The sequence below is a fragment of the Delphinapterus leucas genome, chromosome 6 (genome assembly GCF_059928025.1).
Source record: "Delphinapterus leucas isolate spDelLeu-1000000601 "Yukka" chromosome 6, BTC_Dleu_Yukka2, whole genome shotgun sequence".
Lineage (NCBI taxonomy): Eukaryota > Metazoa > Chordata > Mammalia > Artiodactyla > Monodontidae > Delphinapterus > Delphinapterus leucas.
Window position 1 is genome coordinate 91637786 of NC_143134.1, and position 576716 is coordinate 92214501.

A 576716-nucleotide genomic window follows, 5' to 3' on the forward strand; every position below is an offset into this window, starting at 1 on the left:
TTGCTGAAGGTTTATCAATTTTGTTTATCTTTTCAAAGAACCAGCTTTTAGTTTCATTGATCTTTTCTGTTGTTTTCTTTGTCTCTATTTCATTTATTTCTGATCTTTCTGATTTCTTTTCTTCTACTAACTTTGAGTTTTGTTTTTTCTTCTTTCTCTAGTTGCTTTAATTGTAAGGTTAGATTGTTTATTTGAGATTTTTCTTGTTTCCTGAGGTAAGATTGTACTGCTATAAACTTCCCTTTTAGAACTGCTTTTGCTGCATCCCATAGGTTTTGGATCAGCATTCTTTTGTTTTCATTTGTCTCTAGGTATTTTTCAATTTCCTCTTTGATTTCTTTAGTGATCCATTGGTTGTTTAGTAACGTATTGTTTAGCCTCCACGTGTTTGTGTTTTTTACAATTTTATTTCTTGTAGTTGATTTTTTTTTTTTTTTTTTGCGGTACGCGGGACTCTCACTGTTGTGGCCTCTCCCGTTGCGGAGCACAGGCTCCGGATGTGCAGGCTCAGCGGCCATGGCTTATGGGCCCAGCCGCTCCGCAGCGTGTGGGATCTTCCCGGACTGGGGCACAAACCCGTGTCCCCTGCATCAGCAGGCGGACTCTTAACCATTGCGCCACCAGGGAAGCCCTCTTGTAGTTGATTTTTAATCTCATACTGTTGTGGTCAGAAAAGACGCTTGATATGATTTCAGTTTTCTTAAATTTACTGAGGCTTGCTTTGATCTTTACTGGAGAATATTCCATGTGCACTTGAGTAGAATGTGTATTCTGCTGCTTTGGATGGAATGCTCTATAGATATCAGTTAAGTCCAGCTGGTCAAACATGTCATTTAAGGCCTCTGTTTCCTTATTGATTTTCTTTCCGGATGATCTGTCCATTGATGTAAGTGTTACTTACATCAATGGACAGACCACTATTATTGTGTTACTGTTGATTTCTCCGTTTATGGCTGTTAGCATTTGCCTTATATATTGAGGTGCTCCTATGTTGGGCGCATATATATGTACAATTATTATATCTTCTTGGATTGATCCTTTGATCATTATGTAGTGTCCTTTGTCTCTTGTAACAGTCTATTTTAAGTCTATTTTGTCTGATATGAGTATTGCTACTCCAGCTTTCTTTTCATTTCCATCTGCATGGAATACATTTTTCCATCCTCTCACTTTCAGTCTGTATGTGTCCCTAGATCTGAAGTGAGTCCCTTGTAGACAGCATATGTACAGGTCTTGTTTTTGTATCCATTCAGTCAGTCTGTGTTTTTTGGTTGGAGGATTTAATCCATTTACATTTAAGATAATTATCGATATGTATGTTCTTATTGCCATTTTATTGTTTTGTTTTTGTAGGTGTTTTTTCTTCCCTTCCTCTTTTCTCTTCTCTTGTGATTTGATGACTATCTTTTTTTCTTTTTTATGGCTGTGCCCTTGTGGCTTGCAGGATCTTAGTTCCTCAACCAGGGATTGAACCCAGGCCCCAGCAGTGAAAGTGCAAAGTCCTAACCACTGGACAGCCAGAGAACTCCCTGATGACTATCCTTAGTGTTGTGTTTGGATTGTTTTTTCTTTTTCGTGTGTGTGTATCTACTGTAGTTTTTTGGTTTGCGGTTACCATGAGTTTTTGATATAGCAGTCTATGTATTTACAAGATTGCTTTAAGTTGCTGGTCTCTTAATTTCGAATGCATTTCCAGTATTCTGCATTTGTACTATCCTCACGATTTCTGGTTTTGATATCATATTTGTATGTGGATGATTTCCTACCTTTATGTATGTTTGCCTTTACTGGTGGGCTTTTCTATTTGTCATTTTCTTGTTTCTAGTTTGGCCTTTTCTTTTCTTCTTAGGGAAGTTCCCTTAGCATTTCTTGCAAAGCTGGTCTGGTGGTGCTGAATTCTCTTAGCTTTTGCTTGTTTGTAATGCTTTTGATTTCTCTGTCGAATCTGAATGAGAGCCTTGCTGGGTAGAGTCTTCTTGGTTGTAGGTTCTTCTCTTTCATCACTTTAAATATATCATGCTACTTCCTTCTGGCCTGCAGGATTTCTGCTGAGAAATCAGCTGATAACCTTATGGGAATTCCCTTGTATGTTATTTGTTGCTTTTCCCTTGTTGCTTTTAATATTTTTCTTTGTCTTTAATTTTGGTCAAGTTGATTACTATGTGTCTTGGCGTGTTCCTTTTTGGGTTGATCCTGCCTGGGACTCTCTGTACTTCCTGGACTTGGGTGACCGTTTCCTTTTGCATGTTAGGGAATTTTTCAGCTATTATCTCTTCAGATATTTTCTTAGGTCCCTTTTTTTTCTCTTCTCCTTCTGGGACTCCTATAATGCAAATATTGGTGCATTTATTGTTGGTGCAGAGGTCTCTTAGACTGTCCCCATTTCTTTCTTTTTTTTTTAATTAATTACTTTTATTTTGGGCTGCATTAGGTCTTTGTTGCTGCACGTGGGCTTTCTGTAGTTGTGGAGAGCAGGGGCTACTCTTTGTTGTGGTGCACGGGCTTCTCATTGTGGTGGCTTCTTTTGTTGTGGAGCACTGGCTCTAGGCGCGTGGGCTTCAGTAGTTGTGGCACGCGGGCTTCAGTAGTTGTGGCTTGCGGACTCTTGAGCACAGGCTCAGTAGTTGTGGTGCACAGGTTTAGTTGCTCCATGGCGTGTGGGATCTTCCTGGACCAGGGCTCAAACCCATGTCCCCTGCATTGGCAGGCAGATTCTTAACCACTGTGCCACCAGGAAAGTCCCATGTCCTCATTTCTTGACCTTCCTTTTTTCTTTATTCTGTTCCGTGTTAGTGATTTCCACCAGTCTGTCTTCCAGCTTACTTATTTGTTCTTCTGCCTCATATATTCAGTGATTGATTCCTTCTAGTGTATTTTTTATTTCAGTTATTATATTGTTCATGTCTGTTTGTTTGTTCTTTAAATCTTCTAGCTCTTTGCTAAACATTTCTTGTATCTTCTTCGTCTGTGCCTCCATTCTTTTTCTGAGATCTTGGATCATCTTTATTATTGCTTATTTTTTAAAATCTATTTTATTATTACTATCATTATTCTGAATTCTTTTTCAGGCAGATTGCCTATCTCCACTTCACTTAGTTGTTCTTCTGGGGTTTTATCTTGTTCCTTCATCTGGAGCATATTTCTCTGTCATCTCATTTTGTCGAACTTTTTGTGTTTGTGGGCTTTGTTCCACAGGCTGCAGGATTGTAGTTTTTCTTGCCTCTGGTATCTGCCCCCTGGTGAGTGAGGTTGGGCCAGGGGCTTGTGCAAGCTTCCTGGAGGGAGGGAGTGGTGCCTGCCCACTGGTGGGTAGAGCTGGATCTTGTCCCTCTGGTGGGCAGGGCCGTGTCAAGGGGAGTGGCTAGGTGTAGTTGTGGGGTCAGGAAGACTTTAGGCAGCCTGTCTGTTGATACATGGGGCTGTGTTCCCACCCTGTTGGTTGTTTGGCCTGAGGCATCCCTGCACTGGAGCCTGTAGGCTACTGGGTGGGGCCAGGTCTTGGTGCCAAAATGGCAACCTCCAACCTCCAGGAGCTCATGCTAGGGAATATTCCCTAGGGACCTCTGCCACAAGTGTCCTTGCCCCCACAGTGGGCCACAGCCAACCCCCACCTCCCCAGGAGACCCTTCAAGACCTGCAGGTAGGTCTGGCCCAGGCTCCTATGGAGTTACTGCTTTGCCCTGTGTCCCAGTGCTTGTGAAACCTCATGTGTGCCCTCTAAGAGTGGAGTCTCTGTTTCCCCCAGTCCTGTGGAGCTCCTGCACTCAAGCTTTGCTGGCCTTCAAAGCCAAATGCCCTGGGGGCTCCTCCTCCTGATGCCAGACCCCCAGGGTGAGGAGCCTGACGGGCTCAGAACTCTCACTCCAGTGGGAGAACCTCTGCCATATAATTATTTTCCAGTTTCTGGGTTGCCCACTGGCAGTATGGGATTTGATTATATCACGAAAGCACCCCTCTTACTGTCTTGTTGTGTCTTCTTCTTTGTCTTTGGATGTAGAGTATCTTTTTTGGTAGGCTCCAGTGTTTTTTTTGGTCAGTGGTTGTTCAGCAATTAGTTGTGATTTTGGTGTTTTCATCAGAGGAGGTGAGCTCAAGTCCTTCTACTCTGCCACCTTATCTCCAATCCCTGTAGATGTATTTTTTTGTTTTAATTTTTTAAAATTTTAATTTAATTAATTTTGGCCATACTGCACAGCTTGTGGGATCTTAGTTACCCGATCAGGGATTGAACCTGGGCCCTCAGCAGTGAGAGTGCGGAGTCCTAACCATTGTACCTCCAGGAAATTCCCCCTGTAGATGTATTTTTGATGTATTTGTGGGAGGAGGTGAGTTTCATGTCCTTTTACGCTGTCATCTTGAATACCTCCCAGAATGCGTGGGCTTCTGACACTTCCTTGATCCCTTCCTCCCTCCTCCTTCCTTCTCTTCCTACCTTTTCTTCTTTTCTTCTCAGCCCATTGTTTCATCAATTTATCTGTACTCACGTCTCATAGAAACCAGGTTTTACTAGTTTTTCTTGAAACTACAGAGTAGATGAGATTTGGCATTTACTTCTATTTCCTGAGGGAAATCTTTTCCCAAAGTATGTTCAGTCTTAGCTTATTGTATAATGTTTGTCTTTATGCTGTAGAATCTTCATAGACTACATTTTTTCCTACCCAGGAAAAGGCATATTTTATTGAGGTATGTACTTAACGATGTGTGATTATATATATATGGTGTGTGTGTGTGTGTGTCTTGTATACGTATACTCACATGTGTGTGGTTTTATGTATATGTGTGTATATACATATATAATCACACATAAATGTACAGTTTAAAGAATTTTCATGAAGAGAATACAACCCAGTGCTCAGATAAAAAATCAGAACACATCAAGCACTCAGGAGCCCTCCTCATACCATCTTCCCCACTGCCTGTTCCTGCGAAGGGTAAACCACTATTCTGATGTTTAATAGGTTAGTTTTACTTGTTTTTGAACTTTATATTAATGGAATCTTAGAGTATATTCTCTTTTATGTCTGGCTTCTTTCCCTTCACGTGTTTGTTAGATTCATTTTTGTTACATGTAGTTAATACTTTTTCCCGTTCTCACTGGTATATGATATTCCACTCTGTGAATATACTACATCAAAATTTTTTTCTCTTCTACTGTTGATAGCATTTGGGTAATTTCCAGTTTTTGCCAGCCTGGTCATTCTAAGCAGTGAATATCTTACCCAGGGCTGCCATTTCACCCCAGAAGGGTGAGCATCTTCCATCTTGCTTCCCATGCCTTGGGATGCTAACAGAGTCCTTCTGCCAGATCTTGGAGGCCTGAGTGCTCCGGATTCAGTGGTCAAGGGTGGGAGTGGGGGGATCTGGGCAGCTTGGGTAGAGTTTTGTCTCTGTATAGCTTCTTCCATGCTGTTGGCTTGCCTGGGCTTCAGTGCAGTGAGGGTTTCCCCCTGCTTGCACTGCCCAGGGCCAGAGATGCTCAGACCAGGGTTTAGAGCCTCAGGTGATGGCCTTGGATGAATCTCAAGAGGTGTGCAAATCTATAAAATTTTAAAAGATTGTGTTTTCATTTGAAGATCATGTAAAACAAATTAAATAGGCATATTCTGGGTCATCTGAATCAAGCTAATTCTTATGAGGCTGTTTAAGAAAGTATAAAGAGGGTGTGTGTTCCAGCGTCGGACCGCTGTGTTCAAATTTTCACTCTCCATCCCAGCTGTGTGACCCGGGACAACACTCACGCACTATGCCTGAGTGCCTTTAGCTGTAAAAGGGCAGCAGTAACCGTTCCTACTCTGGGGTCCCTGTGAGATCTAAATGAGATTAAGCCTGCAGAGCCCTTTGCCTAGTACTTAATGAGCATCAGTGCTCAATCACCATTCGATTTGTGTGTATTATCTGGATGGCCTCATGATTGTCAATGGCTCATGAGAAAAAAGAAAGTGGGTTTAATAGAGAAGTGATGTGTTAGAGCTGACTGAAGGACAAATGATATCACAGTGTGTTGAATAAATGAAAAGTTCACAGTAGTTTAAATAAAGAAAAGCAGTGTGATAATTGAGTCATCACACCAGGCAGGCTGAACTCAAAGGGATGTACGTGCCTGGGAGCAGTTGGTGCTCTGCTTGCGTTATGAGCTGCAACTTATTTTTCAGCAAAACATCATCTATCCCTTTAAATCAGATGTTTTTATTCGTTTTGTCATTTTCTTTGCATTCAAGTTATAAATTTGTTTGGCTTTTATATGAAGGATATAAGCATGAGTTTACGTCTAGTTTGAACATATTTAGGTAACTTGCTTTATAAAAACAATTTAAGTCAGCACTGCGTCTTAAAAGGTAACCCTGTGGTTTCAGATGCTGCCCTAGGTTTTTGGCATTGGAATTCAGGTGGAGGGAAAGCGAATGTTTTTCCTCTTGGCACAGGGCTCTACCTCTCCTGTGGGCGTGGTGGACCAGAGCAGAGAGAGTAGCCATGACCTCGAGTGCAAAGCTGGCTGAGCTGACAGCTCTTCAACACCGCCAGTCTGCAGGCTGGCAGCTTCTCCAATTTTACACCCTCCCAAAGGTTTGTTTGTGGACTTTGTTTTGTGATCCAGTTGACCATGGTGTTACTGCTGTGCTTTATAGTATTTCTGCCTTTGCAGTCAGGATCTTTGAGACTTATGGCTCTAAGGGATAAAATGTTTCCTGTTACTTATGTAACCTAGATGTCAGCAAGGATCATGCTGCCTGGCGAGATCTAGAGGGGATTAATCCAAACTTCCCATTCTTCCCATACCTGGCTCTGGAAAAGGCCAGCGCCTTTCCGGTGCTTCTGTGGATTTCCATGGACCTTGTACTCGTGCTCACCTCTGGCTCCCTGTTCCTACTTGTGTAGGGAGCATATTTTCCCCTCTGCATCTTCTTTTATCCCCACTTTGGCTTCCATCCAAACATAGAATTTGTCCTTTTCTTTCATTTCTGCTAAAACCCACGAGACTTTTGCTTGTATAGTAAACATTACTGAAGGTTTAGGGATATCTTGCGGGAGGGAGTGAAGTGAAGGGAAGAAGAGGGTTTATTTTATAGCAACACAAATGATTTGACATCAGATGTTTGATGTTTCTGTTCTTCCAAGTCTTTCAGCCATTCTACCCCCTTCCTCTCTCACCTTTCTCTCTCCTTCCACTCCCAAATTTCTGGTCCTTTCAAACAGAACTGTTCCCCTGTCTCTTTTTAAGCCTTGTCTTCAGAATCTCACCTTTTCGCCCCCACAGCTTGTCAAGATAGTCTCCCTAACAATTTCCTTCCCAAAATGCATTCTGTTGTTAGGGAGTTAGATGACTGTGGGGTGCCCCCTGCACCTATCGAAGCTCTTCATTTTACATTCCTCTTGTCTGGGAATAGAACAAATATCAGCTCAGTGCTTACAAAGCACTTTCACCTACATGAGCCCCTGGGTGAAATATCATGCCCATTTTACAGATGTGGAACCAGAAGCTCAGAGAGGTTGAGTGAATCATCTGAAGCCACATAGCCAGCTAAGTGGGGGAGTAGAAATCCGCACCCAGATCGAAGATTTTGATCTATGACCCATGTCATCATACACAGACAGGATGAATGCTGTCTGAACCTTCAGGGATCTGAGGCCACATGGATTCCAGTGTAAATGATTAACATGGGACAACCCAGTTGGCCTGGGGAGGGGGACGGGGGGCAGCCCCAGCAGGTGTGTGCATTCTCCAGGAGTTGGACTGCCAGTTCCCACCCCATGCCTTCCTCTTCCTTCTGTCTCTTGCTGGCCAGCTCCTTCTCATCTTCAGGTCTAGGTATAGAACTGGCTACATAATGTGTGGGGCGCAGTACAAAATGAAAATGCTGGGCCTCTTGTTCAAAAGTTATTAAGAATTTTAAAACGACAGGAGAACATTAAGCTAAGTATGGGACTCTCGGAAGCAACTATACCGGTCATATGCCCACAAAGCCAGCCCTGTATGAAGGTTACCCCCTCCACCCTCTGCCAGGAAGCATCCTCTGGCTCCGCATTCTGAGCTCGGTGCTTATCATATGCTGTCATCGTTTCTTCTTTATGCGCCTGTTCCCCCGTTACTCTGTGAGCTTCGTGAGACCTGTGTCCTGTTCGCTGTTGTTTCCTGGTGCCCAGCACAGGCCCTGACGAAGAGTGGGGGCTCAGTGGATGCCCCATTGGGGGCTTGGGGCTCCTGAAAGTGAGACCTGGAGGAACCAGGTGGTGAATAGTAATGTTCAGGCAGTACCCACCCAGGACCACACAAGTTCAGACCAGGCATGACTGAGCCTATGGGACTTGGCAGGGGTTTCGGGCATGGGGTGGAGGTGACGTGGGAACTCATTTTCTCTTCAAGAGAGTATGTTAATCATTTACTGCCCAGGACCTCACAAACCCTGCTCCTCAGGGCCAAGTAAGGTGTGACCAGCCAGGGAGGTGGGGCACGGGCAGGGGACAAGGGCAGAGAGCATGGAACAGACACAGAGCCCTTCCTGGGGCTACACAGCCTGGCCCACTGACCCTTCTTTAGCCTCCTGAGGCTTCTAAGGCCCCCATGCCCCTTACCCACCCTCCCTGCTCAATGGTGTGTGTGGGAACAGGGAACTATTTCTCTAATGTCTCCTCAAAGCTAGGGGAAGGGAAGAGGGCAGAATTCTCAGAAGTTTCAGACAACAAGGAGCCCTCATGTGGAACCCCCTGATTCCCACAGATTTCTTTTGGTTCTAAGTGATGGAAACCCTACTCTGTAAGCAGAAAAAGAGATGTATAATATTAGCTGAAAACTGAGAAGCTCAAGGGCAGATATATCTTTAGGGATTGCTGATTCTTGAGCCCAAATGATGTCACCAGAGCTCAGTTTCTCTCTTTTCATTTCTTTCTGGTTGGAGGGCAAGGTTTGAGACCTCCTGAAAACTCTGGCCAAAACCCTGGATGGGCTCTGATTGGCTGGGCTTAGGTAATGAGCACATCTTTGAGCCAATCCCTGTGTGTAGGGATGGGAGCAAGGATGGTCCCTCCAGATTCCCTCCCATAGGTCCCTCTCCTCCCCTGTGCTGCCGTGCATAGGGCTGTGCTGCCAGGGGAGGGGCAGGAAGGGGATGGATCGGCAGAGCAGCCAGTGACCACTGGTGTTTTTTTGTTTTTTTAACCCAGCACCACCTCCTCTCTGTGTCACTGGCTTCTAAGCCTCTAGAGTCAGGTCCCAGGAGGATCCTTGTAGAGAGGAGACTGCTGAGCGTGGGGAACTGCCTGGAAAGTCAGGGCTCTGGCTGGTGCCCCAGGTTCCCTGTTTCTAGAAACCTCTTCCCGTCTTCCTTCAGAGCAGATCCCAGGGTTGTCTGCACAGCACAGGGTGAGGAGACCACCAAGCAGTACTTTCTCAACTCCAGATTGCCTCTCTTTGAGGCTGGGAAACATTTTTTATTTTAGTTTTACCTCAGAAATAAGCCAGTCATAACCAAAGGAAGACAAAGAGAACCCTATATGAAAGAATTAAGTGCCCGCTGCTTTTGGGTCCTTTCCTTTAGACTTCTTTTACCACAAACCTGTTCCCCAAGGCCAAGCAAGGCATGAAGAACTCTACTGATGATGGTGATGAGCATTTTCTTCAGCCCTGTGGGCATTTCTCTTTTTTCAGATGTATTCAGAGGAAAGACCAAATTTTTTATCAGTTGATTCCATATTTAGTGGGAAAATAGGAAGATTTCTCAAGAACCTGAGGTGGTGGAGAAATGTCTCCTTGCTGTGGTTGTTCTACCTGTGGTTCTGGGTCAGGCGTGAGGAAGGAGCTGGATCTTAAAGCCAGGAAATCCAGGTTCCATGCCTGCCCTCTCAGGACCTTCAGGTCGACCTTGGCTCCTGTCACTGGGCCTCACTTGCCCCACCTGTAAAGTGAGGGGTTGGACAAGATGACCCCACAGTTCCTTCTTAGCTCTTAATTTCTGTGAGTCTAGGTCAGGTCGAGAAGGAAGACCAATCAGGATTCTGGTTCTGTTCCTGCCCTTGCCATGACTCACTAGGTGACCTTGGGTAAGTTCCTTATCTTGTTGGACCTGTTCCCCACCCTTGAACATCCTATATCCCATAGGAGGGCTGTCTAAAAGGTGGTCAGTATTCAGGAGTCCTTTTCCTCAGCAGGCTCACCACTGAGGACCTTGTGTACTAGGAAACTCTAGACTGGGTCCAGCCCCCCGTATCTGGGGCTCACACCTAGTCACATGGCTTCAGGCCTCCCTGCCCTATTTAGGCCACTCTGGTGTTGCTCTGTCTTCCAGACCCGGAAACCAATATGGACATGCCTCAGCCAAAATGTTCAACTCTGCAAAAGCCTCATCAAGGAATGTTCTGAGCCAGTGGGAGGGCCTGATGCTGGGTAGGACATCGAGGAAGTAGATGTGACTCCCATCCTTGGGGAGCTCATTGTCTGGGGTGGAGAGGAAGGGCCAGTGTGAGCCTTTACCAGGTGTGGTGAGAGAGGGACAGTGGAAGAGAGGATTTCAAGTCGGGGGAACTAAGAGGAGGTTTTGGATGGGACGTTGAAGGATGGGGTGGACCTGAGATGGAGCTGCAGGCTGAGGGCCCAGTGCAGTGGAGGAAGTGCAGACAGTCCATAGCGTCTGGGGGAGGAGGCTGATGAGTCTGGAAGGAGCATGAGACCAAGTCTCCAGAGGCTGTCATGGCCTGGACTCGGGGCTGGGGAGGCAGTGAGCGTTCTAGACTGGTCAGGAACCTTTTGGTTGCAACTGATGGGAACTGAACTTGAACTAACCTAGGCAAAAAGGGTGATTTATTGGGAGAACTGAGAATCTGAGGAAGGTCTGAACATCCCAGCACGGGAAAGACGAGGGTGCTGCTGGCTTTCAGGAACAGCTGACCCGGTGCTTGGACACCATCAGGACCCATCTCTTGATCCTGTTTCTCTGTGCTGGCTTCATTTTTCTCTTTCGTGGCTAATTTCTCTGCATGGGGAAGGGACTTACTGGCCCAGCTCAGGTTCTCACCCCTGGATCTATCACCACATGGTAACAGGCTGCTCTGCTACTGCCTGCAGAAGCCAGGGGAAGGCAGCTTCTGAAGGAAGGGACCATGCTGAGCAGGCAGCCCCAGAGCCTTTCCCTGAGTTTCTTAGCAGGAGAATATGGCCTGATTTGACCTGCACTTTGGGAAGAGTAGGCATTAAAGACAACAGTTTTCTTCCTTTTATTCATAAAAACAAATTTGCAACAATTTATTAAAAATTGATACCATGCAATAGGGGTACGAGAAATTCCTCATTTACATTTGATTCTGGCAGTTCCAGTCTAATTTAAAGCGTTTGTGCACTAACATTGGAAAACACCTTCAGGCTGAAGCCTCTTCGGAAGTGTATGGTGTTTGCTGCATATAAAAGGACAGAACCGTTAAATAGAGTCACTTCTGTGGGTCTTGTTATTTGTGGGGAAATTTTAAAAAAAACAGGTGAACCTACAGTATCATTAAGACAGAGAATGTACTGTGTGGGTTAACCTAGAAGACTGTGCACGCTCAGGAGTCACAGTGGGTCACAGATGCACACACTCACCTCCGACTGTCCAGTGCTTTTTCTTTTTTTCTTTCCTGCTATGCTGGATTAATATTTCTACAGGTATTGTTTCTGTGTGCGTGTATACATTATGTACAATGAATTGTTTCTTTCCCTTTGAAAAATTAATGTGGTCCTTTAAATCTGGTTTGGTGAAATCAAGAAAGAAAGTAAATACTGTAATACACAGTGAGTAACAACACCGATTTTTAGTGCCTAAACAGACAGTGACTTCAACTTGACCTGTGATGTGTTAACATTTTTTTTCCCCTAAAAGCTACAGTACCTCCGTAACCTCTCTTTGGGGGAGGGGAGGGGAACTCTATGCTACGTGAAATAGGGTGTTCTGAAATGTTGGTGACGGTAAGGTGCCCATGGGCCCTTTTGTCAAACCCTGGTGGTGACAACACTGTATTCCTGACTTCAGCGGTCTGGGAAGAGATTATTGCCTGCCTGTTGAAGCTGCCATTAGGTTTCTTTAGGGAGTTGAGCGACTGCTCAGTTGTGCAGACGTCCGGGACATTGTCGTTCAGGCCTTTCTTTAGCAAATGAACCTGTCCCAGGAATGTCACAGAAATCATCGGGATCCACCTCTCTCCAGCCAGGTGGATACTGGTATAGGGCTGTGCTGGGAGCTTCTCTGGGCCACAGCCCCATCTGTCCTGAGGGCTGAAGGTCATGGTCATCCTGATACCTCATGGGTCAGGGCCACTTCACTGTTTGGTATGAAGCTTTCCTGGATGAGATCAAGTTTTGATCTTCAGAGTAACCCTGTGAGGTAGGGCAGGACAGGTGTTATTTCAACCCCAATTTGTTAGAGAGGGGAAACTGAGGCTCAGAGAGACACAAGTGACTTGCCCAAGGTCATGGAGGGACTTAGCAGTGGAGCAAGGGCTTGAACCCAGGTCTTTGTGACTCCCAGGCCAGTGCTCTTTGGGGTTCGTTTAAAAGGGAAGAGTGATCTTATGAATGAGAATCAGTGTGCTGATTGATCACCCCTGGGACCCCCCAAGGGCAGAGCTTGCCGGCTTGTCCCAATGAAGGCTGCCTTCTGGAAGTTAAGGGAAGCCCGCAGCTAGCAACTCTCTCCCCGCGACTACAGGGATGTCTTCTGGCAGATGCCCCCGATTCACTTTGGTCAGAAACAAAGTCAGTGGAAAAAAACAAAACAAAACCCCAGCCAGCCCTTGGGCCCTGATCAGAGAGGTTAAAGTGCACAATCTTTCTTTATCGTGTTTGCTGGGAACAGACATTCTATGATTAGCTCGGGTGTCTCCCTTATTATGGGGAACACCTGATACGAACACAAGGACATGGCTGACGTGGTGGGTGCATGGCCGACTGTGGGTGAATGCTGCAGAGCGTGTCTGCAGTGACGTGCCCTAAATCCCCACGGTCCCGGAACGGGTGTTATTGTATTAATGTGTGGCATTTATCAGAGAGTAAGTCCCACCAGGAGGCATGCGAGTCAGCCTGCTCCGGTACCCCAGCCCTCGGCCCGCAGAGCTGTGCCTGGCTGCCCCCCCTGTAGACTCCCTGTTCCAGGAAGGCTGGGGTTGGCTGGACTGGCAGCTGGGAGCCTGGCTGCCCTGCCCACCTCCTTCCCCAGAGGGGAGAAGGGCTGGCTTGGGGGGCCACAGCCGGTGGCATGTGTGCAGAGGCAGAGGCGGTTTCTCCAGAAGCCCCTCGCCTCTTTTCAAGGCTGCTCAGGGCCACTCAGTGACGTCTAGCTGGAGTTCTAGTGACTTTCTCCTTGTCTAGGATTTTTTTTTTGCCAAGTTTCAAATATCCTAGCTCCTCCTCCTTTGCAGACATTAAGGAAGAAGTCATTTTCATTCCTCTTCTTTGTGAAAGAATGAAAACTTCACAAATAAGGCGCGAGGTCAGGTGCCAAGTGCCCCCCATCTTGTGCACTCCGTGCCATCGAGCAGTCCCGCAAGGCCAGCCGTGGCGCCAGCTTCTCCGCGGCCAGAGCTGACAGGGTTCCTGTAGCAGATGCCTCTGCTCCGTGTGGTTCCGTCGCGGGGGAGGCCCCGGCCCCAGGCCTCCCGCCCTCACAGGCCCGAGACCATAACTCGGAAGGAGGGTGGCACGTGTCTGTGGCGGGGGCTGGCGGTGGGGCTGACGCAGGGGCTGACGCAGCTGGCGTCCACGCCTCCAATGGACGGGAGGTAGGCGTGGTGGAGGATGGGGAGCTGGAGGGATAGCCGGCGCTGGATGCTGTGGCAGGGAGAGAAGGAAGGGGGGTGTTAGTGAAGGCTAGTGGGCTGCTCACCAGGAAGGCCTTTGGAGTCGCTTTGGCTAAGAAGCTGATGGTGGTGCTAAGAAGCTAACTTCTCTCTGAATCCAAGATCTGTCCATCCTGTCATCTAACCACTCATCCATCTGGCAGGTGTTTAATGCAGGCCTGCCTGTGCCAGCTGCTGCCCCGGGAATAACCAGAGCAACGGCAGCAAGGAGGAGGCAGGCTTCTCGAGCTTCCAGTGATTTTTAAGAATTAGGTCTTGCCCTTCGAAAAGGGCTTTGCTGCAAACCCAGACAGCTCTCATTCGCTACTCTTGCCAGTCTCCGAATGGCCTTGGCTTTGGGTTCCATCCCGGAAAGGCTTCTCAGCTGCTCTGTCCTTCCTTATTGGCTTCTCTGCCACTGTCTCTTGTCCAGGACCTCAGTCCCTCTTGCTGGGCCAATTCCAAAAAGGTTCCTTCCTGGTCTTTCGGCTTCTTTGTGACTAGCGTTTTCTCTCCAACACTGGGATGGGGCATTCAGGGCTCCCCAAGATCTGCCTCTTGTCAAATTCTCCAGGTGAACCTTCTACCCCCTCTCCCCGAAAACCTTACCCTCTGGTGGCTAGTTTCCCCTAAAACCCTGCTTACGGGGAGGCATCTTCCATGCCTCTGCACATGCTGTTTCCCCGGCCTAGATAGCTGCTCCTCTGCTTTCCCATCTGATGACTGCTTTGCCTCTAAGATCCAGTTTAAATGTCATCGTTTTTGTGCTAACCGCCTCAGAGAGTGAGCTCCTTCCTTCTCTATGCCCCCAGAACAAGGAATTTCTGGTAAATTCCCAGAAAGGCAGCCAGAAAAAAATCTGAGGCCGGGCTGAGTCAGGGACTGGGTAAACAGGACTGATGGAGGAGTGGAGTGAAGAGGGAGCAGCCTTCTGACTACCTGCTCACCGCCACACCCTTCCGCTTGCCTTCTCATCAGTCCTCATGACCAGGAGGCAGGAGAGTAAATCACCTTATTTGTTGTGAAGGCTGCTTTGGCGGATGTGCCCAGGCCACTGCTCCCCTGCTCGGCTGTGTTTTCTGCAGTTTTCCACTGCATCTGGGAAGTTGCATTCCCTGAACTCTCAGGCCTCCTTGTGTTCCCCAGGCCTGGCCACTCAGGTGGGAAAAACCCCAGACCTTCACAAAACCCAATAGGCAAAAGAAGCACTGCTGTTCCCATTATAAAGATGAGAGAAGGGTACAGAATTTGTGTAACTTGCTCACAGAAACAGCCAGAACTGGGGAAGGTGTGACTCTTGCTGCTTCTGTTGAACCACAGTGCTTTGTGGGGTGGCAAATCAACTCACAGAGGCTGCCTCAGCCCACCAGGGTGCGCCCTGGAGTGTATGCATTGGTGGGGTTCTGAGATGGATGGGGACAGATGCAGTGCTGCCCCCACTCCCTAAGGACCTGCTGTCCAGAAGGGCTTCGGGATCCCAAGAGACCCTTCCCAGGTGCTCATGAGAGATTAGTGTGTTGGAGACTTCATTTGGAAATTAAAGTTGAGCTTGTGTAATGTCATTGGTGTTGGCAGAGTCCAGGAAAATGGGGAGCTGAAGAATGAACTTGACCTGGGAAAGGGTGTTCTGTCTGAGCATCCCAGGCAGGGTGGGCATCTGTGTGGGGTTGTCAGAGCCACACATTCTGCTGTCTGCTGGGATCCTGTTTGCCTTTTCATTAATTCATTGCCAAAAACCTACTCAGTGCTGGAAGCTGTGTTCAGTCCAAGGGACATAGGAAGGACTTAAACCTTACCCTCAAGGTGCTTGCACTGTAGTGCAGGCAGCTAATAGGTAGACCACTGATGAATGCCATGTAACCATCAGTAATTATATTGGACTGTCAGCTGCGAGGCCCTGGAGCTAATTGGGTTGAGAGGCTACTAGCTCTAAGACTAAATGGCCCCAAATGACACTGCAGTTGGTGATTGGGCTCCCTTTGCTGGTTTCTCTCCCCTTGTTGTCACTTCCCAGGGAACAAGTTTCAGAGTTGACATTTCTAATTGCTGCTTCTAATCTACTGTAAACTGGGAAGAACTAAAAATTGCCAGTGGGGACAAAGCTACTAGAGATGTCCAGGTCTTTGCTTAGATGTCACCTCACCAAGTTTGCTCTGACCTCCCTGTGTAAAATTATACTCCCTAACTCCTTTCCTGCTTAGTTTTTCTCCAAAGCACCTATCATTTAACATAACATACTAGGTTTTGCTTTTTTGTTAAGTTATTGTCTTCCCAGATAGAATGTAAACTCCATGAAGGGAAGGATTTTTGTCTGTTTTCTTCAGTGCTGTGCTTGATACATAGTAGGTCTCAGTAAATTGGTGTTAAGTAAATGTATTCATTTTATATGTAACAAAGGCAGAGAACATGGGATTTGATGTTGGAGAGACCCAAGTTCAAATCCTATCATCTCCTGCATTTAGCAACTGGTAAGCTTTGGCAAGTCACCTCCCCTCTTTGAATATTAGTCTTCTTACGTGTAATATAAGCAGTGTAATTTGACCTGCATCATGAGATTACTGTAGAGTTCAAATAAAGTAATGCATATGAAAACATGGTGCCAAATGTAAACTCTTGTGTAGGAGGAATGTAGTCTTGGGCAGTAGTTCTGAAGGAGAAGGTACTTACTGTTCTGGGGAGTTTATATCTTCTATAGGATCTTTGCATGTTCGAGAGGGCTCTGTCGTGTTCCACTGTAGCTGGGGATTTTGATCGAGGTGGTTTTTTAAAATGGCCTTTCCCCCATCTGAATGCAAAACAACAATACTGCAATAATTCTGTAAACTTAATTTTTAAAAATCAACAGTGCAGTCATTTTTAGGATACTGCCCAAGGAGAGAGAATGCAAAAGAGCCCATCTTCCCTTTGTGTTCTCTAAGCCATGGTCCCTGAGCCGCTCTCCTGAGACCAAGGCAGGGAGCCGAGAAGCCCCTGTCCAGGGATGGAAGTGGCGTGCTGGGGATGTGGATAGTGTGCCGTGGGACCTCCCTTTCTCCAAGAAAAAAAGGGAATCGAGTCGACCAATGTAGGCAACATAACTTAGAAATGAGAGGTTCTAATATGAAGGTCCTTTTCACGGGTGCATTAGGAATATAATGACAAAGAAAAAAAAGAACTCCAAGGTATATTTTCCATAAGATTGCTAAGTCTGAAAAGAATAATAATAGTAAACTGCTGGTGGGAGTATAAACCGGCATAATCTTTCTGGCAGGTACTGTCAATAAGCATCAAACACTATAAAAAGTATGTCTTTTACCCAGAATTTCCACTTTCAGGAACTATCCCAAAGAAATAATTAAGGATGTTTGTGAAACTATACAAAAGATGTTCAAATCCACATTGTTTACAATATCAGAAAGCTGAAACTAACCCGAATTTGTCGGGTAATAATGGATTAGTTACAGACTAATATGTACGTATGGGGCCTCCCATTCACAGAAATACTGTGTAGCCACAAAACATGATGCTCTCAACCATCTTTGTGCTTCAGAACCACCTGGAGAGAACTAAAGAAATATGAAATATAAAAACATGGCCCCCACCTGAGAGATGTGGATTCATTTGGTTTGGAAAAGAGTATGGGTGTTGGGCTTCCCTGGTGGCACAGTGGTTAAGACATGGTGCAGGGGACATGGGTTCGAGCCCTGGTCCAGGAATCCCACATGCCGCAGAGCAGCTAAGCCCGTGCGCCACAACTACCGAGCCTGCGCTCTAGAGCCCTCGAGCCATTACTACTGAAGCCCGCGTGCCTACAGCCCATGTTCAGCAACAAGAGAAGCCACTGCAATGAGAAGCCTGTGCACCACAATGAAGAGTACCCCCGCTCGCCGCAACTAGAGAAAGCCCGTGCGCAGCAACTAAAAGACCCAACACAGCCAAAATAAATAAATTTATATTAAAAAAGAGTATGGGTGTTTCCTTTTTCTGCTGCAGGGTTAGGGTTAGGGCAACCTTACATGTGTGTCATTTTGCATCCATGTGAATACAGTCAATCCTCTTCATTCATAGATTCTGTGTTTGTGAACTCGCCTACTTGCTAAAATTTATTTGTAACCCCAGAGTCAATACTCGTGGTGCTTTCACTGTCATTCGATAACACACACAGAGCATCAGAAATCTGAGTCGCTCTCCCAGCTGAGGTTGAACAGGCTCTGCCTTCTTGTTTCACCTCTCATATTATAAATAAGTATCCTTATTGTGGTCTATGAAGTACCACGTTTTTCACATTTTTGTGCGTTGTGTTGGTGCTTTCGCTGTTTAAAATGGCTCCCAAGCCTAGTGCTGAAGTGCTATCCATCGTTCTCCTAAGCCGTGATGTGCCAGATGGAGAAAATGTGTGTTAGATGTGTTGTTCAGATATGAGTTACAGTGCTGTTGGCTATGAGTTCAGTGTTAATGAATCAACAATGTTTATTAAACAAGGTGTCTTCCAGTAGAAACACACATAAAACAAAATTATGTATTGATCAGTTGATGAAAATGTCCACCTGGGAGAGGCTTGCAGGAACCTAACCCGGTGTCTCCGCTAGGAATTCACAGTTCACAGGGACTTTGTAGAACACGATTACTATGAGTAATGAGAGTTGACTGTATATCCTTAGGATAAATTCCCAAATTGGAGTTGCTGGGTCAGAACAATTTCTATTTCGGGCAGCAGTGTTTCGCCACCTGTTGCCTCCCACTCTCAGAAACTTTTTGATCTCTGATCTTTGTTAGTCTTATAGGTAAAAATGGTATTTCGCTGCAAATTAATTTGCATTCCTTTAATTAGGAGGAAGACTGAGCATCTTTTCATAAACATAAGAACCACTTGTATTTCCTTTAATGAGAACTCTTTTGCCCATTTTTCTTTTGGTTTGTTGGTCTTTTTCTTATTAGTTTTTATATAGTTATATATACTTTGTATATAATTACATATAATTTCTTTTTATATAAGAGAATAAGCTTATTACCTGAGATAATATTTTTTGGCTTAGTTTGATTTTTTGACTGTACTTATGATGGCTTTCACATTAACAAAATTTCTTTTGTATTTAAATTCATCAACTTTTTTTTTATGGTTTCTCTGTTTTGCATCAAACTGAAAAGGTTTCCCTCCTGCTGAGATTACAAAAGAAATTCTCCTATGGTTTCTTCTAGTACATTCATGGTTTTCACTTTTTATATTTAAATCTTTTATCCATCTGGAATTTATTTTTGTGTAAGTTGTGAGGTAAGGATCTAACTTTATTCTTTTCCAGATGGCTACCCATTTATCCCAATGAAATTTATTGAATAATTCATTTTTCTCCACTAATTTGAAATGCTCACCTTTACTAGATACTAAAATAATCAGGAATAATTTTTATTCTTTCAGTTTCCTTGTTACTTATCTGAATCTAGACATTTTTAAACAATCAACATCTAATATAATAAGAATTATATAATAATTCTTTTGTAATAACAATAAAACTAAAGATTTTTCATTGATTTAAACAAATTTTATAAAATTAATGAATATATGCTAATGACAAGATGCAAACAGTAGAGAAGTATATAAAATGAAACATAAAAGAATCCCTTCTCAGCCACTCTCCACACCTATTGTCCCTTTCCCACAGGTGGATACTGTTAACAATCTGGTGTTTGTTCTACCAGACCTTTTAAAAAATGCACTTACACACACACACACATATACACATACATGTGTGTGCATATTGTATCATAATGCTTGTCTTCATACTGCTTTTCTCATTTAGAGATCTTTCCATATCTGTACAAAGAGATGCACCTTACTTTTTAATAACCGTATTATATGCCTTGTTTTGCTGTATCATAATTCATGAAACCACTCCAAATGATGAACATGTAAGTTAATTCCAGCTTTTCTCGCCTACAAGTAGTGTTATGATAAGCACTATGCGTCTATACCTTTGAACCTGTGGGATTATTTCCAAGGGGAAGCCTCCCGCTAGGGGAACTGCTAGTCAAGGGGCTTAACATCAGACATTTGGAGAGTGCCAGACCGACTTCCAAAACATTGCAGGAGAGTGTCCATTTCCATACGCTCTTATCAACACTGGTAATCTTTTTAAAATTGTGCCTAAATGTAGGCAAAAAATGGACTGTGTTATTTCCCAGGCGGTTGGTGGGATCGAATGTCATGTCATCTTACTGACCATTCCTTTCCTGTACGTTGATGAGGTGTGTTTGAAACTGTGAAATGTCGGAAGAATTATGAGTACATTATTCACTAAGAACAATGTGCCCCCAGTCAGAACGCTGGGAATGCTGGCCATGTGGGGTACACATGGAACTGGAGCCCAAGGGACTGAGAAAAAGAAGCCCCATGCATAGGTGGATCCCCAGGTGGGGCTCCAAACAAACACTGAACTGCGCTCAGTAGATGTGGGTTCCAGATACTCCAGCTTGGCTTGTGTGACTTCAGACCTGCCCCACCCCCCTCTCTGAGCCTCAGTTTCTTCATCTGTAAAATGGATGGCTAGTGTCTCATACCCAGGGGTCCCACCTCCTCTTACCTGTGCTCTCAGTGAAGTTCCCCAGGTTGAGGATGTCGTTGAGTTCTTGGTAGTGGTTCTGTTTAATGTAGGTGGTCTTTTCTGGCGTGTCCTGCAGCTGCATGGTGACCTCTTCCAAGTCTTTGTCCAGCTAGAAAACAAAGGCTCCCGCTGAGTCAGAGCCCCCGGCCCAGCCCCTGACCTGGCCCCAGGTGGAAAACTGAGTTTTCCCAACTCACTAGTATAATCACAAATCTTTAAGAACTCCTTTCTTTCTGAGGATATCTTGAATCGGGCATTGCTGGACCCCAGAGCCTGGGCTAGGTGGGTAATAAACTCCTGTCAGATTCTGACAAACCGCATCTGTCTAGTTCATGTTCCTCTCGGTTCTTGCAGCCATAACGACGGTAGATGGGACTGCACAGCCATGATGTGGGGATGCTCTAGAGGGGACGTGGTGGGGAGCGGCAGCCCGAAAAGTCCCTGCACAGGGCAGAGGGACTCAAATGGGAGGAAGGGGCCCTGGCGACCAGTGCTGTGGGAGGTACCTCTGTGATCTTCATTCGCAGGCGATGGTTTTCTGACTGCAGGCCCTCTAGGCGGGACGTGCTTGCTTGGTTCACGCTGGTGACTGAGGTGGAGGTTTTAGAATCTTCTTTCTTCTGATTCTGAGTGAACTGGAATCGTCTGTTCTGAGTTGCTGCGTCTGGGTTTGTTCTCAGAGTGATGAGCTGAAAGGACAAGGGTGGGGCTGAAAAGAGGACCCTGGGGCCCTTCCTCCCATGCCCATCCAGCTGCTTCCAGCGGGTCCTGCGCTGGAGGCAACATGGGGCCCCAGGAACGACACAGGCTGGGAGTCTGAAGCCCTGGGCTCAGACTTGTTTCTGTCCCTCGTTTGTGTGTGCCCTTGGGCAGCCCCCTTCCCCTTGCAGAGTCTCGGTTTTCTTCCTTGCCACTATATGTCTGGTCTCCTGATCCTGATTGCACCCGCATCCCAGCTATCCTGCAGAGGCCACCCAGGGCCCCTCAGGCCTGGCTCCAGCTGAGCCTCACTCTACCTTAGCCCAGCTCCACGTAGAAAATAAACAGCTGTAGGTGACAGCTGTGAAGACAATGGGAGGAAAGTGAAGGCTTGTGCTTGTTAGAACCATGGCCACGGCCTCTGTCCACCAGGACCTATGGTTCAGAGGTGAGGGGCAGGGATGGAGGAAGGATCTTTACCAGGCCAGAGGCATTCAGGGCAGAGGGCTAACCATGGTGCTGGGGGGTGAGGATGGTGACGGTAAAGGAAGTCCAGGGGGAAGAAATGGCATATGCAAATGCAGGGAGGCCTAGGGCTCAGGGCACTTATAGAGAAGGGCAGTTGGATGGTGGACAGAATTCTCTGGGGGAGACAAGGAGATCCAACGGTCCTGAAAGCCAGCCCAGTGTCGGGGACTTGATCCTGGAGCCAGGAAGGCAATGAGGAGCTACCAGGGGTGGTGACAAAGCGGAGTGACCCCGTCAGAGCTGGGCTTAGAATCATCTGGCATCTTTTACAGGGTGGAGAGGAAGTCAGAATGCAGGCAGAGAAGCTGTGGTGTGAGCCTGGAGCCTGGGAAAGTGTTGACTACTAAAGGAGGGAGTGTATGCCAGAGGTGTTCTAGAGCAGAGCTGACACTGCTTAGGGACTGACTGGGCGCCCAGGAGGCTGGAGGAGCCATGGGACCCCCAGTGATCTCTCCTCTCCCCTTTCTCTAAGGCAGACACTCCCTAACTTGGGTCAATGACTTCTCAACTACCTCTGTTTCCTGCTGCTGCTTTTACTCTTGAGACCCACCAAGGTCAGGTTTTCCTCTACACAGATCAGCCTACTGCAGGGGTCAAGGCCTCTGATTCACCTGCCCACTGCTGGGTAGGATAATGTTTGGAAAATACCTCTCAGGTCAGCCCTTCAGACGAATGAAAAACATAAGTGGTTGTTAAAAATGGTTATTCCTTTTGACCCACTAATACTAATTCTGTGACTCTACCTTAAGGGAATAATCGGAAACAAGGAAAATGTATTATGTAGAAAAAAAAGTTCATTTATAATATAAAAAATCTGCAAACAACTGTAATGCTCACCAGTAAGGGATCAAGTGGTTGAGTAAATTATGGAACGTCCCCTCAACAATGGTTATGAATGTGGGAAGATACAAAGGGCAAAAGTTAAGTTAAAAAGGCAAATTGCAAAGTGTGCTATAATTACAGCTATATCTGAAAAAGCATCAGTGCCCTAAGCCATTAAAAAAGAAGCTGGAAGGAAACACATCAAAAATATTAACAGTAAAAAAACAAACCAAAACATTAACAGTGATTATTTTCGGGTGGCAGGACTGTGAGATTTCTGAAAAATCTGGTTTTTTGCTTTTCTGCATTTTCCACACTTTCTGTGATGTGAATTGTGTTCATCATTTAAAAAAAAAAGTGTATAAAACTTGTAGAAAGTGAGAGAAACACAGCAATGCCCTTGTGATGGAGTCAGAGGCCAGACGCCAGGGTGGTGAGGGCGGGGCGATTGCTGGCACCTGCCCCATACCTTTGGCACAAACACCAGGCAGAGGGTGATGGTGCTGCAGAAGATGATGACCAGGGCCACAATGCAGAACTGCACGTTAGGCTGGTCCCGGGTCAGGAAGGAGACGGCAGCCCCGATGATGCACATGATCCCCACGTTGTAGACGCTCATCCCAATGTACTTGCTGTCATTGAGTGCGGGGATGCTGACGTTTCGGGTCTCCCACGCTAAGAAACAACCGAACAACTGGAACGGTGGACAGAAAAGGGAGACGGTCATTACCAGGTGGCGGCATACACCCCTGCTCTGAGAAGCTACTGAACTGAGGGTTATTCTGTTCCTCCCCACTACTCTGAAGTGGGGGCTTGGGGGGAGGGAGGCTGGGGGTTTGCTGCTGGCCAGGTCTTCTGGATAATCTGTCTCCACAATCTGTCTCCACTTGTGGCCCTGGGTTGAGTCCTGCCAAGGAAATGCAGACTGGGGTGTTACACTGTCTGGTCCTCCTTCACCTCCACCACTGGTTCACACACAGACCCACAGGAGGCCACAGTGGGAAAGAACTTCAGACACAATCTCAACCACATGCCCTCCCTCTACAGAGAGCCTGAAGGCCCAGAAGAGAGGAAGGGGCTTGCCCAAGGCCACAGAGCAATATGGTGGCAACAGTGGACTGTGTCTCTAGAAGTTAAGGCTAGTCTTTTTTCCGTTAAACCAGGCAGAGCCCCTGTGTCTGGGACCCCCCAATGCACATAGCCACCCAGAGTAGAGAGACTACATTTCCTAGCCGTCCTTGAAGCTAGGTGTGGCATATGACTGGGTTCTAGACAATGCCATGTAGGTGGAAGTGGTGTGTACAAGTTCTGGGAAGTGTCTTTAGAGGAAAAGGCTGTTCCTCTTCCACCTTCCTAGCAGATGGAGTGGAATGTGATGGCTGGAGCTTGAGCAGCCATCTTAGACCATAAAGTCATCTTAGACCATGATGTGGAAGCTGTATGATGAAGATGAGGAAGACAAGATGCAAGGAGCTCAGATTCTAGTAGCCTCCACACCAGCTCTTTTGCTTACCTGAGAAGGCAATTATCTTTTTAAAAAACTACTATTATTGTGGGTTTTCTGTCACTTGCAGCTCTACTGCTAACCAATACATTTCCAACAGAAATGAATAGGGTAGAAGTCAAAATGTGATGTAAACTAGGGTGTTGAGGGTTTAGCTATCATGTGTTGTCTGAGGGGAAGGCAGGCTGCAGAGAAAGTGCAGATGGAATGCTGGGTAGAATGGTGGTGTGGGCAGGAGGGAGAGCTGACCACAGCTGCTGACTGCTGTAGGGGCTTCGGCTGTGGTCCAGCCCCTCCAGGAGGCTGTCCTGCAAAGGCTTCCTTTCCCTCTGGCCTTATCTCTGAAGTCTGGGGCATCCAACACCTGCATGAACCATGTAACATCATCCCAAGGGCCCACACTATCTCACAGGGCTTCTGTCCGGATGAAATGAGAGGATGGATGTGAAAGCATTTTGTAAACTGTTAATATCCATTATAAGAGTAAGTTAATTATTTTGTAATTGGTATTTTTTACAACCATAGTTGTTTTTCTCTCCTTTAAGTGTGTTATCTCACAGACTGATTTATTATTATTTTCAATTCCAATTAAAATAGGAACCAGAAGCCCAGGAAGCAGATACTGAGTGAAGGATGGAAACCACGCTGTTGAAAGCTTGCTTTGTGCTGGTTCCTTCGTGTGCGGTGCCTTCAATCCTACAGCTGGGTGTGGCTTTCCACATCCTGGAGGGGAAGAAGCAGAGGCTAGGCAAGGCCAAATGGCCTGCCTGGGGTCCCTTGGCGCTGTGCGTCAGGGCTGGATGGGTGCTCCAGATGCCTGCTTTCACAGGGGCTCTGTGTGCCTCCTCTCTGCCACAGAGGCCGATCGCGGCTTCACTTCACTGTGGAAGGATCTGAGGAGGGTGCAGTTGCAGGCATGGTTTGCACAGGATGTGAAGAGAAGATTCAAGGGTCAACCCAGAATAAGGTCGTGTGGGACTGCCCTTTCAAGTCCTTCCTAACTTTGAAATTCCACAGTCGTGTGAGGTGGGCTTGGTATGTGATCTTTGTGTAACAGATGAATGGAGTGGAAAGAGTATTGGGTTTGGAAATTGGAGGTTACCAGGCGGCCTTTGGCAAATCATTTAACTTGTCTGAGCCTGATTTCCCCCATCTCCAAATGGAGATGATTCCACTCATCTCCCACAGGATGTGAATGTGTGCTGGGTACCAACAGACTGCTGTCAGGGAGCAGGACAGTGGCAGCTGGGAGGCACACTCACAGTGAAATGGGGACATTATTTGTACCTATCTCACGTGATGGTTGTGGGATTGAAATGACACGTGCCAGGCACCGAGACTGGCAAAGAGCCAGTGCTTAGTCCTGGGGGCTCTGTTTATTTTTATGTTGATGGAGGCGCTTAGGAGAGAGAGCTCTGGCAGAGAAGCATTTCCCCCACTCTGCCTCCTGCTCTGCACCTACCATGAGAAGCCCCTTATAGGCATAGACGATGCCAAGCCAGATGGTCATGTGGGTGTTCTCGCAGTGCTCTAGGAGAGGGCGGATGGAGATGTCCCGTCCTGCCGGGTCCGGCTGTGCAAAGAGAAAACAGAAACCCAGGGATGGCACTGGGCACCCTCCCAGCAGCCAGGTCCCTGTTTCATAGCCCTTTTCCCTCCCATGAGCCACAGCCAGTGCTACCATCCAGGAGGCCTTTTGGACCCCATCTCTGTGTTCCATGGGACTCAGGCCTCAACCATTTTTGACTGCCTTCTGTTTGTTGGTCGTGATTCAGCTCTGACCTTCAGTTATCTGAGTTCTTCATGCATTTCCAGCTTGAGTCAGAGCTCAGGAGTAGGGACTGGGTCACTTCTGTGCCCCTAGTACCTAGCACAAGACCTGGCCCAGAGCAGGCATCTTTCTATAACATTTGTTAAAAGAGTAAGGGTGAGAATGAAGCACAAAGTTAGGTGTGGAGGCCTTCAGGTGTCTCTGGAATTAGGTAGTTGGGAGATAGTGTCTACTGGCTAGACCAAGCACGGGGCCTGCCAAACCCTATAAGGAAGGAGATCTTCTTGCCCACCACCTCCATGGAGGGAGCAGTGGTGGCAGCTGTGTTATGTACCACATGATGCACTCTGGGCCAGAGTTGATTGGACAAGGGGTGGGCACCTGACCTTAGGTAGCCAATCTGAGGCTTGTCAGGGACATATGAGGTTTCCTAGTGCAAAGTGCTCTCCCAAAGAGGGGTGGTGGAGAGGATCCAACCCAAGCACCGTTCTCTCTCTCAGGAATTTGAACTGAGAAGCTCCAGGAGAGAATCAGCCAGATGGCGGCAAGAGGAGAAAAAGACAACAAGGGAGTGAAAAAATATATACTGTAGGTATATATATATATATATATATTTTTTTTTTGGCGGTACGTGGGTCTCTCACTGTTGTGGCCTCTCCCATTGCGGAGCACAGGCTCCAGACGCGCAGGCTCAGCGGCCGTGGCTCACGGGCCCAGCCGCTCTGCGGCATGTGGGATCTTCCCGGACCGGGGCACGAACCCACATCCCCTGCATCGGCAGGCGGACTCTCAACCACTGCGCCACCAGGGAAGCCTGGTAGGTATATTTTTTTAATGAACTATTTGAGAGTAAGTTGCAGACATCCTGGCCCTTCTTCACCCCTAAATATCTAGCATGTTTTTCCTAAGAACAGGAGATTCTCTTATATAACCACATATACCTACCAAATTCAGGAAATTTAACATTGATACAGTATATTATCTAATACACTACCTATTTTTAAATTTTGCTAATTGGCCCAATAATGTCCTTTAAGGACCCAGTCCAAATTGCATTTACTTAGCATGTCTGTAGTCAGCCTTGGAATCAGCCCTTCCTCCTTCAATCTCAAGACCTCACCAAGCCCAGAAATAAACCCACACACCTACAGTCAGTTAATCTTTTTTTTTATATAAAGTATAGTTTACTTACAGTACTATATTAGTCTCAGGTGTACAACATAGTGATCTTATATATATATATATATATATATATATATATATTTTTACATGTTTACAGGAGTATAATTGCTTCACAATGGTGTGTTAGCCTCTGCTCTATAACAAAGTGAATCAGTCATACATATACATATGCTCCCACATCTCTTCCCTCTTGCGTCTCCCTCCCTCCCTCCCACCCTCCCCCAGTCAATTAATCTTTGACAAAGGAGGCAAGAATATAAAATGGGAAAAAGTCTCTTCAGCAAGTGGTGCTGTGAAAGTTGGACAGCCCGCATGTAAATCAATAAAGTTAGAACACACCCTCACACCATGTACACACAAAAAACCTCAAAATGGCCTAAGATTTAAACGTTAGACATGACACTATAAACCTCCTAGAAGAGAACATAGACAAAACATTCTCTGACATAAATCATACCAGTGTTTTCTTAGGTCAGTCTCCCAAAGCAGTAGAAATAAAAATAAACAAATGGGACCTAATTAAACTTAAAAGCTTTTGCATAGCAAAGGAAACCATTAAAAAAACGAAAAGAGGGATTTCCCTGGTGGTGCAGTGGTTAAGAATCCACCTGCCAATGCAGGGGACATGGGTTTGAGCCCTGGTCAGGGAAGATCCCACATGCCGTGGAACAACTAAGCCCGTGCGCCACAACTACTGAGCCTGCACTCTAGAGCCGGTGAGCCACAACTACTGAAGCCCGCGCGCCTAGAGCCCGTGCTGTGCAACAAGAGAAGCCACTGCAGTGAGAGACCCGTGCGCTGCAACAAGAGTACCCCTGCTCGCTGCAACTAGAGAAAGCCTGTGCGCAGCAATGAAGACCCAACGCAGCCAAAAATTAATTAATTTTTAAAAACACAACAAACAAAAAAACCCCCGAAAAGATAGGGACTTCTGTGGTGGTCCAGTGGTTAAGACTCCGTGCTTCCACTGCAGGGGACGCGGGTTCAATCCCTGGTCAGAGAACCAAGATCCTGCATGCTGCTGGGTGGGGATGGGGGGACCAAAAAGACAACCTATGGACTGGGAGAAGGTATTTGCAAATGATGTGACCGACAAGGGCTTAATCTCCAAAATATACAAACAGCTCATACAACTCAACAACAAAAAAAACCCTATCCAAAAATGGGCAGAAGACCTAAACAGACATTTACCAAAGAAGACATACAGATGGCCAACAGGCACGTGAAAAGATGCTCAACGTCACTAATTATTAGAGAAATGCAAATCAAAACTACAGTGAGGTACCACCTCACACCGATCAGTATGGCCATTACTAAAATGTCTAGGGGCTTCCCTGGTGGCGCAGTGGTTAAGAATCTGCCAATGCAGGGGACACGAGTTCGAGCCCTGGTCTGGGAAGATCCCACATGCCTCAGAGCAACTAAGCCCGTGCGCCTAGAGCCCGTGCTCTGCAACACGAGAAGCCACTGCAACGAGAAACCTGCGCACCGCAATGAAACGTAGCCCCCACTCACTGCAACTAGAGAAAGCCTGTGTGCAGCAACAAAGACCCACCACAGCCAAAGATTAAAAAAAAAAAAAAAGTCTACAAGTAACATGCTGGAGAGGGTGTGGAGAAAAGGGAACCCTCCTACACTGCTTGTGGCAATGTCAGTTGGTGCAGCCACTATGGAAAAGAGTATGGAGGTTACTCAGAAAACTAAAAATAGAATTACCATATGATCCAGCAGTCCCACTCCTGGGCATATACCCGGACAAAACTATAATTCAAAAAGATACATGCACCCCTATGTTCACAGCAGCACTATTTATAATAGGCAAAACATGGAAACATCCTAAATGTCCACTGACAGATGAATGGATAAAGAAGATGTGGTACATATATACAATGGAATATTACTCAGCCATAAAAAAAATGAAATAGTGCCATTTGCAGCAACATGGATGCAACTAGAGATTATCATACTAAGTGAAGGAAGTCAGAAAGGGAAAGACAAATACCACATGATATCACTTATATGTGGGATCTAAAATATGACACAAATGAACTTATGTATGAAACAGAAATAGACACACAGACATAGAGATCAGACTTGGGGTTGCCAAGGGGAAGGGAGGGAGGGAGAGGAATGGACTAGGAGTTTGGGGTTGGTAGATGCAAACGATTACATTTAGAATGGATAAGAACAAGGTCCTACTGTATAGCATGGGGAACCATATCCAATCTCCTGGGATAAACCACAATGGAAAATATAAAAAATATAAAAATTAAAAATATTTTTAAAATGCATGTGTATGTGTGTATAACTGAGTCACTTTGCTGCACAGCAGAGATGGGCATAACATGGTAAATCAAGTACACTTAAAAAAAAAAGACCTCAGCCTACTTCAGTCTGTTATGTCATTGATATTTCAGGTCATTTATCTTGTAGAATGTCCTTCAGTTTGGGTTTGTCTGAATGTGTTTTCATGACTGAATTCAGGTTATGTATTCTTGGCAGGAATTCTATGTAAGTGATGTTCTCACCTCCTCAGTGTTTCACATCAGGGGCATTTGATGGCACTTTGTCCCATTATTGGTGATGTTTTTGATCATCTGGTTGAGGTGATGTCAGCCAGATCTCTCCACTTCAAAGGTACCATTTCCCTCTTGTAATTAATAAATAATCTGTGGGAGATACTTTGAGACTGCGTGGGTATCCTGTTCCCCCACAAACATTAACTCAGGGGTTGCAGCTTCCATTGATGATTCCTATCTGAGTCATATTACTTTGGTGGCTGCAAAATGGTGATTTTCTAACTAACATTCCATTTAAATACTTGGCAATATATTGTAAACAAGATCTTTCCTCCCACTCATTTATGTATATCAGTATAGACTTATGGGATCCTTTTAGATTCAGTGTCTTATAATCCATTACTACTACTATTCATTTTGTTCAAAATTTTCCAGATTTGGCTAGTAGGAAACCCCCTCATGCTGTCTCCTGTGTTTTTTCAACATGCATGTCCCCATAATTATTTTATTTTATTTTTTACATCTTTATTGGAGTATAATTGCTTTACAATGGTGTGTTAGTTTCTGCTTTATAACAAAGTGAATCAGTTATACATATACATATGTTCCCATATCTCTTCCCTCTTGCGTCTCCCTCCCTCCCATAATTTTTTTGAGCACTTTTCTACCTCTTGGCACAAGAGGTTCCAGGCTCTCCTTGTATCTTCCTTGCCCTAGTCTTGGAATCAGCCATTTCTCTGAGGAGTCCTGGTTCTTTGTAGCAGAGAATAGTATTTAGAAACCGAAATCTGGGCACTGATGTGCTCACTGTTCCTAGGGTATCATTACTTCTAGGCCCCTTTACCTACCTATCTATCTATCTACCCATCGATCTACCATCATTCTATCTCTTTATCATCTATCTATATATAGATATAAACCCAACACCACAGTGTTCTTGCTTGCTCTCCCCCATTCCATATTTGCATCTTTATTCTCTTACAGTGAGATCCCTGGTTTCTAACAACATCAAGGTATTCACTCATTTTCTCAATTCTATAATAGACACAAAATAGTTTCAAAATTGCTACATCCATACACTACCAACAACAAATTTACTAAGGTGAAGACGTCCTTGCAAATCTGTCTTTAGCACAGATCCCACTGAGGGTATCTCATCAAAGAACTGTGTTCTGGATGTTGCCTCTTAAGGCCCAGGGTAAAGCCACACTCCTGAGGATAAGGGGTAGGCATGCCCAGGGTCAGTCACTAGGAAGAAGGGCCACATGGGTGGGATCCAGGGATGTGAAAGGCAGGCCTTAAGCACATGGGGGATGGAAACCCTATTTCTCTTAGCCCTGCTCACTAGGCCTGACCTTCAAGGCATGCCATTGCCTGGGTACCTGTGAGTTGGGGAAAGATGGTGCTCCCATATGGATACAGAAGGGGCTGGGAGGGGTGGAGCCGGAGGGCTCAGGCCATTTTATGGCTAGATCATCCAGCTGCATGTTCGCTCAGGCTTGATTTCCCTTTCTTTGTCCCAAGCCACAGAAAGCCTTAGGTTAGCCTCTTTGGTTCCATGATCGTTGAGTACACACACAGGCTGGAGTGCTACAGGGCTCTCTGCAGTGGTGGCAGTGGGTATTTGTGAGAGACACCCCAGGGAAAGGTGATCCCCAGGAACCATAGTCAGAGTTGCCAGGGCTAGAGATTTCCCCTCCACTGCTACTGACCCAGGAGCTGAGCTGGATTCTAAGAGTGGTGGGGGTTTCCTGATGTCATTTCATTGTGTAATTGAGGAGACTGAGAAAGGACTTGGTCCCAAGGTCAACAGTGACTTAGTGGCGTAACTTGGTTTTCTCCAATGTCTGACAACTAAGCAGACCTCAGAACGCAGTAGCACAGGCCCATTACGGCTATGCGTGAACAGCAAATCCATTAATGATGATAGTGTCTATTGTTCTACAATGAAAGGCAGTCATTTATGATGAACTCTTAGATTCTCTTTGTAGAGAGGACTGATTCTGTCATACCCCGTTGTTCAGTGTAATGCAAACTCTGTTCATGGGAAGCTAACAATGATTGCCTGGCTTATATACCTCCAGTGACAGAGTCCCCTCCCTCCCACTCTTGGTGAGATGGTTGCAGTTTTTCTTTTATTGAACCAGAACCTTCTCCTCTTATACGTCCAGCATTGATCCTCGTCTTTCCTCCGGGGCTCCTCAGAATGGTATCAAATTCTCTCCTTAAGTCTGCACACTCTTCCTCATGAGGGGAAGATCTGCAGTGAAGGTACATATCACCTCCCCCCACAAGTCGACCTGGTCCTCCTGAACTGCTCGAGTTTACTATTGATCTGAAAACCTAAAATTGAGCTCAACACTTCAGGTGGTACTAAGCACCCTTGCTTCAGATCTCCTTGCCTTTCTAAATAACTACCTTTCATTGGTGATTCATATGTTCCTTATGGTTGATTAAGACCCCATAGGTAGTTTTCGTGGAACTGCTGCTAGCTCTGTCTTCTCGCTTCTGCAGCTGACATTCCAGCCTGGTTACCTTTTACCTCATTCGTAGCCCTCTCCTCCTCATAACCTCCATCCTGGTCTGCTCTGACCTCTTCGAATCCTGAAATCCCAATTCTTATATCTGGTCTTTCAGTACCCCATTTATCTCGTTAAGCTTAAGCACAGCCTTGCCTGCAGAGGTGGAAGGGCAGCAAAAAAACAAGGGCCTGCCCAGAGTTCAGAGAAGTCATGATCCCAAGGGTGAGCAGAGATGCTTCTACTCCATCTCCCAGTACATAGGCACCGATCCGGAAACAAGCCATAAAAACCTCCCAGTCATCAACGTCACTTTCACACAGCCCCAGGGCTGTGAACACTGGACACAGAGTGTCAGTGATTCAGGTGGTTTTATGAGTGATGAAGTTTATGTACTCATGAGGCTGGGGGATGGGGAGTCTGAATAAAGTCAAATGAGTCCTGCATTGAATCTCAAAGCAAACTGTAAGAGCCATGCCTTTTCTTGTATGATCCATTGTGCCTGGGACTGGAGTTCAGAGTGCTCTGAGCAGTCACACCCATGGGGAGAGATGCCTGACCAGGCAATGGGAAAGGGCAGGAAACCTGAGCCCTTACTTGGCGTCGTTGTCGTGCACCAGAGCACCACTAGAGGGCACCAAACAACCGTGCGGAGGGTCCAGCCGGCAGCCATGGATCACCCTCTGCTGGGGACACAGAGCTGCTTCTGTGGCTCGGTGGGGCTGCGAGTGTCGAAGCCGTCAGCAGCATCCTGTGCTACTCTAGAAGGCACTCACTGGCCTTAAACGAGGCACTTTGGAGGACCACCACCCCGCCCCCCACCCAGGGCAGCAGGTGAAGCAGAGTAGGGGGGAGGTGTGGGGAGCTGCTGGGGAAGGAGGGGCCAGAGGGCCCAGGCTGTACCTGGCCATCGCACTCCCCCTGTTCCTAGTGTGGGCTGGCCACACAGCCCGGCGCCAGTGAGCACAGGGCACTGACCCCTGCAGATGCCATGCCGGGATCTGACAGGGCCTGAGCCAGGATTTTAGGCCCAGTTCTCTGTGCAGTTGTGGACTACAGCATTTCCACTGGCCTAAGAATGTTTCCCTTGCCCTGGATAACTGGCTTACAAGAACTTTCAGCTTGCTTTTTTCTCTTCTTTATTTTCCTTCCTTATTTGTTGCTCACTTGGGCAATTACCTAAGTAATCATTCACTCATTCATTCCATAACTATCAAGCACTACCGTCTGCCAGGTACTGTTCTGGGCATGGGGAAGGCAGCAATAACCAGGGCTGACAAGAGCCCTGTCCTCATGGGTCTTCCATCCTAGTAAGATCAGGACGGCTCCATGAGAGATGACCTCAGAGGGGAAATGGGCTGGCCTCAGCAAATAACAGCCACCCTAAGAACACCAAGAGCTGCCTTGTCATGAGTGACAATAATGTGCTAGTTGCAAAGCTGTGAGCTCTACACACGTTATCTTGTTGAAGCCTCATAAGAATCTAACAAGGTTGGACTTCCCTGGCGGCACAGTGGTTAAGAATCCACCTGCCAGTGCAGGTGACACGGGTTCAAGCCCTGGTCCAGGAAGATCCCACATGCCGCGGAGCAAGTAAGCCCATGCGCCACAACTACTGAGCCTGCGCTCTACAGCCTGAGAGCCACAACTACTGAGCCCACGTGTTGCAACTACTGAAGCCTGCGTACCTAGAGCCCATGCTTCACAACTAGAGAAGCCACCACAATGGGAAGCCTGCGCACTGCAACGAAGAGTAGCCCCCGCTTGCCGCAACTAGAGAAAGCCTGCATGCAGCAACGAAGACCCAATGCAGCCAAAAATGAGAGAAACAAAAGAATCTATCAAGGTGTTAACCTCATTTTACAGATGAGGAAACTAAGGCACAGAGAAGTTAAGTAACTTGCCCTAAATCTCCAGCTAGTGTCAGAGCTGAGATTCGTTTGATTCCCAAACCAATGTTCATTCCTTCCTCACCACATGCATCCCCCAACTGCCCTGCTTCATATTCCAAGCAGACAGTGGGTATAATACCTGCTCTGTAAATTGTGAGGTGCTGCTCATGGGAGGAATGACTTAATTGCTAAACAGTCAATAGAGGCCTCCCTGAAGCCCCCGGAGCTCTGCAAAGGCTATGCTTTGGTGCTGCATGAAATCAAGCTGTCTGCAATGGCCGGAGGCTGCAAGTACTCACACCTGACTCCTGGTCTAGCTGCTGCTCAGCGGGAGGCAGGCAGACGCTGCCCGGGAAAGCCTCCCCCATCTGTGCAGCGAAAGGGGAGCAGCTGGCCCGAGAGTCCCTCCGCATGATGCAACTATTCACGGTGTACGTCAGTGGCCCCTACAAACATCCGGCTTTGTCAGGCTGCACAAATGGACCAGCAAGGGTCTGGGCATGGCTTGAAACATTGAGGCCTGAAAGGTCAAAGGGCTGGGTCCTGTTATAGACTTACTGGGTGACCTTGGGCAAGTCCTCGCCCTTTTGTTGACTTCAGTTTCCCATCTGCAAATGAGCCTATGAGTTAATTTACAGTATAGTTAATGTAAGCCTGAATAACTGAGGGATGACTATATTTGTCTTACATTTCACGACTGTATTTGTCCTGCATTCAGTCATTCAGAATCGACTTGATCAGTATTTCTCATGTGCCTGCTGTGTGCCGTGCACTGTGCTTGATGATGGGGTCCGGGTGTATAAGACCCGTAGGATGCTTGTCTTCCTGGAGCGTGCATTCCAGTGGAGGGCACAGGAGGTTGACAAACCATACGGCACAGCTACGAGTAGAGGGGGTGATAAGTGTTCCTAAAGAGAACAACAAGGCACTCTGAGGGCTACTAGCCAGAGGACCTACTTCAGACCAGGTAGTCTGGGAAGGCTCTTCTGAAGTGGTGACATTAATCTGGGACCTGAACGGTGGGAAGACGAGCCATGTGAAAACCTCGGGGGAGAGCATTTCTAGGAGAGGGAACAGCAACCAGGCAGGACCTGAAATGGCAAAGACTTCGGCATATCTTAGGAACCAAAAGGAGGCCAGTGTGGCTGGAGTGCAATAAGTGAGGGGGCCAGCGCTGCTCCTCACTCCATAATCTGCACACAAACCACCTGGGGGGCTTGTTAAAATGCAGATGGGTCAGTAGGTCTGGGTGGGCCCCGGGATGCTGTATTTCTAAGCAGCTCCTAGGGGATGCTTGATGCTGCTGGTCCACGGACTGCCCTTTGGACAGCAAGGCCTTAAAGGATCTTAAGCAATAGGGTGACATTTGGTCCTCAGCTTAGCAGATCTCTGGTTAAGAATGCAGACTCCTTGAAAAGGGAACCCTCCTACACTGTTGGTGGGAATGTAAGTTGGTGCAGCCACTGTGGAAAACAGTATGGAGGTTCCTCAGAAAACTAAAAATAGAATTACTATATGATCCAGCAATCCCACTCCTGGGCATATATATATACCTGGATAAAACTATAATTCAAAAAGAAACATGCATCCCTATGTTCATAGCAGCACTATTCAAGTAGCCAAAACATGGAAACAACCTAAATGTCCACCAACAGATGAATGGGTAAAGAAGATGTGGTACATATATACAATGGAATATTACTCAGCCATAAAAAAGAATGAAATGATGCCATTTGCAGCAACATGGATGCAACTAGAGATGATCATACCAAATGAAGTAAGTCAGAAAGAGAAAGACAGATACCATATGATATTGCTTAGATGTAGAATCTAAAATATGGCAGAAATGAACCTATCTATAAAACAAAAACAGACTCAGACATAGAGAACAGACTGGTGGTTGCCTAGGGGGTGGGGGAGGGATGGAGTGGGAGGTTGGGGTCAGCAGATGTGAGCTTTTATGTATAGGATGGATAAACTACAAGGTCCTACTGTATAGCACAGAGAACTATATTCAATATCCTATGATAAACCATAACGGAAAAGGATATTAAAAAAAAGAATGTATATATATGTATAACTGACTCACTTTGCTGTAGAGCAGTAATTAACACAATATTGTAAATCAACTATACTTCAATAAATAAAAAAGAATGTAGACTCCTTTTGTCATTTGCATGCCTCTGGCACAGAGTGACAGCTAAGCACAAGGACAGACTTGACACAGCGTGTCTGTGTGTTCAGACCCTGAGTGGGGAGGGTGAGGAGTCCGGTGGTGGGCATGAAGGGTGCCACGAGCTTCCCCTGTGATCATGGGGTTCTTGGCTCTGGTCCCTCGGACCTCTTAGGCTGCCACTGCTGTGGGTAGCTCAGGTTCCCAAGCACCACCTGGCTAGTGCTTCTTTGAAGGAGGGGGTGTCTTCCACCTTCTGACCAGCTCCCAGAAGCTGGCTTTCTGCCTCTTTTTTTTTTAAATTTCAAAGCTGATTTTTGAAATATCTGGTAGAATTGGTAGATTTTTCTACTGGGGGTGAGTATATGTGTGTATATAAATGTGAGTTTGTGTGTGTGTGGTACGGAGAGGAAGGAGGATGTCTGACCTTTCTGGGCTGCATTTCAGAGTCTTGAGATGCTTCTCTTTTCCTGGGAAGGCATGTGAGTCAACACTGCCTCTTTTTGGGGGGAAGATGGGGGGTGGTCCCATCAAGGAAACCTGGCAGGGAGAGAAAGGCCCCTGGGTTCAGATCCCAAGTCCATCACTTGCCGGCTGTGTGACTTTGAACACATCTCTAAGCCTTTCCGAGCCAAGATTTCCTCACCTGCAACCTCCCAGGTTTGGCAAGATGATCAGAAGAGGTGACTAGTGAGTTCAGCAGGCTCCTGAGACTGGAAGGCCCACTCCTTATATGTGAACCATCATCGTTATCTCCCAGCGCAGGGAGTCACAGAGCCCTGGAGCTGGGAGGACCTTCCGGATCCCTCCCGGCTGGCTGCTTATCTCCACAGCAGCAGCTCCACATCTCCAGGCAGCCAAGCTCTAAGCTGTCACTTCAGGGTAAGATTTTCTTGTTAGACTGTTCGATTACGAGTTTGGGTGAATTTTTTTCAGAACCCCAAATCGGGAAGGGACCTGTGAGATCACCCACAAGGGTTTCTCTACGGGGGAACTTCCGGCAGCTATTTTCTTTGGAGGGCGTGTGATTCTCTGTTGTGAGGGACTGTCCTGTTCAGTGCAGGGCACTCAGAACCCCTGGCGCCTGGGCACTAAATGCCAGGAATGCCCTCTAGTCACCGTGTCAGCCAAAATCCCTCTCCCCTGGCTCCCCGCTTCTAAACACTAAGGGGATTATGCTCTAGTCCAGTTCCTCTTTTTACAGACAGAGAAACTGAGGCCCAGAAAAGGACTCACAGCAAATGGGTGACTGATTAGAGACACAGACGCAGGTGTCCTGACCTTGGTCCCATGCCCTGCGCGCTGGACCATGCTGCGGGTCGTCACAGGGGGAGCCAGCCAACCTTTATCGGGACTTACCCTTCCCAGGTGCCAGACGTGGCCAAGTCAGCCCCCTGGAGCTGGCCTGAGAGCCAACCTCTGGCTTTTGGACTTATTCAATCTGCTGGTACTATGCACCCTTGCTCAGGTGTACTGGGGCAGCTTCTAGAACAGCAGGCATGGGGCCCAGAGCCGCTCATCCTGTCCACACTGGCCACGTCCCTCACGGAGTCCCGCTTGGCGGAGGAGAGATGAGGTAGGGGAGGTGGCTGGGACCTGGCTGAGGAGGGCAAGGAGCCCGGGCTCAGCATTAGGATGCCAGTGGGCCAGCACCCCTGCCTGGTCCTGTTCAGAGAGACATCCTGAGTTTGACCTTGGAATCTGGCAGGAAATTCTGTGGCTGTGTAAGGGTCATAGCTGGGGTGACGACTGTTTTGGGGAAGTTAAGGGCTGACAAATGCACTAATAGGCCCTAACATTTCTAGCCCTTTGCAGCTCATAAATGCATTCATATTAGGATCTCTCTTTGATTTTGACCTTAAAAGCCAGGAATTTTATACCCGTGTTACAGTTGAGGAAACTGAGGCTCAGAGAGGACAAGAGATTTGCTTAAGGCGACACAGCAAGTCAGAGGCAAAGCCAAGCCAGACCTCTTTCCTGCAAAGCAGGTGGGGGCATCTCAGCTTCTGTGGCTTGGCTCTGTTCCCCTCCCCATGGAGGTGGGCCTTCAGGGGTGCCCCTGCTCTCTGTGGGCCTATGTCTGAGGCTTCTGGGGGCAAGACTGGAACAGGAAGAGCTCCTGGGTATCTGCCGCTGAACCCGAAGCCAGGAGGTGCTTGCTCATGGGGGCGCTTCCACAAGGCACACTGTGAATGGGTGACGGCACTGCTGCCTCCCAGGCGTCAGCTGTGTGGTCTGCAGCGCCTGCCTGGCACGAGGCGGGGGCATCATGCACTGCTCAGCGAGCCTGACCCGCGCTGAGCAATGACAGACGACCAGGGCCGGAACAGGCACTTCCCCAATGAAACGATGGCCCGGTGACTGGGGGCAGGGAGGCGGCTCCGCACTCCTCAACAGACAGTCACCAGGGAACGGCTGGGCACCAGGGTGGGGAGTCTTCCCTCGGCTCTAGAGCAGAGAGAAACTCGTGCCCCTCGGGTAGTGTGCAGGGCCAAAGGTGTGTTACTTCACCTATACGGTGTTTAACGTTTTTAGACTTCACAGGTAGTAGTAAAACCTCAGGTGATTCCACATGAACACCCAGATTTCTGGCTTCTTTTGGAAATGAGACATTCGGCAGCACAGGGCCTGTCTGTGTGCGTCACTGCTCGTGAGCCGGGCGTGTCTGCCACCCTCCCTCATCTGGGCCGCCTGGCCAGCACAGCTCCAGTCCTTGTTCCAGAGTCAAGCGAATGCTTGGAAGGCGTTTTAATTCTAAGGATGTTTCTGAAGTCAGTGTGACAACTGTTCTTCAGTTGGTAAAAGAATTGGAGAGAGAGAGGTGATTGAAAGCAGTTGATGTGGGTGAGGACAGCTGTACTTCAGTGTTGGAGAAATCACTGCTGTCTTAGCAGCTGACAAGAATTTCCCTCGGGGGAGCTGCGAGTTTTGTGCAAAGTGCCAGCTCTGGGAAGGTGAGTGCCATGGGCACCAAGTGTTCAGAGGAGGCCAAATCCACCCCGGGAGCCAAGACAGATTTGGTTGCTTCTGAGAGGGGAGTAAGGAGGAGGGAAGCTGGCTGGGCCACATGTTCCTTCCCCGCAGACTTCTGCACCTTCAGGAAGTTCTCCTAAAATTCAGGACATGTTTGATGGGTGAGAGGGAAACGCTGGTGAACCTGGCAAAGGGCCTGAGACTTGCCCTGAGGTGCTGTGGGTAGAAGAGAGACTGCATCTGTGAGCCAGGAGCTGGACTGTGCCTCAATCTCTAGCAGGCTCGCGATGTCCTCAGACCTCCCCACCTTGGGGGCTGAGGCAGTTCTTCCCGAATCTCAAGGCCCACGAGGGCCCAGCCAACACGGGAATATGTAGAAATGTGGGTTAACTATTCCTGTGATCACCTGATTTTTGTAGAAGCAGCGTTACTGAGTAGAAAGGTCTGTGGGCCAACCACGGGCAGGCAAGCCCCTTCCCTCTGAGTGCCAACATCTGGCGACTCTGCGGTGGCAACCCCAGACGGGAAGCACACACCCTGGCTCAGCTGCCTGGGGTCTGGCTTGCACCTGCGCTCGGCAGGACCAGGAGGCCTGGAGCCCTCATGCTCCGCCTGGCGGGGCCGACCATGTTTCCCAGGGTGCGCGTGAGAGCCACTTGTGCCTGCACGGCCTCTACCCTGAGAGCAGAACCGCGCTTTCTTCTTGTGGTCCTGGGACCTGCCTGACCCCCCATAGCTGGGTGTCTGGGCCTCGGCCAGGGGTGGGGGATGGGGGGCAGGGGTGAGTAGAACAATGAAAGGAGAGCAGACAGACCAGACGAGAACAGAAGAGAAGGGAAACCTGTGTTCCTCAGATGCCAACACGGTACAGTAAGACTGAGATGCCATAAACTAAGCCCTGAGAACAAACAAAAACAAGAGAGCTTAATGAGGCAACAGTCACTCCGTCTGTCCTTCGCACTAGCTGATAAATGACGAGGGCAGAAGCCCCCCAGCACTTCCTGATCGCTCCTCTGCTGCGGGTTACTCCATGTCCCCCACCCCGCCCTGCCCCAGCCTGGCCCAAAGCTCCGCACCGCTTTCTGCTTCTCAAGCCATTTGGCCCCTTTCTCTGGCCCTTCAGTGGAGTTCTCTGAAGAGGGTGCCTGTACCCCGTCTACGTTCTCTACCTCCCACCACTCACCTCCAAACCACTGCAGTGCTCCCCGTGGGCTCTGAGACCTCCTAGAGCCACGGGCACAGGGCCCTGTTTAGTCCTCTGCTCCCCGATGCCACCTGACTCTCACTTCCAGGCCCTGTCCTCTCCCGGTTCTTTGGGTCTTTGCCCTCCTCCACTGTGCCCTCTCAGCTCCCTGCACTCACGCCCTCTGCCTGCTGATCGGGGCCCTGGCCCCTCCTACTTAACCTTTCCCAGTCTGAACGCATCACTTTCTCACTTAGACCTTCCGTTCCCCCCCGGGTTTGCTAGCTCAGAGAGCTGCCCCACATCCACCCAGGTCAGACTGGACCCTGGGCCGCCTCCCAGGACCTCCTTACCTGTCCTGTGCCCTTTGCCCTCCCCCCAGCTCCTCCTCCAGAGTGATCTTCCACACAAAGCTAATCCCACGTTCAGAGAGCTTCAACGGCTCCTCAAATCGCAGGAAAGTCACCCGGACCCACGAACCCGGCATCGTGACCCTCTGCGATCAGCCCTGGCATATCTGTCCAGCCCTGACTCCTGTCACCTCATCCATAGCCCAGTCCCATAATCTCCCTCCTGGTCCTTTTCTGAGCCATTTCCTTGTCCTGGGATGCCCTCCCTTCACCCCATTCCTCCATCTTTGAAATCTTCCTAGGCCCTCTCACCCCAAGTCTGCCCATCCAAGGCCCTCTGTGCTTCCTGCCTCTCTCTTTGGGGAGGGGTGTGGCCTCGAAGTAGAGATAACTGTGTTGGACTTCCTCTCCTCTACCTGCTGTGCCATCCCCTCCACCACTTGTACTTCCTCTGTCCCCCGACGTGTGCTGACTGCTCACTGCGTGCCAGATTCTGGGCTAAGCGTGTCATAAACACTGTCCCACTTCCTCTAAACTGTCGCCACAGGAGTGAGCCCTAGTGCAACCCCCATTTTAGGGGATGCTGGATAAGGCTCAGAGAGACCGAATCACGGGCTCAAGGTTACACAGGCATTCAGCGACTTGAACCCAGGTCTGCCTAGCTTCCCAAACCTTTGTTTTAGACACAAATCCAGAGTTACCCAAAAGGGTGCCTGGTCACTGGTGTGCCACTAATGGATTACAAAGCCCCAGGACGGTGCTCTCCTCTGTCTTGGGGCACAGGGGTGGGGCCAGTCACCTCCAGCCACAAGCAGCCTCTGTGGTCACCCTAGTCCTATGAGAATATTGCTTCCTACGTGCACCACGATGTGGAAAAGGATGGGAAGCCCGACCTTAAGCTAGACTTGGTCCTGGCCCTGAGCTGGCCCAAGGCAGCTCGCTTACCCCATACTTTCAGCCTGGCCTGGGAATGCCTGCTGAAGCCCGCCCCCCAACATCCTGCAGCAACCCCCAAGCCAAAAGGCCTCCTTGTGTGGGTAATTCTCCCTGGCCTGGGGTGAGATCTGTGGCCTCCAGAAGTGAATGGAGCTCCCAGGGCCCTGCTCAAGCTGCCCAGCTCAGTCCTTGGCCAGGCTGGCCTCTCTCCTGCCCAGCCTTTGGACCTAAGGCAGCTGAGCTGGCCCTGCTCAGCCCTGGCCTGGCCATGCCCATACCTGTCTCTTATCACCCTTTCACGGGGGTCTGCTGCTAACTCAGGGCACAACCTGGCTGGTGGTTCACGGAGACTCCCTGCTGTCAAGTCCAAGGCCAGCTTGGTGTGAACGGGAGGTAACAGAACTAGGGTGCAAAGATGCTCTAAATCGGGAAGCTGGAGCATTGGGAACCTGGAGAGCGCGACTATACTCCACCGCTGCTGTGCACGACTCTCGAGTTTATGCTTTCCAGTGTCACCAGATCTGCCTAACGCTAGAAGTTTAGCCTCACTGCTATTTTGCATAGAACCCTGAGCCCAGGAATAGACCGTAACTCACCCAGGGCCACACAGCAAGAAATCCAAGGACCTGGCACTTGAGCCCAGGGATCATGACTCCCAGCCCAGGGTCCTCCATTGTTTGTGCTCCTCCCTGGAACTCTGGATAATTCTGGGAGTCCCAGCTCACCAAAGAAAGGAAGATGGCTACCTGGACGAGGCTCCAGCGTTCCCTCTCCTGTTCCCTCCTGCATCTCAGATTTTACGGTTTGCCGGCAGCTAAAGGCAGCAAGCAGGGCGACTCCACAGTGCCCTGGTGTAATGGACAGCCACCTTCCTTGCCTCTGGGTGAGGGTCTGGCCCAGGTCTGTCACATGTTCACTCTGAGCCCCAGGTTCTCTTCTGAGAAGTGCTAGAGTCACCTGCTTTGTGGGTTGTTCTGAGCGTCGAGCCAGAGCACGGGAAGCCATGGGACTACAAAGCCGAGACACGCGCGCCCCTGGTAACGCATGCGGGAACAATGCATCCATTTCATTTGCCTGTTGCCATTCAAGGAAGCAAGTGTATTGGGAACCCCAAAAGCACAGTGTTGCGAAGACTGTTCCAAAATAGGGTGTTGTAACTGGTGCTGCTGCCACTGCTGCCCGTGCATTGGAATCCCCGGGCCGCAACGGGCTGGGAGAGCGTGCATGACCCTTCTTTACTCTACAGGGGCTCCTTTTCTGGGTCAGTTTCCTCTTCCTCTGCACCAATGATGGAGTTTCCAAGGTGAACATGATGCTCCAATTCATCCTAAGTATAAAGCTGTTCTCAACTCATCTCACACACACCCATTAGCAACAAACAGAAGTCTTTTTAGGCCACATTATTCTAGTTTGTAGAATCATGCAATCTTTGGGCTTGAGGAGACTCAAGCATCTTCTTTCACTTCCCTTCCTTAGTGTGCAGTCCCTGCCAAAAGCTTGTCCAGCCTTTCTTTGCACACCTCTGGTGATGAGACACTCACTACCCTCTACGGAAGCCCAGTGAAGTTTTGCTTAGGTCAGACTGAAAGGTGCATGATCTTCCCCTTCCTATGCTGAAATCTGTGTCACCAGAACTGCCCCCACTGGTCTTGGCTCTGCCTTCTGGGGCCCTGCAGGTTGTGACTCCTCTCTTGGATCCAGGACAGACCCTCTGAAGTACAGTGACAGCGACTGTGTCCCTCTGAGCCTTCTCTTTGCCGGGTTGACATAAACCCTTCCTGTATGGCACAGTTTTTTATTCTTTGCCCATCCTGGACACCCTTCATCTTGTCACTATCTCCATAAGGGCTATGGCCCAGATGAGAACACAGGTCTCCAAGAGGATCTGAGAGGGTGAGACTGTTTCCCCTCCCCACACCTAGGGCCCTACTCGCCTAGGGCTGTCCTCTGAGCTAGCATTGGTTATGTTGCAGCCAAACTACACCATGAAGCTTGGCAGTCCGTATTGTCAATGTCCACATTTAGGGAACAACAGCTGGGGGGGAGGGAACAGCCCTCCCCCACCACACACACATCTAGTGTTCCCTAGGGATCTGTGGAACCATAGATCACGCGAAGCGGGACCCCTGAGAGTTTTCTCAGCTGTCCAGAAGAAATGCACTGGTGGCCTCCTTGTCATCCCTCATGGCACTTTAGGGTCACCTTTTCCATGCAGGATGTGCTGCCCAGTGTGCGATTCCAAAAATAGGCTACCAAAGGCTACTTGTAAGTTACTTTACTGATCTCACTGAAAAATAATTTAAAAGACCCAAATGAAAGGAGGAGTGGGCAATCCAGAGGTGAGATGGGCTTGGGGGAATGTATCAATAGATGTAAGGAGGGTCGAAGTATTACATTTTTCCTATGAACCAAAGAGTGTGATGTGGCTTTGGCACAGCATAAAGTAAGCAATAATCCCTTCTAACTTTAACTTAGCGTTTTTCACATATATAATCACATGTGCCCCTCTAACACTCCAATGTAAGGTAGGATAGGAAGTATTAGCTCTATTTTACAGATGAGGAAACTGAGGCTCAGAGAGGGTAAGTGGACTGACCAAAGGGAATGAAGGACTGGCAGAGGCTACAGCTCCCTGGACATTCCATCTGCTGGCCTACAGTTCTCAGCCCCTGTACATTAGTGGGAGTCACATGACTAATTCTGGCTGGTGGGCAGCAGGCAGAAGTGACATTTGACCCTTGTGGGCTGAAGCACAGAAGAGCTGTTTGCAAGATCTGTGGGCTGCCCTGTGTTGAGGCCCAGATAATGGAGATGCCTCATGGGAGACGGTTGCCCTGGAGACCACCTGGACTCACAGGTGTACCTCGTATGAGTGAGAAGTAGAGCTTTGCTGCATTCAGCTGCTAAGATTTAGGGGTTCTTTATTACCACAGCCTCGCCCAGCCTATCCTGATGTATATAAAAGGGAAGTTATTTGTTTTTATGTTATCATGTGTCAGACACTGTGCTAAAGGACTTTGCACATATCCCCTCATGCAGTCCTTGAAACTGTCTTGTGAGAAAAAGATTATTCTTCCTCTTTACTGTACGGGAAAACAGAGACACAGAGAAGAGCAAAGTCACTTGCCCAGCATCACAGAGCCACTAAGGTGTGGGCTTAGAACCTGAATTTGGGTCTCTCTGATTGGAAAACCTCGATGAACTCTGGTGATTTGCAGAAACAGATGACTATTGTATTCCTACACCCTGATGGACTAAATGCTTTCTTTGAAGATGGAAGATTGCACAGATTGCTTTTCTCATTCAGATTTTATGCCTGAGTAAAAGCCTTGTGCTGTGATTTATTATAGCAACACTGATTTTCCAATTTTAAGACAACAATGCAGCTTGAAATAAAATGGAAAGAAAACATTGAAACATTTGAAAACTTTTCTTTACATCCTTATTACGTCTTGCTTGAACTATTCAGGGCCTGCCTCATTTTCCCCTCCTTCCTCCAGTCTCCCCACCATTCTGATTGACTGTCAGAGTCACCTTTGTAAAACCAAGTCTAAGCGTGTTCCCTCTGGCTCAAAACCCACGAAAGGGCTTCTCATCCCCTCCATCAGCACTTCCTAAATTATATTCCTCCTATATGTAATGTAAATACGCTACATCCTACAAATGAAAAAAGAGTTTCATGGGCAAAGAAGTATTGGAAATGCTTATTAAAAATATTATTAAAAGTTAAAATTAAAAATTTTTAGTTAACAATTGTAAACTGTAGGACTTTGCAAAGATTTTAACATGCTAAAGCCCATTGTACGTTTCCAAGAGGCAGATTCATTGTTTCTGGCATTTCTTAAACTTTTGGACCATGAAATCTCCCCATTCCCTTTTATCTTGGGATACCTAATGGGATTAGTATTCCATGCCGTATACTTGGGGAATATGTTGGCTTTTAGGATAAAGTCTGGACTTTGCAGCTAACATTCAGGGCCTCCCAGGATCTGCTCCCGGGTCACCTTTCAGTCTCATCTCACAAACCCCTGCCTCCCTCTACCCCAGGGTTCAACTCCTCTCGCTCCTCCTCCTGGACATCTCACTATGTGTCACTCAGTGCTAGCTCGTGGGGATCTCCGAGCTGTGACCTGGAGAGGAAACAAGCATTGAGGAACAAAGTCAGAAACTTAACACAACACAGACTCTGTTTGGGAGAATGTTAAAAACACTTGATTAGTGACGTGGCTGAGATGAAAATGGGAATGATGACTGTGCGACTAATTGAAAGCCATGTGTTTACTGAGGCTCAAAGAATCCCTTTTAGAAGTGGGAACTGGGCCCACATATGCCAATGAACAAGGCAAAATGGGTGCACGCTGGAAACAAAAAGCACCAAGATATGCTGGGCAGAACCAAAGATATTAATGTAATTAATAAAGTAATTAACATGTACAGGAATGCAAAAGCTGCCAGGAGGCTGATAAGACAGGGTTATTAAAAAAGAATGAGCAGTGTAGCGGGGAAGTGAAATTAAGTTTTGCATTTCTTTTTTATCACAGACCCCCAAAATACTCTATGAGTAATAAATAGGCCTTGATTTACTGCAAAAATACCAATGAGGCTGGGGACAGAATTTGCTGTTGACCCTCTCCCTGGCAAAATAAACCAATCAATCAATCACTCAGTCAGCCAGTCACTGAGAATATGGGGGGACCTGCATCCAGTGAGGTAGTTGAGGGCAAGGTGGTTAAAGATCTCAGACCAGAGGTCAGACTGCCTGAGCTCTAGTCCTAATTCTGCCACTTAGAAATGCTGAAACCTGGCTGTGGCTATTTAGCCTCACTCTTACCATCTGTAAAATGGGTATAAACACAGTACCTCCTCATAGGAGTGAGGATTAAATATACTGATATGAATAAAGCCCCTTGACCAGTGCCTGGCCCCAGTGAATGGCTCAGACAGGGTCAGCTGTTACTATTATCACCCCCGCAGCTACCACCCTGCAGCAATCCACCCAAGGAAAAGTTCCAAGTTAACACAGATTCAGAAAATGTTTGAAAGGATTCGTTAAGAAAACTCATGTCCCCTTCCTCTCATTTCTCCTCTGTCTGGTTCCCAGAGCATTCAGGAGAAGGGCAGGAAGGTAGAAACAGACACATGAGGACTGGTTTAAACTGGTAGGTTATCCCAGTCACTTCTCTGGCTTTGGGACTTTGGGTAAGTCTACCCTCGATTTCTCCATCAGGGAAATGAGGGGTCTGTTCAGGTGATTTCTTAAGTCATTTCAAGCTTTGAAATTCTATGAGTCAACATTAGTCATACAAGCAAGCATCGATTACCAAGAGCAAAAATGACCCTCCTTGGAGGCTCCTTCTCCTGCTCCTCCTCGGCTGTCTTCCAGCTCTGCTCCTGGCACCGGGGTCCTCCTGGGCCCTCAGGCTAGGAGCTGCAGAGTCATCGGGCTACTACACCTCCCTCATCAACACGTCCACCTGCCCTGAGCCCTCTGCCCATCTCAGCATCAGGACACCTCCGCCCCAGCCCTTGGGGTTTAGGCTTTCAGGCCCTCACTACATCACTTCCCCAGCCTGTCCCTCCCTCAGAGGTCTGCCTCTCCCACCCCTTTTCTCCTTTTCTCCGATTTTTATGAAAAGCTAAATAGTACAGGGAATACTCGTGTACTCTCTTCCAGGAATCAAAAATTGCTAACATTTTGCCATATCTGCTCTCTCTCTCCACACACACACTTTCCTCCACTAAACTATCTGAAGGTAAATTTCAGACTCCATGCACATAACCACAATTTTATCATATACCTAAGAAAAGTAACAACCCCGTAATGTCATCTGAGAGCCAGAGTGAACTTTTATGAAGGGTTCCTCACGCTGCTCTGCTGCTGAAATTCCTTTAACGGCTCCCCATGGCCTCCAGGTCACAGTACAAGCTCCCTTCAGCTCTGCACTTACTTTCTGTCCACAGGCAGCCAGATCCAGTTGATTCTTGAACTTCTCCCCAGACATACCCTCCACCTTCCTGCTCATGGATTTTCATCCTCCTGGAATGCCACTGCCTCCAATATTTTCTCCTGGAGCTTCTGCCCATTATTTAAAGCTCAGCTAAAATTCCATGTTGTCCAAGGAATCTTCTAAGGTCTTCCAGTTGAAATGTATCTTTCTTTTCATATCTCCATAACACGTGGGAAGCTAGTATGATGACATATTTCATACATGGAGGAAGGCAGAGACAAAAGCCTTACAGAGAAATGTAATTAATCCCTGATCAAACTGTGCCTGAACTCCACATCACCTCTGGAATTTTCCAGGATGCCAATGTGTTCCCTCTACTGTGTACTCCAGTTTGAGTTACTTGCAGCCCAAAACACCCTAATGAATACTGTAGGGATTAGAGCTGACAATCCTTTAGCCTTCTAAAGCTATGAAGCAACAGTAGAAAAATCCAAAGCATTACACACCAGTTACACTGGACACTTGCTGTCCCCCAAGACCATTTCCCCCTCCTCTTACCCTTGCTTTGGAATGCCCTCATATACCTTGTCCTGTCTTAAAAAAAAAAAACAAAACTGAGATAAAACTCAGAAAAATTCACTATTTAACCACTTCAATTGTAAAGTGTACAATCAGTGGTTTTTAGTGTGTTCAAAATGTCGTTTAACCCTCACTACTATCTAATTCCAGATAATTCTCACCACTTCAAAAAGAAACCTCATACCTGTTAGCAGGCATTCCCCATTCCATGTTCCCCAGCCCCCTAATCTACTTCCTGTATGTATCTGCCTATTCTGTACATTTTACATAGACGGAATCATACAAGATTTGGCCTTTTAGTGTCTGGCTTCTTTCATTGAACGTAACGTTTTCAAGGTTCATCCGTGTTGTAGCGTGCATTCCTCTTTATGGCTGAATAATATTCTATTGTCTGGATATACCACATTTTGTTTATCCATTCATCAGTTGATGGACATTCAGATTGTTTCCACTTTTCAGGCTGTTATGAATTATGCTGCTGTAAGTATTTGTATACACACTTTCACTTCTCCTAAGTATACACCTAGGAATGGAATTGCTGGGTCACATGGTAACTTTAGTTGTTTGAGGAACTTCCAGACTGTTTCGTGCAGCTCCTGTTTTCTTTAACTATCTAAGTCCTACTTGTTCTTTCAAGAACCGAAGGGAAGAGTACGCTCCTCCTTTTTATGACACATTTCTCAAGGTAGGATGACTAGCCACTTCCTCTGTGATCCCCCACGGCTGGAGGCTAAGCTATCCCAGCACTTACCACCCGCGCTGACATTGTCAGTTTACACCTCTGTCCCTCCTGGACTGGGAGTGTCCCAAGAGCAGAGCCTGTACCTTATCCATCGGGGCAGCCCCAGCATCTGGCACATAGTGAATGCTCAGCAAATGTGGGTTTGGTGAATGAACGAACGGCACGTCTCTCTAGTGCCCTCATGGCACAGCTTAGCTTCACGAAGCCTTCTTCATAACAGAGGGTGGGCTGCGCTGAGAGCCTCCTGGATGTGGGTGTGAGAGCATGTGGGTGGCGCAGGCGTACGGATGCATGAGAAGGCATGTGGAGGGGGAGTGGGAATGTGCTACGTGGATGCATGCGGTTCAACAACACTTGCTTGAGTTCAGAGAGCACCATGGAATGAGCCGAATGAGACTGATCCAACGGGCTTATCTTAGAGCGGGAAGTGAGGACAATAGATGTGGACAAAAAAGTAGTTAGGATGCCTGATCACAGGCAGGCGCTTGAGATAATCACAGATAACAGGCCTCAAGCTGGGGTAGAGCTCTGCTCCTTATGAGGCAATTTCCCATCCATTATCTCATTTGAGAGGCAGCTTGGGCCGTGGAAGGAGCATGGCTTTGGGGAGCAGCTGGCCTGGCTTAGAGCCTCTGAGCCCCACTTGCTACCTGTGTGGTCCACAGCCCATCACGTGGCTCCGCACACCTCCACGTGCTCAACCGCAAAATGGGAAGAGAAATTTCTCTGCTTAGGGTGGTCGTGAGGATTAAGTGGGTGGAGTTTCAGTGGAAATGCATTAGAAGGTGTAAATCTATCCACAGGAAGCAGCATTGCTCCTCAAGACCTCCCTGGGAAGCAGGCAGAGAAGTTATGTTACCTCCCCTGTGGAGTTGGAAAGTTCTGAGTCAGGGAGTGGGAACAAAAGTCACAATGATGGGTCACCTGTGTGTCAGGCTTAGTGCTAGGCACTTGAACATGTGACCCCAGTCAATGCTCGTGGTAAACCTGTAAAGGAGCAGTGGATATTTCCTTATGGGCACTGAAGCTCAGAGAGGGTGATTCACTCACCCAAGGTCACACAGCTAGGAGGTGGCAGAATAGGGAGCAAACCTTGGATCATAGTGTTTACAGCTACCTCATTATTCCTCCAAAGCCCACAGTGCAAGAGCCTGGGTTGGTGAATGCATTCCATTTCTTTGGTATGTGAATGCATTTCCAGAAGGCTGCCATATATATTTAACAATTGGTATGAACATGCAGTCTCTCGTCAGCTGGCTTCCTGTCTGCTGTAAGACGCAGATAAGAAAGAAACAGCTGAGTGGACACAGGAAAATCCTCCACACCGGCTGGCAGAAATCACTCCAGCCTGGAGTTACCTTTCTTTTTTTTTTTTTTTTTTTATTTGTGGTACGCGGGCCTCTCACTGTCGTGGCCTCTCCCGTTGCGGAGCACAGGCTCTGGACGCGCAGGCTCAGCGGCCATGGCTCACGGGCCCAGCCGCTCCGCGCCATGTGGGATCCTTCTGGACCGGGGCACAAACCCGCGTCCTCCACATCGGCAGGCGGACTCTCAACCACTGCGCCACCAGGGAAGCCCATGCAGTTACCTTTCTTGATTTAATTCTCTGTGACTTCTGTGTCTGAATCATGTAAGAAAATGACTTCCTGGGTGAAATAATAAAATGCCAGGCATGGATGTTCATAGTCTCACTCTGGCAGCTCTGGCGATAATGGCTCAGAGGAGCGGGCTTTGCATCTGGGAGTCAGATTCGATTCCTCTGAGATTCCTAAGCCAGGAACATGCTGGCCTGGTCTCATGGGGCCCAGTGACAAGGAGTCAGACACGGAAATGGCAAGAGGAGGGACTAGTTTTGAGAGGGTTCAGGGCAGGGCTGCCGAGGATCAGGTAATAAACAATGCTCTTATAATTGCTAACCTTCATTGAATGCTCTCTATATGCTGGGCACAGGGTGTGTTCATTATAGGCACACTGTCCATTCTAATCCTCCCAAAAGCCCTATGAGGTGGGTATTATTAGTATCTAGACCTGTATTATGGATGAAGAAACTGTGGGGCTTCCCTGGTGGCACAGTGGTTGAGAATCTGCCTGCTAATGCAGGGGACACAGGTTCAAGCCCTGGTCTGGGAGGACCCCACATGCTGCGGAGCAACTAGGCCCGTGAGCCACAACTACTGAGCCTGCGCGTCTGGAGCCTGTGCTCCGCAACAAGAGAGGCCGCGATAGTGAGAGGCCTGCGCACCGCGATTAAGAGTGGCCCCGGCTTGCCACAACTAGAGAAAGCCCTTGCACAGAAACGAAGATGCAACACAGCAAAAATAAATTAATTAATAAACTCCTACCCCCAACATCAAAAAAAAAAAAAAGTTGTCAGAAGTTGTGGTCCTCAGAAGTTGTCACTTATTGTACTAGCTTCCTAGGGTTGCCAAACAAATTTCCATAAACTGGGTGGCCTAAAACAAAAAGAAATTTATTCTTGAATAGTTCTGAAAGCAAGAAGTCTAAAATCAAGGTGTTGGCAAAGCTGCGCTCACTCTGGGGGCTCTAGGGGAGAATGCTGTGCCTCTCCTAGCTTCTGGTGGCTCCAGGCATTCCTTGGCTTGTGGCTGCATCACTCCGATCTCTGCTTCCATCTTCAAGTGACCTTCTCCTTGGTGTCTGTGTCCTCTCCTCATCTGCTTCTTTTAATGACACTTGTTGGATTTATGGCCAGTCTGGGTAATCCAGGATGATTTCATTTTAAGATTTTTAATTTAATTACATCTGCAGAGACCCTTCTTCTAAATAAGGTTGCATTCACAGATTCCAGGGGTAAGGGTGTTGACATATTTTTTTTTTTTTTGCAGTATGCGGGCCTCTCACTGTTGTGGCCTCTCCCGTTGTGGAGCACAGGCTCCGGACGCGCAGGCCCAGCGGCCATGGCTCACGGGCCCAGCCGCTCCGCGGCATGTGGGATCTTCCCGGACCGGGGCAGGAACCCGTGTCCCCTGCATCGGCAGGCGGACTCTCAACCACCGCGCCACCAGGGAAGCCCAGGGTGTTGACATATCTTTTGTGGGGTCACAGTTCAACCCATGACACTTACCTAACTTCACACAGTAAGTGGCTGAGCTGGGATCAGAAGTTAAGCCTAACTCCAGAGTCCATTTGCTTGACCACTATGAGCTAAATGCTACATACTTCCTTGCTGTGTGACTGGCCATGCTATTCAACGCCTCTGTGCCTCAGTTTCTTCACCTGTACACCAGAGATAACAGCGGTAACTACTGCATGCGGTTGTTGTGAGGATTAAATGAGTTGATAAAGGAAAGCCCTTGGAACAATGTCTAGCACACAGTATGAACTCAACAAAAGCTCTGTTATTATTATTTTTGCTATTGTTACTACCAAGATATGCAACTTCGTTGGCATTGTGGATGAAGGCTGAGCAGACCAGCTACTGAGGACGAGGCTGGACCTGGAAGCAGTGCTCTCAGATCTGAATTTGCTGGGTTTGAACATCTGCTCACAAGTGCTTCACTCTTCATGAAATATCAACCACATAATCACAGATGTGAGAGAGATTTAAATATCTATAAGAGAACACTATGCACAATGGATGCTAATAATTTTGAAAACATCAATGAAGAAAATGTTTCTTTAGAACAAAACCAAGGGACTTCCCTGTTGGCGCAGTGGTTAAGAATCTGCCTGCCAATGCAGGGGACATGGGTTCAAGCCCTGGTCCGGGAAGATCCCACATGCCGCGGAGCAACTAAGCCTGTGCACCACAACTACTGAGCCTGTTCTCTAGAGCCCGTGAGCCACAACTACTGAGCCCATGTGCCACAACTACTGAAGCCCGTGCGCCTAGAGCCTAAGCTCTGCAACAAGAGAAGCCACCGCAATGAGAAGCCCGCTACCACAACGAAGAGTAGTCCCAGCTCGCCGCAACTAGAGAAAGCCTGAGCTCAGCAACAAAGACCCAACTCAGCCAAAAATAAATAAATGAATAAATAACTTAAAAAAAAAAACCCAAGTAAAACACGGGACTGATGCAAAAAGAAGCAGGAAGTATGAATAAACCAACAGACCAATCCCAGCAGAATTGATTCCAAGTCATCTAATAGCACATGGTCTGGGCTGGGTATTTTTCTAATATTTAAGTCCTCTCAGGCTGGTCAGTTCACCTCTCCAGCCTCAGTTTCCTCATCTCTAAAATGGGGCTGTCAAGGTGCTTTGTAAACTGTGCATACTGTAGAAATGCGAGGCACTATTATTATTACGGTATGTGTTTGCCAACTGTTGAGCACCTGTACCCATGTGGGACAGACTTGGGGTTAGGGACCCAGTCCAGAGAAGGGCAGGGGAGTGGGTGGGCTGGGCACTGAGAATTGGGATGATGATGTTGCTGTCCCCTGAGCTCTTAGGAGGGGCCCACAGGTTGTGTCAGTGTCTTCTGAACTGAACTGAGCATCTGTGGGTCGTGTGAAGTATTCCACCCTATGTCAAGGTCAAAGTGACTCAGTATTTGCAGTTTAATCCACTGTTACTTTAGGGAGACACTCCAAGCCAAACAGTGGCAGAAAATAATGAACATCCCACCAAGTGGCCAACGGTTCTATTGCAGAGCCACTGTGGGTGTCGAGGTGCCCTGACACTGTGGTTCCCTTGCCCCTTGCTTCCTTGTTGGTTTCTGTGGTTGGTGGCTTCCTGCAGCTGTTTTTTTAACCCACCTAAAGTTCTGGTCTGCAATTTGCTCACCCTCTGCCTCTCAACTGCAATGAAAAATGCTACAGAAATAGAAAACTCGTAGTTTTTCTTTCTTTCCTATTCCTTGCTCTCTGACTTTCACTGGGGAAACAATTGTTCAAATGATGATTCAAGGACTTTCAGGAAAACATGAGACTGGAGGGGCTCATTCAGCTCTGTGGGATCCACACATGTGAACCTTCCCAGGCCCCACCCCCCAGTCTGCATTTCCTTTGTCACCATCACAGTCTCTAGCTGGGAATTGGGGTAAGGGTTGGTAGGGGCCATGTGGACTTCAGGTTTCTTGGATTCAGGTTTTTCTTCCCTCATTTTTTAGCCTTAAATGTATTGTCCTGGGTCGGTTTCTAACTCTGGTATCCAAAGTGCAGTCCTGGGCCCTTCCTATAGGTTGGTGAGGCTCTGGTTCAGAAAATTTCAACCCTGGCTGCACACCAGAACCCATGGCAATTTCTAAAAAATCCCAATGTCCAGGCTTCTTTCTAAATCAATTGAATCAGAATTTCTGGGGGGTGTGACATGAGTACCAGTATTTTGAAAAAGATCTTTTCTGGGGTGATGTGGCCAGGATTGAAAACCACAAATCTAGCCTATCTTTATGTAAAGAACTCTTACAACTCAACAACAAAAGGATAAAGAATTCAATTAGAAATGGGCAAAGGACTTAAGTAGATATTTCTCCAAAGAAGATCTACAAATGGCCAATAAGTACAGGAAAGGTTGCTTAACATCATTCATCATTTGATAGTCATTCTCATCAAAACCACAGTGAGGTACCATTTCACACCTATAACCAATCAACCAGGCAGATAAATAACAAGTGTTGGTGACAATATGGAGACACTGGACCCCTCATGCATTGCTGGTGGGAATGCAAAATGGTGCAACCACTGTGGCATGGTCTAGCAATTCCTAAAAATGTTAAACAGAGTTACCATACGACATAGCAATTCTACCCATCTCTTTCTCTCTCTCTCTCTCTCTCTCTCTCTATATATATATATATACACACACACACACACACACACACACACACACATACATACCCAAGAGAACTGAAAACATATGTTCACATAAAAACTTGTACATAAATGCTCATGGCAGCATTGCTCATAATAGTCAAAAACTGGAAACAACCCAGATATCCATCAATTGATGAATGGATAAATGAAATGTGGCACATCCATATAGGGGAATATTATTGAACCATAGAAAGGAATGACGTACCAATACATACTACAACATGGAAGAACCTTAAAAACATTATGCTAAGTCAAAGAAGCCAGACACAAAAAGCCACATACTGTATGATTCCATTGATATGAAATCTCCAGAGTAGCCAAATCCACACAGCCATGAAGTAGATTATTGGTTGGCAGGGGCTGGAGGGAAGGGGAGATAGAGGGTGATGTGTAAAAGGAACAGGGTTTCTTTTTGGGGTGATGAAAATTTTCTGGAATTAGATAGTGAGGATTGGTTGTACAGCCTTACGAATATACAATATTAAAAAACACTGCAGTATACATTTTAAAACTGAACTTTATGGTATGTGAATTATATCTTAAAAAAAAGAAGATAGGGCTTCCCTGGTGGCACAGTGGTTAAGAATCCGCCTGCCAATGCAGGGGACACGGGTTCGAGCCCTGGTCCAGGAAGATCCCACATGCCACGGAGCAACTAAGCCCGTGGGCCAGAACTACTGAGCCTGGACTCTAGAGCCCGCGAGCCACAACTACTGAAGCCCGCGTGCCTAGAGCTTGCGCTCCGCAACAAGAGAAGCCACCGCAATGAGGAGCCCACGCACCGCAATGATGAGTAGCCCCCGCTGGCCACAACTAGAGAAAGCCTGCGCGCAGCAATGAAGACCCAATGCAGCCAAAAAAAAAAAAAAAAAAGATATATGTCTGCCATGGAGAATGGCTTGGAAGGGTCTATGAGTGGAAGCAGGGAACATGCTTAGAAAGTTGTGGCAACAACAATAAACAACAACTTAGTGGCCTACACAATAAAGGTTCTTTACTCATTATCCCTGTTGTCCATTGTGTGTCAGCTGTAGTTCTGCCTCATAGTGGCCCCTCTGGGATGCGAGATGGTGGGAGATGATGGTACTTTGGTCCTTGGTGGCAGCAGTGAAGACGGACAGAAGTGATGGATTAGGATAGGATTCGACAGTAGAGTATGCAGAACTTCTCAGAGAATATTTCATTGATCTCATAATAAAATTGCCCTAAGACTGGCTTCATTCAATTGTTCAACTGATATTATTTATTGAGTGTGTACTATGTGCCAGGCACGTTTGCAGGTGCTGGGGATACAGCAGAGAATAATATACAACTCTGCTCCCTCCCTATTCTCATGGAGCTCACATTCGAATGGGGGGCAGCAGCTGTGACAGTGATTAGGAAGTGGATGGGAGGCACTACAGTAGTCATTATGGCTGAACATCGATACCTGGTTCTTTCTCTCCTGGGCACATAGTAGGACTGCTCTTTCCTGCCCCACTGAACCCAGGCATGGAGAATTAACATGATAGGGCCGATGAAATATGAGTGGAAGTGACATGTGGCAGTTTGGAGTGGAAGCTTTAAAAGTCACTTGCCATACACTCTTTCCCGTTGCCACAAAAACTGTCCCAGAAGGTGCCCACCAGCTGTGTCCTGGAGTGAGGATGCTATGGGCGGAAGCTACAATGGATCCTCTATGAACAAGTGCTATGATGAGTGAAGTCTCTGTTGTTTTAATCCACTGAGTTTTGTTGCTGTTGTTGTTACCACAGCAAAACCTAGCACACCCTGTTCTCTCTCACTGTTCACCCTCTGAGGGACATTACATCCAAACACGATCCTGGCTCATATTTTAGAAAAGTAAGCCCAGTAAGTCAAACGTAAGAGCAAGAGTCTGCAGACATGTGTCATGGAGAAGACGACAACCCACCCTGTGTGCATTTAATTTTGCCCATCAGACTGCACTCCTCGAGGGATCCTGAGCACAGCACACAACAGGCCCCCCATAAATGCTGAAGGAGCGCCGGGATGACACATCATTTCCAAAGAGGTGGGTTGGCTGGAATTCCCCCACAAAAAAGAGGGAATGCTTCTGTGGGTGCCACAGCCTGTGTTTCTGCCAACATGGACATGGGGGAAAATCATCAAAATTTAAAGGTAGTCTTTGCTCAAGAACTGGAATGGCTTTAGCAAGACACAAGTGGTCAGAAGAGGCCAGTATTGCAGATAATTTTCCAGCTGTTCTGCTCCATGGCACTTGAAAATTCCTAGTAAACAGCCCACCCCCTGCAGAGCACCTGGACAGGTAGAGACCAGAGAATTTCTTGCCTCAGGGCTGTCCCCTGGTGCAATGGCTCTGCATCTTTTGCTCTGTGTCCTGAGGGGCCTCCGGATCCCAAGTACCTCCTGAAGACACTAGGGAAGCCAGTAAGGAAGCTGAAATAAACTGCAGTCTCCCATGGACCTAAGATACCTTCTGAGGCAAGATGTTCCAGAAACCTGGCTGTGGCTGGCAGAGCTGTCTGTCCATACATGGGGTCCACAATGCTGACTGCAGCTGGGACCCTTGCCAGAAGGAGGTTGTCTGCAGGCATCTTTAAAACGTCTCTTTGGCATATCATTCCAATTAAATCTCATCTAGCATTTTCATTTTAATAACTTAATCTGGAAGTTACACCTTGCCTCCTCTCCCAAAGGGGCTGAGGCAGCACAAAATAAAAGCCCAAACACAACAGGACAATTAAAAATAAAGACAAAGGATCAGAAGGCGAGATAATCCTCCCGGAACCTGAGAAAAGATGGTTATTGTGGCTGAGTGTTGAATTTGGCTCCAACTTTCTGGCAGCCAAGGTTAAAAAGAAAACAGAGTGGCTTATTCAGTTATGATTGCTTGATTGAAGGAAGGAAGGAGATACAAGTTCATGGCGGGTGGTGGTGGGGAAGCACAGCCCATTTCCTGGCACTAAAGTCTGTGAGGATCTATCCTGTGGATCTTTATCTCAGGGGCATTAAGTCACAAACTGAACAATAGCCTTTTATGGAAGATGCTGAATCATTCTTCAATTGGCAGCTTTAGCCCCGTAATTGGGCCCTTGATAAAAGGTGAGGGTGTAATATTAAATTAAATTGCAGCTTGGCAAAGACATTTCTTGGAGAAGCCGGCTTAATGGGCCCAGACAGATGGGTTGAATTCGGACATATGGAGGCATGGGGAGAGAGTTCTAGGTGGAGGGAACAATTTATTCAATAAACATTTACCGAGCACTTACTGTGAGCCAGACCCTGCCAGTGGGTGCTGGGGACACACGGATGTCCTTGGCCTCTGAGGAGGTCACAGACTAGGAGGGGCCAGGTGCACAGACAAATAATTACCACTGTTGTGACCAGATGAGGGGGCCAACAAGGGTGAGGCGGGGGCCTAGACAAAGGCATCCAAGGAAGCCCACTGTTCCAAATGCTCCTGGAGAAGATGCTTCTGACTGCCTCTTGAAGGTCAAGTAGGAATTTTTTACATGAAGACAGGGTATTGGGGTGGGAAGGAGGGTGTTCTGGGTAGAGGAGGACAGCAAATGCAGAGGCGGGGAGAGCGTGTGACGTTTTGGAGACGTGCCATTAATAAGGGGAGCTGAACAAAGGGAGCGAGGGAGGCCGAGAGATGAGGCAGGGGAGGCAAATGAGGCCAGGTCACTGGGTCATCGAGGTCCCCTTGAACTGCTAAGGAGTGAGGGCTTCATCCTCTAGCTGATGGCGAGGATTTTTTTTTTTTTTTTACATTTTTATTGGAGTATAATTGCTTTACAATGGTGTGCTAGTCTGCTCCATAACAAAGTGAATCAGCTATACATATACATATGTTCCCATATCTCCTCCCTCTTGCATCTCCCTCCCTCTCCCCCTCCCTATCCCACCCCTCCAGGCAGTCACAAAGCACCGAGCTGATCTCCCTGTGCTATGCGGCTGCTTCCCACTAGCTATCTACCTTACGTTTGGTAGTGTATATATGTCCATGCCTCTCTCTCGCTTTGTCACAGCTTACCCTTCCCCCTCCCCATATCCTCAAGTCCATTCTCTAGTAGGTCTGTGTCTTTATTCCTGTCTTACCCCCAGGTTCTTCATGACATTTTTTTGATGGCGAGGATTTTAAACAGCAGAATGGCATGGTCAGAACATCAGATGGTGTAGTCCTCTCCTGGGAGGAGTTAGTCAGGCTCACTGGGGTGGCTCTCAGCTAATGAACCCACCGGAAGTCCTTGCAGAGTCCCACTACCCTGCCTGGGGCGAGGTCTGCATCCGGGTGGGGCCTGAGGATGGCCATCCAGAACCCCATGGATGACTATGGATGAGAGACCTGTCCTACTGTTCAGGGCTGGTGGCGATGACCCATCACTTGGAATGTGACCTTGGCATCAAAGCCTTGGGCCACCAGGTTGCCCATGTGCAGCCCAGAGAGCAGGGTTCACCTTGACCCTTAGCATGCCCCTCACCCTGGACATTCTGTTGTCTCTTTTTTCAAAATAAATAGTGTGAGATGGAGCTTGGACAAGCTTTATGAAGATACCAGACATTCTGAAAGTGTCTGCTTTAGGATTGGATTTTTTTCAGAGCAGCTGTAGAGGGAGGCAGAAGATAAGAGTTAAAATTATTTAAAACTCTACGTATTTGTCTCTTCCAATATCCATTTCCATAGAAACATAACTGAAATAAGATGCCAGTTTCAGAGCCAAGGGCGGTCCATGACTTCCAGATACCCCATTTGCTTCGAAAAGCACGGTCAAAGCATGGAATATGGAGGAAAGGCTGAAATCCTCCTCTGTCCCACACTGCCCTTTACTTGGTCACTGCCCTAATGGCCAGAAAGGCACAGAATCCAGAACACAGGCGGTTCTTGAGGCAGGCTGTCAGGCAGCCGGTGTGGACAGCCTGCTGCCATTTCTGTAAGTGAACGTCACACACGTACGGAGCTCCCGTGGGTGACCGACTTGCACGTGATTCTGTCTCTGCTGCCACCTGTCTGGGAAGCGGATGGGGGGAGGCTCAGGGAGCAGAGGCAGCCTCAGGATGCTGCCTCAGTGGCTGCCTGGGGCTCTGTGGGGGTTCGACATTGGTGGCCTTTAGTGCTGTCCGCCATCTCCTCTCCATTTCAAAACCATTTCAGAATGGTCAAGTGGAGGCGTAGGTGGTGGCCTGGTAGAGAAGAAAGGCTTGGGAAAAAGCAAAGAATCCTTCCACCTAGATTCACAGGCTGTCTTCACACCATCAGTATGCACTGCTTTCACTTCAGGGGAAATTATCTCAAATTATTTTCCTTAAAAGCAAAAAAAACACCACCAAAAACAAAAACCCACATGGGTGTGTGTGTATATGCACACACATACACAGTGTCAATTCTTGGTTTTCATCTTACTTGATCTAAAAGTAGCGTTTGACACGCTTCATCAAAACTTCCTCCTTGAGACATTTTCTTCATCTGGTTTCCTAGACACCAGACTCATCTGATTTTCTTTCTGTCTCTATGGTTTCTCCTTCTAGGTCTCCTTTGCTGTTTCCCTTCTACCGCCTGGGTCTCCAAACATGGGAATAATTGAGGGTCTGTCCTTGGTCCCTTCTTGTCTACATTTAAATGCCCCCCAGTACTCTCACCCAAGGCTTTGTGTCATCTATATGCTGACTGCATCCAACTTTCCATCTCCAGCCCACACCTCTCCCTGAACCCCACACCCGTATGTCCAATACCTATTCACCATCGCCACTAGTATTGTAGGTATACAAAAAAGGAGAGTTTTTCCCTTTTCCCAAGAATATAAACTGTATTTTAAAAACCTTTTAAACATACTTGGCAGATTTATCCACCCCTGCTACCTGTGAAATGCAGAAACAGCCAATCTTCCCCTCAGACTCCGTAAAGCAGAGGAAGCAAGGTGCAATGCAGGAGTACTGAGGACGGGGCCAAGTCATTGGGCGGAGGGTGAGGGAGCCTGTCAGTCCTTGCCTTGGTCTGGAGCGTTCATCTCTGGAGACCCCTCCTTCCTTCTTCAAATCCCTCCTGTGCAGGAACAGCTTTGTCTCCCTTGCTCCTATCTGTGGGCAGCCCTCTCTCCTGGCTACCCGCTTTGTTACTGGCCACTACATCAGAGTCCCCTGCCCTGGCTTCTCCTCTTGTTCCCATCACTGCTTAGTTGTTCCTCGGGCTCCAGCCAGGACATCTTCACTCTGACTGTACCCACTCTCTAGGAGACCACACTCATCCCCACAGCCCCCGTCCTCAACGTATTACCTGCCCCTCCCCCAGGTCTCTATCTACTGGACAAACTGCTCCCTTGCGCTTTAGGACCCTGAATCCAATCTTCTTTCTGCCCAGAAATGAACCCCTCACATGCCCTCCAAAACCCACTCCTCATTCTGCACCTGACCTCGGTGATGGGGTTCGCCATCCACCACCCACTCAGAAATCCGGGCATTGCCCTTGCTGCCTCCCTGCCCTCCTTCCCCCTTAGAGTCAATTAATCACCAAGCCTTGTCACGTCTGCTTCCTTATTATCTCTCCAATCCACCCACTTCTCTCTGTTCCCACTGCAGGTGCCCTGCTTTAGGTCGCCATCGGCTCCTGCCTGGATTACTGCAGAAACCATCTCTGAGCCACTGCTGGGCCTTCAGCCTCACCCCTTCATCTGTTCTCACCCTGCCGCCAGGTCAAACCTGATCATGTCACTCCCTGATTAAATGTCTTTCATTTTGAATTTTAGACTCTTCTGCTTAGCACACAAGGTCCCTAATGACCCGGGTTCTGCCTGTGTCATCATTTGTCCTTCCTGTCACCTCCCCAAAGGCACCCTCAGCTTTGGACAGCAGAACCACTTTGTATATATTTTTAAACCATTTAGGAAAAAAAACGATATACTAACATCACGTTTAATGTTGAGAAGCTAGGTGCCTTCCCTCTGAGATCAGAAACTAGGCAAGGTTGTTCTCTCTCACCGCTCCTATTCAACATTGTACTGGGAGTGCTAGCTAATACAAAAATAAGACAAGAAAGGAAATAAAATGCATATGGATTGGGAAGGAAAAAACAAAATTGTCCTTTTGTCAATGACATGACTGTCTATGTAGAAAGTCCCAAAGAATCAACAAAAACCCTCCTGGAACTAGCAAGCAATTATAACAAGGTTGTAGGATTCAAAAGACTTTTGTAAAAACAAACACAAAAACAAAAACACAACACCATTTATATGAGCACCAAAAACAAAATAAAATACTTAGGTGTAAATCTAACGAAATATATATAAAATCTATATGAGGAAATCTACAAAGCTCTGATGAAAGAAATCAAAGTAGACTGAATCACACAACAATGTAAAGCAATTATACTCCAATAAATATGTTAAAAAAAACCAAAAACAAAGTAGATTGGATCAAAGTAGATTCCATGTTCATGAATAGAAAGACACAATATTGTTAAGATGTCAATTTTCTCCGACTTGATCTACAGAATCAATGCAATCCTAATCAAAATCCCAGCAAGTTACCTTGTGGATATTAACAAACTGATTCTAAAGTGTATATGGAGACTTTTTATAAAAGACCCAGAATAGCCAACACTATACTGAAGAATAAAAGTCAGAGAACTGATATTATTCAACTTACGTGACTTCAAGGCTTACCATAAAACTATGAATCAAGACAGTGTGGGATTAGTGAAAGAACAAATAGGTCAGTGAAACAGAATCAAAGTCCGGAAATAGACCCACACTAATACAGTCAACTCATCTATGACAAAGACACAAACGCAATCCAGTGGGGAAAGGACAGTATTTTCAACAAATGGTGCTGGAACAACTAGACATTTACATGCATAAAAGTGAATCTAGACAGTGACCTTGCACCTTTTACAAAAATTAACTCAAACTTGATCATAGACCTAAATGTAAAACACAAAGCTATAAAACTTCTGGAAGATAACAGGAGAAAATCTAGGTGACCATGGGTTTGGCAATGAGTTTTCAGATCACACCACCAAAAACATGGTCCATGAAATAAAAAATTGTTAACTTGGACTACATTAAAGTAAAAAATTTCTGCTCTGCTAAAGACAATGTTAAGGGAATGAAAAGACAAGATACAGACTCAGAGAAATTATTTTCAAAATATATATATGATAAAGTTCTTGTATCCAAAATATACCAAGAGGGAATTCCCTGGCGGTCCAGTGGTTAGGACTTGGTGCTCTCTCACTGCTGTGGCCCTGGGTTCAATCCCTGGTCGGGGAACTAAGATCCCACAAGCTGTGCGGTACGGCCAAAAACAACAACCACAAACAAACAAAATACACAAAGAATTCTTAAAACTCAACAATAAGAAGACAATCTAATGAAAAAGTGGGCAAGAGATCTGAACATATACCTCACCAAAGAAGAAATACGTGTGGCAAATACTATAAGTATATGAAAGGATGTTCCACATCATATGTCATTAGGAAATTGTACATTAAAACAACGTGGTACTACCACACACTTATTAGAATGGCTAAAATCCAAAATACCAACAACACCAAATGATGACGAGGATGGAGCAACAGACACTCCCATTCATTGCTGATGGGAATGCAAAATGGTACAGCCAGTTTGCAAGACAGTTTGGCAAAACTAAACATACTCGTAGAATATGATCCAGCAATCCTGATTCTAGGTATTTACCCAAATTAGTTGAAAACTTATGTCCACATAAAACCCTACACAAAAATGCTTATAGCAGCTTTATTAATAATTACCCAAACTTGGAAGCAACCAAGATGTCCTTCAGTGGGCAAATAAACTGTGGTGCATCCATACAATAGAATATTATTCATTGATAAGAAGAAATGAGCTATCAAGTCATGAAAAGACATGGAGGAATCTTAAATGCATATTGTTGAGTCAAAGAAGCCAGTCTAAAAAGGCTACATGGTGTATGATTCCAACTATATGACATTCCGGAAAACGCAAAGCTATGTAGACAGTAAAAGGTCAGTGGCTGCCAGGGGTTGGTAAGCATAGAGGATATCTCAGACAGTGAAACTGTTCTGTATGACACTGTAATGGCAGATACATAATTTTATGCATTGGGCAAAATCTATAGAATGTACAACACAAAGAGTGAATTCTATGTAAACTATGGATTCTAGCGAATAACAATGTGTCAGTATTGGTTCATCAATTGTAACAAACATACCACATAATGCAAGATGTTAATAATGGGGGAAACTATGGGGTGTGGGGTGGGACATATATGGGAACTCTCTATGCTTTCTATTAAATTTTTCTGTAAACCTAAAACTGGTCTAAGAAATAAAGTCTATTAATTAAGCATAAAAACTCCTTTAAAATGATAAACATCATGTATTTAGAACAGTATCTAGCACATGACAAGTGCTATATAGATATTTATTATGTACAAATGAATAAATGTGGAGCCGGGATGCCTCCAGTCGGACTCCAGAATCAGAGTTTCATTCCTTGGACACTTGCACTGAGAGAATCTCTTCCACGAGTTATTCTGGAACTCTTCTGTTATTCTCAAACCCTTCATCTTGTTTATTTACTTCCAGCTGCTATCAGAATCTGTGCAATCTAAAGTGACTGTACTTATTTGCATGTTTACCGTCTGCCCCCCCACTAGCTGGTGGGCACCATGAGCTCAAGGTGTCATGCTGTTGTGCTCACCTCTGTCTCCCCAGCGAGGTGAGGTCTCCCAGCATGCGGCGGTGCTGGGCTGGGTGGTGCGGCAGAGTGATCTGTGTGGCCCAGGAGGGGTGGGTGGGGCAGAAATGCACTCAGCAGGGGTGAACAGCATGCTAAGTGTCCTGACAGGGGATGCCTAGATGCTGGGGACCGGAGTGGGGAAGAGCAGGCGCTTAAATCTGGTGGAGCTCAGGAACACATTGGCTAATACAGGGGCCTGGAACTGAAGTTCATTTACTTGTCAGAGAAGGTTCTGGAAGGGGGGACAGCATGGGCAAAGGCCTGAAAGTGCAACACAGAGCAAGGCCTGTGACTGGCATCCTGAGGTGTTTAGAGTGTCCAGAACGACCAAAGGCATCCGAGGTAGGTGTGGTCTGAGGGGAGGAGAGAACAGACCACAGAGATCTTTGATCACCTATCCCCCAAGCATAAACTTTCTCTCTCACTGGGGGTTCTGGAGCAAACAGCCCTTGAGGAGAACTTCGGAGCCCTTAGTCCCTGGGCACACTGTTCAACCATCATGCTGCGTCTCACAGAGGAGGGTCTGAGGGAGATCAACTGATAGTTCAGCGATGTTTGGTGGAAAAATGGCAATAAACCGACAGGGCTGTGGGTCGACAAATCAAAGGTTCTGCTACCATGGCAACAGAATGACAGGGCAACCCTAAAATTAGAGGAGAAACGAGGATCAGGCCAGGAAAGGTTTAGAGAGAAATCTCCACAGATACTTGGAGGGAAACACAGAGACAAGGTGTGGGGAACTCGAGCCAGGGATGTGGCTCTCCTCCAGCCACCCCCCTTCAAAAGTCTAGATGCCGCGGGCAGGACCCCCTTGCTTCCCAGGCTCAGTTTCCTCATCTACACAGAGAAGCACTTCCGTGGCACCCAGCTGCTCCTCAGTTTGAAAAACATTCCCTGAAAGGTCTGGAATGGGCTTGCGTTGTATGTGTGGAGCCATGGAGAGCAGCAGTACTTACTACAGAGAGCAAGGAAGAAAGGTAATGTGGGTGGTAGCAAACTGTTCCTCATACTTATGGTCTGCACAAGGTCTACCTCCTGTAAACGGTCCAGGGGGACAGGCTTCCTGGATTTATTTCCAGAGTCGCCGACTCTAGCCCTGCAGCCTCTCCCACCACAGCCAGATCCCAGGGGATCCTGTGCACGCTCCGCCCCGACCTTAACCTTGAGCGGAGGTGACAGTGCCCTGCCGCGTCGGCTGCCACTGGGCTCAGAATCAACCGAGCGGGGTCTGCTCTCTGCCCATCTGCCCCAGCTCCAGGTCCTCCTGTGGGCTCCGCCTGACTCGCCTTTTCTCCCTCCCTGATATCCTGGGCGCTCAGTCGCCTGTTACCTATTTTTAGGCTTCGTCTGCAAAATGTGAAAACACTTCTTTGCCCAACCCACTTCACAGACCAGTGACCAAGTGTCTGTGGATACACCTGAAAACGATGAGGTGCTGTTGTGTATTGAAAGGCAGGGTGGGGGAGTGGGGGAGGCGATACTTGGTGGTGTTGCCACTAACCTGCTAGGTGACCTTGGGTGCCTTATATAATCTCTCTGGGTTTCTGTTTCCTCATCATTAACATGGAGTTCAGGATAGCACCTATTCCACAGAGTTACTGTGAGGATTCAGCGAATTAACACACACATCTAGCTACCAGCATCACCACTGTTATTACTGTTATTAGCATTATTGCTTGTGATTATCATCACCCCAGGCTCTCCCTAGCCAGGGGGCCCGGTTGGCCAGTATCAGCCCTTCCTCCTGTTGATAGCCTGTCTGGATTTCCAAATCCTGGTGGTGGGTGGTGAATTCCCCTGGGATGGAGTTGGGGGCAGGTCTGCTCCTTCGCCAACTGTGCAGATGAGTGATGACCAGATGTCACCTCCCCTCTAGCCACAGCCCGTCTGTGCGAGTGGCTTCAGCTGAGCTCCTGCCCCCTTGGCCCGTGAGCACAGCCAGCGCAGGTCTGTCCTCTGCCAGGTCTGATTGTGCCTGTCTGGAGTCCCGCTTCCTCCCCGGATGGACACGTAAGGCAGTGAGATGGAAGCGCACAGCCTTAAATCCTTCCCCTAAATCTGTGCTGTCAGGAAATAGCGTTCTCTGCCACTGCTCCAAATGCATAACTTCTTACCGGGCTGAGCGAACCCTCTGCCTGTCTCCAGACAAACGAGGCCCGGCATCTTATTTGCTAGAAAACCCTTCTTGTCCAGAAGGATAAAAACTTCTGTCTTCAATGCATAAAATGACTGTTTCCAGTTTAGTTTTATTGATAAAATTCACACTAAATCCCACAAAAAGATTTCCCTAATAGTGCAGTGAGAGAACTGGAGGAAACTCCAGTTTTCTCAATAGAATCTGCTACACCGTAGGGAAGTCCTACTGTACAGCCACCGCCGTTCAGCTGGCTCTTTCCGACAAAGGCATGTTTAACACTTCTAGGAGGAAGTCGACAAAACTACAACTTCCCTAATCTTGAACTTCTCTAACTGGAGCATCCTAGGAAGACCAGTGTGAGTTAAGAGCAAGGCCCAACGCAAGACTACTAAAATATATATTTAACGGTACTTTTATGTAAGGTTCTTCTTTTTGGCAACACATCACTTTGAAGATCCTCTAGTAACTGGAGGAGCTATCAGAGTGTTTATTCCCTACTAGCACTCCTTAGGGAACTCACTTTAAAGGAGAGATTAAAAATGCAATGTAATTTCTAGGCTGATGGATCATATAAATGGGGGCTTCTACAATGTGTAGAGAATATACTGGTTTAAACGACCCAACATTTCCCCTCAATTCTGCATATATTAATACACCTAGACAAATTCTTTCACCATTTTTTTCCAGGAGTGAAGGCCTTATATTTGGCCCTCCTGAAATAATATATGTCTCAAATGGAAGGAAACGGAAATAATGAGACGTTCCTGATAGGGAACGTGGACCCACGTGGACCTATGATGATTTCCCCGTAACCACCTCGATTTCTTCTCAAGAAGCGTACCTGGGGCAGTAAAGGAGATGTGCTGCCTTGCCGTCCCCGGGGGGCGCCTGGGAGCAGCATAGGCCTCCGTCCTGCTGGTGCCAGGTGCTTACCTCCATGCTGTACCTCTCCACCGTCCTTCTCAGGGGGTCCACAGCCTGCCAGCAAATCAGGATGCACAGGTCAATCAGCAGCATGCCCCCAACGATCACGAGCAGTTTCTGGTCCTTGATGATCTGCAGAGAGGGCAGGGGCAGAAGGGACGTGAGAGAGCTTCCCAAACAGCAGCCGAGGGGCCAGGTCAGGTGGGTGACTGAATGGCGTCACCCCCAGTTTGAAAATTTCCTCAGACTCCCCATCGCCCACAGGATAAATCCAGCCAAGCTCCTTTGCTTGGCATTCAAGGCCTTTCATGAGCTTGGCTTGTCCATGCCCCAAACACACACATATACTTAGTTAAATTTGAGGACTCCCAGGTTCTGGCCCTGCTGTAATTTTCACCCCAGGCCTTTGTGGGTGCTGGCTCTTTTGTCTGGAACACTCTTCTTTCTATGTGGCAAATAATCCTTAGAGACCCAGATTCATTTCGCCTCCTCCACGAAGCCTCCCTAACTCCCACAGCAGAACTAACTACTCCCATAGCACTCTGTTCCCATACTTAATCATACTTAATAAGTTCAATACTTATACTTATGAATAGTAATAGTCATAACTACAAGAAAGAGAATAAATACAAATGCTAACATTTAGTGAACACTTACACTGTGCCTACCTCTAGGTTGACTGTTTTACATACAGCATCTCATACAAAGGCAAATACTATTATTATTCCCAATTTTCAGATGAAGAAACTGAGGCTAGTGCTGGGGGCCAAGTAACTTGCTCAGTGGAATATAGATACTAAGAGGTGAAGCCTAGATTCGAACCAAGCTCCCCCTCTCTCCAGAGTGCACACCCTCAAACATTTACAGCACCTACCAGGTTCTACAGTGACCAGATGCTATATTAAGTTGTATACACATCGGCCCTCCTCAGTAAACTGGGGAACCCCTGACAAAAGGGAAGCCTGTTTTATTTATTTGTTTGCCCTCAGCACCTAGCAGGGCCTGGCATGCAGTCGATACTTAGAAGTTTGCCTGGTTGAATTGAGATGAAGGAATATATAAAGAAGAAATATAATTCCCATCCCACTTTGCAGCTTGGGGTATCTTTATTACACTGTGAAGGTCCCACCCCACTTTATGTCCGTTTGATGGGGATTGGCCTGGGGACAAATGCTGTCTGGGGCAAAGCTAACCTGTATTTCACTCATTGCATGTTTACGTGTCCTCACCCCCCACCCCAATGCCAAACAAAAGCTAATGTGATGAAGTAGTTCTAGAAAAGACTATAGAAAAATAAACAAAACTGAAGCAGAAGCTTAAGAAATATCGCCAGGTCTGGCTTTTAATGATTAAAGCCATCCTTAAAGGAGAAATAGAAACTCAAGAGACTTCTCTGTGGCCAAACTGTGAAAAGAACAAGAAAGTACTGCTGAGTTACTGCCAAAGAGATCAAATCCACCAAGACCACTTTACCTGGGGGTGGGGCACTGGCAAAGCCCCCTCTGAGATTTTTCAGAAGCATTCAGTGAACCGCTGATAGCTTGTAGAAACCTGGTTTAACCCCTGCCCTCAGGGGAACCAGGCAGCTCCCTGTTAGCCTTGAGAAATTGGGCCAAAGGGAAGAAATGCCTGAGGAGCTGAGGACTTGGAGGACAGGCTGGAAGGGGCCTCCCTGCTTGATGCTCACCCAGGGCTGTTTGAGCCCCAGGCATTTGCACACACTGCACCTGACCCCTGGAAGTTCCCTCCCCCACCTTTCTGCTGGTTCCCTCCTACCCTGATTTCAAGACTGAGCCTGAGCAGCTGCTCCTCTGTGAATCTGGGCGTGCCCTGCATGGGGCCCATGCTGCAACTGTGTTCCTATCAGAACCGAGGCAGTGACCATCCAGTCTCCCCTCTGTGCCCTGGTGCCTTGTGCAGGGGCTGGCTCTCAAACCTTCTTGAGGAACGTGTGGAGAATGAATGAATGAGCTCTCAGGAAAAGGCCAGGGGAAAGTGGTGCTGTTGAGCAAGTTCAAGGTCACTGTCTCCTGCCTAGGGCTCAGGTTCTACTTCCTATAAGGCACCACCTGCCGCAGGTTCCTATCCTTTCCCAGGCATTTGTAGGTGCTGGTTCTTTCGTCTGAAACACCCTGTTCTTTCTGTGAGAGGCTCTGTGTGGCTGGGTGTGCATGGGGTCGGTTGGGGGTGGCTGGAAACAGGGCTGGCTGGAGAGAGAGAGCCTGCATGACATGTGATGGGGCCTCATGGGGGCCACTGGAGGTTTAAGCGTCTTTGAGCATCAGCGTGATGGGGAGCTCTCTGCAGCATTAAGGGGTGAACCTGAGGCGGGATCCTGCAGGAGGCCAGTTAGGAGCTGGGGCCATTGTCCTGATGAGGAAGGATAAGGCCTGATCCAGAGCAGTGACTGCCAGATGGACAGGAGGATGCAGATGCCACAAGCACCGGGCAGGCAGAGTTGTGGGCCTCGGCCTCTCAGTCCTCTCCCCCTCCCCAAACTTCCCCAACCAGCAAGTGCCAGCACCTCCAGGTCCCTCCCTCTCTGCCAAGTCTTTCCCACGAGACATAAGGGGTACTACTCTCCCCACAGTCTAAATCCCAGGAGGCAGTGAACTTGAACTTGCTCAGCAGTACCACTTTCTCCTGGCCTCTTCCTGAGAGCTCATGCATACAGGAGTACGGACCACCTTACACTCCAGCACACCACACCTCAGGTCTGTTGGGACTGCACAGTCTACACTGGACAAGAAGTAGTACATTGAAGGGTAGGGCTGAGAAACATGGGTTGGGGCCACCCTCAGTGAGCCCCTACAGGGGAGAGACCTCCCTTCTGAGTGGATGCTGCACCTCTCCTGCTGCTGCCTGAATAGGGAAGGCACGCATGCAGCACAGAAGATGAGCATCAGAATTTCTCTCTGGTAAATATGAGAGTCAAGTCCTCCCAATTTTAAGGCTCACGTATGAAGTGTGAGGTAGCAGAGTGGCAGTGCAAAGACAGGACCTGGGATTATGTGGACCATCCCTTGTGACCTGGTGTGACCCTAACAAATCACTTCCTCTCTTATTCTGCATTTCTGATTTGTAAAATGGCAAGGAGTGGGGAGGTTCACGTAATATCTCTAAGTACGGTGCAAAAAAAGAACACCGTTTTGGATCTATAAGACCTCATTCTAATCCCAGCTCCTGTGAAATGTTATCTTGATCAAGCTGTATGACTCTGTTAGGCTTATTTCCTCCTCTAAAAGTGAGACCGGTGAGCTCTAAGCTGCAGAGTTGGTATAAGAGTGAAATGAGGTGATGTATGGAAAGCACCTAGCACAACATCTGGCTCAGAGAAGATGCTCAACAAATGGGCTGCGTAGCTACCATTACTTGGGTTTTGAGAATGCATGGTTCTGTGTTTATGTGGAGGACAGTGACATCTAGGGGCAAAGGGTGATACTGCACCTCAGCTCTGCTAGACTCAGGGCTAATCATCACACAGACAGGCCCAAGGTGGGAAGATCCTGAGAGTAACAGGAGAGGACATGTCTAATTTCCTTTTGGTACCACTTCCAAAGCCTGGCACTTGACCACTGTTTGTGACTAAACGGATTTAGTTTAAGTAGTTATGGATCACATTTGATTTATTAATCACAGGAACATTTATTGAGTGCCTACTCTGAATCAGGTTCTTTTCTAGGCACTAGGGCTGCAGCAGTGAGCAAAACATGAATATCCTACATTCATAGAGCATGCATGATAGTGGGAGACTAATAATGAATAATTATACAAATACCCCATACGTATACACAATACAATGCTAAAGAGAGGTGACAAAAATAATCTTTTAAAAAGATCTAAAAATTTAAATTTAAAAAATAGCACTGACCTAACCCTACAAAGTCTGAGCACCATAGAATACTAGAATTAGGCAAGGCCATGTCTCTAGTCTCACCTCAGCTTCCCTGACTTCCTTTCTTATTTTTCAGCTTTCTCTTCAAAAGCTGCACACACTTTCCTCGGTTATGTCAGTGCACACTGATGCCATGAAACTGAGTACTCTCTCTGAGGCCAGGAGGTTACTTGTGCTCCACTCTCACTGAGTGAGAGATGAGAGTGAAGTCACCCAGGAACGATTAAGCACACAGTTCTGGCATCAGATCTGAGTTTGAATCTTACTAACTAGCTGGGAGACCTTGGTAAGTTTCCTAACCCATCTGAGCCAGTTTTCTCATCTACACAATGGGGAATGATGACCACACAAACCACTAGATTACCAGAGCCTGGCTTACAATTACTGTTCAACAGATGTTAGCTATTACTAGTAAACATCACTTCCCATGGTTGTTTAGAGCAGAGATCAGCAAACTACGAATTTGGGCCACTGTTTGGCTTTGTAAATAAAGTTTTATTGGAACACAGTCATATCCATTTGTTTATGTGTTTGCCTTTGGCTACTTTCATTCTACAATAGCAGTGTTGAGTGGCTGTGACAGAGACTGTATGGCTTGTGAAGCCTAACATAGTTACTGTCTGACTCTTCACAGGAAAAGTTGGCTAACATCTTCTTTTGGGAAAACGGCATTTCTTTATTTTTCCAAAAAACTTCAGATATTTTGACTGATTCAGACTGGCCTTCTACTAGGACCAGATTATTGCCTACTTCCAGGGACGCCATTCCAGAGGGAATACAGTGTGAATGGTGCCCCCTGGAGTTGTACAACCAGAGGCCCTGCCTTCCTGCCGTCACTCAGATGACGGACACTCTCTTGGCATTTTCCTGAAGCTGAGCCTGGATGAAGGTCTGAGAGGATGGCCCTATGTTATTATTTGCAACCGTATCAAGTCATATATGTGGTGAAGTTTCTTTGTCCTCAGAAAACATCTGCCCCCACAACATCTCATCTCTGAGTTACCACTCTAGTCTCAACGTTCCAATTTGGTCCTAGTAAGAGAAGAGGCAGAATAAAGACTGTGGTAGTGGGCTTCCCTGGTGGCACAGTGGTTAGGAATCCGCCTGCCAATGCAGGGGACACGGGTTCAAGCCCTGATCTGGGAAGATCCCACATGCCTCAGAGCAACTAAGCCCGTGAGCCACAACTGCTGAGCCTGCGCTCTAGAGCCACAATTACTGAAGCCTGTGCTCCTAGAGCCCGTGCTCTGCAACAAGAGAAGCCACCGCAATGAGAAGCCCACACACCGTGCACAGCAACGAAGACCCAACACAGTCAAAAGTAAATAAATTTAAAAAACACTGTGGTAGTGAGGCTTCTCAATTCAAGATTTTACGATTGATACTATAAAAATACTGAATTTAGAAGCATTAAGTCACCACATGTCAATACCTCCTTTAACAGGCTTCTCTTTCTTTAATGTCTTTCAAAATGTAGCCATATGGGGTGAAGTTTGTGTATGTGTGTTTGGGGAGGGTGTGACATGGTGGGTGGAGGGAGGATGAGGTGGGAGACAGGGAAGGAGGAAAAGGGTAAAAAGACTGAAAAAGAAGTGTGAGATTGCATTTTCAGATTTAGGTAAATCTTGTATATGTGTCAGTAAAAAAAAATTAAGGGCTTCCCCGGTGGCTCAGTGGCTAAGAATCCGCCTGCCAGTGCAGGGGACACTGGTTCGAGACCTGGTCTGGGAAGATCCCACATGCTGCGGAGCAACTAAGCCCGTGGGCCACAACTACTAAGCCTGCGAGGCACAACTACTGAGCCCATGTGCCACAACTACTGAAGCCGGTGCGTCTAGAGGCCATGCTCCACAACAAGAGAAGCCACTGCAATGAGAAGCCCGCACACTGCAAGAGTAGCCCCCATTCACCGCAACTAGAGAAAACCCGTGCACAGTAACAAAGACCCAATGCAGCCAAAAATAAATAAATAAATTTTTAAAAGTGCATAAGAAAAAACATTAAAAGAAAAATAAGAGGCTCACTTTAAAAAATGTTTAAACTTAAAAAAAACCAATAAAACAAAACAATGACAATAAAAACCAACCTTGGCTATGTAAAATGTTGGAGTCATGGAGAACTCAATCCCAGTTTTGACCTGCGACTGCCACAACCCTTTAAAAACAATCTCGTTCCCAACTTGAGTTTCTGATCTGTGAAAGGTATAAATTTCTCTTCTATACCCTTAACCTCCTCTAATTTGGCTGATAAATGATACTCAGCTGTAGCGCCACAAGGCTTTTCCTGGAATAACTGGAAAGCCTAGAGCAAAAACTGTCTCACACTGGAAAGGTGTATTCATGTGGCCTAAATCATTTTCACAACAGGTTAAAACTGGTGACCAAATCTTGTACTCAAAGACTTTGGCAGTTTTTCAGACAGGCCCCTTCCTGGACGCGTGGGCCCACCACCTGCCTGGGCTCTCACTTTGCCCAGACCCCTGGGGTGGGGAGAGTCCCCTTGTCCCAGGCAGCCCAGCAGGCTGTGGCCACATCACAGCCCCAACTCCCATGGCGCTTTCAGACAACTGAACTCCTGAAGTCTTCCCTGGCATGTTTTGTCAATTGTTGCCAGGCAATCTGAGTGTTCTTGCTTAGTGATCACATGAGTAATAGAAAATAAAGGCCAGTTCTCCATTGCCAATAATAATGTGCATGAATTACATATTGACACAAAGAAACGAACACTGTGATTCTTCAAAACCAGGATGGACTTGTCATAAATGGCAGAGCCACAGAGCAGGAGGGGCCCAAGAAGTTACCTGGTGGCTGTCAAACTTTGGCTTGTATCCGCTTTGCCAGGAGGGCTGGTGGAAACACACGTTCCTGGGCTCCAGGAACCTGATTCTCAGGGCTGGGCGAGCTGAGAAAGCGAATTTCTAACAAGCTCCCAGGTGATGCCAACAATGCTGCTGGTTCAGCTTGCACTCTGAGTAGCCCTGATCTAGACCAGAGGTCTCCCACTCTGGCTGTATATTAGGATCACCTGGGGAGGTCTAGTACTCCCAATGCTCAGCTCCAGCCCGGAGGTGTGGGCTGGGCTGGGTTACTTCTTGTAGTTTTCAAAAGCTCCCATTTGATTGTAATGTGCAGCCAGGTCTGAGAAGGACCAGGTGGCCAGGCTCCTCATATTACAGACAGAAGGGAGTTGTCACAAATGCTCCTGAGCCCCAGTGAGAGGAGGGATTTCCAGGTGAGCACAGGCAATGGGTGGCAGAGCCGAGCTCTTTCCTCCCTCTAAATGCAGTCCATAATTGTCCTAAGGTGGTCTGGTGTGGGGCACAGGGTGAAGGGAGGGCACACCCCCCCATCTGGAGAGCAGCTCCCTGGCAGTGAAGGGGCAGGCAGCGAGGCTGATGAGTGAGAGGTGCCACTGGGCACCAGGCAGAATCACAGCTCAGGAGACAATGCCATTTCAATACTTCACCATTTTACAGATAAGGAAACAGAGGCCCTGAAAGATGAAGAGGTTTGCTGAAGGACCCATGGCGGGTCAGCAGTGAAGCAGGGAGTAGAAGCCTGCTCTCCTGCTGTGTCTGCTGGCCCTACCACCTCGGGCTCACTTGCTGTCTGCCACAGGCGTGATGGCTTATGACCCAGGTACTCGGATGGCAAATGCAAGCTTGGGATGAAGAACTGGAACAACAGGCACCACGTTCCAGAGTGGGATGAGGTCACAGTGCAGGATTTTCAGAGGAGATGTCTGTAAATGGGTTATACACCCATCAGGGATTTTAAAAGTGTGTGTGTGGGGGTCGGTAGAGTTGAATCAAGAAGAGGATTTTTGGAAAGACGTGTCATGATGCTATCTCACCTCATCCCCAGGTGAGAGGACGGGGGGTATGCTTCCTCCTTGACCTCAAATCAAGAGGGAGGCTTAAGGAGAGCACTCAGATGGCTTGATTGCTAAGGGCTCCCTGCAGCCTGGGGGACCTGGTGAGCTGATGCCTCACTCCTGCCTGAGAAACCCACGGGAGGATAACGGGCCAGTTGCTCCATGGATGGAGCGGAAGAGGGGAAGTGGCTACAGTGGGATCAGCCACAATCCTTGAGTTTGTAGGAGCGAAGGATGTGTGAGTGCTTCCTGAGCACCAGGTGTGGGCCCTGGGCCAGGTAGAGCTGTGTGGCCTGCCCAAGGCAAGCTGGAGGGGCGGGCCCAGGAGTGGGGGACTGCCACATGTCTGTGGAAGGAGCCACAAATGGCCAAAGGGGGGAGTATTTCACCCATGTTGGGGCCACTGCAGGAGAGTAAATCCCAGTAATGGGGGCTTTGAAAATTCCACAAAAGGACTCCATGAGAGCCTAAAGGGTGTGCTTAACCAATGCCAGGCCCAGCAAGACGGATGCAGCTCCTGGCAAGTGAGGTCCTTCCTGCCCCTTCCACCACTCGAAGCCCCAACTCAGGAGGGTTCAGAAACCTTGGGAATGGGACGGGGAAAACACTCAGTCTGGCAAAAGAGAGAAGCAGCCCATCGCACCCCTTCTCCCAGGGCAGGTGACTGGCTGCTTCAGGCCAAGCTGGGGAAGGAAGAGGCGATGCCTTTGAAGGCAGTTTGAGGTTTTGAATATTATGATGGACTCCACATATTAGCTGTTGACCAGAGGACCTTCAAAGTCATGAGACTTGCCCGAATTTTTATCTTAGGAGCAAGGGAAGAAGAGTGCCAGCCATCGGAAGAGTTAGAAAGGACAGTGAGGGGAAAGCTTCTCTATGACTACATCCTAAGAGTCAAGCTTAATCAACATGATGGTTACAGCCAACCACAGAGGTGGCAACTGCTTTCCTCCCACACGAAGGAAGGGCTCCTGTCCTCTAAAGGCCTCTTTGAAAATGGAAGCATTAAATCAGGCCCCTGCCCTGTTTCACTCTCCTCTTTCAAGGGCTCCCCACTGCCCACAAGTTAAAGTTCAGGTTCCTTACCACGGCTCCTGCCTTCCCCTGTGGCTTCCTCCTGTACCCTTTCCCCATGAACCCCTCAGCAACGTGAACACACCCCTCCCCTCACCAGGCCTCTGTGCACACAGTTCCCTCTGGGAGAGGGAAAACTCCCCAGCCTCTGCTTCCCACTCACCCTCCAGGTTTTAGCATAGGTGTCACTTCCTACACCAAGCCCTCCCTGGGTGCTATACCCCAGTATCCCCCATATGCACCCAACCAGCCCTTATCACCTTGCATTGTAAACGCTTTGTTAGCTGTCTGATGTCCCCAGGAGGCTGAAGGTGTTGGGGGTTGGGGTGGAGGGCTGTGTTTAGCTTGAATCCCCAGCAAATAGCCCAGTGCCTGGCATACAGTAGGTGCCTAATAAATCTTTTAAAAATAAATACTAAATGAACATTGCAAACACCCTGCAACAGAAGGAGGCATTACCTTCTTCTTCATTTTCACATTTTTGAAGATGGCGTGGACCCTCCATGTCTTTGCGAACATTGCCCCAAAGGCGGTCGTGTAGCCCACGGTGAGAATCCAGGTCCTGACCTAGAGGCCATGAGAAAACAGAGGCATTAACATCTCCTGGGGGACGGGCTTCATCAGTTAGGAGAGTGTCCCAACAGGGGGACTCTAGATGGGGACAGATGCTCTACTTTACATACTGTAGAGTTTTACTAGCATCAATAGTCCTTCAATCACATTTCAATCTGATAGAGGCTTAGTTCTATTGGCCACTCGCCAGACCAGGGCCAGGGCCCTGGGCGCAGAGGCATATGAGATTCAAATCCTGCCTTTCATGGGCCCACAGCCCAGAGGGAGCCAGTCATAGACAGAGGCACAGAGGCCCCCAGGACCAATGAGGCGCCACCAAGGGGTTTCAGACCAGCCCTCTGATCTTCCCTCCCTCCTTTCCTTCTCTGACAGCCTTCTATATGGGGAGACAGGCCTGCAGAGGTGCTCCCAATTGCTGATTTCTCTGCCTCCTCACCCAAGTCTCTAGGAGACGAGGCAGTCCCAGGAACCTCTTCCACAGGACTCCCAGGTCCTGGGTTGTGGGCAGCGGGGAGGGGAGAGCACTGAGCTGCAGGGGCTGAGACTGGGCAGGACAACAGGCCTGCATGGCCCTTCTCCAGCGCTAGTGACCCAGCCACTCTGGTAAAGCAGGGCAGAACTCAGCCAGAACTGGCCCCGGGGATGCCTGACTGGCAGCTGCACCAGCCCAGCTCCTGGCCATCGTCAGGGGCTGCTCATTGAGGGGGAAGGCCAGAGGAGAGGGGCTGTGACCTTTCCACTCCCACCAGGGGCCCGTCTCCTCATGCTTTTGGAGAAAGAGAGGAGCGATGCTGCCTGGGTCCCTGCTCAGGACTAAGGCCTTATCTGGCTCTCAGCTGTTCCACAGCACCAAAGTGTGCCCTGATCCCCAGCCCCGGGCTGGTGGCTGCCACAAACTTCCAGCCCTGATAGGAGCCAACAGCCTGATCCTTGCAGGCTGGGTCACCACCTGTTAGGTCTTGGGGGCCTCCTGGATACCCACTCCCCACCTGCACTGCCATTGTGGCCAGACCCCAGCCTCTCCCGAGTCCACCCTCACCGGCTGGTCTGGATACCCTCCAAGAACCAGGAGACTCCCCTAGCTCCAGGTTGGTCCCCACATCATGGCCCAGGACTGGGCTGTATGCCACTGGGTTCTGGGGCCTCCCACTCACTGGGACAAAAAGGCTGCGTGCTCCGTGAGCTCTGGTTCTAGACTATGGTCTTTCCCCGGCTCTTTCTCAGCTCCGTTGAACTAAGTTCCCCCTGAAAGGTCCCCACCTGCCTCAGCTGAACATAGCAGGAAGGTGGGCGCGTTAGGAGAGAGAGAGACAGTTGGGCTGGAGTGGACAGGCCGGGCCCTCTGTGTCCAGAGCCCAGCAGGTTTGCCCACCTCAGTGCTCCCATCCAGCCCAGGGCTACAGGCAGTTATGTAGGAGGTTCCCAGACATGCTCCCTTCAGGGAGTCCCTTCACACTGCCTTTCTAGCAACTTGGTTCTCTAGCTTTTCAGAGACAGGGCATTTCCCCTTTCCATTTTATCTGTAAAAATAGGAACTGGTTGGGTAGATGGCAAGACCAACCCCCTAAGGTAGGACAACAGCATTACCTCGATTGTTCAGAAACACAGATGGGTGAGGTGTGAATGCTGACAATGGTAAGGGTGAGGACTTAACCTTCTTTTTTTTTTAATTTCAAAAATTTCTGACAGGCAAGAACGAATCACAGTACTTTAGAGAAGGTGTAGGATGGCCACGTCATTACCCGTATTATAAAACAAGGATGGAAGAAAAGTAACAGAATAGAGACAGGGAAGGAGCCAATTATTCGGAATTTAGACCTGAGCTTATTCAATGACCAGATCACACATTCCTAGCCTATCAGAGTTGCACAGGACCTTACAGATCATTTCATTCATTCATTCATTTGTTCACCTGTTCATTCAATAAGGATTACTGGGCCAGAAACTAAGTATACAATGATAAAAACAAACAAATAAAACAACAACAACAACCAAAACCAGAGTGATTTTTTGGAGTCATCAACTGAGTTGAGAAAACCCCTTTGTAGATGAAGAAACTGAGACTCGGGGCATTAAGGTATTTCTCCCAACCACACCACCCAGCTCCAGAGCTGAGCCCGGAAGTCAAGGCCTTGACCCAGTCCAGCCCTCTCTCCCCGACATCATGCCGCCTGCTCCTCAGAGAGTCTCCTTACCCCAATCAGGTCCATCCCCGCCTGGGAGGCAGCTGTCAAAGGGACAGCACACTGGGGGAGTAGCTGACCAGCCTGAGAACTGGCTGATTTCAACACACTTTTAGAGCTAATGGTTGACATGACTGTGAAGACCAATGGTCTCCAAGCCCTTTTGATCATGTCCCCCTATCAGAAAAACAATTTTAAACACGAACATATACGAACAAGGAAATTTTTAAAAGGATGGTAAGAGATGAAATAATATGGTTATTTTTACCTCATAATGTGGCAGACAAAGATCTCTTATTTTGGGTTAAAGTATTACTCCAATATGCTTGGCATTATTATATTTGCTTTGACTTATATTTTTTTTGGCATAATCATTTTCGGGCCACTTGTCTATTTTGTAGGGTCAAATTCATTAAGACCCAATAATACAAGTGAGTTAAGTTAGTAAAAACTCAATGATGTAAATTTAACCTGGCAACTGGAAACGGCAATATGTTGCCATAAACTGAAAGCACAGAATGGGTGAGGGTGCCTGGCCAGAAAAGAGGTAACCTAGCAGGCCCAAGACCTGCTGGCAAGGTTCGCTTAAGCTGGTGTTTGAGAACTTGGATTTGGGGAGGGTTCCCACCATTCCCTCAATGATAAGAGTGACTCTGTGCCTGAAGGGTTTGTGCAAACAGCGTGATTTATGCCGCACACCTGCGTTCCTTCTGAGAGCCTGGAATTTTGGTATGTGCTCAGTAGAGGGTACCCAGGTGACCGGACCCCAATAAAAACCCTGGGGGCTGAGTGTCCAGTGAGCTTCCCTGGTAGACATTTCGTGTGTTGTCACAAGTCGTTGCTGGGGTATTAAGTGCACCCTGTGTGACTCCACTGGGAGAGGCTCTGGGAAGCTTGCACCTGATTCCCTGTGACCTCACCCCATGTGCCTTTTCACTTTGCTGATTTTGCTTTACGTTCTTCCTCTGTAATTAATCATTGCTGTGAGTACAATTCTATACTGGGTCCTCCTAGAGAATCACTGGACGGGGGGTTGTCCTGGGGATCCTGGACACAATGCCCTGTGGCTGGCTCATGTCACAGACTGACCAACCACTCCGTTCTCAGGAGAGTTCCTGCATGAGACCACCAGACACACCCACTGGGCCAGGGCCCCGGGGTCAGTCTGAGTATTAAATCTTAGTAAAGCTTAATTTCTTTCATTTTTTTTTACATAAAAAAGTAAACAAAGGCTGTAATACATTCTTCCACAAGATGATCCCAGTGGGTTCACATCCCATTTGGAGACAGCTCTTCAGACAATGATGAAACAACACTAGAAGAAATACTCTGGAAAGCAGGAGAGTGGGACCCTTACCAGCAGAGCCACCTACCCCCGGCTGCCTCTGCTCAGGGTCATCCCTGTGCAAAAGGAGGTGTTTTCTCTCTCCACTCCTCCACCATCGTTTTTTTAAAAATTTATTTATTTTATTTATTTTATTTTTGGCTGCATTTGGTCTTCGTTGCTGCACGTGGGCTTTCCCTAGTTGCGATGAGTGGGGACTACTCTTCGTTGAGGTGCGTGGGCTTCTCATTGCGGCGGCTTCTCTTGTTGCAGAGCATGGGCTCTAGGCACGCGGGCTTCAGTAGTTGTGGCGCACTGGTTTCAGTAGTTGTGGCTCACGGGCTCTAGAGCGCAGGCTCAGCAGTTGTGGCACACGGGCTTAGTTGCTCCATGGCATGTGGGATCTTCCCGGACCAGGGCTCGAACCAGTGTCCCCTGCATTGGCAGGCGGATTCTTAACCACTGTGCCACCAGGGAAGCCCCACCATTGTTTTAAGATGGAAATGGACCCTGGGGTTCAGTCCTTGACCCTCTTTGTCCTAAAAGGGCTCTCCCTGAGTTATCACTCCCACTCTCAGGCTTCAACCATTTTCCTCGTGCTGACAATTCCTTTACCTCTTTCCCTGTTCCTATTTCTCTCCTGAGCTCCAGACCTGCGTATGCCACTGTCACTGGAGACCTAGGTGACACTTAGGTGTCCCATAAAACCTTCACACTCCAGAGCCAGAGCTGAGCCCATCAGCGCTTCCACTGAGTAGCTCCATTTCCTCCTGACTCAGGGATGGTGCCACTATCCACCTGTCACCCAAGTTAGGGACCTGGAAGTCCCCCAGGAATCCTCCCCTACCCTCACTCTCCTATTCAGTCCCCAGGCCCATCTCCTTCTGCTGAACCACCCCCAGACCCGTTCTCTGCCCTTCCCACGCCTGCACCTCCCAGGTTCCCTTGCCCTCTGGCTTCTGGCTGGATGGAGGGAACCATCAGGAGATGGGAGGCGCCAGGAGAGAGAAGACGGGGTATGTGCTCCCTGCAGCCACTGCTTCTGTGCTGTCTCTGGCGGCAGCTGGGCTCCTCATGTGGCTCTGGCCCTCTCTGGGCTCAGGAAGAGGCCTAGGAGTGGTGAGGGCTTCCTGCGGTTGCCTCAACACCTGTATTTTCTTCCTTAACCCCACCTACACCTCTGTAGGTGGTCCCTTCACTGGAGTCTCTCCCTGTGAAGCACCGGGGTGGGCTCTGTTTGCTGCCAGGGCTATGCCTGATGACCATCGTACTCCCATGTCTCTTGTTAGTACACCCCTCCTCTCTGTTCCTGTGGTGTCATTACGATCAGGGACCCTGGAGCCAGACTGACAGGAGTTCAAGTCCTGGCTTTGTCACTATCTACATGAACCTGGGCAGGTCACGTAACCTCCTTGAGCCTCAGTTTCCTCATCTGTGAAATGGGGTTAACTAGTGCCTTTGACTTCGTGGAGTGTTTGTGTGGATGAGATGAAAGAAGGTATGTAAAGGGCTGAGGTTCTTAAACAATATCTGATTTTTGTCCACGAGTTCCTTATCACTGCTCACCGGACCACTGCAGGAGCCTCCAGCTGGTCTCCCGCCTCTCCCCTCACCTGCTGCTCATCCATCAAACACCTCCAAGAGGGACTGTTCTCCAGTGCAAATCTAAGCAAGTCTCCTTGAGTTTAAACCCTTTACTGCCCCATTGAGCCCGCAGGTTAAACTCCAGATTCTTGGCAGGGTGTGGCACCCACCACCCACACCTCTCCAGCCACTGCCCACATAGCATTTCACACCCAAGCAATTCCACGCTGCTTAAACGTCCCCACACATCACACTGGCTCACGATGCGGGCCTGGCACTGGCTATTTCCTCCACTCATCATGCCATCCTCTCTCTAAGCTCTTCACAGATTCTCATTTGTCCTCCAAAATCCATATTCGTGGGCCACCTCCTCTGAGAAGCTCCTCCCAGAGCTTGCAAGGAGGTCACAGCTGCCTCCTCCCTGAGATTTCTGTCCTCATGCATGTTTCTGCTGTGCTGGTCATGCATGTTTCTGAGATGATGTCCACTTGATTACTTGCCTGCCTCTCCCACGAGATGGTGCAGGGCCTACACTGCCCACCTTTAAATCTCTGGATCCAGCACTGAGGAGGTGATTGGGCTGGGTGGGCCCGCTTAGGTGGTAATGAGATCACCAAAAATGTGCAAGCTGAGCTTGAGCAAGCACATGAAAGGAAGATTGCAGACAGAACTGGAGAACTGGATGGCAAAAAAGGCTGAGCTTATGGCCTCAGTGGTCCCTTCCTCGCAACGAAATATGCTGTCCGGGAGATAGTGAGCTCCCCATCACTCCATGGATTCAAGCACAGCTTGGAGGACCCCATTTCAGGGTGCTCTAGGGGCACTTCCTGTGCTGAGGGACGTTTCATTTGATGACGTTCCAAGTATCTCCCTTCTGGGTGGCTCTATGATGCCAAATAAACTAGAAGGTTCTGCAGGGCTCAAATGATTCTGTTTTCTCTAATGATTACATCACCTCTAATACAAGTCTCCACTGATTCATCAACATAAGACAAACAGCTACTTCACTCTCTCTCCCAAAGTCTTAAACACATTTATTCTAATGTTAATGTCTTTCCTTTTTTCTCCTTAGACATAAAGCCCCTGGCCCCCTCTGCACACAACCTGACATGCAACCATGGGGAAGAGGAATTTTAGGCAGGCAATGGCCATCTCAGTCTCAACTATGAAAAAGGAAAAAGCAATTAGAGCACATCTCCAGATGGAAGAAAAATCTACACCCGGAGCAATTCTGCTTAGCTGCTCATTCAATTGATTTTGGGAAGGCCTGCTTGCCAGAGTGAAGGGCTTTCACGGCTCTTTTGGGGACCAGCAGGAAGAGGAACACACAGCCTCCCTTGCAGGTCTGTTCTGATGATGACTGGGTTGGAGGAGGCCTTGTCGGCTGGCTGGATGTTGGGGGCTGAGCCGTTTTCCTGCTGTCCAGAAAGGTTCGAAAAAGGGCCTTTTGTTTCATTCTGACTGTTCACCCCACATGATCAATAGTGAGAAGGCAGGCAAGGGAGACCCAGACTATCTAAAAGCAAGCCCCAGACCTCCGTTACCCTGAGGCGTTACCGTCTGGAGCTGAAAGGTGAGACTTCAGCCTGGGATCTCCAGGGCCTGCCTGTCTTTCTGGAGGGAGAGGTGGTGAAGAGATTCGGAGTGTTTCCCAAAGCAATATGCCTCTGAAGAGCATGCTCTAGAAACAGCTCCAGAAGCCTCTGTCTTACCCAGGGTCCTTTAAGTAAGATCTGCATAGAAAATGCCTTCTAGAGTTTAGAGTACAGCAAAAACTTTCTGGGGGAACAATTCAAGGGCCCACAGGAGATTCTGGGCACAAACAAGGGTACTTTGGGACCCAAGTTAGGGCCAGTGGGGCATCTTAGGAGACCTGGGGCAAATCAGAGGAAGCCACCCTCTGTAGGAGAAGGAGTTTCCAACAGGCACCCCCCTCAAGGCCCTTTCTGAAAGGCCCCCACCTCCTTAAGACCCTATCAGCTGAAGAACTCGACTCAGAGCAGATCGCAGGCTATATTCAGTTCCCGCCCACTCCTGACGCCAACACCCTTGTGCAGTGCACAAAATACATAACCGTACTTGGTGGCCTTGGCTCAGGCAACGAAACAGGGAGGAGGCCCTTCTTCCCCTTCCCCACACAACCCTCGTAGGTACCTCAGTGACTGGAGGTTAGGGAGCTTTCTGGAAGCACAGCATTCTCAAGATGGGCAGTGGTAGCAGGGGGTGTGGGTGTGTGCTGGGGAGGGGGCTGACGTGCACCTCCATGCGGCTCCGTGGACTGAAGGTGTGGATGAGTGGGTGTGGAGGCAGGAGAGGAAGTGAGGTAGGAGGTGTATAGGCCCCAGGCTGAGCAGCTGCAACTGGTCTCCTGCTGATACTTCAAGATAAGAGACCAGCTGGAGCATTGGGCCTGGATTAGGTGAAAGGCAAAGTGACCACAACGTCTTCATTCTTGTGGTCAATAGGATTTCCCAGTCTGGCCCATGCACAGAAGGGGTCCTCAGTGTAGGGGAGGCACGAAAGGAGGGAGGAAGTGCCGCCCCGTAATATGTCCTGCCAACCTCCGAGAAACCTTTGTGCTGGAATCCATCTTGGCTGAGAGATGTGTGGACACACCAGGAAGGACCCAGTGTCAGATCAAATATGGGCACAAGCGAGATGACTGGCCAGAGACAACTGGAAAACTGCCCGCATATAAGCAACCTAAGCTGCCCCTATTGTGTACAACACACTCCAAGTTCGCCTGTGTGCTCTTCCACATGTACTTTGCTTCTAATAAACACTGTCTCTATTTCACAATCTTGGTCTCTTTGCTGAATTCTTTCTTCAAAGAAGACAAGGACTGAGGTCCTTCTTCCAGCCACTCCAGCACTGGAATCAGAAGGAGAGATGGATGTGCCACTGAGACTGCAGCTGCTAGGAACTTTGTGAGCAAATAGGAGGCATCTTTCAGGACTTCCATTAATAACTGCAGCTCCTTCTGAGGGGTCGCCTATTCTAAGCCTTCCCTGATTGGTCCCTCCACCCCCGCCCCTAGGCCTGTCTCCATCAGAGCATAGAACACACCGAATGGGAGTTATTTGTTTAACTACATCTTCCCATCTTCCCATCTACGCTAACTCCCCGAGGGCAGTGATCTGTGTCCAGCTCTGTGCCTGCAGACCCTCATACACAGTAGGTACCTGGGAAATGTTACCACATGAATGAATTATAAGACAAGGGCTGGGGCTTGCAGTAATCCACATGAGGGTGTGTGGGATGGGGGGACATCATCTGTACATTTGCTGGAGGGTCTGGGGCACCCCTGGCACCCTCCTCAGCCCCCTCCTCTGCAAGCCAGAGGTCTAGGGAGCCCTTCACAACTGAAGACCCTGGATGGCTAAGAACAAAGGAGATGGGGGTGGGGAGGCTGTGGCCTGTCCAGGACCCTAATTGGCCCAAACAGGCCTTGCCAACACCAGCTCCTTCAGCCACATCCCTAAGTTGATCTAAATCTGCCAGGAAAGGTAACCATCAAACCCTGTGGGCATCCCCTGGCCCAGCTTTCCTGCTACCTTCTGAAATCACAAAGCACTTTACCATATGGCCAGCCACAACAACATGGGATCACATGCTGAAATAGCCCCCAAACCACAGTTTTACATCAGATTCTCTCTCAACTGTCTCAAAAAAAAAAAAAAAAAAATCACCAAGCAAAAAAATATCACAGACATTTATGGCCTTTTACTTGAAAACATCACTAATTCCTACCACTCTTGAACTTACTGGGAGGCCAGTTGGGTGTTCCCAGGTAGGCTTTGCCTTTTGAGTCAGAGTTATAAGATCCTAGCATCTCTGGGAGGGCTGGAAGAGGGCTGGAAGAGGACGTCGTGCTTCCAAATCCAGTATCCGGACCCCCACTATTCCATCCCTTCCCAGCTGCTGCCTATCCGGAGCTCATTCATACACCTCTTGTGAGCAGGGTGGATGGCTGAGAGCACGCTTCAGGATCCAGAACCCAGCACTCCATCCTGTGATGGGATGGCCCTGCTTCCTGAGATTCCAGGGTGGAGGGCTAGGATCGCCTTTCCTAACTGGCCCAAACAGGCCTTGCTGATTCTCACGGGACAGGGTTTCTGGTGCTTCCATTTCCTTATATCATCAGTCTCCAGGAGACAAACTCAAAAATAAGCATGGGTTCTAATCTTGACCTCATACTCTAAGTGTGGTCTGTGGATGCAGCATCAGCATCACCTCGGAGCTTGTTAGAGCTGCGGCACCTCCGGCCACCCCAGACCTGCTGAGCCGAAATCTGCATTCACCAAGGTCTCCAGGTGATTCACATGCCCTTTGAGCAGCACTGTCTGTGTGGGCAGAAGTTAGGGCGGTGGTTACTCTTGGGAGGCGGGTGCAGATAGTAACTGGAAGCGGGTAGGAAGGGCTTCTGGGATGCTGGCAGTGGCCTGTTTCTTGATCTGGATTCACAGCTGAATCCAGTTTATGAAAATTCATTGAGCTATACGCTTATGAAATGTGTATGTGTATATGTACTCTAATAAAAGGTAAAAAAATAAAGGAGTCAGGAATCTCAGCAAGTAGAGGCAGCTGGGAGATAAAGCTGAGCCACGCTCCTCGGTGCTTCCATCAGAGCAGCCCTGGGCTGACCTGGCTTCTCCTAGTTCTCACATCAGATTCCAGTGACTGGGGACTCATGTCCAAGAGATCCCACCTGCGTCATTCTTACCTCCCTCGCAGCCTGCCCTGAGGCCCCTTTCAGCACTCAAGGTGGCTGAGGTACAGCAGCTTGGCTTTGACTTAGGCCCTGAGTCTGTCCCCGACCCAGATCTAGCAGAGCAAGGACATGTAAAGCTGGAAGCTGCCATGGACATACCTACACGCAATCAACCAGCATCAACCCCAGTTTTCCAGCCTCTTCTTCATGCCAAGTTTGCTCTGCTTTATTAGTATCTCTCTTAGCTGTGTCCAGAGGTGAACACAGTTATTCAGACACAGTCCCATCATTCACTCATTCATTCATTCATTCATAATGATAATGGCTAGCATTTACTGAATCTTGTTATGTGGCAGGCACTAAGTGCTTTACATGCACTATCTCATTTAACCCTCACAATCCTATGAGTATGCCCATTTTACAGAGGAGTAAACTAAAGCTCAGAGATGTTAACTAACGTCAAGTCACACAGCAGGAAGTAGTGTAGCTAAGGATTTGAATGCAAGCATTCTGGCTGAAATTCTCTTATATGCCAGGCACTATGCTATGCTTTGGGGATGTATCAAAAATGAATGAATAAATATACTAAAATGACTGAATTATACACCTTAACAGGGTGAATTTTATGGTATGTGAATTACAGTAGGTCTCCGTTTCTGTGGGTTCCACATCTACGGATTCAACCAACAGGGAGCAAATTGAAAATATTTTTTAAAAAATTCCAGGGCTGGGCTTCCCTGGTGGCACAGTGGTTGAGAGTCCACCTGCCGATACAGGGGACACGGGTTCATGCCCCAGTCTGGGAAGATCCCACATGCCGCGGAGCGGCTGGGCCCGTGAGCCATGGCCGCTAAACCTGCACATCCAGAGCCTGTGCTCCGCAGTGGGAGAGGCCATAACGGTGAGAGGCCCGCGTAACGCAAAAAAAAAAAAAAAAATTCCAGAAAGTTCCAAAAACCAAAACTTGAATTTGCCACACCAGCAACTATTTACATAGCATTTACATTGGATTTACAACTATTTACATAGCATTTGCATTGTATTAGGTATTATGAGTAATCTAGAGATGATTTAAAGTATATGGGAGGATTGCTTATAACCTATGCAAATATTACATCATTTTATATAAGGGACTTGGACATCCTCGGATTTTGGTATCTGCGGGGTTTCCTGGAACCAATCCCCTGCGGATACCAATTATATTCCAATTAAAAAAAATCTGAACAGACAAAAATTTTGGTTGAGATAAATATTGCCCACATTCCTAAGAATTTAGTTGACCTGTTTTTCCTGGTATAAACCAGCTAACAAAAAATCAAAATATTTCTTTAAAAAATGAATGAAATGTCTCAGACATCTTTGTAGTCCGACAGAGCTAGTTCCATACTTTGGTCCTGCCACCTAGCCATGTATGACAGAGTTTCGGTTTTCTCTCCTGTGAAGCGGGGACAGTGAACCCTGCCTTGTCAGGTGGTTATAGGGATTTGAAGGAAAGGCTTCACCTGGCTGCTGGCCCAAAAGGTAAATCACAGCAGAGAATGCTGAATTTTATGAGCGCACAGGCTTGGGGAGCTCACATGGCACTGCTGATCACCTCCACGCCCAGAAATGCCCTGAATGCCCCTGGAGCTGTTGAGACCTGCACTGGATCAAAGGCCCACCTGGGTCTTCTCGTCCTCACTGCAGAGTCCCTTCTTACCCCTCCACGCTCCTGCTGGGGTTTCTGCCTAGGATTCCACAAGGAAGGCGAGCACCTTTTCTCTTCCCCACCCACCTCGCTCCCTCTCTGGGCTGCCAGGGGCTGGGATTCCTGAGCTGCATAAGCGAGTGTGAGGGCCCTCCCATCCCCCTGGCATGGGGGCTCTGGCCCACGCCCAGCACTGTCCTCATAGGCAGCTTCGTGCCCACAGGGGCCATGTTGCTATGGTGATTACACTACCCACTCAGTGTCCAGGGAGACAGCATGGTGTAGCTGCGAGCTGTTTGCAAGACTCGCTGCAACTAGGCTGGGAAGATGCCAGAAAGGGTCAGAGGGAGCGGGGGATGGGAACTGAGTGTGACTGCTTCCCTAGCTCTGTGTGTGTGTGTGAGTGTGTGTACACATGCTCACACATGTACCCACCCCGCTGTCCGAGTTATAACGGCCCTTCTGAGCAGAGGCACAGCCCCTAGAGAGGCATAATCCCGTGGTCGTCATAGGTTTCCTCCTGAGGTGGTGTTTACTGTTTATCACTGTGTTTAGTTTCTATATTGAAAACTAAAAGGGAAAAAAGTGGCATTCATATGGCAGCAGAACAGACTGAACTGTGCCTTCTCTTGCTCCACATCTGAAGCTGGCTTCGTGATCCACCTTGTCCCTTGTCCTGTGAGATTTCCTACAGAAACAGTGTGGGACACCAGGAGATTATACCGTGGCAGGGAGAAAGTTGCCCACTCCCCCGTTACTTGCCTTACACTCCAGGTGGCTCCTCTGAATTGTCTCATTTAGCCCACACCACAGTCCCGCATAGGGATTTGTTGTGCTCATTTCACAGACGACAAAACTGAGGCCCAGAGAGGCTAAGTCACTTCCACAGTCCGGAGGTAGTATGTGTAGGGGGCGAGAGTCAAGCCCAGGCTGTTGAAGACCTGTGCTCACCGCACTGGGGGCCTCCTAGGCCCAGAAAGTACACAATCCAAGGCGCCAAGTGAAACAAAGGAGCCACAACCCCTCTGGAATAGCAGGTGGACAACCCACATTGCACCCACTGGGGTGCACTTAGGCTCTAAATTTAAGAGCTTTTGGTTCCCCTTCCTGAGCAATCAATATTGGGGATGATTAAATAAGTGACCCCGGCCTTAGCCACGCACACATTTGTGCTGACCCAATTCAATCCACACTAGTTAATCTATGCCTTTTCTCCACAGTCACGAATGTGGGCTTCCCCTTGCAGAGCCTCTGAAACAGCCCCGACTGCAAATAAATGAATCCTCAGGGTGGGGAGAACCAGGCCCTAACAGCTTCAGAGCCCTCATGTTCCAGCTAATGCTGATTTGTAAAGCGCTTTATGATTTATTCATACCGCCTTGCCAGGCTTCCCAGGACAGCCTTCCCCTCACGCAAATGAGCACGACTCCCAGAACAGAATGTCAGGCTTCATTAAGAGAAAACACCCGGGTGTGGGGATGTCCTCGTTTGGGCTCCCTAGCCTGCGTCACCCAGTGTCTGTAGGATTCGGGGCAAACTCCAGGAAGCACCTGTGCTCTGACGGCCTTTGGCTCGTGAGCATGGTGAGATGGCAGGAGTTCCCTTCTGGGAGGGAGAGACTCTCCAAGGGCTGGGCCTCATGCCTCTGCACCCAAGATGGGACCTCGGGCCAGTGGATGCATTCCCAGGTGGCAGGAGCTGGCGACAAGGAGCTGGGAGGGACCCAAGTGGAGCTCTGCCCCCGTGATTCTCGGCCAGTAGATCAAGGTGGGCCCCTCAGCTCTCGGGGAGCCACCAAAAGATCAGAGCGCCGTGTAAATGAGAAGTCACCAAACCGGCCCCTGGAACCATTTTCGCTTAGCTTCTTCAGGGTGCCTTGGGAGCAGCCCCTCCCTCGGGCCACACTACTGCCCAGGAAAGCTGACCACAGACACGCACGGCACCCATGAGCCCACAAGGCCCCACAGGGCACAGAAGTCGTGCTGATGCAGAGCTGAAGGGGGCCTGAAGCGCTTCATGCCGTCTCTAGCGAGCGAGACACAAGCTGCGGTCACCATCCTTGTGCCAGAGGGTCACACTTCTGAGGGCGCAAACTGCTAACCCACACCCACAGGGACTTTTGAGTGTCAGCTTCTTCGGAAGCTGACTCCAGCACTCTGATGCCAGGCATGTGGGGGACTTGTGACTCGACTTCACCTCCTTAACCCCCAGAAGGGCAGAGTGAAACGGGGCAGAATAAAAAACTCTGAGTAGGAAGCTTGAATCAGGTGAGCTCTGGAGCACGTGGGGCCTGACTGCCCTCCAGGTCCACCCCAGAGAGGGAAGGATGCCTGAGCACCCCAGGGACCCCCTGGGGTATTGGGGACTTGACCACGCACTTCTCAAGTGGAACCTTTCAAACAAAGTACAAGTTCTGGGGACATCTCATTTGCTTGACAATTCATGCTGAAGCTGGCTATTAACAAGAGTCAGTCCGATGTCATCTGCAGGAATCAGGGGAGCGTCATCACGTGCTCCAGGGACTTCCCTCCAGTCCACGGGCTGTCCCAGAGTCTGGGGATCTGTCAACTACAGATTGGCACTTGCCATCCACCTCTACAAGGATTAGATCGTGCGCTGCTGCACCTGCTGACCTTCAACACCCCCTGGAAGGAGTTCAGGGTGGAGAGCAGGAAGGAGGCGCTCTGTGCTCTGGGAAAACCTGGCAGAACAGGTCTTCTGATAGTTAGATATTTTTAGGAGCCAATTTTATGATTCCAATTCTTATATCTCCTCATATCTAGAAAAGCACTAAAATCCTTCATGGTGACGTCTGCTCCTCATGACTAGCAGTAACCTCCTGCAAAAAATCTGTGCTTGATTGCATGTACTCCCCCCCTTCACCGAAATCACATATATACTGACCTTCCCCGCTGCCTCTTTGGAGCAGTTTCTCAGAGCTATCTGAGATGCTGTCTCCCGGGCTATAGTCCTCATTTTGTCCCAAATAAAACTTAACTCACGATTCTCACGTTGCGCACGTTTTTTAAGTTGACAGACCCAATGCAGTCCTGAAAGTCCAAGGTGTGGGTGGTGACCTGCAGCACATTTAAGGGGTCCTCCGCTTGTTTAATCCTCACTGCCAACCTTTACTTTATGATAGTCCAGTAGTGGGCGACACTGAGACTACAGAGCAGCAAATATAATCTAAAAGAGACTGCTTTCCAAAAAAGGGCCTACGTTGCTCTTAACCTTAATAGAAAACAGCAACAACAAAAGAGTTGCTTTTGGATTAATCTGGTCAACACTGATCCTTTGACCATCCCTTCTAGCTCTGGTCCTCCAGGCGGGGGATTGGATGAATTACTGCATGTCCTACCCAGTTCTGAGAGATCACAGTAAAGTCCAGAAATAAATCCCAACTGGCCATCCCCATCCTAGAAAGTAAGCCAATGATACTTTCAACTGAGTTCTACACAATTGCTAACTGCTAACGTACAAACTCCTTAAAAAGAAAAACAACTAATAACAACAATAACTAGGCAACAACATTTTTAAACATGTTAATTAATTTTCAAAATAACATTGCTAAAATATAGTAAATAAATTACACTGTTTTGGGCTTCCTTAAATATATGCATTCTCAACGGGGGTGATATAGTTCCCAAGGGGGACAACACTGGTTCTTGAATGTGAGAAATTATTACTCTTTTATATAGAAACTATAGGTATATATACAGTACATAAACAGAAATACAGTATATCTTTGGTATTGAAATTTCAAGAAGGGATAATTAGAAAAAAAAAGCCTAAAAAGGCTCCTTATGGGGGCAATTAGCAAAAAAAGGGTTGAGAAACACTGCTGTTAAACAGAGAATAAGGAAAGCGATCTTTTCTGTACAACTCAAAGTCATCCATACAAACATCTCTCCTTATATTCTGTGATGGCCGTCAAGGTTGGTGGGCAGACTTGTTCCTTCTTACACAGCCCTGACTCTGACCCCAAGCACAGTGCCTGGGTGGGCATTTTTCTCCCTTGCTTTTCTAGGTTATTCAATCATTCTCAGTGGCCTGTCTTCTAGCAACAGCCTGTTAAATCCAGGCTCTTAATTTTACAGGCAATACTTAAGTCCATTCTGGTCTGAAAGCTATACCACGCTGCCCTGTTGAACTGCTTGAATGGCTGAACAAGTTGTCTGCTGCCTGTTCATGTATTTTCACGCAGTTCTGGGTTTGTATCTGTGTTTTTGGTGATTGTGGTCACCAAGAAAACCTTGTATCACAAACCACTGGAATGTGCAGAATGACTTACGGTGCAAAGGGTTTCGAAGGTCTTTTCAGAGACAAAGGACCCATCCAGGCCAAAGAGAAAGATGGATGCATAGGAAAGCATTCCTCCGAGGATGATAAGGTTGTTCATATACGGACTTGACATCTTTATCAGCCTGACAAAAGAAAGAGATACTATAGTTAGCAGAACTGTTAATTTAGCTACTCCTGCAGCAAGTATTTTCTGAATGTGTATCTTGTCACCAAGGCTAGAGAGGGAGAGAAGAATGGAAACCCTGGTTTCCTTCACTGCCCCCTCCCCCAAGACTGTGCTTCCTCTGATGGGCTGTTTCCCTCTCACTATAGGACCGTGATGCTATCGATTTCTAGTTGTTGATTTTCCTGTCTTCTCAGTCAAGTTCACCTATCACTTCTCTGGGGACAGCCTGTATTGCCGGCTTCTTCAACCATTAATTTTTAGTTTACACAAAGATGTTAAGTCAACAGGTTTTTTTTGGCTGGGCCTGGGAAGACAGCCAAATCTAGAGAATTCTAATCTATGTTCAGCAACCTTCCACAGTGATGGACTGTCCTGAGCACAAAGAGGGCCACACGCATGGTACCTCCCGGTACCAGGTGATGGAGGTGGACAATGGAGTCCCCACCCCCATCCTCCCCCTGTCTTCACCAGGCTGTGTTAAACCATCAGCCAGCTGGAATTTACTCTCAGATGTGTCTGGCTCCCCCAGCACAATCTGTTCAGAATGTCTTGGGTTTTCAGGTGCCCCCATGGTCCAGGTGTTCTTTTGCAGATTGTAATTATGGTCAGTTGTTCCCTGAGCATTTTCTTTTGCATTCTGCAGTTCTATTAATCCTTTCACATTTAAAAATTCAGTGTCAAAGTAGTAGAGTGATAAAAAGCCGGCTGTAAATTGTGGACCCCTCATGGGCTTTTGAATTGAAAGCCCTGCGTCCAGCAAGCACCCCTGTGACCTCATGAGGTGCACCCTTGGCAAGTCAATTAGCCGAGTTTCCTCACCTATAAAAGCACATATACCACTGCCTAGGACACATGTGAAGCTGAGAGGGGACTGGGTCCCTGAAGGTCCTTTTGTAAACCATGAACCGCTAAGGCCCCTTCATTCTTATTACCATAGGAAGCAAGGAGGGGAGAGGCCAGAAGTGAGGCAGGCTTCCTGGATGTGGTAGACCTTAAAGGATGAGTAGCATTAAGGAAGATAGAAGAGAGGGGGATTTGAAACCACAGTGACATTTATTTCCTATCTCTTTGTAGATTTTTTAATCTGAAAAGCCAGTCAAAAAATTCACACAGGGACTTCCCTGGTGGCACAGTGGTTAAGAATCCACCCGCCAATGCAGGGGACAAGTGTTCGAGCCCTGGTCCGGGGATATCCCATGTGCCTTGGAGCAACTAGGCCCGTGCGCCACAGCTGCTGAGCCTGTGCTCTGAAGCCCGCGAGCCACAACTACTGAGCCTGCGTCTGCAGCTACTGAGGCCCACGTGCTTGGAGCCTGTGCTCCGCAACAAAGGGAGGCCACAGCAGTGAGAAGTCCACGCACTGCAGCAAGGAGCGGCCCCCGCTCACTGCAACTAGAGAAAGCCCGTGCACAGCAACGAAGACCCAACACAGACAAAAATAAATAAATACATAAATAAATAAATTTATTGGAAAAAAAAATTCACACAGAAGCCAGCCTATTGGAAAGAGTAATGGTAATTCCCCCCCAGGAGGCCAAGAGGGGGTAGTTAGGAATTAAAGGAGTATAGTCTTAACGACAGGGACAACTTGCTGTTATGACAAAAACTACTGCAGCTTGCAGGAAGGGAATCTAACATTAAGAGGTGACCACATGCCCAGAGCCTTGTGTCGAGTTCTAACATGCATGGTCATCATTTAAGGCTTGTACGGAGTAGATCAGAGTTGCTTCAATTTTTTTTGGAGGCAATATTTGTGCTATCGGTGATAAATAAAACAACAGGTTTTTCAGCAAACAGGTTTGACCTAAGCAGCTGCTACCAAAACCAAAAAGAAAACAAACCCCCAACGACAACAAAAGCTCTAGAGCCGCCAAGTTCCTCCTTGGCAAGCAGGGAGAGAAGGAAAACCTCTTCTCTTGGGATTGCGCTCGTCCCTGCAGCCCAGGAGGTCGCCCTGTGTGCCTTCTGGGCACTGACAGCAGAGCCGCGCCGCCTCTGGGGGGCACCGAGGCTGTCCCCCCCCCCCCCCCCCCCCCGCCAAGGCCCGCCCTCTGAGCCCTGCTCAGCCACTCCCACAACAAAGCAGGGAGCAGGGGTCAGGGATTTCTACGGAAACCAAAGAAGCTGGCTGTACTCAGCAAACACCACCGCCTGGGGCGGTGGCCCGTACTACCCATGGCTGGCCAGAATAACTCGGAAAGCGAGTTGGTCTCCTCCGGAGAGGGAAGGGCACGCGTGGGGGAAAAGGGATCAAGGCCAGAAACCCAGGGGATAGGCTCTGCTACACGCAGCAGCGCGGCCTCGGACGGGGCTCTCCAGCCCTCCGACATCGAGCCAGCGCTCTCATGTGCAATCGTGGTCGTTATTCGAGGGTCAACCGAGATGATGAAGGAGGCACTTCCTGGGCTGTGATATGCTGTATGGATGGGAAGTGCCCTTACTGAACTCAGTGATCTCCCTCTGGCAGTGCTTCCTGAAGATGCTGGTGGGTGGGGCAAAGACGTTCGGGGAATTCTGCTTCTATATTTCTCCTCCTGGACCACCACACAGTGCACATGCATGGCCAAAATTCCAAGAAGACCTGTGGACTTGGACCCTTCAATTTTGTTTAAGCCAGACTTCCTGTGCAAGCAGCGCTCCTGCCTCTGTGTGCGCGCGCTCGCGCACACACACACTCACATGAAACATCTAATGACATCCCAGTGACTAAGCGGCACACTTTGGAAAACTGCCCTAGTAACTTCTTCTGTGCCCCTGGAGAACGTGTTATGTGATGCTCCTACACTTTGTCTATGAGGCTTGTCTACCCAGAAAGCACTATCCAAAAGGAGGGCATGAGTGACTTACTTCTGATTCCGATTCTTGATGTTGAAGAAGAGAAAAGCACTGGCCATGATCATTCCCAGGATGGTAAGGGCGGAGAGGATGCTGTAGAGAGGTAGGGAGATCTTACGAAGCTGTTCCAGGACGATGGTCTTGTCTTTTGGTGGTTCGGATCCTAGAAGATCAAGGAAAAGGCATCAGCTGAGCTCAGCGCACAGTCAGTCCCCAAGAACATCCTTGCCTGGATGCCCTTGACACCCGCCACCTGTGCACAAACTGTGCAGGACACGTCACTGGGTGAGCGGGCTCCAGCGGTTGGCCAGTAGGGAGCCTAAGCCAGGACTTATTTCCTTCTCTAAACAGAATCAATAAGGGATTTGTGATGCATTTAATCACCATTAGAAGACTAGAATTTGGTCTAATTACCATGTTGAAAACCCATCGCCATTTATTCCCCAAAGGTACCAGTGGCTTAGAAGGCGCAGGGCTGGGTGCTGTGAGTAGGTACCATTGGTTGTCTTTGGGGTGAGGAACTTGGCTTGGGCTCTCAAGGACTCTGCTCCAACACATGATAATGGCCACCCCTCAACAGGGTGGAAACCTTGCCTGTCAATTCTGTGGAGACATATATGTGCTCTGGCTGCGGATTTTCTGCCTCAAGGTCATTATGCTATAAAAGCTCTTTCTGGTTTTCCATATTCATAAGACTTACTGTGGGAGGCAGAAGCTACTGGCATGCCTTCCCCTCCCTGCTGTGCCAGGGCTGGACAGAAACTGTGGGATTCCATCCCGCTGTGTGACTGTAGAGATGTCTCTGCTCATTCTTCAAGGGCACCTGGGGGAGACCTGAGGGCCTCAGAGCAAACTCATCTTTATGGATGGTGGCAAAATTGTCCTGATTTACCAGGTACAGGCTGGTTTGGGAGGAAAGATGCAGGGACACCCTTTTCCTCACCTGCCCACCTCTTGTTTCTTGCAGATCCCTTTTTTCTCAGCTGCTATTTCAGGTCAGGTTTCTGCTGTGGAACTGTGACACTTGGAAGCTTTTCCCTCCAGTGTGGAATCGGTCAGATGTTCAAGAGTGGCCAAACCTGGGAGACCCACCAGGGGTCACAATGACCCCACCACAGCTGTGCCACGGGTGCCAACCTAGGTTATGCCTCCATTCCCAGGAGACAGGCAGAGGATGGACAGATGTGGTGGCAGGGATTGAGAACTCCCCTGCACATCTGTTTAAAAAACTCTGCTAGCAAGTTCAAATGTGTTTGGAAACAATCAGTGGATAAAAAGAGTCTGAATCATCTAAGCAGTAGAGGGAACTGTCAGGTTCAAAAACAGCTAGAAACCTGCTGGCTTGGTTAATGTAAAGCATTAAGCACTTACATGCAAAGTAACACTTATAAGAGTGGCCTCAAGGGCCGCAAGTCAGGGCAAAAGCAGACTCAAGGTGATACAGGTAACACCATCTCTTGCTTCCAGAAATAAAAGCTCAACACCTGGAAATTTTTCCTCCCACTCCCTGTCCTCCTCCCCCCTCCCCCCACATAGCCTGGGCTGCATTAGGCACCTTCTGGATCCCCAACACAAGAGCTGTGAGTGCCCATGAGTTCTTGGTGGAAATAAGCTCCTCTTTGGGCACTAAGCAAGGGGGCTAGATTTGGATCAAAGGTTATGTGACTACTATAACCACTAGTTTGTGTAGAAACAACTTCAGAAAATCAACATCTCTTTTTCCACCTTGTCTTCCCCCAAAATGGCACCTTCTCACCGTGCATCTTAGCTAAGTCATTATGGAAGCCAAATGGTAACAGCTTATCAGAAGTGTTAGTAACAGCAGCAGCCCTGTTTCTTGCTCCCCACCCAATCCATTCATTCATTCTTCATCCATTCATCACCATCCTTCCTTCATTCGTCCTCATTACTGATGGGCATCATCATTGATAATCACCTTCCAACTGTCAGGCCTGGTGTGGGGCACCAGTGATTCAAAGATAAGCAAGACACAGTTCCTGTCCTCAGGGAACTTACACACTAGCCATGTTTTTTTTTTTTTTTTTTTAAAAAAAGGCAGTAGCAAGCACATTTATTGAATGCTTACCATGAGCTGAGCACTTTAATAGAGATTTTCTCACTTGATCTAAGAGTCTCATGGGTAGAGAAGATTACTCCCATTTTACGGGGTGAGGGAACATTTTTTTAGGTGTTAAGTGGCTTTTATAGCTAGTAAGTAGCAAAGCTGGACAGATTTGAACCTAGATCTGCCTAGCCCTGAAGCCTGTGCCTTAATCACTATGCAAAGTGCCTCTAGCGATGGGGTCCAGGTGGTGTGCGAACATCAGGCCCAGGGAGGCATGAGCAGGAAACAGGCGGCCGAGTGCAGTTCCACCAGATGGGGTCAGGAAAGGCTACAGAATGGAGATGATGTGGGAGCTGAGTCTTGACAGGAAGATAAGTAGTTGGCTGTTTACTAGGAAGACATGGAAGAACGGGCATTCTGGGCGGACGGCCCAGCACAGGCGAAGGCATGGTGAAGTCTCGGCACATTTGCAGAAATGTCAGCAGTTTGGCTGGGGAGTCCTGAAAGAGCAGGCAGAGAAGTGGGGCGGGGTCCCCTCCTGGAGGTCTTAGAACCACCCCAGGGAGAGGCCCCTCGCTGTGAGCAATGGGGACTGTGTGGGCCTCTTCAGTGTGACATGACAACTGAGGGCAGAATGGACTTGAGGGGGTTAGACTGGTGATAGGTGGGTAAAACCCATGGGGGGCTGGTGCAGGGGTCTGGGTGAGAGTTGAACCCAGGCAGGGTGTGGACAGGAGAGCTGGGTTCTGCCCAGGTGTCCTGGCTCGGCTCTGGGTTCAGAGACTGGTTATCCACCCTCCGGGCGGTGCAGGGAAGCTCTGAGAAGCAGGAGGCAAGCCTGTAACAGCTGCTGCCTCAGTGTTATCCTGGCCTCGTGCTTCCTAACTATAACTAGCTATTTTCCTGGCTGCGTTTTTTTTTTATTTATGTTTTTCCTCTCAGTTCTGTTTTGTGTCTCTTATTTATTTTGTTTGAATTTTTCTTTCAATTTGTAAACCCAGAATTCTTATTCAGCAAACCCAGATCTCCTGCGTCCAGGAGCAAATAGCCCTATCTTGGGGATCAGACTCCCATGGTTAGAATTGGCTTTGCCTCTCACAGGCTGTGTGAATTTGGAGTTTTCTGATCCCTTTTCTCATCTGTACAACAGGGATGACAGGACTTATCCACCCACTTTCAGAATTTTTCTGTGGCTCCATGAGGTAATAATTGACTACGGGCTTGGTGACAGCTCCCTCAGGTGGGACTGTGAAGACCACACCTCCTCTTTGAGGCCACCTGGAGCTTACTGGAATCCCACAGATCCAAAATCTAACCAAATGGTTCATGGGAGAGCCTTCTTTGGTGGCCTTGGATTTAAGAAGGAACTCCAGGTGCAGAAAGCCAGCTGTCTGTTCTTTGCATTCCCAGTGGAATCAAAGTAACAGCATCTGGATGCTATGGGTATGGCAGCTTCCTCCACAGCCACCCCGTGATGAGGCTGTCCGTCTATCCATCCATCCACCCACCCACCCATCCACACATGCATCCATCCATCCACCCAGTTCCTCACTGACTCATATGCTCACCCTTTCATTCATTTATTCACCCACCCACTCATTCATTTACTTGATCAATCATGTATTATTTTTTCATCACATATCACTGAGCCCCCAACATGTGCCAGACCCTGGCTGGTGCCAGGAATTTAAACTCAAATAGGATCCAGTCAGGGAGCTCATGGTCCAATAACCTACTAATTTCAATGCAAAGTGACAGAGGCCATAAGAAAAGCAGAGACAAAAGACTGTGGAAGCAAAGAGAAGAGAGCCGTTAACTCAGTTGGGGGGCATCAGGGAAGGCTGAACAGAGCAGGTGTCATTTGATCTGGGTCTCGATGTTGAGGAGAAGTTCTCCAGCAGAAGAGAGGGAATGGTTTTCCAGGAAGAGCAGCAAGTGGAGAGGCCTTATTACCAGCCCATCCATGTCTTTTCTGAGGAGGTGACACAGCAAAATTTAGTTGGGCCACACATAAAAAGAATTACTTCTGGCCATTCAACAGTTTAAACACAGATGCTTTGGTGAGAGCCAGCACTCCATGCAAATTCCAGTGCCCCATCCCAGGGGCTGGAACCCAGCTCCCATGTGGTGATGGTATCCTGTCCTCAGTGAGCGAGTGCATGGATTGAGAGGAGAGGATGTTCCCTCTTCCCCACAGAGCTTATCCACAACCCTCAACAATATGCAGGACTGGGAGCACCTGAGCAGGCCCCCTCCTCTGAGAAGTCCACCTGCCTTACCTTGGAACTTAATGGTGTCGTTGATGATCTCCAGTGTGTCAGCCACAGCATTGTATTCTCCCACCTTCACCTCCCTGCTGTCTGCGGGGAGCAAGAGACAGTGGCGGGTTAGATCCAAGTCCTGTGTTTGTCTGGGTGCTCCTGTCCCAGCTCTTGCTCCCCCACAGGCTCTGGCTATATTCTTGCAGGCTTTTCCTTTCCCCAGTGCCTTTTCCAGGTAGAATCACAAAACCTCCACCTTGATCTGGGCTGGAACAAATACCCTCTCATGTCGTCTCATCAACTGGTCACCCATCCTTTGCTGTACATGTATAGATGGGGAGCCTACTCCCCCCCATAACTGGACTCTCTGCCTGTTACCAAGTCTTTCCGGGGTCATTAGCTGAATGGCCTCTCTGTAACTTTCCTCTGCCATCTGGTCTGCCCTCTAGGAGTGCATGGACCACTCTGCTCCCCCTGCCCCAGGAGAGCCCTAGAGCCTTGAAGACAAAAACACATCATCCCTCTGGCAGTAAGCCTCCCCCCCTTACTGAACATCATTTCTATTTCCCACCCCATCCAGGCCCTGGGGGTGGGCAGAGCAAAGACGCTACAAGAGACTGGGAAAGATGGGCCAGGACGCCAGGACAGAGTGGGCATCCTGGAAGCCAAGGAAAGGGACAATTTCACAAGGGAGCTGGCCAGCAATGCCACATGCCACCAAGACAGGGACAAGAAGCCCTTTGAACAGAGGATCCATTCAAGGCTTGTGAGGGAATACTGATGACAGATGAAGCTGAATCAGGGAAAGGTGGGGTTAGAGGCAAAGAGCCAAAGGCAAGGAGTAGAGAGTGGGGCTCCCAGGGTAGCGCAGTCTTGGACAAGGTGGCGACTGGGCAGGGAGGGGCCAAGGGGATTCACCTTCAGATGTCTTTTCTTGTTTAGTTCTCACAGTTGTGTGCAGTTAAGTGGTTTCAGTCCCACTTTACAGATGAGGAAACCAAGTCTCAGGCAGGTTGTGGCTTTGCCCAAAGCCCCACTGATACTAAGAGCAGAGTCCAGGTTCAAACCCAGGACTGTTCCCACAGCCGTGCTCTTCCCTGACATGCGGCTGCCTTAATGGGATCCCTGAGAGGTGACAGTTCTGGGCTGAGTTCCACAGGCCACCTGTGCCTCCTGAGTGTAATAACTACAGAGAGGAGTGCCCACCTGCCCACCGGCGGGGCAGGCAGGTACCCAGAGCTGCAGACCCTGGTTCTCAAAATGCCCAGGGGTTATAAAGCGACACAGCAGCAGGAATTCCAAGCACGTGGCCAGAGGAGCTGCCTGCTGGGCCTCTGGCTCTAAGTGAATGTCTCTGCAGAGACGCAGGTGCGCTGCTGGTTCCTTATAAGGATTCAGGAAACGGAACAGGGAATCCTATAGGCCACACTTCTGCCTGCGTTCCTTTAACTGTGGGGTGGAAAACAGGGCTGTAAAAGTCACTTCCTTCTCCCTGCAAAGGTCTCCCTGCCATTTGGGAGGCCTCATGCTGTGTAGGCGGCTGTCACTTGCAGGGGTCACCCAGCTCCTAAATGTCACACCAGCAGACTCTGCTGGGACTCCAGCATCCCTGCTCTGGCCTTTTGAAGCCTCAGCCGTAATCAGCTCCTACTGCTCAGCGGAGGAGGCCCTGATTTATTTATTTGGTGTGGGGAGGCAGCACAGGAAATATGCAGGCTGCCTGGAATAAATCATCAGGAGCCAGGCGGTGGTGCGGCTGGCAACTCACCACGCCCCCAGCCGCGCAGCCTGACCCTCTGACTCATACACCTGCTGTACCATCCATCCCATGGCACTGCCTCCTGCAATGACCATAACTGCCGTAATCTCTCCCCGGGGGGCAGTGCTTGGAGGCTGGGTGGGGTGGGGGGCTTCACACATTCCTGCATTCAGGGTTCCATAGCAAACCTTGAATCAGGCATAATTCACCCCAGTTTACAGGTGAGGGAGGAGCTTCATGTCAGCTAAGTGAACGCTCAGAGCCAAGTGCTGGGCAGCGACCAAGCGGGTGCCTGAACTTGACTCCCCTAGTTCTAAATTCAGAGCATTTTCCCCACCCATACTGAACAGGGCTGCTGGTCATTCAGCCCATACTTACTGAGAGCCTACTGCATGCCAGGCCCAGGTATTTCATAATAAAGAATCCCTCAAAAGCAGCAGCGTAGGTGGAGGAAGCTTAGCTTATGTCCTCATCCTTGACCAAGCTGACCTTGGACATCTGGGCGATGAAGGATGTTTATACTAAATCCCTTAGTTTAATCACTTCATTCATTCATTCAATAAACACTGGGTGCCTGTTATGTTCTAGGCTCTGTGCTGAAGGCTGGAGTTACAAAGATTAAAAAATAATTCATATCTCTGACCTTGTAGTTTAGTGACTGCAGCATCACCCAGCCCTACCGGGTGGGTAAAATTATTTCCATATGCCAGTAATATTTCCCTTCTAGCCTGTGACCTGTGAGTGGATGGCTGTAACGGTAAAATTTCAACTTTCAGAGTGCCTATGAGGACTAAAGAGGAGACTATAGGCAGTTTCTGGCTTGGGGCCTCACAGGAAGTGTTCAATAAATTGTAGTTATTTGAGTCATGACAAAAGTAACTGTGAGATATTTGTGAGGTCCCCAAACACTCCCTGTGTTTTCTTACTACCACTGTTCCCCACAATGGTCCCTCTGCTTGGAAGGTAGCTTTCCCCTTCCTCTACCAAACCAACATGTCCAAACCCTATCCACCTCTTCCAGGAAGGTGTCCCTGAGTACTGTTCCTCCCCAGTTGCTGTGGGCTCAAGGCATGGGTGATGTGTGAGAAGCTGTGTTGCAGCCATGCCCTAGGTGTGCCCAAGCCTTATGATTCCTGCCAGCCGGTCAGTTCTTGAGTGGAACCTGAAGTCTCGTTTCTGAGGTCCCAGGCAGCATAGGGTCGCATCCCCTGCACTTTGCCCAGGGCCCTTCCTGGCTCTGCAGGGGAAGGATGGTGTCCCCTGTGTTCTTTCTTTCACCCACGGCCCAGCCAGCTGGTGACCATGATAGGTGGGCACTTCCAACTTTTAACTCTTGGGTTCCTTGGTAACTCTGTTGTGCAAAGAACATCGACCACTTATTTGGATACAGACGTGAAGACTGCGGAACAGGGGATTTGTGGACAGACTAGAAAGAGGACTCATGGGGGCAGCAGAGAATAGAGCAGAGGGAGAGGGGCTGTGGCGTTGAGTCTGTCACTGGCCACCCTCCCTGCCCTGCTAGCCCTGCTGTAGGTTGCCACTGACTTAACGTGTGACCCTGGACAGATGATCCCCTTTCTCTGGACCTCAGTTTCTCCATCTACAAAGTGCACCGCAGGGGTTCGAATAGTTCTCAGTCCTGGCCAGGCACTAGAGTCACCTAGGGAATTTCTAGAAAATTCAGATGCCTGGGTCCCAACATGGATCCATTATATTAAAACCTCTGGGGGGTTGAGGAGTGAACCCTGGGTGGCCATATTTTTAAAAGTTCCCTAAGTTGACTAACGCATAACTAGAGTTGAAAACCACTGGATTAGACCAAGGACCCTGCAACGCTGACACTTTCTGTTCTCAGAGGCTCAAAATACTATAAAACAAAGAGCCCCTTTTCCTGCAGAATAATACTGGTTCCTTGCTGTGGTGCAAAAAAAAAGGATTCTCTTAAAAAAGTGCATTCTTTCTTTTTCTTTATTTCCAACTTTGGATTTGGATGATACATAAAGAAAATAAGTCCTATTGGTGAAAATTAGGCTGCCAAAAGAGTCCAGTCTGAAAATACTCCCTGGCTGTGGGCCTGAGAGCATCCTTGAGACGGGGCTGGGGAACTGCTTCAATCACAGAGCGGTCCTGCCTCCCTCCTGTATCACAACCCCTGGGTGGGAGAGCTGGGTGTAGGGTCACCAACCTCCTGCTGCAGCTGGTCCCCACATCCTGCTTCCTGGGCTCTACTCCCCTCACCCCCAAATGCTCATTCTTCCTCAACGGACTCTAGGTCTGCATTGAGGGAAGTATGCGTGTCTTTTACAGTTTAATGTTGTTGCAAACATAAAGAAATGTAAAACTCTGAGGTGTAAAACAAAAGACAACCTTGGCTCGATGAACATCAAAGATTCTATAAAATTACTCCATTCTAGGACTCCCTAACAAAATCCCAGACTCAGGGAAAGGAAAGAGCTCTGGCTGGAGGACAGGGCCCCTGGAACGGGTCTTGGTTTTGCCATCTCCTCAATAAGGAGCCCCAGGGAAGTGCCATCCTCTGCCTGGGTCTTGATAAAAGTGGGCTAGACGGGGAAATCTCTGTGCCCTCCAGCTCTCGTTCCATGATTCTGCAACTGCTTTGAAGGGTCTTCCTCACTCCAAGCTAAAGTCTGCTCTCCGAGACTTGCCCTCACAGTCCTAGCTCTGCCTGGGGGCCACACATCACAGCAACTCCTGATCCTGGCCGTGCTTCAGAGATGGCAACACTGTGATTTTGATTTCGGGCCTTGATTCTGCTTTACTCCAGGCTGGCCAGCCATTCCCCAGGAAGTGATTTTTCACTCCCCTCACCCACCCTGCCCCTGTGGACAGGCCCTAGATGGTCACTCTCCTCCCACTGGGTGGAAACAGGTCTGAGCAGCACCTCTCAGCATCACCAAGCAGAGAGCGACTGTGCTCCCTTGGCCTGGATTCTCCCTCACACTCGTCTCTATCCACAAACAGTACACCACTGTCGCATTTTCAGTAAGTTAACTTCACTGACCTTTGTTTTGAGATTTTTAACAGACTAGGTGGACACTGGCCAAATGCCCCAGGAGTACAATAATCCTGCCAAGGGCGGATCTGTCCAGTGACTTATAGGCAAACTGGTTCAGGGCAAAAGCTGAATACCCAAGGGGACAAAGAACACATACAGATACAATAGGCTATTTGCACCTAGAACACCTTTTCTCTCTTCCTCTTGGGTAACTCTCATTGGTTCTTTAGAATTCATCTTGGATGCCACCTCTCCCAGGTAGCCTTCCTAGAATCTGCCAGGTGGAGCCGAGCACCTCTCCTCTGAATGACATTTCACACTCAGTTGGGGTCCTGCGTCTGCTCCCCACTGAACTAGGGGGTTCCCTGACGGGAGGGGCTGTGTCTTACCCATCTCAGTACCCCCTGTGCCCAGCTAGGACCTGGCGGGCAGGTGCCAGGAAATGACCGTTGTGAAACTTCAAAAGCCCAAACCATAGGATCAAAAAAAGAAAGAAAGAAAAAATAGCACATCAAAATTAAGAACTTCCGTTCACCAGGGACTTTAAGTTTAGAGACAAGTAACCGAATGGGAGAAGATGTTTGCAAAGCCTAAAGCCAAAAAGGGACTGAAACCTAGATTACGTAAGGAACTCTTACAAATCACCAAGAAAAAGACAATACACTCAAAATTAAAGTGGTCAAAGGATCAAAACTGACAATTAACAAATGGCGGACAAGCACAGGAAGAAATGTCCAAACTCATCAGTAACCAGAGAAATGACATTCAAAACCACAGTATAATATTAATTTGTATCTTTAGATTGGCAAAAAATGAGAGAGCTGGCAAACACCAACTGTGGGTGAGAGGTAGGGACACAGGACTCCTCATGCTGGTGGGAGTGGAGATGGGTACGGCCATTCCCAAGAGCCATCTGGCAAATTTTAGGCATGTTGGGTGTTGACACACCTTCCGACCCAACAATTCAGCTCATGGGGATTTGTCCTAAAGAAATACCCAGCTGGGTTCATAAGGGGACATGTACAAGGACACTTATTATGTTTGGAGACAGGGAGTTGAAGGTGACCTGAGTGGCTGTCACTGGGAGAATGGAGGCATACATCCCCTGGAATGAGCAGGGAGAGCCACAGCCTAGATGTAGACACAGCAACATGGAGGTATCTTAAAAACAAAGTGCTGGCATGCAGGAGCCAGGAAATGACCGTTGTGAAACTTCAAAAGCCCAAACTTTTGCTTGGAAAAAAAAGCAGAAAAAGTATGTAATCCAGTTATGTCGATGCAAATTCAAAATATGCACACAAAACAGCAACACACATTTTGCAAGGACACATACAAACAGAATATCTGCATTAAACACTTAGAATGTTTGCCTTTCTTGGGGAGAGGCAGGAGTGGCATATGAGGGAAATAAAGGTGCAAACAAACAAGAGGGGCTTTCATGGACCAGTGATAACAACGTTCCATGAAATGAGGAGTGTGAAGTGTGTCCTGAGGAAGTAAGATAGCACTTTGCTCAAGAAATTCTGGAGGGGGTAAATCTGGTATCATTGTGAAGAGTGCCCAGGAGAGGAGCAGGAAGCCAACAGCTGTCACAGCTCTTCTCTGTGCTAGTCACTGAGCTAGGCTCATTCATAGCCTCAGGTCACTGGAGTCTCACCATCACTCTCAAGCAAGGAAAACAATCACCTTTTATTTCACTATTTATTTTATTTTTAATTTTTTGGCCACACTGCGCGGCATGTGGGATCTTAGTACCCCGACCAGGGATCGAACCCGCGTCCCCTGCATTGGAAGTGCAGAGTCTTAACCACTGGACCGCCAGGGAAGTCCCATTTCACTATTTTAAAATAAGTGCTGAGGGACTTCCCTGGCAGTCCAGTGGTTAGGACTCCGCACTTCCAATGCAGGGGGTAGGAGTTCCCTCCCTGGTTGGGGAACTAAGATCCCACATGTTGCGTGGCATGGCCAAAATAAATAAATAAATAAATAAAATAAGCTAATGTAAAGTGTCTTTAAACTTACTTTCAAAAAAATAAAAATAAAATTAAAAAGTGCTGAAATGATGTCTCAGAGAGATTAAGCCACAGTGCCTGGCTAGCAATGATTAGGCATGGCTGCTTTGAAGCTCAAATACTTTCCACATGAGAGGAGGTGAGTTCCCATCACTGGAGGCATTCAAGTAGAGGCAATGCTGTAAAGGAAAGTCAGGGTTGCCTTCAACATGGAGAATCTGTGGCTCAATGAAAGACAAGGTCTGCTAAATAATTCTGTCTTCCAAGCCATCTTCCTTGAGCTCCCTGAAAGGTAAGCCCTGGATCATGGGGGCCGGGAGGTATCAAGGTCAGGGTCAGACTTCCAGCCTGAAAGAGCCCATATTCACGTGTGCCCTTCCATTCCTGCTGACCCACAACACTTCTGGTGTAACTTGCAGTTTAGTGGACTATGTCTCCACTCTTAACATCAAGTCGAGGGGCAGTCCAAAAAACTGGCCTTTCCAGGCCCATGGCTTAGTGAAGAGAGCTGTAATATATGCCTTAACAGAAGGAAAAGGATATTAAAAATCAGCCTTAAGAGTCTCAAACTAGAGTCAAACTAGCTCCAAAAATTTTCTAGTAGGTTCTGGGAAATTATCTTCCTGCTTTTATAGGCACTGGCACTTGGCCAGAGAGATTATGAAGCCCCTACAGGGAGTGGCGGGGGCAGAGGCTTATTCAACTTGGCTTCCCCAGAGGACTTGGTAAGGCGCCTGGCAGATGCTCAGGAAATGTGCACTGCATAGAACCGTATCTGTTACCCCGAAGACCAAACGGTAATTAATGTGTGCAAATGGGGAGGACAAACCTACACTTCACTAGGTACCTTCTGAATGACAATTACGTTGTTAGGGCGGTGGAAGACCCCATCCCTTCGAATCAGGTGGCGAAGTATAAAATTCCAAAGTCTGAGTCCTTTATGCTGCACAGAAGCCGTCCAGATTCAAGCAGATCATCTCACCGCGATTCTTACAAACAGGCCTAATGAAGGCAGCGGTGGTGAGTTAGAGCGGCAGATGCTGAGATTTCCCCAGGAACAGCATAAACAAGGCTCTAATCATGGCTTCACTCAACTTCCCTTCCTGCTGCAAATTCTGAGCCATGTTTAGACTTCGTTAGTAACATGGATTCTTTTTTCTCTCAAGGGGAAAAAAAAAGCCAATTCCCTAGTATTCATCCTCATCTACACGTGGTTTGATGCAAGTCAGTGATGGCATGGGGGAGGGGTGCTGAACTTGGAGTTAGAAGGGGGTTAGGTCCACTGCACCCAAGGTGTGTGTCCGAGGGGATGCTAATACCTACCTTACCTACTGCCACGGGTGGGTCCCTCAGAATGGTGCCCGAGCCAAGAGTAAGAATGCATGTAATTTATTTGGGAGGTGATCCTCGAACACATTGATAGGGGTGTGGGGAGGTGAGACAGCGAAGGCAAGGGAGCCAGGGCAAGGTGCATTAATGAGCAGGTTTCTGAGAGGCCAAGTGAGGCTCAATCTCATGGGGACCTCTGGAGACAGAGCAGAACATACCTTGGAGTTCTTGGGAGTTTCCACCCAAGTGGGAAGGACACTGGGGGATTTATCCTCCACTTCTCATTCATCCCTGGCTCAGGGCTGCCCTGGAAGCATTAAGTCCCTGAATATCTGTCCTGTTCCTTGCACAGGGTGAGAGGTGTAGGTGCTCTTAATAAGATGCTTGTTTGGAACCATGGATGCTCAGGGACTACAGGTGGGACGCTGATGGCATCTGCCACACCTACCCCCTAGCACTGGGGGCTCTGGGAAGCCTTGAAAACAGAGTAGACGGAGGGAAGCTGGGAGTGAGGAAGGTCATGTTTAGGGCTCTGAAACTCTCTCTGGATACAAAATGCCTCAGCCTCAAGAGGGACCATGGGGCTAGCCCTGACACATTATTTTAGAGTAGTTCTGTCTATCCAGCATTCCTAAGATTGCAAAAAAGGTCATTTCTCCAGCCTGGAACAACAATGGCCACCATTGTGAAGTAGCTTTAGTTCACATTTCTGTTGTCAAGACTAACTGCTGTTTGTCAGACATTCTGCCTTGACTCAAGCCACTGGAAACCAGGAGTAAATGAGCATGCTCTCAAATTTCCACAAGCCGGATCACTCACCAATTCAGTAAACATTTACCAAGAGCCAGCCAGGAACCAGGTAGCATGCTAGTAATGTGACTAGCTTCCTAGCACCCAGAGTTTATAGAGCAAAATGTCATTTGGCCCAGCCCCAGGGGACAGGCAGGGTTGGCATTAGTGTCATCCCATTTTCCAGAGGAGGAAATTGAGGCTTAGGGAGATAAAGTGACTTGCCCAGGGTCACACTGCTGGTAAACTTCAGAGCAAGGGCTTGAATCCAGGTCTTTTGCCTCCAAATTAATTTAATAAACTTGTACCAGGGGTCTACTGAGTGCCAGGCTCTTGTGATACCAATCCTACAACTCTGGAATCAAAAAGTAGAACAAGGGGCTTCCCTGGTGGTGCAGTGGTTAAGAATTCGCCTGCCAATGCAGGGGACACGGGTTTGAGCCCTGGTCCGGGAAGATCCCACATGCTGCGGAGCAACTAAACGCGCGCGCCACAACTACTGAGCCTGCGCTCTACAGCCCGTGAGCCACGACTACTGAGCCCACATGTCTAGAGTCTGTGCTCCGCAGCAAGAGAAGCCACAACAATGAGAAGCCCATGCACCGCAACGAAGAGTAGCCCCCGCTCGCCGCAACTAGAGAAAGCCCTTGCGCAGCAATGAAGACCCAAAGCAGCCAAAAAAATAAAAAAGTAGAACAGGGCCATGGATTCCTGGCTCCCCTTTTAGTCTTCGCCAAACGGCCTCCCATTTCCAACTAATTTGTGTTTTAGTTTTACAAAGAAGGTAACAGAGCCTCCTACAAAATGCTTCCTCTACTATAGATAAAAGGGTTTAGAAGGCACCAGGACCTTTACAAACAAGAAGCCAAAAAAGCATCTTTCGTGGTCTCCAGAGGGATGGTGGGATGGGCCAACTTCCAAGATGCTGCCAGCGAGCGCTGAGACAGCCTGGGTGTAAGTCCAGGAGAGACCCTGCAAAGGGAGCCCCACTGCTAGGGCTGGCTGTTTGTGAGTCAGCTCTGCTCTTCCACCGTCCCCTCTTAGAAGAGGGCAGAGGGTGAGGGGGAGAGAGAGGGCTTGAAGGGCACAGCAGAAAACAGCATGGTGACCCCATTTAGAAGCCTTTTTCGAAGTCAATGGCATGAGGCAATTTAGGCTCTAGTAACCCCAAGGCGGGGGGCAGGCCCATCCTCTGGGCAAATTCCGGGAAGGTCCCAGGAGACAGAAGACCAGCCTCTCTTGGAGGTGAACCATGAGCCCAGAGAAGGAAAGGAATGAACCTGCTGTCCCACAGCAAGTACCTTTCCGTGTCTGAGCCTCAGTTTCCCCTCTGAAATAAGAGATGACAACCAGGAGCCCTTCCAGCCTGGACAGCCACTCAATAAAGCAATGCCCCTCCATCTTGGCAGCAAGGTACCTCTGAGACCCTCTAAATTTGGAAAACTAACTGTTGTGCTGATAAGAATATGCCCTCAGCACAGCATCCCTCTGCCAACAGGATCAATGTCTGTTTTAAAAACATGTAAACAGGAGTATCTGCAAGGCCCGGCTCTGACAGTCAATAAACGCTGGACACAGAAGTGGCAAAGGGAGGACACTCAGGCACAGGTGTACATGTGAACACGCAAAGGCTGGCACTTGGGGAAAGTCGAGGTCTAGTCACTTCTCTGCCTCTAGCCAGCTGGGTGTCCCTGGGAGGAACACCTCTCTTCCCTGGGCCTCAGTTTCTCCACTTATACCATGAAGCAGCGGGATGAGATCATCTCTAAGGCCCTGCCCCATGTGACACCCTACATGTCATTAAGTGTTGGGAGCAGCTATAAGAGTAGGCAGACAAAAAGGCACCCGGGGGTTTCAACACACCAAGAAAATGTGGATTTGCCCCAGAAAAGTATCATAATTTTTGACTAAATGCTAATCATAATTGCTATTACTTGCTGAGCAAGAAATATATGCACGTTTCTCTGTGCTATCTCATCTAGTTCTTCCCACATACCGAGAAGGTAGGTAGGATCATATCCCTATTTTACAGATGAGGACATTGAGGCTCAGAGAGGTGAGTCACTTGCCTAATGTTCTACAGTGACTTGAGCTCAGGTGGTTTCAAACCCACCTCTGAACTACTGTTTGCTACACTGCTTTCCTTATAAATGCCTAAAACCAGTGACTGGAGTTGGTGTCTAATCCTAACATTCAGAAAAAAAAAAAAAAGCAATAAAATTGGCACGCATTTGTAGCTGTGATTGGCCCATCAATAATTTACAAAATATTCTCCCAGAATGATATAATTTGAGAGCTGGAAATGTGACAAGAGAATTTAGTTGCAATCACTCAAAAAAAAGTATCCTTGCCAAGATGCTTACTTTGTTCAGCCAATGAAGAAGTAAGCTTTAACAAATGGGAAAATAATTACGTTTGCCTAAAATTACATCTTTTGTGCACACCAGAGAGCTGACATGCATTTCAATTACCTGCCACAGGAAGACAAATGGGTAAATCTACAAGACTGCATTATGGAGCCATAGTACCGGAGAACACCTCTCCTGACTGATCTGCATCTGGTTGGGATTGTCTGAATGAATCTGAATAACTCGATTTCATTTCTTGCCTTCCCCTGGATGACTCTGGGATCTGCTCAAAGTGAGTGGACACAGAAGGCTCTGCTTTTGTTTCTGGATTTTCTAGAAACATCCAGATACTGAAAAACACTGCATTAATGAAAGGTCCGTCTCATGGTTCTGGCTAACAACCCTGCCAATGACCATACCGGGCCGAACCGAAGTTCCTCCAGGCAGAACACCCAGCCCTGCCCCTCTCAGACGCCCTGTGGGCTCTGAGAAGCCACTGTCCCTCTCTGGGCCTCTGTTTCCTCCTCATCACATGAGGAATGTGGTCTGAATGGTTGCTGAGGTCCCTTCCAAATCTGACAGAAGAAAAGTCTGACAAATGATCTGGTTTCTTAAAAAACCAAATGGTCTGTAAATAGTGTGTGTGGGACAATTATAAATTAAAAGGGACTAAAGAGACACTTCAACCAGATGCAATGAGTGGACCTTGTGTGGGCTCCCCAACAAACCAACTATAGAGTCATTTTCGAGATAATTAGATGATCAACATAGACTCAGAATAAAGCATATTAAAACTTCTTAAATGTTTAAGGTGCAATAACAGTATTGCCGTTATGTTTTTAAAAAGTCCTTATCTAGTAGAAATGCATACTGCAGTATTTATAGATTGAAATGAGATAATGTCTGGGAGCTGCTTTAAAACATTACAGCAAAAAAAGGGGGTAGGGGATGGAGTGAGTCAAGATAAAGCAAGACTGGCAAAATGGTGAAAACAGCTGAAGCCAGGTAATGGGTACATGGGGTTCATTATGCAATTCTCTCGACTTTAGAGTCTATTTGAAAATTTCTATAATCAAAAACTAAAACAATGCAAGATTCCTCAGAATACTGGCATTGACTTAACTGCCACGCCCCATACTTTCAATAAGCCTGAGTCATGTGGAAAGACTGAACAGGCCTGAGAAATAATGCAGTTGAGAAAAAATATTCTAAATAAGTTGAAGCTAATGTTTTCATAGAGAAGTGTTTTCTATTGACTCTTTCTCTTATCTGGAACATCGTACTTTCATTTCTTTTGATGTATTTTATTGCATAAACAGAACATCCTTGAATACAGAATTCATCAATTAGAAAGAATAAGCATCAAAAAGCCTACCTTGAAATTGAGTAAATTTAATGGTCCCCATTCTCTCCCCGTTCCGGAACACAACTTGACCCTAAATAGAAAACAAAACAAAGAAGAACAAAGAAGAAATGCCATATTAGCCCAAACACTACTGATCTCAACTGAAGTTCATTAATTGTACAATGTGATTATTATTATTGGAGAAAGAACAGACTCCCGCCGGACCACGGATGCCAAATTAAACTGTTTTTAAACTGGTTGTGACTTTATCTGGATAATTTGAGGAGCAGAAAATCAATAATGGAAACAACACATGTAAATTAAAGCCCAGATATGCATCATCATTATCATCATGACTATTTATTAAACACCCATGTGCCCTGTGTTATCCCAGGACAAGGTCTTCCAGGGTGTTGGAGAGATGGAGGAAGAGATGAAGAAGCCCTTGGAGCCTGGCCCTGCCTCTGCTCCCATGCCCCACCCACAAAAATGTGGGGCTTTGCCGAAGTTGTTTGGCTGCAGGACCAGAAGGGGGCTAGAAGTCCGTTAGTATTCCTTATTAAGGACACAGAATGTTTTTGTAAGTTCTTCCTGAGGGGTGACGTCAGTCCCAAATATAACTGGGCTATGGGGCAGCACAAAATTAAGCTTCTTGAGCCAGTGAGACCTGACTAGTGTCACAGGCAGCTAAGCACCCCTCATTAGGGACCCCGGGGGCTAAAGGCAGCATCAGCCTTGCTGGCTGATGCCCAGCTTCCATGTGCTGGGCTAAATAAACCAGGAACATAAAGAGGGGATGTGGTCTCTCCTTGCCTATTTACGGTCCACCTAAAATTCTGCAGCCGGGTAAGGAAATTTGACGCAGGTTATATAAATGAATCTTTATGACAAGCTTGAGAGGAAAGGAGGATGATCCTGATTTTACAGATGAAGAAACTGAGATTGAGGGAGGTTATGCCAAGGTCATTGTAAGTGAGGCTGCTGGATTCAAATCCGAGTTTGATTTTAATGCCCATGGAATTTCACTACAGCATGTTGTTTCTGATCCAGAAATAAATTTCTTCCTTTCTTTCCATTAATGTGAAACTAGGAAAATAAATTGTCTTAAAGGTACACTGCTTTATGAGCGCAGTTACGCTCTTGCATCATCAGGTAATAGCAAAGACAATACCACAGATTCCATTCAATTCTCAAGAGAAAGTTCCAGAAAGTACGTATCTTCCCTTGATGGAAATCCAAAGTCTGAGGCCCTGAGGCTTTCGGAACAAAGAGAATCACTCAACCTGTTCTCGGAATGAGAAACACCTTCTAAGGCCACTTTGACACCTTTTTGAGATCCTGAAGACAGCTGCGAGTAGTATCAGTTTGAAACTAACGCCCACCGAATTCTATATTCAGTTGATGGTAAGCAATTCCCTGGAGTGTGAAAACACTTCAATGTAAGGTGAGACAGGAGCTGTGATTTTATTTCTAGGGATGATTAAAAAACACAGAACATCTTCCAAAGGATCGCCTTTATGCCAATGGACCACTTTGCATGGGCGGAAAAGATGCAGATACTGTCCACACGACATTTCTTTGTTTGACAAAAGTGGAGATCTAACTAATTCACCCATCTCCTGCCAAGCTTTGAAGAACTCCAAAGACTTCTAGACATAAAATGTGGACAAATTCTGCAGAATCTTTATTAGTTAAATTAAAAAAATATATTGAATGGTATTCAAAGAGTGGATGGAATAATACTGGAGTGGAATACAGGGCGGGGGTGAGAAAGAATCTCCCTTTACTTTTTAGGTTTTCTTTCCTTTCTCCTTTACTTTTTAGATAAAACTCATTAGTTCATCTTTGAAGTAAGACCTGTCATATTTTAGTTTTCTCACAGTAGCTATTTTTACTCACAGTAGCTCCTCCTATCTCCTTAATTTTTTAGGTACTGCAGTGGGAGGAGGCCAGCGTCTGAGTATCACAAAGCTGGGTTCAGGGCCCCCTTGGGCAAGTTCCTGAACACCTGAGTTAGGGACCTAGCACAGCTCATGGTCTTCAACGGGCACTCAGTAAATGGCACCAGTAATTTTTATTTAAAAACATTTAATAGCAGAGAGCTGAAATAAAAAAGATTCCGAACACCAGGAAGCTTTCCAAACTTTGAGAAGAGATTTTCAACATCACATGATTTCAGCTGGCAAAGGGGTAAACCGTTGGGCCCTAATCCAAGGTGGCTTCACCGCTCAGAAACATCAGCCCCCAAGTGACTGAGTTCCCAAACCACACGGGCCGCTGTGTGTTCAGCCAAAGGGAGAAAGATGAGAGGCCTGTGACTGTGGTAACTGAGAGTAACACGGACAAGCAGATGGGTAACTGGCTATATCGAGGCTCTGCACCAGAGAAGAGCGGAGAAGCTCTGTGGAGCCCCCTTCTGAGGAAGATTTGACACGTGATTCTTTCCTGAGGTTGTGACCACGGCATCTCTTGGGTTGGATAGATGATGCCAAGTCTGCAACCTTGAGCACAGCTGACTGGATGGGGACTACCACCCCAGCCAGGCCAACGTCGATAGGACTGGACACCAGCGAGGAAGGTCATAAGCCAATCAGGTGATTTTCATGAAATTCTGCCTGATGGATGGCCTCCATGTTAGCAGATGGACAACTCACGACATTCCATAGATATTTACCTGCCCTGGGCGGGTCCTCTTTTAGGTGCTGATTCCTGCTCTCAGAAAGCTTTGTATTTGATTAGGAGAGACAGGCAAAACATGTTCACCAAAAAATGAACGAGATGATTTCATTTCGTGAAGAGTGCTGTGCAGAAAATCAAAAGGGAGTGCCTGGACAAGCGGAGTGAATTTACTGTGTGGTCAGGAAAGACCTCACTGCAGAGGTGACATAAGAGCTGAGCCCTGCACAGTAAGAAGCAGCTACTCCAGGCAAAAGGAAAGGCTAGGACAAAAGCCCTCAGGTGGGAAAGAACAGAAAGGGCCAGCAGGAGGAGTGTAGTGAGGGAGCGGGCAGGTAGGTGGGGCCTGGGGGCCCTGACAGGGCTCTGGAGGGGATGCTAAGTGCAGTGAAGAGCCATGAGGGCGGGGAGCTAAACAAAGCAGCAATATGATCTGATTTAAGATTTGAGAAGATTGCTCTGGCTGTCCGAAAATGGGAATAGAGACCCGGGCGGCTTAGGCAGCTGGTAATCCAGGTGTGAGGTGACAGAGGCTTAGGCTAGGGCGGTGGTCACATCCTCTCTCTAGCCAGCTCAGAGTTCATCGCCAAGGTGGCTGAGCACTGTGGCCTCGGCAGCAGACGCTTCCCTTCCACTACTACCATCCTGGGGGTGTGGGCACCATGGTAGGCGACCAGATGCTCCCTTCAGGATGGAGACACTTACTTCCCCAGCATCTTGGCTGCTGCTGGGTTGCCCAAAGGGTGCCAGTTAAGGTTATGTCCCTCCTTGGGGTCAGCCTACATCCAGTGGTCAGTGTGAAGGGACACAGTAGTTTGAGCCCCCTTGCCTCAATTCAGGACAGCTGTGAAGGACCGTGGGCTCCAGAGGTCCCCATGGGGTGGCTGAGGCCGTGACTGTAGCTGTGCCCAATTCAACTCATCCCTCTGCCTGACCCTGCTTCACTTCCTCCCTTCCTGTTTTGTTCCTGAGAGCCTCCCTGATAAACTTCCTGTATGTGAATCTTTGTCTCAGAGTCTGTTTCGTGGGTAAACCAGCCTAAGACACCTGCCATCAAAGGTCATTGGAAATATCTCTTTTTCACAACCCGAAGGAGCCTGAGGTGGTGGGAACAGAGGCAATGGATTCCCAGTGAGGCCCACACGGCAATTAGACTCTTCGGTTTCGCTGTGGCCTGGCATCTCAGCCAGGGGAGCTGGGCTGACTTCGGTTCCCAAAACCCCAGCCTGAGCAGGGCTTACTTTTTGCTTTTCTCCCACACACATATTCTTTACGTACATATAAATGCTGTGACTCTCCTTAAGCTTTCTTTTTTTTTCCTTCTCCTTAAGCTTTTGCCATGTGCGATCCAGGGCTGTAACCGAGGGTGATTACATCCACTTGAGACCAATCCATGGGACGCATTACACTGCACAGCAGTGGGGTTTGATACTCCGGCTGGGGTGGCGGCTGATATCTGTCTTTTGGCTCCCAATCCACACTCACTCTTCTGTGTCCTCCTCTGTGTTGCAGGGGCCCACAGCCTGGAAACCATACTTCCCAGAATCCCCTGCCAGCTGGTTTCCATTTAGGTTCTGCTAATGAGAAGCATTCATGGGGGATTAGAAAGTGTGCAGAAGGGAAAAGCTATTTTTTTTTTTTCTGCTTTGGTTGCAGCAGCAGGAGCTGAGTGACTGCAGGTGTCCATGGGCCCCAGCAGCCCTGCACTGTCAGTGTGTGCAGTGGGACTCGGGATAACTGCTCAGTAGACAGTGCTGGGGTCCCTACAGTGGCAGAAACAGCAGTGGCAGGAGCCTCAGAGGCCAGCGTGCTTGCATCTCCATTATCTTATTTGCATTCCAAATCTGCTCTGTGGTCACTTATAAACTCCTTGGAAGTTAGAATCCATTATCAATCAGCATGCAGTCAAGGAAACAGAAAGCACTTCAGGCATGTCAGAGGCAATGGCAACACCATTCCTCTTTCTTTTTGTTTTGTGGTACGCGGGCCTCTCACTGCTGTGGCCTCTCCCGTTGCGGAGCACAGGCTCTGGATGCACAGGCTCAGCGGCCATGGCTCACGGGCTCAGCCGCTCAGCGTCATGTGGGATCTTCCCGGACCAGGGCACGAACCCATGTCCCCTGCATTGGCAGGCGGACCCTCAACCACTGCGCCACCAAGGAAGCCTAACACCATTCCTCTTATTGCTCCTGCAGCCCAAGGGGCTTGGCCATTTTCTGTAAACACTTCTCTCTGGTGACAGCACCTACCTGATTTGCTCCTCTATCCCTTCTAACAAACTTGTAGCCGGTTCCCTGTATTAAATCTCCCTCTGAAATGAGCAGATTTGTAATGCAAATAAAATAATGGAAGTAAAACCCCAAGTGGATAATTTATAAGGATTTTTCTTTTTCCTGAAAGAGATGTTCCTGATGTCAAGGAGAGCAATCTGTTTCATAAAAGCTGATCCAAACTAACAGTTCAGGTTGAATTGGGAGCGATAAATTTGAATTTTCTTTTTTAGAAGAATCTTCAGAACACATAGGACAACATATGGAAAAAAACTTTTTTCTGCATTCACCAGACAAGAGTACATTTGCCATCAGTGTGACCTTGGACAGTCATTGAGTGTTTCTGAGCATCAATTCTCCTACTTGAAAAATAGGAAGAAAAACACCTACTTCTCAGGATTGTTTGTGAGAATTAAAGAAGACAATTATGAGAAACGCATAACCCAGGGTTGGTGCACACAAAGGTTAACTCTTATAATGCTCCAGGTAATCCGAGTTTGCAAAATTCCACCTGATGTCCCCAGAAAAATCAGTGGAGAGTAAAATGTTCCAGCAGTCAGTAGGATTCAGTGGCCTCCTCTTAGAAAAATTAATTCTATTTTCATTGTTTATCTTTAATGTTTCACTACCAAGCATGAGTGAAATTTATTCCAATAACAGTTCATGAATTGTACAGGTCAAGCCCTACATTGGAAAATTTTTTTTGTCCCTTTCGAAGGGAAGGGACTCCCTGCCCTGGAAAATGATCTGATGTCAGGCTGGAGCTGGAGGTTACACAGAGGGAAGACTCGCTAGGCTCAGTCTAATCTTGTGGAGCCCTGGGCCCACTGAGGGACACAGTCTCTGCTGATCACAGTGCATTTAGGGAAGGCATTCCATCCTTACTATGGCTCTAACTGCACTCTTGTGTCTGGGCAGTCATATTTGTCTTTGGGAGATGTGAGCAAGTATGCTCAGCTGAGTGTTTGAGTTATGCTGTGGGGAAACAAGATCTGTCCTGACATGTCACACAGGCAGTGAAATCTCTAAGGAGATGGAAGCTGAAGGGTGATGGGGGACCCTGGCTGGCCCATCACTATCTGTATGGATGATCCAAGCCCACCTTAGACTGTTCTGCTGCCAGCCCTTCTCCCAGGACAACGTTGGTCTCAAATGAATAATGAGGATTTTGAGAAAATTTGGGGGTTACACTGCCAGTCAGATTTTTCCATAAAGACTACAGATCCTCTTCATGTAAGCTTGAAGAAGGTGCTTTCTGTTTCCCAAGGGATGATAGGACATAAAAGAGAAATACCAAGTAATTGGGTACATCTACCCACATGTTCTACAAAGGTGAAAAATACTCTTTTTTTTCTGCATGTCCCTTGGGCTATAAGACAAGTTATATTTTGCATACTACTTAAAATATTTCTTACATAAAAATGCTTTTGATGGACCTAAGTCTTGAGGAAAGTTTGATGTATCCATTGGGTTTTCAGCAGCTGGTTTTCAGGAGTTAAAAGGAGGAGCAGCAAGGGAAGTGTGGCCTGCCCACTGCCATCCTTCTGCTGGTGGGCATTAAATGGAGGGGTATCCTTCTGAGGGAGCGTGATCAGATGACCCATAGGGTTCAAGTGATGACCAGCCACAAAGGAAGTGGAGGTCTAAGGCAGGGCTTGGTGAAGTGGAGAGGAGTGGGGACCAAGAGGAGATGGCTAGATGGATGGCCCAAGAGAGGCAGGACCAACTCCCTCTTTTCTTCCAGTTATGATACGAGAGTCAAGCTTGTTTAAAATAGCAAACAAAATAGTACAGTAGAAACTAACACAACATTGTAAAACAACTACACTCCAATAAAAATTAATTTAAAAAAGAATAGCAAAATATCAGAAATGAATGAGATATCCAAGAAATAGGCCAATAGCAAAGTAAACTGTGATAGACGCATGATGAAATATTATGATACATGCATTCAATCAGTCAGCACTGTTGAGCACCTAACATGTGTCAGGTACATGCCAGGCAGGCACCGGACAGAGTGAGCAAAGTCCACATGGTCCTAGAGTGCATGGAGCCTGCAGTCTGGTGGGAGGTATAGACATTAAACAATAAATACACTGATAAATATATAATTGCAAACTACAATAAGTGATATAAAGGAAAGAACAGGGAGCTGCAAGAAAGAACTACAAGACCTGAATTAGACTGGGGGTCAAGGAGGGCTTTTCTGGGGAGGTGGCATTTGCATTGAGACCTGAAGGACTTAGCTAAGAGTGAGGGGAGAGCTTCCTGGGAAGAGGAATTCCAAGTACCAAGGTCCCAAGGCAGGAAAGAGACCGGGAAGTGGGAGGAGCTGAAACAACGGCAGTGGAACTGAAAGTGGTGATTGAGGGGAAGATGACCATGGAGTGGAATGGGCAAGGTGGACAGGTGCAACGTCATGCAGAACCTTATAGGTTTATCAAGGATGCCAGGCTTAATTCTGAATGCAAGGGGAGCCACTGAAGGGTTTTAATCAGGGGGTGACTTGATCTAAGTTATGCAGACTTGAACATTATATTATAAAAGTTATAAAATAATGGAAAAAGTGATATTCTGTTTGTGCCAGACATTGGCTAGTTGTTCACCAAATCCATTTCCTTTTCCTCCTGGGCACATGGTTAGACTGCATTTTCTTACCTCCCTTATACCTAGGTGAGGCCATGTGACATTTCTAGCCAATGGAATGTGGGCAGAAGTGGCACATGTTATTCTAGGTCTGGCCCATGAAAACCTCCCACAAGACCCTTCCTGCTCCCTCACTTCCCCCATCTGCCAACGAGATTCACAGGATCTATCAGTGAACTCCGAGGCCCAAGGAACAGTGGGGACATGAGACAAAGGAGCCTGGGTCCATGAATAATCATGCAGAAAGGCTGTCCGCCAACCAGAAACATCCACTTTGGACTTTGCATAAGAGAAAGATACATTTTTACTATGTTAATTCACTGAGATTCTGAGATATCTTTGTTACAGCAGCTACTGTTATTTACTTTAACTAATACCATACGTAAGTAAAAAAGGATAAAAATTGAATATACAGTATGTTCATAAATGTAAAAATTATTCCCGCCAAGTAAAAAATTACTCCCAACCAACAGTGGTTGGTCCTGGGTTGTGGGATTATGGCTTTTTCGTCCTTTTACTTTTCAGTATTTTCCAATATCCTCTAATGAGCATGCGTTATTTTAGTAACAGGAAAACTTTATTAAAAACTTTTTTTTGAAAGGCTGTTATAAGGAGGCACATTTTTTACAGCTAAAAATAGCAACATCATCACCAAGAAAATAATTCTCCCTCTTGGAATAGATTAATTTTTACTGACAGCTTAGAGTTTTCCTGAATAAGAGCCAAAGATCTGTGCAAGCATAAGCACATTTCCCCCTCAACTTAGAATAATGGAAAGAGCAATGAACGAGGGGTCTGAAGAGGAAGATCTGAGCTGTGCTCTGCCATTATCTAGGAAGGGAACTGGGGCAAGTCCCTTTTCATCTCTGTTCTCAGGTTTCTCTCTGCAGAACATGCAGCAATAGCATCCTTTAAGTTATTTTTAGCTCTGCTGAAACATTTGTGTATGTTATCTAAGATTTTTTTTCTGGGGTTCTCCTTTATTAATAAATTCTCAACAACAACCTCAATGGGATGAACTATGTATTATTATCTCCATTTTACAGATGAGAAAACTGAGGGGCTGAGAAGTTAAGAAAGTTACCTAGGGTCACATCTAGTAGGCTGCAGAACTGGGACTCACCTCAGACATGGTCTGACTTCAAGCTCATGCTTCTAACCACATACTATCCTGCCTTCCTTTGCAAAAACCAGTCACTGATTAGAAAATGAGCTCTTTGCAGGGGTAAGAGTGAGTCCCAAGCAGCCTTGGGCTAGCGAGAAGGAGCAGGGGTAGCACAGGAGGTAGGTGGAAGAGGAGGGAGTCAGGGATGTGTTGGTAAGTGTTTAAATGGCTCTTTGGGGGGGCAGGGGGGGCCAGGAAGAGTCCTGACTTGTCCTGTTTGCCAATTTCCACGGTGTAAATATTCCCACCAAGGCAGATTTCAAGCTATTAACAACTGGCTCTAGGCAGCCTGCAGGAGCTGGTTCCAGCACACCAGTGGCCAAGCCAGTCTCTCAGGAATGTGAAACTGAAGAGAAATGCAAAATGCCTAGTTTTTAACCACTCAAGGGGCGGGTGAGAATCTCTTCTTAGAAGTGGGGGAGGGGCTTCAAATCAGAGTGGGAAGAGCTGGAGATCTCCACTGGGCTCTGCAATGCTGGGCCTGGGACTCTGTGGGCCACGTCTCCCAGCCTCCTCCCCAGCCTCCTCATTAGCTCTGCCAAGAGCAGACCCTGAGGGAGGGTGGAAATTGGGAGAGGAGAAGGACTCAGGAATCCCCATTTCCCCAGGCCTCTGTCAGGGTTCTGTGGCTAGTGCCAGTCCTGCTACACCCCCTGCGCGGTGCCAGCAGCAGCTGGGCAGTGCCCCTCCTCAGACGTCTGAATACTAGCTCTGTGGACATTTTCTGAGCTCCCAGTTTCCGGTAGCCTTACCTCTTCCTTTCATTCTTCTAGCCTAGAGGTGATAACTGTTTCTTTCAGCAGTGGGTACCTCTGAACTGCGTCAGTGTTCCTTTTATACTCCTTTGTCCTTCCGAAACCTATTAAACAACTCCCTGTATTAAATCTACTCTGTTTGAAATGCCTAGTTTGGTTTCTGTTTTTCTGCTAGGACCTCATCCTCTCTGTCTACCATGTGGTCCCTGGCAGGACTCAGTCCTCCAGCATAAGACCTATTTGTCAGGCCCCAATTAAAGTGGCCTTCTCCACTCATGTCCTCGATGGTACACTGGCAGGTGATACTGATGCTGCCTGCCCCGCCTCTACCTCAGGGTGTGCCCCCCCCTTCTTCTTCCACCTTGAACTGCCTATTGTAATTACCTCCTGCTAAGATGGAGCGCCCCCCACCCCGCCCCGCCCGGGGCAGAAAAGTGCTCTTTCCTCCTCAAGGCCTGGGAAGGATAGGAGTACAGGACTATTTGTTAATTCTCATTGAGTTGAATGAACTGGGTTCTCGGTTTAGGGGGCACTGAAGCAGGATCCCTCAGGAAGGGCTATGGAGGAGAAGGAGAGGGAGAGAGAAAGGACACTGGCCAAGGGTAGATGCTCAGTTACCTCCATGGTGTGAGAGGGACCGAAAGAGACAAGTGGCCCAAGGCAGAGGAGCTGGTTATCACAGAAGCTCGGAGGTGGAGGTCTGGGCCGAATGGTGTTTGCGGAGACTGTTTCTTTACAATTAAACCAGAAAGCACACTGGCTTAGAGTGGGAAGTTCAGGGTTCTAGTCCCAGTTTTGTCACCAACTCCCTGTGTGCCCATAATTACGTTCCTTCCTCTCTCTGGGCCTCAAATTTCCACAGATAAAATGAGGGAGCAATTGCAACATACTGTGTTTGGGACTTGGCATGCTAATGCCTGACCCAGTGGAGATGCACGAAGTCAAAGTCCTTTTTTTTCTAGAAGCTCCCGGTCTAATGGAGGTGACAGGTTAAAAAAGAAATAAAGTTACAAGACAGCGTGATAACGGCTACGAGAGGGTGGGTACAGAGGCTTGTGGGAGCACAGAGGAAGGGCACCTCTCTTGTGAGGGGGTGGCTTGGCAGGGGGCAGGGAAGAATGAGTGTGAGTTAGCCAGGCAGAAAGGATGGGAAAGGGAATATTCTGGGCAGAGGGAACAGCATATGCAAAGGCCTGGAGGCAGAAGAGAGCTTAACTCTCTGGAGGACCAGAAGGAAGGACAAGGTGGCTGGTGGGGGGTGCGCAGGAGGTGGGGGAGTGGAGGCAGGAAGGCAGGAGCCACATCAGGCAGGACTTTGGACCTCATGATCCAAAGGGGGCCACAGAAGGGCTGTAAACCAGGAAGTAACAATTCCCAGATGCTCTTCAAAAGGAAGGAAATCCTGCCACTTGTGACAACACGTTGGGCCTGGAGGACATTATGCTAAATGAAATAAGCTAGACACAGAAAGATAAATACTTCATGGTATCACTTACATGTAGAATCTACAATAGTCAAGTTCATAGAAGCAGAGAATAGAATGGTGGTTGCCAGGGGCTGGGGTTAGGAGAAATAGGGAGATGTTAGTCAAAGGGAACAAACTCCTAGTTATGCAGGATGAATAAATTTTGGAGGTCTAATGTACAGCCTGGAGACTGCAGTTAACCATACTGTACTGTATACTTAACACTCGCTAAGGGGGTAGATCTTAAGTGTTCTCACCACAAAAAAAAAAAAAAAAGAAAAAGAAAAAGGTAACTTTGTGATGTGATGGGTATGTTAATTACCTTGATTGTGGCGAATATTTCACAATGTATACATATATCAAATCATCAAACTGTACCCCTTAAATATATACAATTCCTATATCTCCATAAAGCAAAACAAACAAAAAACTACTCTGGCTGCTGTATGGAAAATGGCTGGTCACCGGGGCAAGACTGGAGGCAAGGAAGACAGAAGCTGTTGTGGAATCCAAGCGAGAGATGAGGGTGACATAGATGGAGAAGAGTCCATGATTCAAAGATGGGAAGGAGGTGGAGTCCTAGGGGCCTAGAGGTGGCCGGGATGTGAGGGGCAAGGAAAGTGGAGAAGTGAAGAAAGGCTTTCCGATTTGGCGGTGCCACTGCTTGCCTGCGCAGCCAGCCCAGGGGAGCTGGCGGGGCCAGTGAGTGGCATCTTTGCCTGGGTTCCTGGGTGAGTGGCTGAGCCACGGGAGCTTTGTAGCTCTAAAGCTATGAATCACGAAACCTTCTCTCAGCTTTCTGCCCCCACCCCAAACCTCCCTTCTTTCCTGGTCATCTGCAGATGCAAGCGTCCCCACGATTAGAAATATTTAATTTTGCTTTACTGTATGTTCTAGTTTTGTTAAATAGATTAGTCTCCACAAGGAAAACCAAACTGCTGACCAGTCAGCCTGAAAATCTGAGACATGCAATTTGCAATCTGCTGCAAGCTTCACTTTAAGCCGAGTGGGCTGCAGATTGGCCTGGGGGCTGGAGGGAGGGCTCAAAAGAGGCAGCTGGTACGGCAACAGTCCAGGCAGGCCAGGGGGCTCAGGTTGCAGGAGGTGGCCAGGCAGAAGGGGTGCTGTGCTGGGAGGTGGGCTGCCAGGATTCTAGCCCGGGATCCTCCACGACATCCACTTGTGACCTGTCCTATTCGGTAAGGAGACAAAGCTTACATTATCTGAAGGCTGGACCAAGAATTCCCCTTACAGAGGGAACGAGCTTGATGTAGGAAGGAATCTTGATTAGAAGAAAATGTAGGAGAATATCTTCAAAACCTAAGGGTAAGGAAAAACTCCTCAAACAAAACTTCAAAAGGACAAACCATAAGGCAAAAAAAATGGATTAATCTGATTACATCAAAACTGAGCATTTCTGTTAGACAAGGGACCCCTGAACAAAGTCAACAGGCAGATGACAGAATGGAAGATTTTGTAAGGTCTACAATCAACATGGTATTAACATCCAGATTAGACACAGCACTCCTGAAAATTAGCAATATGTAGGCAGCAAATCCATCAGAAAAATTGGCAAAGCATAAAGAAGCAATTTACAAAAGAGGAAACCCAGAGCAAATAGGCACATGAAAGGATGCTCGATATCATTAGAAATCAGAGAAAATTAAAGCGATGTCACTTTATATGAATTAAAATGGCAAACATTTGAAATACAGATAATGCAGGTGTTGGTGAGGACTTAGAGACACAGTGACCTAGTGCATCACTGGTGGGATGTCATAGGAGCAGCTATTCTGGGCAGCATCTGGCTGGCACTACTCAGTCCAATTAAGTGTCCATATACCCTCGGAACCAGAATTCCACTCCTGGGATACAGCCTTAAGAAATTCTCATAGGGGGACCTGGAAGGGCGCTAATTATACACATTACAGTGTGTGTGTCTGTGTGTGTGTGTGTGTCTGTGTGTGTGTGTGTCTGTGTGTGAGAGAGATAGAGATGACCTGGGGAGAATCATAAGTAGCAGATTAGATATACAAGGAGCAAAATGAACGGATGCATATGGCTTAATGAGAAAGTAAGAAAAAAAGATGACCTATAACACAATACTATTTACATAATTAAAAATACATACACATTTTGCAAAACTACATACAAAAAAAAAGGTACAATTAGGCTCATTAGGATGCCTATTGTGGAGGAAGGGGGATGGAACTGGGGAACAGGAATACAAAGGAATGAATAAGTGAATGAATGAATGAAACAGAGCTGTGCCTTGATGACAAAAATGAACTCAGTTCTCTGTACCTGAGTGAAGTTAAGCAAAATAAAACAGAACCTAGACTTTACCTTAAGGGCAGTGGAAGCCAACTGGAGTCAAGGGGGTCTATGCTCTGTTCCTTTGCACGTTGTTCAGTCAGTCATTTATGCGCTCATTCATTCGTCACATTTTGGGGATCTTTCTCCTTTGGGCCAGGCACTGTGCTGGGCTCTAGGGACAACGCAGTGAACAAACAGATATTCTTGGGCTCTGGCCTCACTGTAAGGCTAAGAACCTAATAGGTCTGCTCTGGTGTTAAATGGATCCAAGCTTGGGATCCAACCAGGTGGTCCACAGGCCTAGGGATGTTACCATCTTCCAATTTCTTGGTTGAGGCAAACAAGGCTCAGACAGGTGAGTCACATGCCCTGGGTCACAGCTGTGAAAGGCAGAGCTGGGCTCTGAGCTCAGGTCTGCAGAACTGAAGCCCCTTGCTTTCCTTCCAGCCCCAGCAGAAGAGGAGGAAGCAGCAGAGCAGTTCTACCAGAGGTAGGCTGTAATCCTGGCCTCAGCTGTCTTAGCTTACTCACTCAAGAAGGGCTGGGAAGGCTTCAAGAAGGAGGCAGAAAAGACCCAAGCCAGGACCTGTTAGCTAAGTCAATCCTGAATTCCTGACTCACAGAAACTATGTGAGATAATAAAAGTTTATTGTTGCTTCAGGCAACTACATTTTGGGATAATCTGTTATGAAGTAATAGATAATAAATATAGGGCCACAGGAGGAAACAATTCACCCTGGATGGTTCAAAAGAAGAGACTTTATTAAGGACTACTTACAGAGCGGGGGTGGGGGGCAGATTAAGGGAGCAGAATAGGGAAGGTGATGTGTCCGCAGATTAGCAATGGCAGGGGCTGTTACTTGGGGGCAAAGGAAGTTAGAGTGTCCCTGGAGCGTCATAAGAGTGGGAGACACAGAGGAGAAGTCTTAGCCATGGAGGTAGGGGCACAGCTATTTCAGGAGATGCAGCGCCAAAGTGGTGGAGGGGGCTGCACTCTGACCTCTCTCTCCCATGCCCTCCAATCTCCTGCCTATGTTTTCCACTGGCCAAACTCAACCAGAAGCCCAATGACAAGGGATCCTGGGTGATGTCATCTACGGGATCAACCTCTAAGGGCACAGAGAATGGCAGAAAATAGGTCTATGGGAGAAAAGAAAAAGAGAGAAAAACCAACAGAGGGATCTTCTAGGCTCCACTCTCAGCCTTGAAGTTCTGTGTAGCTGACTTTATGTAAGGCTGGGTCACATGACTTACACTAAGCCAATCAGTGCAACCCATCCTCTAGCTACAGTGATTGGTTCAGGGATGGACACATGACCCAAGTTAGCCAATCGAGGCTAAGAGGGATCTCCAGGGATTTTTGTTGGCGCTTTTGGGGAAATGGGCTCCTTTTTTTGCCCCCCTAGACTTGGTGCTGTGATCATGGGAAGGAGAAGCAACTGCGCAGAGGCTGAGGATGGAGCTGGCATAGGAGAAAGCAGAGCCAGGGATGGAGAGATGGAGAAGCCTCATCCTGGATCTCATGGTTATCTCTGGTTAAGTACGGTTTTCAATTACTTGCACCAGAAGAGTCCTGAATGAAACATTCTAACCCACAGCTTTGATGATCCTCGTGACAGCTCTCTGGGGTAGGCTGGGCAGAGATCATTAATTCCATTTTATAGATGAAGAAACTGAGGTTCAGTTCTCTTTATCACTTGGCAACCAGTTCATTTAAATTATTAACTTCACTATACTAGCATAGGTCTTTGGTGTATATTTTGTCCTTACATTGTACGGTTTTAGATTTTTGACTTCTTTTTCAGTGGCCTTTATGTATGTATGCCTGTTACTGAAAGTTGCTTCAAACTCTCTTTAAGTAGGTGGCACTCAATTATTAATTTTAATCAAACAAGCAAACAAAGCATGTAGATCTCCACTGCTCTCCCCTCTCCGTGCGGCTCTCTCCTCTCCACTGCTCTGCCTGCAAATTCTAGCCTCCTTGGTCTCTCTAAATTCAAATTTTCAACTCTGTCTCCTCAACTTGGCGAGACTGCCAGGCTCTGTTTGGGCTCCCCCTTCCTGTGCTGCGGCCTGGAAACTCTCCAGGCAGTAGGCTGGGCAATCATAAGGCTCATGTCCTTTGTGTCCCTTCTCTCAGGGATCACTCTCCTCTGTTGTCTATAGTCCAATGTCAGAAAAATGTCGTTTCACATAATTTGACTGGTTTTTTTTTAGGTGCTTAAGGCAGGAGGGTATATCCAATCCCTGGATATTACTCCTCCATCTTGGGCAGAAGTAGAAGCTCCCCCCACCCAAGTGCTCCAGACACTCTCACCCTAGACTTCTGCACTGATTGCCCACTGCCTGGATCACTCTTACTCCAGTCATCACATGGCTCGCTCTCTCACCTTCTTCAAGTCTTTTCTCAAACGTTACCTTCTCAATGAGGCCTCCTGGCCACCCTGTTTAAATCCCTGCTCCCCCTCCACTGGTGGTGTTTCCAATCCTCCTTCCTCCAGCACATTTCTTTTTTTTTCTTTCTGAATAGCGACCATGCCTTCTAACATACTATATAATTTACCTATTTAGTATGTTGACTATTGACTGCGTCCTTGCACTAGATTAAAACTCTCTGAAGGATTTCTGTTTGCTTGGTTCACTGCTGTATCCCTAGCTCCCAATACAGCAGTTGGCCCATCATAAGTTCTCAAAAATTATTCACTGAATGAATAAATGATTGAAAAGATGATAGAAAAAAACCCCATGAGCACAGTTATGAAGCTTGGAAATTACGATGCGTGTGTGGAGAGTAGCTAGTATCCCTTCCGTGTGAAGAGCAGCACGAGGAGAAACAGCTGGAAACGCAGGTTAGAGCCTGGGGGGTAGAACTCCTAAAATGCCAGGCTGTATCCTGTAGGCACTGGGGAGCCATGGAGGCTTTTCATAAGGATTAACAGGGTCATAGGTTTTCTAGGAAGAATAGTGTGGTGAGTGTAGAAGTGAGAGCCAGAATAAGTGAGTGGCAAATGGGAGAGAGAAGAGAGGTGGTACTTGGGATTTCAGAGTCAGCAGAGCTTGGCAAGTGGAGGGAGAAGTGGAGTTGATACCTGTATAGATTTCTCTGTAGAAAAATGGCTGGTATAATAGTGCAAACTCAGGTTCCAAAGGATTCCACTGAGGGAGGTGGGCAGGGGTGTAAAAAGAACCTGGGCAATAGAGGTGGCCTGAAACCTGGACCCACACTTCCCACCGTGTGAACTTGGGCAGGCTAAACAGGCTCTTGAGCTTTGGTTTCCTCTTCTATAAAACAGTACTAATCACATCTTCCTCACAGGCAGGGCTTGCTCCCTGGAAATTCAGTACCTCGGGGGCTTAGTAAATGTTGGTTTCCAACTTGAAAACCTTTTCTCTTTCACTATTTCAGAGTTACAAGAGGCCTGGGAGATCTGAGAGCCCCTTCTCTGACCACGCCAGGCAACATCCCCCCACCTCACAGATGAACTGAGGCACAGAACTCATCCCTAGCTGAGGTCTACTGACTGTCCAATGGAGGAGATGTCTGATAAATCCCACTGCCTGTTATGGTTGCTGCTACTCATAAAAGTTGGGGTGGGAAGCAAGAGCCCAAGGAGTAGATGCCAAGCTGGACATCTGCTCCAAATCCCACTTCCGTGGGGGTGGGTGGGGGAAAGAGGACTCACTTCCATTACACTGGGGTTTAGAATCCCAGGATACTCTGTTCACAGGAGACTTTAATTCCCAAGGCAGCTGTCTAGTGGCTAAGGCCATTAAACATGGATTACTGAGGCAACTCTTCATAAGCTAGTTGATAGAATTACTAGATTTGAGGACAAACAGGGAATTTTTTTGTACATTTCAGAAAGCACTGTGGAGCCTGCACACACTGCAGGGACCCTGCCAAATTACTGAAAGGGAATTGACAGTGGTTATGGGGATTAGCTATCCCTACATATGGCTTACTAAGGATCCTGTGTGCTGAAGAGAGAATCTAGGTCACTGTTTTATCACATACTGTGGACCTGTAAAAATACATATGTATGTGTACATGCATGTCTATAATACATACATACACATATACAAAGTCCTGCACTCTTCATCCATTTACAAGAGTCTACCAGAGCTGATCAATCATGATAGTAATTAACTGTATACACCCTAAGCCCTCCAAACCTCATTAGCTCTCCAAAAAGCTTTTTCAAGCTGTCCTATACCCTGCCTTAGGCAACACCATATGTAATTTTTATTCTACATATTCAAGATTAAATTGCATAACATGCCCTCAGATAACTGGACTCCAATCAGTGGGGATCCAACTCAGTAGAGTCTGGTACTGAGGAGAAAGAAGATGGAGTCAGTTCCTCCAGGCCCAGACAGCTGAGGCTCACACGAGGACAGGACACACTGAAGGCCCCTCTGGCATCTACTTCCACCTTTTCTCCCCTCCCTGCCCCATTCTTTTCGAAATGAGAAATAGGGTTCACTTACGGCAGAATGGGACAGAAAGAGGAAAAAAATTAATACTGGCTGACAGTCCACATGTGCCAGGAATGCCAGATAGGAATGTGTCGTAACAACTCTGCGAAGCAGGTGTTAATACACCCTGTTGTACAGATGGGAAAACTGGGGCCAAGGGCTGAATCGGCTAGTAAGGGCCAAGGCTAAAGTCCAGGGCTTCTGAAATTAAGATTTTTTTAAAAGTCTTCCTTTTTTTAAAAAAAAAAAAAACTGAGACCTAAAGTAATGTGTATTCACTGCAGAAAATTTGGAAAGGAACAAATAAGCAAAGAGAAAGACTTCCATCCAGAGACAACCACTGTTAGCATCTTGGAATGCATTCTACTAGCCTTTATGTATTTGTAATTTTTTATCAGAAGTGGGGATTTATCACACAAATTTTTGTAACCTGCCATTTTTTTTTTCACCAAACTTTTTTTTTTTTTTTTTTTGGCCGTGCCACGCATCTTAACAGGATTTTAGTTCCCTGACCGGGGATTGAACCCAGGCCACGGCAGTGAAGCCTCCGAGTCCTAACCACTGGACCGCCAAAAAATCCCTCAAGCAATATATTATAAACAATCTTCTATGTCATTAGATATTTTTCCATAACAACTAGTTTTAGTGGCTGCCAACAATTCCACTATAAAGATGCATCAAAATTTATTTAGCTAAGCCCGACCACTGGGCATTTAGGTTATTTCCAGTGTTTCCTCTGCCCTCACCGTGACAAACCACGTTGTCATGAACACTCTAATTGGCCCTGTCTTTGCCCGTATCACAGTTGCTTCCTGAGGAAAATATCCTAGAAGTAATTTTTTAGGTCTCAGGGGATATAATACTCCTCACACGGGGTGTGGGAAAGTCTGGGTGCTTATTTCTAGAAAACATTTTCCTCCCTGCTCCAATTACCTCTGATTTTCCAAACCCTACCTGTCCTTTGCAGTCAAGCCCAATTGTCTAGACTGGAAGTCTGTGCCACTGGCCCAGGGACTCCTTCAAAGTTTAAACCAATAGGATATGAGCCACGTATATCATTTAAAATAATCTAGTAACCGTATTTTAAAAGCTAAGAAAAACAGGGGCTTCCCTGGTGGCGCAGTGGTTGAGAGTCTGCCTGCCGATGCAGGGGACGCGGGTTCGTGCCCCGGTCCGGGAGGATCCCACATGCCATGGAGCGGCTGGGCCAAAAAAAAAAAAGTTAAGAGAAACAGGTGAAATAAATGTTAATGATAAATTTTATCTAACCCAATATATCTAGAGTAATATCATTTCAATTGTTATCAGTATAAAAATTATTAATGAGATATGTTATATTTTTTGGTACTAAGTCTCTGAAATCCAGTGTGTACTTTACACGGATGGACCAGCCCCATTTTAAGTGCTCTTGAATGGGGCTACAGGTGACCACGCTGTGCAGGTGCAGAATGTGTCTTACTCCCTCCTATCTTCTTATGAACACAGGGCCTGGCATGAGTGAGTGAACCACTGAGAGAACAATAGCCCCTCCTTCGGACGGTCTCATCCTAGGTCCAGCAGGAAGTGATTCTCTCTGCTCTGACTCCCTAGAACCCTGAAATGTTCCTTCTTAATGTCCCCCATGGATGGATCCAGTCCTATCCAACACACGGCTGTGTAACACCAGGGGGCCTGGATGCACCTAAACCAGGACGCAGAGCTCACGCCGGCCTGATGATCCTTGGGGCCACAGCCCCCAGACACCGAGATGTTTTAACGTGTCAGTGCCTTGGTGAGTCTGTGTAGGGGCGGGGGCTGGCAGGTCAACGTGCACAGGCACCAGGTCTGACCCTGTGGAGACAGGGGCTGTGTCCACAGGGAACCTTGGGGCTCAGGGCAGAGGAGCCGGGCTTTGGGCCCAGGCACAGTAGGGTGCTGAGAGTGTTTAACAACCAGCTCTCCGAGGTGGATAAGGAGAGAGCTCTGATTTGTTAGTGTTTGCTGATTACTGTGGTGTAAATACTCCTACCATGGCCAATTTCACACGACTGAGATGGTGACATCACACAACAGGGGGTCAGGAAGACTTGCGGACGGTCGGCTCTAATGAGCTGATACAAGTCAGCCCCAGGACAGCACTGGGCCCAGCTGAGCAAGTGTGACAAGCAAGGGGCAGAGTGGCCTTCTTCCCCAGTGATGACTGAGGCTGGTAGAGCCCTGCAGGGGCCCATCATTTGGGGGGACTGGGGAACGAAGATCTGGAGATAGGGTGGTGAGAGGCTTTCACCAGTGGCCTGTGGGCACTGGATGTCACCAGGAGGCCGGGGCACTGGGCCAAGTGAGGACCATGTGTGAGGACACTGAGATCCAGGGACACAGAGGGACGGCTGGGGGAACTGTGGGAGGTGGAGTGGGACTTGAGGTCACGCTCTTCTGCAGGTAGGGGCACCACACCAGGGAGGCCTCCTTAATGTTGATGTAACCTCCTTTGTAGACAGGCTAGAGTGGGTTTTACATCATGTCTGCCTCCCCACAGGTGTGAACGCCTAAAGGCTCAGATCAGATTTGTCCTGCACACGTGTATTCTCTGTTTATAATGAGCGTTTGCCAAACATCTTTCTAGACCTGATTCTTGCTTCTCATGGACAGTGTTATTCTGCAGGATTAGGAGAGGTGACGGCACCATCCAGTTTTCCCTGGGCCACCATGCAAATTTTCAAATTATCCAGTGTTAAACTGTACAGAATACCATAGAGTCTATAGATGAATCTCTAATTTACTGTAGTAATGTTCACAGTGTATATAATTCGAGAACTCTATAGTTCAAAATAGGAAGTAATTGCATTAGGAGTACGTACTTGATCATCCCCTCTTTTCTGCCATAACTGGTCAATAACCAAGCCGTGTGATTTTTCTCCTGACATGTGCCTTGAATCCACCTGCCTCTCTGTCCACTCACTGCCATGGTTGGTACCTCATCCCTGCAGTTGCTCTTGATTCCTTCTCATCTATTCTCTCCCACTGCAGCCAGGGGAAGCTTCTTAAGCACTGCAGTCAGGGTCCGCTGGTCTTGGGATAACAGGCACGACATGATCTGGCCTCCACCAACTGGTCTCCCCCACACCCAGGCTCATCCCATCCCACCCTCAGCTCCAGCCACATGGGCTTTCTGTTTCTTTCTCAAAGGTGCCCTCACCCCAGGGCCTTTGCATTTGCTCTTCCCTTTTCCAGGAATTCCCTTCCATCCTAAAGGAAGGGTATTAGCTCCTATTAGTTCCTATTCATTCTCCAATCTCAACTCAAAGTCACCTCCTCAGGCAAGTCTTTTGTGATCCACAGCCGTGGCCAGGCCTCCACGTTATACGCTCTCCACACACACCCCATAACTGTCTTTCAGAGCACTTTCCACAATTTATACTTAATAGTTATTCAGGTGATTATCTTTTTATTGTCTGCTTCCTCCTGGGTACAAGGACCACATTTGTCTTGCTCAATGCTGTATCCATAGCACCCCCCTCCCCTGCTTCCCATACTGTAGGTGCTAGTAAATATTTGTAGAAGAAATGAGAAAAGGGAATTAGCTACTTCTCTGCAGTTGTGCCAGGTTTTTACACTATGGTCCCATCATTGATAATAAAAATTCCAAGGTCCAAAAAGGTGTTTTATTGGTTCTTGGACATATAGTTAATTTTTTTTCACCGAAATATCTGATTTCTCCTGTTAAGTTCGCCAAAAAGAAAGAAAAAAAGAAATAATGTGATACATATGAGCTATGGCTTTCTTTCTTCTTCTACCAGGCACCCCTCAATCATATGGAGTACTTTACAGTTTGTAATGCACTTTCCTTAATTCACCTCCAGAGCAACCTGGCGAGGGGCCCTTGTTCATTGGTCTCACTTTGCAGAAGAGAATGCAAAGATTAGAGACTTCCCCGAGGTCACCTCTGCTAGGGTGGAGGGGACAGTGTGCAAACCCAGCTCCGTGGACTCCATGTCCAGTGCTTGTTCTGCCAGACCGAGCTTCCTCTCCCAGCAAGCTAAACAAGCACCCAAATGAAAGAGTGTCACTTCAGTTTTGCCTGGCATTTTTCTCAAATGCTTTCAGAATCATTTTTGTAACTGAAACATCTCTCAAAGGAAGAAAACTAGTTCATCACAGTAATCAAGTCTGTCATAGAGGATGTGTGATGATGTTTGAAAATATAATCCTATGAACATCAGAACTGACAACTCTGAAACATCTCTAGGCTAAATCTGCTAATAACAGTCTTTAGCATTCAGATTGGCATTCACATGGGTTTGGTGTGATACATTTCACATCAGAAATGCCCTAACAAGGAACTTTCTCAGAGAATAACCAGGTCGAGGACAGATTTTAATGAGGCCCAATCCCTGAAAGGGTGAAGTGTGAAGGAAGAATAAAGGCATGAGATGCAGCATGTATTTCTGTGAGTCCGATGACAAGATGGGGGCTCACATCAGAAAACGTGGCAAACACTTTCTAGAGGTCAGGACTTGTACAGAAAAGGAGTCAAGCCATCAGGGCTATCACCTCTGAAGACTGTCCGGGAAAAAAAATGTGCTTTGATTAGAATGAAGCAGACACATATGAATTGCAATTACCTCTTCTAAGCCTGCTGTTCACTCACTCACTCCTTCTCACCCTCTTATCCACCTACCAACTTATCCACACGTTCATCTTTGTCTATCTACCCACCTGCTCATCTACCTATCACTACCCATATCAATCCATCCGTCCACCTACCCACGCATCTATCCATCCATTCACCTACACACTCATTCATTAATCCATCTACTCATCTCTCTCTCTCCATCATCCATTCATCTACATCCATTCACCTACCCACGTATCCATCTATCCATTCACTCATCCACTCAGCCATCCAACTATCTACTCACCTGCCAGCCCTCCACTCATCCTCTCACCCATTCAACTGGCTAGTAAATCTTTCCTGTGTATCTGCTATGCATAAAGCCCTGAGGAGATGTTGAAGAGGTTGGAGACAGGGGTGGTCATAAAAATATTTCTGACGTATTTGTTCCTTTACTATCAGTTGGAACTCGAATATAGGCCAGACTGTGAGCTAGGACCTGAGAACAGAGAAATGAATCTCAGATAGACACCGCTCTCAAGGAGTGAGTAGTAGAAGCCTCTGTTGTAAAGCTAGCCAACTACTTGGGAATCAAAATGATGGCACAGTAGGGACTAATGTAAGGATCTCCACATCATGCGGCTTGGGTTCAAGGACCATGTTTCAGTGGCCACCACAGGCGGCTTCACCCAAAGCAGCTTGGCTCTTGTCTTGTTTAATGGACACTCACCGCCTGGCCAAACACATTTTATTACTAACACCACACGAATGTGGTGAAAGGGCATTAAACAAAAAGGCTATTAACCCTACCATCAAAAGCTCATGTGTAAGGCTTCCCTGGTGGCGCAGTGGTTGAGAGTCCACCTGCCGATGCAGGGGACGCAGGTTCATGCCCCGGTCCGGGAAGATCCCACATGCCACTGAGCGGCTGGGCCCGTGAGCCATGGCCGCTGAGCCTGCACGTCCGGAGCCTTGCCGGAGCCTGTATGGGAGAGGCCACAACAGTGAGAGGCCTGTGTACCACAAAAAACAAAAAAAAACCAAAAAAACAAAACAAAAACAACAAAATAAAAACTCATGTGTAAAAGTACAGTACTGTTTGCTGCTTTGCTAACTATACAAGCTGGGCAAGGAAAACAAAGTTCTGCTGTTGGTCAATCTCTCATTTGTTGTCTCTCTCTCATTCTCTTTCCCACTCTTTTATGATTCATTTCTTAACCTTTTTAGAGGAAAGCCATAGTGCTTTTCAAGATAATGTAAATATAAAGTAATAAGGAGGTCACTGTTTCTGAAACCTCCGTAATACGTGTGCCACCTTCACGATTTTTGTAGCCATCTGTGCTTCTATTAAATATCTGCCTCTTTAAAAAAACTAAAAAAGAAAACGTCTCGCTACTTTACATGCTAGTTATCCTTTTATAGTACATGTTAAAATCAAACACAGCTATTAAAATAAAGAGTGTAGGTCCTCAAAAAACTAAAAATAGAATTACCATATGATTGAGCAATTCCACAGCTGGGTATATACCAGAAGAAAATGAAAACAGTAATCTGAAAAGATACATACACCTAGCAAGGAGAGGGGATTCAGAGCACCACCTAAATGAGCTCCAGAGATGGGCACGAGCCGTGGCTATCAGAGCGAACCCCAGAGACAGGCATGAAACTTTAAGGCTGCTGCTACAGACACCAGGAAGCCTGTGTGCAAGCACAGGTCACTATCCACAACTCCCCTCCCGGGAGCCTGTGCAGCCCGCCACTGCCAGGGTCCCGGGATCCAGGGACAACTTCCCTGGGAGAACGCACGGTGCACCACAGGCTGTTGCAACGTCATGCTGGCCTCTTGCAGGCTCACCCCACATTCCGTACCCCTCCCTCCCCCAGGCCTGAGTGAGCCAGAGCCCCCTAATCAGCAGCTCCTTTAACCCCGTCCTGTCTGAGCGAAGAACAGACGCCCTCAGGTGACCTACATGCAGAGGCAGGGCCACATCCAAAGCTGAACCCCGGGAGCTCTGAGAGCAAAGAAGAGACAGGGAAATACCTCCCAGCAGCCTCAGGAGCAGCGGATTAAATCTCCACAATCAACGTGATGTACCTGCATCTGTGGAATACCTGAATAGAGAACGAATCCTCCCAAAATTGAGGCTGTGGACTTTGGGAGCAACTGTAGACTTGGGGTTTGCTTTCTGCATCTAATTTGTTTCTGGTTTTATGTTCATCTTAGCTTAGTATTTAGAGTTTATTATCATTGGTAGATTTGTTTATTGATTTGGTTGCTCTCTTCCTTTTCTTTCTTATATACAGATATATATTTTTTCCTTTTTCTCTTTTTGTGAGTGTGTATGTGTATGCTTCTTTGTGTAATGTTGTCTGTATAGCTTTGCTTTTACCATTTGTCCTAGGGTTCTGTCTGTCCATTTGTTTTTTGTGTTTTTTTTAGTACAGTTTACTGATATCATTGGTGGGTTTGATTTTTGGTTTGGTGGCTCTCTTCTTTTTTCTTTCTTTGTTTTTTATTACTTTTAATTTTTTCCTATTTTTAATATATTTTTTAATAACTTTATTTTATTCTTCCTTCCTTCCCTCCTTTCTCTCTCTCTCTCTTTCTTTGCTTTCTCCCTTTTCTTCTGAGCCGTAGGGCTGACAGGGCCTTGGTGCTCCAGCCGGGTGTCAGGCCTGTGCCTCTGAGGTGAGAGAGCCGAGTTCAGGACACTGGTCCAACAGAGACCTCCCGGTTCCACATAATATCAAACGGCGAAAGCTCTCCCAGAGATCTCCATCTCAATGTTATGATCCAGCTCTACTCAACGACCAGCAAGCTACAGTGCTGGACACCCCATGCCAAACAACTAGCAAGACAGAAACACAACACCACCCAGTAGCAGAGAGGCTGCCTAAAATCATAATAAGGTCACAGACACCCCAAAACACACCACCGGACGTGGTCCTGCCCACCAGAAAGACAAGATCCAGCCTCTTCCACCAGAACACAGGCACCAGCCCCCTACACCAGGAAGCCTACGCAACCCACTGAACCAACCTTAGCCACTGGGGGCAGACACCAAAAACAAAGGGAACTACGAACCTGCAGCCAGTGAAAAGGCGATCCCAAACACAGTAAGTTAAGCAAAATGAGAAGACAGAGAAATACACAGCAGATGAAGGAGCAAGGTAAAAACCCACTACTCCAAACAAATGAAGAGGAAATAGGCAGTCTACCTGAAAAAGAATTCAGAATAATGAGAGTAAAGGTCCAAAATCTTGGAAATAGAATGGAGAAAATACAAGAAACGTTTAACAAGGACCTAGAAGAACTAAAGAGCAAACAATGATGAACAACACAATAAATGAAATTAAAAATTCTCTAGAAGGAATCAATAGCAGAATAACTGAGGCAGAAGAACGGATAAGTGACCTGGAGGATAAAAGAGTGGAAATAACTACCACAGAGCTGAACAAAGAAAAAAGAATGAAAAGAATTTAGGACAGTTTCAGAGACCTCTGGGACAACATTAAACGCACCAACATTAGAATTACAGGGGTCCCAGAAGGAGAAGAGAAAAAGAAAGGGACTGAGAAAATATTTGAAGACATTATAGTTAAAAACTTCCCTAATATGGGAAAGAATATAGTCAGTCAAGTCCAGGAAGCACAGAGAGTCCCATACAGGATAAATCCAAGGAGAAACACGCCAAGACACATATTAACCAAACTATCAAAAATTAAACACAAAGAAAAAAATATTAAAAGCAGCAAGGGAAAAACAAAAAATAACATACAAGGGAATCCCCAAAAGGTGAACAGCTGATCTTTCAGGAGAAACTCTGCAAGCCAGAAGGGAGTGGCAGGCCATATTTAAAGTGATGAAGGGGAAAAACCTACAACCAAGATTACTCTACCCAGCAAGGATCTCATTCAGATTCAATGGAGAAATTAAAACCTCTACAGACAAGCAAAAGCTAAGAGAATTCAGCACCACCAAACCAGCTTTACAACAAATGCTAAAGGAACTTCTCTAGGCAGGAAACACAGGAGAAGGAAAAGACCTATAATAACAAACCCAAAACAATTAAGAAAATGGTAATAGGAACATATCGGTAACTATCTTAAATGTAAATGGATTAAATGCTCCAGCCAAAAGACACAGACTGGTGGAATGGTTACAAAAACAAGACCTGTATATATGCTGTCTACGAGAGACCCACTTCAGACCTAGGGACACATACAGACTGAAAGTGAGGGGATGGAAAAAGATATTCCATGGAAATGGAAATCAAAACAATGCTGGAGTTGCAATTCTCATATCAGACAAAATGCAATTGCAATATGCAATTCTCAAATCAGACAAAATAGACTTTAAAATAAAGACTATTACAAGAGACGAAGAGAACACTACATAATGATCAAGGGATCCAAGAAGAAGATATAACAGGCACCCAACATAGGAGCACCTCAATACATAAGGCAAATGCTAACAGCCATAAAAGAGGAAATCGATAGTAACACAATCATAGTAGGGGACGTTAACACCCCACTTTCACCAATGGACAGATCAACCAAAATGAAAATAAATAAGGAAACACAAGCTTTAAATGACACATTAAACAAGATGGACTTAATTGATATTTATAGGACATTCCATCCGAAAACAACAGAATATACTTTTTTCTCAAGTGCTCATGGAACAGGTTCCAGGATAGATCATATCTTGGGTCACAAATCAAGCCTTGGTAAATTTAAGAATATTGAAATCATATCAAGTATCTTTTCCAACCACAACGCTGTGAGACTGGATATCATTTACAGGAAAAACTCTGTAAAAAATACAAACACATGGAGGCTAAACAATATGCCACTAAATAACCAAGAGATCACTGAAGAAATCAAAGAGGAAACCAAAAAATACCTAGAAACAAATGACAATGAAAACACGGTGACCCAAAACCTATGGGATGCAGCAAAAGCAGTTCTAAGAGGGACGTTTATAGCAATACAATCCTACCTCAAGAAACAAGAAACATCTCAAATAAACAACCTAACCTTACACCTAAAGCAATTACAGAAAGAACAAAAAACCCCCAAAGTTAGCAGAAGGAAAGAAATCATAAAGATCAGATCAGAAATAAATGAAAAAGAAACGAAGGAAACAATAGCAAAGATCAATAAAACTAAAAGCTGGTTCTTTGAGAAGATAAACAAAATTGATAAACCATTAGGCAGACTCATCATGATAAAAAAGGAGAGGACTCAAATCAATAGAATTAGAAATGAAAAAGGAGAAGTAACAACTGAAACTGCAGAAATACAAAGGATCATGAGAGATTACTACAAGCAACTATATGCCGATAAAATGGACAACCTGGAAGAAATGGACAAATTCTTAGAAAAGCACAACCTTCTGAGATTGAACCAGGAAGAAATAGAAAATCTAAACAGACTAATCACAAGCAATGAAATTGAGACTGTGATTAAAAATCTTCCAACAAACAAAAGCGCAGGACCAGATGGCTTCACAGTCGAATTCTATCAAGCATTTGAGAAGAGCTAACACCTATCCTTCTCAAACTCTTCCAAAATATAGCAGAGCGAGGAACACTCCCAAACTCATTGTACAAGGCCACCATCACCCTGATACCAAAACCAGACAAAGATCACAAAGAAAGAAAACTACAGGCCAATATCACTGATGAACATCGATGCAAAGATCCTCAACAAATTACTAGCACACAGAATCCGACAGCACATTAAAAGGATCATACACCATGACCAAGTGTGGTTTATCCCAGGAATCCAAGGATTCTTCAACATACGCAAATCAATCAATGTGATAAACCATATTAACAAATTGAAGGAGAAAAACCATATGATAATCTTAATAGATTCAGAAAAAGCTTTCAGCAAAATTCAATACCCATTTATGATAAAAACCCTCCAGAAAGTAGGCATAGAGGGAAGTTACCTCAACATAGTAAAGGCCATATATGACAAACCCAGAGCCAACATTGTTCTCAATGGTGAAAAACTGAAACCATTTCCTCTAAGATTAGGAATAAGACAAGGTTGTCCACTCTCATCACTATTATTCAACATAGTTTTGGAAGTTTTAGCCACAGCAATCAGAGAAGAAAAAGAAATAAAAGGAATCCAAATCGGAAAAGAAGAAGTAAAGCTGTCACTGTTTGCAGATGACATGATTCTATACATAGAGAATCCTAAAGATGCTACCAGAAAACTACTAGAGCTAATCAATGAATTTGGCAAAGTAGCAGGATACAAAATTAATGCACAGAAATCTCTTGCATTCCTATACGCTAATGATAAAAAATCTGAATGAGAAATTAAGGAAACACTCCCATTTACCATTGCAACAAAAAGAATAAAATACCTAGGAATAAACCTACCTAAGGAGACAAAAGACCTGTATGCAGAAAAGTATAAGGCACTGATGAAAGAAATTAAAGATGATACAAACAGATGGAGAGATATACCATGTTCTTGGATTGGAAGAATCAACATTGTGAAAATGACTCTGCTACCCAAAGCAATCTACAGATTCAATGCAATCCCTATGAAACTACCAATGGCATTTTTCTCAGAACTAGAATAAAAATTTCACAATTTGTATGGAAACACAAAAGACCCAAATAGCCAAAGCAATCTTGAGAAAGAAAAACGGAGCTGGAGGAATTAGGCTTCCAGACTTCAGACTATACTACAAAGCTACAGTAATCAAGACAGTATGGTACTGGCACAAAAATAGAAATACAGATCAATGGACCAGGATAGAAAGCCCAGAGATAAACCCATGCACATGTGGTCACCTTATTTTTGATAACGGAGGCAAGACTATACAATGGAGAAAAGACAGCCTCTTCAATAAGTCGTGCTGGGAAAACTGGACAGCTACAAGTAAAAGAATGAAATTAGAACACTCCCTAACACCATACACAAAAATAAACTCAGAATGGATTAAAGACCTAAATGTAAGGCTAGACACTATAAAACTCTTAGAGGAAAACATAGGCAGAACACTCTATGACATAAATCAAAGCAAGATCCTTTTTGACCCACCTCCTAGAGAAATGGAAATAAAAACAAAAATAAACAAATGGGACCTAATGAAACTTAAAAGCTTTTGCATAACAAAGGAAACCATAAACAAGATAAAAAAACAACCCTCAGAATGGGAGAAAATATTTGCAAATGAAGCAACTGACAAAGGATTAATCTCCAAAATATACAAGCAGCTCATGCAGCTCAATATCAAAAAAACAAACAACCCAGTCCAAAAATGGAGCTAAATAGATATTTCTCCAAAGAAGATATACAGATTGCCAACAAACACATGAAAGGATGCTCAACATTACTAATCATTAGAGAAATGCAAATCAGAACTACAATGAGGTATCACCTCACACTGGTCAGAATGGCCATCATCAAAAAATCTACAAACAATAAATGCTGGAGAGGATGTGGAGAAAAGGGAACCCTCTTGCACTGTTGGTGGGAATGTAAATTGATACAGCCACTATGGAGAACAGTATGGAGGTTCCTTGAAAAACTAAAAATAGAACTACCATATGACCCAGCAATCCCACTACTGGGCATATACCTTGAGAAAACCATAATTCAAAAAGAGTCATGTACCACAATGTTCACTGCAGCTCTATTTACAATAGCCAGGACATGGAAACAACCTAAGTGTCCATTGACAGATGAATGGGTAAAGAAGATGTGGCACATATATACAATGGACTATTACTCAGCATAAAAAGAAACAAAACTGATTTATTTGTAGTGAGGTGAATGGACCTGGAGTCTGTCATACAGATTGAAGTAAGTCAGAAAGAGAAAAACAAATACCGTATGCTAACACATATATATGGAAGCTAAAAAAAAAAGGTTCTGAAGAACTTAGGGGCAGGACAGGGATAAAGATGCAGATGTAGAGAACGGACTTGAGGACACAGGGAGGGGGAAGGGTAAGCTGGGACGAAGTGAGAGAGTGGCATGGATATATATACACTACCAAACATAAAATAGATAGCTAGTGGGAAGCAGCCACATAGCACAGGGAGATCAGCTCGGTGCTTTGTGACCACCTAAAGGGGTGGGATAGGGAGACACAAGAGGGAGGAGATATGGGGATATATGTATATGTATAGCTGACTCACTTTGTTATAAAGCACAAACCAACACACCATTGTAAATCAACTGTACTCCAATAAAGATGTTAAAAAAATAAATAAAACTTAGATGTAACACACACAAAAAAGATACATGCACCCCAATGTTCACAGAAGCATTATTTACAACAGCCAAGATATGGAAGCAACCTAAGTATCCATCAACAGATGAATGGATAAAGAAAGTGTGATATATACATATATATACAAATATATATGTGTATATATATACATACATACACATACACATACAATGGAATATTATTACTCATCCATTAAAAAAAAGAAATCCCACCATTTGCAACAACATGGAGGGATCTAGAGGGTATTATGCTAAGTGAAATAAGTCAGACACAGAAAGACAAATACTGATGTTATTACTTATATGTGGAATCTAGAAAATAAAACAAATGAATGAATATAACCAAACAGAAACAGACTCACAGACATAGAGAACCAACAAGTGGTTACCAGTGGGGAGAGGGAAGTGGGGAGGGGCATGATAGGGGTAGGGGATTAAGAGGTAGAAACTACTATGTATAAAATAAAAAAGCAACAGGGATATATTGTATGATACAGGGAAATGTAGCCATTATTTTATAATAACTTTAAATGGAGTATAACCTATAAAAATACTGAATCACTATATTGTACACCTGAAACTAATACTGTAAATCAACTATACTTTATTTTTTTTAAAAAAGAATGTAGGCACAGACCTACTAGAGAATGGACTTGAGGATATGGGGAGGGGGAAGGGTAAGCTATGACAAAGCGAGAGAGAGGCATGGACATATATACACTACCAAATGTAAGGCAGATAGCTAGTGGGAAGCAGCCGCATAGCACAGGGAGATCAGCTCAGTGCTTTGTGACCACCTAGAGGGGTGGGATAGGGAGGGTGGGAGGGAGGGAGACGCAAGAGGGAAGAGATATGGGAACATATGTATATGTATAACTGATTCACTTTGTTATAAAGCAGAAACTAACACACCATTGTAAAGCAATTATACTCCAATAAAGATGTAAAAAAAAAAGAAAAAGAATGTAGGTCTGGGTGCCAGCTAAGATCATCCCCCTCTCCTGCCTCTGAGGCACTGTCAGGGGACCTGCCACCATGGCCGCCATCCTCAGGCCCTTCTCAGAGGCCTGACCAGGGTGAGCTGAAATGATAGTTAGGGCCAGGTTCCCCATTAAGCCTTTGCTTCATCTTTTTTCCTGCAGAAATTTGCTTGCTGATTTTTAAATAAAAAGGGAGGGTGAACAAAGTCTTCCAAGGAGCAAATTAAAAAAAAAAAGTAACATTAAATGTAATTTTAATGTAAATATTAAATGAGGGACAATGATATTGGGCTTACGTGTAAAGCCCGTAAAATCTCTTTTGAAAAACAAGTTTGAAAACCAGTGGAATAGAGTGATAAATTGCTATACACACAATGTACACGAATACCCATAAATCACACATTTAGGAGTGTGTGTGTGTGCGCGTGCATGCGCGCATGTGAGTATGTTTGCTACTGTGCCTATGAATGTGAGAATGTGAATTACCAAAGATGGCAAGAGCTGCAAGAATGCAACTGAAGCAGTGATATGGGGATCCACCAACCCCAATATCTCCTGGAAGATTAATTATAGGTGTTTGGGGGTCTAGAGGACTGTGTGCAACTGGTATCCAAATACATCCTTCCCCATCATCCTCGCACTAATTTAGCAAGGATGTCCCAGGCACTCTGCATGCCTAAACCTCTTTAATCCCCACAACCCTTTAAGGTACACCCTGTTGTTATCTGTCAGGGATACTGGGGGACTCTGCTCAGATTCCCTTTTTCTGGCTAAAGCACCATCCCCCAACTCCTGGGAATACTGGATACTGAGGGTCCCAGCTATCCCTCTACCGTGGGGAGCTGCCTTGCCCAAGGATACACCCCTCCTGGGCCCATCCATGGCCAGTGACTGGCTGGTGAGAATATCCAAAGGCTCAGGCCCCGTGCCTGCCTTTGGACAACTCGGAGGGCCATCCCAGCTCCAGAACTCCTCTAGGATCAGCTGCGTCCTCAGTTGCAAACTTCAGATCAACTTCTTGCTCTGCCCAATCCTGCCACCCTCACTTCCTTACACTATATTTCCTAAGCTCATTCTCCCACAAACCTTCTGCATGTAAGACTCTGTCCCTGAGTCTGTTTACAGGGAGCCCAATCTAAGGTGTTATCCCATTTTATAGATGTGAACCTAGGAAGTCTGTCTCCAGAGACTGTGCTCCTAAGTATTTCATGCTGTTGTCTCCTAGGAAGACAAAAGTGGGCACCTCCCCCTCCCAGTCCTTTCCCCGCCTTACCCCCACACCCAGCTCCCCCTCCAGAATTTACACTGCTCTCTCTAGACTCCAGGTCTCTACTCGCTGTGAAAATTAATAAAATTTCACTAAATTGTCCTCGGGAGGCCAGAAGGGGGAGCTCTCACACGCAAATCACTCACTTATTATATTCACTCTGTCAATATACATCCCAACAGGAAGAGACATGCTTTGCATCTCCGGCAGGAAGTGACCCTACTTTAATACCACCAGCAGGAGGAAAGAAGATTTCTCCTTGCCTGGCAACAGCTCAGTCAATGAGAGACTGTCACAACTCAGCCAATAAAAAGCCACTATACTTGGAATTCTCAGTTTCCTCCAACGGATTTCTGTTTATAACAGCCCCTCCCAACTTCCCCTTCTCCTCTATAAAAGAGTTTCCTCTCCCTTGCTGAACTGGACTTGTAAGTGGTTTGCCTTAGCTGCATGTCCTGAATTGCAATTCTTTGCTGCTCCTGTATAAACCCATTTTGCTGGTAAAATAACTGGCTGCTTTGTTTTAGTTTAACGTTACCAAATACTGGTTTAAGCAAGAATTCTAGGAAGATTGAATTCCATTGAGAAAAAAGGAAGGGGGTGAGGGGGTGTTGCAATTCCATGAGAATATGGAGTTTTTCAGCTTCTTCCACCCGCCTTGCTCAGGGCTGGCCATTAGCCAGGCGGGCGCAGAGTGTGTCTGAGTAACCTCTGCTCGAGCACACACAGGCAGAGCTGGCATCCATCAGTGTTCAAGGCTGTGCAACTTGTCAGCTGAAATTTATGTCAGCTGTCCTCCCCTGATCATAGAAAACTTCCCTCCTGCTTAGCAAGCTCACAGGCTAACATACCTTGACACACACTGAGGGGGTATTCTGGCCTAAAGCAGAGAGAAATGCATGGGATGTATTATGGACCTCTTCGGATGTTTTCCATACAGGATCTGGGTATATCTTTATCTAAGGATTTTCCTCAATAGTGGGAATATCACTAATGTTTAACTATATTACTTACTTTAAAATGTTTGCTCACTATTTATACTCTCAACATTTAAAAATGTACATTCTTAGGTTTCTGTATGAAAAGGCAACCAAACTTTTGCTGGGCTAATAACTATTTGGTTAGAGATAGCTTGCAAATACTACAATTTCCCTATAAAATTAGTTAGCAAATTACTTACGATATCTTTACAAACACTTCTGAAAATAATTAATAAATATTCTCATAATAAATAATAGCTTTAAAATGATCACACCTAATGGGGAGTTATTGTTCAATGAGGACAGAATTTCTGTTTGCGAAGAGGAAAACATTCCGGAGATGGATGTCTTGATGGTTTCACAACAGTGAGAATATGTTTAATGTCACTGAATTGTATACTTACAAATGGTTAAAATGGTAAATTTTATGTTATGTATATTTGATCGTAATTTTAAAAAAAGGAAAGATGGGGTTCAAAGAGTGAAAACCACTGCCACAGAAGAAGCTTTATAATGTGAGGGATCAAAACAAATGGTTGGAAAGGAAATTTTTTTTTTTTAAAGAGCACATCTGAGTGTGAAGTATAAGTGCTTACAGTACTCCACAGGCCTGTCTGAATGATGAAGTTACGGGTGACTTGATTTTCTTTTTGGTGCTTGTCTTGTGCTTTTTACATTTTCTATAATGAACGTGTATTATTTTAGTAATCAGAAAAAGAAATATGTGTGTGTGTATATATACACACACATGAAAAAGAGGGTAGTAAAATACCCTCCCTCTCCCCAGTCAGGGAAGAAGTGAGTCAAATGTAAGGTACTGCTTACTGCTTCCAGGATAATCTGGCCAAACTGAGATGTGTAGAACATTCCTCCAGATGGCAGCAGCTGGGCATCAAGGAGGGTCCCCAACTAGAAATGAGGGGCCAGGGTCCTGGCTTCAGCCTTATTATTATTCAGCAGGTCCTCAAGGGCCGCGATCTCCCCACCTGGAAAGTGAGGTGGTGGGGGTGATGGTCTCATTGGTTCATTTCAGCTCTGTTCACCTCTGGCTGATTCTTTTGCCCCTAATGGAGGAGAGCTTGTATAGGCGCAGGATGACAGTTACAAGTGAGGGTCTAAGTTAGAACACCTGTGTCCAAATCCCAGCTCTTCTCTCAAGAGCTCTGTGACCTTGGGTAAACTATTTAACCTCTCAGTTTCCTTGCCTGCAAAATGGTGATAATAACAGTCTCCACTGTGTGGGGTTATATTAGTTTAGCAGGGCTGCCGTAATGAAATACCACAGACTGGGTGACTTAAAAAGACATTTCTTGTCTCACAGTTCCAGGAGCTAGAGGTCCAAGATCCAGGTGTCAGCAGGGTTGGTTCCTTCTGGGGGCTGTGAGGGAGAATCTGTTCCCCAGCTATTGGTAGTTTGCTGGCAATCGTCAGCATTCCTTGGCTTATAGAGGCGTTGTTCCATCTCTGCCTTCACCTTTGTGTGGGGTTCTCCCTGTGTGCATGCCTGTCTCCAAATTTCCCCTTTTTATACGGACACTAGTTGTATTGGATTATCCTACTCCAGTATGGCCGCATCTTGACTAATTACATCTATAATGACCCTATTTCCAAATAAGGTCACATTCTGAGATACTTTGCATTAGGAGTTCAACATATGGATTCTGGGGGGGACACAATTCAACTCACAACAGGGGTTATTATGAGAACTAAATGAGATAATACATCTTAAATGTATTAAATGTCTAGCATTTAATACATTAAATACCTGGCAGAGTACCCACCATATAGTGAGCACTCAACACTGTTAGCTATTCCTATTATCATGACATTTGTCATTGCAGTAATGTTACTACAACTACCATGTCATTGAGCCCTCGCTTTGTCTGTTTCTCTCAGGGACCCGGACACAATCTGAACATAGGGCTCTGCTGAAGCTCTCATAAGATGATATACTCCCCCACACTGCTTCTCATAAGGAAACAGCTATTTTTTCCCTGACTTGAGGAAATCACACTTGCAAGTTTTGGAAGGCTAGGCATCAATTCAAACAAATTGCTAAGCCACATTATTTTGATCTTTCAAATTTATCTAACAGCAGAAGGAGTAGGTTTCTTCCCCGTGCTGTACATTATCTGCAGTCATTTGTAATTGTGTTTAAATAAACGGGGGGAGAGCGGCCAAGCAGCACCCAAGAACATAGGATTTGGAGACACTTGCATTTAGAATCAGAAGACCTAGGATGTAGATCTGAACAAGGCTCACCAGCTATGCACCATGGGATCCAAGCATAGCTTTGCCTTGCTGAGCTACAATTTCCTAATTCATTCAGTCAACAAACATGTGTTTCATAGACTAAGAGCCAGTATGATATAAGGCACCAGGGGTACAAAGAGGATTACAGGCCCCAGTCCCAGGCAAGGGGCTCAAAGGCTCACTGTCCAGTGGGAAAGGGCAGATGGACACACATATAACCCAGTGCAGAGAGGGGACCATAATATCCTCCACTATTAACATGGGGAGAGTGGTTCCTGCTCTCCCTCCCCTGCATCTCCTATGGTTGTTTGGACAGTTTTACTCCTCCGGCCTGGCCCAGGCCTGGCAGATAGGGGATGCTGGGAATGCTAGCTGAATTAATAGACCTGACACCTAAATGGTTAAGAACATGGGCTTGTGAGCTGTGACAGGGCGAGAGAGAGGCATGGACATATACACACTAACAAACGTAAGGTAGATAGCTAGTGGGAAGCAGCCGCATGGCACAGGGATATTGGCTCGGTGCTTTGTGACCGCCTGGAGGGGTGGGATAGGGAGGGTGGGAGGGAGGGAGACGCAAGAGGGACAAGATATGGGAACATATGTATAACCGATTCACTTTGTTATAAAGCAGAAACTAACACACCATTGTAAAGCAATTATAACCCAATAAAGATGTTAAAAAAAAAACAACAAAAAAAGAACATGGGCTTTTGAGTCAGCCAGATTGCGCAGCTTTGAATAAACTCTGTCACTGGCTACCTATAGGATGCTGGGTAAATCATTTACCTGCTCAGCCTGTTTTTGTTTGTTTTTTTTTTAATAATGATATGGTCACTGATTATCTAAATCATCAACTCATTTACAAATATTTATTAGGCACCTAATATATCCCAGGCACTCAGTTCTAAGTCTTAGAGATACGGCAGAAAACAAAACAGACAGTGCATAAGTAAAACAGGGCACACGTCAAGTGGGGTAACTATTGTGAAGAAGAACGAAAGGGGTGAGACTGCGATTTTAAATAGGGTGCCAGGGAGGCCACTGCGAAAGTGACATGTGGACAAAGATGTGACATTGGTTAAAGAGCCAGATGCAGCTCATTGGGAGGAGCGCTCCTGGCACTCAAAATTACACATCCCCTGCTGGGTGGCTGTTCTGAGCATCACATTCAAGAACGTGTACAGTGCTCAGGATGCTGCCTGGGATACAGTAGGAGCTCGCATGATGTTAATGAATGTATTGCATTGAGGAACGAAGGAGATAGAGACCATAAGTGTACCCTGAGCACAGGGCAGTCACATCGAGGATTATTATTATAGTTGTTGTTTATTACTAGCAATTAATTACCTCTAGGAAATGCTCCTGACAGTCTAAAGTCACAGAGGGCCCATGAGCAACTCCCTCTCCCTCTCAGGCTCTGGGACTTGAGCCCTAGAGAGATGCTGATGGGAGAGACTGGGGAGGGGGTAAAGGATGGGCTTCTCATCCCATCCCAGCAAGAGCCCCCCATCCCTACCCCAACACTCACACACATGTCGGGGAGATTTCCACAACCTGTGTGAAACAGTAACACCAGCTTCAATTATCAGAGCAATAACCTGGGCATTGCTATCAGCTGATTCGAGAACTATAGACCCTGTTAATATTTCTGCTGTCAGTTCTGATAATTTACTGGGTAGAAAAAGTCTTTTTAGTTTATAGAATCCTGGAAGGCAGCAGAGTAGGAGAGTGTGACTGAATTTCTCAATCACGTGCAGATTCAACCCCACAAAGTTAACTCAAGGTTACCAGTGTTTACTGAGCATCTTCCACGTGTAAAGCAGTAGACGAAGTACTGTGGGAACCAGAGGGGTGAAAAACTGTGGTCGCTACAAATCTGGGAGCTGCTAATTCATTGGAGGATATGAATATGGCTCTCCCACAGGCTGACTGCAAGAGGCAGGAGGGGTAGGAGCAGAGTGCAATGGCGTATAAGGGAGATGAGTCCGGAACCCTCTACCTGGTGTGGGGGAGATGATGGGGGGACTGGTGCTAAACTTAACACAGAGATAACAATTAGCTTACAGTAAAAATTCCCTCTTGAAAATGTTTAAATTGTCTATAAAGACACACAGGTGTCTTAGATTGGGTCCCCTAGAAGTACAGCCTAGGACAGGGAATCGTGTGCAAGCGATTGATTAAAGGCATGTTCTCAGGAGAAAACTGTAAAGGAGAGAGGAAAAGGGAAGAGGCCAAGCTCCGATGTGTTTTCAGGTGAGGCAAGTCTCAGCCTAATCATCCAGGGAGCCCTGGAGGCGAATCGCGCTGATGTCATACCACCACACCAGCCAGTCATCGCTGCAGGCTGCTGGGGGGTGGGGTGTGAATCCCAGGCACCTCCAGGCCTGGAGGCTCCAATTGCCCAAGGTGTGGGATATTAGCAGGGGTACCTGCACAGCTGGGGGATGGGCAAACCTCACGAAACCCCTAAAAGGGATCCCAGAAGGTCTGGCTGGGCACCAACAGCATCTGGTCCGTTAGTTTTTGTGTATGATGCTGAGTGATAATACTTAGGGCCATGGGGCTTTGAGCGGCATGGAGCTAGACTAAAGGGAGGAACAGCGGGACGTCTGTGAGCAGATGCCTTTCACATTTAAGGTGACTATCAAATCCTCAGAGTGAATGTCAGCAGCAGGTAGAGAACTCAAAAGTGTTCCTGCAAACTTAATACAAGTTCATAGATTTGTTTATTGTTGAGAGAATTAAATGAGATAATGTATGTGAAACAGACTGGCACTTAGGAGGTAGAGGATGACTGTTGGACTTGATTACGAACATTCCTTGATTAAGACTCACATAAACTGTGCTTTGAAAAATCACTATTGCAATAGCAGTGGTAGTAATAATAATAATAGTAATGATGATGATGCAGTTATAGGGTACTAAACACAGTCGTTAATTCTCATATCAACCCTATGAAGTAGATTATATTTCCCTGCATAGATGAGGAACCTGAGGCACAGAAAGGTAAACAATTTCCTTGAGGTCACACAGGGAAAGTGCTGGACTGGACTGTGGCCTCCTTTTGCCTGACTTTTCAAATCTGCATTTCCTATTACAGTTTTCACTGGCCATGCCCTGGGAAATGTGCATTTTATCTGAGTTTGCGGATGGGCTGCTTAGCCAGGGAATAAAGGGTGAGAGATTAGGTTTCCAAACCAGCTCCTACATTAATTTTGTGTATAATGCAATTCCAGTGGAACTCCCTGGGTCTGGGATGGGGTGGAGACAAGTGGGGTGCAGAGGAAGTTCTGGAAGGGTTTGCTGTTGATCTTGGGTAATGGTCCAGAAAGGCTCATGAAAGAGGGTCTCTTAGAACATAAAACCCTGAGTAGCGTTGGGAGCTAGCACGAGGTCACTGGGACAAGCCCCATGTTCTAGGACATGCAGTTGGCACATCACACGCGTACCACGGCAGAGCTTCTGACAAGCTCTCTAGTGATTGCGTCAAGGATAAAATCGAAACAGGTGGAATCATGAGAGTCCAGGGGACGGAGTCATGACTGGTTGAATGACCAGGCCCTAAAGGGGTCAAATCCTAAATTGGTAGGGTTTTCTCTACCTCTGGATGGAGCTCCTAGAGCTCTGTTTCTTGTCTCACTCAAATTCAACCTAAAAAAAAAAAAATCTATAGGCTAAATGATGATATCAAATATAAGGCACGAATGGGTGGCTGGTGGGAAGCTTCTGTATTGGAGAATAAAACCAGGACCCCAAAAGATCAGAGAGGCAGGAGAGATGGGCCGACTTGAACAAGATGATGTTTAACTCACTCGTGTGTGTGTGTGTGTGCATGTGCGTGTGAGTAGTGTAGCTTCCTATTTGATAAAAAAATCAACTGCACAACTTCAGGGTCACAGTAGGGCCAGGCAACAGTGGTTGTGAAATAAATGGGGCTTCAGCCAACACACGATCTCCCTGGGATGAGGAGCTGGTTGGCTTCCTCTAACCACCTGGTTCCAGGAACTTAGTGACTGCAATCCCAACCAAACTGAGCTTACTCTAGGATGTCCTCTTTTCAGGTAAAATGTTAGCGGGGGAGGAGGGGGGGCAGTATTTGAGTCTTAGCAGAGATAATTTTTTTAAAATCTTGCATAAAAACTTGAAGTTTAAGGGACACACTGGCAAAGGCTGGATTCCCGCTCTTCAGCAACAAACACAAATAGATCAATAAACTCTGAAAATTGCCACCTGCTTGTCTTCATCACCTTCTTGGTGAGATCAATTAGCGATAACAGCTTTCAGAGGTGACTGCCTGAACCTAAGGCTGCAGGCCTCTCCTGACAGATGTTAAATTGAGATGTCCAGACTCACAGCTGGTTGAGAGAGGCTGGGCAGAGGGTGAAGATAGGGTCGATTATTTGGAGGAACTCATGGGTCACCCTCCTTGCAGCTGTGACTGCTTCTATATGAGGTCCACCCATAGGGAGTAAAGAGGTGATCACAGGAAATAGTTTAGCAAGAATGGGCCCTCTTCTCACAATCAAAGATATTACCAGCAGCCCTTTCAATTTCTCTATGGCCAGGTGCTCTTGGAAGCCTCACAGCCCCCAGCCAAACCTGGGGTGCATACTCTCAGTGACTTCCCAGAGAAACTATTACACACATTACACCTTCACAATAGGGTATAATGAGATTCTGTTAATTTAGCCTCTGTCATAGGCACCACAAAGTAAATATGGTGTCATTTAAAAAGACAAGCCAGAAGAAACATTTACTAAAGGGGGAATACTGCTGGTTAGAGCCATTGTATCTTGGTCTGACATACTCAAAGGATGTGTCCATTTTGAGATCTGGTACATCACCTTTTTTAAAAGAGACTGGAAACTGGGAGGAATTAAAAAATGATCACCCAAAGAAAATTTAAGCTTTGATTTTTTCACCTGGAAACTTAGCACATGTTCCGAAGCCAGCTTTGAAGGGTTATGGATATAAGCTTGTGTTGAATTTAGTGCCTCTTTGGTAGAAAAGCCTACTTGGAGGAGTCTATTAAGCCACAGTACATGGCCCTGAGTGCTGGGAAGGGGGGAGCCTGGCACTGTACCCTTGCTCCCCAGCACATGGCACAGGGAGAACCTATAGCACAGGCACCTTGCAGTTACCCACACATGGAATTCTGCTCACTGAACTGTGAAAATCGAGGACAGCTCCTTGGTCTTTACTCCCATAAGCAGAATGAAGCTCTCCCTCCAAGGGTGTTGGGTTGACCTTGAACAGTGCCCAACAATTGTTCATTTACTGTCTCTCCCTGACTGGGCAGGGAGCCCTTGAGGGACAGACCATGTTATTCCTCTCTATGCTCCCAGCACAGGGTCTGCTAAGGAGCGAATGAATGGAGGAACAAATACATCTCTGACAGGTTTAAAATCAAAAAGTGTGTGTGTGTGTGTGTGTGTGTGTGTGTGTGTGTGCATGCACGTGAACATACAACAGAGCTCCAAGCAATTCTCAAGGCTGTTACTTGAGACTCACCGGGACTGCTTGTTAAAAATGGATATGTTCTGGCGCTACCTCAAAGCCACTGGATCAGAAGTTCTGAGGCAGGGCTAGGAAATCTGAATTTTTAACGAAGCTCCCTGGGAGATTCTCATATACATAGAAGTTTAGGAATCCTTGCCCTAGATGAACACTGCTGAGCTGGGATTCTCAGAATGCTCTGGGCTTTGGAGACCTAACAGCCAATTCGAGCCTGAGTTTCTGTCACATGTTTGGCAGAAGAAGGGTTTCCAGGTGAGAAAGCATTCTGAAATCTGCAGACCAGAGAGAGGTAATGACAGGGCCAGAACTCAGAACTGTGTACTCAGGGAATCAGAGGTGGCAGGACCCCTAGGCCATCAGTGTGTAGGTGGGGACACAGGTCTCGTTCTCCAGTGTTCTCTGAGGAGGGTAGCTGGGAGGAGAGCTCCTTAGAAAATAAAAGAGAGCTGGGCCCCAAGCTAAGCCAGATTCCTGATCTGGGATGCCTGGAAGAAATGTCTTCTTCAACACGCCAACCGGCAGCCACAGGCCCAGCTCCCAGGCGAGAGTGCCTACTGAATCAATTGAAATTGAGTCATGGATATAATTAATTTAATGTGTTTAAATGATTTTCCGTATAGTAAACATGCTGAATGAGGGTGACCCAGAATAAAGTGTCTGCCTGAGAGTGGAAAAATGGATACCGTGTGTGCTGTATAATGAAAACCCTTCAGCAAATAGAAAATGCTTCAATTTATTTCTACCTCCTGTTCCTTTCCTAACTCTTTATTTATGGCTAAACTTGGCCTTCCGTGGTCTCCTTGGATCACAGGGACACTTTTTATTTTGTCAGAAGATGGCCTTTTTTCTCTGATCAGAAGACAATTTTAATGAAACCTGTCTACAGCCCAGTGACAAGCACATATTAATATGTGACAAAGGGGATAAGGAGGAAGGGAAAAAAACCCTGAAGAAATGTTTCACTATTACAATCTCTTTCTCAACTAACGGAGGACTTGTACAAGGAGGAGGGAGAGGGCATGGAGTATGGTTGGGGCAGGCCCATCGGAACCACCGTCCTGCCTGAATCAAACCTTCTTTCCGTGTGACTTTGAAACTCCCCCTCTGTACCTCAGATACTCATCCACAACCCAAAGGGGCTAAATCTGAGGATCTCTAAGATCGCTTTCAGTTCTGACATTTGCTGAATTATGAGTCACAAACCAGAGCCGGCAAAAATATGTGTCAAGGAATTTCCCATTAAAAAGAAACTCATCTTCAAGCTGGGTAAAGCATTTCAGGCAGCCTCATCGAATTGCTCATCAAGTAGGGGTTATGTATTATTTGACAGCACTTAGGAGTAGTTATAAATGATTTCCACCTAAGGTACATCAGGCATCTAGACAATATGCCGAGTTCTAGGATTATGAGAGGCTTCCTAGATTCTGTAGCTCTCTATCCGGCCATTTCAACTTGGGATACTATGAATTCATTCTATAAAATAAGAAACAAAGTGTGATGATGACCTGAAAAAGTGTATCCACACTTTGAGACAGCTTTATCACAATGCGACCGGTGGGACCTCTGGCGAATCCCACCCCTCTCTAAGGGTCAGTCTCTGAATTTGTAACATGGACAGAAAGGACTTCCGAGGTATTTGGTGCTCTGTGGAGCCTTTCTGAGGGAGGGGTATCAGGGGCTGTGGGGCGGGACATGGAGGGGGCTGATCAGGCAGGGCTTTGGGCTCTTCTTCCATTCACCGGAGAATCTCCTTAATTTATCTTATATACCAGGCACTAGGTAAAATTTTATAACAAAAGGTTCTGAGGATAAAAAAAGAATTTTTGAAACCACTGGGCTAAGGCAAGTTGTTAAAGCTTCTAGTCTGAGTCTAGTCTAGACATGTCTTTTGCTGATGACTAATTACAGCCTTTACTTCTAAACTGTGCAGCGGATGCCCACGTCTCAGGTCAAGGGAGGCTCTATTCAGGAATGTAGAAATATCCTTCTTACAGCAAACCTCAATGCTCCCCAACGCCCAGAGCAGTGGTTCTCAAACTCTAGTGTGCATTAGAATCACCTGGAGGGTCTGTTAAACCACAGATGGCTGGGCCCCAACCCTGGAGATTCTGACCCAGTAAGTCTGGGGTTAGGCTCAGGAATTTGCATTTCTAACCAGCTCCCAGGAGATGCTGGTACTACTGGTCAAGGCGCACTTGGAGAATCTCATTGGCCTTTAAGATAAAAGCCAACCTCCTTAGCTTTTCCCTACAGAACTGGGCCCCAACTTACCTTCCCAGTCTCATCATCCTCCCGTCCAATATTCCCGACAAAGTAACCGTCCCTGCTGCACGCATGCATCTTTCCCGTGCTCACCATGCCCCATCTGGCCGGACCGCCAGCCCCTCTCTGCATGTCTAAGGCACAGCTCAAATGCTGCCACTTCCAAAAAGGCTTCCATGACTATTTCATCAAAAGTCACAGAAATCCCTCTGGGCTCACACAGTCTCTCCTATGGTGCTGAGCACTTTTAACCTCTTCCTGTCATTTGAGTCCAGGTCTCAACCCTGTATCTGGACCACAGGCTCCAGGACAAGGAGCCCATTTTACTACCTTGGCGTCCACACCACAGTCTACACTCAGCACCTGCACAAGCCCTGGCCTGTCAGACCAACAAAGCAAGCCTGAGCGTACGCACAAAAGAACACGAACATGTAAGAAATACACAAATCATCTCATCTTATTTACTCCCAAGAGAGACTGATTCTCTAAATGACTCTTCAAATTAGAACGAAGGACAGCACTTTAGAGTCCATTTCAACCTATTCTTTAAGTAAATTTTCCTTATTTTCTGGGAGCAGAGTCAGTGACAAATACATCATCATGAGACATGAATAACTACCATTTATGGCCATTACCAGAAGGTAGTGTGATGCAGCAATTAAGAGCTAGACCCAGGTTCAAATCCCAGCTCTACCTCTGATTAGCTGTGGTACTTAAATGCTCTGAGCTTCAGGCTCCTCACATTTATGGGATGATAATAGCACCTACTTCCTACAGATGGCATACGGATGCAGTGGGACTATTATTAACTACAACCACCACTAGCATTTACTGAGTGCTTACACGGGCCTAGCATTAGACATACATCATCGAGCTAATCTACATAAAGTGTACCCACGTTTTGAGACAGCTTTGCCACAATGCTACTGGTGGGACCCCTGGCAAATCTCATCCCACTCTAAGGCTCAGTCTGTGAATTTGCACCATGGACAAAAAGGACTTCTGGGGTATTTGGTGCTCTGTGGAGCCTTTTTTGAGGGAGGGGTCTCAGGGGCTGTGGAGAGGGACATGGAGGGGGCTTAGCACATATCTAGCACATAATAAGCATTCAAGAAATAACAGTGATTCTTATCACGGCTAATTTTCCTGATTTCTGCACAAGACAGATATTATTATCCCCATTTCCCAGCTGAGAATCTTGAAGCTCAGAGCAAGTAGCTTGCTCAACAAACACTAGCAGTTTTTAATTTGTAACACCTAATCTTTATGACTACTTTGCCAGGTAGGTATTATTCCCATTTTGGGGATGAAAATTCCGTGGTCTGAAGATGGAAACTTGAAAGTAAAGGCTCAGGATTTGAACCTGACTTTGGGTCTAGAGCTTCTGCTGGCCCACCCCACCCCTCCACCTGGTGGATTCCACCTGCTCTGTGTGCGGTCAACTCACTATGGCCTTTCTAATCCATGAGTTATAGAGAAGCAGTTTCTCAACATGTCAGAGAGCGTTACCGCATGTGCCCGTTTCAGCAGCCCTGCAATCGTAAAGCCCACAGGAAGTTATTTCAACAATTGAGGAAATGGACTGTATATCAGAGGGCCTGTGACACAGCCCCTCTTGCCTTGTATGTCTCTAAGGGGCACTAAGGAAAGCAGAGCCTGGGGGCCTGGGACTGACCGTGACCCCGAAGAAGTTGGTCTCGTTCATGGCGTTGAGGATGATCCTGCCCAGTGTGTGGTCCGTGTAGTTGAAGTCCTGGATCCGCTGGTGCCGGCTGCTGGCGTGCAGCGTCTCCATGGCCCTCTGCAGCGTCTTGGCGATGACCCAGATGCCATCGTAGGCGTACCCATGGAACTTGCTGGGCCCCACGCCTGACCGCTTGTTGTTGTACTCTCTCTCATACTGCTGCGGCGTCTGGAAAACAAGGAGACCAGGGGACACCAGGTTATAGCCAGCAGGGACATCAGGCACACAGTGCTGAAAGCTGACACTCCCCAAAGCTTACTGTGAGCCAGGCACGGTGCTAGGCTCTTAAATGTGCATTATCTCATCTAATCCCCACAACAACCCTGTACGGTGGTACTATTCTTATCTCCATTTACTTACAGATGAGAAAATTGACTCAGGAAAGTCAACTTGCCTAGGCCCAAGTGAGTGGCGGGGCTGGCATCTGAACCCTGGCTGTCTGCCAAGACTAGGCTGAAGGAAAAATGCACTCTAACAGGCCTCCCCCTGACATTTGCAGGGCCTAGAGCTAGAGCATCAGTGAAGGCCCACATACCATATGTCTAAATATTAAGTTACAGGCAAGCAAACCAATTGTTCAGTAAAATATTTTCTATCTTTCCATCATAACGGGTTAAAGGAAGGTAAATATACCTTCCTTAGGATCTGGAAGGCCAAGTTTGAATTCAGAAGTCTGGGGCCCCTCAGAGCTTCAGTCCGGACACAGCAGCACAGGGGGGCTGACCTTGCTCTGTGGTCCACTCACCCTCTCCTCTTCCCACCTGACTCCACCCCACAGGCCAGCCAAGCTCAGTCCACACTTCCTCCCCCTTCCAGCATCAGTAGCCCCTTGACCACCCCAGAAGCTCAGTCCTCCCTAAAGAGGCTCTTTGGACCCTAGATGTGGCTCCAGGCATTTGGGCATGGAATTCAGGGCATGGCCTTAGGAGGGGGAAAGCGGTACAGGCTCCAGGTGGGCAGGGCCCCATGGCCTTGTGAATTCTGAACCCCATGGGGTCTGAGTGAGGTCCGCTTAGAGCATGGGGCCCAGGGCAGGTCCTAGTTGCCCAGGTGTAAGGTCTGTTCTGACCTCTACATTGTACCCTTCCCTTTCATCTTCCATAATATAGTAGGGTCTGTGAATAACTCAGCATTTAAAAAAAAAGAATTTTTTTCTCCCATTGAGCTGACTTTCATAAAAGAATTTCATTGGTAATATTAACATTCTGATTGAGGCCACAAAGTTATGAAACTGTCTTTTTATTCTAGTCCCTGAGGCTTATAGATCCAAATGAATGCCGCTCTAGGGGAACCCATTACCCTCAGCCCTTCTGTGGGCTTTTTCTCAAATCACTTCTAAACTTCCCTGCCAGAAATGTCATCAGAGCCCACAGCTTAGTCTTTGGAAGAACCCTCCTTGGGCACAAATCACACATAGAAACCATCAACTCACTGTCAGTTTATACCAGAAAAGGCCCTTAGCAATGGTCACACACGCCCCCTCAACCTGCAGCTGGAGACACAGAGAGGTCTAGAGATTTGGCCAAGGTCACACAGCGTGTGTGTGTGTGTGTGTGTGTGTGTGTGTGTGTGTGTGTGGCTAGACTGGTCCCATTCTAGCTTTGCTGCTTCTCTCATGTTTGACTTTTGAAGTCATAACTGGCTTCCACCCCAGGTTGTTTGGGGCCAGGTCTAGTGCCCAGGGAGGGTGGTGAACTTGAGCCGTCGAAGGCTGGGTTGTTCCGTGGCTGGAGCTCGAGTCCCTTGCCCTTGGCTCAAGGTTTAGCAGAGCCTGGGTTCAGCCAAGCCCCTCCAGAGGTGGAACCTGCAGACGACCAAATCAGGAATCTGCCTGACCAAATGTGATTGGTGTCCCAGCAACAAATCCACTGCCTTTTTTTTTTTTTAAATCATTTGGCTCCTACTGGATGGCTCAGGTTTTATCCATTTATAACTTCCTTTGGAAATGCATCACATCCAGCCATCACTATTCTGTTCATCACTCAAAATACCCGGCAGAAGCTCTTCAATTCCAAGGGTTCTTCAAGGAGACAGCACCGTCTCTAGCCCAGCCCAGCTTCTTGAGCCCCTCCTCACAAAAAACTGCACCCCTCCACCCATCATCCTTCGCCGTCTCACTCCTCATCAGGGAGCATGAAACAGTCCATTATGAAACTCTCTCTTCCCTAAACCTTTTGTGTCCTTGGATCACACCAAGTCTGTTTGCAGCTTGGGGCTGTTGCACTAGATGCTTCCTCTGCCAGAAAGCTTCTTCCCCAGCTCTCACGTGATATTCTCGGCACACAAATTTTAACATGTGTCATTCCCCCAGCCCCACCCCAGGCATTCTCTATCCACGGGTTTTATCTTCTTTATTGCACTTTTCACTTCCTGCAATTTACCTACCCACAGAATTAAGCTCCATGGGGTCAGGGATGTTATCTGTTTTGACCACAGAACCCAAAACAATACCTGCAGAGACCCTTTCTAAGAATCAGTTACTCCATCTGAAAAGCAAGGAGGTTGGACTAGGTGACCTAGAAGCTTCCTCTTAGCTATCGAGGCAGGAGCCTGGCACAGTGGTAAGAACACAGGATTTGGAAGCAGGCCGACCTGTCCTCTAGCCCCAGCTCTGTGGTTTACTAATTGTGACCTGAGGCGGGATCCTATCTCCTCCAGGTCTCTGCATCCTCCCTTGCTGGCTGGCCATGAGGGTTCCATGAGACGAAGTGTGCAGAGCGTCAGTCCTGTGTCCAGGACATGGTAGGTGCTCCACAAATGACAGCCACTACTATTAATAGTACAGGTGGTTGTTCACCTGGCCACCTGGCACAGCTGCTCACCCAGGACACCCTGAAGGCCCAAGACTATGCCTGTGTTGATAGGGGTTAACAGCCCTCCAGTGCATGGATGTCCTACCTTTAGTTCCTTAGCTAATTTCCAATTATTGGACATTTAGTCTTTTCCTAATTGTTCCAAACTACAGAACTGCAAAAAAGCATCCTTGTATCTAAATTTTCTGAACACACACTGGTAATTATTTTTTCAGAAGAAATTCCCAGCTGTGTAATTGCAGAGGCAAAAGGTACAAAAACCTTAAACGCTATTCACACATATAAAGGGCCAAATTATCCTCCCCAAATATGAAAAGCTAGAATTCCACTGTATGAAAGTACCCATTTCCTTGCATCCTGGACCACAATAGGTATTTCAATTTTTAAAATCATTGTCAGTTTCTTAGGTTAAGGAAAAAAAGTACATCTCATTTTAATTTGCATTTCTCTGATTAATGATGAAGAGTGAGCTCCTTTCACATATTGATGGGCAACTTTCACTTCTAAGGTGCGTTTGCTCTTCTTGTTACGGTGAGAGTCACAACTTTTAAGGATGCTTTGTTTCAATGCATCCTTGTTATTTTTCCATCTTTCACTATTTGGCTATATTTTTCTTTATTTTAAAAGGCAATTTAGGTCTATTTCAGGCTATTAATTCAGCTATTGGCTATTTTTTTTTGCAGTACGGGGGCCTCTCACTGTTGTGGCCTCTCCTGTTGCGGAGCACAGGCTCTGGACGCACAGGCTCAGCGGCCATGGCTCACGGGCCCAGCCGCTCCGCGGCATGTGGGATCTTCCCAGACCAGGGCACGAACCCGTGTCCCCTGCATTGGCAGGCAGACTCTCAACCACTGTGCCACCCGGGAAGCCCTGGCTATTTTTAAAGTATTAAAAATTTACTTGAATGTCTATCTAATTAATTGTTTAAGCATAAAAGGAATGAGGCCCCTTTGACCTCTTCTCTCCCAGATTTTGCTGCTGTGAGTCTTGCTCTGATGCAGGCAAAGGCATCCAAGGGCTGGTAGTGTCTCTTTGGGTCCTGTTTGTTCAACCTGATGATTACATTCAGATGACATTTCCAGACTTCTTCCCTATCCAGGATATGCCACTGGGGCATCCTTAAAGGTTTCTGTGACCCTCTTAAAGTTGGAGGGGGGAGTCAGACCTCAGGAGAACAGACACAGTATGGTCTCATCAGGAGGTAAATGAGTGTGGTTTTTTAACTTCTTTGATATAGTTTATTGGTGATGTTTTTTGTGTGTAGACAGTAGAGGGGATCAAGATCAGACTGTTTATTCAATTTGACATTGGGACCAACACAAGCCCCTATATTTTTTTTAATATGTACCACTTGTAAATCCCTATCTTTTCTATCTCATAAGACTGTTCTTCATCCAGGGGAAAAGGGGGTGGAAGACCCTGGCAATGTGGCTGTTTACCTCACTTCTGTGGGTAGAGTCCTTGGAGTGGGACACCAGTGTAGCTTAGCTCTGAAAGGTGACCTCATTTTGCAAGCACCACGTTGAAGTCATTGCTACCACACTATATCCCAGACCATTCATCACTGTTCCCAGGTGAAGCCGGCACTGATCTCCCTCAGGCAAAACAGTGACAGCAGGAAGAAACACTCTCACAATTGTCTGAGCAAAAGTAATAGCTGTTCTTAAAGCAGGTCTCCAATTATTCAGGGCACAAGAATTTCTTCCACTGTAAAGCAGACACTGAAAACTGATTGATTACTCATTCTCTGAGGTCAAGTTTACCATGAGAAGCTAAAAGTTTCTGAGAAAATAACTTTATATAGAGAGTCCCAATTACTGACATGTTGTGTTCCACATATTTTTGAAAGGCAGTTGTTGGAACTTGGAACATAGTTTCATACAGAAACTATGTTATAAATAGTGGTTAGGTTCCCAGGCTAGCCCACATAAGCTTGCTACCCCACAGTATGACTAAACTTTATGGGTCTGTCATTCCAACAGAACCAAGTCGAGTCCTGCTTTCTAGGGGAGGTGAGGCTCATGGACAGAAAAGAGGAGAAAGGGGAAACATCTCCTTCCACATCTCCAATTGCCACTCCCCAGACTGGAAAAACTGGCAGAGTCTCTCTCTAGCATCCCTTGTGGGATGCTGGAACCACAGTCTCATTTGGAAGGTACACTAGGGGACAGTCTAGTGGTTCTTTTACTCCAGTTTGTAGGTCACCCAGGGAGCCTGTTAAAAGTGCAGATGCCAGGGCCCTACATTTTGTTTATTGTGTCTGTGGGATAACTTGGGCATCTGTATTTTAAAAAATCCTTTAAGATTTCAAAATACATAAATTGGTCACCACTGATTAAGTCCCTCTCACAATCTGATTCTTGGATTTTCTCAGTAGCAATTTCCAAGTATTTGTTGAGCCTTTTCTGAGACTCCTCCAGCGTTGGGAAGGTCACTATGTCTTCAGGGAGAGTCTTCCACTTAAGGGATGCCTCACGTCTATGAGACTAGTCTTCCAGATACAGAGTTTACACCTATCTCCCTGTAACTTGCTATGTCTTCCTGTGGAGCCACAATGAACCTGTCTGCTCCCTCTTATCCACAACAGCACCTCAAATTGCTGAAGTCAGTGACATGCTTACCCTGTCCCCAATATGCTATTCTTCACCTTTTAAGCAAAAGAGTCTCAGGTCAGACTTCTACTCTGACTATGATGAAATAAATTATGTCAGACAAAAGCTCTCATGAAGAACATTAAGGAAAGCAGCATAAAATATAAAAATAGCTATCCAAAGGTATCAGAAAGCAACCAGGACATCTAGGACTTGAGGAACCAAGATTCTGGAGAGAAGAGAAGTGTTTTGAGAAGAGTCCAACATTCTTTGCTGCTTCCTCTGGAAGCATTTGCTGATTTGTAAGTGGGAAGGTTAGTTGTAGGAATAGAAAACACTGGATCAGAGTTTTCAGCAGTCCCTCAGAGATGGGAAGACAAAAAAACTATAGTTCAGGGTTATCAGGGTAGCAAGGCTTATAGGCAAAGGTCTCAGAGGAAGAGGAACTACAGAATACCAGTATGCAGACTGACATTTGCACTTGAAATATTCGGTGATAACTAAGCTGCATAAAGCAAGAGGCTGAGAAGCCAAGCAAAAAGTGGTGTCTAAGGGGTTAAGGAAGTAAGCAGATGTGTTTGGAGTTTCATGGCATTAGGAAGACAAAAATTGGAATCCAGGGCCAATCCAGTAAACACCCCAGGATTTGAGAATGCTGAAGGACAGACAGGAGTAAGGGCAAACCAAAATAGACCAGCCATTGTGAAAACTAAAACCAAGCTTGGAATCATCTCAATTCTTTATTGGATAAAGTGATCTGTTCCTATTCTAACAGCTTGCTTGAAGCGAAATAAATCTTCTCTGGAGAAAGTAATGCCATCTGTGGCTTCTTTAATTTTTCATAACCAATTTAATGAATTAAACTTACTAGGTACGCCAGGTGATAGGATCAAATTTTAAAAAACACAAGAAAAAAAGAAGGAAAGAAGGAAGAAAGAAAGAAAGGAAGGAAAGAAGAAAATAGGCAATAGAAGCAGACCCACAGGTGATCCATATCTTGAAGTTATTAGACATGGACTTTAACATAGCAGGTTTATATGTTCAAGAAAATAGATAAAAGATATAGAATATCACCAGAAAACTGGAAGCAATGAAAGAAAAAAAGAATAAAATGAAAATCCTAAAAAAATTTAAAAATACAACAACAAATGAAACTAAGAACTCAACAGATGGATGAAGCAGCATATTAGACACAGCAGAAAGTAGGTTAGTGAACTGGAAGAAAGGTTAGTAGTAAATATTCAGACTGAGGCACAGGGAGGAAAAAAGGATAGAAAACAGGAAATGAACATAAGAGATATATGGAATGTGTTGAAAAGGTATAGCACATGTATAACTGGTGTCCTAAAATGTGAGGAAAGAGAGGATAGGTAGAAGCAATATTTAAGAGATATTTTCCTAGAATTTCCCCAAATACATATCAATCCACTGATTCATGAAGTTCCATAAAGCTTAAACTCCAATCAAGATAAACCCAGGGGCTTCCCTGGTGGCGCAGTGGTTGGGAGTCTGCCTGCCGATGCAGGGGACGCGGGTTCATGCCCCGGTCTGGGAGGATCCCACGTGCCGTGGAGCAGCTGGGCCCATGAGCCATTGCCGCTGAGCCTGCACATCCGGAGCCTGTGCTCCACAACGGGAGAGGCCACAACAGTGAGAGGCCTGCGTACCGCAAAAAAAAAAAAAAAAAAAAAAAAAAAAGCAGTTAGAGAAAAAAAAAAGGATGCATGATCTTCAAAATAGCAACAATAAGGCTGATGGCTGATTTAACAGAAACAGTGGATGCCAGAAGACAATGAAATGACATCTGAAAGTGCTAAAAGAAAATAACAAACCATCTAGAATTCTACACCTAGTTAATATATCTCTCAATCTTAAAGATGAAAGAAAATTTTAGACAATCAGAAACTGAGAGAATATGTCTCCAGCAAACCCGCAGTAAAAGCAAGACCAAGAGGAGTTCTTCAGGCAGAAGGAAAGTGATCATAAACAGAACACAAATGAAGGGAGGAATGAAAAGTAATGGGAAGTGTAAATATGTGAGTAGATCTAAAATGGAACATGACATCAGGTTCAAGGACACCCAAGAAAATCTCAGAGAAGAAGAGGGACTTAACACTACCACCCATCAGGTCTTATAAAACTTCAATTATTAAGGCAGTGTGGTATTGGTTAAAGGGTAGGCAAATAGACCAATTGAAGAGAACAGAAAGTCCAGAAACAGATCCACACTATATATACTCATTTAATTTATGATAAAGATAATACTATAGCATGGGGGGGGTAAGGAGGATTTTCAATAAATGGTTCTGAATCAATTGGTTATCCATACGGAAAAAATTAATCTTGATCTTACCTTAGACCTTACATAAAATCAATTTCACGTGAATTCTATATCTAAAAGTGAAAGGTAAAACAAACTTCTAAAAGACAAGATAGAAAAATATCTTTATGAGCTTGGGTGGGCAAAGATGCTTAAACAGGACACAAATGATATAAGTAATACGTATAACTGTCTAAGAATTCATACCCAGAATACCAAAAGAACTTCTACAAATCAATGAGAAACAGGCAGAGAATCCAAGTGGAAAAAATGGGCAAAAGACTTGAATAGGCAGTTTATAAAAGAGGATATCAAAATGGTCAATAATGATATGAAAAGATCGACGACTTCATTAGTCATCAAGGAAACGTAAATTAAAACAAAAATGAGATACCACTACTTGCCCACTATATTGGCTAAAATTAAAAAGCTAACAATGCCAAATGTTGGTGAGCATGTGAACCAACTGGAACTCTCAGTCACTGCCGGTGGGTGTGTAAATTGGTATAACCACTTTGGAAATCCGTTTGGTGGTGTCTACTAAAGCTGAACATATGTATTCCCTATGACTCAGAAATTCCACCCCAAGCATGCACCCAATAGTAATGTGCACATATATTCACTGAAATACATCAAATACCTATAAATAAATCAAATAAAATACATGCAAGAGTTCCACACAAAAAATTACAAAACATTTCCGAGAGAAATTGAATGGATGGGAAGACCCTATATTACAAAGACATCAGTTTTTCCTAAATCAGTCTACAGATTCAGTAAAATCCCAACAACAAACCAGAGCAGATTTGTGTGTATAAACTGACTCACTACTCCTTTCTCCTGCCCATAAGGCTGCTGCGCTGATGGAGGAAGAGAACTACAATTTGTTGAGCATCTATTGTGTGCTTGGCACTCGGCAAGATATTTTCCTCTGTATTACCTCATTTAATCCTTCTAAATCTGTAAAAGAGATATTATTACTCCAGTATAATGAGAAACAATTTCAGAAAGGCCAAATGACTAGCCCAATGTCACTGCATCACTATTGATTAGGTTCAGTTGAATAAAACAGAAAAAAAATGATCACTGACTTAAATGAGATAGTTTATTTCTTTCTCACGGAAAAGATGTTCATGGGTAGGTGGTGCAGGGTTGCTATGGCAACTCCACAGTGTAACCAGGGACCCAGGCTCTTATCTTTATGCTCTGCTATCTTAGAATAAAGTTTCCTTCTCAAGGTCACCTCTTGATCCAAAATAGTTGCTATAACTCCAGCCATCCCATCCATATTCCAGCCAACACAAAGGAGAAGGAAAAAGAAAGGCAAGCTCTCCCCTTAAAGGAGATTTTACAAGTCTTGTATAATACTTCTACTTAAATCTCATTGGCTAGACTTAGAATCCTGGCTGTATCTAGCTACATGGGAGGCTGGGAAATGTACATTTTCAGATGGGTGGCAACATACCCAGTTAAAAACAAGAGTTATGTTACTGAGGGGGAAGAGGGGCTATGGATGTTGCATGAACAACTATCTGTCTTCCAGAGTCACTCAGTTGGGAAATGGTGGGGCCAAGATTCACATCTAACCAGTGCCAAAAGGCCACCACACCCTTCTTCCCAAGCCCATATTCCTTTGCCGCACCGCCTGTCTCCCAGGGATGTGGTACTTAGGGAAGCAGAAGGGAACAGGAGCTTTGTGGGGAAGGTGAGGGCAGAGGCAGCAGCACTGTAAAGCTTGACTACCTGGGGAGCACCTCTACTTTTCCATGGCACCTTCCCTTCCTCCTCTCTAGAGCCCAGAGCTTCCCTAAGAGCCCCAGGTTCTTTGTTATGGCGCTCTGATGGCAGTGACAATGAGATGGGTGCAGCTTTTCCCAGGTCATTGCTCTAAGTTGAGGACTCACTAGATTTCTGTTTCCTCTTGTTCTGCCGTGTTGGATAAATAGTTGTGGGTGGTCACAGAAGCTTCTTGCCGGAAAACATTACAAAACTCTTCCAAAGAATGAGCCTGTGCCTTTGATGGAGGGTTGGGGCCCACTTCTGAGATTCCCACTGATTCCACGGTTCTGTGAACTTTTCCATCTGGTGCCTTGGCCCAACTCTGTGTGTCTCAGCAGGAGAATGGTAACGGGAAGAATGTCCTTATTAGAGAGGCTGAGCCATCACTGGAATTTTACACCAGAACTGTAAATGCTCACAGTGGAAACAAACCCAGTGGGACGCTGAAAAGTGAAAGCTGACACTGGAAATCACCAATGTCAACAGAGTCACTTTGGGGAAATAGAGTGGTGATGGGGAAGTTTAACAAGGAGAAAGAGCCTTTAGGGCCAAAGCAAGTATCCAGAGGCTGTTTATGTGAGGTTCTGAAAGACTGAGCTCTGAATGTACTCGGGGAAGCCCAAAGGTCTGCACTTGTCCCATAACTGGAAATTCCAGTGGGAAGGGACTGATGAACGTGCTCGGGAGGGAGACCATGACCTTGTTATTCCTCCTACCAGAAATCTCCTGGGTGCCCATGAGCAAGCTGGGGACAGCTTGGCACCAGAGACAGGCATATGGAAGAGGCAACCACGGAGAATGCATTTCAAGAGGGGCCACTGTTGCACCTGATTATGTGACTTTATCAGGAGTTACCTTTATCCTGGGGGTTCCAGGGTTTAACATTATAACCATATCACACAGCTTGCTGTAATAACTTAATACCATACTTACAGAGAATTTTGCTGTGAAAGGACGCCAGGAGTTACATGGTCCAAATCTCTCATTTTCAGTTGAGGAAACTAAGGCCCAGGGATGGTGACTGTCTAGCTGAGGTGGCAGATTAACTGGTGACAATACCAAGATTTGTACTAGATCTCCTGATTACCAGACCCATACTGTCCTGTTCTGCCACTTACTAACAGGCCCGCTAAGAAATCACAGAAAGGGCTGATTTGGATGTGTTCTGCTCCTAAGCACGTCACATGTCTAGAGGGAGAGCATGGTAGAGGGGAAGGGGCAGTGAGTGGGGACTTAGCAGTCCTGGCTTCCACTCCTGGATCTGTCCCTGACCTGCTGGGTGACTGTATCAGTTTCCTGGGGTGGCCATAACAAATTTCCATAAACTGGGTGGTTTAAAACAACAGAAATTTATTTGCTCCTAGTTCTGGAGGCCAGGAAGACCAAAACTAAGGTGCTGGCAGGGTTGGTTCCCTCTGTAAGCTCCAAGGGGAATCTGCTACCGTGCCTTTCTTCTAGCTTCTGGTGGCTGCCAGCAATCCTTGGCGTGCCTTGTCTTGTAGACGCATCACTCCAATCTCTGCCTCTGTCTTCACGTGATCTTCCCCAAGTGGCAAAACTCCCTCTGCCTTTTTCTTATAAGGACACTTGTCATTGGATTTAGGGTTTACCCAGGTAGTCCAGGATAATCTCATCTCAAGATTCTTAAATTAATTACATCCACAAAGACCCTTTTTCCAAATAAGGTCACATTCACAGGTTCTAAGTGTTAGGGCCTGGACATATCTTTTTAGGGGCCACTTTTCAACCCACCACAAGGATCCTGGGTATGCCCTTCCGCTTTCTGCTCCTCAGCTTTCCTATGTGTAAACAGTGAAGATGGCAAGAGTCCACTGACTTGCTTCTATACGTGTTTGCTTGTCTTCATGGATACTGATGGACCCCAGAACACAGGCATCGACCCAGCAGCCTGTGCCATGCTGACACGGTCCCCAGCAGTCACATACCCCGCAAAATCAAATTCAAGAACTATTTCATGACTTTCTAGAACTTCCTTTAGCCATATATTCTTGAAGATTGGTTGACGAAGTTGGCTTGCGGTCAGACCACAAATACGAATGCCTTATCAACTCTGGGCCCTACACCCTGGGGAGAGAGCACTCAACACGAGGAAGTGCAGAGCATGGGCTGAGCATGGGAAGGGGCTTGATGAACACAACCTGTGCAGGGCAAGGACCAGGGGGAGGTGAGTGACGCCCTCCCTCCAGGGGCAAAATGGAAGAAGGAGCCAAAACCCTCAGTAATCAAGATTAAAAAATCAAAACTAACGCAAAAAAAAAAAAAGAATCCACGATGAGCAAAATTTTAAATAAAGACAAGATGTGTTCTTGTAATTATGTGACTCAAATCAGTTCACCCTAATCTTGGTTTGTGGATCTTGTCTTTATTTAAAATTTTGATATTTTGTTCATCATGGATTTTTCCATTGAGGTCTTTGGCACCCCCTTAAATTTTGCCCTTAGTCCTGGCCCTGGAACTGTTAAGTTACAACTGGAGGGATGGGCCCTATAGGGACAAGGGATGGGGACCAGTGGGGAAAATTAGGGAACAAGTAGTGATTCCTGTGCTACTGGAAGGATCTGAGAGTCTGATGAGAGAGGCTGGTCTACATGACCTCTAGGAGAGCCCTAAACCCTCTGAGTCCAAGAGGCAATGAGTTTCAGATTTCCCCGTGTGACTTCAATTATCTTTTGACCTCGAGATAATATAAGAAATGCTGCCTCTTGTCTCAAAGACTGTGGGACAGGGACTAGGTCGCCTGGAATCTCAGAAGCTCCCCCAAGCTGGGAGTCTGCCTGGCTCTGCTCTGATGGTACTGCTCCATCCTGGGAAGCCCAGGAGTGGGTGGCCCACACTGTGAGACGAAATGAACAGCCCCAGGAATAGCCCCAAGGTGTCCATTCATGGGCACAGTGATATGGGGGTGAGATCAGCCTCCTCACCAGGCCCAAATTTAGAAATTAAAAATTAAAGAGGAAAGTCAGTGACCTGGGAGATGTTATCAAGTCAAAACATTTACTCTGAAAAAACACTACAAAAAATGATCTTCCCAAAATGCATTCCTGTGCACATGCTCACATCTGTGCATGGCTCGCCCACCCCGGGGAACACTCACGCTCCTTGGAACGACATTTGAGGCCCTTGGGGCGTCTCATGGCCCTTACCCCCACTTAGCTTCACAGATCTCATGTGTAATCATTTACATCTTTGGTCTTCCTTAAGTCTCTCATTTTAATTATTATACTGTCTGCCTGTACAGAATTTTAGTTTTTGTATTTTCCTCAAACTTTATACTATTTTTAAAGTTTAGGGTATCCCTGGACCCAAGTATCTTCTAATAAACTGTAAACTTCAACAACTTTAAAAATAATACCTACTGAAATAAAAATGAGTTGTTTCTTCTCATTAGTCAGCATCTCCAAAAACTTCATATTGTCATTGATTTTGGTATGAAAATATTTCTTTCAACATTTTCTACCCAGAGTGTTTTTCCAGGATCTCTCAGGTGCCACGTGATCTACAGAGCTGCTTATAAAATGTGTCCTAATGATTTGCCCTTTTTGGACAAATCAATAAGTCATTCTTGTAGTGTTGGCTCTGACTGAGATTAAATAATGGATAAAAATAATATATATATTTTTTACTTTACTATGAAGTTGATCCTTTAAATGAAGTTGAAGGTTGGTAGAGAATTTAAAAATCTGAGATCAGAGGAGACAGAAAAGAATCATGTGCCCTGCTGTACTGAACTTTGGCTGGTGGTTAGAATTGAGAGATGGATGTTGCCATCTTCACTGGGACTGCCACCACCTGATTCTTGATAATGTTTTCACTGATAGAGAATAGTGTACTTTGGAAATACTTTTACATGCACCATACTACCTGTTCTTTCACAGCTCTATGAGATAAGCAGGCCAGGGGTTAGTCATCCCTAGTGGGAACATCCCTAGTGAAGGCCTGAGGACCTAAGCACCCTGCCAAGGTCCTCCTCCTAGTTATGACAGCACAAGATGTCAGGTGCCATGCCAGCCACATTGCACAATCCGCCATTCAGCCCACCTTTTGACCCCGGAGGAAGATATTTTCACCACCACTCTACAGATGAAGAAACAGCGGCTCAGAGAACTCAAGCTTAAGGTCACACAGCTGGTAAGTGGCAAAACTGGGGTTTGGACCAATCTTTCTGGTCTTTAGTACATGTTTCCCCAAGTCTACCTGTGGGGTCGTTTGTCTCCTCCACGCTGACAGGAGCATCAGTGAGACTGAGAAATGACATTCCAGGTCAGAGGGGCACAGGATGAAATAGTGGCCTCGTCTGAAAGTCAGTGCCTGCAGTTGGTGCCATACTAGTCACGACTCCACCCCTTACGCATACACTATGTTACGTGCTTACAAAGCACCCTTACCTCATTTGATTCCCACAATTCCCTAGAAGGCCATGCAGTAGAGAGCTGGATATCCTCATTTAACAGATAAGCGAGGCTCAGAGAGGTCACATGCTTTGCTCAAAATCACACAGCAAAGGCCAGAACAAGATCTAGGTGCTTTTTGCCAACATCATTGGACAGCATGATTAAGGGAGATGGGCTTGGGGGCTGAAATGAGCTGGCCAAGGCACCGACCTTTCCTGAGATGGTCTTGATCTGCTTGGAGCTCAGAGGCTCGAAGTCCACGCCGATGTAGCCCTCCATGGCAGCAAGCAGATTCTTCCGGAGACAACGGGATGAGTTGGCTTCTGTGTGCACCTGCTCCCACCAGGAAGGCTCATACCAGCCCGGGATGATCCATTGGTATTTGCTACCGTACATATTCTCCTCATATGCCTGCAACAGATGGGTTGACGATGAAGGCACCAAGAGACAAACATTTGTTCAAAGCTTTGTACCCTGTGAGAAAGGTGGAGGGGACTCAAGGTTCCTCGTACTAGAGGATTTGTTAATTTTTCTATTACTTGCTTGGTCTCCTCCTCATTATCTCTCAAGGGATACAAGGTAGTTTATAGGAAACATGTATATTAAAATAATAAAACACTGAATAAAATAAAAACATAAGTGCCTGGGAAAATATAGACTATAATATGCTTATTGGAGGTAAAGGGAACAGAACATAGACAAGTCCACCAAAGGTTCCAACACTATAGATATAAGCTACATATTTCACCATGAACTTCCTGGCAGCCCAAGAGAAAAGGGCAACAATATTAATTGCATAGCTCTTATTTTCACTAAGGAGAAAACATACCAGTTCTTCAGGGACACAAAATGTTTTCTAGGCTTTAATCCCTAAACAAAATGCCTCATATGGAGGTCACTGTCAAATTAGCTAGCATGGTATCAACACCATCCCTACAACAAACAGATTTCATAAGGCTATTTTTGTATAGATCTTTACTAAAAGCTGAGATCATAACCTTAAAATATAATCTAGGGCGGAGCAATTTTGCAAGGGGCCAAGAAAATTTAATGTAAGCATACAACTTATATAAGATGTCACTTGGCAAACTGAACATCTCTCTAAATCTTTACCCAAAGCATGGTGTACATAAATCCAGATCCCCCCAAAAAAGTCCCTCATATTTATATACTTTACACACATCTTATTTGTCATTCATGTCCACCCTTTGAGATGATCTAGGCAGAGTTTATTATCCTCATTTTAGAGATGAGGAAACTGGAAACCAGAGAGGGAAAGTCACTTTTCCAAGGTCCACAGTCTGGAACCTAGGTCTGTCTACTCTTACGCTGCAAAGCCACACTGCCTGCCTCCCATTTAAACAAAAAGTTGTCAGACTGTTCTAATATACCCCCATTTGGCTTTAATTCTTCCTGTGATGATTTTTTATCTGGAAAAGCATGCTTTTTGATAGCTTAGATGCACCCAGAAAATCCCAATTTGTAGGTATGTCACATTCCATCAGAGTTGGGTCCAGAATGGAGTAGAGCTCACATTCCTATCAGTAATCAAAACACCCAGAAGTGACTACAGAGAGCAGTGGTGTATGTAATGCTCTCTGTGCACTGTGATGAACTGTATACATTAAAAAATGTGAACCTTAAACGATCCAGCAATTTGTTCCTAGGGAGCCACCTATGTTAGTAGGACATGTTGGGAAACAATTCATGTCACACCCCTTTATGTTCCTTGGCTTAGAACAGAGACAGCATAGAGGCCAGGAGGGTGTGGAGAAAGAAGCCTGCAACATTGCTCTGGATGCCAGGGAGAGTTTGGCTGCCCTCCACTTAGGCTCCAGCATGCTAATCGATGGTCTGCCCAGAAAGGGTGGGCCAGAGCCCTTTATATTTGTGTATATTAGAGAATAGTTACTGTTGAGTCTAAGCGTTAGAGGTGTGTTCCTTTCATTCCTACATCTGAGGAGGCAACTCTTCTAAAACTCTCTCAACACCTGAAAAAGCCCAGCCTGCAGTGTGGAGCATCTCACTGGGGTAAGTGTGAATTAGAATATTTGTTCCTTAGCTTAAGCTCAGATTCCATCTCTATGGCCTCTGTCCATTGATTCAGTGAAGCCACCGGAGATTAAACTGAAATTGTTTCATAAGAGAGCCCTTCAACTATCTCAAGGTAATGATCACATCGCCTCTTCTCTAGACTCCTCTAACGATATGGGACTTTCACCTCCCTCATTCTAGACACTGTATTTCTCACAATGCAGCCTCAGATCATAGTCATTTTTTCCAGCAACTACATTGTAATGTTGCCCCAATCAAAACTGTTGTAGAAAAAACACAGAGAGCCCTAATATTACAATTATATAACAAAACCCCAGTTCAACAAAACTGGCTGGGGGCTAGACCTTTGAACAAAAGGGTCATCCTAATGACCCCAGGTCATTTAATCAATGGCAGAACCTGTGAGACTTCACAACTCTCATCTTTCACTGGCAGGGAGGAACTCACATATATTGAGCCCCTATTATGTGCTAGGCCATTTATATACATTATCTTATTTTATTCTCACAACAACGCTATGAGTTATGTGCTATTATCTCTATCTTATAGATGAAGACATTGAGGCTCAGAGATTGAGGAATTCGCTCAAACACATTCAGCTAAGTCAAGGGGACAAGATTCAAAGTCTGTTTTTTTAAGTTTCTCTCTTTTCTTAGCAAAACAAACAAAGTAAAACTTTCTGGAAGTTTTCTCAGTCTTAAAAGGTTGAGGCAAGATAGTGCCACTTATTACGAATGTATGGTAAAGTAAGCGACAACAGATACTGAGTGAGGACATGAGGAGGTCTTCTGATCAGATGCAAAGGCAGATTTGCATTATTCTCTGAGACCAAAGACTGTGTGATAATTTAGAGGCAGCATGGAGCAGGAAGTCAGGAGCCTCCCAGGGATCTGCTGTGATAGCTGTCTGACCTGCCATTGTTCTGTTAGGTGCTCCTTGTGAGTGAATTTTCCAGAAAACAGAAGCTCAGTCCATTTGAATGACAACACATTTTGTTTAGAATATTAGTCAATTTTGATGAAGATAAAATTTTTTCTACTGATCTTTTGAAAAAAAAAGAAAAAAGACTATAGTCAAGTAGCACTAGATTCTCTGCCACATACCAGCTGGGTAACTCTGGCACACAGCTCCTTGGGCCTTGCTTTTCTCATCTATAGCCTGTGGAAAGCAAAGCCCATCTCACTGGGTTGGTGTAGGAATTAAATGAGGTAATATATGAACAAAAAACCAACATAATCAAAAAATGGGCAGAAGATCTAAATAGACATTTCTGCAAAGAAGACATACAGATGGCCAACAGACACACGAAAAGATACTCAACATCGCTAATTATTAGAGAAATGAAAATCAAATTTACAGTGAGATATCACCTCACACTGGTTAGAATGGCCATCATTAAAAAGTCTAGAAATAGGGCTTCCCTGGTGGTGCAGTGGTTGAGAGTCCACCTGCCGATGCAGGGGACGCGGGTTCATGCCCCGGTCCGGGAAGATCCCACATGCCACGGAGCAGCTGGGCCCGTGAGCCATGGCCGCTGAGACTGCGTGTCCGGAGCCTGTGCTCCACAATGGGAGAGGCCACGACAGTGAGAGGCCCACGTACCGCAAAAAAAAAAAAAAAAAAGTCTAGAAATAATAAATGCTGGAGAGGGTGTGGAGAAAATGGAACCCTCCTACACTGTTGGTGGGAATGTAAATTGGTGCAGCCACTATGGAAAACAGTATGGAGGTTCCTTAAGAAACTAAAAATAGAGTTGCCATATGATCTGCAATCCCACTCCTGGGCATATATCTGGAGAAAAATCTAATTTGAAAAGATACATGCATCCCTATGCTCACAGCAGCACTATTTACAATAGCCAAGACATGGAAGCAACCTAAATGTCCATCGACAGATGAATGGATAAAGAAGAAGTGATACATATATACAGTGGAATACTGCTCAGCCATAAAAAAGAATGAAATAATGCCATTTGCAGCAACATGGATGGACCTAGAGATTATCATACTAAGTGAAATAAGTCAGACAAAGACAAATACTATGATATCATTTATATGTGGAATCTGAAACATGACACAAATGAACTTATTTACAAAACAGAAACAGACTCACAGACATAGAAAATAAACTTATGGTGTCCAAAGGGGAAAGGGGGGGAGGGATAAATTAGGAGTTTGGGATTAGCAGATATCAATTACTATATATAAAATAGATAAACAACAAGATCCTACTGTATGGCACAGGGAACTATATTCAATATCCTGTAATAAACCACAATGGAAAAGAATATGAAAAAGAATATATATCGGAATCACTTTTCTGTACACCAGAAAGTAACACAACTTTGTAAATCAACTATACTTCAATAAAAAAGAAATAATAAATGAGGTAATATGTGTACCATGCCTGGCCAACACTACGTGCGGGAACATTGTAGCTGCTCCTTCTCATGCCACTCTCTTTTCCAGAACTCATGGTTTTATTCTGAAAATTAGCCACTCCTATGGGCCATGCACAGTGATACTTTTGGGCATGGCCCAAACACCAAATGGCCCCAGACTATTGTTCTTGGAGTTTCTGATCTACTTTTTTTTTTTTTTTTTTTTTGGTACGAGGGCCTCTCACTGTTGTGGCCTCTCCCGTTGCAGAGCACAGACTCCGGACGCACAGGCTCAGCGGCCATGGCTCACGGGCCCAGCCGCTCCATGGCATGTGGGATCTTCCCGGACCGGGGCATGAACCCGTGTACCCTGCATCGGCAGGCGGACTCTCAACCACTGCGCCACCAGGGAAGCCCTCTGATCTACTTTTGATGGCTTTGTCTCCTTTCTAGTTGTCAGGTCTAGGCTGTCACTTTCACTGTCATTAAATCCCTCTCCTTACTCTGAATTTGCTGCTTTTAAACTGCTATGGAAAGCAGGGAGTGTTAAACATACGTGCAGAAAAAAGTACACAGCACAGGCTTTGAGTGAGGGTCTAAAAGGCTCTCCTACAAGGGAGGTAGACTGGGCTTAAATATAGCATACAGTGTCTAAAGCAACTGCAGAGAGGCTTCTGGGCCTCCATTCTGGTATTCCCACGTTCAGAAGGGCTGAGATTGTTGGACATGTGAGCCTTAAGAAGCTGCTGGTATCTTTGTCTGTCTCCTTTGCCAAATAGGGAGTTCCTGGAGGGTGGTGTCTGCTCTTTCCAGGATCCCCAGTGCTTAGCACAGTGCCTGGTGTACAGAGGGCACCCAATAAATGGTTGTAGAGTGACTGACTGAACACATTTTCAGTTTACTTCGTTACCTTGGTTTTCACTGTTTTTGTCTCTAGTAGGAATGTGGTCTCAGGAACTGTGGCCACCAAATGGGCCCTACCAGGTGATGATGGGCAGTCTTGAGCTCATGTTCTTCAGTCCCATGAACGACTCTGTTCTCTTTAGCCACAGACAGGTAGCCATGATGTAATTTAAAAATCCAATTTCCTCTTTTTATTGTTTCCTTTTGCCTCCTCACTTCCTCAGGCAAGAAGGATATTTCCCTTTTATAGGCATTTCATAACCATAATAGTAATAAATCCTCACATCAGTAAAGCAGTTAACAGTTGGGATCACAGTCACCCTGCGGTGGCCTTGTTTAAGCCCCTCGACAATCCTATGAGGCAAATAAGACAGGGGTTGTCGCTTCCATTTTAGAGGTGAGGCAGCCGGGGGCTGGAGTTGTAAAGTGGCCTGCTTGAGGTCACACAGCTGGCAGAACTAAAACTAGAACCCAGGTCAGAGTGCTTGAGAATCTAGAATAGACCACCAAGGAGGGAGGAGAAGACAAAAGCGACAGGCCATGCTCGTCCTTTGCTGGAACTGAAATGAACATTTTGCCACAGGGCTATAAATAGTCCTTGCATTTGCTAGAGACTACTCTCCCCTTGGGTGGCAGGTCCAATCTCAAGAACATGCAGGGGCTTCCCTGGTGGCGCAGTGGCTGAGAGTCCGCCTGCTGATGCAGGAGACACGGGTTCGTGCCCCGGTCCGGGAAGATCCCACATGCCGCAGAGCGGCTGGGCCCGTGAGCCATGGCCGCTGAGCCTGCGCGTCCGGAGCCTGTGCTCCGCAACAGGAGAGGCCACAACAGTGAGAGGCCCACGTACTGCAAAAAAACCAAAACCAAAACCAAAAAGAACATGCAGCAACACGCTGCAAAGTTTGCACTGCAGCATTTGGATGGCAAAGATGCGGTTGTCTCCATCCCATTGTGCTCTGACCCTGACATGGGTGGAGAGGTTCTCTCCCAGGGTCTCTGCTCCTAGCAGCCCCTCCCTCCGTCACACGCCAGAGTTTTGATTCAGTGTGAGGACACTGAGAAGACTCTCCTCAGGACCTTCCAGGCCTGCCAGAAGAACTCCTTCCTAACCAGATAAGACTGACAGTCCTGACAGGCAGATCCATCTGACGGTCTGACACACGGAATAAACCCCCAACCAAAAACTTCTGAGAAACCACTCAGTGAATAAAGCAGCCAGCAAAGACTCTAAGAAAAAGTCCATCTGAAGATACCCAAAGTCCAAGAGGAAGAAGAAAGTGAGATGAGGAGGTGGGATGATGTCCCATGCTGTGTAGAAGGCAAGCAGCCTGGGGCTTTGGGTCAAGAGGAAGACAGCCATGCCGTCTGTTCTGAAATAGAAACCACGCTGCTGGAAATGCCACTCAGAAAATAACCACAGTGCACGGCATGGAGGGAAATCACAGCCACGCCTCAGCTTAGGGTTTGGCTCAAATCAGAACAGGAGGGGACTTCCCTGGTGGTCCAGTGGGTAAGACTCTGTGCTCCCAATGCAGGGGGCCCAGGTTCGATTGCTGGTTGGGGAACTAGATCCCGGATGCATGCCGCACCTAAGAAGTCCACATGCCACAACTAAGAGCCTGCATGCTGCAACTAAAAGATCCTGCGTGCTGCAACTAAGACCCAGTGAAGCCAAGATAAATAAAGAAATAAATACTAAAAAGAAATGAAAAAAATAGGAGATCTGTCTGCATTTTGTGCAAACAGGAGATGGCCAGTGCTCAGTGTGGCAACTTCACAGATCATTTTTATTAATTTACTTTTCCTCAATTGATCGACAATCACCCACCATGTGCCAGCTGTTTGCAAGGTCTTGGGGATATGTAGGGGGCTTCCCTGGTGGCGCAGTGGTTGAGAATCTGCCTGCTAATGCAGGGGACACGGGTTCGAGCCCTGGTCTGGGAAGATCCCACATGCCGCGGAGCAACTAGGCCCGTGAGCCACAACTACTGAGCCTGCGCGTCTGGAGCCTGTGCTCCGCAACAAGAGAGGCTGCGATAGTGAGAGGCCCGCGCACCGTGATGAAGAGTGGCCCCGGCTTGCCACAACTAGAGAAAGCCCTCGCACAGAAACGAAGACCCAACACAGCCAAAAATCAATAAATAAACAAATTTGGGTTTTTTTTTTTTTAAAAAAAAAAACAAAAAACCCAGCTTCTTCTCTAAAAAGTTATGTCTTCTAATTGGAGCATTATTTTCCTTTTCTAAATGGGCCATTTCTGGACCTTAGATGGTAACATGCAAAGTATTATGACTTTTGAAATAAAATGTATTAAATCAATTTGCTCCATTTGTTTCAATTTTTCTCATGCTCCTCCTTAGATTTTCATATGGAAATACTCCTTAACTACCCTTAACTGAGACGCAGGATGCTTAACACAATCGAGGAAAGTCCATCAGTTAGTAAATTCGTCAGCCCAGTGGTGGTCCATTCCATCCTCAGAGACCTTACATAAACAAATAAAAAAAGGTTGCTGACATTTGCTGAGGGCTCACTGTATGTCAGCCACTATGCAAGGTGTTTTTGCTCATTTAAGCTCCACGACAATCCTATGAGACAGGTGTTATTATTATCCTCACTTTACAGATGAGAAAACTGAGGTTCAGAAAGTGTCAACAAGCCCAAATTCAGTTACTAAGCTGCAGACCAGTAGTTCAAGCCCAAGCAGACTGACTCCGGAGCACTAAGCTTCACGCAGGGTCCCCTGAAATGTCAGCCTATAGCTTCTCCTTCCTCCCTGCTATTTTGAAAGGTGATCAGGCGGTTCCCGCTTTGCTCCTGAGCCTTCATGAGGAAATATCCCTGGGTGACTATGGTTTCCGCTCACTGCTCTCTCCTTACTCCTGGCCTTTTTTCAGTTTCTGCATCTCTCCTGAAATGGGGCACCAGGAGCTGAGCAGGATACCCCAGGTGGGGTCTCTCCAGCAGAGAGCAGAGGGATGACCCGCCCTAGTTGTGGACGTGCAGCATGAGGTCACCTCGGCTCCCTGGAAGCTGTGCTCACACTGGTTACTCATGGTAACCTTGAGGTCAACTGAGACTCCAAAGTCTCTTTTGTTCTAAACGCACAGTACTCCTCAGCTATACCTCTATCATCTTGGACATAGGCAGCCCAATTTGTTCTAATATAACCTTATATTAGGACTATTAGATTTAGTCTTCCTGGATTCAATCAAACATTCCAGCTTGTTAAGGTTCTTTGCACCCTGGCTATCTTCCAACATATTTCACAACTTCTAAAATTCCTATAAGCCTATTTTTATAATCTCATCCAAGTTACTGAAAAAAGGTCAAAGAAAACAGAGGCCTGTGGCCCATCACTAGAGACCGCACCTAGAATAACCTCAGTCTAAGAGGAGGAGCTTATTGGGTAGACAATTCATGTAACTAGGCTCTCATTCTGTTGATTTCTCTCCTGACCCTGAGGTGGAGGAGGGTGAGCCAGGGCATCAGAATGGAAAGACATAGTCCCTGTGTTAGAACTCTTACATATGCTCAGGTTAGAATATCATGTGGAGAGGGCTTCCCTGGTGGCGCAGTGGTTGAGAGTCCACCTGCTGATGCAGGGGACACGGGTTCGTGCCCCAGTCCAGGAAGATCCCACATGCCGCGGAGTGGCTAGGCCTGTGAGCCATGGCCACTGAGCCTGTGCTCTGCAACGGGAGAGGCCACAACAGTGAGAGGCCCACGTACCACAAAAAAAAAAAAAAAAAAAAAAAGAATATCATGTGGAGAAAAGAGGATTTGATTGGGAATCAGGTGAATGGGGATGGAGCCCTGGTTCTGCCATAAAACAACCCTTGGACAAGCTTCTCCACCTCTCTAGCCTTCTAGCTCCTCATCTGTAACAAGGGTACAATAGTAGGGTACAATAAAGCAAGGGTAACAATAGTAGCTTCACATGGTTATTGGAAAGATTAAGTGAGATAAGGTTTAAGAATGTACTTTGTCACCTATCACACACCAGACAATTAAAAGGATTCAGTGGTAGATACTGAACAGTTGACGGTCTGTGCTAAACCTGAGTCTCTGAGCCCTGCTTACAGGGCAGGAAGGGGTCTGAGGCCTCCCGGTCTCGCCCTGGAATCTGGTGTCTCCCTCTGTGTGGTGCACACAGCACTGCTCCATTAAGCAAGGCTGGGTGGAGGAGACTTAAAACTAGCTGGCAGCGCTGAAGCAATGGTAAGACAGTGGGTTTGGTAAACTGAGGTTCCTGGTTCCTCCTACAACTGCACTGTTCTGAGTCCTGGGGTTTTAGCTCCCCGGAAAGATGAAAGAGCAGTGAGAATAACACTTCTGCTTCCAACACCCCAGACTCCGGTCCACTCAAGGACCAGGCAGTGACACTGAGTACAAGAAAACGCTTCGTGGACCTCCCCAAAGACATCCATGACACAACCAAAGTGTTACTTACACAACAGAACACTTTTGCTGCCATATTCTGGTCAAACTGGCCAAGGATGATCCGCACGTCGTTGCCCTGTGGACAGAAGGACACGATGTGAAGGTGAGCGTGTGATCGGCACAGCCCAGAGGGCTCGAGGCAGCGGGCAGGGATCATTCACATGCCCCAGGCTCCCCAGCAAGAGCTCTGCCTGAGGGGGTGGGCAGGGCAAAACCTCACCCACCAGCCGAGCCGAGCCTGGATCTATGGCTCTCTCTGGGCCCAGCTTTCCCTCAGCTACTGCTGTTGGCCCTGCGTGGTCTCGTGGGTAAACCCTGGGGCTGGAGGCTAAAGGCTCTGAAGAGCCTCATTGTCTCCCCTGCTCTCCTCCAACAAGGGCAGGCAAACGCTCCGGGGCACTGAGACAGCGTCTGCTCTGCTCTCCGTCCTTACTCTACACATACGGAAACTGAGGCCAGAGGAGAGAAAGTAATTTCTAAGGTCCCCAGGGGAGTTGGCAGCGGAAACAAGTTCCCAGCCAACACCCCCTCCCCCTCTAGTATTCTAGACTTTTCCACCTTTCTCGAGTCCACAGAGCTTCCCAATTAAGAAGTTTCAGAGTCTCTTTGAGTTCTCAGCTTTGTTCAAATCTCAGCTCCACTTGGGTGGCCTCAAGTGGCTCCTTTTCCCATCTTAGCCTCAATTTCCTCATCTGCAAAATGCAGATAATGGCAGTACTTAGAGGGCTGCTGAGAGGACTAAATGAGATAATCCTCATAGAGTGCTTAACATAGTTCCTGGCACAGAGTAAACACCCAGCTAGAATTAGTGTCTTATAACCTTCTCCCAACCTATTCTTCTCCCTTTATTGCAAAGGAAAATCTATATTCAAAAGCTCTATAAATGGTTACTTATTATCTTAATATCTCAATATGGTTAATAGGTATATATTGTACCATGGGTCCTATCACTCATTTATTCATTCAACAAACATTTACTGAGTGTCTGCCTGAGGCTCCCTCCTGGGTCAGGGTAAGGGGTTCTTGGTTGCTTTCTAGGGGAAGGAACCCTGCCCTGCCCCCATATAGAACAGGCAGAAGGAGGATGTACAGGTAGCCTCCAGGAGACCAGCCGGGCCCCGGCCCACACGCTTGCTCCATCCCAGTCCTGCCCTCCGCACTGACACTCAGTCCTGCAGGTGATGTTACCTTGCTGCCATTTACCCCGCCCTTTCCAGCAAGCCTCAAGGCTCTCTGATGCATAAAGAAGAGAAACATCCCTTTAAAGATCAGTTTTTAGCATCTTTCAAAATTGGAAAGTGCTGACTGGGAGGCCATTTTACTCATCATGTACTTTAGCAAAATAAAAAAGACTTGGATTCTAAAATCACCCTTCGTTTGCAAGCAAGAATGGAAAGAAGAAAAAAAAATTTCCTCTGAAAGGACTTTGAAAGATCATTAACAGAGCAGTTGAAGGAAGGCAAGCCTTTGTCATCACCATGGCTGCAATGCTATAGAAAGTTCTAAGCTGCTTCTGTTCTGTGGCCGTACTCCCGGGCACACTCCAGGGTCTTTCTGCTTGTTTGTCGAATTTTTTATAGCATTTCTTGCTGCTAACAGTATTCACCTACCCATATCCATATCCATATCCATCCAGCAAACATTTATGGAGCATCTACTTTGTGCCAAGCCCTGTGCTGCTAAACACGGTATAGTAGAAACAGCTTATTGGATTTTGGAGTCAGAGAGACCTAGGTTCACATCCCAGCTCCGGCACTGACCAGCTACATGACCCTGGGTCTTAATGTCCTGGAGCCTCAATCTCCTTATCTCTGAAATGGGGATAATATTCCCTGCCTGACCCAGTGGTTGTAGGATTCATGGTAATGAAACCCACCCACTGGCTTCCATGGTGCTCTCTCCTGGCTCCCTCCTGCCTCCTGGTCATTCCTGCTCAGACTCTGAATCAGCTCCTCGTCTTTCTGCCCATCCCTAATGCTGGTGTTCCATACAGTTCTGCCCTCATCACTCTCCCTGGGCAATCTCATTCATGACCCCAGCCACAACTCCCCTCTGAGCATTGTGGACTCCCAAGTCTCCCTCCCCAGCCCAGACTTTTCTCCAATTGCCCCCTGGACACCTCCACTTGGATTCTCTCAACATGCCCCAAGTTGAACTCATCATCATTCCCAACATGCCTACTTCCTCCTCCTGTATTGTCCATCTCTAGAACGGAGTTGTCAACCTCCTACTCCCTAAGGTCATAAACTTGGGAGCCATTCTAGATTCACTCCTCTCCTCATCTTAGCCATAACCATGGCCTGTTGGTTCTGTCTGCTCACTAGCTTCCTGAATCGCCCCCATGTCTCCAGCCCCATTGTCCTGGGTTTAGCCACCATCACTCTCTACGTGGTGAACCACTACAGCCTCCCAGCTGGATCCCTGCCTTTAGTCCTGCTCCATCCACCCAGTCTCCAGAAAGCACACAAGGGGATCATTCCAAGATTGAAATTTGATTATGTAAAATCTTTCCATGGCTCCTGGAGCTTTACAGATCAAACTCTGAGCTCCTTGGAACATTCCAAATTTTTTACCAACTCACTCCTGCTCATTTCTCTAATCACATTTTTTGCTACTCCTCCACAGCAGGGAGAATGAACTACCTGCAGTTCTCTTAAATGGTCTGCCATTCACTCCTTCATTCATTCACTCATTCATTCATTCACTTTCTCACTCTGTCCCCTTTCTTTCTTTCTACAAGTTCATTCATCCAGAATGCCATTCCCTCCCACTCTACACGCTCTGCCTGGAGAGCTGCTACTCCCCCTTCCTGCCTTAGCTCAGGCATTCCTACTCTGAGAAACCATCTCTGTCCCATTAGGCTTGGTGGTCATTTGCTCCTCTGTGGGCCCAGAGCACTCTGTGCTTCCCTCTATCATGGCCTGAGTCTACTTGTTTGTTTTCCCCATTGGACTGAGGATAACTTGATCCATCTCTGGGTCTCCAGCTCCCAGAACAAGGCATGACACATATATCAATAAATAGGTATTAAATGTGTGATTAAGTGAATGAATGCTGTGTGAAGCACAAGCACAACGCCTGGCCCACATTGGTTATTCAGTATCTGCTGGTTATTATCACCAACTGCACTAATATCCTGCTAGCCTAGGGCCTAGGTACTGGTTGGGTTCACCATGTTCATTTCTTGAATGGACCGAGGGACTTGCATCTTCATGGTTGACCACCTGGTCACCTGCTAACAGATAAATAAACAGCTCTGCCACTTGTGGACCATTTAGTGTCTCTGTTGCCATGACAACCAAGTTGCATTGACTGCTTGGTTCTGTGCTCCCAAACTTTTAGGACTGGATGGGGGCCCAAGGGATTGCTGATCTTGTTAACCCCTTCCCAGAGAGGCAAAAATCTTTCCCAAATCCAGCACAGCACCCCAAAACCAGCAATCTTGCCTTGGTGTCCCCTGACCATTAGAGGGTCCTGGAGAAACAGCCTATCCGGGGCCAGGTTATGCCTGATGCAGGAAGCTATTCACACCCACTCTGACTCTAGACAGTGAGTAAGAAGGGCAAGATGCTGCAAAGCCTGGGAGAAAAGAGGACGAGCCAGCACTCAGTGCAGGTGGAGCCTGGATCCCAGGGTAGGCAGAGGATAATGGGAAATATGACTGGACTGGGATCCTTAGGGGGCCCTTGAGAGCAGCATAAAGAGTTGAAGGTGCTTCTCAAAATGGGATATGTGTACTCCCAGGGCAGAGGAGTTCTCCTGAGAGTATGAAAAGTGCGGATATGCCTGGTTCTTCTTTCTGGAGTAGCAATTTACTGGAAGATTCAGGGGTGAAGGGAAACATTTTGGATCGGGGGAATCTTAAAAGTTTTTAACACACCCACACTCTCACAAAAGTTCCAGAATCACACTTTTCAATGTTGCATAACTTGTATGTTTTCCTTAAAATCCAGAGAGAGGAAAGAGATTTTGTGTTGGCAGTGGACCCTGCTTCTGGCCAAGCCCGCCCACCTCCCTACCAGGGGTATCAGTGCACTCTCCTCTATGGCTGAAAGGGCTTTGGGGCAGTTGAAGGGCTGCCAGGGGTAGGGGAGGACAGCCATGACCATCTCTAAGGACGACAGCGCAGAATGGTGCTGTGATGTTAGAGCTGGAACGTGGCAGAGGGCAGGGTCTCAAAAATCCCTGCCATGGACTCTTGGCTCTGCAGGGGGCCGCCTGGAGTGAAAGTAGATGTCCCGAGATCAGACAAATGACAGCTTCTTCTTAGAGGGCTAGATCTAAGGTAATGGATGGTAGCAGAGACCTATGTTCACACCCTCAACAGGCCACACCCCATGGGGGGCAAAAATGGAAGGGAACAGCCATGGGGCAGGAGGCCTGGGGAGGGGTACTCAGTCCAAACCCTGGGTGGATTTCCCTTCCTCTTCCCTGGCCCCTCTCATCTGTTGTCTAGGACCTCTTTGTCTCTGGGGCCCTTAAAGGGAGCTAAAATCTCACATATAAAAAATGACACTTAAGAAGGATGACTCAATTCAAAGCACTACTGTATAAAGCCCCACTTTACACGGGATCCTAGCAGAGTCAAAATAAATGACAGCTCCCGAGCTCTTTCTAGCCACTGCCCTAGGAGGTACGTGCTATAATTATGCCCACTCTGGATAGTTTCATGAGCAAACTGAGGCCCAAAGACTTAAGCAACTGTCCTAGGCACAGCAGACACTGTTGGTCCTGCTGGATCCCCTCCTCCGGGCTAGTGCACCCAACCCAGCTGCAGCGATGGTGCGCTGCCACCAGCTCCCTCCCTTCTCTGGAGAACTTCCCTCAGCCAAGGGGAGCTTCCTGGCCCTAGAAGGCCATGTTGTGCCCCACATCCCATAGCAGCCAGTGACTGACTCACATGGGTAGAAAACTCCAGCCCTCTTGCTGAAAGGTGGGACCAGCTCTGTGGTGCAGACTGTGCTCCAGAGATCCGGTGAGGCCAGGTTAAACCCATCTCCAGCCAAAAGGCATTCTGGCCTAGCTACCCTCTTGCCTTATCCTGCTTCTCTCCCCTTCTCCTGAGCCCACTCTCAATAAATCTCTTTCACAAGAATCCCAGGCTCTGTTTCTAGGGAGTTCAACCTAAGACACCAGGTCACAGGGATAAGAAGTGGTGACTTTGGCCTCGACCCAATGTGGGTCTGGCCCCAGAGCCCAAGCATTTGACCAGTCACTCCTATATATTACCTCCCACGCTGAGAAGGCCAACCCCACCAGGCCTGGGCTGCTGGGGCTCAGTACCGAGTCTGCAGCAATGACTCATGGAGAAAAGTCCTATGGATTTTGAAGTCAAAGGACCTGAGCAGCAAGTGTAACCCTGAGACATTAAGACAGCTGATGTGCATTTAAAAGAGCAGGAAAGCAGAAGGCAACCCATCTTGCTTCCCTGTGACAGCAGCGTGGGGTCCTGCTAGAAGATCAGGGTTGACCCGGACACTGACCTCCTGCCATCTCTGCATCTGTCTCAGCCTACGTTTAATAGCTTCCTGGTTTCCTACAGACGCACACTACCCCACTACCCCACTGGGCTGCTGAAAAATCAAATGAAACCATGTTCAACGTTGTAGAAAGGGGTAAGGTGCAATGAGCCCAAAGGTGGCTGAGCTATTAGAGGCCGGCCATGATGCAGGCTGGGAGGTGCCCCTGACCTGGAGCAGTGGGCACTCGTGAAGTGTTGAGAAGCCCAGGCCTGCTCCGACTCCCCCACTTTGGTTGTGAGACCTGGGGTAAGCCTGAGAGGGTTAGCAAAGATGTTTTCCAAAGTCCCTCTTGGCTCTGACAGACTGATTCCACACCCAGAATGAGTATTCTCTTTTATTTAGCTAAAATTAGTCCTTCTTAGACTTTTTTTTTTCTTCTCCAGAAGTGTCCCTAAAAGCAGAGAAGCAGGAGACATATACTCTTAAGGACGGGAGTGAAAAACGGTACAGCCCATAGCAGCCCACTGGCAAAGCATGGCATTTCTTTAAAGTTTATTATTTTATCTTGAAAATTCATGTATATTTAGCCTTCCAATAACATATCTATGTTTATCTTAAGATAAAAATAATGCTTTTTCTTCCCATGTCTCTGAGCAAAACTGGCCTGCTGGGAAGATGCACTACATTTATCCTGTAGCTTTGCATCCCCTCGGGGTGCTGGTATGAACCTCAGGTTCAGGCAGTCAGGCTGGATTCCCGGCCCATGGCGGGGCAGGTAATTCCCACTAGGACTTTCCCATGAAGCAAAGTGGGGAACAGTTCCCCTCAAGAGCTATCCTTGTGGTCTTCCTGTAATAGAATAATGGCTCCCCAAAGATGTCCATGTTCTAATCCCTGGAACCTGTGAATATGCTGTGTGACATGGCAAGGGGGAATTAACATTGCAGATGGAATTAAGGTTGCTAATCAGCTGACTTATAAAATAGGGAGATTTGCCTGGAGTCTGAATCCTGAATGATGGCTTGGGGGCTGCTCCACAGAAGGCCAATAAAGCAACTGAAATTGATAGGGACAGAGTAAAGGGACAAAGCAAATGATTAAATAGTTAATCCCACTAAGGGATCATAAGTAAAAGAAAAAAGTATGGGAGACCCCTGTAAGTAAATAAGCACTCAAGGAAGCAGGCTTGCCTAGCAACAAAACCATGCAATAGAAGCATGAGACATGCCCCAAAACAATAAAACAATGGTGGAATGAGACCCACATCCTGCCCAGGGAGGTCAGTAAGTTAATGACTCCTAGGACATGCTCCTCTGTGCACACTCAAAACAAAAATATAGGCAATGTTGGACCAGACTCTGGCTTGGCACAGCCATGTGGCTAACAGGGTCTGGGTGCTCCAGACGGGTGTCAGGCCTGTGCCTCTGAGGTGAGAGAGCCGAGTTCAGGACACTGGACCACCAGAGACCTCCCGGCTCCACATAATATCAAACGGCGAAAGCTCTCCCAGAGATCTCCATCTCAATGCCAAGACCCAGCTGCACTCAACGACCAGCAAGCTACAGTGCTGGACACCCTATGCCAAACAACTAGCAAGACAGAAACACAACACCACAAATTAGCAGAGAGGCTGCCTAAAATCATAATAAGGTCACAGACACCCCAAAACACACCACCAGACGTGGTCCTGCCCACCAGAAAGACAAGATCCAGCCTCATCCACTAGAACACAGGCACCAGTCCCCTATACCAGAAAGCCTACACAACCCACTGAACCAACCTTAGCCACTGGGGACAGAAACCAAAAACAACGGGAACTATGAACCTGCAGCCTGCAAAAAGGAGACCCCAAACACAGTAAGTTAAGCAAAATGAGAAGACAGAGAAACACACAGCAGATGAAGGAACAAGACAAAAATCCACAAGACCAAACAAATGAAGATGCAATAGGCAGCCTACCTGAAAAAGAATTCAGAGTAATGATAGTAAAGATGATCCAAAACTATGGAAATAGAATGGAGAAAATACAAGAAACAATTAACAAGGACCTAGAAGAACTAAAGAGCAAACAAACAATGATGAACAACACAATAAATGAAATTAAAAATTCTCTAGAAGGAATCAATAGCAGAATAACTGAGGCAGAAGGACGGATAAGTGACCTGGAAGATAAAAGAGTGGAAATAACTACCGCAGAGCTGAATAAAGAAAAAAGAATGAAAAGAATTGAGGACACTTTCAGAGACATCTGGGACAACATTAAACGAACCAACATTAGAATTATAGGGGTCCCAGAAGGAGAAGAGAAAAAGAAAGGGACTGAGAAAGTATTTTAAGACATTATACTTGAAAACTTCCCTAATATGGGAAAGGAAATAGTCAAGTCCAGGAAGCACAGAGAGTCCCATACAGGATAAAACAAGGAGAAACATGCCAAGACACATATTAATCAAATTATCAAAAATTAAATACAAAGAAAAAATATTAAAAGCAGCAAGGGAAAAACAACAAATAACATACAAGGGAATCCCCATAAGGTGAACAGCTGATCTTTCAGCAGAAACTCTGCAAGCCAGAAGGGAGTGGCAGGCCATATTTAAAGTGATGAAGGGGAAAAATCTACAACCAAGATTACTCTACCCAGCAAGGATCTCATTCAGATTCGATGGAGAAATTAAAATCTTTACAGACAAGCAAAAGCTAAGAGAATTCAGCACCACCAAACCAGCTTTACAAATGCTAAAGGAACTTCTCTAGGCAGGAAACACAGGAGAAGGAAAAGACCTACAATAACAAACCCAAAACAATTAAGAAAATGGTAACAGGAACATACGTATCAATAACTACCTTAAATGTAAATGGATTAAATGCTCCAACCAAAAGACATAGACTGGCGGAATGGATACAAAAACAAGACCTGTATTTATGCTGCCTACAAAAGACCCACTTCAGACCTAGGGACACATACAGACTAAAAGTGAGGAGATGGAAAAAGATATTCTATGGAAATGGAAATCACAACAATGCTGGAGTAGCAATTCTCATATCAGACAAAACAGACTTTAAAATAAAGACGATTACAAGAGACAAAGAAGGACACTACATAATGATCAAGGGATCAATCCAAGAAGAAGATAACAATTGTAAATATTTAGGCATCCAACATAGGAGCACCTAATACATAAGGCAAATGCTAACAGCCATAAAAGAGGAAATCAACAGTAACACAATCACAGTAGGGGACTTTAACAACCCACTTTCACCAATGGGCAGATCATCCAAAATGAAAATAAATAAGGAAACACAAGCTTTAAATGATACATCAAACAAGATGGACTTAATTGATATTTATAGGACATTCCATCCAAAACCAACAGAATACACCCTCTTCTCAAGTGCTCACAGAACATTCTCCAGGATAGATCATATCTTGGGACACAAATCAAGCCTTGGTAAATTTAAGAAAATTGAAATCGTATCACGTATCTTTTGCAACCACAACCCTATGAGGCTAGATATCAATTACAGAAAAAAATCTGTAAAAAATACAAACACATGGAGGCTAAACAATACACTACTAAATAACCAAGAGACCACTGAGGAAATCAAAAAATACCTAGAAACAAATGACAATGAAAACACAATGACCCAAAACCTATGGGATGCAGCAAAAGCAGTTCTAACAGGGAAGTTTATAGCAATACAATCCTACCTCAAGAAACAAGAAACATCTCAAATAAACAACCTAAACTTACACCCAAAACAATTAGAGAAGAAGAACAAAAAAACCCCAAACTTAGCAGAAGGAAAGAAAGCATAAAGATCAGATCAGAAATAAATGAAAAAGAAATGAAGGAAACAATAGCTAAGATCAATAAAACTAAAAGCCGGTTCTTTGATAAGATAAAAAAAAAACTGATAAACCACTAGGCAGACTCATCAAGAAAAAAAGGGAGAAGACTCAAATCTATAGAATTAGAAATGAAAAAGGAAAAGTAACAACTGAAACTGCAGAAATACAAAGGATCGTGAGAGATTACTACAAGCAACTATATGCCGAAAAAATGGACAACCTGGAAGAAATGGACAAATTCTTAGAAAAGCACAACCTTCTGAGATTGAACCAGGAAGAAATAGAAAATATAAATAGACCAATCATAAGCACTGAAATTGAAACTGTGATTAAAAATCTTCCAACAAACAAAAGCCCAGGACCAGATGGCTTCACAGATGAATTCTACCAAACATTTAGAGAAGAGCTAGGACCTATCCTTCTCAAACTCTTCCAAAATATAGCAGAGCGAGGAACACTCCCAAACTCATTCTACGAGGCCACCATCACCCTCATACAAAGATCAAAAAGATCACAAAGAAAGAAAACTACAGGCCAATATCACTGATGAACATAGATGCAAAAATCCTCAACAAAATACTAGCAAACAGAATCCAACGGCACATTAAAAGGATCATACACCATGACCAAGTGGGGTTTATCCCAGGAATCCAAGGATTCTTCAATATATGCAAATCAATCAATGTGATACACCACATCAACAAATTAAAGGAGAAAAACCATATGATCATCTCAATAGATGCAGAGAAAGCTTTCAGCAAAATTCAATACCCATTTATGATAAAAACCCTCCAGAAAGTAGGCATAGAGGGAACTTACCTCAACATAGTAAAGGCCATATATGACCAACCCAGAGCCAACATCTTTCTCAATGGTGAAAAACTGAAACCATTTCCTCTAAGATCAGGAACAAGACAAGGTTGTCCACTCTCATCACTATTATTCAACATAGTTTTGGAAGTTTTAGCCACAGCAATCAGAGAAGAAAAAGAAATAAAAGGAATACAAATCGGAAAAGAAGTAAAGCTGTCACTGTTTGCAGATGACATGACTCTATACATAGAGAATCCTAAAGATGCTAACAGAAAACTAGAGCTAATCAATGAATTTGGCAAAGTAGCAGGATACAAAATTAATGCACAGAAATCTCTTGCATTCCTATACACTAATGATGAAAAATCTGAATGAGAAATTAAGGAAACACTCCCATTTACCATTGCAATAAAAAGAATAAAATTCCTAGGAATAAACCTACCTAAGGAGACAAAAGACCTGTATGCAGAAAAGTATAAGGCACTGATGAAAGAAATTAAAGATGATACAAACAGATGGAGAGATATACCATGTTCTTGGATTGGAAGAATCAACATTGTGAAAATGACTCTGCTACCCAAAGCAATCTACAGATTCAATGCAATCCCTATGAAACTACCAATGGCATTTTTCTCAGAACTAGAATAAAAATTTCACAATTTGTATGGAAACACAAAAGACCCAAATAGCCAAAGCAATCTTGAGAAAGAAAAACGGAACTGGAGGAATTAGGCTCCCTGACTTCAGACTATACTACAAAGCTACAGTAATCAAGACAGTATGGTACTGGCACAAAAACAGAAATACAGATCAATGGACCAGGATAGAAAGCCCAGAGATAAACCCACGCACATATGGTCACCTTATTTTTGATAACGGAGACAAGACTATACAATGGAGAAAAGACAGCCTCTTCAATAAGTCGTGCTGGGAAAACTGGACAGCTACCTGTAAAAGAATGAAATTAGAACACTCCCTAACACCATACACAAAAATAAACTCAAAATGAGTTAAAGACCTAAATGTAAGGCCAGATATTATAAAACTCTTGGAGGAAAACATAGGCAGAACACTCTATGACATAAATCACAACAAGATCCTTTTTGATCCACCTTCTAGAGAAATGGAAATAATAAGAAAAATAAACGTATGGTACCTAATGAAACTTAAAAGCTTTTGCACAGCACAGGAAAACATAAAGAAGATGAAAAGACAACCCTCAGAATGGGAGAAAATATTTGCAAATAAAGTAACCGACAAAGGATTAATCTCCAAAATTTACAAGCAGCTCATGCAGCTCAATATCAAAAAAACAAACAACCCAGTCCAAAAATGGGCAGAAGAGCTAAATAGACATTTCTCCAAAGAAGATAAACAGATTGCCAACAAACACATGAAAGGATGCTCAACATCACTAATCATTAGAGAAATACTAATCAAAACTACAATGAGGTATCACCTCACACCAGTCAAAATGGCCATCATCAAAAAATCTACGAACAATAAATGCTGGAGAGGGTGTGGAGAAAAGGGAACCCTCTTGCACTGTTGGTGGGAATGTAAATTGATACAGCCACTATGGAGAACAGTATGACGGTTCCTTAGAAAACTAAAAATAGAACTACCATGTGACCCAGCAATCCCACTACTGGGCATATATCCTGAGAAAACCGTAATTCAAAAAGAGACATGTACCACAATGTTCACTTCAGCACTATCTACAATAGCCAGGACATGGAAGCAACCTAAGTGTCCATCGACAGATGAATGGATAAAGAAGATGTGGCACACATACACAATGGAATATTACTCAGCCATAAAAAGAAACGAAATTGAGTTATTTGTAGTGAGGTGGATGGATCTAGAGACTCTCATACAGAGTGAAGTAAGTCAGAAAGGGAAAAACGAATACTGTATGCTAACACATATATATGGAATCTAAAAAAAAAAATGGTTCTGAAGAACCTAGGAGCAGGACAGGAATAAAGACGCAGGGGTAGAAAATGGACTTGAGGACACGGGGAGCTGGGATGAAGTGAAAGAGTGGCATGGACATATAAACACTGCCAAATGTAAAACTGATAGCTAATGGGAAGCAGTCACATAGCACAGGGAGATCAGCTCGGTGCTTTGCGACCGCCTAGAGGGGTGGGATTGTGGGGGTGGGAGGGAGACGCAAGAGGGAGGAGATATGGGGATGTATGTATATGTATAGCTGATTCACTTTGTTATCAAGCAGAAAGTAACACACCATTGTAAAGCAATTATACTCCAATAAAAATGTTAAATATATATATATATAGGGAAAAGATGACATACTGAAACCTGAGATAATCTACCATAGTTTAGTATATTTTACCGCCTTTTTTCTCATTTTCATAGCACCACGACAGTCCCAGTTTGACCATGTAGGACAAGAAAACTCCCTTACCTGACGTGGAGGAGGAACTGATGATGGAAGCTTGACGTCTACTCAAGAACGAGGAAGATGGGGGCCTTGTTCACCTCCCCACTTTTCCTTTGATTATAAAACCTTGGCCACTAAGTTCTCGGCATGGCACTCCCTTGCCTTCCTGTTTTTATCTCTCACAGCGCTCTATACTAATAAACTCTTTCCTTACCTGTCATTCTGCCTCTTGTTGAATTATTTCTATGCCTAGACAGAAGAACCTATGCTCTACTAAGGCCTGGAATGCATTCTGTGGTTTCAAAATGAACAGAGGCGCACGTCTCGAGCCTGGTGCTCACCCCCACACTTTTGCTTCAGTGTGGGCACCATGGGAATACCCAGGGCTCTTCGAAGGATGGCCTCCCGGCCCAGACTGGCAACAGTTAACATTAAAGGCCCCTGACTGAAACAGGACCAGAGTGAGCTTGGGGTCTTTAAAGGCCTGGGGTCTTCATCACACAGAGATGGTTTTATTCCTGACTTTCTTTTAGACAAACTTTGATACATATCTGCTAAATCAGCCTGATTAATTCCATTATTCAGTTCCTCTATGTTCTTGCTTATTTTTGCCTGGCTGATCTGTCCAAGACTGCGAGAGAGACGCTGTGGCTCCCAATACTATTGTGTTTGTGTCAATTCTCCTTTGTATTTTAACAGGATTTTCTTTATATATTTCAGTGAGATGTAATTTATAGCAATAATGGTCCAAGAGTGTGCTATTCTCAGGGAGAATTGTACCATTATCTATAGAAAATGACTTTCTTAATCTTGTTTAACACCTGTACCTTGAATTCTCTTTATTCTAATGTGAACACTGGATCCTTGCTGCAGTTTGGTTTGCTTGATGTACTTTTGCCTGACTTTTACCTTTGACCTTTCTGTGTCACTGTGTTGTAAATATAACTACAGTTAGTTCTTCAAAACACAATCTGAAAGTCTTTGCCTCTTCATAGGGAGTGTGACCTATTTGAATTTATGGTCAGAATGACTATATTTGGTCTGCAGTTTTAGTTTATACTTTCTGGTTTTCACACTTGCTTTCTGTTTTTTGATATGTGGACTAGATTTTCTTTGCTTTTATCTTCCATGTTTCAGGAGCTTCAGGCTCTGTTTGTATTATAGCATATTTACCGTTAAGTTATTCAAAGCCTTTTTTACCTTATATTTTTCTAATTATGAAACTCATAAGCAAAATAGTCTCTTTTGAGTCCCTTTCCTACTTAAGACCAGGAGTTTAGCACCCAATTTTTTTTTTACTCACTTCTTTGGTTCTGTTAATGGAATTTGGGTTTTTATATTTCAATTACTGTTATTACAGTATCTATTTGCATTGCATGTATTTGCACATTTGCTTTCAAAATGAATTTCTGCATCTGCATACACTTTTATAACAACTCTTTATAATGACCACTTAGCTCTCTCTCCACAGGCTTTTGTGATCCCTGCTCACCTGCTTCTGTCATGACCTCAGCTATAAAGTTTGCTATCGTTCTCGGCAGGCTGATAAAGGACTTCAAAGATTAACTTCAAGAAGGGCACTGGCTAGTAGTAGTACATCATGTGAGTCTCACACATTGGAGAATGTCTCTCAGCTGCTCCATCATCTCTGGGATTGAATGCTGCAAGTGAGTCGAGGTGGCCTGGTTTTGCACCTTTGTGGGAAATTTGTTTTTTTCTGGGCTAGATACTTGTAGATTTTCCCCTTTCTGTTTGTATTTCAAAACTTCTGACAAAATGTGTCTGGGTATTACTCTCTATTCACCAATTCTGCTAGAATGCAGAAAGGCCAGCTAGACTGCACATACAGTCTGCACATTTCCTTATGAAACTGTTGACTTTGTAATTTCAAAATGGTTGAATATCGGCAATTTTGTATGGTCCAATCTAGTAGATCTCTCTTGAGCCCACTTAAGTTTGTCACCTATTTTTTTTTAAGTAAACTTCTTATTTGAGAATAGTTTTAGATTTACGGAAAAAATCACAAAGAGAGTATATATAGTTCCCATATGTCCTCACCCAGTTTCCCCTATTATTAACATCTTATGTTTATATAGTATATTTGTTATAAATAATGAATCAATATCAATTCATTATTAACTAAAGCTCATACTTTATTCAGATACCCTTAGTTCTTTTCTCTAGTGTCCTTTTTCTATTCCTGGGTGCCATTCAGGATACCACATTATATATCATTGTCATGTCTCTGTAGGCTACTTTTGGCTTAGACATTCCTTAGTTTTGAAGACCTAGATAGTTTTGAGGAGCATTGGTCAGGTATTTTGCAGGATGGCCTGCAACTAGAATTTACCTAATGTTTTTCTCATGGTTAGACTGGAGTTGTAGGTTTTGGGGAGGAAGAACACAGAGGTAAAGTGCCCTTCTCACCACATCATATCAAATGTACATACTATCAACATGACTTATCACTGTTGATGCTGACCTTGGTCACCTGGTTGAGGTAGTTGTCAGATTCTTCCACTCTAAAGTTACTCTTCTTTTCCCCCCTTTTCATCCTGTGCTCTTTGGAAGGAAGTCACTTAACAAGTGGGTAGTTCTGCTCTACCTCCTTGGGCCTGAAATATCTACATAAATTATTTGGAATTCTTTGGCATAGGAGATTTGTCTATTCTCTCTCATTTACTTACTCAATCATGGGTATCTGTTTTATACTTTGGGTTATAATCCAATACCACTTTTATTTTATTGCTCAAATGTCCCAGCTTTGGCCATTGGGAGCTCTTTCAGTGGCTCTTTCAGTCGGCTGCTGTACTCTTCTGACACACCTCCATCAGTGTGTGTTGTTGATGTGGTTTGAGCACGTCCTTAACTTTCTGGCACTACAAGCTGTTCCAGGATCATCTTGTATGTTTCCTGCCCCAGTCCTAGAGTCAGGCATTTCTCCAAGGAGCCCTGGTTCCTTTTCATGGAGAATGGTATTAGAAACCAAGATCTGGGTGGTAGTTGTGCTTGTTGATACTGAGATTCCTGTTTTGTTTTTGATTTTGATTCTGTTTCATTTGTCCAGTTTTCCCTTAGGATCTCCCTACTCCAGTGTCCATAACTTATCTTTCCTCTCATTAGACTGATCTCTTTGACCATTTCCTCTGAATTCTGGCAAAGCAATTCAAGAGTTTTAGTTTCCTTGGCATTAACTCTGCTCTCTACTACCTCCAATGCAGATTTTAATTCTGCTAGTTGCTATTTAGTTTTCTTCCTTGTCCTCTGTACTTCCTTCTCTATCTTATCCCACAGCAAACCAGAGATCTGCTTTTTCTCTAAGCTTTCCAGAAGTTACTTTTCTTTGTTCCTGAGTATTTTAGCCTTGTGTTCTCTGTTAGCTTTGTCTGTCCAGACTTGGTATTTTGTTTACACAAACTCAGCAAATGTGTTGAGCAAATTAGGTTTGGTTCCAGGTGCTGGGGAATAAAACAGTGACCAAGACAGACAGAAACTGCTGCCTCCTAGAGCTTACATCCTAATGGGAGGAGACAGATGACAAAACAACTGGGTAAAATGAATGGGAGGTCAGATATTACCGTGGGTTGATCTGTATCTCCCAAAGATATGTAGAAATCCTAACTCCTAATACCTCAGAATGTGACTTCATTTGAAAACAGGGTTGTTGTAGATGAAATTAGTTAAGATAAGGTCATATTGGAGTAGGGTAGGTTCTTAATCCCACATGACTAGTGTCCTAATAAGATGATGTTAAGAGAAAAGGGGGAAATGTCAGTGAAGGCAAAGACTGGAGTTATACAGCCACAAGCCAAGGAACATCAAGGATTGCCAGTGATACTGGAAGCTTAGAGAAAGGTACGGAAGAGTCCCCAAGGCTGCTAGAGAGCATAGCCTTGCTGACATCTTGACCTTGGACTTCTGGCCTCAAGGTGTGAAAGAATAAACTTCTGTTGTTTTAAGCCACCTAGTTTGTGGTGCTTTGTTATGGCAGCCCCAGGAAACTGATACAGATGTCCATCAGTGAAATGGAGAAAATTAGCAGAAAGCGGGGGTGGGAGTGCGAGGGGAAGGGATTTAAATTTTAAATAAAGCCTCTGGGAAACGGGGACAACTGAGCAAAGACTAGAAGAAGATGCAAAAAGGAGCCATGCAGGTTCTGGGGGAAGAGCACTCCACACAGAGGGGATCCTTTGCCAACAGCCTGAGCATGCTGTCCTTGGCTCTGCTCTCCCGGGCTTATGTGATGCTGGAATCCTTTCTCAGAACCGCAGCTGTGTGGGGTGGTGGAGAAGCGGGACCATGGCATTGCCCAGATCTGAGTTTGAATTCCAACGCACCACTTTCCAGCTGGGTGACTAGGGGTGAGTTCTTAACCTCGTTGAGGCTCAAGCTCCCCATATATGAAACGGGGATACAAAAATTCTCTCTGTCCCAGGGCTCTGGGGAGGGCTGAATGGGCAAGTGAAGGTCAAGGGCTCTGCAGGGGTGCCTGGCCCTTGCTCAATGCACTGGAAAGGCCGGCTGCTGTTCCCATCAGCGTTCATATCACTCCTGCTTCTGTTGGAATTGGCTGGCTGATGAGCAGAGCACCCAGTTCCATCCATCCCCAGTTTCTTGTAGGCTTTCAACTAATGCATCTGCTCCACACATAAAGGCTCTTTAAATTTTAAAGCCCACAGAATTCTGCCGGGTCTCTGAGGTGCAGGAAACTATTTCCAGTGCCCACCCTGGGGAGACACTGCGTGTGGCAGGAGAATGTCAGTGCAGCACCAGAGCCCCGTCCACCCCAGCCCCACCCCAAGTAGTCCCTGCAGAGTAGGCACTCCACTCCTCTGGATCCTCCGGGCCTCTGCACAGCCCGACTCCACCGTCAGAGCAAATCGTCTGTGGGGGAAGAGCTGGGCAGATCCAGCCCCAGACACCTAGGCTGCTAGCAGGCTCTCCCTAGCTACGGTTTCCTCATCTGCAGAGGCTCCCAGGGCTGAGATGTCAATGCAGATGTGGTATCTGCTCCTGAGCAGGTGACAAACAACGGGTGCTCTGCTCCCTTGCTCCCCATCTCCCCATATGTGAACTGAGGGCTTCATGAGCTCTAAACTGCCACCCGCTCTGATTGGTATAACCTGGGACCAGCCCAAGAGAGAAGGGACACGTCAGCAGTTGGCATCTGGGGCCTCAGGAGACTTTCAATGTGGGCATGACGAATGGAAGAGTAAGGTGACGGTGACAGCTCTAACTATGTCTGTACCTTCTTATAATCCCCCAGCAGCTCCCCACTGCCCTCAGGATAAAAGACCAAACTTCTTAGCTCAACATCCAAGGCTCATGGAAACTGGCTCCAAATTCTGTTTTCGGCCTCAGCATCTTTCCCACGGCCCCGCCCGGATACTCCAGCCTCCAGGAATTCCTGCTGACCCCAAGTGCACAGTGAGCATGGCTGTCCTGCCCTTTGATATTCACCCTGCAGGTCTCATTCCTGCCCATCCTCCATGGCGTGGTGGAGGCTTGTCTGAATCCTCCCCGGGGAGGGATGAGTCACTTCCTCCCGTTGTTCCCCAGCCCCTCGGTTCCTGGTTCCCCTGAGAGGTATCTGCCTTCCGTACCAGCTCTGAGTGACCTGAGGACACTGGCAGGCCTGACGGTGTCTGGGAGCCCAGGAGAGTGTCTGGCACAAACACGGTGTTTGGGAAATGAATGGACAGATGACAGTTAGGAACTACTTACAACTGGGCAAACATCTAGTTGACCCTTCTGTTCCTGGAGTGAGTGTCACTGGAGGGGGTCAGGAGGCTGAGCTTTCAGTTCCAACAACAGTACTTCCTTGCTGTGGGTTTGGGCAAGAGAGTTACTCTCTCTGAGCCTCTTCACAACAGACATGATAATAATTGCGCCCTGGTTGCCTCTCAGGCTGGGTTGAGAGATACAGAATCACCCAGCAAGCTCCACATGGCTGTACACCTGGCAATCAGACCTCTGGCCAGTGCTGGACAACCAGCACTGGGGACAGCCAAGGGAAGCCAGCTTCTGAGAGCTTCTCCTCATATGTCAGATGCCAAGGATGAAGTGAAACAGCCTGAATTCGAGACTCCTTCAAAGTCAGGGGATTTGGGGAACCCCAGGAGCATGCGGTCAGTCTGTCCTCTGGGCTGTGGCCAGCTGCACCTACCTTAAGCTTTTTGACACTGGTGCAGGGATCATTGGAGAAGCTCTCAGTGTCTGAAATCTCGATGTCCTCACCATACAGAACCCCGGTCAGGTCGTTCCTCACCTGCCAGCAAAGAGAAAGCAGAGGGTGGGTGTGCTGGCGGCCACAGGAAGGGCCAGTTCAGAGGGGTTGTCCTGGGAAGTGGCTCAAATGGGCAAAGTGATTTTCTCCATCAACGCACAAAAGGAGTAGGTTTTACCTTCATTAAAAACTAGAGTGCCCCCTGGGGCCTTGGAGATCTCCCAGTCCCACTCCACACTTGACACATAGGCATAAGGAGGCCAGACAGGGAATGGGCTTACTAAAGTTGCCCAGGAATTTTCTGGAAGAATTAAGACAAGCATCCAAGTCTCTGGAGTTTCATGCTGGTGTTTCATACTATCTCCAAATCAGATTAGTTAAGTACATCACGCTGTCTCCAAATCAGACTATTCAAATACTTCTTTATTTATATTTTGCATTATTTATTTGCAATATTACTTCATTTCTAGGGTAAAGAAATAGCTGAGATATTCATATAGACAAAGTAAAACAGGAGAGAGTAAGGGGGTATGGAATCAGCCTGAGATGTTAAACATAACTATGTGTCTGCTGACACACAGAATGACTAACATCTATGTGCTTGGAAAGCAGAGAGCTGCAAACTCCAGTGTTCACACCAACTAGCCAATGTGTGAAGCAGCCTGTGTGGAAGGATACTAGGGAGCGGTGGGGACTGTGGCAAACTGGTGACTATATGCCTCACCTAAAGATGGCACTTGCTGCTCAGCTCCAAACATGCTATGCCAGAATGTTGGTCCAGAGTCACCAGGCCTTCTGATTTTGGGGGAGTGAAATCAGAAATCCAGATTTTTTTTTTATTTATTTTTTTGCCACGCTGCACAGTATGTGGGATCTTAGTTCCCCAACCATGGTTTGAACCTGTGCCCCCTGCAATGGAAGCATGGAATCTTAACCACTGGACGGCCAGGGAAGTCCCTAGATTTTTAAAATACAGGATCTCCCACATTTTAAAATGTTGATATTATTTTCAATTTGTTTTAAAAAACAAAGTTAGGACCAAAACAAATAAATTTGAAATCTGTATCTGGCCCATGTCCAGACTCTATACCCTCTGACATAAAGCCATGGAAATGAGACTGTGTGTTTTAGTAGAAAGAACCAGGTGGGAGTTTTGGGACCCAAGTTCCAGGTCTTGCTCTGGCACTGAGTTGCTTGTGACTTCGGCCTCTCTGTGTGACCCTTTCCCTCTTAGGGCTTCAGTCTCCTCCTCTTCAAGAGAAGATGATCTTTAAGAGCACTTCTTGTTCATACGCATTAAGGTGGCTATTATCAAAACCCAAAACCCAGCAAGTGTTGATGAGGATGCGGATAAACTGGAACCTTTGTGCACTGTTAAAATTACCCATCATATGGTAATATGATCCAGCAATTCTACTTCTGGGTATATACCCAAAAGAATTGAAAGCAGGGACTCAAAGAGATATTTGGACACTCATGTACGTAGCAGCATTATTCACAAGAGCAAAAGGTGGAAGCAACCCAAATGTCCATCAACAGATGAATGGATAAACAAGTTGTGGTTTATACATACAATGGAATATTATTCCGCCTTGGAATGAAATTTTGATACATGGCTACAACATGGATGAACCTTGAAGACATTATGTTAAGTGAAATAAGTCAGATGTGAAAGGACAAATATTGTTAAGATTCCACCTAGATGAGGTCCCTAGAGTAGTCAAATTCATAGAGACATAAAGGAGAACAGTAGCTCCTAGGGGCTGGGGGATGGGGGAATGAAGAGTTATGGGTACAGAGTTTCTGTCTGGGATAATGGCAAGTTCTGGAGATGGCGGGTGGTGCCTCTTGCACAATATGAAGGTACTTAACGCCTCTGCACTGTAAATTTAAAAATGGTTAAAATGGTAAATTTGATGTTATGTACATTTTACCATGATAAAAAAAAAAGCACTTCTTGTTTCAACAAGTGGTGGATCCTCCCAATGTATGTATCAAAACATTTTGAATAATTTGGCCCTGAATGTCACAGGATGGTCACTGGGAAGCCACCACCACAGAAGGGGAACAAAGGGAGTTTCAGTGGGAACTGCTGTATTTCATTTCTTTAAAAGATAAATGACACAAATAGAGCAAAACGTGAACACATTACTCCTGGGTGGCTAGTCCATGGGTGTTTGGTGTTCTGTGCTTTCCTGAATGCTCGAAATACTCTGCAATAAATGTTTTGTAAAAAGAATGACACTGCTGCAGTCAGGGTGAGCCTTGTCCATCCTTAGTTTTTACCTCTATTTTGATGGAAGATTGGGAGCTAGTTGCTTGAAAAACAAGTTGGCTTTGCCATTACAGTTCATTTCTGCTGCGTCAAATCCTTCTTGCTTTTTTTTTTAAATAAATTTTATTTATTTATTTATTTTTGGTTGCATTGGGTCTTCGTTGCTGCATGTGGGTTTTCTCTAGTTGCGGTGACAGGGGCTACTCTTCATTGCAGTGCGCGGGCCTCTCACCGCGGTGGCTTCTCTTGTTGCAGAGCACGGGCTCTAGGCATACGGGCTCAGTAGTTGTGGCTCGTCGGCTCTAGAGCGCAGGCTCAGCAGCTGTGGCACACGGCTTAGTTGCTCCACGGCATGTGGGATCTTCCTGGACCAGGGCTCGAACCCGTGTCCCCTGCATTGGCAGGTAGGTTCCCAACCACTGCACCACCAGGGAAGTCCCTCAAATCCTTTTTGGATGCAGGTGGGGTTCCATTATTAGTTCTGTGTGTCATGAGGGTGCTGTGGAGCAACAACAATTATTAAACACAGAAAATGTGCAAACTCGGCCCTGCTGGAAGGCAACACAGCCAATGCACAGACTACCAAGGCATGCACAGTTGAGCCGCGGCTCTCCACGTCCATGCCACCCAAAGCTAGGGAAACTACTTGAACTCTCTTGAGTCTCAGTCTTTTCACCTATAAAATGGGGGCAATACAGTATATAACTTACAGGGCCCAGCAAAAACACTGAGGATGTGGAATGGCTTTGGAAATTCTAAAGTTCTTTACACTGCTTAAAAGCTGGAATGATCATTTCCAGGCATAAGACACAGCATCAAGGCTGTCAGTGGCTTGGAGTATCTATCTGTGAGTAAGTGTGTGCATGAGAGCTGTATATAATTAACGGCAGAAAAAATATTTTATAGGCAGTCAGAACTCGAAACAAACAAAACCAAAACACCCTAGAGGTCACCTTATTCTGCCCCTAATTTCACAAATGAGGAAACTGAGGTGTGACTCCCAGGCCAGTGCTCTCTGAATGGTCCCAGGCTGGCTCTGCTGCATCCTGCCAGATGTGGACAGTTCCTAAGGCTTATGAGCCAGAACAGGTCAGAACAGATGGTTGGTGACATTAGGCACTCAGTGACCATAATTTCAGCACAAAGAAGTCTGCTCAGCTTGAGCATTTATTCTAATGGACCTTTTTAGGGAAAGCAAATGGAAAAACACAGTAATAAATGATATTTTAAAATAACCAATGCATGTTAAAGAAATAATGCAATTGACTACCTCACAAGGAAAAAAATCCACACTCTTACGTGTGGCTAGAAGGATCATTCATTGCACTGGTTAAAGATTATTAAGTAAGTTAGAAAAAAGACACCTTTTTTTTTTTTTCTTTCATTCTGGTACTGCAGGTATCTCCTGTTTTACAGGGCCAATATCTTTTATCACCTTGCTAAAAACCACATTTCAGCAAACTGAATCCTATTTTTTATTCACCTCTACTATAAAAGCAGAAATATGTTCTTCCTGGAAAGGAGTGACACTTAATTCTCAAGAAAATAAAATACATTCACACATACACACACACTCAAGTATAGCCAGAGTCCCACTGGGGCCTAATCTGCACATGTGGCCCAGGGAGGCAGCCATCAGGAGTCTGATTTGCTGAAAGGCCCTGGCCATCCTGGGATGAAGGGGGAGAGATGGGTGCTGATGGGCAGGGAAGGGACAGAGAAGAAGGTTGCCCCATCACCTAGAAGGGAGGGTCAGGGCTGCCAGTGGAGTGAGGAAGACCATGAGCGGGGCCCTGAGTGCTGCTAGAAGAGAGATTAGGAAGGGTTGTGTCCTTAAAAGCTGGGTCCTCAGGGCCAGCTCACAGGGCTGAGATTGCTTAAGGGAAGAACTCTCCCTGCTTCTGGAGCAATGAATCCCAGCCCTGGACATCGGAGTAAATCTGAAAGGAGCACAACTCACTCGGCACCAGGCAGAACCAGTGGGTCAGAGCTCTAGGAATAAATAATCGAAAATAGGCTTGGAGGCAACAGCTGTTGATTTTTTCCCCCAAGAACTGGTATGGACTGTGGATGCGAAGTCACACCAGAAAGCGTGTCCCTAAAGCAGTGGTTCTCAAAGTGTGGCCCCTGGACCAGTAACACCAGCATCACCTGAGGGAACTTGTTAGAAATGCAAATTCTCGGGCCCACCTCAGACCTACTGGGTCAGACACTCTGGGGTGGGGTCCAGCAATCTGTGTTTTAGTCAGCCCTCCAGGTGATTCTGATATATGTTCAAGTTTGAGGACCACTGTCCTAAAGAAGGCAGGACAAGTTTTAAGCAAACCATTGATAATGGTATGAAAAAATGCTTTCTATGGCTTGGATATTTTCCGCTTGATTAGGAGACCGCAATGTGTTGACCTGAGTGAGGCAATTACCAAAAGGGTGAGCAGGACCAGGATTCCCATTTTAAAAGGCATCACATCTAGAACGTGGAGGGGACAATCACCCTCTGGTCTGCCTACCTCAGAGCACACCTGGAGTGCTGGGCTCAGTTCTGGGTGCATTTATCAGGGATTGTGACAAAGTGGCTCAGGCTCAGGGGAGAGAGGTGTGGCTATGACAGGGACCAAGAACCCTTTAGAAGACCATGGACATGGTGGCGGGGGTGTTGGGAGTATAAAGGTCACAAGGGGTGACACCAATGACTCCTCAGGAGTGGTGAGGAGTGACACCAATTGGTGACACCAATTCCCAGTGCAGCCTTGGGAATCAAAGATCCAAATCCAAGAATTTTAACACTTAAGACTCCAAGCTCTAGGGAAGTCCAATGTCTTGAAAGAAGTCAAGAGCCAGGCAGAATCAGTGGCTTTGGGGGAAAGCTCAGAGCTGGGAGGACCGTCCTGCTCAGGCTGAGTGGCAGAAAATGCTGTCAGGTCAGATCAGCTGTCTAAACTGCGGGCCCAGTGGGTCTATACACGACTTTCCCTCCCAGCTGGTTCACAGGCTGTAGGAGAAGGGGTGACTGACAGGGACTTGACACTTCAACGAAGGCATCACAATGGCCTCGCTCCTCCAACTGAGCGCACAGCCCCCATCCACAGGCTCGGCATTGGGGATACACAGCTGGTCCTGCGAGATGTAGGGGGAGAAGCGGACAGGCTGGAGAAGGAAAAGGGGATCAGAGGAAAAGACACGAAGCTAATGGAATTAGGAAAAGAGTATAGGTGAACAGACTATTCGGGAGAATTTTCTGGCTTAGCATAACTGAGTCCATGTGACCCATTTTAAGCATAATGTGGGTCCACCCTGTTCTACCAGGGAGGCTTGTCACCACCTCTGAGCAGGTCACAGTGCCACTCCACCTGCAGGCCTCCTCCCTGCTCTGAAGGCTGCACCTCTCCACTCACACACCCCAGCTGCCCAGATGATTCTCCCTCTCCGAAAATCACCCAGTGATTGGGCTTATGAAATAACAGCATTATGTGTCCCACCCTGAATAGCTGCCATGTGGGTCAGGCTGTTCTTTCCACCCATGCTGTCCCTGCTTCGGGGTCCGAGGACCACATCTGCATGCCCTGCCAGGTTCCTGTCCCCCTGCAACTTTCTGCTGCCCACAGGTACGGCCAATTAACTCCCTGCCCCTACAGCCAATTAACTCTCTCCCTGAGGTGAGATCCCCCACCTCAGCCTTGGAACTTCCTTTTCTCCAGCAAGGTAATGTAAGGAGCCTGAGGTCAGGAGGCCAGGGGTTTCAGCCCCCTGCCAGCCTGGCAAAGGGCCTTCTTAGACCTCAGGCTTTCAATCAGGGCTCCTGCTTCATTCCTGGGGCTGGAATTCTGTCTCTTGTCCAGTCACTCCCTGGCCTCTGGGCTTGAGTCCATTTTTGAACAGCTACCTAGTGCCTGGTCATTCCAGAATGGGGCCCTGTTTGTTCTTCCCAGTCTCTCTCATTCATTCATTCATTTATTCATTCATAATATTGACATCTCTTCTGTTCCAGGCACCATGTGAAATAATACTAGGGTTCTGATGGAGAGCAAATCCATTCTTGGGTCTCTATCTAGAGGGGATGAGAGACATTAATCAGGTAATTACCCTGGTACCTACAAGACAAGGTGCTCAAGTACAGGGGCATGCTTCCAGGAGAGGCTAACATAGAGAAGTCAGATCTAGGCCAGAAGGTAGGGCAGAGAGAAGCATTCCAGGCTGAGGTGCAACACATTGCAAAGGTCCTACAGCGGGAGAGAGCTGGTAGGAAAACTAGAAGAGCTGCGCTGGTCTGAAGCACAGCATGGGCAGGGGCTGGGGGAAAGCTGTTGGAATGAAATGAGAAAGAAGAGGTGGACAGGGGAAGACCATGAGAGCCCCATAATTCACAGGAAAGATTCTGGTCTTGAGCCTAAGAACAGTGGGAAGCCTTCACAAGGTTCCAGGGAGAGGGCTGCATGATTAGAACTGTGTTTTAAAACCAAGACTCAGGCTGCTATGGGACCAATGAGGGCAGGTGCATGAGGGAACAGGAAGGCCATTGAGGCAGCTACAGAACCATCCACGTGAGAGATTCTGGAGGCTGGATGAGGAGATGGTGGTGGAGGTGACATGAACTGACCCACTTGGGGGTATATTTGGGGCAACTAATAATCTGTATTAGTCATCTATTGCTGTGTAACAAATTATCCCACAACTTAGTGGCTTAAAACAAGAAACGGTTATTATCTCACACAGCTTCCATGGACCAGGACTGTGGGAATGACTTAGCTGGGTGCTATGGCCAGGGTCTTTCATGAGGTATTTTCAAGATGTTGACTGCGGCTGCATGTCAGGATCACCTGGGAGTCTTTAAAAACTACTGATGCCCTGGCTGCATCCTAAACCAATTACAGTCCCTGAGATAGGACCCAGGCATCAGCACTTTTAGAGGTCTCCAGGTGATTCCAACATGTAGCTAAAGTTGAGAACCACAAATGAAGGGGTAAAAGCCACAGAACTGCCAGGCTCACAGCTAGGTTGCCAGCCTCCTAAAAGCCCCCGAAGTCACCTACTCCTACCTTCTCCAGGTTCTGGGCACCATCTTCCTTTACAGCTGGGACTTCTCTCCTACCCCAATCAACAGTTATGTCTCATCTTTAATCCCCAGATCCTTCTACTCCTGGCCCCCAGCACCACGAGCAGATCCTGACCATGTCGGAAGGGAGAATGGTGAGAAGGAAAGCAAGGAGAAGGGAATGACGGAGAGACGGACAGTAAGAAAAGGAGGAGCAGAGGATTATTACAGCTGTAAGTTCTCACATTCTGACCACACGTCCCAGGTGGGGAAGGCTCTGATGGAGCAAGTGAAATGCAAAGCGGAGGCGAGGCTGCGGGGACTATCAGAGACCCCAGGACACTTGGCTGCTGTGGCCAGTAGTTCCCCAGACACCTTCCCTAAGGAGGCCACTGCGCCAGCTGAGGAATCATCCAGAAAGGCGGAGATCCAGGTAAACGTGGGGAGAACCAGGTCTGCACCATATGCACTTTACAACTCTTTGAAAATTCTAATTAGGTTACGAAATGAACTTGAGAGCAAAGCGAATTCCCAGCTCTCCTATGGAAGCCGAGGTAACCTACTTTGTCGTTCAAATACACTTACTATATATAGCCCTAGATTGTGCTGAAATGTCACTCCTCTTACCTGACTAAAGAGTATAATTATAGATTTACTTCTATTCATTCATGAAATGTGTCTTCACTTGATTAAACGGTTCATTCAAGGAAAATCCATTAAAATATGGAACATGCTAAAATGTGGCTCATTAGAGGCAGAGGGCACTGCTGTAGTTAAGATGCTAATTAGGATAAACAGGCATTTAAAACACTCAAATCTTTGAATAATTCAGGTCACTTTTACTGGGGCTGGAGCTCCCCAGGAACCACCATTAATTTAAGCTAATTAAAAAATTTGCCTGGAGAAGAGTAGACCAAGGCAGGAAGTGATGGCCGACTTCAAACACTGAAGGGCTGTCATGTGGAACGGAGGGCACCTGGTTCTGGGCACCCCTGTGTTGGAGGTGGGGCCAATAGGTAGATGGGTCAGGAAAGCAGATTTTGGCTTAAAGCCAAAATGAACTTTCTAGTGATGGGGTAGGCAAATTTGGTAGTGAGCTCCCTGTCATCAGAGGTGTGCAAGTAGAAGCTGGTCGGGATGCTGGAGAGGGGGTTTTTCTTCCACCGCCAGTGTTTGTGGTTCTAGGAGACTAAGTTTCAAAATCCCACTTGCCCCCACTCTTTGCCTTTTTGAATTTTAGAGTTGCTAAAGCAGTCCTCTGCAGCTCTGAAGTTTTTCAAAGATATGAGGCATGCAGTTTGAGTCCCAGAGAAACATATCCATGTGGTTATATTTCTACCTTTCTAAACCTGATGAGCACTCGTTGAAAAAATTGTTCCTTTTGGAAAATGGAGCCATCTAATTTTCAGGTTTCTACAAATAATTTTAACCTATAGTTGGAGTTGAGTATAACTGAAACTTTTAAAAAAGGGTAAATACATAAGTGAACATGTATTAGATCTACTGCTCATATGTGATACTTGCATAGGCACCGTGACATTTGCATGTTCACACTGCAGAGCCAGTGGGTTAGGTGGTGACCGCCAAAAAGGTATGTCCAAGTCCTAACCATCAGAACCTATGGATGTGACCTTATTTAGAAAAAGGGTCTTTGTAGATGTAATTAATTTAAGGATCATCCTGGATTACCTGGATGGGCCCTAAATCCAATGATAAGTGTCCTTATAAGAGAAAGGCAGAGGGAGATTTGGGACACAGAGGCATAAGGGAGAAGGCAACGTGAAGACAGAGGCAGAGACAGGAGTGATGTGGCTACAAGCCAAGGAACACCTGGACCCACCAGAAGCTGGAAGAGGTAAGGAAGGATTCTCTCCTTAGAGCCTTTCAGAGAGAGCATGGCCTCGCTGATACCTTGATTTCAGAACCCTGGCCTCCAGAACTGTAAGAGAATGAATTTCTGTTGCTTTCAGCCACAGTTTGTGGTGCCTTGTTACGGCAGCCCCAGGAAACTAACACATCTGGGGCCTCCTGAGACCTGGCAATTTGTTGGTTCAAACCACATTCCCATGGTTAAAGCCCAGGCTTACTGTCCTGTTTACACCCTCACATCACAGGCTGAGTTTTCCCGAAGGGAATCCGGTTTCCCTCTACTCAATGGCCACTTGTCTGTCCCAAAGAAAAATGGTTTTTCTCACTTCCCCAGAGTTACCAAGAGCAGAAAAACAAGCGTGTGTGTGTGGGGGGGGGTGGCGGTTGGGGCGGGGTGGTTCCTTGTTGGGCAGTGGTTAAGAATCCGCCTGCCAATGCAGGGGACATGGGTTCGAGCCCTGGTCCGGGAAGATCCCACATGCTGTGGAGCAACTAAGCCCGCGAGCCACAACTACTGAGTCCATGTGTCACAACTACTGAAGCCCACACGCCTAGAGCCCCTGCTCTGCAACAAGAGAAGCCACCGCAATGAGAAGCCCACACACTGCAGTGAAGAGTAGCCCCCGCTTGCTGCAACTAGAGAAAGCCCACGTGCAGCAATGAAGACCCAATGCAGCCAAAAATAAATAAATAAAAATAAATTAAAAAGAACAAGTAGGGGACCATGAGTGGCAGTGTCATGAGACATGGCCCTGTGGGGGGCCACCAGCCTCATGAGCCTCAGTGGAGGCCTCAGGACTCCAGGTTGCTGACTTTGTGCTGGTTCGCAGAGCTGACCACAAGCACCAGGGCTGTCACGTCCCCTCCCTAACTAACGTGGCAGTCCTGCAAAGGGGAGGGCTTTGTTTTAGTTCCAGGGTCCAGCATCGTGCCTGGCATGCAGTAGGTGCTCAAAGCTATGAGATGAATGAGAGAAAGAGCGAATGCACACTGCGTCCATCTAGGCTATCATGTAGATATTCTGAGCCCGAGAGTTTATCCTATGCCTTGAGACGGTCTTGCAGGGATGAGGCAAATGCACAGGGGCTGGACCACACGCCTCTGCCTGAAGACACAGCCGGCTGACATGGGGACCAGTCCTGGGCATGGTGCTGTGGTGCTCTCCTGGGGGGACCCGTGGGGCCTGAGGGCAGATAGTGTTCCCTGGGACTGTTTCCGTCCAGCCATTACTTAGGCACAGGGCTGTGGGGACCTGTGACCTGAGCTCTGCCCAGATACTCACATCAAGCCCTTACAACAGCTCCCACCTGCTGGTAGGTGTACGATGAGCCATGGTGGCTGGAAACAGAGATCCCAACAGGCAGAGCTGGCCTGAGCAACAGGCCCCCATACCCAGGACCCACCCAAGACAGCTGCCTCCTCCTTTGCAGCCCTCACCGCCATCACCCTATATGGCAGTCCTTCAAAGGGACGGGGGGAAATCCCATGGGCCACAGTCCCCTCCTCCCTTGCCCACCATTTGCTGCTCAGGGGCCCATCTTCCAGAGCTACATGCTATGGGGCAGGTACACACCCTGGATCCAATTGCATGGGGTAGGACAGATGACTCAATGGAACTAGGGTTCTCTGGCTCTCAAATCCCTGTTCCCATCAGCCAGCCTTTCACAATTTTAGAAATTCCGAAGAATCTTAAATGTGATGAACAGGATAATCTACGCCCCCCTCCACCCCGCCCCACCACCCTGCAAGATGTCCACCTCCTTATCCCTGGAATGCAGTACCTTACGTGGCAAAGGGGACTTTGCAGATGAGTTTAAGTGAAGGATCTTGAGATAAGGAAACCATCCTGGATTATCTAGGAGTGCCCAAGGTGACCAGAGGCGTTTTTATAAGGGAAAGAGGGAGGCAGGAGAGTCAGAGCCCAAGAAAGAATGATGACAGAGATTTGTTTGAAGAAACCACGCTGCTGGCTTTGAAGATGGAGGACAGGGCCGAGAGCCAAGAAAAGCAGGCGGTTTCTAGAAGCTGGAAAAGGCAAGGAAACAGATTCTCCCATAGTCTCCAGAAGGAACCAGTGCTGCTGACACCTTGATTTTGGCTCAGAGAGACAGATTCTAAACTTCTGAGCTCTAGTACCATAAGATAACAAATGTGCTATTTTAAGCCACAAAGTTTGTGACGATTTGTTCCAACAGAATAGAAAACTCACATAATAAGCTTTGGCCTTGAGATCCTGCACATCCTCAAACACCCACTCACACAGAAAACTTTCCCTCCTTCCCAAGCTAGTGGTGACCCCCCCTCTAAATTCCACAGTCCTGTGCTCAAGGCCACTCTCCTTGGCTAAAACAGAGACTGTCCTGAGAGTCTACATATCCTCCATCTGAGACCCCGGAGCCCAGCACAGGGCTGCCTGAGGAAAGGGGACCAGGACCAGGCCCAGGCCCTCTGCTTGGATAATGCACAACACCCCACTTTGGACTCCCCAGCCGGCAGTCTTCCGTCTGCTGGCAGTTCCAAGGAGCTCACCACTCTGTGGGGGGTCAGTGAAATCAGGCCACACTGAGTTGTTGGGGAATGAAATTAGCCTTCAGAACCTTGTTGCTTTCCTGTGACAAAGTGCCTATGGCTTTAATTGCAGCAGACTCCTGAGACCAAACCAATATTTACAGAAAGATTTGGATATTAATAAAACAGGAATATTATCCAGTTAAGATGATGAACACATACCTCTACAGGAAATCAACGAGATGCAAAGTGTGCCTCTGACACCAAAACAGAGGAGGGATATTAGAGAACTCACACCTGTGAGCACTAAAGAATGCAGAATCCTTCTCCTGTTTCCTGAGCCCCATCCCTGCTCCCTGTCACTCAAGGTATGGGGGGACAGGAGGGAACCAGGTGGACAGGAAGTCCAGGTCTGTGGGACACCCCACCTGTACATCCCAAGGAGCTGTCACTGAGTCTAGGGGAACAGCGTGGCATCTGGGCCTCAGGGGAAGGGTCAGGACCAGAGGGGGAAGCAAGCCAAGGATGCAAGGGCCTCCCCCACACTGGAGTGAGCTCTGTGCCACTGCAGGTGTGCAAGCAGAGGTGGGGTTGCTATGGAAGGGATTCAGGCATCAGATGGAGGGGCAGAAGAGACTGATGGATCCCCGAGGAGGGTCTGGGATTCTCAAGCCTGTACCCCAGTTAGGAGGGACATTTGCTGAGGGCAGCCCAGGAGGCACATGTTCACCCCTGCAGGAACAGGACCATTTCAGGCAGCTCCATAAGCTGGATAAGCAACTGGATCCAAGCGTCCACCCTCTCACTTCATGGTAGAGCTTAAAGGACTCCTCTCAGAGACCCTGGGGCGTCACTGCCTTTTTTATGTGCAGCTTTCTCTGCAGTTCTATATTCCGAAGTAGGCTCTTTGTCCTCCACTCCAGTGTTCTGCCTGGACATCCTACCAACCGCCCAGCATTTGAAGCCCTCCTTCTTTGCCTACCCGAACTCCCTTCTTCCTCCAGGACTGCAGATTTGGGGTGTAGGTGGGGGGAGGAAGTGAAGACATAGGTGCAAACAGCCCCCCAGAGCCTGCCTCTCTTCCCTCCACTCTTCCTCGGCCCTTCCTCCCACCCCTCACTCAAAGCCTTCAGGGAGCAAGCAGGCTGTAGGGGGCATGGCAGAATCACCCTGGAATGAATTTCATCCTCTCACTATTACATTTAGAATGTATAAACAACAAGGTCCTAATGTATAGCACAGGGAACTATATTCAGTATCCTGGGATAAACTATAATAGAAAAGAATATTAAAAAAAGAATGTAAAAAAACCCCAAACAGATGAGGGTCCTGAAAGGTTAAGTGACTTACCCAAGGCCTTACAATTAGTAAGCCAGAGGGCTGAGATTCAAACTTGTGTTTCTCTGCCTCCAGAATCCAGAAGGGTTGGGTGGAGGGAGAAGAGAGGAGGGGCTGGGGGGCAGCACTGACCCCACAGTGCTGGGACCCACAGTGACAGGACCCAAGAAGGGCTTGGTTACTTGAGTGTCTCCCCCAAGACTGGGAGACCTGGAGGGTTGAAACTATGTTGGGGCCTCTTCATGTGCCCATGTGGGACATAAATCAAGCAACCAGAATATTCGGGAGAGAGAAGAGGGCAGAGCTGGGCACATCCAGGGAGTGGTGCCTCAAGATCAGAAGGTGAAAACGATGAGACGGGCAGATGCCCAAGATGCACTTCAGCTCTGGCCCTAAGGTCACTGCAAAGGGAGCCTTGTGTCCAGTGGGCAGAGTTGGCACTGCCACCCTCAGGCCCACTCCCCACCCCTTTGAGAGAGGGGTCGAGCTCAGAACGGGCCCGGCTGCTACACCAACCCACCAGCCCTCATTGGACAGTGGGGGAAACTGAGGTCCTGGGAGGGGTAGGGACTTGCCCAAATCACACAGCTGTCTAGGGGCAGAGTTGGATTCAAACACAGTTTCCTGCCTCCCAGATGTTGCCCAAAGCCGTGTCTTTGACAGCAGCAACAGAACAGTAACCCTGCAAAAGGCCACCAGCTGCAGCCCTCCAGGACCCCTTCCCAAATCCCTACAAGAGAGGAGCTGCTTGAGGGCACTGCCCAGCCCCGTTCCTCGGTGTCCAGCACCCAGCACAGGGCCTGGCACAGAGCAGCTGCTTCACAGACCCTGCACATCAACCACAGTGGCTCCCAAGCCTGCTGTGCCTGGCATCTCCCTGGGAGCTTTGCAGAAATACAGATTCCTGGGTTGCACCCAAGAGACCGATTCTGACTCTGGTATGAGAGGAGGGGGAGGGAGGCCAGGAATCTGTGTTTGTATAGAGCACCCTGGGGTCTTGGTTACACAGCCAGATTGGGGACCAGTGATGCCCTTTTAGCTGCCCTGGTCTGACTGGCCCTTTAGTCTAAACTCCCTTATTCCCAAGGGTCCTGTGATGGATACTAAGGTGCACGCCTGGAAACTTCCATTCTCCCAGCTGCCAGAAGTGGTGGCTGCTGACAACTCACAGCTGTGTGTCTCCCTGGGATTTGCCCTTGACTAAAGGGGGCAGCCTTGTCCAAGGTCACACCCCCTCCCCAGAGCAGCCCATGCCCAATCACCAGCCCAGCCTCTTGCCTTGATTTGGGACATCTCTGAAGGGCCAGCCCAGCTCCAGAGCTCCCCACAGCCTTGGCTGAGGCCTCTGAACTTCTTCTTCCACCTCACTCCCTGCTGTGAGCATTCCCCAATAAACCTCCCGCAAGTCTCAGCATAGCTTTCTGGAGAGCCTGACCTAGGCCAGGCTCACCCATGTGTGCCTTGGCTCAGCCCAAACCAGTGGTTTGCCCCTCTGTCCTTAGATGAAGACACCTCCTGTGCTGAGATCTCACGGGCAGCTGCTTGCTTTGGGGTTCTTCTGTGTAGGACCTCATATCAGCTCAGACAAGTTGCATCCTTTTGACTCAAAGACTTTAAACTTGTCCAAGTAATTTCTAAACTTCACTGAAAGTCTGAGAAAAGGGGGGGAGTGATACAATTACCCATATTCCCAATACACTAACCCAACTAGTATAATTTCTTGTGTTGGCTGCCATCACCCACGTCCTCCAGCCTTCCCTCTGCTACTGTACTTCTGGAATTTGACTTTTATGTATGGCATCACTTGAGCTCTCTTGTCCTGTGACTTCCAGGTAGGCTTGGAGGCCCTGGCAGGAGTCAGAGGGCTAATGGGAGGTCCTGGCAAGGGTCAGAGGGTAGGAAGAAAAAGGGCTCAGGGTATTTCTCCCCACCTGCTCCCTGGCTTAGTTACAGCCCTTGTCAAGCAGCCCCTCCTCCCAGCTCCAGCAACACTGCTCCCTCCCCTTGTCCTCCAGGGCACATGGGTCCTGACTCCCACTGTTGCTAGTCCCCAGTGCTGCATTTGCCATGGGTGACCCTCCTGGGTCCTGTCCAAAGTACTTCCTCACTATTTAAGCCCCATTGCAAATAGCCTCTCCCACATGAAGTCCTTCTGGATTTTCCAATGAGCTGTGCTCACTGCTCTGAATGCCTGCATTCTCTGCTCCTCCCTCCCAGGCCCACAGTTTCTTGGCCCTGTTCTGGAGGAACTGGGAAGTTCCTCAGGTCATCCAGACCCCCACAAGAGCACATAGCACGATGTGTCCTTGGCCTTAGTGAGGCAGCTAGGGGAAAACGCCACGGCCTCAGGGACTGATGGAGAGGAGCTAAGCTGTCAATGGCTCCTCCAAGGTCAGGAAAGACAGTCTGCCCTTGCCCTGGCCTGGAGCCCGAGGAGCCAGCCCCAGCCTGGAGAGGTGCTGAGTATGTGTCCTGGGAGGGAGCTGGCGGGTCTGGTGAGCCGACCATGTCCAGGGGTGGACACTGCATCAAAGTGCTGATCAGGCCAACAGCCCGGGAGTGGGGCTTGAAGCTGTGCTTAGCTAAGCAGTTTTTATAATGTACCTTCCTAGGGCAGTATCCAGATTCCGGGGAACAGGTATCCACTCTGCAGAGGGGAATTTTCCAAAGGGGACCAGAATCCGGACGCACTGTGGTTATGGTTATTGTCATGGCTATTAACCTGTCCAGCTGCCCCTGGGCTGAGAGTTCCTATAGGGTGTGAGGCCCTGTCTGAGTCCCTGATAGATTCCAGCATAATGGTCTGGCTCAGTCACCACTGGCTGAATGAATGAATGAGGCCAACAGCACACTCCATTCATCTGCCTGTGGTGAGCATCACTTAATGCCTGCTGCCCAGTGTTCTGAGAAGAAGGCTTAGGAAGCATCTGTGCTTCATTTGTGCTGTAGGGTATTAGAGAAGTTGAAGGTTCTTAGGCAGAAATATCAGAATGCTCTAGAAAGGAAGCCACAGAGCAAAAGTGGAAAAGGCTGCACATCTGTGATAAGTGAGAAAGGTAACAATGACAGCTCATGTTTACTGAGTGCCCATCACACGCAGAGTCCCTCATACATGTCATCTCACTCCTCTTGACCACTGGAATAAGCCCAAAAGGTAAAATTATGATCAGTTTATGGGCAAGTAAAATGAGGCTCAGAGATGTTCAGTCAGTTGCCCAAGGCCACACAGCTGGGAAGTAATAAGCCTCTGATTTAACTTCAGGCTATGTCTTTCTACAGCCCTGTTGTAAACTATGGTCAGCAAATATTTTCTGGAAAGGGCCAGATAATACATATTTTAGGCTTTGCAGGCCATACAATCTCTGTCACAACTACTCAACTCTGCCTTAACATTGCATGAGCAAATGAATGGTCATGGCTGTGTTCCAATAAACCTTTATTTACAAAGCAGGGGGCTGGATTTGGCCCACTGGCCCACAGTGGCAGACCCCAGCTCTGAACTCACAACAGAGAGCCTGTGGTTCTTTTTTCCCCTCTAGGAAGGCAGTGGGAGAGAGGAAAGAGTACAAACTGAAATCAGGCGGTTGCAGACTAGAATGCTGGCTCTGCCCCACGCTGGGCCACCTCGGGCCAGCAAGGGAACACTTAAGGTTGTTACAAAGGTTAAAATAAGCTGATACATGTTGTGCCTACCATGGCTGAGGTTCAGTCAATGGCAGCGTTTAGTATCAAGGTGATACTGAGGTTGGGAGAAGGGAGGGAAGGGCTGCTGGTGCCACTGGAACTAAACCCTGATGGGTGCATCTTCTCACAAAGGCTGGTTACTTTGGACTTTCTGCAGGAGAATGTTATTCTGCACCCCACGAAACCCCAAAGGGAATTCACAGGCACCCATGGTGGGAGGAATCTTTGTACTGTCCCCGGAAGGAGCAGATGTGTAGTGCTTGGTGACTCCCCGACAAGGGTAGGCAGGCAGCTGTTCCCAGACTTGATATGGCAAATTGTGTGATGTGCTGTCTTCCTGGGGCGGCCAGCCAAGCAGTGATAGGGGCCTCTGTCACCCCCTCCCCCACTGCCTGCTGCCCACGTCTGCTGATTCATGCGGGAGGGCCTGGGTGTGCCAGAAGGAATCCAAAATGGCTCTAGCGCAACACAAGGCTTTGGAAGAAGACTGAGGACTTGGGGGCAGAAGGACAGTTCCTTCTCTGTTTCTTTTTGAAGGTCATAACTTTGGCACAGAAAGGAGGATGTGGGGAAAATCCATCAATATTGCTGGAGTCCAGGCTATGGCTTATGATGCCAGATGGTGAGCCCCTGGAAGGGGATGGCACTCACTGCTCCAAGACTGGCAACACCATGTTTGCTGGGAGAATTTATCCATCTGATCATGAGGATGCTAAACTGAAATTTGAGAGGGAGAGGAAAAGTGTCCAGGAAAAATATAAAACCAGATATGATGAGGGCCAGTATATATAAGGAATTTTAAAAGGGGGCCACAGAAAAGGAAATGCTCAGGAACTGTCATGTATCTGTATTCCAAAGTATAAAGTATGGGTAACAGTGTTAACTATGAAACTTTTGGGAAAGATGGTAAAGCTGAGCACAGATGTCCAACTCCCACCTAAGCTACCTCCTTCTGAAAGTGACAGAAAGGACCAAGGGAGTATAAAAATAGGGGAGATCTGCTTCAGCATTGGAAAATAGGAAAGAGTGCCATCAATATGCCACCAACTTTGAGGAATTTCTGCTGGGTACAGTGCCAGTGGAACCAGATTGAAGGCTGACTCACAGCTCTCCTTCCTGGGAAAGCAGCATGGTGCTGCAAGGAGGGCAGACGTGCCCACAGGACCCATCTCACAGCCTTTGCTGGCGAGTGAATGAGTGCTGGAGCCACAGGACCAGTACAGAGCCCACCATGGGGAGCCTACCTCTCACGGTGCAGCCCAAGAGCCTTCAGGAGCGGCTGGGCCATTAGATCCAAGGACAAACAACGCTTACCCAAGCCTGGTTCTCCCATGATAGGCCTGGATGTCTCCCAGACACAGAGGGCAGGAGAACAAGGAAGAGACCAGGAGCGATAGGATATATCGGGAACAGCTGTGCACAAAGTAGAGACGAAATGCCCACAGCACAAAATGACTCCCAACCCCTCAGGCTGCTTGTCCCTGGCTGGTAATGTGAACTTTCATCACCCAGTCTTCCAGATTAATATCCGAGGTGAAAAATCTCATAGCATCCAGAAAAAGCAATGAGGGGGCCCCAGGAGAAGTAAGCGAATACCAGGTCAGGGAAGACCTAAAATGCACGTGTAACCTAAGAAAATCTTCTGAAACATGAAGGAGACAAACAAGGAACGCACACAGAGGAAGAACATCACCTCTAAAAAGATTCACTATAAGAACCTGAAGTAAAATGTATTGTCTGTTTTGTACTTCAAGAAAGGTAAAGAAAACCTGGCCTCTAAGATGTAAGGAATGCAATATGCAATAGAAGAGATTGAAACTAAAAGAAAGCTGGTAGAGCTAAGATGATAGTGACAGGAAATGAATAATATTATGAGAATTTTGAGAGGCATTAGAAGCAGTAAAGGACAGAATTTAATTGTAGAAAACCAATGGATGTTGTGGAATACAATGGTGAGATGTTTTCTCAGAACATACAGAACAAGGATTAAGATAAAAATGACCAGAGAGAGAATAATAACATGGAGAATAAACGACAGAGACACACTCATAAATTACTGATACTTCTAAAAAAAATACCAGAACAAAAGCATCTAATATAATTAAAGATATATTACAAGAAAAATTCTGTAATCTAAACACTGATTCTCCAAGTAAAAAACAGTAATCATATTTTAAACAAAATAGACAAACATCTGACATGAGCCATATTTTCTTTTTTAATTCCAAAGATTAAGAAAGAAATCCACAAGCATCCAGCAGAGGAAAAGAAAAGACATCTACAAAGAGATCAAATCAGATTGTATCAGACTTCATTACAACATTGATGTAATGTCTAAAGAGGTTTGAGGAAGAATATTATGATCATAGAATTTATACATCATAGGAGAAGCAACAGAGAGAGACTGCAGTCTATGTAACAGCATGGTAGATAGAAAAACCATATACCCTTGCTGAAAAATATTACCGAAAGATGTATGCATGCCACAGAGAGATAAATCAAAAGACACAACTCATGAAAGATATGTCAATAGAAGTTGAAGCCATATAAATATGGATCTGAATCTTAAAAATCATAGTTATTATAATATCGTTTTAAAATAAAATCAGTATTTCAAATAAGAATTGAAAAAGAATATCCACAATGTAAAGAACAAGGTCAAGATAGAGAACAGACTTATAGCTGCTAAGGGGGAGGGGGTGGGGGAGGGTTGGATTGGGAGTTTGGGAACAGCAGATGCAAACTACTACATATAGAATGGATAAACAACAAGGTCCTATTGTATAGCACAGGGAACTATATTAATATCCTGTAATAAACCATAATGGAAAAAATATGAAAAAGAAAACATATATATATATAACCGAATCATTTTGCTGTACACCAGAAACTATCACAACACTGTAAATCAACTATACGTCAATAAAAAAAGAATAAAGTCAAATAAAAACTCAAATTATAACAATTCAAAATTAGAGGCAGTGAGGGATGGCCAGTAAATAAACGTGCTAATTTCTGTAACTAACAATAGATATTGCAATTTTATATTGGTACTTAGAGAAGTAGATGCCTAACATTTTAAACTGAAAATGCAATTATAGAATAGTCTTATTATAATGAGGATGCTATATTATTTAGCTGAAAGTATAGGATTTGGCTAAAGCTGTAATCAAAGGCAAATTTATTGGCTTAAATACATTTGATAGCAACTAAAAAAAGAGTAAAAAATATATATGCAAATCAAGTAGTTAGAAAAAGAATGGCAAAACAAACATAAATGAAGAAGGATGGTATTAATAAAGATAAAAGCAGAAAAAAATAAATTAGAAAGTAGGCAAATAGAAGCAAAGCCAATAAAAAGCCAAGTGCTGGTTCTTCGGCTTAAAAAAAATGATAATGGGATGTTTCACAGAAAATTTAACTCGTGTTTTTGCTATATGTTCTTCAGTAAAGGAAATGTCTGGAAAACTTGTTTATCTCTGGGAGGGGGATAATCTTTAAAGGGGAAGCAAGTGGACCCCCAGAAGCAACAAAGGTGTCTGCTTTAAAGCGTATGAGCAGCAAAATGGAATAGGACCATTTAGGGGTAGGTTTCTAAAAGAAACCCTCTCTGATTCTTGGGGGGTATGGATATCAGAGAAGAAAAAGCCAACAGAGGTTCTGGATCCATGGGAGGAAAATGACCAAATCACTTCTGACAAAATGTTCCTGCATCCTGGGAGTGGCTCCAAAAGGAACTTAGTGAGGAGCTTGAGGATGCCTGGAAGTGTGTCTCGGGACCTCGATCAGTGGAGGTAACCAGTCCAACCAGTGTCAACAGCATCCCTAAGAGGCTTCAGAATGCAGGCTCCCCCAGCTGGGTGAGAGGTTGTTGGCTATTTTGGAAGAGGCTGACGCTTCGAGAGAGAGATCCTGAGCCCAGTAAATCTGGCAGGTGGAGTGCTTGATCCAGGTTTAATTTAATTTGAAAAAATAACAAATATGACCATTTTTTGCATACTGAATTTAAGATGTTGATATCAGTTGCATCAGTAAAGAAGCAAACTAGCTGGCTTAATCAAGGAAAAAAGTGGGGAAACATCTGTAATGAGAGAGCATATAACAAAAGACAAAAAAAATGTTTAAATTGTATTGAAATATATACTAATAAATTTGCAAATCTTAAGCAAGTTTACTATTCTCTGGAAAACGTAAGTTCTAAAATCCACATAAGAAATATAAATCTAAAGTGATCAAGAAGCATGGAAGAAGCCAAAAAGATAACTTGTATCAAGGGTGGGATGGGGGACACAAAATCCTGGATGGTTTCATAGACTCATTGTTTGATATTCAAAGAGCAGCTAAACTGTATATTCTATAAACTGTTCCAGAGCACCTAAAAAGACGTACAGCTTTCTGATTCATGTTGTAAAACTAGAATAACTCTGACAACTAAACCCGACTGAAGATGGTATAATCAAAGTAAAATATAACTATTAGCACATGTGTTTATAGAAAAAAACTAGATAATTAAACTGATTAAAGAATAATGCAGCATAACAAAGAAAGGCCTATTTTAGGAACGCTCATATGGTTTAATGTAAATGTGAATTCCAGATCCATTTATCCAACTGCCTAGTCAACCTCTCCATCTGGATATCCAATAAGCATATCTAAACTGTTGATTTCCTTCTCTAAAAGTTGCTCCTTTGCATCCTTCCTCAAGTTAATAAGTAGTAACTTATTCCTTCCAGTTGCTCAGATCAAAAACTTTGGCCCCATCCTTGATGACTCATTCTTTTTTTTTTTTGATATATTTTACTTTTTTTACATCTTTATTGGAGTATAATTGCTTTACAATGGTGTGTTTTAGTTTCTGCTTTATAACAAAGTGAATCAGTTATACATATACATATGTTCCCATATCTTTTCCCTCTTGTGTCTCCCTCCCTCCCACCCTCCCTATCCCACCCCTCCGGGAGGTCACAAAGCACCTAGCTGATCTCCCTGTGCTATGCGGCTGCTTCCCACTAGCTATCTACCTTACGTTTGGTAGTGTATATATGTCCATGCCTCTCTCTCGCTTTGTCACAGCTTACCCTTCCCCCTCCCCATATCCTCAAGTCCATTCTCTATTCTTTTTCACATTGCACATACATTCCATCAAGAAATCTACTTTGTCAGCTCTATTGTAAAAAAATATCCAGAATCCAGCTGGTTTTCATTATCTAGTCCAAGTTACCACCTTCCACTCAGCAGCTAGGGTGATCCTTTTAAAATGTAAGTCAGATCATACCCTTCTTTTAAAAAAGCTCTCAAGTAGTCCAGAAATAAATCCATACCACTATGGCCAATTGATTTTCAACAAGGATGCCAAGACAATTTAATGCAGAAATAACAGTCTTTTCAACAAACTGTGCTAGGACAACTGGATAGCTTTTCATACAAAAGACACTTACCTCACACCATATACAAAAATCAACTGAAAATGCAAAAAGACCTAAATGTAAGAGCTTAAACTATAAAGCTCTTCTGAGGAAACACATGTTTAAGTCTTCACGACCTTGGATTAGACAATGGTTTCTTAAATACAACACCAAAAGCACAAACAACAACAACAACCAAAAAAACCAAACCGATAAAATGGACTTCACCAAATTAAAGGCTTTTGTGCAAAGACACCATTAAGAAAGTACAAAGACAACCTACAGAATGGGAGAAAATATTTGCAAACCATATATCTGATAAAGGTCTAGTATCCAGAATATACAAAGAACTCAACACTGAATAGCTAAAAGACAAATAACCCAATTAAAAACTGGACAAAGGATTTGAATAGGCATTTCTCCAAAGAAGATACACAAATATGCCAGACACAAATACCACATATTTTATGGTCCTTTTTTTCCTAGTTTTTTCCCCTAGTTTTGAGATATAATTGACATATCACATGGTATAAATTTAAGGTATACAATATAATAATTTGATATATGTATATATTGCAAGATGATTACCACAGTAAGTTTACTTAATATCCCTCATGTCACACAGTTAATTTTTTTTTCTTGTGATGAGAACTTTTAAGATCTACTCTCCTTAGTAACTTTCAAATATACAAAACAGTATTGTTAACTACAGCCACCATGCTGTATATTACATCCCCGGAACCATTTATTTTATAACTGGAAGTTTATACCTTTTGACCACTTTCACCCATTTCCCCTACCTCCCATCCCTATGGTGTCATTTATATAAAAAGTCTATTATAGGCAAATCCGTAGATATAGAAAGTAGATCTGTGGTTGTCAGGGGCTGGAGGGAAGGGGAAATGAGTGACTGCTAATGGAAATAAGATTTCTTTTTTGGAGTGACAAAAATGTCCTGGAATTAGATAGTAGTTATGGTTGTACATCATTGTGTACATACCAAACTATTTACTTGTAAAATATAAAATGGTTGATTTTATGTTATGTGAATGGCTTCTCAATAAAAACAAAACCCAAAATACTCTCCAGTAGCTTCTCAACTGACTCAAAGTATAAGCCAAAGTCCTCACTAATGTCTTGTAAGGGCCAGAAATCTCCCCAAACCCCACAAAAAACTGCTCCACTTCCCCCTCACCCATTCTGTTCCAGCCGTAATAGCCTCCCTGATGTGGTTCCAGCACGACCAGACTCACTCCCATATCAGGACCTCTGCACATGCTGTTCTCTTTGTCTGGAACCCTGTTCAACCAGATATCCTATGACTTGCTCCTAACTGCCTGCAAGCATATACTCAAATATCACCTTATCTTTGAAGCTGTCCTTGACCTCACCCCACCCCCCATGGCATATCCTACTCCCCTTACCCTACTTCACTTTTCTCCCTAGCACTTACCATTATCTGATATATTATACATTTATTTGCTTAATTGTTTGTTTTTTTTTTTATCATGTGTGTCCCCCTCTAGAATGCAAGCTCTTGGAGTGCAGGGACTTTGTTTCATTCACCGATGTGTTCACAGGGCCTAAAACAGTGCCCGAAGTGTGCTAGGTACTAAATGAAGAGGTGTTAAATGAATGATGCGTTATAGAATGAACACGAGGAAACTGTCACACTAACAGAGCAAAGAAAAAACCACGTAACTTTTGATATAGATTCTAAAAAGACAGCTGATTTTTCATCATGCATATCTGGTTCAAACACCTAATAAATAAAAATAGAACATCCCTTAACATGATGAGGAATATCTGCTCTTCTAACAGACATCATACCTTACAAACAGCATTCTCATTAAAGCAAGAACATGACAAGAATATTCACTATTATCACTATTTTAAAATGTAACTCTATGGGACTTCCCTGGTGGCACAGTGGTTAAGAATCTGTCTGCCATTGCAGGGGAGAAGGGTTCGAGCCCTGGTCTGGGAAGATCCCACGTGCCGTGGAGCAACTAAGCCCATGCACCACAACTACGGAGCCTGTGCTCTAGAGCCTGCGAGCCCAAACTACTGAGCCTCCACACAACTAGTGAAACCTGCGCGCCTAGAGCCCGTGCTCCACAACAAGAGAAGCCACCGCGACGAGAAGCCTGTGCACAGCCTGTGCACCACAATGAAGAGAAGCCCCTGCTCGCCGCAACTAGAGAAAGCCCGCGCACAGCAACAAGGACCCAATGCAGCCAAAAATAAATAAATAAATAATATATATATATGTAAAACTAGAATTTTTAGTAAATGAGGCAATAATAATAACAGTAATAATAGCTAATATATCGGGTGCTCTTTTGGGCATTGTTCTAAGACCTAAGTGCTTTATATGTATTAATTAATTAATTTATTTTTTATTTATTTATTTTTTTTGCGGTACACGGGCCTCTCACTGTTGTGGCCTCTCCCGTTGCAAAGCACAGACTCCGGATGCGCAGGCTCAGCAGCCATGGCTCACGGGCCCAGCCGATCCACGGCATGTGGGATCTTCCCAGACCGGGGCACGAACCCGTGTCTCCTGCATCGGCAGGTGGAGTCTCAACCACTGCACCACCAGGGAAGCCCTATTAATTTATTTTAATACTCACAACATCTGAGGTAATATGAGTACGTTCCCATTATCAGGGATATGGAAAAATTAAATGATTTACCCAAGGTCGCCTAGCTGGTAAGTAGCTGAGTTAGAACTGGAATCCAGGAAGTTTTTCTGTTCTAACCACTCTGCAGTACCTCCTCAATGAAAAATTATGAAGATAAAGATGGTGTAACTGTGGAAAACAGAAAGCAAATTTGTTCTTGCTCCAGATGGTATTGCTGTCTATCTAGAAAACTCGAGGGAATTAAGAGAGGAAAAACTACCAGAAGTAATAAAAATTCAACATGGCCAGTCAAAAAATGTAAATACACTGATCAATAGCTTTCCTATATTCTAGCAATAACCACTTTAAAAATGTCAAGTAAATTAGATGCCATTCCCAAAAGTAATAATAAATGTAGAATACTTGAAAATAAACCTAACATAAAATGGAAAGGATCAACATGAAGAAAATGACAAAGTTTTACTAAGGACCCAAGATATTTTGAATGGAGAGATGTTTGTTCATGAATGGATAGACTCAGTATTATAAAGATGTCAAATGTGCCCTAAATTAATTCTGGAGTTACTGAAATTCAAATAAAAACACCAGTGGCATTTTTGGAACCTTACAAAAATTAATGGGTGAACATAGAGACAATTGTGAAAAAAGAAGGCAGGACTGCACATAAAATTATATTAGAAAGAAGGAATATTCAAAACATTGGGATGCCAATTTCACAATAGATACTTAGATCAATGGAATAAAACTTTTAAAACGCAGAAACAGTCTAATATAACAGCCATTAGCCACATGTGGTTCCTCTGCATTTGAAATGATGTTGAAATGATAATGTTTTGGGTATATTGCATTAAATAAAATGTATTATTAAAATTAATTTTCCCTATCTCTTTTTTCTTTTTAAAATGTGGCTACTAGAAAATTTTAAATCACATTTGTGGCTTATATTATATTTCTATTACATAGAACTGGAATGTATATATTTAAAAAAGCAGTATGTTTTTTTCTAAAGATAAAATTTAGCATAGGCATTTAAAATGGGTCAGGAAAAGATGCATTCATTAAATGCCGGAAGAATTACTGAATGATTATGAGGACAGAAGAAAGAAAGGTATGATATCTCAGGCCACATGCTGAAATTCTGGTTAAATTGCAAAATGAAGTAATAAAAGTACTAGAAGAAAACGTAGGTGAATTTACAGAAATTCTTGGGATGGGAAGAGAATGCCAAGCTAAACTTAAAAGTGAAAAAAAAATGGTCTTCTTATACTTGACTATATTAGATATTAAATTTTTCAATATTATCAAATAACATAAAAAACAAAACTGAATGTCACATGAAACATGGGGAGATACTTGCAATAACTGTGACAAAGAGCGGATATCCTTACTTTATAAAGAGCTCTTATAAATCAGTAAGAAAAACTCCACCAGGAACATGTGCCAATAACATGAACAGCCAATTTATGAAAGGAGAAACAGAAATGAGAACGATTCCTAGTAAAAAAGAAATTCGATTTTAGTAGTAATCAAAGAAATGCAAATTAAAATAGCAATTGCCAAGGATCAAAAAAGAATAATATACAGTGTTGGCAATGAGTACTCTCATATACTGCTAAGAAACTCTAAATTAGTATGATCTTTCTGGAGGACATTTTGGCAACATGTACAAAAGGTTCCAAAATGTGCACACATTATTTCTAGGAATTTATCCTCGAAATATAATCAGAGATGTTCACACAAAAATACAAGTATGGATTTACTGCATTGTTGTTTGTAATCAGGAAAAATTTGCAACTATCTCCATATTTAGTTTTCAACAGCTATTGGAAAAAAACAGCAACAGAGAATACCTCCTGTACCATCCCAGATCCCTCAAAATGTCAAAGATTAAAAACAAAAAAAAATCTCTAACAGTTCCGGAAAATGATTAAGAAGACCATCAATGGACAGACTACCTGCAGAACTATACTGGAAGACAGAAAGGAAGGGAACAGATCACAGGGATAAAGAAGACTGGAGAAAAGCAGCCCCAAACACATCAGGCTGTGGCCAAGGCAGGGACAGTTCATGGGGTCACCAGGACCACAGTCGAGAGGCCATTATGAGTCACGGTGGTGGAGAATATCTGCTGGCCGGGGAAAACATTCCCATTGGGTTGCTAAATTAAAGAAGCCGTTTCTATAGTAAGAACATGTATTCATTTATGCAAGTTCACTCATATGTATTGAAAAAACTGTAAAGACATATGCCTATAGATGTTAAGGTTGACCTTTCACTGGGTAGTTATGGCCAATTTTTTTTTTTTTTTTTTTTTTTTTTTTATGGCCAATTTTTAATTTTCCTTTTTGTTCTTCTGTGTTTTCCAAGTTTTCTGCATGGAGTATATATCAATATTATGGGTAGAAAACAATAATGAGTATTTTAAAACAAAGAAGCAAAAAATAATAACAAAGAGAACTTAAACTTTTTATGTAAGAAATGAACTACAATCTTATTATTTTTCTTTTGAATTCCTGCAGTAACCTTCTGGCCGGTTTCCCAGACTCTAGTCTGCTCGTCCCAATCAGCCTTCAAGATTGCTACCATCTCTCACCGCCAATTTGAAACCCTCTGTGGCTCCCTATTTCCTACTGCTGACAGATGAAGTCCAAACATGGAGGCATGTGGGGCCTTCACCATTCCTTCCCCCAACCCATTCTCCCCTTCTCACCCTACACACCGAACTGTCCAGCCCTAACTACTTACAATTTCCTGAAGGTTCCACATACCTTCCAACTCTACTCCTTTGCTCACATAGCCCTGGCATTACCCAAGCCTGGCAGATGGGCCTTGGGGAGAAACCGCAGCCAGAATTACCGGAATAGCTCTGGGGACCCACACATGACAAGATGCGCCGCCTTGTTAGCCAAGCTTAGCCAAGGCTGAAACAAAGTCCCCTGGGACACCTTGGTAGGAGCAGGTGTGGAGGGACAGTGCTGGGCTCTGAGACTTGGGATCTGGGAAGATCATTAAGACTTAAATGCAGAATCCCACAGCGAAACCTCCGGGGGACTGTGAGGAGCTCTGCTTGAGACACGGGTTGCTTGGACCAGATACCTACCTCCTTGCTCCTGTGGTGAGTGTTGGGCAGGATGGATGGGGGATACTGGCCCAGGCCCACGGCCTCCTTCTCTCCACAAGGGGAGGTACAAACCTGGGTTCACACCTATACCTGCCAACGCTTGGTGAAGCCTTGGCAAAGTGACTTAATCCTTCCTGAGTGAGTCTGTTCTTCCAAATGGAGACGGACTGTGCTGGGCGACTGAATGTCATCGCCTGCACACAGTAGGCGCCCCATAAATGGCAGTAGATGATGTCATAATTACATTTTCCTACCCAGCGGTACCGGTGCAACAGCTGCTTCATGGGGATCACCTCGTGCTCTGGGAACCCGGCCCAAGGACTGTGCAGGAGGCCCCAGGAAGTGTCCCTGGCGAGGGCTTTGAGGTGGATGGCCAGGACCGCCCCCAGAGGCCTCCAGGATCTCCTTCTGGGCCCTCACTCACCCCTGTGTTCTGGGGTCCATGCAGCCTGGGTGGAGATATATCTTATGTGACAGCCCTGGTGAGCAGTGAGTGTGGCACTCACCCAGGCCCTGCATGAGCCCTGGGGCTAGCACCATAGATCCCAGCCAAGCATCCCATCCTCTCTGAGCAAGGTAGAGGGCAGCACCTTTCTTTTAAGAGTTGGGGTGTGTGAGGTGGGTGGGTGCTTGGCTCTGAAGACCTGCTGTGGAGTGTTACAGAGGATGCGTCCGCCATCTCCTCCCTGTTCTAGAGTGGAGGGTGGAGTGTAGTGGGCCATCTCTCCAAAGGCAGAGCTCTGAGCCAGACCAAGGCATTTAGCTTGCCTTTTCCTCAGAAAGCTCAGCCACTGCAGCCACCCCTGGAAAAGAAACCCTGGATGTGCCCGCAAATGTATACACGCTGCCACCAGGATGGCAGAAGGACTGGAAACCGCAGGCCCTGACGGAAGGTGTTTCTCACCAAGGTGGGGTCTTCCCACTCTGCAGGGATGGGTGGGCAGAGCACCTGCTAGTTGCCTGCACTTCCACCTGGGGGCATGCACATGAAGGAACAAGTGTTGCTTGAACCTCAGAGTCTGTCCCGTGGAGTCTCGGCCTCAGAAGCCTGAAGGTCTGCAGGGCCAATTCTTGACCTTGACCTGGAGTTTTTCCCATTGACTATCAGCACTGGACCAGGGCTTCGAGGGAAAGTCTATTGCCGGTACCACCCCCACCCCTCATCCAGCCCCATCTGCTAAATGAACGGGCAGCCAAACGGCTTCGTCCACCTCAGTGGTCCTCACACTTCAGTCCCTCCTGTACCCTCTTAGAGGCAATTTCACTGTGGACACGCACCACCTATGTGTTTGCTAGCTTAGTATTTTCCTCTAAACAGACTCATTTTTTAAATGAAGATTTCATTCTAAACAAGAACATCAATGAAGTTCAGTTTTGATGGGCTAGTAATTTTCCCCCCGGTATATAATAACATAAATACACAACTATTAAAACTGTACAAAAATCATATCACATATGCATACCACCCTGGGAAATAATGGAGCCCTCCCCTCAGCGCCAAAAAGGCTGCACGAATAGCTACCTGGGAGAGGGCAAGATGAATATGGAGCAGTCCCTGCTGGCTGGCCCACACGTCTCTCACAGAGCAGGAGGTAAAAGCGTTAAGAAGGAGAGGACGTTTCTCGCTTGGGGGCCGACAGCCAATCACCTAAAAGCATCAGCAAGTTTTTCAAATAGAAGCTGGGGCACAGGGTGAGGCACTAGGACCATCAGGATTAGAATCTGATCTGTCAGGAGTCCCCTCCTGCTTCCTAATGATAGAAGATCTGCAGGTATGTGGGTGGCCCAGGTGATCCTGCAGCCTAGAGGAAAGCCAAGGACAGAGGTCAGAGGTGGCTCAGTGTGCCTGGCCCTTTTCTCTGACAAAGTGGGCCTAAGAGCCCAGTGGCCTCAGTTGAAGGCTTCCCCTTCCTCCAATACAGGGATTCTCAAACCCAAGAAGGTCCGATTCAGGGGGCCTGGAGTGGAGCCCTCAAATTTGCTGTGGACAAGTTCCCAGGTGTTGATATTGCTGCTGGTCCAGGACCATCCTGCAAGAACTGCTTTAGAGGATGGGATTACCCGATCCTGGTAAGAGAGGATTCTGAAGTGACGACAACTCAGAATGAACATCACAGAGAGCAAAAAACATAACTCAGACACAAACTACAGTGTGCTCATTCCCAATGCCCAACACTGACGCCACCCAGAAGAACCACATGGCAGGACCCAGGTCACTGCTGGTTCCAGTGGCCAGCCCAGAACTTTCCACTGAGATCTCTAGAAGAATCCTCCAACAACAAACAATGTCACATCCAAAACAAGACTCAGTTAATAGATGACAGAATGACCTGAGCTGAGTTCTGTGGGAATGTGACTTCCCAACTTGGCCAGTGCCTCCCTTCTTCCCCATGGCCCCAGCGAGTCATGACAGGGACTGAGACCTCTCTGCACCCCTCTCACCCCCATCTTACCATCCTAGCTGCAGTCAGACTATGGGCCACAGAAAGGAAATCACTGTATTCACCCCTAAGAATCTGGCCTAATGGATAGAGATTGATTTACTGAAATCCTTAGTGAACCCAGACACGCCAGGCAGCATGCAGGGTGACGGGACAGAAAGGCTCTTGTCCACTGGGGCCTTCCAGTCCAGTGGCAGCAGGTGACCGCTGAGGAAGCAGATGGGGTATTTCTCTGCCCTGTGCAAGGAGCTGGTACAGAGTGAAGCCCGAGGGGAGAGAAGCACAGAGGCGGCACACCTGTCCCAGCCTGGGGAGGAATGCAGAGCCAGGTGTGGGGGAGGACGCCTCACAGAGAGGAGCCAGCACGGAGAAGAGGCTGGACCAAAGGGGGAAGTGCCTGAGATGAGACAGAGAAGGAGGCCTCAGGGGATGTGAAGGGTCTCTGCGGCCACCCCAAGGAGCTCATCTCTGCTGCTGACGATTCTACTAAGTTTGACTGCTTGATTAGAAGCAAGCACAGGGTCCCCTGCCCTCATCTTTGGGCATGTCCCCCAAGCTGTGTAAGTGGCAACTTGAGAGGAGGTGACCAGAAACCCCTTCGGTGGGGCAGATGGCAACCTGGCAAGCAGAGAAGGCTTCAAAGAGCTGCGGAGGGCCGAAGGGGCAGGCGCTTTGAAGAGGAAACTCTGCAGATGGTGCCCTTTTGGTCTTGTATAGATCAAAGGCTTCGGCAGGTCCCAACTCTTGAGGGAGACTCTGGTGTGGAAGGGTCAGCCCCGGAAGTGCCCTCAGAGATCACTGAGGACCAGTGACTGTGACTGGGCAGGGAGTCTCTGAGCTGGCTTGGAAGGAGGGGAGGAAAGGGGAGCCGTGCTCGTGGCAGGCACCACACCCCGCCACACAGCCGGGCTCCTGAATGGCAGCCAGCCATGGGTTAAGGAACCAGACTCTAGATGACAATAAAAACAACAGCCACCCCTTGCATGGTGCTTATTATGAGTCAGGCACTCCTCTTAGCACTTTAACTTTCTGAACATATGTAATCCTCACAACCACCCTTAGAGTTAACCATTATTATCCCCATTTTTAAGAGGAAGAAACTGAGGTACAAAGCTCAGTAATTCTCATGGTCACACCTCTGGCAGTGGCAGGATCGGGGTCAATGACCAGATCTCCCTAAACCCTCACCACAGATTCCTTGAGCTAGGAGAGATCTTAGAGGTCAACTGACCCAACTCCCTTATCTTACAGAAGGGGAAATTTAGGCCTAGAGAGACTGAGTGATGTGTCCAACAGTACTTAGCTGGTTAGTTGCATCATGGGATCAGGAACGCAAAGAATAACTCAGTGAAGATGGCTTAGTAGAGCACAGAGCCTGGAGCTGGGAGAAGAGGCTCAAACAGCCCTCTTGCTGTCTCTGCTGGTCCTGCCAGGCACCCCTACTCACTGTCTTCATCTCCACCTCATCCTTGCCTCCATCCTGTGCCTGCACTGCCCATGTGGATGCCACAGCACCCTGGCCTCTCACTCCCCCCTGTCCCCTCCAACTTCAGGATTGCTTTCATTTGACATTCCTTCCAGTGCACCAGTCCAGAACAGAAGTGCTTGATGCTGCTGATCGACCAGTTTCATAAAAGGAATCCAGTTTCCTTTGCACTCACTAAAAGCTGTTAGCCCCTGGAGAGTTTCCAGGGCCTGCACTCCAGCGATGCAGCCCAGACATCAGGAGAGGGATGCCAAAGCCCTTGGGCACAGAGAGGAGTCAGCTGGGCTGAGAGATTTAAATTGAGAGGGGTTCTTGCCAGCAATACCACCAAGCAACATCCTGTCCTTAGAAAAGAGGTTTCCCACTGAGATGACCTGAAACCCAGCTGAGGGCTCTAACATAGCTGTGCAGGGAAAGAGATGTGGTACCAAACTGCCAACACCTGACCCCAGTGAGGACAGAGTAATGGAGAAAACACTGACCAATAGTCTGCCAGGCTTCCAGCCTGGGCTGGGCTCTTTACCAGCAAGTGTCCTGGGGCAAGAAGGAACCCATCCTCCATGACCTCAGTTTCCTCATCTGTAAAATGGGAACCATAACCCCTCCCTACAGGGCAACCAGCTGTGAGAGTGTTTGGAAATCTATAAAGCACTCAACCAAATTGGGGCTGATCATTTATCCTCTTTACACCAAAGATTTGGGGTTTTTCAAACCTCCAAGGCTACACACAGGTAGTTCCCATGTGACTGCAGGAAGTTACAGATGGAAAGAAGGAGCAATGGGAGGTCTGGACCAGGCATCCAGACTCCAGGATTCAGTCCTAACTTCTCTGCCAACAATCTTTCATGGCTTCGGAGGTGCTTTGAAACCCTGAACTTTGTTGCTTCTCCTCTCTGGGCCTCAGTCTCCCCTTCTATACAATGAGGAGGTTGGGGGAGCTGTCTCTAAGGGCCCCTCAGACTCTGTCAGACAAAGACTCCCCTGGCAAAAAAGCAGGTCCCTCCAAATCTCAGCAGAGTCTCACGTTAATGAGACCACAGGACTGGCCCTCCCCACCCTCCCCGTTGAACTGTTTCACACTCATTTCAGAACATTTGTGGCTGCTGTATAAAGGGCAGGCTTCCAGCAAAAGCCTCTCCAGTGTTTGGCAGTGAGTCACTCCCACTGGAGGTGAAGTTCCCCTTGTGCCTCTCCCTAGGGACTGGGAAACAGAGGTGGGAAGATCAGGACCACCTTGTCAGGGAAAAGCTGGCCTTGTCTGGATGACCGCAGATGGTGGGGCCAAACACGTCTGCTTTTCAAGCGCCTCTGAAAACATCCCTCTCTGCATAAACTTTATAGTTTACAAAGCTCTGTAAAATTCATGACTCATCTGATTTTGGCAACAACTCTGCAGGAATAGGCATGGGAAGGGTTATTGTCCCCATCTTATAGGGGAGGAAACCACAGCTCAGAGAAGTAAGGTGACTTCTCCAAGGTAGCACAGCCAAAGCATGGAGTGGCCTCTCCTTCCCAAAGGAGAAACGGGGCAGAGCTTCAGAAAGGTAAGTGCAGAGCTGGAGTGGAAACCAGGTCTGTGATTCCCTGCCCTGCTCTGCTCTCCTCGCCCATCCCCCGCCCCACACTGGCAGAAGGGGCGTGTCCTCCCTGACTCCTCTCACTGAGGTCTGCCTGGACACCCGCCTCATACATTTCCCCCCAAATCGGCTCACAGTTGTGTTTTTTCTCTTGGGCTGCTAAGCACACCTGGAATGTCTTACCTTGTTGGGAGGCTCCATGTATCGAGAGCACATATAGGAGAAGATAGGAAAGTAGGAACTATAAAGAGACTAGGAAGAAAAACAAGAAACCATTCTGCACTCAGGTGAGTGGAGAAAACTTCTTAAAGAGTTGCTAATAGTAATATGTGGAAATGGGAATTTTCAAATGTCGCTGGAGGACTAGAAATTGGAACAGCCTTTCTGGAGGTCAGTATGTCTCAACATTTTAAAGGACCCAATAATTCCACTTCTAGAAATCTATTATAAAGATGCACACCTAGGTGGGAAGGTGTTGGCTGTGATATCAAAAAGCTGTAAACATTCAATAAATTACCATCTATCCATGGGACACAACACCATGGCCCATTAATAAGAACGAAGTCAATCAAGATCTCTAAGATCTGTTGTAAAGTGAAAAATGCAAACTATCTAGTATGAGGACATTTGGGTTTAAATATATTGAAAAAGGTCTGGGCAGATGAACACTACACGGAAAGCAGGACTTCACTTGGAAGAGAAAGTGGATTTAGAGGGATTGGGTAAAGCAGCACTTTTCTTTTTTTACTATATATAATTTGGCTTTTTTGTTGCTGTTATTGTTGCAACAATAACCCCCAGAACACCAAGTATTGATGTATACGTGTAAGTCATTAAAACAAACAAAACAAAACCAGAAAAACCACCCAATCCACAGTGACTCTGGAAACTTCATTCCAAGCCAGCTCCTCCCCAAACCCTCCTCACAGGAGAAAGGCTCTTGGCGGCACCTCGTGATTTTAGATGGCCACTATAGGTCAGCAGCAAGGACAACACACTACAGGGGCAGTGAGGGAACAGACCACGCGACTTAGCCAAAAGGCACAATGGAAAAGAAGGTTCCACTCCTGAGCTGTGCAGGTTGGAGGCCTTCACCTGTCCCGCGCACAATCGAATTCCTCAACAGCTTAAAGGCCCCGTGTCAGAGCCCATCCCTGATTGAGCCGTCTTGCCCCTTGCCCAGAGGTAGGTGAGATCGTGCCTCTCGGCAGAGCGTACCTCGGAGAAACGCTGCACGTCCTGGGTCAGTGTGCCCACTCGCTTCCACTGGTAGTGCTTCAGCAACTTCAGGATGGCTGGATTCACTGCGTTATCTGATGGGACCGTCCGAAAGAAGTAGGGGTATTTTTTCTTATCTGCTAGAACAGGCGTGGTGGCAGCAAAAGAGAGCTGAAAACACAAAAGAGACAGCACTTTTACTGGGGGGACCTCAGAGCTGTGGGCCCAGGATCTTTCCTAAGGGAACAGAGGTCTTTAGTTCTCACTCGAGGTACAAACACAAGGGCAAAATATTTTTAAACCTCCTTAGTGCAAAAGTAACAAGTTATAATTGAAGGGAAGGTTTTTAAAAATGCAAAATAAGGAGAAAGAACCATCATTAATGTTGTAGTCTAGCTCCTTCTGATCCTTTTTCCATGCACGGCAATGTTTTAAAAAAAGATTCTTGAGATCATTCTACATACACATTTGAACTGTTTATTCCCTCACTTAACATTATCCTACAAGCATTTAACCGTCCTGTTAAAACTTCTTGTAAACATTTTAACATGTAAACTTTTTAATAGCAGCATAATATTCTAGCATATGAACATAGCATAATTTACTGAATCATGTTTAATTTGGGGGCATTTAGACTGTTTCTAATTTGTCATTATTGTCATATTATTCTGCAAGCGTCTTTGTGCTTGGCACTTTTCCCCTATATTTCAGGCTATTTCTGTAGGATAGAGTCTAGGATGTGAAATTTCCCAGATAAAGGATGTGAGCTTTTAAAGACTTGATATTTATTTCCAAAAAGGATTGCATCAATTTACACACCCACTAGATAGTTATAATTAGAGGGCCAATCTCACCACACTCTTATCAACGGACGGAAATAAAACATCTTTCTATCTAATTTATTAATGATTTATCACTGAAAAACTGGAATCATAATGAATTCATTGGTTATACATAAGTTTGAACATTTTTCCATGTGGCCGATAACTAGCTGTATGTCCTATTTTAGAAATTGCTTTTTTATGTCTCTTGTTTATTTTTTGAGTGGTATTCTAATGCTTTTCTTATTGAATTTAATGAAGACTATTATATGTACAGCATTCAAACTCAGGCTATTACAGTTGCTGCAAATATCCCAGTTTGTTTGCTTTTACGTTTTGTGTGTGTATATTTTAATTTACACTCAGTAGTCAAATCTATCCATCTTTCCCTTTATTAGTCCTTCTTTTTTTAAGTGCCAGTGAGTTGCTAAATTGGATTTTAATTATCTGTCCTACAGGGCACAGCTTAAATGTCACCTCTTCTATAACATTTCCTCTGATCTCTGCTTTCTCTTTCCCTCAGCCTCATCCACAGAAGGCGGTTATCAAATTTTTTGATCTTTGTAGTGTGATGGTAGAAGAATGGTATCTTCTTGTAGTTCTGGTTTGCATTTACCTTATTATGAGTGAGGTTGAGTATCTCCCTTATGTTTAAGAGCAATGTGCAGTTTCTTTCTGGAAAGTGTTCACATCCTTTGCTTGTTCTCCAATTGTACTCTTTTTCTTATTGATTAGTAGCAATCACTTATTGATTAGTGATCTTTTATAGCAGGGAGATTAACCCTTTGTGATATAAGTTGCTAATTCTCCCCCAGTTTGTACTTTTTCTTTTGCTGTTTCTCATGGTGTCTTTTGCCATATAGAAGTATTTTTTTTTAATGTGGCTGAATTTATTAATTTTTTTTCTTTCTGTCTTTGGGTTTTATGCCATATTTAGAAAGGCCTTTCCCACTCTGAGATTATAAAAGAATTCCTCCATGGTTCCTTCTAGTCTGTCTATCATCCTCCCCTGCCTGTCCTCACGGGTTTGTCGCCTGGTGTGAGAGGACGGAGGAGACCCAGTACCCGCATGTGATGAGCGCCTTCCAGCACAGGTTCAAGAACAGGCTAACTTGGTTGGCCGTTAGGCTTTATAAGATCCTGTGATCCCTGACAAATTGATTTGTTTTTCATGTGTCTAGCAAGTATTTAATAAACTCTTGTATAGTAATTTTTTTGTTGTTGGGTACTGATAGCTCCAGAATTTTGTGACCACTGTTGTGGTTATGTCTGTACATCACTAGTTAATGCTACTTTATCTAACCTTATTCAGTATGCTTCATTTACCAAACTTTGTGCTCAAAATACATAAATACAATTTTATTTTATTTTTGGCCGCACTGCACGGCTTGCGGGATCTTAGTTCCCTGACCAGGGATTGAACCTGTGCCCTCAGTAGTGAAAGCTCGGAGTCCTTACCACTGGACCGCCAGGGAAGTCCCAATACTATTTTTAAAAAATAGTATTTCCTTCCTTCTCTTGTTTCATTTAAATCTCTGATCCAGAGAGGGCACGGCTAAGCAAGATCCCTCTTTGCTGCCACTGGCCTTCCTTCCCCACCCTTGCTGTCTCAGCAGCTCTAGATCCAGTACATCTCAGAGTCCAACTTTAACATCCAGGGAAGTAACATCCTGGCACCCTCAGGCCCCAGCTGAAGTTGCTTTACTGCTCCTCCTGTCACCTGAGGAAGCACTTCTTTTCCTCCCAAGACTTTAGCAGAGCAGGGCAGTGGAGATCTTGTCCCTTTCCCTGATCTGTCTCAGATGGTAGATGGCCACTACCCAGGATCCCTGGATCTCCTGCATCCACTCAGCAGTCTCAGCAGGTCCTGTCTGTTGGAGCTGAACATACAACAACCCATCAGCTGTCACCTAGAGCTAGAGTGCACCTACAGGAACCAATTTCTAAGATCCCCACAGAGACAGGACATCATCCCAAGACTGGTAAAAGTCAAGGATAGATCAACTGTTAAAAAAACATTCTGGGTAGAATAAGGCCCAATGAGAGAGGAAAATCCCAGCTGGACATATTGAGGACACTCAAATCCAGAGCTGTCCAGCAAGGGAAGGCCTGCTGTTGGAAGTAGCGAGATCCCTGTGTCTGGAGGTGTGCAAACGGAGGCTATGGCCTAGCAAGAATGCAGAGGGGCTGCAAAGTGTCTGAAAACTCCTTAAAAACTGTATGGAAAAGCTTGTGTGGGCATGTATGTGCATACAGACACACATTTTTCTGAAAAGAGGATCCATGGCTTCCATCAGATTCACAAAGAGAATCCTAAACAAGGTCAGCACCCCTGCCTGAAGGTGATACTTAGGTCGCATAGCGAGTGTAAGAAACAGAAGCTTTCTACAGTCTGCTCAAACCTAGCGTCTTATTCTTCTCTCAAGATTAAAATAACACTTCCAGCTTCCTATGGTCTGTGTAAGAAGGAGCTATTAGAAAAATCAGGCAGCAACTATTTCAGGACCTGGGATTGGTATATGTGCAATTGCATCCCCCAAAATGCTTATCTGATACAATTTGGAAAATTATGGTTTTCTGATGTGATTTCTGAATCACACTCTGGTTGATACTTTGCTGTTATTGTCCCATTAGTTCCAGGTCCACAATTAATTGTTGCTTGAACAACCTCATATGTTTGCCCTATAGGTAATTAGAGTGGTTACTGTTCAGTGAATAAATGGCCCATTGTGTTTACAATGGGCTTGGAGTACAATATATGCCCCGGGTCTAAATCATGTTGGGTGCAAAATATTAACTGGCACTGACACTTTCTGCACCATTTGAGATAATGCAAACTTTGATTAGATTGCTTTGCATCACTGTTCCTCTAGCTTTAGCCTCCTAAACCTTTCTTCCACTGGGCAAAGACTGCAGGTGCCAGGTAGCACTGCTGAACTTCAGAACTGGAGAAACCTAAGAAATCATCTAGCTCTGGAGTTCTCTACTCTGGCTACATGTTGGAATCACCTGGGGATATTTTTAAAAATATTGATGACTTGGTCCCACTCCAAACCAAGTGAATCAGAATCTCTGGGCATAGAGCCCAGGCATCAGTATAATCTAAAAACTTCCCAAGGTGATTACAATGCCCAGTGAAGGTTGAGAACCACTGATACAGCTCAACAGCCCTAGTTTTGAATATGCAGACCAAGGCCCAGAAATGGAAAGCTATTGAGATACCCACCAAAGTCAATAAGAGGTAAAAGCGGAATTCGAATCCAGGCCAAAAGGACTCTAAGACCAGTGCTCTCTCTCCCTCTGATGGCTGTCCCCTGCATCCTATGAGCTTGCCAGGCCTTCCTCCCCCAGCACAGTCACCCAGCATCTGCAACAACAGCCCTGTTAGCACCCTAACTCGAAGACCCAATCTTTCTGGGCTCTCCTGCCTTATTTCACACAACCAAGTTCATTTCTAAACAAACTGTGACTGAGGCTTCAAGTTAATCTCTAACCAAGGATTATTTATTTCAGAGAGTACTTTTTATTTTACAATTTTGTTATCATTTCTAGTTTTATTGCATTGTTTTGAGAATTTGGTGTGTACAGTGTCTGCTTTTGGAATTTATTGAGGTTTTTTTTTGGTGGCCTATTATACAATCAATTTTTGTGAAAGTCCCATGTTGGCCAGAAAAACAGATGCAGTGTCTAGTTGTAAGCTATAAAATTCTTTATCAGACTTCTGATGTATAAAAGATATAATCCAGCTAACCAATTACATTAACACGTTTTGTATTTTTGCTTACTTGACCTATCAAAGACTGAGACGTATGTTAAGTTTTTCTCTATTGTCTCTGAAAATTTCTCCATGTTATTCAAATTTTTTGCTTTATATGCCTTGATTTTATGTTGTTTTGAGGATAAGTGTTCATTACATCTTTATTTTTCAGCAATGTATACACTTCCCTAGTGCAAACAGCAGGTACTTAATAGATAATCATTGAATGAACTGAGAATTAAAATATTTATCAAGGTAAAATAACTCTGTCATTTTATTGCTGTTTGTTTCAAATAATATCTTGCTCAATATTAATACTGAATTAGCATCTCGCTTGATATATTTTTTTAATTTTTAATTTTTTACATCATTATTGGAGTATAACTGCTTTACAATGGTGTGTAAGTTTCTGCTTTATAACAAAGTGAATCAGTTATACATATACATATGTTCCCATATCTCTTCCCTCTTGCGTCTCCCTCCCTCCCACCCTCCCTATCCCACCCCTCCAGGTGGTCACAAAGCACCGAGCTATGCGGCTGCTTTCCACTAGCTATCTACCTTACGTTTGGTAGTGTATATGATATTAATATTGAAACCTTTATTTTTTGCTTGCATTTGCCTGCCATAGCTCTGATTCTCCTTTTATTTGTATTCCATTACAATTGTTTTTAAGTATATTTCTTGAAATGAGTACATGAATGGATTTTAAAATATATGCTTATTGCTGCAATAAATACTTGGTCTTGCTTTCATCATCTGGTTGGCAGTCTTATTTTTTTTTTTAATGTTTCCTTTTGTTCCTTTTGGTATTCAGACTTCTCCATTCTGAATCTATTAATCTTGCTTCTTGTCTTAACCTGCTAGAACATCTTTTCATATTGTGAAGGGTAAAGGGTTGAAAATTTGCTTAGGATGACCCTCTGTTGCTTTGACACATGGTAGAATTCATCTGGATATAAAATTCTTGGGCTACCATTTTTTCCCTTTGAAACTACAAAGTGATGCAGCGGAGAAATCCAGGGCTATTTGGATTCTTGTTCATTTGTAGGCATCTGATTTTCTCTGGACGCCTGAAGGGTTTTTCTTCTTTATTCTTAGAATTCAAAAACTTTGCCTAAATAGATGCGGGTGTGGCACTCTTGATTTTATCTGGAACACAGGGAGTCCTTCAATCTATACCCTCAAGTCTTTTAACTAAAAAAAAAAAAAAAAATATATATATATATATATATATATATATATACAACACATATATATGTGTGCATTTATATATAAAATATAATACTAGGTATTTATTATATTTATATTACATTAATATTCATATATATTCTTGCCTCTCCACTGGAATACCTGATTATCTATGTGTTGTCTTTCATTTCCCAAATCCATATCTGTCATATTTTTTCCATGATTTCATCTCTCGGTCCTTGTCCTCTGCATTCTGGAAGACCATCTTATTTTATTCTATCTCTTCTATTACAGGGTATGTGCATATTCAGTTTCATTAATTCCTGGTAAAATGGCCGTATCATCCACAGTCATAGTGGCAGAGCACCAGGGTTCTCATTTCTTCACGTATTGACCAATATGTGGTATTATCTGACTTTCTACATTTTTGTTCAACTTTCAGGGATAAGGCAGCACTTCATTATTAATTGATTTTGCAGCCCTCTGACTGTGATGTGGTTGACTAGCTGCACAGACACGTTAGCCATTTAAGTTCTTTGTTTGGTGGGTTTGCTGATTTGCTTTTCAACAGTCTCAGTCTTACTGTCCTTGACATACTTTTATTGTTATTGACTTCTTCCATTTCCCAGTAATTTTTTATGATCATAACCCTTTTTGTCCCATCCTCTTATCTCATGTTTCATGGAGACCATGTCTTTTCTGCATATGATTGAGGATGCCAAAAGTCTTTGTAAAGTTTCTTTCTTTATCCTAGAACAGCTCATCTTCAGAGCTGGACTCTTCCTCTACTTCTGGGTATTGTGCACCTTTTATTATTTTTGTGGTACTTTTGCAAAGGCTGAATGTTAGGTGTTTTCAGAGTACTCATCCCCAAAAGCAAGGCAGGTATTTTCAGAGGTGGCCTATCAAAAGACAATATATGGATTGCCCTTGGCCCTGTTTTCTGTCTGTTTACATTATAATTATTTTTTTCTCAGAAAACTGGAGAAGAAATATTCAAGCACAGATTTTGGTGTCTAGTATGCTCCCACCTTACACAGTTCTGTATTAATGAGCAGCTAATTTTCTGATACTGTGGATCAGCACAATACATTAAATTCCTGTCATGCATTGCTGCCAGGGATTTTCTTTTCTATAGATTTTCTTTTCTATAAAGCTTTACTTGAGAGGTTTCTTGTGCCCTCCTGTCCACTCCTATCTAGCTTTTTCTAGGAATTTATAGCTCTGTTTGAATTTAGAAAAAAGCATCTTGGTTGCCTCAAAGAACAGCAACTGTGACTAGAGGCATAGATGTCCAATTTTCTGATTGGTAGAAGCCCTAACAGACTGTGGAAGGGAGAGGGAAAAGTATGTCTATTATTTTTCAGGGCAGTTGTAATTTTATGAGGCAAGGTTCCAAGTGCCAAGAGGCAAAATTTGGTAGGATTTTCTCAATACTGTCCCATCTACTTTATAATCGTGAAGCTTCCAAACATCTAGGCTGTCAGTGAGTCTTAGAGTCCCTTAGTTCTTTGAAGTAGGACTTACTATCCATTTTACAACTAAAGAAACCGTGGCCCAGAAAGGTGACATAAGCCATGGAAGGTCAGTACAGGAAATATGGAATTGGTCTTTTGACTTCATATTTAGTTCTCTTTCTTCAACCAGCTCTGACCCATCAGTCCCAGGTGAGACGGGGCAACGATCCAGGGCTTGGTCTTTCTACTGAGACATGCTAGCACAGGGAAGAGACAGCTTATTTCAAGGCTTCCAGAGTCTCTCAAACATAGCAACTGTCCATGGTGGGCATGGCTGGTCCTGGGAGATTCTGGGGGGACACACCCTTAACCAGCAAAGTGGGATGGGAAGACAGCCATCAGCGTCTCTCTCTGAGCTCTGGCTTGCCATGGAATATTCTGTGAAAGTTTAGGGTCTGCCTATTGAACTGTGCGTCTCCTTCACATTAAGGGCCCACAGGCAGAGAGAATAGAAGAGTGAAGACAACTACAATGGCACTTCAGGGAGCTGGGAAACCGGGCTTACCCCTGTCTCTATGGCTTTGAGAACAAGGCAGAGTATTTCCCCTCTGTGGGTGTCTGTTTTTCTCATCTCTAAAAACGATGGGTTGAAGCAAAGATTTCAAAGGTTCTTTGCAACCACACAACTCTATACTTCTCTCCCCAGCAATTGAGGAAAATGATTAAGGAGTTTGTTAGTTTTGTGGGGGTGTGGGTTTCATTTGATCTGACGTTGTATTTCAATTCTCTGCAGATTCAAGTCTAGATGAAAAATGTGAATACACCTCCCAATTTCAGGATCTTTATTAAATTCTCAGCCACTGATGAATTCTTCTCTAAATGCAATTCCTTCTTTACCTGGTTTGGGGTCTCAGAGTTTAACTTTTCTGCAGAAATAAACCATTTTTCAGGTGGAAAGTATAACCAAGCGCGCCCCTAGTTGCTAAATCCTAGGTGAGAAGTGCGGGCCAGATGCCAGGGGGGAGAAGATGATTGAGGCTTGCTCTTTTCTCCATTCGGTTTAATCTTCTTCCACGGGTTTGCTGACTGTTTCTGTAATTAAATGAGGGAGGTATTTGTCATCTAGGGTTCCTTTCAGCCAAGATGAATGGAACGCAACTTTCTCAGGAAGCTTCTGACAAAACCCTGTTTGTGGCCAGTGCCAGGTCATATACAAAGGCACCGGGCTGTGTGCGTTGGGAACTGGGCTCCACTTCAGATCTGCGCCAGGTCACCGCTGCACCCAAGCCCTGGCAAAAAACTGTTTGGACACAAAAGTGCCTCAACACAGACGCCCGTGAGATTAACGTGATGTGGGGTGGCCGCAAAACATTTCCCGAGATAAGGAGGGAAAATGAAAGTCTGGCATTTGGGCGAGTTCTTGGGGCCCCACTCCAACCAAGGCCTGCTGGGCAGCGTGCGTAGGCTTGCTCTGAGGTTTGAAACCTCTTCTGGAACCTCCTGGGGACAATCGCCTCTCCTTCCTGCTGATGAATTTTAGTTTTAATCACTCAGAGATGCACAGCAGTTCCATTTTTACCACCCACGTCCATCGCCGGATCCTTACTGGGGACTTGCAACAATTCATGAGGGAGGTTGGGAAGGCATAATTGTCTTTGTTCCTCGTGGAGAAACCGAGGCTCAGAAAGGCACAGTGCTGTGCCTAAGGCCCCCATGGCCAGCAAGGGGGAAAGTGGGATTTGAACTCAGATATTTTGACTCCTTCAAGGTATTGCCTAGTGAGCACCTGCCGTGGGGCAAGCATTGTGTGGAGGGCTTGGTGTGAAGGGTTCACTTTGCATTGAATGTGCAAAACCACCTTATGAGGTAGACACTATTTTGATCTGCATTTTTCAGATGAGGAGACTGAGGCTCAGAGAGGTTCAGAGAGGTTAAGTCACTTGCATGTGGTCACATAGCAAGAGATTGGCAGAGCAGGGAGACTAACATCACAGGCTTTACTCATTCCACAGACTGCTATGCTTCTTCTCTGTGATTAACAATTTCCAAAACTCATTTACTGCTTTAGTCTAACTTTGATCTTCACAAAAACCCATGATACAGATAGAGCAGACTTTATTGCCCTCATTTTATAGACGAGGAAACTGAAGCTCAGAGAGATAAGTGACTTGCTTAGAGTCCCATGTCAGCAAATGGCAAGGTTAGGGCTCAAACTTGGGACTTTTGTTCTTGAAATGTGGTTCATCTCTCCAATGACAAGGCTGCTTCTTAGGGAGGCACCCAGGTACAAGATGAGAAAGCAACTTGGGCCATTTAAAAGAAGAGAGAAGAAAAAAAAGAAGATTTGCTTAAAAGGAAAAACAATACTGAATCCGTGGCTTATTATGTTTCGATTGCCTAAGATGTTCCAATTCAATTACATGAAACAAAACTCGTATGTGTATTTGATTTTTTACTGAAGATAAAATTCTTCATATTTTTCTTTTTAAACTTTTATTAGGAAATATAAACTACAATATAAGTGTGTAAAATATATATGTTCAGTTCAAAGAGTAATAATAAAATCAATACCCAACTGTCCATCACCGGTTTAAGAGAAATAGCTTTTATTTATGTGTAAATATTAAATTGCAAAGTAACTTAATTTTTTGCTCTTTAAGATACAATTTTTTCTACGTGGCATTCTGTGATTTTTATTTCCTCTTCACTCCCCTCTACAACATTTCTATCATTGTTTTATGTAAAGAAGGTTGTAAAATAAATATTACTTCCTCAAATCCTTCTTTTCCCCTTTATAAGTAAAAAATAGGAGTAAAATAGAGAAAGAGCAAAACTAAGCCGGTGCTGAGAAAGTGGTATGGTCCATAGGGGTCAGAATTTGGAGTTTCAGCTTGGACAGGCTGAGTCTGAATGCCAGCTCCACCACTCACTATGCAACTTCAGGAACATTACTTCACCTTTTGGGATCTGTCCCCTCTATAAACCAGGGTGACAAGCCACCACCGCCCCCTGCAATCTTAGCGCTATTCTGAGGATCAGAATAACAAAGGCACCCAACTAATGACTGTTAATGTTAGATCACAGCTTCTAGACTTAGAAGTTATGAGAATTGGACGGTATTTCTTACAATTATGAAAAGCCTTTTAACTTACAAAGCCCTTTCCTTCAATAACACCTCAACCCTGGGGAGGGCAGAGTGGAGAAGAGTTTACCCATTTTACAGATGAGAGACCTCAGAGAATGGAAGGGTTTGCTCACAGTGATGTGGCTACTACCAGGCTGAGAAATAATTCTAAACTGGGCCTTCTAAATACTAACCTGGCAATTCTAAAATGTCTTGTTAATTAAATATAATAATGATTATATTGCTTGTTTAATTGTGTACAATTAGAACATATGTCTTTAATTTTCTCTTAAACTTCTGATAAGACGCTTCATTCATTTCTCCCTTATAGCTGTGTAGGTGACAAATACAGGAAATTAACAAGTCACATTAGAAGACTCTTTGGTTTCCTCAGCTCCTTTGCACTTTGCTTTCAGCTGATGTCTTCAGGGGTAAGAAGCACTCTCATGTGATCACAGCTGTGAAGCCAACTGCTTTTTAATTACCACACTGCAAAAACCATGTCTCCTCATGTCAATTTAGCACCTCTAATTAGTCAATAGGTTGACATCACATCTATGGAGGGGAAAGGTGTGCTGGGGCCCAGCGTGATGCTTGCAGTGGGAGAGGATGCAGCATTTCCATCTGCTGGATTCTCCCTTCTCTTCAGGGCCAGCTCCTATTCATCTGTCCAGGCCTGCTCACAGCCACCTCCTCCATGTAGCCTTCCCTGCCATCCCTCAGTTCTTCCAGCACTGTTTCCTGCCCTTGCTGTGGAGTGCTGAGAAGTAATTGATAGCCAGGCCCATTTCACTGACTGGTCTGTGGGCATTTTGTGGGCTGTCTCCAATCCTCTCTGTAGCCATGGGAGAAGAGAGAGAAGAGGAGGGGCAAGGGAGGCAGTGGGGGCACAAAATGCCTCCATACTTGCCTTCCAGACAAGAGCTCACCATGGTTTTCATATAGAATGAGGCTGAGGAGGAAGGTAAGTACTGGTTTGTGTGGCTGAGAAAGACAGGGTTTTAGCTGGGCCTGTCACCTTGGAGCATGTAAAGGGAGTCCGGGCAAAGCTCTGGGTAGCAGTACTCTACACAGGAGTCACTCAACCAGGGCAGGCCAAGACTCCTGACGGGGGCTGTAAGCCACCTGCCCACTGACACACAGAGAGAGAGCACACAGAAAGGTCAGGAGGGTGGAGGTCGCCAGGCATCTCACAGCCCGGACAACTGGGCTCTAAAAGAAGGGGTCATTGTAGGTTCCATTTACCCCTGTGAGCCAACACCTTCCATAACCAAGGAAAGGAGAGCAGAATGCTGGACTCCAGACCTCTGAGATTTGCTTCATGATCAGTCCTGGGGAAATTAAGTTAAATCAAGACAAAAGATTCAAAGGTGCTTTCCAAGAATGTGAAGTCTTCTTCAGTGGGACAGAGAAGGTCATCCTGGACCAGTGAGGCTGGGGCTGGGGGCACAAGGAAAGGAGCATGGGTATGTGGTTATGGAATATCAAGACCCAACTCCTCCATGTATCAGCTGCACTTCCACTAGCAATCCATTAGGCCTCAGTCTCCCCACCCGTGAAATGGAGAGAATAAGTCCTGTCCTAACTCTCCAGGGCTCTTTTTCTTTTTTTCAAATGAGAGTTTGGTTGTGAAAATGTTCTACAGGAAGTTAAGTTCTATGCTAATAGAAGGTGAGGGTTACAAATCCCACCTGGTCAGCTCATCCCTCACCTTTTCTACTGCTCCAGCCTCCTTTCTCACCCTCTCACTCCAGCCTTCTACTTCCCAAAGCATACCAGGCTCTCTCTCATTCCCCCACGAAGCCTTCCTGAACACCTCTCCACACCTCCAGTCTAGGCCAAGTGCACCTCCCCACCCCAGCCCCATCAGATCTATCACACTGTATTATAATTGCATCCTTACTTCCCTGCATAAGACTGTAAGATAACAAGCACTCGAGCTGTCATGTAAAGAAGCACTCAAATATTTCTCAAATAAACAGGAAAACTCAGATCAATGTACGACTAGTTCAGGGAGGCTAATATGAACCAATAAAAGAAGAAATATTTTGGGGCTTCCCTGGTGGCGCAGTGGTTGAGAGTCCACCTGCCGATGCAGGGGACACGGGTTCGTGCCCGGTCTGGGAAGATCCCACGTGCCGCGGAGCGGCTGGGCCGGTGAGCCATGGCCGCTGAGCCTGCGCGTCCAGAGCCTGTGCTCTGCAGCAGGAGAGGCCGCAACAGTGAGGGGCCCGCGTACCGAAAAAAACACCAAAAAAACCCAAGAAATTGCTCTGGACGCGCAGGCTCAGCGGCCATGGCTCACCGGCCCAGCCGCTCCGCGGCACGTGGGATCCTCCCAGACCGGGCACGAACCCGTGTCCCCTGCTTCGGCAGGTGGACTCTCAACCACTGCGCCACCAGGGAAGCCCCGAAATATTTAATAATAAGGTATTCAAGAATGAATCAAAACCTTGCAAAGCACTGAGTTCCCCATCACTGAAGGTATTCAAGGAGATGCTCAAGGGCTGTCCACCAGGGTCACGAATTCCAAAACCGGAAAGGAGTTTGTATTTGTCAGTGTTGTGTTTTACGTGCACTGCTGGTGGCATACCCAGTGATTTCAGGTGAGCCCCAGTCTAATATTTTATATCTTAATAGGTATGTTTTCTCTTTATTTACTCTTACACTTCTTAGTAAATGATGCTGATTTTCCATTCATGGTATTTAAATAAAAGGATGAGTTGATTTAAAGGAAAATACTAAATAAATTAATAATACAAGTGTTATACAGATCTGGTAAAATCAAGAAAGTGATATGCAAATGATGTCTGGGAAACATGGGACTGCAGGTGCGTTAAGGAGTCTTAAAGAATATATGACCCTCAGAAATAAAAATCTACTCAAATTTCCATCACTTTCCACTAAATTAAACCATAATATAAATTTAAATGATGTAGGATGAGCTAGACTCTTAGGTAGGCAAGGGAGAATAGGCACTATCAGAAGTACCAAAAAGAGGGTGGATCTCTCAAATGAAAGAAATTACATAGAAAAGAAAGAGAAATAACTGTAGAAGTAGAAATGGCCTAAGAGATTTGCCATATTTAGAAATATTGGGGACATAATTGTACTAAAAACTTATTCTTTATTTATCTGAAATTCAAATTTAACTAGGCATCCTGTATTCTATCTGGTAACCCTAAGTAACCATCCAAGCCGGAGGTGGTAAATAGGCTTGAGTCTATGTTATATCATCAACAGGCTGACAGTGGCTGCCAAGAGAAGTGGGTTAAGTCAGTGAAGAGAGTGTGGTGATCAACTATGTTATGTCTGCAATTAGCACAGGAGGGGGAAAGTAATGGCACCAACGCATTCATTTATCTGCCATCCTGGGCTTGTCCAACTCCTCATTTTACACAATGAGGACCAGGGACGACAAGGGACTTGCCCAGGCTCACAGCACAAGTCCACAGCTGGGCTGAGCTAAACTCATTTGCTGCTCCATGCTGCCTACTTGGAAACAAAACAGAATGCTACCAACGCCATGATTATGTAATTTCAGACTACCCTCAGCAAGCATGACGACCCATGTCATCGGCCAGAATGCACGCGGCCAGTCAATCCCTCTACCTGATCCAACTTATCATCATGACTGCATTTGAATGTCTTAGAGTAACATAAAAGATGTGAAACAAAATCCGTTTACACCAAGAGAGTTCTGTTGAAGGAGAGATCATTGCAACAGAAAGCACTCAAGGGTCTGAACTGCCGTGCTCTTCATGTAATATCCTGAGGGTGCTCAGTAGTACAATTTTACATTTGACTCTTGCTTTATTACAAGGCAGATATTTTACCTACCATTCATTGAATTGGATGGAATGAACTAAATTTGTGATTTCTTCTTTATCTTTCTGTTCTTCCTTTCTCTTTCTGGGCCTGAGGTTCCTTACTGCTAAAATAAGGAGACTGCACCAGGTGGATTTTTATTCCAGCTCTAAAATTTCATGATTTTGTAATTCTATGTATAATTTACAAACCAAGGCAAATTCTCTCTTTAGGCGAGAAAATGAAAATCGCTGGATTAGAGACAACATTGCCAGAAGGGTTTTAAACCAGCCTCTCTCACAAAGAGAATTATTTAGTCTAATTGTTTTATGTCTCCATTTAGATATCAGCCTTTTACTTTCTGTTCTTCTTAATCAAGTTCATTCATTAGTATTCTCTTTCATTCAGTAAAGCTGTATTTTCTAGAAAAATTATAGATGCATTTTCCCTTTGACCCAGAAATCCCACTTCTAGGAATTCACCCCCAACTTACACTGGCACAAATATGACATATGGCCAAGGTTATTCCAACAGATTGGAAACAACCCAAATGTCTATTGATAGCGGACTGGCTGTACAAATTATAGTATATCCACACAAAGAAGTGCTATGCAGTTGTAAAAAGAATAAAGAATGTCTTTACATAGTGATAAAACAGTAAGCTCCAGAAAAATAAAGTGAAAAAAGCAACATGCCAAATAGCACATATAGTATGCTAGCTTTTGCATAAGGAGAAAGAAAAATAAACACACACACATTTGTGCATATTTGCAACAAGAAACACTGGAAGAATACATTTAAAACTAATAAAAATGGTTATCTACAGAGGTGGCATAGAACAGAGAGAGGGAAGTTGGATCGGAGACAAGAATTCTCTACTTTGAACGCTTCCCCAGAGGTCATACAATCAGTTAAAAATATAACACCAAAAATAAGACCCTTAAACACAGATCTACCTGCTTTGAAGCAATTCAATAAATCATAATCGAACTCATCCAACTGGATATGTACAAAGCCATTGCAGAATAAGCTGAAACAGTTTAATTACTTAGATAAAGAAGAGAAACAAATATTTTAAAATGCCTTAAACCACGTTTTGCAATCATTTAGCCTAGTAAGAGAGGATCTGGGAAACAGTAACTCTAGATAGGCTAGTTTGGAGTGCAGCTAGTGGGGAAACGTCAATCAGAGGGAAATTAATTTAATTAAAACTTAAATTAAATTTTCTTAAAATTTAACTTAAAAAGTTATATATGTTTTAAAAATTAATTTAATTAACAACAAAAAATCAATCCCTGAAAACTGAAAACAAAGGCACTTAAGAGTATATTAAAAAATAATTAAAATAAAAAAGAGTAGGACTTCCCTGGTGGCGCAGTGGTTGAGAGTCCGCCTGCCGATGCAGGGGACGCGGGTTCATGCCCCAGTCCGGGAAGATCCCACATGCTGCGGAGCGGCTAGGACCGTGAGCCGTGGCCACTGGGCCTGCGCGTCCGGAGCCTGTGCTCCACAACGGGAGAGGCCACAACAGTGAGAGGCCCGCGTACCACAAAAAAAAAAAAAAAAAAAAAAAAAAAAAGACTATATCAAGTTGCTAATGTAATCACATGGAGAAAAATCTATAAGGGGACTTCTGGACACATCTTTATTGTCCAAATAAGGAGGGATATAGTCCCTTCCCCATCCCCAACCCCACACACATTGATAGCTTTTTATTGTGAGAGTATTCAAAGCTACAAAAAAGTTGAAAGAACAGTATAATGAACACCATATATCTTTCACCATTCGCCATTTCCCACATCTGCTTTCCTCTCTCTATAAATATATACACATATATAAGTATACATACACACAGAGAGACAAACATATATGTACACACACACACATGCACACGCTTTTGTTTTCAACACATTTGAAATTAACTTGTAAACATTGTGACACTTTACTCCTAAATAGTTCAGAATGCATCTCCTAATAATGACATTCTCCAGTATCATTACAGCATCATTATCACACTTACAAAAATGAGTAGTAATTCAGCATCATCTAATGTATAGTCCACATTCATATTTCTTTGATTTCCCTAATATGACCTTTACATTTTAAGAATTCACACGAGGCTTGAATTTGATTGTTGTATTTTTTTAGTCCCTTTTCATCTACAACAGTCCTCTGCCCTTCTGCTGTTGTTCTTGTTTTCTGCAACATTAACTTTCTTGAAGAATCCAGGCCAGGTGACTTGCAGGATGTCCTACATTTGTGTGATTATCTCCTGATGCTCAGATTCAAATTTAAACATTTTTTTGTTTAAAACATTAAAAATTATATTTTTGACCTTAGTTCACTGCAAAAATCTAGAAGCAGTGAACCCCAGTAGCAATGAGCATACCTAGCATGCAGACTGTGGTTTCTAAATATGATTCCCCACCAGAAAGAATCAGGGATCCTTGGAGAAATGGCTGACTCCAAGTCTAAGGCAGGTAAAATATTAAGCACCCAAACTGACAGCAGAGAAAGGAGGAAGGGAGAGAATGGGGCAGGAGGAGGAAAGAAAGGGTCAAAAGGGAACACTCTTTTGTAGAGAAGAACATCAGCTTAAATATGGAAGGAAGAAGAGAATTAGAAAATGGCCAGTTTGCAACTCCAATGTAATTTACAGTGATTTAGGCTAGGACCATCAATAGATGCTAAAACCATCGGGAGAAAGATCGTGGGGGACAGGATATTCACATGGTCTCAAAGTCTCACACCACAGATTATATAATAATTGTTAAGGGAAAAAGGTATCTTCACAATAAATCTAGCAGATACCACTGTAACCAAGTGATCAAATTTAGCACCATTGATAATAGTTCAAACGTGGGCCTCCTGATGCAATGCACTGAGAAGATGATGTAAAAAATGTAGCTTAATCTTGCCAAGACTGTTTAACCTGAATCTAATTGTGAAGAAACCATCAAACAAATCCAGATTCTGGATTTTTGGGACATTTTATAAAACAACTAGCTTGAGATTTTTAAGAAGGTCAATATCCTGAAAGCACCCCCCCCCCAAAAAAAAAAAGTAGGAGGGATATTCTAGGTTAAAGAAGACTAAGCACATGATGACAAATATAATGCATGCTCCCGGTTGGACCCTTGATCCCCTCCCACCCACCCCTACAAATAAATGGCAAAAGGGACATTTTGGGGACAACTGGGGAAATTTGAATATGGACCATATATTAGGTAATATTATTGTATCACTGTTAGTTTTTTAGATGTGATAATTATACTACAGTTATGTAAGAGAATTTAATTATTCTTAGGAGATTCATGCTTACATATTTATCGATGAAATGTCATTGCATCTGCAAAGTATTGTCAAGTGCTTTAACAAAAAATAAGTGCGTGTTCTGGCGGGGTCAGGTAGGAGAGAGAGAGGGAGAGGGAAATGCACACACGGCAAAACGCAAACAACTGGTGAATCTAGGTAAAGGGTATATGATACTCATTGTACTTTTACCTTTTTTGGTGGGTTTGAAATTTTTCAAAATAAAAAACTGGAAGAAAATTTGGAGGAAAGGCAGAAACATAAGTAGAGCAGCAAAAACTGCTTTAATGTCTGCATTAAAAAAAAATATCTGCAACTGATTGGAATACAATCCATTTAATATACTTTATCCATGAATTCACAATGTTACTTAACCTAAAAGTGAGACCTTGAGAAAGAAGGAACTCCCAAAGAAAAACAAAACAAGAATTCCTGGAGGTTCTCCTATATTCCAGGCCACATGCCTGGCTCTGAGATTCTAGCTGCCAGCAAAGGAGATGTGGTCTCACCCTCATGGAGGGAGCTGACAACTCTCAGGCAAGCTGGACACTGAACTGGGAACTGAACCTGCAAGGATGCTGCAGGGCAGGGAGAGACAGGTGCCACGGATGTCTCTAGCAGAGGCAGTGATCTGGCTAGAAAGGCTTCCCAGAGAAGTGGTGTTGAAACTGAGAAGTGAGCAAAGATCCCTTTTTGCTAGTATGGGTGCTGGGTTGAGCCGGAAGCTGCTTTGCTGTGCTGAGCATCTACATACCCATTACTCTAGCAAGGGGCCTGGAGTTTCAGAAGACACCCAGGACTAGAAGGGAGCCATTTTCTGGTCACGCAAAGCCAACATGCCATCTTCGAAGTAACCAGGACAGTGCCATGTAACAGCTTGTGTGGGAGCTTGGGGGAACTTTGAGAAAATTATGCTTATATCCGCATTTGGGCATAATGTCTAAACAGTCATCTGACCTCAGATTGTTTTCCTCAAGTAGAGCGCTTCCTACTGTATAATGTTCAATCTCGGCATCATGGAAATAATCAATTATTTAATCTTCTTAGTAAACAGATTCAAAGCAAAAGCCTTCTGTATAATTCAAAATGAAAGTAGGCTATGCTCTATTAAAAAAAAAATCGAGCCATTCATTACAAAACCACCTAGAGTAGAACTCTAAGTACCATATGCTTGAAATATTTAGCATGTTATTGATTTTCATGACAACCAGTCCATCTATTTTCTGAGTTGAAAAAAAGCATTCATTTTTTACATACAACAAGTTACTGGATGAATATTAAGTTTAAAAGTGTGTGTGTGGGGGCTTCCCTGGTGGCGCAGTGGTTGAGAGTCCGCCTGCCGATGCAGGGGACACGGGTTCGTGCCCCGGTCCGGGAGGATCCCACATGCCGCGGAGCGGCTGGGCCCGTGAGCCATGGCCGCTGGGCCTGCGCGTCCAGAGCCTGTGCTCCGCAATGGGAGAGGCCACAACAGTGAGCGGCCAACATAACGCAAAAAAGTGTGTGTGTGTGTGTGTGTGTGTGTGTGTGTGTGTGCGTGTGCGTGTGTCATAAATGATTTACAGGGAGAACACAGGTCTGCGGACAGGCTCACGCCAGCCTGCGCCATCATCTGCTGACAGGCAAGGTGGGCGGAGGAGGGGCCCCAGGGACTTGGAGGGAGCCTCCGTGGCCCCCACTTCTGCACCCTGAGGTCTGCTCACAGCAGGAAGCAGGGCAAGTCTTGCTCTTTGCATCTCACTTCCCTCATTCTGCCTCACTAGGATGATACCTGCTCTTCCTTCCCCACAGTGCTGCCCCGAGGACTGGATGGGGTTGTGAGTGGCAGTGCGCTTAGTGGATGCCAGCATGGACTCCAGAACCACTTCATCCTGGCAAGCCCTTGTGAGACACCCAACCTTTCTGTGCTTCTGTTTCTTCATCTGTGAAATGAGGAGAGTAGTGTCCAGCTCATAAGGTTGGTGTGTAGAGGAAATGAGTTCATTTATGCACAGTGTTTAGAATCATGCCTGCCCCATGGCCAAGGCCACTGAAATGTAGGCCAGTAGTACTACAAATTGGTTTTGTAACGTGCCACCCAGATGTGTTCATTCATGCTTTTTGAGCACCTACTCAGTGTCAGGTTCTGTGCAAGGCCCTTGGGGTACAGCCAAGGCTCAGACTGGCAAAGACTGTCCTGAAGGAGTTCACAGTGTGCTGGGTAACACTGAAACCTCATCAGAAAACTGCAATATACTGAAGAAAGGGCAGAGATGAAATAAGTGAAGAAAAGGCAAAGGGAGGGGGCAGGGACCTCCTGCAGCTGGGGAGCAGGGCTGTGGAAGATTAGGGAGGCTTCAAAGAGGTGGCACTTGAACTAAATATCAGAAATGCAAAGGACTCCGCCAGGCGCAGAGATGGCATCAGGCAGTGGGCACAGCATAGGCAAAAAAGAGAGCTGCAGAGAGCAGGTTCTATCACTTAGCACGCGGGGAATGGACTGGAGGGGGACTGAACAGAATGCTGGTGTCACAGCTCTGCCGCCACTCATGGAATGACATTATGCAGGATGCGTCACCTCTCTGGGGTCACTTCCTTCACCTTAGAACGGAGGGTTCTCTGCCTGGAGAGCTCTTGGGGAGACTGCATGCCTAAGTGGTAAGTGGCTTAGGAATGGAAAGGGAACCAGGCCCCAACCTGTGAGCCCCTAGGGGAGGGAATCGCATGCAGGGCCCAAGAGGGAAGCTAACAGGGTGAAGGCAGGTGCTGATGGCTTTGAGCCACAGGGGATACAGGGAATCGGGACGTGATGTTATCAAGGTTATCTGGCCCATCAGCTGGCCCAACCCTCTCCCTTTACAATGGGAGGCCCGGGGAGGGATGTACAGAGGCTACACAGCTAGCCTCAGGGAGCTGGCCCCAGATCCCAGGAGGTAGATCAGGAGGCCACATGGGTGCCCTGGTCCTTGAAGGAGTGTGAGCATGGGGCGGGGAACTGTGGGCATCATCTCAGGTCATCTCACAACCAGCTAGGGTCAGTACCATGCCACTGCCACACCACAAATGAAAGGCTGAGAGTGCGAGCATAATCTGCCCAAGGCCATCAGCTAACAAGTGCCAGAGCCTGTTTGGGAACCCCCGCCCATCTGACCACAAGCCCAAGGAAAACAGCGGTATCATCAGTATTACAAGTTGACCAAGCATGTTAGCCCCTCTGGGCCTCCGTTTCCTCGTCTGTACAAATAGGCACAAGACCACTTTATCAAACAGGACGAGGATGGGGCAGTCAATGTCATACCATGACACAAACCCTATACTTTTGTCTCAGAGCACCTGCCCAGCAGCCACCAAGCACCCCGGGCCCTGCCTCACGCCAGTGTTACCACAGTCCTGGGAGGAAAGCAGACAATTATGGAAGATGATGTTCAGGCTCCAGTAAGGGCAAGTGGTCTGTGTAAGGCTACCCAGCAGAAGACGGCAGGGCCAGGATGGGAAGCCAGGTGTTCTCATGTTGACTCAGTGCCTTTTCCTTTGTTCCTTATTTGGAGCCGCAAGTTCCCTCTGCACTCCTGGCCACTATGGGATCGGGGGCCTTTCTGGCTGAAAGAGACTCCCAGGTCAGCCTGTCACGCTGAGGCTCAAGCACCACAGTTTGACAAGAGCCCCTGTGGTCCATGATGCTGACTGCAGGGACGGCCAGAGGCGTTGAGAACACTGACTGCACCTGCATTTTCACGCTGACATTCCAAAAGTGGATCCTGGGGCTGAATCAGTAGATCTCTCCCCTAAGCCAACTGGAGTCTGAACACTTAGCCTCCAAACCCCTTCCCACTCAGCTGACACACCTGGCTGTCCTTCAGAAACTCCAGGTAATCCTGTGTGACAGGTACCTTCGATTGGCAAGAAACACCTAGGATCTTGTTAAAATTCAGGGTCAGGGTGAGTAGGGCTGGGGTGGGGCCTGGGACTCTGCATTTCTAACACGCTCCCAGGTGCTGCTGCTGGTCAGCAGACCACACTGCTTCAGAGAATCTCTAGACCAGTATTTCCTTGATGATAAGAACTAGCCAAGGCATTTGTTTAAAATCACCTTCCCAGGCTTCTTCCCTGGAGATGCCGATCAGGGAAGCTGGAAATCTGATTTTTAACCAGTAAACCAGTGCCCTGCCCCCACTCTGCCTCACCTGATGAGCCCTACCATCAGATACACTTGAGAAACATTGCCTAGTCCAACCCCCTCACCTGGTGCCTGAATCCCCGCTGAGCATCCCCACCAGAAGCCATCCAGTCTCCACCTGAGGGTGGCCCGTCACTCTAAGGCAGGGGTTCTCACCCACTGCTGTGAATCAGAATCACCTGCGGCACCAAAAAAGGACTCAGAGACCAGGCTGCTAGAAATAGGACAGGGCCTGGCGAAGGTGACCAGCTCGTCCCCACTTGCATGAGCCTTTCCTGTCCACGTTTCCTGCTCCACATTTATTATTACTAGCCCATTAGGTTGGTATTATACCCATTATACACATTTGTCCTCCTAGAGAGACTTACTTTTCTGATTCCCTTTCCAGTTCTTTCCAGATTCAACTTGTAATTCCAGACTTGACTCAACATAATCTGTGGTTGTGCTGCTTCCTAGCAGCATCAGCCGTACCGTAAGCAGTGCGAGTAATTTATTTATTTAGAATGAATTATTTATACCCAGCATACTTCCAGGCGGTGAAAGACTCATCAACAATGGGGCCATTGGAGTTGCACACTGGGAACTGATATTACTTTAGATACCATAGTCTTGAATTAAAAATGGGGGACAGAACCTTGAATTGAATCTTTTACCAGATGGACAGGAAAGATACAGGTTGGGTCCTTGGCAGGAATAGACCGGGAACCGCCAAGCACTTGGTAGCATTGTGCCCTTTTTTCCTCTGCTTCTGTGAAAACTCAACCAGAAAAGAGCATGCGCACCTCTCACAGATGCCTTGGGCTTATTTGGCCTCTCCTGCAGGTTCTTTGTTTTAATTTTACTGTTCTGAATCACCTTCGCGGTCTGTGATAGTTCATTTCATCCACAAAACTTTGAATCTAGAGGCAAATGGAGACATAATTTTTCAAGGAGTTCCCTGCCCAGGGCCTGGCTGGCATCTCAGATGCCAAAAGCATCAGTAACGGTAATATGATCCTTAATCTGTAAGAAGCACCAGTCTGACAAGGGCCACCACCTGCTCCACCTTCCCTGTCCTATCTGATGCTCTCAATGGCCCCAGAAGAAGGGCAGATTTAGTTAGCCCATTTCAGAGATGAGTTCAGTGAGGCTCCAGGAGGCTTGCCGATTTGCCCAAGGCTGCTGTCAGTGACAGACATAGGAGGGACAATTACCCAGAGCTTCTAGATTTTAGGGCTCAGTTCTGGCTACTATGCCCAACTGCTCTTCTGCCATATCCACCTGTCCTGGGGTGGCAGCGCTGGGCAGTGGAATTTGCACTGGTCTGGGAGAGTACACAGCAGGCACTGCACTTGTTGAATAAAGGAATGAATAAATAAATATGAGCATGAATGAATGAGAACAGAACACTTCCCTTTCCCCACAGAAGATCAATGCGTTCTGCTGGAGCCCTGCTGAGGGCTCATGCTTCCTCCCACCCATTTGTATGCAAACCAACAGCTAGCAACCTTCCCTCCCTTCATGTATGACACTCCACCTGCTCCCAGAACCTTACTTTACTGGCATCCAATGTCACAGCCAGGAAGGCCTATCCATAGTCTCCAGTCCTCAGGGTCTCTCCCTCCCCCTCTACTTGGCCCATAATGCATGCCTTTAATATTTCTTCTCTTTTTCCTCCTCCACCTTTTTTTTTTTTTTTTTTTTTTAATGAATCCAGAAGGTGGAAGCACCTCATAGATCATTAATGTGCTAAATGGCCCCTCAAGAGACCGGCGCCAAGAAATGGCTCCAACCCGCCCTGGATTGTTGGCCTCCATTCTCTTTCTTAGAGAGTAGCACAGCAGCAGCGGTGGCAGCGAAGTTTCCAACTGTGGCTAATCACACTGTGGATCCTGAGTGGTTTTTGATCAGGTCCACAGGCTCCGTCACTCCACGGCAAGGGTGTGGCAGCCACATGGGCTGGGCAGTGGTGGAGTTCTGGCCTGCTGGGTTTTGACTCTTGGGGGCTGAGAAGCAGACGTTATGTGCACCTTGAGTGTCTTGCTGAAGAACCCCTACCTTGCCCCTGATGCCTTAAGTTTCAGGGTCTGCAGTGCCAGAGTAAATAACCTTTGCTGTTGATGCAAAACAGGGGCTATAATTGGAGGTCTGCTCCTGGGGAGGAGTCCTTGTCATTGTAACATTATTACATCATAACATTGTACCAGCAGCTACTGTTTTGTAGTCTATAAAGGTGCTTTCACCTAAAAGATGAAAAGCCTTCACTGATTCTCACAACTGCACAAAACATATTAGGCTAATTTGCTATTCCCATTTTACTTAAGAGAAAAGTGAGGCTGAGAAAGATAAAATAAGACCATGCTGTAATTACAAACCACTGGAGAGTGAGCCATGGGACCCAGCTTTGCTGTTACTGTGAGAACTTGGGTAAGATCCTACCCACTTTGGGCCTCTGCTTCCCAGTCTGTGCAACAGGGAGACTGGACCCAATGATTGCTAAGACCTTATGTCTTTCTATGAATCTACCTCAAATTCCACAAACCACAGCTAAGTAAGAAACAATCTTTTGATTTCTCAGGCAACCTAGAGTTTTAATAAGATAATCACATGAGAAAATCAAGTCAGATGACAAAATTTCTGCTCCTATAAAGGAAATGGCATCGACCGATAGTTTAGAGCTATGTTGGAACTCAGTAAATAGCAAAGGGCTTGATTTGAGGGTTTTCACAGATTTGGTTTTTTAAATGTCAAAACCAAGCATGACTTAGTTTTTTCAGAAATCAAGCCCTAAATGTGCCAACAGTTACACAGAGACTTAGCTTTTTCAGAAATCACGTCCTAGATGTGCCAACAGTTACACAGAGTCAAGGTTCTCCTGTCCACATGCCCTCCTCACTTCCACTCCCTCACATGAGCGTGGCCAAGGAGACAACCCCATCACACAAACTGAAATGTTCCTGCCCAGGAAGGTCCTCGGGGGAGTGCCAAGGCAGGCCAGGAGGCAGGGTGGGCTGCCGAGGGGAGGCTTGGGATGGTGCCAGGAGAAGTGCGTCTACGATTTAATAATCTGCTGCAGCTGCCTTTTTAAAGGACAGGCTCTGCGGGATACGGTTCTTGATGAAGCAGTGTTTGCAACTTCCTGCGAGCAGCCCTTTATCCCTTCAGGAATCTGACTTTACTTTCATCAGCAAGGCTATTTCTCTCTGCAAGCTGAGGCAACTATCATCTCACTCCCAAGAAGGAAGGAGTTTTGTCCTGCTCTTAGGGTATGAACTCCCGCTGGCCACATCTCTTGTACCTTTGCTGGCTTTGCCTCCATCTCTTGTTCAAGCTACCCTGCCTCCATCTTCCCCACCCAGTGCCAAATCCTGCTGCTCCCCAGGCTCCATGCTTTCAGAAGGACAGACTATGTTGGTGGGAGCTTTGTAGAACTTCTCCAAAAATGTGCAAGGCAGGGTCAGAAGCAAGCCCCCTTCAGATCTCCGAGGAAAGGATTCTGAGGGAGTCTGAAAACATTTCCAAAGGAAGCATATTAGTTCAAAAGCATCAGGGCCAGAGATGGGAGATGGGAGCTGAGGCCATGCCAGAGATCATTTCAGGTGCCCTTTATGTCCTTTTACCAAGGGGCTGCAGTTGGAAAGCCCTTGGGTTCCTCTAGGTCTGGCAGGCTCTGATGATCTGCCCTCATCGTTAGGGATGAGCCTGAGGCCTCGAAGGCAGGCATCCAGCCCTCTGTCAGCAAACATGCCCAGGTACCCCTCAGCATCTAAGGACTGCACCAGACCCTGCCCTAGGGCGGCTCGAGGCCGGGCGGGCGCAGACACAGGGCAGCAAACACCATGCGAGGGCTCTGCAGGTAAAGGAGCACAGGGGGAGGAACGGGAAGCTCCACAGAGGAAGGGGCAGCCAAACTGCACCCTGCCAGGTGGAGAGACCACGGGCAGAGGGAACAGCCTGTAAGTGGATGGTGGCATATAAAGGAACAGGTGGGTGGCAAAGAGGGGAGCAAGATGAAGGGGCACCTTTGGCCACACCACAGGCTGTGGGCTTTGTCCCGGGGGTGTTTGCCCCAGCAGCATCCCCTGCTGTCTCCTCCATGTCCCCTTTCCCACAGGGGCTGTGTAAATTGAAATTCTGTGGACCAGCAGCACTTGTCAGAGTCCTGATGTCTGAGAGATGAGCAGGACTTAGAGATCACCTGGCCCAAGCAAGTTCCCAGGAACCAACTGCATCCACATCACCTGAACTGCTGGTACTGAAATGGCAGCGGGGGTGAGAAGTGGGGTCCACAGTCCTTTAAGGATTTGATGAATCCCTTAATCTGGACCTGCTCAGAATGGAGCTCGGGAATCTGCATTAACACAGGCACATCCTTGGCCCCCATAAATGACTCTCACCATATAGTGTGAGAGCCAGCAACCTGGTGTATGCCTACTCTATGGATTAAATCTCAGCAACAGTGGGACTGGATGAGACTAGAATGTTCGGGGAACCTCCGGCAAGGGGACCTCACGACTTCACAGCCAGGCAGCCTGCTCCACGCCGGATGCCTCCAGCAGCAAAGGCTTGCTTGCAGGGAGTAGAGGATCCTGCTCCCCTCTAACTTCAGCCTTGCTCCTGCATCTCCCCACCTACATCTCAGAGACCCAGCAAAATCTCTCAAAGAGCCATGCAGGTCTGGAGGCTAAGATTTCTCCCTCCTCCCCAGCGCCCTGCATGTTCTCCAGTCTGAACATGCTCAGCTCTCCAACAGCCAGAACCTGACTCTCCGCAGATGCCTCCCAGGCTATGCCCTGGTGGGTCTCTCCCAGTGTGAGGCCCAGATCTGAGCCCCGACCCTGGGTGGGGTCTGACCAGGAGGACAGGGACAGAGCCTGCACTGCACGCCCTGGACTCCATGAAGGTCCTCGCGTCTAGCTGGAGGAGCTGACGCTCCCAGTGACTCACATCACGACTTAAACAATATTAGCCTCTCAACACAGCAACCATGAATCAAGAAGCCCAGCAAAAAGCAAAAGTTAAATTTAACTGATTTTAGCACCAGGGTAAATTTTCACCCCTTTGTGGCGCAAATCCCTATTTTCGTAGTACCAGGAAACAGAAACAACTGATTATACATCCCAGGCTGTCTCTGTCCAGAGAGCATTGTTCCCCCAAAAGGCAGTCGGTGCTCCTTTTCAATTACACAAATTACATGCATTTTCCCATTTGTGAAACTCTGTTTCGGAGCCCAGTTTTGAATAAGTTAAGGGATTGATCAAATCCCTTGGGCGACAGCAGACCCACTCACCCCAGTCCTCTACCATCTCTTCAAACAAGCTCAGCCTCCAGGAGGTGGGGAACGGGCGGGAGGTCCCCGGAATCTGGTCCTGTGTTAGCAAATGGGGCTGTGTTCCCCGAGAGTGGGGGGAGGGAGAAATCTTCCAGGGCCACTCTCCATCAGGACCCACATCTTTGTTCCTACATCCCCCTGCTTGACTTCTCAGGCTGGGAGAAGTCTGTTCTCCTTGGCTCACCCTGTGATGCAGGTCCCCAGAACTCTCCAAACTGCTGGGCACCGTCCAGTTCTTAGCCCCTCAGTGTCCCTCATCTGTGCACAGCGGGAGCCCTGGATCTGCCCAGGTGTCTGGTAGCAGATGCCTAGGGCAGTGGTGGACTAGGCACGAGAATCACCCACAAGAGCCCGTCAGCAACACATAGGGATTCTGCTGAGGTGGAGGCTGAGGATCTGCATTTTTCTCCCAAGTCCTCGGCCTCCCCATGGTCAAGTCCACATTGTGAGAAACTCTGCCATGGGGGGTTTCAGGCTCCCAGTCTACCCCCTGCACTTAGTTCAGTTTAGCACTCAGTGAGGACCTACTGGGGTACTAGGCCCTGTGCGAGGCGCTGGCAACTAAGGGGCGAAGGAAACAAGAGTCCCTGCCCCCAAGAAGCTTACAGTCTAGTAGGGAACACCCAGATATAGAATAAACTATTCTCCACAGAATGTAATTCATTTAATAACGGAACACCACATGCAATATAGAAGTGATGTAGAACCACGCACGTTCCTCAATCTTCTTTTCACTATCACTCTCCTAAGAAACCTTTACGCATTTTTTCCTAATCCCACCCCACTCATGAAATTGTAATACCACAGATATACTATATATCCGTTTATGCACCGTATGTGTACCTGTGCATTATACATAAAAAGAGTGAGACTTTTTGCCCTCTTCCCACAATAATGAATTTTCACCCCCTTGAGGGAGATGACCCCCCACTGAGAAGGCATTGTTGAGGAGGGAACAATTAATTCACTTAGGGATGGGAGGCACAGAAGGAAAGAGGTCAGGAAAGGCATCACAGAGGAAGCAGTACCTATCCAGGGTTTTGAAGGATGAGCAGGAGTTCAGCAAAACAGAGAAGGGACTCAGCATCTAGCCTCCCTTGCTGGGCAACCTGACCCTTGCTTTCCTCCCAGAATTCCTCCTTCCTGTGGAAGCCAGCCTCCAAGATGGTCCCTAGTGATCTTCACCTCCTGCTATAGCTTGTATAGTCCTCTCCCTCATAAATAAGAGCTAAATTTGTGATCAATAGAATATGGCAGAAATAATGATATGCAAACTCTGAAGCTAGATCCTAAAAACTTCTGCAGTCTCTACTTTGGTCTCCTAGATGACTCGTTTTGGGGGAAGCCAGCTGCCATGCCAGAAGGACCCTCTAGCAGCATTATGGAGAGGCCCCCACGGGGAAGCCCCAATTTGCCAGCCATGTGAGGGGACCATGCTGGGAGCAGACCCTCCAGCCCCAAGCAAGCCTTCAGATGATGCCGGCCCCCAGCCTCCAAATCTGCCAGCTTGACCTCAAACATCTTGGAGCAGTTGCAAGCCATTCTGTGGGTCTGAATTCCTGACCCACAGAAGTAATGGAATAATAAATGATATTTGATAATAAATATATGATAATAATATGATAATATGATAATAATAAATGATTATTGTTGATTTTAAGGTGATTTGTTACACAGCAATAAATAATACACCCCACCTCTCATAACCCAAGTTTCTGTCTTGTCAGCTCCTCTAGGCTGGAGGCCCTCTTTTGCATGCTGAGGCTGGGGAGCTTTAGCTGCCAAGCCAGGAGTTTGCAACACTGTGCTTGCTCCTACAGCTCCTAGAGAATTCTGAGGGGCAGACAGTTCTAAGTGAGGCTCAGAGAAGGTCAGGAAGCTCCCTGGATTCCTCTGGGTGGGGATTTTACAGGGAGCTTGCTCTCTCACATCTGGGCAAAATATCCATCTGCAGACCCTTCCCTCCCTCCCTCCCTCCCTCTGACCATTCAATATCTAATAAGGTCTGTGAAGTGTTAGGCACCAGGAAAAACAGGAGTAACTCAGGCCTTGTTTCTGTTCTCAAGGAATCCATAGCTCAACTAAATACATCCCCACATCTGCAAAGCCATAAGAGGGGGAAAGGCAGACAGGCTTGCGGGGGTGGGCTGTGTACATGCTCTGCTAGAAGTAAACAGGGGGAAGTGAGAGAAAGAATTTCTAGAGGGCTACTTTAGATAGTGCAATAAGAAAGGCTTCCTGGAAGAGGCAGCATTTAAGCTGGGTCTCTGAGAACGGGTAGGACTTGACATACAGGTCATGGGGAGAAGGGGATGTTTCAAGTGGTGGGAACAGTGTTTCAGGAAAGACAAGGAATGCTAAGTAGTTGGGTCATTCAACTCAGGGAATAGCAGGAGACGGGGCAGGGGTGTCAACAACAATAAAACAAGAAACACTTAGTGCTTAGGACATGCCAGGGCACAGTTCTAATCCCTGTTTAATAATGTAGCCCACACAGCAGCCCTATGAGGTCAGTCCTCTTATTACCTTGCTTTTACAGATGGGAGGCTGAGGCTCAGAGAGGCAGTGCCTGGCCCTGACCAGCAGGAGTCTGGCGTGCTCCTCAGTACTCAGGAGAGAAAGCTCAAGGGCAGAGAAGGTGCATGACTCCACCAAGGTCTCACGGCTGTTTGTGGGCACCGCAGGGTTGGAAGCCAGGCTCCCCCGGCACATTGAACCGTGCTGGTTTCCAGCTACGTGGTTAGGTTTGCACCAAAACACGCTGAGCTGCTTTTCTGGCCTCATCCACTGTTGCATCCGCCCACCCTCAGCATGGCCTGCTCCGGCCACGGAGAATGACTCACTGCTCTCCAAGCCCACACTCCTTCCCACCTCCTGCTTTTGCATGCCCAGTTTCCTCTGCCAGCAGCGCTCTCCTCCACGTCTCCAGCTGTCCAACGCCCTCTCCTCCTTTGCAGCCAGCTCCCCATCACCTCCCCTGAGAAGCCTTCCTGAACCCAGGGCTGAGTGGGTGGGCGGCTCTCCCCTGGGACCCCACTCTTCCCTTATCACAGCTCTGCTATGGCTGCCTCCCACCTCCCCTCTGGGGCACGAGCTTGGGGCTCTACCCCCAGCGCCCCATATACGCAGGGCTGGACTCAGAAAGTACGTCAGTCAATGTGAGCAGAATGAAACCAGATCCCCCTGTGGTCTGGCTCCTGCCCACCCCTTCATTCTCATTCTCACCACCCTGACTCCCCACCCACCATGCTCCAGCCCCACTGCCCTCTTTTCCGTTCCCTGAACAAGCCAAGTTTGTTCCCATCACAGGCTGTCTGCATTTGCTATTCCATCCTGACATGGAATACTCTTCATCCAACCAACTCCTTCTCACCCTTCAGGTCTGAGTTCAATTGTCACCTCCTCTAAGAGGCCTTTCCTGACTGCCTCGAAGCGGCCACTATTTATCCCATCACCCTGTTTACCTCTACCCTAGCCATTTCCTTACCGCAATCTTACCTCAAGGGCCAAACTGCCTGAGTTTAAATCCTGGCTCTTACCTATGAGCTGAGGGTCCTTGGGCAAGTTACTTAGCCTCTGTGTGCCTTGGTCTCCTTATCTATAAAATGGGATGATGATAATACCAACAGCATAATACCAACAGTTGTAAGGAGTACATGAGTTAATGAAAATACGTGCTCAGAACAGTGTCTGGTATGTTGTAAGCCCGACATACATACTATACAAGTATTGCTCTTAGTATGATTACTTAATTGTTTATTTGCTTATTGCCTGCCTCCCTCCTAGAATGTAAGCTCTGAACAGGTAGGGACCAGGTCTGTCCTGTTCAGCACTATATCCTCAGTGTCTACCCAAATTCCAGGCACACAGTAAGTTGCATTATATTTATTGGATGGATGAATGGATGATGAATGGATGACGGATGGATGAATGGACGAGGGATGGATGGATGAAGCAAAGAAGTAAAACATGTTCCTGGGCCACAACTCATCGTGGGGTCTCGTCTTTCTACACGTCTCTCTCACATTCTAAATAACAGCTAGCACTGGTGAGTTTCACCTACATCAGACCATACATTCACTGGTGCAACATTCAACAGCGTATAACATTTGCCAGTGTAAAGAGCCGAGAGCCCCAGGAAAGGCTTAACCGAGGAGAAAGGCAGCCTTAGTGGACAAAATAATTTCAGTGAGGGCGGGAGGTTTGGATCATCTAGTTAAAGAAACAGTGAGAGCAGGTCTCTGAGGCCTGAAGGTCTAGGGTGTACTTGGGGAAAGGTGCGTTGTTTAGGGGGGCGGAGGCATGGAGTGAGTGGCAGGGATAGGAAATGAGACTGGACAGGAAGACTGGCTGGATGTTGACAGCCCTGAAAGTCGGGCTAGGGAGTCACTGAAATATTTCAAACACACAGTGATGGTGTCAGGGCTACCCTTTAGAGCCCCACTGTGTCAGCCAGGACAGGCCAGAGGATCAAGCCAGGAGGTAGAGGCAGTGGGAGGCTGTGTAATCATTCAGGAAAGAGTATGGGAGGTCTGAACTGAGCAACTTAGGATCCATGTTGGGCGAGGAACCATTTCTGAGAAAGACTGGTGGCCAAAGACAGTTCCCCAACCAAAGGTGGCCCGGACCTTACCTGTACCAGATTCCAGCCTTGGAGGGACTCTGCGATGATGGACGTAACAGATGGACAGACTCCTCCAAACACCATCAAGTGGTTCGGCCCATATTTTATTGCATCGTAGAAGGCTTTCAACCCTTTTGCATTATCACACTGGGGAGCAACACAAAGAAAGAGAAGCCCAAATTAGAAACAGCTTTCCCCAGCGACAAGAGCCCGACAGTGGATTCACACAAACAAAACTTCCTCATGGGAAACCTGGGTTTCAGTTCTCTCATCGTGAGGCCTCTCTTTAAACCAGTCCTGAGCCCATGCTGTGAGCTCAGTGAGGTGTGATCTTGGTACCCCTCTTCCCAGCTCTCCTCCCTCTGAGTGTCCTCCAAATCTAGGACTTTAGGCTCCCCAGCCATCTCCCTTCAGAGCACACTAGGGAACGGGCCCCCAAATTCCTCACCCTGGGCCTCTCCCATCATGGTCATCTATATTTTAAAGGAAGATAAATCCACACCCATTAGGATGGCTATTATCAAAAAAGCAGAAAACAACAAGTATTGGCAAGGGTGTGGAGAAAGTGGAATCTTTGTGCATTGCTGCTAGGGATATAAAGTGGTGCAGCTGCAATAGAAAACAGTACTACAGTTCCTCAAAACAGAATTAAACAGAATTATTATATGATCCAGAATTCTGCTTCTGGGTATATACCCCCAAGAACTGAAAGCAGGGACTCAGAGAGATATCTGTACACCCGTGTTCATTAGCAGCATTATTCACAGTAGCCAAAAAGTGTAAACAACCCAAATATCCATCAAGAGATGAATGGTTGAACAAACTGTGGTTTATACATACAATGGAGTATTTTTCTGCCTTAAAAAGGAAGGGAATTCTGACACATGCTATAACACGGATGAAACCTGAAGACATTATGCTAAGTGAAATAAGCCAGACACAAAAGGACAAATGTATGATTCCACTTAGGTGAGGTACCTAGAATAGTCAAATTCATAAAGACAGAAAGTAGGATAGTGGTTACCAGGGGCTGGAGGAGGGGGAAATGGGGAGTTAGTGTTCAATGGGTACACTCTCAGTGATGGTAACATTCCGGAAATGGATGGAGGTGATGGCTGCACAACAGCGAGAATGTACTTAATGTCACTGAACTGTACACCTAAAAATAAAGCGGCACATTTTATGTTATATACATTTTATCACAATAAAAAAGCAGGAGGAGGAGAAGGAGAAGGAGGTGAATCTAAAGGGAAGAATCTGTTCAGCAGACACTTGCCAAGCACCACTCTGTGTTCAGCCCAGGGCTGGATGTTGAGGAAACAGAGAAATTGGACACAGCCCTGCCAAGGAGCTCGCATATGAGGAAGAAAAACAGATCTTGGTGACCCGCTATGGAAATGAACAAGGACAAATGTCTGCAGATATCGGGAGTCAGTTATGGCTCACCTCCCTCTTCTCCACTTCCATCACTCTCATCAAGCCGTGTGGCCGGCTCTCCCCTGGACAGAGCCACGGGCTGCGAACTGGGCGTCTTGCTCCTCCTGAGACCCAGTCAAGCCCATTCATCACCTAGCAGTCCGAGGCCCCTTTGTAAAACATAAATTAGTCCCCTTTTTACTCTGCTGCTTTCTGTGCACTTAAAACCCAAACTCCTATCAGAATATAATTCTCAAAAGGTTAAAAACATAATTCTCATGAAAATCAATAGTGGGTACATGTCAATCTTTTATTTAACTAATAAAGGGCATCTGCAGGATGACAAAGTCGATTCAAAAGAAAATTTGGGAAACAGGGATTTTTATAGTGAATGCAAAATAAAAAATAAGATTGCTAAGTTAGATACAAAACTGGTTAGTGTCCTATACGGCAATAAAACTATCACCTTTGGGGACAGAAAAAGAAATCACTGAAAACCAGCACATCTTATCAATTTTAGAGAATTGTAAGATGCCTTAAATTCCCCTAGTCAGATGACCCTAAGGAAGGGCTGTTAGAAAACGCTCTAAGTGTTAGGCTAACTGGTTATATAATAACGATTTTATATTATTTACAAGTTTGGTATGATATTCTTCACCATCCTTATCATAATGGATGCAGGAAGCCACAAGACCCAGCCCTGCCTCCCACTCTGACCTGATTTCCCTCCACTCTCTTCCTTGCTCACCAAGTACAGCCTTCCCAGCCTCCTTTTTGATCCCTGAAAGGAAAAGCAATTTCCTTCCTGCCTTTGGGCCTTTGCACTTGCTGTTTTCTTTGCTGGGAATAATATTCACCCGGTTCTCAGCATGGCTCACTCCTCATCATTCAAGTCTCAGCTTAGCCGTTACCTCCTTGGGGAATTCATCACTGCTGCCCTACCCAAAATGGTCCTCACCCCCCGTCACTCTCTAAGATGCCACCCTAGTTTATGCCCTAATATAGCTCCTAAAATTATCTGAAATCATCTTGTCTATTTTTGTTTGTCTGCATATTGACTGTCCTTTAATTAAAATGTAAGCCCTCTGAGGACAAGGCTTTTTGGTCATTGTTTCTACTGCTGTTTCCCCAGAGCTTATACAGGCGCCTTAGTAAGGATCTGCTGGATGCCTGAGGGGGCCCTCTGACCTCCCTGCATCTGTTTCTCCCCTCTCTTTCTACTTCCATGTGTCTCTCCTTATTTTTGTCTTACTTTGTCTCCCCGCCCCTTCCCCTCAAGTGACCATAATGTGGGACCAGAGTGGGTTAACATTTGTTGCTCTCTCCTTGTCTATTTGAGAGACTCTGGACTGAGATCCACGGTGGGCGTCAAGAGGGATAGAAACATGAGTCTGATTCAGTTCCTGGCCTCAGAGAGCTCACTGCCCAGTGAGATAGGGGCACGGGTGGCCCCAGCATGTGATGGACAGGGCTCAGTGCTGGGGCAGAGGCACCATGGGGAAGCACCAGGGAGGGCTCTGGGGGCAGGGGTGCGTAAGACTGAGGATGAGGGCAAAGTGGCCTGGGCTAAGGCTAAGGAGCGCTCTGAACGCCAGCCTAGAGAGTTTGGATAGTACCCTGGAGAGATTCAGGAAATGATTCAATTTTAAAATTTTAATTTAATTTTAAAATTGGCCGAGTTAATTTTCTTGCCAAGAAAGACAGAAGGAGAGAAAGATGGAAAGGAAGGAAGAAAGAAGGAAGGAGGGAGGTCGGGGGGGAAGAAAGATGAAATTCTTATTGCTTCTTGGGGCCCTCTATTAATTGTTCCTGTTTCTTTTATTTTATTTTTTTTTTTTTGTGGCACGCGGGCCTCTCACGTCGCGGAGCACAGGTTCTGGATGCGCAGGCTCAGCGGCCATGGCTCACGGGCCCAGCCGCTCCGCGGCATGTGGGATCTTCCCAGACCAGGGCACGAACCCGTGTCCCCTGCATCGGCAGGCGGACTCTCAACCACTGCGCCACCAGGGAAGCCCGTTCCTGTTTCTTGATTGAAAGCAACACTTCCCACCCTCGGTGGAGCACAAGTGGATATAACACAGTAGTTCATGCTTTAATTGTTTCTAACATGATTTACTGAATCATTTTCCATTTTAATATATTCCTGTAATGATTTTAGCTTGCTTTGTAATCTGTACTAATGACAATGATGATACAGTACCACAAGATTTATAATCAAAGCTGCATTAAAATAATATTAGCAACAATGAACTTATTAATACCTGTTTGCTCAGTGAACATTTCTCCAGTACCTAGTCCCTGTAAGACTCTTCATTAATAATGATGCCCTGGCTTCTCACAAATATATACTTTCTGAATAAGTCAACTTAAAAATCTGAGCATATTTGACCACTGGTATTTGAGCTGCAAAAGTTTATCTGACTCAGTTTTCACCAAACCGTGTGGAAGGCAGAATTCTGGCTCCCATGACCCCCTTGGTCTTACTCTCATGTGTATGTTATGTTACACGGCAAATGGGACTTTGCAGATGTAGTTAAGGTTAATGATCAGCTGACCTTAAAGTGTTATCCAGGTGGCCCAATGTATTCACACAAGCCCTGAAAAGCAGGGAAGTTTTTGTGGCTGACAGCAGCGGGGAAATCAGAGATTCAAAGCATGAGATGTATTTGATGTGCCATTGTTGGTTTGAAGTTGAAGGGGGAGCCTCAGTCCTACAATTGCAAAAAACTGAATTCTGCCAACAACCTGAATAGTCGGGCCTCCAGATAAGAACCAGCCCAGCTGACTCCTTGATGTTGGCCTTCGAAAGCCCCGAGCAGAGGGCTCGGCACAGTCATGCAGGTCTGGACTTCTGGCCCACGAATGGTGAGACAATGCACGGTTGTGGTTTAAGCCACTAAATTTGTGGTCATTTGTTACAGCATCAATAGAAAAGTAATGTGGTGAAGTAAAATGAGAAAAATTAGAATAATACAGTGAGATTTTCCTTAACATTAAATGTATTCCATTTAGAGAACTATCCTTAATTTAAAGATAAGATCCTTCGTGGTCTGTACGGTGTTGAAACGTTTTTCTGTTATAAAATTGCAGACAGTAGCAGGATTTTGTTTTTAATACCCTAACACAGCAAAATAAAATGTTTTCTACCCTATGTACATTTCTGTTCCATGTCCCCTGGAGCCCCGTCTCTTTAGCCTTTACTGGTGTGTAAGAGCCAAAGGTTTGAGCATTACTAACCCAGCCAGCCTGGCACCCTCATTTTCAGATGCAGGCAATGATGACTAGAGAGGTGAAGGGGACTTATCCACTGTCCTTTCAGGATTAGGGGAGGGACTTCGGGATCCCCAGTTCAGAGCTTTCTCAACAGTTTAGAGAACTCAGCTTAACGGGCAAAGGGAAGGGAAAAGTCAGCAGCATTCTAGAAAGGACCATTCTCCCCCAGGGTAGTGCTGCAAGCCCAGGCCTCTTCCTGATCAGCACTCTTGACCTGAGGCAGGATAAACAACCTACTGGGCACCAAGTAAGAAAGAAAAAGAGAAAAGGGGAGAAAGACGGGAAGCAAGTCAGAAGGACAGAAGAAGGGTGCTTCCCCAGCTCCCCCAGAGAGCACGTTTGCAGTGAATAACAAAGTAAAAATCACATGGACGTACCTGTCCCATTTGAGATGCTACTGTCCCTCATCCTCATTTCTAATACTGTCTCTTCTTAGCTGACATGGTTAGTGTCCCCAATAGATAGGCTCTCCAGTTGACCTAAGCTTAATTTTTGTGGCTGGACCAGCATGGAGGTTTTTACACTCAGTCCAGCAGGGCCCTATGACCCAGCAAAGATGTTTGGGGTCCAGTGAGAGGAGCTCTGGGTTCCTCACCTTCATTTCCACCTGCAGTTCTCCTTTACCTGTTCTATATACAGCTTCAGGGGGCCACATAATACTTAATTTGAAAAGAGGATTTCATGGATAGTCACAAAATAAGGTTTGAAAACCACAAAGGAGATGACCCCAGAGGTCCTTGCCTGTGTATGACTTTTGTCTCTGGCCTAGGGAAGTGCAGGTGGGTGTCCCGCAGGCAAGGCTGGATGAGCCAGTCACGTGAGCACACACTACAAGCTACTTGCTGAAAGTTCATCCACTGCACATCAGTTTGCCTGATGACCAATTCAACAAACCATTGGGGAATTTCTCTAAGTTTGAGTTTCCCAAGGGGTTCCTTGCAGACACTTCACATGGCTATTTCACAAGGATTTGTTCTTGAGGCTCAAGTGAAAGTCAATTTCAACTGTATTTCACATTTCAGTCCTTCCTAAATGCTGCGATTGGAGATGTTCCCCTAATGCTTGTTTATTACTTTCCTCTTCTTGTGGGCTCCGGACCTGCCCCTCATGAGCCAGGGAAATGTTGAAGCTTTTCTATTCCCCATTTAAGGTATCTGTCAGATGGCTTTTACTGAGCTGGTCACTGGGCAAAACCATAATTCTGAGAAATTATTTATGACATGTTGTCTTTGAGCGATTTGGCTTTTTGATGAATTGCTCTCAGAGCCCAGATAAGGGGGTTCTTCTGTCCTGGAAAAAAGCTACAGGCTTTATCATGTTCCCCTACTTTCCCCACCTCCCCCACTAGGAACTCCCCCCACTCCCTTCTGGAGGGTACAGCCACACCTGAACAGCAGACAGGGAGCTAATTCCATCGTGGTTCACATTCTCCTGCAATAGTTCAAGGCTAAATGACCAGCTACAGCCTCTGATCTGCAGTCCTGCAACCTGGACATGGGCTGGCACACAGTAGGGCCTCACTAACTCTTGCCCTCCCCCTCCCTCTTCTCTCCAGGATTTTTCCCCCTTGCCTTTCATTGACCTCACATCTCCAGTAGCTCATGGTCACTTCCTCCAAACTCCCTTCCCCTGTTTCACTTCCAAAGGCTTCTTCTCCTTCCCTCCCAAGATGGACTTGTCACAAAGAAATCATAATGGACACATAACAGGCTCTTAAAATTCAGCACCTATAAATGGGAACAGAGCCAAAAGCCATGAAAATCAATTTTTTTTAATGAAAAAGTAGAACTCTAGAATAAAATTCATTTTCAGGGCTTCCCTGGTGGCGCAGTGGTTGAGAGTCCGCCTGCCGATGCAGGGGACGCGGGTTCGTGCCCCAGTACGGGAAGATCCCACATGCCGCGGAGTGGCTGGGCCTGTGAGCCATGGCCGCTGGGCCTGCGTGTCCGGAGCCTGTGCTCCACAACGGGAGAGGCCACAACAGTGAGAGGCCCGTGTACCACAAAAAAAAGAAAAAAAAATTCATTTTCATTTAAATCTCATTTTTAAAGAATTAAAGTACTTTTTTGACTGAAAAATTTCAAAGAAAATGTTGCTGAGCGTTAAAATGTAAAAATGCCAAGAAAATGTCAGAGTTAATAACGACCAATTTGAAACTGGGAATTACTCCGCACAGAATTGAAGGAGAATGTAAAAGCTAACATGTCCAACTCATGCCCCAGATACAAAGTCCTCCTCCGTGCATCCTGTTCCAGGAGTGGTCAGCATCTGCTTACATCCCTCCAGTGGCAGGGGTCTCACTCCCTCACCAGGGAGCTACTTTGCCATTGGTGCTTCTTAGAAAGTTCTTATGTTGGTCGTGAAATCACCCTGCTTTTGCACCCCCTGTTGCAACTTCTCATTCTAGAGCAAAAGGTCAGCAAACTTTTCCCGTAAAGGGCCAGGCAATAAATATTTTAAGCTCCGTGGGCCACACTGTCTCTGTTGCAACTTCTCAACCCTTTGGAGCACAAAAGCAGCTACAGACAATACATAAATGAAGGAACATGGCTGCAATCCCATAAAATTTTATTTACAAAACAGGCAGCAGTTGGATTTGGACCACTGGCTGTAGTTCGTCCACCCCTGCTCTAGAACCTCACAGAACACGTACAGTCCTCCATCCCCACCAGAGCCCCTCAGATACCTAAACTCAGCCAGCCTGCCTCCACAAGATGCTTTCAGGCCAAACGACCCTTAGCTCTTCTAATCATCCCGTATGATACAGTTTCACACCCTTCTTGTACGTGGGCATCCTTGGGAGTGGTTTCAGAGGACAGATATTTCCTGGATGCACCCCCAAATACCTCCATCTGCCCTGCACAGAAAAGTAACACAAGCTAACGTGTGTTGTACACTCACTATGTGTCAAGCGTGGTAATAAGAACTTCATATAAATTATTCTATTCATTCCTCACAGTGTTATGTAAGGTAGGTACCATTATTATTTCCATCTCACAGAAAGGGAAACTGAGGTTCAGAGAAGTTAAAAAACTTGCCCCAAGTCACATAAATGGTAAGGATTCCATCTCAGGCAGTGTCACTTCAGAGCACTGTTTTATTTTAAATAAGAATTTGTTATTATGAAATATTTCACTTATAGAATATATATATACATATACGTATAACTTATATAAAGTATGAAAAATAGTAATGTGAACATACAGTATACCCAACACCCAGTTTATGCTGAAGCCCCTGTGTGCCCACCCTGCCCATATCCCTCCTTCACCAGGAAGAACCCCTAGTCTGAATTTTGTGTTTATCCTTCCTTGCTTTTCTTTATTGTTTATCATATGTATGTTTCCTAAATACTGTGTCATTTAATTTTACTTGTTTTGAATGTATATATAAGTGGAATCATGCCTGAAACTTGCTTTTATGGCTTCACATTATGTTTGTGAGATTTCTGTTGCTGAACAAAGCTATAGCTCATTCATTTTGATAGCTGTGTAGTATTCCATTGTGTGAACAGGCCATGGTTTATTTGTTAATTCCCCCTGATGGACACTTGGGTTGTTTCCAGTGTTTCGTTTAGTTGCTGCTGTAAGCAAGACAGCTGAATGTTTCTATACATGTCTTCTGGCACACATATGTAGAGCTTCTCTAGGGTATAAACCTAGAAATGGAATCACTGAATCACAGGATTTCCCACATTTTGTCAAAGTGGTTTTATCCATTTACCCTCCCACCAGCAGTGTTTGAGATCTCTCATTACTCCACATCCTCATCAACTTTATTATTTGCCAATCTTGTGGGTATTGGATATGTCGTTTTAGTTTGTATGTTCCTGATTATTAAAGAGGATAAGCCACTTTTTCACATGTTTGCGTTTCTACTTCCTCTTTTGGACTGGTGACTTTGCCTGCTTTTCTGTTGGATCGTTTGTCTTTTTCTTATTGATTTGTTCAGACCATCCCTAGCCACAATGCTAAAATGAATGAAATGATCACCTCTCGCATTCTGAGCATACACTTCCATTAATGCAGACTCAGACGACAATCCTTCTGTTTGGTCCCTACTTCATGCAGAGTTTGCTGTCAGCAAAAATTAGTAAATCAGCATGTGTAATCTTGGTAACAAAACACCTATGAACCTTTCTTGGAAAGAAAAAAGAAAGGAAGGAAGGAAGGAAGGAAGGAAGGGAGGGAGGGAGGGAGGGAGGGAGACTACTTGATGATAAAATCCAGCCAACCACAGATGAATCAAAGTATAGATCTCAGGAAAGGAGGGCTTCTGATAAAAAGGAATGATTGCAAGAGCTGGACCCATTTAACATGAAACAATCAGCAATGTAAAGATAATAATGTAAACTAAAATTCAGAAGGCGGAGGAGGAAAAAGGAGTTGTGAGACTGCTAATTTCCTCTCCTTCCATACGAGGACTTTAATGGATACCATCTAAAGTGGAAAACCGGAGTTTAAAAGCTGGGACTCTAACCTCACTGCTCTTCGTAATCTTTTATTATATTACTCTTAGATATTTTAAAACCAAATATTTTCTGTAGCGAAGGCAAAACTGTTTAATGTTAAGCAATTCCTTCTGCTTTACTCTTCCTTATTTGCTTGTTACATTCAGATAAATAAAATTTAACATTAATTTTAAATAGCATGTAATAATGACCTTTTTATAAAATTATTTCTGTCCACCTCTCTACTTATAACATCTGCACGGAGAGATGTCTGGAATGGGAGTCATCTCATGTTAAAGATCGAGAGATATTGAGTGATTTTTTAAAAACTCTCTTCTCTGTACTTATTTGTTTTACTTGAATTTCCTAAAGCACATATTACGTTTATAAAGACAGAAACTCATTTTTAAACTGGTAGGCTTTTCACACTCAAGATGCTTTCTCACTCATTTAAGTTCATCTCCTTTCTGTTCTTCTGTGATTGACTTTCTGAGCCAAAAGCACAGGACTTAACATTTATTATTGCTAAATCATGTTAAAAATTAGCCCAGCACCATGGCCAACTGAATTCAACACAAACTATATTGTTTTTTCATTGAAATTGATTCAGTCAAACATTTTCTGAGCATCCACTAAGTGCTGAGAGAAACAAGTTAAGTCCCTGTGACATATAATTCCTTCAACAGAGTAGTCACTGAAGAAATGTTTACTGACATATTTAATTTGGAACTAAGAATGGTAATAATAGCACAGCAATCCCTATGCAGCATTTATTTATGCCAGGCACTACTATAATTTTTTAGTATTTATTAACTCAATCCTCAACAACACCATGAAGCATGTCCTATTATTATCCATATTTTAATAGATGAAGAAGCTGAGGGTCAGGGAGGTGAGTAATTTGTCCAAAGCTTTACACAGTGAGTAACAGGAAGACTTGGGATTCTGTTCTCCCTGGGCACACAGTGACACTCTAACTCCCCAGCCTTCCTTGCAACTAGGTGTGACCACTGAGTTTTGGTCAATGCAATGTGAGCAAAGGTGATGGGCACTATGCCCAGGACTGGCCTATAAAGCCTTCCCATAGGTTCTCCATGCTCTCTTCCCATCCACAGTGTCAGTGGGGAAGACTCCAAGGACCTAGAACCTCCCCCAACCCCAAATCCTTAAGCCCGTCATGGAGGGGCACCGCGACTGCCAGAGAAACTGTCACAGGGAGGACAGCCTCCCAAGGTGACAGACTCCGGGAGCAATGCCTTCAGTATAATGTCTCGCTCTTTGCAGGCAACCTCAACCCTTGACTGAGCACAGCAGCCAAACAGATGCTTACCATTTCTGGTCAGCACAAGACTCAACTATGGACAATCTTAAGCCCCTTTGGTCTGGCTGAGACTTCATCAGAGCTGCACCACTGCCCGAGTCTCTTCCTACTCACCTCTCCTTCCTTCCCCCTCTCCTTTCACAGGTGGCAGGCCTGCCCACACTCTGAAGACTTGCCCTGCCTTCCCCTGCTCTCTCCCCTCTTTCTTTCGTGAGCATTGCTCCCAATCCACGTCTAGCTCTGGGCATCTGCTTCCCAGAGGACCCAACCAACACACCCTCTGACCTGCATTTGACTATGACATGAGCAAGAAATCATCTTAATACTTTGAATCACTGGAACATAAGGGTGTTTGTTACCATAATTAGACCGCATTGACCAGTAACATTCTTAACCACCTGCTATAAGAAGCCTGAAATACAAGAAAATCAACACACCTAGGAAACTATTACAGAAAGGTGAAAAGAGTTTGAAGAGAGACAAAAAAAGATTGGGGAAAAGGTAGAAAGAAATTATGCTGTACATTTAAAATGTGTTCCCCTACCATTCAGGACACTGACGTCAAACCAAAATTCAAGGGACATGACCAGATATAACTCAGATTTGCTGCACTGGGTGGTCTTCATCCCCCTGTGCCCACAAAGGGCCTGGCTCCAAACAGGTGTTCAGTACATACTGGCTGGACGAAATTACTGCTGCATACAATCCCTGCTGGTGGATACAGCCTGAAATAAAAGTAACCGTAGCTGTAGCTCTGTCCCAAAGAGCTTATTAACTCCAGCCATCTTGAGTTTTTCACACTCCTTCCCCAGGCTGATGGACAGACCATCTGCTTCTGTAAGTCTCCAGAGAGCCAGACTGTCCATCTTGGATGCTGAGAAAAACTGGCATTTCTGTATTCTCCCTGAAGCTGTCACTCCGAATCCTTGGCCGGCTGCAGACTATGTTATTTGAGGATGATGGAGCCGTAGCACACTTCTCTCCTCTGCGCTGGGAAAGTCAATTACCCAATTTACAAAATGTTTTTCAAAGACTAGTAGATACAAACTCTGTTTCCTAATTACCTGTCAATAAGTTCCTCCTCATATGCAGGTGTGACATTTTTAAAAGTCAGGGTCACGAACACAAAACGTATGCGGGTTGCTTGTCAGGAAGGTTGGGGGGCTCCCTTCTGCAGGTTTGCACAAATATCACAAGTTGTCAGCCCTTCCCCTGGGGACGGGGGCCAGGTCACCTGCTGAGGAGGGACCTCGCTCCAGCTATGTTCCACCAAGCCATCTCCATTCCTTTCCACCCCACATATGCCTCTGCAGCGTGCTCTTCCGAGGGGTGCATTGGTCCAACATTTGCTGAGGGCCTGGGCTAGATACAGGGTAAGACACGGACCCTGCCCTCAGGGGACTTATAATCTAGAGGAGATACAGAAATAATTTCGTAAAATGTAGTATGAAGTTAATGGAGGTTTAGAACACTCATTCGTTCCATTAATACTCATGGGATGATAATTTAGAGCCAGATCCTGTGGGAGGTGCTGGGGACACAGGAAAGGTTACATACAGTCTTGGCATGAGGGAGCTCTCACTTCGGTGGGGAGAGAAGATTGAAACAAAAAGCCATAACACAAGGCAAGATAAAAGTGGGAACTCTGGTGGAGACACAAGTCATGCAAAAAGAAAGGAATGGTCGAATCTCACTGAGATATTCTGCCAAGACTTCTTGGAGGAGGTGACATTCGAGCTGAGCTTTGGAAGATAAACAAGAGAGTGAGGTGGCAGGAGGGCACCCCAGATGGAGATGCCAGCATAAGCAAAGTCTCGGAGGGGGAAAGTGCATACGGGAGAAGTGGAGTATCTGCTCCTGGGGCAGAAGCACGGGGTGGAGAAGGGAGGTGGCAGGAGACGGATGGGTGGGGTCAGACTGGCTGGTCCCTGGGGAACCGTCAACATCAGGCAGGGTGCGGTTTCTTTTCTCTAGGCAGCAGGCGTCACTGCAGAACTTTAATCAGGGGAGTGCCAGGATGGAGGCTGTGCTGTACGCAGATGCCTCTGGCAGCTGGTGTAGAGGAGGAAGGCCTGACGGGGAAGAAGGCGACCAGCTGGGAAGTGGGAGCAATGGTTCAGGTGCAAGGCTTGATGGGCAACCTGGCCCAGCACTCCAGGAAGGATGTATGTGCACAGTGGAGCTCACCTCTCAGAGGTCCATTAACTAAGGGACTCGGAGGCTTGGGATTGACCAGCACGTGATGTCAATGGGACTCAGTCAGATGGGTCACCTCAATAGCGTCCTTAATGGGAGGCTCAGTGATGGGGAAGACCAGTGAGGAAAGATATAAAAGAGAGAATAAAGCCAGCTATGTCAGGCACAGCATATGGGCCCCAGGCCCCTGTGATCTCCTCTTCACTTGGGCTTGGCTTGTAAAACAAGAAGGTTGAGTTAGTGGCTTCATCAGTCATGAGAGGCTAGGCTCTGCTGTAGCGACAAACACCCCCAAATCTCAAGAGCATCCCAGAAAAAGTTGATTTCTCTCTCAGCAAGGGGGGGTCCTGACACAACCTAGTCATTCAGGGGCCCAAGCTGATGGAAAAACCACCATCTTGAATGCTGCCGCTTTGCCAAGAGAGAAGGAAAAAGAAACTCTGGAGAGGGTCAACCAGCAATTAAACGGAACTCACTGGCCACAACTGGCATCATCCAAGGACCAGGGACACAAGGCACAACTTGGCCAGCAGAAGAGGGGAACTAGGTGTCAGGGAACTACAAACGTCTGCCACAGTTGATCTCTCAGACCCCTTCCTGCTCTAACTGTCTGCATTTTGGTTTGTGCGCCAGATTTTGGTTCAATGTATCAAGCTAACATTTCTTTAATACTGACCTATGTGTTTGTTGGGCACTATGCTAGATTCTTTACATGCATTATCTCATCTGCTATTCATAATGTATCTCATTTAATATTCACAATGCCTCTATGAGATGGATACCATTACAGACATACCTTGTTTTATTGAGCTTTGATTTATTACACTTCGCAGAGGTTACGTTTTTACAAATTGAAGGTTGGTGGCAGTCCTGTGTTGAGAAAGTCTATCAGCGCCATTTTTCCAACAGCATTTGCTCACTTCATGTATCTGTGTCATATGTTGATAATTCTTACGATATTTCAAACCCTCTACCAGCAAAAAGATTTGACTCACTGAAAGTTCAGATGATGGTTAGCATTTTTTAGCAATAAAGTATATTTAAATTAAGGTATGCACATTGTTTTTTTAGACATAATGCTATTGCACACTTAATGGACTCCAGTATAGTGTAAACATGACTTTTATACACACTGGGAAACAAAAAAATTCATGTCACTTGCCTTATTGTGACATTCACTTTACTGTGGTGGCCTTGAACCAAACCTGCAGTATCTCCAAGGTTTGCCTGCATTATCCCTCAATTAACAGAGGGGAAAATAGAGGTTCAGGGATTTTAACTGACAAGCTCAAGGTCACACTACTAGTAAATCATGAAACCAGGACTCAAATCCAGAGCATCACACTCCAAACTCTAACTCTTGTCTCTTACAATCAGAGCTGTCCAGAGATGGAGTAAAATGTCTTGTAAAGCAGTGGGCTGCCTGTCAGTGCAGGCATTCTGGCAGAAGCGTGCAGGAGACTGCTGTAGAAAGGATTATTTCACCAAGTAAAGGAATGGACTCTAATCCTGAATTTCCATGAGGAGAGGCAAGGAAACAGGAAAAGTAGGGGTAAGTCTTGGGAACAGCAAATGGCATTCTGAATTGGAGCACTCCATAGATGAATGAAGAAATGAGAGGTGGGATTGGAAAGGGAGATTGGGGTAGCCTTGGTGGGCCCTGAGCACCAGTATAAGGGGTCATACCCTATTCCGGGGGCCCTGGGGAGTTTTTGTTTGGTTTGGTTATTATTTTTAATCATTTTAACCATTTTCAAGTGTACAATTCAGTGGCATAAGATGCAATCACTATACTGTATAACCATAACCATTATGTATTTCCTGAACTTTTTCATCATCCCAAACAGAAAAACTGTACTTATTAAACCCTGGGAAGTTCTTAAAAGGGCTTAAACCTGATAATGACATCTTCAGAGCTGAGATGGTGATGAAACCCTAAGGCTGAGATGGGCAACCCTGGCTGCCACTTGAAGGACGTCTTTAGAGGGAAGAGAGGCTGGACAAGGGGATGGGTAATGAGAACAGTGCAGGGATCCAGGCGGGAGATGGCAGGAGCCAAAGACAGGGCAGCAAGACTGGCAGAGGGAGGTGGTCAGATTTGGAACTAGAGGAAGGGAAACCACAGAGAGAGAGGGGAGTCCTAGCTTCCTCCAGGGGCCCTGTGAGTCCTGGGCCACCAAAAACTGAGATGGAGGAGCCAGGAGGGGACCTGGGGCCCTGAAGACGCCAGAGTCGCTGAACTGGACACAGGTGAGGCACTGGCCGGCTGCCTGCTCCACCAACTTTCCCTGGGGAGGCACATCCCCAAACTTAACAGTCCTTCCTGGGACGGGGGCCAGAGCTGTCCTCCTGGCTCCTCAGAGGTCTGCGGCCCAACACAGATCCTGCCTGCGCTCAAACACTCACTGGGTGCCTGCTTGGGGATGAAGGGTGATTGCCGGTGGGATGGGATCATCGTCCCCATCACCAGCAGTCACACTCATTACTCAAGGCGGCCCTCCTGCGTGAGCTGCAGCTCAGCTGGAGTTAATTACGTGCCTCTCTTGTCCTCCAGCTGGGGACACGGTGGTCACTCCCTCGTCTGATGGATGAAGGCTGGGTCTCTGTCACACATCACCACAACCAGGGGATTCTTCTCAAGGGAACTTCCAATTCCTTAGTCCTGCCACAAATCCTTCTACCCTTCCACCTCATGGGCTGCTGTGGGCACCTGTCTTCAGAGGCCTTTTTGAGAGGTGATTTTCCCAACACCCCAATACTCAGGCCTGCTTCCCCAGCTCCCATCCCCACTACCACCTGATCCCAGACCCAGGCTGACCTCACTTGGAAGTTAACTTCCGGGGGCCTCGTTGCACAGGCAACCTTGGTCCTAGCTGTGTGCCTATCCCAACACCCTGTTCTCACACCCAGCTCCTCTGAGTCTGAAGCCCTAACGAAACTTCCCAGGTCTCTATCCCCAGGGCCCAATGCTTGCCTGCACCCACCCCATGGCTGAGCTCCTGCTAAGTGGTCCCTAAGCCCATCACGGCACTGCCCACCCAGAAGGCACTGCATAGGAATGCCCCGGATCCCAAGGGATGGGAAGTGCCACCTGCCTAGAAAAGGGCAGAGGGGTTTCACCTGAAGTCTAGCTAGAGACAAACCCAAGAACAGATGCCACTGAGTGCTGAGAGGGGAGCAGGGAGGCTCCAGGAGGAGGCTGCTTAGGGGAGGCTCCTGTGGCTCTTGGGGCAGCTGAGAGCAGTGCACTTAGAAGTATGATCCACTCCAAGGAAGCCCCTTCACAGGACCCCTTGCCCAGAGGGCTGGCAAAACTCTAAGAGAAGCAGCCTCTGGAAAGCCAAGGGGAGGTGCAGACCCTCAGAGGGCAGCCCGTCCCAACCCTCACAACCCTGCACCTCCCTTCTCTGTGAAACAGGGAAGCAATGCTGGGAAGGCATAACCCTAGGGCCCTTACCGTGCTAAGTGGGGCAAATGCCTGAGAGCCCTGCTATTAATGCTGCACTGATTCAGTTTGATGCAGCAGTCATTTGCTGAGCACCTCCCATGAGCCAAGCTTTGTGCCAGGCGCTGGGCAAACAGAGGAAACCAGTTAGAGCACATCCTCAATGAGCTCACTGGCTAGTGGGGATGAGAGAGGAGCCAATGAGCATGGGCTGGGGAAGCATACCAGGAAAGGGGCAGCGGACAGGGTGGGCCCCAGAAAAGGCCACTGAAGCCAGCACCAGCAGTAGGCTTTGTGCAGGAGGAGGCACTTATGCTGAGCCTCTATACATAAGGAGAAATTAGCTAGATGGAGAGGGTAGAGGAGAGTGGCCTACAGTGAGAAGAGCATTCATTCATTCATTCATTCTACAAAAATTTTTTGAGTACCTACTATGTGTCAGGCATGGTGATAGGTGGCAGGGACACAGCAGTGAGCAAAAGCCCCACCTATGGAGAGCTTCCATTCCAGTGTGGGAAGGAGAGAAGAAATGAGTAGGGTAAGTAAAATGTTAGTAAACTTTAGAAAGTAAAGTGATGAGTAAAATGTGTTGTATATGATGAGTGCTAAAAGGAAAACTGAAGTGGGGGAAGGGCTGTGTGAGGTGGTGGTGGGAAGGTAGTGAACCAGGAGCTTTCGGCAATGATTGACACCCAGAACAGGGCACGGGAGGCAGAGAATGGAGAGGCTGTACAGGAGTGTGAGGGACACCTGGGAGGGCAGTTGTCAGGGAGGAGACAGTGGAAAGGCGACCCTGGAAAGCATCATGGGGAATCAGTAATAGAAATCATGATTATCATTAAACCACCGCCATTGGCTATCGTCCCTAATGTACTACCGAAGGTCAAAGCAACTAAGAACTGTAATGATTTGGGAAAAACTCCTCTCCAAACTTCAGAGGCATCCAAGCCTTGCCAATGAAAACTGCCCTCAGAATCTGAGAATGTGAGGGGTTGAGAAGCCCCCAGATGGCCTCACCCCAGACTGGTGTGACCTGCCAGGTGCAGAATAGCACAGAGGTGATGGGACACAGGTGGGAGAAGTGCTGAGCTGGACGACCCAGGGTATTGGAAGCAGTGCCTCTGGCTGGACCAGGAGTCACGGCCCACCCCTACCCTCCAACTCTTAGGCGAGGATCGCTGGGCAGGTGTTGACCCTCCTGCGCTTCTTACAAAACAGGTCTAGTGAGCCTCCCTCCCTCACGTGGCCGAGGCCAGATCAGGCTGGACAGCATTTGTGGGTCCTGGAAGTACATGCACGTTGAAGGGCCCTCGTTGCCCAGACCCGAGGGCAGAGCCTGCCCCAGACTGGAAACTGGGCTCTCATTTGTTTGTCATTTGCTGGGTGACCTTGGGCTGGGTTCCTCCTGTCTCTTGGCTTCAAGATCCTCGTCCCAGGACAGCCTCTGGGCTCTCTAAGCTCCAAGGTTCTGTGAGGTTTCCTACATGAGTTTGGTGCTTCTAGAGTGAGCCCTGCCAGAACCAGCCCCCAAAACTGGGCCCAGTTCTAACCATGACGGGACCCCACCCAGATACAGGGTAAAGTAAGGCTGCCTGTGGCCTCCACACCGCCGCTCCTCAGGACTCTGCTCCATACACACCTGTCAGAGCCTCCTGGGCCCTTTCCCAGGTAGAGGGCAAAGAAAAATTACCTTCATAAATTCTGCAAACAGAATAGGAGGATTTTTCAGGGTTAATTCATTTTCATGCAGAAAAAATTACGATTATTTTTCCCAGGGTAGCAACCTTGCTGTGAAATTGGTACTTTGTTTTCTTTTTAGGTTTAACAGATCCTTCCTGAGCCTTGAAAAATTATTTGAATGTAGTTTTTCTCAGAAATTTAAAAAAACAAGCAGGAAGAGAAATAAGGCAGACCAAAAAGGACAAATATTACATGATTCACTTAGATGAGGTACCTAGAGTAGTCAAATTCATAGCAAGAGAAAGTAGAATCATGGTTTTCTGGGGCTACGGGAGGGAGGAACAGGGAGTTATTGTTAAATGAATATGGAGTTTCAGTTTGGGAAGATGGAAAAGTTCTGGAGGCAGATGGTGGTGATGGTAGTACAACAATGTGAATGTACTTAATGCCACTGAACTGGACACCTGAAAAACACTTAAAATGGTAAATTTGATGTTATGTATATTTTTACCACAATTTGTTGGTAAAAAAAAAACAAGCAGGAAGGTAAATAATACCTTCCCCAGGACAGGTCTCATGGCTTCCCTGGGCCTCAGTTTCCTAATCTGTAAAATGGAAGAGAAATCCATACCTCCCTACTCTCTGAACCTCAGTAAAGAGAAAGAAGCCATGACTTTTTTAAGTGACACTTTACGAAGAAACTAAAGAGAAGTCAAAATGAAACTAAATAATGAATACAAAGAAGTACAAAATGGCCTCGTGTCTGGAGGGCAGACTCCTCTGCTCTCAGGAGCCTGCAGGCCTCCATGCCCAGCTTCCCTCTGCCTTCTATTTGTGAGGGAAGTGGAACAGAGCGAAGGAAGTTGCCCAGGGCCCACAGCAAGCTGCTGAGCGAGCTGGGGCAGACCCTCCTGCCCAGATCCCATGCTCCCCTCACCCAGCAACAGGCCCCAACTCCTCAGACTGCATGTGGCTTCTGTGCCTGGCCAAGCCCAGAGCATCCTGCTTCCTCCTGGAAGCCTTCACTGGGTGAGATGCCCTTTCTGTAGGCTAACCAGCACCCTCTGGGGTGGAACAGCCCAGGGCAGCTCTTGAGGCGTGGGTTTCTAAGGGTGGGGCTATCTCCTGTACCTTTGCAGCATAATGGTCAAGGGTCCACCTCTGGAACTACGTGCCCGGGTTCAAATCCCCCATTTAACAGCCTACTGACCTTGGACCAATTCTTTAGTCTTTCTGTGCATCCATTTCCTCCCCCATAAACAAGGATAACAACAGTGTCTACTGCATACGGTTGTTGTGAGGGTTAAATCGGTTAATTCAATGCCATTGGAAGAGTGCCTGGTGAACGCCTGATAAATGTTAGCTATTCGGTGTACTCTCCTCAGGAGCCCTGCTGGCCCCAGCATGCATGGCATACACAGGAGCTCTGGGAATGTTTGCTGACCCACATTGGGCAATGAGAGGAGTCATGGCAGCCTTGGAGGTAGGCACTGGCTTGTGAGTTTCCTTCTCAAGCTTCACATTAAACAGCAACGGAGACCCCAGGACAGTGCCCGCCCCATCTGGTCCCTCACAAGTCCCCCCACTTTTACTCCTCTACAAGCCTGGTCCAGCCCCAGCCCTGCCATTGAAGGAGCAGGTGGTGTGGTCACGACGGACACCATAGGGGGACCTGCCCCTCTCTATTTTGGGCCAATCTGTTGACATGACAACCAGGCTTCCTGACCCTGACGCCCAGTCTCCATCCTTGTGTTCTGCCAGGCACATCCTCCACCAGCGGCTTTGCTGATTGGAGGGACGTTTTCACAGATTCTGTCAAGATCTTTCCCCCAAACGGCAGCAGATTTGGGACGTCACGCCAGGAATCCCTGCTCGTGATGGGCATGGAACTGGCAGCTCTGCTCCCTAAAGCCCAAAAGTGGGGCTTAAGGAGGCACAGAGGGAGGGGTGGCCCCCATCTCGAAGCTTTCCAGGAAACCCCAGGACTGTCTCACCTTCCTCAACCATGAGCTGATGGGGACCCACCCCACGAGGTGCTCAGTCTCCAGATACTCATACTTTAGGAAATGTCAGGTCAGGAAGAGTGCCAGGAGGTCCTCTGAGCTGAGCTCTGCATTGTACTGTGGGGGAATCCAAGGCGTATGGCTTGTCGGAGATGACAAAAACCCCCCCTACCCCTGCTGGCCCAGGATTCCCTGCACCCCATTAAGATTCTGTTCACATTGCTCTAAAATAGACAAAGGAATGTGCTAGATTCTCCTGCATAACAACAGAGCATACTGAATTTTAATTTTAAATGGGGAACTTTGTCACCATAAACAACACACCAAGGACAAGACACACGGACTGAGTGCCCCACAGGGTGGCAATAACAACGAAAGAAATAATAATAATAGCTCTCAACTCCTGAGGCTCACTACATGCCAGGTAAAATCCTAAACTCTTCATAAACATCATCTCAAGTAACTGAATGTTCACAGCATGCCCGTTTTACAGATTTGGAAACAGAAGCTCAGAGAGTTTAAATAACCAACTCAAGGACACAAAGCAGAAGAGGAGCTTGGCCTGGGGCCAGCCTGTCTCTGCAGTTACCCATGACGTCATGAGGCTGGGGTTGGGGGTGAGGGGGCACCAAGGGAGAAGTGGCAGCAAGCAACTCTGAGCCACCTGGGGTGATGGAACAGACAAGGAAACTTCCAGCAAAATGCTCAGAGAAATGAAGAAGAATGAATCGGGCAAGGGGAAGAGGGGAAGGGCGCATGACTGGGGGAGAGTAGGAAGGAGTATACATTTATAAATAGTTCCAAGAGCCATGCACTGAACTAGGCACTTTGATTATACCATCTGTCCACCTTGCTTAAGGGTTTCTCAGGTGCAGAAGGGAGGTGGTGGTGGTCAGTGATCTGGACTAAAGAGACTAGAAGAGGCTTCTTGGAGGAGGAGGCTTTCGAACTGGAAGGAAGACAGGCCTGTCTGAATTTTCCACAGCTCAGGAACGCATCACCTACTTTGCAGTACAAAGTACGCAGTATTCCACCCTGACACCACACTCACACTAAACTCTGCACATTCTCTAGAAACAGAATGAATGTAAAATTCCACAGGGAGATGTTTTGTTAACACAGTGCGTAATAGAAGACAACAAAAGAATTTCACTAGGAGGCTGGCTGATGCAGTCAGCTGAAATAAATTAAAACGTGGCATTGTTGTCTTCTTTGTGTACATTAGTTTTAATTACTGTTTGCTGAAAAAATAAAACTTCACATGTACAAGGAAAAAAAAAATCTCCAAACCTGTGCATCATGAGTCTCTGTGTAATGGATCTACCGTGGTGTAGGTGAGGTGTACCATGGTGTAGGTGAGGTGGACTGTAGGTGAAATGTTGTCTGAACACAGGGTTCTGTAGCTCAGCTGTCATGGCAGGGCCCAGCCAGGGGCGTGGACACAGCTGATGCTCACCAAGTGCCTTGCATGTTATTCCATGGCTGGAAAGGCATGGACCTAAAACTCATCCAGTGCTCATGGATGCACACACACCTCTTCAGCCTCAGAGCCTGCCCCCAGGCCATGTGGGATGGACAGGATTTTCTGTTCAGTCACAGCACACCCGCCGTGTCCTCTGTGGGTTTCACTCTGTCTTTTATTTAAAAGCCTGTTGTTGCCATAAGCTGGCTCTGCTGCCCCTGGGAGTGGGCATACTCAAAGGTTAGAACCATGTCTCTTGGGGCTGGTACTGAACTAGAGCTCTGTGCCATGCTGCCAAACTGAGCATGACATAGGATGGGCACCCTCAGTTGTTGGATCAGGGCTGAGAGATGTGGAGGGTCTCACTCCTAGGTGGGGTCTTTGGTGGCATTGAGGGTAAGGACTCTAACCTAGGGGTTTCAAACTTAGTTCCTTGGGAGGCCCCTCAAAGCACTGATTTGGTGTGACCCCACTGGGCAGGCTCTGGGCTCCCACCACCATTTAACCAGGAGAGTTCCCTTCTGCCGATTGATTTTTATACACTGGGCATCTAGAAGATGTTGTTTGAACACAGGGTTCTGTAGCTCAGCAACAGTGGAAGCCAGGTGACTAGAGCAGACCAGGTGGTCTGCCACCACAACAGTACCTCTGCCCCTCAACCTGGGTCCTACACCCAGGAGCACCTGCAACTGGTGCTCTAGGCCCCTGTGACAGAGAAAGCTATGCCTTAAAAGAGATCCAGACACTCTGGCCAAATGGACAACAGAAAAAATAAAACACAAGAAAACCTCCCATGAAACAAGTGCAATATTGGAGTTTCAACACTGAGTGAGGGGGCCGGGGTTTTCGCTCAACCTGATTGGGGTTGAATTACAAATGGCCTGTGTCATAGTCCATTCTGGCTGCGATAACAAATACCACTGACTGGCTGGCTTAAACAACACATATTTAGTTCTATTTATTTCTCACAGTTCTGGAGGCTAGGAAGTCCAAGATCAAGGTACCAGCAGTTTCGGTATCTGGTGAAAGCCTGCTTCCTGTTTCATAGACAGTGGCCTTCTCACTGTGTCCTCCCATGGCTAAAGGGGCAAGGGAGCTATAGAGTCTCTTTTATAAGGGCACTAATCCCATCATGAGGGCTCCATCCTCATGACATAATCACAGCCTCAAGGTCCACCCCCAAATACCATAACATTGGGGATTAGGTTTCAACATATGAATCTTGGAGGGGACACAAATATTCAGTCCATAGCACCTTGAATGCCAGGATGATGGGCACTGCCTCCTTACTATGGAGCATGTGGCCACAGACCCCTTACACACAGTATATAGTGGGTGCTGATGGGCTCCATGCAGGCTACACAGACATGCTGTGATCAGCCCAAGGAGGCTCAGATGTAAATGCAGGACACACACCAATCCTTGTGACTCCACCCCAGGTCAGCACCAGGAAGATTTTCCGAAGGGAGGAAAAAGGGGGACAGGAGAGTGTTCTGGATTAGAAGATGAGGCAGGAAAGTAAGGGAGAGATGGGAGTGGGCAGAGGCATGATGAGGATCCGACAGCTCAGTCTGGCTAAAGCAGACCATAAGAGAGATGGACAGAGACAAGGGCCCAAAGTGGAGAACGCTTGAATGCTGGGGCATGAACTCTAGGAGAATGACTGGGAAAGGAGCAGGTACATGCTTGCTAATTGCTGAAGCTGGGTGATGGTGTCACAGAGGCTGTTTATCCTACTCTTTCTACCGCTATATTTGTGAACTCATCCATGATTTTAAAAAGCTGAAGAAAAAACAAAAGGAAAAGAAAGGGCCAAGCAGAACCTGAAATCTCCCCTTTCCTCACTTCAATGATCCTAGGGACTCCTGCAGGAAGTACACAACCAAATGCCCAAATCACAGCTAGGAAGAGAGGCACGGAGGGCTGGGAAGGCAGGATAGCCCCTACTTCTCTCTGCCAGGCAATTTTACCCCTCCTACTGCATCAGCCACCTCCTGCAGGTGATGACTCTAAATCCCGACCTCCATTCTTGTTGCCCGCCCTCAGCCCCAGCCTGATCTGGTCTCCACCTGGGTGACCCACAGGCCCAAACCTGCACTCACCACCTTCCCCTCAAACGCAGCCCATGTCCCAGAAGGCAGAATGCAGATGTGACAGGTAAGAGACAGGCTATAGATTCAGACCCTGAGAAAACTGCTTTCTCTCTGGAAGTCTTCCGTGTAGGGACGGCACTCAGCAGGTGCTCAGTGCACGGAAGAGCTCAGTAACTATTATTGTTGTTGATATTTCTGTCAGAATTAGCATTAATTCTCCCCTCTGCAGGTCCGGCCAGCCTCAAGTCCTGAAGGGTTACTGGTTGAGCATCTGCAGCGCCGTGCCAGCCTCTCTGCCTCCACTGCCATGTGCTCCCGTCCTGCCTCATCATCTTTCCCCTGGACCGCAGGCAGGCCTCTCTGCTCTCAGCCCTGCTCCCTCCCCTCTGCTGCTCACCTTCCCTCCAGAGTGTTCTCACTGAATGACAAGCTCCTCATTTCACTCTCTGCTCAAAGGATTTCACGGCCCTCCATGGCCAAAGGCACTTAGTTCAAGCTCCTTCACCTGCCACACGTGGCCTTCCAGATCGGCACCCCCAGATGCCCAGCTGGCCTCAGCTCTGCCTGCCTTTGCTCACCAGCCCCTCCTCCTGGAACACCCCTTCCCTGACGAGTATCCTCTCACCTTGCCTTCTAAGGTGCAGCTCAGATGTCCATTTCTGCCCCCAATCCTCCCTGATCCCAGCAACCAGGACTGACCACTTCCTCCCTGTGCCCCACGGACCTCGCATACTTCTCTGCCGGCAGTATCCAGACTCCTGGTTTATCATAAAACACAAAATCCCTCTGCCCCTCAAAATCAGAATGCCAATGTAGGTTGTCAAATTTTATTTTCTCAAGTGAGGACATTAAAGAACAAAACAAAATGAGCAAACAAATCCTAACATCTATCACCATGATTTAATTTTTTAAAGGACATGATAACAAGGAAGGAGGAGGAGAAAAGGAAGAGAACCATCTCAAAGTAAAGAATGGTCTTTAAAATAACATTAGTTCATCCTTATTTTTCTCATGTTGCCATGTCTGTGAAAGCTCTGTCAAGGCCAGTATGGGTCAAGGGCTGGTCATTGTGAGCATTTCCTGGGTGTCCACATCTCCCTTGGGGATTGTGAGCCCCCGAGGGTGAGGCTGAGCCAGGAGATGCTCAGTGTGTTCACGGATGGACAAACACGCAGGCATGGCTGCCCAGGGCAGTGGGAGTTAGGGTCTCCCCGCTCCCCGCAGCTTGGGAATGGGATCTCCAGTAACGCACCATCACAGACCCATTCAGCAACAGAGAGGGCCCCTGGCTGGGCTGCCGAGTTGGTTTTAGAAAGGTTTTACTAATCAACTGCCCTTTCTAGTATCACTCAGGAAACACTCCTTGCAATAATAATGAAATACAAACAAACCCACCCAGGCACTTGAGAACAATTCTCAATTGTTAATTAATTCAGTGGGAGAGGGAAAACAGGGAGGAAAGGGAACTGAATCGCTCATACAGACGCATGGTTTCTTTCCTTTTTTAGCAAACTACCTTGTACCTGCCGCAGTTTCTACCTTCCTTAAACACGCCCAAAGAGCCACTGGATTCCACAAAGTAGGGGGGCCACAATCTGTAGTGGAGAGCCCAGGGCTCCATAGTCAGAGCAGGCACAGTCCTGGGTACAGCTGGGTGGCCTCTCTGGGACTCTGCATCATCACCTATAAAGTGCAGTGATTCCTTCTCTACCTGTTGTAGAAAGCTGTAGGGAGGGACAGCCGAAACACTGGACAACAGGCTGTGGAAACTCCAGGACTGAGCAAATGTATGGGATTGCTGCCAGAATTATTGTTATTGTTGTTGCTAATACGACGGCTAACAAGTGTAGACTAAGAAAGAAATGAGTCACATGTAAATAAATAGCCCACTCTCTCTGGCCTTTCTCAGACAACGCACCTCATTTCACTTGCCAAGGCATTCCCTGTTTCAGGGAGATAAACAAGATCCCTGAAGGCTATAAATAATTCTTATAGCAACTTCCTCCTTGCCTGCTGCAACCAAGACCCGAGTGGACCTTCTCAAGCAAAGACTTTGGTCTGGAACAGCTTTTCCACTGTGTTTCCTCAATAGCCAACATTCATTCATGCAGAAGAAAGGAGGAATTTAATATTTCTAATTACTTTTTAGGGAGTAGTTTACTCCTGGAAATTTCATAATTGATTTTTCATCCGGTTTCCCCTTGGTTGGTATTATTCTCTCAAGACCCTTACTAAGCCTTCCAACGATATTTCTTTTCCTCTTCACATTCCAGCTGTGTGTTTGTTTTTTTGGTCCCCCCTCAAGGGGAAAGATCATGTCTGCGAGTTTTGGATCCCAGCCCTGTCCTCGGCACACCGGTGGAGCTATGCCAATGCACTGGGAACAAAGACCAGAAGAAGAAATTATTTCCCCTACCCGTGCTTTCTCTAACTGCAGCTCAGAAATCCCAAACGGTTCAGGTTAATAAACTGGCCCAAAACTGATTAATTTTGCAAAACAGACCTTCCAGGGTAGCACACAAGATCTTCAGAAAGAATATTCTGGTTTTTATCTCCCATTGAGAGCTTCAAGGACCATAATTATAGCAGCATGGCGCAACAGAATCAACTCAAGTTCACTAAACCCCAAGAACCTTCCCACCAACACATACCAAAATAACGTCCTGTTCTGTTTGAAAATATCACCTCGCATTCAGATTTGTTCTCTCCCACTGTGTTCTGTGCGTTTTTAAGGAGCTCTGTTTGGCTGGGTTTTGACAACCGGAAGCCGGGGCACGGAGGCCCGCTCCAGGCACAGGGCAGTGGACAATTGCATCAGAACCAGCTGGGGGGCTCATTAAAATGCCACTTCCCAAGTTCTATTCCAGACCATCAAACAGGAATCTCTAGGGCTGGTCTGTTTTTAATTAGCATCCCTGATGATCTGGATGCACACTAACATCTGAGATGCCAACTCATTTTTCTGCCCACCCTCCCTCCCCCCCAGCTCCTCCCCAGCTCCTCTCCACCCCATACACATTTATTCTTCAGATTTTACTGAGTAACTATTTCTGCACAGGACATCTGGGGTTCTGTGGGATATGAAGATGACAGACTCTCCAAAGTTCTCAGGGTTTGGGTCCGTAGTCCAATGTTCTCCTTACCCTTGCTGCAATGGCCACCAGTCCACTTTAGGCTCCTACTGTTTCTTTTTGTTACAGAAGACTGTGTTTTCAAAGTTTCATTCTTCCATCTGCAATGTGCAGAAGGCTGTGCACGCGAAAGGTCCTGAGAAATTGCTTGTTGACTGCCCACCACTTGGAAACACCTTCATGGATTGGAACCCTGCACTGGAAGGCCATTCCTTGACTATGCATTTATTGAATGCTAACTGAATACTAGTACTAACAATAGTAATAAAGATGCTAGTGATACTATTCCTGATACAAAGCCCTTTCCAGCTTACAAAAGATGTGTCACACTTTCCCTTTGACTCTTACAGTCACCTGCAACACTGCCAGGACAAACATGATCATACCCACTTTACAAATGGAAAACGGAGGCTCAGAGAGGTTAAGTGACTTTCCTGAGGACCTACAGCTAGTTGGTTACAGGACTGGCGCTCAATCCAGACCTCCTGACTCCCAGGAGTCAATCATTCTTTCCTGATCCAATAAGTAATATTGAACACCCACTACATGCCATTCATCACACTGGGGGTGCTGGGGATGGCCCAGTTCCTAAGTTGCATCTAAATGCACCACCTGCCAGCCTCAGGTGCTGTGAGCCCCAGAACAGGGAGGCCAGGGGAAGCACAGCTCTTGGCATGAACAGGGGCACTGTCCAGAAAGGGAGGGCAAAGGGGCCCAGTGCAAGCTGAACTTCTCCAGGGTCTCACCACAGGTCTGCAGCACCCCAGTCACCGTGCTGAGCCTTCTCTCTTCAGGGCTTTGGGCCCCTGCCTCACCTGCCAGGGTTGTAGTTACCTACCTTACAGAGCTGTTGGGATGCCCAGACGAACATGATCAGGAAACTCACAAGCCCAGCCTGAGGGTCAGTAATCGCCATGATGCCTTAGGGGGCCAAAAGTCTTCTGCTTTTCTTAATTGATCTTCCAGGGGTCTAGAGACGGCCATCTGAGGCTCAGGTGAGGGGTGTCTCAAGGAAACCCGCTTTCAAATCTTCCTTTAACTTGGGCTTCAAACCATGTGACAGTTAACTAGCCCTGAGCCCCGGGGACATCAGTTAACCTCACAGCACACATTTCCTCACCTGTAGATGGGGATAAAGGGAATTATCCTCCTAGAGTTGGTGTGAGGATCAAATGAGTAAATACATATAAACTGCCTAAGCACTGTGCCTGCTACCTTTATTTTTCTTTTATTATTATGTTCCACTAAAAAAAAGGACAAAAACATATGCACCAGTAGAGAGTCTCTGTGATTGAAACGGAATCATTTCTTATAAAACCACTGTTCTGCCCCTTCACACATCCCGGACACCCTGGAATTTGACCCCCTCCATCCCCTCTGCCACCCATTCCAGGCACCCTACATCACAGTCATTTTGCAACTGTCATTTCCCAAACATAACCCAGCTGTTCCCACCTCTGTGTCTTTGATCCCCACCTTGCCCCCAATTTCTTGCACCTGGAATGCCCATTCCCTTCCATCCATGTAATCTGAAGCCTGCCCATGTTTCAAGTGAAAGTGGGGTGCGAGGTCTCCCAACTTTTAGTGGGGTGATTTCCCCACAAAGCAGAGCACTCCCAGCCATAATCCAACCGAATGGGCTGAGTCCTGAGCCCTCAGCAGGGAGGGAGCAAGACCAGGGTTGAAAGACGACGCTCCAAGGCAGGTGTTTGGCAATGAGGAGAGTGTGGTCTGGGGCAAGGTGCCGAGGGCAGGTGGGCGGAAGCCTCCTGGATCCACCCCCTCAGGAGGGTGGGGTTACTGAGAGTGGCCTGGGACAACGCTGGGCTCCAGTCTCCACGGGTACCACTAGCAGGGCCCTTCAGTCCTCAACATCACGTGATGTCCTCCCAGCTGCCTGCTGTCTGCACGGGCATCAAGGGCCTTGGAGCCAGTCCTCAGGGTCAGGCGCCTGGACAGTGGGGATGGTGGCTCTGAAGAAGGCTGGCCATCCCAGGAGGAGACAGAGGGGTGCAGACATCAGGGGGCTATGGCTCTTCATGTCCCAAACCAAATTCCTGCCCTCTCCTCCACCCCAAGACTCTCTTTGGTGTGTCATCTCAGTGGGCAGCCCTATCCTTCCACCATCCATCCAGCATAGGGAGGCAGTACAGCCTACTGGTTAGGAACGAGGGCTCTGAACCAGACTGCATGGGTTCAAATCCCACTCCAAAGCTTCATGGTGACGTGACAGTGGGCAAGTCTGACCTCTCTGAGCCTCAGTTTCCTTATCCATAAAGAGGGGATGACAACAGTACTTATTATAGGGCTGCTGTGTGGCCTAAATGAGCTGGTACATCTGAAGCAATTAGGCCACGGCACCTGGCCCACAGTCAGCACTACATAAGTGCTAGCTTAAATAGGCATTATCTTTAAGCACTATAGTGGGTTGCATGGTAGCCCACAAAAAGATGTCCTCAGTCCTGGAACCTGTGAATGTTACCTTACATGGTAAAGGAGTGAATATTACCTTATAAGGCAAGAGATATGATAAAGTTAAGGATTTTGAGAAGAGATGCTTATCCTGGAATATCCAGGTGGGCCCTACATCTCATGAATGAGGCAGAGGGAGATGAGACAAAAAGAAGAAGAGACAATGTGACCTCATAGGCGGACATTGGAGCGATGCGGATGTGGGTCGAGGAACGCCAACAGTCCCCAGGAGCTGGAAGAGGAAAGGAAGAATTGACTCTCCCCTAGAATTTTCAGACAGCATGGCCCCACTGACACCTCGATTTTGGTCTTCTGGCCTCCAAAACTGTGAAAGAATAGATTCTGTTGTCTTAAGCCACTGATTTGTACAGCAGCCCCAGGAAATTAATGCAGGTGCATCCTTGACATAAGCCTCTCTCACACCTTCCCCTCCTTTCTCCAGTCTCCCTGAAATCCAGCCATTCCTCTCCATCTTCTCCAACATCAACACGGTCCCACCTGCTCCCTACGAGGCTATTCCCATCCCCATCTACTTTCTAACCAGTGGCCACACTGATCTTTCTCATGCACCTCCCACACTAATCCAGGTCAAAGATTACAACCAAGGGACTTCCCTGGTGGCGCAGTGGTTAAGAATCCACCTGCCAATGCAGGGGGCACAGGTTCAATTCCTGGGCCGGGAATATCCCACATGCCACGGAGCAACTAAGCCTGTGAGCCACAACTACTGATACTGCGCTCTAGAGCCTGCGAGCCACAACTACTGAGCCTGCATGCCACAACTACTGAAGCCCACGCGCCTAGAGCCCATGCTCTGCAACAAGAGAAGCCACCACAATGAAGAGTAGCCCTAGCTCACGGCAACTAGAAAAAGCTCGTGCGCAGCAACGAAGACCCATTGCAGCCAAAAATAAGTAAATAAATTAATAAATTTTTAAAAAAAGATTGCAATCAATATCAAAATCCTGGGCTTCCCTGGTGGCGCAGTGGTTGAGAGTCTGCCTGCCAAAGCAGGGAACATGGGTTCGTGCCCCGGCCTGGGAGGATCCCACATGCCGCGGAGCGGCTGGGCCCGTGAGCCATGGCCACTGAGCCTGCACGTCGGGAGCCTGTGCTCCGGAGCCTGTGCTCCGCAACGGGAGAGGCCGCAACAGTGAGAGGCTCGCGTACCGCAAAAAAAAAGATCAAAATCCTGCCCACAGCCTACAAGATCCTGCATGGTCTGGCCACTGCCATCACCTCTGCTATCTTGCCACATGCTTGCCCTCATGCCCAAGGCTCCAGCCACAGTCCCTCTTATGTGCCATGTTCCCTCCAGCCACCAGGCCACATCTCCTGTTACCCCTTACCCCATCCCTAACCTATATAATTCCTATTTGGGCTTCCCAAGCAATGCAGATTGCCATGAATTCCTTTGTCACATCCTGAGTGTACTCAAGGAATGGATCAATGGATGGGTAGATGAATAAGTGAATGAATGAATGATCTGCAAAGATTCTGAACATCCCAGGCATAGCTGATTGGACAAGGTGTGCAATCCCAACCCATAAACTAGCCACCGACCTTTAACCTTGGAGATCATGGAGCAATGAGCTGGCAAGGCAGAGATTTCCTCTTGAGAATCTGAATTTGGAAATGTTAAGAAAATGAAGACATCACTTCCTTATGGAAAACCTCCCCAAACCTGGTTAAGTCCTCTATCACCATGTACCTAGCCCTTGTGGCCGTGATCACACTACATCTGTCTCCCACACCAGACCCCAAGTTTTGTGGCAGTCTTGTTCATCACTGCATCCCTGGTGCACCCAAGGAATGAATGAATGAATGGATAATGGTTGACCAAGGAGCCATGGGAGTCCATCTCATTAGGTAGCTCACGGATGCACATATAGGAGAAAAGGTCCCAGATCATGGAGGTGGGAGAACAGACTTGCTTGGTTCCTGGCTCATCCATCTAAACCCACCTTTGAGGCTCTATCCAGACCCTGCCTATAAGAGAGAGGGGGAAATGTGCAGAGTGTCCATGGTGGCAGCCACGTGGGGAGGGGATGAGTCATCATATCCCATGAGTTCAGGCTGCAGAACCTGGAGCTGTTCAGCCTGGAGAAGAAGGGGCCCAGGCATAGCCTCCACACTCTAATGGGTTCTCAAAAGCACAGCACACAAATGTGGTCTATTTGATTTCAGAGGGGAAAAACAGAACTGGAATGGGGGGGAGGGGCAGGGGCAGACAAGCTATAAGGAGGCAAATATCAGCTGAAAAAGAATAACTTTTTAAAAACCACGGCTACTCAGAGATAGGACAAAGAGGTGGCAGACCAGTCTTTCCTGGAGGCGTCCAGGCACTAGATCGCCACTTGCGGCACAGGCATTAGAGAGATTAAAGCACTAGAACGTTCCTTATAACCTTGGAAGTCTGAGCTTTTGTTCTCACTTTCATACTTATGTACATTCTAATATGGCTGTCATATCCTCATCTGTTTCCTGGAGAAAGTGACAAGCACAGTTTTATGAAGAAAGTAAACAGAGGAATCCCAGCCAAGGTGTATCACAAATTAAATTCATATTTTGAGGTTCCCTCCTCCCCACCATACCAGACACAGAGCAATGATAGCTAAAATACAAAAACAGAAAATTTAAAGATGTGACATTACTCAAAGATAAGATAAAATTCTCAAGCAGAAAAAAAGAAAAAAGACCACAGCGTGGTAGGTGGAGATGAAGCTGTAAGCTTGATGGGCTCTGAGTGTGAAACAGCCAAAGGTACCTGGCAGTGTGAATTCTCCAGGAAAACAGAGACTCACAGCATCCCCAGAAAAGGCAGAGGCAGAGCCACAGTCAATGCAAAGGGGAACCAGAGTCAAGCTCACTATTTGAAGCAAAGCAGGTAGGAGACAGCCTCTTCTACTCATGAGAAAAGCTGAAACAAAGTTCTACTACTGCCTGGCACTGCAGGCCACATGAAGTTGGATATTCAGGGTGGCAAGACAAACAAGCAGAAACAAGTGATGGATTGAATGCAAAAATGGCCATAATTATTCAGTCATTCCTGTACCCATGGCCTTCATAAAATGACTTTGCAGTTCCTCCCATCAAAAGATGGAATTTACTTTTCCACCTCCTGAATTTGGGCTGGCTTTGTGTCTTGATTTGGCCAATAGAATACAATGGAAGTGACAGTAAGCTGGTTCTAGGCATAGGCCTCAAGAGCTACCAGGAAAAGACCATTTACAATCAATAACGAGATGAACAGCAGACTTCTCATTAACAACAAGAGATCCAAATGACAAAGTTCTAAAGGTAAATACTGGTTTGCCTAGTATTCTATACCCTGCTAAACTATTACTCAAGAGTGACAGGAGGGCTTCCCTGGTGGCGCAGTGGTTGAGAGTCCGCCTGCCGATGCTGGGGACACGGGTTCGTGCCCTGGTCCGGGAAGATCCCACGTGCCGCAGAGCAGCTGGGCCCGTGAGCCATGGCCGCTGAGCCTGCGCGTCCGGAGCCTGTGCTCCGCAACAGGAGAGGCCACAACAGTGAGAGGCCTGCGTACCGCATAAAAAAAAAAAAAAAGAGTGACAGGAAACAGAGACATTTTAAGACATCCAAGTGTTAAGAAAGCCGACCACCCTTGACCCCCATCACATGTCCTGACTACAACTTAAGAATGAACTCAGCAAGAAGAAAAGTGAACCCAGGAAAGGGAATGGGATGCAAAACAAAAACAAAAACAATGGTGAGCAAAGACATTGGTAAAATGTATAGGCAAATTAAATTATTAACTAAAAAACAAAAATAATAACTAAAAATTCTTTTAATTAGTGGAACCAACATTCTAGGCAACAATAAGAAATATAGAGCAGGTGCTAGTGGGTTTGTTCGACATTGTTACAATTTTTGTCCAATTCAGTGGAGGAGAAAGATACTAACTTTAGATTTTAGGAGAAAGAAGAAATATAATTCAGAATGTATGCTAAAATGTTAAGGGTATAACCACTTCAGCAGAGGGAAAGAAGGGGATGGCAGAAGAAACACCCAAAATAAGACGGTAGAAATATGGCAGCAATCACAATAAATATAAACCAATTAAAACCACCTATTAAAAGACAAACTAAAATGAGAATAACAAAATGGGATTCAAAATGTTATTTACAGTATGATGTTTATATAAAGCTTTAAAAATACTATATATTGTTTATGGACATGTACTGTAGTAAAATATAAAAATAGAGATGGGAAAAATACAACCAACTTCCAGACAGTTGTTATTTCTGTGGAAGGAAGAAGGGAGGGAAGTGGGAATGGGGGAGGGTAAAGAGGTGGCTTTGGCTGTGTTTGCAATGCTTTAGTTCTTGAAAATGAGATCTGGAGGGAAAATATTCACATTTTCAAATCTGAATTGTAGGTATAAGCTATACTGTAGCTATATATATATTTTTTCCGTATGTTTCAAATATTTTGTGATATGTTTTAAAGTTGGAAGAAAGGAGGAAAGAACTAAGGAAGAAAAGAAGGGAGAGAGGAAAAGAAGGAGGATTAACTAATCTCTTTTATGTTCTATACTCTGATGCTTTGACATCTGGGGCCTTGCTGACCCTGGAGGGACTGCCCCTCCCAGGGTGTGCCAATTCCTAGAGATAGTCAACAACTAGCCTGTGAGCCTTTAGCATACAAACCAATCCACAGCCCATACACCCAACCACTTTCCTGGGCTTTGGGCACTGTCCCTCTGCCCTAATCACCCCAGGAACAGGAACTAGACAGCCAGGGACAGCCCTGAGCCCCAGAGCCCACTGCAGTTATTCAAACTAGCCAATCCTAAGCTGCTTACCCTGCCTGGCCTATTCCTTCCTGTGGAAACCACAGTAAAGGCTCTTGCCCATGTTTTCCCCACCTCCCTGCTTCCTTTGCCTCCTGACCAACCATGGTGCTTCCCTACGTAGGAAGTGCTGTGCTTCCTGTTTCTTGGGGGCTGCAAGTATTAACGTCACGACAGTCATTTCCATGTCTGCATGTCTGATTATATCTGGTTAAAACAAATCCCCAGTACCCTAAAAACAAGAAAAGGAAGGAAGGAAAAAAGAAAGGAAGGAAGGAAGGGAGGGAGGGAGGGAGTAAGGAAGGAAGATCAGCCCTAGAACCTGACCAGAAATTGAGGCTGTAAACTCAATTCATCCAGGGGCTGGCTCTTTTTTAATACAGCTCTCAGTTATTTTATCGCCAAGAAATAGACTTTCAGGGTAAATAAACCTGCTTCTCAGCCTCTGTTGTTCTCTTAGCCCTGAACAGCTTCTCTGCCCTGCAGCCTTTTCTGTCAAAATTCTCTCCTTCTGAGCTTCTCTGGGCGTGAGAATTCTGAGAAACAAGGAGAGACTACAAGCCCACGGTGCAGCAACAGGCAATGTCCACAGTGGGACCATGAAGCAGCACTGATTCTTCCACGGGAGTGAATTTCTAGATAATTCGAGTATGTATCTTTAAATTTCCAAACTTTCAAGTATTTTTTGATAGATTCATTTTTTAAATGTATACACATTTAAACTCACCTGCAGGTTTTACACATGTTCTTATTGCTCACAACTCATTCTCTTTCCCCCCATGAACATGTTTTAAATTGCTAAGGTAACACATGCTTCTAGAAAGTTCCAACAATACAGGAATGTATCAAGTAGGAAATGCGAGCTCCTGCCTGCTCCCCTTCTCTCCCACCTCACCCTCCAGGAATAATCACTGTTGACCCCCTGCTCTCCTAAACAAGTGGTGTGGTACACAGCCTGAGTCCCTTCGTTCACACCACTCAGTGTGTGCGCGAAACACTAGGTACCTTCACACAGGTTTAAGCTAACCCTCTAAACAGCTCTGTGAGGGAGGGATGATTATTGCTCCCAGAATAACAGCCTGGGCACGAATGTGACACCGGAGCCTGGCTGCCTGGCTTGAAATCCGGTTCTGCCATTTACAAGCCCTGTGGGCTTGGGCAGCCTTACATCTGTTCTATGTTTCCGTTTCTTAATGCTAATAAATAGTGCACACTTCGTAATCAGATGTGAGAACTGAATAAACTGACACAGGTAAAGAGTGAAGAACACGTAGGAACCCAATAAGTGACTATTCCCATTTTACAGGTAAGGAAACCAAGGCTCAGAAAGGTTAGATGACTTACCAAATCCAACAGAGATTATGAAATCAAGCGTGGACCTGCCAGGGCCACATGACGCTGCATCCCAGCCTCCCCCCGAGAAAGCATAGGAGGTGGATTGTAACTCTGCCCTATGACTTCAGTTCCCCCAATGTTTTTTAGTCCATAGGTCCTTCTCTGATATTTTTTCCCCTCTCTCACCCTCTGAGTCAGGTGGTAAGCTGTCACTTCTTGCTGCCGGCTCTCCACCTCCAACAACCTGACATCCACTCCCAATAGATTGACTTGCGGCAGACTGGAAACCAAATATAACTTGCTGGTGAGAACAGTGCACAAAACAAGTATAAGTAGGCACGGAGTGAAGCCCTAAGAAGAGCTCCCATTCATAAACTGAGTGAGTCTCATAAAAGTCTTCTTTTCCAGCTGTTCAGAGACCTGCCGGTTCCAGGCTGGGTTCTGGATAGCTGAGGTGCTGGGCCCATGCCCTCTGGATAAGTGAGGTATGGATGTATGAATATGTTCCCATATTTTTAAACTAAAGTTTCTGATTTAGGCACTTTTAAATTCCCCTGCTCTCACAAGGCAGAGCCGCCCATCACAGTCCCTCTGCTAGGGCGTTTCACTTCACACACTGGCATTTCGGGCTCCCCCAGGTACCACCGAGGCCTAGAATCATCAGGAGGTGCTATGTGGCATTTAAACAACTTCCCAGCTCAGCAGTGTAAACCCCCTTTACGACGGTTGACTGCAAGTTTCTGTCAGGCGTGTGTGTGTGTGTGTGTGTGTGTGTGTGTGTGTGTGGTGTCTGAATACTAAATTATGCTGAAAACCAAGCACGTGGGGGGCCATGGCTCTGGGCTGGGCCCTGGGGGAACCAAAGTAAGTGAGACCCAGGCCGCACCCTGAAGGAGGTGAGGGCCCAGAGGGTGAGGTGAAGCAGGGCACAGGGAAGTAAAAGGCAGTGTGAGAAGTTCTATGAGAGTCAAGAAGGAGCCAAGGCTGCCTGGATGAGGGGATGCAAATGCAGCTTGAGGAGAGCTGGGGACACAGCTTGCTTTGTGGCCCCAAGGGCCTCTAAGATCTCTGATTTCGTAGTTACATCCCTGCGTTTGTTGAACTCGTGATGAAAGCATGTACATTAGACACCCTGCTGTGGTTCACACAAAATACCAACATTCAGCAGGAGGAGTGACAAGGGAGATGGGATTTTCTGGCTTATATGCACGATCAGATAACCTGGGCTCCTAAATGGATTTCTTTGGCCTCCATTCTCTGACTAGATCACTCCGAAATCCTTACTTCTCCTCTGGTGAATATGGGAGACTCAGATCATCTATTACCCAAAGAAGTTTCAGGAAACTGAGCGCCAACGTCGCAATGGGGATAGGCTCAGCAGGGGAGCAGCGTCATTCACAGGCATCCTTGAGTGGGCTGCTGGGTGAGGGGTTGGTTAGGAGTCCAGGCTGAGGGACCAGCCTCTCGAGCGCAGGAAGGCATCAAGGGACTGCACACACTTGGCAAACCGTGATACCTCAGGCCAAGGGCAGGAATGGAAGGGGGTGAGGCTGTGCGGCGCTGGGACCATCTCCCTGAAGCCTGGATCTCCCTGTGAGACCTGGACTTACAGCCAGAGAGACTTGTGTCGAGTTTGGCTCCACTACCTACAGACTGTATGACCTTGAGTGGTTTGAGCCTTGGTTTCCTCACCTATAAAATGGGACGATTCTATCCCATTGGGTTGTCTACGAGGACTAAAAGGAAAAAAACGTACATAAAAAGCTTATTAGCCCAGTGCCTGGGACATAGAAAGTGCTCCCCCAAAGTTCTTGCCATCATTCAGAAATGTGTCTTTTACCCATGTCAGAGACCTGTGTCCCCACTGCAGTCAGGTCTTGGGGTGAACTGATCCTGCAACCCCAGTTTTCTGGTCTCAGACCTTGAGAAAGTTATCTACCCTTACTCCACAAGATCCCTCTAAATGGCTTAATAATAGGGGCCCTCCGAAGGGAAGCCAGACTCAACATAATTACTGTTCTTGTGCCCTCTTTGTAATCTTGACTTTGTGGGGATTGTTTGATCACAATAGTTGAGGTTTGTATGCAGTATTTAATTAGGCAGATGAAAGCATGTTAGAATGAAACAATAGTATCTCTAATTTAATGGCCTGTTCTGCATCTTATCCTAAAACCATGACAAAAGATGCTTCCATTCAAAGAAAAAGAACCTCTTTTCTCCCTATTCCTCTCTCTCTCTCTCTCTTTCTCTCTCTCTCTCTCTCTCTTTCTGTCTCGCCCTCTCCCTCTCTCTTTCTCTCTCACCCTCTCCCTCTCTCTTTCTCTCTCGCCCTCTCCCTCTCTCTCTTTTTCCGCCCCCTCCCCTTTCCCCAGTTGAAATCCAGTTAACTTGGTTCCCACCTCCCCACTATGTTCTGGTGAATAAGCCATAATCCAGAAGAGAAAGGAATGGGGGAGGAAGTGTGGTGTAGTGGTGAGTGCCCGGCCTTCTAACACCAGCTCTAGTCCCAGCTTTGACCTCACGCCAGTCACTCCCAGGCCAGATTCCTCCTCTATGTAGTGACATCTTCAATTTAAGCCTACCCTGGCTCTTCTTCTGGAAAATAAAATATTTAGTAGAACTTGTGCCCATGGGACCAAGATTTGGGAGAGATTTATAAAATTAAACACAGTTTAAGATGGGATAATTAAACCTAATAAAAACATTGTCCAGCTAAGCAGAGTCCAGAAAGAGATATTAGCAGATAACAGGATGATCTCAGAGCTCTTGTCTAGCTCTAAAATTCCAGTATTTTAATTCTGGGCTGTAAAATGCCAACATTTACCCAAGTCAATAAACATCAAGAGACTGATATTTCATCAGAATCCAAGTCTGATTTTTCAATATTGATTTTTGTGAAGTCAATTTTGGTTTAAAGTGCCTTCTTAAATTGGTGCTCCTGTGGTGTCAAATGTCAACATTTATTTTTCCAGAACTCTCTTTCCTGTGGGGACCCTGGTCAGCGAACGAAGCTTTTGATACTTGGAGTTCCTATTTTTCTTGCTTCTGATTGAGGACCCTGCTTAATACTGTAGGGTGTTTTACTGAGCCTTAGGTTCCTGTTGGAATATGAAAAGTAATTTCTGTATGCACACCCATCATGAAAACGCCAGAAGAGGAAGAGTCAAAGAGTGGGGGAAGGTGGAGGGTTCATTTGGAGTCTAGCTAAATACTTCCAAGGCTTTACACAGACCTGCAGCTCACTATTCACCTGCTGTGTGACCTTCGGAAGGTCACTTAACCTCTCTGAGCTTTGCTGGGTTGTTTGCAAAATGGGGATAACAACACCTACTTTACAGAGAGGCTGTTGAGAAACAAACGAGATAGCTCATGCCAGTGCCCCGCCCACAAAAGGCATTCAGCAAATGATGATCCTGCCTCAGCCCCTTGAATTATCTTCTCTCCACTGCTACATTTTATTTAAAAATTTTCAAATCTACAGAAAAGTTGAAAGAATAATACAATTAACACATTAATATGTTCTTCACCTATTCACCAATCGTTAATATTTTCCCACATTTGCTTCTCTCTTTCTCTGTTCTTTTCCCCCTGAATTATGTGAGCATAGGTTGCAAACATAAAACCACTTCACCCCTAATACTTTGGGATGTATCTCAGAAAAATGAGGACCCTCTCCCACATAACAGCATTCCTACTATATATATACCTATGCTATTTAAAATAAAATCTGTATTTCAAACTTCCTAATTGTCCTCAAAATGTCTTTTATGATTTTCTTTAATTCCAAATTCTGCTCAATATTCTATAATAACCTAAATGTGGCAAGAATTTGAAAAAGAATAGATACAAGTATATATATAACTGAATCACTCTGCTGTACATCTGAAACTAACCATTGTTAATCAACTGTACTCCAATATAAAATTAAATTAAACTTTAAAAAAATCACACATTACACTTGGTTGTTGATTTCTCCTCGCCAATCTGCCCCTTGATTTTTAAATGGTTTGAGAAAAGAAATATTCTTCAGGGCAAACAGGGGCAAAAGAGCAGATGATAATTTAACAGCAGAAGAGGCAAGAATTGAGTTCAAATTCTGTCTGAGCCACTGGCTCTGGTGACCTTGAGCCTGAGGCTTCCTTCTTACATATGTTTTCATCATCTGTAATCGAGGGCTTGCACTAGTTCCTCTCAGGACCCATTTTCCCTCAAAAAGAGGGAGCTGAGGCTCACAAGCTTTTGAAGTCGTTCACAGCCCAGTTTAAATTCTACTTCACTAGCAGTGTGACCCTCAGCATTAGCCTCAAATTATCTTATGTCTCTGAGCCTCAGTTTCCTCATCTGCAAAACAGGTATGCTAACATTAGGGCCCACTCCATAGTACCATAATTAGAATTAAAGATCACAATGCATGTGAAGCATTAGGCACAGTGGCAGGCACACAGTAATGGCTCAGTAAAAGAAAAAGGAGCTATTATAGTTATTAATGTTCCGAAATTATGGACTCTACAATCAAAGCTCTTATCTGCACAGCAATTACCTTTGGCTTATGAAGAGCCCTTCACAATTTATAAAGTGCTTTCTCTATTATCTCCTGGAATGCAGTCTGGGGAAGTGGCAGCATGGGGACAATTTTCTCCACTTCAGAGAGGAAACCTGGAGGCTCAGAGAGGTTGAATGGGTTGGCTGAGGTTACCCAGCTGGTTACAGAGGGAACCAGGACTCAGAAGGGCCCCACCCCCATCCTGCCCTCTAGTTCTGAGCTCTTGTTCTGTTACCATGGCATCAGCATCATGTGGCTCTCCATCCATTTCTGTCTTCAGAGCACTCATCTTGTTTAATTTCAGTCCTTTGAATGTCCAGTCAAATCTGGACACAATTTGCATCCTACTGTGTGACCACAGGAAAGCAACTCTGCTCCTCTGAGCCTCTGTCCCCACATCTGTGGGATGGATGTGAACCCACTGCCCCAGCAGGTTGCTAGTGGTCCGAAATGCAAAGCAGGGAATCACGCTGTGAACTGCAGAACGTTTTAGAGAACTAAAGTGACCATCGTTATCATCAGACTCTGTGGGCCTACTAAGGGCTCCTTCCTTAGAAATGCACTCCTTTACATGTGGAGCCAAATAATTAACACAGAAAATTAGGGTCCCTTCTCTCTGGTCTTGTTTTTGAATCATAAGCTACAAGAAACAAAGTCACTTTGAAAAATGGCTTTCCATTTGTCATGATTTTTTCATTTCCTCAAAGAGAAGGCATATTGTACTAGGCAAATATCAATGCCTCCCCATAATAACATGCCTACAAAAGATCCGGTGCAGAAAGCCTCATGGAAAAGGAATGGAGGCTTATCTATAGGATACATCAGCCAAAACAAGACTCTGAAAATCAATACCTTATGGGCTTACATTAAAAATGCACAACTTTTAATCAAAATACAAAACAACTGACTCTAAGATTTTAAGACAAAAACTGTCTTGCCATTAAGAAAATGCCTGCAAGCATCCCAAGTAAAAAAATGTATCCTTTTATCAACCTAAATATTATAATTATCAGAGCATCCTCCATATTCCAAGAACCTAGTCACTCTTCCTTCACCCCACCTATAGCACATATATTTTATAACCACCAAACCAGATCCCCTGGCTTTGACAGGAAGGAAGGAATAAAGTCTGTTAGGTGCCGGCTACATGCCACAGTCTGTGCAAGTTGCTAGAGAAAAAAGGATACTCAGAGTCGGGTCATACGTCAGACCACGGCACTCTTCGGCCCAAAATCTTCCCGTGGCACCCCATCTCACTTGGAGTCAAAGCCCCTGTAGTGCCCGCCACCTCCTGTGACCTGCTTCTAGCTAGGTACGCCCTAATGTCACCTCCTTTACTATTCAGCCATGCTGGCCTCTTCACTCCTCCTAACACACTTCCCAGGGCTGCTGTAACAAATTACCCCCAATTGACGGGATTAAGAAATTGATTCTCTCACAGTTCTAGAAGACAGAAGTCCAAAATCAAGCTATCATCAGGGCCATGTTCTTTCAGAAGGCTCCAGGGAGAATCTGTTCAATGCCATTCTCTTAGCTTGTGGTGACAGCTAGCAATCCTTGGCATGCCTTGGCCTGTAGATGCATCATTTCAATCTCTGCCTCTGTCATCACATGGCATCCCCTCTCCCTCCGTATGTCTCTGTCTCTCTGTGTCTTATTTTCTCTTCTTATAAGGATACCAGTCATATTGGATTAAGGGCACCCCCTACTCTAGTATGATGCCATCTTAACTAATTACATCTGCAACAACCCTACTTCCAAATAAGGTCACATTCACAGATACTGGGGATGAGGACTTCAACATATCTTTTGGGGGGACATAATTCAACCCACAACACATACCAAGCCCCAGGGCCTTTGCACTTGCTATTCTCTCTGTGTTGAAGGCTCTTCCTCCAGGTGGCCACAGGGTTCACTCCTTCGTCTCCTCCAAGTCTTCACTGAAATATAGCCTTCTCGGTGAGACCTTCCTGATCACACGATGCAAAGCTGCAACACCTCCACCACCCCAACATTCTCCATCCCATTTACCTGCTTTCTTTTCTTCCATGTTACTTACCGTCTATCTGACTGTATAATTTACTGATCTGCTTGTCTGTCTCTCCTCACTAAAGTAGATGAGGGCAGCAATTTTTGTGAGTTTTGTGAAATGTATATCCCCCATACTGAGAATGGCGCCTGGCATATAATAAGCACTTAATAAACACTCATTGAATGAATGAATCGTTCAGTACAGGGGAAGATGGACACAAGAACTTAAAACTACAACACAAGGTGAGGGGGGCTGCAGGGCATAGCACAGGCGGCTGCGGGGATAAGGAGAAGGCAGTGGTCTGGCTCCAATGTGCCGAGGAAAGGGTCAGAGGTGGCTTCCTGGAAGTGGCAACATCTGAGCAGCGTCAGGAAGGGCGGACAGAATAGTCAAGTGCAAGGGCTGGGTGGGAGGGGGAGAGCAGACGGGGCTATTCCGGGTGGGACAGCAGCATTCTAAAAGAGATCTGACAATGACACCAACAATAATAATAACAACTACTGATGTTTCCTGAGCACTTAGGTGCCAGGCACTCTTCTAAGCACCTGTCTTGACTCGCTGAATCTTCACAGCCTATTAGGCAGGTGCTTGAATTAGTTTCCTATTGCTGCTGTAACAAATTACCATAAATTTAGTGGCTTAAAACAACACAATGATTATCTTGCTGTTCTGCAGGTCAGAAGTCCAAAATGAGTCTCACTGGGCTAAAATCAAGGTGTTGGCAGGGCTGCTTTCCTTCTGGAGGCTCTCTAAGGGGGGAATCTATTCCCTTGCCTTTTCCTCTCCTACAGGCTGCCTGATCACGGCCCCTTCCTCCATCTTCAAAGCCAATACTGCAGCATCTTCAAATCCCTCTCTGACTCTCCTACTTCTGTTGTCACATCTCCATCTCTACTTGAATTCTCCTTTCTCCCTTATGTGTTTCCTTTCACCCTTGTGATGATGTTGAACCCACCCAAATAATCCAAGATAATGTCCTCATCTCCAGATCGTCAATTTACTCATATCTGCCAAGTCCCTTTCGCCATGTAAGGTGACATATTCACAGGTCTGAGATTAGGACGTGGACATCTTGAGGGGCCATGACTCTGCCTACCACAGTCCTCTTTTATTTTTTTAATTAATTAATTTATTTAGTTTTGGCTGTGTTGGATCTTCATTGCTGTGTGTGGGCTTTCTCTAGTTGCGGCAAGCGGGAGCTACTCTTCATTGCGGTGGCTTCTCTTGTTGTGGAGCGTGGGCTCTAGGTGCACAGGCTTCAGTAGTTGTGGCACACGGGCTCAGTAGTTGTGGCTCGCGGGCTTAGTTGCTCCGCGCCATGTGGGATCTTCCCGGACCAGGGCTTGAACCCGTGTCCCCTGCATTGGCAGGCGGATTCTTAACTGCTGCGCCACCAGGGAAGCCCCCACAGTCCTCTTCTTATGCAGTTTTCAGGGGACCCTGAGGCTCTGACTGGTTCTAGAACTTCCCAGGCCTCACGGGAAAGGTGGCTGAGCTAGGATTCAAAGGCACAGTCTGACTGCAGAGGCCATGCCCTCCCTCCACTCAGTGAGATAGCTCAGCTGGTGCACAGATCTGCAAGTAATTCCACGTGGCTGGAGAGCCAAGGCTGACGGGGAAATAGCAAGAGCTAAAGCAGGCGCAGCAGGGCAAGTGATGTGGCAGAAGCCCTGAGAACTGAGAAGGAGCTAGACTTTCTCCCAAGGGCAACGGGGAGCCCCAGTAGGGTGTGGCCTCACCTGCAAACAGCAGACATGCGCTCACCACAAGGGTGCAGACAGAGCAAGGGAAGTAAAAGAACCTTGACCTTGACTGTCTCAGCCTGTGGTAGTCCAAAGGGAACTTGAACTTTACCCCCACTGAGACACTGGTGTTCTGCCCCAGTTCCATGAAAGCTTGATATGTTTTGGTCAGAATTGTGAAAGAGAAAAACTTAAATTATCCTAATTGTTCAAATACTGTCTTCTAGGAGAAAAGAAATGAGATATTAAACAAAAAGTGGGTGGGTGCTTGCAACAAAGACAGAGAGAGTTAGGGCCGGAGGCAGGGTGGGGAGTGAGAGAGCCGCTGGGTGGGGGAGGGAGGAGGCAGTGAGGAGCTGCTGGGCAGCGCGGGACGACAGTGGCCAGCAGGAATCCCTAGGCCAGGGGCAGGTGGGCTCTAGCAAATGCACAGAGGTGAACAGCCAGCCAGACTAGACGCTCACGTCAAGGGTAGACAGGAAGGCAGCTCGTGTGCTGATTTATGGTAGGACCTTGACAAGGGTGGTTCTCCCTCTGGGCCTCAGTTTCCCCATATGTACGGGGGGTTATGAGAGAGGAGGGATCAGCCTGATATTCTGCCAGGTTTTCTGCAACACCCAACCTCTCCCTCGTCGTCCGGCTGGTATAGCCCCAGAAGCCCTCCTCCCAGCCCCTGGGGCTTTGCTGGCTGTCTCCCCACCCAGGAAGCACCACCCTTGGTAGAACCAGGACACAGTTGGGAACCTGTATCTGGGCCAGCACACACTGCTGGGCTACATGCAAAGGCCCCAGCTGAGGTCCCTGCAGAGGGGGCTGAAATCTAGCCTGTACCCCAGTTGCCACACTGCATACCCACTGCCAAAAGGACGCCTGTGCTCTCTCCAAGCACCACCTCCCCACACCTACCTCCACATTCATCTCCACTCACCTACTCAGGCAAAGGAACCCCAGACCGTCAACGCCCGGATCAGGGCTCCAGATTGTCGGGGAGATACTCCCCCCAATGTCCACACCATCACCTATGGTTCCTCCTCCTCCTGCCAATGGCTTCCTGTGCTCAGACCCCACGTGGCCCAGGCCCCAAGGAACCGTGCTGGGAGACCATGAGGCAGAGAGAAGGCAGGCTCGGCAAGGAGCCACCTCTGCTACCTCCTCCTGGGGTCTTGGGGAAGATCCTGCGCCCTTCTCTGCGGGTGGCCATGATGCCCCCCTCACCAGGTTGCTGACAGAGTCCAATGAGAAAACAGGGCGACTGTCCCACACACTGGATGGCTCTACACAGAGGCAGTGACGGTTAGGATCACTCCTCTTCACCAACTCACACATAGTTACGGGCTCAGAGCCTCTGAATTTCTAAGACAGGCCCAAGAAACAATCGAATCTATATACTACTGGCCCCAAGGCCCATCACAGTCTGGAGGAATGCATGTATGCAACTATCTCCTTTGATCCTCACAGCAACCTCAAGAAGCAGAGACTGGTTTATGCCCAGTTCACAGATGAAGAAACGCGCTCAGAGAGGTTTCAGTGGCTTGCCAAGGAGCACACAACGTGTAGTGCTTGGCATTCACACCGAGTGCACCTTCCTCCCACGGCTGAGCAGGGGTGCGCCATAACCAGCGAAGCCAGGGCTCAGGGAGGACAGTGGAGGGATCGTCCCTGCCAACCAGGTCAGGGCCACTGCAGGCAGGCCATTTCTGGCCAAGCTCTGGAAATGAACCCGGAACATGTAATCCTAAGTAAAAGAGCCAGTTACAACACACCACATATAGGGTAACTGCATTTACAGGAAATGTCCAGAACAGGCAAATCCATACAGACAAAAAGCAGACTAGTGGTTGACCGAGGCTAGGGGGGTTGGGGTGGGGGGGAAATAGGGAGTGACTACTAATGGGTACAGGGTTTCTTTCTAGGATGATGAAAATGTTCTTAAATTGATTATAGTAATGGTTGCTCAACCCTGTGAATATGCCAATAATCACTGAATTATATGCTTTAAATGGGTGAATTACATGGTGTGTGAATTATATCTCAATAAAGCTATTATTTTTAAAAAGGATATGGAAATTAGTCTGACCTCTGATTTAGCTCAAGGTGAAATCTTAGTGAGGTAGTTAAGAGCCTGGGTTCAAATCCTGCTCTACTTGCTACCTGAGTGATCTTGGACAAGACACTTAACCTCTCTGTGTCTCCATTTCCCTAGCTGTATAACAGATTATGAGGTTTGAGTTTAAATAATGTAAATACCTGTACTTAAAAAGGCCTCACTCATTATCATTTCTAGACAATTACTTGTTGCTATTTTTGTTACCTGAAGAAACACCAAGCATGACGGCCTTTAGCCCAATTTGCATGTTGTTTGTATAAAGTTACCTACTCTGTTCCATCCATCATGAAGTGACCTAAAATGCTTTCTCTTTGGAGGAAGAGAAGCATTTAGGCAACAAACACTCATTTTCGCCTCTGACTGGAACTTTTCTGGATTCCCCTGGACAGCTGAGCCAGTAGAGAAGTTACAAGGAAGTGACTTTTAAGATACCACTGAGATCATCTTGCCTTGGGAATAAGGAGGACCTGGTACACGAACACTCCTCGGTTTGAAATCCCCTTTCTTGAATGAGATGAGGCAGCTGAGCCAAAAGGATGTGGGCTCTGGCTTCAGGTAGGTTAGCCTCAGCCCCTGATAGGCAGTTTGTCAGAGTGGCCCCGACTTCAGATGTCCCCATGATGCTCTGAGCCCACGTCGATTCCTGGTCTTCCTCTTTGAATAAACTATTGGAGATTGGAGGCCAAGCAGCCAACAAGCTGTGATTGGCTGCATCATCTCCCTTGGCAGCCTCACCCCCTCCCCGGGAAGGATGCCTGGACCACCTGAAGCCAGCCTCTGGGGCCCAGATAGGGAGACTGGGAAGAACAGTCACAAAGCACCCAAGAAACAGGCCACCATGTCAAGGGTTTAGGTGCTGTGAATGAGATAGAGTTGGGATAAGTTATTCCCCAATCTCTTGTCCACTGTTCTGGCTAATGCAGGAATCATCTAGAACAATCATGTGGAATACCGCATTCCAGAGGCCTCTGTAAACTGTGCCCACCTGCAGGTCTGTTAGTCTCATTATGAATACCTGATTAACAACTGGAGTAGCTGGATAGGGGAAAGCTGTTTCATGAAGTAGTGTCCTCCCTGTCACAGGGAAGCATCCACACGGGGCAGATGACAGGGGAGCAACCATCACGGGTGTTTTGAAGGGGATAAAGATGTCTGCTGATGACCTGTGAATTCCCAAGGTCCTTCTCCTTGGTTTCTGAGACTCTCAGCAGTACCACAACCTGAAGCTCAGTCAACCATGAAAATCACAAACCGAATAAGCTGGAAGGGACCTCAGAGACCATCTGGTTCAGCCCTTCTATTTTACCAAGGAAAAAACTGATTTTACAGATGTGAAGTTAACTTGCCCAAGGTCACACAGCTCTTCAGGCAGAGCCTGAAGTCTTAAATTGGCCTGTTCAATTGGGCCTGAAGTTGGGCATTGGCAGCCTGACTTTTCTGCTGAAAAACTGTTTCAAGACTTTTTGTTTCCGTGCATCACAGCCAAATGGCTTTTAATCAGATAAGGACGTTTCTCAAACAAAGAGAATTTTAGAAAAATGTACCTTTCCCTTAGCACCATTAACAAACAGCAATCAGAAGAGAAGCTTTGAAAAGTTACAAAGATGTGAGTTACAAGAATAATGACTTACATGTGTTTAAAATGATCCCACTTGAATCCAAGAATAAACTTTTAATTTTAGTCCGACTTTACAGATGAGGAGGTTGAAGACCAGGAAAGCTTGAGAGAAGAAAGAACTAGAAGCCTAGGCTGGCTTCAAACCTAGGACTTTTGCTACCCCCCAGGTGTCCTAAAGCCACATGTTATAAAGAGATACACAAATTTTCAAAGGAAGGGGAGCTAATTATCTGGGCTGCCTACTGGCTATGACTCCCCCTGAATTGCCACTTGCTGAGGCCAGAGCCCTCTCCGCGCATTTGTTGGGGTTTGACCAGCTCCAGGGCACCTCTTGGCTGCGAAACACTTGAGCTTGCTGTGAAATTGCCCACTTTAAGTGGTAACACCTTTCCTTCTTTCTCCTTTATGTAAAAAGTACATGCAATTTCAAAGCTTTTCTCTTAGCTACACCATTGTACTTGACTTTTTCTCCGAGCGGTCCCACCTCGCTCTCTGCTCTGTGTGACCCAAACCACCCTGAAAGTGGAATTTGCCTTCACACACGGCCCTGCCTCCAACACCTCCTGCCAACTACTCCTTATGACATCTTCCCTGAGAGGAAAGGGCAAGGGTTTGCCGCGTGACAGAGTGTGAGCGCCCCACCAGCCAGCTTCTCTCACCTGCAGCTCTCCCGGCTTCCTCCCGTGCGGCTTAGCAGAACACACACACCTTGTAAGAGCAGGGCTGAGCCCCTCTCCCCTCCGGGCACTGTTAGATTGGTTGCCAAATTCGAAACGAAGTCAAAACGAAGGGTAAGTCTCCAATTCTGGGTAAAGAAAGGGATCATTCCTATACACACCTGGTACCAAACACTAGAGTTCACCTAAGCAGGGACTGAATTGAGGTTGATGACTGAGGCAATTCATTTTTTCTTGAATTTACACTTTTTCAGATGTGCTCCAAAATGATGTGTGCCTTTACTTACAAAGAGAAAATAGAGAGTATTCAGGTTTATGCTATTATTTAATAAAGAGCTGTAATTTTCACAGAAAAGACCAGAAGTGATCACATGATGAGCCTAGAATTTCTGCTTGTTCTTATTCATACCCAAGCGGATTCTAATCATTAAGCTGAGCAAGCACATTTACTGAAAGGAGCTCCTTAAATCACAGGCAATTTTCTTCTCCTCAAGACTGGATCATATAAACCAAACCTGAAAGCAGTGGCCATTATTTTCCTCATCCCCCTAACAGCTTCAACATCCTCTGCCCACCAATTTTTTTTAACCTCTTTTTATTGGAGTATAATTGCTTTACAATGTTGTGTTAGTTTCTGCTGTATAACAAAGTGAATCAGCTATATGTATACATATATCCCCATATCCCCTCCCTCTTGCGTCTCCCTCCCACCCTCCCTATCCCACCCCTCTAGGTGGTCACAGAGCACTGAGCTGATCTCCCTGCGCTATGCGGCTGCTTCCCACTAGCTATCTGTTTTACATTTGGTAGTGTATATATGTCCATGTCACTCTCTCACTTTGTCCCAGCTTACCCTTCCCCCTCCCTGTGTCCTCAAGTCCATTCTCTACATCTGCGTCTTTATTCCTGTCCTGCCCCTAGGTTCTTCAGAACCTTTTTTTTTTTTAGATTCCATATATATGCATTAGCATACGGTATTTGTTTTTCTCTTTCTGACTTACTTCACTCTGTATGACAGACTCTAGGTCCATCCACCTCACTACAAATAACTCCATTTCGTTTCTTTTTATGGCTGAGTAATATTCCATTGTATGTATGTGCCACGTCTTCTTTATTCATTCATCTGTCGATGGACACTTAGGTTGCTTCCATGTCCTGGCTATTGTAAATAGTGCTGCAGTGAACATTGTGCCCACCAATTTTTTAAGTGGATATAGTAGACACTGGTGGTTTCCTACGTAGCATTCATCTTTCTTTCCCTTACAGACCCTGATTTTCATTTGGGCTCCCCCCACCACCCCATATAACAGCCATGATCTGTGTGGGAAAGCCATGATCTGTGCAGGATCCTGGCCCATGCTTCTAAACAAATTGTGGTTCAGCCCATTTTCCTTGATCACGATTGATGCAGCTGTAAGCCAATTAGAACACACAACTCCCTGAAGGAATGTGCTTGGAAAATTTGGGCCGGTGAACTATGATGAAAAGTTCCCTGTAGTTACAGGACAAAACCCCATTATGACTTGGGTGGGCCTAGGTATTTTTGCTTTTCTAGGCCCCTTCCTCCATAAACAAATAAATGTGAATGTGTGTGTACTAAAAATTACATTTTGCCACTACACTGGTATAAAGATGAATTTTTTTTCAGGTAACTTTTTTTAAAATTTATTTTCCTTATTTTTTTGGCTGAGTCAGGTCTTAGCTGTGGCACACGGGATCTTCATTGAGGCATGTGGGATCTTTCGTTACAGTGCGTGGTCTCTTCATTGAGGCGCTTGGGCTTCTCTTTAGTTGTGGCATGAGGGTTTTCTCTCTCTAGTTGTGGCATGCAGGCTCCAGGGCGCGTGGGCTATATAGTTTGCGGCATGTGGGCTCTCTCGTTGAAGCACACGAGCTCAATAGTTGTGGGGCGTGAGCTTCGTTGCCCCGCAGCATGTGGGATCTTAGTTCCCTGACCAGAGATCAAACCCTCATCCCCTGCATTGGAAGGCGGATTCTTTACCACTGGACCACTAGGGAAGTCCCAGGTAACTTTTTATCTATTTACTTATTTTGGCTGCGTCGGGTCTAACTTGCAGCACGTGGGGTCTTCCATCGCGGCGCACGGTCTCTTCCTTGTGGTGCATGGGCTCCAGGTTGCGTGGACTCTGTAGTTTGCGGCACATGGGCTCTCTAGTTGAGGCGCACGGGCTCAGTAGTTGTGGCGCACAGGCTTAGTTGCCCGGCAGCATGTGGGATCTTAGTTCCCTGACCAGGGATGGCATCTGCGTCCCCTGCATTGGAAGGTGGATTCTTTACAACTGGACCGCCAGGGAAGTCCCAAGATGAATTATTAATATCACATATCAACGTATTTTCTCTAACTTCAAAGTTCTTTCTTCTTATTTAAAAAAAAAATTAAAAGCATTTTTGTGGCTTTTTAAAAGTACCATGGGCCCTAGACATTGTGCCTACTGTATCTTACAGATAAGATGGCTCTGTTACAGGACTGAGTTGACCCCGAATACCCCCCCACCTCTGGACTTCTCATTGTGAGCCTATGGACTTCCTTATGGTTTATGCCACTCTGAGTGGTTTTTCTATACTGGCAGCCAAGAGCATCCAGACATCCTGGAACAGTGGACATGAAAGATGGCCAGATGAGAAGCACCAAAAGGAGGCACATGAGCCCAAATCTGAAATCACACATTGGCTTAAATCCCCATAACACTAATCTTTCTGGGTCTCAATATTTGCACCTGTAAAATGGGGACATTCCCACCTAACAGACAAAATCATTCAATGAAATATGTGGGGCCGTGGAGGTGGTGTTCACAGCACAGTGGTGCTTACTATGAGAAACCTGCTTTCATCATGACCGAGGCTTAGCTGTGGAAATCGGGCAACAGAACAGGTAGCAGGCACAAGCATTGGGGCTTGCAGGAGTTTTAGGAGAGGCTCAGTGACTGGCCAGGGTAGGATTGACTCAATTTCCAATTCCTTTCGTGTTTTATTTCTTTAACTCGGCAGCAACAGGGTCAGAGAAATGATCAAAACAGAGACAGTAGAAGGATAAAAGAAAAGCAAAGAGAATTTGTTTGGGAAGTTAGGAGACTACTGGAAATTGGGAACCTAATTTTCAAGTCAGCAGGAACCACACAATAAAGGGAAAGAGCCAGTGAAGGAAGTAGGACCTTGGGGTCCTGGCCCATGTCTAGTCTTAATTCACAGCAAGCCCCTGGGAAGTCCTTTTTGCTCTTGGGCCTCAAGTCTCTTTTTGTAAAAAAAGAGGAAGTACTCACTTCTTTTTCAAGTACTCACTAGCCATATATGGTTAGCGGCTACCATTTTAGATACTGCAGATATACAACAGTTCCATCATCACAAAAAGTTCTATTGTACAGCACTGCTATGGAGTACATAAACCATTGTTAAATACTATGTTAATATTTTATAGCCATAAAATAGCCATAAAATCATAATTGAGTGGATTCACAATTCACAAATACCTCACGAACTTCTGTGGTGTTTACATACGTAAGAAAAAAGAAATACAGGGCGAGGAGTCCAAAAATTTGGATTCAAGCCTTAACTCTCACTTCCTGGCTGTGTGACCCTGGAAAAGACAACTTACCTTTCTAAGCCTCAGCCTCCTCATTTGTGAAATTAGAATACTAATAGTTTCTGTCTTACAGGGGTACTGCTATGATCACATTAGCTAATATATTAATTCAACAAATATTTATTAAGTGTCTACTATGTGCCGGTAACTATTTATCCTACACACTGGGGATAAATAGGTAACAGAAGACAGATATCCTTGTCCCATGGAACTAACATTCTAAAAGATTTTAGCAAATGTGAGCTATCAATCCTGATAATAAAAGTTATGGCAATATTCTGATTCGTATTTGTCATTCATGAAGACTCATCTCTCAATCAGTAAGAATGTAATTTCAATTTTAATAATATTGGGCCCTCTAACTTATCTCCCTCTCCAATACAGATCTCAACTAAAAATTCTTTAAACTTGTGCGCTGCTTTGGGTTACGTCATAAAACCAAAGACTTCCCTGTGACATCTGAATCTAATTCAAGAAAAGGATCTGATTTCAGCAGCTTTCAGTCCAGACTTTAGAAAAAATTAATTATGCATGCATTCAACTAGCAATGAGCAAACTTGATAATTTAGGCAGTTTAGCAATTGGATTGAAATTTTACTGCTAATTTAAAGTACTCCACACTACTGACTTCAGACTTGAGGTTATGAAGCTGAATTAGCCTGGACAAGAGCAATTACTCAGCACTTTCTTTACACATGGCCTTGACTGACTTTTAGGTACGGTGAAGCGAGTGCTCATACCCAACCATAGTTGTTGGCTGGATGCTAAGATGCTCTGGGGATGCGTATATGCTAGACTGACTTTGTTTTGTGTTCTCTGAAGCAAGGCTGGGTCTTATTTATCCTTGTCACCCCCCGCCTGACAAAAGTCACAGCACACTCCACAAATGAACTAAGTAAGTCCTAGCAGAAGGGTCACAATGATTTATGGCTGTGTGACTTTAGGCAAGCTCTTTTACCTCTCTGAACCTGTTTCTTTATCTGCAAAATGGAAATAATAACAATACCTTCAAGGCAGTTGTGAAGAAATAGAGATGATGTATATACAGCATCTGGCACATAGTAGGTGCTCAATAAATGTCAGTGTGGCCATTTAAAAACATGGCACCAAAACTCTTAGACACATCTCCCCTTAGGGGAGGAGATGGAAGAGTTTTGGACTGCAGTGCCATTTTAGGGGTGCTCAGCAAGGTCAATGGGGGTGTCCTTGAACCCAAGGTGTCATCAGGGGAGACACACATCTCCCACGACTGGGCTTGTTCTAGTGTCCCCGCTCAACTCAGTGCTGGCTGGGAGCAGTCCATGGGAAGCCTGGCCTCAGCACAAGAGTGGTGACAGATTTCAGAAGGCAGCAGCTGGAGCTGTGGTAAATTATGCTTGCCACTTGTGGGGATGGCAAAGGTGCATTTTCATAGCTGCCATATGAAGCCGAGTGGCCTAGAGACAGGGACCCAGGGAAGGGCAGCGGGGCCTTTAGGGGGAATCTCATCAGCATGCAGGAGATAAGAGATGACCTCAGGGGTGCTCAGGGGATGGGCAAAAAGCCTCAGCTCACCTCCCAGCTGGGTTCCCCTGAATGTGGGTCCTGGATAGTAACATCATTCCCACCACTTCAGAGAATCTGGTTGTGCCAGAGAATCAGTGACTCTTGACACTGGAATGCATGACAGCCATGCCTCTCACCCTCTATCAAACCTCTGGGCAAGAGCTCATTCAGCTTCTGCTTGAACACCCCCAATGATGGGGAACTTACCACCTCAAGAGGAAGCATCTTCATTTCTGGCAGCTTTGACAGTCAAAGCCCTTCCTATTACTGACCTAAAATATCTGCATCCCTGTGATCCCCCAGCTTTCAGCCTAACTTCCCTCTGGGACCAGCCTGCTTTTGATGGTGCATCTCCTGCTAAATCTTCCTGTAGGCTACCGGGCCCCAGTTCCTTTAAGGACCCCAGTTCCTTTAAGGAATAATGTAACTTACTGGAAATACAACAATGAACCAGAATATGCAAATTATCTTATCAGCTGTACTCTATAAAGACAATCTTTCCCTGATTAGCATACTGCTCTGTCTCTATTTTCATCAGGGATTCACAGAACTGGCACATTCAGAGCTTCTAGCAACCACAGGGCATTTTGGGACAGCCACTGAAGCTGGGAGGGCACACCAGGCAAAGTTTAGGAGGTGAGAAATGGCAGAGTGGTCCCTGCATTCCAAACACTTCTAGAGAGTGACCTTAGGTGCCAGAGCCTGGGGTTGGGAGAGATAAGGAGGCCGAGGTAAGGGCAGAGAGGCTGTAGAGGGAGAGAACAAGAGTAACTGCCCTCCAGTTAACTCCCAGAACAGTGGTGCAGGAGACAGAGCCAGAGATACTACCTGGAACTCTCAACACAACTCAATTAACTGTCATACTCTAGCTCAAACAAAGGGAAAGGCACACAGAAAGGCAAGAGGTATGACTACCTCCTGAGGTGGAATCAGGGCAGGCTTCCAGAAGGAGGCATCTGTAGTTTGAGCCTTTAGGTCAGATGTGACAATCAAAATAAAAGGGACAGACCAGGCACCAGGAATTGCCTAAGCAAAGGCAAGGCGATGTGGACCTTCAGGCCATATTCGGGGAACCCATACAAACCTAGTGTGGCTGGAGCAGAGTGGGTACAGGTGTATTTGCAAGAGGAAGACATGAAAGTAGAAGATGAAGTAGAAGATGGTCTTCATAGACTGGGTAAAGGTTTCCTCTCTTTAGCTGTTTTTTCCCATGAAACTGAGCATCTATGGTGGTTCTTAAACTTCAGTGTGCATTAGAAATCACCTGCGCAGTGTGCTCACATGCAGACCACGGCCTCGCTGCACCATGCCCCTAGCACCCCAACTCCCTTACGCATCTCACCGTGCCCCCCATTCTGATTCCATGTGCTGCAGAGCCTGGGTTTCTGCAACATAAATATGCTCCAGCAATGATTCCAAGGCAGAAGATGGCAAACCTCGTCAAGGAAGCAGTCCTTTGCTCCCCACCTTTCTTCATTATGAAAAACGACTTGGGTGGCATGACAACATATTAGTTTATGCCAGAAATACTGGCAATTTAAGTTCATGTGAAAAGATGCACTGGGGAAAGAAAACCAATTTCAATTCTCCATCAAGGTACTGGGCAAAAACGAAAGGCCAAGAACTTATCAGAAATTACCTCTGTGGGCAGAGCAATGAATTGTGGAGCTGCCCAGCTCTCTCCCCAACCCTCAAAGTCTCCTGTAACTTGCAAAGGGAGGCCCTCAGGTTGTTTCAGGGTGAGCACAGGGTTCAGCCTCAAGATCTCTCAGGAAACTGAAGCACACCCTTGGAGAGAAGTCAGTCCCTCACAAAGGAGCGACAGGGATTTAAACAGACATTTCATTTCATTTTTTAAAAATTATTTATTTATTTGGTGTACCTGGTCTTAGTTGTGGCTCTCCAGCTCCTTAGTTGTGGCACGTGGGCTCCTTAGTTGTGGCATGCGAACTCTTAGTTGCGGCATGCATGTGGGATCTAGTTCCCTGACCAGGGATCGAACCCGGGCCCCCTGCATTGGGAGCGTGGAGTCTTATCCACCGCGCCACCAGGGAAGTCCCTCATTTCATTTTTGAAAAGCAAAAAAGAATTTCAGGAGCAAAGCATCTCAGAGTTAGAAGCATCTCCTTGGAGTCAGAGTCCTAGGACCTCCACTGGAGGCTCTGGTCCAGTGGGTCTGGGGTGAGGCCCAGGAATCTGGTGGTATGGGACATTTGGAAACACTGATCTAGCTAGCCTGGCTTCTGCTTACACACCTCTATGGACAGGGAGCTCCTTCCCTTCAAGGGTGACCCATCCCAACTTTGAAGAGCTGTGACCATTAAAAACTTCCATCAGACATTACTGAACTGAAAATCTCCTCCAGTGCCAAGTCCTCTAAGCTCAGGTCTCTGTGCTGACTCAGAGTAAGTCCAATCCCTCTGCTGCAGGCAGCCTGGTAGAAAGATGAAATCCACACACAGGAATGACCTAGTGGCTCTGCACACAATGACTGTGGAAAGAGGAGGTGCATCTGGCTGCTTTGAGAACCTTTACACCCCACCCCCCATCTTCCTGGTGTCCCCTCATTCCTACTTCCCAAGGAAAAGGTGAAAGTAATGACATTCATGAACATGACTATTTAATGTAGGCTTACTGTGGTCAGCAGAAATAATGGTCCCCCAAGTGTGTCCTCATCGTAATATCCAGAATCTGTGAATATGTTAGGTTACATGACAAAGGAGAACCAGGCCACAGACAAACTTCAGGCTGCTAATCAGCTGACCGTGAACTAGGGAGATTATCCTGGATTACCTGGGTGGCCCCACTGTAATTACAAGGGTCCTTAAAAGTGGGAGAGGAAGGCAGAGAAGTGAATGCCAGAATGTTGCAGTGTGAGACTCAAGCGCCCATCACTGCCTTAGGAGATCAAAGGGGACCACGAGCCAAGGAATGCTGGCAGCCTCCACAAGATTCTCCCCTTTACCCTTCTGAATGCAGCCATGCTGACAACATCTTGACTTTATCCCGCTGAGACCCATGTTGGACCTCTGACCTGTGAGATAGTAAATCTGTGTTGTAATAAGCCACTAAATTTGTGGTAATTTGTGACAGCAGCAACAGAAATCTAATACACTTATTATATGCTAGATAATATTAGATGGTATACCTGAGTATCTCATTTAATAATTAACAACCAAAGGATAGATATTATTACCATCCCTGTTTAACATATGAGTAAACTGAGGCTTAGATAAGCTATAAATAATCTGCCACGGCTCACACAGACAGAAGTGGTGCAGCCTGGATTCAAACCCCGGTCTGTCTGTCTCCCAAATCCTTTTTGAAGAAAGTGAGGAAAAAAGAGGAGCTAAAAATAAGGGTACAAAATGGGAACAAAGAGATGAAAAGACCTGGAAAGAGACCCAGAATAAAATATATAGTAACTCTACAGTTACCCAAAGGGTGTTCTAGATTAATGAGAAATGCTTACAATCCAATTCTAATCACAGACTCAAAATGTCCAAGCTATGCACGCACTTGGAGATCATCTAGTTCAAACCCTCTAGGTTAAAGTTGGAGAAGGAGACCTAGAGAGGGAAGTGACTTGTCCAGGAGAACAGAGAAGCTGTCAGGGATGGGGCCGGAACCAGGGCCCCATTCCCCATCCAGGGCTGGTTCCTCCTCTCCCCTCACCCTGTACTTCCTTTCTTCCTTCCAGAAGACTCTGTGATGGTCCATTGGCAGCTAAGGTGAGTGTGATGGAGACTGCTGGGAGCCCTGTGCCTAAGATGTCTCAAGACAGTGTCCTCCCCAGCAGGGGCTTTTGCTCCTAGACATCCAGCAATCATGACAGAAACAGGCTATAGTCACCCAAAGTATCCACTGTGTGTGTGGATACCTGTCACTGTCTTGCACCTTTGGGGTGACCTGGACCACCACACCCGTGAAAATGGCAGCTGCCAGGAGACTGGCATTGCCTTGGGATGGATGGGACCCAGTGCCACCCCCTAACCCCCCACCCTACCCCCGGGGAGAAAAGAAACAGCATGCCTTGAGGTGACACAATTTTCCTACAAATACAACTTAATTAACCTGGCATAAATTTCAGCCTCATATCTAGTCATCAACCATCCCTCTCACACAGGCACATGCAGAGAAAAAAGTTTCAAATACAAGACCCATTTATGATGGGTCAAGAAAATACTAGTTTCCCACACTCTGCTTCAGGGAGAACCACCCACTTGCCCTCTCCCCAGACCCAGGAGCCCGTTCTGGAGATCCAGCTGACCACTTTCAGTGCCAGCCTCTCCACTGCTAGCTGCTCCCTCTGAAGGTTCCAGTGGTTCCTTTATTAACAGCCTTCCTGTAACAGGAGGCACCCTGCTGATGCGGGGCTCCCCACCCCCATCCGGCCTGGGGAAAAACCACGTGCTTCTGGCCATGCAGGTCCTCTCTCCTAGCCAGAAAAAGCGACACTGTGGTGGCAGCTAGGACAGGCCTCTTCTATCACCTGGAATTGGCTCTGAGGCTCTCTCAATTCTTACCTCTTTTCCTCGTGATCACTTGCATTAAAAAGGGAGTCTTGGTTAAATTCTACCAATTTCAACATTTAAGAATTCCATTTTACTTGAATAATTTTTAAAGTTTTGAACCTTTGAAAATACAACCAAAGACATACAAAACATTTAAACAACTTGATAGCAATTTCCTCCAAGCAGCTAGAAGTCTCTTGCTAAGAGCAGAACCAGGACCTAAATCACCTTTGAGTCTGCTGCACTTCCAGCACCCAGGGGGTGCCCAAATAATGAGTGCTGAGCTGAATTTAACCCCCTAAACTCATCTGAGCCTAGTCATGGACACTCTGCAGCTTGCCCTGCTGCCTACGCTTAGCTGCTAACTACCTAACACTCAGTAAACCTGCCCACAGCATGAAGGGGCAGGTTGCCCTAGTTTTCTCATCCTGCAAGGCTCAGCTCAAATACCTCCCCCACCTCCATGAAATCACCCTGATGCCCTCTTTGCAACCAGTCAGAATCTGTCACTCCTTGAGCGATGCTGAGGGACCACAGACATCAGTCCTACCATGTTCCAGATATGGTCCAGATACAGGAAGTGTGAGAGATGTCTGGTGGGGGTGGGGGCCACAAACAGACAAGGATCAGCCTAGACTTTGGGCAAACGGTGCTTTGGGAGCCCAGAGGAGGGAGAAGTCTAACCCTCTGGAGAAGAGGGAGAGCAGGAGGGCATCCTGGAAGACTTCCTGAAGGAGGGTCCATCTAAGCAGAGTAAGTGACATGCAGGCTATGCAGGTGGGAAGCTCAGAGGCTCTGAGATGGGGCAGGGTGCCTGAGGGAACCACTAGCAGATCAGTAAGTCTCCTACATGGGATTTGGAGTAAGACATTAACAGACTGAGCTTGGCTGAGTTCCTAAAACTTTTGGAGCCTCAGTTTCCTCATCTGTAAAATGGGATAAATAAAGTCACCTCCACTGAGATTCTCATACCTTAGTACACATAAGAATAGCCTGGAGGCTTTATTAAAATGCAGATTCCTGGGCTTCCCACCTCTCCCTTCCACCTCCACACAAACACTTAGAGAATGTGAATCAGTAGGTCTGGATGAGACCCAAAGATCTGTGTTGTAACATACATACACACATATACCACAGATACCACACTTACACACACACCACACACCATGCACACATACCACACTCCTACACATACAGGTAATTTTGATAGGAGGAGTGTCCACAGATCCATAAAACATCGAGTTATTGTAAGACAAATCATCCAATGTAAATGAAGCAACTAGTATGCACTTGCACATCATCGGTGCTCAAAGTTAGTTCCCCTTCCTTCCTCTGTCTTTGCTCCTGAAGATCTTTGCACCAGTTTTAATAAGGCAGACACTCCATTCTGCCTTCACTTCAGTTGGAGCCACTTTCCTATGTTCCTATGTGTTTTTCTGTCTGGTCCCCCAACAATACCTTGAGCCCCTTAAGGGGAGGGACCAAATTAGCCTTCTCAACATCCAGTGGGTCCCTGGCCAGGTAAGTGTTCTGTGAATGAAAGGCAAGAATGCAGCACCACCCCACTGCCCTCCAGCCTGGCTCCATATGAATCCTGCAGTAAGTAGGTCGAAGAGCTGCGGGGAACCAGAGGGCCTCACACAAGGGGAGAAGAGGGGCACTGTGAGGAGTCGTAGGAATGAAATCCATCAAGAAGCAACGCTGCTCCAGCACGGCTACTTCCCACTTACGACAGCCCTGGGAACAGTTCTCCTTCCTGGGTGCATTAAGTACAAGCTGCTTGACCAGTCAACAAGTTCTTTATGACATTTCCAGGCTCGCAGACCGGAATAACATTAATGAAAGTTTCATGCACTGATAAATAGTTAATTTCCTACAGGAAATCCACCCTTAGGCTCTGCCATCCTACACACACACACACACACACACACACACACACACACAGACACACACGCATCATAGTTCCACTTGTGTAGTGGACTTTCCTCCCTCTATCTCTGTTCCTGAAATTCACTGATACAAAGATTTTAATAGAGTAAAAATGCTATTTTGCCTTTATTTTAGTTGGGGCCCCTCTTCATGTCTCTATGTCTGTTTCTGTGTCTGCTTCCCCCAACAAGACTCTGAGCTCCTTAAGGAGAGGGAAAGAATTAGCTCTATACCCACGCCCTCTTCTTCTTAGAAACAAGAGCCCATATTTTCCTTGGGGAACAGCCTTCCTCTGCTCTCAGTCCATGTGAGCCAACTGTATCCCTGTGGTGACAGTGACAGCGGCAGAGATGGACACGGACCCCAACACATCCAGAGGCTCAATCTGGGGACTTCTGTTTGCTCTGTTAGCAAAAAGAATCGCTTTTTTCTTGGTGTTGCTGAGAGCTGCTGGCTGCCATCTTCCCACCAAGAAAAGAGGACAAAAGCTACAAGAGAATGTAACCAACACAGAATCAAAAAGGGAGGGGAGAGAGGAACCAAATCCTGGTGTGATTCCGTTCCGGGAATGATTCCGTTATCCTGGTGTGATTCCGTTCCGGGAATGATTCCGTTCGTGGAATGATTCCGTTCCCACCCAGTCGATTCCTTCTTTCCCCTGAAGTCAGCTTGAACTGAGTTTCTGTCACTTGTGACCCCAAATCTCATCCAATGCAGCCTCACCTGCTCACTCACTCCTCACCTGGAGAATAGAGCACCTGACCCGTCTGGACACTACATGTGGCACTCAGTTAGGACAAGCAGGGATCTAGAGAGAGAGCAGGGGTGGGGATGCCACCTAAACACATTTCCTTTTGCACTGCAGTTCCTGGCCGCTGGCAGACAAAGACACATGGTCACTAACCCATTCGTAACCATGACCTCCAAAGCAGATGTAGTGGACAGTTACAGACACAGATGTGGGCAGCAAAGAGCAGAAAGGACAAGACAGTGAATAAGGAAAAGGAGGCCAGGAATTGAAGCATGTCTGGGTTGCCTGGGTCAGTTAGAACCCCTGGGTTCTAACACGGAGACCTCGGAACTTGCCGGCATATTAATCCAGATTCAGCTCCAGGGAGGCCCCTAGAAGCACAGTTTGTCAGAGCTGGGGCACTTAGGAACACCTTGTCCAGCCCCGAGGAGTGGCAGGGGCTGGCCCGAGGTCTCTGAGCAAGCTGGTGACATCGCTAGGACTGGAAGCTGGGCTGGTCTCTTCCCGCCGCATAGGGAGAAGCGGGACGAAGGGGTCTAGTTCACCCCGTCACTGTTGTCGGACTGCTGGAGGGCTACCCTGTGCCTTCAGCCTTTCCCACCGCCATCAAGATCCTCCTGAGAATTTTCTCCAGTGTGGATCCCCCATGCTCAGGAGACCAGCAGTAACAGAGTCTCCACCTCACCCTAAGGCTCTAAATGCCCCTGGGTGCGTAAAAGCCCTGATTCCCAGACCTGCCTCAAATCAGACACGGCCTGGGTAGGACATTTCTAGTATGGTTCCTCGGAAAGCTTCTTTACTGCAACCAAGCATGTATATTTAGCACCAAAGAGCCTCAAATTACATCCACAATAGTAATACTAGTAGCAGTTAAGCTAGTAAGTGTTACTTAGTGCTTTCTATGTGCCAGGCACTGTTGAAGTGCTTTACATAGACTAACTCATCGGATCCTCAACCAATTCTATGAGGCGGGTACTATTATTCTCATTTTACAGATGAGGAAATAGAGGCACAGAAAGGTTAAATAACTTGCCCAAGATTACCTACACAGCAGGTGGCAGACCAGGATGGGAACCCAGGCAGCCTGGCTCCAGGGTCCCCAGTGAGGACCACTGTGCAATACTTCCTCTGTGCAGAAAAGGGTTAGTGGAGCAGGCCTGAGACTGTATCCTTAGAAAGGCCTGCTCATGACAGTGGCCCTTGGCTGGCATCTGGGAGCTTGGATTTGGGGAAGGTTCCCACCATTCCCTGGTAAGAGTAGCTCACTGTGCCTAAATTGTTTGTGCAAATATGGTTTATGCTAAACACCTACTTTTCTTCAGAGAGTCTAGAAATTTTGGTATGTGCTCAGCAGAGGGTGCCGAGGCAACTGGCTCCCAGTAAAAACCCTGGGCACTGAGTGTCTAGTGAGCTTCCATGGTAGATGGCATGTCACACGTGTTGTCACAATTCATTGCTGGAGAATTAAGTGCATCTATGTGACTCCACTGGGAGAGGCTCTGGGAAGCTTGCACCTGGTTTCCCTGGCCTTTGCCCCAAGAGCGTTTTCCCCTTGCTGATTTTGCTTTATATTCTTTCATTGTAATAAATCATATCTGTGAGTATGACTCTCTTTTGAGTCCTGTGAGTCCTCCTAGTGAATCACTGAATCTAGAGGTAGTCTTGGAGAACTGATATATCCTCAAAATCCCTAAAGCTAATCTGTAAGAACATCATAGAAAGTCTTGGCTCAGCTGCTTCTGGGTGACATTTTTCTCAGGTATCTACTTATATGTTACATAAGACTATCTACCTGGTATTACAAGTTGTCTTAAAGTGGGTTGTCCAGCACTGGGCTGGCACAGGGTCCCAAGGCTGGCAGGGATCTCAGAGTACTATGTCCAAGAGGGGCCTCCCACACCCATCCTGGCTTCATGGGGCATCAGATATAAGTCCTCAGCCATCAGTAATACCAGCAATGTTGTTTAACCTATGGGGAAACTGAGGCTCTGAATGGCTGTGTGATGTTCTTGAGGACAAGAACCTCTGTCTCTTGACTTTCCATCCAGGGATCACTCATGATCTATCCCAGGCTCAATGATTAGAAGGGGCAGGGAGAACATTTTGTTGCAGTTTAAGGAATCATACCCTTCCTGTAATAGGGGATGCCCCCAAATACATTGAGCAAACATAGGTAATGTGCTGGGGAGACTAGAAGAATCAGACACAGTCCCTGTCCTAAGGAGCTTGCATCTAGGGAAGGCTTTATTTAAGGGACTGAGCTCCTCATTGCTAGGAATGCTCAAATAGAGGCCAGGAGGCTGCCTGTTTGGAATCTCTGCCTTCTAGCACCTGACACTGGGATTCGGCAATTCATGTCATCAAAATAATTTTTATGTTACTTTGCCTGATAATGCCAGACAAGCATCTCTCAGGCCTGCTATACTCTTTCTTCAACTCTTCCTCTCTGCTCAACCATTCTCCTCCAGAGAAAACCCAGTCCAGGAGGTGTGCAGGCCGCCAGCACAGAAGATGTAGTGGGCTTTGGAAACAGAGGGCCCCAAGTTTGCTCTCAGCTCTATCCCACACTAATTCTGGGATTCTGGCAAGTGCTGTAAGCCCTCTGACTCTCTGCTTCCTCCGCTGGGCGTAACAGTGGCCCGGGAGATGGCATGAAATCTGCACCTGGCCGCGTGCCTGTTTCCCGGCAGGAGGGTAATAAAATTGTGCCCTACCCCCCTTGATGCCCAGAGTGCTGGATGTGCCAGTTTTATGAATAGGCCACCTACTTTCCCTTCTTCACTCTATCAACAGTAGGAAGAATTAGGTTAATTACATTGAGAAGAAATACAAGAGGGTAATAAGGTCTCTAATCCCACCTTTTGTTCACAAGTTAAATAAATGTAAAAGTTCTTACCCAAATGATGTTAAAATATTCCACCTCATTACCTTGAGTGCTGGCCACAGTATGGAGGCTAGTCATTGGGAAGGAGATCCCAATTATTCAGATACAACTTCCCTATGTAAGAATGATATTCATTTGAAATTCTAATTATTTTTTAAATGTTCATTTAAATGTTTGCTTGTTTTTTTTTCTAAGCAAGTTCACAACAATAGGAAAGAAGATAGCCAACAGTCATGGTACCCAAATAGAGAACTATTTCTCCAAGTTCCCTTCCCCATTCTATCCTTATGCACATGTTCATAATCATGCAGGATATACTTCGACAACTTAAGAGCATTTTTAAAAATCACCTCCAGGGCTTCCCTGGTGGCGCAGTGGTTGAGAGTCCGCCTGCCGATGCAGGGGACATGGGTTTGTGCCCCAGTCCAGGAAGATCCCACATGCCGCGGAGCGGCTGGGCCCATGAGCCATGGCTGCTGAGCCTGCGCGTCCGGAGCCTGTGCTCCACAACGGGAGAGGCCACAGCAGTGAGAGGCCCGTGTACCGAAAAAAAAAAAAAAAAAAATCACCTCCATGTTTTAACATCACCTTCATATTTGCTACTTTAGCAGGGTATGAAATGGTAAGTATCTGAGAGCACCTCTCCAGACCCAGTTCTGCCACCAGGTAACTCCTCCCCTGTCCCCTCTCTGTGTCTCCATTTCCTTCTCTGTAAAAGGATGAGTTTGGATTAGATCAGTGGTTACCAAACCCAGCTTAGTTAGCATCATAATCAATGGAGGAGCTTTTAAATATCCATATATTCCCAGACCTCACCTCTATCCAAAGAATGAACCTCTTGAGAGTGGGGCCTAGGAATCTGAATTTTCAGCAAGATTTCCCACCCCACCCCCCACCTCCCAGGGCACTCAGATGCAGCCAGGCTGGCATCCAGCCACAGACCAGCTGGACTAGACGATCTCTACTTTCCTACCAAGGCTAATATTGTAACTTCTGGATGACCCCAGAGAACTAATACCTGGTAATAATCTTAATCATTCCTCTAGGTGTCTGAGTTATTTTCCATTTTCCTAAATATGACTCTGTTTAAATGGGTTGTGCTGGTTATAATTTTTCTTCATTCACAGGCATCCACAGAAAACACAGCGCCCAAAGAATGCCCACAACCTAAAAGGTCCATTAAAAAGTGATGGATGCCTCAGAATCCAGGTCAGTTTCAAAGGTAGATTTCTCCTGATTCATTTCTCAGTGATGACAGGGCAAGGCTGGGTGGATTTGATTTAAATCTAACTGATTTAACTCTCCATTCAGGAGGACTCAATTTGACCGATTTTTCTCCTACAGAAGATGTGTTCTTTTTTTCAGAAATATAACCTTAAAGCCTCCTTTACAGCTCAGAGAAAAATGTAGCTTTCATTTTTGTTAAAAAAAGTTGTGATTTTCTTAGCATCCAAGCATCCTTTCAAAGCTGGAAAGGCCCAGCGGTCAACCAGTTTGACCCAGTAAGGCCCCAAAGAGGTAGTGACCTTCCGAGGTCCCACTGAGAATCTGTGGAGGGGTGGGAGGAGGACGGTGCTCCAGACCCTTGGGCAGTGCGTTTTCCACCACAGCCCCTGCCTCCAACTTACTTCACAGTCCTTCCCAGGAATCCCATGGCTATAAAAGAACCCACAACGATGCCTGGGTCTTCCTTTTAACCAAAGCTAACTGGAACAGTGGGATACAAACACCAGCAAAAGAAAGAAAATGCTTTCCTCTCAATCCACAAGCCCAGAGACTAAGGTTTCAGACACTTCTAAAGCACTGCAACAACTAAAAAATATGTATATGTTTATGCCTACCAGAAAAAAATAGACTGAGAAAAACAGATCTGATGGAGAGGTGGGATTAATGATTTTCTCCATTTTCCAGAAAGGTGTTGTGTTGTTTCAAAAATAAGTATAAACTTTACAACCACAAAAACATATGACGCTCTTTGAAAAGGGGGTATCCAAGGGCTCTCAGGAAGACAGGAAGCCATTTACCTTGCTTTATTTCTGCTAAGTACTGTGACTGTCTATTTTGGATTTGTTCTCCAACAATAAGCATTCACAGCTATGTTAAAAAAAATACCCTGAGGTAGTTCATGTGTTAACTGACTTCTGAGAGCTATGAAGAGATATCTCCTCCATTCCTTGCCACTGACATTCATAGTATACCTTACTCATTTGGAAGATAATTAGGTGTGGTCTGGTAACATTCCCTCTGTTAACTTGAATTTCCATCTCTATTTTTCATCATGTGTGTTTTAAATTTTTTTGCACATGTTTAGGTCCTGTCTCCCCAGGAATCAAAATCATGACCTCTTTTTAACTGACTAACCCCCCAGCTTGAAGAGCAGTATAGCATAATCCAACTAGATGGGCTGAGACAGAATCCTCCTCTGCACTTGATAACTGGGTAAGCAAAGGTGAGTCATTTAATCTCTGTTTAACCTGTGTCCCTATCTTTAAAATGGAAGTTCAAAGAATCGTACTTACCTCATAAGGTTAACTCAGTTTATATATTTTTAAGTGCTTAGAATTGTGCCTGGCATAGAATAAGTACAGTATAAATGACAAAATGTAAAATACTTCACCAGCCCAAAAGTTCATTAACAAAATCCCAGATAGTGGGGAACACTACAGGACAAATGACCCAGTTTTATCAACAAATAAATTGCAAGGAGAAAAGAGAGAGAGAGAGAGAGAAGAAGGAGGGAGATGAAGGGGGAGCCTGCAGATTAGAAGATGCTTAAGAGATATTTTTACACCCATGTTCATAGCAGTGTTATTCACAATAGCCAAAATAGCCAAAAGGTGTGGGCAACTGAGGTGTCCATCAATAGATGAATGGATAAATAAGATGTGGTATATACATACAACAGAATATTATTCAGCCTTAAAAAGAAATTAAATTCTGACACATGCTACAACATGGATAAACCTTAAAGACATTATGCTAAGTGAAATAAGCCAATCGCAAAAAGACAGATAGTGTATGATTCCGCAAAAAGACAAATAGTGTATGATTCCACAAAAAGACAAATATTGTATGACTCCACTTACATGAGGTAACTGGAGTAGTCAAATTAATAAAGACAGAAAGTAGAATAGTGATTCCCAGAAGCTGGAGGGAGGGAGGAATGAGGAGTGACTGTTTAATGGGTATAAAGTTTCAGTTTGGGATGGTGAAAAAGTTCTAGAGATGGATGGCAGTTGATGGTAGCACAACAATGTGAATGTACTTAATGCCCCTGAACCATATACTTAAAAATGGTTAAAATGGTAAATTTAACATTATGTATATTTTACCATATCCTTTTTTAAAAGATGTTTAAGAGATATAGCAACCAATAACAGTGTGTGGACCTGATTCAAAATAAACTAAAAAATGTAAGACATTTATGAGACAATTGGAAATTTGAACACTGACTGGATATTTTATGACATTAAAGAATTAATGCTGATTTTTTAAAGGTGTGATCATAATTTTGAGTCCTTATCTTTTAGAGATACAAATGAAAATATTTACAAATGACATGCTTTAATATGTGAGGTTAGCTTCAAAATAATAAGGGAGGGTAAGAAGTGAATGGGGATAATCATAAAACAAGACTGGCCATGAGTTAATAACCGTTGAAGCTGGGTGATGCGCACATGGGGGTTCCTTACACCATTCTCTCTACTGTAGGTATGTAAGTTTCTATCATCAAATAAGGTCAAACAGTTTATTATCATTAGTGAAAGGGCTGCTACATTACGTGTTTATCTCTATTCTCAATGGTCTAGAATGATTCCTGGCATACCACAGCTGGTCTATCGCTACTTTTCAGTTTTGTCTGGTGAATTCCAGGTCATTTCAGTCCCAAGACCTAAGGAATATGGAAAGCCATGGATCTTCCCTCTGACCTCACCCCTGCACTCTCAGCTCCAACATGGACTCTTCCTACTGCTCATCCATCTAAGATATTAAAGGAGTGAACAACCTCAGAGTTGTAGAGCTCTTTTCAGCAGAATTAACCTCATTTGAGAGATGAGGACCTGGGTACCCGAGAGTTTGGTGACTTGCTCTTACCAACAAGCTGCGGAATCAGAACGTAAACCTGGATCCGTGGTCACAGACCTGTCCTCTTCTCCCCTCTCCCAGCAGCCTCTTTTCTCCTTCCTTTTCACACACCAACCTCTTCCTTGCTTTCCTTCAGAGAGAGCCTGGGGCCCACTTCCTATCAGTCTTCCTCAGTCAAGCTAAAGCCTCTGCCCAGTGTTTGCCAGGTGAGTGGGAATTCTCACTCTCCTTTTCCAGGTATACATTTTGAGGTTGTTGGTCCTCTCCCAGGCACTGCAGGTTAGAAAAGCTGCCACAAGGTGACCTTACCAGGTGGCCACCAGGTGGCTCTGAGGTCTGAACAGCCAGGCTTTCCAGGCCCGGTTCCCAGGAGTGGTGGCTCTCAGCTCTGGTTGCACACTAAAAACACCAATGCCAGGTCCCCACCTCCAGAGATATTGACCTAATTGGTGTGGGTGGCCCCAGGCATCATGTTTTTTTCAACTCCTCAGCTGTTCCAAAGTGCAGCCAGGGTTTCTGACACAGGCTCAGAGACAAGAGGATCCTTTTCTTTAACCAGTTAGCCTTCTTGACCTACAAAATGGAACTATTTTTTTAAAAAATAAGTGGCTGAAAAAAACTAATATTGGTATAAACATTGACAAATAAATAGAATGCACAGTACACAATGGTTGAAAAGATCAATTAAATTGGAGCAAGATTTCAAGAAATGCAACCTCTGAGTTTCCTAGGAAGAATTAAGTATCTTCAACCGTCTCCTCTTTGTATATGCCAGCTTTAAAAGGAGAAACGTCTAACTTCTCCTTCTGGATATGAATTCAAAAGCCACCAGGATATGATAACATCTCTCTGTTCCTGGTGGCTGTTAGCACAGCCTCTCTCTTCCATGCCTAAAGGGCCTCCGCAGAGGTTATTCAGTGTAGCGGCATGTGTTCACACGCACACACACACACACACTCAAATCTCCATTTGTCTCAATCACTGGGGTGAGGCCATGGAAAACACTGGTCTTTGGCATCATAAATACTTAAAAGAATCTTTTTTTTCTAATCAGAGGGAGGGGGATCCGCATACAGCGGATGCTTTAGTTCACAGAGAAACTAGTTCTAACATTATGGAATGCATGTGGTGTGCCAGGTACTCGCTGGGCACTTTACGTGTGCCCCGTGGTCCCACTTCAGAATCACGAGGAAACTAAGGCTCGGAGAGATTAAGTGACTGGCTCAAGGTCACAAAGTTCATCAGTGACTGCCTTGGGACCTATATTCTGGTTTTTAGACTCTAAATTCAATGGTCTTTCCATCTTAAAGCCACAACCATCCCTCTCACATGCCCACACAAAATGCGCACAGACACAGAACTGCAGTCACCTGTGCAGCCCTGGTAGGGGTACTCATGACTATCACAAGCAATTCTTAGTGCCCGCTCCTCATTGGGCACCATGGAAACAAAGCTAAGCCTCATTCTGGGTCCCGCTGCAGCTGGTACACAGCTACATCACAGCCCATCTCACCCCCAGTATAACTGTCTGTTTAAATATTTGTCTCATGCGTAGGCTCCTTTGAGGGCCCATGATGGGAAAGAAAAAGTATTCTCTTCACCACCATTCATTCACTCAACAAATCTTTGTTGAGTTCTTTCTATGTGCCAGACAGTGGGGACTCAACAGGGTGCTGACATGGAGCTCACATACCAGTGATGAAAATGAATATCAATCTAAGAGTTACAGAAATACGTGTATAACACAAGCTGAGAAGTGCTATGGAAAACCACAGGATGTTAGAGAATACGGAGCAAAAAGAGGAGGACCTGATCTGAGGGCTCAAGGGAGACTCCTTGAGGAAGCGGGGTCAGAGCTGAGCTCGGAAGGATGGGGTGAGGGTTCACTAGATAAGGGGTAGTGGGATGTGGGGAATGGTCCGTGAAGAGAGAACTACACAGCACGTACGAAGACATGAAACAGGTGCAGACGCTGGAGCCAGAAAGCAAGAGACAACGGTAGAGATATAGGTGGGGTTGGTCCATACAGGACCTTAAAATGATGTTAAGGATTTTACTCTTTATCCAAAGGGCAATTCAAGCCACTGGGCGGGTCCCAAGCAACGGGGTGATATATAAGATTTCAGTTCTGAAAATCCTATCTGGCTGCAGCATTAGGAATGAACTAAGAGGGGGTGACAGTGGATACAAGGAGACAGTTAGAAGGCCGGTGCAGCTGCCAAAGAGCCCGATGATGGTGGCCTGGAGGAGGATAGCTGCAGACATAAGGAGAAATAAATGGATCTAGGAGATATTTAGGATGGATATGGTGGAGAGGCAGAAGGGCTGTAGAGGATGTCCCCTAGCCTCCAGCTTGCAGAAATCTATGGATGGTGGGGCCATATACTGGGAGGGAGAACTCTGAAAGAAATGCAGGACCAGGAAGCGGAGGCCAAGACACTGCATTCACATCCGACAGGCTCCATCACTGGGCTAAGCCCAGCCTGCATTGCTGTCTTATTACGAAGAGGAGAAAAAAAACAGTCGAGCTAATATTTTGAGTAATAAGTGGGCAAGTACTTCAACATTTAATTAATATGTCACTAGTTTCAAAACTCATTTTAAAACCTTCCTATAATCTTACCAGGTTTACGTACACTGACATTATAACACCCAAATTATTTCTGATCTAAAAATATCACCCCATATGTTTCTTTGCCTGAAAAAGTGTTGAGAGAAATTATTGGCAAGGAATATTTCTCCATTACCAGAGAACAGTGAGCCAATTACCAGTTATGCCTTAACTCATTTCATCTATTTTAAGAAAACCTATCAGAGGACAGACTCATTTCCCAAGAATATTTAGGAATGAGGGTGTCCTGGCAAGAGGGCAGAGAATTGGGAAATGATTAGGGGGAGATCCAGAAAAGAATCAGTCAACAGTTGGGAGTTCTGTTAATAGGTAGGTGGGTGGGGAGTATTGGCAAGAGTAACCAGGTCTTTGATCCGGGATCAGAGGTTGCAAACTGGTAGTTCTTGGGCCATATTCAACCTTAAAATATGTTTTGTTTGCTCCACATAGTGCTATTTTTAAAAACTAAGCCAACACTTAAAAAAATCTAAATTTCTTGCTTCCCTTGAAAAGGCAGTAGATTTGTCCAATTTGGCCACATTCCCATGTGGTAATGGTCAGCTGAAGCTGAGTAGCCATTGCCCCTCCAGGTGGGCAGGGCTCTCCCATCCACCACGTCCCCACAGCGCCCCAATCTTTACCCAACAGTAAGTGTCAGCTGACATTTATCATTGCACTTGCAATGTTGTTTTTCTTATGGTGAAGAAATATTTTTCTGTACCTATGTCTTGATTAAAAGTGAGAAAACAAAACAAACCACGGAGACGGTACGTTTCCAAGAAAAATGGAGAGAGTGTTATTTCTTAATGGAATTTAAAACTATTCTGACAAAGGTAATACATGAAGTGTGTCTGCATCAATTACTCTTACCCCTGTTCTCTTCACTCATTTATTACCTTCCTACCCTTGCTGACCCCTGTATGCTCTTGAATTTGCAACCTCTCAAGGCACTGAGGAAGGCACTGAGGCCCCAGGCCTGGGATTCAGATACAAGGAAGGGTCCCAGTTTAAGGGGAAAGGGATGTGAAAAAGACACAAAAAAAGACTAACATTCAGTTATTAGAAACAGGCTCCAGGAAAAAGGCCAACTCAGCCAACTCAATGATAATGATGATTCTGACCATGACAGTCACAACAGCCTTTACTGAGCCCATTTTGTGTGCTAAGCATGCTAGGTACTTTACATATATTCCTTTTAACCCATTTCACAGACGAGAAATCTAAGACTCAGAAAGGTTAACTCATTCACCCACAGTCATGTGACTAATAAGCAAGGAAATCAATATTCAAACTCCAAACCCAAGGTCCACCACCAGTGGTTTTTTTCACTGGAGATGCACATCAGAATCACCAAGGGATTGGGAGATTGGGATTGACATATATACACTAATATGTATAAAATGGATAACTAATAAGAACCTGCTGTATAAAAAAATAAATTAAATAAAATTTTAAAAAAAAGAATCACCAAGGGAGACGTGTGTAGAAATACATATGCCTGCAGCTCCACCTCCAGAAGATTCTGACTCACCAAGTCTGGGTGGAGTCTGGGCATCACTATTTATTTACAAATCTCCCCAGGTGCTCTGTATGCACAGCCTCAGTGGAGAACCACTGCCTTATGCCTCATTGTTGAATGAATGAATGCCGAAGTGAACTGGCCAACACAAATAAAATGGGCTAACTTTTCCATTAGATGGTGTCACCAGGACCTGCCTCACAGCAGCCCCTCCACAGACAGACAAATGCTTGTTCCAGTCCATCACTCTGTCAACCCTCCAAAGGCAGAGTCAGCAACTATTGCAGAGCCATTCTTCCTTCAACATGGCATCCTAAAAAATGTCTCTTCCAAAGAAACAGTGACAGTATCCTACAGGGCTATGTGTGCAGAGCGCTTTGCTCAAGTAATGCAGAAAGGAAAAAGCCCTGGCTTGGGGATGGAGGAAGGTAACACGTGATCTCACAAATGCCACACTGTGGCTGATAGTGATCACAATACACATACGTACAAGCTGTCCGACCCCAACTCACCCAGAAGACCCATATCTGAAACCAACAAGAAACAGAAAGGAAGGATAAGGGGTCTGAGGCAGCACAAGGGATGTCATGCCCTGAAACTGAAGACTTTCCTTCTTGAGAATTGTTCTTCCATGGATCCAAAGCCAATTTATTCTCCCTCTGGACAAAATACTCTCAATCTGATCACATCAAAAATGCACATTATAGAGTTTCAGAGGTGGTATTATCTCAGCCGAGAAAAACTATTAATCTTCTCTTCAGCAGCTGGGGTGTTTTAGATATTATGGATCATGTACATATACTTGTTTTGGCCACTAGGAAGCACAGGGCCAAATTTCTGATTCAGTTTTAGCAACTGTGCAAGATTTTTTGCATACGTGTCTCTGTACTCACTTTATTCCTCTCTTCATTTTATGATCCCCTTTAGTATTTTTTTGAATTCTCCCGTTGATCTATCTACTTTAAACTACTACACTACAGAAATTTTTACAAATCTTTTTTGTTTGTTTTACATTTTTAACATTGTTTTATTTACTGCAGAGAACTAGAAGTTATACAGATCAGGGATCAGCCAACTCCTTCTGTAAAGTTCCAGATAGTAAATATTTTAGTATTTGCAGACCATATGGTCTCTGTCACGTATTCTTTTTTTTTCTAACAATGCTTTAAAAATGTAAAAACCATGCTGAGCTTGCAGGCTTAAAAAAAAAAACAGGTTCAATAGTTTGCTGACTTCTGATATAGATTAAAACTATATTAAAATATAAAAACTATAACTTAACAGAAATTACCACTATTTAAATTACGGTACATATCCTTTAAGATTTTTTTTTTTTTTTTTCCGTACGCGGGCCTCTCACTGTTGTGGCCTCTCCCGTTGCAGAGCACAGGCTCCAGACGCGCAGGCTCAGCGGCCATGGCTCACGGGCCCAGCCGCTCCGCGGCATGTGGGATCTTCCCGGACCAGGGCACAAACCTGTGTCCCCTGCATCAGCAGGCAGACTCTCAACCACTGCGCCACCAGGGAAGCCCCCTTTAAGCTATTTTTATATGCATGTTTTAATAAAATCTGGATTATATTATACATACTATTTTGTGACCCGTCTTTTTCATTTAAAAATAAGTCAACATTTTTCTATGTCAAAACTGGATACAGAAGGTATTGTATAGATAGGTCAACATTTATTCAACTAATCCTCATTTTTTGAATATTGAGGAGTTTCCCATTTTTCACTATTTTAGATTATACTCCAACCATTACCTTAGGATAAAGTCCTAGAAATGGAATTTCTAGATCAAGGAAGATACATATTTTAAAGTCATTTGATAAATATTCTCATATAACCCTCCAGAAAAGTTATACCAGTTTACAGAACACTCCCACCACCACTGCGAGAATAAATATTTCCTTAATCCTCTCCAACAATGAGAATGATCATTTTTATTTTTGCCAATATGATATGTAAAAGTGGTATCTTATTGCTTTAATTTGAACTTCACTGATAGCTAGTAGATATAAATGTAACTAGGGTATGTATTTTTAACTGCATTTGTATTGTATTTGTTCTTTGGTGAATTTCCTGTTCAGGTCTGAATTCGTTTCTTATTGCTGCCATAACAAATCACCACAAACTTAGTGGCCAAAAGCAACACAAATTTATTCTCTACAGTTGTGGAGACAGATGTGCAAAATCTTACAGGACTAAAGCCATGATGTCGGCACGGCCAGTTCCTTCTGGAGGTTCCGAGGAGAGAATCAGTTTCCTTGCCTTTTTCAGCTTCTAGAGGCTGCCTGCATTCCTTGGTTCATTGCCCCTTCCTTGCAGCACTCAAACTTCTTGATTCCATTGTCACATCTCCTATTACTCACTCTGGTCTCCTGCCTTTTTCTTATAAGGATTTTTGTGATTACATCAGGCCCACCTGGATAATCCAGGATAATCTCCCCATCTCAAGATTCTTAACTAATTACATCTTCAAAGTTCCTTCTGCCATATATGGTAACATTCACAGGTCCCAGGAATTAGGATGTCGACACCTTTCAGGGGCCATTATTAAGCCTACATGGTGGGTCTTTTGACCATTGTTCCTTGGAGTGTTCATCTCTTTCCTATTTTTCCTTTTGCACATTAAGATATTTTGACTATGATGATGGATGCTATGGTGCGTTGCCCAAATCTCCCCTTCAGGACCAAAACACTCATTCGCCCAGCTGCTAGGAGGGCTGGCTCCTGCTGACTCACAGATGTCTCTCTCCAGAAATTGCCCTGGGCTGAAAGTTACTATTCTGCCCTAGGTTGTACCCCCCTCCCCAGGAGCAGCCTGCATCCAGCATGGCAGTACCAAAGCCTGACCCTTGCCTTGATTCAGGACAGCTCCAGAGCTCCCTGGGGAACTGATGGAGGCTTCTCTGCAACTGCATTGCAATTCTACTTCCCCCTCTGCCCAGCCCTGCCTCCTTCACTCTCTTACAGGCAGTGTTCCTGAGAGCACTTGCCAAAAAAAATTCTTGGATGCAAATTTCAAAGTCTTAGTTTCCCTGGGAACCCAATCTAAGGAGCTGACTTCAGAAGTAGTTCTAGCAAGCAGAAGCTAATACGAGATTTTGGAGCTGGCACTGAGAACCCCATGGTTGGTGACAGGTAGAGCACTCACAGTCCATGGCATGCTGAAGCAGTGAAACTGTTAAACTTCCACCATGGTGAATGGGAATGAGGCATTGGTAGGGGCAATATTACAGGCATTTGAGAGGTATGAGGGGAGTAGTAATTATAAGGAACTTGGAATCAGATGACTGTTGCTGGGTACAATCATTGTGCTTGGGGAAGAGACACTGAGAATGATTAATCACCAATTTAAGTGAAGTGTGAAAATGAGACATCCTCCTTGGTATTATACAAAGAGACGCATCTCCTGTAAGTGAAGGACACAAAAGGCTGAGGGTCAGACCCAGGACTCTGGGGAATGGGACCATCAGACTTGGAAGGGAGACACCTGGTCATTGCACTCGAAAACTTGAATCCTCATGTTCTCCTGAGCCCTCTGGGCCTGTAGTCATGACCCACTCCTCCCTATGATGGGCTAGTGCTGCCCCCTTGCTTGAAGATGATGCAGAGACAATATGACATATGCTCACTCCTCAAGATTCATCCCCCATCTCCTTTTCTGACCACCAGACCAAGAACTAGAGTCAAATCACAACACAGCCCATACAGGGATGTCCTGGGCCTGCTAAGCATGACCTTCAGGACCAGCCAACATGTGCCACAGGAACGAGAAGGTTATGTATGGACCTGGATTCTGAGGGTGGTAAGTCAAGGGGGATGGAACATGAAGCTAGTTAAAGGCAAGTTTATCAATATGGGAGGACCCTCCCACTATACAGGATATAAGACCCTGGCAAGTATCCTAAGAGGTATTAACACAATGGCTCTTAGAAGCCTGGTCTACACTAAGTAAAGCAGAAATGCCATAACTCTCATGAAGACAGTGGAAGAAGGGATCAAAAAGCTTAGAAAAGTGAGCATACTAGATTGAATATACTACCAAGGCTGGGAAACCCACCAGCAGCCCATGTTCTGCTGGGGGGATGGACCCTGGTGGAGGGGATCAGCATGGTGGAGATGCCCAGCAGTGGTTCTTCTCTGTGGGCCAGAACTGGTGGCAGGAAATGCTGGACTGCCTGACAGCAATGGGGAAAACAGGGTCCCAAATGATAACAGGCCGTACAGCAGCACTTAACTGTTAGAAGCAAGGTGGGTGCAATTATCATAATGAGTGGTGGGGTCAGAGTGGCAGTCATAGGGGCCTGCTTCCCAGAGATCTAGGGAGATGGTTAACAGAACACAGTGTTCCTAGGGGGAAAGACAGATGGGCAGCCAACAAGAATACTGCTTAATTTATACAACCAAAAAAAAATATCTAGAATGGACGATCAGGAGGCAGAAGGCAGCTATCTAACTAAACTAATCATAATCCCTTCCCCAGTTTATGCACCTGAGATGTTTTTCAGACCTGAAAACCTGTCTGAAGGAGAGGCTAGGGATTCTCACGAGGAAGGAACCTATAACACCACAACAAGGATATATAATAGTGATTCTCCCAGTCTTTCCCCAGAGGGACCTACAGAATTTATTCCCTATAATCATAAACTTAGGAAAGAGAAAGACCCAGGTATTTTGAAGATCATTAAACACAGGGTCTGGGTTGATACGAATATCTGGGGACCCAAAGGATCATCATGGTGCCCCTGTTAGAATGGAATTATATGGGGGATAGCCAATAAATGGAGTTCTGGCCCCGGTCCAGGTCATAATGAGTCCACTAGATCCACAGACCCACTCAGTGGTTATGTCCCCAGATGATTCACTGAGATATCTCTTAGTAGCCCTTTGCCTAATTTTGACAATAAATGGACAGTGGACAGTGTAGCACTCATGGCTTCAGAAGAACATGGTGGCCAGGGGTCCAGAGCCCTCAGGATCACCCCACCTAGTAAGCCAGCTACATCAGCAGAGATGCTGGGGTATCCAGAAGAGACAGCAAAGGAGAGAGATGATGAGGATCAGGTGTCCGCCAAGATCAGCTGTAATGGTGGGGGCTGCAGTCTGTCCCACTAACTTCCTCTCAGAAATCTCTGAGGAAAAGAGACCACAGAATTTTGGAGAAGACACTCCAGATGGTTGAACTTATAGTCAAAGAGAGTGAATGCAGATGGCAGAAGCACTGGAAGGGGTGGATGCTGGGATGCACCTCCCAGACCTTCCCCTTTAGGACCCAGACACCCATCCCCCCAGCCGTGGGAAGTGTTGGCTGCTGAGCTCACAGGAACCCTCTCCAAGGCAGCCCTTGGCCAAAGTGAGCCGCCTCACTCACGTTTACGACCCCTCCCCAGGGATAACCTTTACCCAGTAATTGTTCCATGTGAGCTATAAAAGCCCGGCACCCTTGCCTTGATTCAGGACAAATCTGGGAGGGCTGTCCTAGCTTCAGAGTTCCCTGGTAGCATCAGCTGAGGCCTCTGATGCAGCTGCCTGGAAGTCAACCTCTCCACCAGCCCCATCCTGCCTCCCTCCCTCCCTTATAGGTGCTGTTCCAAAGAATACCCCTGTGGTGTAAACCTCCTGCATGCAGATATCTGCATGCAGGGTAAATATTTACCCTGGCTGTTGTTTATGGCTGTAGTGGATCCTGTGCGGCTCCACCCAGGTCCCCTTTGTTGGGTCCAAAGCCCATCCCCCAGCTTCTGGGAATATCTACTGCCCATGGCTCACAACTGAGTCCCTTACTGGAATCTGCCCTCAGTCTCAGGAAACTACTGCCTCATCCCAGTGGGCAGCCCACAACCAGTGACTGGATAATGCAGGGAAACAAAGACCCAGGCCCAGTGCCTCAATTTGGGACATCCCTAAAGGGCCACCACAGCTCCAGAGCCCCCCAGGGGGTCAACTGAGGAATCCCTCAGATCACTATGCTGGTAGGCTTCTTCCTGGGCCCCTCCTGCCATCCTCTCTCTTAACTCTCAACTCTCCCAAGTAAAGCTTTTGCATGCACATCTAAGAGTCCCTGTCCTGGGAGCCCAACTCAACATACAGTGGTTTTGATTTTCAGACATTTTAAAATTTTGTATCCAAATCTATCAGTCTTTCCCAAAAATGGTTGCCCATTTTTTAATTGGGTTGTTTTAATATTTTAACTTTTTAAATGTGATTAACCAGTCATCCTCAATACCCTTTGTGGAATAACTCAGCTTTTCTCAATTATTTTACTTTTTTTATATATGAAATGATTGTATTTATTTGGGCATGTTCCTAGAGTTTCTGTTCTGTTCCTCTGATCAGTCCAGCTCTTTTTGGTTATAGAACACACCTTTCTAATCAATATAGCTTGGTAAGTCATACTATTAGCTGCTATTTCATTTTGTTTTAAGCTGCCTTGAATCATTTTAGGAAGAAGGCAGAATATTAATACCAAAAATCTTAATACCAACAATGTAACTGATTCATCATTTCACAAATACTTATGGAGCATTATTGCTAGGACCTGAGAATATAAGACATATAAAACAGACCGGGGACAGGGGGCTGGCACACACAATTAAGCACAGACGTGCATATCATGGGGAACCTCTTACAAGGAGTCAGGAAAGGCCTCCTTGAAGAGGTGATGTTTGAGCAGGGATCTCAACTAGGTAGAAGCAGGAGAACTCATCTAGAAGAACTAAGCAGGTGACCGCATGGAGGTGGAAGGGGAGGCACTGCAGGCAAAGGGCAGCATGCTCCGTGTGTAGTCTCTAGCTAAAATGGGACTAGGGAAGGAGGGCCAGGCAGGCAAGACCCCAAGGGCCAACTGAAGGATTCTGGACTTTTTCCCAAGAGCAGTAGGAGATCATCTAAGGCTTTTTAAAAATAACAGCCTTATGGAGATATAATTCACATACTATACGGGTCATCCATTGAAAGTGTACAATTCAATGGTTTTTAGTATATTCACACATACGTGCAACCATCTTCGTAGTCAATTTTAAAACACTTTCATCATTTCAAAAAGAAACCCAGTACCCTTTAGAAACTACCCACCCCCAACTTCTCCAGCTTTAAGCAACCACTAATCTACTTTCTATAGATCTGCCTATCCTGGACATTTCATATGAATGAAATCACATATTATGTGGTCTTTTAAGACTAGCTTCTTATTTCACTCATAATATTTTCAAGGTTCACCCATGTTGTAGCATGTATCACTATATCATTTTTTTCCCTTTTTTTTTTTCTTTTTTTTAAGAAGTGAGCTGAAACTATATAAGATGGTTATATAGTCTGGAAGCACACTGCTTGAAACTGAGTTACTGTCATGACAAGATCTTACTGCAGCACTATCTACAGAGTTTTTGCAATGATGGAAATGTTCTACATCTGTGTAGTCTAACATGGCAGCCACTGGCCACAAATAACTATTGGATACTTGAAATGTGGCTGGTGCTACTGAAGTAATACATTTTTTACTTTATTTAATTAAATTCAAATTAAATAACCATCTGTGTCTAGGAGCTATTTGTTCATCTGATCTTCTGATGGACAAATAATATTCTATTTTGTGGATATACCACATTTTGTTTATCCATTTATCAGTTGATGGACATTTGGGTTGTTTCCACCTTATTGGCTATGATAAATAATGCTGCTATGAACATTCATGTACAAGTTTTTGTGTAGACATATGCTTTCATTTCTCTTAGGTGTATATCTAGGAGTGGAATTGCTGGCTCATGTGGTAACTCTACACTTAATAATTTAAGGAACTGCCAGACCATTTTCCAAAGTGGCTGCACCATTTTACATTCCCATCATCAATGTATGAGAGTTCCAATTTCTGCACATCCTCACTAACACTTGTTATTATCTGACTTTATGATCGTAGTCATCCTAGTGGATGTAAAGTGGCATCTCACTGTGGTTTTCATTTGCATTTTCCTAATCACTAAAGGCTTTTAACAGAGGGCCTGATACAATCAGATTTTTGAACAGTTCACTCCAGAGAAATGATCTGAGGACAGAAAGTAGGCCATGAGATGATGGTGAAGAGGCCATTGCAGCGGTCTGGGGAATATGATGGTAGCTTGGATTGTGATGGAAGAGATGGTAAGTAGCGGACAGTTGGAGAAATAGAATATAAAATCTACAAGGTCTACAGGTCACTGGATGGGGCACAAGGGAGGGGGTCAAAGGTTTCCATTTTATACAACTGGGTGGATGATGGTACTCCCACCAAGAGAACACAGAAATATTTTATAAACTGTGATAAAATACACATAACATAAAATTTACTATCTTAACCATTTTAAAGTGTGTAGTTCAGAAATGTTAACTATATTCATATTGTTGTGCAATCGATCTCCAAAATGTTTTCGTCTTGCAAAACTGAAACTCTATACCCATTAAACAATAACTCTCCATTCAATGGCAACCACCATTCTACTTTCTGTCTCTATGAATTTGATACTCTAGATACCTCATATAAGTGGAATGACACAGTATTTGTCTTTTTGTAACTGGCTTATTTCACTTAACACAATGTCCTCAAGATCCATCCATGTTGTAGTACGTGTCAGGTTACCTTCCTTTTTTTTTGCGGTACGCGGGCCTCTCACTGTTGTGGCCTCTCCCCCGTTGCGGAGCACAGGCTCCGGACGCGCAGGCTCAGCGGCCATGGCTCACGGGCCCAGCCGCTCCGCGGCATGTGGGATCCTCCCAAACCGGGGCACGAACCCGTGTCCCCTGCATCGGCAGGCGGACCCTCAACTATTGTGCCACCAGGGAAGCCCTACCTTCCTTTTTTAAGTGAAAACACAAAAGTATATTTTTACTGACAAAAAAAAGGACAGTTTTATCCAAACCACTTTCTTATTCAAAATACACTAAGTTTTAATCTAAGTCTTCTTCAGATGCAGATTTCTCAAGGTTCTTCCAAGTCAGTGCTTGCCTTGGCATAGCATTGTGCTGACACCCTGCTGTTCATGGCCTAACCTTCATGACCTTGACCCCTTAGGCATCTTTCAATAGCAGGAATAATTCTCAGGCAATCCAAAGGATAGGAGGCTTTGATCTGACTTTCCTATTTGGTTATTTGCAGGTCCATTTATCCTTAATTAAATTATCTATTGGTGGAAACTAGATAGTTTCTCTTGAAAACAGTCCCAAGCTTTTAATAATTTGGGGCACTTGATATTCCTCCATCACACAAATTTGGCCACATTTACCTCCCTTAACTCTGAAAATCCTAAGATCTATTCTGAGAGATTTGGCAGTTTCTGCTGCCTTTAATCATTTTGCCTGGCGTGTGACAGACAATCTTCTGCATTCACCATCATTTTATTACTTCATTATGGTGTAATCTTTTAGAACACATAATGAGCAATCATTTAGGAATTCAAATGAAAGTTAAAATTCAAGTGAATGTAAGATCTCCAACAAAATAAGTGACCACAGCAACTGAGATGGAAATAGATGAAAGCCCATCTAGACACAGACAATGAGAATCTTCATTAGAACTTACTCCTTGGCCTGCTGGCAAGACACGTCCCAGTTTCAGCAACATGAAAATGTTAAGGGAAGAAGTGCATCTTAGAATCAAGAAGGTATGGTGCATGGAGAGAAAGCAAAGGAATACAAGGAAGGTTTACATAGAGCAGCAGAAAGTGCCAGCAGGCACCAAGAGAATGAGAAAACAAAATAGGTAACAACCACACACAGCACTCTTTATGCTCAAGAATCATAGTGCAGGGGCAAAAAGAAACACAAAACCCTACATCCGTCATGTAACTCCCCAGAGTAAAAGAGGAAGACAACTGGAGATTAAGATGAGGATACTGAATCATCAATAAAAGATTAAATTAACAGTACCACTTCTTAGAAGGTGGGATGTTAATAGTACTTACCTCTGAGAGGAGCAGATTAAGGAAAAGTTGTTTTTCCTTAAAAGTATTTTCTTGGTTTTTGCTACAATAAACATACACGTGAAAAAATTGTATACGTTTTAAAAAAACAAAAAAAAATTTTAGAACAATATTGAGCTAATCAATGAATTTGGTAAAGTAGCAGGATACAAAATTAATGCACAGATATCTCTGGCATTCCTATACACTAATGATGAAAAATCTGAAAGTGAAATCAAGAAAACACTCCCATTTACCATTGCAACAAAAAGAATAAAATATCTAGGAATAAACCTACCTAAGGAGACAAAAGACCCGTATGCAGAAAATTATAAGACACTGATGAAAGAAGTTAAAGACAATATTGTAAATCAACAATAATTTTAAAATTTAAGATTTTTTAAATTTAAAAAATATGTATTTTAGAAAGAAATACAAAATGTCCAATATTTTCAAAGGAAACAGTTTCTGGTGTTTAAATATGGAAACCTTAGTTCCCCGAAAATAAATGCCTTGGTTTAATTCATGTCCTGAAGATCCTGAATAAATGAGGCATAACTGAGCATGGGAACCTTGCATAATTGCCAGCACCACTTTGGTTTTGCTGTAAAGCACTGCTCAACAAACAAGCCCCTATCTGACCTACACTCAGTGCTAATTCTTCAGCCACTCTCACTGAAGGTCACAAAGGAGCCTGCTGAGAAGGAGATAAATGGTAATGGTTTCTGTAGCAAGGAAGCCTGTTTGGGGCCCACAAGTCACTGCCAATGCCATCCACATACCTCGCATCAATCTTCTTGGGAAGGAGCAAAGGTTTATAAACTTTGCTTAACAGACCCTCCATCCTTCAGGCACCACGGGCCCAGCCTGCAGCCTTGAGTGGCTCACGACGGTCGGTCATTTTGGTCTCTATCATCCTCTAGGGAGGGGACAGAAAGGCTTTATAAACTCTGCTTAGCAGTTCCCTCTGGTGCCCAGGACAGTGCCCAGAAAACAAAAAGATTTGCTGCTGAATGGAATGTAAAGCCAGTCCTCCCCTGGATTCCCAGGTCCAGATTCAGTGACCTCACCTGTTCTGACAAGCTGGATAAACCCATCAACACAGCCCAGAAATCACAGGTATTTCCTCAACAATCTTCTGAGGGGAAAGAGCATGCCCACCTGTGAAAGCCATAGAAGCCACATTAACGTCTGGGGGATCATAGGATCCTGCACCGTCCTGCTCGTTCCTGGTTCAGGGGTCCTGAGGGCCAGTGGGATGGGGTGGGATGGGATTGGGGGCCTGGCAGGAAACGGAAATGAACCAGATCCTACACCAGGGAACCCAGCCTAGCAGCGGAAACAGACCCTGGCATGTTACTCGCCCAAGTACAGGCTCATTGCTCAAGCTGGATGAAGGGGATGAGACACCTCCACTGGAGAGCCGATGATAGGCGAGACAAGAAGAGAGGTGATGGGGCAGTGGTGCAGCCCGGGAAAGCCAGACTGCTAAACCCTCAAACTGCCAAACACCAGCCCTGCAGGCACCCCAGGGCTGGTGGGGCCCTGGGGTGCCAGCCCCGAGCAGGGTCTCAGACACAGAGTCAGCAGCCCAGCCTGCCTTCAGGAGCGCACAGGAGACCAGGGGAGCCCCTGAGCCGGAGAGTTCCCAGGCCAGGGAGGCAACCAGGAGCCACGTGTGGGCATGCTCTGCAGGGGGCAGTGGTGAAGCTGGCCTCAGCTCCCTCCAGACCCTCTTGTCTTTCTGGCTCCCTAGGCTCTGGCTGGCAGGAGTCCTGGTCACCAGGTTGGAAAGGAATCACCACATCTTAGAAGGAGAGTTCAGCTGGCCAGATTCTCCCGTCTTGTGAAGAAGGAAACTGAGGTTCAGAGCAGAGACACATCTTACCCCGGCCTCACAGCAGATCCATGGCCGAGGATGAGACCCTGAGCTGGAGGCTCTGACTCCAGGGCCTTTTTCACGTTCCCACCTTGGTCAAACACGTGGGGATTGAGAGCAGATGAGTTTTCACCTGATAGGAACTGGGATCCCAGTGGAGATTTCTGAGCGCAGTGGGAGGGCCAGGTTCTCTGGTCAGCGAGACCAAAGCAGGAGCTTCCACGGAGAGAGAGGCCTGACGGAGGAAGGGCTACATGAACAAGGGCCCAGGAGAAGTGTGGCAAGTGTGCCAACCACAGGGATGAGGGCTTGGGCCAAGTCTATGAGCAGCAACGCTACAGAGACAGACTAGGAGTGAATACCATGAGATCTGAAAATGCGGAGGCTGATGGGGGCGGTGGTCAAGGAAAGGGAGTGCCCAGAGAGGAAGCCAAGGCCCTCAACCTGTGTGACCAGGAGGAGGACAGTACAGGGAAACCACGAGAAGGAGCCACACTGGTGGGCCCAGGTGGTGGGCTCAGTTTTGGCTCTGTAGAGCTATGTGTCTGTGTAAGGCACTTGGTCCAAATGTCCATCATTCTGAAGGTGCGTACAAGTGATGGAGTCCATCAGGGGTACAGAACTTGGAAATAACAGGTATGGGCAACTGATCTGCCCCATGGGCTTCCTCCTAACTTCTCCTGTCCAAACTTAGAGGATATCCTTAAGGATCAGCACAGGATACCTGGCACCCTTTGCTTTTCTATAAAGGGGTACTGGTTAAACCAGTGAATTTCAGGGTGGTATGGAGGAATGGCACTCAATACCCAACCACATCTTCCTTCATTCAGCATTAGCTGAGCATCTACTGTGTGTAAGGCAGTAAGCACCTGTCCCCTGATATCCTTTCTCCCTTTCCTTCTTTTAGTAGTAAAACCACTGCCCACCTGTGGTAGACAGAATAATACTCTCCCCCAGCAAAAGATATCCAGGTCTTAATCCCAGACACTTGTGACCATGTTGCCTTACATGACAGAAAAGACTCTGCAGATGTGATTAAGTAAGAATCTTGAGATGGAGAGATTATCCTGGAGCGTCACGATGTAATCACATTAGTCCTTAAAGATGGAAGCAGGAAACTAGAATGAGTAACTGGAGATGTGACAATAGACTCAAGAAGTTTGACTGATGCAAGGAAGGAAAGGGCCATGAGCCAAGAAATGCAGGCAAAAAAAAAAAAAAAAAGAAATGCAGGCAGCCTCTAGAAGCTGAAAAAAGCAAGGAAATGGGTTCTTCTGTCAGAGTCTCCAAAGGAACCAGCCTTGCCAACACCTTGGCTTTAGCAAGACTCACTTGGTATTCCTAACCTCCAGAACTGTAAGAGAATAAATTTGTGTTGTTTCAAGCCACTAAGTTTGTGGTAATGTGTTATAGCAGACATAGGAAACTAATATAAATGAGTTTCATTAAATTTAAGCTCCACATTTACCATCAAGCTAGAGATCAAATGTAACCATCCTTCCTTGCAGCTGGGCATGACTATGTGACTAATTTCTAACAGACTGAATTGAAGTGATATGTACAACTTCTGGACCGTCTTCAGCTTTAAGACAGGCTGCTTGCTCTGGATTTCTGCACTTTCTCTTCCCCCTGCCCCCAGTGGAACACAGATGTGGCAGTGACCCTGTTCCAATCACACCAATGAGGACAAATCCTAACGGCATGGTGGGACAGCAGGAGTTAAGGAACTTGGATCCCTGAATTATTTGTAGAGCAGAGATGCCCTACCAGCCTGGACCAGTCAGATTGTAAGTTGATGCGGAAATAAAATTTTAACTGATTTAAGGCACTATATTTTGGGGTCTCTTTGTTACAGCAGCTTACCTATCACCCAAACACACTGCCTAAAGAAGGTCCCAATTTATCTGGACAAACAAAAACAGATCTTTACACTATTACAAGAAGATGCCCTGGTACAGAGGTGGCCAAGGTGCTCAGGAGCACAGGAGGCCTCTATGGTGGATCCAGGGCCTCAGATGGTCATTCACTCAACATAAGCCCTCAGTCCAACCTCTCCTGCCTTACAGGCCTAATAAAACAATAAGGGTAGCACCAAAGATGAAACAATCATTTCACATGGCCAAGAGGGCTCTTTGCACTACTTTAAGCCCAACTGTACCACCATTCATTGCCCAAGTCCTGCCAGCTGTGGTGGTTATTTTCAGCTCATGAAGATGAGTCTGAGTCACTCGTATGCCTCCAGACCCAAGCTTCTGACCAAAGGAAGGGGTCTGGCAAACTCCACGCTAACCAGACAGATGAAGGCTTGATCCAGACAATAATCTGTTCAAAAAAGAAGAGTCCTACTCCTTGACTTTTCCCATATTAATAACCTGAGGGCATCTGAGACAGGTTTACAACATCTTATAGGTATTCAAGCATTGGCGACAATTTTTCAGAATTTTTTTCTGGTTTTTGTGGTGGTGGTTAGCTACTTTTTCTGTATCTCTTTCATTTTCAGCCAATTATGCCTGCTCTGCCAAAAAAATTTCAGAAATGAACCCAAAATGCCTAAAGACAGAGTTTGGAAAATGGCCCTAAAACACGAGTCAAATCACATCATTTCTCTGTGCAAAATCCTCGAACATCCCATGGCTATCAAGTCCTATGGGATCTAGCCCTTGCCCCTCACCAGCTTGATTCTGTAGCACTTCATCACTCTGCTCCAGCCCCAAGGGCCTCTTTGCTGGTCTTGAATTCCCCAAGGAAACTGCCTCAGGGCCCCTGCCTCTGCTCTTCCACTGGCCTGGACATCACATAACACCACAGGCTGTCTGTCTCCCTCTATTCAATCTCTGCTCAAATGTTACCTCATAGAGGCCTTCTCTAGATACCAATTTCAAATAGAACTCATCCAGCCTCTAAATCTTCATCACTCAACCCCTTACTGTGCTTTATTTGTCTTTTCTAGCTCTATCACCACCTGACATGGTTTATGGCCCACTAGCTAAGATGTATGATAATTTATGTATCATTTCTCTGTCTCCTTCATCAGCATGCAAGCTCTCTGTGGACAGGGTCTTTGTTGTGTCCACTGCTGAAACCCCATTGCTGACAACAGTACCTGGCACATAGTACATGGTTAATATTTGTTGAATAAATGAATAGTGCACCAAAACTACCCATATGTGAAAATCCAGCAAAGAGGGAATGACTCATTTGTTGCCAACTCATCATTTTGGAACTAATTTTCACCTTGATCATACTGTTTTCAACCAAATTGTTTTAGAACCACTTGTTTTCGGCCAAATCAACTGGCACCATCCTGGGGGCACTTCCAACCACAGTTCAGCTCCTCACCTAGCACCTGAATCCCTTACTTATTTAGAAAGCAGGTCTAATTCCCCAGACAAAATTCGCCCCATTACAGCCGCACCTTTACTGCAAGGTGCTTTGCTGGGAAGGCTGCCTGCCATCCCGACAATTGACATAATCATGAGGTTGGTAATACCAGACCTCAGGAAGGCTACAATTAGTATTTGACAAACACTTTATGGCCCACAATTTAAGTCTATGGCATTGTAATTCAGTTCCTCGACGAGGCAAACATGATACTAACCTCACCTGGAAAACTGGATGAAATGCCTCCTTACACTGATGGCCTCCTAATTAGTGCACAAGGGAAGGTGAGGTTCCCCAGCTTTCCCACCTCTAAATTTTGAGAGTGCTTCTCTTTAACATCCTTCTAGAATTCATGCCAGTGACAGAATGTGCATCCACTGACTCTCACACACATTGTCTGACTACCTACTACGGGGGGAGAACGGGGGATTGGATGGTTTTAGCTCATTGTTTCTCCATAGGGTCTCAATACAGCTGGGGATGAATGACTTTAGATGATTCTGAGGACAGACCCCACTCACACAAGTGCAGATATGAAGTCTCCCACTGGGCCTGCTAAAATAACTTTTTGAAATGCAAACAGTTCATACAGGAGATGTTGAAAAAGCATTTAATAAAATTTACTCATTTCTGATTTAAAACAATAAAACCAACCCCTCTTAGTAAACGAGAAAGAAGGTACCTCCAGGACACACCAAAGCCTGTCACAAACAACAGCCAGCACGCCCAGCAACAGTGAACAGGAGTCACAGCATCAAACAAAAATGCCTGTGCTCACAGCATCTACCCAGTTCTGCTCTCACAGTTGATGATAATTGAATCCACGGACAAAGAAGCCAGGTAAAAATTGAAAAGGAAGAGGTATAAGTATTGTCACTTGCAAAAAAGGATGACTAACTACCTAGGAGACCCATGGGAAACTATTCAGACCAGTGAGAATGCTCAATTAGGTGGCTGTTTATGAAATATTCACAGATCAAAGCTTTCTACACACCAGCAATAATTAGAAAATACAGTGATGAAGGGGAGCCACTATGAAATAAAAAGATATCGCTCACAATAGTAACAAAGATATAAAACACTGAGTAATTAGTCAAACGAGTAAGGTTCATATGAAAAGGGCTACAATGTCTAGAACTGCTACAATGTCTAGAACTGCTCAAGAAATACTTGTGGGATGAACTAATAACTACCAAATCTTCAAGAGGGATATAAAAGAGGTAAGAATGAAAGAAAAGATGTACCTCGTTCCTTGAATATGATGACCCAATAATGCAAAGATTTCAATTCTCCCCAAATCAATCTCTGAGTTTGCCAAGTTCCAACCAAAATATCAACTTTATCATTATCATTTTTAGAACTCAACAAAATAATTCTAAGCTTCTAGCATGAGGATAAATGGGTGAGGATAGTTAAGAAAATCCTTGAAAAGAGAAGTACTATTATGGAGAGGACTCAGCTTATCAGATATTAAAGTGTAATATAATGCTAAGGTGATTTAAATAGTAGTGCACTGACCTAGAGATACCTATAAAACCTAGAAACCTAGGAATTCAGAAACAGACCAACTATATATAAGGTGTCATTTCAAGTAAATGGAGAAACAAATTATTCAACAAATGGTATTGGAACGTTGGATTAACCGTTTGGAAAAATATATGTCATTAGAGGTTCACTTTATTAAAAAATAAATACTAAAAGTACTAAAGAGTTACATATTTAAAAAATTAAATCATTAGTGTAACCAAAAGAAAATCTAAGTGGGCTATTTATAAAACCATGGATAATTTGCAGAATGTTCTAAGCACAACATCAAAAGCAGAAACCATAAAGATATCAATCTACATACATGAGTTTTTTTTAAAAAACCCATGTTGAAAAATAACATAAAATTAAAAGGCCAGAGAAAAAACTGGAAAAATATTTACTACACACATTGGGGATGGGGGTGGGTAAATAACTGTAATACATAAAAAGCAGTTTCACAAATCAATAGGAAAGAGCTATGCATATTGATGAAAATAGTCGACAGATATGACAATTCACTAAAACAGAGCTCATTAAACAGTGAAATACATTCAACCTTTCTGATAAAGAAGTGCAAAATAAAAGCTTATCAACTGCCCAATTGGCAGAGCTTTTGTTTTTGTTTTTTATTTAGCAATATCTCCCAGTCACGTGCTCCAGAACAAGGCCTCGCCCACCCCATCCATTGCTGTCTGAGGATAGACAGCTTAGCAATAAGTAGTACAGGATTCCACTGTGGGTCCTACAGGCAGGTAAATGGGCCTGATTCCCTCTATGCCTTAGCTCTGAGGTCTTGGGTAAGTTACTAAAACTCTCTAAGACTCTGATGTTTTATCTCAAAAGAAGAATAATAATAGTGCCTACTTATGTTATAAAAACTAAGCAAGATGATGCATATAAAAGCACTTGACTCTAGTCCACAGTAAGCTTTCCAGAAATGGCAGAGATAGCTAAGTTTTAAAATATTTAAATTTTGCATACCCTTTGGCTCAGGCAATGCTAGAGTCTAAGGAACTAATCATAGAGAAGCACACACACTTTGTTTCAAGGCTGTATGCTGCAGCGTTGTTAAGAATCACACAAAAAATGCACGCAACCCACATTTCAACAAGAGAATATTATCAAAATATGACCTAGTGGAATATTGGTAAGCCACTTAAAAATATGGAGTAGAGGTTCTGACCCAGAAAGTTCTTCATGATACAGATTTTTAAAGAAAATAAGAGCAGGTAACAAACAGCAAATAATCTGAATTTTGTTTTTAAAAAGTATGGCAATATATACAGGATATCAAAAGTGATTATATTAGATTGTGGGGTTATGAGTGATTTTAATTTTCTTCTTTTAATTTGCATTTTCTGAATTGTCTTCAATAAACATAAATTACTTTTATAATAAGATAAAGACACTACAAGGTTTTGTTTTTTTTTTAATCTTAATGCAAACTCTCCAAGTACAAAAGTCAGTCATTAGGATGGCTTTTCAAAAGATGCAAATGATCTTGTAAGTATGCCTTTCTCTTCCCAGCTGGGAAAGGTCCAACAGTGGAGATGGACTGCACTGGCATGATATTGACTAAAGTCCTCAAATAGAAATTGCTCATCCTACTCAATGATATCTATTTATTCCTCGGTACATTTGTCCTCATCCTGGAAAGGGGGCCTGTGATTCCAAGATAATGTCCCTATCCCAAAAGATCAAAACCAAATACCTTTTGCTATACTCTACAATAACATTTTTAAAAAACACAGAGTAAAAACAATATCTGTAGTAGAGATTAACCTCACCCCAGACCAAAGCTTCTGTCCATAGAGATCTGTATTTTGTCCGTGTGATGGCCTCTGCCTGAATTCCCTGCCCTAAGGATGCAATTCTCTGCCCTCCTCAAGGCCAGCTGCTGCCTCACCACCCCCTCCCCAACTGCCTAGCCCAAGGCAGGATGAGCTATTCCGCATAACAGAAGGCCATTCCACTCCAGGCTCCCCTGTTTGGCCTCACCTGTGCGTTCCTCAGCTCCTGACCGCATGGCTGCCTACCTCAGGACGCCTGGATTTCCACCAGGGCCAGTCTGATGGCACCATCCCATAGACCCCTGGCACCACCTACATACATGTTGTAGAAAGACACTGGTTCATAAGCTCCATGAGGTCTGGGACCCTGTTTGGTACTGCCCTCCACTGCCCACTGCGGTGCCTGGCACCCTGAGGTCTTACTTAATAAGCATCTGCAGAAGGGAGGGAGAGAGGAGAGGAGGGAAGGTAATGTGGTATGACGCCAAGGTCAAAGCCAAGGTCACCAACAGGAGCTTTTCTCTAGTCTGTAGACATCTTCAATGGTCTTGCTGGCATTGCCTTTCCCAGCACACGCCCTGAAAGAGGCCCCATTCTCAGCAGACTCAGGGACTACCAGTGGCCTGCATTTACGTCAGCACAGGTGCTGAACAGCAGACCCCAGCTGCTCCCTCCCTCCAGAGAGCAAAATGAGTCATGGTCAACTAGGGCCTCCGTGTCTTTTCACATCTACTCCCTTTAAGCCTCATCAACTTCGTCCTGTCCTTAAGCAGCTGGTTTTCAGAACCCAAGAGCCAGCTGAAGTAGTGAACCCTGAAAAAGAACTCTTAGAATCCTGGAGCAATGGTGTGAATGTAAGAGGAAATTTGTTTTCTGGCTCTGTCATCTGAAATATTTGTTAATCTTCTTAGCTTGATATCATCAGCAAAATTTGACCAGTATGACTTCTATGACCTTATTCAAGTCACTGATTAAAGAAAGAATATGTATCTTCTTTTATGGGGCTTCCCTGGTGGCGCAGTGGTTGAGAGTCTGCCTGCCGATGCAGGGGGACGCGGGTTCGTGCCCCGGTCTGGGAGGATCCCACATGCCGCGGAGCGGCTAGGCCCGTGAGCCATGGCCGTGAGCCTGCGCGTCCGGAGCCTGTGCTCCGCAATGGGAGAGGCCACAACAGTGAGAGACCCGCGTACCGCAAAAACAAACAAACCAACAAAAGAATATGTATCTTCTTTTAAAGACAGATACATAGAAAATAGATAGGTAGATAGATAGAAAGATAGATAGATCTTCCTCAACTTACGATGGGGTGAAGTCCTGATACACCAACCATAAATTGAAAATATTAAGTCAAAAATGCATTTAATACATGTAACCTACTGAACATGATAGCTTAGGCTAACCTACCTTAAACATGTTCAGAACATTTATGTTATCCTACAGATTTGGACAAAGTCATCTAACACAAAGCCTATTTCTTAATAAAGTATTGAATATGTCAAGTAATTTATTGAATACTGTACTGAAAGTAAAAAACAGAATGGTTGGGTACAGGATGGTTTTAAGTATATCAGTTTTCACCTTTGTGATTATGTGGCTGACCAGGAGATGCCGCTCAGGGCCACTGCGCAGCATCACGAGAGAGTACTGTACGGCACTAGCCCACAAAAAGATCAAAATTCAAAATTTGAAGTACGCTTTCTCAGAATGCATATTGCTTTTGCACATTATAAAGTAAAAAAACCGTAAGTCGAACCACCATAAGTTGGAGACCATCTATAATTCAAAGGCCCAGGCAAAGAACAGAGTCCTGCAGACAACCATCCCAGAGTACTCCCAGATTAACACCTTTTGGGTTTGAGATTCAAACAATTAACAGATGCCTCTAAATGGACCATCTTCTCTACCTGGCTGAAAAGTTACAAGAGATTTTGTCAAATACCTTCATAGAGTTCACACATTTGCTAGGTTCCCAGCTCCCCTAACCTCGTGAGTTTGTAACTTTCTCAACAAAGTAAGTGAGGCCAGTGCAGCCCATCATGTTGTTGGAGAACTCAGAGTGATCCCCTCTTCTTTTTCTAATTGTTCAGACCACCCTCTGAGCATGCTCTGAGCACCCACCTTGGAATCACAGCTGGTGAAGGTTCCTGCCAACCTACCTGTAACCCTTGTGCAGCCTCTGTGGACAGTGGGGAGGGGCACGCCGGGGAAGGGTCCTGGCAGCCAGAGTGAGCCCAGCAACAAGAGGAGGACCTGCTGGTTCAGGGAGAGTGAAAGCATGCCAGGGGTAAGAAGGAAGAGCCTAATCTGGGCCACATGTTGATGTGGCTCTCACTCTCTCAGAAAGAGGAAAGACACCCAAAAGGCAGAGCAGAAACTTCTGGAGGAGGTCAATCCTATAGTGAAGACCTGGGTCCAGCTTGCTTGCAATCTCACTGTGTGGCTTTAGCAAGTCAGGTCCCTTCTTCTCTTGGTGTCTTAGTCCATTCGAGCTGCTGGAACAGATACCATGGACTGGGTGGCTTATAAACAGCAGAAACTTATTTCTCACAGTTCTGGAGGCTGAGAAGTCTAAGATCGAGGCACCAGCAGATTCCTCTGGTGAGAAATCACTTCCCGGTTCACAGACGACCATCTTTTGCTATAACCTCACATGATGGAAAAGGCAAGTGAGTTCTCTGAGGTCTCCTTTTTAAAAAGGACACTAATCCTAATCACCTCCCAAAGGCTCCACCTCCAAATACCATCACACTGGCAGTCAGGATTTAACATATTAATTGTGGTGGTGGGGCAGGGGGATGACACAAACATTCAGTCTGTAACACCGGGCCTCAGCTTTCTCTTCTGTAAAATGGGGACAATGATAAGATTATGTGTGGGAAGGCAGACAACTGGACCACTTGATCTTTTGAGGTCCCTTTGAAAGCCAGAAACAAAGACAGAGGTGCTTAATGTTTATGGATGTGGGCCCTAGAACCACACTGCCTGGGATTAAATTAGTCAATTACTACCCATGTAAATTTAGGCAGATTATTAAACTTATCTGTGCCTCAGTTTTCTCATCTGAAAAACAGGAGCAATAAGAATGCTTATCTCCTAGGACCTTGATGACAAGTAGACGATTTACTACTGTAAAGAACAGAGGCTAAGCCCATGGAATGTGTTCACTCTGACGATGCTGGTGGTGCTGATGGTGAGATATGCTATGGTTTCACTTGGGCAATTTCACACCTGCTCCCAGAGGACCCAGACAATAACCAGAATTCCCACATCCCCAGTTTCTGGAGGATCTTGTACAGCTCCAGAGAAGAAGAGCTGGACTGGAGAAAGCAAACAGTTGCAGCTACCACAGAGGCCAGTGTCATCCTCTAAAATATTCTGCATTGCAGATGTCTCCTAACTTGGCTTTTCTCCAAAGGAGTCAGAATGGGAGGGATCTGTGGCACTATCATGCTGTTCATAACACTATTAGTTCAGTTATCATTATTTATACCATTCAAAGATCTGAAAACTTTTAAACTGGCTTCTTATACACATCCAAACCACATAAGAAAATCTTTTCAGGATATATTTATTTGTTTGTTCTGGTGGGCCCTTTATCTCCTCTGACATTCTGACATCTAACTCATACAGGATGAAAGAATCCAACTGCCCATTTTCTGCCCTAAAAAGTCAATTCTGACTTAAAAACAAGAATAGATAGCTCAATCTTTACATCCACTGCCCTATTTCTTCCTAAAACCTAAATGAGACCTACTTTAGCTCCTATTATTTTCACAATACTGCTTTTTCTGTAGCTTTCATGAGTTCCTTCTTTATGTATCTGGACAAATACCACTGTAAGGCTCTCTCACAGAAATACTTAGCAATCCCAGATAGTCCCATCTTGACTTTTCTCAAGGGCTCTCCAGTGCCATTACCCAATTTAAGCAAAAAATCACCCTGGGAGGGTAGCTGTAGAGGGTACCCTCCCCACTTTACAGATAAAGAAACTGAGGCTCAGAGAGCCCAGCTCCAATGGAAAGACCTCGAGGCCAAGCCTTCCAAGATCCACACCTATATTCTGAACACATCCCTTCCATTCCCTTCAGTTCCCCCTAAGGCATTACAACTCTCTTTCTCTAAACACCCAGAAGGGAGTCATTTTGGCAAAAATCCAGTTGAGTCTCTATACATCAACTTCTTTATCAGCGGTTGTGAGAAAACCATTTTACGGCTCTGTTCAGAATCTCTTCCATCCAAATGGGTTTTAGGAATGGCCTGTCACTGCTCAAAGAAGTGATCTGCAGCAGATGGGAAAAGGGCTGGAACCTGTCAGGTCTCAGAAGGAAAGCCACTCTACATCCCAGCTGGGCCCTAAGAACTCCATCCTCTCAAGATACTCTGCTCAATCACTAGACTCCAAAACAAAAGCCGCCCCCAGAAGCCTTTCTGTCTCCAAACCCAGAGCCTGTCCTGTTGCGGAATATGCGGGCAGGGGATGGTGCTAATCCTTGCCTGATATCTGGCTACACTCAAACAGAGACAGGCCCCCGAGGACCAGTGCAGTCTATAGCTCACCCCATGTCAAAAAGGAAAACCTCTGTAGCCAGACCCGGCGCCCATCAGCCTGACAGAAAACCTTGGGGACATCAGTACCAGCCTTCTGCCCTCAGACCACAGGACCGGGCCTGCCAACCTGGCTTTTGGCTGCCGAGGTTTCCCAACAGTTATTCCAGCACGGATCCCTGCTGCTCTCTGCTTCCCTTCATCAAGAAAGCCATTAAGAGAATACGTAAAGCTGATTGCACCTATTACGTCCACCTACAGACCCAACTTGGAGTAAGCTTTGAAATCTCGGGCCCTCTTCAGACCCTGAGTCATTTTTTGATTGTTAAAATTAGAATGGTACCATGGCAGGCTCGCTCCGAATCTAATCGGTGTCAAACACGGCTGGGTCCTACTCCCATTCAACGTTCTCAGAGGATACTTCCTCTCATCCTTGCCTTCCGGCCACCCTGTCAGGCAGTAACCCACAACCAAATTGTATAGAAGGAAAAACAGGCTCAGTGGGATAGGGACGGCCTGGCTTGCCAAAAGACAAGTCTCGGGAAGTAATAAAGCCAAGATTTAGCTAAATCTGCCTGATCTACCTTCTCTCCCCTGAGCCCTAATTTTTGTGATGCCCCTGCAGATGACCTCGTCCAGCTCCCAGGTGACATAAGAGTGTATCCTCCAGCTTTAGCCAACAAGAAGCCTCTGCGCTGACAGCAAGTACCAGAAGCCATGACCTTGCAGGAGGCCCTCAGTGAACACTGATTGATTCAAAACTATGTTTTCAGACACTGCAGGCCCAAAGATGGTTGTTTTTCCAGATCGTTGCTCTCTCTCCACAATGTCTTCTGCAGTCAGTCACCTATGTGCCTGCCTCACCTGAATGGCTCAACATTATCCCCGCAAAGTCCCACCTCTCTATCTTTGCTAGTGCAGTTCCCTCCTCCCACAGGGTTCTTCCGACATCTCCACCTCTCTCTCTCAAGTCCAGCTCAAAAGTCACCGGCTCTGAGAAGCCCTCCCAGGTTGCACCCAGTGAGAATGCATCAGCCCCCTTCATGCTCCTATAGCCCTTACTTGTGCCTCCCTAAGAGTCTATTCACATCAGCCTCTTATCTTTTATTTTACTTGACAAGACTTTTATGGCACTTACTATGTATTGGGCACTGGTCGAAGTCTTCAGCAAATTTTAATTGATTTACTTTTTATAACTATCCTATGAAATAGGTAGTTATTATCACCCCACTGTATAGATGAGAACACTGAGGCACGGGAGATGAAGCGGCTTGCCAAAAATTAACATAGCTGGTAAGTGGTGGCAAGGCAGTCCTGCTCAAGAGTCAGGCACTCAGCCAGGGTCACTTGCTCACATATGAGTTACCCACACTGTCATGTCATATCTGAGTCACGTTCAGATGCCCACAGCCTGGCATGAGGCAGGTGCATCATTCTCGTTCCTGAATGGAGCCCAATGTCCACCTCTCCCATGTGGCCAGCTGACACTGGCCTGCATGTGGATACTAGTCCAACCTTGTAGCCGCTCTGAGCGTCTATCTACCTGCTGCGGATGCCCACCTCCGGCAGTCCTTCCTGAGGTGCTTAGGAGGATAAAGTCAGAAGCACTTTATCATCCACGAAGCCAACTGCATCTGTACACACACCTCTCTTGAAGGACCTTCGGGAACAGCCATGATGGATGGCTTCCCGGCTTCTGGCTGGACCCCCATGAACCCAGAGCAGAGCGCAGAACCACATAACCCATGAGCCTAGGCCAGAGTGTGCCCGGCAGCTGTGGGCAGTGCAAAGGCCACTGGGCTTAGAGTCTGGCAGACTTAGACTTAGTAAGTCTCCGCTTACTATCTCACCCAGGGCTCATCATTCTGAGCCTCAGTTTTCCCATCTATAAATGGGGCTAATGGAAGAATTCCTCTCTTACTGGGTTATTACTGGGTGATGCATTTGGAATAAACAATAAACTCTAGCACTACACACAATCTGTAATTCTTGTTGTTTAGTTGTTGAAATATCATCTACTAAATAAAGTTATTATCAGAACTAAATGAGAAACCAACTGCACTTTGCACTGTACCAGACTGGGGTACAAATAAGGTCATATTTATTTGAATGTTCAAAGACGAAAGGGATAGGGCAGCTCAGGCATTCTCCGGGGAGCACCCAGCACAGTGCGCCCCGGCCCTCCAGGTGGTCTATGCTGACAGGTTGGCGAGTCTACCTCACCAGCACCCCTCGAGGTGCCCCTGAGATCAAACTCTGAGCCAGGCCCAGCTGCCGGCCTTGGTTCCCTTCAGCTGCCGTGCTGGCCACAGAGGCTTGCAGTCTGCACTAAAACCAGGGCAGGGCCTTGTCCCCTGAGGGGGTCAACCCTGGGCCAAGGGAGTGTCAGAACCAAGATGGAAACTGAGGGTTACAGTTCTCAACACTGAGCACCTTCAGTTTATATTATATACACAGTCACCACCCCCAGAGCCTCCCCAGGGTGTCACAGAGGAGGAGGGACATTCCAGCATCAGTTCCCATCTTCACACCAGCCTGTCCTCGACACCCCATGCCCTGGGCCCCCACTCCAAGCAAAGCTCCCCTCAGAGCTCTTTTTGCCCTTTCCTCCAGCAGACCCTGCTCTAAGCTATGTCACCCCTCAGACATGTCCTAACAATTTCAAACCCCAGAGGGAGGGATCAGGGTCTCACTCCTCTCCCTCCCAGGGGCCACTGTTCTTCAGACAGTGGGGCCACTGACCCCAGCAACCTTGAAGCTTCCTAACAGTAAGGGAGGGGCTTCTAGAATCATCTGAATACAGAGCCAGACCAGAGCAGGACCTTCTTCCTGTTACACCCACCTCCCTGGCTCCCCAAACTAGAAGCACCTGGCTTTTTAAACGTGTGCAGTGAAAGAGCCATCCAGGTGACTCAAACTAAAACCCAGCAGAAGTCCTCAGCCTCGGAAGCCAGAACTCACAGCAATTCTCAGAGACCAGTTCTGCAACTTTCTGCCCCCGCCTCACCCCAGAACAGAAGTGTGTCATATCCCCAATGGGTACTGTGCTCTGTGGCATCTGCTAAACACCCACTGGGCACCAGATCCAAATGCTTTTATCTTATTTAGTCCTCAAAACAATGCTGGTCATCTGCCATCAAACCTCCACGTTATACATCAGGGAAGGGAGGCCCCAAGCGAAGCGACCTCCCCAAGGTCACCCAGCAGGGCCGAGAGCCGGACCTGGGCCTCTTGGGCTCGGAAGTCCAAGCTCTTTCTACTGCGCCTTGCCTTCTCCGATGCACGTGTGAGTGCACCCAGCGTAGTGTCTGGCGCATAGTAGGGGCTCAAGTAAGGACCTGTCATTTTGTCCACCGTGGAGCCACCAGGCTGGAATTAGGGCCACAGCCTGCCGAGGACCTAGAGTGGCCAAAACAAAGCCAATCAGATGGTCTCAAGACCAACATCCACAGGAGCCCAGCCGGTGCTCTTCTGAGGGTGTCGTAGCTGGAGGGACTACTGGGGTCCCCAAATCTCTCAAACCAAACTCGTCATCTGCACACTGCCTGGCCCAGAACTCTGAGGTCTCAACGAAATACTTGTACATCTTTTGGCAAGAACCAAAGCTCTTTCTGGAGAAAATAAATACTATTAGCTCAGCACATGGGCATCCCAGCCTCCCACTCCTGGCCCAGTCTGGGCATTTCATATTTCAATCGGACGTGCCAGTCCTTGCCCCAGCCCCCAAACCTAGCAACCCCCATGATTTGCTCGCTTGGATCCCAAATCGCTGCTTGCAGCAGACGGCCCTAACTCCCACACCACCAAACTCCTGCCCTGGACCTTTTTCAATAGTATGCTTGTGGATGGTCTTGGATCTGACACCTGCCAAAGACGAATGGCTGGACTCTGAAGACATCTGACAGATGAGAGGAAGACATGTTAATCACTTCTTGTTCTAGATGCTTCTGTAAGACAGCCTGCTGGGTCAGAAGACCGCAGCTCCCTGGCTAACTGCTTCCACAGTGTTCTTATCCAATACTGTGCCCACCTTTTTTAATAGAAAGTTGAATGAATCACCTGTGTGAACAGCATCTCTGTCTTTGATAAAGTTGTTATTGGAGATATCCAAAGGCCCTGAGAGGACAACCCAGAATTAATTACTCTTTCTGTTTAGTTTCAGACACATCTGATATCTGCAACTCTTTACGACTTTTTAAAGCCGTTTCACATTAATCTATTTCTCTTTCTCTTTCTCTCTCCCTCCCTCCCTCCTCAACGATCTCCACGGACAAGCAGGGTAGGCATTATTATTATTCCCATTTTATAGACAATAAAACTAAGGTGTACACAAGTTAAACAACTACTTCAGGGTCATCCCCTAATGAGTACCAGAGACAGGTCACCCATGGCAAAAGCACAGAGCCCTTTCCACTGAACCACCTGGCCCTTAAGCTAAAAGATTTGTCTCTGGAGCCTAAAGGGAAACATGTTCTCCTGACACGGCAACACCATAACGTTTCTCTCTTGCCTTCAAATCCAGTATGCAGGTGGAGCCATCCGTTCCTCTGATGTCTGATCGTGTCTTCTCCCTCTGCTCCATTTAGAGGCTCAGTTGTGATTTTATCCAAAATGGTTATGTTGTACATTGTGTTTAGCGACACTCATGCAAAAAGCATTTGCTAAGCACTTACAATGTGCCAGGGGCCATGCTAGGTGCTCGGACACGGAGGCACTCATCCACTCACAGATATCGCCAAGGGCCTGCAGACTGTGTCCTGGGCTCGGGGACTTGGCAGGTGCAAAACAGATGACGTGCCTGTCCCCATGGGCTGGCCCAGCTCACAGCCAGGCTTGGCGGTGGACAATAGCCAGCAGTGACAACACTCAACTATAAGGACTCCACTGGGGTCAACAGCCCAGCCCCAGGCCCAGAGCAGATTCACCACTGAGCTCTCAGTGCACAGATGCTTCTGGAAATGGACAGGGATCCTTCTGGAAATGGACAGGGATTTAGAAACAACCACTTCACTTAGAATCCCATTCAGTGAAGCTCAGACACAGATCTCATACTTCTTGGCTGGCCTCAAACACACAATCCCCCACTGAAATAAGAACCAGTTTTTATGTGACTACACAGCATTTTATGTTTTCATATGCATTATAATAAAATAACAACGATAAAATTTAGTGGGTGCCTACTCAACATGGCCCCCTGTACTTAATGTCTTACATGCATGCTCTATGTCAGCCTTCAAAATAAGCCTCTGAGGGGCTTCCCTGGTGGCGCAGTGGTTGAGAGTCCGCCTGCCGATGCAGGGGACACGGGTTCGTGCCCCGGTTTGGGAGGATCCCACATGCCGCAGAGCGGCTGGGCCCGTGAGCCATGGCCGCTGAGCCTGCGCATCCGGAGCCTGTGCTCCGCAACGGGAGAGGCCACAACAGTGAGAGGCCCGCGTACTGCAAAAAAAAAAAAAAAAAAAAGCCTCTGAGAAAGGATCATCCCCATTTCACAGATGAGGACACTGAGGCTCAAGGAGTGAACAGCAACAGCACACACACGTTTCTGATTCCATATGTGATGGTCTTTCCACAGTGTCCAGGTGTCTTCCCCACACTGCCCGGGCATCGGAAAACACATAGAAGCCATTATAAACAATCCTTCAGCACTCATCCATTCATTCTGCAAATATTTATTGAGCACCTATCATGTGCTAGAAACTGTGCGAGGCACTATTGTAAGCCAAAACAGACTAAGTTCACAATGCCCTGGCAGAATAGGGGAAGACCAACATTGATCAAATAATCCAACAATTTAAAACTGCAACTGTGATAAGCACTACAAAGGTTCATGGTTCTTAGAGAAATTTTAATAGGGGGTTTCTCCCAATCAGGGAGGATGGAGAAAGCACACTTGAGCTGGTATCTAAAAGATGAAGAAAGATGGCAAAAGCCATTCCAGATGGTGGAAACAGCTTGTGCAAAGGTCCTTTGCACACTCTCTGAGCACAATCACCAGAGAAACTTGAAAGGAACACATGTCTAGGACCAGAGGGAAAGGGGAGAGTGCTCAGCAATGAAGGTGGGAGTGAACAGGGCAGACTACAGGGCCTTCAAGGGCACAGGGAGAAGTCTTGTTCCCATTCCCAGAACAATGATGAGTCAGGGTATCAAACAGGGAGGCCACCTGACCAGCATGCTGGGTCAGTGGTCCTAAAGGTCCTCTGCATCTGGGTGATAGCCCCTGCACCTGCCCCAGGCTGCACCATCACGCTCCTTATGCTGCATAGTGACGGTCCCCGGTGGCCTCTCTTTGAAAGCACTGCTGTTTCAGACTCACCTTCACATGCCCTATAACCAGCCCTGGGCCTGGCACCAAGTAGGTGCTTAGCAAGTATGAGCTACATGTGTAAAGGAAGCACTACTGCTGCTCTCGACATGATCTAACAGGAGACACACAAACAGAGACAAACACTGACACCCCGAGTAAACACTACAGGAGGTGACAAGTTCTGCCGAAGCAAGGGAAGCAGAGAGCGGATCCATGTGAGCTAGGTGTGTAGACAGACACACTTGTGAGTAGAGAGTTCAGCGCCGCTGTGTGTCTGAGTGGGTGGACAGGGAAATGGGTGAGGATGAGGCTGAATTAGAGGGAGAGGCAAGCAGCTGGGTGAAATTCATCCAAAAAGAGAGAAGCGGCAGCTACTGACAAAACGTGCCACTTGCTTTCATGGGAGGAAGATAACTCCCATATGAAGATGCTGTTTCACATTAGTATTTAAGCAGCAGAGATCAAAGTCAGACCATCCGATTGAAATCCCAGGGCACCACTTGGTCGGCTGTGATGTTAAATAAGTCACTTAACCTCTCTAAGCCTCACATGTAAAATGCAGACAATAAGAGCAACTACCGCATCAAATTGGCGTGAGAATTAAATAAGTACTTGACATAGGACTGATAGGTGCTAAGCGCAGGATAAAGGTGAGTTACTCGTGTTGTAGTCTCTTTTCTTTCACCTACACACTTGCAAATAATGTTTCCTTTACCTTTTCCTTTTTTAAATGACAAGATTAGAAGCCCTCCAAAGGCTTCCCAACGTTTCTAGAATTCAGAGTCCAGCAAGGAGGTCAGAAGGGTCAGTCTGGCCCTGAGAGGACACTCTATGGAGTGACAGGCTAGCCAATTCTTCTTCTATCAAAGGCAAGGCGCTCTGAGCCAGGCTGGGTGGGAGCATTTGCATGGGCTCTGATCATACGCCCTGGAGTGGGCTTCCAGGTCCCTGTCTGCCAGTTAAATCCCTGAAACAATTCTGGGCATTCTCAGAAAAGCTTCAGTGAATGGGCAGTTCCAGAACCAAAGTGATTTGGACAATATAGTGATTATTATAAGGATGGCTGTTGCTTTCAAAATCAGTTCCCTCTGAACAAAGTCAAGTGGATCATGGGCAGCGTGTGAAAATATCATTTTCTCTCTGCCACCTCCTGACCCTACGCCAGGAGAGCGGCAATAATGCACCACTCCACAGTCCTTCTTTGGCTACATTTTATCTGAACGGTGACCGAGGATGTCCTTGCCAAATGGCAGGAGAAGGGGGGGGGGTGGTCTGCTTCAGCCAGCAGCTGTGGGACATGGGAACTGATGAAGACAGATGAATCCATTTACTCAGTACTTTGGATCTACCACGAATTTTCTACATGACAATGACACTTCATCCTTCCAGCAATGTAGACTGTTCAAAAAAGACTGAAAAAGTAGAAAGTTGGCAAAAGAAGAACACCCCAATCAGCCCCCAAAGGTGTCACAATGTTCATGCCCTTCACTCAAGCAAGAATTCCCAGACCTTCAAACATCAGCTCATAACCAATTTACTCTCATTTTGCACGTGATTCTAATAAACTTGGTTATCTGATTTGGGCTCCAGACCAAAACCAGGTCAGAGAAATAGTCACTCCAGACTGAGGTTACCCAGCTCCTGAATCAGTCCTGACCATGGAAGGATGAAGAGCAGTAGCTTCCAGCCCAGGAGCAGGGCACCTGGAATATGTCTTGTTGTTCAGGGGATCCCAGGACACCTCTTTATTCACTATACTCAGACCTGCCACTAGATCACCTGGCTCACCAATTCTGATGACTTGGCTTCATTCCTACAGTGTCTACTAGGACGAGAGCCCAGTCCAGTCTCTGTGGCTCTCACAGTTCCTGGAGGTGGGAGTGGGGTATCAGAACCCGATCCCTACACCCACCAACTACCAGTTCGAATACTGCTCCAATAAACTAATCTCCTAAAACCATAATGCTTGTCAGATGCTGGAAAGTATTTCTTTCCCAGGTTTTGATGTTGGAGGATCTTGGAGGATGCTGTGTATGTTTGTCAGGGGAGAAGAGACTGACATTAGCTTTGCACAAAATCTTCTGTTGGAACATCCAACAAGTACCCTTTTCCCTCTGCACTCCACAACTACTGGGCCCCCCAAAGCACCGAAGTACGAATAAAGAGCAAGCAGAAAGCTCACCCCACATGGCTTGGCATACAAAGCACTTCCTCAATTTGTTACAACTACACCCATTTAGCCTCTTAGAATCAGAGAGCTGAGTTTCAGTCTTTTAGATCTATTTGTTCAATAAATGTTTATTGAGCTCCTGCTCTGTGCCTGGCCCTGAGATACTGCCTGGAGGGGCAGAGGTGTGCACAACGGACCCAGACACACCCCATGTCTGCCCTTGCAGTGCTTACAATGGAGCAGAGATCCTCAATCTGTGCTGTATTTCACAGAGGAGCAAAGACTTAGCAACTAACCTAGCACCAGCACCTAGACCGCCGAGGTCTTAGCAACTAACCTAGCACCAGAACCCAGACCGCTGACCCCATCTGAAGCTCACACTTCCAAGGTTTCAGGCTGGCACACCTGCTGGTTCCTAGAAAGGTACAGAGAGGAAGACATCTCACCAGCCTCACTGCACATCATTATATAAGCAGAGAGAATAAGAATAAAATAAAGGAGGAGATGAATGCAGATGCTCACTGGGCAACTTACGCCATTTAAGTTTCTCACCTTCCTAGAACCAAAATAAATAACAAAAAAAAGTCAGCAATAAGAAGCCACTTACATTTAATTCCCAAACAACATGGGGAATGACCAAACAGGTGCCTCCAGAAGGGGTATGCCTTCCCCAGCATCCTCCCCTGACTCCTACCTACCACGGTTAGGTGACCAGCGGTTAGGCCATGAGATCCTCAAGGGCAGGGTCCATGTCACATCCAACTCTGTATCCCAGAGCCTAGAAAAGGGCCTGGCAGAAAATTTTCTCCATTAGCGCGTGTAGAATTAGGACACTGAGGCAGAAATAGGTGGAGCTGTGGCAGCCATCTAGGTGGGCCACTCACGTCTCCTTTAAAAAGAGAACCTACAGGACAAGTACCATCAGCTAAGCCTTCAGCTGTAGCTTCAACATCTGTCATAGTGTTTAATTAAGCTAAGGACACATTTTTCCCAGGGAGCCTGCAGCCAGTGACTAAGTTGCACAGGGATTCTAGAGTCTGGCTCTTTTGGTCTCTAATATGTGACTGCTCTAATGGGCAATCTTTGCTCTGGCGCACCCCAATGGGCTGGCCAAGACTTTCTGAGACTCCTCCTCCCAACTCTCCTTCCTTCCCCTCTCCTTTCACAGGTGTCAGAACAGCATTGTGGTCTGAGGGTTTCCCTACCTCCTCTTTTATCTTTCACTGGTATTCCCCCCCAAAACTCTGGCACTTGTAAATCCATCTTGGCATGTACTTCTTGAAGGACCCCAAATGACAAGTGTCCAAGACATCCACATGCTCCTTTACACATCCCATCCTCCTTTCAAGTTAAGTTGGTCAATGACTACTTCTGGTCAATGAAATATGAATAGAAATAATACATGTCACTTCCAAGTAAAGATGGTCAAAACCTAGTGTGCCTTCCCTGTGGATTCCTTCCTACTCACCATCTTCTTGAAGCCAAAAGATGGAAGAGTGACAGCACAAGAGCAGCCTGGGGCCCTGTGTTCTCACTGGGAGGAGAGCCTCCCAGGAGGCTCTGACCCTCACTGGATTTGGGTGAACAGTATATAAATGTGACTGTGTCAAGCAACAGGGATTTCAGGATTTGTTTGCTAACGCAGCATAGCCTAGTCCACCCTGACTAACAAAAGCTATATATCCTCTCTATATATTTATTTAGCACCTCTGTTTTCACCCCTATCTTACACTTCCAGCTTGTTCATTTCCCTGTTGAAATCTCACATCTCTTCATGAAGAAGTTGATGGTCCCACAAGAGGGGAGGCCAAACACATGAACAAGAGCTCTTTAAAGATAAAGGTAGCGAGCTAACACGCTTAGCCCAATACCTAGTTCTAAACAGGCCCTAGTGTGTTATCCCACCCACCTTCTACTGGGTGCCTGGCTAGGTCTGAGGAATTGGTCGGGGGCAGGCACGGCATGGCCAAGGGTATTTCCCTCATACCAGGGAAGTTGAGGGGTTGCTGCTGGTGGGAACATGCAGAAGGCAGCTCAGCTTGATCCTGATATATGGGGTCCCCTAAGTCCTACAGTGATGGAGAGGTGGAGCAAAGACCCTGGGGGAAGTGATCCAGAGAAACCATTCATCATATGGGAAGTTAATTCAGAAGGCAGATTCTAATTTATTCACTTATAGTTCAGTTCAGCAAACATTCGCTGATGCCCACTGTATGTAAAACCACTGCGGAATAGGACCAGCCCTGCCCTCACAGAGCTACAGTCCAGTGGGGGAGAAACAGACAAAGATGGCTATGACACACAGCAAAATGTAAGATGTGCTGGAAGATACACATGAATAAAGATCTCGTGCTCGCATGGTCTCTCTCCGACACCGCTCTCAGCAACGCGGCATTAGAAAGCAAGATTACAGATAACACGGCTTTACATTTACATCATGTTTTGAGGTTCCACATCCATCATGTTTATCCCTACTACAGATCTGTGAGATCAACATAATCATCACCACACAGTACAGGAATAACGAGAATAGTGACAAAACAGCAGTGAATATTTACTGAGCATTCACAGTGTACCAAGCACTGAATTACTTTACCTGGATGGTCTCATTTGTTCCCCACACCCTATCAGGCAGTTAGTATATTAGCCCCATTTTACAGATGAAGAAACAGAGGCAAAGTGGCTTGCCTAAGGTCACCAAGCAGGTACGTGGTACCCAATGGGGATACAAACCCAGGCCCCCTGACATGCTAAGAAGCTCATCTAACAGGTGCTTGGAGCTAGGGGAGCTGAAGGGTCTGGTTTTGTGCCCAGCTGCATCCCCTCAGGGACTCTCTCTCCTCGTTCCCCTGCAGTGCAACTGACTTCAGTTACTATCTTGCCTGCCAGATACCCCCGCGCATGTCATTGCTCCCCCTCTGCCGCCCCTCCCACCCAGTCAGGCCTCAGAGTGCCTCCATCCCCTCACACTGGCTCTCCATCTCTGCTCAGGCCCCAGTATCTCCCCCTTCAGCTGCTACAATAGCTTCCTGACTTTTCTATCTCCACCCTCTCCTGTCTACCATTCAGCCTCTACGTTCTTATCGGCCTTAATCTTGTCACATCCATGTTTGAAAACCTCCCACAGCTCCTCACCACTCCAGAATAAAGTCTAAACTTCTTGACACGGCATTCAAGGCCTTTCATGCCCACCACCAGGCTGCCTTTCCCTCTACAAACCCTGCACTCAGGTGAAAACATAACAAGTCAGTGCTCCCCAGACACACTTCACACTTTGTGGCCTTTATCCTTTGATCCTGGGGATCCTTCCTAGGATCCAACCTCCATCTCCCTGAGCCCACACCTCTCTGTGTCAACATTATATTCACCCTTCCAGACTCATCTTGACTTCTTCTCCTCCAGGAGACCTAGATGTGAGCTTACCTTTCTCCTAATGTCCCTGGCATCTATTGCTTCTTTCTTGAATTTAGCATTCCCCAAGTGGATATCTGTGATCAGACCCACCTGGCATCCACCCGCCTTTAACAGCCTCTGATGAGCTTCGAGGAATCACCTCTTCCCCACTCTGTATTCATGTGGTTGGGTGGGGCTGGCCTCACCTCCTTCTTCCTCCATGAAAGGCTGGCGGATATCCCAGGCCCGTCAGCATCATGTTATCGGTTCAGGGATAGACACATGACCCAACTCAAGCCAATGAGAGCTGAGCTTGGAATTTTTGCTGAAAACGTCAGGAAAGAAACACTCTTCTTACTGGAGTTTCTAAACTGGGAGTGTGTAAACTTGCAGCTGCTAGGGGCCATCTGTACAGCCAAATGGGGAGAGCCTGACTGAGGGTGAAGCCAAACACAGAGGAAATCAGAGCCAAGCAACAGAGAGGGACTGGATTCAGCCATACCTGAATACAGCCCACTCCAGGATTTTTCAGCCACATGAACCAGTTAAAATTAGGTTTCTGTCACCTGTAACAAGGTTCCTAAGCAATACAACTACTAAGGGTGAGGTACCATGCAAGGCAATGGGGTATAACCACAAAGATGTGAGCCTGATTCTAAAAGAGCTCATTTTCTATCTCTTTATTTCTAAGAACGGCTATATTGAGATACAATTCACGCACCATAACATTCATTCTTTTAAAGTCTACAGTCCTATGGTTTTTAGTATAGTCACAGAAATGTGCAACCATCAAGACAGATTACTTTCTACCTTGCACTGAAAATGACAAGCATGTGCTTGCTCTGTTCTGCCCTGTGCACCAGCTCCTCTCCTGAGCCCAGTGCTGGGTTAACGCCTTTCTGTAGTACCAGCAACTGCAGTAGGTGCCCAATGGCTACTAAGCTGTACTCAGACCTCCTGAAAAGCTCGGCCTCCATCCAACAGTTGTTTAGGTCCTCTCTAAAGCACAATGAATGAGAGAACAGATATTTGGCAAAACCACTCAAGAAAAGGATGTGCTCACCGATCACTAGGTTTTCTCTGGGTTTTCCAAGCTGGATGCCTGCAACAGGGTAGACCTTCTGAGAGGTGCACACCTGGAATGTGCTCCTTTGGCTCCCTGAACTTTTCCCAAGTTTATTACAGAATAATTTAAAATAGTAACAAGGGGAAAACATATAAATCCAACAGTAGGGGAATGATTTAATACTTATGGGGCACCCATAGGATAGAATAGTAAATAGCCACTAAAATTCATCTTTGCAAAGAAGATTTAAGGACATGGGGAAATAACCATGCTATAACATTAACTGAATGAAACAAAATATAAAAGGGTGCATAGAGATTTCAAGCACACAAAATAGTAAACACCAGCAACTGGAAGGGAATAATACTAATTATTTGATGCAATTACCTTTGTGTAGGTGGATTATAGACAATTTTTTTCAATGCTTCTCTACAATTTTCTATTTTTCCAAAATGAAAATTACTTTAATCAAATCAGAAAAGCTGACATTATTTTTTAACTCATCCCTTGGTTATTATTTACTTTTATTAATGTGGCTACCAAAGAATGAGAAACAATCACATGAAGAACATTTCTGAACCTGCAAAACTTTTATGGAAAAAAAAGACACTGTCCCTCAGAGTCTTTTAAACAAACACGTAAGTAATGTAATCTACCATGTTTACCTTTTAACCTTGACTGCCAGGAGGCTCAGAGCTAAAATTTAATTTACAAAAATGCAGTAACCATCTTAGCCCAGGTTCTGGGTTCGGTAACTTGCATGCTTCTATGTGGTTTCTGATGCTTCCTTTTATCTGTTTTTTCAATTGTCTTGCTTGTGTTTTTATATACTCAAATATTCCTTGGAATACATAAAGAAGTATTTGCTGATGTGATTTGAGGTACACCAGAGAAGAGAGGTCCTGCCTAGCAGATGCTCTGCTGGGATGTTTCATTTTTACAAACACATGGCACTGAGTGGGGCTTTGAATGCTTTATTGCTATTCTAATTACAGGAGAGGGGCAACTGAATAAGTGTGTGCAGGAGGCTCCTTTATTGAGACAGGCTAGTCCCAATGATCAGATCAACCCATGTTTTGCTAAATCTCCATCTCTTTGAAGACTGTGTGGACAGAGGTCCACCCTGGCTGCCCACTGTCTCTGGCCATTGACTGACAGCAAATGTTAGCAAAGCCAGCCAAAATGTGTTCACCACATCCATCCTGCATTCAAGTCTACAGACAACAAGTGACACACCCAGCAAGTGACAAGGGGGTATACACAATCCATAAAGACATCCTATCTGAATAAAACAGGGTCCACACACTCTAACACAAGCCCCAAACACCCTTTAGATCACTGTGGATTCTGCTGCAATTACCCAGATTGATCCTTTACTTCGGCTTAGAGAGAAAGTACCTGTACTCTAAAGATGGACCAGTTGAAAAAATTAAGTATTATATCACCCGGGTGTTCTCCCAACCGTGACACTTCATGGCAAGAGATACATATTTGTTTGATTGTAAGCCAAGATTCTTTTTTTTCTGGTGGTAACTTCACTGAGCCTTCATGAGATTTCAGAAGTGAGCAAAACAAATAAGCAGTCAATATTTTAGTTGTGACCATTTTATCACATCTGAAGTCACAATGTCCTACTTGTGAATCCACACCAGAGGAAAATGAAGGAAGGAAGGCAGGAAACGTTTATTTAGTGCTTACAGCATGCCAGACAGAGCACTGGCCGCTGCACCTGCCAGCTCAAGGCATTTTCCATTCCAGCCTGCTATCTCCCTTAAGCATCACAATACCATCCTGGGGAGTACATATAATAGTCCCAGTCTTTCAGAAGTGGAAATCTAGGTTTAGAGAGATCAATACCTTGCTCAAGGTCACCCACAGGGAAGATACTAGGTTTCTGACCAGAAGCCAGGTTAAAGCCACCCCAAAGCCCATGCTCGGTGCCCCTTCAAATGGCGAGATATGCTTCCCTGCTTGCGTGAGGCTGAGATTATACCCTCTGCCCTCCTTCCCCTGAGCTGAAGTGCCTTCTGACTGCCTCATCCTCTTGACTTTAGGCCCCCTCTCACTCAGAAAGTCAAGACACACTTGAAAAATAAAATATAAAAGCATCAACCCACACCCTGAAATTGAGCACCCTTCCCTTTGCTGCTACTAACAAGCTAATATGAAATCTCTTTCAGGGAAGCTTTCTGAAGGGAATAAATTGATGGTGAAAACATTATGCAGCTGACAATATTTGGTGATGATGCAAGCAGGGCTGCCCTGTCCATAAATGGTTTTGTCTCCAAAGAACCGGCTCTCCGTGTCCTTTCCAAAACAAAAATAGATAGATAGATATAGATGGAGCGCCAGAGAAATAGTATCCAGAAGACATGGTTCGGTATAATTGCATTGCCCTCCCGTTTATGTGTGCCAGGCAACTACCCCAGAGAACTTGAAATGTTCTGGAGAAGACAGGAATGTCATTCAGAAATGATTCCACACGGGTTGGCTCTGCACAGCTACCCAGCTTACATCCTCCTGGGGCAGAGGAAGCTTCTCTGCTTGCAGCAGCCTGCGTGCACCGCCACCAACTGCCACCCGTTTCTTCACCTTTTATTTACAGCGCAGAGCAGGCTGGTTCATCAGTGAAGGGGAGAGGTGGGGAATAAGATGCAATCCAGATTTCTGTTCTTTCTCCGGGGACCAAAAAAAGGGGGGGGCACACAGAGAAGGAAGTGTAGCCTAGGCTGCACGACCAACGCGGCAGCGCGACCCTGCTCTCAGAAAGGGGTTTGCACCAGGGCTCGAGCAGAAGCGCCCAAGGAGCCCCAGGAAGCCGGGTCAATCAAGCCCAGCGCCTCGGCCGGGCTTTGGCGCGGTGGAAGAGGCGCCAACCGAGCGTACTGCACAGGAAATCACTGCCCTCTTCAGGCCGCGTCTCAGATGCTGCGGCCGGAGCGTAAGGGCTCCCTCAGTCCCGAAAAACTCGCAAACCCGACCTCGCGCGGCCCGCGATCCCTCCCCTGAGCCCCCTAGGCGCACCCCAGCCCTCGGGCGGGCGGTGAAGGTGTGCACTGTTGCTGCAGCCGGAATGCAAGCTGAGGGTGTGAGGAGGGGGCTTGGCATGGAAAGCTCTCGGCTCTTCGGCTCCCCTCAGAGAAGGGGGCAGGGAGGGCAAACCGGGTGCTGCGCTCCAAGTCCGTGCTTCAAGTCTGCGCCCGGAGAATCTGCGCCTGCAGCCGCCCGGCCACCAGCAGCGGCGCGGCTGCACACCCTTGCGCGCCCGGGGCGAGACCTGATCAGGGCACTCTCTGATCAACCAGCCCGAGGGGGTCTCCTCAGAAAACCGCTCGGGCCATAGGCAGCGCCGGATACATGCAGGCAGCAGCGCTGCAGAGCAGGCGGCCCCACGCCGGCCTGAGTAGTACTGGCTCCGAGCTCGTCCAGCCCTGCTGCGCCCTCCAGCCCCTCGGGTCCCCGAGTCCTCCGGACCTCAAAGCACAGCTCGGCTTTCCTGGATTCGAGAGCAGGCCCGTGGCCTCTCTAGCCCCGGATGGCCCAGTTTAGAGTCAATGCGCCTGTTCTTCCCACCTAGCACTCCACAGCCCCACCAGCGGGGACCTGGGCAGGGGCGACCACTGCAGGCTTTTGGGGAGGTTCAGTTACCACCTTCTCCACCCTAGTCTTCTATCCCACACCCCACAAGCATTATACACACATACAATCCCAGAGGAGGAAGATGTTCAGCAAATCTTGGTACCGGCTGTGCCAACCAAGCCCGGCGGGACCCAGAGGGTAAGCACTGAGCCCCAGCCCGCGCGGTGCCCTCGGCAGGCTCAATCAGGGCTCTACCCATGGGCCAAAGCTTGCTTCTGTCCAACACGCCCTCCCCCATCGCCCCCACAGCCCCGACGGCACGGGCGGCCGACACTCACCTCGGTGTCGTAGAGCCGCAGGTCGAGGAAGTAGGGGCGCAGGAGCGACTCGTTGCGGATCTGCTCGATAGCCAGTTCCACGGCAGGGAGCACGCCGCGCCCGATGCTGCCCTTGGCCACCTCCTTGGTGAGCGGCATGAGGCCCATGATGGAGAGCGGAGGGCTGCTGGGCGGCGGCCGGGGGACACCCCGCGCCCAGCCCCAGGCCCCGGGCGCCAGCGGCAGCAGCAGCGGCAGCAGCAGGAGCAGCAGCAGGCGCGCGGGCGGCGGTGGCGGCGGCGGCGGCGGCCCGGGCTGCCCGGAGCTCGGCGGGGAAGCCATGCCGCGCCGCGGGCTGCGGGCGCCGGCTCACTCGGCCCGCATGGCCTGGCCCGGCCCGCCGCCCCGCGCCAAGCTCTCCCCGCGGCGCCCGCGCAATGGCGCCGGCCCCGGCTCCGGCTCCGGCTCGGGCTCCGGCTCGGCTCAGAACGGCCGCGGCGGCGGCGGCAGCGGCGGCGCCCGTGACGGATCAATCACGCCGGGAAGGGGTGGGAACGAGCGGAGTGCGGGAGGCGGGGAACGAGCGAGCGAACGCGGAGAGGGGGGCCGGCGTCTTCGCGCGCGCCTCTCTCCAGCGCGGCTGCCCCGAACCGGGCCGCCTCCGCCCGCCCCCGTGCACGCTCTGAGCCGCTCTCCCGCCGGGAGCCGCTCGGCGGCAGCCTCTGGAGCCCGGCCGGGGGAGGGCGGGCGGTAGGAAACGCGGGAGGCGAAGGCGAGGCTGCTCCGCGGCGGCTCGGGCCGCCTCCGGGGACAGGGACGGGCCGTGCGCGCCGGGGGAGGGGAGGCACTGGCGCTGCGGCGGCCGCGGGGAGGGCCGCCTTCCCCGCACACGCACACACGCGCCCCCGGCCCTCCGCCGCGCGGGCTGCCCGCGACCGCCCGGGACCTTAGGGCCCGGGTATAGCGGCTGAGGGAACGAGGACGGCGTACTGGCACACGCAGTGGCCGCCGCCGCTTCTCCGAGCGCTTCCTGTAGCACCTGCACGGTGATTTGGGACTGCTTCTTGGAGGTTTGGCTGGGAACGTCTGGTTTGCGAGCGCGCCACTGAGGCGTCCTAGAGGCACCTGCAGCCTACACTCCCCTGCTCTGCGCGGGTGTCTAAGGGACCCTGACTGAGCCCGAAGGGGTGGCCAAAGATGCCAACGGCGTTCGAACGCCCCTTGGTGCTAAGGTGTCCAGCCCTTTGGGCTTGGCTGAAAGCCCCCTCCTTCCCCACCAGACTGAGCCGCCCTTTGCCAACCCCAAGAGAATATGGTCTTCACCTTGCGTGTGCTACTGCCCCCTCCAGGCGTTTGACCTCCCCACGTCCCCATTCCCAAAGGGGGCTCCGCCCTAGAAATCTCCCACCCCCGCCTCCCCAGGTCGGAGTACAGTCCTCAGGCCAGAGCGGATCCATGCTCCCCTCGACTTGGCCCTCTCTATACCAGGTAGCACCGGCTGCACTGGCTAGCCTTAATTAAGCAAAGCAGTCCTGTAATCTGACCTAGAGCCTCAGGCCCCGTGTACCTCTCCAAGCTTGAAGAATAGGAACCGTGGTGGTCATGAAAATACAAAATCCCAAGAGGTGAATAATAAGGGGGACACAATAGGACATCAAATCAGAAAACCTCCTTGAGCCTGAACCAACCATTGTGGGCAATATGGATGACCTTGTTAACAAGGTTGGGAATTTAACCTTCACTGAACACTTGCTACCTGCCTTATTATGGAACACACACAATAGCCCTAGGAACCAATACTGTGTTCATCATCCTCACTTTACAGACCAATACACAGAGAGGTTCCATAGCTTACTGAAGAACACAGAACTACTGAGAGAGGACTGAAACCCAGAGCCAGCAAGAGCTCTGTACACAGTGCAGTGGAAGTCAGGATGGGGAACAGGTTCCCCTGTGGGAAGGAAACTAGCTGCCCTGGCTCTGAATTGTTCTGGACCTTGGTTCCCTTGGGCATGTAGTGAAGGAGCTGGACCACACGTTGTCCACAGACTCGCTCTTCTGGAGTGAGGCAGGGGCAGCCCTGAATCATATGCTATGTTATTATCAGGAAGCATGAAGATGGAGAGGAGAGGCCGAGCCCAACTCCTGGAAAGTAGCTTGGACAGTTCTGGGGAAACCAAGCCAAATTCTCCCTGTCCAACTCCTCTTTCTAGGCTTCTGCAGACACCACCTCCCAGGCTCCACTTGACCTTTCCAAGCTGGAGGGTTTGCAAGGGCAGAGCTCACTTGTGCATCTCCACCAAAAAAAAAAAAGTGGTCCAGAGGACAATGTAATCCCTAGATGCTCCCTCAGCTGGTATCTTGACATCACAGATATCCCCTAGTCATAGGCTTCCAGCATCTGCCATTCCTCAACTCCTCAGCTCAGGTTTCTGAATGAGCATTTTCACTTTTTTCCTTTTTTTTTCCCCTTAGTCATTTGTGTTTTCCTTGTAAGCCATGCCAATATGGAGTATCCGCTGACACCTACATCTGGGAATAAGTTGAAAGCTGGAATAACTTTGCTTGACATTTACCAAGTGGTTGAAGGCCCTGCCTGGCAACTACCTTTCAGCCTCTTTGTCTCCACCTATGAGGTGACCTGGCCTCTAGACACCTGGCCTGGGACCAGCCCTGACCCAAGGAGCTCCAATCTCACTCTCCAACAGTCTGGCTCGAGGCCAAGCTGTGATCTCATGCCCCATTTCTGATGTCTGGGCATCCCTCTGGTTCCCAGATCCTATTCTGGCCTGTGTTCCAGTTTGGGTAACTGGATCCCCGGCATTCTTCCTTGGGTCTGAGTTACTGTATTGGTTACCAGTCTCCACTCCATGTTCTTCTAAACCTGGAGTTCAGCCTCTTGCTTTATAATAATCATTCATTGCTTCAATCAATGTTTTGCAGTGTCTACTCTGTGCTGGGCGGTGTCCTAGGAGCGGAGGATACAGAAATAAACAAGCCAAACTAAAATCCCTGCCCTCATAAAATTGACATTCTAGTGGAGATAGAGAGACATAAACAGAAAGAAGAAGAAGATATTTTAGTATGTCAGTTTATGAAAAGTGCTATGGAGAACAATAAAGCAGGAAAGAGGACTGAGACTGACAGGGTGGGGCTGCAGTTTGAAACAGGGAGGTCACAGAAGGACATACTGAGATGACTTCACCAAAGACCTAAAGGAGGTAAGTAAGCAAAACATGCAAATAGTGTTCCAGGTGGAGGAACAGCAAGGGCAGAGGCTCTGAGATAGAAGTGTGCCTGGCATGTTCAAGGAACTGTCAGGAAGCCAGTATAGCTGGAGTGGAGTGAGCAAGGGGAAAAGCAGTAGTACCCAAGGTCAAAGGCAGGCGAGATCAGGTAGGACCTGGGCATTGTGAGGACTTTGGCTTGCACGTGACGAAGTGAGGAACGACTGGAACTGAGTGGGTCAGTGATGTGATCTGATCTGCCTATCAAGTAAAGAGTTGTTGGCAGGAAGCGGAGAGACCAGTGAGGAGGCTGTTACAATAAGCCACATACGGTAACAAGAACCAGACTACAAGCAGAGGAGGTGGGGAGAAGTGGCTAGGTTAATAACTGTTCTTATTATTATTAATGGGAATAAAATGCATTGGCAGATGCCAAGTCCCAGGACTGTGGTAAACAACTTATAAGAAACATAGCAGAGACTTTAGAAAGCGATATGCTCAGGGTCACACCCCTAGAAAGTGATAAAACATGAACGTCAGTCCAGGTCTGTATGGCTTAAATTCTCATCTTCCTCCCCAAATCCTGCCTCCTTAGCAATCCTTTCTCCCACGCCCTTTTCCTATACACAAGAACCAGTAGCTAGTCTCCAAACCCTAGTTTAGAGGTTGGGGCTGTGTGGAAAGATGATGCTTGTTCCCTTTCTGGGGATCTGGGGGGAGTGTGCATGGTCCACTGGCTGCCTGTCAGCAGGACACCGCATCCCTTTAAGCAGGATCCCAACAATGGGAGGCTAACCAGGCCTCCGCCTGCTGTCTGTCCTCCTTCTATATCAGGCTGGACAACCCTTGCCACTCTGGTGCCAGCTGCTCAGATCTGCATCCGTGCAGCTGTCTCCTCCCAGGAACTGGGTCCAGTTTCCAACACCCTGTTCCCAGTTTGACCTGTCATCCATGCCTGCCTCTATTCTAACTCCCAACAACGGGGAGGTCTTCTTTTAAGTTTTTCTTTAAAAAAATATATAAGCCATCTTTGCAAACATCTCCCATGTATTTTTTATTCATGTTTACATTGAAATGTTTCTTTCAACCAAGTAGCTCGGCTGTTTTTTTTAAAGTACATTGTTTGTTTTCATTTCCATTTTTTTAATGGATAAGTTATGAATGATGGATCCAAAAAAGATTAGCTGAATGAATCTAAGTTGCTTTTCTTTTTTCACAAGGCATGTTTTCTAAACCATAAAATTAGGTTTCAGGCATCAAATGTGGTCTGGTGACACAGTTCGAGTAATAATAAAGCTACCATTTATTAAACACCTACCTACTCTGTGCCAGACACCTTGGTATGCATCATCTTAATCTTCATGACTGCCTGAAAAATAGGTGTTAGGATACCAGTGTTTCAAATTATGTGGCTGAGGTCCAGGTGGGTTAAATGACGTGCCTAATGATACTCAGCAGAGGCAGCAACGGGGCCCAAACCCAATCTGTTCAACCCCAAACTCCTGCATTTGCCTCTCCTTGAAGATGCCCTTATATAACTGAGGAGGAAATAGTCTTAAAAAAGTAAAGACTGCTGCTGAGGGTCAACATAAGAAAGAGGTAAGATGCCTTGGCCAGGATCCCCCACCGAAATAGAGATGAAGCTGGCTCTCCTTTATCAGGGGAGAGCATCTGGCCTGGAGACAGTCTGACTAAACCTTTCAGGAGTCAGTGCCAAGCCTGAGGTGGACCAGCAGAGCTTGGAGCCTCTCCTCCCACCCCTGCTCTTCGTGCAGTTTGAGAACAGTGGAAGATGGCGGAATCACCTTGCTCCATGTCGGCTGGACAGGTCCTAAGCGTACATAGGTGGGAAATTTAGTTCATAACTGAGAGGTCTCCAGAAGGATACCACCTCTCATTTAGAGGTTTCAAAAACATTAAGATCCTTTACAAAGGGGATCATAGATGGATAAAAGGCACAGTTTAGGAACAGAGCCTTAGACAGGGAAGCATCCTGCCAAGTGTCTGGTCTAACCACTCACTAAACCTTAGGGGTAATGGTGAGTTTGGAGTCAGGCAGTCATGGGTTCAAATTCTGGCTTACCAATTATTAGTGGTACAATTCTGGGAAGTCACTCACTCTCCTGAACTTCAGTTTCCTCATCTCTAAAGTGGGAATAAACGATTCCTCTTTCACAACAACAAGGTTGTTGTAAGGATTAAACAGTAACAACAGCTAATATGTATTGAGCACTCACATACGCCGGGGACCCTTCCAAGAACTTCACATATAATTAACTGCCTTATTAAGTAAGATGATGCATAGTACTAGGCACTTATTAGGCAAACAACTAATAACAATATTAATAGTAATAATAATAATACCACTGCAGATGGCAAGAGCAGTGCCTCCTGAGGCTCCCACTCCATTATTTGAATGATGGGGTTTTTGTACATTATTTCTTAGGCTCCACCTATAGCCTTTCTGTAGCATTCATTATGGATCCCAATTTGCTGCTGGAGTCCATGATACTCCCTCTCACCCATGATGGCCCCTGACCAAAGACAGTTCACAGGTACCTCCTCACTCCCATCCAAATCAAGTCTTCCAGGAGAAATATCCCCAGATTCCTCAGTCTTCCCTGGCCACCAATCTAAAGTCTGTCCTTGGCTATCTTCAAAGATGATACCTAGAAGTGACCACAAACCCTCCACATGAGCCAGGAAGCACACAGAATAGCAGGGCCATCCCTTTGTGCTCAGGACTCTGGACTGCTGTCCCACTGTCCTCGCAGTCCAGAGTTACCTGCACTTTGCTAACAGCCATATCACCCCTTTGGATCATAGGAAGCTTGTGATTCTCCAAGAGCCCTAGGTTTGATTTCTGTGGAGTTGCTGTGCTGTTTCAAATGAACAGCAAGCCACATTTCTTCGATCCTGTTTATCAGCAGTTTAATTCAGCGACCTATGAACAGGCTTGAAACATTCCATTCATAATTATGTCCTGATATTCCAGCCTGTTGAGGGCATCCTGCATCTTAGCACTGTTCTCTTTCATAGTCACCATCTCTCAGTTAGTGCCATTATTGTTGGACAATCTGATTTTCTTCCTTAACCTGAAGCATTGATCAAAATGTTAAAAAGGAGAATGATAAAGATAGAGCTTTGTGACTATCCACACTGGGGGCCTCTGCCCCGTCTGGCCCTGCGACCAAACCCACTGAAAATTCTCCCAACTTCCAAATTCTGCAGCCCATGTCTCTCCATCTTGCACTCCAAAATATGAGAAGCTTGCTAAAGTTTTTTCTGAAACCCTGATGCATACTGTCTCCTTATTTCTCTGACCTGCCAGATTAGTAACTCTACAACTACCGGTGATTATGGCTGGGCTGGTTTTTGGTGAACCCACGTCCACTCCTAAGGACCACCGCCTCTTCTCTGTGTGATCACACATCATTTGTATAATCAGTCCTTCTCAAACTCTGCTGAAGATCAACACTCAAATCCCCTTTTGCTGAGGTCACCCTTTTAGTCTCTCAGAATATCAAAACTCCGCTGCATCCCCCATCGCCTAACCCTTCCTTTCTTTCATCCCCCAAAGATCCTTAGACGCTCTCTCTGATTCCCACCCACAGTTTCATGCCCAGCCCTTCATCTGGACCTGGAGACATGGGCTCATTGAAAGCATCTATACGTGCCCTCTAAGAGTCTTCTCATCTCTCATTCCCCTCTTAACCATGCTCGTTCTGCTATTTCTGTTTGCTGGTCATTCTCTGCCAAAACGTCTAGTGTGTCTCTGTCACAAGCCTTGAGATGAGACAGTTCTGCATTCCCTTCATCATTCTCTCTTGCTTGCTCCAAGTGCACCCTACAAAGCCTCTAGGGAGGTCTGTGATGTTCTTCCAAAGCCTCAGTTCATTTTGAGATTGAGTGCCTGCGTGTTCCAGCAGGTTCCTCCATTCCGGACCCCTACTTCCATGTTTTTCTCCATGGCCCTAATTTCTGTGTGTGGCGGGGAGGGTGTTAATTGTATTGAACTACAACATATATACAGAAAAATACAGAATCTTAAGTGCACAGCTCAATTAATTTTCATAAAGTGAACACACCCATATAAACAGCAGCAAGAACCAGACACTACCAGCACCCAGAAGCCCCTGTTAGGGTCCCCTGCCAGTCACTACCCTCCCTCGGGGTAGCCACCATCCCAACAGCTAACATTAAAGATTGGTTTTTGCCTTTTCTTCATCTTGATATAAATGGAATCACCGTCTGTCCTCCTTTGTGTCTGGCTTCTTTCACTCAACGTTGTGTTTGTGAGATTCATCCTCAATGCTGCGTGTGGTCGTAGATCTTTTATTCTCATGGCTGTATGGCTGCCTCAGCCTTTTACAATCTGACTTCCTCTCATGGATCTGTGTGCAGCCCCTCGGTTTTCTCTCCACCCACCCCCAACCTGGCTGGCTGCAATGGTCTAACTTGTGTCCCTACCTCTAATCTTACTCTTCTCCAACCTAACCCTCATCTACCTTGCCAGACTAAACTTTCCAGAGCTTGCTCTAATCAAGTCTCTTCCAGCTCAAAACAATCTATGGTTCTCTGTCCTCTGTGGGTACAAACTCCCAAGACTGGGATTAGGGCTATTTACAATCTGGCTTCAATGTTTCCTCCTTCCCTCCCCACACCTTCTGTGTTCTAACGCTAGAAGAAATTAGATGGCCCGTAAACATGCCTGCCTTTTTCTGCCTCGATACCTTTGCTCATGCTATTCCTTCAACCTAGAATATTCTTCTTACTCTTTCTCCCACTGGCAAAATCCTTCAAGACCCAGATCAAATGTCACCTCCCTGTGATACCTCCTCCAGTCACTCCAGCAGAAATAATTGCTACCTTCTCTCAGCTTCCATAGCAAGGCTTGGCTCATGCTGAGAGATATCACTTATCACTTCTTTAAAAGTTAATTACCACATTTCACCCATTGTAAGACACATTTTTATTCATCTCTGGAATAAAGATGCACCTTGCCACTGATGGCATTTTATAATTGGCAGTATTTCTTTTCTTTCTTGGTGATACACAAAATACTGTTGTCTTGGATTAGATGAAATACAGTATTTCATATTTTATCTCAGCATATTCTAGAAAGACTCTGTGGTATCACACTACATTGTATAGTTAGTTTTCTACATCTCTGGGTCCCTCTCCGTGTGTGAGACCGTAAGTACACACAAAGCACGCATCTATGTTTGTTGAATGAATAGGTGTGCATTATTCACCATTACCTGGATGACGTCTGCACATATTTTTATATTGGAGAGAGGAGGTGGCATGGGGAAGCCCTCTCAGTGTGGCTTTTCATGAGGTTCCTCACAAGGAGGAGAGGATTACCCTTTCCTGCAGGGGTGCTGAGGGCCAGGTGATGGTTGGGGAGGGCTGGAGTCAGTCACAGAGGTCTTGCTTCCCTGTGGCTGGCATAGCTTGGGGTTGGAAAAGTCACAAAGGATTCATTTAGTGCTGAATCCTTGATCAGCAAAGCAAGCTTCAATGATAACATCCTTCCTATTGGGTAAATATGATTTGCTTTTCAAGGATCTGATTTATAGCCCGGTTTTCAGGAGCACACTATGACCAGAAGCAGTACATCCTATCCTGCCATCTTGTTCCAAGCCTCTTCTGTGAATAACAACAGTGAGTCTTCTCATTTGCTTTTTCCTGATGAAATCTGTTATTCCCTCTGCCCCACCAACCTGGCTCTATATTATATTAAATAACAAAGGACAGGGAAAAGATGGCATCTAACTTAAGTGATATTCTAGTTACTCTTTGCCCATTTCTTAATATTCCAGCCACTCAAATTTCATAGGTGATTTTAGTAAAATCCAGCATATTCTATTATTTTTCAAGTGCTTCTAAAGTTTGGAAACACATCATGCATTGTCAGATGCTTTGGGATGATCCACTTAATGTGATTAATGATACTGTCTTTTTCTGATATCACACCACCCTGCACAAGTGTGTAAGCCTAAGAGCCCCTGACTTCAGATGGATCTGTGTCCATGTTTAACAGATTGGTTTGGAAGGAAGTTTGCCCCTATGTTCATCAGGGATCCTGAACCAGGTAACAATTCTACAGGATTTTTTCCAGTTTTAGGTCAGTACGATAAAGAATTCACTATATGTATGAGATGCTGCTTTCTGTTGGATGGTTTTCCTGGGTATTTCAAGGACGTGGAGACTGCCAGGCCGATGAGCATGATAAAGTTCAACTGCATGGCCATCTGGACTTCCTTTGGGGAGTCTGATTGATATCTTTATTTTGTCAAGATCTTGGAAAGCACTTAATTCTTTTATACAAAGTTAATTCTCTTTTGGCAAATTAGATGCCTCTGGGAATTTTCTAAATTTCATCTTCTCCTTCAAAAGATGGATATATCACTTGTAATGTGAAAACAACAAATAAAAAGTTTCTTACTGTCAGGCGTGGCGACCTTTGGCTAATAGGACCAGGAGTGAGAGGTAATGGAGGGGTGAAAGAGACCTATTTCTCACCTTACATCCTTCTGTACTGTTTGATTTTTTTTTTTTTTACCATGAGCATGTATTCCTTTTATTAAAAAAAAAGTTTCTTGTATCACTTTGCTCTCTGTTTTGTTATTGCTTTTGGTTCTATTTTTCTCCCTGTTATACCTTAATTTTGAGAAATTCAGCCAGAAGATGACACAGTTCATTTAAAAAATCCAGCAACAAAACAACAAAATGATTTTTAAAAAACTACCTTTGGATTCTATTGTTTACTATTGACTTCCCTTTTCAATTCTCTTTTTATTTATGCCCTGATTTTTTTCCCCAATATTAGATTTTATCTTACAATGGAAACAAAATAAAACCCTCATGTCTCAAAAATAAACTTATTTGGGGGGAGTTAGGGATCCTCTAGGAAATCTGGGGGAGCTACAGATCCCCTCTGCAGGGAAAGGTACAGACACACAGCTTCAGGGGTGTACCCCCCGAATATCTATTCAATATAACCGAGAGTGTAATGCCCTTTGCATATATTACCTCATTTAATTATCTCATTAACAATTCTGTGAAGCATTCTTATGCCCATTTTACAGAAGAGGAAAATTGGAGCCTTAGCGAGGTTGAATGATTTGCCCAAGGTAGCACAGGGAAAGTGACAAACTGTGGGCTGCCATTCTGGACTTAAGGGACCAATTGGTCTTCCCTGCCATATCACAGCTTCAAGGTTAAGTGGACAGTTGATTTTCCAGCTTCTCATATTGTTTTCTTTGCCATTTCTTTTGGCAAGCTCCCCTGTGGCTTGCATGTTCTTCTCTGGACATCACCTTATGCTGGGTATGAGTGTCCAAGGGGTCATGTGACTTTGTGTCACTTTGGAGGTTCTCAAGGAACAACCCAGAAGGAAGTCACAGAGTTCGATCTTTCTCACTTCAGCACCCCTGACATGTAACAGCAGGTAAGGCAGGGAAGGGAGATGGGAGTCACAAAGGAGAGACAGAGACATGAGAACTGCATTCTGTTCCCAATATGCTGGCGCTTGGAAAGCTCCTTGGCTTCAACTTTCTCTTTTTAAAATGTGGGGAATGATGATCGTAAGCAATTTTAACAAGAAACATATTGGGCATTTACCATATTCCTGACCCTGTGCTCAGCACTTTGTAATCAGAAATGGGCAAAGCTGGGACTCTAATCTTGGCCTGAGAGCCTCTAGGCCAAGATTCTACCCTAAACACTACCATCCCCCTACTATGATACATAACAGAACCACAGTTCCTAACCGATGGGCAGAAGATCAAAGGGACATGAAAAGAGATGCCACACCCTTCCAAATACCTCTTTTCTCTCTTTTTGCGAAAATGATTTCTTGCTAAAGGTCTACCTATTTAGTGTTCATGAAAATGATAGTATGATCAATGAAAAATTAACATTCTGTGGCTATTCTTAGGCATTTATTTGTCTCCCAATCCATGATGATAACGTGAACTAATCTGGGAGAAACCCCACTCGTTTGCGTTTCATTTTCTCCCTAACTCACATAACCAGAGTGTTACTAGGATTTGCTTTAATTTTAAAATATTTCTGCAGATGTGTGTTTGAGGAATTTACCCAAGACAGAACACAGGACTACCATCTTCATTGTGACCATCTGATCTGCTTTCATATTGGCCACTTCCATCTCCCTAACAGCCCAAACAGCCCAATTTTGTGCCTTTGTGCACACAAAACCTCCCACCTGGAAAGTTTTTCCCTCCAACTCTGCAACCAGTTTTCAGGGTCCAAATTAAATTCCATCTTCTCCGTGAAGCCTTCCCTGGCTTTTCCCTCCAAGGAGATGACCCCTCTGTCTTCTGAACACTTGCCCTTCACCCTTAACCTCCTGCAGGCACTGAGCACGTCTGACCTTGCACTGTCACTGCTGGTGCTCAAGGCTGCCTCTCCACTAGGCTGTGTCTGTCCTTCTCTGTCTCCTCTTCAATCCCTGCCCAGGGCCTGGCACGCAGTGGTCCTCAGAAAGACATCTGCTGAAACACACTGGTGATGCCCAAGACTCATCTTCTTCACTTTCTATCATTTCTCCTATTCCCCTGCTCAGCTCTCCAACTCCTCTGGGTCAGATTCATTCTCCTTCGGGCCCTCCATCTACTCTAACCTTCTCAATTTTATTTCACCCTTCACTTGATGACGCATGTTTTGGTAATCTATTGCTGGCTTGACAAACCACTCCAAGATTCTGTGGCTTAAAAAAGCAGCCACTTTGTTTGCTTATGACTGTCATCTGGGCTGGGCTCAGCTAGGCAGTTCTGCTGGTCCTGCCGGTGGTAACTCATGTGGCTGCGTTCAGTTGGCAGGTCGGCTGGAGGTTGGGCTCAGCTAGGGAGGGTGGGCATTTGGGAATCTCTATGTCTCCAGTTAGTCTTGGAGGCACTCCCTTGCCATGTGGCCTCTGCACATGGTGTCTCCATCAGGGTAGCCAGACTTTTTATATGGCAGCTCAGGATTCTCAGAGGGCAAAAGCAAAATCCCAGACCCTCTTTTAAGTTTTAGGCCCAGAACTGGCACAGTGTCACCTCCATCACTCTCTACTGGAAAGCAAGTCACAGACCCAGCCCAGATTCAAGGGGGGAGGACATAAAAACGGCATGGATACCGGGAGACATGGTTCATTGGGGCAACCAGTGTCATAGACCACCACACCACACATCAGGGCTATATGACTCTGTGTCTGTCCCCCTCCCATAAGTGGGCAGAGGCTGTGTCCCCAGAAGCAGCACCGCACCCAACACAGAGTGAAGGACTTAGTGGAGAAGAAAGAAGAGGGAATTCCCCAAATAGGAGTCTGGAAACCTGGGCTCTGGACCAGGTTTACCCCAGTGTGACTTTGGACCAGTCCCTGCCCCTCTCTGGACCTCAGTTTCCCCATCTATACCATGAGAGGTCGGACAGGTCTTTAAGATCTTTCGCATGTAGCTGACATTCTGTGATTCTACCAGACACAGTACTGACCACAGACCCATGTCCCAGCCACACCCTACTTCTGGCTGTTCCCCGGATGGGCCATTTTTAGGCCTCTGCACCTTTTCGTATGTTATTCTCTCTGCCTGGACTATCATATTCTTTTCTCACTCATCCCTTCAAGACATAACGTGCATTTTTTAAACCTCATTTGCAGAGGATGAGTTGACCACCTCCTCGGCTTGAGACACTCATCATCGATTCCATACAGTGTTCTTCTCCCGCTTTGTTTTCCCTTCATCCCCAATCCCCATTCCTCCCCCAACCCCAACATGGTCACTCCTCCAATGTGCCCGATACAGATCATATGCTGTCTAACCTTGTAAAACATCTGATCCCTTGGCAACAGGTGCCCATGCTACCTCCACCTCTCCATTTTGCCAAATAGCACCTGTACACCTGTAAATGTCCCTGTACATCCCTCCATAGGCACCTGCAGAACAGTCGCTCTAAGGTATATACCTGGGGTGGGGACTACTGCATTACGAGGATGTGAATCACCTAACCAGGAAATACGAACTGCTTGGGTATTTAAAAGAGGGGGACTGGAAGGCAGGGAATTGGTTACTGAGAGAATGAAAGAGCTAGAAGCTACATGGGGACAGGGAGGCAATCAGGAATGAGCAACAACAGGAAACTTCTACCTTCCCTGGCTGGAGGGCCAGAAAGAGGATACCTGGTAAAGCTGGAATCATCACTGACCTGTTCTGACCCCAGGGAGACCTGAGACAGAGAGGAGAAGAGAGATACCCTGGCTTCTCCTTTCCTCCCACCCTCCAGCTTCCTGCCAGTGCCTCTCAGTGGAATTCAGCTGATGAGGAGCCTCAGAACCACAGCTGCAGGAACCAGACCTCCATGATACAGAGCAGAGCAGGAGAAGGACGAGAAACAGATCTCAGGACACAGGCCCTGGGCTGGCACCTTAGCAGCCACCTAACCAGCATCTCTAAAACCTGCCAGAATGCTCTCTAGATGGCTGTGACAGTTTAACACAGCCCACATGCTTGCCAACACTAAGCATTACACAACTTTCTAATTTTTTTAATTGATGGGTATAAAATGGACTCTTGCTATGGTCATTTGCATTTCTCTCAATTCCTGGTGAGGCAGAGAATCTCTTCATGTACTTGTCAACCATCCATGATTCTGCCTCTCTGAAACTACTTCTTCTTGGTTTACAAATATTTCTTGTATAAGCCAGTTATTAATCCCTTGTCAGATTTAAATATTACAAATATTTTCTCCCTATCTGTTAACATTGTGACCTTCATTTAAAAAGAAATCTTACATTTAGTCAAATCTATTATTATTATTACTGATCCCCCTTTTTTACTGAGGTATAGTTGATGCACAATATTATATGTTTCAGGTGTATAACATAGTAATTCACAATTTTTAAAGGCTATATTTCATTTATAGTTATTATAAAATATTGGCTATATTCCCTGTGTTGTTATATACTTGTAGCTTATTTATTTTATGCAAAGTAGTTTGTACCTCCTAATTCTCTACCCTATCTTGCCCTGCCCCTCTTCTCTCTCCCCAGGTAACCACTGGTTTGTTCCCTATATCTGTGAGTCTGTTTCTTTTTTGATATATTCACTAGTTTGTTTTATTTTTTTAGTTTCCACATGTATGTGATAGCATACGGTATTTATCTTTCTCTCTCTGACTTATTTCATTTAGCATAACACCCTCCAGATCCATCCATGTTGTTGTAAATGGCAAAATTTCATTCTTTTTATGGCTGAGTAGTATTCCATTGTGTGTGTGTGCGTGTGTGCGTGTGCGTGTGTGTGTGTGTGTATTCCACATCTGCTTTATCCATTCATCTGCTGAGGAACACTTACACTGCTTCCATGTCTTGGCTATTCTAAGTAATGCTGCTATGAACATTGGGGTGCATGTATCTTTTCGAATTAGCACTCTGTGCTTTTTGTATATTCTTAGTTTGTTCCCACTTATCAGGTCTTTGACCCTGGGCAGGTCATGTCCCCTTGGTTTTCTACACTGCAATTCTATAAGCCTGTAACTGCAGAGAGAGAGAGGGAGAGATAGAGAAGAAGAAACTTGGTCTTTTCTCCAGATTTCCTGAATGGCCCAATTTTGAGCTATTGCCTCAGGGAGAGTCTCTGCTCTGTTCCCCAGGCTGAGTGTTCACCTCTAAAGAAGCTTTTGTTTTCTGGGGTGTTAACTTCCCAGAGAACATAACTAGACATTGTCTTCACAAACAACACCAAAGTTGGAAATAGCAAGGCAGAATATGATGGAAAGTTGCATGTAATAAAACTGGTTTCCAAACCAGGTCCCTCTCAAGAAATGGCAAGAAAAGGAAGTAAATAAAAAGTTGAAAGTTGGCATTTCTCAGTTCTCACTTTCCTCAGGTGTCATGTCTCAAGGAAATATACATGTCCCAAGTTCATTTTCACTCACACAATTTCTTTACAGGGTTTAGAAAGTGATATATTTCATGGTCGTGGTGAGACAAAAAGAGCTTTGGGCTTAGATGTTTAACAGACCCCAGTCTAACATGCAGCTGATTTGTGATTTTTCACAACTCACCACACTTCTTTGAGCAGTGGTTTCGCCTGACCTGGAAAATGAGACTTACTGTGTATCCCTTTCCTAAGAACTGTCAATCAGAGAATGGAGGTGCTTTGCAACTTTTATAGATTTTTTTAAACACCTAGGCACTGGGGTTACTCTTTCTTATTTAATTCTCACAACCACCACAGGAAATTTATTATTTCCATTTTATAGCTGGGAACACTGAAAGATTCAGAGGTTCAAAGAGATTCACCTCCCAAGGGTCAAACAGCTAGGATTGCTCTGCCCCTGCCCTTAGGTGGACTGGAAACGTGGAGCTATTTGGTGTGGAGACTAGCATTTGGTATTTCTCCAGTTCTTTCAGACTGAAACACTAATTCCTGGGAAATGTGACAGAACCACAGTCCCCATCCTCCTGCCCTGGAAACCAGGTTGGAAACAAATTGCAGATGGTGCTGTCCAGGTCTTTCCTCTGCCAGCTTGGGCACTCTTGCAGCCCTGGGAGCCCCAGGGATCCCCAAACCCAGCTGCTACGGCTTGGGGGGGGTCCCGGCTCCAATTAAGTGGAAAAAAAGATGAGAACACTCACCTACCCCAAGGAGCAGAAGTGAGTGAGAACCCCAGGAGATGCAGCTTCCAATGAACACAACAGGACCCAGAAATGGCCAGGGGCATCCCCCAAGAGTGAGGCTTCTCCCACTCTACTCCCAGGAGATGAAGCTGTCCATAAACCCATGGTGGGACATAGGATCAAGAAATTTCAGGACAGAACCTGGGTGTCTGAGGGTGTGGAGGGGTGAGTTGGGGGTAAACACAACCATGGGCATGTGCTCTGGCATTGCTACCCTTGGTGTCACCTGCCAGGTTAGGCTATAGGTCCTGGAGCCTTGACTGGGGACAGCAGCCTCCTTCCTTTGAGACTGTACAGTGTTTCCCTCAAAACCTCATTCACAGGAAATTCCTAGGACCTAACCAGAAAGAAGCTGAAGGGCCAGTGCTGATGCCTTTCAACTCAGGTACCTGGCAGCTGATGAACAAGGCATCAGGGTGACAGAGCTCCAGGAGCACTGGATCTTCTTTCCTTTCTTAGAAAATGGTTATCAAGTCACAGAATGTCAGAGCTGGAAAGTCACATCAAACCTGCTTTATGGCGCACATGGGAAAAACAGGCTCAGAAAGGGCAAGCCAGCTGGCAGTAGCCACCCTGGGCCTGCATTCCCAGTACTGTTCTCTGCTCAAATGTTTCCTAGCAGCCCCCAAGAAAAAGCCCTCATCCACAGGAGACTTTTGCTGGATTTGGGGGCTGCAGTGAAACTGGGATATTCCTATAGATTTTGAAAACTCAAAGCTTCAGCCCTCTTGTTTTTAAAATTTTGTCGTGATTCATTTGAGCTCATGTGGTTTACAGAAACCTTGTTTCTCCCAAGAAAATAACAAAGAAATGATGGCTTCCTGTATCGAATCCCTGGGAGGTGTAGGACGCAAGAAACAAAACAAAAGAAACGTTCTGTTCATCATCTCACAGAATCAGTGGGGAACCAGAGAAATCCCAAGCCTAATGTTTCCCAGGGAGTGGCACTATGATGCTGGAACAAATATCAAAGGAAGATGCAATTGGTGAAGTGGGAAAACAGTGACTTTGAATTGAGAGATTTAGGTGCAAATTTCAGTTTTGTCATTGATTTTCTGTGTGACTTTGGGCAGGTATCATCCCATTCTGGGCCTGTTTCATCACCAGTAATTTGGAGGAAAAAAGACAAGATGCTCTCTAAACGCCCTTCCAGCCTCAGCTGTGACTGGGGTCCCAAGCCTCCCCCTGCTGTCCCTGGACACTACCTCCAGCTTTCCCTATGTGCTTGCAAAGCTTGGGAGGAGGTGGGAGGGTGTCTCCCAGCTATGTTATATTTCCATTTAGACTCAGATTTACTAAGTGACTTGTCCACATTATTCGGGAAGTGACAGCTGATGCATAACGAGTTCCTGAGGTGTCTTGTCCAGATCTGACCAGGGAAATCAGGGGAAAGACAATCTCCAGATTGCTCTGAGTGACGTTGCTGCTATAGGATGATGTTAATTCTGCTGCTTACAGAAATAAGTCCAGTGTGAGTCGAGGCTTTTTGGTGTTTAAAACCAGATGGTATTTCCTGCCTTGATCAGCCTCAGAGCTTTGGTTCCCATGACAACCCCGAAGTTCCACCTACTGCAACTTTCCCATTCTCTGAGCTTCTTCCTCTTCCACCATTGTGCCAGGGGCCCTGGAGAATAAAGCCACTAACTAGCATGTGCATGGCGCTTTACAGTTTACAACACACCCCAGCATTTAGTACCTCATTTACTCCTCACCACAGCCTTGCCAGGTAGCATTTGCTATCTCTTCCATTTCACAGATGGGAAAACCAAAGCCTCAGAGATGAGGCAATCTGCCCTCTCGGCCCTCAGCGGTGTCAGTAGGACTCAAACCCAGGTTTTATGACTTTGGACCTCATGTGGGGTCCACTGTTCCACTGTGCCCTGCCTGGCAGATCAACTACTCACTTAGGATTCCTAAGTGGTCAATTCCATACATATATACGGGTCTAGACCAAGGTGTGAAATCCTTAGGAAAGTTGCTTAACTTCTCTGTGCCTCTTTCCTCATCTGTAAAATGGGTAGTAATAGTGGTGCCTCTAGATGGATGGGAGGATTGAATTAGCATGTGTGTAATACCAGAGTAAATGTTTGCTGACAAGCCTGGGTGAGTCTCAGTTCTACTTTAACCATCTTGTGACCTTGGGTGGGTCATTTTGCTTGTTGGTTCCCGTTTCCCCCTCTGTGTAAGAGGTGACAGCATCACGGTGCTCATATGGATGTCACGTGTGATGAGACTAGTGCACAGAAGGTGCCTTGGAGGGACCCTCTCTCACACTGCAGTGTGTATATGCATCCGCTGGGGACCTTGTGAAGATGCAGATTTTGGCTCAGGAAGGCATTTCTTACAAGTGCCCAGGGGATGCCAAAGCTCCTGGTCCATGGACCACTCTTTGAAAACCAAGGCTATAGCGAGGAAACCACCATTCAAGTGTTATTAACAATCAATAATGCAGAGTGCCCAGTGAAGCCATCCAGTCCTGGACTTTTGTTTACAGATTCAATTTCACTTCTACTGATTGGTCTGTTCAGATTATCTATTTCTTCTTGATTAAGTTCTGGTGGGCTGTATGTTTTTAGAAACTTGTCCATTTCTTCTAGGTTGTCCAATTTGTTGGCATATACTTGTTCATAGTATTCTCTTAGGGTTTTTTGTATTTCTGCAGTATTGGCTGTTATTTCTCCTCTTTCATTTCTTATTTTGTTTATTTGGGTCCTCTCTTTTTTTCTTGGTGAGCCTGGCCAGAGGTTTGTCAATTTTGTTTACCCTTTCAAAAAAACCAGCTCTTGGTTTTATTAATTTTTTTCCATTATTTTAAATCTATATTTTATTTATTTCCTCTCTGATCTTTATTTTTTCTTTCATTCTACTGATTTTAGGTTTTGTTTGTTCTTCTTTTTCCAATTCTTTTAAGTGGTAGGTTAGGTTTATTTGAGATTTTTCTTGTTTTTTGAGGAAGGCCTGTATCACTATGAACTTCCCTCTTAGGACTGCTTTTGCTGCATCCCATAGATTCTGTAAGGTTGTACTTTCATTGTCATTTGTCTCAAGGTATTTTTAAACTTCCTCTTTGATTTCATTGTTGACTCATTGGTTTTTTAATAGCGTGTTGTTTAGTCTCCATGTAACCATTTTTCCCTCATTTCTCTTTCTGTGGTTCATTTATAGTTTCATGCTGTTGTGGTCAGAAAAGATGCTTGAAATAATTTCTATCCTCCTAAATTTGTTGAGGCTTGTTTTGTGTCCTAGTATGTGGTTTATGTTAGAGAATGTTCCATGTGTACTTGAAAAGAATGTGTATTCTTTTTTGGATGTAATGTCCTGAAAATATCAATTAAGTCTAACAGTTCTACTGTGTCATTCAGAATCTCTGTCGCCTTATTGATTTTCTGTCTGGAAGATCTTTCCATTGATGTCAGTGGGGTGTTAAAGTCTCCCACTATTATTGTATTCCTCCCTTTATGTCTGTTAGTATTTGTTTTATGTATTTAGGTGCTCCTATATTGGGCACATGTATGTTAGTAAGTGTTGATCATCTTCTCATATTGATCCTTTTATCATTATATAATATCCTTATTTATCTTTCTTTATGGCCTTTGTTTGAAAGTCTATTTTGTGTGATGTGAATATTGCTACTCCCACTTTCTTATCATTTCCATTTGCATGATATATCTTTTTCCACCTTCTCACTTTCATCCTATTGGTGTCCTTTGTCCTAAAGTGGGTCTCCTGTAGGCAGCATATTGTAGGCTCTTGTTTTATTATCCAATCTGCCATTCCTATGTCTTTTGATTGAAGCATTTAGCCCATTGATATTTAAGGTAATTATTGATACATATTTTTTAAATTATTTTTTTAAAGTATTTATTTATTTATTTGGCTGCACTGGGTCTTAGCTGCAGCATGTGGGGTCTTCCTTGCTGCATGGGGGATCTTCATTGTTGCATGTGGGAACTTTAGTTGCGGCATGTGGGATCTTTTTTAGTTGCAGCATGTAGGATCTTTAGTTGTGGCACACAAACTCTTAGTTGCAGTATGTGGGATCTAGTTCCCTGACCAGGGATCGAGCCCAGGCCCCCTGCATTGGGAGTGCAGAGTTTTAGCCACTGGACCACCAGGGAAGTCCCAATAGATATACATTTATTGCCATTTTAAACCTTGTTTTTCATTTGATTTTGTATTTCTTCTCTGTTCCTTTCTTTTTCTTTTTGCTTTTCCTTTTGTGGATTGATGGTTTTCTTTTGTATTATGCTTGAGTTCTCTTCTTTTTGGTTTTTGTGAGCCTATTGTGCTTTTGATTTGTGGTTACCCTGTTTTTCAAGTATGTTAACCCATTACTATAGCTACTTGTTTTAGATTGGTAGTCATATAGGCTCAAACACATTCTTAAAAAAAAAAAAACCCTGCATTTTCATACTCCCCTCTCCCACATTTTATGAGTTTGATGTCCTCTTTTACATCTTCATGTTCATCCTTTTGCTGTCCATTGTAGTTATCAGAATTTTCACAAATTAAAAAAAAATTTTAATCTATATACTGGTTTATTTAAGTGATTTACTTTCCAATTGTGATTTTTTCTTCCCTATAGATTCTTTCTTCTTTTCTATTTAGAGAAGACCTTTCAAGATTTCTTTTAGGATAGGTTTAGTATTGCTGTATTCTTTTAATTTTTACTTGTCTGAGAAATTCTTTATCTCTCCTTCTATTCTAAGTGATAATCTTGCTGGGTAGAGTATCCTAGGCTGCAGGTTTTTCCCTTTTAGGACTTTGAATATATCTTGCCACTCCCTTCTGGCCTGCAATATTTCTGTAGAGAAATCAGCTGACAGCCTTATGGGGGTTCCCTTGTAATTAACTCTTTGTTTTTCTCTTGCTGCCTTTAGAATTCTCTCTTTATCTTTAACTTTTGTCATTTTAATTATAATATGTCTTGGTGTAGGTCTGTTTGGGTTCACTTGTTTCATCTCTGTGCTTCCTGTACCTGGATATATGTTTTCTTCTTATACCAAAGAACTTACACTGATCTTTCTCAAACTCTTCCAAAAAACTGAAGAGGAGGGAACACTCCCAAATTCATTCTATGAAGCCACCATCACCCTGATACCCAAACCAGACAAAAACACTTCCAAAAAAGAAAATTATAGGCCAATATCTTTGGTGAATATAGATGCAAAATTCTCAACAAAATATTAGCAAACTGAATCCAACAACACATAAAAAAGAACATACACCACATTCAAGTTGGATTCATCCCAGAGTCACAAGGATGGTTCAACATATGCAAATCAATCAATGTGATACACTGCATCAACAAAAAAGACAAAAACCACAAGATCATCTCAATAGATGCAGAAAAAGCATTTGATAAAATTCAACATCCATTCATGACAAACACTCTTACCAAAGTGGTTATAGAGGGAACATATCTCAACATAAAAAAAGCTATTTATGATAAACCCACAGCCAATATAATATTCAACGGTGGGACTTCCCTGGCAGTCCAGTGGTTAAGACTTTGCCTTCCAGTGCAGGGGGTGTAGGTTCAATCCCTGATTGGGGCGCTAAGACCCCATGTGCCTCGCAGCCAAAAAACCAAAACATAAAACAGAAGCAATATTGTAACAAATTCAATAAAGACTTTAAAAATGGTCCACATCAAAAAAAATCTTTACAAAGAAAAATTTTTAATAAAATAAAATAAAATACTCAATGGTGAAAAGCTGAAAGATTTCCTGCTAAAATCTGGAACAAGACAAGGATTCCCACTCTTACCTCTTCTATTCAGCACAGTATTGGAAGTCCTAGTCAGAGCAAATAGACAAGAAAAATAAATAAAAGGAATTCAAATTGGTAGGGAAGAAGTAAAATTGTCACTATATGCAGATGACATGATACTATATTTAGAAAACCCTAAAGACTTCACACAAAAACTATTAGAACTGATAAACGAATTCAGTAAGGTAGCAGGAAACAAGATTAACACACAGAAATCTGTTGCATTTCTTTACACTAACAATGAAATATCAGAAAGGGAAAGGAAAAAAAAAATCCCTTTTAAAATTGCATTAAAAAAATACTTAGGAATAAACCTGACCAAGGAGGTAAAAGACCTTTATGCTGAGAACTATAAAACATTGATAAAGGAAACTGAAAACAATTCAAAGAAATGGAAAGTTATCCCATGCTTTTGTATTGGAAGAATTAATATTGTTAAAATGGCCTTATTATCCAAAGCAATCTACAGATTTAATGTGATCTCTATCAAATTATCCATGACATTTTTTACAGAGCTAGAACAAATAATCCTAAAATTTATATGGAACCATAAAAGACCCAGAATTGCCAAAGCAATCTTGAGGAAAAAGAACAAAGTTGGAGGCATAATGCTCCCAGACTTCACACAATACTACAAAGCTACAGTAATCAAAACAGTGTGGTATTGGCACAAAAACAGACATACGTATCAATGGAACAGAACAGAGAGCCCAGAAATAAACCCACACACCTACAGTCAATTAAACTCTGACAAAGGAGACAAGAATATACAATGGATAAAAGACAGTCTCTTTAGCAACTGGTGGGGGAAAGCTGGACAGCCGCATGTAAACCAATGAAGTTAGAATACTCCCTCACACCATACACAAAAATAAACTCAAAATGGCTTAAAGACTGAAATATAAGACATGACCCCATGAAAATCCTAGAAGAGAACACTGGCAAAACACTCTCTGACGTAAATTGTAGCAATGTTTTCTTACATCAGTCTCCCGAGGCAATAGAAATAAAAGCAAAAATAAACAAATGGGATCTAACCAAACTTATAAGCTTTTGCACAGCAAAGGAAACCATAAACAAAACAAAAAGACAATCTAAAGACTGGGAGAAAATATTTGCAAATGATATGACCGACAAGGGCTTAATTTCCAAAATATACAAACAGCTCATACAACTGAATAACAAAAAAACCCAATCAAAAAATGAGCAGAAGATCTAAACAGACATTTCTCCAAAGAAGACATATAGATGGCTGGTAGGCACATGAAAAGATGCTCGACATTGCTAATCATCAGAGAAATGTAAATCAAAACTACAATGAGGTATCACCTCACACTGGTGAGAATGGCCATCATTAAAAAGTCTACAAACAATAAATACTGGAGAGAATGTGGAGAAAAGGGAACCCTCTGACACTGTAATGTAAATTGGTGCAGCCACTATGGAAAACAGTATGGAGGTTCCTTAAAAAACTAAAAATAGAGCTACCACATGATCCATCAATCCTATTCCTGGGCATATATCCAGAAAAGATGAAAACTCTAATTCAAAAAGATACATGCATCCCTATGCTCATATCAGCACTATTTACAATAGCCAAGACATGGAAGCAACCTAAATGTCCATCAACAGATGAATGGATAAAGAAGACGTGGTATATATATACACAATGGAATACTACACAGCCATAAAAAAGAATGAAATAATGCCATTTCCAGCAAATGGGCCTAGAGATTATCATACTAAGTGAAGGAAACCAAAGACAAATACCATATGATACTCATTATATGTGGAATCTAAAATATGATACAAATGAACTTATTTACAAAACAGACTCACAGACATAGAAACTTATGGTTACCAAAGAGGAAAGGAGGAAGGAGGGATAAATTAGGAGTTTGGGATTAGCAGATACAAATTACTATATATAAAACAGATAAACAACAAGGTCCTACTGTATAGCACAGGGGACTATATTCAATATCTTGTAATAAACTATAACAGAAAAAGAATATAAAAAAGAATAACTGAATCAATTTGCTGTACACAGAAAATAATATAATATTGTAAATCAACTGTACTTCAAATAAACAAACAAACAAACAAATAAAGCAGAGTGCAATGCCCATAGGCCTCCGGTTATAAGCTTAGTTGAAAGTTCAAGAAACTTGGAAAGCCCACTGGAAATGTCAGCAGGGAGGGTTTTTCCGGGCGGGAAATTTCTGCCAGGCAAGGGCTCCTTAGGGCCACAGTCCCAGGCTCTGTGCATCCTGGAACCCCCACAGGACTCTGGGGAAAGCTATATCTGATCTTAAAGCTCAAGAGATGTAAAAACATCAGTGTGTTACATTATGTATATCAAATTATACTCACTGATAATGACTTGTACAATTGTTTAAAAATAAAAATAAAACTTTTAAGTAAAAAAAAAAAAAACGTGATCCAAGAATGCTAAGTGGATCAAAGTAGAGACAGCTATTCCACAGGTCTAAAGAACACAGTCTGCATCTTGTGCTTTTTTCTCCAATTCTTTCTTTGCTCTAAATTCTTCCTTATACAATTGTGGGTTGTAAACTGAGTTACGTGTGTTAAATTCATTGCTATGCAATAAACAAATATTTTCCGTCATTCTTTCATTTGGCCGGTGCATCCCTGGCCCTGTCTTAGGTCCATAACCTAGCTCCTCTAACTGCTACCAGCTCAGGGTTCATTAACACGGCTGCATTAATGAGTTGCGGCCCCAGCAGAGCACAACGTCCCCCTGCATTGCAGCTGGTGAGGAAGAGCTCATGTGGCCCTGACTCTCAAGCAACAGGGAGAGGGAATGAGCAATTAGAATCGGCTGATGCCCCAAGACACTTATCCTTGACTCGCATTATCTCAGTTAACCCTTGTCCTGCCCTGGGAGCCAGGATTGTTATCACCCCAGTGGATCATAAGCTCCACAAAGGCAGGGGCTTTGATTTGCCCTCTGGGCATCCCCAGTGCCCCATCAGCGGCTGTCTGCTGAATGAGTGCGTCAACCCTCGCTCCGTGCGATGGCGAGAAACAGAGTTCGCTTACCTGAGGAAGCTGTCACCATGCACACGGCCTCCCCGCGAGCCTGCGGCTCCAGGTGGCCTGACGGACATTCCCTCGGAGGATTCTGTCTGACTCAGGCTCTCGGCCACTGTCCCTCATGAGGAGTTAGTAAAATCAGTTTGCCCTGAGGCCCCCTCATGGATGAAGTCAAGCTACAGAAACTGAGGGAACATTAGTGTGAAGTCTCCAATTCTAGGTCCTTCTTTATGGCTGAAGTTCCTCTCCACACACGCACAGCCTTAAACTTAACAAAGCGCTGGCTCACAGGCCGGGTTCCCCAGGAGCAGACTGTGCGTGGCCACTGCCTGCAGCACGTGGTTTAAGCACTGGTCTCGGGAGGGACACCTGTGGCACGGCAGGGAAAGCGGGACTGGGCGGAGGAAGGCTGCGGCCGTCTCACCGGAAGCGCAGGGGCTGGTGGGAGAAGTGGGCGGAAGTGGGCGTCGATGGGGCTGGGGCCCCACCCTCGGTGGAGCGAGTGTCGAGGCCAACGCGGAAGCGCTTCTGAAAACCCTCGTCTGTGACCCAAAGGGAGTGTTTCTTATTGTGAGGAAATTGAAGACAATTATTCTGTTGAAAGAGCTTCGGGCAAGTGAAGTGGAGAAGCCCCCAGCGCCGTGGAGAGAGGAAATGAGAGCCAGAGGAGTAGCTGGAGGGCCGGGAGCACATGGTGCCTCAGGGAGCGTTCCCACCTTCCTAAGGGGCTTGCCTCCCGCAGAGCCAGGACAAGGGTGGCCCCACCTCATTCCTGAGCATTTTCTGTGTGGGGCTCTGGTTGAGACTGGCAGCCCATCTAGACCCCTCTGATGAAGGGGACAGAAAGGTGTGTGTACATACACGTGTCGGGGGGAGGGGGGAGGGAGAGCAAGACCCTACAATGGTGATGTATCCTTCACCTTGAAGGACAAGGTGGAGAAGGTGAACACTGACAAAAGGGTGGAAGACCAGCCAGGTCTTGAGCTCCCCTTTTCTTCCTTCTTTTAAAATTATAGCAAAAAATATATAAAACTTACCATTTTACCCATTTTAAAGTGTGGCCTGGCATTAAGCACATCCACAATGTTGTACCACCATCACCATTATCTAGTTCCAGAAGTTTTTCATGACCCCAAAAGGAAATCGCCTACCCATTAAGCATGGCTCCCCATTTCCTCAATCCCCAAATCTCAGCTTTCCATCCCTATGGATTGGCCTATTCTGTACATTTCATATAAATGGAATCACATAATACGTGGTCTTTTGTGTCTGGCTTCTTTCACTTAGCACAATGTTTTCAAGTTTCATCCATGTTGTAGTGTGGATCGCTACTTCCATGGCTGAACAATATCCCGCTGTGTGGATAATCCCAAATTTTGTTTATCCATTCATCTGTTGATGGCCATCTGGATTATTACCACCTGTGGCTGTTGTGAATTGTGCTGCTATGAATATCTGCATACAAGTTTTTATTTGAATACCTATTTTCAACTCTTTTGGGTATATTACCTAGGAGTAGAGTTGCTGGGTCATATGGTAGTTTGATGTTTAACTTACTGAGGAACCACTCCCCCTTCTTTTTATAGATTTTCACAGACTCAGGAGGCTGGAAAGGACCTCAAAAGTGACCTAGAGCAATGTTTCTCAGACTTTTGGATTTCACACATCCATGAAACTAAAACCACCACTACCACCACCCTCTCCCTTCAAAGTAATAGGGATTTGTGTCAGGATCAAGGCCAACCCCATAAAATGAGTATATTTAGTGTCAGGTAAACTCATTGCCTTGTACTTGTTTTTCTCCTGTCACCTCCACCATTGGGTCATTTGGGAACACTTGCCTGGTCCAATCTTCATCTAAAGTCTGAGTTCCCCTCTCCAGCTGCCCTGGGCTTGACCAGCCTCTGGGGCTCATCTAGGGGATGTTCTCCCTTCTAGGTAGCCCTGGTCCCTGGAATGTTCTTCCTCATGGAGTGCTGGCCCTACGTCCATGGTCTCCCCAGTATCTTTGCTCCCCATAGACCTTGGCCTCATTCCACCTGTTTTGGGCCTGGGACCCATGCTACCTTCTGCTTCCTGAATGCTCTATAGGGCTGAGCACAGCCAACATGAGACACTGAGAGCAGAAGAGGTGGAGATGAGGGAGCCCCAGACTTGTAAAGACTCTCAGCAGAAACAAAGAGAATCTCCAAGCCATATATGTATAGTATTATAGTATTTCATAAACACCTCCCCACCAAAAAAAAAAAAAAATTGTGAACAAGCCATACAGACTAACAAGGTTTTATTTGTTTTGTGTTGGCTGGGCTTATCCCAATTCAACATTTCTCTCTGTGCTGAAAGGCAGCAAGACAGCATGGAGAGACTTGACAGGTGAGGCCTGCATTCAAATCGACCATCGCCTGTTACAAGGTGACCTTGGTGAGGTTGATATCTGTGTGCCACACTCACCAAATTGGTAGAAAGGGGATTTTAAGGCTGCCTCACAAGATTATCATGAAGGAGGTGAGGCAACGGAAGCGCCCAGCACACCATAGGCACTTGCTCCATAACAGTTCTCATTGGAAGAAATCTGAGCAGCATTTTATACCTTCGATGAGCAAAAACAAAGTGAGAAGACAAACTCACCATTATTTAATATACATTTGGCAAACAAAAATCCTTCAAAGAATCAAATTCCTGTATGGAAAAACAATAAAATAGTAACAAAAAGAAGTGTTGGATGGTAAGGAACATGGAAACACAGTAGAGCTGAAACAAAACAGCACCTTGGTCTCTTATCAAAGGATCCAGTGGCCCTGCTGAGGCCAAACCCTACCCCAGCCACCTGGACAGTGGGAACAAGGTCTCCTGGAAGAGGATGGCCATGCCCTGTGTCTATGAGCCCTAGGGAGGCAGCTCCAACAGGAACTAAGACTCATGGGGGCTGGCTCAACCCATTGGGTAGGGAGGGCCCTGAGGAGGGGCCCTGGGTGGTCCCCACCTTAGGAAGGAAGCTGAAGAGGGGACTCACCACCCACCTCCCCCAGGAAGGAGATTCAGTCCCTGGCCAGTCCTTCAGAATTTGGTATCGACTTTGTCAGGGAAAGCATCAGGTCTCCTTACATGCTGAACAGGATCTGTTGGTTAATGAGACATGATCACCTTGCCTGAACAAAGCACAGATGGTGCTTCACACCTTCAGTCTGGGCTGCAGAATCTTCCCAGGAAGGGTCCCAAGCCCTCAGAAGGTGCTTTCTTGGAAGGTCAGCGTAGATGTTCACAGCTGTCTAGCCCGGGACTGGCCTGCACGGCACTGTCCTTAGGCAGCTCTGAGGCAAGAGCAAACTGGAGCGGTTTCCTGCTTCCTCTCTGCCCCCTGAATCAGCCCCTGTGATCAGGCTGGAAGGCCTCCCTTCTTTCTGTCCACCTTCCTGGGAATCCCAGTGACACAAACACCAGAGTCAGCCACAACTGGAGGGTGGGGATTCACCAACAACCCTCACTTCCTCGGGCTCCGATACCAGCAGAGCCACCTAAACTGCTGCCACCTCTGGCTGGAGGCTGCCGCTTCTGGCCTCGCCCACCCAGCCCTGGCTACATCAGGGCAAGCGGGAGGCGGGGTGGGGCGGGGGAGAAACAGAGTATTTCAAACAGGCAAGCATCGTGGAGATTTCTCCCATCTGCAGAGCTCCACATGGTGTGAAAAGGGCTTTCACCTTCATCTGCTACTCAGCGCCTTGGGGAGTGCTACCCCCTTGTAACTGAAAGGGAAACTGAGGTTCAAGGAATGTTAGAAATATGTTACCCATTAAGAAGTGGCTGAGCCAAAACCCAGTGCTAGGACCGACTATAGATTCAGTGCTCTTCCAGGTAACAGACTGCTGCTACGCATTTCAAAGAAAAGAATCAAAAATTGGAATAACAGGTATCTAACTTACCCCCCGATAATATTTAACCCAGAAATGTTATATGCCGCCTGCCTTCTCACACACTGTCCCCCCATCTGGGGAGCCCTTTCTCTTCCCCACCTGACAGCTGTGCTGACTTACCCTTTCAGACCCAGTCTTTCCAACGCAGCCCATCCAGGCTGAACCTGAGACATCACCCACGACGTCCTCAGAGCCGTGGGCCCAGCACACGCCTTTACTGTAAGAATCCTTACGGGCCCTACGTCTGACTTACATGCTTGTCTCCTCTAAGATACTGTGGATTCTTTGAGGGCAGAGATGAGTATTTTTCATCTCTGGATCCAAAGCACAAGCGCAGGGTGGGCACAGGGTAAATGCTCAGTAAATATGTAGTGAATGAAAAAGTAAATGTTGGGCTTCCCTGGTGGCGCAGTGGTTGAGAGTCTGCCTGCCGATGCAGGGGACACAGGTTCGTGCCCCGGTCCAGGAGGATCCCACATGCCGCGGAGCGGCTGCGCCCGTGAGCCATGGCCGCTGAGCCTGCGCGTCTGGAGCCTGTGCTCCGGCAACAGGAGAGACCACAGCAGTGAGAGGCCCGCGTACCGCAAAAAAAAAAAAGTAAATGTTTTCCTGGCAAAACTTGCCGCCTCCATGTAATGGTCTGGCACTGAAGCAAGGAGATGGGAACCTTCTCCTGGCCATTGGGGGACAGGGCTTAGACACCCAGCACTCGCCAGGCAGGACACTGCACCAACACCGGGAAATGATGTCCCTGACTCTGCAGGAGACGCCCTGGATGCAGAGCCCTATGAGCAGGATCCTGGTTCTCTCAGTCAGGGGACTCCCTCACCATGATGTCCCACTGCCAAGCAGAGAGCTGCTGGAAAGAAAAGAAGCAATTACCAAAGACCCCTGATCCAGCTGAAGGCCTTGAGGGCCCCTTGGGCCCACTCCCAGGTGCTGTGAGGCCTCATGACTGCCACTGCCGAGTCAAAGTAGGGCTTCCCTAATGGTGTCCAATGAACCTTAGTCTTGCAAGAGTGCCATGAAACAGCATTCTGTGATCAAACGTATGGGAAATGCTACAAGCTACATGGCCCCCTTGAAGAGACACGCCCCCACGTGTGGTGTGATAAGGATTCTGAGGTGTCTTGCAGCAAGCATCATGTAACTGGGCTTTAATCCAGTGTCTGCCAAACCTATTGATCACAGAGCCTCACCCCACTGTCATGCATACATTTCCTCTCCCTTTTTTTTCTTTATGAAAAACCTATTAACATCCTGTGGAACTAGGGTTCCAAGGAACACACTTTGGGAAATGCTGATGGTCATCAAGCAAGGAAGACACTGTGGACCAGAAGAGCCTCCTGGAGTATCACCAGGAAGGGGGTGATCATGGTCCAGAAAGGGCGCCGGGGATCTCTCACCAACCAGCACACAAACTGCCCGGGAGAAAAAACCTTAGAACCACTGAATCCAGTGAAAAAGACAAAAAAGGCATCTGTCCTGAGCCTGTTTTCCCATCTGCAAAATGAGAATAATAAGCCCTGCTCTGTCTGGGGTCATTAGATGAGATCGTGGAGGTGTGCATTTGTGGAATGCTGACCCCCAGCACAGCTCCTGTGTATCACAGGTATTCAATCATAGGGATTCAATCAAACTTACCCAAGTGAAAGCTGCACAAATATAGGGGTGATGAAAAGACCAGGAGGACAGCAAAGAGTGGGCACAAAACCTCACAGCACCTAACTCAGGGGCCCATGTGTATTTCAGGGGCAAACAACCCTAGGCCTATCGATAGTCTCTGAAGATATGAGTACATTAAAACAGCGAGAATCCCTGGTGGCTCTAGCCCCGGGAGTCTATAGGAATTGGTGGCAAAAGCATGGGCTCAGAGCCCACTAGATCCGGTTCTCAGCCAGCTCTACTCCTTCCGGGCTGGGGAACTGGCATGCAGCTCCAGTCCTCCGTGTCTGTTTCCCCAGCGTGCAGGATGAGGTTAAACCATGCCAGCCTCCAGGCTTCTGGTGAGGACAGATGACACTGGGTTCCAGCTGCTGCACACAGAAGGTGCTCAATGACTGTGTCTCCTTAAAAAGGGTTGGGATGCGAGGAACATTTATAAAGGTGTCTGTCAGTGATGGCTAAAACAAAACCTCTTCTCTCCAGTCATGTGGGAAGCTGGCTTTTATGGGTGGGAAGATGGGAGGATGAAGGAGGAACAGCATCCGCTGGATCAATGGACAGAGGGAGAACACGATGAGGCTCCAGGCAACATGGTCAGGACTCCCTCTAGAAGCCAGCAGAGGGTGAATGGGCACTCATGGCCGGGGGAGGGAGAGATGAGAGGCCACATCTCCCAAGGAGACCAGCATGCGGCCAGGCAGAGCTCACGGTAAAGATGAGAACTCTGCAAAGGCTGCTATCCATTGCGCATGTCCCACGGACCAAGTGCTTGACGCACGCTGGCTCTAAGTGCCAACTTACCCGTCCCTGGCCACACAGCTGGCTAGCTGCAGGGCTGAACCAGAACCCTGAACCTGAGTCCAGAGCACACGCTTTCTCCACTCTTCCGTGCTGCCCCTCGAGGCTGGGACCACCATTCCTTTCTTCTCTTGCTGTCCAGGTCCTCAAGGGTCGGGACTGGCTCTGACTCGTCTCTGCACCCCCAGCACCCAGCGGTGCTGGTCGAATGAATTACGCACTTGAAGACATTTCAGAAACCCACTGGACTCAAAAGTCAGAGTCCTTTTCATAGAATATGACACTGTAGAAAACTACACAGGCTGATTCCCTTCTGAGGAATGTAGCCTTAGAAGAAATTCTAAATTCTTCACTTCTTTGCCTAGAAAATGTGAGTATCCAAGTCCTTCTACAATGTAATATATTAGGGTCTTCTGCTCCCACACAAAGTGGAAAAGCCCTACTGTGATATGGGGTGAGCAGCATGGAATATCAGAGCATTGTCTTGCCTGACGACAGACAAGGAAACTGAAGGCCAGGAAGGAAAAGGGATCCGTCAAGATCACACCTTGGGCCTCGCCATTTTTCCTACATAAAAGGCTGCCTTTGCAAGAAAGAAGTACGCATTCAACATACACATCCTGAACAGCTGTTGTGCGCTGTCTGCAGCAGGTGCAGTGAAGTGCTAGAGCAGAGTTATCACACGGAGCAGTAAGGGCCCCAGAGGCTGGAGGAGTTAGTTCTGTGTAAGGGCGTTGAGAAAGGCTTCATTTGATAGGTGACTTGGACCATTAGGGAGAAGTTAGAAGTTCTAAGGGAAGATGTGGAAGAGTGGCTAACCTTCTGCCAAAACATGTGCTCCCCCATCTAAGTACAGAGCTGTTGCCGTGAAGCCACTACCTGAACAACGACTACACGTGGGGCCACGTGACTATGAGTGGCCGATGGAACGTGAGCAGTTAAGAGCAAAGCAGTAAAGAAATGGCTGTGCCTTCTTCACCATCCCCTTCCCCTCTGCCAGCCAGAAACAAAGCCTCTGAGGCCCCAGGAATGGCGGAGCCACAGATGAAAGGAGCTGGGTCCCTGAATCACCGTGTGCTTCTGCCGAGCGGATGCAGCCATACTGGATTGTATGGGAGAGTAAGTCTCTACAGTGTTGGAGTTTGTTATAGCAACAAGCATCACCAACTACTACAGAAGGGAAGGGAAGACAGGTGTTCCAGGCAGAAGGACTAAGGCACAGCGGTGTGACAAAAACATAGTGTGTTTCAGGGAATGGGGAAGGTCTGATGGTGGCTGGAGCACCGGCCATGTGAAGGGGGTACTGAGATTCAGCAAGCTCACGCTGGTCACCACAGGAAGGAAGGTCACGTACAGGGATTGTTTCCAGGGGCCCTGGTGTTGCTGGCGCTGCTCTCGAAGGAAGAGTGGAAGTTGTGAATGGTTTCCTGTAAAATTTGTCTCTCGCGTCCCTGTGGAGGAAATTGAAAACAGACACAGAAAGTCTTGTTAAATCTTTTAACCGTTAATTCAATTGACACAGTGCTGTTAACATTTAACTCATACTTGAAAAACCCACGGGCGTCTTGGGGAAAACAAATTACCTAATTGAAAGAGTACTGAGTTTAATAAAAACATCCTGAGTCAGAATCTCCCCCAGCACCCACAAACACAGCATGCCAGGGCTGGAGAGGCCCCCAAGATGCAGGGGTCCAATTTCCCAGATGAGGAAGGGCAGCAGAACCCAGGGAGCAAGAATGACTTGCCCTGGGTCACTCGGCCCGGAAGGGACGTCTCCTACCCTGCCCTGTGCATCTTTCCAGCCCTCGTATCTCCCGGGACTTCAGAGGGAGCCGAACTTTCTGATACAGAGTGAGAGTTTGAACTGCCTTTACTCCCCTTGCCCAAAAGATGACAGATTCGTTTTCACAGTGATTCACTTCTCACCCCATTCTTGCAGACCCCCCTCCTAGTTGCTGCCCTTTACACACATATTTTGAGATGGGAAAAGAGGGGGGATGTGGATTTTTTTTAAGCCCAAAGAACATCTTCACGGAATACGTAGGTGAGAGGCAGTGATATATAGAGGTGAAGAACAGAGACTGGAATCACACAGCCTGGGTTCAAATCCCAACCCTCCCATTTACTAGCTGGGTGACCTTGAGCAAAATACTTCATCTCTCTGGGCCTTAATTTCCTCATCTGTAAAACGAGGATGATAATTGTACCTCAGATGGTTGCTGCTGACATTGGGCTGTGGGTGGGCAGCAGGAGGCCGGCATATCCTGACCTCAGAGGACAGCAGTGTAGATTAAACATATATATATATATATATATATATATATATATTTTTTTTTTTTTTTTTTTTTTTTTGCGGTACGCGGGCCTCTCACTGTTGTGGCCCCTCCCGTTGTGGAGCACAGGCTCCGGACGCGCAGGCTCAGCGGCCATGGCTCACGGGCCCAGGCGCTCCGCGGCATGTGGGATCCTCCCAGACTGGGGCACGAACCCATGTCCCCTGCATCGGCAGGCGGACTCTCAACCACTGCGCCACCAGGGAAGCCCGAAACATATATTTTTTAAACTAAGAAATAAATGTGGTCAAAATGTAAAGCAAATTAAAACTGAATAATCTCTGGCAGATTGTTTTCTGCCAAGAGTGGAAAAAAAATAAAAAACTCCACCGAATGAGCCTAGACTTTAAACTTTCTCTTCTTTTACTGCATGGACTGCCCTTTCCAGATCCCCAAGCAGAGACCTCTAGTGCTGACGAGGCCTCCTGGACACTTGGGAGAGCAGAAGGGTCTCCCTTCACACAATCCTTCCAGGTCATTCTTCCAAGACAGCTGGGAAAGTGCCATCAGGATTCCATCAACACACACCTAAAGGCAGCAGGGAAGAGGACAGAGCATTGGAGGTGGGGAGGTGGAGTCAGAGGACCCCGAATCCCTAACCCACTACTCACTCTGTCCCAGGCATGACCCCATGCTGCTGAGTTTCTGTATCTGTAAAAGGGGGATGGTATCACATGCTGGGGCTGTGATGAGGCTCAACCTGAGATAATGAACGGGGTGACACTGTGCAAACTGCAGAGGGCTAAAAAATAAATAGAGGGAATGACAACCATGTCATTATTAGACACCACCTTAGCCTTAATTGCCTGAGAAATGATGTCAGGGCGAGACAGGGTTCCAGCACACCATGCTTCCTAACCTCAGGAGGGAGCCACAGGTGATGAAAACCATAATCACTCCCTGCATCCACACCTGACTGAAGATGATAATGATAACTGCCCTTGAAAAACCCCCAAGTTTCAAAGGACCTGCCTGATAATCCTCAAAAGGAAAAAAAGCAAATGGCCATTAAAAGTAGAAAAGATGTTCAGTCTATCTAGTAGTTAAAGAAATACAAACCAACACAAGGCATACTTCTCGGCCTATCAAATTAATAAAAATTAAAAAGCAAATTGGTAGTACCCAATGCTGGCAAGGGTGACACTGGAACTTATAACCACAGCTGGTGGGGGTGTTCACTGGCTCCTGCTGGAAGGTATTTCAGGACAAAGTACCATATACCTTGACTTAGACTCTGACTCCATAATTTCACTTTTTTTAGATGTCTATTCTGAGGAGATAATTAGAAAGCCTTATACACGAAGTTGCTCACTGTAGCACTATTTATAGAAAGTTTGAATATCTACATATCCAACAAGTAGGGATTAAAAAAAATAATTTTAGTACATCCTTGCAAATTTATTTTATTATATTAAAAGAGTTCTTAATGACATGGGTAACTGCATATATTTACTGTTAAACAAAGTAAGTAGAATGTAAAATTATAGATCCAAATTTATCTCAGCCACATAAAGAAAAACATTCAGCACAAAACACTGCAGAGCGATCTTACCAAATACGAACAGTGCTGGCCTCTGGGTGGTTGGATCGTGACTCCTTTGAAAGTTTTTTTCGCCTTTCTGGCACTGTGCAAATTTAGTAAGACAAATATGCACAACTTTGAATAATCACAAAAAAATGGGAATGGAAAGAAGCAATGGCTTAGGACCAACTAAAGGTGAAACTCAGGCCATCATTTCTGTTTAACCTTCTCCAATATAGCACTTGTCTGAAACTAACAGACTAATAAGCTGACTTGAGTATGTATCACAACTCGGATACTGGGGTGGGCTCACCTGGAAGTCAAATAGTTTGCAGGCTGAGGGTCCACGCTGCTTTGCTGATATTTTTATGGCTGAGCCAGGTTTTGGGCGAATATTCATTAAAAAAAAAATTTTGAGGAGGCAAAGATGGTGTCAAGATGGCAGTGTGGGAAGATGCAGAGTTAGCGTCTTCCCACAACTAGGGTGCCTGCCGGCCGCTGGTGGGGGACTCTGACGCCCAAGGAGACGGGAAGAACCCGAGAGTGAACTGGTAGGATGTAGGGGGACTGAGGGGGGAGGAGAAGTAGAGGCCAGACAGGATCAGCGTCCCTGAGGCCGGGGAGATCAGGAGAGGCAGGTGGGAGGGACTCTCCAGAAAGAGCATGAGAGGAGCAGAGGGCAATCGCCTGGCCCACGCGGGCCGGGGAGCCTGCTGAGCTCCCAGGCGGGTCCCCTGCCCTCCAATGCCCCGTCCAGGCCAACACGTCCTTGGGAGCATAGGAGGGAGGCCAGGGAGATCAGGAGAGGCAGGCGGGAGGGGCCCTCCCAGACCGGAGGAGCAGGAGAGGTGGGAGGGAGTTTGCCCCGCCCCACCCACTAGAGCCCAGAAAGCCTGCTGGGCTCCCAGGTGAGGTCCGCTGCCCTCTGAGACCAGGGGTGGGGGGGCACATCTGTGTCCCTTCTGTTCCTTGAGCCTAAGCCCCATCCCCCACAGCCCCCAGGGCCTTTTCCAGCCATGTGGGTCCTGAGTATTGGCTCCACCCACCACCCAAACCTCGCCCTTGCTTAGGCCCCGCCCTCCACAGCCAAGGCCTCCCACCAACCCGCCCCTTTTATTTTTTGCTACTCCATGTGGCTTGCGGGATCTTGGTTTGTGAGCCTGGGGTCGGGCGGAAGCTCCTGTGGTGGGAGCTCCGAGTCCAAACCACTGGGCTAACAGAGAACCTCAGACCCTAGGGAATATTCACCACAGAGAGGTCTTACAGAGGTCCCCATCTCAGCAGCAAGATCCAGCTCTACCCAATAGCCTACAAACTCCAGTGTTCGAAGCCTCAGGCCAAACAACCAGTAAAACAGGAATACAATCCCACTCATGAAGAGAAAAAAAAAAAAGGAGATTGCAAAAAAATATGTCACAAATGAAGGAGCAAGGTAAAAACCTACAAGACCAAATAAATGAAGAGGAAATAGGCAATCTACCTGAAAAAGAATTCAGAGTAATGATAGTAAAGATGATCCAGAATCTTGGAAATAGAATGCAAGCACGGATTGAGAAAATACAAGAAATATTTAACAAAGATCTAAAAGAACTAAAGAAAAACAGAGATGAACAACACAATAACTGAAACGAAAAATACACCAGAAGGAATCAATAACAGAATAACTGAGGCAAAAGAACGAATAAGTGAGCTGGAAGACAAAACGCTGGAAATAACTGCTGAGGAGCAGAATAAAGAAGGAAGAATGAAAAGAATTGAAGACAAGCTCAGAGACCTCTGGGACAACACTAAATGCACCAACATTCGAATTATAGGGGTCCCAGAAGAGAAAAAGAAAGGGTCTGAGAAAATATTTGAACAGATTATAGTTGAAAACTTCCCTAACATGGGAAAGGAAATAGTCACCCAAGTCCAGGAAGCACAGAGAGTCCCATACAGGATAAACCCTAGGAAAAACACACCAAGACATATATTAATCAAACTAACAAAAATTAAATTCAAAGAAAAAATATTAAAAGCAGCAAGGGAAAAACAAAAAATAACATACAAAGCAATCCCCATAAGGTTATCAGCTGATTTTTCAGTGGAAACTCTGCAGGCCAGAAGGGAGTGGCATGCTATACTTAAAGTGATGAAAGAGAAAAACCTACAACCAAGATTACTCTACCCAGCAAGGATCTCATTCAGATTCGATGGAGAAGTCAAAAGCAGCTCCTGCAGCTCAATAACAAAAAAACAAACAACCCAATCCAAAAATGGGCAGAAGACCTAAATAGACATTTCTCCAAAGAAGATATACAGACGGCTAACAAACACATGAAAGAATGTTCAACATCATTAATCATTAGAGAAACGCAAATCAAAACTACAATGAGGTATCACCTCACACCAGTCAGAATGGGCATCATCAGAAAATCTAGAAACAATAAATGCTGGAGAGGGTGTGGAGAAAAGGGAACCCTCTTGCACTGTTGGTGGGAATGTAAACTGATAGAGCCACTATGGAGAACAGTATGGAGGTTCCTTAAAAAACTAAAAATAGAACTACTATACGACCCAGCAATCCCACTACTGGGCATATACCCTGAGAAAACCATAATTCAAAGAGTCATGTACCAAAATGTTCTTTGCAGCTCTATTTACAATAGCCAGGACATGGAAGCAACCTAAGTGTCCATCAACAGATGAATGGATAAAGAAGATGTGGCACATATATACAATGGAATATTACTCAGCCATAAAAAGAAACGAAATTGAGTTATTTGTAGTGAGGTGGATGGACCTACAGAGTGAAGTAAGTCAGGAAGAGAAAAACAAATACCGTATGCTAATGCATATATATGGAATCTAGAAAAAAAAGAAGATGGTACTGGTGAACCTAGTTGCAGGGCAGGAATAAAGAGGTAGACATAGAGAATGGACTTGATGACATGGGGTGGGAGGGCGAAGCTGGGGCAAAGTGAGAGTAGCATCGACATATATCCACTACTGAATGTAAAATAGTTGGCAGGTGGGAAGCAGCAGCATAGCACAGGGAGGCTGGCTCAGTGCTTTGAGATGACATAGAAGGGTGGGATAGGGAGGATGGGAGGGAGGCTAAAGAGGGAGGGGATATCGGGACATATGTATGCATATGGCTGATTCGCTTTGTTGTACAACAGAAACTAACACAGTATTGTGAAGCAATTATACTCCATCCAATAAAGATCTATTAAAAATTTTTTTGGCTAAAATGTTCAAACTTTTTTGATTGTGTATGAACAACCCTGTTACATGTAAATCCATACAACTTAAACAAGCTTTAGCCTTCTTACCTGCAAAGAACGTTGATATTTTCTGCTCTGTTCTATTTTGCTTGTTAAAATGCTACTCATGAACTACTAAATTAATTCCACAACCCTCCAGCATGCTGTGGACCACAGCTAGAAAGACATGGGGGTGAGGGGACAAGGAAAGCTGGGCATCTCCTCTCCCAAGTGTCCTGAGTTTTCAAATGTGTACAGAGCATTTGAGCTACAATGGGTACTCTTTTGGCCAAGGTTCAGTTTCAAAAGAAAGAGGATGAACATTAGGAGAAGCTCCTGCCCTAGAGCAATCAAGAAGGAGACAGGAGTCGGGGTCAGGCGGGTCCAGCCCAGAAGAGCCGAGGCCCCAGGCGTCCAAAGAGCTATTGGAAGCCACACTCGGCCTGAGAAGTTCTTTGCTCTTTCTAAGAACCAGCACAGACTTGCAATGGTAACCTAGAGTAGGGAAGATACACTTGCTTTTGTGATATTCAACGTCTCCCAATCATACCTTTGCTCTAAGATGCACTTGACACACAGTCCTCATTTCCACAGGACTTTGGCACTACTGACCCTTGAATAATAGGGCCATTCTCCAGCGATTAGTTCAGCTCGGCCCCTTCCCCTTGCACCTATCTCCACGTGGGTTTGCCTGACTTTGCAGGGTGGATGCTACCTGTGGGGAGGACATGGGTGGCGTGGCATGTTGGATGCACCCGGATCTTTCGGTTGGGAGATGATCAGCTGGGGCCCCCAAGGAAGACCACGGTATTGGGCTGAATGTTTGTGTCCTGTGTTGAAACCCTAAGCCATCAATGTGATGGTGTTAGGGGGTGGGGCCTTTGGGGGGTGATTAGGATTAGGTGAGCTCATGAGGGTCAGCCTCCCATGACACCATCAGTGTCCCTATAAGAAGAGATAAGAGAGATTGGCTTCTCTCTGTTATGGGTCACATGGGGACACATGAGAAGGTGGCATTGTGCAACTTGGAATAGGACCCTCACCAAACTCAACCACTGGCACCCTGATCTTAGATTTCCAGCCTCCATACTTTGAGAATTAAATTTCCATTTACAAGCCACCTGGTTTAGGTATTTTGTTATGCAGCCCGAACTAAGACAACCACCAGCAGATGTTCCTCTTGATGGGGCCCCGCTTAGTATGGGATACAAGCTGTTACAGAAACAAGGAGAAGGGGGGCAATTAATTTCAGAGAAAACTTAAAGAAAAAAATGTTCTAGCCTGTACAGACTTTAAGACAAATGTCCTCCTTTGGAGTGGGCTTGAGATGTCACATCATCCACTCTGATGATGACAGTTTCCTAAGATTTGCAAACCAACCCAGTCTGTTTTCTTTTTATGATTCTGGACCAAGGAGGCCATAACCACTGAGGGCAGAGGAGAGGTTCCAGAAGCATTAGCGGTTACCATCTACCAAGCCCCAGGCCAGGCTCCAGGGACACCTAGCTCCTGTCTTTCCATGCCCTCCGAGGTCCTCACTGGCCCTACATCTAGAATCTTTTCTGTCCTTCTCGACTGGCCTAGGCTGGGCTTTCCTCACCTCCTTCCTCCCCTTGGCTCACATATCTGGCCCTTGGAGGCCAGGAGGAGGAAGGGTACTAACTTCTGAGCCAGAGCCTCCTTACCATCACTCACCTAGTCCCCACCCCGAAGCCCTTGGACACTTGACTGGGTCACCCTCAACCACCCTGAGAGCCTTAATCTGTCCCCTCTGGCCTCCCCTCACACCAGGCATCTTTCTCTCCATGCTCCAGCCACTCCTTTAGTTCTTTAAATGCACCACACATCTTCTCACTGCAGGGCCTTTGCACATGTGCTGCCCTCTGCCTGGTCTGCACTTTTCTTCTACCCCTTTGCCAGGTGGTTCCTGTCTTCCTTCACATTGCAGCCCTCCTGCCCTTCCTCGGGGACGTCTTCCAGGCCCTTGCCTTACCAGTCCCCACTCTAAGTCAGGAGCTCTCACAACACAATTTGCCTGTCCCGTGCCTGTGGATTATACCGAGGCAGGATAGCAGAGAGGCCAGGACACAAACTCTGGGTTCTAATCCTGCCTCTGCCACTTACTGACTGTGTGATCTTAGGCAAGTTCCCTGATCTCTCTGTGCTTCATTTCCCTCATCTGTAAACTGGAAACAACCTCAGCAGCTTTCGTGAGGGTTACTCGAATGACTAGATGTGACGTGCTCAGAGCAATGCTGGGCACTGAGTGATACTCAGTGCTCAACACCCACACAGTGCCTGGGACATGGCAGACAGTTAAAGGGAGATTTCTCATGAATAAATCAATGCTCTGAAGAGTTTAGTGCTGGCTTCAGGTGATCCACCTGCGGTAAGCCACCCTGAGGCTTCCGTTCCCTAGGTGAACCCTTCCTAGCAGCCGAGACCTGCCCATCTTCTGCTGCTCATGTCTAAGGGCAGGGCAGAAATCGTGCTGGTCTCCGAGTTGGGGCTCACTGCCTCTCCCGGAGCCTCTGCTTCCCTATCTGTAAAGTGAGGCAGCAAGGGTCCCAGGACAGGTGAGCAGTGTTTAGGAACAGGCCACTTGCAGAGGAGAAAGAACACACAGCAAAGACCTGCAGGAAAATGCTTAGGCTTGCAGACACCTGCAATGCCTGAAGCAATGCCGACTACATCACTTTGAAGGACGACCTCACAGCCTACACACAGGTAAAACAGTGACGACCACGATGGCAGAAAAACCAGCCCCCAACCCGGTGAGGCTGCAGGGCAGGAGGAGCTGCTTCCACACAGTGTCATGCTGCAGGAACCAGTGAGGAGGACCCCCTCCCTGCCCCCGACTCTTCTCCTGGGCTGCACGAGGAGAGTGTGAGGGTACCGGCCTCCCGGATGAACTGAGGAAAGGTATGCACAGTGATCTGTGAATGATAAACTGTTACGTGGATATTTACTTGAGATTGTCACTACAGGTCTGTTCAATATTTCTGTGCCTACCTGGCAATATATAGAAAGAACCATAAAATGGTATGATCGCTAACATAACCTTGTATTCTGGAACACAGCCTGAAGAACAAAACAACAGAAGAAAAAGCAAAAAGGCAGAGATGTCCATTCTGGTACTATTTACGATGGTCAAATCCCAGATTTTACCTGTCACTATTGTCCACCAAGTGGGGAGCTGTTTGGCTAAGTGTGAAAGAGCAACAGGTATGCAAGTATTTATACGTTATTGCTTGAATAAGAGACCAAAAAAAATCCAGCCCACGTTAGGGAAAAAGACAGAAGGCAAAGGAATGTGAATAGCCCAAGAGCGACTGTACAACTGTCTGCAGAGTGAGTGGTGCCTCACTTCTCTTGTGTTCTGTTTGCTTGTTTGTTTTTTGCATATGTGCCTTTGGGTGGGTGGATGGGTGGGTGGGGGCATTGCTAATCTTTAGCTCTAAAGCTGGTGAAACAGAAGTTGAACATTAGACAAAAATGCAGGATGCCAACAACAACAACAACACTGACTGACAGATCTCTGTGTGCCAGGTGCTCTGCGGAGCATTTTAGTCCCGGCAGTGAGCCCATCACCCCCACCCTACAGACAAGAAAGCGAGGCTCAGAGAAGGGTGTGACTTGCCCAGGGTCACTGTAAGTGGAGGAGCTGGGATTCAAACCCAGGTCGGCCTGACTCCGCGGCCTGTCTTAATCAACTTCCACTGTGCTCCGGAGGGCAAAACCCAGCCCGGTGGGGTGAGATGACCGGAGGGAATGTTTTAGCCAAATCGAAGGAGAAACCACCTTATGGGAAGAGAGATCTCGAAAAGGAACAGGCATACTCAAAGGTAGTGACCCTTCGGTGATGAGAGGTGTATGAGCGGGGCTGTCGTCCACCAGGTGTGGGGAAGAGATGAAATCAGACCATGAAGGTCCCTGGAACACTGGGGCCGAGGATCCTAGTGAAGCTCTCAGCTGTTGGAAACAGGAAAAAAAAAAAAAGGTTGAGAACAATACCTTGCCTGCGTTCAGTTCAGAAATCGCTGCCAAAATCTGCTGCCTGGACCCGTCTGTCTTAATACCCAGCTCCTTCAGGTCGCCGTCGGTGAGCGTGAGGAACGCTTCCATATCCACCTGGGGAGAGAGAGGGGGATTCGCTGCTGTCTGCTCGGCGCCACACCTCTTTTCCGCAGCCACAACAAGACTATCACGGTAACGAGCTATTAGTGCTTATGAGCAGTGAATTAATTATGATTGACTACTTCCAAGTCCTGGCTTTATGCTGAAAGTTTATTTGAAAACATCATTGAAATCGAACCCTCAGGACTTCCCTGGTGGTACAGTGGTTAAGAATTCGCCTGCCAATGCAGGGGACACGGGTTCGATCCCTGGTCCGGGAAGATCCCACATGCCGCGGAGCAACTAAGCCCGTGTGCCACAACTACTGAGCCCGCATGCCTAGAGCTCATGCTCTGCAACAAGAAAAGCCACTGCAATGAGAAGCCCACGCACCACAACGAAGAGGAGCCCCCGCTCGCCACAACTAGAGAAAGCCCACGTGCAGCAATGAAGAGTCAATGCAACCAAAAATAAATAAAATAAAAAACAAAACAAAACCAAAAAAACGAACTCTCCTCAGCTCTAGGCCTGGGATTTTTAGGAGAGGTGCATTCTGGAAAGACTCTGAAAACGAAACAAGTAAGGGAAGTCTCTGAGACAGTAATCTGGGTGACTCGAGTGGTAAAAAATCCAAGTCTTGCTACTAGAAAGTTAATTCCAATGTTGCTGCACTTTTAACAGTATCCGATACTGCACAGAAAATATGAGTATGTGGCAGTACTCACCATGTTTCCCCCCCCCAAGGACAAGAGAGGTGCAGACTGTGGAAAGATAGAGTGAGAAAATAAACAAGCAGAAGCAATAAAGGAAAGAAGGGCCATTGGTTTTTACCAGAAAAAAAAGGGCATCTCAAAGCTGTTCAATCCTTGGTTTTTGCCAGAGAAATTCTAACATTTCTGTCATCCCTGCCTAGGCCTCAGTTACAGGAGAAATTTCTTCCCTGTCTTGATCTCTTTTAATAGTCACTTTACTTTCCTGGATTTAAAAAAAAATCTTGAACCATGTTTGAGTTAGTGGGGAAGGGTCTGCTCCCTTATCCAACATCAAGCTCTCCCTGAGATGCACAGAGGATCCCTCTGATAACGGATAAGCTCCCTGAATCCCTCGGAGACTTTACAGATCACAAGGTGCTAACAGGTTCAAGGAAGAGGTGACATGATTTTGACGGAAACCACCTGCCCCCGGCCCTGCTGGATACTCCCCTCCCCCACCATCCCAGACCTGTGGCAGAGACCCCACACCCAGCTCCTCAGAAAGCACAGAACGCATAAAATAAAAGCAGGCAGCCATCAGCAAACAGTAAAGATTTTTTTGACGATGAGAACAATCGCCACTGAAGTTTAAGACATCAAGGAGGCAGGAAGGACAGGCTGGATAGGGCAGAAAAGCAAACCAAGGAAGAAAGCCACAGCACCCTTTACTGTTTCTTGAACAAAAATACAAACTCCTCAGATTTTGGAATTTATGAATTAGATAAGATCCTAATGACCAAATAATTCTGCCTTCTCAAATAACAGAGAAAATGTTAAATAATATTTAAATCAAACTGACTAGGTTGAGTTCATCTGCCCAGTGAGGAACATTTCTCTTGCCATAATTTAGCTTGAATTATTTTTATAGAGACTGGATTTTCTTCACAACCACAATGCCTTTTTTTATAATGGCTTTTGGCTTTTATTCGGAGGCAGACCCTTTTAAATTTAAACATGATCTGTTGTATTTACTTTGAATGCCAATATACTGTGTATTACCCCCCCCCCAAAAAAAAACAAACTCCTCAACTGCGTCTCAAGCTTGTTGGGGACAATGAGTGACTCTCATGATTGCTACAATAACTATGACAGTTGTCATGTGCTAAACTGGGCACCAGAATGTTCTAGGCCAGTGATTACACCCTGGTGGCTAATGGGCCCACTGAGGAGTTTTATTTGGCCAACAGTAAAAATTTTAACATCTTATTGAGACGTAATTCACCTACCATACAATTCACCCATTTAAAGTGTGCAATTCAAAGATTTTTAGTGCAGAGTTATGCAACCGTCACCACACTTAATTTTAGAACATTTTCATCACCCCAAAAAGAAAACCCATACTCATTAGCAATCACTCCCATTCTATCCTCCCCACATTCCCTGGCAACCACTAATCTACTGTCTGTCTCTATAGATTTGCCTATTCTGGACACTGTATATAAATGGAGTCATACCATATGTGGCCTTTTGTGACTAACTTCTTTCACTTAGCACAGTGTTTTCAAGGCTCATCCATGTTGTAGTGTGTATCAGCATTTCCTTCTTTTTCATGGCCTAGCTACATTCCATGGTATAGAGATAACACGTCTTATTTATTCATTCATCAACTGAGGGGCATTTGGGTCGTTTCCACTTTTTGGCTACTATGAATAGTGCTGCTATGAACACTCTGTGTGAACACATGCTTTCAGTTATCTTGGGTATATACCTGGGAGAGGGATTTCTGGGTCATAAGGTAACTCTGCTAAACATTTTGAGAAACTGCCAAACTGCAGGACAGTAATTTTTAAAATGTGATGGTGAGCGCTTTACAGCAAATAGGAACCCTCTTAGACTAACACAGACTATTTACATCCAGATACTGAACACAGGTTCATCAGGATTTGCTTTTTCACCTGCTTTAAACCTAAGACCCTGCCAGGCAATCCCCTTCAACTAGAAGGACAGAAACAAACTTCACTAGAGAGAGCAGAGTTCAAAATTATACAATTCTATTATAATAAAACAAGTCATAAGGTCCCCAGGATTTCACTGTTATGAACTGAACCAAATGTGCTGAACAAGAATTCTATTTCCTCAGCTAGCTCAGTGAAAAAGATCAATCTAGGCTTACAGGATGACAACCTACATATTTAGACAACTGTTTTATGGTAAGATATAAATTGACATTCAGAAAGAACATCCTGGGCTTCCCTGGTGGCGCAGTGGTTGAGAGTCCGCCTGCCATGCAGGGGACACGGGTTCCTGCCCCAGTCCGGGAGGATCCCACATGCCACGGAGCGGCTGGGCTCGTGAGCCATGGCTGCTGAGCCTGTGCGTCCGGAGCCTGTGCTCCACAACGGGAGAGGCCACAATAGTGAGAGGCCCGCGTACTGCAAAAAAAACAAAAAAGAACATCCTTACCTCTTGCTCCTCAAAAATGGGCTGATATTTCTCAAGTGATAATTTCTTAAGGATTCCAGTCAGTTCATCTTCAAGAGGGAAAGAATGTAAAATAAGATATTTTAGCATTTGGTAAAATGTATCGAGTGATCTTCAAACTTTCATAAAACAGTGGTAATCTTATTTCGAAATTCTACCAGAAACCCCAACACAGAAAACAGATCTAAGGTGCGTTCCTGGGGATGAAGCTGAAGGTGGGTCCCGAGCCACCTGTTGACCATAATCTTCCCTTAGGGCAGGCTCTCAGCATTTGCCAAAACCCCAGATTGGGCTATGAAGACACAAGATGGGGGGGCAGTTCATGGCCAGGCTCCAACGGCTGACTCTCCAATGGCAGGACCATCAAGTTCTTGGAGTTCTAGCTGCTGGGAACTAAAACCCTCCTGTCTGTCCCAGAACAATTTTTAATTATGATTTCTTGAATGTTGTTAGCTACAGCTGCAGTAAACACTAATGCCAGCAGTCCTCAGCTAGACAGAGAAAGAACTGGAGAGAACAGGTAGGTGGGCTTCAGACCAGAGTCAAGGTTTGCCTCAAGCATTCGGAGTCTGTGGGCTTCCTGAAGGAAGGGCGTGTCTGAATGGAACAGCAGAGCCAGATGGGCACAGACCAGGGGAAAACAGAAGATTTTGAGTATCAAGTTATCAGAGCAGGGAAGATAAAGGAGACAAAAGCAGCATCTGTGGGGGCTTTAAGAAACATTCCTTCACACATTCGATAAGGATTTATCAGACCAGGCACTGGGGACTCAATAGGGACCAAAGCAGACCATAAGCAGGCTGTCAGGCTCAAGGCAATGAGGAAGAACAGAGCAGGGTGGGGGAGGTTGACAGGGGATGTGAGAATGTTGTTTTGTAGAGGGTGGTCAGGGAAGGCCTCTCAGAAGGAGATATTTGAGCAGTAAATGAAGGAGTGAGCTGTGCAGATATCAAGGCAAAGAGCACCAGGCAGCATCCAGGCAGTGAGAACAGCAAGTGCAAAGGTCCTGGGGCAGCGGGGGCAGCTTACAAAAGAGTGGACTGGAGGTTAGGAGGTCAGAGGTCCTTTTATTCACTCATTCATCATTCAACAGTGGCTACTACTGTGCCTACTACGTACTGGGAATGCAAGGATGGAAACGTCCATGCTGTGAAGGAACTCAGTGTAGTTGGGAAGATATCATGAAGAGGGTGACAGCTGATGCACAGTGCTCACTGTCAGGCACCCTGTATGGATGATGCGCCTCCTCTTAACAACCCCATGAGGTAGACCCTCTTACTGTCCCCATTTGCAGATGAGGAAGGCACAGAAAGCTGGGTACCGTATCTCGGGTGAGGTCACACCACTAGTCCACGGCACAGCAGGGATTCAAACACAGTGGTTTGGCTACCAGGCTTCTGCTACACACACTGCTCTGCCACTTCTCCCACGGGTGATGAGTATATGGTGAAGGGCATGAATAAGGGGATCTGGGGACAGAGAGGACAGCTGACCAGCCCAAGGGACCGGACAGGCTTCGCAGAAGAGGTGCTAATGAACTAGGATGTATGAGATGAAACGAGTCCCAGTCCACACATAATCTATTATAGGTTCATGACACCTATCATGCTTTGCTGCTGTCATTCCCTCCACGGGTCTCTCTCCACACCTGTGTGCTGGTAAATGTTTAACAACTGGATTTCTGGGAGGGGGAGTGTACGCACGTATATAAGTACATGATTTTACTGATTTAAGGATGTGTGTGCACAATTTACATACAATAATAAATTACACAATACTCTGTATTATAAATTCCATATAGCCAATGCCTTCACTGCATTTCAGGCGTCTCACTGAATGCCTTCATTGATTTTTGCCTTACTCTTGAAGACACAGCCAATGAGTGTAGCTCCTACATGAAGGCTCACTAATGCTTCTGTTTACGTGAACGTGCGAGATGAAATGAAATGATGAAGACATATGTTGGAACTTCATGTGAGCAACTTTGCTGAAACAGATAATGGTTTTCAAAACCTTGAAGAATATTTTCTCAATTTTTAATGTTATTTTCAATATAACAGGTTAAACAGTTAAAGTTTAACCTGTATAATTAACACTGTCTCTGTCACTGTCTAGATGACATCCAGATGCTCTTTAAAACATTAAATCAAGCCCTAGTGGGTATTTGCTGATTTCCGTGGTATAAATGCCCCATTGTGGTCAATTTCAACCTACCAACATCATGTTCCTAGAAGTGGAATTGGGAAAGATGCACAGCAGTAACACATCAATACACAATATTCCCACGACGTAGATAAAAGAGACATAAAGAACCTTAAGAGAACAGGTATTAGTAAAACGCACTAAAAATTAGTAAATAATATATTTTGTTTTAAATGCCACATACCTTTACATGCAACATAATCAGCTTAATTAAAAGTTCATGCAGTTTGACTTTTTTTTTGTCTTCTTTTTTTTTAAGCATTTTTATTTTTATTTTTAAAAACTTTTTGGCCGGCACAATGTAGTATGTGGGATTTAATTCCCCAACCAGGGATCGAATCCACACCCCCTGCATTGGAAGCATGGAGTCTTAACCACTGGACCGCTGGGGAGGTCCCTGTCTTTTTTTTACACATATTTTTGTTGTTGTAATTTGACTTTAAACAGCTGTGTTTAATTGCCAGCTCAACTGTTTCCTACAAATGTAACAATCAGCTCTGGGCCACCATTCCCGGCTCCCAGCCCCCTACTCTTCTCAGTCCTCCTGGGCCGGCACGAGGGCCACTCTTCAGTGAAGCCTGCCATGGTGCTTCGTGCCTTGCTGATAACACACGTTTGATCCCACCTTGCGTTACAATCATTTAATGTTATTATGTGGAATGTACCTGAATCCCCAGCCTGATGATGAGTTACGCTGACACTGGCACAGGTTACAGCACCCAGGGCCTGCCCCAGTCACCTTCATAGAAGGAATGTGAGGCTGAGAAGGCCACGTCGTCACCGCCCTACCACTTCCTCCAGGAGGAATGAACAGACGGACACAGGTGGGAGGATGTGCAGGGCAAAGGCTTGCATGCAGTCCTTGACTGAGGCTACAGATTTCCCACAAAAATATCATAAAGAATGGCTATTTGGGGATAGATTGCAGGCTCTGGTCTGTGATAATCTAATGCCTGAAGGACAAGGGTCTGGCTGCCTCGGGACCCAGGAACCCCAGGAGGGAAAACTAGGCTTTCTAAGCCAGAGAAGGTAATCTAAAAAGAATTTGCTGTCAGGTCCTCCTGTTTTTATCCCAACTAGGCTTTGCAAACCTTTTTTTTAATAATGAATGAGAGGGGAGCAAAGCGGACATAGTGCATTCTGATGACTGTCTCAACTCTTTTTTGGAAAAAGGTGGGGTACAAATCCCAAACTGAACCTGTAGGAGTTTAGATTCCTGAAAGCCTCTGAGGTGGGAGAGTTCATGGGTAGGGAAATTAAGACTCCACACAGAAAACACAGTTAGGGGGAATTCCTTGGTGGTCCAGTGGTTAGGACTCGACGCTCTCATTGCCAAGGGCCTGGGTTCAATCCCTGGTTGGGGAACTAAGATCCCACAAGCCACATGGTGTGGCCAAAAAAAAAAAAAAAAGAAAAGAAAAAGAAAAAACATCATATAAAAAAGAAGACACAGTTAGGGAGGAATGGGGTTGCTAAGTGAATCTCTGAAGCTTTTATAAATGATTGCACTAGATATCACAAAACAATAAAAGCAGCCCCAAATAAAGCGGATGCCAATGGCAGTGTACATTTATCAACTCAGTACAGACCAGAGCCTGTGCAGTTGATTTCAACTTATCCCTTGCTGGGCAGAACCTGCTCTGCACTCCCTCCCAGTAGCTGCAGCAAGATGCCTGCAAATGCACTTGTGAGGACCACACACACAATGAGAGTTTCCTCCCCTCTCTGATTTATACTCCTTGATTTGCACCTGCCTGGGCCCCATCTCTCATCAAAGCCCTGCTCCCTCCTCCCCCATCCCTGCTCCCAGGAGCCACCAGAGGGCAGTTGTAAAGGATGAGCTTCTTCTCTCCTTTATCTTTTATATCTTCACATCTTTATCTGGGGCCTCACTGCACAGCCTCCACCCCTGCCCAGCCGTCCGGTCCATCTGCCTTTCCTCATCATCCCTACTCATGCAACTTCCAACGTTCTCCTGGTTACATCTCCTGCTTTTGCTTGCCCTCCATCCACTTCCATTTTCCTCTGAGGTGCTACTTCTCTCCCTCTCCCAATCCACACAGACCTGACCCCAACCCTGGCTCCAAAGGCAGACACACTCCACCCTTGGGGACACAGAGATAGTCAAGGATGGGCAAACAACCCAAGTTGTTATAAATATAGCCAAGACAGGACAATGACCTTTATCCCTGGGATTTTGCTGTACCTACTAAGAAAGTAGCACTCTTTCTGCTGGGGTTGCTAAGTTAGTAGGAAGAAGTAAGCATGAAGCTGCTGGGTATATCCTTGCCACTACTTGAAGAGAGCTTACCTGAGACATGGAGAAAAACACTCCCTAAGCACCTGGATCCAGACACACCTGAAGAACACCCTAGATATTTCCATTATATGAGCCAACAAATTATCAGTTTTTGGTATTGTTTTTGCTTAAATCAGTTTGAGTGGAGATTCCATCCCTTGCAACTGACAGAGTTCTGATTTGTACAAGGTTCAGGGAAAGGTACATAACTGGGGTCAGAGAAGCAGTTCTATGGGTGTTTGTTTGTATATATAAACAAAACTCACCTACATTCAAAAACTACTATACACCTTTTAGGTATGTAAGCTCAGTGAAGACAAAAATACAAGGTAGAATCAGGGAAGGGGAAAGACAGGTGTTTTTGTCTGACTGAAAAAATGATAAAACACCTGACCTAGGATGGCTATAGCAAAGAAGGGCAGCTGCTAGGTTACCATGGTGAAGAGGAAAGGGTGGGCTTTCAGGACCCAGGGGACTCACCCTCATCAGTGATGGTGCCGCTGCTGGAGCCCCCGCTGCTCTTGGACTGACGGTGGGATGAGGAGGAGGACACGGAGGACTCGGCTGCCTGCGCTTTGGGAGAAGGTGAAGGCGTGAGCGTGGGGGAGGTGCTTTTGGAGGTAGTGGAAGTTCCAGACGGAGGCCTTTTGCTCGTCTCCAGTTTCTGCTGAAAAGAATAAGACAAATACAATTTTTTTTTTTTTTTTGTGGTACGCGGGCCTCTCACTGTTGTGGCCTCTCCCGTTGCGGAGCACGGGCTCCGGACGCGCAGGCTCAGCGGCCATGGCTCACGGGCCCAGCCGCTCCGCGGCATGTGGGATCTTCCCGGACTGGGGCACGAACCCGTGTCCCCTGCATCGGCAGGCGGACTTTCAACCACTGCGCCACCAGGGAAGCCCGATAAATACAATTTTGAGCCCAAATCAATTGAGTCCTTTGCCCACTGGGAGGGAAAACAACTCTTTCATACCAGGACTGGTGAGATTTGGGGTTTCTGCATTTACTCTTGACCTGTGACTGAAATTTTAGAATCCAAGCTATAAGCCCTCTTTATCTGTCTCTGTATGTCTGTAGATTAGAAAGGCCTTTATCCTTCATTGTGTAAATGTGTAATATTTTCTTATTTCCAGAGGTTATTAATAAATTTGATTATAAAGTCAAAAAAAAATTAAAAAGAATAAGACAAATACATAAGCCATCACCTGGAGGGTAGACATGATTCAAACAGACACCCACAACTGGGAACACGTGGGACATTTGACTCAACAAGATATCTAACCAGGACTATGACATCTACTTAAGAAAACATGCAAAGCAGAAACAGTATTATCAAAACAGTTACAGGAAAATCCTCCCCTGGAGCAGAGAGGCAGGGAATGGGATGGAAAAAGTGGCACATAAGGAGCCAGAAAACCCGGGTCCTAGTCCTGCCCCTACAGCTGCAATATTGTGTCCTTGGCTGAGTCCCCTAACCTCTCAGTTAACCAGCTCTAAAATGGAAGTGTGGCTTATTACAAACGAAGGCCCATTCTGCTCTTCATGTTTCTTCATTTAAACCAGTCACTTCTAACCTTTCACCACAGAACACTTATTATTTTTCCTTTGTGTGTGTTGCACACAAAAAGCCCTTCTTATTTTGAAATACTTTATTTTGTTGAAGTACAGTTGATTTACAATGTTGTGCTAGTTTTGGGTGTACAACATAGTGATTTGGGTAGGGTTTTTTTTGCAGTTTACATTCCATTATAGGTTATTACAAGATATTGGGTATAATTCCTGGGACTATACAGTAAATCCTTGTTGCTTATCTATTTTATGTATAGTAGTTTGTATCTGTTAATCCCATACTCCTAGTTTGTCCCTCCCTGCCCCCCTTTGGTAATCATAAATTTGTTTTCTATGTTTGTGAGTACTCTTAGACTTACAATTACGGAAACTAAGAAATTAACACTGGGACAGTATCAGCTAAACTACAAACGGTACTCAAATACCACTGGTTGTTACACTGATTCTTATTCTGGTCCAGGATCCATGCTGCATTGACTTGTTAGGTCTCCTTAGTCTCCTCCAATCTGTGAAAACTCCTTGGTCTTGCCTTGTCTTTCATGACCTCGACACTTTTGAAAAGTCCTGGTCAGGTATTTGTAGACAGTCCCTCAATTTGGGTGTGTCTTATTTTTTCATAATTAGATTTACTTATGGATTTTGAGGTTGATGACCACTGAGGTGATGTGCCATTCTCAGTGCATCACACCAGGAGATACAAAGTATCAGTACCTTATCACTGATGCTAGCCTTGATGACTTAGTTAAGGTGTTGTCTGTCAGGTTTCTCCATTGTGAAGTTACTATTTTTCCCTTTATAACCAATAAATATTTGGGGAGACATTTTGAGCTAAATATTTTGTTTTTTCTTAAAAGTTTTGCCTGCTAATTTTAACATTCTTTGGTGCATCTTCTCTGGAGCAATTACTACTGTGATGTTCTAATGGTGTTTTGCTATTTCCCTTATTCCTTCCACATTTATTACTTGGAATTCTTCTGTACAGAAGACTTGTTCCTTCTCTCCCGATTTATTTATTCAGTTATTTATTCATATCAGCATAGGCTTGTGGATATTTATTCTCTGGGTTATAATCCAATACTACTGTTATGCCCTGGTCCCTTTTATTGGAGGGTGCTATTTAGAAACCAAAATCTGGATAGTAGGTTGCTCATGGCTACTGGGATATCACTGCTTCTAGGTCCTCTCAGTGAACAGAGCAAGGAAATATATGAAGTCTACTAACCCATGCATATACACATAGCTCTACAATAAGTATATTCCTATGTCTATCAATCTGTGTATATATGTATATTTATGCATACATTCATACTGATTCATACTGATACCTCTGACTCCAATCCAATACTCACAGGATTAGTTCCAGCATTTCCCCTTTGACTCAATCTCTGACAGTTAAAAACTGGGCTCATTATCTATAATATATTTACTTATTTGTTCAACCCTAGTATATATATAAAGTGTATATGTACACAAAAGGTATATATATGTAAAGTAGCTTCACAACTGCTACACCATAACGCCTGCAAGAAAAAAAAAAACCTCAGATGAATTGGGAGATTGGAATTAACATATATACACTACTATGTATAAAATAGATAACTAATGGGAACCTGCTGTATAGCACAGGGAACTCTACTTCACTTTGCTGTACAGGAGAAACTAACACAACATTGTAAAACAACTATACCCCAATTAAAAAAAAATCAACTAGAGTACAATGCTTTTGTACAGTTCTTTTTGTCTTTACTTTACTCTCACAATATCCATTTACATGTTTTCTCCCACCTCCTACAGTGCAGTTATGTCATTCACTTGTAATACAACTACATCTGTTGTCATAGTCTGCGTACATCCTTAGGTCCTGGTTGATTTTTTAAAAATTTGCATACAGTAAAAATAACTGTTGTGTACAATTCTACAGGTATTGATAAATACGTAGAGTTGTGTATTCCACCAACAGAGTACCATATGGAACAGTTCCATCATCCCCCATATTCCCTTGTGCTGTCTCTTTCTAGTCAACCCCTCCCCCCATCCCAACCCATGGAAATAACTGATCTGTTTTCCATCCTTATAGTTTTGCCTTTTGTATACTGTCATATAAATGGAATTAAACGATATGTACACTTTTTTGTCTGATGCAGCATGATGCCTCTAAGATTCATTTAAGTTACTGCATGTGTCAGTAGTGTGTTCTTTTACATTGCTGAGTAGTATTCCATTGCATGGATGTTACCACAGTTAGTTTACATGTTCACCTGTTATGAGATGTTTCTAATTTGGGGTATTTATGAAAAAACTGCTGTAAACATTCACAAACTGATTTTTGTATAAACAGAAGTTTAAAAAAATTCATTTGGGTAAATATCTAGGAGTGAGAGAGCCAGGTCACATGCTATATGTATGTTTAGTTTTATAAGAAACTGACAAACTTTTTCAAGGCGGCTGTATCATTTTTGCATTCCCACCAGCAATGAATGGGAATTACAGTAGCTCCACATTCTCACAGCACTTGTAACTTAATTTTTTTTTTAATTTTAGGCAGTCTAATAATAGGTGTAGAGTGCTGTCTCACTGTGGTTTTAAGTAGCATTCCCTAAATAATGATGTTGAACATCTTTTCATATGTTTACGTGCCATCTGCATATTTTCTTTCATGATACTTTTCAGATACTTTGCCCATTTTTAACTTTATTGGTTGTTTTCTCATTGTTGAGTTTTGAGAGTTCTTTATTCTGGATACAAGACCTTTATCAGATACATGATTTGCAAATATATTGTCTAGTCTGTGGCTTGTCTTTTCATTCTCTTAATGCTGTCTCTTACAGACAAAAGATATGAATTTTCATAAAGTCGAATTTAACATTTTTTTCTTTTATGGATCATGCTTTTGGTACTATATCTTAAACTTACTTGCCAAATCCAAAGTCATACAGACTTTCCCCTAGAAATTTTATAGTTTTTCATTTTGTATTTCAGTCTATGATCCATTTTGAGTTAATCTCTGAATTAGCTGTGAGAAATATGTGAAGGTTCATTTTCCTGCATATTTAATTGTTCCAGCACTATTTGTTGAAAAGACTACCCTTTCTTTGTTGAATTGCCTTCGCACCTTTGTAAAAAACAAAAAATTCAGTTGATTATTCTTTGGCCTCTCTATTCTGTTGCATTGACCTGTGTGTCTGTCTTTCCCTAATACTGTACTGTAGTTTTATAGTAAGTCTTGAAACTAGGTATTATGATTCTCTTTTTCATAATTCTTTTGCCTATTATAGTTTATTTGCATCTAAATATAAATTTAAGAATCACTTTCTAGATCTCTACAAAAAGAGCTAGCTGGGATTTTAATTGGGATTACATTGAATCTATAGATCAAATTACAAAAAAATTGGTATCTATTTATTTAAGCTTATTTGATTTATCAGTGTCTTGTGGTTTTCAACTTATAGATTCTGCGTATACTTTATTAGATTTATACTTAAGTATTTCATTCTCATAATACATTTTCATATAATTTTATTTTCATATAATACACTTCAAATGTATTGTAAATGATATTTTAAGTTTCATTTTAAAAGTCTAACTGTTCTAATTCTAATTCTTCATTGCTAGTGTGTAAAAATACATTGGGACTTTTGTATATTGACCTCGTATCCTGAGACCCTGCTGAACTCACTTCTTAGTCCTAGGAGCTTTTGTGTAGATGTTTTTGAGTTTTCTAAGCAGACATTCATATCATCTAAAAATAGAGATAGTTTTCTTTCTTCCTTTCCCATCTGTGTACCTTTTATTTGTTTCTTACCTTATTACACTAGCTATAGTTTTTGGTACAAAGTTGAGAGACAACATCCTTATTCCTGATCTTAGGCAGAAAGCACTCAGTCTTTCACCATTAAGTATGATGCTAAGTACAGGTATCTTACATGAGGTCCAGGAATTTCTTTTCAATTCTTAATTTGCCAAAAGTTGTGATCGTGAATGGAGTTTGAATTTTGCCAAGTGCTTTTTCTGCATTTTATTCTTTAGTCTGTTAATATGGTGAATTACTCTGACAAAGTGTTCTTTTGGGGGTGTTTATCCTATTTAGTGTTCTCTTAACTTCCTAGACCTATGGTTTGGCATCCATCATTAATTTGGGGAGAAATTCTTGGTCATTAAAAAATACATATATATTCCTCTGCACCACCATTCTCTCTTTCTTCAGGGGTTCCAATTACTTGTATGTGAGAGTATTTGATATTATCTCACAGCTTTTGGGTGCTCTGCTTTTTTTCTTTTGCTTTACCTTCTTTTTTACTTTGTGTTTCAGTTTGGGTAATTTCTATTGCCCTATCTTCAGGTTCACTGATTCTTTCCTTGGCTGTGTCAGGTCTACTGAGGAGCCCATCAGAGGCATTTCTAATCTCTGTTACAGGTTTTCTATTTCTAGCATTTCCATTTGATTCTTTCTTATAGTTTCCATTTCTCTGCTGAAATTGTTACTCATAGGATCTTGCATGCTGTTCAAATTTTCCACTAGAGCCTTTAACATATTAATTGTAGTTCTTTTAAATTTCCTGTCACATAATTCCAACACCTGTTTCACATCTACATCAGATTCTGATGACTGCCTTACTTCTTGGGAGTGTGGTGTTTCTTGCCTTTTTGTACGTCTTATAATTTATGCTAAAAATTGGACATCTCATTTAGAATAGTAGAGACCAGGACAAATATTTTCCTGCCTGGAAATGGGTACACCTTTCCTTCTGCTAGGGCTTTAATGCTCCTTCGAGCTAACTACAACCCAGAGTGGAAAAAGAAGTCCCTTTCTTACGTTTTAAAAGACTTTGTCAATAAGCTGCCTATATTATTAAGGAATTCTTCCTTCTGCTTTTTCTATAAAGACACACATTCCATAATAAAGCTTCTGGTTAAGCAGAAGGTAATTGGTATATCCCTAAAAAACAGATCTATCCCAGCCAAGAGCAAAGAAACACAATACTCTAGGCCTTGTGTGCAGCATTATTGGGGAGGGAGCAGATAAATATAAAATTTGGGATGCTCTGAAATATTTGAACCATTCCTCTCATCCGCAGTGTGGCAGATTGATCATGTAATGGCATCATCTCCACCCCTCCCTGGATCAATACCCTTTGCTATGTAACTCTGTGTGGTCTCCTGCACAGAGGGTGTGATGACTTGGTTACTTGATTGGTTTTCAACTTATGCCTTTGACTGGTGCCATTAGAACATACCCAAGCTTGCTGTGGGCATACATGGCCCTGTTTTTTTGGTCACCCCAGGCAAAAGCCAAACATCTAAGTGACGCCCTCAGACCAGAAGAACTGCCTAACTAAGTCAAGACTAAACTGCCCAGCCACAGATTTGCAAGCAAAAGAAATGCCTTCTGTTTTAAACCACTGTGCTTTCGGGTGGGAATAGAAATTCCCAGTGGGCCTTTGGGCTTCCTGAGATCTGGGAAGTGTTGAAGCATACTCTGATCCCATTCCCCCCAATTCTGTGTCTCCTAAGGCACACTTCATGTGAGAAGCCATGCCTTACAAATATCCCGCCATCGCAGTGGTGCTTGTTTTAAGCAAAGTACAAAACCCAGATTTAGGAGGCTCATATTTTGAATACTAATTTCTAATTCTTCCTAAAGAGTCTTTGAAAAGCACTTCATGTCTCCATTTTGCTGCTGGAGCCTTTGACAGAAAGCCCACTCCTGTGTCCTTTGGTTTAGGGCAGTGGTTTCTAAGAACTTGGGCTGGGCTGGCTGCAACACTCTCTGGGGAGAAAAACAGATTCCCCTAACCCTACCCTAAGAGTTTCATTCAGTTATGCTGTGTGGAACCCAGTAATCTGAATTTTTAAATAGCTCCCCAGGATTACAGCATATTCTTATGTTAAGAATATCAGGTGATCATTAAACTGAATTGTTTCCCCAGTCTTCTGTTTCCTGAATGCATCTTTAGACACAATTTCCTTTCATCAGAACACACTTGTATATAGATTAAATGATAGGTGCATCCAAGTGAGGTAATAGTTAATATAATTTATAACTTAGATGCCTACCTATTTCCAACACCAATTAAAGGAAGCTAACAATATATAACACATCTAATAAGACCATCAAAATAGAAACAGAAAATTTTAGACAACAGAGAAGAGGAAAACTATATCAAAATTCTAGAGTAGCAGATTTACCTTAATGAGTAGCTGAGTCTCCTAGCAGCAAAGGCAAAAAGTGAAATATGCTAATTATAGAATTCTTACTATCTGATGAAATAAAATGTATCGAAGTATCTGACGAAATAAAATGTATCGAAGTATCAGTAGAGACATTTTTCCGTAGAGCTGAATTCTAAAAGGAACTTAATTACATAAATCCTATTACACAAGTAATTTTTAACATAATAGAAAATATGCTAATGTATAGAGAGAAATTTTTTCTGGAGTTATATTGTAAAGAAACTAATTATACAGGTCCAACTGCGTAAGGGACTTTGAATAACAAAAAGAGTTGTATAACCAACAGTGGTTGGGCAGAAAATAAAGACTATTTCTCATACATCCATTAAGACATCAATCTCTGGAGGCACTTCTGGGCAAAGGTCCAAGGGTGAGGCCTTCAGACGATCTAACTTTTCTCAGGGAAAAAGCTTAAGACATCTAGAAAATAAGATGAAGAGTGCGGTTGTGCCTGGACTTGGGGTCCTCTCAGAGGAGGAAATGGGCTATACTGCCCCACTGCAGGGGCACCTGGAGAGCCATCTGGTAAAGGAGCCAGTTCATGCTCATGACTAGGTACCCACACTCTGGGGGCTCACTCCATTAATCAGCCTCGGAGGAGGGACTCAGGAGGTGGAGGGGGAAGATTCTGAAGACACTGGAAGACCTCCCCTCCCAGAGGCATGTGGGGTTTTCCACGCATTGCAAATCCCACAGTTTGCTACCAACGTGGTGACTGCTCTGGGGCTGCACTAATGGAGGAAAGGTGCCAGAGCAGGGAGGTGAGGCCCTGGCTCTGTCCTGCCCACCAACCTTCCTTTAGCTCCTTTCCTACACCACACTCTCATCTCCGGCGCTCTGCACGTGCCGTCCCCTCACCCTGGGACAGTCTCCCCCTTGCCCCACCCTTGCCCCTTTCATCTGGCACTTCATCCTTCAGAGCCCTGTCTAGATGTCACTGACGCCCTCAAGCCTCGGCAGAAACCCAGCCATGCCCCACAGCATCCTCCCCTCTCCAGGACAGACCCTACCACACCAGTGTGAGACGGCTGTGTCTGTAGTGACACCCTGAGAACGGTCACCAAACCCCTGGTTCACTGCTGGATCCTCACTGCTGGAAGTGCCAGGCACAGAGCAGATGCTCCAAAGATGGGGACAGTGGATGCATAAGGAAGGAGTACAAATACTACTGCTACGACTGTCAACAGTAAGAGCTGACACTTATACAGGCATACCAGGTACCAGCCCCATTCTAAATGCTAAAGTGTGAGGCTGCGATTAGAACCCAGGCAGTTGCTCCTGAACCCACACTCTGAACCCTTTTGCTCTAAATCAGTGAACAAAAGCATGTGCCATGTGAGGCTGGATGACCAGTGCAGGGCTGGAGAACTTAGCGCTCACCCCGGCACCGCACCACACCTCAGCACCCCTCCCACCTGGAGGTATCCTGGAGATCGGGCGAGAGGTGAACACACGTGTGCAGGAGACCAAGGGCACAGGGTATGATCTCGGTAACCACCCTTCTCAGAAAGCCCAGGTGCGGCCGGATGGGAGGTTTAGTCCTATCCCACGACGGTGGCACCGCCTGTGCTCCCCAGGCGTGGACCATGCTAGAACAGGACCTGTGAGCGTCAGAGGAGCAGATGGGAACAGAACAAGCACCTTGCCACCAGGAACACTGCCACCTGCAGAGGAGACCAGGAGCTCAGACGGGCTGGAGCCAGGCGCTGGCCCAACAGGACTTGACCGATGGCTGGGCTTCTGCTCAGATAATCTGGCTGCTTTTTTCCTCTGGGCAGCGATCTGGGACAGAACACTGTCTATGCTGCCACCTGAGGAAACAGGAATAGGAATGACTGCCTGAGTCCAGAGCACTGCAGTGCGGGTGGTGGACATCAGGTGCCGACCTGGCTGAGCCAGAACCCCGTTTCCCAGACCCCTGCCCCTGGCTCTGGGTCAGGGCTAACCACAGGAGGACTGTGCATGACAACTGGCAGGTGGACGGCCATCAAGGGTCCAGTTTGTCCTCGCTTTCCCCCGAGCCACGGCCAGTTCAGTCAGCCGCCAGTGGGCACAGACAGCACGCCCTGCCCTGGGTTCCCCCAGCAGCCTCGCTGCAGCACCTGCCAGCAGCTCCACATGCTGCCACGCCAGGGCTCCTCTGCCATCATCCAGCCCCCGCTTCTCGATCTCTACGCCCCCAGCTACCCCCACAGTTGAGTCAATAACTTTCTCACTCCATAATACTCAGGGGGTTAGCTTCCCTGACTGCTAACCCAAACCTACCAGCAACCTTGAATTATTAGGAAGGAAAAGGGGAAAGTGATAATATCCAGAGTGCAGGAGGGCACTGGAGGGAGAACACTGATATCTGACATTTATAGAGCACTTACTAGGTCTGGAGGGCAAAGTGTAAAGCTTCAAAGACAGGCACACCCACTGCCCCCGCCACCCTGATTCAAAGGCACTTACATTAAGCAAATCGCTAAGCAAGCAGGCAAGCGCAGAGCTATGGAGCCATTACTTAGAATGGGATCTCCAAGAGCAAAAATTGAGAACAGCCTTGGTGTTCAACAAGAGGGAACTGGTGAATTAAAACTGACAGCTCATATGAGTGGAAGGCTGTCTGGTTATTTAAAAGATGCTGTAGCGACACGTGTATTGGCATAAAGAGGTGTTTACAACATGGTAATGGGTACAAAGAGGAAAAAGGTTACAGAGCAGACTATACTGGGAAGTCAGCCTGCTTGCGTGCAGGTCCTGGCTCTGCTACTTCGTAGCTGTGTGGCCCTGGGCGAGTTATTTAACTCCCCTGAGTCCCAGTTCCCTCCTCTGTAAAGTGGAGAGGACACCTCACAGGTTGTTGGAGGACTGAAGGAGATAATCTATTTAAAGGGCACTGTGCCTGGCACACACTAAGTGCTTAATAAATTATTATTATGCTTTCAAAAATATGCATTAAAGTACTTTGCGAAGATATACACCAAAATGTTAACAATGATCCCTAGTGGGTGAGATTATACTTTTTTTTTTTTCTTTATCTGGTTTTCAAGCTTTTCCATAAGAAGCATGCATTCCTTATGTAATGGCATAAAGCAGGGTGCCTTCCTGCAAAGCTGGCTTTGGTTAATCCTGGATCCCCTCGGGGAGGACCAGAAAATATCCTGTAACCAGTCTCATTACCTATTCCCATATTCTGGTGTTTTGTTTTGTTTTTTATAGTATTTACTATCATCAGATTTTTAAAAAATTACCTGTTTATACCAGAATACAACTTCCTACAGAACTGACTTTGAATTTTTCATTGCTAAATGCTCTAGCTCTAAATGCTCGCCTAGACATTGCCTCACATCTAATAAGTGGTCAACAATATTTGCTGAAAGAATATGGTAAACAAATGTAAGGATGTGAAAAAAATTAAAATTAAAGAAAAAGAAAGTATGCTAACAAGCCCAAAATAACTGTGGGGCAATTTGCTTTGAGTCTTAATTGTCTCTGGGCAAATCTTCTGTGTGTCTCTGGGCAAATCTGTCACCCACTCTGAGCTTCAGTTTCCTCATCTGTTCATTGAAGGGTCAGGATGAGAAGATATCTAAGGTTTAATCTTCAAGGATTTTAAATACCGCAAAAACACCATGTATTTCTCTTAGTTTCTTGTAAAATTTTCCAAGAAAATAAAGCATTATAGACTATTTCTTCCCCTCCCCTGCCCTAAGAAAATGCATAGAAGAAACTATGAATTGTGAATTCACTGAAAAATCCTTTAGGCACATCAACGAGAAAGACAGGTTGTATGCAGTGGTCTCTAGGACTGTCCCCAGTTCACACCCTCAACCCCAAGGGATCTTCCCACCTCCCCGGAGTGGCCTGCTTGGGTACCCACCTGAGCGGTTGTGCAGCTCCCCACCGTGCCTGCTCATGCCTCCTACCCCACTGGAGCCACCAGAAGAATGAGGTGAGTGGTTGAAGTTTCCAGAATTGGCAGGAGAGGCTGGGCTTCTGGAGAGAGACGGAAATTTAACTGGCCTGACGGGAGTCTGCAAGAACAAGGTGGATATCATAGTTAGGGTTTGCTGTTCATTCCTGCCGACGCACAGATCACAGTGGTGAGGCACCTGGAGTTCAGCTGGCCCATCCCAGCCGGTGCTTGCATCCACTGGCACGTCCTTGCCCACCGGTGCTCATCCTGCTAGGAGTCCCCCAAGGGATGGCAGTTCACATCTATCTGCTGACAACTTGACCGACCATTAACTCAGGCTGAGCACCTGTGACATCGTTTCCTACAGGTCACCCACCTGCTCCCATGTGGTGGACTAATGTAAACCCACTCTGTCCATTTTTGAGTCCTCCAGCCACCAGGCCCTTGGTCTCCAACTAGTGATTTGGTATTACGACAGTCCAGGGAGGCAGCAGCAAGCAATGGGGGTCAGACAGAGACGGGGGCCCTGAGGTTCTCCAATCAGTCGACACAAAGCGGCAGGGTCAGGTCCTAAATCCCTATCCTCGGTTTGCCCATTTACTGTACCTACATTATTTACAGTCTACACATATGGAGATCAGCTCCCACAATGGGACGGACTACCTCAGTATATCACAGAGACACACTGAGGGCCACCAAGTCAGAAACCACTGTGGTCAAAAGGAGACAAGTCACACTTTCTGGTTGCAAGAAAATACTAGTAGCACACATAGTTGCCTCCCAGTCTTGAGCTTGGTCCTGGACCTGTGCAATGTAGTATGGAACTTAATTAGAGGCCAAGAACCTGATTTCTGGTCCCAGCATCCCCGCCCCAACTTGGCTGGGTGACCTTCAGCAACTGACTTCCCTTCTCTGGGCTGTTTCCTCATCTACTAAAGGGAAGGGTGGATTAGATCAGGTCTTCAACCTGTGTTCCAGGGAGAGGGGCTCCCGTTTTCACTCCATTCACTCTAACATTTTAATCTGCTTACATATTAAGTTCTTTGGTAGGGTTTCATTAGACAAAAGAATATCACTCATTTAAAAGAAAATAAAAAGCTTCAGCCCCCCTGGATTAGTGGGTCTCAGGTCCCTTCTGCCTGCAACACATCACAATGTCAGTGAGTGGTGACGTGTAAAGCATGTCAGCTGGACAACTTACGGTGTCTGTGCTCCCGCCGCCCACAGGTTGCCCCCTGCTGGCTCTCTGGAGCCGCACAGTCTTCATGGGGTCTGCCTTCCCGTTGTGACATGTCCGGGACCGATCCGAGCTCCACAGCTCAAAGCTGGAAGGGGGTAAGAAAGGGGGGATGACTGCCTTCAGCTTGTCGCTTGGGAGTCTGGTGAAGGGGGCTCCATTCCGAAGCTGAAAAAGACAGGCTGTGGGTTAGGCAAGCTCCAAGAGGGCTCCCGGCTCTGCGAGGAAGGCTCCAGGTTTCCCCTGCTTCTCAGAGAACGGCAGCACTACCTACCCCTCCACCCAAGCCAGAAACCCACATGATGTCCTCAGCTCTCTTCCCAGCAGCCAAGTGATTCCCACAGCTGCTCTGCTCCAACTCCCAGGTTCTCTTGCATCTGTCCACAGCAGAAACACACAACAGGGGCGGGGAGTATGGAGAGTCGTGGGGTAGCCAAGAGGTGATACGTGTGCTGTGATGGGACAGCACAGGGGAGGGGCCACCTCTCCCTGCAGGTAGAGAGGGCATCTTGTGGGTGTGGGGGCACTTGAGCTGAGCCCAAAGGACAACAGAGAGGTTTGGGGAAAGGGCACTGCAGACGGAGGGAAGAGAATGTGGAAAGGCCTGGAGGCAAGAGGAGCAAGACCAGTGCACAGAATTGCAAGGACACTGGTGTGACCAGAGCTGGGGGTTTCAGGAGGAGGGGATGAGGGTACTGGAAGGCCCAGGCTGACTCTCTGTGAACCCAGCCAACCCTCCCATCCCCCATCCCACCACTTCCTTCCTACTCCAGCCACATCTCCCACTGCTGACATTTTTAACTGCAATTTAAGTTTTGAAAATGTGATTTGGGGTCAGTATAAAATCCACACAATGATGACTGGCGGATTGTCAAGGAAAAGCTTTCACACAGTCCAAGCTAACTTTAATTAAGAAAAGACAGTGAACTTGGTGCCAGATGGTGCTTTGCAGGGAAGGGCATACCACAGCTAAACCTGCCTCGGGAGCCAGGCAGGTGGGCATCTCCGCAAGGATGGCTGCAAACGCCCACTCAGCAGAGCACCGTGGCCATCCTCCATCTGCCACGGGGCAGGCAGGCACACTGGTGCCCTCTAGAGGGCGTGAGGAGGTGGGACAGGAGAGCAACAAGATGGGAGGGTGGGCATCCTGGGTTCCCACCCTGGCTCTGTCCTGCTTTTCTGAGAGTCCGTGAATAAGGGCTGTCCCCTCTGGACCTCGACAACCCCATCTGCCTAAGGGTATTCATCAGAGCTGTTAAAACAATGAAAAACTAGGAACCCCAAAGCCCAGCAGGTCAGTCTTAGATAAAGAGATGAGGGCACAGTCCCATGATGGAATGTTCATCCTGCAGCCATTGGATGTGATGGGACCAAAGAGTGTTTCTGACACAGAAAAGATGGTCATGACAAAATGCTAATACACCAGGTTCAGCACAATATGGGGAGGATAACAGTGCCTGACCTGGCATGGTTGTTGGGGATATTAAGTGAGTGAATATATGTAAAGTGCTACAAATACTTAATAAGCATTTGACTGGTACATACTTAGTGCTGTGTTCAGTATTTGTTTACTATATATAACACGATATCATATTCACAGATGTGAAAAAATGATTAGGGAAAATACTCAAAAGATATATGCCACAAAATGTCAATCATGATTATATCTGGATGTGTGATCAAGGGCAATTTTATTTTTCTTTATACTTTACTGCATCTTCCAAAATTTCAATAACAGCATTTCTGTCTTCATACTGAAAGTAATTATTGCTATTTAATAACATTATCAAATGTTGGGTGGTACAAGTCCCACAGTCAGTGTGCAGACACCAATTTACGCCTATTACACAGCAGGGCAGAACGGGCAGATCCTGGTCAGGGCTCCGCAGGTCCTGGGGCAGCTTAGTCTTTTGGGGGCTCCTCTGCTCCCTTCTTCTCTCCAATACTGCCCTCTCCTGGCCAGCCTCCAGATTAAGGCCTCAGAGCTAAAGGGACTTGAGCCCAACTCCAACCAGGAGACTCTCACTTCAGAGAAGAGAAATGAAGCCCACAGAAGTGAGGTAACATGTCCAAGGTCACACAGTAGATAAATGAGAGCTCATTCTGGGCCAGCCACTATGTTAAGAACTTCCTGGGGATGATCTCATTGAAAAACCACAACCATGAGAGATCATCCCCTAAGTTAGAGAAGGCTAGCTATCACCTAATGTCCATCCTCGATATCTTCCTCAGCAGACACACCTGATATTTAGATGGGCACACGACCACTCGGAACAAAGACTTCATTTCCCAGCCTCCTGTGCAGTGTGAATGGGCCATGTGACTAAATTCTGGCCCATTTAATGTAAGCAAAAGCGATGTGTGAGTTTCCAGGAAACTTCTTTAAAGACACCTGGCATGTGCCGATGGTCACCTCTTCTCCCCTCATCTTTCCTGTCAGCTGGAGTGAGGTAGTAATGGACAGAGCTCTGGCAGGCATCTTGGACCAAAAGGTGACCTTGGTAGTAGTAGCCATGGCTGGCAGACCAACAGGTAAAAGGAACCTAGGTCCCAAACTCTATGGAACAATAAACTAGTCTTGAACTTCACTTACTTGACAGAAATGTGATGCTGTCATATATTTATGCCAGTTATTTGGGGATTTTCTGTTACTCGTAGCTGAACCTAATCCTGACACATCTCTAATTTATAGATGAGGAAACTGAGGCCTCTCTCAGGCTGGAAACATACCCTCCTCTTTGACTTCTCTCTCCTTGGCTTTCCGTAACCAAAAGGGTGAGTTCAATGTCACCCATCAATTCCTATGCCTACAAGGCCCCTGTCCTCAGTACTGCCTCCCTGAGAACATGACTGGGGATTACCTCTGGCTGCTAAGCACAAGCACAGCCTTACCTGCAATTCAGGGCTGGCATCTGTCCTGATTTCTCGGTGCCAGAGATATACCACTGTTACACATTTTGATATCGACCCCATCTGTAACCACCACAGAGCAAGACAAACGCCTACATCCCTTCTTAGAAATCAATCCCCTAACGATTGGTAGAGACCTGAAATGCTTTTAGAAAAGCCCCACACTCACCATGGTTGTCAATAACACATCTTCCTTTTCTCCTCTTGTGCTCCCAGGACCTGAGAAACAAACAGAAGTTTCCTGAAATGACCCCACCCCCACCCCACAAAGAGTTCATGGCATGAGGACAAGTGACCAGGTCAGCCTTCATCCTGGAAAAACAACTCTCCTGAGTGATTGAATACTTAATAATAATTGGTATTCTATATCTGAATAAAAGGAAAGCACTTAAAAGTTATCTTAGAGTGTGTTTTCAGCTTTTCCATAAACCACTGTCATGCTGGGTCAGACAGTGGTACCTGCAGCTCAATAGTCTGTCTCAAACAGTGGTGCCAAAGGATCTAGTCTAGGTGTGGGAAGTCTGACTGTTAGAAGGGATCTGATCTAATTGACGTCCCAATCAGCGTGGGAATCTCCTTCAGTGCCCTGGCAAAGTCATCCAATCTGTTGAATACCTCCAGTGGTGGGGAGCTCACTACTCCCAGCCCAACCCTGGTAATTCACTCTATTTCAAAACACTGTCGGTGCAAGACCAATCACATTCAACAGGTGGGAAAATCGCCGATCGAAGGCAAGAGAGAGGCAGTGACTGGCCAGTGGTCTCTCAACAGGGCATGTGGGACAGGAGCCTGGGACTCGTGCCACCAGCTTCCCCATTCTACCACACTGACAACAATTATGTCCCTTCTTTGCCAGACCAGCCACTCTGCCCCAGTGTCACATTCCAACAGCATCTCACCTCTGGCATCAGCCCAGGAGGTGGGACAAAGAGAAGAGGGTAAGGGCAAAAAGGTTCAGGGTTTGACCATTCTGGAAATTCTACCACACATGCAACTTCTTCTTACCATTGTCTTTGGTCGTGGGGGTCACGTCGGGGAGCCCAGAGCGGCTCGTCTTGTCTGGGGGGGGCGCCCTCATCGTGGAGTCCAGTGCTGGCTCCGGCTCATCACAGAAAGGCAATGGCTGGTTGCTGGACAGCCCACGGGGCAGTGTCTGCATCAGTTTGAGCTTCCGGAACCGATTGGACATTCGGTTCCACCAGGACTGCCAAGGAAGTGCAGGGCAGAGGTCATGCCCCAAGAACACCTAGCCCAGGGACAGTGACCACACTCCACACGTGCTTCCCTTCCCCTCTCCTGGGCCCACTGCGGGCATTACCAATCAACCATAGCACCCTTTCCCAAAAGCCATGGTTCTCTCTAAATCCTTCCTGACCCAGCCCTTAGGGGGCCTTTCCAATAGGCTGGAGTTGGCAGTGAACCCTATTTGCTAACCCTCTTCCAATCAATCTCCTTATTGCACAGATAGAGAAACACGGACCCAGGGATATCAATTTGCTCAATGTCTTACAGTCAAACAGGGACAGACAGGTGGACACAGAGGCAATACCAAACACCTTAACATCTATTACTGCATAACCTCCTTCCCCCTATTCCAGTAACAATGTGAGAGGTGTCAGGGTGTCCACACCAACGCCTGGACCATCTGCTCCTGTAGCTGATGCCTTCCCACCTAAAGAGAGGACAGGTGCCACCCCTAGGGTGTCTACATAATCCCACGATAGCTCAGGGGTTACTGGCACAGCGCCAAAGGGAGGCTGTGAGAGCCTGGCCTACAGAGATGGCAGTGCGGCAGGAATGAAGAGATCTATGCAAACAACACTGTGAGGAAGAATCCAGGGGCCTGAGTGAGCGACGAACATGAGAAGAATGCTAAGTCTGCAGATCTGAGAAGGTGCTAGAACCCCAGCCAGGACAAGGGAAAAAATAATTTTGATTTCCAACAAGCAGAGCAGGGCTCGGAGGATAAGAAATTCAAAGAGAAACATTCAGCTTGCAGTTTAGAAATAGGCAACTGGAGCTGGGTTTTGAGGTTTCCGGAAGAAGCTGACGGGGGTCTGTGGACCACAGGGAGATCCTAGAATGGTGCAATCAGCAAATACTTTCCACACTAAAGCACAGGCCACAGACAGACGGCCTGGAAGAAGAGGTGTTCAAGGTTGGCCAGCTCAGTACTACATCATGCAAAAAAATGTTTAAATTCCCTACATTTACAAATTGTGTCTCTGCATCAAAATCTGGGTTTCTAGCTTCTCCTGAAAAAGATGGGAACATGTGGCAACATGGAACCACATACCTGCAAAGCAGCGACTAAGGCCACTAAGTGGTTACGATCACCCCAGTTTTCCCTGGTCCCCACCGTTCCCTATTGCTCACCTCCAGCTTACTTCCTGCCCCTACTGGGCCCCCCACCCCAGCCTACACCAGCCCTGGGTAACAAGGAAGCAGCAAGCATCTCCCCGCTTCACTCATTCTGGCCTGGCTCTCTGACGCCATTTAAGACAAGAAAAGTCAAACCTTAAGTCCGCCTTTGTCATCAGGCAGCACTGGGACACTCCAGGGCTGTTGGACCTTCGAGTGGGGCGGGGGTGGTGAGTGGCTGGGCCGGCCTTTGTCTTTATTCACCTGCATGCAGACAGATGCCAGCAGTCGAACAAGTTCCGTGTCTATGGACACAAAAGGCAGCATTTTACCTGCAAATATGTCTGTCGGGCCATGGGGTGGGGGCCCAAGATGACCCCCATCAGCCTGAGAACTCAGCCCCACAGCTCCAGAGCCTGTGTTACTCCAGGATCAAGGCATCCCTGCCCCTCCACTGGCTCTTCAAAAGGTGGCAAACAGGTGAGCAGGGCTTAACCCACTTAACCAGAAATAAAAGCCAGAAGTCCTGTCCTACCAGGAAGGCAGAGGGGTGGTGAGTTTAAAAATGGACAGGCTCGGGACTTCCGTGGTGACGCGGTAGTTAAGAATCCGCCTGCCAATGCAGGGGACACGGGTTCGAGCCCTGGTCCGGGAAGACCCCACATGTCGCAGAGCAACTAAGCCTGTGCACCACAACTACTGAAGCCCACGTGCCTAGAGCCCGTGCTGCGCAACAAGAGAAGCCACCGCAATGAGAAGCCCGTGCACTGCAACGAAGACCACTTGCAACTAGAGGAAGCCCGCACACAGCAACGAAGACCCAACACAGCCAAAAATAAATAAATAAATAAATTTATTAAAAACAAATAATAAGTAAAATAAAACAGCTGTTGTTTAAAAAAAAAAAAAGTACAGGCTCTACAGCCAGATGACCGAGGTTTGAATTCTGCCTCTGTTCCTCCCTGGCCATGTAACTGCAGGTAGATTAAGAGGTGACATTAGTACCACCACATAAAGGTATCTGGAGGATTTGAGGTAATTCCTAACATACAGTAAGTGCTTAAGAAAGGTTAAGTAGTATTAGTTATTATTAACTCAACTAGGCTATTGAAAAAACAACAAACAGGACTGAGAAAAAAATACTACCAACTATTAATATGCTTTTCTCTTGATGACTGTTTCCTTTTTTTCTCTCCAAGTGTTCAATAATAAACATGTGTTTCTTTGAAAATTTCAGGCAAAAACTTCATTTGAAAGCCCACTAGGAAAAAAAAAATCCATTGGGGTAGATTGTTTTATTGGGAAAGGGAGTGGGGGAGAAGGGGGGAGCGGGAAGAGACACAGGGAAAGAGACGAGTCTGTCAGAGGAAAGCGTGTGGAGGAGGGAGGGAGAGGAGGCCAGGGTCCCGGGGAGACTGATCCTGAATGATGTGAACCCTAGCCACGTGAGGAGCGAGATCGCTGCACTTGGGTGGAGGGCCCTATCTCTCTAGCAGGGCTCAAGTCTTCCCAGACTCCGGGCTCCTCCCCTCTACAAGCAGCTCTGCTTCCCTCGCTGCTCTCCTAAGGATACAACAGGACCAGCACGTATCTGTGATGTGTGGGGCCCGCAGGAGGGGAGGGTGGCGGGGGAGGTGATGCTGGCGGTAAGGAAGGGCCTGCCACCTCCACAGCTAAGGGAGGCCGCAGGAGTCCCTCCATCAGACACCGAGGAGGCAAAGTCCTCCCCTCCACCGCCAGCTGCTTAGAATCTGGCTCAGGGCTCAGAGCCTGCGGGCCAGGAAGGCCTCCCAGCTTCTCCCGCTCTGGGCTGAAACTCGAGGGTCACAAGAGAGACAATAGGTAAGACAGACCCTGCCCCCTGAGCTGGCTAATTGGAAGCCCCAGGTCCCAGAGGAAGGCCTGTCAAAGTGGGGGAGGGTCTGAGGTGCCAGCTGGGGGCTTAGCAATGGCGATACCTCCAGCACAGGACCCTTGACCTGCAGCCTCCACCTACACAATTAAGCCACGGGGGTCACTGCTTACTCTGATTCTGCTCGTGAGAGGGGCCTGTTTCCTCCGGAGTCAATCAGTTTCTGGCTGGGAGCACAAATACCAATCTAGGATTTGTGCAGTCTGCCAAGGCCTTCCCTCCTGGAGACTCCCAGAAGGCTGGAGCCGAGAGAGGCCTCAGGGACTACCTGGTCCCAGCTCCACCCTCCTTGGGAGGAGTGAAGACTTGCCTGAGGCTGTGTGGGGAGCTCTGGGAGTCCGAGAGTGGCTTCCCCCTTGAATAAGCAAGTGCTTAATCACAGGTGATTATCTCAATTCCCAGCCAGAGAACCCGGCAGGCTTAAAACTCTTTTCCAGAAACAACCCACCAGGATCACTCAGCAGCATCACTAGGTCAAAGGCCGTGTACCCGTTTTTTGCACGAAGAGTGACATCAGCTCCTTGGTTTAGCAGATATTTGACAATCTCCTTGTTCCTGTGGAAGAAAGAAAAAGCCAGAGTGAGACCCACTGAAAGGGAAAGCATGGCCTTGCTTCTGGGCAACATGAGTGGTGGCTTTAACTACAGCAGCATCTCTGCACCTGTAAAAGGGCTTGGAAAGCTGTGTCTCCCAGCCCTTGTTCCCTACACTGTGGCCAGCCATGACAGAAATCAAAGCCTGAGTGTTCCTTCCACAAACCGAAAACCAAGGGCTCTGCCCCAAAACCACTGGCCCCCAGGACCACATGCAGGCCCTGCCCTTCCAGCCCCAAATCAGGACTCCTGCAGCTGAAACATGAAGCCTCCCGCAGGCCAGGGTGTTTGATGTGGAAGTCTGAGGCCTATCAAATGAGGAAAGAAACCACTTAAAAAGGACGCAGGAGACTGCTCTGATCACCTGAAGCAGGACAAGGGTGGAGCCCCTAATTTGGAATCAGATCACTGAGCAGGTATAAGGCTATATGCAGATCCCTGCCTCTTGGTCAAGCCCACCCCAAGGAGGAGGCATCCAGGAGGGCAGAGGGATGACTGGATGAGAAGGGATTCAGAAGCACCAGTCGACACTGACGCCTATGCAAAACAAGAGCTAGGACAAGCCTCACCATCAGACGAGAAGCCAGTGGTACAAATGGCCAATGTTCATTCCTAACGGGGGCAACAGGGGGGCTGCTATATACACCAATGTGAAACTCCAAAAGAACTAATCTGTTTGCTCAACTGAAACTTATCTTTCAGTATAAAACCTTCCTTCTGCATGATTTCTCATGACCACAGGTGAAATTGTGTGCCAAGGCAACAGGAAATCTGGACACAAAGGGTAGGAATGCAGGATAGACTGAGCCTGTGTGGCTTTTAGTCTTTTTTGAGTGCCTCAACATCGTCATAATTGGGGGGGGGGGCTTATCTGTAGCATCTCGGTACCAGAAACCCATCAGGAACCCTCTTTCAGCCCGGGACACCTTAGCCTCCCCACTGAGGGAGTGGAGCTGGCACTGACCCGTGGTAGGTGGCCTGCATGAGGGCTGTCCAGCCATGCACGCCGTCCTGCTTGTCCACGTCAGCATGCCTCTCAACCAGTAGCTGCACCAGAGGCAGCTGCCCCATGACAGCTGCCAGCATCAGTGGGGTCGCCCCATCCCCATTAACCAGGTTCACGTGGTTGGGGTCTTCATCGGCAATCTCTTTGACCAGCTGGAAGTTTCCTGCAAGCAGAAGCAGAAGCAGAAGCAGAAGCCCTGGTGATCCATGGGCCTGGAACCGCAGGATCATTTACCCAGTGGTTTCATGTAACAGATGTGCTAAGCCAGCCTCTGCACTGGGCTACTGGGCATCGCAGGGGCTACAAAGATGAGTCAGAGGTAGCCCGCACTCTCAAATCCTTCCATCTAGGAGGGATGGAGGCAAGCACACGAACGGCTTTACCAAAAGAGACAAAATGTCACTGACATCTTAAAAGGATGGTGATGAAGGGCAATGCGCACGCAGAAGGAGAGCTCAGGTCTCCCTGAGAGGTGAGGATAAGGGCGAGCTTCCTGGAGGTGGGGTGTCTATTTCAGGAGAGGCAATATTAGGCTAAACAGCCCTTCATTACAAAGAGAGTGGAGCGGGTAGGTGGGCAGCCAGGCATTTTAGAGGTAAGTAAAAGCCAGGACATAGCCACAGGGTTTAGCCGGAGAGGCAGAGGGGGCCTGAGAGAGCAGTCTGGAATCTGTGTGTAAAACAGCATGACTACCAGACTCCAGGGTCTGAACCTCCCTGGGTGAAACTAGAGTCAGGAAACAACAAAATGCCTGTTTCTTTCTCAAATACTCTGGGTGGCCTTGAAAAGGACTATAAATATTAATTAGGTTGGAAAAAAATAGCACTGTATTCTTAAATATCCAAAAAGATTTTCTCAAGCGCTTACCCATTTTCAATGCATGGAAAATATCAGGTCGCCTTTTCTCCTCATCTGGGTAAACAAAGATTTTACAAGTTAACCACGGAAAGGTTTGAAACAACAGAAAAGTCACAAGGGTGTAACGACCCAGCCTAGCTTTAAAAATGATCTGCTTCTCAAAAGCAGTCTAATCAGAGACCTGAGATGACTCCAGCAGACCTTCTGGAAGGGCTATTGTCAGAGTGTCTGAAAATGCTTCAGACACAGACCGTGGGAGGTCATCTGGCCCAGAAAACATGAATGAGCAGACCATTTCCCGATCCCACAACTCATAAAGCCTTCATTTTTAGGCACTCCAAACTTTGGGATGGCCTTTCTCAGATAGAACGGAAAAGTACAGTCTTGGAAAAATCTGGATTCCTATGAAGATTTTAAAAAGAAACAATGATTCTTTTAGTCTAAAAACTAAATGTACAACCATGAGGTAATTCCAGAGCAGAGGACCCCTGAGACACTGAGCAGCTAATCCCAGAGGAGGTCATGGTCGTGGCCACCAGAAGAGCCAATGCTAATATTTGCTTTCCTTCCCAAATAAGCAGCCATCTGAATGATTCTGAAAGTCACCCTCACCCCAGACTTGCAGATGCAGCTCCCAGCAGGCGACTGCCCAACTGATGTCTTCGCGCTGGGCCTTGCTGCGCCCACCCAGGGTTAGCCCCTCCCTCATCTGCTCTCTGTCATCTTCCTCGAAGCTGGAGCTAGCGGGTACCCTGCTCCTTCCTGTCAGAAAGCATCCATCCTCATGACCAGGTTCTTCGCTGGTGTACAAATGTAGGACTTCCTTTGACTAACTCCAGGAGGATGGAGCAGCTGCAGGAGGAAACCTGTGACTCTGGGCCAAATCCCTGGTCCAGATCAGCCCCCTCCGGCAGCTGAGAGGAAGGTGCAGCGTGGCACAAGGAGCACGGAGTCTGGAGTCAGAGTACCCGAATCTGAATGCATGTTTCCAGAGAGATCTGTCTCCTCATCATTAATATGGGGACAACACACTAACATGGGGACCATGTGGTTGTTGCAGGGGTGGATAATATAGATGGTAAAATGCTTCAGAAATTCTTAGGCTCTATTCTAAAAACAAGAGCAATTTTTGTTATCTTTCCTAGTGACCAGCACCCACCCCAGAAAAGGTACTAGTTAACTACAGGGCTCTTACAAGGAAGTATACACAGGGCCATGGAACCAAGCGTCTAATTTTGCCTTTGAAATACTATTAAGAAATGATACTGTGTTTTGGTTTCAAAAAATATGTCTCGTTCCTTTAAGTGTTTAAGAGTCTAATTTGCTGTGGGCCAGGGCCTTCTCGTGCCAAGACCCTTTGACAGAAAAGAGTGTGTCACCTGGCCCTAGTGTTGGTTGCTAAGCAACCTTCTGGTGCAAATGAATCACTGACAGTCTAGTCCTACCCCAGGAAGCTGGGGCAGCTGTGCCTGATGCCCAGTGACCCTGGGCTGGTTCTTTCCTCACTCCAGGCTCCAGTTTTTGCATCAATATCAGAGCAACTCCAGGGACCCTTCCATAGCCCAAGGAACAACCACAGTGGGGGTGGGGAGGGTGTCACAAGGACAGTTACAGCCTCAAAGATATCCTGTCTTGCAGCTAATGCAAGGGAGAGAGCTGGGGATCTCCAAGGCCCCGATGGGGGGTGGATTTCTGGCATCTCACAAAAAAAGCTGGGGCCTAATGTTATTCATTTAATAATCTGTCATTATTAGTAACACAGCCTTTGCCCTTGCTGTTGTCCTACCCGAAGGCTCTTCCCTGAGAGGCGGAACACTTCCTCAGCTCCTGCAAGTAGGCTGAACTCTCACCTCAAGGCGGCCACCCAACGGCCCTATTTCATACGGTGGCCTGTATCGCCCCAACTCCACTGCTCCCACACCCTCCACCTCGCCCTTGTTTGTTTTCTTCCCCACCACTGTACTTCCATCTACTGTACTATGTAACTTATTTTATTTAATATGCTTATTTCCTGTTTCTTGGCTGTCTCGCCTACAGAGGCCAGCGTCCTCAAGCGCAGGGATTAGGTCTGATTTGTTTGCTGGTGCCTAGAACAGTGCCTGGTACATAGTAGGCACTCAAATACTTGCAGAGTAACAGAATGAATGAATGGTCAATAAAAATCCATTTTGGTAGCTTCCACTCACTGCTCTTTATGTGCCAGGCACTGGGGTATGTATTTTACAGGCATTATCTTACCAAAGCTCATAGGACCTCACAAGGTAAGTACATTTATTATGGCTGTTTTATGAAAGAGGGCACTGGAGTCCTGGAGGGACAATGAATACAACAAGGCCGCCCAGCCACAAAGTGGGAGAGCTGAGCCTCAAACCCTGGTCTGCTCAATGGGGAAGTCTGCTCGTAACCATGACCCGGTCCCATCAAATAGAATGACTACAGTAACAGGGGTGAGGCAGCTGCCAGCATCTCTCACGCGCTCCCTCTGGGCTGGGATGACCTCACTTGATCCTCACAGCAGTCCTGTGAGGCAGGGGGTACTCCCGTCACCCACTTATGCATGACGAAACAGAAGCTTAGAGAACGCAGGCAGCTGGTCCAAGGTCCCTTGGCCAGCACAGGCAAGGCTGGGTGGATCCTGGTAGAGGGTGACCTTGGGCACGCCCACCACTGTGTCTTCCCCACCGCACCTTGAGGAGATGAGGGCATCGCCTTCCCAGGGTGCCAGGGCAGTCCCTAAGGAGGCACGTGGGGAGCTAAGACCCCAGAACGCCGGCTGGGGGAAATCTGAGGAAGGAGGAGAATAAGCAGTACGAGAGGCACAGCTCAGTGGCTACAGGCAGGGTGCAAGTTCCAGACTGTCGACTTCTAGGGTGGAGGCCTTGAGCGAGTTGCCTGATCTCCCTCACCTGCAACATGGCTGAAGCCAACCTCCCCGGGGTGGGGGTGAGGTTAAGAGTCTGCCTATTGGCAGAGCAGGGATGTGAGAAGGCAGTTCCCTTCCCGATCTTGGCTACAGAGACAAACGGAACCAAAGCCTTTAAAGGAGGGCAGCAGCCTTGCGTCAAGGAAAATACCCTGTGTGAGGCTGGAGCCCTACCTTCCAACTGCAACTCTTCCCCAGGACCTAACACTGAACTGCTGTTACATTCTAGCCCAAGGGCTCACACCCCAGAGGCCAGCTTATTTTCTGCTCATGACCACCTGGTAGTTGTCATTAACCCCATTTTACACAAGAGGCAAAGGAAGGCTCAGAGAGAGTTACAAGCATGCCCAGCTCCCAGCGGCCCTACAAGTGCTCCAACTGGGCGGAGTCACATCCCGTGCTCTTCCCATGGATTCCCTCACCTTCTGAGTGTCACTCAGCTTCTAACCGGTATGTGACCTTTGACCAGCCTCTATTCCTCTCTGGACCTCACTTGTCCAATCTGCACAAAGTAAAGAGGTCTCCTGGCTCCAGACAGGTTTTCCTAAACTTTACTTCTTTTTCCTTTCAGTTTGGCGTTCTCTTCATTTTCACCATCTCTCTGTTGTTACAGGGTTTTTCAACATGCTTATTTCAGAGTATTTTGACCCGATAGTGTATTTCTAATAAGCATTTCCCAAATGTGCAGCATCTTTTGATTGATGGAACTTTTTTTTTATTGGCCATTTGAATTTTTTTTTTAATTGAAGTGTAGTTGATTTACAAAGTGATTGACAGGACTACTGCATATTCTTTGGATGGTTCAAACCTTTCAACACTTTCAAGTCTGTTTAGCCTGTCTGTCTGATGACCTTTTCTTCCAATTTTTACCTTTCAGTCCTACGTGCTCACATGCTGCAGCCCAGCCTTACAGCCCAGGCTGTCTCAGGCCTGCCACTGAAATCAGAGCATCACAGACAGAGGGTATTGAGGCTGTGTGACTCTGCATTACACAATTCTACTGCACATGATGAACTAGAGGTTTTGAAACATATGTCCTGTAGCAGATTTCCTAAGGATTGTTTAGACATCTCTTTAAGTGCCAGAAAGATGGCAAGTTTAGACATCTCTTTAAGTGCCAGAAAGATGGCAAAAAGAAAAAAGAAACAGGATACACGAATAGGTGTTGAAAAAACACAACAGAAAAGTAGGCTAAATTTTATGTGAATTAGTCTCTGGGCACTGGTCATTGGCAACTGAGGTTAGGCACACTGTTCTAGAGCAGGGGTTGCCAAAACTACCCCTGTGCCTGTTTTTAGAATGATGGTTTTCCTGGTCACAGCCCCACCCACTCCTTGACATATCACGTAGGCTGCTTTCATTCTAGCAGAACTGAGTGGTTACGACAGAGATTGTGTGGCCCACAAAGCCTAAAATACTATATTTATTATCTGGTCCTTTACAGAAGTTTGCTGACCCATTCTAGAAGGATCTCAGAACCTCCTGCACCAGAATCATCTGGTTAGGAAGGAGGGGCCTTGCTGTGCAGGTTTCCAGGCTCTTCTGAGAGCTACCAAATCACTCTCTGGAGGGAGGGTGGGCCAGGAACCTGCACGTGGCAGGCACCCCTGCCTGATTCTCCCCCACGGCACATCTTAAGTCCCACTACCCCGCAGGCTGGACTGCGATTTCCACATGCCCTTCTGTTTGGACACCCCTCGGCGTTTGCCATTTAAACACAATCTGGGGTCCTCTGTGAGGCCACGGCGGGACGAGGGAGTAGTTTAGCGGTGGCGCAGCCTGACCTGTCTTGGGTCTGACAGTGGTCAGCGGGTCCAGGTAGTCTGCAAGGTCCCTGTACTTGCGGTCAAGCGCGACCTCGAAGGCAGTCTTCTCCAGCACGCTGAGGTGGTCCGGGTTGGCCCCCTTCTCCACCAGCTGCTGGGCCGTGCCAAGCCTCCCGAGGAGTGCTGACAGCATCAGCGGGCTCCAGCCCACAGTGCGGGCCGCGTGGTTGGGGTCTGCACCCCACTCCATCAGCAGACGTACCACAGCCTCATGTCCATGCTGGATTGCGGCCATCAGGGCCGTGACGTCCAGGAGCTCGTCCCTGCCGTCCCCTGCCTGCTCGCCTGAGGGTTTGTGATGGTCCACAAAGGCACCGGCTTCCAAGAGCAGCTTCACCACGCCCAGGTGGCCACCCCGAGAGGCCACGGTGAGCACACTGGCCCCCAGCCGGTTCTGGGCATTGACATCAGCCCCGTGATCCAAAAGGAGGTGTGCCACGCTCACATGTCCAAATCTGCCAGGAAGATGGACAATTAGTGACACTAAACATGGGGCAGTGATGAGGAGACAGCTCATGTAATCATTTAGTTATTAACTATTGAATCGTTAACTATTAAAGTTGTAATAGCTGCTTATAATCAAAGGCCTTCTTCTGCTGCCAGGCGCTGTGCTGGCCCTGCATACACACCATCACAAAGGCAAGCCACTGCCCTGTCTAGTTTCCAATCCAGCTCTGCCACCCACTAGCTGCATTACCTGGAGAAAGCATTTTAGCTTCTTTGTGCTTTCATTTCCTCATCTCTAAAATGGGGATATGATTATATCTACTTCAAGGGTTGTGGAGGATTAAATGAGTCAATATATATAAATATAAAACATACATAAAGCACCTAGAACAGTGCTTGGCCAAAGGAAGCACCACATAAATGTTAGCTATTACAATTGTAATCATTTAACCATTTTACATCACACAACAGGCCAAGGTCACCCAGCTGGCGAGAGGTGGCCCCAGGGTCGGAGCCCAGGTCTGTCTGAATCCTGCTGCCCTCCCGCTTTCCCCTACACCACGCTGCTTCCCACATCGCAGAGTTCGTGTGATTCTGCTTCAGAGCTGGGTAAGCTCCCTCTCTGTGTTCTCATTCCCCACAGGCAGGGCCCATGTCTGACTCACGTCTACCCTTCCCAGCCCCAAACACACATGCACAGAAAGTCCTTCGAGATGAGACAGCGGACCCCATGCCAAGAAGTGTGGCGTAGCTGTGGTCAGCAGAGGCGGGTGGGGGCACCTCTCGCCAGAGGCCTGCTGCCATCTTCTGGCTGGAATGTCCCCTGCTGGCGGCTGAGAATCCGATCTGGGCCAGACCCTCTCCAGGGAAGCTTGAGCGACTGCCTGGCTGGGACGCTGGGGAGACAGACACGCACCCACCAACTCTAATACCAGGAAGAGGAAAACAGATGCCTTTTCCCAGCAAAATTTCTTCCTTCGTCTGCCGCCAGAGGGCAGAAGAGTTCTGTTTTGCAGCGTTTGGGGTTGGCGCAATCTTTCTGGGCTCAGAGCTGGAAGGAGCCTTGGACTAAAAGGAAAGAACAACAAGAAGAAAGGGGCCGGCGGCGCCAGGTTTTACAAGACCGTAATGCCGGCATGAGGTCTGCATCTGCGAGGCAGCTTTTCCAATGAATCTCTTGTGGCGTTCCCCTCCTTTACGGAAGCGGTTTTGTGCTTCATCTAAACCCAGGGCCTCCCTCCTCCCTGTGGAGGCAGAGCCAAGGTTGAACTCTGTTTTGAACTTACAAATACCTTCTGGGACGTGAACCTGAACAGCACCGGGTCACTCAGCCTGCGGAGCTCGGAGGGAGAGCTTGGTGAACTGGCTTCCCCAGCTGCAGGGGAACTGGGCCTGTCTGGCCTCTTCTCCAAGAGTGGACCGAATCTGGCAAAAATGTGGAGAGCTGCAACCCCAGCCTGTCTCCCTGCCCATTCTCCATAATGATATTCCGCAAACCTAAATCTCATGGCCACTCCCCCACTTCCCACTGCCCGAAAAGGCCTGCCAACTTTGTCAACCTTACTTCCTCCCAACTCCCACACTGTACTGCCATGCTCACCTGCACTCAGCAGTTATACTCCTCCCATGCCTCTGCCATCCTGCCTTTCGGACCAGAGTACCCTCCTGTCCTTGTCTACGGGTCTAAGCACACCCGTTATCCTGCTGCAGGATTCAGCTCAGATCTCACCTCCTCTGAGCTGCTTCCAGATCATCTCCCCACATCAGTTCAGGTGTCCCTCACTTGAACACCCACAATCCCCTGTCCTCACCCCTCCTGATGTACCTGGGCCCTCCTTCTATAACTGTGTCTTCCTGTTAGACTGTGCACTCTCCAAGGACAAGACCCACAGTGGAGCTCAGTAAATTTTGTCGAATGAGTGAGGGAATGAACAGTTGGCATAACCACGCAGAGGCTGGTCCCCAGACAGGCAACAGAAATGGCTAAAGAACTGGTGTATCCTCCGTTGGAGTAGATAACTTTAAAAGATTACCCTATTTAGGGACTTCCCTGGTGGTCCAGTGGTAAAGAATCCGCCTTCCAAGGCAGGGGACGCAAGTTCGATCCCTGGTCAGGGAACTAAGGTCCCACATGCCGTGGGGCAACTAAGCTCGCGCCCCACAACTACTGAGCTCTTGCGCCTCAACGAGAGAGCCCATGTGCCGTAAACTACAGAGCCCATGTGCTCTGGACCCCGCACGCCACAACTAGTGAGAGAAAACTCGCAAGCCACAACTAGAGAGAAGCCCACACGCCACAAACAAAGACCCCACGTGCCACAACTAAGACCCAATGCAGCCAAAAAAATTTTTTTAATTAAAAAAAGATTTCTCTATTTAGTTATCAAGCATGAGATAAAATCTAGCATAATCCCTGACAGCAGATAACAGATAAAAATCCTGTTTTTACCTATTGGATCTTAGTAAGCCCTGAGATAAACTGATAATGCCTATTTCACAGATGAGGAAACTGAAGATTACAATGGAAAGCAATAATCCAGAATCTCTCACTTTGGAAGCGATGGAGTCAAAACTTGAACCTAGACCCTAAAATCCCAAAGCCCACTTTTTCTGGTAAAACAAACTCACAAAGGAGGAAAAGCGCTGAATTTGAGCAGAAATGCTGACACTTGGAATGCTTTCTGAACTCATGAGTAGCCCAAGAGGTCATTCAATTAGGCTGAAAATATAAAAGGATTCAATGAAGGCTGAGATAATTTTGTGGATGCTAAGCTTCTAATAGGTAATTACTGAAGATAGGGAAGCTCAGGGCTTTCTGAGCAGCTGCTATGATTACCAATTAATTTCAGCAATTAACACCTGTATTGAAAGACCTGGCACACACTCCCACTCTCAAAGCCCTGGGCTGAGAGGCCAGCTCTGCCATGCTAGCAGGCGGAAAAGTGAAGGGCAGAAGAAGGAAAGTAAGGAAGCCAAGGGTGAAATTAGAGCCAGAGTAAACACCATATAAGCTGTCCCTTTAGTGTTTAGCAAATTTGGCAAGTGGCTTCCTTGTGGCCAACACCAAGAGGAAAATGGTGAGTTACAGGATTCATGGCTGGGAGCAGAGGCTGGGAGCATAGGCTCTGGAGCACCTGCCTAGGTGTGAATCTGACTCTGTCTCTTACTAGCTGTGTGGCCTTGGGCAAGTAACCTAACTTCTCTGAGCCTCAATTCTTTATCTGTAAAATGGGGAAGACAACAGTACCTACTTCCTCAGATTCTGTGTGGCCTGAATGAGTTAATTCATTTGAAGTACTTAGCACAGTGCTTGACACAAACTAAGTGCTCAACAAAGGTTATCATTTTAAGAATAGGAAAAAAAAACATGTATGAAACCATCTCTGATGCTAAAACACTCACAAGAGACCAAAGTGCAGTCCAGGCACAGGGCCTCTGATGGTCCTGATCCAATGACGAGCTTTGGAACACAGAGAGCTGGGAAGATAAATAGATGCTCACTTCATTGAAAGTGGTGGCTGCCAGGAGCACCATCTCTGAGGCCTATCTACTTTCAAGGAGAAAGAGCACAAGACTGGAACGTGTAGGCACACAGCCATGCGCTTGGCCGTCCTGACTCAAGGGTCAGACAAACTGTGTATCCTTTAGGAAGTCTCCCTACATATTATTCCTCAACACTGAGCTCTTGATGCAGGTTAGGCAAGTGAATGCTTGAGCACAAGCCAGCACAGACAGTCCAGATGGTCAGTATCACAAACCGAAGTACAATAAGTTTTAAAGTACCCAGGCCCTGTCTAGGCTCAGCTAAAGGCTGAGTCAATTCTCATCATCTCATAGGACTATCCCATTCTACCATAGTAAATTAGAGAGTATGTCATAGCTAACGCTTCCAAAATAGCACCTGTAAGATAAATGGAGGAAAAAAGAGGAACGTAATTAGTCCAGAGCCATTCGGTTTGCAAGTGACAAAGTCAGGACACTTGGACCACAAATTCCAGCTCTTTTTACAATACCAACTTGTAGAGAAGAAGGAAAATCCTCTAAAAATGTTAAATTATTAGTTAGCAGAGTTCAGCTTAATTCTTCTGAGTCTCCTGTCCCATCAAGGTTAAATTTCATTAGATGAAATTAATCAGATGACTTTGACCATCCTGCAGAACTTGGTTAGCAGCAAAAAACTGGTGATCAGGGTCTTTGAGACACCCTGCAGCAAACCAGGTGCTGAAGACATAAGTTTCACTCAGCAAGGCCCCCGGGGCTCACTAAGGGCTCCTCGGTTCCAGGTGGGAGTTCAGAGATTAGGTGAGCGTCAGTGGCTCCCAAACCTACCATGTGGGAGAATTGTCGCTGGGGAGCCTCGTGTCACACAGAGTCCCTGTCCCTCCCCTGCGTCTTCTGAATCACAATCCCAGAAAGGGAACTCAGGAATCTGATTTGGAAAAGCGTCCCAATGATTCTGATGTATGGCCAGGTTTGGGTGTCACTGACAAAGGTGACCAGCTATAACATGGGAGTGGTGGGCACTACTGCAGAGGCCTGCCCAGGGCTGAGAGACCAGAGAACAGGGGGGATATCATGGCAGGCTTCCCAGAAGAAGCTAAGCTGGGAGGAAGCGGGGGGCTTCACTCACTGAGGGGAGAAGGGGAAGAAGGGGTTTCCAGTACATGGTTATGGTGAGGACTCTGCGGCTGGACTCCCCAAATCTGCTGACTAGCTGAATGCTCATGAGCAGATTTTGTAATGTCAAATTCTCATTCATAAAGTGGAGACGAAATTCTTGGCACACAGTAAATGCTCAATAAACGTTAACTTAAAAAAACAAAAACAAAGAACATGCAGGGAGACACAAGAGAAGGCCTGGATGGTATCATCTTGGCCTGAATTTAGGAAGCCAGGGGGAAAGGAGAAGAGAGGATTTGGGAAGAGGTCCGAATGTGAGAGCCTCAAATGCCATGCTAAGGGCTCTGACTAGGGGAGCTATCACAGGAGAGGCACAACCAAACATTCATTTCAGAAAGATCTGGAAGCTCTGCAGAGGATGGATTACAGAAGGCACACCTGGAAGAAGAGACAGCAGTGGGAGGCCACTTATAAATGTGTGGCCTGGACTAACGCAGAGGGGAAGGAGAGATGCTAAGGCCTAGACGGGTACTTGGTTGAAGACCTACCTGGAGTTTTAAAGCTTGGAAGAGTGGATGGGGCCACTAAGAGAGACAGGGAACCTCAGAAGTAAGGCCCATAGCCCAAAAGGTTTTATGGGCACCCCAGACTGCTCCGGGCAACAAATCAAGTGTCTTAAGACAAGGAGTCCCAACACACTGATAGGTGCATAAAACACAGCATTACCCATGTGAATGGGCAGCCCAAGTGTTACAACTGGGATGCGTTACCTAGGTGTGTTTACAGACTGAAATAAATACCCAAGGGCTAAGGAACGGTTAAGCAAACCACAAATGGTTAAGTAGTGCCCATGGATGGAATATCACACAGCAGTTGAAAACGATATATTTAACGACGAAAATAATGCAGAGTAAAAATTTTCCAGAAATACAAATTAAACTAGAACAACCATGTAACACTTGGAAATGAACTCAGAAATAAAATATAATCGGATCACAATGAGAAGATTATGGGTAAGAATGTTGTGATTTCAACGCCTTTTAGAAAAACAAATGGCTCATACATATGGAAGGATGTTTCATTTCACTCTGTTTAACAAATGCAAGTCACAGCCACACTGAGATATTTTTCACTCATCAAACACAAAAATTCAAAAGTTTGATAATATACTCTGTTGGAGAGACTGCAGGAAAAAAAAGGCACTCACATACACTGCTGCCAGGAGGGTAAACTGGTTAATACTACTGTGGTCAACAGAATAATGGGCTCCCTAAAGATGTCTACATCCTAATCCCCAGAACTTGTAAATATGTTAGGTTTCGTGGCAAAGGGGAAATTAAGGTTGCAGATAGAATTAAGGTTGCTAATCAGCTGACCTTGAGATAGGGGAGATTATCCAGGTGGGCTCAGTGGAATCACAAGGGTCCTTTAAATGTGGAAGAGGGAGGCAAAGGAGGCAGAATATGTGATGACGAAGCAGGGGTTGGAGTGATGTGATTGCTGCTGGCTTTGTAGTAAGTTGTTACAGCAGCCATAGGAAACTAATAAACCTGTATGGAGAGCAATTTGGCAATATCCATCAAAATTACAAATGACTTCTGTTCCCTCCTTGGGGAATTTCTCCAAGAAACTGGGTGGGACCTAAGTAGTTGGCTGACAGGAGTGAGAGACTTCACTGTATATCAGAGTTTCTTTATACCAGAGTTTCAAGTCCGGTTCATCCTACTTCCTGAGTACATCTCAAACTCATTGCTTTGCTCTCACACCGCCATCTCTGCTCTGGTCCAGGACACCAACACCTCTTCCTGGATTGCTGCAATCCCCTCCTAACCAGCCTTTCCGATTCTAGCTCACCCCTCCAATCCATCCTCACGGTGCAGTGAAAGTGATCTTTGCAAACATAAATCTCATTCTGTCAGTTGCTCTGCCTAGAAACTTCCATTACTTCCCAGTGTCCTTAGGGTAGCTCACCTTTCGCAGCCTTGCCACGGTGCATCTCCCACTACTCCCAGGCTCTCCCAGCCACAACATCGTTCTAGCAGTCCTACCAATGCCTATTTCACTTTGGCTTCCAAACCTTTGCACGGGCCTCCTATCACCCCATTCCCACCTTCCACTTCTTCCGTCCAGGTCAATTCTTAGGTATCCTTAGGTCTCGACTTGAATACATACATCATCCTTACCAGAAACCTTCCCCCGCTTCCTGAAACTGAGTCTGCTCTCCAAAAGCTCCCCCAATTTTCCCCGTGAAAGCTGTTCCTTTACCTGGCCTACCCAATGGCATGTGAGCTGCTCCAGTGGGAACTTTATCTGGGTACCGCAGCATCCCGAACACCAAGCTAGGGTTGGTAGGTAGATTCTTAGAAAACCCTTGTTGCAAGAAGTAATAAATGGACATTACTAAGGTTCTAAGTCTCTAAGATTCTATTTGCTGTCTCCAGATTGTGTTTTGAAAGGCCAATGTTTCTAAGATTCGGAATTTACTTTATTAAAAAGAGCGTCCACTTCTCGTCGTATCCCAAGCTACTCAAAGTTTACCATTCCAATTCTCTCGAACCAGTCCTTCACTCTTTACCTCCCGGGGCATCTGCGGGGGGCCGCCGGGCAGGTCCGGCCGCCTGAGCCCGCCCGCGCCCCGGGGGCCGCTGGACACCACCCCGGATCCCCCGGCGCCCCGGACCCCTCACCTGGCCGCCTGCATGAGCGCGCTCCAGCCGTAGTGGTTGCGGCTGTTGACCGAGGCGCCGCGTCGCAGCAGGAACCGCACCAGCTGCTCATGGCCCCCGGCCGCGGCGAACTGCAGCGCCGTGTTGCCCGCCTCGTCAGAGCAATCTACCGGCACCGGCGCTCCGGCCGCCGACCCCGCCCCGGGCCCGGACGCCTCGGGCCCCGCCGGCTCCGCGCCCGCCTCGGGCTCCGCGCCGCGCTCCGCCGGTTCCGCAGTCCCCGGCTCCAGCAGCCGCCGCGCCGTCTCCGTGTCGCCCTGATCGCAGGCGCGCAGCAGCAGCTGGAAGGCCGGGGGCAATCCGCCCTCCCCCATCGCGGCCAGCGGCCCGCGTCCGTCTGCGCCGCTGACCCAGCCGGCTCCGCCGGCTCCGCCCCCGGATACCGCGCGCCGGCGCCCCCTTCCGCCCGCGCGCGCGCCTACTGTGTGCCGGCCGCGTGAGGAGGGCCGGGCCGCGCGCCTACTGTGTGCCGGGCGCGCGCCCAGAGCGAGGGCACGCCTCAATCGCCGGCGTCGGGGGCGGGGGCTGGACAGAGGGTTCCGGGAAGTTTCGAGCTGCGTCCGCCGCCGAGCTCCCGAGGTTACCTTTGCGTTCTCGGCGCCCGCTTGCGGCCCTCCCCGCTGCTCCGGATACTTCCCGCCGCGTGCGGAGGTCCGAGCGGCCGTCCCAGCCCTCCTCACATTGCGAGCTCCCAACCACTGGGCCAGGGTCTGAGTCCACGGGCTCACGGGCCTGGCCTGTGGCACGCGCCGCTGACCCCCCCTCCCCCAGCACCCGGCACTAACCTGGTGCCTCCTAAATGGCCGTTGACTGAATTAAGGAACAGATGCGTCCACTCTGTCCTCGCAGAATGTCCTGCCGGGCCATCAGTGCCATACTTGTCTGGGACGGGCGTTAGGCCTACAATCACCTCCTGTACCTTCATCTCTCTTCGTCAGTGGTTCTTGAAGCAGCACCGTCTGGGACATTTTACAAATGCACATTTTCTCATCCCACCCAGACCTACTGAATAGGAAACCGAGTATGGAGCCCAGCCACCGGTATCTTAGCAAGTCCTCCAGGTGATTCTGAGGCACGTTAAAGTTTGAGACGCACTGTTTGATCCTTAACAGCAGTGCTGTCAGCCGTGGGGAAGGGCCGAGATGATCACCCCCAATTTACAGAGGAGGCACCTGAGGCTTAAAGAGGATGTGTCTTGCTAAAGCCCACACGACTGTCATGTGGGAGAGCTGTGACTAGGACCCAGGTCTTCTGACATCTAGTCCAATTCTCTTTCTACTCTCAACAAGTATTTATTGAGTGACTACTGTGTGCCAGGCACTGTTTTAGGCCCCGGAGAAGATGCAAAATAAAATCCCTGCTGTCCTGGACCTGACAGTGGAAAGAGGCTTTAAATACCAAACAAGTAAGTAACTTGTGCGTCAGATGGTGATGAGCGTTATTAAAACAATAAATAGAACATAAAAGAATCCAAGTAAATGGGTTAGAGGATGGGATGTTATTTTATAATAGGTTGGGTAGAAAAGATATCACTGAGAATGTGACATTTGCAAAGAGACCTGAAGGAATTGAGCAGTCAAGTTATGCTAACATTTGGAGAGAGTGCAATCCAGGCGGAGGGAAAGAGAAAGACTCTGACGAGAGCAGCCCTGCCAGCCAATTGCTTTACACTACGTTCTCATCGCGATAACAGACTTTTAACATTCTGATCTGGGGTAATTGGTTTCCACAGACTGTGAGCTATGGTCCCAAAGCCTAGCAAAAAGCTAGACATATGGTAGGTGCTAGGTCATTTAACTTGACTGTTAAATGACTAAGTCTAGTATATAGAATTATAATACAGAACAAAACTTGATGAGGGCATGAGGAAGGAATAAGGGTCATGGCTTTGGCAGATCAAAGATGGTAATGCCCTTAGGATATGGACCGGCAGGGCTGGAAGATAAGGTCTTCTAGGCGAAGCGTAAAATGAGGAAAAGTCTCGAAAGTACACAGGGTTCAGGCTGCAAAATGCTTCAGTGCTAGAGATTTATTCTGTGAGTAATGGAGAGTCATGGAAAGTGTTTGAGTGTGTGAGATTCAGTAATAGAGCTAATCATTTCAGCCATGTGGGAGGTGGTACAGGCATATCTCAGAGATATTGCGGGTTCGGTTCCAGACCACTGTAGTAAAGTGAGTCATGCAACTTTTTGGTTTCCCAGTGCATGTAAAATTTATGTTTACACTATACTGTAGTCTAGTAAGTGTGCAATAGTCTTTAAGAAAACAAACAAGGTAAATACCTTGTCAGATGGTGATGAATGTTATTAAAACAATAAATAGAACATAACAGAATCCAAGTAAATGGGTTAGAGGATGGGATGTTATTTTATAATAGGTTGGGTAGAAAAGATATCACTGAGAATGTGACATTTGCAAAGAGACCTGAAGGAATTGAGCAGTCAAGTTATGCTAACATTTGGAGAGAGTGCATCATCTAAGCCCTCAGCGAGTTGTAATCTTTTTGCAATAGTAACATCAAAAATCACTGATCATGGACCACCATAACAGATATAATAATAATGAAAAGTTTGAAATATTGCAAGAATTACCAAAATGTGACAGTGACACAAAGTGGGTAAATGCTGTTGGAAAAATGGTGCTGGTAGACATGCTCCATGCAGGGTTGCCACACACCTTCAGTCTATAAGATGCCACATCTGGGAAGCACGATAAAGGAAAGCACAATAAAACAAGGTGTGGGGAATTCCCTGGTGGTCCAGTGGTTAGGACTCCATGAGCTTCCACTGCAGGGGGCACAGGTTCAACCCCTGGTCAGAGAACTAAGATCCCGCAAGTTGCGCAACCAAAATAACTAACTAATTAATTAATTAAACAAACACTGTCACTCATTTCCACATTTGGCTCTGTTCATCACAACAGAGTTGAGGATGACTTTCTTTTGAATGTCTAATGAAGACTTGGTTCCTTGAAAATCCTGAGCAATTGCTTCCTTGTCTTATTGTATTTATTCAGGTGTCTTTTCTTATATTTTACTAACTAGTTGTTTCACTGTAAAAGTAATATACATGGTAAAAAAAAAAATTCCAACAATACAAACGGGCATAAAGCAAAAGCCTCTTTCCCTCCTCCTCCACTTTCCCACTTTCCCAGTCCTACTTCCCATAGGTAACCAATATTCACATTTATTTTATCTTTCCAAAAATATTTCATACATATTCAAACATGCACACCTACTTATAGGCATTAATCAAGGTTCTTGATTGCAAGCAGCAGAAATTAACCCTCTGGATAATTTAAGAAGAAAGGGGATTTAATACGAGGTTTTGTTCATAGCTCACAGATCCCACGGGGCCAGAGAACCAGCCCCGGAGGCCCCACAACCAAGAACAATGTCCCAAATCATGCCAGGCTGCACCCTATACCAGGATGGAGTCTGCACAGGCCCATTTTGGTGTCACCAGCTTCAGAGTCCAAGGCAGAGATGGGAGCATCTGAATGGCCTGGCCAGGTCATGTGTTTTGCCTGGCAGAAAGGGAGTTGGGAAAGTGCATTTCTAGCTTTTTCAGCGTGTATAATGGGAGGTGGGCTCCATTGTGGGTGCCCCAGAAGGTAGGAGACTCTCCAGCATAGGAAGGGGGTTCCCATGCTGGGCAGCCAAAAAGGATAATAAATGTCTACTACAAATATTCCCTCTAGAGTGGATCTGTATTGCTTACACCTGTCCTGCCTCTCCTACTTGGGGAAGAGACACCCTCTTTCTCTTCGGGAGCCTCCTTCCCCCACTCTCAGTCCACGTGGTTCAGTGATTAGCGTATGTCCAAGCTCATTCCAATTCCTTCAGTGCAGGATTTTTTGTTAAAGGTTGCCAGCTGTCAGGACGTCATAAGCCAGGCTGGGGCTCGCTCTGCCCTCACTTGAAGACAAGCTGCCTGAGAGTGAAGCCGCCACACAGAAGAGCAGAGACAAGTGATAGAAAAAGATGGAATCAGAACCCCCCACCCCCATTCTTTTTGGTTAGGTTTGTTTTGAGCAGGGGTGTTGTCACTTGCAATCCAAGCCTTAACAAATGCATATTTTACTGTTTTACTTTTTAAAGAAGTGGGTTCCTACTATGCATGCTATTCTGAATATTCCCCCGCCCTTTTTTCATTAAATAAATGGCTTGGGCATCTTTTCATGAACATAGATATACTGCATCCTTTTTTTAAAATATATATGTATTTATTTTCTTTTTGGCTGTGTTGGGTCTTAGTTGTGGTGTGCAGGCTCCTTGTTGCCAGGCGCGGGCTTCTCTCTAGTTGTAGCACACGGGCTCTCGTTGTGGCCCGAGTGCTCAGTAGTTGTGGCACGTGGGCTTAGTTGCCCTGCGGCATGTGGGATCTTAGTTCCCCAAGGAGGGATCGAACCAAGTCCCCTGCATTGCGATGCGGATTCTTAACCACTGGACCACCAGGGACGTCCCTACTGCATCCTCTTTAATTGTTGCATGTAACACCATTAAGCAGATGTACCGTAATTTATTTAATCATTTTTTAATGATGCACAATTAGGTTGTTTCCAGTTTTCTGCTCTTATAAAAAAAAATTCTGCATTGAACAGCACTTGTAGCAGTCAGGTTCCCAGCAGGAGACAGCTGGCACATTTGGCTGAGGAAATGAGGACCATTTACTAAAGAACTAATTACAGACATGTGGGCAGTATTTACTAAGAGTTACAAGGGATGTTGCAGTACTCAGAGGCTGGCAACAGTAGGGAGCCATCACCACCCCAGGCCTGAAGGGGGAAAGGGAGAGAGCAGTTACTGGAATTCTGCAAGAGAGAAAACTGGAGAGATCTACCTGATAGGAGTTGGGCCTTTGGTAGAGGGATGCAGCCATCCTACGGCAACCCAGTAGGAAGCAATCCCCAAAGGAATAAAAACCTCTGACCTCATCCTCCTCCTGCCCTCTGATCTCTTGTCAATGCTCCTCATTGGCCAAACATAACTGTTAGCCTGAGGTTCAGAGCCTACTGATGTGGCCCTCACAGTCAGCCTCCCAGGGAGGAGAGACCGAGTGGGGCAAATAAAGATTCCAGCACCTTGCTGCTCAAACTCTGGTCCCTGGACCAGCAGCATCAGTACATCCTGGGAGCTTCTTAGAAATACAGCATCTTGGGTCCACCCCAGACCTATTGAACCAGAATCCATTTCAACACCATTCCCAGGTGATTTGTGTGCACAAAGGTTTGGAAGAATGGATCCAGCACATCTTTATACATAAATCTCTTCTGCAAGTGTATCTACAGTCTTATTTATGAACTCTCTTCCAGTATCTTTTCACTGATCCCTATGTTGGTTTGGGTCCTCTAAGAATCAAATGCCATAATGTTTTTTTTTTTCCTGGGAGAAATGCTTGTATAGGATAAAGGTGGAAGGAAGAAGAAAAGGGAAGGAGAGCCTTCAGACCCAGATGCAGGTCTGACAACTGGGAAAAGAGGGTGGAAAGGGAGGAGGCTTGGGTAGGAAGAGCTTCAGACTGCCCTGCAGTTCTGGGAATGACTCGACCAGGCTGATGGGGAGTCCCCAGGCATAGGGAGTCTGCTAAGTCTTCCTGCATCAAACAGAAATGGCTGGGTTCTGGTGTCCCTCCCATGCTCGGTCACTGACTGGGAGAAACCAGAGGAACTGTAGCCTCAGCAAGAATATCACGGAGGACCCGAAGGCATAGCAGCTAGAGTCTCTTAGTCAACTGTTCTCCCTGCAGCAGGTTCTCTTGAAGGGCCGTCTGAGTGGTGTACCTCCATCACCGACACAATCCCTGTTCAACCAACATTAACTGAGTGCCTCCTGTGTGCCAGACATTATGTGTGTTGGATGATAGGGACACAGCCCCTGGCCCCCAGGGAATCCCACGTGATTGTGGAACAGGGTGGTCTGTGAGCTTTTGTTATCAATTCAGAGGAAGGTTTCAGAGTTTGAGGGTGTCACTGACAGCTTCATGGGAGTACTTGACCACAAGTTGGGCAGAAAAACTGGGTGTGAGTTGGGTAGTTGTAGGAAAAGAGAGGAAACAGGTTGGAAAGGAGGGACAGGGGGATCAGAGACTGGTGCAATGGATTAGAAAGGAGGTAAGGAGGGTTTGGAAGTAAAATAATCTCTAAAGAGCATTTATTTACCTTAAAATATCTTCCTAATAAGATGATAATATGTGTTGTAAAGAGTTCCAATGTTGCAGAAATACAGAATGTAAGCTTCTTGAGATCAGTGGCTCTGGGTGTTTACCATCATATCCCTTGAACCTAGTATATTGCCTGCCAAGTGGTAGGTAATCAATAAATATTCGTTGAAAAAAAATGGAATGAAAATGAAAGGGCCAAAGAATCTCACTAATCAGAAATAAATATAATATGGTTAATAGTTTGGTGAATATTTCTTTAGAGTTTTTCCTTTTTATGTATTAATGTATTTTACTCAAATAGGATCATACTATCCATACAGCTCTACAACTTGATTTTCTTGACTTAACAATGCATCTTAAACACATTTGTATATTAAACACTTAGAATTAATGTCATTCTTGTTAATGACACTGTGGTATATTAGTGTATGGATGTGCAGTACTTCATTTTATAATCTACTATTAATGGATATCTGGGTTGTTTCCAACTTTTTGCTTTTATATACAATACTGCAGCGGGCCCTGACCTTTTTGACACCAGGGACCGGTTTTGTGGAAGACAGTTTTTCCACAGACTGGGGTGGGGGTGTGCGAGGAGGATGGTTCAGCCAGTAATGCGAGTGATGGGGGGCAATGGGCAGATGAAGCTTCGTTTGCTTTGCTTTGCTTTGCTTTGCTCGCTGCCTGCCGCTCATCTCCTGCTGTGAGGCCTGGTTCCTAACAGGCTGAGGACCGGTACCGGTCCACGGCGGTGGGGGGGGGGGGTTGGGGACCCCTGCACTACTGCGATAAGCTTGTCTCTTGAGCACTTATGAATCTATTTCTGTTAGATAAATTCCTAGATGTGAAATTGCAGAATCAAAAGGATACGAACATTAACATTTCAAATAAATGTTGCCTAATTGCTTTCCAAAAGGTTGTACCAGTTTGCATTCCTGCTGACTGGATAAGAGTGCCTGTTTACTCACATCCTTGACAACACTGGAATTAATAACCTTTTTAATCTTTGCCAATCTGATAAGTGAAAAAAATATTTTGGAGTAAGTTTAGTTTGCATGCTTTTTAAGTAGAGAAGTTGAGCATATTTCGATACATTTATAGACCATTTTAGATCTCTTTTTTGTGGGAGCTGTCTTCAAATCCTTTGGTCATTTTTATTTCTGTTTGTTCTTTTTATTTCCCTGTTGATTCACATACTGGGTAAATGTCATCTGCAAATATGTCTTTCTGATTTGTCTTCTGTCTTTTGAGTTTACATTATTTGGGGCTTTACAGAATTTAAAAATTTTTATGTAGTCAAATTTATAAATCTTTTCCATAATGGTCTCTGGGTTTTTTCATCCAGTACTTTCATCATTGCATTTTCTTATTTTTCTTTTTTTACTTTGACATTTCTAGATCATTTGGAACTTATTTTGGTGTAAGGTGTGAGGTTGGCATTTAACTTTATTTTTCCAAATGTTTATCTAGTTGCCCCAATCATTAATTGAATCAGTCATCTTTTCCCCACTAATGTTTGAAGTACCACTACCGTATAACTTATTAAGCTCTAAAAGGGATGTAATGATCGCCTGTGAAGGGAGCTAATATCACAAATCAAAAGTGCCTTCTACAGAAATCTATTTGTTGGTTGAGCAGCAGATGAGATGGTGTGGTCAAAGAACAAATTATCTCCTCAAACTAACAAGAAACCCAAGGAGAGGACAAGTTAGTCAATTTGGGAAGAGGTATGAAAAGAATTAAGGTCCCAGCTGGATTTGCCCTCTATGGATGCCAACTTAGCATCATTAATAACATTTACATAGTACTTACTCTGGGTAAGCAGAGTAACTCCTGTTACTTTACCTCTGTTAACAAACTGTTGTAGTTCCAATAACTCCCAGGTGGTACCAATGCTGCTGGTCTAAGAACCACACTTTGAGTAGCAAAGCACTAGTCATCTTCCATTTGCCCTTGCAGAAGCTCTTTCCACCCTGCTTTGTGTCCAGGGAGGCTGTCTGTGTGGACTACATCGCTCAATCCTTCCCAAAACCCTACTCTGGCACTGTTATTATCACCACTATTTTATACATGAGCACATTGCGTTGAAAGAGGTTAAGTGACTTGCCTAAGGCTGCACGGCAATCTGTGATGGGGCTGGGATTTGAGCTCAGGCAAGCGGGCTGCAAGGCTGTGTTCTTACCCATGAGGCTAAGCTGTCTTTGGTCTTTGGTCTCACAGCAGCCTGCCATTGAGGTGTGTGGTAGGAAATCCTGAACTAGGGGTCAGGAGACCTGGCCTCAGATCCTTGTTCTGCCCCTTGTATGTTGTGTGACCTTGGATAAACCACCTCACTTCTCTGAGCCCAAGTTTCCTCAGAGAAGAAACCTTGCAAGATTGTCAGTGGGTAAAGTGAGATGCTAGCAGTTTACAGCACATATAGGTGCTCAGTAAGTGACAGCTTGTATCCATTACCTGGCACTTGAACCCAGGTCTTGTAAGGCCTAATTCCATCACTCTTTTCTCTGCAACTAAGCCTCTGTTGGGAAGCGTTCCAATCTGGTAAGCCGATCCAAGTTGTAATCCTTGTCTGTTTTCTAATCTGACAGGTCTTAAATGTGTTGGGTGTTTGGACAGAGGCCAAAAGACACAGCTCCAAGCCTTTCCTATCACACCTGCCTTCCAGCACCAACCAGTGGACTCTCTTTTGTGCATGGAGTCACCTCCCACTAGTCTGATAGCAGCAGCAGTTCTGGGTAGGAGCTGCTTTGCATGGTTCACCTCAAACCCCATCCCCCTCCTGGAGCCCTGGGGGAGCTGCTCATGGAAGGGCCATATCCTCCAGGGAGGCCAGTAACCAGAGGCTGTGAATTGAAGCAGATGGCAAGTTAGACCCTACTCTGCCTGAGCCACCAACTCGTTCGAGACCCCGCCTCCCCACTCTGTGTCTTAGGCTCCCCATCTGTAAAATGAGAGAATCAGGCCAGACTTACGCTTCTTAACTTTTGGGCTGTGGTCCCTTTGAAAATAGAGAATATTTGATAAAAAGCTTTGGACTAGCTTACCAGTTTACACATTATCTTTCTACAGGAGATACAAAACTATTTATTTCCCTGAGCTGGGCAGCAGCAAAGGGAGTTCCAGATTAACCTAAAGTATGATTTCAAATCACTGATCTCACTTTAACATCCAGGTATCCGTGTAAACATAACTTCTTCAGAGAAACCTTCCTAAACCCCTAAACTAAACCAGATTCTACTAGTATAAGTCCTTTTAGCACCCTGCAATGCTTCTTCAAAATACTTATCACAACTCTAATAAGTTATCTTTTTATTATCTGTCCATTCCATTACACTCTCAGCACCATGATGTCAGATGTATCTGTCTTGTGACAAAGATTCTCTCCTTGACCAAATTCTAGACAGGTTCCTCTGAGTTTTCATCTTGACTAGGGCTCAAACTTGGCCTGTAAAAACTACAGACTCTCAACACAAATGATTTCATCCACCCGCCTCCCCTCACATTAAAAGATTTAAACACTAACATAGTTTCCAAGACTGCGACACTAGCACCCCTTAAGTGCCTGCCTGAGAAAGCTGAAGACTACCCAAACAATTTGCTGTTTGCTCTGTCCAACACCTAACCAGAGGCCCCTGACCACCCTTTTTAAGAACATTTACTAAAAAGGGCTTACAATTGTGAATCCTTTCTCTGTCCCTTTGAGATGTGTATGTATCTCCTACAATTCAGGAGTATCTTTCTCAAGGACCTGAAAGTCATTCCTTTATTTATTTAAGTTTATTTATTTATTTATTTTTGGCTGCATTGGGTCTTCGTTGCTGCACACGGGCTTTCTCTAGTTGCGGCGAGCGGGGGCTACTCTTCGTTGCGGTGCGCGGGCTTCTCATTGAGGTGGCTTCTCTTGTTGTGGCGCATGGGCTCTAGGCGCGCGGGCTTCAGTAGTTGTGGCTCGCGGGCTCTAGAGCGCAGGCCCAGTAGTCGTGGCTCACAGGCTTAGCTGCTCTGCAGCATGTGGGATCTTCCTGCACCAGGGCTCGAACCCATGTCCCCCCTGCATTGGTAGGTGGATTCTTTACCACTGCGCCACCAGGGAAGCCCCAGTCATTATGCGATCGTCAGGAAGGATAGGGCCTCTGTCTGCCAGTCTCAGTGGGAGGATAGAATCCTGACTTCGATGATTGCAAGCCAACAGACATATCTGAGCTAATCAGCATTTATGCTGACCAGTCCTTTGTAATTTTTCATTTCCTCAACTCTACTGAAAACTCCCAGTTACCCCTATGCAAATCAAAGTTGAATCAGTTCATACTGGACCTCCTTCCCTATTGAAATGGTATGTTACTGATTCAAATCTGTCTTTCCCATTTAACTAGTATCCAGCTTTGTTTATCATCGACAGTTGCTCATTGTAGTTTGCCTAGTCTGTAGCACAGTACCTGGCACATGTTTAGATGCTCAGTAATATTTCCTCTTGAAATATGTTGATTAAAATCATCCAGTTGTTCCAGTTATCTACTGCTGTGTTACAAACCATCCCACATCGTCATGGTGTAAAACAACAATCATCTTATTATGTTCATGGGTTCTGTGGGTCAGGGATTTGAAGACAGCACCTCTCTGTTCTGTGACATCTGGGGCCATAGCTGAGATGACTTGAATGACTGGGGAGGAGCCACTTTCAAGATGGCTTCTTCACTCACCTGTCTGATGCCTGGGCTGTCTAGGGTGGCTAAAGGTTGGGCTCAGCTGACCCTGTTGACTGTATTGTCTGCCTGTGGCTTCTCTGGCATGATGGCATTGGGATCGTCAGATTTCTTTCCTGGCAGCTCAAGGCTCTGAGAACAGTGGTCCCGTGAACAAGGTGGAAGCTTCATGGCCTTTTACACCTAGCCTTAGAAGTCACAGAACTTCACTTCTACCATATTCTGTTGGTTGAAGCAGTTAGAAGTCTGCCTTGTTTCAAGGGAAGGGAGTATCAAAGAATTTTCAGCCTGGTTTTAAAATCACCGTACCATCAGAGTCAGATTTGGGGAGAATTCTCTTGCAATTAATCATCTGTATCAGTGAGGATTAGACTTGGCTGCCTAAGACAGGAAGCCCATAGAAACAGTGGCTTCAATGAGATAGAAGTTAATTTCTCTCTCACTGAACAAAGCCTGGAAGGAGGCCAGCAGGACTGGTTCAGTGTCCACAATGTTAGGGAACTGGACTCCTTCTGCCATGGTGTTTCACCATTCTCAGTGCATGACCCAAGGTGATTGCTTGAGCTCCAGTCTTCATAGCCACAATCCAGCCAGCAAGAAAGAAAGGTAAGGAAGTTTCCTTTAAGGACATTACTCAGAAGCCCTATTTGACACCACTACTTACAGCCCATTGGTGGCACACTTAGTCACTTGGCCATGCCTAGTTGCAAGGAGGGCTGGGAAATATAGTCTTTATTTTGGAAGACAATGGGTCCAGAGAAACAAACACATTTTTTAAAAAAGGATTCTAGAGAAGGAAAAAGAGAAGATTGGATATTGGCAGACATCTAGCAGTTTGAACCATACCTTTTTATTCTGTTCTATTTCCTGTTCTGCTACTGATCAGCTGTGGGCCTGGACAACGTACTTCCTTTGGCCTGGTTACCAAGTCCTCTGGTAATTAGAGATGAGGCTGCGATGATCTAATAAGGAAGCTCAAAGGATTAAGCAAATAAATGTGTCAATGCTCTGGTTTCAGGGAGAATAACTGGAGCCCTTTCCAGTCAGCCTCCTTTTTAATTTCCTGGATGGTTTTTCCTTGGGATTTCTAGGAGCAGATTCTGAAAACGTCCAGACTGAGTTGCTGAGGCCCTTCCAGCAAGAAGACCTAAAGAATTCATTTTTGTTACCTTTTGGGAGTAACTTTTCTCTGCACTTAACCAGGCTGTGCCCTCCATCAGGTACTTCCCCACTGAGTTCAAACAGGTGCCTACTTAAGTGAGTGTGAGACACAAAGCCAGCCATGAATTGAGCACTTACTGTGTCTGACACTGAACCAACTTCTGGGATCATAAAGTGACCACAGCCCATACTCTTAATCCTTTACATTCTTTTTTTTTTTTTTTAACAAGGCCAGGGTATGAATTAAACACAGCCTAATGTAGCAAGGGCTGTAACAAAGTATGATGGTGATATGGATTGAATTGTGTCCCCCCAGAAGATATGTTGAAGTCTTAATCCTTGATACCTATGAATGTTACCTTATTTGGGAATAGGGTCTTTGTTGATGTAATCAAGTTAAGATGAGATCATTAGAGTGGCCCAAATCCAATGACCAGCGCCCTTAGAAGAAGAGTAGAAGGGACACAGAGACAAACGCACTAGAAGAATGTCATATGACCATGGAGGCAGAGATTGGAGTGATGCATCTACAACTCAAGGAATGTCAAGGATTGCTGGCGACACGAGTAACTAAGAGAAAGGTATGGAACAGATTCTCCCCTGGAGCCTCCAGGGAGAATGTGGCTCTGCTAATAAGACTTATTGCCTCCAGAACTGTGAGAGAATAAATTTCCGTTGTTTTTAGCCACCTAGTTTGTGGTAGTTTGTTATGGCAATTCTCGGAAACTAATAGACATGGTCAGTTTGATATGTCAGCTTGGCTAGGCTTTAATCCTCAGTTATTCAATCAAACACTAATGTAGATGTTGCCATGAAGGTATTTCGTAGATATGGTTAACATTTACAATCAGCTGACTTTAAGGAAGGAGATTGTTTAGGTGGGCCTGATTTAATAAGTTAAAGTCCTAAAGAGCAGAGCTGAGATTGCCCTAGAAAATAAGAAATTCTGCCTGTGGATTGTAGCTTCTGCTTATGTCAGAGAGTTTCAGCCTGTCATTCCTGATGGCCTGCCCTATAGATTTTGGACTTGCTTAACCGGTCTCTGCAATTGTATAAGCCAATTTCTTGCAGTAAATCTCTTAATATATCTCTTCCTGCTTTTGTTTCTCTTGTGGAACGCTGACTAATACACAAAAGGATGATGTGATCTTTAAATACGTTTACCTAAAAAACCATGGAATTGCTGAAGGCTTCATGGAGGAGGTGGCTTTTGGCAGGGTCTTGAAGGATGGGTAGGAGTTTGTTAGGTGGGGAAGGGCATTTCCAGCAGAGAGAACAGCCTATGCAAAGGCCTGGAGTGAAACCATGCCTCCCCTATCCCCCAGTGGTTGGGGATAGGCATTACAGAATTTGGAGTCACATTATGGGGGTCTCTCCAGTCAAGCTGAGGACTTCAGCACTTGTCCTGGAGGCTAGGGGTTCTCCTTTTTTTATTCTTTGTTCTTTTATTTCTTTATTTTTTGCTTTTTAAAAATTGAGATATAACTTTCATAAGTCAAGTGCATGGGTTTTAAAGAAGAACTTGATGAATTTTTACATATGTATTTATCCATGTAATCCTCACTAAAATCAAGAGATAGAATCAGGGCTGGGATTAGGGTGAGGTGAGTGAAGTGAGCTGTGCAAGCACAGGGTTAGATTTTCTGCCTTTAAACTTTTGGTATTTTGTTGTCATGGATTTTTTGCATTCATTTTGATGTTGAAAAATATTGTTTATTTTGATTACTGAGGCTTATTTGGCCCACACTTCAATTTTCCGCCTTGGAGAGAGCCTCATGCCTCACTCTAGTCTGGACCCTATTAAATATTTCCGGCACCCCTGTGGCTTCCTCATTCTCCCAATCCTCCTAAAGGAAACCTCTAGCCAAGAACCGGGCTACTTAACATGAAGGGATGGCCTGGGGTGTGTGCAGTCATGGGTGTGTTTGCGTGTTTTTCTGAGAGGATAGTTCATTTCTTTGATAAGTTTCTTGGAGGCGTCTGTAAAGTGAGGAATAAGAAACAGATTACCGACTAATAGGGAGCCAGAGGAGGGTTTGTTATTCAAGGGATCCGAGCAGTATGTCTTAGGTCGGTATCCCTGCAGGCCTCCATGAGATAGCCCGGTGTAAATTAGCCTCACTGTGCCCCACTCTCCTCATCTGTAAAATGTTCCTCTCTTATCGGACTGTGTAGGGGTCAGATGAGATAATGGCAGTGAAATTCATAGCGCCCTGCACAGCACATTCGGCCAACATTTACGGAGCGCTTACGACTTGCCAGGCGCTGAGCTGAGGGTTTTACGGCCGTTACCTTTTTAATAAAGCACACAGCCCACCAAGAAGGTGCACGGCTCAGCGAGCCCTCCTGAGGACCCTGTAAAAGTTCGCCCCTTCGGCGGGCAGGAGGGGCGGGAAGGGGGCGGGGCGCAGGTGGGGCGGGCCGGGGGCGGGGCGGCGCGCCGGTTCCGGGATCCGGGTCGCTGGCTGCGCCAACGCCTCGGGGCGCGCCGGGCGCTGGCCGCAGCTGGCGGGCGCATGTGGGGGCGCGCGGCGTGGAGGCGCTGCCCGCGAGGGCTTCGGCGCGGCCGGGAGGCGCTGCTGGTACTGCTGGCGTTGCTGGCCCTGGCCGGGCTGGGCTCGGTGCTGCGGGCGCGGCGCGGGGCCGGGACGGCCGAGCCAGGACTCCCACGCACCCCGCGCTCTGGGCGGCGAGACCCGGTTCTGCCGCGGCCGCCGGTGCGGGAGGACGCTCTGGGCGCGCGAGGCGAGGCAGTGCGGCTGCAGCTGCAGGGCGAAGAGCTGCGGCTGCAGGAGGAGAGCGTGCGGCTGCACCAGATCAACATCTACCTCAGCGACCGCATCTCGCTGCACCGCCGCCTGCCCGAGCGCTGGAACCCTCTGTGAGTCCCCAGGTGGCGGGAGAAGCACCGCCCTCGGAGTCCCCGGGCCTCAGTTTCTGCAGCTGTGAAGTGGCAAGGTGGAACCGGGGGCTCGAAAGACCTGGGGATCTCGCGTCTTATTGAGTCACTCGGAAGTGGGCAGTGAAAGTGTTCATACTGCGGGGTGGGGGAGAAAGTTTTAAAAAATGAAAATAGAAAAATCTCACAAATTGACAAATCTGCAGACAGGTTTCAGATGAGACTCTTTGGGTGCCTTTCCTGGGTCCAAAGGCACCCCCAGTCCAGTTACGCCTGTAACGTCCTGCTTTGGCGAAGCTGAGGACCTGTGGGGTTCGAGACAGGCTTCATTCACTTACCTGTGTGCGCCTGTGTGCACCAGGGCCCATGAATCAACCAGGAGGGGAGGGCCCGCCTGGCAGGTGAGATGAAAGGTGCCTGGAAGGGCAAGTCGGAAGTCGCAAGCCTCCTTGCCCTCTCTCTGGGAGTTGGGACTCCTGACCTTTAAGTGGAGGAAGTCAGGAAGGAGCGGCTGCTGGGAAGGGCTCCTTCTGGCTGTGGTCCAGCAGAGCTGACTCCTGTGGGTGACACAGTCCTGGAACCTGTGTGGTCAGAGGCCTAATTCCTGTAGGAGCTGCTGTCTGGAGGAGTTGTACCCACTGCTTAGGTAAGAAGGGAACAAGCTGGCAGGTGGAGGATGGCCCTCCTGGCCTTCTATTTCCTTTCCTCTTTTGGTAGGGATCTTCCAGGTCCCTGCTGGAGCCCCCTCCTTAAAGACTTTGAGGGAAAGAGGGCTCAGAGAGGGGGTTCTGGAGCCAAGTGGGCAGCCTCCTGTATGTACCAGGCATCTGCCACTCCTCCCTCCTCCTTGTCCCTCCTGCTTTACAGGTGTGGAAATTGGCCCAGAGAGGTCAGGTGACTCACCCAAGGCCCCACAGCTGGAAAGTGGTGGAACTGGCCTTGGGGGACTGTGACCCTCCTGGCCCCCATGGTACTGTGCTGATTTCAGGATTTTAGGCAACTGCTCTGTGCATCCTTGGTCAGAGAGAGCATGAATGTCTGCAGGAGGAGGCCCCACCTCTGCCCTCACTGGCAAAGTTTGAATGGATTTGCACCTCACTGTCTCTGCTATTTTTCAGGATCTGCTCATGCCTAGCCTATGCTTTTACCTTAGGCATTTTTACTGTTTATCTTTTTGAGTCAAGCTTTGTTTGTTGGGGTTGGTGGTAGTTCCTCCTCTTCAGCCAAATGGCTGAATATATGTTTATCTCCTTGAAACACAAAGGGTGCTCACTGAGGCAAGGTCTAGGGGAAGCTTTCAGGTCACAATCAGGGTTCAGACCCAGCTCATGTGAAATAAAATCGTGGCTCTTTTGCTCCTCAGCTCTGTGATGTCAGGCAACTTATCTAGCCTCTCTAAGCCTCAATTTCCCTATCGGCAAAATAGGAGATGAGTGGAAATAACACAACCTAGGAGTTAATAAAACACCTAACACCTGGGAACACACTGTGTACTCAGTTCTTATTAGTTTTTCCTGCCTTCCCTGTTGCCAACAATACACTCAGGAGGTTGCTTTTAAGAGTCATCCAGGGATTGGTCATAAAGTTTTTCTTTTCCAGGTTCCAACTTCCTCTGTTGTCCCAGGTTGTGAAGTCTCTTTGAAACATTGTGGATGACCTGTGGGGCTTATGGTGTTCCATCTCCATGGTGACACAGCTGCCCTGTGTCCTATCAGGATTTGCTTATAGATCCTGCTATTGCAATGACCCTGGGAAGTTAATCCAAACCCAGCGTGATAAGGAGTGTGAATGCCTCCTGTCTTTAATTCCTGCAGCAAGGCCTGTTGGGTCATTCTTGCCTAGAGAGAAAGGTGAGCTCCATCTGTGTCGGTCTCAGCCCAGCCAGGCCTTGAGGTATAACTTAGATGTAGCCAGTAGTGTCAAGGCCTTTCACGAAGACTCACTTTTATTATAGTTCATACGGGCGTGAGGACCTAATAAGGTCTTGAGATTTAGCCTGAGAAACCAGAATGGCAGATTATGAGTTCACAGTCGGGGTCCTGGGTGAGAGGGAGGGTTAGAACTAATTAATAAGCAGAGGTGTGGTTAGGATCCTTGAATGTCATAGGAGGGAAGGTCCTGAGGGAGCATCCAGTCTAACCAGAGAGGAAAAGCCATGCCCCCAAGGTAACACACAGATCTGGGGCAGAGCTGATCTAGAACCCAGATCTTTTATTCCATCCTCCCTTTTGATATGGAGGCAATTATTTATTAATTTTAATTATAAGAGCAATACATGTTCACTCTAGAAAAGTTTGCATATACAGAGAAGCAAAAAAAAAAAAGAAAAATCATCCATAAACCCACCATCCTGGGAAGAACCACTATTAACATTTTGCTGTGTATCCTTCTAGACTTTTCCAGGTATAGAAATAGATTCTGAAAAATATACACACAGGTAAGTGGGTGAGAACATATTCAGGCATGAGTATGTACAAAGGCCCACACACTTCTTTAACCAAAGTCTTTGCACTACAGGGGATCAATGTGTTATCATAGGCAAGGGACTGTTTGGCTTGGTTCTTCTGGCATCTGCAAGCCTTGGTAGCTAATAGAGACACTTCGAAGTATTGGCTCTAATTCTTTAAGACTTGGTGTAGACCCTGGCCCTTCTGTGAGGCTAATAATTCACATGCCAGTAGATTAGTGCATCGCTTTTTTTCTATTAGTTACGGCACTGAATTGAGGAGGAAAAGGAGGGAGGAGGATGACAAGGAATTCTTGCATGGTAGTGTAGTAAGTATAGGGTTTGCAAAACTCTTTCACAAATACCGTCTCATTTGAGCCTAGTGAGGAGAGGGAACTTTCACTGTGAGATGGCAGCAGGCCAAAGTGGGGAGCCAGATAGCTGGGTTTGTGGCCTTGGGGAACTTTGAAAAATTATGTGAGGGATCTTCCCCAGAATGATTAAATAGAGTTTTGGTGGGTAGGGTCTAGGCTGAGGCTGATGTGCAACTAGTGTTGAAAGCTACTGGCTTAGAGCCTTTGGATTTCTCACTCCAAAGATTAAGGGTGGGTGCTTTTGAGGCTGTGGGAGAATACCAGAATTAGACAAAGTGGGGATTGATAACAGGTCAAATGCAGATGAAACTCGTGGTGACATCACAGTCAGTTACAAGGTGTGTCACAAGTGATGGTGGGTAATCATGTACCAATACTTACATGAAGTTTCAGTTTTCATAGATAAGGGAAGCCTTGAGATAATCCTATACTGTTATTCTCATTTGCATTCTGACCTCTTTAGCAGGAGAGAAAGGTGGAGTGACAGCGCCCTTGGGGCTCTGCATTTCCACCGCACATGTATGGGGATGCCACGCATGTGAACATCAGCTCTTCTCTGCCACTGCCAAGGAGTTGTGAACTGCTGGTTAGAAAAGTGTGTAAATAATACACACAGGTTTTTGCATTTCCTGAACGCTTGCTCTGGTTTTAGCCGTATTAGTGCTATAGTTGCAGGGTGTGTATCCGAGTTTAAGGACTAGGACTTGGGTGCTAGGATGGCAAAGAGTCTCAAAATAGCTCTAAATAGGTAATTCAGCAAAAGAAAGTGTTTGTGTCTTGCTGGGGTTGGCAGGAGGGAGTTGGTTAAGATTTCTCTTTTTGCAGAGAGGTAGCCTGCTTGTCTGTTCTCTTAACATCACCTTTGGAGAAGCATCACACATGGTGTGGAGATTAGACTGATGTTTCTTTGCTTCCCCAACAAGGTTGTAAACTGAGGCTATTATATTAGTTTTTACTAGACCCATCTTGTGGTTGTCAGAGTGGCGTCCTTTCTTTGAAGCAGTACTTTAAGTCTACAGAACATGTTCCTTTTGATTAGAGTTTTCATGATACCTTCTCCCATCCTTTTACTTTCACTTCTTCTGTGACCTTAGCTTTTAGGCATGTCTCTAATTAGCATGTTGCTGGATTTTGTGTTGTCGTTAAAAAAAAAATCCAGACTCACAGTCTTTGACTTTAACTAGATAGTTATGTCCATTTATACTTACTGTGCTTACTGATACTTTAGTGTTTGATTATGCCATCTTACTTATGCTTTCTATTTGTTATGCTTTTTCTATGTTTTTTCCCTTTTTTCCATACTGCTTTTTGAACCGATAGAACCTTCTGCTTCCATTTTTCTCTCTCTATTAATTTGGCAGTTATCTATTTCCAATCTTTAGTGGTAAATTTGAAAGTATATATTTAACTGAAAAAAGTCTAAAGTTAATCGATAACTATGGATCCTAGAATGCTTTAACATTTATCACCTTCTTTCCCAATTTGTATGTCATTTTACTCCACTATTTTAATTCTGTCTTGCTTTTTAAACCAGCACATTAGACGTTTTTAAAAATGCAGTATTTGTTTACGTTTATCCACACATTTACCATTTTCTCTTCCCATCATTCTTTCCTGAATGATCATCTTTGGATCTCAGAGATCTTTCTGGGATTCTTTTCTTCTTCCTGAAAGATATCATGTATTTCTTGCTGTAGACAAGGTTATTGTTGTAAACACTCAGTTTTATTTATTTGAAAATGTTTTTATTTTGCTCTTGTTCTCAAAAAATAGTTTGGTTGTGTATATAATTCCAGGTTGATAGTTTGGCATTTGAAGATAGTATTCCACTGTCCCCTGGCTTGCTCTTTGCTGTGAGATGTCTATACTGAGTTAAATTTGTCTGTCATTCTTGTTTCTTTGTCATTCATTTGAGGTCCTCTTTTATTTATTTAAGCATAGTCAGCATACTTATTTTATGCTCTGTCTGATACCTCTAATATCCAGGTTCATAGATTTCCTTGTGGTTCCTGTACTCGGAGGACTTCTTTTACTTTTTTGTAAGCTGATCCATGCATTTAAAAGATTTTTTTTAAAGTATTTTATCAAGAATTTTTTGGGTGTCCTTTACCAAGAGGTGTTCCCAGGTATTTTAAAGCTTTCATACTGGCTTGAGTGGAAGTCCTATATTCACTTTTAAAAAAGACTTATTTTCTCTATTAGTTAGAGTTCTTTGGTTGAAAGTGACTGAAAACTCAATGCAAACTGACTTAAATATAAAAGAAAATATATTGACTTCTATGACAGAAAAGTCTGGGATTAGAACTGGGTTCAGATTATTCTGGGCCCTGAATACAGGGACTCAACTGATTTCATCAGGAAAATGTTGATTGGTCGGGCCTGGGGCATGTGACCTTCCCAGAGGGGTGTGTATATGTGCATATGTATACACAAGTGTGTGCACACACATTGTATGTGTGTGTGTGTGTGTGTGTGTGTGTGTGTGTTTGTGTGTCCAGCCCTGCACAAAGCATACAGCTTGAGAGTCCAGGAGGCATGGTTCCTGAAAGAGCAAAGTGCAGTAAGATGAAGAAAGGAGAAAGCATTCTGGGCCAATAAAACACACCTATGTATATTATGACCTCCCTGGCCTGTTCTCCAAAGGATATGAATTTTCATTTCTTTAAAGATGTTTATGTGATAACCTAAATATAATATAAAAGAAGACCTGGAAGTATTTGCCGCACCCATTCATTCATATCCATAAAATACATAGACATATATTGTACTGGTGGAGATTATGGTAGTCTGCACCCAGTAGGGTTGTTTTGAAGGCTAAAGGGAATAATGCATGTAGAATGCTTAGCACACTGCCTATCATGTAGTAGGCACTCAATAAATGTTACTATTTATGTAACATTTATGTTACATAAATCACTATTTATGTAACATTTATGTAACATTATTTATGTAATAATGTTACTATTATTACTAGGTTTATTATTCTGCAAAGCATGCAGAAAATACAGAGAAAAACACAGTTCAGCCCCTGCCCTTACAAAGCACATGGATTATACCAGAAAGTTAAGGAAAGGATGGCTTACTGTGATTTAGCAGTGAATTTGGTTCTGAGCTCTCTTTTATCTCCTATGCAGAAGTGGAACCCTGAGTGATGCATAGCTGCCCTTGCCTAATGGAAGGATGCACAGCTTTTTATCACCCAGGAAAAGGGGAAAGTGTTTTTCCTGGATGCAAATTTAGAGATATTCAGGAAGGATATATTGAACTTCATGAAGGAGAATGCTTTTAAAGGATGTTTTATCTTCTTTTTTTTTTCAATTGAAGTATAGTTGATTTACAATGCTGTGTTACTTTCTAGTGTACATAAAAGTGATTTAGTTATATATATATATATATGTATGCTTTTCCATTTTGGTTTATTACAGGATATTGAATATAGTTCCCTGTGCTATACAGTAGGGCTTTGTTGTTTACCTATTTTATTTATAGTAGTTTATATCTGCTAATCCCAAACTCCTAATTTATCCTTCCCTCACCCGTTTTTCCCTTTGGTAACCATAAGTTTTTTATCTGTGTGTGAGTCTGTTTCTGTTTTGTAAATAAGTTCACTTGTGTCATATTTTAGATTCCACATATAAATGTTATTATATGGTATTTGTCTTTCTCTTTCTAACTCACTTCACTTGGTATGGTAATCTCTGGGTCCACCCATGTTGCTGCAAATGGCATTATCTTACGCTTTTTTATGTCGCTGTAGTATTCCACTATATGTGTGTGTGTGTGTGTGTGTGTGTGTGTATACCACATCTTCTTTATCCATTCATCTGTTGATGGACATTTAGGTTGCTTCCATGTCTTGGCTATTGTAAAGCGATATTTTAAAGAACAAAGGAGAAAATATACTACGCCAACAACAAAAAAAGGAGAGGGCAGAATGTTAAATATTACTCAGTGAAGACATTTGCTATGGCAAGCTAAAGAAATATGATTCAGCATTTTAAAAATCTTGTGATTATAAAAATGATGCATGTTCATTATAGAACTATTTTTTTAAATAAATTTATTTATTTTTGGCTGAGTTGGGTCTTTGTTGCTGTACGCGGGCTTTCTCTAGTTGTGGCGAGCAGGGCTACTCTTCGTTGTGGTGTATGGGCTTCCCATTGCAGTGGCTTTTCTTGTTGCAGAGCATGGTTCTAGGCGCATGGGCTTCAGTAGTTGTGGCTCGCGGGCTCTAGAGCACAGGCTTAGTAGCTGTGGCGCATGGGCTTAGTTGCTCCGCGGCATGTGGGATCTTCCCGGACCAGGGATCGAACCCGTGTCCCCTGCATTGACAGGCGGATTCTTAACCACTGCGCCACCAGGGGAGCCCTATAGAACAATTTTAGAATGCAGCAAAATATAAAGAATTAAATAAGAATCAGTGATAATCCCACTGCTCAGAGATCACCATTGTTAACATTCTTGGCATATTTCTTTCTATTGTTTACTGTTTATGTGTGAGTGCATGCACACACACTTTGTTGTTCGAAGAACTGACATGATGCTGTTTATAGATCTGTACCCTGCTTTTCTGATTAAACGTCAGAGAGTGGTCATCCTTTTTTTATTGCTAAATATTCTCTGAAAACATGGCTTTGGATGGCCATGTAGCATTTCTTCATGCAACCATGAACGTTTATCCTCCGACATTTAAATTGTTTACAGAATTTCACTATTATAAATAATGTTACAAAGAAAAATTTTTACGACAAGCCTCCTTCAAGGTATCTGATTATTCACTTGGGTGAGAAATTCTTAGATGTATTGGTATGAGATGAATGAGAAGAGGAACATTTTAAAGCTCTGAGTGTAGGGAATTCCCTGGGGGGCCAGTGGTTAGGACTCCAAGCTCTCACTGCTGAGGGCCCTGGTTGGGGAACTAAGATCCCATATGCAGCGCAGCGTGGCCAAAAATAAAAAATGTTTAATAATAATAAAAAAAGAAAGCTCTGAGTGTATATTGCTAAATTGGTATCTTGTAATCTAAGAGCACGCAAATAGCCCACCTGGACATTTGAGAACAGTGCCCTTGAACTTCTGGATTTTGCACAGCAGTGAAAACACATAAACAAAAACACTGAGGAGGGGCTGACATACAGTCCCAACTCTATTTGGTCAAACAGAGCTTGTCTTGTTCTCCTATTTACTCTCATCATGAGAAGAAATAAATTTTAATCCAAAACAGTAAGGATGTGATTTCAAACTAAAGGACAGTTCGTTTAAATTGAATAAATTTCATGTTTGAAAACCTCATTGTCCTTATTTCTACTCATTTCTCTTTGGACTGGTGCATATGTGAAACTAAATTTTAGCTTTACCTTGTTTTTAAAGATAAAAAAATCTTAATTTTAGTTTCACAAAAACACATTTTTTTTTCATGTAGTATAATCAGTTCTTTCTGATGCTTCTAGTGGGCTGTGGTGGCTTTTCTATGCACCCTGTCTAGTACTCAGAGAATATTAAATCCAGACATAATTATTAATATTCTTATACAGATATGTGTGTGTTTTCTTTTTGCTCTAACATATATTTGGAGGAAGGCAACTGTTTTTTGTTTTCATCAACATTTTTTTAATTAAAAAAATTTTTGTCTCTGACTTTTAATTTTATTTTGTTCTATTTTATTTTTAAAATTTAAAAAATTTTCAGATTTTTCTACAAATTTTAAAGGTTACTTTACATTTAGATTGATTACAAAATGTTAGCTATATTTCCCATATTGTACAATACATCCTTGAGCCTATCTTACGTCCAATAATTTGCACCCCCCCACCACTGATAACCACTGGTTTGTTCTCTGTATCTGTGAGTCTGCTTCTTTTTTGTTATATTCACTAGTTTGTTGTATTTTTTTAGACTCCACATATAAGTGATGTCATATAGTATTTGTCTTTCTCTGTCTGACTTATTTTATTTCACTTAGCATAATGCCCTCCAAGTCCATCCACATTGCTGCAAATAGCAAAATTTTGTTCTTTTTTATGGCTGAGTAGTATTCCATTGTATATATCTGCCACATCTTTTTTTTGTTGTTTTTTTTTTGTTTTTTGCGGCACGCAGGCCTCTCCCTGTTGTGGCCTCTCCCGTTGCAGAGCACAGGCTCTGGACGCGCAGGCTCAGCGGCCATGGCTCACGGGCCCAGCCGCTCCGCGGCATGTGGGATCTTCCCGGACCGGGGCACGAACCCATGTCCCCTGCATCGGCAGGCAGACTCTCAACCACTGCGCCACCGGGGAAGCCCTCTGCCACATCTTCTTATCCATTCGTCTGTTGATGGACACTTAGGTTGCTTCCATATCTTGGCAGTTGTAAATAATGGTGTTGTGAATATTTGGGGTGCGTGTATCTTCAAATTAGTGTTTTGGGTTTTTTTCAGACATATACCCAGGAGTGGAATTCCTGGGTCATACGGTAGTTCTATTTTTAGTTTTTCAAGGAATGTCCATACTGTTTTCCACAGTCTGCACCAACTTACATTCCCACCAACAGTGTACAAGTGTTCTTTTTTCTCCACATCCTCAGAGGGCAGCTGTTTTGGTAGAAGTGGGAATGAGTGAGAAAGGAGAGGGCCTTGGACAGGGCCACTAAGATTGAGATACGCGTAGGTCAGAATTGGCTTGGTGTTTGGGTACACCCTTTGCAACATTAAAAATTTTCTTTTCTTCTTTTTGTATTAAACTTTTAATTTTGAAAAATTCAAACCTAGAGAAAATTTGCTAGAATAGCCAAAATCCTCTATATCCTTCACCTAGACCCACTCATTATTTTGCCACATTTACTTAATTTTTCTCTTTCTATATGTATCCTATAATATTATACACATTTGAGAATAAGTTACAGAGATGATAATCTTTTATCCTTTGTTACTTCTGTGTGTATTTTCTAAAAACAAGGACATTCTCTCATGATACCATGAAGGTAGTTATCAGATTCAGGAAATTTATACAATATCAGATGTTTCCAACTGTCCCAACTTTTAGAGCAACTTTTTTCTTCCTTACCCGGTATCTAATTGAGAATCAAGTAGGACATGTAGTTGTCCTGCCTCTTTAGTCTCCTTTAGTCTGAAATGGTTCCTCAGACTCTCATTGTCTTTTAGGACAGTCACGTTTTTTAAAAGAGTACAGGCCTGTTGGTTTATAAAATGTCAATTCAGGCCTGTCTGATAGTTTCCTTATGATTTATTTCAGCGCATGTGTGACCATAAAACTTAATGACTTAAAACAGCAATAAACGTTTATTATTTCGCATAATTTCTGTGGGTCAGGGATTTGTGAGTGCGTTATCTGAGTGGTCTGGCTTGGGAGTCTCTCATGAGATTGTAGTCAAAATGCTACCTGGGTTTTTTGTCATCTCAAGGTTTGATTGGGGCTGTTGAGGCTGGAGGATCTGCTTTTAGGATGGCCCATCATATGCTGGAAAGTCTGTCTGGGCTGTCCTGGCTGTCAGAAGCCTCAGTTCCTCTCCACATAGATCTCTTCATGGGACACTTGAGTGTCCTCACTACATAGTGGCTGGCTTTCCCCAGATTGGATGGTCCATGGGAGGGAACAAAGAGGAACATTTGGTGTCTTATGACCTGGTCTTAGAAGCCACATACTGTTACTCCCGCTGCATTCTGTTCATGTGTGGTGGTTTTAAAATATACCTACAATTTCTTTGATAGTCTTCCCTTTAAAAGAAGGAGCCTAATTCTCCTCCCCTTGAGTATGGGCTGGACTCCCCTCTGTGGAGCACAGCGCTAAGTAACCACTTCCGTGATTCAGAAAACCAGCGTGTCCAAGAATTCAGGTCCCGCTGGCTAAGGCTGGTGGGAATGCCTTATCGCTTCAGGGCACCAGCGTGGTCATGCCTCCAGCCTACAGATGAAGCAGGCATGAGAATGTAAAGGGGGCTGAGAAGAGCCAGCCCCTCTCAGAGACTCTCAGATAAGCCTATTCATGTGGCAAGGCCACCCCACTGATGGCAGAGCCTGGGCTGCTGCCTGGGTAGCCTCAGAGCCCTCTACAGAAACTGTCCTGGCGCTTAGGAAAAGGGACCTGGAGCTACTTAGAAGACCCTGAGAGGGATGAGAGGAGAAATTTCCTGTTTCTTGGTAGGAGGGAGGGCTGGTTGAGGAGAGGGGATGTAGGGATCTTTGTTTAGATTCTGATGGCCCACCTGAGCCTCCCGCAGGGTCAAAGGCACGAGCCAGAACCCTGTGACAAGATCGCACAGGGACACAAGGAGTTCAGCCAAGTACATAGACACTTGCAGGCACTCTGAGAACTGTCCAGGCTACCCCGCCTCTCAGCCTTGTCTTTAAAATAGGAACAGTGAATGCTAACATAGGAAGAGGTTTTGAGAGTGAAATAAAGTGCTACATTTCATCGATTCTAAGGCATTTTTTCTTTCTTTTTTTTTGGCCACGTGGTGCAGCTTGTGGGATCTTAGTTCCCTGACCAGGGATTGAACCTGGGCCCTTGGCAGTGAAAGTGCAGAGTCCTAACCACTGGACCACCAGGGAATTCCCTCTAAGGCAGGGGTCCCCAAACCCCGGGCCTGTTAGGAACCAGGCCGCACAGCAGGAGGTGAGCGGCAGGGGAGCGAGCGGTGCTTCATCTGCTGCTCCCCATTGCTTGCATTACCGCCTGAACCATCTCCACCCCCCACCCCCCATCCGTGGAAGAATTGTCTTCCACGAAGCCGGTCCCTGGTGCCAAAAAGGTTGGGTACCACTGCTCTAAGGCACTTTAAAAAAAATATTTAAACATTTCTGAAATTAGGATGTCTCTTAAAATCAGAGCATCCTGCAGTTATGATTGGTAGCATTTGTCTTTCTTAGTGGTTCATAAAAGAATGGTGTGTCTTCCAACCATTGGAAGACACACCCATTAATTTTGATGAAAGCTTATAGACTGGAGATGTGATAGCACTAAGGAATTGCTAACTTTTAAAGTGTTACAATGATATTGTGTTCATTATGAAAAGAATCTTTATCTCTTAGATATATATATTGAAATATTTATGGATGCTGTGGTATGCTGGGTTTTGCTTAAAATTAGTCTGGGATGGGGGGAGTGGGTGAAGACAAAGATGAATCAAGACCATGTGTTAAGGACTACTGAAGTTAGGTGAAAGTTTCACAGGACTTTCTTATACTGTTCTCTCTACTTTTTGCATGTTTGAAAATTTTCATAATAAAAGAAAAAAAAGAAATAAGTTGTGTACACAAAAGGGTTTTCCTCTGCTTTTTGTTGGACTGGGTCCCTCATTATTCAGGCCTCATCCTAAATGTCACCTCCTGGAGGGGCCCTCCCTGATTACCTGTTCTGTGGTTGCCTCCGTTCCCCCTTCCTACTCCCCTCTGTAGTTGCTCTCTCTTTCATCCCTCTCCTTTTCTTCATAGCACCCTAACTTTCTGAAATTATTGATATGTTTACTTATTTGATTATTGTCCCCCTGATTGTAAGCTCTGGGAAGCAGGGGCTTTGCCTATGTGCCGGGCACATAGTAGGTGATGAGGAAATGATCGGTGACTGACTGATACAGGTCCAACTGCTACAGTGCCTGGCAAGTGGTAGATAGTCAATAGATGTTGGTTTCACCCCTCACCCTGCTTGGTTCTCCATCTCTTTGATCTTGCACTTAGCTTATCTGTAAGACCTTCCCTTTCTGCCCCCGGAGGCTGGCCAGTCCTCAACATTTATCTTCTTCTCGAATTTCCACCCCATCCCTTGGTCTGGCCTTTAGCCAGGCCAGCCTTCAAACCCTGCTCCTTCTGGTGTCCCTTGCGGGTTTCTGTTCCTCCCCTATCTTGCTTTCAGCCATGTCCTGATTTCCAGACACTGCCTACTCCCTGGGATGACACTGGGAGTTTGTCATCCATTACTCTGAGGAGAGAATTCTGTGTCAACCTGGAACCTTCTGTGCAAAGTAACAGAAAACCCTACCAAAGAAAGAGGGAGCTAAATGGTTCTTATCACTGCCAGCCAAGCCCTAACCCCAGAGAGATGGGTGGGGCTCAGCGCCCTCCTCACCACGAGACTGCCTCAGAATGGAACGGGAGGGTGGGTGGTGGCAGTGGTATGGGGGCTGGGGGGTAGTCAGTGTTCTCTACAGAGCCCTTCCTGGAATGTTCACACATCCTAGCCATGGTTCCAGTTTATGCATTCAGTGCATCACCTTTGAAAGCATAGCCCCTGCTGGGATGCAGAGTAGGAAAGATGCTGGGAGGAGGTAGGGGGAGACTCAAGTGGTGGTGAGTTCTGGAGCACGGAGAGTGACGCCTGCTGAAACGGAGACGTGGGCAAGGTGCTGTAGGAGCAAGGAGGGGCGAGCACCTGCCCCACACAGGTGTCCCCAGACTTTTCCAGAGAAGGCGGGGTGAGTTGTTCTTGAAAGAGGACAGAGAGTGTGCCAAGCAGGAAAGGGAGGAAAGGGCGCAGTCTTAGCAAAGGCCTCAGTGGGATTGGAAAGGCGTGGACAGATGGGAGAGCTGTTGGGCGGGGAAAAGTGACAGTCCCCCTCCCTTCTGATTCTGCTGAGTTTGCATGTTGCACAAATCTGAAAGTTGCTTTAAAGCTTAAAAACAGCGCCTGCAGTTCAAGCTCGTTAAGTATTTAAAACCTTTTTAAAGAATCTGCTGGGTCTCCTAATGGAACACGGGGGACTCGGGAACATCCCAGCAGCTATTTGCCATTCCCCAGGGGGAGGCCCCAGGACCGTGACCTACGTCCCTTTCATCACTCCATCCCCAGCACCAGCCTGGGCCTGGTACATACAGTCAACAGTGGGGTCTTGATTCCTGAAGTTGTGTTGTGTTCGCAGGTGCAAAGAGAAGAAATACAATTATGATCAATTGCCCACGACATCTGTCATCATAACATTTTATAATGAAGCCTGGTCAACTCTCCTTCGGACAGTTTACAGTGTCCTCGAGACATCCCCAGACACCCTGCTAGAAGAAGTTATCCTTGTAGATGACTACAGCGATCGAGGTGAGCCCCTGGCATGGGCTCTTGGAAGAGCCTGCCCTTCTGTGGCTGTGCCTGGGAGGCAAGAATGTGACGTGGGACATATAGAACAGGCCTGGAAGGACAGGCTTCCTGCACCCCTCTGTGCCTGGCCTCTCCCCTCAGGGAGTTCAGAGCCAGGTGGGGGGAGGCAGACGTGATGGCAGAGGGCTCTACCGCACGGTGCTACGGGACTCACCCCACGTGGGTGCTCAGGAGGGGATGGTTGACCTTAATCTTGAAGGCTGGGTTTGCAGACAGCAAAGGTGGAGGGAGGCGTTTCAAGTGGAGGGCACAGAATATGGAAAGGCTTAGAGGTGCAGTGCTGTGTGGACTGTGTAGGATCTGCAAGTAGTTCAGGAAGGATGGAGGGCCGGCTGCTGCAGTGAGTAGCAAGAGATAAACGGGGGTGGGTGGGGGGAGAGGGCTCAGGCCTTCGACCCGAGGCTGAGGAGTTGGGGCTTTGTCCTGAGGGCAGGGAGAGCCAAGGCAGAATTTCAAGCAGGAGACCAGTTTTGCCCTTTGGGGAATCCCTCTAGGCTGGAGTGTGGAGAATGGGGTACTAGGGAGCTCTGCAGGGAGGCCAGGGGGCTGTGGAGGTGGCCCAGGTGGGAGATGGAGGCTTCGAGTCGGGTGGGAGGGGAGGGCAGGGCAGGGCAGGCGGGTGGGAGGAGGGGTACCCGGGAGGTGGCATCCACAGGCCCAGAAACTGGCTGAGGTGTGAGGCGGACCCTCGGGCTTCCGGCTTGGGTCTCCTGGTGAAGGGTGATGCGGTCCCAGAGCTAGAAAAGCCATTTAGGGCAGGAGGGGCAGGTCTGGCAGGGGAAGGGGGGCATTTGGCCTTGAACATGTTGAGTTTGGGATGAGATCAAAAAGGGGCAGCCTAGACAGAAGAACTGAAGCCAGGGAGAGGCATTCCATTGAAAGGGTGGTGGTTGTCCCTACAGACCTAACCAGTGACCTGGGATCCAGCAATTCACATGCAGTCCAAGGCTGGCCCTTTATGATTCAGTGAACGTTTTCTGAATGTGTGCTAGGCGCTGGGGATTCCGTGGGAAACAAGACAAATCCCTGCTCTCATAAAACTCACATTCTAGAGATGGTCAATAAACATATAAAGAACATAACATAATATATGCATCACATAGTACAACACAATATAACATAGCATACCATAATGGAACGTGATACTATACTACAGCACGAGTAGGAAGTGCTCTGAAAGAATACTGGGAACAGGAGAGCGAGTGGGGCTTGGGCACCAGGCCTACTCTAGCAGGTGGAGGTCAGGGAGGCCTCTTTGAGGAGGTAGCCTTTAAGCCAGAAGCTAGAGAGGCAGCGCAGTGAAGGTCTGGGGAGAGGGGCCGGGCTGGAAGCAGCAGGTGCAGAAGCTGGAACAGCAGCCATTCTCCAGGTCAGACCACCAGCTGGTGGAGGGTGACCTGGGGGATGAGGTTGCAGGGTGGGCGGGGCCAGATCAGGTGGGGACTCGGAGGCCAATCTAAGGGGTTTAGCTTAAATTGGAGCCTGTTGGGAGCCGCCTGAGGGCTATCGGGAGAGCTGGAACGTCGCTAGGCCTTGGGGACTCAACTGTGCTGCCCTGGTGGAGCAAGGCTGACGTTGGGGGTGGACACGGATGGAAGGGGGAGGGGCGTAGGGGCTGCCATGGCCTTGCCTGGCTGGGGTTAGCCCTGTCCATGGAGCGGTAGTCAGCCAGCACATCTTTGGCCACTAGCTGACGTGAGGGCAGCTAAGCTGAAGTGAGGGGAAATGTCACGGCCCTGCAAGAGGGAGAGCTGTGGGCTTGGTTGCTAGAGCCCGTTTCAAACCAAATCACCACCCCTGGACCACCCATCAGGGTAGAGCCACTGCTTATTGGGCATCTGCTGCTTCAGGCTCTGAGGCTGGTCTGACTTCAGAGCCTGGTGTATAGGTCCTAATTGGTGGGTGTGCCGGGCTGTTCTCACAGAGACTCAAAATAACAGTGATTTGCATGAGATAAAAATTGATTTCTCGCTCACATCAAAAATCTGGGGTAATAGTCTAGGGCAGGTGTGGCCCCTCCGCGCTATTAGGGCCCAGCTCCTCCTGCCCTAAGTCTCCTTCTTCTCGAGGATGGTGCACTGCCTCTGTCTGCATAGCCCAGGCTGGGTCTTCACCTCCTGTTCATTCCCGTCAGCAGGAGGGTTTCAAGGGGACTGGGAGCTACACCTGGAAGTTGCCCTCAGTCCCACTGAGTAGAACAGGGTCACCTGGCCACACCTACCTGTGAGGGAGGCTAGGAACGTCGTCTCTGTGGAGGGTGTCCATGTGCTCAGCTGAAAAGCATGGGGAGAGTGAGTCTTAGGGGACAGCTGGCATTCCCCATGGCAGCAGGCAAGCCAGACTGGGGGTTGAGGCCTAGTGTAGCCTACAAGGTGCTGAATTCTGTGGTCAGGGGTCTTAGGCGAGCTTTACCATAACCCGTCATGGCACCTTGGGCAAGTCACTTGTCTTCTGAGCCTTAGTTTCTAATCTGTAAATGGGTTTATCTACACTAATGCCAGAGACTTGTGGTGAGGAATAAATGAGATCATGTGTAGGACAGAACCTCACGTAGCAGCCAGCTTATAGTAGGCATGCATCTCCATTTCCTTTCCTCCCAGGGTTGTTTTAAATATGTCTGTGTAGACGCTGGTTCTGGGTCACACCGCATAGCCTAGAATCCCAGCTCCAGCACTTTGCAGCCGTATAGCCTTGAGCAAGGAGCTTAACCAGTTTCAACCTTGCCTTCCAGCCCTGTAAAATGGCATAATAGTAGTTCTTACCTTTCAGGGTCATTGTTGAGGATTAAATGAGATGAAGGTGGTAGCTTGCTACGTCAGGGCCTGGCCCATTGCTGGCACTTGTTCAACGATAACTTCTGCTTTTATGAACTATTTAAAAAACGGCAGAGTGCCGAAAACATTTCAGAAGTGTATTCATTCAGAAGCAAGTATCAGATTATTTTCTCTTTATGGGATCAAGCAGCTGCTCAGCAGACAGGAATACAGTATGAACCCCTTCCAGTACAGCTCAGTGCTCTCATAAATGTAAGGCCAAGACTGTGGGGGGACAAGACTTCCCCTCCCCGTGGTGGTAATTTGTAAAGTCAGCAAGATGCCCCTCTCAGCGTGTATTGGAGGTAAGAAGTCCTGCCCTGCCCCTTCTCCCACCCTTCCTGCAGGGTCAGTCCGAGCTGATGAGGGATGTCAGCGCCTTCCAGGATTGGGGAAGACAGTTCAGGCAGACAGAAAATTGATGCAGACCAAACCCATCCTGAGTGCCGGGTGGCTGCACCACAGTTTTCCTGTGTGTTCCCTGGGCACTGCCACTAATTAGCTTTGCTTGGGAAGTCACCTCCCTTATTCCTGCCATTAGCTTATATGCAGTTATATTTAGGGTTGAAAAAAAAAATCAACCAATGAATGTTTTTTGTTTCTTGTTTGAATATCAAGAGTACTTAGGGAAACATTTCACAGACAACAAAGCAACAGAACATTATACAAAGTTTTCCCTTCACTGATGATTGAGGGGGACTTTGAGATGAAGCCCATGTTGATGTGGGGAGATTCTCTCATTTTTATTTTACCTGACTGGTTCTCACCTGCCTCCACCTACCCATCGAGAGGCATGAATTGGGACCTCTAGTCACAGAGCCTGTGTGTGGAGTTGGGAGTCCTGGGGCCAGTTCTAGCTGTGGGCACATCCTTTCAACTCTTAAGGACTCATTTCCTCTCTTACAAAATGGGATAAGCATGTCCTCCTGACAAGTTTTGGATTTGTTTAACAAGGATGGGCAGCTGTAGAAGAAAGCTCTGGAGGCAGCGTTAAGCCTGTAGACTCGAGCCAGAGTCCCCAGGGTTTACATCATGACTCCTCAGCTCACTTGTCTGGGACCTCGGCACGTCACTTAGCCTCTCTGGCATCAATGTTCTCATTCATAAAATGGGGACAGTAGTAGTACTTACCTCATAGGGTTGTTATGAGACTCATGTGAGTTCTATGAATCACTTGGACTGTAATTAGCACAGTAGGCTTTCTCATGTTGGCTGCCATTGTTATTATTATTACTGTGTCAACTGAAACATACTTCTGAGAAAATTTGTGTTAACGTAATTGTATTATAAATAAAATTTATGTTAATATAATTCCATATAAATTAAAATTTTATGATGTATTGCATAATTAACATAAATGAACAAAGTTTATATTAACACAATTTTTTGGAAAAATCGTGGTTGGATGGTTCTTGTGCTTTTTATTTAAATGTTTACAAGTCAAGGTAATTTTGGGAGGTAATAGCTTTATTGAGATACATCCACATGACACATTCACTCATTTCAGGAGTACAGTTCAATGTGTGTGTGTTTTGAACGGGAGCATTTGGTGGTTCTGGAATCCTCCACCTCAGCCTCCCTGGCCTTCAGGGGCTTCCAGCCTTGGTTCCGGGTGCGGTGAGCACGTCCCTGGTGCAGAGCAAAGGAGGCTCGTGTCTACTTAGTCTTCTTTTGGGGACAGGGAGGCCCTTCAAGGACGCGGCTGGGGATGTGTGGCGGTGACCCTCGGTGTCCCGCTTGCCTCCCCAGAGCACCTGAAGGAACGCCTGGCCTCCGAGCTGGCCCGGCTGCCCAAGGTCCGCCTTATCCGCGCCAACAAGAGGGAGGGCCTGGTGCGGGCACGGCTGCTGGGGGCTTCCGCGGCCAAGGGCGACGTGCTGACCTTCCTGGACTGCCACTGCGAGTGCCACGAAGGGTGGCTGGAGCCGCTGCTGCAGAGGTGCGTGGACCGTCGGTGGGGGGCGGGGGGGAGGCGGGGGCCCTCACCAAACTGACATGAGAGGCAGGGGCGCTGGGCTCAGATGCTCCTTGGGCAAAGCCTCTGTCCCTGGTAACAGCGTGGTAACAGTCCCTACCTCCTGGGGCTGTGGAGGCCGTTAAATGACTTAATACACGGACAGTGCTTAGAACATGCCAGCATGTGGGAGGTCCTAGATGAGTGTTTGCTTTTATTACTGCTTATTTTACACGTTTATTGTAGAATACTTAGTATGATCAACAAAGAAAAAAATATGGTCAGTCACACAGAATTGCACTCCTGGAGGGTATACATTTTGGTGTATTTCCTTCAAGCTGGGCTGACTTATTTATTACATGCAGTACCTACAATACCTACGGCCCACCCATGAAACTTTAAGGGACCCCCCCCAAAATTTTATGTTAATTTCTTTTAAAATCAGAATGGAAAGTGAATATCATAATAATGAATATATAATAATGAATATATAATAATGAATCTAGCCTGGATTGTTTGTCTTTTTACCAATATAGTCATAAAATATTGTTTTAATATATTTTTTATAGAGTCATGAAAGTATAAATATGGCTGTGTCTTCAAGGATATTTCCCCTGATGTCCCACAGTCTCTTACACTCACCTTCCCACCTACCCCTGGGCCTACTTTTGTTCTCTTCTCTTCTCTCTTTCCCTTTCCATCGTACTGATTCTGCATCAGGAGCTGAGCTGGCAAGCCCAGAGCTCCCCCGGGTGGGAGAGGAAAGTTTGGGGGGTCTCTGTTTGGTCCCCTCCCTGTGGAGTGGGTGAAGGGCTGGAGGATCAGTCTGTGCATTTGGCAATCTGCTTTCCCTTGGCATCCAACGCTTGGTTGTCAGGGTCTGTTTGGAAGAGCTAGGGACCCCCTCGCCTCTGTTCCTGCATGAGACCGAGCTCTGCTCTGCCACTTCCTGCTGTCCCGGTCCTTTGCTGCCTCTTTCTCCCCCTCAGCTCTGGTAAGCTTCACCCGCAGAAAGGACTCAGGATTCCTCAGGCCAGTGATGGACTCTGAGATTACTTAGAACATAGTGACAGCTAGGTGCTCACTCTGGAACCCGGACTAGTGAGTTCATCCTTCCCCCCCTTCCCCCACTGTGCGTACAGAGGGCTGCCTCTAGGCCTGTCTAAAGTCATGGTAGGGGCACTTTTCCCCTTCAGCTGATTCATTAATGCCATCTAGAATTCCACTTCACCCCGTCCCACCCTTTGGAGAGAGCGAGGCAGCATTCCCCATAATCACGTCCTTGCTCCATACCTGGAGACAAAGGGATTCTCCCCTGGTTACCCTTTAGAAATAACTGGGGAACCTTAAAAACTCCTGGACTATTTGGATCTGAATCTCTGGGGTAGATCCTGGCCTTCTGGATGTTTCAGAAGCTCCCTGAAGACTTGAGGGTGCACCAGAGTTGAGACACTGGAGTGTAGACTGTCCCTCAGGTGGTCCCAACCAGGCACAGTAACCCCTTTCCTCCGGGGGCTTTTGGAAGTGGAAGATGTTTTTGGTTGTCACATCAACTGAGTAGTGCTCCTGGCATTTTATAAGCTGCTGTTGACATCTGGGGCAGAACCATTCTTTGCTGTGTAGGGCTGGACTGCACACTGCAGGATGTTTGGCATCCCTGGTCCCTGGCTCACAAGATGCCAGAAAACACTACCCAGTAACCACTGCTACTGGACCTGCACGTTCTCTAACCATGATTTAGAATTCTTTACTCCAGTGCAGGCTCCCCCTGTTTTTCCCTTTCTTGTAAAAATTAGACTACCCATGGTTCCAACCAGCTGGACTGCAAGTTACAAGTTAATGATTTATAGGTCTCAAATTCTAGACAACTGCCCCCAAAATGTAACCCAGAGAAATCTAGTGTTCACACGTGGTTCAGTCTCAGTTCATGTTTCCTGGTGTGCTGTCAAATGCAAAGAAACACAGTCCGGAAGCCTGCTGGGATGGCTGGGCTTGTAAGGATGATTGTGGAGAGAACTGCTGAAGACTACGCACAAGCTGATGCTTGCAAAAGGAAATTATCACATTTTCCACTACGTGTAACATTTAATAATTAAAAAGGTTAAAAGAAAAATATAGCAGTAGTTCCAGGTTCTCTGGCAGCCTCTTACAAACATTCCCGTAGGGAGTCCACATTAACCTATGAGTAGGTATATTTTTCCAGTGTAACCCATGAGGCAACAGGCTCTAAGCAGTTAAGTGACAATGCTAATGTTACACAGTAAATAAGAGGCAGGATTAAAATTTATTTTCTACCTCCAAAGCAGACCCTTTGGTCTGGACGCATCTCTGTTCACAGGGAGATAATTATTTCTTGACTTGAAGATGTTTCATTTTAATTAAATGAAGAAATCTCTTGCAGTCTTGAAGAAACTGAAAATGTGCTTTCCGTTTTAAAATTTAGCTTGAATTTTGACATCCTGACTTTCATAGAGGGATTCAAATTTAACCAGAATATCCCTGGATGGAATCAGAATATTAAAGCTGTGGGACTTTTCATATCAGGGCCAGAGTCCTAGCTCCCTGCCTCCCCCCACCGCCCAGCAGCCCCCTTTTGCTCACCTGCCAGGGCTGACTTGGCTGTAGACCCCTGGAATAAGAGAAGCAGGCCTTTCTCAGACAGGTGTTCCTCCTTCTAGTGGAAGGCTGTTCTGACTGTTTTCAGGATCCATGAAGAGGAGTTGGCAGTGGTGTGCCCTGTGATCGATGTGATCGACTGGAACACCTTCGAGTACCTGGGGAACGCTGGGGAGCCCCAGATTGGCGGTTTCGACTGGAGGCTGGTGTTCACGTGGCACGTGGTTCCCGAGAGGGAGAGGATCCGCATGCGGTCTCCCATCGATGTCATCAGGTCAGGGGTTGACTTCTCTGAGCACGCATCTGGCCAACTTGTCAGTGAAGGCCCTCAGGAGGGATGGTTAGCTGTTGCCTCTCCTTTCTTTTTCCAGAGTATTTGTTTACTTTTATTAAAAATCATTGCTATATATGTGGATTTTATATTGGTGTGTATATATATATATTTTAAATTGTGTTGAAATATGTATAACATAAAGTTTACCATTTTAACCATTTTTTAAATGCACAATTCACTAGCATCAGGCACATTCACAATATTGTAGAACCATCACCTCTACATATTTCCAGAACTTTTTCATCAACCTAAATAGAAACTCTATACCTGTTAAGCAATAATTCCCTTTCCTCCCCTCCTCCAGCCCCCGGTAACTTCTACTCTACTTTCCATCTCTATGGATTTCCCTATTTTATGTACATCATATAATTAGAATCACACAATATTTATCCTTTTGTGTCTGGCTTCTTTTCCTTAACGAAGTATTTTCAAGGTCCTTCTAGAACTTCATTCCTTTTAATGGCCGAATAATATTCCATTGTGTATGCATCCACATTTTATTTATCCATCTGTCTGTTGATGGACACTTGGGTTATTTCCACTTTTTGGTTATTGTAAATAATGCTGTTGTGAACAGCGGTACACTATTGTCTGTTTGAGTGCCTGTTTTCAGTTCTCTGGGGTATATACCTAGGACTGGACTTGCTATGGTAATTCCATGGCTAATATTTTGAGGACACACTGTCAGGCTCCTTCTGAGCTGCAGGGGATGAGTAGACCTGGGGGTACAGGGGCCAGCTTTGGCCAGTGGGTGAGCCTGGGTCTGAGAAGAGAAGGCTCAAGCGGTGCTGGGTTGCCCTCATTCTTGAGGTGTTGAAGTCATAGTCTGGCTTCTTCCTCTCCTTCCAAGTTTAGCACCAAATGGGAGACAGATGTGGGAGTCAGGCCGGTGGAGGTTGGACTTCAGCTTTATCACTGGGGTATTGACCCAGAAGTGGTGTCGTAGATCTGCACCCATGTTTGGCAGCTGGCCTTCTGAATCCTTTCACCTGAGTCCAGACCTTGAGATGACCCAGTGCTGGCTGGAGAGGAACAACAGTGGAGACGGTGTTGAGAGACAGGGCTGGAGAGGTGAATGCGGCCAAGTCATATCCAGCCTTGAAGGCCAAGGAAAGGGGTTTGGACTTTACTGTGGGTGTTCAGAAGCCACTGAAGGGATTTGAGCTGGAAGTGACCTTATTTAGCCTGTTGCATCCTTTAAAGTCTGTGCTGGATGCCACGTGATGGGGGGTGGGGGCCTGGAGGGGGTGGAGCTGCAGGCAGGGGCACCACTGGGAGGCGTTGCAGTCCTCCAGCTTAGAGATGATGGTGCAGAAGATGGAGGGACATGGTGGACTCCAGAGACTTTGTGGTGGGAAAATTGGGAGGAATTTAATGGGATTGAGGGGAGGACGACTCAAGGATGACATGTAGGCTTCTGCGGGAGCCCTGAGGGGCGGCATCCTGCCCAACCCCTCATTTAACAGGTTTGGAAACTGAGACACCAAGTAGGAAGGATCATATCAAGCGTCACATATGCAGCCTGTGATGCTGACACAAACTGCCCCCCCCCACACGCATGCACGCACGCACGCACGCACATGCTCAGGGACACTGTGGCCAGCTATCCTTCCCCTCCCGTAATATCCTTGGGCCTCAGTTTTCTCACTTGTGAAATAGGTATGAGCATATCCACCCTACCTATTTCCTAGCCTTTAGGATGAACACACATGAAAATGCTTTGTAGCCTAGAACCTTCTCTTCCATAGTCTTGCTGTCCTGTTCTCATTGGCCCAGAGCTTGGAGTGCAGGAAAAGCCAATACTTTGTCAAGGCCTGGAAGCACTACTGGAGGATCTTAAAATTTTGAACTGTTAGGCTCTTCATGTTGTATATTTCCCCATTTTTAAATTTATTCCTCTGCATCTCTGTGGTGTGTTGACGCTATAGCTTTCTGCGGGGGTAGGATGGAAGCCTTGGGCCATTTCTGAAACCAGTGCCATCTCCTAGATGAACCTGGAAGGGAGAAAACAGGGCTGGCTGAGGCAGCAGGCCAGAGCTGGCCGTGTGGGTCCTGCAGGGGAGGCCATTCCAGCAGGAGAGGCTCAAGCCCTTGGGGAGCTTTAAGATGCCAGAGTGGCCTCTACTGGCCCATAAAGGACATCTGTGAGGGCTGCACGAGCAAGGCCACCGCACCCTTACTTCTGCCACCCTCTTAGAACCTGGTCTCCCTCTTCTCATCTCTCCTTGTTGTCTGTGCTCCTAGAAGTACAAGGCTTTCTCTCACCCTTAGGCCTTTGCTCATGCTCCTGTCTTCTCGGAGGACCATTCCATCCCTCTTCTGGGCTAACTTCCCTTTGTGCTGCAGACCGTGCCTCCTCCGAGAAACTTAGCTCTACCCGCCCCCCTCCGCATCTCATGGCTGCTTCTGCATTCCCGCTGGGCCCTAGGTTGGCCTTAGTCATCCCACACCTTGCTCTGTGCTTGCCTGGTGAGATGTCTGTGAGCTTCCCCAGGGCAGGGGCTATGGGGCACGTCTGTGCTTCCAGCCCAGTTCAGCACCAGGCCCAGAATGTGAACTCAGGGTATGCTTATATGGATGAATGGACTCCAGGCTTGTGGTGAGAAGGGATTCAACTAACTGTGATGGTTTCCTGCCGCTTACCTTGAATTATGATTCACACGCTTCTAGGTCTCCAACCATGGCTGGTGGGCTGTTTTCTGTGAGTAAGAAATATTTTGAATACCTGGGGTCTTACGATACAGGAATGGAAGTTTGGGGCGGAGAAAACCTCGAATTCTCATTTAGAGTAAGTATTCCAGTCTTCTGTTTGGACTCATTCTTAACCTGTTCTCTTTCTCTCTGGGAAGGATGTATTTGCTAGGAGAGCCTGGTGGACTTTTCCTCCATATTGGCAGTTTATCCAACGATCCTCAAAGATGACAGTGGCACACATATCCTGTAATCACACCTGTCTTCTTGTGTAAACTTTTTTTAAAAATACACTTTTAATAGATTTGGGGCTGGAAAGGGTCTTGCAAGTCTCACCTGGTTCTTTCCTCTCACTCCATAAAGAGGAGGGGCAGAGGCCGGAGGCGGGTAGCGACTGGCTGAAGGTCACTCACAGAGTGCATGGCAGAGACTGGACTAAAACACGGGTCCCTGCCTCCTGATCCCATGTTTTGGAGCCTTGATTTGCTTGACTGCTTGATAAAGTAGCCTCTTTATTTGGCACAGTGACTTTCAAACTTTGACACATGGAAGAATTGTTAGAGAAACTTGTTAAAAATGCAGATTAACAGGCATGGTCTCTGGAAAGTCAGATTTGATAGATTTACAGTGGGGACTGGGAATCTGCCTTTTGTAATGAGCCCATCCATTGATTCTGCTGTATGTGATCCACAGATGCCCCTTTGTGAAAGCCCAAGCATTTGGGTGGATTTTCTAGTTAATTGAATCTTGCATTTTAAGTATCAAAACCTTATGTTGATGTTCGTGCTTTTAAATGGAAAATTTTAAACTTTACAAATATTTTATATGGTTTCCTGCTTTAAGAGTTAATAAACAAGGCTTTGACTCTCCACTAAGGACTCACACCCCACCCCCGCATTATAAGCACCAGATGCTATCCTTGGTCATACATCCAGGGGACAATGGGGTATTCACAGCCGTTTGCCCCAGCATGAAAAGGCTCCAGATAACTCTACCTGCTGAGTTTTGGGGTGTGCTTTTAATGGTCTTTCTACCTCTTCCCCAGGTGTCAGGCTGCTCTGTCTGCCTCTAGAAGCTCTTCCTGTCCCCCTTCCAAACCTCTCTTCTTACTTGCTGCTTTCCTATCTTCTGTGGCTAGGAGACCAGGTAATCCAGCCTGTGCTTTACATAATAAGTAAGTTCCCAGCGAGGTCCACTGTCGGTGCTCCTAGGAGTCAAGTGCATGAGCCTTAGTGCATGGACTTTGGGGTCTGGATTCTGATGGCTTAGTTGTCTTTGAGGCTGCTTTCTTGCTCTTTGACTGCATCCCGTGTCCTGAATATGCTGGGGGAGTGGCCCCCTGCCCCATGGGGGGTGAGGCCTTGGCAGTGTTCACCATGACCTCCGTGTGTCCAGCCTCCTTGCTCTGGGCATTGTGGGCCTGCAGCTGACTTCCCGCTCACTCCCCACCCCACACCTCCTACCCGCTCTGTGTACAGATCTGGCAGTGCGGGGGGACCCTGGAGACACACCCGTGTTCGCACGTTGGCCACGTTTTCCCCAGGCAAGCTCCCTACTCCCGCAACAAGGCTCTGGCCAACAGTGTCCGCGCAGCTGAAGTGTGGATGGATGAATTTAAAGAGCTCTACTACCATCGCAACCCCCAGGCCCGCTTGGTGAGTTCCCCGGCCTGCCCACGCTCCATCTGGCTGCATCTGAACAATAGCAGCTAATTCTGTCCTCCTACCATAGTAGATCTAGTTCCAGAAATAGAGAGGAAATTGGGTGCTCATGACACTTGTATGGGAAAACTTTATTCCTTCACTTACAGTAACAACAGACAGTTGATTCTCACTATTCGCAGCAGTTAATGCTGCATACAGGCACTGCAGTCACTGAATTTGGAACCAACTATTGAGCCATTGCTCGTGGGGGAAGTACAGGGTTAGAGTCCTGCAAACCTCTCGCAGGTGGACATTTTTGTCGATCGATCAATACATAACTTGGTTTTATGTGTGTTTCTGTTTAAATAATTTATTTAATATACACTGTTGATTGGTTACATTGAGCTCATGCCCAAGTGAAGCTCATACAATGCACCTATTTTCTCCCTCCAGCACATCGTAGCCTTCTTGCACTAGGAACACTGGACAGCACTTCAGCGCTACGCTTGGGGGCCATTTAAAACAGTGAAATCACCAATACAATGCAGAACAATCTGAAAACCGTGCCACTAAATAGACCATGAACAGGACACTTGCTTTCAGAACAAGAGCTGAGACGTGACCTCAGCTGGGAACATGCACGTTGGGTGACTGTCATGTTTTAGAATGACTGAAAGCGTGAAGACACCACAAGTATTGATTTTGGGGTTACAAATACATTTTAGCAAAGAGCCTCACTGCCTCTGACACACCACCTCTGCACACCCCAGGACAGGGTTCCCACTTACCTGTGTTCACGTAACTAAGGGGCCACGTGGAAAGACAAGAAGCTCTGTCCCAAGACCTCTTTCCTGGCCACTTGATGAAACTCTCTTCTTGTGAATCCTTATAGCAGCCCTTCAGGGTAGCTCTGAAATTTTCATTTTATAGGTGAGAACACTGAAGCTCAGAGAGAGAGTGATTTAAGGAACTTGCCCAAGGCCTCGTAGCTGATGCGGGTAGAACTGGGTTCACCCCAGTGGATCTCTTTCTGCTCTGCGGAACCCTCGGGACCCTCACCCTGACCTCCTCTTTGGTCTCTCTCTGCCTCTGGGCTCCAGGGTCATTGTTTCCTCTCTCTTGCCCAGGGCTGCAGGGTAGAAACATCTGCTTTTCCCTGTCACCCAGTCTGAAACCCACAGATCCCTCTTCCTGATGGTTCCCAAAGAATAATATGTTAGAAAGAGGGCACTGCATGCACCTTTTGTCTGAATGACCAGTGGCCGTGTGTTGAAATGGATATTTGGTTGAAGATGAGGTCATAGTGACTCTCATCAAAGAATGAACTTCTGGGAAATAAGGAGAAATTGGAAATTTTATTCAAATGTTTTTCCTATTATTACCATTTTGTTAAATGTTTAACTTGTCAAATTTTAATAGTTTAACGTCAGGGACAGTCCTATCTTTGCGCTCAGCATTGCTCTTGTGGTTGCACATTTGCTGTGCTAAATAGATGCTTGCTTTATTTAATTATTCAAAAGTTCTTAATCATTGGGGGCTTCCCTGGTGGTGCAGTGGTTGAGAGTCTGCCTGCTAATGCAGGGGGCACGGGTTCGAGCCCTGGTCTGGGAGGATCCCACATGCTGCGGAGCAGCTAGGCCCGTGAGCCACAATTACTGAGCCTGCGCGTCTGGAGCCTGTGCTCCGCAACAAGAGAGGCCGCGATAGTGAGAGGCCTGCGCACCGCGATGAAGAGTGGCCCCCGCTTGCCACAACTAGAGAAAGCCCTCACACCGAAATGAAGACCCAACACAGCAAAAATAAATTAATTAATAAACTAAAAAAAAAAAGTTCTTAATCATTGGTTTTGTCCATAAAACTAAACTTCTACAAGTATTTATTATTGCAGTATTTTGCTCTTACTATCCGAAGAATATATTTAGACTTCAATAGATTGGGCATATAAGGTTTTCATTCATAATTACCTCTAGAATACTTACCTATGTTTGGAAGTGAGTGCTCAGGTATCAGTGGTGAATCAGAACATTATGGCATACGTGTGCTACTGACTTGTTGCTGGTCTGTGATCACACGCTCATGGATGACACATGGGGCCAGGGATGCCGGTGCAGCCCCAGAATTCAGCTCCCTGTCCCATCTGCAGGTGCTTTGTGTTCTTCCTTCCTGTACCTGGCCACACCTCCCTGCAGTGAGAGCACCTGGGGATGTCATTGTTTGTGCAGCAGTCTCTCCTACTAAGATGCTGCAACTATGCCTGAGGCCGTTCCTTATCCTCCGTGCACCGTGCAGGCTACACACACAATAGGTGCTCAATAAAAGCTTACTGAGTGAGTGAGAGAGGGGCTTTGATAGGAAGCACCGTGGCCTGCAGGGGCTCACCGTTTTGTCATTTTCTCAGGAACCCTTTGGGGATGTGACAGAGAGGAGGCAGCTCCGTGCAAGGCTCCAGTGTAAGGACTTCAAGTGGTTCTTGAGTACCGTGTATCCAGAACTGCACGTGCCTGAGGACAGGCCTGGCTTCTTTGGGATGGTGAGCGAGGTGGACCCATGCCGGGCAGGGTGCTCCTGGCCTCCAGGTCTGATTGACGAACTCTGTGAAAGAAAGACCCCTTCATGGCAACAGCTGGCCTCTCCCACACCCCTCCCCCCTTTTCATCCACTGTCCTTCCTTCTCCCCTTGAGTCTCTGGACCTCAGGTCCAGAATGTCAGCACAGGAAGCATCTCAGAATTGGTGAGTACAGCCTCCTATTTTACAGATGGAAACGGAGGCTTGGAAACTTGGTGTTCCCAAGTCCTATTTTTTTATATTAACTCCTATCACATGACTTCAAGTCTCAATAACTGGACCAGTTACTAATTCCCAACTCAGAGATCCACAAAAGCAGTAGTAGGGAAGGAGAGTCACTTGTGTTATTTCAAAAAACCTGAAAGAAATGTTGTTGGGATGAGGTCAACTAAAATGTCCAGCACCTTTGGCTTTTGCTTGAAACTCCACCAACTTAGGGAGGCCTCCTCTGCTGTGTTGTGTTCATCAGAAGAGCTGTGTTCCATTCTGGAAGTCTTGATAAATACAAAGCAGGGTATTGGTGTGTTCATTTTAGCATTACAAAAACGTTCAAACATACAGAAATGCAGAGAGAGTGGTGTAATGAGCCCTGTCCCTGAGATTCTACAATTACCAAGATTTTGCCTCTCTTGCTTTCCCTCTTCTCTGCTCCACCCTCCCACTGACAGTGTAATACTGAATGAGGTTTAAGATTTCTTGCAGCTCTATTTATTTATAAAATATATTTCACTAGGGAAGTGTAGTCAAACATACTATGCTCTAAAGTCATTCAAAATCATTCTCTATGTCTATCACCAACTTGATATAGTTAGCTTAATCAATCTGTTTTAATCTTTAGGGGTTTCTCCTTTTTTTTCTTCTTTTTTAGTTTTTCTTGTAGTTTCTTTGGTAGACCACATCTTTTGAACATAGGGAGCTGATTTGAGGTTGAGGTTCTTTGGTGGTCAAGAGTGGGGACAACTTGGCTTAATGACGTTTGAGTTCTTCTAGGTATAAGATGCTCTGATTATTCACATCTCCTGTTCCCAGATTCCTTCACAAGCAAAGGGACATCAAGAACATGCTGTTCTGTGTTTTATGAGCTAGTGGATTGTGGATTCTTCTTTCTATATGGCTGAGTCTTATCCTCAGGACCAGGCTAGTCAAAGGTGGACAAGGGCCAGGGCAAGAGTGGGGTTCAGAAGGAGGTTCTTTAAACTCTCCAGAAAGGGATTTGCAAGATGTTTGAGTCTTTCTCTGGAGGCTCCTGGAAGGGAGGAGGGAGCATGGAACCTCCCGTGGTTTTTTGCTCTTAGAATGATTAAAGGGATTTAGATCCAAAAGTACCTTAGAGATGACATTAGATTAGGCAGTGTTGAGTGATGGAGAGAGTACTGGACTTGGAGTCTGAGGTCCTGGATTCAAGACTCAGGTATCTCCGCTTACCTGTTGTGTGACTTTGTGTGTGAATCATTGGCTCTGTATTATGCTGTTCCTGTAATCTACAATGATGGACTTCTGATCTGTGGAATGCCGGGTCTCTCAGTTGGGGTGTCCTTCGCAGATGCGCGATAGCAGGAGCTCCTTGGTACATACGCAAGGTGACAATCCAGCTGTGTTTGGCCTAGTGCAGCAGTAAGGCTGCACTAATGAGACATGAAGTGGTATGAGCTCTCAGGCCATAAAGAGTTCATCTCTCTGCTCCTCAGGTTTATCATCTTAAAATGGAGCTTATGATTCCTGCCTGTGGTATAGGATGGGAAAACACTTTTAAAACTAGAAATGGCAGGGGCTCTTAGCAATGAGTCCAGTTCTTGAGGCAGCCACTCCTCTTACTCCATTTACCCGCCCACACAGCCTTAGGTGGAATCTGGACTAAAATGCCTTTATGTTTTGTTTAGCTCCAGAACAAAGGACTAAAAGATTACTGCTTTGACTATAACCCTCCCAATGAACACCAGATCACAGGACATCAGGTCATTCTATACCACTGTCATGGGATGGGTCAGAACCAGGTAGGTGCTGCTTCTTTAATAGATTGACATTCTCAAGCTCTGGGACAATGGACAACGGGACGCTCGGTGCTCAAGGGATCATTGGTGTGGGCCTTTAAAGAGGGAGATGAGGGGAAATCTGTGTGTTTTTAAAGCATTAAATATGTGACTTTTTTATTATAAAGGTAATATATACTCATCACAGAACATTTGGGAAATATAAAAAGTAGAAGCAAGTAGTAAATGACAGGACCCAGAGCAACCACCATTATAATTAAGATATATTTACTTCCCGTGTCTTTTTTTTTTTTTTTAATTTATTTATTTATTTTTGGCTGTGCTGGGTCTTCGTTGCTGTGCGCGGGCTTTCTCTAGTTGCGGTGAGTGGGAGCTACTCTTCATTGCGGTGCGTGGGCTTCTCATTGCGGTGGCTTCTCTTGTTCGGAGCATGGGCTCTAGGTGCACGGGCTCAGTAGTTCTGGCACGCGGGCTCAGTAGTTGTGGCTCACGGGCTTAGCTGCTCCACGGCATGTGGGATCTTCCTGGACCAGGGCTCAAACCCATGTCCCCTGCATTGGCAGGTGGATTCTTAACCTCTGTAACACCAGGGAAGTCCCCCCATGTCTTTTAATGCATGAGCTTGGTATTATGTATTTTAAATAGTTGTTATAATGTCTACATGTTTTATAGTCTCTTATTTCCATTATTTAATCATACTTTACTTGTATTGTTAGACACCCTTTGAGAATATCATTCCTAACGGCCCCTTGATATTCCTTTGTGTGGCTATATTAATTACTGTTGAGGTAACTGATTCCCTTTCTCTCTGTTTTTGTGACTATAAATAACCCTGCCACTGACATCTTTGGTCAGAAAAAAAAAAAAAAGAGGGAAAAAACACCAACAGATCTGCATTTCAGATGACTTACTCAATTAATTCTTTTTTTCTTTACATCTTTATTGGAGTATAATTTCTTTACAATGGTGTGTTAGTTTCTGCTTTACAACAAAGTGAATCAGCTATACATATACATATATCCCCATATCTCCTCCCCCTTGCGTCTCCCCCCCACCCTCCCTATCCCACCCCTCTAGGTGGTCACAAAGCACCGAGCTGATCTCCCTGTGTTATATGGCTGCTTCCCACTAGCTATCTGTTTTACAGTTGGTAGTGTATATATGTCCTTGCCACTCTCTCACTTCGTCCCAGCTTACCCTTCCCCCTCCCCATGTCCTCAAGTCCATTCTCTACATCTGTGTCTTTATTCCTGTCCTGCCCCTAGGTTCTTCAGAACCATTTTTTTTTCATATATATGTGTTAGCATACAGCATTTGTTTCTTGTATTTTCTCCATTCTGTTTCCACAATTTTGGATCATCTTTACTATCATTACCCTGAATTATTTTTCAAGTAGGAAAACTTTCTTCTTGAAAGTTTTTTCAGGAAAGTAGACTGCCTGTTGCCTCTTCATTTGTTACGTCCGGTAGGTTTTTACCTTGCTCCTTCATCTGCTGTGTGTTTCTCTGTCTTCTCATTTTGCTTAACTTACTGTGTTTGGGGTCTCCTTTTCACAGGCTGCAGGTCCGTAGTTCCCGTTGTTTTTGGTGTCTGCCCCCAGTGGCTAAGGTTGGTTCAGTGGCTTGTGTAGGCTTCCTGGTGGAGGGGACTGGTGCCTGTGTTCTGGAGGATGAGTCTGGATCTTGTCTTTCTGGTGGGTGGGACCACATCCGGTGGTGTGTTTTGGGGTGTCTGTGACCTTATTATGATTTTAGGCAGCCTCTCTGCTAGTGGGTGGGGTTGTGTTCCTGTCTTGCTAGTTGTTTGGCTTGGGGTGTCCAACACTGTAGCTTGCTGGTCGTTGAGTGGAGCTGGGTCTTAGCACTGAGATGGAGATCTCTGGGAGAGCTTTCACCATTTGATATTACGTGGAGCTGGGAGGTCTCTTGTGGACCAGTGTCCTGAACTCGGCTCTCCCATCTCAGAGGCACAGGCCTGACACCTGGCCAGAGCACCAAGACCCTGTCAGCCACATGGCTCAGAAGAAAAGGGAGAAAAAAAGAAAGAAAGAAAAAAATAAGATAAAATAAAAAGTTATTAAAATTAAAAATAATAAAAATTATTAAAAATAAAAAATTAAAGAGTAATTTAAAAAAAGAAAGAAAGAAGAGAGCAACCAAACCAAAAAATAAATCCACCAATGATAACAAGTGCTAAAAACTCTACAAAAAAACCCCAAGAAACAGGGCTTCCCTGGTGGCGCAGTGGTTGAGAGTCTGCCTGCCGATGCAGGGGACACGGGTTCGTGCCCCGGTCTGGGAAGATCCCACATGCCGTGGAGCGGCTGGGTCCGTGAGCCATGGCCACTGAGCCTGCGCGTCCGGAGCCTGTGCTCCGCAACAGGAGAGGCCACAGCAATGAGAGGCCCGCGTACCACAAAAAAAAAAACAAAAAAAAAACCAAGAAACAAAAAACAGACAGACAGAACCTTAGGACAAATGGTAAAAGCAAAGCTATATAGACAAAATCACACAAAGAAGCATACACATATACACTCACAAAAAGGAAAATATATATTTTTTTTTTTAAAAAAAGGAAGAGAGCAACCAAATCAATAAACAAATCTACCAATGATAATAAACTCTAAATACTAAACTAAGACAAACATAAAACCAGAAACAAATTAGATGCAGAAAGCAAACCCCAAGTCTCCAGTTGCTCCCAAAGTCCACCCCCTTTTGGGATGATTCATTGTGTATTCAGGTATTCCAGAGATGCAGGGTACATCAAGTTGATTGTGGAGATTTAATCCGCTGCTCCTGAGGCTGCTGGGAGGAATTTCCCTTTCTCTTCTTTGTTCGCACAGCCCCGGGGTTCAGCTTTGGATGTGGCCCTGCCTCTGTGTGTAGGTTGCCTGAGGGCATCTGTTCTTCGCTCAGACAGGACGGGGTTAAAGGAGCAGCTGATTCGGGGGGGCTCTGGCTCACTTAGGCCAGGGGGAGGGAGGGGTACGGATGCGGGGCGAGCGTGAGGCGGCAGAGGCCGGTGTGACGTTGCAGCAGCCTGAGGCCCGCTGTGCGTTCTCCCGGGGAAGTTGTCCCTGGATCACGGGACCCTGGCAGTGGCGGGCTGCACAGGCTCCCGGGAGGGGAGGTGTGGATAGTGACCTGTGTTTGCACACAGGCTTCTTGGTGGCGGCAGCAGCAGCCTTAGTGTCTCATGCCCATCTCTGGGGTACGCACCGATAGCCTTGGCTCGCGCCCGTCTCTGGAGCTCCTTTAAGCAGCGCTCTTAATCCCCTCTCCTCGCGCACCAGGAAACAAAGAGGCAAGAAAAAGTCTCTTGCCTCTTAGGCAGCTTCAGACCTTTTCCTGCACTCCCTCCCGGCTAGCCGTGGTGCACTAACCCCCTGCAGGCTGTGTTCACGCCGCCAACCCCAGTCCTCTCCCTGCGCTCCGACCGAAGCCCGAGCCTCAGCTCCCAGCCCCCGCCCGCCCCGGCGGGTGAGCAGACAAGCCTCTCGGGCTGGTGAGTGCCGGTCGGCACCGATCCTCTGTGCGGCAATCTCTCGCTTTGCCCTCCGCACCCCTGTGGCTGCGCTCTCCTCAGCGGCTCTGAAGCTTCTCCCTCACCCCACCCCTGTCTCCACCAGTAAAGGGTCTTCCTAGTGCATGGAAACTTCTCCTCCTTCACAGCTCCCTCCCAGAAGTGCAGGTCCCGTCCCTATTCTTTTGTTCATTAGGTGTTCTGTAGGAGTTGTTCCACGTGTAGATGTATTTCTGATGTATTTGTGGGGAGGAAGGTGATCACGTCTTACTCTTCCGCCATCTTGAAGGTCTCTCCAGAATTAATTCTTAAATGAAATTATAGGATTTGATGTGTAGTGCCACATTGCAAAGCGGTTTTTAGGGCAGTTTCATCAGTCAGGGCCCAGGTAGATCCGTCTGGGTTAAGTGCTGAACTGCAAGCTGGGCAGGGGAGCAAGACCTGGAAGTTCTGAGGACCATAACAGGACCCTGGCCCGGGAAGCAGGCAAACCCGCCAGGGCGGGCCCAGGGGAGGATGCAGGAGAGAGCAAAGCATTGGTTCTGGACCTTCAAAGCCTTGCTGTCCTAAGTAAGGTGTCAGACACTGGAGACGAGGGGTGGGCATTCAAGTTTTCCTCCAACCTGGGGTCACCCCGATTCCATTTGAATATTATGCACCATTATGGTCAACAGTAAGCTTTCATAATTCGGACCCATACAGCCTTAAAATTTTTAGGTTCTTCAACCCCCTTTAGAATAGCACTCCTCAAAGGTGTCCCCACCTGGTACCATCAGCATCACCTGAGAGCTTAGAAATGCAGATTCTCAGATCCATCCCATCCCTCCCCAACCCACCTCTTGTCTTGACCAGCTTTCAGGGAGATTTGTTTGAGAAGCAGTGCTCCATATGCCTTAAGAACAGTCACCTGTGTCAGAATCTCCTGGAAGCAAGGGGATGGATCATGGTGGATGGGTGGCTGTGTGTCTTGTTAGAAGTGTAAAAGTGCAGCTTCCTAGGCCCCATCTCAGACAGAAGGAATCCTCATTCCCTCTTTGGGAGTGGGGCCTGGAATCAGCATTTTTCCTAGGCACACTAGGGTAGGAAAACCATTGCTCTGAAGAACAAGTCCTCCTGTTAGCAGTCCTGTTGCCTGCTTGTGCACAGAACTTTTATAGTCTCCAAGGTATGGTTGCCTCCATTATATTTTGGGGGAAGGAGGAGGAAAGGAATGAAGAACAGGAGAGGAAGTGGCTGGTCAAGGTCACAGAGAGCCCCTGACTGCTGGGACCGGTCCATCTTCTTTTCTGCCGTTCTGCAACAGCCTGGGGATAGGCACAGCGGGTGTGGGGTGACCCAGGAACCAGCCCCACCCTCACAATCTAGCAAACGAGAAGGGCATGAGAAAGGGCCCCTCCATTCATTCTTGCTAAGCACCCCTCCAGAGGTGCACGTGGTGCTCCGGGGACACAGGCTGGTGTTGGTGGGTGAGGGGAGAAGGCTGGATCCCAGCACCCACGCCCTGGTGACCCCAGGTTCTCATCCCTCTTTCTAAAGACTTCCCTCTTTGCACATCAGTGGGTAACTGGCACATGTTGGCCGCCCTGTTTCTAGTTTTTCGAGTACACGTCCCAGAATGAAATACGCTATAACACCCACCAGCCAGAAGGCTGCGTGGCGGTGGAGGCCGGAATGGATGTTCTCATCATGCATCTTTGCGAGGGAGCCACCCCAGAGGATCAGAAGTTCATCTTGCAGGAGGTAAGGGAGCTGTCTCACGCCTTCCTTGCTGTCACTCCTGGTCCCATGGGCTGCAGAGGGGAGTCTGGAAGTAAAGCGAGTCCCTAGCAAGTCTCAGGGATGTGCCCCCTATAGGAGACCAGGAACTTCACAGTGACCCCAAGGGATCCCATGGCATCCAGCACCGATAGCACTTTCCTTCTTTCCTCACTGTCCATTCCCTTTCAGTCTTCCTGTCCTCCTTACACTTTGAGCTGCGGCTGGCTGGAATGGGAAGAGGCGCTGTCGCCAATGTGTTCAGAGATCATGTGGGGTTCAAACGAGTGAAACAAATTGCCAAGTGTAAGGACATGAGGTTAGATCCAAGTAGAAGCCACTCCCGTTGTCTAAGTCTCATTTTTCCCAGCTCTAAAGTGGGGACAATAATCACAGCCTTGTCTACCTCTAGTGAAGAGTAGATGTATGGCCAGAAAGAGTCTTTGGAAGCTGTAAAGCTCTATAGACATTAATTGTTACTTGTATAGTAACCAAGAAAACCTCTCTGATGGAGTTAGTTCTCTATCAGAAGAGCCATTGTTGATTTGGAACTGGGTGTTATTTCACGCCTGAAAGGCACTACCTCTACCATGTTTGCAGTAAGCCCGTGGTGGGACTCATACATCAGTCATCTCCAAAGACTCACTAAAAAAGCACTTGAGGGAATAAATCCAAAGAAAATAATTCAAAAGAAAGAATTAGTTCACTTTTATGTCAATGGAAAGCTTTCATTCCCAGCCTGGCCCCAGGGATAGAAAGATTCATCTATACTACTTATAAATGGATTAATTCTAAGTATAATTAGAAGTTGGAATATGCTTTCCTGTAGAAAGTGTTATGATTAGCAACGAAATTTGCAGGTTTCCTTGAAAAGCCAGGCACCATAGTGCTGTCTATGTGATATAAAAAATAATAGGGAAAAATATTTTTGTAAACCCCAAAAGTTTTGTCCTTCCCTTCTTTCTTCCAACTGGAAGCCATTGTAAGCCCTCAAAGAAGAGTAATGCAAGGTAGAAATCATGAAATTGGTTTGAAATGTCGTTAAAATTTTACCTTAAAAATCTTTAATTTCAGTGACCATTTAAGCAAGTTTCTTTAGAAGGGTGGGAGGAGGGAAGTTTTAATTATTTACTTTCACATTATTCTAAAGGCAACTTATGAGCACCTTTAAAGGCTTTCCAGATTAATATTATTGAGATTCTTTTGCATCTAATTTTACTTCCAAGGGTTCTGTTTCCCTGGAACAGGTATGCCACTTATTCTGCCCTTTTGCTGCTCAACCATGATGAAGTTCCTTGGGGGCTGTACAGCTTACACCAGAGAGAGACGGAGGGAAAAAAATAAATTCCAGAACTTGGGGAGAGACTTGCCGAGTTAACTCAGCAACAGTTGGGGAAAGGAGAAATGGGTGAGGCGTTAGACAGGGTCATTGTCCTTCGGGGTTTGGGAATTGGCATTGTTTGCAGAACCCGCTTCCTCTCTGGTGACCTGTCCCCTCACCCAGCTGGTCTGTGGCTGAGCTGGGACTAAAGCCAAGTTTCCAGATTCTCCACTTAAATACATAGGAGAAAGAGACTACCAGAGATGGAATTAGTTGACCTAAGAGAAGTGGAAGAGATTAATAAAGGATCTTTGGTCCTGGTTACCCTGAAGGAAAAGAACATCAGCAAGGGTGAGATATAGGGTCTGACCGATCCCAGAACAGCCAGCAGGTGGCACCGTCGGCCCTGACGGTAGAGTCACGGACCTCATGAAGAGCTCCGGGGAGAGACAAGCATGACATACGTTTCTACACGGCTGGCCCTCTCTATGCACAGACAGTCATGGGCTGCCTTCATACCTGCAGACACTCACTACTCAATAAATATTTCTGAAATAATAAAAATCACCCTGAGCACTTAACAACACATTTTAAGGAAAAGATACTTTCTGAGGAATTGCTTATAATTATCTTGAACACCCAATGTCTATTATCTTTTGTAGGATGGTTCTTTATTTCATGTACAGTCCAAGAAATGTGTTCAGGCTGAGAGGAAGGAATTGAGCGACAGTTTTGTACCACTCTTACGAGACTGTACCAACTCAGATCATCAGAAATGGTTCTTCAAGGAACACATGGTATGAAGTGTCACTGTACTACGGAGTCCACCTAGAGGAGATGGGGGAGCCCCTGGACTCCGTGTTTAACAGACTTAGCTAAGCACAGAGACAGACACACCAAACACTTGGCTGCTCTTCTTTTCATAAGGAAATCATTTTGTGATTTGTGAAAGTGATGTTGGCTTTAATAAAAATGTGAATAAGCTTTGTACTGATTTTGAAAACTTTAAAATTGTTCCCAAATACCCTGTTTTCAAAGGGTAGTCATAAAATGTTAACTCTAGGTATTCAGAGAATTAAAAGCTTTAACTATTTTTCTATCAATATGTATATTCTACTGTCATGTCTTTTTATTCCCCTTAGCAAAAAGGTAAATATTTTATTTTGGTATTTGAAAGGATTCCCAGGTATGAAGATGTTTGCATGGAAATTAGACTCATGCAATGTACTTTGCATAAATTGATAATACCTCAAACATTGGGTTAAGATTTTTCTCATTGTAGATAGGTGGACACTGGAACATTATATTGATTCCTTCAGGTCATTGAGATAATCTAGATTTATTTAATAAAGAATGCTACTTGGTTATGTGTTGCTGTCATAGTCAAAACTTTATGTTAGTCAAAGAGGACTCACCAAAGCTGAAACTTCAAGGGAACAATTTGATGTACTGGGCTAATATAAACTTCAACTGCACAGAGTAGACTTCTGACAATGCCTAGCTATGGGATGGCTGGCTACTTTTAGTAATTACCACAATGACTTTAAAACATGTTTATATCATTTTTAATTTGTATCACACATTAGTGTCAGGGAGAAATGTAATGCTGTATGTGAAATTCAGTTTTCAAATTTGTTCATTAATAATATTTGGTCATTTCAATCCGTGTTAGATTTTGTGCCACAGCAGCTACTGCAGTTTCTCTTCATAATTCTGATTTGTGAACGATCCCAGATCTACTTCTGAGATCTTGTCAACTTGATGAAGTCAATATGAGTGATTTTTTTTAAAAAAAGCAAGAACATTGCCAATCTTTGTTTTTGCAGTCAGTCAGATGTGAGAGATGACACATGTCTTCAATTGATTAAAAAGCATCAAATTTTGTCTCAGGCTCTTTTTTACACATTCCCCTTTGAGGGATGCAGTTTAACAATTAGCCAGGAACAAATCCAGTTCACCTGGCTTGGATCAATCTGATGCATCTTAACCACTCTGAACTTCAGTTTCTTCATCTGTGCGATGAGAATAGTGAAACCAAGCTTGTGGGGCACTTGTGAGGATTAAATAACATGGAGCAGGTGAGGGCTTAGCTTAGTCCCTGGCATACAGTATGTGTTCATTAAATTTCTGTTTTCAAAAATGCACTTTATAAAATGTGAAGCACAGTAAACATCAGTAGGTGTTTATTCAAAAATAAATATTAAATAATTTAGTTATTTTATCTTTACAGGATTAAATAGCTCCTCAGCAGGCAGGAATACGATATGAACTCCTTCCAGCACAGCTCAGTTCTCCTGTAAATGTAATATGCTGTGAGGCCAAAGCTTCCCTCCTCCATTGTGGTAACTTATAAAGCAGGTGAGATGCCCACTCGGCCTGTAATGGAGGTAAGAAGTCCTGCCCTGCCCCCTCCTCCCGCCCTTCCTGCAGTATCAGTCTGAGCTCCATTGAAGGGGTGTCAGCCCCTCCCAGGGTATAGGAAGACAGTTCAGGCAGACAGAAAATTAATGCTGATCAAATTCATAATGAGTGCTGGGAGTCTACACAAGCATTTTTGGGCGTGTTCACTGGACACTGCCGGTAATTAGCTTTGCTTGAGAAGTCATCCCTCTTACTCTCGCCAGCAGTTTCTACGTGGTAATTTTTAGGATGGAAGAACTAATAAAAATATTCAGGGTGTCCAGGAAGATATTTTCAGACTGTAAGGCAATTTACAATATTTTGAGGAATCTTCCCTTCACTAATGGATGAGGAGTCTCAGCCTGGGTAGGTCTCCACCTGCCCCACTGGAAGGTATGGATTGGCCTCCAGTCCTGTTGTGTGGAGTCAGGATCTTGGGGCCCAGCCCCAGCTGGGGTAGGTTGCTTCACCTGCTAGCACTCATTTCCTCATCTGCATGATATGGATAAGAATGTCCTCTGTTAAGTTCTCAGATATATTTTTTAGTTACTTTTTTAGCAGTTGCCCTAAGGGATTATATTATGCTTCCTGGATTTATTACAATCTTCTTCATTCTTAGTATTGAGTTAATTTGAGTAAAATTTAGCAAATTTGTGTCAGTATAGCTCCTGTCTCCTCCCCTGTGCTATTATGGACATATATGTTATATCTATATGTTATAAACTCAGTAACAGAGTGGTTTAGGTCTTGCTTTAAATAGTAAGAGAAAAAGAAAAAATATGCACATATAATATACACACAGTCTCTTATATTTACCCATCTATGTACCATTTTCCATGCTCTTCATTACTTCCTGTGAGTCTGAGTAACCCTCTGGTGTAATTTTCTTTCAGTATAAGGCCTTTCTTTGGTATTTCATCTAGGATAGATATGTTAGCAATAAATTCTCTCAGTTTTTGTTTATTTGGGAATGATTTTATTATGCTTTCAGTTTTTGGAAAGATAGTTTAGCTGGATATAGAATGCTAGTTGACAAGGATTTTTTTCTTTCAGCACAGTGAATTTGGGATTACACTACCATAGTGTCACCATTGTTTTGACTGAGAGGTCATCCATTAATCATTTTGTTACCTGTATGGGATGAATCATTTTTCTGTTGCTGCCTTTAAGATGTTCTCTTTGTCTTTCAGCAGTTTAAGATATGTGTAAATGTGGTTTGTATTTATTGTACTTGGAGTTTGTTGAGCTTGGAATGTAATTTAATGTTTTAAAAATCAATTTGGGAAGGTTTTAGCCATTATTTCTTCAAATATTTTTTCTGCCCCTTTCTCTGTTCTTCAAATTGGATAATTTCTGATGATCTATCTTTAAATTCACTGATTTCTTCTGTCAAATCAAACTGTTGAGCTATGTAGTCATTTTATTCCAGTAGTCATTTTTTGTAGTCATTTTTTTTCAACTCTGAATATCCATTTGGCTCTTTTCAGTAGTATCTGTTTCTCTGTTGAGATTTCCTATATATTGACTCATTGTTAGCATATTTTCCTTTAGTTCTTTAATTATAGTTTTCTTTAATTATTTGAATATATTTTTAATAGCTGCTTTGAAGGCTCTGTAACTTAGCAGCTTAAAACGTTAAATATATTATCTTACAGTTCCTGTAGGTCAAAAGTTTGCACGTGGCTCTTTTTTTTTTTTTTTTTTTTATGGCTGCGTTGGGTCTTCATTGCTGTGTGCGGGCTTTCTCTAGTTGTGGCGAGCAGGGGCTACTCTTCATTGCGGTGCACAGGCTTCTCATTGTGGTGGCTTGTCTTGTTGCAGAGCATGGGCTCTAGGTGCTCGGGCTTCAGTAGTTGTGGCTCATGGGCTCTAGAGCACAGACAGGCTCAGTGGTCGTGGCACACAGGCTTAGTTGGTCCGCGACATCTTCCCGAACTAGGGCTCGAACCCGTGTCCCCTGCATTGGCAGGCAGATTCTTAACCACTGTGCTGTGCCACCAGGGAAGTCCCTTGCACATGGCTTGACTGGATTCTCTGCTCAGGGTCTCCCAAGGCTTCAGTCAAGGTGTCCACCACGGCTGTGATCTCATCTGTGATCTCACTGATTGTTGGCTGAATTCAGTTTCTTGAGGCTGTAGAACTGAGGACCTCAGCTCTAAAAGGCCATTTTCCATTCCCTGCCATATGGCCTTCTACACAACATGACAGTTTTCTTCTTCAAGGCCAGTAGGAGAATGTCTGTTGCTGATTCTTATCTCTTTTAAGTTCTCACTTGATCTAGTCAGGTTGACCCAGGATAATCTTCCTTCTGTTAACTCAGAAGTCAACTGATTAGGGACCTTAATTACATCCAGGTAATTCCTTCTCTGGAGTGATATGCCATCATATTCACAGATCCTGCACACAGTCAAGGGGAGGGGATTATATTCGGCATGTGTACCAGGAGGCAGGAATCTTGGGGGGTCATCTTAGACTTCTGCCTATCACTGTGCACCTTTGATCCCCAATAATTCACATCCCTTACACGCAAAATACATTCACTCCCTCCCAAGGTTCCCAAGAGTCTCATCTCATTACAGCATGAGTTCAAAGTCTAAATTTTCATCATCTAAATCTAAATCTCATCAGCTAAAAGTCCAAAATCTAAATCAGGTCCAGGTCCAGGTGCAGCTCATTTCAGTATATGCAGCTGCTAGGACACCATTGCTCTCCATCTGTTACACTGAAGAGGCCATTTATCCACCCCAATACTCCCAACATACAGTGGCAGGAAGACATAGGATAATGTTTATAGATATTCTGGCTCAAACAGGGGGAAATGAAAGTCAAAAGGAGTCATGGGTCCATAATTGTTTTGAAATCAGGTAAATGTTTGACTTTTCTTGATTCAATTTCAAGACCTGGGAATAATCATCAGGGGCTTTTGGCTCTTCCCTCTGGGCACGTGGTTCCACCTTCTTGTCATCCTTACTATTTTATGAAAAGTAACACACGTTTGCAGCTGAGTCGTTTTGTGAGCCTGCTTCCCACCAGTAGAATTTTGGTTGTCCAACCTCCTCTTTTCATTTTGTTCTCTCTCTCTCTGTCCCATTTTGTCCAAGCTGGCAGGATTTCTCTTCTCTTTTTTTTTGTTTTAATATTTATTTATTTATATATTTATTTGGCTGTGCTGGGTCTTAGTTGTGGCATGCGGGATCTAGTTCCCTGACCAGGGATCAAACCTGGGCCCGCTGCATTGGGATCATGGAATCTTAGCCACTGGACCACCAGGGAAGTCCCCCCAGCTGGCAGGATTTCTGCTGAGATAATTCTCAAGAACTTTGTGGTCTTTCATGGATTCACTGCTTTTCACTCCATTAGACGGAAGCCACATCCACTAGATCTTTTCAAACAAATCCCTTTTCTCTCTTGGCCTCCTGTTGAGAAGGCTGAGTGATAATGACCTTCAGCTTCCTGGATGCCCCTGGTGTAGTCAAGAAGATCCATGACATGCACACACTCTTTATCTCTTAAAAGGGCCCTTTGTGTGACTGAACGTTCTGCGCTTTTGATCTTTCTGAGGTTTTAAAAAAAGATTGTACAGTCACACACTCAGTCTTTTCTCTATGCCACATTTTCAGTAGCCATTCTGATTTTTAGCCTCTTTTGCCATCTGGAGAGGCTGAAAATTTTCTAAATAATTCAGTCCTACTTAATTTTTGTATAACAGTTTTCCCTCTGAATAATCTCTCTCCTCTTTCATTTTACCGTAAGCAGCAAGAAGAAACCAGGCAGCATCTTCAGCACGGCTTGGAAATCTCCTTAGCTATATAACTAGGTTCATCCCTTAAAAATTCTACATAGCTGCTGGAGACGATTTTGCTAAGCTTTCTGCCACTATATAATAAGGATCTCCTTTTTCCACTTTCTAATAACATGTTCCTCACTTTCTTCTTAACCTTCACCAGCAGCATCCTCAACATTTATATTTCTGCTAACAGTCTGTTTAATTAAGGAAATTTAAGCTTTCTCTATTATGTGCTGCAGAATTCCTCCATCTTCCTCCTACTGCCCAATTCTAAAGCTGCTCCTACATTTTAGGTATTTCTTACAGTGTCATCTCACTCCCAGGTACCAAAATCTTTATTAGTTTTCTATTGCTGTGTAATAGATTGCCTCAAATATAGCGGCAAATATAGTGGTTCCCATAGGTCATAAGTCTGGACATGGCTTAGCTGGGTTCTTTGCTCTGGATCTCACTGGCTGAAATCAAAGTGTTGGCCAGGGCAGCTATCTCATCTGGGACTTGGGCTCTTCTTCCAAGCCCACTGTTCGTTGGCAGAACTCAGTTCCTTGAGGTCGCGGGACTGCAAACCTCAGCCTCTAGAGGTCGCTTGCTGAGAGATTCTCCTGCTGGCTTTGAAGAAATCAGCTGCCATGTTGTGATGGGCCATGTGGCTGGGACCTGAGGTGGCCTCTGGGAGCTCAGAGTGGTCAAGTTCATGTTGAATTTGTGGAAACAAAGACTCATCAGTATGATTATTACATTAATAACAATGTAGACAATGCAGGTGCATTTGAAACTCTGGCTCAGGGATGCCCATCTCATCAGATGCCTACTTACCATTCCAGAAGATTCCTTTTTGAAAACTTGTAAAAATTCCCAAGAACCTGAACCTTCGTTGCATGACAGTCTCCTTACACGTGAGTTGGGAAGGATTTGTTTTATTTATATGGGTCGATTCTGGATATGTGTTAAAGGGAAATTTCCTGCGCTAACGAGCTTCCCTTTTCTCCTCCTGTGAAAGCAGTACTTTTCACAATTTAATGTGCGTGGGAATCACTTGACGTCTTGTTAAAAGGTAGATTCAGGTTCAGCAGGTCTGGGATAGGCCTTGAGATCCTGCATTTCTCACAAGCACGCAGGTGATGCCACACTGGATCAAATTTTGAGTAGCAGATTATTCAAGTGAGAATAAGAATGCAGGTCCTGGTTGCCCGGTCACTGGTGTCTATTCTCACACACACACTAGATGGTGTTGTCAGCTCAGGAAATATCACAATGCTTTAGTTGCAGGCGTGTCTGTTGATCTAAAAGAATCCTCCAAATCTCAGGTCCATGGGATGCAGACCTGGAAGGCACCCAGAGATCATCCTTTGCCCAGTGGGTAGAGGTGGTAATGAGGCCCATGAGGGAAGGGGGTTGCCTGAGATCACACAGCAAGTTAGGGACAGCGTTTTCTTTGTCAATACCTGTCAGTCTATGTAGTAATCAGTGTTCTAAATTTGGCCTGGGTGTGTTTTCCTTAAAGTGTTAGATTGGTACTCTTTTTAAAAAAATTGTATCTTCAAATATTGGCTTGCTGCATTACATTAAATTATAAAAAGGAAAATTAGTTTCCTATCTTGATAAGAAGTTCTAAAGACTTTGCCACATGGTTTGTTGTATCATAGCCGCAACGTTTATTTAAGCAAGTGGGGTTGGAAATGCTGGCCTCTTACAGTCTCCTAATGTTTGTGAGATTTAATGCACTGTACACCAAATTTTTCACACTTAGACACAACTTTAGAGTTTTGTTTCCAAGAGTTTTATTTTGTTTGCTCCTATAAAGTCAGCCGAGTGAGGACTGCTGTCTCCTTTTTATTATCAGCATCTGCTGACTGATAATAATAATAACAGTAATACCATGAGTTGGGCACCGCTCTAAGCACTTCATGTAAATGAGCTAATTTAATGCTGAAAACACCCAGTAACGTAGGTGTTGGTCCTCCCCTCCCCTCAGCTTCCCCCATCCCCAGTTTAAAGGTGAGGACACTGAGGCTCAGAGAGTGTAGGGAACTTGTCTCAGGTCACACAGCTAATCAGGGGCAGTGCTAGAATTGAACTCAGATGGTCTTACTCCAGAGCTCAGTTGTAACTCCTGGGACCTGGTACCTCCTGGAGGGGAGAGGAGGCGACTTGCCCAAGTCAGGCAGCTCGTACACCCTGGCCACAGCCCTCCCCTCACTCTTAGTCCAGTTACAGCACACTGCTGGTCATGGCACGAGAATTAATGAGAGTCTGTCCTGCTTGGAGAGTACAGGGGTCACAGCAGAGTCACGTCTCTGGGCAAGTGCCACGTCAGGGAGCAGAGCCAGGCATAGAGCTCCAGGCTCAGAGCCGCTGGGGGCGCAGACCTGCTCCTCCAGGTGCCATTGTCCTGGTGGGCTCCGTTTTGCCCACACCCACACTCTGCCCTCTTTCTCTTTAAAACGAGGCAAGAGTAGGAAGGCAGGATTCAAGAAGAGGGTGGGGGGTGTTTCTTCAATTTTTCCTTTGAGATTCTTGCTGCAAAGCCAAGGAGGCCCACAGTCCGTGGCCAGATCCCCTGCGGTTGCCCCATCCAGCACTTTGCTGTCTTTGGAGGGTTTAGAGCCCGTGGGACTGAGAGTTCTGTCCCATCTGCCATGTCATGATTGCTCTGTGAATCATCTCGAACCTTCTTTTACAAGGCAAGGGTCAGTGGAACTGATTGCTCATCAGACTGTTAAGATGGTTATTTCAGTGTCCTAAAAAGAAATTGCCCGATGGGTGTGTCTATTGGGCAGCTCTGGTTATTAACTCAACAGTGATTGCACAGCACCACTGGATTCTGACTGCCAACTGTTATAAAAGGAAGCAAGTTACTGGGTTATAGAATTTGCAGGGACTTTACAAGTCATGTGTTCAACTCCCTCCTAAGCAGGAGTCCCTCCTTGTCCCCAGCAGTGGCCAGCCAGCCCTAGCTTGCCCACTGCTGGTGGGGGGATTCTCCCCCCTTCACAGGTCATCTGTTGTGTTCTTGGACAACTTCTTACGAGGCTGAAATCTGTCTCTCTGTAGCCTCCTTATTGCTCTGGACCCCCCGCTTGGAGGCCACCCAGCATGTGTGCTCTCTCTTCCCCTCAGAGATTCAAGGAGAGAGGATATGTGTCTCAATCTTCTCTCCTCCAGGCTGTCAGCCCTCCCTTCTTCAAAACATCATTATGGAATGTGGTTTTCACTGGAGTTCTGTGAGGGAGTAAAGATAGACGCTTGCATTAAATCTTCTGCATTTAACTGAAGGTCAAGACTCCATTCCCCATCCCTGCAGAGGAGTCTCATCTAGCTCAGGACCCCCCAAATGCTCTGAGGGCAGTGAAACGACATTAGTGGGCTGTAGGGTGGGACAGCAAGAGGGAGAGAAATGGTATAAGAGAAACTTCATTTTCCATAATAGGAAGTCAGTAATAATGGTCTAAAACTGAAAAATCGTGAGAAAGCAGGGCTAATGTTTTATTTGAAGTTCTGAGGCAAATACTGGAAGAAATTGCTGAAAATGTTGAGAGGAGGGGCTCTCTTGAGAGCCAGATCTGGGTAGGGCTGGGACAGGGGACTGCTGATTTTATTATGAACCTTGAGTGCTATTAGGCTTTTTAAGCTAAGCACATGTACTTAAGCAAGTGTATTTGTTGAAAATGATCTTTAAAAATTCTCCCAAATGGAGTTTGGTCTCAAAGTCTTGTTAGTAGGGAAACAATTAGGGGCCTAGGTTTGGCTTTATTTGGCAGGGTAGATTTAAAAGACATTGGGATATGTAGAAGGACAGACCTGGATATAAATTTGGTCTGGTGAACTTGCCAGCTTTGTGACTTCGGGCAAGTTACTTAACCTCTCTGAGCCACAGTTCCTCATCTGTAAAATAGAGGCAGTGCTAGGACCTAACTCTAGGGGGTTGTGAGGATTAAATGAGATGAGGCAGGCTCAGGGCACCCAGCAGAATGGGGACTCAGGGCCCATTTCCTGGCCACAGATTCTCTGTTGCTCGATCCCAGAGATATCCTGAGGACCAGAGCTGCTGTCAGAAAAAACACGTGTCTCAACTCCTGCCTGCAGAATGTTTGCTCTTCATAGAAGTCCTGGATTCAGTGCCTTATGACAGAACAAACAAGCAGGAGTCCTTAATGGTTCCTAGTCCTTCTTCCCTCTCCATCCTCAAGGAAATTAGCTTTTTGTGTGTGTGTGTGTGTGGTACGTGGGCCTCTCACCGTTGTGGCCTCTCCCGTTGCGGAGCACAGGCTCCGGACACGCAGGCTCAGCGGCCATGGCTCACGGGCCCAGCCGCTCCGCGGCATGTGGGATCTTCCCGGACCGGGGCACGAACCCGTGTCCCCTGCGTTGGCAGGCGGACTCTCAACCACTGCGCCACCAGGGAAGCCCGGAAATTAGCTTTTTAACCCTTCTCCTCTCATAACTAGTTCATCTCTGGGAAAACTTTGAACCCAAGAGCAGCCGGGGGTTGGGGGTCACTTCAGTCCAATTTTTTTGCCATGAAGTGGGGGCACTGCTCCTCAAGAGGGGCCAAGAAGGGGGCCACCAGGCCAGTTCATCCTTTGTGCCTGCGGGTAGGGGACAGGAGCAATAGCCTCAGCCTCTCTGCAAAACCCTAGCAGGCCACGGGATTTGGAAGACTCGGGGAGCTTGTCCCGAGGTAGACTAGGCTCAGCTCACTCCTTTTGGAACCAGAAACTGAGGCAAAATAAAACTGCCTTTTCTGGGTAGGATTCTGGACAGTTCTGGGAACTTGTCTGCAAAACAAATTGATTTATGGGGATCCAGCTGTGAGGAACTGTACAAAACAGGGATCAGAGGAGATATACTCCAGATGTGGCTTCATTAAGGTCAGGGGTAGAACAATGGGATTGAAAGACTTCCGAGGTCCATTGGGCCATGGAGACTTCGAGAAAGTATGGCCAAGGGCCTGTGGCTTCCAGCTGCTGATTCCGAGCTGTAAAACAGCTTTGAACTCATTCTGTCCAACCTCTTGAAACTACAGGTGGGGACCCCAAGGCCCAGAGAGGGAAGGGGCTTACCCAGCATCACACATGGAGGGGAGACAAGGCTGGACCCAGAAGCCACATCTGCTGCTGCTGGTACCAACATCTGTCTCATCACCCACCCCTGCCTCTCACTCCTGCCTTTTAGAATCCAGCCCAAGGTTGTTTTCTTAATCAAAAGTTGAGGGAAGACTTAACTCTGCCACACTCTGATGGTAACTTGCCCAGTGAGGAGACCAGTCTCACCCTAATGCTGGGGGGAAAGCTCCCTCCCCACTTCACGGGCTGCTGAGACCCTGGTGACACCTTCTGTTGGAGCAGTCGGTCCCTGTGCTTCTGGAGCTGGAAGTGGTACTTTGTTAGGTGCCTGTTCCCTGTCCTCTGAGGGTGAGGGCAGGATGCCCTCCTACTGCATTGCCTGTATTGGGAATGAATTTCAGTTTTTTTTTAATGTAGTTTTTTTTTTTAATATTACAGCTATTTATTTATTTTATTTGGCCATGCCTCAGGGCACGTGGGATCTTAGTTCCCCGACCAGGGATCAAACCTGTTCCCCCTGCATTGGAAGCGTGGAGTCATAACCACTGGACTGCCAGGGAAGTCCCAGATTTCAGTTTTCTGAAGCTTGGAAATGAGATTCACATTTGGCAGAATCTCAAATCAAGTCTGGTCTCCCACTTCTACTACAGCATTCCTGACATGTCTCTCTCTTTTTTTTTTTTTTAATTTTTAAATATTTATTTATTTGGTTGTGCTGGGTCTTAGTTGTGGCAGGCAGGCTCCTTAGTTGTGGCTCGAGGGCTCCTTAGTTGCGGCTCACCGGCTCCTTAGTTGTGATATGCAAACTCTTAGTTGCGGCATGCACATGGGATCTAGTTCCCCAGCCAGGGATCAAACCCAGGACCCCTGCTTTGGGAGCGTGGAGTCCCAACCACTGTGCCACCAGGGAAGTCCCATCTTCTTTTTTTTTTTTAAACACTTAATTTTTTCCAGATTATTAAAAAATATATATGCTCAGCTGAAAATTTGGAAACTATGCAAGAATATAAAGAAATCACTTAAGTTCTCACGACCCAATGACAGCACCATTTGGAAGCATTTCCTTCCAGTCTTTTTTCATTATTACAATTCCTTTTATTTGGCTGGAATTGGCTCAATATTAGCTTTTGCCAAATGAACATGGTTCTGTCCTTTGGGGAAATGCAGAATTAGTCTCCTTCCTCTGCCTATAACAGGGGTGTAGATGTGTGACAACAATATGCACGTCCAGATTCTTCCCTCCTCTGGGAGAAAATTGCAACTCCATTTTAAATGCCAAGGTTTTTAACAGTTATGGTCATTGCCATTTATTAAGAGCGTGCTACTTAAAAGGCACTGAACTAATATTTTCATACATTGTTTAATCTTCACAACAGTCTTACAAAGGAGGTATTTTCTAGCTTCAATTTATAGAGGAAGACACTGAGGCTCAGAGAGAATGGGTCCCATTTGAACTGATGGGAATTGAGTTCAGTGAGATTATCACCTCCCTTAATCTGGCTTTTTTATCTTTATTAATGCAGCCTTACTAAAACTGCCTCTTGAATGCCAGACTTGCAAATCACACCTTTACATTTGTTCCTGACAAATTTATCTCCTTGATTCTGGCCCACAAAGATCTTTTTTTTTTTTTCTCTTGTGATAATCTCTCTGATGCAACATGACTCATGTAGAATTCCTAGCAATGATTAAAAAAAATGGAAAAGAAAACCCTCCTATCATATTGCCTGGCACATAGTACTCACTCAGTACCTGGTTGCTATTATTATTATATGAGGTGGGTGACACTGTTTGTTTGGTTACCTGGGTTTCCCTCTGTTCCCCACAAAACACAGAACAATGTGCTAAAAGTAGCATTGTGCTAAGGAGGGGTCCAACCACAGTGGTTGGTCTCTGAGATGGCTTCTAGAACATCCTTCCTTTCCAGCTGTTGGCAGAAACAAGAAGCCAAGAAGATGCTCCCTTGAATTTGGACCCCTCTGTCCCATGCCTGGCCCTGCCCTTCCCCTGGGGTCTCATCATCCCACCCGTTGGTTGATACGGTAGGTCTGTCTTTGGTGAGAAGGGCCCCCTTCCCCCCACCAGCCTCCCAGCCCCTGACATGGCAGTCTGCCTTGCTGTTGCTCGTGCTGCTGACCCCTCAGAAGAGACGTTCCTTTTAGTGGGGTGGAGCTGTCAAAATGGATTTTAAAACATGGGTTGTGTTTTATTGTAATTTTTGGTTGTTTTCTAAATTTGGTCACAATCATGTCGTCTTGTTCTAAAAAGAGAGGGAGGAAGCAGCTGCCCCCTGGGAAGGCTTCAGAGAGGAGAAGGAAGGGAAGAAAGCCCTCAGGCTTCCCTGCTAATTGTTCTGCTTCCTTCCTGATCTCTCGAAAGCCCTCTCTGTGGGAGTAGAAGGGACAGATGTGGACTTGAAGATGCCTGCATGGTCTCCCTGACCTGGGAACTTCGTGGAGGGCAGACTGTCACCGGCCCCTGATGACACTCACCAAGGCTACTGGCCCCGTACAAGTGCCAGACAGCACAGACCCTGTTCCCACCTGGACCCAGGAGATTATGATTCAAGGTGGAAACAGAGAGATGGGAGGAGCCTGAAGAAAGGGCTGATCTCGTCTTCCTCAGAGAGGGGTGACATCTGTGCCATCTTGAAAGGCTGAGCAGCCTGTGGATAGGTAGGGGGAAGGCGGTCCAAGGGGAGGGCAGCCTGGCCAGGAATGGTGGGCAGTGGTGTTACTGGAATGTGAGGAAGAGAGGCTGGGAGGTGAGGCCAGGTCCTGGCAGGGTCCACATCTTGTGGGGGGCTTGGATGCCAAGCTGAGGAGTTTAGAGGTCACCCTGGAGGCAGTGAGGAAAAATGGTCTTTGCAGTCAGGACAAGACTGCAGCTGGCCGAGGGGCAGCTTCCTCCCATTGCATCATCCTCCCTTGAGTGTCCATCCCCCAGAGCTGCAGATTCTATCACATTCTGTGGTTTGGTTTCTGTCCACAACGCTGCACTGAACTACCCCTGCCAAGGTCCAGGACCTCTTGTTTGCTAAATCCATTGATAAGTTTTCTTCCTCATGTTCCTGCATCTCACCATTGCATTTGGCCTGGTCCACCCCTGTCTCCAGGCATTTTCTCCTACTCTCCAGGTAGGCTCCTGGCTACCACATCTCTTAGTTCTCCACTCAACCCAGACTTCTGTGGGCTTCCTTTCCAACATCCTTGAGCCACATTCCCCAGGATCCTAGGGGACCCTTTATGTTCTCCCCCAGAGACCTCAAACACAGATGTGGCTTCAATGCCAACGGTTACCTGTGTCCATCAGTTAGGAACTGTATTCAGCTGCAAGTATCAGAAACCGGAAAAACAGTGGCTTAATCAAATTCAAGGCTTTATTTTTGTTACATAAGAGGAAGTCCAGAGTTAGGCATTTCAGGGCTGATTTGGTGGCTTTGTGGTGCTGTTAGGGATGGTGCTCATTCTGTCTTCCCATTCAACCATGCTTAGCATGTGCCTGTCACCCTGTAGTTGTAATATGCTCCCCCACCCCCCACCAAGCATTTAGTTTGTCATCATTCAAGGAGAATGAGAAGGGTAAAGAGCAAAAGACCTGCTAACTGAGCCTGTCCGCCGTTAAAGAGCTTTCCCAGAAGACCCTTCCTGTTTCTGTATTAGTCAGTTATTGCCACAGTAACGCTCTGTAACAACCACCCCCAAACTCAGCTGGCCAGGCTCAGCTGGGCAGCACTCCAGACTTGGGCCAGCCAGTCTTGGTCTAGGTCGGTTCCAAGTGCACTAGTTCTGGAACCCAGGCTGAACAAGCAGAGATAAGCCGGGGAGGATTCTTCTCATGGTGAGTCATCAGAGCAAGCAAGCCAAACTGCGCAAGCAAACTTAAGGTTTCTGCTTATTCCTTCTGCGAACGCTCCAAAGGAAGTCATGGAGCTAAGTCCAACATCAGTGGGTGAGTACTCACCCTCCATCCGCAGTGGCAGAGGAGAGCACATGTTTGTGGAGTAATATCCACATTCACACAGCCTCCGTCCAGTCCTGTGTCCTGTCACCCCTTCATTGAACAGGAGGCCGACAAGTGTGGGCTTTTTGGCTGGCACTTTGCCATCCTAAACAAACTCAAGGTTCTGATGGTGAGGAAGGAGGGAATAACGGAAGTCTGGTAGGCACACTTTGGCAGGACTTTTTTCAATAGCTGTGTCCCAGGAACTACCAGGTAAAAAATAATGAAGTTAGAGAACACACTGGCTGGCAGTGACACTAGTGACATTTATTACCCTTGGGAAGCCACCAGGACACAGAGACAGGCCATACCACAAGACTTATATGGCCACCGAGTCCCCTCCTCCTGTTGCAACATTTTACAAACCTCCCTTCTTTGGTGCTGTCATAAGTCCCACTGCACGAGGGCATGGGAGAACATTACCAGCAGAGGTGGGAGAAGTCATCGACGTCATCCCCATTTGGAGTTGCTTGTCCTTCTGTCTCTAGTGAAGTGCTGGCCTGTGTCATTCCCAGCACATGCTCATCAGCCCTGAAGGGTCCTGGCTTCGTCACATCGTGGCCTGGCACCAAGACCTGGCTTCGATCTCTTGCCTTTGCTGTATCCATAGCTCAGATAGCTGTCAAATATATTCAGGTCCTAATATCAACTAAGGGAGAGGAAGGTGCAAAGCATCTAAGACAAGAAGAAAGAGCTAGAGCTGTAAGATGGAAGCTGGGGCATTGCCTGCCTCAGGGCTGCAGCAGCTATCCCACCACCAAATCCTGAGGAGCAAAGGAAGGAAGAGACGTTCACTAGACTGGATGTGCTGTTCCTGAGACAGGGAGCCCAGAATGGTTTCCAAAGCCCACGGCATTACTCGCCCTCTTAAGCCTCTCTCTTGCCATGTACACACTGGCAACTCGCACATCTCCCCCCAGCCTGGGTCTCTCCCAACCTGCTGCCCGCTGAGCACTTCCCTCCGGCTGTCCCATCCACCCTGAAAAAACAACACATTCTACCCTGGGCTCGTCATCTTTTCTTTCCCCAACCTGCTATTCTTTCTCCCCTGCTGTCCACAAAGCTGGAAAGATGTGGTTTGTCTCCCTGACCTCTACTTCCCTTTACTCTGGCAAGAACCCCAGTATTTCTTTGGGATCCGCCCCTTGCCCTCTTAGTCTCTGTGGTCTGTATGACTCCAGCAAAACTCATGGATCTAAGTCAGTTAACACAGCCGTAGCGATTGGTTCAGTGGTGAGCGTGTGACCTAAGCTGGTGAATCTCAGAACTTCCATGCAAATGCTAGGACACAAGCTCTCATTTGTTTCTGTTAGATTTAAACCTGGAAGGATATAGCTCCGAGAGGTGCTGGCTGGCAGCCACCTTGTGACCATGAGACTGGTGACCATCTTGTGACAATGCAGGAGGAGCTGTCAAGACCAGAGTCAGCGCGGAGTACCTGAGTTACAAGAGATGGAGAGAAAATATACTGATGATGTGGTTTGAGTCCCTGGATCCAGGTGGGCCTGAAATGATTGAGATCTACCCTCATGTTGTTTAGTCATATGAACCAGTACACTTTACTTTTCCTCTTTTTAAAGGTCAGTTTGATTAGGTTTTCAGCCAGTTGTAACCAGAAGTGTTCTGCTACACCTGTTTCACTGAATGGCAGCAGCACTTAACCAAATAAGCCAGAAGCCTGGGGTTCACATTTAGATTCACTCCCCACATCCAAGAAGGCTCAGTCCTGGGCCGTCTCTTTAGTTTCCTCCCTGCATCCCATTGCTGTTGCCTCAGGTCAAACCTATGTCCTCTCTTGCCTGAGCCATGGAATAAACAACCCATTGAGCGGCCTCCCTTTCAGCCTCAGTGTCTCAATTTCTCCTTCCCACTTGGCAGAGTTGTCTTTCTAAAAGCTAATCTGACTATGGCACGGTATTCAACCACTCCCCAAGCTCTGTTCATTCACGTAAAGAATGACCTGGTCCCAGCCTGCTGCCAGTGGCCTGGGCAGAGTGGGTGTGACAGCATGAGGTTGCCAGAGCTGGCCTTTGGGGCCTCCTTCCCTCTTCTTGGTGCCATCCCACCCTGGCACCATCAGCTGAGTGTGGCACAGAACTGCTCAGATGGGCCAGGCCCACAAAACCAGTGGAACTTAAAGGTCTGAGAGAGCAGCCGGGAGGTCAGGCCCCTGCTGCCCAGCTTCATAGAACCAGATCTCTGACCTGTGCCCAGGACTCTGGGTGCCAGGCTTCCCCTCTTCACTTACCCATCCAGCTTTACCGCCCAACTAGCCCCTGGCTACTCGAAGCATGAGCCATGGACCAGCAGCCCTGGCATTGGCTGGGAGTATATTAGAAATGCAGACTCTCAGGTCCCAGCGCAGACCTACCGAACCAGAATCTGCATGTTAATACTCTCACTGGGTGATTCTCAGGCACACTGAAGTCTGGACAGTCATTAAGGCTCCCTCCAAGTCATTCCCTGGGCCTCAGGACTGGGACAGAACAGCAGTGAGGTGTAGACAGAGGCATAGAGCTGGAAAAATCCAGCTTCCTTATCCCTCATCCCTGGGGATGTTTGTGCACCTACACTGGGGCCGTGGGATCTTAGAGTGGGCAGGGACCCTGGAGGTTCCCAGCGACCAGCCCACTGAATCTTGCTTGGATCACAGACTCCTTTGAAAATCTCAAGGAAGCTATGGCCCCCATCTTTAGGAGAGCATGCATGTCTGTGCACGTGGCTGCCCTGCACACAATCACAGCTGACGGCACACGCCCACAGGAGCCTCCAGGTAAAAACTTCTGCCTTAGAAGAATCCTTTCTGTAGCATCTCCAGCCTTGTCGAGAGCCCTGCAGGCTCTCACCACCTGCCACACCTGCCTTCCACTCTGGTTACCCCCTTTTCTTGGAACTGGTTGTGCCTCCCAGTGACTTCTTTCCACTGCCTTGTCCTGCTCTGCAGAGTCACGCAGATGAGGTCACTTAGTCCTCCCCATGACAGGGATGAGAAGATAAGGAATTACATCTACCAGAGTTTGCCCTTCTCCACAAGGTTCAGCTGTGGTTCTTTCCATATAGGATGGGACATGCAGACGCTTCCCAGCCCATCTTGGCCCCAGACATCCTCTGTTTCTCAGTGTTCCCATTAAGGGCTGGTCCCCAGAACACAGCATTCCAGGTGCAGCCTGACCAGCCTGGGGAAAGCTGACCACTCACCCATTTGTTCTGAACACTAGCTCTGGGGACAGACATACAGCAGCAGATACACTGAGCTGGGGTTCAACTCAGACCCCCAGATCTCCCGTAAACACCTGCGTGATCTCAGCTTCCTTTTGTTGTAGGAAAAAATGGGGTGCAAGCGGAGGGTCGCGTCCCAGGTCTTGAGTGAGTCCCTGGGGTGGGCCACCAAATGAGGGTCCTTGGCTTCGAGTAGGAAAGAATTCAAGAGCGAGCCATAGTAAAGTGAAAGCAGGTTTATTCAGGGAGATACACACTCCCTGAATGCTCAGAGTGTGGGTCATCTCAGAAGGCAAGAGCGGCCCTGAGAGGTACACATTCCATATACAGAATGTGGTATGTCTCAAAAGGTGAGACTGGCACTGAGGTGTGGGTGTGGTTAGTTTTTATGGGCTGGGTAATTTCATAGGCTAATGCGTGGGAGGGATATTCTAACTATCTTGGAGAAGGGGCAGGGATTTCCAGGAGTTGGGGCACTGCCCACTTTTTGACCTTTTATGGTCAGCCTCGGAACTGTCATGGCGCCTGTGGGCATGTCATTTACATATGCCAATGTATTACAATGAGCGCATAGTGAGGCTTAAGGTCTGCTGGGAGTCGAGTCTTCCACCAACTTGGAGCTAAATAGGTTCTAACTAGTTTTTGTGGTATCCTGTTCTTAATGGTTGTGTCATTCTTTTAATGGTTGTGCCCTGCCCCTTTCCTTCCTGTCTCACTTTCTCTCTTTCTAGCATTTGGGAGAGTCTAAATTGAAATCCCAGGTTAGACCACACATTCAGGTTTCTGTCCTGTTCCTTAACTGCCCTCAGTGCCCTTGCCCAAAGGCATTTCCACCCCCCACCACACCCCACCAGCCTCAGTTTCCTCACAGGTTTGTTGGGATGGTCAAATATGTAATGAAAATACTGGGGCTTTGAAATATGGGATTTTTAAAAATCAATTTATACTTTATTTTTGGCTGCGTTGGGTCTTCGTTGCTGCGTGTGGGCTTTCTCTAGTTGCGGCGAGCGGGGGCTTCTCTGTTGCGGTGCACGGGCTTCTCATTGCGGTGGCTTCTCTTGTTTGGAAAATGGGCTCTAGGCGCGCAGGCTTCAGTAGCTGTGGCACGTGGGCTCAGTAGTTGTGGCTCACAGGCTCTAGAGCACAGGCTCAGTAGCTGCGGTACACGGGCTTAGTTGCTCCGCAGCACGTGGGATCTTCCCAGACCAGGGCTCAAAGCCGTGTCCCCTGCATTGGCAGGCAGATTCTTAACCACTGTGCCACCAGGGAAGTCCCTGAAATATGTTTTTTAAAGTTTCTGTTACTTGTTATTTTGGAAAAGATTTCTGGTTGTTTCCAAAATCCATTTCCCCTTTCTTTCATAGGAATAGAACCTTAGCACACAGACGCTCAGCTTAAGACCATAAATCCCGGCCTGCCCTGTGTTAGGTGTGGCCCTGGGAGGTGAGGGGAGCGATGCACTCAAAATGCAGTCATGCTCTTCAACGGAGAGTGTGTCTTTCCTTGCCCTCTGCCCTCCCCTGGCTGTGGACCTGGTGGTGTGCCATTTTGGAGCACAAGTATGAGTACAACACCCCTGGAATGGCAGAGCAACAAGACGGAAGGTGTCTGGGCCTGTGATGACTTCAAAGAGCAGCCTCCTCAGACTCGGGACGACTTTTATGTGAGTGAGAAATGAACTCCTATCTTCTTTAAGCCACTGTTATTTGTGGTGCTCAGCTCAACCTTATTCCAGCCTGATGAATGAATTTTCTTGAGGCGTGTTAATTCTAAGAGGCAGGTGTTGGCTTCAAATAAATAGGGAAGAGTTAGGGACTTGCAAATACCCTGAAGAAACCTATATTTCCCCCTTTCTTTCTACTTTTTTCCTTCTTTTCTTCCATTTCTCTCCCCCGCATCCAGTTCTCCAACATTTAGTGGGTTGTTCTTCTGTACCAGGCCCTCTACTTGGCACTGTGGATATGAGATGATTAAGGCACAGTATCCGCTGAAGTCTAGCAGGGGAGACAGATATAATGACTAATTGTCCTCCAAGTCCAAGTCACAAGATTACTGTGAAGGTGTGTACAGGGTGATGGGTGAACCCAGCCACCACTTTGCCTTGGCAGGTGGGAAGCAGGGGGCCTGAGTTGGTCCATGAGGGTTGAGTTGAGGTTCTCTAGAAAAAGAAGGACTTGCTTTGCTGTTATTGCCTTGTGAGAGATCAACTTCCTTCTGACAAGCCCTGAGCAAGGAAGAGACAACTGCTTTGCAAACAAACACCTCATGTATTATTTCCTCTGTTCTCCTCACATATTTCATCTCCTCCCCTGAATGATATGCCTCCCTGTGTCACTTAATTTCCACAGGAAAATGGAAAAAGCAACATCTGTCTAAATTTCCCCTAACTTGCTCCAGATTTCCAGGGTCAGAATGTGGACCCTGGGAGACACGGTCTCTGTGGGGTCAGAGGTGACAGCCCCAGAACTGGTGGACTCCCGCCGAGCCCCTGTGGCAGCCGGGCCGCCCCGGCGCCAGTTCCCTGCGCAATGCAGATGTTCTGCTCGGCAGGGCTTTCACTGGGAGCATAATCAGTGGCTGAGGGGGCCCCTGGAGAGGGGAGTGCAGGCCTCGTTCCCACGGGCTCCTGCCCAACGTGGTTCCTGAGTTTTCTGTTCCTGGGAGAGGGGGTGGCCAGCAAATGCTCCAGCTCCCACACCAGTTGCTCCAAGGAAGCAACTTCCTCACGTGGCCCCAGGCTGCCCCCAGCCATGGGGACATTGTTTTGTTCACAGCCCAGTGGTAATGGCATTTATTTAGAGGACACTTTCTCTTCTGCTACCCACAAGGAAGCAGCTCTGAGCAGGGGAAGGAGCAGAGATGAGCCTCTAGGGATCAGGTTACAGCCCTTGAAAAGCCACCTTCTCTCTGACTCTCAGTCTCCTTACCTGTAAAAGAAAATGGGTTGGTCCAGGTGGCATCCAAGGGCAATGCATGGCGAAGGTGTGAATTTTGGAGGCCAGCAGAATCCCACCTGTGCCACTTGCTGCACTCGTGGTCCTGCCTGGGTGGCCTTGCACCTCGCCAGCCTTGGTTTCCTCATCTGTGCATTGGGGAGGTGGGACCAGGTCACCTCAAAGGGTCCTCAGGGCTTCATAATGATGGGAGCGTCTGCCTTTCATAAGGAAGCTGAGGAAAAGGGTTTTATTCTCTCCTAATGGCAAATATTTCTAATTCTGTGCCTGGTGAAGATAAGCAGGGTCATCTCAAAAGAACTGGCCTCCATGAGTTCCCCTTCTGCCCTCTGCCTCCCACCCATGAGTCTCTGCAGATCAAAACACTATTTTTCTAAAGCAAGAATCAGATGACTCTTTGGGGCCTCCTCCCAGGTCTCGTAGGATCCAGCCCTCAGACACCGCCCACACTGCTCTGCGTTCTCACTTTCTCTGGCCCCTTTCAGGCCCTTAAGTGGTCCAGCTGCAACCTCCTTTGGCCCTGGCCCCAGTAGTGGTGCCAAGGGGTGGCTGGGGGTAGGGGTGGGGGTAGCCCCTCCAGAGTCTTCCTCTGCTCCTCCAAGGCCACTCCAAAATCCTTTATCTAGGTAAAAGCAGGGTGCTGTTGGTACAGGACCATGCCACGTTCCCCAGGTTGCCCTTTCAAGATGCCGCCCCCCCAGCAGGCCTCCACTACAGCGTTTTCTCTGCCTGGAGCACTCCTCCCCCTCTTTCAGATCTTAGCATCGCCCATCACTCCCTCCAAGTGGCATTCATGCACATCCTGCTGGTCCCCCCTCTCTCTCCCCTCTCACAGCACCTGGTCCTTTTCTTCAGAGAACTCATCGCATTTGTAACTACACAGGTATCTTGTACTTACCTGCTCCATGCCTGACTCTTCCACTGAATTATAAATTCCAGGAGGACAGGGGTCATGCAGGTCTTGCCATACAGTTGACCCTTGAACATGAGGTAGGGGGCAGTTAAGGGAGCCCATTCCCTCTGGGGTCGAACATCAGAGTAAAACTTTACAGTCAGCTCTGGAGTTCCACATCCTCAGATTCAACCCACCATGGATTGTGTAGTTGTGTAGTATTTATGGAAAAAAATCTGCATATAAGTGGGCATGCAACGTTCAAACCCATGCTGTGCAGCGGCCAACTGTATTCCCATTGCCGAATGCAGTGCCAGTAAATAGTTGACTCTCGATAAACAATTGATGAATGAGTGAATGAATGAATCGCCCAGAGAATCTAGAATTTGGTGGCAAAATGATGACAATGGGAAGGCAAATGGTTGCAAGTGATGCTGTGGTACCTGCAGGATTGAGGCACTAGGCTTTGGCACCAACACCGTGGGTACAGTCCTGGCCTTGACACTTGGGTCTCTGGGAGGGCAAAGTCATTTTTCCTCTCAGCCCCAGGGAGAAGAGTGTCTTGAGAAAGATAGGAATGTCCCCTGTGTTGAAATGTTTCTGGGAGGTGCAGGGAGGAAGCAAAAGTCTGAGACATGTCTATTGATTCTGCCACAGGTTGTGGTGACCTTGACAAGAACAGTTGCAAAGGATTGAGGAGTCAGAAACTAGACTGCTGGGGAGTTAGCAGGAGGTGAGGAAGTAGAGACTGTGACGTAATGACTATTTCTAGACATTAGAACAGGAATGGGAAGAGAGGTGACATTAGCTATTTCTTATCACACAGGATCACATCAAAATCAATTTGGAAAAGTTTCTGAATAATAAAAATCATTCATTTCCTGGATGGCTAGCAAAATATGATGCCTCAACTCCTTGTCTTACTTCTCTCAGAAAAGTAGGATGTCAGAGTTAAAGGGATCTCAAAGGCCGGATGTTCCAACACAATCCTCTCATTTGGTAGATGAGGCGCCTGAGACCCAGAGAGGGGCAGGGACTTGCCCAAGGTCACACAGCAGTTGAGGGTCAGAGCCAGATTTTAAACCCAGGCTTCTCTAGGCCCAGGCTGAGGTTCTTTTTCATATTTCATGTCTTTCTTTCCTCTGTCCTTTCCAAACAGTCTTTATTGGCTCCAGGAAATGGGGAGGATAGTTATTTTTAGTTTATTCAAAATGAATAAAATGGGTAATTTTTTTCCCCATATATCAGATCCAAAGTATGTCTTATGTAAGAGCTAAATGGGATGAGAAATGGTTCCACAGTGAGAACAAAGATTCCTTTGAATATTAAAAGCTCCAGAGTGAACTCCAAATGGGCCCAAATGACTGGGACCAGCTCCTAGCCTAGCTGACTACAGAAGGCTGTGCAGGGCCATGTGTGTGTGTGTGTGTGTGTGTGTGTGTGTGTGTGGTAGCAGGCTCCATCTGTGGGGTGTGATTGCCTGAGCACCAGGACGAGCACCACAAACCTCCTCAATACCTCTTTATTATTATGATTATTTAAAAAATATTTTTAGAGCAGTTTTAGATTCACAGCATAACTGAGCAGAAGGTACAGAGATATTTCCCATATACCCTCTGCCCCTACACATGCACAGCCTCCCTCACTGTCAGCACCCAGCACCAGAGTTATGCATTTGGCCCTTGAACAACATGGGTTTGAACTACATGGGTCTACTTATATGTGGATTTTTTCAATAGTACATACTATAGTACTATAGGATCACCAGATATGGAACCACAGATAACAGAGGAAACTTGGAGATGGAGGGCTGACTATAAGTTATACTCGGATTTTCAAATATGCACAGGGTCAGCGCCCCTAACCCCTCCGTTGTTCAAGGGTCAACTGTATATTTGTTGCAATGGAAGAACGTACCCTGACACATCATTATCACCCAGAGTCCATAGTTTACATTGGGGTTCACTCTTGGTGTTGTATGTTCCAGGGGTTTTGACAAATGTATAATAATGTGACCCTGCACCTTCTCAATACCTCTTTATTATTATTATGGTAAAATACACAAAAAATTTACCATCCTAACCATTTTTAAGGGTACAGTTCAATGGCATTATTCACATTGTTGTTCAGACATCACCACTATTCATCTCCAAAACTCTTCTCATCTTGCAAAACTGAAACTATACCCATCCATTATCCGCAGCCCCTGGCAACCCCCATTCTGCTTTCTGTCTCCGTGACTTTGACACTTGAGCTCTGTCACAGAAGTGGAATCCTACAGTATTTGTCCTTTTGTGTCTGGCTTGCTTCACTTTAGTCCCTCTCTGCATGTGCTCCCTGCACCCCAATTCCACCATTAGAAAGCCTTACCTCTGGCAGAGGATTTGATTCTCTGCTGAGGAGGGGCACACGCCCTGGGAAGAAAACACTTCAGGCGTTACTGGCACTTTTTCTTTAATGCCAATCAGTGGATGATTTCTTGAGAGCAGGTTTCGATGGGGGTAGGGTGACCCTGGTTGAAAGCACTAGGTGAATAAGAGGGAGAGACATTAATGACAGAGAAAAAAGTTTTCCTGCCTGAAACAAAATGTTGTTACGATGATTATAAATGAACCTGTATAATTGTTTTTATAACATAGCCACCACCTAAATTTATGTCTCTGGGTCTGTTGGCCTCATGTCTTGCTCTGACTTAATTCCTTGGGGTGTCATGGCTGAGGCGCCCTCTAATGACTGCTAGTGATAATCACCATAATACCTTTGTGTTTGGTTGCAGTCTATAAATTAGCACACATTTTTTAAAATTTATTTTTTTGATTGAAGTATAGTTGATTTACAATGTTGTGTTAGTTTCAGGTATACAGCAAAGTGATTCAGTTATATATGTATATATGTATTATATATATATTCTTTACCACTGTTTGTTATTACAAGATATTGAATAAAGTTACCTGTGCTATACAATAGGTCCTTGCTGTTTATCTATTTTTTAATTTCTATCCATTTATTTGATCAAAATGGCAGTGGCGTGAAGTAGTTAGAATAGGACTTATTATCTCTATTTTTCAGGTGGGGAAACTGAGGCTCAGTGGGGTAGAGGGACCTTCTCTATTTGTTGGTAGAACTGGATCAAGAACCCAAGTCTTTAGTCCAGGGCTCTTCTCATGGCTCCACATTTTGCTGGCATTTATTAACCTAAAAATGTCTAAGGATAACTGTTATTTGCAAACGCATGGTCCTCTCCCCACCCCCACCCCCAGCCTTTCACTTGACCCAGTCCTTCTCCAAGAATGATGCATCACCATCCAGATGCTCAAATTAGAAATCCAGGAGTTGTCCTTGATATTTCCCTCTCTCTTGCACCATATCCAATCTTCGGTTAAATACTGTGGTTTTTAATTCCTAAATATGTTTTCAGTATACCCACTTCTCTGCAGTTCTGAACCCCCATAGTCTAGGCCTCTATCTCTCACCTGGAGTTGGACCTTTATATTGTTATTGCTGTCCTTTCTGCTCACCTGTTCCTCTGCGATTTCTTGGGAAATGTGGATTTGAACAATGTTAATCAGGTTTCTATGTTATAGGATTTCTCTTTGGTATGACAATCATGGTCACAGTGACTCTTCAGGGTGAGGGATCAAGCATTTTGCAAGCCCCAGACTTTCTTGGTCATTCCTGGACTCCTGCAGTCCATTCTCCCAACTGAAGCCAAAGAGTTTTCTGCTAACTGCAATCTTGATCGTGCTGCCTGCCCTTCCCGTACCTCTCCTGCGACCCTGGCCTTTCTGCTTCTCTGACGTGTGTAGGACACACCGTCAGTGCCCCACGCAGACCCCTTCTCCAGTCTCCTGCATCCATCTCCAGCTGCAGCAGCAGCGCTGACTGCTGTCACCACAGCTGCCTCTTCTGGGGAGCCGCCTACCAGGGAGGTCACATTCCCCCACCCTCCACAAGCGTCTCCTAACCATGATCTGGGTGGGTTCACAAAAGGCCTCCCACCCTGACCTCGAGGAGAGAAACTTTGCTGTGCAATTTATGCTCCCGAGCCAGCTGTGGATCAGGAACCAGTTAGACTTTACCGGAGTGCACCTCCGCGCTCTTGTTCTGCTTCCCTCACTCCTTGTAGGTTTTTCCTGTCCAGCACTCCCTGGATACTTCCCTCTGTCAGCCTCCACCCTTCAGGAGCCCTCCTTAAGACACCAGCCGCCCCTCAGCCACCAGATGGGTCCTCGCACACTGTCCCTCACTCCCGTGCCTCATTCTCTCATAAAGCAGGTCTGTCTCCCCTATGGCGCTACCAGTTCCACCAGGGACCATGTATGTTTCTGTCCACAGCTCCATCCCCCATGCCTGGGAGGTGCTAAAGATTTGCCAAATGAAGTTAGAAAGCATCATAGATATCCAGAATGACAATGAGAAATATTCATAAAATATGGCAGGCAGCAAGTTAACATCTAGAATATATTAAAACTTTTACCAATAAGAAGAGGCAAATGTATTAATACAAGAAAAGAGCATGATCGGACAATTCATGCACACAGATGGAGATGATTGCTACATCCATGGGAAAATATGTTAATCAGAAAATAGCAAATTAAAACAATAGTTGAAAGAACACTTTTTGACTACTGTGTTACCCAAGGTTGATTCTTAAAAGAGCATCATGCTGATGAGGGGAGGAGGAACCAGGCATTCTCATACATGGCTAGTGGGAAGATAAGTTGGTACCATGTTAGAATATAGCTCCCTAGGGCAGAAAGTTTGTCTCATTCTCTGTGGTCTCTCCAGTGGCCAGAACCATGCTTGGCACTGGGCACCAAATTAATATTTGTTGAACAAATAGAAGGCAATTTGGCAATATCTATCAAGAACCTTAAGTTCTTCATACCCCTTGGTTTAGTAATTTTACTTCAAAAAGAGACCCTTAGAGAGTAGGACAAAGATATTTGTATCAAGACATTTTACACATTCATTTATAAAATCAGAAGACTGGAAACAGCCTGAGTGTCCACAGCTTGATGACTAGTTTAATTATGGCACATCCACGCTGATCAATCTGATATAAATGATAAAAATGATGTATTTGAAGAATACTATGTATGTAGGATTAAGCTACTGACAAATGCTAAATGAAAAAATAATATAAAATTCTACATACAGTGTGACCTCAATTTTTGTTACAAAAAAAAAAACAATCTGAGTTGTTAATGGTGGGTTATAGTGATTTTTATTTCTTTGTTTTTCTCCTTATTTTCCAAAATTTCAACAATGAATATGTATTACTTTTATAGTCAGAAAAAAAAGCTTTGAAAAAGGGATCGTGGTTAATAACAAAATTGTGGGCATCCAGGAAAAGTAGAAATGACTAGTCATCTTATTTTTCCCATTAATACTTCATAACAGATGATTTTATGGTGGGTTAGGGAACATAGCCCCGATTGAATTAGTCTGGTTTTACTTAGACAACAATGAGAAGTAAATTTCGTGCTGCTGGAGACACTTGGTATTGTTGTCATGTTCTTAGTATATATTTTTCCATGACCTGGAGAATCTTAAAAATATTGGCTCCACTTTTCAAAAGAATTTTGCAACTCGTGTGACTGGAATTGATTTCTCCTGTGGCTCCTCGGATCTGTAAAAGGCATCAGAATGTGACACGCTCGTTGACCTTTATTCTTTGCCTTGGCTAGAGAATTTCCCTATGGCTGGCTCAAGGTTTTCAGGAGGAAGGCAATTAAATGACCTAGCACAATTGCCTGCATTCTCAGCCCTGACCTTATCTTGATTAGGAGGAAGTGGATAGCTAGTTGTTCCAAATTTAGAAAATAGAAGAGAGCCAGATGTTTGAGACTATCAGGGTGGAGGAAGCCTTAACCCTTTAGGGCGTTTGTCCCACTCACCACTTCTCAGATATGTTTGTGCCCATCTTAACACAGAGCAAAGGAGTTTTGATTTCCAGTTTCCCCTTCCCAAAAAATTTTTCCTGGCTTCTAAGTCCATGGCAAACCTCATGCTAAGTATTGAAAGGATTCAGACCACATCTGCTAGCTTATTATTATTATTATTATTTTTGGCCGCATGGCACAGATTGTGGGATCTTAGTGTCCCGACCAGGGATTGAACCCAGGCCCTCGCAATGAAATTTCTGAGTCCTACCCACTGGACTGCTAGGGAATTCGCCTGTTGGCTTATGTTAAACCTTCATCATCTCTAAGATCAAGTCCAGGATTCAGAGCCTGGTAGTCAAGGCTCTTTACCACCTGGCCGCTCCCTCCTTCTCCTACCATTCATTCTCACCACAGTGAGAGAACAGCATTTAAGAGAGCAGACTACAGGCAGTTGACACAGATTTGGCCCCTAGGATAGTGGGGAGACAGACATGAAGAAGGAGGTACATTCATCTGAGAGAGATCTGGGTTTGAAGACCAGATACGCCTCTTACTAGCTGTGTGATCTTGGACAAGTTATTTCACGCCTCTGTGTTTAGTCATTTCCTATTAAAGGGGGATAATAATAATAATATTAACAATAATGATAATACCAAATCCATAAGGTTTATATGAGCCTTATCATCATCACTGCATATAAGTAAAGCACTCAGTACAATGCCTCCCACATAGTTAGTACCTAATACACATTAATTCTTCTTTTCTCTTACTCATTCACTTGGAAAAAGTTTGCCGAGTTCTGAGTAGGTGCTGGAAATTCAGAAGGGGATAATGCACAGCTTGACCCCCAAGAAATCCATATTTTAGTGATGGAGACTCAGTGGGAACAGGCCAACATAACCCAGCTCCAGATATCACATTCCAGAAACCCTGGTCTCCTTTCCTTTCCCAAACACACCATGCACCCTTATACTTTGTGCCTTTGCTCACCTGTTCCTTGTGTCAGAAAAGCTTCCCCTCCCTCCTCTGCCATTTGAAGACTTTCAAGATGCAGCTTAAATGGCATCAATATTGTGAAGCCTTCCTGACACCCAAATTATGACCTCGCCTTTGTCTCCACGGTGCCCTGCACAAACTTTCTGACTCTAGCCTTCCCCTTCTGTCAGGGCTGGCCAAATAGGAACGTCTCCCAATAGACTGGGAGCCTCTTGAAGGCGAGTATATGCTTGACCCATTTCCACGTCTGAACGTCAGCACAGGGCCAGGCACACTGTAGATGTTTAAGAAGTGTTTATTGGTTAAATGAGTGAATGAAGGAATGAAAGGGCACCTGACATCATAGGAGAAACTGCTGCATTGACAGGGGAGACGAGGAGGAAGGATGCTTCCTTTCTGCTACAGTATTTTATCTGCTCTGCATATAGTTGGGTCCCTCCTACTAATTCCATCTATGGACAAGGATAAGTTTACTTAGTCACAGGAAACTTGGAGAAGGTCCATGTCCTCAGCAGTGTCTGCCTGAGGAAGCTGTCCTGAGTGTGGCTTTCAAATTTCAGACATTGTCAGGAGCATCCTGAAAGGGTTAAGACATTGTCCTGTTGCTGGTCTTGTGCCATTCCATTCTATTTTCACTGTGTGGGAGACTATTTAATTGGAAATGCAGTTGCTAAGGCCAATAGTGCAACAGAAATAATTGGGTGTACAACCACATGTGCTTTCAGGACTGGGACACAGAAATTTAATTTAATTCTAGTTTCTTCTATTTGTTGGGTAATCTAGGGATGACTCCTTCTCCTTTCTGGACCTCATCTATTAAATAGTGATTGTAGGAGGCGAGAGTTAGGGTGGTGAGACATTACTCTCTAAGGTTCCTTCCGGCTCTGATAAACCATGTCTGTAACTTACATGTTATCAGGTTGACCAAAAGCCCACTGACACTGAGTTGCTGGAAAGTGATGTGGATGGAGTTCTGGGAGAGTGTCCCAGTCCTTGTGAGTTCATGGCCATGGTTTAGGAACCAAAAGCTCAGAAATGCTATGAAACCACAGATGGCCAAATCCACCCACTGGAAGTTCAGTACATACTTGCTCAAATTTGTAAACTAAAAGCAGAATTTTTTGAGTTGTTGGGAGTATGCACGGCTAGATATAACCTGGTAGTGGGTGTGTGGGTTGGCTCATCCTAATGCGGGAGGCCTTCTCTGGGGCCAGTGCCGTAAAGTGAGGAGGCATCTCCCTGGCTAGCCCACCCTGGCCATCAGGATGTAAACATCCCTATAGTGAGTCTTATTCAAGCACCAGGTGTTAATGGTACCCTAAGGGAATTCTTTTAACTCACTATGTTATAGAGTCAACAACAGGGTCAGTTGAGAACTGAACCCACTCTCCGGTGTGAATTGCAGTATACACTTTTTTAAAAACTTGAGATATAATTCACATACCATAAAATTTACCTCTTTAAAGTGTACAGTTCAGTGGTTTTTAGTATATTCACAAAGTTATGCAACCATCACCACTAATTCCAGAATATTTCACCACCCAAAAAGAAACCCCATATACATCAGCAGTCACACCCCATTCCCCTCTCCCCTTAGTTCTCAGCAACTGCTAATCTGCTTTCTGTCTCTATGGGTTTGCTTATTCTGGACTTTTCATAAAAAAGGAATTTTATGACATGTGACCTATCATGTCTGACTACTTTCATTTTAGCATAATGTTTTTGAGGTTCATCCATGTTGACTGTATACGTTTTGAACAAGTAAAATTTATATGTGCATATCATCTTTCAGCTAGCATAGAGGCAAAACTATAGTTAGAGTTTGGTGAGACCTACCAGCCCATCTTCATAGATAAAGAACCAGGCTAGCTAGGTCCTCCTTACTTTATTATTCCAGCTCCATTTTGGCCTTTTTAAAGAATTATGTATATAGATCTTTAAAACTGAGTCAAATTGGTTGATATTTTCAATTTTTGTTTCATATTTGCTGGCAGGTTTAAGTATTTTCCCAACCCAAGATTATTTAAACATGTATATGTATTTTCTTGTCATAGTTTCATGGTTTCATTTTTTCATTTATAACTTTAATGCATCTGGAATTTGTGAATGGTGTGAGGTAGGCACCTAATTTTAAGTTTTCCCATATGGTTAGCAAGTTGTACCACCAGACATCATTTTCTAATGATTTGGAAACAATAGCATTAGCTTCTGCTACTTTTTATATATACTTGGGACTGTTTAGGAGCTTTCTTTTCTGCACTAATCTGTCTTTTCTTCAGCTGCTAGCATACTGTTAAATTTCTTGCCCTTTTATGATACAATTTAATATTTGTTAGGATGAGTTTATATTATCACTCGTTTTAAAGCATGCCTAGTTATTATCATACATTTATTATTCTAGTTTAGCCTTATTTGTTAAAATGACATATTTATTTTGTGTAATGTGTATTGCTATGTTATCAAAAATGTTAAATTCTGCCTTAGAGAACAATAGAAACAAGCAGCCGTGTAACATATTATAGATAAAGTTAGTAAAGCATGTATGGGCTGAACATAGATGGGAAGGACAGAAGGACCAAGGAAGCACTAAATATTCACGAGGTCTGAGACATCAAATATGTGTGACAGCTATAGCAGAGCTACAATATGAGAGCCACCTTGGTGATGACTGAGCAGAGAACAAGAAGGTCTGGGTCTCTGGAGTCCTAGAATTGCTGCTACACCAGCCTGGTCTGCTCCCTCCAACTTAGGCGAGAGTGGAAGACACTTCTATTTTGTTTAAGCCATGATTACATGAAACTGAACATACCCTCACTAATATCATCCCTAACTTCATTTTTGTATTTGGTTGTCTGGCTTAGGATTTGCAGAACAGTGTTAATAACACTGATGGCAGTGGATGTCCTTCTTGTTACTTATGTGAATGGAATGGCTCATTAAGCATCCCACTGGCTTTGATCTTACGTAGAGTACATTTGTCACTTTAAGAAAATATTCTTCTCTCTTGATGGTGATGATGATGATGGAATGTTGAATTTTCTCAAGTGATTTTTGTCACCTATCAAAAAAATTATGTGGTATTTCTGCTTTGCTATATTGATATGATGAATTAGACTAATACATTTTTCTAAAGTTGAAACATATATGCCACTTCAATTTTTTCCTCTATCTCTTCTGTTCTCTTCTTCTATATGTAGAAGCTCTATTGCAGTTCTTGGCTCTCCAACTTTTCTTTCACCATTTTTATCTCTTTAACCATTTCCTTTGAGTTCTGGGAGAATTGTTCATGTTTGCCTTCTGATTTCTTGCTCCTTAAAGTGTGGTCCAGGGACCAGTGCATCACCTGAGAATTTCTTAAAAATGCAAATTCTTGGGCCCCATCCCAGACCTACTGAATCAGAATCTGCATTTTAACAAGACTCTTAGGTGATTTGTGTGCATGCTAAAATTTGAGATGTGCTGTAAAATCGCCTTTTCCAAGTTTCAGACTTTCCCCATTTATTATAGTAGTTTGATTATTTTAGTGTAAATTTGAAAGGAGAAATTAAGTGTGAGGCTTTGGGTCACCATTTGGGACCAGAATCCACAGGCTCTTTGTGGCAAGATGTGGGGAAGGGCGGTCAGTTACTGTGTGTGATGACATGAAATGAAAATGACATCCCAAAGGTCATCAAAATCACCACCAGGCATCATTAACCCAACAAGAAAGGATCCTTGTGTTGCATTTCTGAAGGGCAGTGTGTATCCCCTAGAGGGCTTTGCCCACACAGTTCTTTGACAAATTTATAAATGCCAAGTCGTATCCACATGAAAGCCTCTTGTCCTGAGCTTATAGAAGGGGAAAGGAGGGGTTCCAAGAGACTGGTTTGGTGTCAGGCATGATTTTCCCTCTTTTCTTGGTGAGTAGAATAAATTTCTACGGTCACTGATGTGCTTCAGGACCCCAGCATTGTGCCTGAGAGCTGCCTTGGAGGAGGTGGAGTATTCACAGACCTGAATTATAAGAGTATTAGCATGTGGAAAGATTTCCCTTAATTTTTTTTAAGGAAAAAATTAATTGAATAATACCCAGTTCTCATCAGTCATGGCAGGATTGGCAGGAAAAGTCTTGGTAAGGCACAAAAAGCTATTGAAATGATTCTAAAGAACAAGAATCTTTAGGACAAATTGGCTCATTCTTTATTGCTGTCAAACCCTTTATTCCCTGGAGATGGTTGAAACAATACCAGCACATAACTCTCATTGTGGAATTAACAAACATCCTAGTTTTCTTAATGGTTTCATGAAGTTATTGTCTCAACAGGAAATTCTGGGCATTGTCACACATTCTTCTTGTTTATTAGTAGTAATAATAACTCTTTGCATCATAAATGGGCTCTAACCTTATAAGGCTTTTCCCCACAAAGTAGGTCATTTGGTCTTTCCTGAGAATCCGGTTAGACAGCAGGGTGAGTAGGCGTTATGTGCCCATTTCGTAAAAGAGGGAACTAAGGGTCCAAGGAATTAAAAAACTTTCTTAAAGGCATGATATACAGTAAATGGCAAACTCAGGCCTCAGACTCCTGTTTTCTGGCTTCAGGGGAGATCTCTAAAGCACATATGGCCAAGTGTCTTTCATCCTTAAGCTTCCCGGTCTACTCAGTGATTTCTGCTTCTCTGCAGTGCCTGTACCTATACGAAACATTGAGAACAATCTCCGTCCATGTGTAAAGTTCACTCTCTGCAGTTTTATGTTGAAATGCAATGTGTAACTTTAGTGAGGTTACAATCTTCAGATTAGATTCACATGGTCAGACATCTCTGGTTCTCTGTACACTGTTTAGATTTCCCCCACTTATGGCAGACCTTTGTTAAACTTCTGCTAAAGATCCACTCCAGTCCCAAAGAAGGTGAGATTCATTAGAAATCAACAGGAACTGTGTATAAGTTATTTTTTTATTCCCTAAATTTGATTCATCTCAACTGATGGGAAGAGTAAAGTCATCTTATTTCTGCTCTTCTATAAACTATGCTTCTATTCCTCATCTTTCCATTAAAGAACTTACCAAATTTCCCTTATGTTCCATTTCTTCTCCCTTCATATGTTCTCTTTGCCTAGAATACCCTTCCCTTCTTCACTTCACCACATTCACCATTCTTATCCTTAATGGGACCCAGCTGAAAAGCTATTCCTTTGTGAAGCCTTTTCAAACCCAAAGTTAGACATACCTGTGCTCCTAAAAGCAATTTGAATGTATCTCTGCCATACCACGGACCTATCACAGTCTGAAATGTACTTGATTTAGCTCCATATATACTGGAATTTCCACTAGATTTGAAGCCACTTTGGGGGCAGGAGTGACATCTTATTCCTTTTATATCCTCTGAATTTGGAACCTGACAACTGACAGGGATTCACTAAGGGTTGATCCATTTTCCTCCACCTGCTGGCTTTAGTGCACTGGGAATTCTTTTTGACCAGCTATCACTTTAGTTTTTACAGTCTAGGTGACAGGAAAGTCTTAAAGGAGGACTACTCAAACTGAGCAAGAATGAGCTATAATCGCTGATCCTTTTAAAGGACAGGAGGTACACTAAACTTGATTAATCTTGGGTTCTGTTCCTTTATGTCTCCCAGGTTAGAGCCATTTTAGTGTAGAGTTCTTTTTATCAACATCCTTCCTGATTTTGTCCAGGACCAGTCCACCTTGAGGGGTTCGGCACTTTCTTTGGTACTAGGGCATTTTTTCCAACTCCTTCACAATTAGGGAATTAATACTCAATAGTTCTCAACCTTGGCTGTACATTTTAATCACTTAGAGAGCTTTAAAAAATACTGATGTGAAATGTTCATGGAATTCCCTTAAGTCTTTTGCTGAGTACTAAGCTGTACATGCACAGAGTGAGACTCTGAGAGACTTGGCAGCAAACAGCTACTGGAGGGCTACGAGGCCAACAGGGATTTTGGTAGTCTCACAGCACTGACAGATACTGGATTTCTGACTAGCCATATTAGAGAGACATCACCAAATACTCTGGACATTCAGTTGAGACCCCAGAAAGGCTGTGCCTTTCTGTCTTTAAAATAAAGGCAACTGCCTGCCAAAAAAAAAAGAGACTCTTTAAAAGGAGATAATCTAGACTCTCAACATCATATCCACAATGTCCAGAAAACAAACAAAAATTACTGGAAGCATGAAGAAGCTGGGAAATGTGCACCAAACTAGAAGAAAGAACAGTTAGCAAAAACAGGTCCAGAGGTGATAAGATGATGGAATTAATAGATAAGAACTTTAAAATAGCTATTATCAATATGTTCAGTGAAGGAAGAGATGGACATAATGAATGAACAGATGGGGGAATCTCTAACAGAGAAATGGAAACAAACAAGCAAAAAAACGGAATAGAAATTTTAGAACTAAAAAATGTAAGATCTGGGGACCTCCCTGGTGGTGCAGTGGCTAAGAATCTGCCTGCCAATGCAGGGGACATGGGTTAGAGCCCTGGTCCAGGAAGATCCCATATGCCACAGAGCAACTAAGCCCGTGCGCCACTGAGCCCGCACTCTAGAGCCCATGAGCCACAACTTCTGAGCCCGTGTGCCACAACTACTGAAGCCCGTGTGCCTAGAGCCCATGCTCCGCAACAAGAGAAGCCACCATGATAAGAAGCCTGCACACTGCAATGAAGAGTAGCCCGCACTCACTGCAACTAGAGAAAGCCTGCGTGCAGCAATGAAGACCCAATGTGGCCATTAATTAATTAATTAAAAAAAATATATATATATAAGACCTGAAATTTAAAAATTTGCTAGATTGGATAATAGCAAATTGGACACTGCAGAAGGAATAAAGAGCAATGGAAAAGGTAAATATATGGACACAATGAAAGACTTTTTTCTCAGTACTTCAGCCAGGTGATTGAGGTCATCATCAACTGTGAGAAGTCACATTAATAGTATGTACCCTTGATATGATGTGATGAGAATGATACTTTATCTCTGTGGTCTTCTTCCTTAGAATTTATAACCCAAGTCTAATTGTGAGAAAAAACACCAGGCAAATCCCAACTGATGACATCCTATAAAATACCTAATACTCCTCAAAACCATCAAGGTCATCAAAAACAAGGAAAGTCTGAGAAACAGTCACAGCCAAGAGGGGATTAAGAAGACATGATGACTAGATGTAATGTGGTATTGTGTGTGGAATCCTGGAACAGAAAAAAGACATTGGATAAAAACCAAAGAAACCTGAATAAAGAGTAGACTTTAGTTAAGAATAAGGTACAAATAATGGTTTATTAAGTGTAGCAAATGTACCATACTAATGTAAGTGTTAATAATAAGGGAAACTGGGTTCAGGATACGTAAGAGCTCTCTTTACTACCTTTACAATGTTTTCTGTAAATCTAAAACTGTTCTAAAATTAAAAGTTTATTGAAAAAACTAAACTGACAGTAACAAGTGCTGACAAAGATATGGAACAATTGGAACTCTCATCCATTGCTGGTAGGGATGTAAAAATTGCATAGTTTGGAAAACAATTTGAAAGTTTCTTATAAAGTTAAACCTCTACTTATGGTATAACTCAGCAATGTCACTCCTGGGTATTTAACCAAGAGAAATAAAAACATATGTCCTCACAAAGACTTGCATGTGACTGTTTATAGAGGCTTTATTCAGAATTACCACAAACTAGAAGTGACCAAAATGTCTATCAACTGCTGAATGGAGAAATAAATTGTACACATCCATACAATGGAATACAACTAAGTAATGAAAAAGGAAAGGGCTACTGATACATACAAAACATGAATGAAAATCAAAAGCATTATGCAAGTGAAAGAAGTCAGTTCATAAAAGAGTACTATATCATTCTATGTATTCAGTATATGCAATTCCAGAACAAGAAAAACTAATCTAAGGTAGAAAAAAATCAGAACAATGTTTGCATCTTGAGCTCTGGTGAATGATTAGGAAGGGGCAGCTGGGAACTTTCTGAGGTGATAGAAATGTTCCATATCTTGATAGAGGTGTAGGTCACATGGGTATACACATTTGTCAAAACACATTAAGATAAGTAGTTAAGATCTATAAATTTCAGAGGTATGTAAAGTATATCTCATTTTAAAAGTAAAAATGCTGATATCTATGTCCCACCCCCAGAGATCCTTATTTTGGTGGCTTCAAATGGAAGTTTTTGGTTTTTTAAAGTCTCCCTCAACCAAGGTTAAAAACCTTGATTATAGGTACTTGTCTAATGATAGGCTCCTTCATCATTCCTGTTTGCCATGTAGATTTCTCTCTCTGACTTTGATGTGTAGATCATGGACACTAAGTGTATGGATTTACATGCTTACCTGATGGCCGGGGCCCACCTGGGGATGGCTAATTGGCAAGCATCAGGATGCCAAAAGGCCCAAGAAGAAGATAGGATCAGGATAGAGTTTCCTGAAAGCCCCCCAGCTCTTCTCTTTCTGCCTCTTCTGAGAATGGTCCTGCTCATTCAGGGAGTGGATTGTTATGCTGATGGGAGAGGTAAACTGGAAGGGGGCCAGTGGAGGTATCATTATGGGGCAGGGGGAATTCTTATTCCGTAACAATTTTGGAAATTTTTCTGTCTTCAGTTAGCTGATTTCACATACACAACAAGGTCCCACTGGATTCTGTAATCCTGACCTTCATCCTGATTTTGTCCTCTTGGTAACTTCGGACAGACTATAAAAAGAGAGACAGCAGGACATGCCCATGTGTTGAGCACATGCCCTGTAATCTGCTGGAACTTTCCTTCTTCTTTCCACTTTGGGGTTAACACTGTAACTGTATAACTTTCCTATTAACTATTTTTCTTCTTTTGAAGCTGACGGGCAACCCATTAACATTTTTAGGGCAAAAAAGCTTCTCTTAAAACTTTATCCAACATTAATAAAACTGTATAATAAAAACTGAAATGATAAATCCTAACAGTTATTCCATGGATGCTCTTTGTCTGATATGTATTTCAGAACACATGGCCAAAGTTTCTGAGAGGTCTCACTAATAACTAGAACTTTGACTAACAATTTCCTCTAGGGTGCACCAACAAATAAACACATAGACTTAGACACTCCCAACTGAAAGGAATTTTTCAGGTCACTAGCCCAGCCCTCTCTTATAGTGCCTGAAGAGCTGCTAAGTGGTACCCGGTCTCTGCTTGCACATGTCCCCAAACAGGGAGACTTATAAGACAATCAACATACCTGTGAGCAGTTCCAACAGCAAGTTTTTCCTGGTGTGAAGCCACACCTGCTTCTCTGTAACTTTTAGCCACAGAGAACATTGGATTGCTTTTTCTGTTTGCTCTCCATGAGCCTTTTCTGCAACAAGTTAAATATCTCCAATTGCTTAAAACATCCCTCCTATGCTTTGAATTTGTCTGCACTCACCAGCTCGCTTTCTCTTTCCCTCATGAGTCCTGGTCTATTTCCATTCATATCCAACACAATTCATCTGAAACAATGTCACTTGAGTGCCTTCTCAGTGCCAGGTGCTAGGCTTTGTGCTGTGGGGTAGACAGGAGCAAGTCAACCTTGGCCTTGTAAGACAGAGAAGGCTTGTCTGCAAAGGCCCTAGAAAACAGGCTGTGATAAGGGGCAGCAGAGAGGGACAAGTATCCTATTTTCCCCCCAAATCCTCAGGCTCTCATCTTTTCATAAATTTATTTATTTATTTTTGGCTGCATTGGGTCTTCATTGCTGCATGCTGGCTTTCTCTCTAGCTGCGGCAAGCGGGGGCTACTCTTCACTGCGGTGCGCAGGCATCTTACTGCAGTGGTTTCTCTTGCTGTGCACGTGGGCTTCAGTAGTTGTGGCACACGGACTCAGTAGATGTGGCTCGCAGGCTATAGAGCACAGCCTCAGTAGTTGTGGCGCACGGCCTTAGTTGCTCCGCAGCATGTGGGATCTTCCTAGACAAGGGATTGAACCCGTGTCCCTTGTATTGGCAGGTGGATTCTCAACCACTGGGCCACCAGGGAAGTCCTCAGGCTCTCATCGTGCAGTGCAGCACGTTTGCTAAAATATATGACTGTGCAAGCTCAAGGCATGATTAGAGTAGGCTGCTCATCAAATGTTTGATGAATGCAAGTCACTTGACTAAGTCTCTGTGTTCCAAATTCCTGGGAGAGAGTGTGATTGGCCCAGCTTGGGTCAGAGGTCCTCCTGGCTCCATCACTTGTCTGCAGAAGGGGCTGCATCCACTGGTATGAAAAGCCACACTTTCTGGGCTAGGAACAAGGAAAGTTCCATGAAATATGGGCATTTTCTCGATTTTATAGCTGGAGAAACAGATTCAGAGAGGTGAAGCGACTTCGCCAAAGTTACTACTTGTTAATGGCAAAATTGTGGTTTGAATTCTGGGCTGCCAATTGACTCCCTGCATTTACTCAGCAATTCTTTCTGGAACTTGTTTAGTCATTCGCTTATCTATTCATGTATTCATTCAACTAGAACTTCTCTGGCACTAACCACGGGCATGATGTGAGGGCGGCATGGGATACAGCAATTAGTCACATAGACGTGCCAGAGGGACACCCGTCAAGAGCATAAGAGAGAGTTCCTGCCCTGCTCAAACACACGGTTTTACTGGAGAAAGGCAACATGTGGACACCACAAGTTCAGGCATTGTTGCATGAAATGACTCCAGGAGTGACTGATATTTCAAGGCCTAGAAGATGTCAGGGTAAAGAGATGTCTGAGGACCAGGGTGGTTGAAGAAGCCTCCTATAGAGGCAGAACTCTGAGTAGGTGCCTGTGGATAAAGAGAGAAAGAAGGAAGAATCCCAGTAGGCAGAGAGCTGTGCTGATTCTGCCTCTGAGTATTGCTCATTTGTATCTGCTTCTCTCCATTCCCCACTGTGCCCTCCCCTGGTCCGAGTCACCAGCTTCCCTTACCTGGACACAGCAAAAGCCTCCCTAGCCTGGACACAGGAAAAGCCTACCCAGCAGATCTGCCTCCCCCTTGCCTTGTCGTCCATGAATCCATTTTAAAATTCAATTGCCAAAAACTTCAGACATATCAAAAGTATAGCAAACAATGCAAAAGTCACAAGATACCCACCCTTTTGACTCAGTAGGTATTAACATTTCACTATATTTGCTTCAATTCTGTCTTGTATAGAAATATAAGATTATAATTTCAGCTAAATTCCTACCCTACCTCTTAACCCTCCGTCCACAGAGTAAATATTATCCTAATTTTGTGTGATGAATTCCCACATGTATTTTTATATCTTTTCTACTGATGATCCACAAACCACAAAATATTAGGTTCATATCCTTTTGCAAGTTGCCTTTTTTCCCCCACTGCTCATTATATTTTCAGATTTGTCCTGATACATGGAGATCCGGTTCATTCATTTAATCATCGAGTAGTATTCCAATGTATAAGCAAATTGCACTTTACCAAGTTCTCCGTCTACAGATGCCTGGATAGGTCATTTCAACTTTTTTACTATTACAAGTGGTACTTCAGTGAATATCCTTACATAGACATGCCTCACACATATCTCTTTGGGTAGGAACCAAGAAATGGAGTTGCTGGGTTAAGAATACCCACATCTGAGAGGATCAGATTTTAAAAAAAAAACAACAAAAAAACCCAAAAAGGAATATCCAGATCTTCAACTTTACTAGGTGTTGCTTAATGGTTCTTTAAAACAGTGGTTCAGGTTACAGGTGTACATCCCATTATATGTGAGTATGGGAGTTGCAGTGGCTCCACATCCTCATAGATGCTTGGTATTGGCAATCATTTTTTTAAAAATCTGATCCCCTCTTGCCATGGCAGACAGAGGCATCTTCAAAATCATGCCTGACCACGTCCCTTCCCTGCTTATAATCCCTCCAATCCTCCCCCACTGCTCTCTATGCATACCACCCAGAGTCTTGCTCTGCATAAGCTAGTCCATGGCCACTTCTCCAGGCTCACCTCTCCATTCTCTTCTACTCCAACATGCATGAGTGCACACACACACACACACACACACACACACACACACACACATACACATGCATGCACGTGCTGTGCTGCAGTCAAACCAAACCATGTTTGTTCATGTCCCCTAGGCTTCTATTGTCTTTGGGCCTTGGTTCAAGCTATTCCCTCTGCCTAGAATATTCTCTTCCTCTTCTTCAGAGGGCTGATTCCTACCAGATCTCAGCTTGATATTTCATCCTTTGGGAGGTCTTTGCAGGCATCCCAGGGCTGAATGGGTGCCTTTCCTCACATTACCCCAGCACCATTGGCTTCTGGCATCGCAGTTCGCAGTGCACTGTCTGATAGTTGCCTCTCTATTACTTCCCTGACCCTCTAGACTGTGGACTCCGTGATAGCAGGGCCTGTGTGGAGCTTCTTATGGGAGTGTGCTCTGTGCCAGCCTACCTATTGAATGGATTTGTTAAATAATCCATGGGCAGGAGACAGGTCTGGGTGGAGCAGAGGTGGCAAGGTGGGGGGCAGTTGGAAATCAGACTGGAGAGGAATTGCAGCCCTATCACCTTCATAACCCCAATTTCCAGGAAAGGAAACAGAGGCTCAGCCAGGTGACTGACCTGTCTAGAGTCATGCATTTAGTAAGTGACAGAGCAGCTTTGATTCCCAGTCTTCTGACTCCGTGTCCAGGCTCTTTCTGCTGCCCCTCAGCAGCAACCAGTGGGAAGGAGCCAGTAGAGAGGGAGGGACAGGGCTGCCAGGGAGGGAAGGCTGAGCAGGAGAGGGAGGCCTCAGGATCTAGGACGCAGGTGGAGGACTTGGCTCAGCAGATATGGCCCTGGATCCTCTGAGCCAGCAAGAAAGGAAGAACATTGGGCCAAGTTTCCAGATCAGATACTTGTTCAGACCGTCCTGGGAGACTTGGGTGGGCCGGCCCTTCTCTGGGGAGGAGCAGACTTGTGGAAAGTAACTCAGCATCTCCCTCAGCACCCACCCGCCCTGAGTGGCCTCTTCCTGCTGCATCAGGAGAATGATTTCTCAAGGTTCCCTCTGGTAAGAGGGAGACCAGAACCAAGGACAGCTGGGAGGAAACAGGAGCCTAATGCAAACAGGCAGGAGCTGGCCCAGGGCCTAGGGCCCAAGTGGAGAGTACACGGGTCAGGTTCAGAGACTCCATCCAGTTATTGCGTGTCTAGAGGAACTCACGTTTGCAAAGGCAAGTGGACATCGGTAAAACAGGGACAATAATACCCATGCCTCGTGTGAGTATGGTGGGGATTAAGTAAGGTGAAATATGTAAAAGGATTAGGGTAATGCTCAGCACATAATATCACTCAATCAACTGTAGGTATTATCTTCTTACAGGGTTGTTGGGAGGAATGAACAGGATTATATGGTGGACAAACCTGTAAAACTGTGTGAGTGTTGGTGAGCAGTCTTTTTTCGTCAGCAACTCGATAAATGAGTGTGGACGACGTGGGACATCCAGTGGACAGAGAGAAGGGGTGTGGACTCGAGTGACCAATCACCCTCCTCCGTTCCTTTGGTTTCTTCACCTGACGTCTGCATCGGAGACTACACGAGTCAGTTCTGGAAACTGCTTAGAAATGGCACAGTCCAATCCTCCAGCTTCACACAAGGGAAACCAAGGCCTGCAGGGTGGAAGTGACTTGTCCAGGGCTGCAGACAAGGCATCCCCAACTCAGATCCAACACTGCTCCCTCTGTCCCCGCAGTTCAGCCCAAACTCAGGACATGGCTCTTTCAGCAAGGTCAGTGGTTGGCTGTTCTTCCACATTGTCCACAACCACCCCTAAAGTCAGCGGGGCTCCTGCCAGCTCTGAGCACCTCAGTCTCCAAGAGCCCCCTGCCTTGATCACCCTCTTTCTATCTTCCCATAGAGGGCAGTTGAAAGTAATTGAAAGCTACTTCCAGCTCTGTTTTCCCCTGCAGAGCTCTCCTTCCCTGGGCCTCTCTGGGAGAGCTCGGGAGCAGGTCAGCGGCATGTATACACCTGATACCTTACCCAAGGTTCCTTCCTTCAGCATTGGGCAAGTGCAAGCATTTCCCTTCCCCTCAGACAGAGTCCCCTCCCTCTTTCCTTTTTAAAATGACACTGCCGACCACACACACCTTGCCATTGAACTTGCCCATCTGGCACACACACAAGCTCATTCTGAAGGACCTTGAGTATGTGTTCCTGTTACACAGGTGGGACTTCTCTACTGAAAAACAGTTGCAGGAGAAAGCAGATAACAAAATTCCAGGCCTGTTAAGAGCTCATTTGACCTCAAGGACAGGCTGATGTCTGAAAGGCAGATTGAGTAACTGAGCTCACATCTTACCAAACCGTTTGGATTTTACTTTCTGGGTAAAAAGTTATCAGTCTGTGGCCACCACTGTTACTTTGAAGACATGGACCATTCTTATTGCCTCTGGAAGGAAAGCCCCCAGTCCATGCATCCCATTCCCCAAAGTAAGGAGCACCAGGCCTCACCCATCCTTCAACCCAGCAGAGCTGAGAGGCCAGCGTAGCACATGCTTGAAGAAATGGAAGGAGGAAACTAATAATATTTGTTAAGAACTTGCTATGTAAAGATGTGGTCTTAGGCCTTTTACATATACAAGCACACCTGGGAGTTATCTCGGGTTCAGTTCCAGACTACCACAATAAACAAAATATTGAACTAAAGCACGTTACACAAACTTTTTGGTTTCCCAGTGCATATAAAAGTTATGTTTACACTACACTGTAGTCTAGTAAGTGTGCAATTGCATTATGTCTAAAAAATGTACATACTTTAATTAAAAATACATTATTGCTAAAAAATGCTGACCATCGTCTGAACTTACAGCAAGTTATAGTAGTAACATCAAAGATCACTGATCACAGCTTGGTGCTTTGTGACCACCTAGAGGGGTGGGATAGGGAGGGTGGGAGGGAGACGCAAGAGGGAGGGGATATGGGGATATATGTATACATATAGGTGATTCATTTTGTTATACAGCAGAAACTAACACAACAATGTAAACAATTATACTCCAATAAAGATGTTAAAAAAAAAGATCACTGATCACTATAATAAATATAATAATAATGAAAAGGTTTGAAGTATTGTGAGAATTACTAAAAATGTGACATAGGGACTTCTCCAGTGGCACGGTGGTTAAGAATCCGCCTGCCAATGCAGGGGACATGGGTTCGATCCCTGGTCCAGGAAGATCCCACATACTGCGGAGCAGCTAAACCCGTGTGCCACAACTACTGAGTCTGCAGTCTAGAGCCTGCGAACCACAACTACTGAGCCCATGTACCACAGCTACTGAAGCCCGAGTGCCTAGAGCCCATGCTCCACCACAAGAGAAGCCACCACAGTGAGAAGCCTGTGCACCCCAACAAAGAGTAGCCCCTGCTCACTGCAACTAGAGAAAGCCTGCACACAAGGAAGACCCAACGCAGCCAAAATTTAAAAAATAAAAAAGGTAACATAGAGTCACGAAGTGAGTAAATGCTGGAAAATGGTGCCAACAGACTTTCTCAACGTTGAAGGGTTACCACAAACCTTCAATTTGTAAAAAAAAAAAATCATACCTGAGAAGTGCAATAAAGTGAAGTGCAATAAAACGAGGTCTGCCTATAATATTATATGTGTATGCATTTGCGTACAACAGCCCAGGGACAGAAAGCTTTACTATCCCTGATCCCAAGAAGAAGAAAAGGAGGCTCAGTTGCCTGATGGCAAGAGTAATGGAGATCAGATCTGAACGTGGAACTGAGTCCTCTCTGAGATCTCTCGATCCTGCCTTTCTGCACAGTGATGACACCCAGGAAAAGTTGGTGCTGCCTTTTCAGAGCTGACAACACTAAAGGCCCTTGGAGCTGGTCTGGCCACCAGGAGCTTTCTGATCTCCCAGATGCCCCTCCTTCCCTCCAGTCTGTCCGGTTGATGTCAGCTGGAACAGTTGGCCCAGGCGTCCAGAGGTGAATGCCCTGTCCTGGGCCAGGGGCTACTTGTTGGTAAGAGAGCAATGCTGCTGGCTCTCTGGGAGGGGAACCAACTGTGAACCTGGCTGACAGGACGTGCTGGCTGCACAGGTTTGCCTGGTGTTGGAGCCAGCGCGGTTGGTCGCAGGGAACTTGATGAAAATGATCAGCTGCAAACTGCTCAAAAACAAACAGACTCCGATGCAGAGGTTTGAATAACAGCCCCTCAGCCAGATGGCCGCAGGAGCCTTGCCAGGGAGAAAAAATGATCTCCCACCCTGAATTTCCTCTTTGTTCCGGACCCTGCTCTCTTTGGACGCCATTGGCTTCCCGCCCCTTTCATGCGCCAGACACCCAGAGTCTTGTGTACAGGGAGCTTAAGGAAGCTTTCCCGAGATTAGGACTTGGGGACAGAGAATCCAGGCAAAGGAGTGTCTTTCTTGTCCCAGCATGAGTCACCCTAGTTCACAGCTGTCTGCATGTGGACCTGGAATGCTGCTTCCTCCTCCGATGACACTCCCAAGAAGCCCGGGACCCTTGTGGGTGCAGAGCAGGAAGTCATAAGCAGGGCCGCTCTGTGTGGGGCAAGCCCTCTGGACACCCTAGTCCTCGCCAAGAGACTGTCATGTCTGAGCTATTGAAAAACTGAATGCTAGCCTGTTTCCACATTAAATTGCAACCACCCCTGGAGCGAAAGGTGGCCAGTGTGTCCTGCCAAACTCAGCCTCCCTATGGCTCCAGTAAGAGCATCGATGTAAGAGTAAGGCCAGTGTGGGTTTGAATCCTTTCTCTGCTACTAGACATCTTCTTTGACCTCTCTGAGCCTCAGTTTCTACATCATTGAGTTTTAGTGAGAATAATAAGGAAATTATATTTTCAATGCATGCAGCACAGGCACTCTGTAAACACTGGTTTCCTCCCTCCTAGCCCTCTGGTCCAGAGCCTTTTGGTACTAATTTCTTCTATTACCCACTCCTAAATGCTTTCACTGATCCATAATCTAATATTTCATTCTTGGCTTTTAGCAAAGTTGCAGGTATAATCCTGGCAGTGTATAATTACATGAAGTCACATCAGTCTTAACTTACAAGTTTACTTAGAACTTTCCTCCCTCTATAAGAGGTAATGACATTTAAAAAAAAATCTTAACAAACGAGTCTATGAATTTGTATTAAGATTATCAAACATATTAGTCAGGGTCAGCTGGATTTTGCTGCAGTAACACACACCTCCCAAATATGAACGGCTTAAAACAGCAAAAGTTCATTTCTCCCTCAAGCTATGAATCCACTGTAGGTTGGTGGAGTCTCTGCCCAACACTGACCTTTCTTAGATACTCAGGGTTCATCATCTGGAATGTTGTTGGCCCCTGCAGCTGGGGGAGACGATGAAGAGTTGCTTAGCATTTAGCAGAACTGGAACGCCTCAGCCCTAGCACACATCACTTCACATTCATTGGCCCGAGCAAATCACATGATCTCACTTAACCTCAAGGGAACAGGCACATCCAATCCTATTGTGTTCAAGGTGGGAGATAATTGATGAACAACAGTACTGTCAACCACTTGGAAGCTCAATGTTTTAAGATTGGAGGAAACGCTGCAGGCAGGCAGAAACACTGAAATTCCACCCCTGCCATCCACCACTAGGGATTTGCTAGTCATTTGAAAAGTAGAATGTGCCCAGACATTTGCATAAAGAAGTTCCTTTTGTTCCTCCCTTCATTCTATTTCCAGTGTGCATAAGAATGATTTGACATTGCATAACATTGTATATACAATCCTAAAGTGTTTTCGAAGTGTTTTAAACATAGGCAGTTTTCCCTGTCTGTGCTGAATTTAGAACCTGACCTATTGAGGATGTGACTCTGTAGTATTTAATTAATACTAGTGCCTGACTTTATTGTTTTTTAAAACCAGTTTATTGAAGTGTGATTGACATACAAAGAGCTGTATAACGTAATGTATGCAATCTGATGAGTTTGGAGATAAGTATACATCCATGGAACCATCACCACATTCTATGCCATAAACATGCCAATCACTTCCAAAAGTTTCCTCCCACCCTGTTTAACTGCCTGAGTCTAATTGTTCCAATGTTTCATTGCTTTCTCCTCTTCTGTGCTTTACTTATGCTCTGAGGGGCCATTCCATCTCTGAATCCAATTGCAATTAATATTTTTTTTGATTTTGTGTATGTACTTGACAATAAGAGTTTATAAGAACTGATCTGTACCCAAAACTCTAAAAAGTCTTCTACATATATGATGTCATTTAGTGATTCTCACCATAACCCTAAAGAATTTGTTTAGTAGTGGAACATTTCCATTCTACTGATGAGCTAATGGGAGCTCAGAGAGGCTGAGTGACTTGTGCAAAGACACACAGTGCAGATGTGTTGAGGTCAGGTTTTTGAGCTTAATTCTGTCTGCCTTCAAATTCCACAGGGCCACTCTGGGCACACAACGTTCCGGAACGTGGACATCCAGGAATTCCTGTCAATTAGGCATTTATTCACAGAATAAACATTTCCCTGAAGAGCTCTCCACAGCTGGCCAATTGCATGGCCCTGCCACATTTCGATCTAGGTGGTGAGATGCCCATTTGTCTTTGAGGTGTGACACGTGAATTGAACTGTCAGTGTGTTATATGTGTGTGTGTGTAAGCTGGGTTCTGTGGGGGGGGGGTTGTGTAAGCCTTCCTTGATGTGCAGGGTCACCAGATAAAACATGGACATCCAGTTAAATTTGAATTTCAGATGAACAACAGATTATTTTTTAGCATAGTAAGTCTGTCCCATGCAATATTTGGGACACTTATACTAAAAAATAATTTGTTGTTGACCTGAAATTCAGATTTAACTGGCACCTTGTGTTTTTATTTGCTAAATCTGGCAACTCCATCTACAGGCATGTGTGTCAGTATAAATGGGCTTACTTGTTTATGTCTCATGTGCACCTGAGCACGTGTGTGTCTGTGCCTGTGTGTGTCTGTGTGCCTGTGTGTGTCTGTGTGCATGCGTACCCCCGCTGCGGAGGAATCAGCAGGTGGTTGGGAACAAACGGCTCTACCACCCAAAAGCTCATCTCCCACCAGGCCAACCCCACTGGAGCAAGTGAGGTCAGGATGGGCCAGGGAGCTTGGACCTTCTGCTGAGGGCAATGAGGAGCCATGGAGGGCTCTAGGCTGAGGAGGGGCAGCCTTAGATGTGTGCCGGAGATGTCCCTCTGGCTGTGTGGTGGAGAGGGCCAAAGAGGAGGGAGGCCTTGGTGAGAGAGGACAAGGATCTGGCCTCAGGCCTTGGCAGTGGAGATGGAGGGAAAGCGGCCAATCGCGGTACTTGTTTAATGTTTCCGCTGGGGCTGAAGGAGGGAGGAGTTGGCGGTGACACTCAGCTTTCTAGCTTGGACATCGGATGGACTGTAGGCTCCTTGAGGGTCTGTCTTGCTCCCTTCCTCCTTCTCAGTGTCAGGCATGGTGCCTGGCATGTAATGGATGCTCTCTGGGTGTTAATGGCATGAACACATGCGTGCAGGAATGAGAGAAATGGGAACCCAGGAGGAGGCGGGGGAGGAAGGGAAGGTCTGGGAGGTAGGCTGACCTCAGGTACTTGGGTCTGAGGTGGCAGTGGGACTTCCCAGGGCGACGTCCAGCAGGCAATCGGCCATATGGCCAGCTTAGGAAAGAGGTCCAGGCTGGAGAAGCAAATTCAGGGGGTATGAGTGGGTGGAAAAGGTATGAAACCACCAGCTGGGATCAGCTCACTGCAGGACACAGTGAGGAAGGAGAGGGCAATGGTGAAAGGAGGAAGCTTGGGGTACAGCAGCATTTAAGGAGCTGGAAGCAGGAGTCTGAGAGGGTCAGTGTTTCCCCCTCACTGGGCTGCTGGGGATTAAGTGAGATACCCATGGCCTGGCAGCTCCAGGAGGGCCAGGCAAGGGTGATAAGTGGGACATTTAACAGGCACCAGCCAACAGGTGCCAGGTCTTTGGGCTCCCAGCTATGCTGGAGTCAACTCTGGAGTAGCTGGATCTTAGGGGAGTGAGGGGAAGGAAGGGAGGAGGGCCTGGGCAGCTGGGGCAGGGAGGGGGCACTCGGAGGCTCAGGGCAGCTGCTCTGTAAAACAGAAACATGGAAATATTTTAACACGTAGGACAGTTATATAGGGATATCCTGGCTGCATGTCAGCCCTGGTGACTGACAGTATGTATGTATTTCATTCCTGGCTGTGGCCTCATATTAGAATAGCACCCAGCAGTGAGTAAATGATAGTTCACATCAGGTCTTCACACAGTGCCTGGTATATAATAGGCTCTTAATAAATGTGCTTCCCAGTCTTCTTTTCAGGGAGTAAAGACGCCTCCATAGTAACAAGGAATTTCCTCCTCTGAGCACAATTTTTCTATTTTAGGAATCAAATTTCCTTCCACTTGGAAAGACCTGTCTTTTCTGCCATTGAATTCCTGGGAATTTCAAAGGCACCAGGCTGCAAGCTCGCTGTGGCTCATGGGACAGTCACAGCCCAAGTGAACAATGGCCCGATCTTGAGGGACAGCTCCAGTCAGGGTCACCCCTCTGGTAGCTTCCCCTTCCTTCCGACACAGCTTAGTCATCTGTCAGGAACCAGGAGCTTCTCCTGGGCCTGGCACATAATCTGTGCTGTGTAAGTGTTTGCTGTGATTATTTTTGTTATTACTGTCCCTGGGCCTGGTGTTTCCTCAAACTGAATCTTTTCTGTGACTCTAAAGCTTAGTTTATTTTATTTTATCCAAGCCTCAGACTAATACCTCGATGGCTGTGGATCCCCAAACAGGGTCATTTTGCAACAACTAATTCTAACACAGTCTCTTTCTGGTGATTTTTAAACACTCACACCACAGAGGAAGGTAGGCTTCCTTCAAGAGCTCACTTAATTTAGATAAATATTTGGCCTTGTGGATATACAAACAGTCCTAAAATGTACCTTTTCCTAGGCATAGGGTCTCAAAGCATTTTCAGGATTCAACGCATATTCATTCAGTTATCAATTTTGTCCACTTAGTTGTTCCCACTGGAATGGCAACGACGGTAGAGCTTTTTGTCTGTTTTGTTCACAGTTGTAAACCCAGAGTCAGAACAGTGCCTGCCACATCGTAGGTGCTCATGGCACATTTGTTGAATGAATGAATGAGTGAATGAGCACCTTCTCTGTGTCAGGATACCCGGCATTGGAAAGCCAGACTAGGACACAATCGCCCTGCTGTCCACGAGCTTGTGGTCTTGTAGAAGAGCTCTCCACTTCCCCCCAACATCTGAAATTCAAAGCAGTTCAACACAACTCCCTGTGAGATATGTAAACACCCTGTACTGGTCACAGAAGCCTAACAGGAGGAATGACACTGTTGTTGGGAATGCCAGTGAAGGTGTCCTAGAAGAGGTGGCATTTGAGTTGGGTTTGATTTCCGCAGAAGGGAAACAGGATGAGCCAAGGTCCAGAGAGGGAAACGTTGTCTTAGTAGAGGAAGTTGCAGGAAGGCAACCTGGGTTGTGTAGGTCACTGTAATATAAGCTCCAGGAGGGCAGGGGCTGTGTCTGTCTTGTCCCTTGTTACATGACACTGCAACTGGCACATAGTAAATTGTAAACTGTAGCTTAAGAATGAATGAGTGATATAAGAACGGAAAGAAAAGATGGGACCTAGAAATTTTTTTTGGAGGTTTGTTTAGCACCTACAATGGGTTTCATTGTCCCCTTCCATCCTGTGTAGATGCTCGTGCCTAGAAGGAACCTTAAGTTCAACCCCAATCACCTCTGTAACACCCCACCAAGGGGTCATGTACTTTTGGTTGGTATGCCCCTTAGTGATGGGCATACCCATCCCACACAGCTGGCCCCTCTTTTGTGTACATTTGATTGTTAGAATAGCCAGCCTTACATTGACCACACAGAAGCAGAGGGGTGGCAGGGAAAGACCACTGAACTTGGCTTGGCTCCTGGCCTGCCATGGACTTGTGTGGTCCCTTGGGCAGGGCTGGTGTAGCCAGTGATTACAAGTGTGGGCTCTGGTGTCTGACAGTTACTTGATGTGCAAGTAAGCTTAAATAAACTAAGCTTCTCCTCTGTGCCTTAACTTTCTTATCTGTAAAATGGGGATAGTAATAATAGTACTTTCCTCATCAGATCTTTGCGGGGATCCTTCTCAGTACCTTATTAGCAAATTAGTAAGTACTCAACATAATTAACCATGATTTATAGTGTTATCACCTCCTTTCTGCCTCTCAGTTTCTTCCTCTGTATAATGGAACTTAGAACTCCTGCCTTGGATGTCTCAGGTGGTATGTTTGAGGAGCCAGAGAGAATGGGTGAGAGGCATCCACAGAGGGGAGGGTTGTGTGCTCTTCCCACCAGCTGTGGTGTTTGCCATGGGAGACTTCACCACATGGCTGACCCCCCAAATCACTCCCACCCAACCCAGAACCCGAGTTTTCTCTCTACCTTTGGTAGCTCGGTTTCTGCTTCTTGCCATCCCATATCTTGACTTCTAAGATGTATATTTAGAACAGGCCTCTGCAAGGAGCAGAAGGAGGAAATGAAGGAAAGGAAACAGGCAAAGTTCTCTCTCTCAACAAGTCCTTGGGGGACTCAGGACTCAGGCCCCTTTGCAAAGCAGGCTCGCCCAGCCTTTGAAATAACCACTTCCTTCTCTCTTGACCTTTTCAGATCAGAGAGGTGGGAGGGAGTGTGGAGGTTCACTTCCCAGACGTGCTAAACAGGAGGCTGCAGGCTTTCCTCTGATGTGCCCCACTTGCCCAGGGGCCCTGCCCCTGGGAGACAGGGCTCTGGGCTGTGGCCGCTCCTCCTGGGGTCTGCACTGGACTCGCCAGTGGCCCAGCTGCCACTGAGTACGCGGGTTTCTCTGAAGAGGTTTGGCTGACCTTCAGCAGAGCTGAGGTATTGTCAGAGCTGGAGGAAGTGTTAAGACTCCAGGACGGTAGTTTCCAGGCTGGGGGTCCCTGGGTGTTGGGTTTCTGGGACTATGTCCAGTTCTTTCAAAACCCTAAAAGAGAGAATCCATAGTTCCTGTGTGAGGGCTCATAGGCTCCTAATAGTGTCAGGTGTCTCCGTGTTTCTGAAGTCAATTCAGGGTGGTCCCTGTGCACCCTCGTATTTGGAGAAAATAATAACAGCTTTTTATTGAGCTTCTCCTCTGCCAGGAGCTGGATGAAACCCTTCACACATCGTCTCAGTGATCTTCAACCTGGTAAGGTGGGTATGCTTATGGTTCCTATCTTGCAGATGGAGAAACCGAGGGTCAAAGGGGCTAAGCAAGCTGCCAGAGGCCACACAGCCAGCCAGGATTCCAATCCAGACAAGCTGGTTCCCAGCTCCACCCTCAGCCACTAGGAATAGTCTCCTGGAAGCTCTGTTACGTGTCTCTGAATATCGCAAAAGGGGCAAACACATTCGTCATTACTCAGGAAAAGTACCGGCAGGGAAGATTTTTGGATGCAAGCACTCGACGTAGGAGGAATAATAACAGAGGTAGTGGGATAGTGCGAGCCAGACACCTTGTGTTGTAGAGCTAAGGCCCAGTGAAGTGAAGGTCTCGCCCAAGGTCTTCTTGTGAACTGGCAACTGGGACAAGAACTTGTTTTATTTCAAGTGGACTCCTTGGGCCTAAATCCAGAGGGACCTTGGCTAGCCAGGAAGCAGGCCAGCAGTGGGTTTTTCCTGAGCTAGTGGCTCATACCTTTGATGGCATCAGCCTGTGGCTCTGCCGGGCAGAGTCTCTGAGCTCCCCCTGTCCCAGCAGGCTGCTCCCTGATATGGGACTGACCACAAATCCTGACTAATTGTCCACCAGTCCCCACCTGCCTCCCACCAGCTGTACAGAGCTTTGGCCTTGCCAGACCACAGGGCTGCTGAGTGCTGGTGGGGGCCGGTGGTATTCGTCTTCAGCAAACTCTTCCCTCATCACCTCTATGACTTCCAATTCCCTACTTGTGCACGTACTTTACAGTTCGCAAAGTGCTTCCACATCTATTAGTTCATTTGAGACTCAAAGCTGCTCTGGGAGCTGGGCAGGGCAGGGATAATGTCCTATATTATAGAAGAGGAAAAGGAAGTTCCAAGAGGCAAGTGCCTTGTTCAAGGTCACACGCTCAGCTAAGAAATTTTGGAGCCAGAAGTTGGAGCTGAGTCCACCCAAACAGCCTCACACCTTTAAAAAAGAGGAGCCTTAGGGAGCAGTGATGAGTAAGGTGCTAAGCTGGGTCCTGCAAAGCACCTTATATATAATTAACAGCATCACCATTAACCATATCTTTCTTTCCATAGTACACAAATACAAGTACCTCAGTTAAAACAGTTAAACCTGTATCAACTAAGATTCCAGTCCTGCATTCTGAGAACTCATTATGTGATGCAAATACACAGGTGTTCAAGTCAGAAGTGGTTTCTGTCTCACTGTCACCCTGGAAAGATGGTTCATCGTCTGGGTCTTGGTTTCTACAAGTGGACAGAAGGTAATGATAACACTTACTTTGCTTCTTATAAAAACGAATAGGACCATTACATACAAATTTCTTTCTTTTTTTTTTTTTTTTTTTTGCGGTATGCGGGCCTCTCACTCTTGTGGCCTCTCCCGTTGCGGAGCACAGGCTCTGGACGCGCAGGCTCAGCAGCCATGGCTCACGGGCCCAGCCGCTCCACGGCATGTGGGATCTTCCCGGACCAGGGTATGAACCCGTGTCCCCTGCATCGGCAGGCGGACTCTCAACCACTGCGCCACCAGGGAAGCCCCCATACAAATTTCTTTACGAAATTTTTATACGACTGTTACACATGACAGTGAATATTCATAAGCAGGGAAGGCAAGGGAAATTTACATCTATAAGCTAATGATTATTAAGTGCTTCCTGAGTAATTTACATGGATCATGCCATTAATTTGAACAATGGCTAGTACCTTTATTATCTCCACTGTATACATGAGGAGACTGAGACGCAGAGATTTTAAGTAACAGGTAGCAAATGGCAGAAGCAGGATATTAAATCTTGGTAATTTAGTGCCAGCAGGTAAGCATTTTAACTGCCCACGTGCCTCAGAATCACCTGAAGGCCTGGATAAAACACAAATTGCTAGGCCTCACCCCAGAGGTTCAGATTCAATAGGTGTGAGAATTTGATTTCTAACAAGTTCCCAGGTGATGCCGACGCTGCTGGATCAGGGGCCACGCTGTGAGAATCCTGTGCCACGCAGAGCTCTCCTGGTACTTCCCGCCATACAAGTGGCCAAATCAGGACCTCTGAGGCCTGTTTGCAAGGTTAGCTGGACATCCATGCACTAGATACTTGATTTATGTCACAAGACATATGTTATGCTCATGGACAAAGTAGACGTGGAGGCTGAGGAGGCCCTGACTCCTTCAGAAACCAAGTTAGAGAAGTTGCCCAGTGCCTGATGGCCCTGCAGGTGCCAGAATCCTTGTAGCTGTGGCTACTTAGGTCCTTCCCCAGAGCTGACCAGGGGGAAGGAAGGCCACTGACTGAGGAAGGCACAGAGAACAGATTCACAGGCTGCTTCCTTGGCTTCCATCAGTTTTGCCCTTTAAGCTGGTCACACTCCCAGATTTCAGAAATCATCTATGAATGGAGAGATAAGGCATAGCCTGCGAAAAGAGAAAGCACAGACCAAGAAGATTTAAATTTAATTAAGATTAAATTTATGTTTTTGAAAAGGAATAAGAAAAAGAACTTTAGAAGAATACAAGCATTTCAGAAAATAGGGGTTGAGCCAAAAGCAGGGGTCATGAGCAGAAGACAGTAAAAAAATCAAGACATATGGATATCCAATTGTTCCGGAATTCTATATATTGAGAAGGCCATGCTTTCTCCACTAAACAACCTTTACAGCTTTGTCAAAAATCAGTTGTCCAACCCTCATAATGGGAGAAAATATTTGCAAATGAAGCAACTGACGAAGGATTAATCTCCAAAATATACAAGCAGCTTATGCAGCTCAGTATCAAAAAAAACAAACAACCCAATCCAAAAATGGGCAGAAGACCTAAATAGACATTCCTCCAAAGAAGCCATACAGATGGCCAACAAACACATGAAAAGATGCTCAACATCACTAATCATTAGAGAAATACAAATCAAAACTACAATGAGGTATCACCTCACACCAGTCAGAATGGCCATCATCAAAAAATCTACAAACAATAAATGCTGGAGAGGGTGTGGAGAAAAGGGAACCCTCTTGCACAGTTGGTGGGAATGTAAATTGTTACAGCCACTATGGAGAACAGTATGGAGGTTCCTTAAAAAACTAAAAATAGAACTACCATATGACCCAGCAATCCCACTACTAGGCATATACCCTGAGAAAACCATAATTCAAAAAGAGTCATGTACCACAATGTTCATTGCAGCTCTATTTACAATAGCCAGGACATGGAAACAACCTAAATGCCCATCGACAGATGAATGGATAAAGAAGATGTGGCACATATATAAAATGGAATATTACTCAGCCATAAAAAGAAACGAAATTGAGTTATTTGTAGTGAGGTGGATGGACCTAGAGTCTGTCATACAGAGTGAAGTAAGTCAGAAAGAGAAAAACAAATACCATATGCTAACACATATATATGGAATCTAAAAAAAAAAAAAAAAAGTGGTTCTGATGAACCTAGGGGTAGGACAGGAATAAAGACACAGACATAGAGAATGGACTTGAGGACACGAGGAGGGGGAAGGATAAGCTGGGACGAGGTAAGAGAGTAGCACTGATATATATACACTACCAAATATAAATAGATAGTAGGAAGCAGCGGCATGGCACAGGGAGATCAGCTCGGTACTTTGCCGACCACTTAAAGGGGTGGGATAAGGAGGGTGAGAGGGAGATGCAAGAGGGAGGGGATATGGAGATAAACGTATGCATATAGCTGATTCGCTTTGTTATACGGCAGAAACTAACACAACACTGCAAAGCAATTATAGTACAATAAAGATGTTAAAAAAAATCAGTTGTCCAAATTGAATAGCCAAAACAATCTTGAAAATGAAGAATAAAGTTGCAGGACTTAAACTTCATGATTTCAAAATTTACTACAAATCTATAGCAATCAAGACTGTGTGGGGTATTCACATAAGGGTAGACGTATATATAAGGGAACAGAATTTGAGAATCTAGAAAGAAACCCTCATATTTATGATTAAATGATTTTCTGCAATGGTGCCAAGACCGTTTAATGGGGGAAAAATAGGGTCTTCACCAAATAGTTTTGGGACAACCAGATATCCACATGCAAAAGAATAAAGTTGGACTCCTGCCTCACACTATATACAAAAATGAAGTCAAAATGAATGAAAACTATAAGGCTCTGAGAAGAAACATAGGGGTCAATCTTTGCACCCTTGGATTAGGTAATGGGTTATCTCTCCATTTATTTAGATCTTATTTAATTTCACTCAGCAATGTTTTATAGTTTTCAGCACAGGTCTTTCACATCTTTTGCAGATTTACACCTAATTATTTCATATTTTATGCTATTATAAATGACATTATTTTTACATTTTAAATTCCAATTTTTATTGCTAGTATATAGAAATAAAGTTGATTTTTGTACATTGATTTGGTATCCTGCAGCCTCACTAAACTCACTCCTTAGTTCTAGTAGCTTTACTGTAGATTCCATCCGATTTTCCCCATAGACAGTCAGGTCATCTGTGCATAAAGGCAGTTTTACTTCTTCTTTTCCAATGTGGATGCCTTTTGTTTCTTTTTCTTGCCTTAATCAACTAACTAGAGCCTCTGGTGCAGCAAAGAATAGCAGTGAAAGTGGACATCCTTATCTTGTTCCTGATCCTAGATGGAGAGGGGCATCTTATAGTAAGTACAATGTTAGCAGTGGGGTTTGTGGGGGCCCTTTGACAGAAGGAGGAAGTCCTCTTCTATTCCCCTTCAATTCTTAATTTGCTGAAATTTTCATCAAGAATGGATGTTGGATTTCGTCAAATGCTTTTTCGGTATCTACTGATACAGAAAATACAGTGATCACAGATGGGAGAGGGTCCAAACTCAAGAGTGGCCTCTGTTTCTCTCAGAATGAAGGAAACAGGGAAGACAGGGCCCTGCCCAGTAAAAGGAACCTGTCTAGGGGAGCTGGGCTTGCCCCACCTCTGCTCTGCACCCCTCTCCTTGCCTGGCATTCCTAGAGGTCAGATCCTGGCCTGCGAATTCTAGAACCAGTGCTCTTTCCTCTACACCAAACTGTCTAAAGACTTTGACTCCGGAACTTTGAATGGTCAAGGCCCTGAAGATGGATGGCCCCTCAGTAATATAAAATAGTAGCAGCCATTTACAGAGCACTTTTGGAATATCAAGAACCAGGGCTGGGTCGAGGGTGAGGTAAGTGAGCCATTTCTGGATGCAGAATTTAAGGAGGTGTCCACAGGACTGTAGGCACCTCATTCGCTTCACCCTAATCCCAGCCCTGCAAGGAACAGTGCTAAACACTCCACTTGCATCCGTTCCCTTAATCCTCAAACGAGCCTACAGTGGTAGGCTATTATTCTTATTTTTCGCAGAGGAAACAGAGGATCAGAGAGGTGAAGTGACTTACCTGAATGATAAGTGGCAGAGCTGACTTGGAAGCTCTGAAAGTCTATTCATGATCCGTCTGTGCTCGTAATAAGTAGTTCTCAACTCCAGTGGATCAGAATCTCCCGGAAGGTTGGTGAAAGCACTGATGGCTGGGCCCCATCCCAGAATTTCTGATTCGGTAGGTCTGCTGTGTGGGCAGGGGAATTTGCATTTCTAGCAAGCTAGTCCAGAGACCACATTTTGAGAACGACTCATTAAATCTCCGGGGGCATGAAGATTCCAAGAGTAAAAGAGAGAAGTATGAGAAAACACTGCCAGATCCCTCTGGCTTTGAGAAAGGAAAGAAAGCATCCATCTCCCAGGACTGGACCAAGAGTTTCCATGTCATTTCTGTGCGTGTGTTGGAGTTCCAACCCCATTCCAGAACGCCTTCCACAGAATCAATGAGCACTTACGAGTCGAACTGAGGGATGAACTGACCAGTCTTGCTGGGACCTCTGCAGGGGCTTATTCATCCAAAAAGAATGCCTGACATTTATTCTGAACAGCGTCTTTCTATAAACCCTCAATTCTTGTGGTACCAAATGGCATTTTTTTCCTAAATATATTTCGAATATTTTCTAATTTATTCTTAGACATGTGTATCAGAGAGACATGGTTCATCAAATTTTTCAAGCCTTTGAATAAGGGCCATTGCAAGATAATGGTGTGGGGGGGGGAACCAACACAGAACTATTCATCATGTTATAAGAAAAGCAAACTTAAATGAGGCTTGGCCAAATCTCCAAGCTTTAAACACGTGACAACATTCCAGAGTTGACCCTAGTTTCTGAGGGGTTAAATTTTTCTTTAATTTCCCAAATCTTTGGACCCCAAGACCCCCATTCAGCTGCACTTGGCCCTAAAGTGCAATAAGAAAAAAAGCCTGATTTTATTCATTCACTTGATCTTTATCAGGAGTATCACAAGGAATTCTCAGCACTGCGGCCCACTGGAGTAACTTGGGGGGCTTCTAAAAATCTCTTTGCTCCTCGCCACATCCCAGACAAAGCACATCAGATCTCTAATGAGGCTTCTGAATCTTAAATATCTCCCTTGAAGTGAGACCCTTGCTCAGAATATGGAGACAGCTACTGCCCAGGGCTCTGATTGGAGGGGTGATGAGTGGGGAGCGAACTCCTATTTGTTAACGGTCTTCTGATGCCACTTAACAACCCTCTGAGACAGGTATTATTACTGTCTCTACTTTGTAGAGGACACACTGCCGGTCAAGGAGGTGGAGTGACTTGCCCAAGGTGGCACAGCTGGAACTTAGCGCCAGGCTTCGATCCTTCCTCCTCGGGAGAGAGGAAGGAGGCGAGAGTGCCCGTGGCAGCCACTGCTTGCCCCCGCCTGCTCAAGGCAGCCCTTCTTTGTCCGTCCTACCTGGACCCCTGTGTCCGCTTGGAAACAGTTCATGATCTTCTCCAGTTCTGAGGCCTCTGTAGCTAAAGGTCAAGGACAGGACTGTTCTCCCATCCCTGCCCCCCCAGGACTTGCTGTTGGGTGGTGGATGACAGGGGCCCTGCTGGCTTCTCTCTGGGACTCTGGCTTCTGGCATCCCCTCCTTTCCTGTAATCTGAAATCAGCAGCTGAGGTCACCATGTGTCCTCTCACAGACCAGGGCAGGCCAGGGCCCTGGGTGACCTGGCCAAGCATGGCTGGAGCTTGGGTCTTATGCTGCTCCTAATGTATGCACAGCACCCAACAGCTTTTCTGCCCAAAATGGGCTATGATATTTGTAATATGAAATATATATTTGATCTACATCCCCATTTCTGGCACAGAGTTCCCAAAACCCTTGGAATTTCCTGTGCTGAGAGGGATAAAGGTGTCTTTTGTTGTGTTAATGAAGTGACTTTTAGACCAGCACCTAAGAATGGGGGCTGGTTGCCAGTTGGAGCTTTCAGTCCCACCTCCAGACCCCTGGGGAGGGGAGGGGGGATGGAGGTTGAGTTCTATCGCCAATGGCTTATGATTGAAGCCTCCATAAAAACCCAGAAGGAGGGGGTTCAGAAAGCTTCAGGGTTGGTGGACACGTGGAGCTCTGGGGAGAATGGTGCACTCCCAGAGGGCTTCGATGCTCCGAGCTCCACACCCTTTCCCCTGACCTTGTGCTATGCCTCTCTTCCATCTGGCTGTTCCTGAGTTATATCCTTTTATAATAAACCACTGATCTAGTAAGTAAAATGTTTCATGAGTTACGTGAACTGCTCTAGCAAATTAACCAAACCCAAGAAGGAGGTCATTGGATCCTTCACTCTATAGCCAGTTGGTCGGAAGCACAGGTGACAACATCGACTTGCAACGGCGTTTGAAGTGGTGGGAGGGGAGCCATCTTGTAGGACTAAACCTTTCACGGTGTGATCTGCTGCTAGCAGTGTCAGAATTGAGTTGAATTTTAGGACACCCAGGTGCAGAGAACTGCTTGATGGTGTGGGGGAACCTACCCCTCCCAACACACATCCACCTTTGGGAACTGGTACCAGAATCTTTAAGGCATCAAACAGCTTCACTGGTGCATCTCAAGGTAAGATCTTTATCCTTGCTTAATGGCTGAGGAAACTGAGACTTTGATTGGGCACAAGGCTTGAAGCAGCCACGTGGGACCAGGGCCAGGTCTCCTGTCTGTAAGAACCTGTTTGGGTTTCTAAGTCCCCCACTGTTCAGGTTCAGGCCTTCCTCACCCCCAGGCTCCTGTGGCATCCTTTCCACACCTATGTCCGATGCATCCCTCCAAGGCACAGCCTGGCTTGTCCCTTCATTCAGCAACCTTAAATGACATTGAAAACGAACACCTTTTTTTATTACGGAAACTTTCAAAGAAATGCAGAAGAGAACAACATAATACCACCCTTCCCCCCAACTACCAGCTCCTTATCTCCTTTCCTCCTCACCCCATCCACTGCTCCCACCGCTCCATATTTTTGGGAGCAAATCCCAGATATCGTATCATTTAATCTGTAAACATTTCTGTAGTTACCTCTAAAAGATAAGGACTTTAAAAAGTATCCACAGTACCATTATCATCTTTAACAAGATAAACAATAATTCCTTAAGATAAACAAAAGCCCAGAGTTCAAATTTCCCCTAAGTCTCTTGAATATTGTCACTGCAATTCATTTGTTTGGATCAGGATCGAAATAATGCCCAATTATTCCAGTGGGTTGACAAGTCTCTTTAAACCTCTAGATTCCCCTTCCTTTTGTTTTTTTCCTTGTAATTTATTTGTTGAAAAAAACTGATCATTTATCCTGTAGAGTTAGTGTCCCACACTAACTGGATTTTGCTGTTTGCATCCCCTGTGGTGTTGTTTAACATGATTCTCTCTGTTCCTTGTATTTTAAAGAAAAAAATCTAATAGGAAAAATGATGATCTAATGTCATTATCCTAATAAAACTATTTTTATTCCTGTCTGTTCTCCTTTGATCCCTGTTTACATGCATATAACCTTTGGTGTTTTATTCTGTTTAACACCACACTGTAAATACTTTCCATGTTTCTATGTAAAACTTTCATAATTAACATTCTTAATAGCTACTTACTATTCCAGAGTGGTGTTAAGCCTTAGTCATTTTCCTACTGTTGGACTTTTAGGTTTTGTTTATTTTTGTCACTCTGATAGATAATAGTAAATCTTTCATGTCTCTAGTATAATTATTTCTTTAGGGTAAATGAATGCCCAGGACTGAGACAGGGGTCCAAAACGGATGAATGGTTTTATGTATTCTGTACATATTGACAAGGTGCCTTCTCAAAATGTTGTACCAGTTTCCATCATCACCAGCGATGTACACACGAACTCCACCTCTATGACTTTGCACTGCCTCCTCCCCACCTTGAACCTGGGCTAGCCTTACTGATTGTTTGACCAATAGTATATGACAGAAGTGATGTTCTGGAATTTCCAGCCAGTTTGCAAGAAGTCTAGGCCTCTAAATGCTTGCTCTGGGCCATGGCAGCTACCATGTAAGAGCTCCAATATACCGAGGAGACTGCTGTGCTAGAGAGGCCTGGTGTAGGAGCTG

General features: G+C 46.1%; 3 protein-coding genes, 1 long non-coding RNA gene and 1 other non-coding gene across 36 annotated transcripts; 1 reads left to right on the top strand and 4 right to left on the bottom strand.

Moving 5' to 3' along the window:
• Positions 1-11203: 11203 nt before the first annotated feature.
• GABBR2 (gamma-aminobutyric acid type B receptor subunit 2) lies at positions 11204-379139 on the bottom strand. The gene is made up of 19 exons (XM_022600053.3): positions 377782-379139; positions 266628-266765; positions 235059-235229; positions 200403-200504; positions 181712-181777; positions 172131-172331; positions 157937-158173; positions 112402-112462; positions 99792-99872; positions 95460-95610; positions 92436-92568; positions 76542-76649; positions 67250-67372; positions 25388-25498; positions 22891-23115; positions 20879-21061; positions 20352-20481; positions 16462-16579; positions 11204-13786 (listed from the first exon to the last, which is right to left on the bottom strand). Exons 1-19 carry the CDS (start codon positions 378100-378102, stop codon positions 13621-13623), a joined length of 2826 nt encoding a protein of 941 aa, XP_022455761.1. The 5' UTR covers positions 378103-379139; the 3' UTR covers positions 11204-13620.
• Positions 379140-404776: 25637 nt separating this feature from the next.
• ANKS6 (ankyrin repeat and sterile alpha motif domain containing 6) lies at positions 404777-463283 on the bottom strand. 22 transcript variants are annotated; one of them, XR_016393435.1, is made up of 18 exons: positions 462847-463283; positions 455051-455547; positions 450353-450397; positions 449444-449648; positions 448335-448441; positions 446131-446279; positions 444619-444817; positions 443783-443832; positions 440668-440871; positions 439431-439584; positions 437210-437379; positions 428252-428438; positions 423253-423320; positions 419821-420112; positions 412767-412839; positions 411826-411956; positions 411619-411742; positions 410221-410332 (listed from the first exon to the last, which is right to left on the bottom strand). XR_016393435.1 is itself a non-coding variant. In XM_089912551.1 (17 exons), exons 1-17 carry the CDS (start codon positions 463197-463199, stop codon positions 407227-407229), a joined length of 2898 nt encoding a protein of 965 aa, XP_089768677.1. In that variant the 5' UTR covers positions 463200-463283; the 3' UTR covers positions 404777-407226. The 22 variants fall into 22 exon arrangements, 14 of the variants coding, with proteins under 14 accessions (XP_089768677.1, XP_089768674.1, XP_089768679.1 ...); XR_016393437.1 differs by having other exon boundaries at positions 419996-420112; positions 462847-463279; XM_089912551.1 differs by lacking the exons at positions 411619-411742; positions 411826-411956 and adding an exon at positions 404777-407274 and having other exon boundaries at positions 410236-410332.
• An 11833-nt stretch (positions 463284-475116) lies between these two features.
• On the bottom strand, positions 475117-479642 carry LOC149749003 (uncharacterized). Its single transcript, XR_016393452.1, has 2 exons — positions 478148-479642; positions 475117-477947 (listed from the first exon to the last, which is right to left on the bottom strand). It is a non-coding gene; the product is annotated as an uncharacterized LOC149749003 (long non-coding RNA).
• Positions 477399-545544, top strand: GALNT12 (polypeptide N-acetylgalactosaminyltransferase 12). 11 transcript variants are annotated; one of them, XR_016393445.1, is made up of 13 exons: positions 477410-477791; positions 491478-491647; positions 496270-496459; positions 499179-499364; positions 502095-502212; positions 503594-503770; positions 506157-506288; positions 508206-508319; positions 513435-513581; positions 515580-515714; positions 517148-528212; positions 528550-532945; positions 534756-545544. XR_016393445.1 is itself a non-coding variant. In XM_089912578.1 (11 exons), exons 1-11 carry the CDS (start codon positions 477427-477429, stop codon positions 515718-515720), a joined length of 1776 nt encoding a protein of 591 aa, XP_089768704.1. In that variant the 5' UTR covers positions 477407-477426; the 3' UTR covers positions 515721-516020. The 11 variants fall into 11 exon arrangements, 6 of the variants coding, with proteins under 6 accessions (XP_089768701.1, XP_089768704.1, XP_022455914.1 ...); XR_016393446.1 differs by having other exon boundaries at positions 528550-531671; XR_016393444.1 differs by having other exon boundaries at positions 528550-528845; positions 531486-545544.
• Positions 489102-489174, bottom strand: TRNAE-UUC (transfer RNA glutamic acid (anticodon UUC)). The gene has a single exon. It is a non-coding gene; the product is annotated as a tRNA-Glu (tRNA).
• Positions 545545-576716: the final 31172 nt, after the last annotated feature.

Bases quoted from the DNA above. Each gene is read 5' to 3' on its own strand.
- GALNT12 (XM_089912578.1), top strand. From the start codon at position 477,427: ATGTGGGGGCGCGCGGCGTGGAGGCGCTGCCCGCGAGGGCTTCGGCGC. The intron at 499,365-502,094 runs GTCAGGGGTTGA...ACACGCTTCTAG, and splicing joins TCTCCCATCGATGTCATCAG to GTCTCCAACCATGGCTGGTG. The intron at 506,289-506,454 runs GTGAGCGAGGTG...TCTGGACCTCAG, and splicing joins GGCCTGGCTTCTTTGGGATG to GTCCAGAATGTCAGCACAGG.
- ANKS6 (XM_089912547.1), bottom strand. From the start codon at position 463,199: ATGGGGGAGGGCGGATTGCCCCCGGCCTTCCAGCTGCTGCTGCGCGCC. The intron at 437,380-439,430 runs GTGGGTACCCAA...CTGTTTCCTCAG, and splicing joins GGAGCTGCACAACCGCTCAG to GTGGCAGCATAGACAGTGTT. The intron at 410,333-412,766 runs GTAAGATCGCTC...TTTCCTCCACAG, and splicing joins GCCAGCACTGTTCGTATTTG to GGACGCGAGAGACAAATTTT.
- GABBR2 (XM_022600053.3), bottom strand. From the start codon at position 378,102: ATGGCTTCCCCGCCGAGCTCCGGGCAGCCCGGGCCGCCGCCGCCGCCG. The intron at 158,174-172,130 runs GTCGGTGCCTTG...CTTGTTTTCCAG, and splicing joins TCAAGACCATCTCAGGAAAG to ACGCCGCAGCAGTATGAGAG. The intron at 21,062-22,890 runs GTATGGGGCAGG...TTGTCCTTTCAG, and splicing joins GCCTGGTGTTTGTGCCAAAG to CTCATCACTCTGAGAACAAA.